The sequence below is a fragment of the Lissotriton vulgaris genome, chromosome 4_1 (genome assembly GCF_964263255.1).
Source record: "Lissotriton vulgaris chromosome 4_1, aLisVul1.2, whole genome shotgun sequence".
In the NCBI taxonomy this organism is placed as follows: domain Eukaryota; kingdom Metazoa; phylum Chordata; class Amphibia; order Caudata; family Salamandridae; genus Lissotriton; species Lissotriton vulgaris.
The window spans coordinates 1,263,633,366-1,264,210,081 of NC_141691.1; positions in this window are offsets into that span (position 1 = coordinate 1,263,633,366).

The window sequence follows — 576,716 nt, forward strand, 5'->3', positions numbered from 1 at the left end:
TAAACAAAAAACCATAAAAGTTAATAGTAAAAAACATTACAGTCAAAAGATAGATTAAAGCAGTCCAAATTCATATGCAGATGCGCCTTCCTGAAGCAAATTCACCATGACAATTGTGGCTTGATAGCGTGGAAACCATCTCTTAGGAACAGGCCGGGCCTATATAGTGGTCCACGGGTCGTTACTAATCATATGGCTTCAAGTCCCACCCAGTTTTATTCAATATAATCAATAGAATTCATATTATACAATCAGGCTGAAAGATAATAAATTCAATCTTGGCTCTTATATGTAAGGGCCTCAAAGGTATACAAGTTTTTTCTTCTTCCCAAGGCCATTGTACTAAATGTTATGACAGATACACAAATCTCGCTATTTTCCAAAGCACATAAATAATTAAAAGCATCCTGATAAATAAATATATTTACCAGTTTTAAAACGCGAAGCTTAAAAACGTCTCCTAAGGTCCTTATAAAAAGTTAAAACTGCAGAATAAGATAAAGTGCATTGTGCTTTGTGCTGAGTGCTGTCACATGGACATTTTGGAAGATTATTAGTCCATGCCCCACTCTTGGAAAAGCAAACCGTAAATGCAGTATTCATAATCGTAATCTGGTCAAATAAACCCTATGTTGGCTGTTTTGGCTGACCCTCTTGTACATGGTGTAGCAAGTATCCGTCTACCAGGGTCTTTTGCTTTGTTTAGTATCTCTCTCTTTTTCTCTCTGTTCCGAGTATAGTCCTAACGTCCATTTTGGAACAAGGAAGGGCTTTAACTGTTTCATTGACTCAAATAGGGTGGGTCCAGTTCTCTTAAATAGGTATTTTAATAGGACAGCCACGTTATTCTCTTCCAGGCATCTAGCCCGAGACAATCTAAGATTATTTCCTTTGTAAACTGTGTCCCTTTTTTGCTCCATATATTATACCACAGAATAATAGGTCTAATATATAGGTCATACTCTAAAAAAGGCACTGCCACTTCCTTATGTGTTATGTGTATTGAACTTGACTTCTGGACGGCCAGTAATCGGGCCAGGAACAAGTTCTCTAGTGTTTGCTGCTTGGCACAGTTTCTTTATCCCCATCAGGCAGCACCATAACCAGCGCTTGGGAGGTATTTGCTTTTGTACAATGTCAGCATTTCTCTGATCTTTGTTTGCCTTTTTTTTGATGGAACACCTAAACATTGATTCTATCATCCTTAAAAATTAATTTTAGACATACTTCATTGGTTTTCCCAGGACCCTGATGCTGTCAATCAGAATTCCCAGGTATGTGAATATTTGTGTCTCTGCTAATCTCTCCCCCTTTATATGATGAATCCACTTTTTTGCTCTTCCTTTTCCAGCTACCATTGTAACAGTTTTCTTTAAGTTAAATTTCATACCTTTGTTATCCATAAATTATACAAAATGATCTATCAAGAGCTGCAGCCCATTGGCTATTCTAGATAAGAGGACTACATCGTCAGCATATAATAAAATGGGGACAGGACGAGATCCGATCATGGGGACACCAGCTTTAGTTTATTGTCGACATTCATCCACCCCATTTATGTAGAGTGAAAAGAGCAAGGGGGCAAGGATGCAACCTTGTCTAATACCTCGGGTGACCTTAAAGCATTCTGTGCATTCCACATTTGGTCCGTATCGCACCTGCGCGATAAGGTAAGTGTACCATTGGGACAGGTAGTTAATAATACCTGAGGGGCTCTATCCGAAAGTGTTAACCAAAGTTTGTTATGATTTACCAGGTCAAACGCACTGCTCAGATCTGCAAAACATAGGTGCACCTGTCCTGTCCTTGCTACAATATGTTTACTAACTAACAAATGTAGGTTAATGCATTGTTCTATTCTTCCACTATCTCTTCTGAACCCATATTGTGGATCAGTAAGTATGTGTTTTCCTCGGTCCATTGTTCTAGCCTACCCAGGAGGATTCTGCTCATTAATTTGGCGCTGGTGTTCAAGTGGGATATTGGGCGATAACATTTTGGGTCCCCTCTATCACCTTTTTAAAATATTGAGACTATTGTACTTTCTGTCCACGAAGCAGGTAGGAAACCCTTTACTGTAGAATTGCATACTTGGTTCAGCATCGCGGCCCGTAAAGTGACATGTGCTTTAAAAATATCTATCAGAACATCATCTGGGCCTGGGTCTTCCCACTTGCTGCTTTGTTTATGTTGTTAATGGCCTCTTCTAGAGTTATGCCAGGAATATCTACAGCGTCAATTTAATATAAATGTGTACTAGGCCAGTTTAAAATACTACTTTCCGGATTAAAAGTTTTACTAAAATGTTCTATCCAATCCCCATGTTGTACGAGTGCCTCAATCCTTTGTTCTCCACTCACTTTTAGAAATGGCTGATTTATTGTTTTCCAGAAAAAATAATTATCTTTTCATTCGGCAGCGTGGAGCAGATCTTCCCAGATTTTTTCTTTCAACTCTCTTTTCCTCTTTTCTACAGTGGTTTTATACATAACTCTTAGTCTATCGATTTTTTCCCTCTCTTGGTGATTCCCCGTAAGACTTTCTTTAGTTTTCTATTTTTTGAGGAACATTCTGTATTAAACCAACCCCTCTTTCTGTTTCTTTTCCCTCCTGTCGGACATCTAAGTTTTCCTGAGATTCTAGCCATAATTTTACAGAAGGCTTCCATAACACACATCGGGTAAGACTTAAAATCTGTGCATATATAGAAATCTCTAACAGCCTGATTCATCATAGGGAGGTTTTGCGAGTCTGAAATAGCGAATCATAAGGAATCGCTATTCCAGACTCGCAAAACGGGATTCATGTAAGAATAGCAAACATTTTTGCGATTCCTACAGATTCCTTATTTGCGATTAGCAAATTGCTAATCGCAAATAAGGAATAACTCCCCATTCATTCCTATTGGCCTTTTGGCCCATAGGAATGAATGGGGAGTATTCCTTATTTGCGATTAGTAATTAGCTAATCGCAAATAAGATAGCGATTTAAAGGGTGCCAGGGGTGTCCAGAGGACACCCTGTAGCACCCCTTAAATGCTAATTTAAACAGGTGTTGCGCACACACATGTCCAAAGGACATGTGTGTGTGCAACATGCAACTCAGAAAAATGCTTTTAAAAGCATTTTTCTGAGTTTTCGCTATTTACCACGAGGTTTGACCTTGCGGTAAATAGCGGGCCGAAATTGCGAATTCGCAAATTTTAAATGGATGATGAATTGCATTTAAGGAATCTCAAATAGAGATTCCTTAAATGTAATTCCTCGCAAAATAGCGAAATCGCTATTACCGATTTTTGCATTTGGGATGATGAATCCCAAATGCAAAAATAGCCCTTGCAAAGGGCCAGATTCTCAGAATCTGGCCCTTTGCGAGCCGATTTCGGCTTGATGAATCAGGCTGTAAGAGTTTCTGCCATAATTGACCCTATTATTCTAATACCATCAATGTTTGTCCATCTTAAAGTAAAACCAATTCTACCCAGTATTTCAATGTGATTCATATTTTGTGAACTATTTAGCCTTGATATATTTATATTAAGGACCAATGTTATGGTAGCATGGTCAATAAGGGCACTTGGGGTAACGTCAAAGGAATCTATTAGGCATTGCCCATTTTCTGTCACCAGAATATGGTCAATGACTGAGCTTCTGCCATTTCCATAGTATGTTGGCACCAACACTTGGTCTTCCCCAATACATTGTTCCAGGAGAACCAGGCTATATTTAAAAAATAATTTCATTTAATGCTTCTCCATATGGATTGTGTGAAAAATGTAACATGTCATCCCCATTTGTTTTACCATAACCACTGCTTTCAGATCCCTGCCTATAGTATTTACTCAGATTAAAATCCCCTAACCATAATAAAATGTTGTCATCCTTAATATAAATTAGGAATAATTCAAACCTTCTACTTAAATCCATTATAACAGTTACTTTGGTTTTTATCAAAAACATTATTATAAAAAATTAATTATAACCAGATTTATCATTTCTTCTGTTGTCAAGTGGATACATTGAAAATAGGGGTAGGACAAGTAGGACCTCAATACTTTTAATGTAGCAGTTATAGATATTAATACTGCCAGGCCTCCCTTAGGCGGCTCTCCCTCTGAAGGGGTTACATGGTTAGAAATGTGATAAAACCCTGTACAACAAAATCATCTGGTGGCCATGTCTCTTGTAAGCAGACTAGTGTAGCTTGACTGGTGACCTCCAGCCACTCTGGGTTTAATAGTTTGTTCTTTATTCCTGCAATATTCTACTTCTTGATTGCAATATTGAGATTTCCTGTATTTGGGCAGATTGAAATACCCTGGTCAAGGATCTGTATTTCATGTTCTATATCATGTACATCAATAGGCAGGTTGACAGGTTCAGTCTTTGGGCTAGTTGGACACGTTGAGATACCCAAGTCGAGATTCTGTAGTTCAGAATCTAAAGATATACATCAATGCAATTACTACTCTGCCTCTCTCCCCCATCTGTTGTAAGGCCTGATCATCATAGTACGAAAGGGGGAGGAACCCATTCATTGTTAGAATTGTGATCTGTGGTATTCTTCAATTTTTGTCATTCTTTCTATTAGTCTGTATTACCATGGCTCTAGCAAATATGGTCCAGCCTCCCTCAATCTTGGATGAAGTGGGAGAAGCAATCATACATTGGAAGGAATGGGAAAAGTTGTTTATGTAATGTCTTATCAAAATTGAGGGGGGGACATTTCTCCTCTAAGGAAACAACATATTTTGTTGCACAATTTAAGTGTTCAAGGCAGAAATGTTTATGAAAGTTTAGCAGATTCAGAGAGAGAGGAGGAAGGAGAAGAATTTCAAGGAGATGTATTCCAGGCAATTTTTAATAGTTGGAAAAGCAGTTTGGTCAGAAGGTAATCATTGTGTTAGAGAGATACAAAGTATTTTGTAGAGTACAGGGTAAAATTGAGACGTTAGCAAGTTACATAGCGGTTTTATGGGGTTTAACTAATATGTGTGACTTTTCCCCGTTATGCAATTCCCTAATCAGAGATCAACTGGTGAGATGTACCAACGAGTCGAAAATCCAAGAAAAACTATTAACCAGTCATTGATTACTTATCTAAATTACCGTGTAAAGGGAAAGGAGCAGAAGGAGATAACATTGTGGATTTTATCTTGTTAGTGGAGACTCCTGGAATTTCAAAGGAGTGGGAAACTGACATGGTCAAAGATGTATCCCTCAAAAAGGTGAAAGAAAGACTTGTACAGGGTTGGCCCACTAAAGCCAGTAACTTTAGAGAATGATCTTAAGGATTTTTGGGATGTTGGACATGAGTGAAGCATTGTTAATGACAGAGTTATGAGAAGGTATAAACTCGTACCGTCTAAAGATCTTTGGGATAGAATTGCTGAGATTACCCATGAGGGCTATATAGGGAGGAATATTACAAAATCCAAACTTAGAGCTTCCCTCCAGGTTTCCGGGTTTGGATAAGGTTGAGGAAGGTAAGGTCAGAGATTGCTTAGTTTGTGCCATGTGTGATAAAAACAAGATCTAGTCTAGACATTATCAATCCTCTAAAAACCTCTGTGTGGGAAGGACAATTTATGTTGGTACTTGTAGATTACCATTCTCATTGGGTCACAACCAAGGTGGTCAACAAAATCAATACTCTATCCTTAATAAACTTTTTGATGAATGTGTTTATGATGGAAGGTGTGCCAGGTACCATCATAACTGATAATGGGATATAATTTACCTCCGATGAGAAGCAGGATTTTTTTGGAAAAATCTCTATACATAATTTCAAGACTGCCTTATATTGCCCTAGAGCAAATGTTCAGTTGAACGCGTAAATCGCATGATTAAAGAATGTATTCATCTAGCTCACATGTCTGGAGACCCATGGATGAGATTCTTAAAAACATGCTTTGGTCATATCACACCACACCCAATTCAGTCACTAAACTTTCTCCATTTCTGGCTCACAGAGGTAGACTGCCAAGTATGAAAATGAACCAGAATTGGTCTGGAGGAGGTAAACCCAGGTGTGTGTGCGCAGAGAGGAGATGGGTCGTCATGTAAAATGGCACCATGAAGAGAACAAAAATAGATATGATCAAAAACACGGTGTTAAGAAAAGTAATTGGAAGGCAGTGATAACGTTGTGTTATCTCATGCCTATTCTTGTTTCAACAATGTTGATCCTGTTGAGGAGACTCCACAGGTGTTGAACCATTATACTAGCTTTGAGGGTGCTGAAGAGAGTTCTAATCTTAATGCAATTCCTTGCAGCACCAGGTCACACAGGCTCCTCATATGGCACGAAGATTATGTTATCCGCTAATTGTCTGAATTGACATTTTTTCCCCGGGTGGGGGTTGTTTTTTTCTTCTGTTTTACGTTCATGCTGCAATTTGTTGTTATCTCTATATGTTCACATTTTCCAGGCTTCCTTTGCGTCCTTTTTGTAAGTGAGTAATATACTTTCCTTTCATTTTATTATGGGAGGGAGAAGTGTTGTAATTTGTATTAAGTATTATTTTAATAACTGTACTTGTTCCTGATCTTCTTTCCTTTTCCCTTTGCTCCAACCCCCCTTCTCCTTTCCTTATGTGGTGTCTCCCTTTGCCCCAAAAACTGTTGGTGACAGTTAGAACATTGTTGTTGGAGGACCTCTCACAGCTGCTGGCTCAGAGGCTGTGATGAGATGTACAATAAAGTACCCTCTTCAAATCTATTACTTGTCACCTCGTAATAGTAATAATTGTACAGGCTGCTAACAAATCATCTAGTGTTTGATTGTATCATGGCTCCTCATTATGTCCTATTAAGAAAAGCACTAATAATCATGCAAGTGATTTTAGAACATTATATATTTATCATGTCTTGTCCCAAGTATTTATGCAAAGGTATGTGACACATTTGTAAAAATCACATCGGAGAGCTGTCAAAATACCTAGTATTACTATTTCATCTGCTATTCAGATTAAATACATCAAAATTTCAGTTGAAAATAATTATACTAAAGTTCATAAAATGCATATCTGAGCAACAATTTTCTACATTAATAAGGTAAAAAAAGGCAAATTCCTTGAACCTAATGCATAATTATACGTTTGCAAAGTATATTCATATATACCAGCTGTAAATCTTAAATTTGCGAAGGAAGCAATCAATATTTGTCCTCTCCTTTTCTTATTGCTCTGATATGTTCACTTCATCTTTCTTTCATAGGTCCTGTGGTTGATAGACCATATTGTTTTTGGGAAATACCAGTAAATCGGGGTATGACTTTTTTTTATTGATAGAGCGCGCAGGTCACCCGACTATAAATTTACCATACTCACCTGGGCCCATAATTCAATTATACATGTATTCAATCAGGTAACCTTCGTTCTACTACCAGTTTATTTTTATTCCACTAGGTCCTATACCATTGACTTACCAATCCTTGTCACTGGTACCTGTAACCTCTTGGATCAGGGAGTTAGATAAAATGAGGTAATCAATAACATTTGCACTCATATAATAACCACAGACTCTGGAAAGTTTTAAACTCTTTATCTAAGCCATCATCAAAGGTCGTGATCCACAGATTGAAAGCAATAAGACTATCAATAATCAAAATCAGAAAAAGTGTATAACTATGCAAAAAATATATTATGCCAATCATTTAGCAAAAGAATAACGGGAAGGTAAAAACAAGGAACAAGCTATTATTTTTAAAACCAACTTGCACAATTTTCTAAGGGTTGGTAAAGAATAAGGAACATACTAAACAACACAGCTTTCGCAATTATCAACAGTTGGGAAAAAGGAACACAATATGGAATCACAAACTGGGGACGATGATACTTCAAATCCCTCAGGCAATCCACTCACGCAGACCCCAGAAAGCGGGAAACTCACCTTTACGGTTGCTGAGGTTGAGCTGGCATTGGCACTTACTCTCCGAGGCAAAGCCCCCGGTATGGACCTAATCCCGGCGGATCTTTTTAAATCTAATCCCACTTTGTGGCTCCCGTATATCACTAGAATAGCTAATACTTTGGCACTTGGAGCTACAGTCCCGAAATCCTGGAAAGGGGCAGAAATAGTTCCAGTCTATAAAAAGGGTGATAAATCTATTCCAGCAAACTACCGCCCTATCAGTTTAATCGACTGGATTCAAAAGATAGTGGCGCGTATGGTTTTGGGAAGGGTCCAGGGTTGGATAGAAATGGACAACATCCTGTCCCCCATGCAGGTGGGCTTCAGATCGGGAATGAGCACCATAGATCAGGTTTTTAGATTCTGCCTGATCTATTGGAAGGAGGTTTGGTTAGGTGGTGGTAACATCTATGCTGCATTCATTGATCTGAAGTCTGCCTTCGATCTGGTGCCCAGGGACAGGTTGTGGGGTGTGCTGGTAACTTTGGGATGCCCACCCGAATTATTGGACCTTATTATAAGACTCCACGAGGACAACTTTGCGAGGGTGAGGTGGGGGGGTCAGGGACAAGTCACAGAAACTTTCCCCGTAACCCGAGGCGTCCGCCAGGGGTGTGTCCTGGCCCCTACCCTGTTCCTCCTTTTTATCAACCAAGTTGTTAAATTTTTCTTGGATACTCCCACTGATGCCCCAATGTTGGCAGGGATGAGGTTCCCGCTACTCATCTTTGCAGATGACACTCTAATCCTCTCTAAAACACGCAGCGGACTACAGCGGGCTTTGGACCGCTTTGAGGAGTTTTGTGCCATCAACAACCTGGTAGTCAACGTGGGGAAAACAAAATTTATGGTCTACACAAAAAACCACCCAGTCCGAAGTTCAGTGAAGATGAATGGAGTAAACATTGAACAGGTTGATACCATGACCTATCTGGGGGTCACCCTTGATAGCCGTCTGAGATGGAAGGATCAGATCAATATGCAACAACTCAAACTTGCGAGGCTTACTGGCTGTCTCGTTAAAGAGCAGAAGGAATCAATCACTAGACGGGTCCTGCCGGCCCTTAAGATCTATGATGTTAAAATCTCTACAGCCATCCTATATGGCGCAGATCTATGGGGTCATAAGGACTTGTCTAATCTGTATAAAACTCAATGTAGATTCCTCCGAAACCTAGTGGGCCTTCCACAGTCTACACCCTCGCTCCCTCTCTGCCTAGATCTTGGCACCCCCCCCATAAATGAAATGGCAAGATTTAGGTTAGTGGCATTGTGGAGACGAATATGGACATCCCCAGACTTATTCCTTTTTGCAAAGGAATTGTCAGAAGTTAGGTCCATCAGGGGTTCAGGGAAAATACCATGGCTCATTGCTGTAAAAACAATTCTGATAGACATGGGCTTGGAACATCTTTGGTCATCCCCACAATCTAATCCCTTCCCACCTAAAGATGAATTTAAATCTCTATATTGGGCCACTACCCGCCTAAAAAGAGTGATGCTGTCCAATAAAAATGACCTCACAGGCAGGTTTCTAACATTCAAAATTGACCTATTGAGAGAGCCATACTGGGATGTTATTTCCCGACCGCTAGATAAGAAATTGTACCATCAGTTTAGAGTGGGCGCTTTGCCATTAAACATCTTTCTGAACAAATGGTCCACAGGGATATCACCTTATTGTATGTGCTGCTTAGGTCATATTGAGTCAGAAGGTCACTTCCTTTTTGCCTGTCCTAGGTATGGAGCACCTCGGAAAAAATGGCTAAAACCTCTGTTCCAAAATTTACCATATAAAACAGCAATGGAAGCCATACAGGTGCTCAGGACTAACACCTCAGAGGTCTTTGTGGTAGCCTTGGCAAAGTACTTGGGCTGGGCTTGGCTCCTTAGGTTAAAAAAGCGCTCGTCTTAGCGCCAAGTGCAAAAGTCGTTCTGCTATTTGCCATAATCTGTTTAGTTTAAGTATACACCTGTTAAACCACCCTACGACTATGTCCTATTAACTGCATTCATTGTTCGCGATCTAGAACTGTAATCCTAACTTTTTAAATATTTTTTGTCTTTTCCTATTTTTTTAAATTCTACATAAAATATTCAGGTTTTTTTTATTCACTAATTGAAATTTAATCCTGTTTTATTCACTTGTTAAGAAATGCTCTTTTGTTTGTGCACTTATGTATTTTTGTGAGTGTCTAAATAATAATTATGTTCATTGATTTCCTTTGGATATTTTAAATGAACCAGTTATATTCTTTTGTATTTTAATATGTCTTTTATGATTGCTAATAATCGAAATAAAGACTTTAAAACCTGAACCTGAACCTGGAATCACAAACCCAACTTTAGGGGGTCATTACGATTGCGGTTTTTCCGCATCCTCGGGGCCGGCGGAAGCCACCGCCGGCCCCGAGGATGCGGAAAAACCGCAGCGGACTGACCAAAGACCCACCGCCACATTAGGATGGCTGGTGGGTCCTGGTTTCCGTCCGCAGCTTTTCCGCCGCGGTCGGATTACAACCGCAGCGGAAAAGCTCTAATATGGTGACGGTGTCTTCCAGACACCGTCCACCATATTAGGATGGCCAGTGAGTTATGCTTTTCCGCGGCGGGTTTTCGGCCGTGGAAAAGCATACGGAACTTCACTGCGGGGGCCCGTTGCGGGCCCCCTAGGTGAAGGGGGGGTGGGGGGTGCACATGAGGGGTACCTATGGTACCCCCCTGCATTTGCATGCAGAAAGCGGCAGGCACCGCACGGTGCCTGCCTCTTTCTGCATGCAAATGCAATGCGTGCATTTTTAACATTGCCGCGGGTGCAGCTTAAAGCTGCACCCGCGGCAATGTTAAAAATAGAGGATGTGACCGCCAGGGTGGCGGTCACATTCTAATTGCACAGGAGGGAACTCCGCATGCCATGCGGAGGTTCCCTCCTGCTCTGGGGTCGCGGACGGACGCAAGTCCGTCCGCGATCCTAATCGACCCCTTAGCCTGTAACTATAGGGAAGGTAAGAAATGGAATACACTTCAATTACTTTAAAGGGAGGGTGAAGAAAAAGGAAACATCTATGGAATCGTGAATAATGTTTTAGCATTTCAACTAAAAGGAGGGTAAAAAAATGGAACACGCTATTAAACAGCAAAACCATGAATTTATCATTTACCATAGGGAGGGTAAGAAAAGGAACATATGCAATCAAAGCTTTAGTACATTAGGGAGGGTAAAGAAAAGGACGCAATTTATACTAGCAATTACCCACACAGATTTCTATTTACCTGGAATGGTGTGAAGAGCAACCCTGGCCACGGGTCAATTGGAAAAGGACAGAAGAACCCCAAAGGTTGCAGTGCTAGTACCTTAATCAGGACAGGAAACCCCAGATTTGGATCAGGACCGGACCACCAAAGGTTAAGACCAGCACCCGCAGTTAAGTTGCAACGCCTGCGCTACTCCCTCTCTGCAAGGAATCAGACAAAAACCCTGATTGAGTTACAGCATTCACCAGCAAAGTGCTTCGCCAGCACTTCAATTTCCCTGAACCCCGATTGGGTCAGCGAATCTTCTGGCAGAGTGCTCCGCATCCCTCTGCTCTTAATCACCTATTGAGTGCGTTGGGTCAGTGACAGGTCAGCTATTCGGACTAGTCGGACAAATTAACTAGCTAAGCCTACTCTAGTTATACTGTTTTCCAGGTCAGTGTACCACCCCCCCCCCCCAATGTTGCAAGTGTAAGGATCCCCAATTTCGATTGGACAAAGGAGGAGGACAGGTCATCACACCACCTAAATTTTTGACTTTTGCCGTCTCCTATTCAAATTTCGTTCCCGCCCATCAAACTTCAGGTTCTCATGATGGTTTATTCTGCACAACAATGGATGTTCTATTGACAATTACAATGTTATAATTTTTAGTTAATCAGGGCAAGTTCCCAGGAGCATCTTCTAGTCAGTCAGCTCCTTGGCAATAGTCCAAAGGTCACTGTCCTCGAGACTTGAGAATTTCGCGCAGTTTCAGTTTCAACAAAGATGGAGTACAGCGTTACGAGACAGGCCAGTTTTCAAAGTGTAACATGAAATGGAAAAGAAACAGTTTAGAACACAGAATAAATGAATACACTGTATACCATGAATTTCTACTCTATACCCATTACTTTATAATAAACTATAGCATTAGGATTAGGCAGAACGAACAGCTTAGCAAAATCAGCAATGCAAGCTTCTTGCATGTGAGAACACAGAGCAGCCATATTAGCACTAGTGAGCAGATGCGACAATTTTCCCTTCAAAGCTGCGAGTACGTCATGTCACGTGGATATGACAGACGCATGCGCAGTAGACGCATGCGCAGAAGCCATTTTATATGCAAGCGTATTATGGTTAGTAAACACATAAGCAATCTTCACTCGAACACCCGATATCGATGCAAAAGGGGTAGATTAGTAAGACAAACATGTTGATTACACAGTTAACGTTATTCGAGGTTCATGAGTTCAAGCAAGTTGCTTTTCGTGTGAATCCTTGCTCCATCAATCCCCTCTTTGATGATATTTTATATCATCACTAATTAATGAAACAGATGCCAACTTTTCACATTTCACCCATTTCAATCTCTTCAAACTTTCTATTTTGCTTCTTCTCATTATTATTATGAGAATGTTTCATCTTTTTATATATTTGGCTATTCAACTCTTCTAATTCGAGTTCTTCAATATTTCTTTTTACTCCTCGCCTATCCATGGAACATTTCTTTTTATGTTTTCGACATTTGCAACAAATTATTGTTCCTAAAACTAGTAAACCTATTCCCGCCATTGGCATCAGAAGTTTACACACAAGTCTTTTGCCTAGATTAGAAAACCAACTACCTACTGAGGAGAGCCCATCAGTGAGCCTGTTCCATGCACTATCAACCTCTAGTGGTTTGAGCTCTCTTTCCAAATTTGTATTATTTCTCACATACCTCTTAATTTCAACACTTTTGTCTGGTATGTAAGTGCAACAATGTTGCACCTTCAACATTCTACAGACTCCGCCCTCTTTTGCCAATAACGCGTCAAGAGCAAGTCGATTTTGTAAAACCAAAGATCTGATCGCAACCAATTCGGTATTGACCATCAAGAATCCTCCAGCAGTGTCAGTTGATAACCGATCTACTACTGTTGACAATTTGCAGATTCTATATGTATTCAGAACCACTCCCACTGTTGGTATCAATGCACTAAATATATCACCTACTACTTCACCAAAACTAGCTCTTTTACTACGTACTAACCCATTAGTTTCTTCATTGTTTCCAGTGATTTTATCCACATGATATATCTTTGGGAAAACTATTCCAAAATAACAGCTCCCATTCCAGTGATCTGGTAATTTGTAATATGCCTTGTTCCCACATATATAATAGACTCCAGGAAACACAGGTCCAGTTCCATCTTTGAAACCCCAACCCCCAATTACCTTAAAATTGTGTTCATATTCACTGGAACCAATGAATACATTGTTATAATAACTAGTCTTTTCTCTGTGAAGACAGAGTTTACCCTTCTTTTCGAAATCCAGCTACATAGCAGCATTAGCTCCACCATTTGAGGTGTTCCCTATACTCTCAGCCCATTTAGGAATTTTATGGTTCTTATCATTCGCCTTTCTTTGGAAACCCTCTCTCCTTTTCTCAACCATATTCAAAAATATCTTTTCTTTTTCTTGTAATAAACATGTTAGACTATTCTTGGGTGCGTCAGCTATATCTATTGTACCTATAGTTAAAAAATATTCACTCATGTAACGTGCTACATTTCTGGTAGTATGTACAGGATTCAGGTCTCTACGTATAGGAAGTTCAGTAGATATCACGTCTAAATTAGAATAGTAATACTGTAAAGGTCCTTTCTTATAGAATAAGCTAGCTAAAATACTACATGAAATTCCATATGTTAGCGGCAAAAGGTGGTACGTCACACCCTCAGCTACCGAAGTAGGCAGCTTCATACAAACATAGCAGACTACTATTTCCATTGCTTCTACATAGTGTACTAATAGGTTTGCAAATACATTTAAATGAGTTCTGTTTTTGATTCTATTATAATGCAGTCCTTTCTCATCTGGTGCTTCTAAGTCTACTTTTCGTTGTCTAATGCTAAGTGCTTTTTCTTGTTTATCTACTCTTTTTGGTGTATCTGATGGAGCAGATTTCATCTGCAGTCAGGCATTGTTTTATTTTTTGTTGTTCAGACAGACTGCATTTAAATTGCCATGCACATTTTGGTGCAAGTTAAAAACATGGCACATGAAAAACATGAAAGTGAGGCCTATTCAGTCTGAAATGCTTTTGCTGAATTAACATGTGTTTTTGCAATGTAGAGAAAAGTGGCCTTTTTAGCATTGAAGATTAATACAATATGTTTCTCTCTTCCCAGCTCATCCCTTATAATCTAAATTTACTATTTCTGTCTTAAGAGACTTAAGAGACTTTGACTTGTTGCATATTTTTAATAAATATTTTCAGTTAATAACACCTCGTTTTATAATGTGTGTGAATTAATAATGCACCAAACACTACACGGGGGGCTAAATGCTTTTTGCATGAAAAGCTATCTAAAACACTAAAGCATGTTGCTGTGTGTGTTGTATTAACTGTGTGCGCTATATTAACTGTGTGTGCTTTTAAATTTTACACTAAAGCATAAAAATGCTATGTTGCACATTTATTTTGCATGTTGTCATAAATAATAGAAAAGTTGCTTGAAACTAATAGCTTGGCTAGGTAAACATTTATAAGGGGTATGGAGTTGGGAAACATAATGGGCTGATTTACATGAAATTAATGTTTTCACTGTGTTTGTTTTATTTTTGGGCCTACCATTAAATGGCTGCCTGTGAATCCAGCAAGGCTATGGCTTGCATTAAAAGAGGAGAGAGCATGCGCAGACTGTGGCAGCTTTCCTCAAACCACGAAGAAGTCAAGGACATCTTGAACTGTACATTCTTGTGATTGTGCCAATGTACCAGCTAACTAAAGTATCCGTCCTACTGCGCTGTGAAAGGAAGGAAGAATTAGAATGAAACATTTTTCCTAGTAAATGTTGCAAATGTTTATAAATGTATTATTCATGTATGCTTCTTTTGTTAAAACTGGTAAAGTCAGGTTTTTTAGAATGAGTCAGGGTAGTGAGAACTCATGCCATCATGACTGACCAATCACGTACAGGTTTTCCTGAAGATGAAACATTTTGTGTAGTCTGCCAAAATTTAGTGCATAAATAATGACCTCTCTGGATGGGAGCTGGCTTTCTTGGCTCAGCTGGCTTCTTGCTCATTTTGGCTTAGGCTTTGCTTCATTCTATGGGTTAGGTACGAGAAACGTCCCGGGAGACTATGAAGCGTCCGAGGAGAGTCAGGGGGAGGTTTCTTGCATTCACGTCATATTTTGGCACTGCAGGCCACATTCCTTTGAGGTCTGGTGAAGGAGGGGCTGTCTCGCTCCTTTTTGCTCTTTAGACACAGAGATGCACAGAGCAGCAACAGATAGAAAGGCTTTTTAGACTTAGATGCTAAACTATAAGTTTATGCTTTGACTAATTAATTAGGTCTGAAACGATGTATTTGTCTTATGCATTTATTTCTCTTTATGGGAGATTTTTGCAAACTATTTAATTATTGATTAGCTTTGCAAGACTATTTTTCTTAGAAACTCTTTAAGAGTTTTGAATGACATTTGCGCCACATTTTCTTTCCTATATGTAATGCTTATATGCAGACTGTAATATGTTCTGTATTATTGCTATTTTTCCTGTTTTCCAAATTCTGTAACCTGATTGAAATTTTACTAATGAATAAAGGGTCAGAGAAAAATTAACTTTTGACTAGAAAATAAAACCCTTTAAATACTCAACAACTCTCTTTATTGGCTTAAAATAATAATTGCATTTTTGACTGTTCATCTTTATTTAAAGTCTCCTGAAGGTAATACATGGTGTGAAGGGCCCAACACCTTTTGAGTGGTAAATTAGAGGTAGCATGAAGGTTTTGCATTGAGAAACTACCAGAAGAAATTACCGCTCCATCATATCTAATGTCTGTAGTTCGTCTGTATCTATTGGCAACTGTCCATTAATGTCATTCTTTGTCTCTTTACTCATCATGTAAGGAATAGCTATTGTTAGTCCTATCCAAAGTATAAGTACTATTGCTACACTACATAAACATACTCTGCAGTATGTTTTTAAACAATTTATTTTCGGTCTTCCATTAACAGTATGATCAGCCATTTCTGACTACAGGAGATTCAACGCCTCTTTGTAAATTGTACACAGCTTTTACCCTGTGCTAATTTCAGGTGGGTCTCACCTCTTCGTCAGTCTGATCAGTAATCAATTCTTCATCACTTTCGTCACTTATTTCCAGGTTTTCAAAATCTTCCAAAACAATGTAGGTCCACTCAGGGCCTTTGTATTTATTATTCAGTCTCTTTAGTCGCGGACTTCTCCTTCTTGGTTGTATTACAGGTTGATCAGTTTGACTCATAACTTTGTTTACTTGTTCAGGTTCTTCATTAATTGTCTTTAAATGTAGTCTCAGTCTTTTGACAAATCTAGGCCACTTGTCTCCTTTTCTGAGTCTTTTAGCTGGTACTGTGCTTTGGCCCTCTTCGAATGCTCTTTTATTTTCATTCAGTTGTGGCACATTGATTTGAATGCTGTAGTCCGTGTCCCTCTCTATCTGACTAGATACAGGCCTTATTTCTGTTTCTTCTGTTTGGTCACTAATCTGGCCTTGTTCAGGAATCTGCTGAATTTGAATATTGTTTGTTTCACCTTCTTCATCCTGAACACAATGGTCTACTCCTATCTGGTCCTGCTCAAGCTCTTCGAACCCTTGATTTTCTTCTGCTTGCGCCTCCGCCCTAACTTCTATCTGTCCCTTTTCAGACTCTGGAGTTCTTGGTGGAGTGTCGATTATCTGATCTTTCCCTATCTGGTCCTCCTCAAAATCACCTTTGACTTGAATTTCTATGATCTGAGTACCTTCTTCTACACCTGTCTCGTCCTCACTATCACTTTGTCTATCTTGATATGTTTGACTTCTCGCTCTCACATATTCTGCAGGGATGTCGATTACTGGAATCCAATCATCTTGACTGGTGCTCGGTTGTTCTTCTTCAGCTACTTCAGGATCGATATCTTGAGACTCCTCAGCTGCGCAACCTTCAGCCTCAGTTTCATCAGGTTCAGTCACCTTTTTCGTATGACTAGCATGGATCCAGTGTGGAACTCCTGCACACTTTACAGCTGTGGTGGTAACCAAAATCACTTGTCGTAGTTTTCCCCACCTTGGTGTAAGCAAGTTTTTCTAGTATGTTTCTTAAGCACTACCTATTCACCTGGGTTCAGGTCATGTGCTGGTGTTGCTGATCTGGCAACAGCATCTTCCCCAACCTGGTGAGAGAAAGAACGCACTTGGTAAGCCAGTTCTTTGCAGTACTCCAGTACTAAATCATCAGATATACTTAGCAGCTTGTGTCCTGGCACCCATGCTTGCCTCATTGCTCTTCCCATCAGTATTTCATGGGGACTTAAGCCTGTGTTCCGGTCTGGAATACTTCTAAGTCCCATCAGAACAATTGGCAAAGCATCTGGCCACTCCAATCGAGTAGACTCATACATTTTTCCCAGCCTTGATTTGATTGTGCCATTCAATTGTTCTATCACTCCAGAAGCCTCTGGGCGATATGCACAGTGCAATTTTTGTTTAATCTTGAATGCTTCACAAATTAAACCCATTATTTCACTATTAAAATGTTTTCCTCTATCTGATTCAATTGTTACTGGAAAACCGAAACAAGGTATCAGTTCTCTAAGTAGGAGTTTGGCTACAGTTATACTATCATTCCTGCATGTGGGGTAAGCCTCCACCCATTTTGAAAACAGCCAGACAATGACAAGTACGTATTTTAGTCCTCGACAAGGGGGTAACTGAATGAAATCAATCTGCAAACGTATAAAGGGACCCTCTGCCTTCCCAATCTTTCCTGGTAACACCACTGTTTTCTTCCCTGGATTCATTTGTTGACAAACCAAACACCTCTGGCAGAGTGCTTCTGCTATGTTCCTGAATTTCGTATTAAACCATGGCTGTCTGAACAGACGTATCATAGCATCTCTTCCCAAATGAGAATCTCCATGAATCAGCCTAGCCATAGGAGCAAGCAGACAGTCGGGTAACACTGGCATTTCATCAAGATAAACAATGACACCATCCTCATCCCTCCTCCTACAGCCTAGCTTCTTCCATTCTTCCCTTTCTTTTGGTTCTGCTGCATTCTACAAGTCTCTCACTTCTTCCCACGTGTCCACACCATCTAGCGACATAAGTTGGCAGCTGTTTCCACCCACCTCAACTTTCTTGTTAACAGCCATTTTATATTTTGCACAATGTTGGGCTAACTGGTCAGCATATCGATTACCAGCTGTCACTTTGTCGTTGCCAGATTTGTGAGCAGCACACTTGACCACAGCCACTTCTTTTGGCAACTGGATTGCTTCTAGTAAATCCCTTACATATTGACCATTTCTGATTGGAGTACCTGAAGAAGTTAGAAACTACCTTTGCATCCATAATTGGTCATAGTCATGCACAACCTCATAACCATACTGGCTGTCAGTGTATATGGTTACTTTCCAATTTTTCCAAAATTTGCAGGCTTTTACCAGGGCAACCAATTCGGCTACTTGTGCAGACTTGACTCCAGGCAAATGGGATGCTTCCAGTGGGCCTCCCAGAGTACACACTGTATAAATAGCGCTCAAGCCTTCTTCCTCATGTCTCATACATGAGCCATCCACAAATATCTCATAGTCTGAATCAATTAATGGCTCTTCTCTTATGTCAGGTCGTGGTTTTGTACTATACTCAGTTAGATCAATACAGTCATGCTCAAATTCTCCCTTCACTTCTGAAGCAGTGTGTGAATTAGGTAGCAGTGTTGCTGGATTCAGAATGGTACATCTGGCAATGGTTACATTTTCTGCACCTATAAGGATTCTCTCGTACTTAGGGGCTAATTATGATTGCGGAGTTCCCGCATCCTCCGGGCAGGCGGAAGCCACCGCCGGCCCGGAGGATGCGGGAAATCCGCTGCGGAGCCTCCACAGACCCACCGCCAAATTAGGATGGCTGGTGGGTCTGCTTCTATGTCCGCAGCTTTTCCGCCGCAGTCGCCTTCCGACCGCAGCGGAAAAGCACTAACATGTCTGGCGGTGTCTATCAGACACCGCCAGGCATATTAGGATGTCTGCAATACTATGCTTTTCCACAGCGGCATTTCCGCCGTGGAAAAGCATACGGTTCTGCACTGCGGGGGCCTGTTGCGGGCCCCCTAGGTGAAGGGGGGTGGGGGTGCACATGGGGGGTACCTATGGTACCCCCCTTCATTTGCGTGCACGAAGCGGCAGGCACCGCGAGGTGCCTGCCGCTTTGTGCATGCAAATGCACTGTTGTCATTTTTTACATTGCGGCGGGTGCCGCTTCAGGCAGCACCCGCCGCAATGTAAACAATACAGGATGTGACCGCCAGGGTGGCGGTCACATCCTAATTGTCATGGAGGGACCGCCGCTGCCCATGCGGACGGTCCCTCACACTCAGTGGTGGCGGACGGACGCAAGTCCGTCCGCCATCATAATCGGCCCCTATGTTAGCCGACTAGGTGTGAGATACTGAGTTTTTGTCCTGGTTAGCAAAATTACAACTGCATGGGGAACATACACAGTTACAGGATGTCCCATAATAATGGATTCACTCTGCTCAAGGCTCATGCAAGTTGCAGCTACTGCTTTCAGACATCCAGGCAATGCATCCGCCACTGGGTCCAATGTGGAAGAAAAATATGCCACGGGACGTCTTACCAGACCATGAATTTGAGTCAGCACTGAAAGTGCACAATTATCTCGTGTGTCACAGAATAGTGCAAAATCCTTTGAATAGTCAGGCATCCCTAGTGCTGGAGCTGTATACAGGCATTCTCGTAATTTTGCAAAAGCAGTTATGCTTTCGTCATCCCACTCTACTGGGTTCTTGCCTCTTTTCTTTGTCATTTGTATTACTGGCTTTGCTAGGACTGCAAATCCCACAATCCATGGCCTCCTGTATCCTACAACTCCAAGGAACATTCTAATCTCTTTTTGGGTCTGAGGCAAATTCATATTTCTTATTATTCTGATTCTTTCTGAGGTAACTCTTCTGACACATTTTTCCATCTGGTGCCCCAGATATTTCACTGACGTGGCACAGAATTGTAATTTTTCTGGTGACACTTTATGTCCTCCTTCACCTAAATGATTCAGTAATGCAATGGTGTCGATGACACAGTCATTGCGAGTTTTAGACGCCACCAATAGGTCATCGATATACTGAACCAGGACTGACTGTCCAGGCAGTATCAAAGACTCAAGGCACTTTTTCAAAATCTGATTAAAAATCGAGGGACTTTCTGTGTACCCCTGAGTGACCGGATTCTAAACGTGAACATGACTGTTGAATTCAAATGAGAAAAGAAATTTGCTATCTGGGTGCAATGGAATGAGAAAAATGTGTGACATAGGTATATGACAGTAAACCATCCAGCCTCCCACGGTATCTGATACAGAATCACTGCAGGATTTGGCACAACTGGTCAGCAAGGTACTACAATCTTATTAATTTTGCGAAGGTCTTGTACGACCCTGTACTTGCCACTCGGTTTCTTTATACCAATTATGGGTGAGTTGCATGGACTGCTCATTATTTCCTGTAAAATGCCTGTTTCAACAAAACGCTTTATTTCTACCGCAACACCTGCTTTTATTTCTGCACTCATTTTATACTGTTGTGTATTTGGGTAAACTGCATCTTCTTTTATGGTCACTTTTATTGGGTCAACATTTGCCATTAATCCCACATCCTTCCCAGTAAAGTCCCATACCTCTGTTTTTACCGTTTGTTGCAGTTCTTCTGGTAAGTCCTTTATTGCCAGTCTTTCAAGTTCCGTCTCTGGTCTTGTTAGTATTAATTTGTAAATTCTGTCTTCGTCTGGGGTTTGAATTTCAACACCATTTGGAGTGCAAAAGATGGTGCAATTCATTTTGCACAACAAATCTCGTCCCAGCAGGTTTACAGGACTGGAATCACAGACAACAAATCTATGCATTTCTTTAAAATTACCTATTCTGACTTCCATAGGCTCTGTAACTGGGGTACTAATTTGTTTATTAGAAACGCCCACTACTTGGATCGCTTCTCCCGAGAGGGGTAGGTTTGGAACGTCTGCTGTTCTCACAATAGAACGGGTAGCACCAGTGTCCAACAGAAAGGTGACATCATTTCCTTCAACCTTTCCTTCAATGAATGGCCCTGACTGGTCTACCGGCAAGGAGGCGCCAAGCATGCACTCCTCGTACTCCCCCCTCAGGCACCGTCAGTAAGGTTCTTCACAAAAGAATGTGTCATTCAAAGAAATTATGAAGTTGCTGCATCTCTTTTTTCCCTTCCTTCCCAACTTGTGGTATCTACACTCTGTTGTGCTTTGCTCCTGTAATTTGGCATAGGTGCTGGGGGTAACTAATTTTGTATTACCTGCTGCTGGGTCTTCCATGGCACCTCATTCTGCGTCTGTGGATTTAAATCATTATTTGGCGCATTACCATTCTGTATAGCCTTACACTCGTCCTTCCAATGCCCCAACTTGCCACGCCCGTGACAGGGAAACTTCCTTTTTGCATCCTCTCTATTGAATTTTCCCCTTGGCTTTCTTCCACTTCCATCACTCTTGTTCTGGCTGCTAGTCATCTGGTTTAGCTGCTGTTCTTGTTGCTCTGCTAATTTTACTTGTGCCCACATGACTTTATCTTTCAACTCTTTTCGCTTGTTTTCTAGTCCATCTTCACAATATTTAGCATATTTAAGGACTTGGTCTATGGGCTTAGCCTGCCAACAAATTTTATTGTCTTTAATCCATTGTGAAATTTCTCGTCTTAATCCTAACACAAATCGATAAATAAAATGCGTCATATCCTTCATGTCAATATTATCCAGTCCACTGTATTGCTTGAATGTTTGTAAAAACGTTCATAATATGAATGCACAGACTCGTCTTTATTCTGAGTGGTTCTATCTATTTTCATCCAGTCTGTTTCTTTTGTTGGCACCTTTCCTTTAAGATAAAGTATAACCTGATTGTATTTTTTCATTACATCCTCGGAAGGTGCCCCTGTCTTTGGGTCTCTTGAGTACTCATCACTAGGCCAATCAACAGCAATTTTGCATTCCGTCCACAAATCTACTGGAACTACAATGTCAAATAATCCATCTAAGTCTTTCAAAAGACACTTTGACACCTTTACAAATCTCTCGACTTGTCTGTACCACTCTACAGGTTTTTCACGAAGTTTTGGAAAATCATTCATAAATGACAAAATATCCTGTCGGGACCATGGAACATGCACATAACCTCCACCTGGTACCTCTCGCATGGGAAATAATTGTTCTACTTTTTCTGCTTCTTTTAAAACATATTCTGATGTTATTTGCTTTGATCGAACCTCTTCCTTTTTCTTTGCCCATCTGACTTTCCATTTCTCTAGTTCTCCCCATGTTTGCAATAATGTCAACAGCTCTGTTATTTGCACTTTTCTTCCTGACACATTCATGTTTTCTAAATCCTTGTCAGAGAATTCTGCTCAATATAGCTTTTGCAATACTTTAGATTTACCAATGTCAATTCTCATGCTAGCTGCGGTGTCCATTAGTTTCTCATGAAACACCCTTGTATTTCGAGTAATGCTTTTATAAATGAATAATAATTCATCTTCACTAAGAGTATTTAACCTGTCCAATCCCACATTTCCAGCCATCAATTCCTCCAATTCGATTCTCAATTTATATATATCTAATGGCATTGGCTGTGTCTTTGGTTTCTCTATTTCCCGTGTCCATCTGTCTATTTCTTCAGGAGTTACTACAGTGGCACTTCTCGTTCCTGAAGATGTCTCCATCTGCATTTCTCTTGAATTTAAAGGAGTGGTTTTCCTCATTGAACTACCTTCTGGTTCTCTTATTGGTAAATCTATTAAGGAGATTACTGATTCACATTCACTTGCCTGGTCATCTATTAACAACAGTTCTTTTCTTGGCTATACTACTGATGTAGTTATAACCGGAGCTTTTGGACTAGCTTGCTTATCCCCGTACAAAGGAACAACTGGGCCAATAGTTACTGGAATTGTCAGAGCTTCGGGTCTTGTGTTTAATTGGGAGATTTTCTGGATTAATTCACTTCCCTGTTTATTTAAAGCTTCTCTTTCTCTTTCTTGTAATACCCTTTCAATGGAGGTCTCATGTACCACTTGCGGAATTAAAGGAGGTTTTAATAACGGGGCATTCGGATTTACTGTACTTGGTTCCTCATTATAGGGTGGTGAATTTTTCATTACTAAATACTCCATATAATCATTGTCTGAATCACCACTAGTCATTAAATGTTTGGATTTCTCAGTCCTTTTACTTCCTGTGGGCTCTTCTAAAGTTAATACAGGATACAGTCCTTCCACTAGCATATTCTGTCGCCATTGTTTCATTTGTTTATCTTTTGAATCTCTTTGAACTTTAGGGTTGAATTGACTCAATCCTTTGTCAATTCTAGGTCTATCTCGCTCAAAAGCCTCAATCTCCCATTCCTCTAGTGCCTCATATTGCGTTAATCTAGGTCTAAGATGTAAATCATTCATTCGAGTCCTTAAATTGAACAAAATTCTTCCATTAAATGTGCCTTCTAAGGGAAATGCCAAAATTCCGTCATCTTTAGTGTATTTCACCCAATTCTCTAACCATACACAAGAGTGGTAACCCCTATCAAACATCCTAAATGATGCGGAAGTATTCGGTGGTGGAATAATGACCCCTTCTCTAGTTTTAATGGGCTTGTCTTTTTAAAGTAATTCTTAACTCTGTCAACAAGTGACATTTTTCTCTTACTTCCGTACATGTTGTAAGGTCTGCCTCTTATCATCTGTTCCCTAGCAAACCCTAAGTATCTTCGATCAGGTCGAGTTTCTGGATTAATTGGACCCCACATATAATTTGCAAAAATTAAAATCGTACGACAATACTTATTTCTGTTTACTAAATGCTTCCAATACTCATGCGTCTTTTATTGACCAATCAACAATGCGGTTTCAAATAATTTCAACAAATGACTGCACGGCCTTTCTCGTGAGACGAGTTCCCACGCTCCTGTGCTCACCCCTCCTTTTACAATCATATCTCGGCCACATGCCAGCTGTCTCGACCAATACCAGTGCGGCTCTGAGTGACGTCAGGGCAGCTCCGCAACTGACTCCCTCCTCCACACGATAATGCGAAAACTCAATTCTTTATTTTAAAGTGCAGATTTTATTATTCAACAACGTAAAAACATTTGCTACTGTACCCGAGTGACTAGAAAGGAAAGATATATTTCACTGCAAGTAAATCCCTTCTGTTTACCTTTCATATACCACGAGTAGATCCCTTCCGCCTAACCGTCATACAAGCATTAGAGAACCTGCTACTCCTTCGGACTCATCCACTCCGGGATATATACTGAGGCCAAATTTTCACCAGGGAACCCCTTTGCTATCAATCAAGCTCAGACGAACCTGCTGCTCCTTCCGTGTGACCCTTACTAGGTGATATCACGACAAATGTTTTGCTAGCGAACTGTTTGCTATCATTTATTCACACATTCATACAGAAAACCCTAAATAGAGCTTCCGTTTTTACCTAACCATGCACTAACTACCTACAGGTAAGTGTCCTCACTGCGATGTGGCTTCCATTTACCACCCGCTATTCTGCCCCCGGGGATTCAAGACAAAACATATAACAGGTACGAACGATTTTGGTTAATACATAAAATTCAATATAACAGCATCAAAATCAATAAAGTGTCAAAACATTTCAAATAATATCACATTTGATCGATCGACATACTCTCATACCCAACTAACTACCTTTATTTAACTAATCCCTAACCATAACTCTGCTACCAAAGAAATATACTGATAGAGCGCGCAGGTCACCCGACTATAAATTTACCATACTCACCTGGGCCCATAATTCAATTATACGTTTATTCAATCAGGTAACCTTCGTTCTACTACCAGTTTATTTTTATTCCGCTAGGTCCTATACCATTGACTTACCAATTATTGTCACTGGTACCTGTAATCTCTTGGATCAGGGAGTTAGATAAAATTACGTAACCAATAACATTTGCACTCATATAATAACCACAGACTCGGGAAAGTTTTAAACTCTTTATCGAATCATCATCAAAGGGCATGATCCACAGATTGCAAGCAATAAGAGTATCAATAATCAAAATCAGAAATAGTGTATAATTATGCAAAAGATATATTATGCCAATCATTTAGCAAAAGAATAACGGGAAGGTAAGAACAAGGAACAAGCTATTATTTTTAAAACCAACTTGCACAATTTTCTAAGGGTGGGTAAAGAATAAGGAACATACTAAACAACACAGCTTTTGCAATTATCAGCGTTTGGGAAAAAGGAACACAATATGCAATCACGAAACCAACTTAGCCTGTAACTATAGGGAAGGTAAGAAATGGAACACAATATTAAATCAAATAACCACGTTCAATTACTTTAAAGGGAGGGTGAAGAAAAAGGAAACATCTATGAAATCATCAATAATGTTTTAGCATTTCAACTAAAAGGAGGGTAAAAAATGGAACACGCTATTAAACAGCAAAACCATAAATTTATCATTTACCATAGGGAGTGTAAGAATAGGAACATATGCAATCAAAGCTTTAGCACATTAGGGAGGGTAAAGAAAAGGACGCAACTTATACTAACAATTACCCACACAGATTTATATTTACCTAGAATGGTGTGAAGACCAACCCTGGCAACGGGTCAGTTGGAAAAGGACAGAAGAAACCCAAAGGTTGCAGTGCCAGAAGGCCAGCAGGTGCAGTTCAGAAATCAGGACAGGAAACCCCAGATTTGGATCAGGACCGGACCACCAAAGGTTAAGACCAGCACCTGCAGTTCTGTTGCAACGCCTGCGCTACTCCCTATCTGCAAGGAATCAGCCAAAAACCCCGATTGGGTTACAGCATTCACCAGCAAAGTGCTTTGCCAGCACTTCAATTTCACAGACCCCCGATTGGGTCAGCGAATCTTCTGGCAGAGTGCTCCGCAGCCCTCTGCTCTTAATCACCTATTGAGTGCGTTGGGTCAGTGACAGGTCAGCTATTCGGACATGTCGGACAAATTAACTAGCTAAGCCTACTCTAGTTATACTGTTTTCCAGGTCAGTGTACCACCCCCCAATGTTGCAAGTGTAAGGATCCCCAATTTCGATTGGACAAAGGAGGAGGAGAGGTCATCACACCACCTAAATTTTTGACTTTTGGCATCTCCTATTCAAATTTCGTTCCCGTCCATCAAACTTCAGGTTCTCATGACGGTTTATTCTGCACAACAATGGATGTTCTATTGACAATTACCATGTTATCATTTTATGTTCATCAGGGCAAGTTCCCAGGAGCATTTTCTAGTCAGTCAGCTCCTTGGCAATAGTCCAAAGGTCACTGTCCTCAAGACTTGAGAATTTTGCGCAGTTCCAGTTTCAACAAAGATGGAGTACAGCGTTACGAGACAGGCCAGTTTTCAAAGTGTAACATGAAATGGGAAAGAAACAGTTTAGAACACAGAATAAATGAATACACTGTATATACACGAATTTCTACTTTATACCCATTACTTTATAATAAGCTATAGCATTAGGATTAGGCAGAACGAACAGCTTTAGCAAAAGCAGTAATGCAAGCTTCTCGCACGTAAGAACACAGAGCAGCCATATTAGCACTAGTGCGCAGATGCAACAGTTTTCCCTCCAAAGCTGCGAGTACGTCATGTCCCGTGGGTATGACAGATGCATGCGCAGTAGAAAACACCGTGTAGCAGCAGCCATTTTATATGCAGGCGTATTATGGTTAGTAAACACATAAGCAAGCTTCACTCGGACACCCGATATCGATGAAAAAGGGGTAGATTAGTAAGACAAACATGTTGATTACACAGTTAACGTTATTCGAGGTTCATGAGTTCAAGCAAGTCGCTTTTCGTGCGAATCCTTGCTCCATCAGATAGACCATATTGTTTTTGGGAAATACCAGTAAATCGGGGTATGAAATTTTTTGTATTGCAATTAATTTTATATCATAACTTTCCCTGGATAAATCATGTTAAATTCTCTACGTCCATCCTCTTTTCACACACACATTACATTGACCAAGCTTGTAAATTCTAAAGTTTTAGGTGGAAAACGAGGCTTGATCTTTGGTTTTCAAGTCACCGATTGCGTAACTGACTCAGCCTCAGTATTCTTTCACTGTTAATGCCTTCTTAAACTAGATTTTAGGGGATCTGGAAATAGAGGTTTTCAATTATCTATCAATCTGCAATTAAGTACTGTGTTTATTTAAAATAGCAAAAAATAGTCTTTCTGCATTATACTGTGCTACTTTTCCTCTATCGTTTATATCTAGATTTCTTCTTAGCTTTGGCTAATGCCTCAGTCAATATGCTTTTTTAAGAATGTATTTATTGTTTTTTAATTTCTTTGGTAAAAACATGTTTTTCAAAACAAATTTCACAGATTTTCAACATTTCTCCATACAGAATGTATTTGACTCTTGGTATGTCTTTATACACTATCAGTCAATCAGAATTTGTATAGCGTGGGTGCATCACCCATGAGGTTCTCAAGGTACTGGGGGAGCATCATGTCTGTTTTCCTATTGGTTGAACAGTCAGGTCTTGAGGTACTTTCTGAACTGCTGGAGTGATGGCAAGGCAGGGGAGGTGCAGGGGGAGGTTGTTCCAGGCCTTGGCTGCCAGGTAGAGAAGCAGCGGCCTCCACTGTTCATCCGGTGGATGTGTTGGGTGGCTGCTAAGGAGAGGGATTCGGAGTGGAGTTTCCTGGTAGGTTTGTAGAAATTAACTCGATTGTTAAGGTACGACAGACATTCATTGTGTAGTGCCTAGTAAGCAAGGATGAGCAGCTTGAAATGGCATCTCTTCGCGGATGGTAAACACTGGAGCTTCTTGAGGTAAGGGGATGACGTGCGTCCATCTGGGAAGGTTGAGGATGAGTCTGGCTACTGTGTTCGGGAAGGTCTGGAGTTTTGTCATGAGTTGGGCGGTTATTTCTACATAAAGGGAGTTGCTGTTGTCTAGTCTGCTGGTGACAGAAGTTTGCATGAGTGTTCTCCTGGTGTTGGGTGGGAGCTATCTGAAGACCTTCCTGAACATTCAGAAGGTGTAGAAGCAAGTAGAGGAGACAGCGGTGACCTGCTTCTTTATTGATAGCTGGCTTTTGAGTATGAGGATAAGATTGCAGGCATGTTTGGTGGGTTTGGGGCTGGGCCCAGCTCAGGTGGCCACTATTCGTTGTTCCAGGGGGTATCCTTGTCTTTTCTGAAGGTGAGTATTTCTGTCTTTTCAGTGTTGAGTTTGAGCTAGTTGTTGTTCATCCAGGTTATTATCCTGTCTATTAGCTGTTTTTATCTTCATATGGAGTTTACTGTTCACTGCATTGTTGTGGATGTACAAGTCTATTTCAAGGAAGTTTATTTTTCTCATTTTGAATTGCATGGTTAATTCCACATTCATGCTATTGTTGTTAAATACTGATAATATTCCTCAAGATATATAATGGGCCCTTCACATATTATTAAAATATCATTAGTACACTGGATCCAGAGAATGATTTGATGTGCATATTTACTAATGCTTGACTTCAAGGCATGCCACAATATGTCAGAGGTGGGCGCTTAATGAAGTAGCAATAAACCAAGTAAGTTATGGAGACCCAGACACATTTTATCACATGAGCACTTCAGCAGTTTTCAGAATTCTGCAAGTGGGCCGTAATAGTGACGTGTATACTATATTATTCAATATATCATTGCAAATATTAACTCTTTTTTTTGTTAATTTGATTATCTCTATCTATGCACCACAATATTCCATATCCTTTAGCTTTGACATATTGATTACCCACTTTAAAGTCCAACTATGTGGAAACTCAAAAAATGCTTTAGTACCAGGAAAGATTGCACTGCTTAACATTTTAGTGTATCTGTTGTTATGTTCCTGTGTGTAAAAGAAATGTGCATTGCTGCTGTACATTACTTGTGGATAACGTTTGATCCTTGGTTGAGCTCTTTAATAGTGACCTGTCATTTAAACCATAACTCAATACTGTCTCAAAAAACACATTTCACTATCTGCAGTTGCTAAAGGGGCTCAATGGTTGCTCCACTGCTACTAGAAATGTCTCTAATCCTTGCTCACTTTGCCACTGGATTCAAGCAAGCCGGGCTGAAGACAGCTGGAATGCCAGAAACCGGTCCTCTGAAGCTTGTTTCCGGTCCAGGGAAGGCATGGCTTGGCAGTTCGGGCTGGACTGTTCCCATGAGGCACAGGGTCAGACTGATTTGCATATAGCCATGTCTGAACTGGGGTGGCAGAGTGGGCTAAAGAATGGTGATGGATCAAACCCAGATCTTTTGACTGGGTGTGAGTGTTTGATTGGTTCAGATGCTCCGTCCATCACCACCCCCTTTTGTACCGCTCTAATCCTTGCTGTGGCATACCCAGCATGTTTTACTGCAGCATACATGTAGTCATCCCAAAAGTATCCCTTTCGAATGTCCGAATAGTTAAAAACAAAGCAGAGCATCTGCTGTTGTTGATTCCACATGGTCACAACCCTTGAGCTCTGAGGACTGTCTACTTGTTTCCAGGAAGAAAGAGAGAGAGAGTGATCCTCAAAACTCTTAGCCTAGTTCAGAAGGTTCTGCATGGCTGATCACCGATCTACCTCACAAAATGGCTCACCTGCCTATAAGAAGTATCAAGCCTTCCCAAAGATGCCTTAACTAGATATAAGAGAATTTGCTGTAATCCCCTACTTGTTCAGGGCTCTTCTCACTTTGAACACCTAACTTATTCAAGTGAGACTTGAGGGCTACTTTGCTAAGATCAGAACATCCTTAAGCACATGTCTATTCTCCCAAGCATTTGCACATCCCAGCTGCCTATAATACAAATTTGCTCAGTTGATCCTCACAGTTCTGGCTGGTCAGAACCCGAATGCCATAAGTTTATTTTCAATCACAAAGATCTTAAAAAGTGCATACAGAAAACAGTTAAAAATACCATAAAAGAATAACAGTCATACAAAATACAGCTCTTCTATACATACAATTAAAATGTCCCCCTCCCAGTCTGTGCAATGTGGGGTACCGCAGGGCTCCTCCTTAAGCCCGCTGCTATTTAACATCTATGTAACCCCACTTGCCAAAGTGGTAAGATCTTTTGGATTCCAGATTTTGTCGTACACCGACGATACTCAGATTATGGTCTCCATTGCTCAGTCGGTAAACGACTCAGCCCTTAAATTCAGAGCATGTATGGAGGCAGTATCAAAATGGATGGTTCGAAACTTCTTAAAATTGAACGGGGAAAAGACAGAGGTCTTGATTTTTGAAGGAAATCAAGATATTTGGTCTGAGGGTTGGTGGCCCTCCTCTTTGGGGGACTGCCTCCACCCGACCTGTTTCGCCAGGAATCTTGGCGTATTGATAGATCCGACCCTTCGACCTCCAGGTCAACAGAACGGTGTCCACCTGTTGTGCCATCATTCGGACGCTTAGAAAGATTGCCCCCTATCTGTCGCCTGATGCCCGCAAACAGTCAACAGTTGCCCTTGTTTCCTCCAGGCTCGATTATTGCAATGCACTTTACTGCGGCATAAATAAGAGGTCTGTCCATCACCTCCAGATGGTGCAAAACGCCGCAGCCAGGATGGTCTTGAACCTCCCTAGGCTCGCATCTGTAACTCAGGCCAGGAAAGATCTTCACTGGCTCCCTATCCATTTCAGAATTTCTTTCAAGCTCCTCTGCATGGCCCACAGGGCAGTTTTTGGATTGGGCTCTGAAGGTATCAGGTCTCTTGTCAGCTCCTACATTCCCAGCAGAACCCTTCGCTCGGCCTCTAGAAATCTGCTTTCGGTTCCCAGATTTAAAAAGACGAAGTGGGGAGGAAGAGCCTTCTCCACCTTGGCCCCTAAGCTATGGAATTCGCTCCCACCTGAACTCTCTAGTCAACCCTCACTGGGGATTTTCCGCAAACTTTTAAAAACCTGGCTCTTCTCTCAGGCTTACTAATGTCCTGGCATCTGCTTCTCTGAGAATGTATGTTTGTGTGTGTCTTGCGCCTTGATGCCCTCTGGGTTAAGTTTGCGCACTGTAAATTCCCCATTCATTCATTCATAAAAAAATGTTATGAAATGCAATTTGAGCGTTTGATCCATAGAGCTAACAGAAATTTTGCTAAACCAAAAACTATTGCTCTTAGCGCGTCTGTAGAAAGAATTCTGAGCACGTTGAGACAGTGGCCGGGACAGAGAAACCTACACAAGTGCTTCTAAATAAAAAGAAAAATAACAGATGGATTAGGAATTCAGGGCTTCCTTTACAAGCAGGACATTTATCATCAGGGAATTCATTAGTTCGCCACTTACTACAGAAAAATTTAGAGGGAAGGGTCTTATATCTGAATTGGAGGATTAGTTTATGTGTGAGAGGTGGGACAATTTAATTTATTGTTTCCTCAAACAGCGGGAAGGGGTTTAAAGTGTGTTAACTCCTGGGTCAGAGAACCCAAAGACCTTGTCACATCTTTCACTAATATAGGAATATAGGGTTTTAGCCCTACTCTTCGGAATTGAACACAGCTCCTCCGGTCTTGACCAATAAAACTCCATCCCCAATTTCCTCATCAATGCTCTCAGGGTACTAAAGCAGGGGATTGTAATTACCTTGGGTTGTATCAGAAGATCCCTAATCGCCACTCAATAGGGGACAAGCTCCTTACCTGTCCATAGGCGATGCCAGAACATTAAAAGCTTATAGTCCCGCTTTTAGACCAGTTTTCTTTGGGCCAGAACAAGGAAAATTCCAGTCAGGGATGTGCTGGCTGGTAGATTAAAAAGGGATCTTATAAAGGGATGTTGGGTGACAGTAAGACAAAAAGTGGGCCTCATTACGATGTTGGTGGGGCAGCCATTGTCCGCCCGTCGGTGAAGGTCCCACCGCCATCGGACCCTGCATTACCGCCTGCCACATTATGATGGGAAGCAGATAGTTGTCGGTCAAAGAGACCGACTACCATGAATCCAACGGTCTCACGTAGCCTGTGAGACCATCGGAGGGTCTGCTATCCCAACAATGGTGCCTGCCAGGCACCGCTGTAGGGATTATGATGTCCCTTCTCGTTGGCTGTCTCATGGCGGTTTACCCACCCTGAAAAGGTAGGTGGAAAGTCACATTTGGGGTCCGTAGCGGGCCCCCTTCTATGCTGGCCCTCCGACATGGGCCCTGGGGGTACATATGGTGCCCCCCTACATATTCCTGCAGTATGTGGCAGACACTGCATGGTGTCTTCAACGTCTTCCAGCCCGCAGCACATGCCTCAATACAAAATATACACATAACGACCGCCTTGAAGGCGGTCGCATTGTAAAACCGGTTGCGGGACCACCGGCAGGGTAGTCGGGTAGTCCCGTTTCCGAAAGGGTGGCAGTTGGAAGTAACTCCAACCGACATCCTATTCCGGCCTGGTGTTCACACTACCCACAATTCTGGTCCATATAAAACTCCTCCTAAGACTTTGATGTTATATATTTCTCATTCTGGAGCCACTTTCCTAGACACCGTGGGGCATATTATCAAGGGGGTTTATCTCCGCTTTTTTGGCTTTAAAAGCCAAGAAAGCGGAGATAAAATTATCTCCCTATTACCAAGCTGTCGCTAACACCAGTTAGCGACAGCTAGTAGGAGATAGCGACCATCTTGGGCCCCACTTTGCATGTCAGTGATATTTATCACTAATGAGATGCAAAGTGGGCGTGCCAAGATGTTAGAGACTGAAAACAGTCGCTAACATCGCTATCTCCTATTACCAACTTTTGGAGATATTCGCGCTAAGCGGGAATATCTCCAAAAGCTAACACCTGCCCTGAGCAGTTCTTAGCCATGTTATCCAATGGGAGGTGGATAACATGGCTAAGAGCATTTGCTCGATAATGCATGAATATCGCTGACTTTTCAGCGATATTCATGCATTTCGGCCGTTTTTTATCGCATTTGCGATAAACCTTGTTAATAGCAAGGTTTATCTGCGATAAAAATCGCCGATGTGCGGCGATAATTTTTGTCTCTAAACAAGTTAGAGACAAAAATTATCGCTAGTTGTTGGTAATATGCCCCCGTGTTTTTATGGATCTTGCTTATGTGGGCAGTCTGCTGTATTAAGACAACTGTGTTTTCTCCATATGGGGTACCCAGCACAGATTTTGAGTTAGGGGGATCCCCAAATAATAAAAGACAGAGACTAGTTCTATTGTACGGTCTCCTACATGCATACGTCTCTTAGATAGCTTTGAAAGCCCCTTAGCAAACATCATGTACTTCCTTTTTGCCTCATTGAGTTCCAGACTACGCTATCACAGAACATTTTAAAATCATTTAATAACTGTTGGAACCTGTTAGATCTGGCATCATTGGCATGGTTTCCCTAGACGTTTTGCCTCTACCTCCTGTATTTTTCATGCTGTGCTGGATTTCGTTTTTGCTGGCTTAGATGCTTAGGGCACTTTGCCACTGCTGATCAGTGTCTAAGTGCAAGTGCTCCCTGTGTAAATTGTTATTATGATTGGTTCTCCATGATTGGAATATTTTATTTACTAGGTAGTACTTAGTAAAGTGCAGCAAGTGTGCCAGGGCTGTAAATCAAATGCTACTAGTGGGCCTGCAGTACCGATTGTGCCACCCACATGAGTAGCCCTGAAAGGATGTCTCAGGTCTGCCACTGCAGTGCCTGCACACGGTTTGTTAAATGCCATGCCGACCTGGCAAGTGCACCCATTTGCCAGGCCCTAACCTTCCCTTTTCTTACATGTTTATCACCCCTAAGTTGGGCACCATGTACCCTTGTGGGCAGGGTGCAGTGTATGTGAAAAATAGGACATGCGCAGGTGTGTGTGGCATCTCCTGATAGTGAGATACTGCCAATTTTGTTTTTTCACTATTGCAAGGCTACCTGTTCCCATAGGATAGAATGGAGAGTTTGCTTATAAGCATAACTACCCCTGTGAACACGGTAGGAAAATAAAGTTTAGTATGCCTGAATTCAGAATGTTAAAATGCGTCTTTTGGTGAGGGTGATTTTTACATTCTGTGTTTGAAAATACCACTTTTAGAAAGTAGGTATTTACTTGCTTAGCCATTCAGTGTGCCTCTGCTAAGGTGTGTATTAACTGTCTGGCTTTTTAGTGACAGGGGCTGGTGATGTGCAGTGGCTGCAGACAGTCTGAATGAGTAAGGGCTGGACTGAATAGACCTGGGCTGCATTTAGAGTAGGGGAGGAGATTTCCTTTCACATGAATGGGCCTGATCTGCCTTCCACAATACTGTCTCCAGGAAGTGCACCAGAGAGGACAGAATTAGTTTTGACTGGGCAAATGGCTTCTCTGCCACCAGAGAACAAAGGATTTGGCTGTATAAATATTGGGGCCCAGACCCCAGAACTTTAGATCATCCCTGGAATTCAAGAGGACCCTTTGTAAAGGAGAAGAGCTGGAGAGACTGAGGAGAAGTACTGCCCCTTTGCTGTGTGCTTTGTGGGGTTGGCCTGCCGTTGCTGTTTCTGCCAAGGAAAGGAGAAGGACTTTGCTGTCTGCTGTGTCCACTGCTTGAAGAAGATCTCCAAGGGCTTGTGTTTGTTGGCCTCCTGTTCTGAATTCTCAGGGACACAAAGACTTCATCCCACAGCTCCTCTGAACTCTACTGCTGTGAGTTCTGACCTGCCAAGAGGTACCTGTGACAGTTCTGGGCCTCTGGAGGATGTTGCTGCTGTTTGGGAGATGGAATTGGCGTATCGCTCTTCTTGCTGCTATTTTTCCAACACATCTCCACAGAGCGAGAAGAATTTCCACACATCGCTGTGCTGCTTCAAAAACCGATGCAGTGCCTGTAACCGCTGCATGAATCAACGCATCGAGGGATTGCAGCTGAAGAAAACTGACTCAGTGCTGCTTGGCTCCGCGGCATCAATCACCAACTTATCCTGGATTTCCTTGCATTGGACCTGTGCAGCACATTTTCCCGACGCATCACCTGCGGACCGGAACCATCACAAAGAATCGACGCACCACTCCCCATACAGACCGGAGTCGAAGCAACCCTTCCTTGCATGCAACGGGATTCTTGCATCGCCTCCCCAAGGTCTCAGGAGTAGGCGCATCTTTTTATTTCCAACTCTGCGGCTGTTTAGCCTTGTGAATTTTGACGCAACCTCAGGTACTCTGTGTAAAAGTCACACATCCATAGTTTTCAATGGTACAAGTTCTTGAAACCTTTTGAAAGTCATATTTTTCATTGTGCATGTTGGAGTCTTGTCGTTTGGGTCTTATTTAGTTTAAATAAAGATATTTTAGTTTCCTAAACTGGTGTAGTGTCCATTTGTGGTGTTTTCCCTGTGTTACTATGAGTGTTGGTACAAATACTTTACACATTGCCTTTGGGATAAGCCTGTCTGCCTGTGCCAGGCTACCAAGGGGGTGAGTAGGGGTTGTCTAAAGTGTGCATCCCCCCCTTACACTGACTAGAAGCAAGGGTCCCTATTTGGACAAAAGTACCTACCTCTGCCAACTAGAGACCCCCATTTGTAACATTGGTTGTCAGCGGTGAGGATTTGAACCTGTATTTTTACTTGACCCACAGTGATTGGTGTACATCATGAGTTTAGTGCAGACCATTACGCAACCACATACTGTGTTTTGTTTTTTGGTTCTATTTTTGCTTGATCCTTAAAGTATCCACACACCATGTCTCAGAAGGGTAAACCAGCAAAGGAGGCTACAGGATTGGATATTTTACATTGAAATGTGGCAAACCTGCAGAGTAGATCAGTTCAAACAATTTTGCAAAGACTTTAGATGTCCCATGAAGAGCAGCTCCAGGAAGGAGGAGCTACAGAAGGCCTTAAGGGGCTGGTGGGAGGCCATAGAGTCTGGGGAGACATGTGATGGGGAGGTGGATGAGGATGCACCAGAAGATGGTTTCAGATTACAGGATCTGCCTGTTGGCAGAGCAGCCTCAAGAGCTGGCAGCAATTATTCCTCTAGAAATATTTCTCCAGAGGAGCTGAAGGGTAACCAAAGGGTTATAGATCATGAGTTAGAAGTCCTGAAGCTCAACATGAAACGATTGGAAATGGAGAACCAAACAGCTGCCATAGAGAGAGAAAAGATGGCAGAGGAGAGCAAGAACGCTCGTGCTTTGGAGGAAAAGAAATTGCTTTTGGCTCATGATGGAACTTGACATTAAAGCTAAGCAAGTAGAGTCCAATTCAAATAGTGACAGAGTACAGCCAGTGTAAGAGGGCAAGGTTTACATTCCCAAGGACCTAGTGCGTAATCACCATAAGGGTGAAGATAATTATGCATGGTTTGCGTCTTATGAAGCAGTACTGAGAATGAATGAGGTCCCTGAGAAGCATTGGGGGCAGGCCTATGGAAACACTTTGAGGCGACTGGGGGCGACACTCTGACTCTTTTGCAGGAGGCGGGTAATCTGGCCTATCCCCACATGAAGGAGGCTTTATGCCTCAGGTATGGGCTCACACCTGAACAGTACAGAGAGAAGTTTAGGAATTTCAAAATGTGTGACTCCAATACATGTGTGGAGTGTGCACACCTTTATTGCAGACCACTGGATGGTTGGATAAAGGGCAGCAAGGTAACTGACTTCAAGGGGATGTATGACTTAATTGCATGGGTGTACTTAAATAGTCTTTGTTTTCCAGAGCTGTGCCACCATCTAATGGATAGCAAGTTGACTGACCCCAGAAAGATTGCTCGGGAGGCTGGCGGCTGGACTAGTACCAGGGTTCACAAGGGGTATGTGGGTAACCCAACCAATGATGGCCAGGGTCACCAGCAGAAGAGTGGAAAACAAGGGTAATCAAAAGGAGTTCTCTCAAGGGCCCCAAAATAGTACCCAGGGTAAGGATTCCCAGGCCCCCAGTTCTAAATAGCCGTAGCCCCCTAGTGGCAGGCAAGATAACAGGGGTCCCGCAGGTGTTATAGATGAAATCAGGAGGCCACCTGGCAAATGATCCCAAGTGCCCCAAGGCACCACCAGCACCCAATGGTGCACCGTCCACAGGGTTAGTGAGTGTATCACTGGGGGAGGGGTTGGTTCCTAGTGAAGGTGGGGAGCCAGCAGTTATGACCCATCTCTCAATAGGAGACAGAGAGATGGTCCAGGGATCCTATCTGCCTGAGAACACTCAAGAATGCAGGCAGTTGGTGACCATCAATGGGAGGAGGGTGTAGGCTCTGAGAGACATAGGAGACAGCGTGACATCTGTCAGATATCAATGGGTGTCTGAAGAGAAGGTTATTCCCAATATGCTTCACTCTGTAGTTGCTGCAGCCAACTCTGAGCTCCTGTGTAAAGTGGAACAGGTTCTCTTTGAATGTGGGTGGTCTCAGGTTCCTTGAAGGTTGTTGTTAGTCTATCCATGCCTGTTGACTGTCTGCTTGGCAATTACCTAAAGAGTTCCCCATGGAAGGAGGTGGAACACCAGGCTTATTTGGAGATGTTGGGTCTGCCTGAGTGGGCATGTGTGACCACTCAGTCAATGGCAACCAGTAGGGGTACTCAAGAGGATCTGGAGCCTGAAACAGTGGCCCAGGTGCCTGCCAGGAATAGGAAGGGCAAGGGGCATGGTAAACCAGTCCCAAAAGTTCCCCCAGTCCAGGAGGAGGCAGACCTTGAGGGGGATGTCCTAGAACCTACAGGGGAACAAGTGGCCGAACTGAGAGGCCTACCTGAGCTGACCCATTGACAGCAAGAAGGGTGTCCCTCTAGGGAGAATTTCTGCAAGCCACATATGTAATACCCGACTCTTATTGGTTTGCGGCAACAGGCAGTAGACCAGGCAGCAGGTGATCAGTCTGGATCACATCTGATTTATTGGGAAAATGGATTGTTGTACAGTGAGCCTAAGGTCACTTAACCCAGTGCAGCTCATGTGCTGGTGGTACCCAAACACTACTGGGCCTTCCTACTGGGTCTGGCTCATGACGTGCCTTTAGCAGGACATTTGGGGTGCGACAAGACCTATCAGAGGCTTGTCACCCACTTTTACTGGCCCCAAATGAAAAGTCACGTTGGCACACACAGTTGGTCTTGTCAGACTTGCCAGGCATATGGCAACAGGAGGGAAGAGTAAGCCTCCCCTCCAACCCTTTCCTGTGGAGAGCACCCCTTTCGGCCTTAGGCAACATGTTTATTTTGGTGTTGATGGTTCATGCCACCCGCTACCCGAAGCTGTTCTTCGTAGGACAATCACAAGCCCCATGGTGGGCCGTGCATGATGGGGATCTTTTCCCATGTGCGGTTCCCCAGATACGTGGTCTCTGACTGTGGTACAAACTTAATTTCGAAGTGCATGACATCTTTGTGGGGGGAGTGTGGTGTGACATACAATTTCACCATTTCGCACCATCCTCAGGGGAATGGGTTGGTTGAGAGATTCAACCGAACCCTGAAGGGCATTATAAAGGGTCTTGCAGAACCCATGAGATGGATGTGGGACGTCTTTTTACCATGCTGTTGTTTGCATACAGGGAGGTACCGCAGAAGTCCTTAGGCTTTAGCCCCTTTGAACTGCTGTATGGGCGCCCTGTGAGAGGTCCTCTGAGTCTGGTGAAGGAGGGCTGGGAGAAACCTCCTGGTAAGACCCCCCAATATGTGTTCAGCTATGTGCTGGCCTTCATAAACCAGGCTCAACCCTTCAGGAAACTCGCTCAGGCAAACCTGGAAGCCAGCCAGGAAGAAATGAAAAGACGGTATGACCAGAATGCCACTTTTAAAGCACATCACACTTGGGAAGCATCTGATTGTATTCAAAGAAATGATACACTATGATTTCCTTTTTCTTTGTTTGTATTCACAGGTGTAGTGATAATTGGATTAGAAAGATAAATGATCTCTTTAGAAAGAAATAAGAAGCAGCTCTCTGCCCTTAAATAAACAGCAGTATAGGGAATCACCTTCTGCATTTTTCCAGGGAGGGTGTTTAGTTGCCCTTAAGAAAGTCTGGGACCTATTTAGGCCCTTGCAGGACTGAAAAATGTTGGCATTAGGGTCATAGGATCATAAATACTCCCATTGACCCCCTATTTTACATTTTTAACAACCCTAGCAGATCCAAGAATAAAGGGATACTGGAATTTGCTTGTGTTTTCTTAATCTTTAATTCCCCCTGGTCACATTATCATAAAGAGCTCCCTGAAATATGGTAGAGCCCATACTGACTTTTAGTCGTCAGGGTGACCAAATGATGAAGCATGACACCACTAGGGTGTGTGAGGGTAATTATAACAAAAGGAATTATTTCCTTCCACACCTTAGTGGGTCTCTTCATCTTAGCACTTCCCATTGGAACCTCAATAGGCTCTATTATAGAGAAAAACATGGTTTTCATCCACATATCCAAGGAGTTCTTATCGTGATTTAGTGTTTTGTACACAGGAGGTTGTTCTCACTTGTGAGATTTCCTCCCGGCCCTTACGGCATAGGGAAAGGGCCCTATGCCTAGTTGGCCATAGTTGTGTAAATTGTTATTATGATTGGTTCTCCCTGATTGGCATATTTGATTTACTAGTAGGTCCCTAGTCAAATGCTACTAATGGGCCTGCAGCACTGATTGTGCTACCCACATGAGTAGCCCTTAATAGATGTCTCAGGCCTGCCACTGCAGTGCCTTCGTGTGGTTTGATAACTGCCATGTCAACCTCTCAAATGCAACCACTTGCTAGGCCCTAACCATCCCTTTTCTTACATGTTAGTCACCCCTAAGGTAGGCCCAAGATACCCCTGTGCGCAGGGTGCGGTGTCTGTGAAAGGTAGGACATGCCCTGGTGTGTGTGGCATGTCCTGATAGTAGAGTACTGCCAATTTATTTTTTTCACTATTGCAAGGCTACCTGTTCCCATAGGATAGAATGATGAGTTTGCATATAACATCTCATAAGCATAACTACCCTTAGGAACATGATAGGAAGATAACGTTTAGGATGGCTGAACTCAGAATGTTAAATTGCATCTTTTGGTGAGGGTGATTTTTACATTCTGCGTTTGAAAATACCACTTTAGAAAGAAGGTATTTTCTTGTTTAGCCATCCAGTGTGCCTCTGCTAGGATGTGTATTGGCTGTCTGGCTTTTGAGTGACAGGGGCTGGAGATGTCCAGTGGCTCCAGAGAGTCTGGATGAGTCAGGGCTGGGCTGAATAGCCCTGGGCTGCATTTAGAGTAGGGGGAGGAGATCTCCTTTCCCCTAAATGGACCTGGTCTGCCTTCCACAAAGCTGTCTCTACCTCCTGCCAGGAAACTGCACCAGAGAGGACAGAACTGGTTTTGACTGTTCACAGGGCTTCTCTGCCACCAAGGAACAAAGGAATTTGCGCTATGACTATTGAGGTCTAGACCTCAGAACCTCCGATCATCCTTGGAATTCAAGAGCACCCTATTACAAGGAGAAGAGCTGGAGAGAATGAGGAGAAGTATTGTCCCTTGGCTGTGTGGGGTTGGCCTGCAGTTGCTGTTTCTGCCAAGGAAAGGAGAAGGACTTTGCTTGAAGGAGATCTCCAAGGGCCTGAGTGTGCTGGCCTCCTGTTCTGAAGTCTTGAGGACACAAAGACTTCACCCCCCAGCTCTAGTGAACTCTGCTGTTGGAGTTCTGACCTGCCAAGAGGAGCCTGTGCCAGTTTTGGACCACTGGAGGTTGTTGCTGCTGTTTGATAGCTGGATGAAAGAAGAAACTTGAAGAACTGCAAAAATCGACGCATTGCTCTTCTTGAGACTGTTTTTCTGACGAATCTCAACGGCATGAGAAGAATTTCCATGCATCGCCGTGCCTCTCTAAAAACCGGCGCAGCACCTATACCGCTGCAAGAATTGACGCAGCCAGGGATCGCGGCTGAAGAAAATCAAAGCAGCGCTACTCAACACAGCAGCATCGATCACCAATGCATCCAGGATTTCCACTCATCGTATCTGTGCGGCAAGTTTTCCCGACCCATCACCTGTGGACTGGAACCATCAAGGAAAATCAACACATCACTCACCATACAGACCGGAGTCAACACAACCCTTCCACTGCGTGCAGCGGGATTGCCGCATCGCCTCCCCAAGGTCTCAGGAGTAAACGCATATTTTTGTTTCCAACCCTGCAGCTGTTTAGCCTTGTGAATTTTGACGCAACCTTAGGTACTCTGTGTAAAAGTCATGCATCCATAGTTTTCTATCGTACAAGTTCTTGAAACCTTTTGAAAGTCATATTTTTAACTGTGTATGTTGGATTTTTGTTGTTTTAGTCTTGTTTAATTTCAATAAAGATATTGTATTTTTCTAAACTTGTGTGGTGTCCATTTGTTGTGGTTTTACTGTGTGTTACAAATACTTTACACATTGCCTTTGGGATAAGTCTGCCTGCTCATGCCAAGCTACCAAGGGGGTGAGTATAGACTATCTAAATTGTGTATCCTCCTTACCCTGACTAAAAGCAAGGGTCCCTAGTTTGACAAATGTACCCACCTCTGCCAACTAGAGATCCCCATTTCTAACAGAGCCCTTGTGGGGACTTTGAAATTAAGAATGTGTCATCAGCTAGGAGAAATGAGGGCACTCTACTCTTCCCAAATCTGGGGACATTGCACCCATCTCTTTTGAGAACAGGGTGGGCACTAAAACGCATCCTTGTCTCACCCCACAATTTATCATGAAGGGCTCAGTGAATTGACCATCCTCTCCCCACTAACATTGGCTTTATTTGCTGAGATCAGATTAATTAGAATATGTAGCAGATTTTGAGGGAGCCCCAGCTCTGCCACCACCCTCCAGAGTTTAGCTAGAGGGACCAGGTCAAAGGCAGTGTGAAGATCCACAAAGGTTACGTATAGCTTCCCCCCTTTGATGACAACTTTTCTCCAATAAATAAAGAGAAAGCGGAAAACCTGGTCCAGGGTATTGATACTGGCACAAAAGCCCACCTAAAAATCAGACAGGATATTTTTCTCTAGGTTCCAATCCAGAATACGAGCCAATAGCTGCTTACAGAAAAGTTTCTGCAGAGAGTCAGTTAGACTATTAGGTCTAAAGCAGGCTGGGTTTGCACTGTCTTCTTTCTTATAAATAGGTATGATTTCAGCTAAGTTTCAGGAAGTAGGGATTTCCATATCTGAAAGAATAGCATTCTTTAACATATTAATATATGGAGCCCAGACTTCGAAATCCTCTTTGCATAGGTCATTGGGAATTCGATCGGGGCCAGGAGCTCTGGCTGGGATAAAGGAGCTAATGGCTACTTGGGTTTCCTCTAGAGATATTTCTAAGGCTTCCACAATGCCAGATGGAACTTTCTCTTTAATGTTTACTAACTCCTCCTCCATGCTCCCTAGAGCATATAGGCACCCAAAGTGGGATACCTACTTTTCCTGATGGACTGTAAACTCAATGGCAGACTTTGGTCCATTCAGACAGGGGGCTGCTTTCCGCCAAAAGAACTTACATTTGGCTACCAGTGCACATGTAGAAAAGACCACAAGGAGCATTCCCATTGTTTCTTGGCATACTCTAATGCCTATCTGTATCCACCATTTCAGGGAGGATCTTGGATTTTACTGCATGCAAGAGCCCACCCTCCGCTTTTCTACATTCCTGGTTATACCATTCTGCCTTTTCCCTCCTTTTTTCCATGACAATCCTTCCCTTGTTTCTCTGATCCCTATAAAGTATCTCATGCTGGTTTCTCAGCTTCTCTATTTATTTCTACCGTGGGGAGTTTAGACAGTACCTCCTTTAGAAGTACCTACTTCTAAATCCCCAGATTCTCCTCCACTCAATCCCATCTATTTGTTCTCAAGTTATTAGAGATATATAGCTTACTCAAATCGATCCGGACCGAATATCGGGTCTGCTATTTTCCATGATTTGTTAGGGAAAGGGTCAGAGCATTGTGGTTTCTATTGGGTCTTTTAACCACTGTCATGTCGGACACAATGGGGCACAGGCTAATCAACCAAGCAGTAGTCAATTTTGTTGGTATAGTCAGCTCTATTGAAGGGCATTTCACCATCTGGATCAGATTTTATCCTACCATTTGTGGCCCTCAAAATGGGCTGCGATGTAAAGACCAACACCTAACCTCCTCTCTTGGACCATCTAACCGTTAGGAGGTCTAGCTGCGGGATTTGCCGGGAACTGTCCCACTCCTCAGTAAAGTCTAAAAAGGCATGGGCAAGGGGTTCAAATGTTCAATTTAAACCCCAGCTACCAATAGAGGGGCATTTCCGGTGCATTCAGTCAGGACATGATCTAAAACACGTATAGTATTTGTTTCCTCTGAACCCAGGGCCACTCTATTATATACATAAAAATTCTCATTTTTAGACCTGTGTGTAGAGCGAGATCAAATTGCTAAAATATCCTGGGAATCAACAGGGACTGGATTGACTTTGGACAGAAATGTAGTTTTCCCCCAGGTTGCCTCTTTCATCGTTGGCTCTCAGGACTCTGTTCTTAAGGCTTTGTCATTTTTGGATACATATTTGATTGCATAACCGGCACATCCCCTCTTTCACCCAAGGGACTATGAGGCATATTTACAAGGAAATGATAGTGCAAGAAAAGGGGGTCACAAGAGTTTCAAGTTTCAAGTTTATTTTATTATGTTTTGAAACTCCAAAGAGGTCCACATAAAAAGATACACAATACAAAGTACTCGTTCAAATGCAAAAGACATTTACAGAATTTACCAAAATACAAGATAATCAGCACAACTCAGTTAAAAGACCATCTAATAAATATCTAAAAAACTTTTTAAAAAGTTAAAAATACCAAAACAGAACATTTCATTGGGTGGATTATATAAAGCGTGTAGAAAGGAGTTGGCAGTAAGAATGCTTAATTTCAAGTATATTTGTCTCAGCCACTTACGCCGAAATGGTCGAAGTACAGGACATATAAAGAGAACGTGTATACAATCTTGAGTAAACAAATTACAATAATTACAAATTGCCGAACAACCATACCACCTAGCCATAAGATTATTTAAGGGCAGCAGATCCTGCCTCAGGCGAAGCCAAAACCGCCATATGCCGTGGGATAAGTTCCAGGCGACATAGGGTTGCATATGTTTTAATACGCAAGTATCAGTAAGAGGAGTGACTCCCTTCTTTGCAAGAATGGACTCCCTGTCCAACCTAAAACTGAGATCCCATGAGGCCTGTTTCAAAAGTGATTTTAACTGGCCGGCAGACAGGGTAAAAAGCGTACTCTCCTCCAATTGTGGAAGGGCTACAGCCCTTCTAAAATTCTTTACAGTTAAGGAGTACTCCCTTAAGGAGCCCAGCAATTCATTCTTCATCAATTGTCTCAGAGTCCCCACTTCCCCTCTAGCCAGACTGGCTACCCAACGCAGTAACCCTGCCAAGCCCTGCACCCAACTACTACGGATGCGGAATTCAAGTCTCAGGGCTGCCACTGTGCAGGCGGTGTTAGTAGAGGCTAAAAACCGTAAGATTTTTCCTTCTGCAACGTGTAAAAAACCCCATTGCCCTAGATCGACTATTTCAATTCCGTACAAGAGGGATGACGGGATTTTCACCCGAAAGACCTCTAGCAAGTAAGAGAAATGTCTTCTCCCAGTGGCAGAGTATAATGCACTCAAGCTTTTACCCTGAGATAGGGCCTTCCGGGTGTTATTATCAATGTGGGCCTTGTCACTTAGGTTATCGGATATTATTTTCCCCAGGAAGACATAAGACTTTACCACCTCCAGCTTATGACCTCCTACTGACCAACCAAAGTTCTCATATTTTGATTTTTTCCTCCCTGAGATACACATGATTTTACTTTTTGCTGCGTTTATCTTCAAGTAGTGGGATTCTGCAAAATGGTGCAGAGCGTGCAGACGATTGTTTAACCCTTTGGGCGTTAAGTCCAATATAAGGATATCGTCTGCATATAGCAAACAAGAAATTGGAGTTCCCCCCAATACTGGGGCTATACCATCACAAGAAGATAAAGACATAAGGAGATTTGAGATGTACAGGGAAAAAAGCAGAGGGGCCAAAAGACAGCCCTGCTTTAGTCCGTTAATGGAAGGCATGACTTGAGACAACCCCCTTTCCCCTCCTTGAAGGACTTGGCACCATGTGTCTGAGTGGAGAGCCTGAACCAAATCTAACAGGAGAGGAGGCATGCCTAGGGCAGATAACTTTCTCCACAGCAAGGGGCGATCCACTTTGTCAAACGCTGTGGAGAAATCTATAAAAGCCGCAAAGACTCTTCCCCCACCCTTACATATTTATCAGAGATTATCTGAAGAGCGGAAAGGTTGTCCAGGGTGCCATGTCCCTTACGAAAGCCTGTCTGTTCTAAGGGTAATATGTGACTCCTATCAACCCAATCATTAATCAAGGATAAGAGACATTTAGAGAAGACTTTACCAATTGCGTCAAGCAGGGCGATTTGGCGGTAATTCTTGGGTGCATTTCTGTCGCCCTTCTTAAACAAGGGCACCAGTATGCTCCCTTTCCAGGACAAGGGGACAGTTTTACTCATGAAGCAGAACCTAAATATAAGAAAAAGAATTTTGCTCCAGGCGACTGAGTCCTGTTTCAAGACTGATACCGGGAGCTCATCAGGCCCCATTGCGCCGGAAGGGCGCAGTTCCTTTATGGCCAGTTCAATAGTTTTTTCAGAAGGGAAATCTATTGGAAAATTACTATCTTCATAGGATCCCCTATACTCGGCCACCGGCCCATTACTAGCATATAAGTTAGCGATGTAATTTACCCAAATTTGTTCAGAGATGGGGATTGGACGGGGACTGACTTTTGTTCCACAGCCCTCCCCGATTAGAGACCAGAATAATCTTGCGTGACCGTTGACTACGGCCTCTCGCAAATTGATCCATAGAGAATCCTCTTTTTCGTTTTTTATTTTAATCTTGGCCCTACGTCTCCTTCTTTTTAAGAGGACTATTTTGCTGTATCTTTCGGGGGATCTGGACAAATATTGTTCCCTCACCAGCTTATTTATTTCCTTATTTAGGAGGATGACCGATCTGGGGAGTATTTTTGTGGTTTGATTGGATTTTCTTGCGGCTAAAGTGACCTCCTTCATAAAATCCTCAAAATTAATTAATTCGGCCCCCTGCCAGTTATGAAGATCTTTTACTGTTTTATCCAGGATGTGCTCCAGGCCCTTCATGGCTTTTGAGTTCCAAAAGCATCTTCCTGTTTTATTACTGAAGTTGACCGAGTCACCATTAAGGGACCAAGGGTCAGCATTGGGAGGGTATATGGAAAGGGCTATAGTGATCACCTTATGGTCACTGAATATAGTCTGAGAGACCGCCAGATCGCTCAGGAGGTAAAAGAAGCTATATTCAATGATTACGTAATCCAAGATCGACTCACTTTGATTGGATTTGTGTGTAAAGTTTGCCGGTATATCGGAAGGAAGCCTTCCATTTGCTATAATACCCTCTGTTTCGGACAGTTCTTCCAGGAGCAGTTTCCCTCTCTTATTTGTTCTGATTTTAACTGGAAAAAGAGCTTGTGGAACCTGGAAGGATTCCTCTTTAAACTTGTTTCTAAATAGATCCAAGCTTGAGTTCAAAACTTTGCAGTTAAGATCTCCCAATAAAATTACATGGGGGGTAGGAACTGTATCCTTAATTTGTTTAATAAAAACAAAGACTTGTTTTAGTACTGTATTAAAACAATCATCGGGGGGGGATATAAGCATTTACTATTACCAGGGGGTTCTTCTTTTCCACATTGTCAAGACTAAACAGTGCCACTGCCTGGAAAAGGTTGCTAGGATCTAAGTGGTGGGAGTAATTCCACTTTATCCGATTAGAGAGCAGGCACGCAATTCCCCCTTTTGCGTGCCCTCTCTTAGAGGGGGAAGCCCCTCCTTCCAGGACAAAATAATCCCTCCCCACAATCATTTTGTCCACACACCACGTCTCTTGAATGCAGATCACACTAGAATTCAGAGAGTAGAGATACTGCAACTTTTCGGGACTGTTATTGATTCCAGCAGCGTTCACAAGAGAATTACTGAGCGATCGTGTAGGAGGCAATGTGTGGACCCCAGATCTTGTGTCTTTTGGTCTGATTTATTGCTTTCTGTGGGCTCCACAAGCGACCCGATGTCCGCTTAACTTGGGAGCACTCTGGTGATAGCGCCCACCATATAACACCCGCTGTTACCTGTATACCTGAAGATCTTTCAGTGGGGCTCTGACCGCATACAAACTCCCAAAGACGTATGGTGGTGTTTCCAGCGGCGGCAATCAGGTGCACCAAGATGGCGGAGGCCCCAGTCTGACTCGGTGACGGATCCGTGAGGTGCAGGCGGCCGGCGCACCGGCCCCCAAGTGAAGCACCCCTGAAATACGGCAAAAGAGTCCCCTGTGCTGCCACGACTGGACGGCACCGGGAAGACCAGCCAACACTGTGCATAGAATCTCCCCAAAATCACTGGAGGCCACAAGGTGAGCGCAAATGGCAAAACCTACGGGGGAGGCAGAGCTGCAGCAACCCTTATGACATTTGCCATCTTAGTGTCACTGTAGTGACAGGGGCCGCAGAAATGTTTGGCCAACATTCCGCCAGGATTGTAGGATAGAGCAGGTAGGTCCATGCAAGACCCTAAGATGGCCGCCACTCAGGACATCCCCACAATGACAAGGCCAGCATAACCAAGATGTAACAATTAACAGACGACCCTGGCTATGGGCGAGAGATATTAAGAAGGAGCTCCTAGCCCACACCATTAAGCTATCTACCCTGTGCGCTCAAAGAGCCCGGGATCGACACCTAACACTTAGTCAACATCTAGGAGGAGGAGTCCTGAGTCGTGGGGGCCCCAGGAAATGGAGCGACTCCAACAGAGGGCCCCATACACCTTTGGAGAAAGCGCCTTCGAAGAACAAAGGGTGGCCGGTGGCTGACTGGAGGGCGCTCAACTTACCCGAAAGTGCCACTAATAACAAGGTCTCGCAATTCTTTGTTGCTACCGTCACTAGGTAGAGAATGTGCCTGGGACCGGGGCACCTGTTGAGACCCTGGGACAGAGTAAACAGAGCAAAGAGGAAGCGATGGAGCAGATGTGAGCGAGGGGTGGAAGCAACCCCCACCTAATCAACGCACAATGACAATCTCTGAGTATACCCCTTACCTCCATCCTGACAGCGGAGTCCGAGCACTATGTCCGACGCCCGGTGGAGCTGCTCTGTTCAGCTATTGAGGAGATCGGCCTTGGTTCACCCCCTGACTGTCACCTACCCAGCCGGACTTTGGGAACAGTTTTTCCTCCCCTCTCCCTGTCTCGCCCATCCCACCCATCGTGTTTCTGTAACTTTGCTTTTTATTTGTCTCCTATCTATCTATCTGTTCCCATTTTGCACTCTCTCGTTCTTTGTCTTCTTCCCTTGCTCCTATCCCCTCTCACCTGAATCTTTCCCCTTGCTTGCTACACTGCCTAGCCCCCTGTCCTTTTGTGCCCTTTGACTAAGCACTCCTTCTCCCCTTGTTGGGGAAAGATCCAATATATATACTCTGGAGTCTCAGCGAACCCACTGAGAGATTCCACAGAGCCAAGGGATCACCCCTTGTCAAAGCACACCCTCTCCCCATTTTGGGGAAGGATCCAGTATGTAGGCCTTGGAGTCTCAGAGACCCCTCTGAGAGAGTCCACTGCGTTTAGGGAGCCTCTCTCAACAGAGATGGGGAAATGATACAACTTCCCCTGGGAACAAAGATTACTGGACTTTGGACGCAGCTTTGACTCGTCTACCGGTTTGTGTCCCCATTACCCTCCCTCTCCTCATTCCATGCTGTGCCTCTCACCCTCCCCTCCTCTTTCCCTCCTCCATTCTCTGTCTACTTCCCCTGCTCTTACCCCCCTCCCCTGAATCTCTCCCCTCGCCTGCTTTTTCACTTATGTATATGTCCTTTTTGTTTGTCTCGACCTTACTTGTACCTATGTTGCCAGGCTCTAATAACTGTGTAACCTTTGTAATGATGTAACCTGCAATTATGGTCTGATACTCATGTAAAGCGCTCGGATACCTCCGGGTCTAGCCAGTGCTATATAAAACCTTTTAACTAAATAAACACATAAATAAATAAATAAATAAATAAATAAATAAATAAATAAAGCCCAGAGCTGCTGCAAATTTTGTACTGTCACACTCCACCATTTCAAAAACGCAGGGATGCGCCGTATGTACAACAATATGGCACACCCTGTGTTTTCCCTGGCCCTAAATATAGCTGCCTATCGCCGACACGGACACCCTTCCGCCATAAAGAACGGCTGCCTGCTTTGAAGGAATGATTGTTTATTGCACATAAATAATCATTGTTGGCATTTTGCTCTCAGCACACATAGAAATTCCAAAACTAGTAGAAATAAAAGTATTTCTCCTCGTTACGCTGATGCCTGCTATTGCATGGCGTTAGGTTTTAGCACTGCCTCAGATCAACACCGCCTTATAAATCTGTGGCAGCATCAAAAAGCAATGGGTGTTGCGGTAGAACGCCCACAGCAGCTCACATTGCACGCCCCTTTCATGCAGATACCTGCGTGAAAGGGTACCATATTTACAAAGAGGCATTAAGCCACAACATGTTCATTAATGCCACTTTGTAGATATGGTGCAGGGCATTGCGCCACTGGAACATCAAAAAGGTGACGTTCCGGTGACGTAATCCCCTCGTAAATATGCCCCTATATTCTTCCCAGTTTTGTTAGGCACTATTTGGTTACCAGCCACATTTCATGTATCCTGGTGCTTTAAGGCCACCCAAGGGAAGTTAGTAGCACTTTGCTAAACACATTAATAATATTTACATGATGTATCTACCATCTTTATCTATATGTCTCTTGCAGTTTATGTCTGTGTATATAACCCTGGACAGCTGCTGTTTATGCTGTGCTTCTTTTACGTGTGTGAATGAAAGTTGGCAACTGCCACTTGTGGTGGTGCACTTGTTTTTGTTAAGGAAGCTTGCACTGCTATTGCTTAAGAACTAGAAGTGCTAGGGGGCATATTATCAAGGAGGTTTATCTCCGCTTTTTTGGCTTTAAAAGCCAAGAAAGTGGAGATAAAATTATCTCCCTATTACCTAGCTGTCGCTAACACCAGTTAGCAACAGCTAGTAGGAGATAGCGACCATCTTGGGCCCCTCTTTGCATGTCAGTGATATTTATCACTAATGATATGCAAAGTGGGCGTGCCAAGATGTTAGCAACTGAAAACAGTTGCTAACATCGCTATCTCCTATTACCAACTTTTGGAGATATTTGCGCTAAGCGTGAATATCGCCAAAAGCTAACACCTGCCCTGAGCAGTTCTTAGCCATGTTATCCAATGGGAGGTGGATAACATGGCTAAGAGCATTAGCTCGGTAATGCATGAATATCGCTGACTTTTCAGCGATATTCATTCATTTGCGGCGATTTTATCGCATTTGCGATAAACCTTGGTAATACCAAGGTTTATTTGCGGTAAAAATCGCCGCAGCTCGGCGGTAAAGTTTTGTCTCTAACCAAGCAATAGCGATAATTATCGCTATTGCTTGGTAATATGCCCCTGTGTGTCTAAGTGAAGTTCGGAAAAAACAGTTTCACTGTAAAAAAGCCAAATGATTTCTTTCATCAATGCTTGACTGACATATGGTATGGGACATGGCAGGCTTCTCCTTGATCGAACCAAAGAGTTGGCCATAAAATATCTCAGATGAATCACTGGCTTCACCGGGTTTAGGATCGAGCACCTAGAAATCAAACTTGCTTCCTTTGGAGTTGTTATAAATGTTCATGAAAGAACCACATTGTCACTCTTGGCAAGCAACATTGGTGAACTGTTCACGGCAGTCAGGCTCAAAGAGACATTTGGACTAGTCAGAAGGTCTCTTAAAATCTCCAGAAGTCAAACTATTTGCCTCTCTTTTGAAGCAGCCCTGACTAGGAGCAGCCCCCTGACCCACATCTGCTCTTGTACATTTTTTCAGGCTTCAGGTGCCCACTTAAGGTACATACCTTGTAGCAACAGTTGAAGAGCACTTAATGATCTTTCCAGGTATTAAAGCTCTCTATGTGCGCATTGAATCAATCAATCTTCTGCTTTCAAGACTAGGCTCTAGATTTATAAAGGTTTTGCATCGGGTTTGCATTACTTTTTTAACGGCATACCAGCGCATAATCTTTTTGCTATTTACAAAGCAACGCAAATGGCTATTTAGGTTGCTTCCTGAAAAATATGTAATACAACACAGAGCATTGTGCTGCCTTGCATTACTTTTTGTCAGGGAGGCGTTGAATGGGTAGAACCTCTAAGTTTCTGTGTATCCACCCATGGATATTCATGAAAATTCACATCTACAAAGACTTCTAGACATAGATTTGTGTGAAAATGGTGCGCCTGCCTGAGGCTGGTCTTAACAAGGGAAAATATCTTTATTTCTCTTCGCAATTTCTTCTTTGCCGGTATTCTGCATTCTGATGCACACATATTAAGAGTAAATAGTTTCAAAAGAGAGTTTTGTGGAGGAAGCTACCCTGTCCCTGCGCAAAAACCTATCCAGAAGAAAACGTAAAGACATCCTTTCACTTATGGCGCATTGGTGCCTGAGTAGGGACTAGGCAGCAACATGTGAGCTGGTACATGGAGAGAACTTTGAAGATATGGTGCAGCTTTGCTCTCCCCATTCATGCAAAGTAGTGCAGCAACTCCCCTTCCTACTCTTTGTGGTGTGAACTCTGTGGGCCTCATTTATGAGGCTGTGCGTCACTTTTACGCCGCCGGTGCAGCACTTTTTGTGACGCACCAGTTGCGTAAAAAAGGCGCCTTGTTGCACCATATTTACAAAGTGACGCATCTAGGTAGATGCGTCACTTTGTAAACCCCTGCGCCACATTATACCTGCGCCAGGTATAATGTATGCAAGGGGGGCGTTTTGGTGCAAGAAAGGGTCATAGAAGTGACTCAGTGAAATCTATACGATTTTACTGCGCCATTTCATGGCCGCTAATGCGTCAAAATCTTACGCCTGCTTCATGGCAGTCGTAAGACTGACGCAGGCACTAACAACATGGGACTTGCCCATGCGAAAGTGAACATTGCTGGAGTTGCGTCACTTTTGTGACACACTCCAGCAATGCATCACTTTTGCGCTTACAGATACGTCAGACATACTGACATATCTGTAACTCCTTGCGACATGATGCGTCGTATTATAAATATGACGCATCAATCATGTCGCAAGGAGTGCGCACTGAGAAGTGAGGCATCGCTGCTTTCTCGCAGCGAAGTGTCATTTCTCATAAATGAGGCCCTGTGAACATATTCTCCTATGTACTAGTTTCCGCCTGTGTTAGAACAGACTTGTTAATATAAAAAACAAAACATGGAGGGAGCAATTTTTCAATACATTACAATTCAGAATCTACAATAACATGAACAAAACAATAAAGAAAATGGCCGGTCGGCGGATGGAGTGTTGCTCGCTTCTCTGCAGTCCCGCTGTGCTTGCGTTGAGGTGATCTCGAATAATTACTTTTGAAACCAGGTATTCGCTTTCAACACGCTTCAAATCATTACAGAAAACAAAAACATTTTTTCGAAAATCCTGTGTTCTCTGGGGCAATTTACCACGTTTTAGCATATTTTCCCTCCTTTAGCCAATTATAAGCAAATTAAACGCAGTTAGTTCATGGTGCACGAACAGCTTGAGAAAACCGTCTTGGTAGAAGCCATATGTTCAGTGGCCTCCCGGAGTTATTCAGAGGATCAGCAAGTAATTAGCAGTAGACAGAAAGCTATTTAAAATAATTACCAAACCATTAAATCTATTTAAACTTAAGAGCAAAGAAATTCACTGTGCATGAGCCCAGGTCTGCCTTAATGTTTGAAATGTTCTACTCGTGAGTGAGCCACCCAACCGTGCACGTAGTATGAGAAAAATAATACCGGACGCTAATTGAGGGCATAGTATACAGGGTTGGATTGGGATCAAATATCGGGCAGGGCACACCAAAAAAAAAGTGGCCCGCATTTGCGTATTGCCTTTCGGCAATATACTGCTTCAACGAAGTTTTATTAAAAGAGAAGGGGTGGGGGCATGTTTTTTTAACTTCACTTAGATAAAAAAAATGAACAGATTAGTTAATTCTGCTGAGCCACACATGAATTCAAGTTGGGCCACTTCTTCTCAGGCCCCCTGCCCCCACACTATCAGCATACATTAATGGGCCGGCCCAGCCAGAGAAAGGGAGTCCATCTGCCTCTAGAAAGGCCACTCAGGCACCCACTGGGCCGCTGGCAGCATCCTAACAGCACAGACAGCCCCAGGCTGCCCGAAAAAAAGCAGCCCACACCAGGGGCCTCATTTATGAGGCCGTGCGTCACTTTTACGCTGCCGGTGCGTCACTTTTTGTGGCGCACCAGTGGCGTAAAAAATGCACCTTGTTGCTCCATATTTACAAAGTGCTGCATCTAGGTAGATGCGTCACTTTGTAAACCCCTGTGCCACATTATACCTGCGCCAGGTATAATGTATGCAAGGGGGGCGTATTGGCGCAAGGAAGGGTCGTAGAAGTGGCGCAGTGAAATCTATGAGATTTCACTGCGTCACTTTTAGGACGCCGTTGCATCAAAATCTTGCGCCTGCCTCACAGCAGGCGTAAGACTGACGCGGGCACTTTCACACGGGGCTTGCCCCATGTGAAAGGACGCATTGCTGGAGTTACGTCACTTTTGTGACACACTCCAGCAATGCGTTACTTTTGCGCTTACAGATACGTCAGAAATAGTGCGCAATGAGAAGTGACGCATCGCTGCTTTCACGCAGCGATGCGTCATTTCTCATAAATGAGGCCCCTGGAACTCAGCTACCGGCCCTTCGGCCATTTCACGAGTGCCCACATTACCTATCCCACCCTGGCATCATATGTAATCTAGCGGGATGGCACTTAAGAGTTACACCACTCTGTCCCATCTCTAGACATTTTGTATCTGTTTTTCAGAGTTGGGCATACACGTGGATAGATGTGGATCAAGGAAGAACCATGCAGCAAGAAAGTGCTATTGGCTTTAATTAAAAAATGTGTCACTCTAAACTAAATATAGGTAAAAGTGCTTCAACATTTTTGAAAATATAATTGGAAGTGTAAGAAATGGGGTTATTGTTTGAGGATGGAAGGCCCACTCAGGCAGCAGTCACCAGCCTTGTCTGAGTGACCAGCAAAAGTCACTAAGTTAACATGTGCTTAACCCTCTGGTTACTTGGAGTGGAGTGGTGTGGCTCACTGGTCAGAGGCGGAAGACCTGGAAGCAGAGAGCGACCCGGAACCAGGGTTCAATTCCTGACGCGGCAGGGTCGTGAACCAGCGTCAGCGGACTCGATAATTCTCGCCTTGTTGCCTACTCTAACCAGGGATTACACTCAGCAAATCTGGGCATTAGCTTGCCTCATCTCCACAACAGCCCCCCACAAATGCCGGGGATGCCTGGTTTCACTTGGAGATACCCAGGAGGGAACATCCCACAGGGAAAGCCAGGACGGGTTCCCCAGCGGTCTATAGCGCCAGAACTCCTCTGGGTAGCAGTGCGCTTTACAAGACACTTACATTTACTTGGCTCAAAACAGTCGGGTTTAATCTACAGGCAATGTGTAAGGTATTTATGCAGCACATAAACAGTAATGAAGTGAAAATACGACACAAGAAAAATCTCAAACCTATTTAGAAACATAGAGTAAATTGTAATAAGTAAAATGGTACCAGTAAGACTTTTAAAGTTTTAAGATAAAAGAGCGCAAACAGAAGTAAAGTGCTAACTGAGGCTGTGTGGTCATGCTGTACTGGGACAAAGTCACAAGTTCAGACCAACAACGCTGAAGCACAAGGAACGCAAAGGACTGAGTATAGCCTGCTAGAAGTAGAACCTTATGCCATTGCTGGGAGGTCTGTGTGGTGTTGCTTTGTGAGTCTTCGTGTTGCTTTGAGTTGGTTCTGAGGAGGTTTTCAGCTGTTCGGTGAGGCTTCATGAGAATTTGAGTCGCCTGCCATCAGTTTCAAAGGAGCTTTTAGGTGTACAGCAAGGCTTTACGGAGCTTCGCATCACTCAGCATTGGTTTTGATGAAGCTTTCAGCTGTGTGGTGAGGCTTTGTGTCACTTGATGTTGCCTAGCATTGGTTCCGATGTAGCTTCCAGCTGGAGAGTGGTAGTTTGTAGGACTTTATATCGTTCAGCCTCTGTTACGATGAAGCTTTCAGCTAGATGCTGAGGCTTTGCGGGGCTTCATGCCACTTAGCACCAGAATTGATTAAACCTTCAGTTAGGCAAGGAGGCGTTTTTTCTGATGCCAGCCAAGTGTCCAGAACCTGGTAGGCACCTCTTGGGGATCAGGACTCACTAAAGCAGAGGCCCGCAGCAGGGCTAGGGCAGGTCCACTTGTAGCTGGTCAGCAGGTCAGTGTTAGAAATGGGGGTCTCTTGTTGGCAAAGGTTTGCACTTTGTCCAAGTAGGGACCCTTCCTCCTAGTCAGGATGAGGGAGTTACACACTTTAGATAACCCCTGCTCATGACCTTGGTAGCTTGGCATGAGCAGACAGGCTTATCCCAAAGGCAATATGTAAAGTATTTGTACCCAAAAGCACAGTAACACAGTGAAAATAACACAAATTGACACAATACTAGTTTAGAAATATAAAGTATCTTTATCTAAACTAAACAAGACCAAAATTACAAAAATCCACATTACATATATCAAGATATCACTTTTTAGAATGATTATTGCTAAACTAATGCTTATAGAAACAAATAGCTCCAATTGGCAGACATAGTTCCAAAGTATGGTGCGATGGCCAACCACGGAGTCAAACAAACCCCTAAGTAACAGTGCCTTGGAAAATAAATTCCAAAGACGATGCACACTGTCACAGAGGTGAGGTGTTGATGGCCAAGGCAAGTCTGACTCCTTACTGCCACAGTGGAGGAAAGGCTTTGAGTCTGCTTGGGGGCAAGGCATTGAGTCTGGGGTTTCAGGGGAGGTGAGGCAACATCGGCGGTGAGGCGTCAGTTCTATTTAGCAGTGTGGTGTTGATGAATTTGGGAAGTCACCCATGTCAGTGTATCGGCTCTGCAATGACAAGGTGCCGGTGTTGGCAGCAACAGACATCAGTGCGAGTGCTGGCATCTGGGAGGTTGATAACTTGCAGGCATTGGCAGTGGGTTGGGGGCATCGGAGCTGAGGTGCAGGCCATGTGGCGCGTTGTGCACTTCACGAGTGGTGCCAACGCCTCTGTGCAGGTACTGGGGACATCGCTTGAGGCTTAAGTGTTGTTTTTCATGGGTATCAGCTCAAACCACATGATTCCAAGGGTCCAGGAACTGGAATTGACACCCTTTGACAATCAGGATGCTAGCAGAGAAGGCCAGGTGCTCTATAGCAAGTTGCAAATGAAGTATTTTTGCCCCCAAGACTTCAGACCAGGAGGCAAGCTTTACTTCAAGCCCTTGGAGATTCTTCTTAAGCAGGATACCACAGCAAGACAAAAGGGCAGTCCTTTCCACTGCACACAGATAGATGCAGCAATTACAGGCCAACCCAGTAAAATACCACATAGCAACGTGGCAGTACTCCTCCTGACAGCTCACCAGCTCTTCTTCTTGGCAGGGTCCTCTAAAGTTCTGGGGTTTTATGCCCAGAACTTATACCAACAGTTCTCTTGGTAGTCTTTGTTTCAAGAGTCTCTGAGCTCAGTAAAAATCAGATCTGTCCTACCTGGTCCATCTTCACCACAGGAGGTGGAGACAGCATTATGCAGAGCAGACACAACCTATTCAGGAGCTAGTGAAAACTCCTCCCACCACTCTAATTGCAGAAATGGCTATTCAGCCTGGCTATGAGTCACCGAGGAAAGGCATGACACACCTCAACCCCTTTGTGACTGTCTAGAGTGAATGCACATCCCCAGCTCCTGTCACTCAAAAACCAGAGGGTATATATGTAATGGGGCAGAGGCACACAGGATGGTTAAGCAACAATATGCCCTCTTTCTAAAAGTGACATTTTCAAACACACAATATCAAAATCATCTTTACTAAAAGGTGTGTTATTACATTCTGATTTCAGAGAGCCTAGATTCCAAATATCTATCTCTTCCCACTTGAATGTTACACTTGTAGAATGTTACAAGGCAGCTTCAATGATACCCTATGGAAGAGAGTATTTCACTATAAGGACATGTAAAACACACTACCGCATTGTTCTATCTTTTAAATATACTGCACCCGACCATGAGACTACCTTGGGCCTAACATAGAGGTGACTTACATCTCAGAAAAGGGAAGTTAGGGCGCACTAGCCAGGTCGACATGCCAGTTAACCCCTTCCACGCTCATGACGAGCTGGGCTCGTCATGGCGTAGCCTCCTCGCACGCTGATGACGAGCCCAGCTCGTCACGTAAAGTGCGGTTTTAAAAAACTCAGCACAGGAGCGGAATTGCGCTAGCGCGCATGCGGTTAAGAACCACTCGTGCAGACACTGCAGTGGCATGTCTGAGACCCATTTGAAAGGCTACTGGTGTGGGTTGCACAATCCGTGCTGCAGATCCACTAGTAGCATTTGATTTACAGGCCCTGGCACACACAGTGCCCTTTACTAGGGACTTCCCAGTACATCAGATATGACAATCATGGATAATCAATCATAGTCATGATTTACACAGAGAGCATATATGTGCTTAAGCACTGATCAGCAGTTGTAAAGTACCCAGAGTCCTATAGCCAACAAAAACAGAATCAGAAAAATAGGACGCAAAAGACAAAAAGTTGGGGTATATATAAAATTGTCACAAAGGGCCCAGTCCAACAGTCAGTTACAGGGAGGTCTCTGAGCGTATCCTGTAGTGCACACAGGAGTACAGCCAACTGACCCATCATGTCATTCTGGGTAGGCAGCCTGTATTGAGAGCAACCAGATCCAATATTCCTTGCCAGACAGCATGGTAGTCTTCACTGAGCAGCAGAGCTGTCCATTTTCTGTAAATTCCACAAGGCCAGAAGTGTTCTAATAAGAGGCTCTGGAGGTCCAATATTCATAAGTGAGGCCGCCTTTTTGTGGGTAACTCCATGTCCTACTCCCACATCTAGTTCTGGAAGGTTATTCCCCTTCCAAGGCACCAAACTGTCTTGGGGTGACAAAAGGAAGTGCAGGCCTGGTGTCTGGTTAGTTTGTGTGTGCAGGAGGCAAGCCTTCTGAAGTGAAAGTAGGGCTGGGTACAGACCCTCCGCAGTCATCCTTCCAGGATGGCACATCCTATCCGCATTTGAGCCCCCTTTGTGCTATTGTCTGAAAGCAATACATAAACCCCAACAGCATAGACATTCACAACCATGTGACCCAGGACACTAGCAGAAAGTTGCAAATGTCTGGAACAATAAAAATGTAAATACAAGGAGACGACGGATGGAGCGCTGAAATCTTTCAGACACTCACTCCCATTCACAGATCAGGGTTGAATCCATCATCGTTCTTTAGCGCACATCGTCAACCCTGTTCAGACCCAGCCATATGCAAATCAGTCTTGACCCTGTTCCTCATGGGAACAGTCCAGCCCCAACTGCCAAGCCAGGTCTTCCCTGGACTGGAAACAAGCATACTTGGACCTGTTTAGGGGAAACTCTCCTCAGCAGCTAGGCTAACTTGAATCCAGTGGCAAAGTGAGCAAGGGACCAGCGTCTGGGCATACCCTGCCAACTTAGGGCAAACAAAGCAAACACAAGGAGATAATGTACACAGTGCTGAAACTTTTCAGACTTTCACCCCCAGTCACAGATCTGGGTTGAATCCATCATCGTTCTTTAGCTAACTTCACCATCCCAGTTCAGTCCCCGTCGTATGCAAATCAGTCTTGCATATAGACAAGGGTCAAGACTGATTTGAGTATGTCAAGTTTACACAAAGATATAATGGTAGCTTGTCCCTTGCTTATCTTCAGCTTGGAAATTCAGTACCAGCTTTGTAATGTCAACATTTGTGTTGAGTGCCCTTCTTTGAGTCCTTTAGCCGGAACAAACAAAGCTCACCCACAGCTTGGTTGCTACTGTATTAGATGTCTGTGTAAAAATCACTAAATAGTATTGGGTAGAGGATGTGTCAAAGTCTTTGTTGGGATAAGACTCTGTTTGGGAGTCATAGGCCGGTCAAGGGCTACAGGACAACACACTTGATGGCTGGGGTTGTTTGCCTCTGGAATCCTGGGATCCGTCCAACTAAAAGTACACATTTTCTGCACCTAATTCCCAAGGTGGTGACGGGAGCTGTGAAAGACACAATAATGTACTGTCTATCCTAGTGCTTGCCCTATAAAAAGAGAAGTAATATAATAGTTCAGCATACCGAAATGCTGCAAGCAGTAATGGGGTTCAACGACAGGGTTCTACAACACAAGGTCCTACAACACCAGTGCTGAAAGGTACCACAATCACACGCCAGTGTACTACTTGAAGTAAGACCCTAGGGGCAGTTCCCATTACGCTGCAGTGGTCTATCACAGTGACTACAGGTTTCAGCCGACTTCAGTGACCCAGTTATGCAGCAAACTGTAGGGTGAGAATCAGCTCCATGAGAATCCACTGTTTGGTTATATGGAGCAATTGCTTATTGCTGAATCCCATATGTTAGTTTAATTCGTATCTTGCCACAGATTTCAGACAGACTCTTGTTATGCTTTTCAAAATGCAGTTCAAGTGCCTTTTACTCTCCCAATAAAGCCTTATGTGTTACTTTTTGAGAAAACGTTGTTCAGTTCTGCACTACGTGTGAACTTTTGTAGTAACATGGGTGGCATCTCTGTAAGTGGTAGGAGGGTCTTGTCCCACACCTATTCTGCAGTAGCAGTAGAGGTCCCTTGGGTCACAGCAATGATGCTGGAAGAGGCGCTTGTACTTGTGAAGTTGTTGTCACTTCATACAGTTCACCACATGTACCATGTAGGGGAAGCTTGATGACCTCTCTCAGAATGGAAAAGGACAACTCCCAAAATTGGCTTGTTCTGTGTTTTACACACACTGGGAACACAGTTGGGGTTCTCCTACAGGACAGTCTGTCCTCCTGTAGAGTCAGATACTGTTCTTTCCTTTCTGAGCAGACAAGCAAGCTTCGATATAGCAGCCATCTTTACTGCATTACCAGCGAGTTGTGTAGTCTTCAGGTGATGCCCCCTTAACTCTGGGAGAGGTAGTGATGATGCTGGCTCCCAGCAGGAATATACTTGAACATAAGTGTGAGAAGCTGGCCTGGTGTATGATGTCCACTGATGTAAGTGGGCACATTGCAGTGTGAGAAATTGACCTCAGGCTCCGTACAACTCTACGTGTAAGTTGTGATTGGATTTTTAAAGATTAAGGACCCATCCGAGTGGACCCTGAAGAAACCCCATGGAAGACAGAAGGTTGGAGAGCCACCTTACCCTTGGATACCCTAGTACCCACGTCACCTACATCAGGGAAGCCGAGTGACTTGGGGTGAAGTGGTGTTGGAAACTGCAGTCGAACCCAATGGAGGACTTCAGGAAAGTGCAGCTGCTGGAAGAGGAGAAAATGTCAGTTGGAATCCAAACATGAATACTTGATGAAGAGAGAGTAACTGAAAGCAGACAGGACAGAGTCTGGGTCACTTGGAAGTGACCAGGGGCTTGGTAGACGAATCCCCACCGATGTCGGGTGCTTCAGGATAGATGTTGGTGATCTTGACTCTGCAAATGTGTGTACCAGGCAACACTGAGGATAACCAGGAGCCAGATACGAGCTGTCCCACAAAGGATGTCAAGTGCTGAGGGGTCTGTGTCCATCGGGAGCCCCCACAAGCCTTGGTAAAAGCAACCCACGCAAGAGGTCAAGAAGTTGCAGGAAGAGGACCAGCAAGGCCCAGGAGACTCACCACATCCAGGGGAGTCAGGGCAAGCCCAGAATAATCCGGGAAGCCCAAAGAAGATGTAGTTGACCCTCCACAGGACCCCCAGGTCGAAGACACTGGAGTCGCAGGAGGACCTCGGGCAGCTTTACAAAACAACAGGCCACAGAGCACAAGGTGTGTGGTGGTTGAATATCTTTGCAGGAGAAGTTGCCAGAGGTTAGGGCTACTTGGAACCCAATGCACTTGCTGAAGAATTGCCAACAAGCATTTGCACTTGTAAATCTATGCGGTGCACAGGAGTTAAGGTATTGCAGCCCCCACAAGGGGTTCTGACCTCAAACTTGTTGAGGGGGCAGCTCTGGCCTCGTTGGACATATAAATCCACCTCCTGTGTTGTTGAACCCTTGGGAGTCTGCCGGAGTGCGGGATCAGTAGAGTGGCAGCAGTGTTGCAGTTGCTGCAAATGCAGGGGGTGTCTCATTCACTCCAAGGGAGATTATTTCTGTAGTCTTTGATGATTCACAGGCCTTAGAAGGTTCCTGTGTGATGCACTGGCACAGATGATGCAGTCAACTGAAAGGGACATAAAGTTAGGCCCAAATGAAGTCCAGAGTGTCCAGATGGTAGAAGCGCAGTGGCAGCAGTTCTGGATCTTGTCCACAACAAATCTAGGGACCTACACCCAGGTAAACCCTTAAGCACCATAGGGAAAGGGTTGGGAAGATTCAAGGGACCCTCCCAGGGGAGGTTACTCCCATGTCATTTGTCCAGTTTCATACCAGAGCAGTACCCAATGGGTCCTGGACTGGTCTGAACTGGACTATACACAGGGACACCAAATGTAGCCCTCATGCAGTCTTTCAGGTGCTGGCAAGTGCACCCACCCACCGCCAATACACTAAATCCTGTCTGGGCGGTGGTCATACCTCCCTGTGACAGGATGCCTAATGTTCCACCTTCCTCTGCTTGAGCTTGGCTCAGCAGCACAAGGGTAGTAATGTGTCTCTGGTCGACAGCAATCATTTTGTGCTGTCCAGTTCAAGAAGGCTGGTACCGGGAACACTCAAAGCCTAACGGAGGGCTCTTCCAGTGTTTGGAATCATACTTCCCACACCGTGTACAGTGTGGGGGTATGATTTCAACATGTTTGATACCAATTATGATAGGATTCGTTGCAGCCAGTTTTGAGATGGTCATCGAGTGCGTACGCTGTGCCCCTCTATATAGTATGTGGCTGCTTCACTGACAACCCGGGAGAATGGACTCAGTAGGCTGCAGGGGTGTCCTGCTCATGCAGGGGCACCCTCTCACTTAGAACCAAGCACCCTGCCCTCAGGATTGTAAAGGCCTGCTACAGGGGTGACATAGGTTTTAAGCACAGTGACCCTTAGATATAGTAAACCTATATATTAGTAAGTGGTGCATGCACCAACATATACAGGCTGCAATGGCAGGCCTCTAGTTACATTTTGCATGGTCTCTCATGTGTGGCATAATGCATGCTTCAGCCCATGTGAGACCTCTGAGGTACCTATGCCCTGGGTACATGGGTACATGGGTACCATATAGTAGGTCAAAAACTCGACCGGCAGCGATTTGCACCTGTGCAAATCGCTGCTGGTCGAGTTTTTGAAGTCCTGTGCCATTTGTTAAGGTTCTCAGTTAAATTAACTTGACTGATTCCAGAATGTGCCAATAAGAAAAATAAGCCCCAAGAAAGATATACGCTTTTCTCGTCAATCTACCAAGATTTCCAGTTCATTTTATCCCGCTGAGAGTTGAAAGCATCACTCAAATAAGAAAGGAAAGCGTGCTTTCGAGAAATAATAAAGATGCGACATTAAATCATTGAAATCAACCTGTATGATACACTTGAATACGGTTGCTATCACTTGATATCAGGGGTCAACTCTTGTTTATATGTACGGTCCTGAAGATGGTCTCAGTATTGAAAAGATAAGAGACCGAAACGTCGACCCACGCTTTTTCTTCTATCAGTCTTGTATTTAATTTTAACAAAGAAGAAAAGTGTTACAAAATATTACAGTATTTCACGATAGCTGTATGAACAGATGGGCCTCAATAGGGGTGGTGCAGCTGGGCTGTTTTTATAAACAAGGCTGTCTCAAGATGTTTGAAGACCTACATGAGGAATATAATATTAGCCATAGGGACTTCTTTAAGTTTCTGCAGGTCAGAGATTTCTTAATAAAGAAAACTGGCGGGCGGGAGAATTTCCAGAATAATCAAATGATTGATAATTTATGTAAAAAAATTACTCCCAGGATCGGGGAAATTTATGAAATATTGAATCTAGCCTCTCCAGATGATATGGATAAACAATGCACTGTCTGGCAGGCTCTGCTGGGAGTTCAAATTACAATCCCCCGCATGGCCTATGATTAGCCCTAAACTTGTTAATGTCGATAAAGCTACAAGCACAATTTTATAAAACATTTTTTCTCTGTATTACACACCTAAGAAAATCGCCAAATGGGGAACAGGGAAAGGAACTACATGTCCTCGCTGTGCACTCTATGGGGCTGATATTGTTCATATGTTTGCCACTTGTAACACGCTCTCCGGCCTGATTAAAGATATGTCGGAATTTCTTTCTGAAGTATGCCAAACAAGAGTAGAAGTTTCAACAGAGGAAATCATGCTGGGGGTAGCGAATGGTGAACAGCATACAAACACACAAGGATTGATATTTGTGGCTATGGCAATATTCCGACTTAGTATCGCCTCCGCCTGGCTAGATCATAACCCACCGGTATTCCAACAATGGAGGGCTAGACTATTAGCGACCTGCAGTCTGGAAATGGCAATCTATAGGAACAAAGGAGCTAAAAAAAGATTAAGGGGCATGCAGATCTGGGCACCGCTCTTGCTGTGGATTCAGAGACATGAATTAATGTATTTTGTTTATTTATTTCTTTTTCTCTTTCTATGCTCAGGAAATGCGAATTATAATGGATTAATTTCAGATTTATGAATGTAATAAGTTGTTTCTTTATGACATGATCTTGGTCGGGGGGAGGGGTGGGTGGGAATGCATTTATTATGTAAAAAATGTTAATAAAAAGATTTTTTTTAAAACAACAAAATATTACAGTGAAGGTGTTGCGATTCTATACTATTTCCTTCTTGTCACATTGTTTATATACTCCTTAGTACCCTCTCAAATATATAAAGTGAATATATTTTTCTATATACACCGGTTTCTGTGCTTCTTTGTTCTTTGTCATTTGAAAGTCTTAATTCAATTTTGTTCAAATAACTGTTTGAAGATTGCTTCACTGTAAATTGTTAAAGTGACCTGACTATTACTAATATTGGCTACTGCTGAGCTTAGGCAACATTAACTTGGGCCTGTTATTCATTTTTTCCAAAACTTGTGAAATATCTAGTCAAACAAACCCCTTGAAGGCATCCCTTACCTTATCATTTATATAGCCCAAGCCCTCAAGGGTATATTGGGTCTCCCACTTTGTGTATAATACTATTTGTTATACAGCACCTGGTGTTGTAAATAGTTGAGCGTTTTTACCACCTGAGACATTGGCAAATGATTGCTTGTCACAGCAAGTTTCATGGCATGCACTACTTTTGTCTGGAAATATAGCAGCATGTGTTGGCATGTCTAAAGTTCAGCAGGAAAGCATAACACAATCCAAAACACAAAGCAACATAATAACTCAATTAATAGACAACATGGCATTCCACGACAACATAGGTAAAATAGAATGCAACACAATAACCACATTACAACACAAAAAATAAAATTGAAATAATGCAGCACAAAAACATAATCATTCAAAAAGCAATTGAGCACATCCCCAGTAGAGTTGTGTGAAATCTGTGTAATCTCTATTGACAAAATTAAGCAAATTTTCAGCAAAATGAGGATTAATTCCATGAAATTTGCATTTCGCCCATTTCTTTTTAAAACAAAAGCACTGCAAGCAGTAGCCACTTGCATTCTGTTGTTGCCTTGAACTCATGGTACATTTTATGTGTACTGGCATAACGTTTTCGATTCTGGAATTTGAGATAAAAATAACATGAAATTCTTAAAATTGTGTGAATTATAACAGCATCATTTAAATTTTACCCAGCCCGAATCACCAGGACAACAAAGTCCACACTCTATAGGTGCACATCCTTCTTATCACATTTTACTTCCTCCAGAATCCCGCTGTCATAATATGGTAATAAATGGGCTTGGGGCAACCACCACCTTAACTTAAACACCAAGGAAATGAAACAGAACCCGTAATATTGTTAGATTTCTGTGAAAGGAGATTCCAGTTTTGAGAACATAAAACGTACTACCACCATTCGGGAAATTATACACTTAGCAATCAGAATTAACATAAACGATCTAAAGGGCTTATTTGTCACACAGCTAAAATCGAAGTTACATTTATATCTTGAAAATTATCTTTTTTAAGGGTAAATATTTTGCAAAGATGAAAGCCATCCCTGACTAGTGAGCACATGCACAGCATCATCACTTACAGAGCATTTGATTTAAGGCCCCTGAGAGCTCTTATTGCACACCCCTTCACCCTTTCTATAGATTACCCACTCCTACATCTAAAGGAAAATCAATAACCTAAATTCAATTTAGGGCACTCAGTTGATACTTGGAGATGGTCATTTGTGCGATGCCTAAAGGAAGCCTGGGGTGTACACAGGGCACTGGGATTAATTTTCTGAAGTGGTCCTTAATAACCCCTTTCTTGCTCACACACATCTGTTTAGAGTCAGGGAGTGTCCTCGGCATTTGCCCTCAGACTTACTTTCATCTAATTATTGCAAAAGATTAAACTCTTTCCTTCTGCTTTTCAAAGGTCGAAACATGACAAATGTGGTCCTCTCATAGGCTCACAGTAGATAATTCAAAATTGTGACTGAAACATGGATACTTAGGTTTATAATTTCACCAATACAAATGCCATATATATCTAATTGCAAACAAAGGTACATTTGTTTTGAAGGCCCTCTTTTTTGGGAAAAAAATGCACTTTTGTTCTAGGGCAAATTGGTAACCGATTTGAAGAAAACATTCAAATGGGAAAACATTGGACTATACACAGCTGGAAAGTATCAATCAATCAATCAATCAATCAGCATTTGTAAACCGCCGCACTGTCACCCCTAGGAGTATTGAACAACATTGTTCGTATTTCAGATGTAAATAACAACGTGACACGGCGCATCCCTCATGCAGTCTCAGTCAACTGTCCCACACAAAGGCAGGCGTGGTATCCTGTTGCCTCCCTTCTTACCTCGGACAGGACACCACGGGAAAGGGGCTTTGAAGCAGGTCTTCTCATAGACACACTGATACCTCTCTAGTGGGTGGGGGAGGGAACAATATATAAAGATCTGGTTTGATTGGATCTTCACCTGTTGGAGAGAAAGAAGTACCTGAATGGAATTAGAAGCCCACTGGTGGCTTTGGGGAGCCCACACCACATTTGGACTGACATCCTCTTCCATCATGTTGGAAACTCCAAAAATCTCACTGACTACAGGCATTTGTAATTTTAAGTTTATCAGCTTCTTCCTCCCACTATTTGTACCGCTCATCTCCATCCTCGTCAATTCTTAACTGACAGCCTCTCTCACAACCTCAAGCGCACCATAGTCATAACAGCTCTGACAGCATTCCGCACATCTGGAGATTGACAACCTGCAAAGCAATTGATACCTATGGGGTTGCCCTTGCCGGGGTAAAGAAACATGCTCTTAAACATCAAAGAGAATCTTCTAGCTAACTAGGGACTAGTATGTGCAGCCACATGTAAGCAAATGATACCCAGATTTTCATTAAATCAACAGAAAGAATTGGGGGCCCTTACACACTGGGTAAAAGTCTGAAAGATGTTCCACATTGGAATAGGATAAATTTGCTCTCAGTGGTGTTGCATGAGTGGAGGCTTTGGGCCAGGATGCAAACAATGACAGTGGGGTAAGTAACAACAGCAATAAAAGTGATTAAACCCTGTGGAGGACCCTAGGCAGTCGAAATTTCACCCACCGCAAATTATCTCCAAATACATTTTTTATTTTACCAACCAACAATTTTAATAAACCCATTTTATTACACAAAACGAAACCATAACAATTATTAATGTTATTAAACAAAAATGAATTGGAAACAATTTAAGAAAGCTTGATTGTCATTTTCTTTCAAGACCAGATCAATATTATTTTGAGGACCCCTAAAAGAAGTGGGGCCCATAGGCAGGTGCCTACTGTGACTATTTGTCAATCCGCAACCAAGCGATAATTCGTGTTGAGTGGTCCCTCAGGCACACCCTTGCTTGCTCTGTCTTGAACGGCAGGAGCCAGAGATCCTACTTGTGAAGCTAGCGGAATCTTCACCTTTACCCTTCAGTCAGTCTAGGTATGTGGAATGCCCCACCACCACCTGAACTAAAGACCTACAACCAAGACTCATGGTGCAATAGTTGCCTCTCGTTCACTCCCCAAGCCAACACCTTTAGCAGCAGCGCATGTTTTGGCTTGCGACAATTGTTTGGAATTCTCCATCTACTGATGATGCCTGACAACCAGCGACGGCTCGTGGAGGGAGTTACGGTGGGGCAGGAGGGTGGGGAGGGGGAGGGGCAGGGCGGAGGTTGCTAAAAACCGGCATATGGATAATTGCAGGTAAGTAAACAATTTAATTAATAAAACGAATTTCGTAGCTCGCACTGCATTGCATTTTGCGATGCAAGGCGCACTACGAAATTCGTTTTATTAATTAAATTGTTTACTTACCTGCAATTATCCATATGCCGGTTTTTAGCAACCTCCGCCCTGCCCCTCCCCCTCCCCACCCTCCTGCCCCACCGTAACTCCCTCCACGAGCCGTCGCTGCTGACAACATTGCCTTGGTTTGCTTTGTGGCGTTCTCATGCGTGGTTCGATGCCATCCACATTGGACTACGAAAAGCAAGGATCTCATCAAACTCCAAAGGGTCCTAAATGAGTCTACCTACCTTGTACTTCATCTGAGGACCATATGTCACTCGCGCACAAGACTTTCCTTGACACAATGCCCAAGACCAGAAAATAAGCAGTCATCCCAAGGTTGGTGTACAGCCTTCTTGATGCTCTGCTAGGCCTCATCAAAGGATCCAAGGAGGCCCCATCAAGAATCGCCATCACATCGAGAAGTGAATCAGTCGTGAGTGAATAGTGAGCAATGGTTCTCGGTTATGGGGTGTGGGTGAGAAATATGAGCTTTTGGCACAACAGTGCAGATACTCTTATTTTGAGAGAAGCTAGCTGATTTCAATATTCACTTTGCTCTAAACACACTCACAATTACTCACTGCTCATCATAATACAGCCTGCAGTCTTGCTACAGGAGTAATTTCCCGCTTGTGCTGGGAAAATATCTGAGTGTTGTCAATGCAAAATAGGAACATTTTTGATGGCTTGGCATTTTTTCGAAGCTTTATTTTTTTAACCGTCCCACTCTGTTACATTTGTCTTTACTGGACTTAAGCTGTAACTGCATGAATATAAATGGGTGCTATTTATGATTACTAGGCAATGGGTGAGTGTATTTAAGGTAATAATAAGCCAGATTTGATTAAATCTTTCCTTAAAGCGTTAAACCAGTCATGTTGCTTTTGCCACTGAGGAGTGTGCCTGTCTGATGCTCACTTGTCGACAACTGTTTGCCCTCAAACCTAGACCTTGCTTTCCTGTTACATGCAACATTGACAAATTACATTGAGGGCCTGCCAACTTTCCAAAACACAGATTAAGCCGCAAATATAAACAATAGCTTCCTAACAACAACTGGATTAAACAGGACTGAATCTCATTAAAATTAATGCCGTCCTGAAAGAGCACGCGCACACCCATACACTCGCTCCTCGCGCCTTTCCATTGATAATCATATATTTGGGAATATTATCAAGACAGGTGATACAATTATCGCTGTTTTAGCAGCAGAAAACTGCCGCTAAAACTACGATAATGGGTTGGACAATATGCTCTATGGAATTCCAAATGAAGCCCATGTTAGATGGAAAGGACAAGCCAAGCCGTAGCAAATACTGCTCCACTTTCAGCAAGCAATAACATGAAAAAATGCTCTCACTTGCTGAAAGCAGAGCAGAATGCTTTTGGACAGAGGGAGCCTTATGTTAGCAGCTCCCTCTGTCCAAAAGCAATTGAATCTCCGGCAGGACTCAGGGAGCCAGGAGAGGTTTGCGGGGGCCTTGAGGCTCCCCCCACTACTCAAACAGATAAAACTGGGCGCCGTGGGTGGGACCAGGGCACCCACACTTCAGGTTAAGCCCCAGGGGATGGGGTCCTCTGGGATGAAATCGGCCTGGGAGGGGGCCCACCAGTCGCACCTTCTAGGCTAAGCATGGTGGGGCAGGGCAGGTTGAGAAGTCGACAGACAATGGAATAGGATTTATTTATTTATTTTCCCTATTCCGTCATCTGTTGACTTTCCCCCGTGCCCTGCCCCATGCGCTTACCTGAAGGAGCCACGACTGGGGCCACACGGCCCCTCTTCCTAAAAAAAATGGGAAAACAAAAACCTGGCAACCTGCTGGAGGCCCTGTCCTCTTTCTCCACCACTCTGCAAATTCACCTCCTGGTGTGCTGCACACTGGAGGATGAAGTCCCCTTGGCTGCTGAGGGTCCCTAGAGACCAACAAAACCGCTTGTTACCTCCAGTAAGCCCCACACAGCCTGAGATGCTGAGCGGTGGACTGAGGCCACGCCCCCTTTCTCCACCACTCAGCAAACGTGCCTCCAGGTGCACAGATGCTTGGGGGATGGCAGCCATCACATATAGAACACCCTGCACACTCAGAGTGTGCAGGGTAAAAACAGGCTGCCAGTTCCAGCAGAGGAGGAGCCGGCCAGATGGGGAGACAGCAGGAGCAAACAGGGGTGGCATCACGAGCTGCACCCAATTATTTAGCATGCGGGGACCATGCAGCCCCAGACAGAAAACAAAACAAAGAGCAACAAACAACAAAAGACACGTGGGTTGACGAACACAGCGGGAGACCACTGTTAAATATTCAGTGCTTTCTCGGAATGATCACCCAAAATGTCTCAAGAGAAGCTTATTAGCTTATTCTTTTTGCCTTGTGGTGGCCCCAGAACAGCAGGGGTGCCACCAACATTAAAAATAAAGTTTTGGGGGGGCTGCAGGAGTGCCACAGTTCACCCACAGATATTTAAAAAATATGACACTATGTTTCTGGGGTCACAAAATGTATGACCCCCTCCCCAAGGGTTTTCAGCATTATTTGAAACACTTTCAAGCCTGGAGTTTTAGCTTCTCAGGAGGTAGCGCAGCGCCCACTAGGTATTAATTCTATGGTTGTACATTATGTGTCATGAAACCGTATAAACAAGACACAGACACATGGAGTGCAGCGCTTTCTAAGGGCTATTTCTATGGTTACATTTTATGTGATTTGAAAGTATATAAAAAAGGACACAATCACGTTATACATATTTTTAGTGCTTTATTAGCTTTATTTAAGCTAACAGTCATTGTTGAAATGCATGATTGACAATAATTACTGTATTTACACATGGTTATTATTGATTACAATTAAATTGTGTATTTTTGTAACATGGGGATTACTTGTCTGTTAATGTGATGACCCCTTGACAAAGCACACAGGCTAGTCCTATTTAAAGTGATTCCCTCTATATTATGATGTGTTATAAGGATTGGTGGGGGGTAATGTGATTTGGGGGGTCAAATGTGATTTCATAATGTCATCTAAGGTATTTCTAATCTGCCTTATGGAAATATTTGCAAATGAATGCATAGTATTTGGTAGTGTGTGTGTAATAAATGTACTTTATCTTTTCTAAAGTGAAAACACTGACTGGACAACCTTTTATTGAATGTTACTATTGCGTGCCAGTGAACGGGGAATACTACCCTGAGTAGGCCTTGAACTGCTCTGCCTCGCTGCCTTGAATGAGTCAAGCACAACAATAGGGTGCTTGGTTCCCACTAAGAGGAAATTGTGGACCTATTACTTGTGCAGGCCTCACATCCTCCACAATTAATAACCCTATTTCCTATAGACGGGTTGCAGGGTTTAAAATATAACTGAATCTTGACGCTCAATAATACACAAGCTTATTTTTTACGAAGATTGCTTTGTGAGGGTGCCCGCTCTCTACTAACTTTGTTGGTTCAGATGTCACAGATTGAGTGTCCATATATTTTTCCATAAAATAACCTCCCATCCCCATGAGGAAAGATCTGGAGCAGAGTTAATTTTTCTTATGGCCTGACAAAATGGAATCACATCAAAATGTTCCCATGCATCAAATTTGAGAACATAAGTACTGACGTGAGACATTTCATTTTGTTCCTGAGATACCCACCTCAGAATTCCATTTATGCCAAAGTTAATGGAGAAGTAGCTCTATATCTTATAAAATTACCGAGCAGATCAGAAAAGTTTGGTAAAGTCAAGCTGTGCGAAATTTGTGTAGTTTCTTAGAAGTAAATTCTGCAACATTTCTAAAAAATTAAGTGAAATTACGGGAAGTGCCTTTTCAGCAATTTGCTCTATGTTCCACACAAAATGTGTCCTCCCATCCGGTATACAACTGTTACAACAAAGTTTTTACAACGCACTACCATTACAACGCAGGCATTACCACGCATACCATTACAACGCATTGCGCTGGGGGGCGCTCTAGGATAGGGAATAAGTATAATTTTATATCCAACACCTTCCCTAGTGTCCACGGGGACTGGAGTTAGAATATAAAATTATACTTACCACTATCCAGCACCTCTAAGCGCTATGCGTTGTAACGGTATTCGTTGTAAATACCGCGTTGTAATGGTATGCGTGGTAAAAGTATGCGTTGTAACGTCATACATCCCTCACATCCACTGTGGACTCGAGGATGCAGTTTGTGTTATAAAAATTGCACAAAATTGCACGAGACAAGGGGCCTCGCCCGTAGGCCACGCCCCCTTTCGAGGCCACGCCCACCCAACATTATATAGGGACGCTGACTGAAAGCGCCGCCTTTAGGGTGTTACACTCCTGAGGCAAAACAGCCGGGAGATTGCTTGTTTGTTTTAAAATCTTCTTGTGATTTATTCTGTGTTTTAAATTTAGTTGGCACCTACTCGCTAGCGCTCACCTGTAATCCCCAAACAGCTGATCTTGAACGCTGTAAAGGGCAGGAATCGCTTGGACGGCACCATCACTCACCTCGAGGAGCCACGGGACACGCCCACTCCTGGTGACCACGCCCACCCCCCTAACGCCTAGAATCTCCTCCATAAACCATGTGTCAGCACAGGGAGCGCAGCGGACGGGCGCAGCGGGCGCGCCGTCAGCGCGCCGAAGGCGCGCCAAGGGCAAGCCCGTCTGGGCCCGTCCGGGCCCAGCCGGCCCCAGGCCCTGCCACTCTGCCCTTTGTAGCCAGGCACGCCCGAACCTACTCCCGGGAGGAGCTATTAGCCTTAAACACCCATACACATCCCTTGAGCACGCACACCCTGATGAGTGACAACCATCTCGCCAGATGCAACACCTGCATTCCTGTAGATCTGACCCCGGCGCATAAGGGCTTGCACCTAGGCTTACTCAACTGCAGGTCGCTCGTGAAGCACTCACATGAAGTTAATATGCTAATCACAAATCACACCCTAGACATCTTGTTTCTGACAGAGACCTGGCTCACCCCTAGTAGTGGCCCCGACATAGTCCTGGCACTTCCCCCCGGGTACTTTATGTGCTCACAGAATAGACCAGAAGGCAGAGGAGGTGGACTAGCCATAATCCTTAAGGACGGCCTCTCCTGTAGAACCTCGGACGGCAACATCAAGGGGCACGAAAGTTGTCATTTCACTATTCAAATCTCCCCAGTCACTTCTCTATCAGGATTGCTGGTATATCGTCCACCGGGCAGCCTAGGAGACTTTCCAAATAAAATAATTGATCAGATCTCTATTAAGTGTACGTCCTCCACCAATTACATACTATTGGGAGACCTTAACATACACTTCCTGGACCCAGGCAATAAGCAGGCCAGTGAATTACTTCAGGACCTCACTTCTATTGGCCTTGACTTAAAGAATCCACAGATCACCCATGAAAAAGGGCAATTGCTTGACCCCTTCTTTTCAAACTTTTCTAGCTTGACAACTCTTGATCACATCGCCCTCCCCTGGACGGACCACTTTTTAGTTCCCCTCGTGTGGGACTTCGACACTCCGTCCCCTCAACCCCCCAAAGTTAAAACTCACACCAGGCGATGGCAGAAACTAGAACCAGACACATGGGCAGCCAAACTAAGGGAACACGTCCCCCTCCCATCCTTAGACCCCATAACTGGGGACATAGAGTTTAACACCTGGATCACCCAATCTCTAGATTCCGTCCTGCCTAAAACCCACTCGCTAAAACATACCAAGAGAGTTAACCCCTCACCCTGGTACACCCCTGAACTCAACACTTTGCGCAAAATGTGTAAAAGGAATGAACGTCTGTGGAGGAAAAGTAAAACAGAGGAAAATAAAGAAACATTTCGCACCTCCATAAAATCTTATAAAAAGGAGCTACGCAACACCAAAATTCGCTTCTACGAGAGCAGAATTAAAAATGCTGCCTGCTCGGCCCACGAAACCTATTCTGTTCTCAAAGAACTCCTCCATGCCCCTGACCCCCCACTCAAAGCCCTCGATCCCAAGGAGGCAGAAAGTAAATGCAGTAACTTAGCCACATTCTTTGACGAGAAGATCCAAAAAATCCTTCTGGACATACCCCCTCTTGAACCGGCCCACACGGATCGGAATCTCACCATCACTATCACCAATCCCATCCCTCCGGCCAATAACCCTCAACCCTTTCTAAACGCCTTCGGCCCAGTGACAATGGAGGAGGTAGAGGCAACGATGGCCTCAATCAAAAGTGGCTCTCCCCTCGACCCTGCACCCCTCCGCTTCCTGAAAAAAGTGTCCAGGACCATCATCCCCCCCCTCACGGCTCTAATTAACTCCTCCTTTTCGGAAGGTATAGTCCCCCCCGGCTGGAAAGCGGCAGCTGTTAAAGGCCTCCTAAAAAAACCCTCCTTAGACCCGAAGGACCTTTTCCAACTACAGGCCCATTTCCCTTCTCCCAGGAAACAGCAAGATCACAGAGAAGTTGGTGAACAAACAACTGTCACTCTTCCTAGAAAACAACAACCTATTGGGGGTCTCCCAGACAGGGTTCCGTCCAGGTCAGGGCACTGACATCGCCCTCCTGGCGGCAGTAGAGAAGGCCAGAAGCATTCTGGACACGGGAGGATCAGTGGCAGTGATCCTCCTGGACCTCAGTGCGGCCTTCGACACTGTAGACCATCCCACCCTAGTCCAACGACTGGGAGAAATTGGAATAAAGGGTATGGCCCTGAAATGGCTAAAATCCTTCTTAGCAGGACGATCCTTCCAGGTTTGGGAGAACGACAGCCACTCACCTATCATCCCCCTCCGATGTGGAGTACCGCAGGGCTCATCCTTGAGCCCTACGTTATTCAACGTATACATGGCTCCATTGGAGAAGAGGATCACCCCGTTCGGCGTGTCCTTAATTAACTACGCCGACGACACCCAGTTGGTTGTCACCCTCACCCATCCCCATCATGCCCCTTCTGACCTTCACAGCTGTCTCTCGGAAGTCCATCAATGGATGAATCTTTCATAGTTAAAACTGAACGGATCAAAGACCGAGATACTACTGTTAGGTCACACGGGCCCCGCCCTTCCACCTCATCTCTGGCCCAGCTGCCTGGGCGACCCTCCCGCACCTAAGGACGAGGTTAAAAGCCTAGGTGTGTGGATTGATAAGGACACGACCTTCAAAACCCAGGCAAATAAAACAGCAGGGACATGCTTTGGTCTCCTCCGGGCCTGCAGGAAGATCTTCCCTCTGCTCCCAGCCACCGCAAGGAAGCTCCTTATACAGGGCCTAATCCTAGCGAGATTAGACTACTGTAACGCCATCTACCTGGGAGCTCCTGAAGCCACCCTTAATGCGCTGCAGAAAGTCCAAAACGCTGCCGCCCGCCTTCTCACGGGCACACCTTCAAGATCCTCCGCCAAGCCAGCTCTCAGGTCTCTGCACTGGCTGCCAATCAGAGAAAGAGTCATCTTTAAGGCCCTCTGCCTGGCCCATAAGACCCTCAACAATAACGGCCCCCCCCTTCTCAAAGAAATCTTAATCCCCTACAAAGTGAAAAGAGACCTCCGGTCCAATGGAGAAAATCTTATTTCAGTTCCCAGAGTTAAAAAAGCCCAAACCGGTGGCCGCCGTTTTTCGGTCCATACGGCCAAACACTGGAACTGTTTACCACGAAGTCTGAGGACAGAATCAAACCATCTTCGGTTCAGGAAATCCTAAAGACCCTCCTTTTCCCCCAAACATAACTTCAGTCAGATGGCCGGAAGCCTCAGGAGAAACAGCTCAGCGCTGGGATGCTCATCGAGTTACTACGCGCTTTATAAAACCATTAAATAATAAATAAATAAATAAAAGCCTCTTGCGTTCTTCTCATTTGAGTTGGTCCTGTGCTCCTACAATAGGTTATGACGATATGTCAGTCATGCAATGTGGTGGAACAGGGCTTTTTGCATAACAGCCGAAATAAAAAAATTCTGAAATTATAAAAGATTTAGCCAATATAATAGAATTTTCAGCCAGGGCTTAAAACATATGTACTACTTATCTGTCATTTGCGGAACATAAAAACCAGAGCAGCACATGGCCAAGGGTTAATCAAGATGCTTGTGTAATATACGGGACATGCCCTCTTCTTTGCCATTCTTGATTGAGGCATAGAAAACATAGGCCTAGTTTAACTTTTACACAACATTTTTATCATTATTATACAGCTTACAGAGCGCCTGGTTACTCCAATGGCGTGTCCCCGTGCTAAAACACCAAAATAGTACCCAGCAGCTGGGCCAGAGATCACCCACCAACCCTGCAGCCAGAACCCCTATAGAACAGTTACATAGGACCTATTTCTGGCCATCAGGGGGGCAGCGGAATAGCCACGTCTTAAGTTTTTTTCGAAACAAAGTCTCCGACGGGCACATCCTTAGGTCATAGGGAGGTTGTTCCAGGCTTTCGCCGCAAGAAAGCCAAAGGAACTCCCACCGGCCCTACCTTCCGAACCTTAGGCACAATCAGCTTTGCCATGCCCAATGACCTTAGGCAACGTGCAGGTATATAGAAGGTAAGAAGGGGGTGCAAGAGCCAGGACCGTTCTTATTGATGATCCTGTGAGTAAAACACAAGGCCTTAATGGTGACTCTGGCCTGTATGGCGACCCAGTGTAATTTCCTCAGAGCCTCTCCAACCGAGGCCCGTCTAGGAATATTCAGAATTAGGTGATCAGCAGCATTCTGAACCTTCTGCAGGATGTATAACTTTTTTTGGGTCACCCTTAGGTACAAGATGTTACAGTAGTCTAGACGCGACGTAACAAGGGCCTGTATAATAGTCCATCTAGCCTCTATTGGGAGAAGATCCAGAATTTTTCGCAGCATCCTAAGAATGCCAAAACAGGCACCAGCCATCGCTGATATCTGTTCGGAGAATGAAAGGTAGTCGTTAAACCACACTCCCAGATTCTTAACATTGGCCTTATGGGTCAGGGGTGGTCCCAGTTCCTCCGGCCACAACTGATGTAGCCAAAGGGAGGGCTGCTTACCGACTACCATCACCTCCATCTTACCCGTATTCAGCTGCAAACAGCTCAACTTCATCCAATTGGCAAGCTCCCCCAAAACAGGCCTTAAACTTGGCAGCCGTTCCTGCCTCCTTTTGCTCCAGGGTAGCAATCAGCTGTGTATCATCAGCATATGATACCAGTTTTACCCCATGTCTCAACACAATGTTTGCCAAGGGGCGCATATAGATATTAAATAGGGTAGGACTGAGAGCAGAACCCTGCCGCACCCCTTGCGACAATGGGCAAAACCCTGGATTCAAAAGGATGCTGTAGAACCTGGAAGGATCTGTTCTCCAAATAATGGTTTACCCAAACAATGCCATATTAGTGTCAGACAGAGCAATTGGCCATTTTAGGGCACAGAGGTTATGGATGCATGTAGCACAAAATTCAGCTGTAACGTAGTCAGGACCCACATACTTGAGAAATAGTCTCCCACCGAAACATTTTCTGCTACACCAGTCCCAAACTGCAAAGAACTATTTAGGACAGGTTAAACAGTTTACCACTTGTTTATTACACATTTTCTACCAGTGCTAGTCCAAACACAATGTAGATAAATAAGTATGGGGAAATTGCAGGGCATCTCTTAGTGGGGAATTAATGTGCTGCTCCTAGGTAGATGCCAGACTGACAAGCCGCCCTATTTGCATAAATACACAAAGAGAGATTCGGCTCATGTGGGCATACTCTTCTGACCCAAGACATTTTTATATCACATGTCCATTTTGCACAGACCCTAGAGTGTACCGGCCATGCTTAATTTGCACATCCCCAAATTGTTCATGATAGAGCCTGTGGCCTTATGGCCACATAGAGATCTCTGTGCCAGCTCGCTGCAAAATCTTATTTCTGTACAGGCTCAGGGCAACACAGTCCATATGATCTTTATTGTTTGTAAAGTATTTTCTCCTTTTACATGCTTAGAGAGACAATGGCCAGATATTATATACCGAAAATACTTTCTTAGAGGGGCTTTTAGCCAGTGCTCTTCATCCATTGGTCTGTTGTTGTGTCACTCATATTTTTTTCAGGCCCTTACCTCAAAAGGTAATAGGATAGCCCAATTCAGTTATTGGATAACTTCACTGTGAGTGACGGCATTCTACTCTTCCACAAGGAGCATGTACACACACAAAGTTGTCTTCTTAACCGCCAGGGTTAGTATAAACATGTGCTTTTTGAGACCCCAAAAATATTTCTGCTTCTTTTGATCTGTTTTGTGAATATTGGTGACAACACACCTGATTTAATTCCTTGCACACTTCATTGAAAGTACTTGAAAGTCATTAAAGACACTGGGGCAGATTTATGTTAACTGGCGCATCAGTTAACGTGCGCCACAGTGCGCCACAGCTCCGCCACCCATGGTGCGCCGCATTTATAATGCAAACAAAACAGGTGATGGACAGAATGTGGATCAATGTCACACATTCAACCCAGTCCAAAGATCTGGGCCCAAATCCATCGTTTTTTTGCACTCCACACCACCCTGGGTTAGACAATGGCGATATGCAAATCAGCTCTGACCCTGTGCCCCATGGGAACAGTCCAGTCCGAACTACAAAAGCCATGTCCTTCCCAGAACGAATCAAGCATCCGAGGACCGGACCGGTTTCGAGGTAACACCTCTCATCAGCCCGGCTAGCTTGACTCCAGTGGTGTGGAGTGCCTGGGACCCACGTCTGGGCATCCCCAGCGCACTTAGGGCGGAATTTGCAAACAAAACAGGTGATGGACAGAATGTGGATCAATGTCACACATTCAACCCAGTCCAAAGATCTGGGCCCAAATCCATCTTTTTTTGCACTCCACACCACCCTGGGTTAGACAATGGCGATATGCAAATCAGCTCTGACCCTGTGCCCCATGGGAACAGTCCAGTCCGAACTACAAAAGCCATGTCCTTCCCAGAACGGAATCAAGCATCCGAGGACCGGACCGGTTTCGAGGTAACACCTCTCATCAGCCCGGCTAGCTTGACTCCAGTGGTGTGGAGTGCCTGGGACCCACGTCTGGGCATCCCCAGCGCACTTAGGGCGGAATTTGCAAACAAAACAGGTGATGGACAGAATGTGGATCAATGTCACACATTCAACCCAGTCCAAAGATCTGGGCCCAAATCCATCGTTTTTTTGCACTCCACACCACCCTGGGTTAGACAATGGCGATATGCAAATCAGCTCTGACCCTGTGCCCCATGGGAACAGTCCAGTCCGAACTACAAAAGCCGTGTCCTTCCCAGAACGGAATCAAGCATCCGAGGACCGGACCGGTTTCGAGGTAACACCTCTCATCAGCCCGGCTAGCTTGACTCCAGTGGTGTGGAGAGCCTGGGACCCACGTCTGGGCATCCCCAGCGCACTTAGGGCGGAATTTGCAAACAAAACAGGTGATGGACAGAATGTGGATCAATGTCACACATTCAACCCAGTCCAAAGATCTGGGCCCAAATCCATCGTTTTTTTGCACTCCACACCACCCTGGGTTAGACAATGGTGATATGCAAATCAGCTCTGACCCTGTGCCCCATGGGAACAGTCCAGTCCGAACTACAAAAGCCGTGTCCTTCCCAGAACGGAATCAAGCATCCGAGGACCGGACCGGTTTCGAGGTAACACCTCTCATCAGCCCGGCTAGCTTGACTCCAGTGGTGTGGAGTGCCTGGGACCCACGTCTGGGCATCCCCAGCGCACTTAGGGCGGAATTTGCAAACAAAACAGGTGATGGACAGAATGTGGATCAATGTCACACATTCAACCCAGTCCAAAGATCTGGGCCCAAATCCATCGTTTTTTTGCACTCCACACCACCCTGGGTTAGACAATGGCGATATGCAAATCAGCTCTGACCCTGTGCCCCATGGGAACAGTCCAGTCCGAACTACAAAAGCCATGTCCTTCCCAGAACGGAATCAAGCATCCGAGGACCGGACCGGTTTCGAGGTAACACCTCTCATCAGCCCGGCTAGCTTGACTCCAGTGGTGTGGAGTGCCTGGGACCCACGTCTGGGCATCCCCAGCGCACTTAGGGCGGAATTTGCAAACAAAACAGGTGATGGACAGAATGTGGATCAATGTCACACATTCAACCCAGTCCAAAGATCTGGGCCCAAATCCATCGTTTTTTTGCACTCCACACCACCCTGGGTTAGACAATGGCGATATGCAAATCAGCTCTGACCCTGTGCCCCATGGGAACAGTCCAGTCCGAACTACAAAAGCCATGTCCTTCCCAGAACGGAATCAAGCATCCGAGGACCGGACCGGTTTCGAGGTAACACCTCTCATCAGCCCGGCTAGCTTGACTCCAGTGGTGTGGAGTGCCTGGGACCCACGTCTGGGCATCCCCAGCGCACTTAGGGCGGAATTTGCAAACAAAACAGGTGATGGACAGAATGTGGATCAATGTCACACATTCAACCCAGTCCAAAGATCTGGGCCCAAATCCATCGTTTTTTTGCACTCCACACCACCCTGGGTTAGACAATGGCGATATGCAAATCAGCTCTGACCCTGTGCCCCATGGGAACAGTCCAGTCCGAACTACAAAAGCCGTGTCCTTCCCAGAACGGAATCAAGCATCCGAGGACCGGACCGGTTTCGAGGTAACACCTCTCATCAGCCCGGCTAGCTTGACTCCAGTGGTGTGGAGTGCCTGGGACCCACGTCTGGGCATCCCCAGCGCACTTAGGGCGGAATTTGCAAACAAAACAGGTGATGGACAGAATGTGGATCAATGTCACACATTCAACCCAGTCCAAAGATCTGGGCCCAAATCCATCGGTTTTTTGCACTCCACACCACCCTGGGTTAGACAATGGCGATATGCAAATCAGCTCTGACCCTGTGCCCCATGGGAACAGTCCAGTCCGAACTACAAAAGCCATGTCCTTCCCAGAACGGAATCAAGCATCCGAGGACCGGACCGGTTTCGAGGTAACACCTCTCATCAGCCCGGCTAGCTTGACTCCAGTGGTGTGGAGTGCCTGGGACCCACGTCTGGGCATCCCCAGCGCACTTAGGGCGGAATTTGCAAACAAAACAGGTGATGGACAGAATGTGGATCAATGTCACACATTCAACCCAGTCCAAAGATCTGGGCCCAAATCCATCGTTTTTTTGCACTCCACACCACCCTGGGTTAGACAATGGCGATATGCAAATCAGCTCTGACCCTGTGCCCCATGGGAACAGTCCAGTCCGAACTACAAAAGCCATGTCCTTCCCAGAACAGAATCAAGCATCCGAGGACCGGACCGGTTTCGAGGTAACACCTCTCATCAGCCCGGCTAGCTTGACTCCAGTGGTGTGGAGTGCCTGGGACCCACGTCTGGCCGGGCTGATGAGAGGTGATGAGAGGTGTTACCTCGAAACCGGTCCGGTCCTCGGATGCTTGATTCCGTTCTGGGAAGGACATGGCTTTTGTAGTTCGGACTGGACTGTTCCCATGGGGCACAGGGTCAGAGCTGATTTGCATATCGCCATTATCTAACCCAGGGTGGTGTGGAGTGCAAAAAAACGATGGATTTGGGCCCAGATCTTTGGACTGGGTTGAATGTGTGACATTGATCCACATTCGGTCCATCACCTGTTTTGTTTGCATTTATAATGCGGCGCACCATGGTGCAAAAACAGCACAGATGCGTCACGCATCTGTGCTGGAAATGTGGCGCATTGCTGGAGTTGCGTCGCAAGCGCGACGCAGCTCCAGCAAGGCTTAGGGGTGCCCCATCTACACAATGCTGCGTCAAGACCTACGCCTGCTTCAAGCAGGCACAGGGTTTTGACGCAGCATTGCCCTGAAAGTGACTGAGTGAAATCTCATAGATTTCACTCAGCCACTTTCAGGAGGCATTCCTGCGCAGGAACGCCCCCCCTGCGCAGGAACGCCTCCTTATGGCGCAGTGCTTTACAACGTGACGCATCTCCTAGATGCGTCACGTTGTAAATAGGGCGCATTGTTTGCACCGCAGTTGCGTCAAATAAAGTGACGCAATTGTGGAGCAAAGAGGCGCAACGGCCCCATAAATCTGCCCCAAGGTCTCCAACCTAAACCTTTCCACCTATACACCAGTGATTTGAAGTGTGTTAGTCTAATTAGTTCAAGTGAAGCAAAACCAGAATACAACACCCACATTGAATTAGGTTGTCACAAAAAAGTCTAGGACTAGAAAGGGTGTCTGTAATAACATAGAGAGATGTGGTCACTCTACAGTAGGAGGTAGTGCCTGTTAGTCTGGCAGTCCTTAAACGACGTCTGTACTGTTTTGATTCGGAATGCTCTTTGTAAAATGCCATGGTGGTACCTAATTCACGGTTCCCCAAGCGAGGAAGGTATTGGGACTGGAGTAGGTACTGGACAGAACATAGAATGGCAGTTCAAAATGGCCGTCCGGTGATTGATGTCACAACAGTTCTCATAACTCTAAGCAGACAGCATAAAACGAAGGAACATTCTGGAATGCCTATCGTGAGTGATTGCTAGCGAAACAGTATTTTGTAAAGAGAAACGTTTTTTCTGCATTTGATGGTCCTTTAAACCATATTTATGGCCTTGCTTCCACATAGTAAAGCCTCCCTAGATTAATCTTTGTGGCAGGAGGGTCTACCAGGAAAAAGCTAAACAATAAAGGTCAATTGAGTCTGTAAAGGACAAATCACTACATCATTGCCTAAATCAACCAAAGAAAATGTCATCAAATATCCTCCACAAGTGTTTCTGACAAACTATTATTTTCTTTAGCTTTCTGTCCCAAAAGGAGCACATTCTTTAGGAATTACTCATTGGGATGTATACTTTACAGGCCACTGCAAACTGCCTGAAATCAATCAAGAGTTACATTTGTCACATGCAATCTACTGTTGCTCATGAATTGTTAATTCATATCAGCTGTATAATTAACATTGAGGCCCGAAGCCTCGCGCTGGCCCCTCGTCTCTTCAAGAGACATGTTCTGAAATAATGGCATTGTGCTACAGTATTTTCATCAGGAGGGCGGCCCGTGCCATTATGTGGTGGAGAGTGTCCAGAGACAAATTTCAAATCTATCAGCAGAAACCAACTTGGCTCGGCGTAGAGCACAATTACTAACTCATTCCCGGCAGAATGATTTATTTCCATACAGCGCGTGTTTGCGGCATTAATAATTAACTGTTTTAATACATGCATGAATTCAGAAATATCGTTAACACTACAAAAAATTATTAGAAAACCCCGTAATAACACAATTTGCACGCTTTCTCGAGGCAATTGTATGTGTGTAGTGAGACGAGTTTTTGGAAGAGTTGTGTGCATTTAATTGGATACTTTAAAATGTCATTTGTACAATAAAATACACCCATTGTCATTCAATGGTACAATATCGTGATAGATAATATTGTTGACCAAAACAATGTGTCAAAAATATTGTTTACCACAATATCGTGTTCCTAAACGTATAATGGAAATGTCGACAACATCGAAAAAAATATAGTTGACAGTAATATCGGCAAAAAACACACATTGTGTTTTTAGGTATTTATAAACTTTAAAATTCATAAAATATAAAGTAAATACATGTAACTAATTATTCAATACTATATATATATATATCTATACTACTATTATAAAGCGAGAACTGTGAACCTTTGAGGCGGGTAAATTCGGGAACCACAGCGCCAATCCAAACACCCAATACATCATTGGAATTGTCAGGGTCTGCAGAGTGACATAGGCTATATACCACAAAGAAATATACGTTCCTTAAAAAATATACGTTCCAAAAAAAAAGTAGTCCCTTGGAAGTAGCGCCGGCCGTGTGCGCTAACGACGTGTGTGCTGACATCATCAGGAGCACTTGGAGGAGCGGTGAACTTTGGGCGGACTTGAGCGGGCTGAGGTAGGTCAAGCAAGGGAGGAGCGGTTAACTTAGAAGCGCGGGGAGGAGCGGTAAACTTTGGCGGACTGCCTGCGCGATGCCTGATTGCCCCCGGAGGGTCAAGCAAGGGGAGGAGTGGTAAACTTTGGCGGACTGGAGCAGGCCGATTGGAGCGTGGGGAGGAGCGGTAAAGTTTGGCGGACTGCCTGCGCGAAGCCTGATTGCCCCCGGAGGGCTAAGCAAAGGGAGGAGCGGTAAACTTTGGCAGACTGGAGCGGGCCGTTTGGAGCGCGGGGAGGAGCGGTAAAGTTTGGCGGACTGCCTGCGTGAAGCCTGATTGCCCCCGGACAACGTCGGGGCGGGCTGCTAGTATATATATATATATATATATTTTTTTTTTAAACGTAATTTATTGAGTTTTGTACAAAACATACACAAATCCTTACAGAAGAGCTGGTACCACGTTTGCAAGGTCTTAATCAAAAAGAGAAAGAAAAACAAAAAAACCCCAATAGTTACATAGTTCATGGTATGATGATACATTAGGTCTTCGTAAGCAGTGTACCGGATGAAAACAAACCTTTTGCGACGTTTCTCTTTTCCTCATTTCTGCTAAGGCTGTACTTTCCCTCCCCCCTCCCGAACTTCCCACCCCCGATGCAGACAACCATATCTGTTCTCTATTTAACATGTGCTTCCAGGAGTGGCTATGCGTTAAGCTGCGATGTACCTGTCATGGTTCAAGGCTTTCCCCCTCTTAGTGATCTGCCCTTCTCAAGTGTCATGCTTCTCATGTTCCCGTAGTGTTTGTACTAGCGTTTCCCACGCCGCCGCTGCTTCTAGCGCTTTATCGTCGTTTCACCTACGTGCCAGCTGATATCGTAGCGAGCTTTCACCGGTGGCCCACTTTAAAAACTCACCCTTCCATCTTTTGCTGGTTGGGCCCACTGTTGCCTTCCAATGTTTCGTGATTTCTCGTTTTGGTAATATAAGTCCCATATCTATAAATTTACTCATAATCTTATTTCTGGGTGTGTGGGGGAACCAGTGTAATATACTAATGGCCATATCAAATTCTAGTCACCTCTCTGTTATCGTGTTCAGGGTATCGCCTACCTCCTTCCAGTAGAGTCCCAACGCTGGGCAGGACCATAGCATGTGGTCCAATTCTGCCCCAATTCTCGTGCATCTGGGGCATGCCACCTCTTCTACCTTAAAATGTTTCTGGATTTTCCCAGGAGTCAAGTATGCTCTGTGGAGTATATAGAAGGGCACTAGTTGGAACCTTGCATTCCTCGTACTCTTCCAAGCTCGTCGCACTATTTGCGCACAGGCTGCCTCAGGGATATTTTTACCTAAATCAGTTTCCCACTTTTCCTTCAGTACATCCAGAGGCAGCAGATTTTCATTTATTTATTTATTTATTTTTGATATTTCTAAAGCGCAAGCAAAGGCCCGTGGGCGTCTTGAGCATTCTGGAGTACATGCACGTGACCGCCTTAAAGGTCCCTGCCGCCATCATGGTGTACTGGCAGGCCATTGACGTCTTAGGTTCCATCAGTCCTTCCTGCCAGTGTGCCTGTATCGCCCTAGTTAACGCTGCATGCAACAAGTAACCTCCTCTTGGTAAGTCAAACCTCTCCTGGAGAGTTTGGTACGACAGCATAGCCACATCTTCGTACAGGTCTCCTAACATTTGTAATCCTGCTTTCTCCCACATCTGTAATTGTGACCAGTCTCCGCTGTGTGGTAACGCCGTTACCATCCCAAGCAGTATCTCGGGTGCATATGGATGCAGCAATCCTGCTCTACGTTGGGAGCGGTTCCAACAGAGTCTGATCATTTTTTCCTCTGTGATGAGGTCCCTAAGGTCTAGCTTCTGTTGGAAAGCTATGTATGAGAGTACGTGGCGCGGTGTTCCCCTACCCCTCTTGTGCTGCGGTCCCCTGAATTCCCGTGCTATTTCTTGTGTGAAGATCTGCAGTTGAGCTGCTAGGTAGTATAACTCAAAGTCTGGGACCGCCAGCCCTCCTTCGACTTTAGGTCGTATGAGCATCGCCAGTGCGACTCGACGCCTGCCTGTGCCCCAGAGGAAAGATACTATTAGTGACTTCAGTAATTTGAAAGTGGAGCTGGGTATCCCTACTGGCAGTGTCCTAAAATAATATAGGAAGCGAGGGAGTGCCACCATCTTCAAGAGGGATATGCGGCCTGTCACTGATAACGGGATGGTGGCCCAGAAGGCCATGCAACCTTTCAGTGCCCTCACTCCACGGCGCACATTCCCCTCCAGCATGTCCGCCGCCGTGTGATAGATGTGTACGTCTAGGTATTTCAAGCAGGTGGGTTCCCAGTTCATTGCTCGAGCTAGGTTTGGTCTAGTCTCTCCCTGCCTCACTGGAAACAGACATGTCTTGGACCAATTTACTCTCAAGCCCGAGATTTCTCCAAAGCCTGAGAGCAGGTTTTCCACCACTGCCAGCACCCTGTCAGCATCCCCAAGGAAGAGCAGGAGGTCGTCCGCATAAAGCGATATGTACTGTTGCTCGCCTCTATTCTCTAGGCCTTCGTAGTGTTTCCCTGTTCCAATCTCAACCGCTAGGGGTTCCACTGCTAAGGCAAACAGTAATGGCGATAAGGAGCATCCCTGCCTCGTTCCTCGTTCCACCGGGTATTGTGATGATATCAGCGAGCCTATTCTCACTCTGGCTACCGCCGATGTATACAGTACTTTCGTCCATTGGAGATAGTCCTCCCCTAAACCAAAACAACTCAGAAATGTATATAGGTACTCCCATTCTAAGCTATCGAAGGCTTTCTCGATATCTACTTACAATATCATTGGTTTTTGTGCGCCTGGGTGATCATCGTCTAGTAGCCGTACCAGTCTCCTGATGTTCGCGGTCGTGTTCCGCGTTGGTATGAAACCAGCTTGGTCCTTGTGGACGAGTGTGGTCATATGTTGCAACAATCGTGTGGCCAATATTCTGCTCAGTATTTTGTAGTCGGTGGTTAACATCGAAAATGGTCTATATGATGCTGTGTTCTCACTCTCCCTCCCTGGTTTCAATAGTGGAATCACCAATGCGTCACGCATGGACTGGGGTAAGTGTCCCACCTCTCTTGCCTCTTTATAAATTTCCTGCAGCTTCGGTGCCAACAGGTCAATATATTTCCCATAGAATTCTATGGGTAGGCCATCTAATCCCGGAGTTTTGTTGTGGGCCATACGTTTAATGGCACCTCAAATTTCCCAGAGTTCTGTATCTTTACCCAAGTCTTTCGCTTGTTCTTGATCTAGTCCCGGCAGGACCAGTTCGTCCAGGAAAATGTCGATGGCAGGGTCTCCGGCCTCTAGTTTACTTTTGTAAAGTGCCCCATAGTAGCACCCAAAACACCGCAGAATTTCGTTTTGGGTATAGGTCACGTCGCCTCCCTCTGTTTTTAATGCTAAGATGGGGGAACCTCTCTTTGTGGGGTTGGCCAGCCAGGCCAAAAGGGTCCCCACCTTGTCTCCCTCCGCAAGTGCTCTCGCTGTGTATGCCTTGTGGTCAAAGCTGCGCAAGAATTCCACTTCAACTGCTACTGCCTCTCTAGCTGCACTAACCTCTTTTTGTAGTTCAGAATGGCCAGGTCTCGCTATCTCCGCCTCTCGTAGTTTGGATTCAGCCTTGTTCAGGTCACTTAGGAGCACTTACCGTATTCCCGCCTGTTTCCCTATTTAGAGTCCCCTGATGACCACTTTAAAAGCAATCCCATTCTGTCGCCCTTGTCGCAGTCGCACCAGCGTTCTCCGTAAAATATTGTGTTATCCCCTCTTCCAACGCAGCGTGGAAGAGCGGGTCATCTAGCGTTTCGGGGCGCAGTTTCCAAGTAGGGACGCACGAGATCCCAGCCATCCAATGCATGGTAACCAGCAGGGGGTTGTGATCTGACATTGTTCTGGTTAGGTATTCATTTCGCACAATAGCTGGCATTGCCGTTGGGGAGCATAATATCGCATCTAGTCGTACGTGTAATTCATGCATGTTAGAGTATTCGATACTATATATATATATATATATATATATCAATGAAAAAACCATTGGTTTTAGGCCATATATAGTTAGGGATTTGCATTTACAAAACCTTATTTTACTCGCATAAAACCATTGAAATTCCATATATAGTTAGATGCGCTAACTATATATCGCGCACCCGCAATCCACTGCTGATGATGTCACATATTACATCATTCATGACATGGTCAGTGACATCACTGATGACATCACTGATGACAACTCAAATGACATCACTGATGACAACATCCAGTGACTGTATGTTTCTGTAAAGTTAAAATATGTCTTACATATTGAAGAATGAGTGGATGTATAAATGTCTGGATGAAGGATTTAGTAGGTGCATGACTGATTGTATGAGGGAGTGATTAAATGTGTCTCACTGAGTGCATGTATTAGTGATTAAACTGTATTAATTTGTGCATCATTATATCTGTTGTTCTGTAAACTGCTGCATGTGTTGATCAGTAGCTATATGAATAACTATTTGGGTTATTAATTGGTTGCTCAAATATTTGTATGGGAGACTGAGTATGTGTGTGGGTGGCTGGGAGGTGTGTGACTCTGTGCATAGATGTGTAAGCAGTTGATTCACTAGGTGTATGAGTTCAAGAGTGCATGTGGAAACAGCTATATGGGCGGTTGACTGTGTGCATGAGTGTATTGGTGAGTGAATGGATATCTCAGTGCTACATGTCAAAGTAAGTACATATGTAAAACACAGTACATGTGAGAGTTAACATATATAAATAACTGTGCATAAGAGCCAGTGAATGTGTGAGTGGCTGTATGGATCATTGTGAACATGTATCAAGGATTGTATAAGAGAGTAAATATGTGTTAGAATATGTTTCAATAAGTAAGGTGTGTATAACTGTATAGTAGAGGAATTGGAGGTGTGTTTGATTCTTTGCATGACTGTCTAGGTGTATGAGTAACTCCATGGATGAGTGACAGTCTGTGAGTGTCTGTTTTCACTGAGTGTATCTAAGGATATATCAGAGTCTGCAGAGGTTCATCGTATTAACACATGAATGATGTCATCTGTGATGTTGTCAGTGATGTCATTTGAGTTGTCATCAGTGATGTCATCAGTGATGTCATTTGAGATGTCATCAGTGATGTCATTTGAGTTGTCATCAGTGATGTCATCAGTGATGTCACTGACCATGTCATGAATGATGTAATATGTGACATCATCAGCAGTGGATTGCGGGTGCGCGATATATAGTTAGCTCATCTAACTATATATGGAATATCAATGGTTTTATGCGAGTAAAATAAGGTTTTGTAAATGCAAATCCCTAACTATATATGGCCTAAAACCAATGGTTTTTTCATTGAATTTTCAAGGTTTTGTAAATGCAAATTCCTAACTATATATCGACTATAACCTATGGTTTTTTCAGTGAATTTCAATGGTTTTTTAATAGCAAATATGAAAAGCTTTAAAATGTCAAGTACGTGATAGATAAAAACATTTTCGTATTTATGCACGCTGATGTGCTTTGAACGCTGCCCCCCTCCCCTCTTTTCTCTTAGTAGTACTCTCTCTTTGCAGATAGTGAAGAGTAGTTAACGCAGGCCTTTACCCCCGTTGTAATCCGTCCTGCCTGCTTGTCTCTCCATTTGATTGATTATTATCCAAGCATTTACTGTTTTACAATTGATTCTCTTTGGTTCATTCTCTATTTACAAACAAGCACAAAGTCGCAATACTCTGTTTAGTCTTTGCAGATCGTGAAAAATCGTGTAAAAAAATAAAAGTAATCGAGCAAAATCAGTAGGCCACTAATTGGATCTCTTTTTGACCTCGCTAAAATAGAAATATTATAAACAACCCTTCATGAGAAATACGAAAATAGTGAGATGAACTGAGCTCCACACCATGAGGGCTGCAAGACAGCTCGGCTCCGTCACCCATCCCGCCCAAAATAACGACAAACCCTATGCAAATATTAAAAATATAGACAACACACCAGCAAAGAAACAGGGTAAAACATTTTATTAAATAACTATTTACATAACGTTGGTTTATAAGATGATGTCAGTAGTGGACCGATGTGTGAATAGGTCGGAAGCAGCACAAGGCGCTAAGATCCGGATGGCAAGTCCTGGATGTTGGGTGCCATAGTTCAGAGTTCTGAGTTTGAGCCTTTTTCAATGCCTGTGCTTTGTTGTTTCCCCTCCATCAAAAACAAAAAAAATATATAAAACTGTGCAAAAATACAAAAAAATCAAAAAATGTTTACAAAAGCAGTGCTTGTAAGACTGTCTGAAGCTTATTTCCACCTACTGCAGCTTCACTATTCTCAAAGTAAGTGAGGGTCGTTTGTGGACCTGACTGCATTTGAAAACAATGTTATATGGTACCTCCCTAAACCGCTTGACGGAGGCCCCCGAGGGGCGGTGTGATGGCACGGACTCGGAGAAGACGCTTGGCTCCGACCCCCTCCCCAAGTCTTATAGCACTGGTGTAGCCTGAGATCGCCCCCGACATAGGCGGCCGGCTCCCGGGGTCCGGCGGAACTTTTTGCCTTTTGATGACTCTTCTATTCTGGACTTTGACCCACAATCCGTTTGACCTGAAGACACGCTGTAGTGGGGCGCCCCTTTACCGTTTTAGTTGCCATTCCGCCCGCTTTTGCTACACTGTGCCTCTTCCGCCATTCAGCTGTTTACCCCCCGCTCTTGCGACTACAGCGTCTCGCTCACCATGTAGTTAAGTTGCTCCCGCTCTTGCGGTGCAGCGATAGGCGGCTGCCACAGGACTCTCAAAATGGCGGCCGGCTCTTCGGTTTTGGGCCTGGTCCACTAAAATGGCCCTGGGACACCTTGGAACTCGGACGCTTCCCTGATAGGGCGTGGGTCCCATTCTCGAAAGCGTCCCCTCAGCCGTGAAGATTCTACAAAAGTCTTGGGGGCCCCCGACTCCCGCAGGCTTCTGGTGGGGAGCGGCTGCCATGTCTGCTCGTGGAATGGCCACGACGGAGCTACGAGATGGTAGTGCTCTCATGCTGATGCCAGCTTTAGTCTGAAACATCCAGAAACACTGTAGACTACCAATTCGATCAGTTCCGGTAGCGCCCCAACATGACCCGGAAGAGAAGAACTTGCCCTCCCCTCTTTGACTGATGGTTCTTGTTGCCTGTCCCCTCTGTTGTCATTTAACAGAACTTTTTGGACTGCTGAAAGGGTTGTGTTCCTTACGCTGGTTGGTGGAGACATTTTGACTATATTCTTGACCTACGTTGTCGCGTAATGCGTTATATGACACGCCGCGTTAGCGCACCCGGAAGTGATCCGGGGCGCGGCGCGCAGCGCGTAACGTAAGCATAACAGGTCATGTGACTTGTTAATAAAACTTTTCATTGGTTCATTTTACTTTTGTTATTTTAATGATGAAAAGCTTGGTCATATGACCTAAAAATTACGCTTTTTATTGTTTTCGAACATTATTTTTTTTTAAACATATATGTTATAATATTCCAGGCTAATGTACTTTCCCGGAAAATTTACAACTGTCCTGCAAGTAAAATATATTCCTTTTTCGAGAAAAAGGGCGTTTCTTCGTTCCATGACGGAGCCGTTGAGTAAAAGAGACTCGGCCTGCTGTCTTAGTCGCCGATACGCCTGATTATCAGATTCTTATCGATCACTTTATGTTGCAGGAGTGGAAAACACAACTGCCCTTGACCATTTATCTTTACTACGTTCCTACATATTATACCTTTTATCCGTCATGTAATTGGACTGCTTTATTTCACTTGCCTTTTACTGATTCGAAAACAGTGACTAAAAGTAAAAACGTTACCAATGTAAATACTACTACCGTGTTTTGTTTTAAAAACCTTTATTGTGAAAATGTCAGTATACAAATACGGGACTATAACCACGTGGGCCGGCCACGGAGCAAACTGAAATCGTATATGATGAGGAGACATTTACACTGTAGAGGAACGTAACGAGCGGGCCATTAGGTTGCAAGAACTAAGGTGTCTAACAGTTGCGGAATCGGTGGACTTACATTTTGTAATTAAAATAAGACAGGGCCACTTACAATAAAATTTTCTAGATATACATTTGCGGGCAAGGAGTTACGAGTCCCATTTATACCGGCGCCATTTTGAGCGAGGCCGGGCAGGTCCAAGATATAGTCAAAATGTCTCCACCAACAATCGGCCAGACCAGAACCCCTTTCGGCCCTTTATGCTACAAGATGGTGTCTTCCATTCAGAAAATATTGTTGGCAGCATTTTGAAAGGAAAGATAAACAGCCGTTCTCCTAGTGAGTCTCACATTGTTACATTTAGGAAGAATGTTGAAGAGTAATATGTGGAGAATCTGAAGCCATTTTTCTACAAACTCTCAATCAGCCTTGGATGGAAAAAAAAATCCTGAAGAATGTACAAACTGAAAACCAATTTTTGTCTGTATAGCATCAACAGCAACGCTTGAGTCAGCTTTGTGTCAAGCCGCCATTTTCATTCAATCAATAGCGTCCCCCTGCACACATTCAGGAACCTGGTCGTGTCTTCAGGTGAAACGGATTGTGGGACAAGAAGCAGAAAGGAAAAGGAAAAAAGTTCCGCCGGACCTCGGAAGCCGTCCGCCTATGTCATGGGCGATCTTTGGCCACACCAGGGCAATAGTGAAGCTGCAGCAGGTGCAAAAGAGCTTCAGACAGTCTTACAAGCACTGCTTTTCTAAACATTTTTTTGTATTTTTCCACAGTTTTATATATTTTTTTTGTTTTTGATGGAGGGGAAACAACAAAAAACAGGCATTGAAAAAAGCTCAACAGTGCAGGGCGCCTTGTGCTGGTTCCGACCTATTCACACATCGGTCCACTACTGACATCACCTCATAAGCCAACGGGGCACCCCACACTGACTTTCGGCGCAGCATTGTAGGATGGCCACACCAGTGCGGCAACTTGCTGGACACCACCTCGGTGCCATCCGGATCTCAGAGCGTTCGAGTCACTGTACCGCAAGAGTGACCGGAACTCAGCTGGTCACGCCGTCTTTCGGCGCAGCATTGTAGGATGGCCATACCAGTGCGCCAACTAGCTGGACACCACCTCGGTGCCATCCGGATCTCGGCGCGTTCGAGTCACTGTACCGCAAGAGTGACCGGAACTCAGCTGAACACGCCGTCTTTCGGCGCAGCATTGTAGGATGGCCACACCAGTGCAGCAATTTGCTGGACACCACCTTGGGCAACAGTGAAGCTGCAGCAGGTGCAAATAAGCTTCAGATAGTCTTACAAGCACTGCTCAGAACTCTCAACTATGGCACTCAACATCCAGGACTTGCCATTCGGATCTTGGCGCCTTGTGCTGGTTCCGACCTATTCACACATCGGTCCACTACTGACATCACCTCATAAGCCGACGGGGCACCCCACGCCGACTTTCGGCACAGCATTGTAGGATGGCCACACCAGTGCGGCAACTTGCTGGACACAACCTCGGTGCCATCCGGATCTCGGCGCGTTCGAGTCACTGTACCGCAAGAGTGACTGGAACTCAGCTGGACACGCCGTCTTTCGGCGCAGCATTGTAGGATGGCCACACCAGTGCGGCAATTTGCTGGACACCACCTCGGTGCCATCCGGATCTCAGCGCGTTGTGCTGCCTTCGGCCTATTCGCACATCGGTCCGCTACTGACGCCGCCTCACATGCCAACGGATTTTCTACGCTTTTTGTAGCCCTATGCCGCATAACAGGTCATGTGACTTGTTTATAAAACTTTTTATTGGTTCATTTTACTTTTGGTTTCCTAAAGATGGAAGGCTTGGTCATATGACCTAAAAATAACACTTTTCATTGGTTTAGAACATTTTTTTTTCCCAAACGATGAAAGCCCCACCTTGTTTCTGGATGTTTCAGACTAAAGCTGGCGTCAGCATGAGAGCACCACCATCTCGTAGCTCCGTCGTGGTCATTCCGCGAGCAATCATGGCAGCCGCTCCCCACCGGAAGCCTGCGGGAGTCGGGGGCCACCAAGACTTTTGTAGAATCTTCACGGCTGAGGGGACGCTTTTCGAGAATGGAGCCCAAGCCCTAGCAGGCAAGCGTCCGAGTTCCAAGGTGTCCCAGAGCCATTTTAGTGGACCAGGCCCAAAACCGAAGAGCCGTCCGCCATTTTAAGAGTCATGTGGCAGCCGCCTATCGCTGCACTGCAAGAGTGGGAGCAACTCAACAACATGGTGAGCGAGACGCTGTAGCCGCAAGAGCGGGCGCAACTCAGCTGGATGGCCGCCACCTGGGGAGGCCCGTTCACGCCGCCTCCCCCACGCCCCCCCCCCCCGGGCCGCCCAACGCCAATTTTCGGAGCAGCATTGTAGGATACCAAAACCAGTGCGTCAGTTTACTGGACATCACCTGGGTGCCATCAACATCTCAGCGCGTTCTACTGGCCTTGGGACTATTCGCACAACAGACCGCTACTGACGAGGCCTCCCCCCGCACCACCCGGGACGCCCCACGCCAATTTTCGGAGCAGCATTGTAGGATACCAAAACCAGTGAGGCACCCAGGCGAAATCACCTGGGTGCCGTCCAGAACTCAGCACGTTGTGCTGCCTTGGGACTATTCGCACAAAAGACAGCTTCTGACAATTGTTGCTTTTTTTGGTGAAAAATGTTTAAAAGTTTTTACAGTTTTTGTTCCGTTCATTATATTTAAAAGTTAATAAAGTTTTATAATCTTACTTTGTTGGAGTGTTATAAATTTTTTAAAAAACGGGTGAATGGGGCCTTGAATCGGGTTATTGTCATGTGTGGGCTTTGCAAGTGTACTGCTACAGGATCGGACATTTCAAACTCAAATGCACGTTCTTTTTCTTACCTTACCGAAGCATGGAGCGCAATAGCACGCAGAGAAAGGGTGATGCAAGTGTTGAACACTGCCTAGCCTGGAAGTTGCTGGCAGTGCCCCCCCCCCCCGCCCGCTCCTGAAAGAGGACACACACACACCGCCGCCCCGAGTACTTCACAGATCTTTAAAAGACCATGCGCTTGTTTATGAGGCTTAAATGATTTATCACCCCTTCTAGAACCCCTGCATCGACCCTCTGACGTTTCCTGGAAGAATTACCACGTAACACAATACCAAGCCCTGTCAGCTGAAACCCCCGAGGAATCATGGGGCATATTATCAAGGGGGTTTATCTCCGCTTTTTTGGCTTTAAAAGCCAAGAAAGCGGAGATAAAATTATCTCCCTATTACCAAGCTGTCGCTAACACCAGTTAGTGACAGCTAAAAGGAGATAGCGACCATCGTGGGCCCCGCTTTGCATGTCAGTGATAGTGCCCTGAGCAGTTCTTAGCCATGTTATCCAATGGGAGGTGGATAACATGGCTAAGAGCATTTGCTCGATAATACATGAATATCGCTGACTTTTCTGCGATATTCATGCATTGCGGCCGTTTTTTATCGCATTTGCGATAAACCTTGCTAATAGCAAGGTTTATCTGCGATAAAAATCGCCGATGTGCGGCGATAATTTTTGTCTCTAAACAAGTTAGAGACAAAAATTATCGCTAGTTGTTGGTAATATGCCCCCGGGTTTTTGCTTGCAGAAATCGGGAGGCGGGAGACTAGCACTGAAATCAGTAGTCTCACGCCTGAATCGGGAGGGTTGGCATGTCTGGATTCTCTACAGCTGGGGCCATAAACTACATCCGCAGGGGTAGGTGATAGCCTGGGACCAGCCTGGCATCTAAAATGGCTGCCGTGCATGACAAAATTGTGGCATTGGAAAAAAGTCAAGATGGCGCAGACAATGTTTATCAATAAGGATTCATTTATAACAAAATATTTTATCGCAGTGACAAATTGGCGGTCAACACTTCCTGATTTCCATCGAATCGAACGTTAACAGACGTCACGCAGCAAAAAAAATAAAAAGCTCACGCACAGCCGCTGGAAGAGATGTATCAACATATATGAGCCTCCTCAGCCACCCTCATGAAACATAGGGGATTAGGATACGTCTCCCGCACCCCCTTATACCTAGTAATTTAATTAAAACGAAGCACAAAATGGCGAATTCCCGTTTCGCTACCAGTTTGCGGCCCAGTTCGCGGCCCGTGAAGCGCTTCTACCGTGAAAAATCATTTTTTTTTTATTTTCCCCACGGGACCCTTTAATAACCCCAACAACATTCCTAGGGGGTCAAGAGGGGTATACCTTGCCACCTTTCATTAAATTCCCCCTTCGTTTTTCACCTCTTCTTCTCTCTCGATCCTACCGAGAGATAAGATGGCGGCCGCTCCGGACTGTTTAGAATGTTGACAGACACGGGGGAGCCAATCAGCTTCGCATCGCAAAGTTCCGTTTCACGAAAAGTAAGCGAACCGGAGCGCAGCCTGGAGCGCTGTTACAGATATATATCTTGTTTTAAACGTTAATTTCTCAAAAACTACTGGAGCACATACATTGAGACCTAGCAAAGGCACATCGGGCTAACAGTCCCTACAATTTTGCCAAGTTTCGTGCAAATCCATTCAGCCGTTCGAGCTAAAAGTGAGTCCAACCGCCCTATGGAAATTAACATGGGAAAAACGCGTTTTGGGACCCCCCTTTATTCTCGGCCCCCCCTTGATGAACCCCCCCCAAATTTTCAGGGGCTGCTCAGAAACAAAATGTTCCATTTTCCTGAAAATTTCAGCCAATTCCGTCCACAAACGCCAAAGTTATTAGACATAGAATTTTCAAAAATCCCATAGAGAAAAAATCCTAACTATATATACCTACTGGCGAGACGCCAGTAGGTAATTAAAACATATGTATATGTTTACACACACACACACACACACACACGCACACACACACACACACACATATATATATATATATATATATATATATATATATATATATATATATATATATATATATATATATATATATATATAACCTACTGGCGGTCGCCAGTAGGTATCTATAGTTAGGATTTTTTTGAATAGGGATTTCTGAAAATTCTATGTTGAATAACTTTGGCGTTGATGGACGGAATTGGCTGAAAAGTTCAGGAAAATGGCACATTTTGTTTCTGAGCGTCCCCTGAATGTTTGGGGGGGTTTCGTCAAGTGGGGGACGAGAAAAAAGGGGGGTCCCAAAACGTGTTTTTAACATTGAGTTTTCCATAGGGCGGTTGGACTCACTTTTAGCCCGAACGGCTGAATGGATTTTCACCAAACTTGGCAAAATTGTAGGGACTGGTACCCCGATGTGCCTTTGCTATGTCTCAAGATATATGCTCCAGTGGTTTTTCCGAAAATTAACTTTGAAAAATATATATTGGGCTACATTGGGCTATATATATGTTAGAGCCCAAATGTAGCCCAATGTAGCCCAATGTAGCCCAAAGATGGCCACCAGAGACAAAAAAAAACAAATGTAGCCCAAATATCAGCCAGATGTAGCCCAACTATAGCCCAATGACAGAATGTCCCAGAGTGTCCTAAAGAACAACTAGAGCGCTAACAGTCTTACTTATGACAAAAGTATGGCACACCTGAAGTCATCTTGATTGGAATAAAGTGTTAACACTTAAAACATTTAATTTGAAAAGGAACAAAATGAGGAGTTTCATTTTGCCATAGAAATGATATATATATGGTTGCAGCGTGACCAAGGGCTTTCCGCCCGAAACGCGTCGCTGGTTCTGTTTTTGTTTTAATAAAATTCCATCTTGCTGACTTCGTTGGTCCGGTCCTCGTTCTTTGCTGGCGTGGAGGCGGTGTCTGCGAGCGCAGAGCAAGCTAAGGAGGAACTTCCTTCTTCATATATATATATATATATATATATATATATATATTCACTGAAAAAACCATAGGTTTCACACCAGTTATAGTTAGCTGAAAATTTTACTGATATAAAACCATTGAAATTCCCACGTTATAGTTAGTTGGACTCACTATAACTTGCGCGTGCAATGCACTGCTGATGACATCACATATTACATCACTCATGACATGGTCAGTGACATCACTCATGACATCACTGATGACATCTCAAATGACATCACTGATGACATCTTCCAGTGAATGTGTCTTTCTGAAACATAAATATATTTTATATATGTATATGTTAAGATCGATGGAAGAATAAATGTTTAAATAAGTGTCTGAATGGATGTTTTTTTTAAAGAAATTGATTGGTTAACTGGATCTTTTAGTGTATCTTAGTGAATACATATATTAGCGAGTAATGTTTAAATATTTAAATATATGTATCAGTGTTTTACTTTGTGTATAAGTGGCTGCATGGGTTGGTGAGTAGCTACATGTGTGTGTATATGGGTTATTAGATTTTTTTTAGTATCAGTATGAGTGTCTGTATGGTTTGGTGGGGCTGTTACTTAGCACATAGATGCATCAATGACTGACTCACTGTTTGTATGTGTTTTGAAGACAGCATTTGTGTAGGATTGTATGGGTGGATGAGTGTGTATATGTGTGTGTTAGAGAGTGAATGCCTCTCTCACTAGTGTCTTTATGAGTAACTACATATGTTTTAATCTTGTATATATGAGAATTGATGTATATAAGTAAGTATATGTGAGAGTGAGAGATTGAAAGAGTTCCTGTTTAAATAAGTATGTGTTTCTATAAGTGATTGTTTAAGAGAGTAAGTATGTGTAAGTTTCCTTAGAAGTAATGTGCTAATGTGTGTATAGTTGTATATGCAAATAAATGGATGTTTATTAGTTTATTTGTATGTGTGAGTATATGTATGAGTAAGTTTTTGATGACTGTCAGTGTGTAACAGAATGAATAGGGGTATCACTACATATGATGAGTGAGTATATGTATGAGTGAATACATAAAACTGTTGGTGAATGTGTGAATTTGTATATAGATGGTGAAATTACTGAATTGGTTGTTGTAACTGGTATGGGTATATCCACTTTTTTGTTAATGTTAGTTTCTATTTTTGAATATGTGTTTCAAAGGTTACTTTACAGTGAAAGGAGGTCTGTCACTCTGTCACAAGGATGGTGTCATCAGTGATGTCATGAGTGATGTCACTGACCATGTCATGAGTGATGTATTATGTGATGTCATCAGCAGTGCATTGCACGCGCAAGTTATAGTGAGTCCAACTAACTATAACGTGGGAATTTCAATGGTTTTATATCAGTAAAATTTTCAGCTAACTATAACTGGTGTGAAACCTATGGTTTTTTCAGTGAATTTAATAGGTTTTTTAAATGCTAATTCCTAACTATAACCGGTGTGAAACCTATGGTTTTTTCAGTGAATTTCAATGGTTTTTTAATAGCATTTCTCTATAGGTATAAAAAGTAAAAATGTTTATAACAAATTTATATTGTATAATTATGTAATATTTTTCCATATGAAATATCAAAAATAACCCTCCATCTTGTGTCTCGATTGTATATATTGGAAGGGGTTGGCAAAACTCTCACCACACAGGGTTCCTGTTCGCCTACCAAGAAAAATCTCACCACGTGTGGGTTGGCCTATGATGGTAATTATAATCACCCAAATGTGAATCTGTGTGAAGTCCGTTATAGTGTCAGTGTGATGATTGCATATTGCCAATTTTGGCCCATTCATGCTCATGCAGTAGGGCCAACCCTCACTTAGGCTACCTTTCGTACTGGTAGACCTATGGGGATATTGAATAGTAGGACTGCTGCCATTTGCTTGAAGCTCTGGAGTTTTCTATCATGGTTTGGGGTGGGAAAATTGCAAAACATTTTACCAAAGTCATGTTTAACATTTTCTGCTGGCAAGGAAGTCAGGCTAAAGAAGGTCCGATTTAAAACCAATTACTTAGATTGTTCAGAATTATAAAATGTACTTTTTGTTTTCTGTTACATAGTAAGTTTACTCATAGTTACTACCTTTCTCACACTATATTATCTCCTATGTATATTTTACACCTCTTTTTCATAAGGGAGCAGGATAGACTACTCATGATCCCCTAGAAATTCTCAGGGAGTGCTTAAAAGATCTGTTTCTGCTTTCCAGACAGACTATGTTATAACTTCCATATACCACAAGAAATACAATAACAACATGCAAGATATCTACAGAGGAGATGGTGTACATTAAATTAAAGTCTCTGCATTGGTACCTACATGTAGGTACTTACAAAAAATAAAAAAAACAATTAATAAACATACAATTTTTTAAAGTGATTATTTTTCCAAAGTACCCTCCTTGGAGCGCTCCCCGGTGCGCTCCCCGGTGCGCGTACCGGGCGCTTCCCCCGCGAAAAACGCAAAAAAAAAAATTTTTTTGAAGGCCCCGCGGGGCCCTTTAATGGCCCCCATATCAAACCTAGGGGGTCAGGGGGGGTCTACCCTACCCCCTTATGGTCAATTCCCCCCTTTGTTTTTGCCACCTCTTATGACTAGATTTTACCGATAGACAAGATGGCGGCTGCTCCGGACTGTTTAGAATGTTTACAGACAACTGAGAGCCAATCAGCTTTCTGCGCGCAAGTCGCGTGTCGCGCCCGGTGCGCTCCCCGGTGCGCGTACCGGAGCGCGGCTACAGATATATATATTTTTTTGAACGTTAATTTCTCAAAATCCACTGAAGCACATATCTTGAGACATAGCAAAGGCACATCGGGCTACCAGTCCCTACAATTTTGTCAAGTTTGGTGGAAATCCATTCAGCCGTTCGGGCTAAAAGTGAAATCGACCGCCCTATGGAAATTACCATGGGGAAAACGCGTTTTGGGACCCCCCTTTTATCTCGCCCCCCGCTTGACGTATCCCCTTCAAACTTTCAGGGAAGGACCGGAACGCCGCGAGGCCATTTTCAGGAAATTTTCAGGCAGATTCGTCAACCGGCGCCAAAGTTATTCCAAATAGAATTTTGAGATTTAACATTGAAAAAAATCCTAACTATAACTACCTACTGGCGACCGCCAGTAGGTAATATATATATATATATATATATATATATATATATATATATATATATATATATATATATATATATATATATATATATATATATATATATATATATATATATATATATATATATATATTCACTGAAAAAACCATAGGTTATAGACCATATATAGTTAGGAATTCGCATTTACAAAACCTTGAAAATTCACTGAAAAAACCATAGGTTATAGGCCATATATAGTTAGGAATTCGCATTTACAAAACCTTATTTTACTCACACAAAACCATTGAAATTCCATATATAGTTAGTTGCACTAACTATATATCGCGCACCTGCAATCCACTGCTGATGATGTCACATATTACATCATTCATGACATGGTCAGTGACATCACTGATGACATCACTGATGACATCTCAAATGACATCACTGATGACATCTCAAATGACATCACTGATGACATCACTGATGACATCTCATTTGACATTACTGATCACATCACTGATGATATCATTCATGTGATAATACGATGAACCTCTTCAGACTCTAATATAACCTTAGATACAATCAGTGTAAACAGACACTCACAGACTGTCACTCATCCATGGAGTTACTCACACACCTAGTCAGTCATGCAAAGAATCAATCACACCTCCATTTCCTCAACTATACAGTTATACAAACTTTACTTATTCAAACATATACTAACACATATTTACTCTCTTATACAATCCCTGATACAAGTTCACAATGATCCATACAGCCACTCACACATTCACTGGCTCTTATGCACAGTTATTTATATATGTCAACTCTCACATGTACTGTGTTTTACATATGTACTGACTTTGACATGTAGCACTGAGACATCCATTCACTCACCAATACACTCATGCACACAGTCAACCGCCCATACAGCTGTTTCCACATGCACTTTTGAAACCATACATCTAGTGAATCAACTGCTCACACATCTATGCACAGAGTCATACACCTCCCAGCCACCCACACACACACTCAGTCTCCCATACAAATACTTGGGCAACCAATCAATAACCCATATAGTTACTCATATAGCTACTTATCAACACATGCAACAGTTTACAGAACAACAGACATAATGATGCACAAATTAAGACAGTTTAGTCACTAACCCATGCACTCAGTGAGACACATTTAATCACTCACTCATACAGTCAGTCATGCACCTACTAAATACTTCATCCAGACACTTGTACATCCACTCATTCTTCAATATGTAAGACATATTTTAACTTTACAGAAACATACAGTCACTGGATGTTGTCAACAGTGATGTCATCAGTGATGTCATTTGAGATGTCATCAGTGATGTCATCAGTGATGTCACTGACCATGTCATGAATGATGTAATATGTGACATCATCAGCAGTGGATTGCGGGTGCGCGATATATAGTTAGTGCAACTAACTATATATGGAATTTCAATGGTTTTGTGTGAGTAAAATAAGGTTTTGTAAATGCGAATTCCTAACTATATATGGTCTATAACCTATGGTTTTTTCAGTGAATTTTCAAGGTTTTGTAAATGCTAATTCCTAACTATATATGGTCTATAACCTATGGTTTTTTCAGTGAATTTTCAAGGTTTTGTAAATGCTAATTCCTAACTATATATGGTCTATAACCTATGGTTTTTTCAGTGAATATATATATATACATACATATATAAACATATATCATCTGTATATCTATATAAATACAAACATAAATGCATGCATACATATACTTATATGCATACAGATGCATGTTATTTACATGAAAGTTGAAAAAACACTAATAAAAGCAAAGCTAAAAAGCCACCTCATTACAAACAGAATGGCTTTAACTTAAACGAGGGCGAGATCTATTGCATTTTCAATGCTTGTTTACTTTGGTTCCATCAAGAAGGCATTCAGATGTGTCACACATTTGCCATAAATTCTGAATGTTAGCACTCTAGTTGCACATTAGATCACTGTGGTAAAGCTACTGCTCACCAGGGACGTCTGCTGCTGGTATTCAAAGTGCATGTTTCAGTCTGCATGTCAGAATTTTTTTAATGAAATAGAAGAGGATTTGAGAAGTCACTCAAAATGATCCCTAATTTTTCTTTCTGAAGCACTAATCATACTTTCTATGGCAAAATTAACCCCCTCATGTTGTTCCTTTTTAAATTGAGTGTTTTCAGACTTACCACTTCATTCCAATCAAGATGGCTTCTGGTGTGCCATACTTTTGTCATAAGTAAGACTGTTAGCGCTCTAGTTGTTCTTTAGAACACTCTGGGACATTCTGTCATTGGGCTATACTTGGGGTACATCTGGGTGATATTTGGGCTACATTTAGGCTCTTTTGTCTCTGGTGGCCATCTTGGGAGACTGTATGTCAGAATTTTTTAATGAAATTGAAGAGGGTTTGAGAAGTCACTCAAAATGTGCCCTAATTTTTCTTTCTGCAGCACTAATCATAATTCATATGGCAAAATATACCCCCTCATTTTGTTCCTTTTTAAATTAAATGTTTTAAGAGTTACCACTTTATTCCAATCAAGATGGCTTCAGGTGTGCCATACCTTTGTAATAAGTAGGACTGTTAGCGCTCTAGTTGTTCTTTAGAACACTCTGGGACATTCTGTCATTGGGCTATACTTGGGCTACATCTGGGTGATATTTGGGCTACATTTGGGCTCTTTTGTCTCTGGTGGCCATTTTGGGAGACTGCATGTCAGAATTTTTTAATGAAATAGAAGAGGATTTGAAAAGTCACTCAAAATGTGCCCTAATTTTTCTTTCTGCAGCACTAATAATACCTTCTATTGCATAATATACCCCCTCATTTTGTTCCTTTTTAAATTAAATGTTTTAAGAGTTACCACTTTATTCCCATCACGATGGCTCCAGGTGTGCTATACCTTTGTAATACGTAGGACTGTTAGCGCTCTAGTTGTTCTTTAGAACACTTTAGGAGGCTGCAGTAGAGCACAAAGGAATCAACTGACAGTCTCTGTCCTTGTTGGATGTACATGTTTTACTGAGAATGTCAGACTTCATTTTCACATGACTGAGAAAGATAATGTGAATTTACAGAAAATATGCTTTCAGTTTAGCTTATAGATCCCCTTCCAAACCACTGTGGGAAAATCATGAGATATTAGTTTTCTTTCAAACAATATTCATGATATCACAGCAGAAGGTTTTTTCACATGGTAAAATCACCTTAGAACCCACCACAATTCCTAAAACGAGTATGGTACCATCAACAAATGATTTATAATGTAACTAAAGTCCTAAAACCCTCTATGAACTACAATGCTTTTTAATGAGGTGCTATCATGTATATTGGTCCCAAGATGGCTGTCAACACTTCTTGGATGAAGTGCTGACAGCCAATCAGATCAGATGTGTGGTTAGGCTCCGCCCAGATATATATCTTTTTTTAACCTAAATTACTCAAAATCCACTGGAGCACATATATTGAGACCTAGCAAAGGCACATCGGGCTAACAGTCCCTACAATTTTGCCAAGTTTCGTGCAAATCCATTGAGCCGTTCGAGCTAAAAGTGAGGGAACACAACTACTGACAAAGTGCATGTTCGCTTGAAATCGCGTGCGAACTTACCCACGTGGTCGCGATGGGCGCGGCCATCTTGTTTTTCACACTCTATGCTATGGTTCTGGGCCTAGTTTTCTATCCACCTTTTATCTTTGCAATCTTTACCTATTTTCACAGTTTTTCTTACTTTTTTTTACTTATCATCTATCTCTCTCTGTCCCTAAGTTTATATTTTGCATTTTATTTCTACTTTTCCTCCTTTTTTTAAACTTTTCTACTGTTTTATTTTACTTCTTTATTTAAGCTCCTACTTCTTCCCCCTAACTTTTTTTCCTTTAGTTCTACCTTTTTTTTTCCACCTCCACCTCCACCCCAGAACCATGGCAAAGGGGAGCAGCAGAACCGGCTCGAAGGGCAAGGCGCCTGCGCCCAAGAGCCGGCTGCCTTGCGGCAGAATGCGACCTGCAGGGGTGCAGGCCCGGAAACTTTTCGGGGAGACGGAGGTGGCCGCCCTCGTTTTTGTCATCCAGCGCAACCCCCCTTGACCTTGGCAGCAGGCGGCAGGCCAGGCTCCGGTTACCTTCCAGAGGAGCGTCACCGCCGGTGGGCGTAGGTGCGCCGGGCAGTCTACCGCTGCTCTGATATCCGGCACACCCACCAGCAGCTGGCCCACCGGTGGGCAGACATTCTGGACAGGGAGCAGGACCTGTTGGAGCTGCTAGGTGTCGAGGTCGTGGGGCTTGGTGAGTAGCTAGTAATAATAATATATAATATAGTAGTATAAGTATTGTGTATAATTCTTGGACGAATAAGTAACACGATTACTGGTGCGCTTAGTTACATTGCAGATCAATTCCGTCTCAAAAACTTCTGTTATTGAATGACACAGGTGCTGCTCGCCACTTCTCTTACTGGTTTGTAACTTTGCGCTAGCTTGGGCTGGTGATTATTGATGTTAGAGTTTTTAGAGAACTGAAGTTAGTTAATGCTATTGCTAGAGTCTAGTCCTTACATTGTCCTTTAGTGAAATAGTGGTGGATGGATAGTATTAGTTCATATTTTTTTAACGGTCTGCATGACGCCTCCTCTGTCACTGAATGCATAGTTCTTATTTTTCCCACCCCTCCATAGAACCGGTTTGAAGTTTGTTTACTGAGTGGTAGGCTTAGCAACAAAGCATGGGCACGTCAGTCAGTAGCAGTTCATATGACGCAAGCAACCAACAATTCCGTGTATGCACAAATGTATGCATGTGTCCTCCATCTCATCTATGCATGTTTGCGGGCAAAAATAAAATGGAAATGCCGACTTACTGAACAATTGGCCTATGTGGATTCTGGAATAGGTGGTGTAGGTCAGGTGGTACTGGCTTTGTTAGTATATTCTGCAATCAGAATGTTTATGGAACATTTGATTAGTGTTCTATAAGTAGACGGTCTGTGAATCCTGCAAGCCAGTAGTCATTTATACTTCGAAGTCAATTTTATTGGAATTGTTGTTTCCTAAAATGTTAGAGAGGATTTTTTAATGATGTCTTTATTTCACAGCACTTAATGTTTCTCTTTCTTTATTATTTCTTACATGATCAGCACCACCAAGGGGCAAGAAGACGGGGTCCGAGTTGGCAGGACAACCACGAGAGGAGCGCTCCTCTACCGAGGATCCTGCTGCTGGACCCAGTAAGTCCTACAGTGCTTATATTATGAACAATTATATTTCCCTAACTTTTTAACGCACCTTATTTTTTCCAACCTATTAAGCCTCCTTCCTAATTCAATGTTAGCAAAACCTTCTTTGGTCTTCAATTTGTTTTCCATATTTTGGGTATCCAATGCATCCCTGACTTTCAGTTCCTTCAAACTGCCTCTGCCCTATGACTCTCTGTGCTACTACTATTAGACTGTCTGTAGCTAAGCTTGCCCTGTTGGCCACTCTTTAGTTAAGGTATTCTTTTCAATAAAGCTGTGATAGAATAACTGTAGCCACTGGGTCCACTCCTGTCTTTTGCGTTGTCCTCTGTAATCTCTAGTCTTTGTCAATTCCCACCAACAAAATACGCAACCAGATGTTTGCCTACTAATTTTTGTTCGGTTAGTATACTACTACTACTGTTGTGGTTATTATTCTCTGCACATGCACATACAGAACTATGCACAAGAAAATAGGATGTTGGTGATAGGGAGGTTGGACCTTACTTATACCTTACACCCTAGTCACAGAACTCAGTCAGAAGAACTCACAATCCAATGACCGTCTACCTACCTAAGTGTCTCAGTCAAAGTCATTTGTCCCACTCCCGACCCCCACACGAAGATAGTTAGATATATATACCCAATGATTTTATTACATAACTCAGAACAGAAGAACACCCTTTCGCTCACTCACTCGTTTCAGTCCACAACACCTCAGACACTCAAAATATACCACAGAGTCTATGTGCAAGTTCAAAAACTTTATTTTTTTAATAACAAGCTTTGTATTGTTGTAACTTGTAAGTATTTCCATGAAAAACATCCAGCTCCACCATGCAAAATGAAGAAAATTAAATACTATACATTTTGTACATCTAGTGCACAATAGAGAAATGTGTGAATTGTGGGAAACCCCTCACCGTTGAACGTATACTGGTTACACATGCATCTTTCGAAAGATCTGCAAATCTCTGGTTCGTAGAAGGCAATCTTCTCATCTGCCTATGAGAAAAATGTTGCACGCTAGACAGTGAATACAACTATGCCAGTTTTTAGCAGTCATGCCAAAAAGTGCAACATTATGGATAAGCGAAAGGGACTAACAATGCTGGTTTGTCAACCTCTTTAGTTGTATGCAACACTCATATGGCCTCAATGGTGTCTTTCTTACTGTGCAACAAGCTGCGAGGTAACATGGGCAAAGCAGTAGACCCGGATCTAAAATGGTTATATGGCTCAGGCTAACTTTCCAAAGACTAGAGTAGGAGTAGAGATTAGATGACCCTAGGGATCATCTAATAAATTAAAACTAAACTCTGTCTAATGTGACTGCTGTACAGTAGGACGCAATTTGGACTAGTTACAACGATTTATGTTGTACGTAACTGTTTTTTTCAATCTTCTTTCCTGGTAAAAAAAGTACAACTAGTAAAATAGGGGGAGGTGTGCAGGCATCTAAAAAGGTGTACTTGCTTTTATAGGTGCACAATCACTACCAACCACCAGTGCCGACGGGGCCAGCGGCGATGCGATTGCCATCCAGGAGGGGACAGTGACTGCGGCACCTGCAGGAGCATCAGTGGGGGAGGAAACTTCAGCGGTGGGCGGTGGTAAGTTATATTCATTACTTATTTGCATTACTAGGTGGAAGGGGAACATTTCCCTCACTGTGCTAAGAGACCTATTAAGAAAGTATGAATTTGAAGTTGTACTGGACAATATACAATGGAAGACACCCTTTGCAGCATTACCAGTGTGAGTTGAGTAAACAAGGCCTCTTCTATCAGACTTCAACTCAGCTGTGAAAGTTATGGAGAAGACTAAAAGTCAGATCAGATGACCTTGAGGGATGTGTTGAACAAAAAGGGAAAGAAGTGAACTAGGGTGGAAGGAGGAAGGACTAAACAGATGTAATAATAAGACTACCATAGAAGGATACTTTGGAAGGTTCATGCACGTGGCTGATATGAATCCGATGCATGGGTTGTTGAAGGATGGGTAGAACTGGAAGGTGAAAAAAAATGCAGGCCTGGTTGGGCAAAACAATATGGGTGCATGGATATAGTGGATAGCAAGAATCATGAGCGGAGTTTGTGTCAATGAAACCCAAGGCAAGGAAGGAGTGGACGCATGGGTGGTTGCTGGTGAAAGTGAAACCAGCTAAGGCGATAATAAAGAATGATAGACATTTACTTTTAATGGGTGGATGCCCCCTAAATGTATTGTATTCATCATAGGTGGAGACTGTCACTGGAAGCAGAGTCTTACTTTGAAAATATAAAAGGAGATACAAAAAAGACTGGTGTTCTTCTGTGTACTCAAGTCCACCCATAGTACTAGGGCAAGTATAATGCGGGAAAAAATTTCAACAAATGCTACAGGCAGGGGAAGCAGGAGGATAGATTAGATAGATCCTAAAAGTTGCCACCAATTGTTTGTACTGCGCTTGGTAGTGCTACTATGCCACAATGTGTTGAATACATTTTGAAGAGTTTCAGTTACAATTCTGTTTCTTTTTTTATAGATACTTATACTCCTTCCCAAAAACCATCACGGAAGGAGTTGGCAGCCAGGGCCCGGCAAAGGAAACTGCAGGCCATTGTGGAGGAGTACCACTGGCTGGTGGCTGAGGCCGAGGAGGAGGAGGAAGAGGCGGCGGTAGCAGCTGCAGCCTCTTCCAATGCGTCAGGCCCCACCTGCAGGAGTACAGCGCCGCGGCCAGGCAGCCGCTCACCACCGGCATTTAACATCTGCCACCCCCCCACAGCATGAATGCAAATGTAGGTGCTGTGCATTTCGGCAACAACTTCTCCTCCAGGTGGCCAAGCTGGAGGACCAATTAGAGGAGCGCGTCAAGATAATAGTGGACAAACACCTCAAAGCCCGCCAATTGTAATGGACCCTGTTCATCTGCCCCTTTTTTCATACTTTTGTTGGTGGGTGGGAATTGGGTGATGGGGTTATTTTTGTGGGACATTCTTTGGACTTGGACATTGGTTGGGGTTAGGGTGGGATAGGACTAGGAGGATATTTTTTTTATGTAGAATAAATGTTATTTATTTTCAACTTACACATATGATGTTGTTTTGTGGTGGGGTTACTGTTGTACGTCACAAGGTTTACTCTAGATGCAGGGCATCGGCCTGTGTTTGATTGAAATAATGTATTAATTGACCACATGTGTAACATGCAAACAGATAGATGCAGTACCCCTCACTCAGTTATATTTGTCCTATTAGCACTACCAGCCTCTCCTCCGTTATACCTCCCAACAAACTTCTCTTCTTACCTGTGATTGATGATGATTAAGTTTGGCACCGCAAGGGCTGCATGGTTTCCCAAGACAACGGAGAATATGCCGTGGTTTCGTGATGGTAGTAGTAGACTAGACACTGGCACTAGCATTGGCAAACAAAAACAAAGAGACAGTCATTTGCCTGAGAGAGAATGTGGGAGAAGTAGGAAAATACAGTACATAAGACTGACCAAAAAATACAAACAATATTGCAACTGCTAAACAAACTCAAAGAAATCAATGGTCTCGGGGATTGCCAAGTACAAAAAGATAACTGTAGTTGTGTTGGAGTCAGTAAAACACAATCCAATTATAAACTTAAATGCTCTAAAATTAAATTCAAACAATGCCAGCAATATTTAGATTTATTTGTTGTGTCACTTTGGGAAATTAATTGCCTTGTACACTAGTACATAAAGTGAGCTTGGGTGGGCAAGCAGAAGAAGATCCTTGCCCTGCCTCGTTGACATTTGATTTCATTAGTGTTGCTTTCACCACATCTGCCCCAGCAAGCGTGTGATCAATTGTTGGTGTAGATTTAATGTAGTAACATCACACCTCAATATAAAACGACACAGCCCGGGGGAAGAGGGTTAGGGTTTGATGACTGGATGGGAATGAGGGTTTGGGGAAAGGTTTGACAAAGAAAAACAGTATGCATGGAGACAACAAAAGCAAAACAATGAAGACGATGATTGATGATCCACTACTACCCAATAAATCTAAAGTTCAGAAAAACGAAATGCATGCATGATAAAGATAATTTATAACTTGATGGTTACTAAAAAGTGGTACTTAACTACTACTACACAATTCAAAGGAAGTATTTCTTATATATGATATGAATATGACTTTTGCCTAGGCTGTATGCCCTCTGAGAAACCGTAATACCTGCTGTAGCGGGCTGAAATCTAGCAAAGAAAAGTAAGCAATAGTTTAAGTGAACAATCAATTACCAAACACAAGCGTAAAATAAATTAAGAGGAAAAAGGAATCCAAAAAAATTACGAAAATGATACTAAAGTTAATGATGTATTATCCAGGTCCAAATGTGTAGTTGTATCTCGTCATTCATCTTTGTCCTCCCTTCCATGGACACTGTGACTGAATATCATTCTTGGGCGCCTCTGGCTGGATGATGAGGAGGATTGGTGAAAGGCCGGCCTGTAAGTGTTGATGAAAAAAGAAATGGGGTATTCCAAAATAAGTTAACTAAATGAAAACATTTTAAAAAATCAATTACAGTGTAGTGCAAAAAAGAAAAGACAAGACTCGTGAGCGAGAAGATTTTTAGACTGAGGCGGCTTGGGTACATTGATTTACTCTACTCTTAAATTTTTCACAGTTCCAGACAAAAGGCATATACAGCAACCAAGCATTTGCCAAATCAAGTGATTAAATCAATGCGCCATTGTCAGTCAATCATGCCACTATTCTATTCTACCACTGCACACACATGTAGCCTATGTCTGCTCTGGTTCTTGTTGATTGGTTGTGTTTACCTTGTATTCCACTTCCTGAACCTATTCCATCAATCATCACAGATCAAACTGACTGACAGCGTGTAAAGATGGTATGGTGGTCATCATCATCGGTGTGGCACGTGTAGGTGTTGTCTAACAGACCACCAACAGCAACTCAGTCTGTATTGAGTGACTACTATTAAGTCCAGACTGCACCTGCAGTAGTAGGAGTACAATTGGATACATATTATTAAACAACATGGAAACATTGACCATCCCTTGAGACACAAGTTGTTATATTATATTAAACTGCTAGTATAGTTCTACTTCATGCACATTTGCTCTGAGTCAGCAAGCATCCAATGCGAGGTTGGGTCCTCCTCCGAGTCCAGTCGACTCAGTCAAAAGTCTGGGGGTAATCATTGATAAAAATCTTACTCTAAAGCCCCAGATCAACGCTGTAGTCTCTTCTAGCTTTTTCCAGCTGCGGAAAATCCGTAAGATTGCTCGTTTTCTGACCATTGAGACTCTTACTCTAGTTCTGTTAGCCTTAGTCATCTCAAGGTTGGATTACGCCAATTCTTTGTATGTTGGTATCCCGGCGTGCCTCTTGAAGAGGCTACAGCTTGTCCAGAACCAGGCTGCGCGCCTCATTTATCATCAACCCAGACACCAACATGTTCGTCTTTTGTTAAAATCCCTTCACTGGCTCCCCGTGTTCGAGCGTTGCAAATTCAACCTGGGCTGCACTATTTTTAAGTCCCTTGCCGGCACGGGTCCGTCTTTTATCTCTTCACTAATACATCCCTACGTTCCCTCACGTAACCTCCGGTCTTCTCACCTTGCCTTGCTCAAGGTTCCAGCTTACAAACGTAAGAAGCATGGAGGTTTGAGATTTTCTTTTCTTGCCCCTTCCCTTTGGAACTCACTCCCCTTAGGCATTAGACTTGCTTCCTCCTATAATCATTTTAGGTCCCTTCTTAAAACGTATTTGTTCTGTAATGCTTACCACTAACACCTGTGCTCTGTGGACTAGTCCCCCCTTTGTGCTCGAGCGCCAAGAAACCGTTCGGTGTTGGTTGCGCTATAGAAATTCTTTTTACATTACATTACATTACAATGTAAGGCATCATTCATTTCATATACCTGTCTTTCTCTTCTTTGTGACTGTCAGATCACAGATGCAGCAGAGCCTTCTGGAAGTGATGACGAGTTTACTTTAATTTTGGAGCCCTGCTCAAGTTCAGACATTGAAGAGTTGTGTATGCCAGTGCAGACAGAGGTGGTAGCCTTAAGACAGTGATGCGTTTCAGATTGGAAACAAAACAGAAGATGGCTATAGTCACATACGTTTCACTTGTTATGGAGGGACTGTTAGACGCTACATTATTTTACTATTCTCCATCTCCATCTCCATGTATGGCAAGATGGAAATGTATTTAGGGTGAGTCAGGAAGATGGAGCAGGACTGTGAGGAGTGGAGTGCACAGTTAAATGCACAGATGTGCAACTCCAATAGGTAACTAAAAAAGTAAAAGAAAGGATGGTGTTGGTTTTGAAGTTTGAATCAGAAAGACAGATACACACAAATAAAGGAAGGGATAATGTAACAATTTAAAAGCCTAATTGTCAGGGAAGAGGAGCTCGTCCTCAAATCCTGGTGGTTCTTCTGACAGAAGAAGGTCATGTAACCCAGTAGTTATGTCTTCCGACTTGCTCTCCTCTTCCAGCTGTGATTCACATATTTTGTAGTCTGGTGGTATGAAGTGCTGATTTATTTTGATCATGGTTAACCTCTCCACGCTTTTGGGAGAGAGACTGGTTACAATGGCACCAGCAGCACTGAAAACACGCTCAGAAGAGACACTTGCAACAGGGCAAGCCAGATACTTTATCGCCAGCCTGCTGAGCACTGGCCAGTCACTTCTTTTCCTATACCAATACACCAATTGGCTTTGCTCCATGAACACCTCTGTTGTGCCATCCAGATAGGCCTGGACCATCCGCTCAATGTTCAGTGGTGCTCCGGTTTGCTTGTCCTCTTTTTGCTTTGTGACAGCAACGGACTTACCTATCCCTTTCTGTAGAAACCAAGCTGCTATTTTTTTGATTGTGTCTGATGAATCAGATCCTGTTGGTGCTGTTGTTGTTTTTGGTAGTGTTGGTGACTGCTGGGAAGCAAACGCACTGCTCTCATGCTGTGAAGAGGAACTTGACTCTGTAGGATGCTCAGTAGTACTTGCACTGCCCTGGGCTGGCACTGGCAGGCCTCTAATTGAGAGACGTTTGTTTTCTAAATCAGTGGCTTCCTCAGCTATTACAGTTTTGTACTTGGCAACATCCTCTTCTGAAAAAGGAATTACTGCATTACTGTACACAAAAAATTTATACTGTGGATCCAAAATTGTGGCAGTAATGTAATGTTGATGTGACACAATGTTATTTTGAATCCTTGTATTCTCAGATAATAACATACTTCAAGTTTTCCTTCAACACCTTTGTAGGTTTCAGACACCTCCTTCAGCTCTTGCTCTAGCATGTACAACAATGGGATAGCTTGGCCCATAGAACAGTCCTCCCTGCTGACTGCACGTGTGAAGACCTCAAAAGGAAGTAGCATCTCTGTCTGGCATTTAATGAGGTCCCATTGCCACATCTCAACAGTCATGACTTTAACAGTAGGATCCCCTGATCTTCTTGTCATGACATAAGCATTTAGTGGTATGTACTGCTCAAGCAACCGATCAAGCATGTAATAAGTAGAGTTCCAATGTGTTGGGACCTCCTGGATGAGTGCTTTGACTGGCATGTTATAGTCACGTTGAATGACCCGTAGCTGCTTCTGGGCTTTAAAAGAATGGTTGAAATGCGTGCAGATTCTTCTGCAAATGGTCAGTAAGTTGCTGACTTTCATTTTTCAGAAAGTCTTGACCAACAATGTTAATGCAGTGTGCCAAACACGAGACCCTGAAATAGCGACCATTTTTCATGGCCTTAACTACATTACGGCCATTGTCGGTGGCAACAAAACCAATGTTAGGGCCTCTTGGTCTCAGCCATTCAAAGACCTTGCTGTTAAACTCAGCCAAAATGTTTGCAGCAGTATGCGATTTCTCCATAGCAAACATGGCTACAGTTGCATGTCTGCGAGTATCTTTAAAAATCTCAGCAGTGTCAATGCCTGCAGATACCTTGTCTCTAACACCTGAAAAAGAGATCCAGTGTGCAGTGATGCACATGTAATCAGTGGCTTGGCAACTGGTCCACATGTCTGTTGTCAGGTGGATACTATGAACAGCACTCTGCTGCAAGGCTTTTCCAAGCAATTCCAGCACATCGTGGTGTAGTGCTGGAACAGCAACTCTGGCAAAATAGTCGCAGCTGGGAACATTCCATTTTGGGCAGAGGGTTGTCACAAATTCCATGAAACCCACCCCTTCAACAAAAGAAAAAGGGAGAAGGTGCAGTGCTAACATTTTAGCAAGCTTAGCATTGTACAAACGTGCTATTGGGTGGTTGCGCTCATACTTTCCCTCCTGCCTAAAAACGCTAAGAATGGTACGCTGCTTGGTATTTCCTTCAGTTATGCGCGATGCAGTACTTCGCGTCGCAGACTTCGCACCCGTACTCATTGGTGTCTCCGGGTTACTCTTACTCTGGTGCCCCTGAGATGTTGCTGATGCGGAGGATGTGGGCTTGGGCTCTACCACTGCAGTGCTGGGGACAGGGGTACTTTGTGTACCACTACCAGATAGAATGTCACCCTCTTCTTCCTGTTCGACCGTGAGTGGACCTTTTACTACTTCCCCACCAACATTAATGGTTCCTGCTTTCATGCTACGTAGGTGGTCCTCCCACTGGATTGCGTGGTATTTTTTCAAATGGGTCATTTGACCTCCGGTACCATAGTTTGTACCAAGCTTACCACGACTAACAGAGGAATGACAAATGGAGCATATAGCAATGTTGTCCTCATTTGCGCTAACTGTAAAGAAGTCCCACACTGGGGAGCTTAACTTTTGTCTCCTGCTAGAGGTGCCACTACCAATGCCGGATGAACTGGAGGTTGTGTGTTGAATTTCACTATGTGGCTGCGCAGTAGTACCACGACCTACTTCTGCTGAGGTGGAACTTGTGCTGAATGTAGGACGCTGCCGGCCCTGTGCAAATATAAAAATGGAAGCTGGAGGTGGTTTTGCTTTTGGTGTGGCCTGTGTTGGAGGTATGCGTGCTACATCCCTACTAGTCGCAGCCATTCTCGCTAGGGTTAAAATGTTGGTCTCCATGTTCTCAGGCCCAGGAGTAATGCTTGTGATGACTGGGTCTGACTTGTCATCACCATCATTATCCGGCTGTTCAACATCGCACTCCATAAGAGTAAGGCTTCTTGGAACCTTACTTTTCCCTGGCCTGGTCTTCTTGGGATGTCTCTCCCTCTCATGCTCAGATTGTTGTGGCTCCCAATTGAGATCAAGATCATCAGAAGGGATGCTTGGCGAAGGACTCGATGGACTAACCCTCCTTTTCCTTGGTGGGGATTTGGAAAACAATAGATCTCCTGCATCAGGTGCTTCCTCTTCTTCTTTCTCTGCATCAGGCTCAATTTCCTGAACTGCCCCGACTTCGGGAGGAACAAAAACTACTATTGCGGGTGGTGGTTGTTGAACAACAACTATTGCAGGCGGTGGTTGTGGTTGTTGTTTTCGAGGAACATCTACCATTGAGGGTGGTGGTTGTGGAACAGTACTATTGCAGGCGGTGGTTGTGGTTGTTCTTTTCGTTGAGCATCTACTTTTGCGGGCGGTGGTTGTTAAACCACTACTATTGCGGGTGGTGGTTGTGGATGCTGTTTTGGAACATTTCCTATTGCGGGCGGTGGTTGTTGTCCACCACTTTTCTGCTGTGTTCCCTCTTGCATGGATTGTGTACTACTTTGAGATAGCGCTAAGTTTAGGTCAGGCTCAGTATCACTGCTTTCCACCATTAGGCTGGCTTCCTCTTCCCCACTCATCTGCTTGGGCCTGGGTTGGTGGCTTGGGCCCACTGATGCGGAGGTGCTGGCCCCAGCTTGGACCCCGGTCACCGCTGCTGCAGGCGTACTTTTTTTTCCCCAAAAAGGTTTTCGGGTCAACACCAGACTTAAGTGTCACTTCCATCTTCTGTTCTTCCTTCTTCTCTGCAACTTTCTTGGTCTTGGAGGACCTGGTACCTGCTTTCTTTGGGCCCATCTTCTTCAGATGTCAGCAGCAGCACTCAGTTGCACAAGTTGCTGAGAATGATGTCTGGTCAGGTGAGTCACACCACACGTGACGTAGTACAGAAGGACGTGCGTCTGGCAGTAGAACAGGCGATGAATGATGACGGACACCTCCTCTCAGTCTTCAGTCTTTTGTGCACCTACAAGCAAAGAAGGCAGAATAACATCAGTCGAATGTGGAATTTTTTTAGCTTTAATTTTAATTACTACTAGAAATATTAGTACACTCAGTAAGAGTAAGAATAGCAAATAACTAAAAAGCAAATGTAGTGGAAGTGGAACTTGTTTATCCGTAATGTGTGCATCATTTAGGATGGATGCAGCATCAGTGACCTGCAGCAGATAGCAATGGGGATGTGAATGTAGTAAGCCAACAGGAACAATATCAAGACACAGGCCAATTTGTCAAAAACAAAACAGCACACTACCACCACAGCTCCCAGCCACTTGGGCACATATCACATGTACATGGGTAAAGGCCAGAAAACAATAAACTCAAGCAGGCCTATATACCTATATGGCCAGAAAAAGGAGGTGGTCTGTTACACATCACAGCTTAATGCACAGAAAAGAAAATCCCCATGGCTAAAAGGTTTGAAAGTTACACAACAACAACACAAACAACAAAGGCATTTACAGTTTTTTACGCATACCCAAACAGTTAACTACACCCCAAACACCACATTTGGGAATTCAATGTATTGCCATCCATGCCCTAAATGATGTTAAATTCAACAGACAAAATGGAAACCGCTACATCAAGCACCCCTGCTGCGCTGACTACCTCTGGGACTCTAGGCCTACTGGCAGAAGAAATCACAAGTTTGTAGGCCTGCGACAAAACTAAAGCACGATGGAAGGTCACACAAAATGGCCGCCCCCGCATGGCCTGGCCATGCCCAACCACATGAAAAGAAAGAGAAGACAGACAATACATGCCTACGGCAAAAGGACAATTCTTGGCTTCACAAAATGGCCGCCTGTCACCCACATGGTCAGGCCACCCTCAAACAACGAAGTACAAAGAGGACAGAAACAGTAAGTGGTCCATGCTCCAAAAACTACAACCAAATGAAAACCTGAGGAGTTTCTTTAGAAAAATTAACAGCATCAACATTTTCGAGAAGGTTTTATGCAACTCGAGACATATTGCTAGCGAGATTGCAAAATCGGCGTGTTCGGCAGCGCAAATTGTACAAAACGTCGTTATTGCGTGCCGGAGCACGCACATTGAGCGCGCGAAGAAGACAAAAACTGTAAGGTTGCGTTGTCACACTGTGCAAAGTTACCAAAACTACGCGAGCTGAATTCTAGGGTTACCTAGTGCGCAGAAAAAGCCATATTATTCAAAACACACCCAAAACCTGCAATTCAACACCAAACACACATTTTGCTAATCAATCCAAAGCCATCCATGACCTACATGATGTTACACTTACAACTTAAACACCACAATAACAGTTGAACAACTTTCATGCACCCATGATGATGACTCTAGTGGTACCCTTGGGCCTACTGGCAGAGTAGGCCACAAGCTTGGAGGCCTATGGCATAAACACAGTGGCTACTAGCACCAGAAAATGGCCACCACCACATGGACAGGCGGTCACAAAAAAAAATAAGAAAAGGAATCAAAAAAATAAGGCAGGAATAAGAAACAGGCAAAGCAGGCCTATGGGAAAAGCAAAATGCATGGCTTCACCAAATGGAAATGGGCACCAGCCCCATGGTCAGCCCACCAACAAGAAAGTACATACAATTTAAATAAACTCAAGCAGCTCTATTCCTATATTGCCAGAAAAAGGAGGATGCCTGTTACACATCACAGCTTAATGCACAGAAAAGAAAATCCCCATGGCTAAAAGGTTTGAAAGTTACACAACAACAACACAAACAACAAAGGCATTTACAGTTTTTTACACATACCCAAACAGTTAACTACACCCCAAAACCCACATTTGAGAATTCAATGCATAGCCATCCACGCCCTAAATGATGTTAAATTCAACAGACAAAATGGAAACCGCTACATCAAGCTCCCCCACTGCGCTGACTACCTCTGGGACTCTAGGCCTACTGGCAGAAGAAATCACATGTTTGTAGGCCTGCGACAAAACTAAAGCACGATGGAAGGTCACACAAAATGGCTGCCCCCACATGGCCTGGCCATCCCCAACAACATGAAAAGAAAGAGAAGACAGACAATACATGCCTACGGCAAAAGGACAATGCTTGGCTTCACAAAATGGCCGCCCCGCCGCCCACATGGTCAGGCCACCCTCAAACAACAAAGTACATAAAGGACAGAAACAGTAAGTGGTCCATGCTCCAAAAACTACAACCAAATGACAACCTGAGGAGTTTCTTTAGCAAAATGAACAGCATCAACATTTTCGAGAAGGTTTTATGCAACTCGAGACATATTGCTCGCGAGATTGTAAAATCAGCGTGTTCGGCAGCGCGAATTGTACAAAACGTCGTTATTGCGTGTCCGAGCAAGCACATTGAGCGCGCGAAGTAGACAAAAACTGTAAGGTCGCGTTGTCACACTGTGCAAAGTTACCAAAACTACGCAAGCTGAATTCTAGGGTTACCTAGTGCGCAGAAAAAGCCATATTATTCAAAACACACCCAAAACCTGCAATTCAACACCAAACACACATTTTGCTAATCAATCCAAAGCCATCCATGACCTACATGATGTTACACTTACAACTTAAACACCACAATAACAGTTGAACAACTTTCATGCACCCATGATGATGATTCTAGTGGTACCCTTGGGCCTACTGGCAGAGTAGGCCACAAGCTTGGAGGCCTATGGCAAAAACACAGTGGCTTAAAACAAAAAAAGGCCGCCACCACCTGGCCAAGCCACCCACAGAAAGTAAATGAACTCAAGCAGGTCTACACTAACTACATGAACTACTAGGGTTACCTAATTTTACTAAAAAAAAATGAAATTCCACTACAACAGAGTTTGCAAAGTATCAAAAACTACAGACCCATCTCCCTGCTCCCTTTCCCAGCGAAAGTCATCGAAAAAGCCATCAACAGCCAACTTGCCACATTCATTGAAGAACACAACATCCTCGACTCCTCCCAATCCGGCTTCAGTAAAAACCACAGTACGGAAACCGCCCTCCTCGCCGCAACAGACGACATCCGCACCCTACTGGACAAAGGAGAAACAGTAGCCCTCATCCTCCTAGACCTATCAGCGGCGTTCGACACAGTCTCCCACCGCACCCTAATACGCAGACTCTACGACGCAGGAATCCAGGACAAGGCCCTCGACTGGATCTGCTCCTTCCTCTACGGCAGGACGCAATGGGTCAGACTCCCCCCTTTCCTCTCAGACCCCACACCTACCACCTGCGGAGTCCCCCAGGGCTCCTCCCTCAGCCCGACGCTCTTCAACGTCTACATGGCTCCACTTGCCCCATCGTCAGAACCTACGGACTCAGCATCGTGTCATACGCAGATGACACCCAGCTCATCCTCCCCCTATCCAATGAGCCCAACACCGCCAGACGCAACTTTCGAAAAGGCATGGAAGCCGTCGCCAAATGGATGAAAAACAGCTGCCTACAACTAAACACCAACAAAACAGAAGTACTCATCATGGGCCCAAACCCCGACGCCTGGAGCGACACCTGGTGGCCCACTGCCCTCGGAAACCCGCCAACCCCCACAGACCACGCACGCAACCTGGGAATCATCCTGGACTCCGAGCTCAAAATGGACAGCCAGATAAACTCTGTCTCATCTTCCTGCTTCCACACCCTCCGTCTCCTTCGTAAGACCTTCAAATGGATCCCCCTCGAACACCGAAAGACAGTCACTCACGCCCTGGTCACCAGCAGACTCGACTACGGCAACGCACTCTATGCCAGAATAAACAAAAACTTCATCCGCAAGCTACAGAACATCCAGAACGCCGCCACAAGACTGGTCCACAACCTGCCAAAACACTGCCACATCTCCAAGCACCTGCGCACACTCCACTGGCTCCCCGTCGAGGCGAGAATCACCTTTAAGATGCTCACCCACGCACACAAGGCCCTCCACGGCACCGGACCAGCATACCTGAACAGCCTGCTCAAATTCCACGCACCCCAAAGGACCCTACGATCAGCCCAGCTCTCCTACGCCGAGGTCCCCCGCACCAGAAAGACCAGATCGGGAGGCCGCTCCTTCTCCTTCCTCGCGGCCAAAGCATGGAACGCCCTTCCGCTCCACCTCAGACAGACAACATCGCTCCCCATCTTTGCAAGAAACCTCAAAACCTGGCTCTTGGACAAACCCCGTCCTTGATGGAATGGAACCTGCATCCCCCCCCCCCCACCCCTAGTGCCTTGAGACCCTTACGGGTGAGTAGTTGCACTTTAACAAACTCCTGATTGATTGATTGTTTGAACCTAATGCCATCCATGAAATTTACAGACACCACAGAAACATGGTTGGACCCGTGGGTACCTCTAGGCCTACTGGATGAAATTTCAAAGACATACAACTTGGCCCCTCATGAAAGTACAGGCCTCCCTCAATAATAATTTTTAAGAAAGATTGAGAAGCACAGAAAACTGTAGTTAAAAAAAAACCAAACCAAACAAACATTTACAGTACACCAATTCTCAAACTTTCTTGTAAAAGAAAAGTTCAAATCCAAAATTCCTCAATAAATCCAATCAAATGCTATGATGCAGCAGACATACACAAAGAGGGATCCTTCCAGCTCCAAATCCAAATGAAAGTGAACACCACATGGACAAAGCACTGAGAGGAGCCTGGTGGACAGGAAGAGGGAGTTGGAGACTCAGGGGCACTTTCTTTCTCTTGAAAAAAAAGTAGAAACAAAAAGAGGACTCCTTGCCCCAAAAAATACAGCCAAATCACAATCTCAGGGGTTTTCCTGAGCAAAATGATCATTTTTGAGAAGGTTTTAACATGCTCGAGAGATATTCTGTGCCAGATTGCATTTTCTGCGTGTTCGGAAACGTGATCTTACCTACATGGCGCTGCAAGGAAGAACGTGCGTCCTAATGACGTGTTCGCGCGTCCGAATGACGTTATCGCGTTCTCACAGTCACGTGGGATTGTGCAGCCGGATTCCAAACATCATAGCGAACGCGAACGGGAGAGAAAAGCGAGAAAGCGAACGCAGAACCACGGTAAGTCATTACCACGCACGCGAGAATGCTATTGAGCGCGTGAGAAAGAAAAACTACTACGCTACGCTGTAGATTGTGAAGTAGTCGATAGCTTCGCGCTCGCCGCGAAGTGCGAAGTTACCGAAAATGTGCAAACTCCGCGAACGGAGCGTAGTTCTCCGCCCAGGGTTACTTCTCACCCTATTCCCATACTAACCCAGCAACTCGCAAATAAAATAAAAACTTAAATAAATCACTATAAACTATTTAAATAATAAACAATCAATTAAATATTTATTGAGCAATGCCTTAATTAACTTCCCACTCTACCCCTACAAACCCAAGAACCCACTACTAATGTATAACTTTCTAATGCAAATAATAAAAATAAAATTAAAATAATTATTTTCATTTCAAACTATAAAAAAACTATTAAATAATTCACATAATTAGTAATCAATTGAATATAAAAACAAATTACCATGAAAATCAAAATATATCAAATTTAAATAATTTCCCGCTCCATCCCCATATGAACCCAACAACCAGTTATTACACTATAAATTACTAATAACATTTAAAAAAAATAGAAAAATCACTTCAAATTACAAATTATGTTTTATAAAATGAATACCAATTATACTAACAAACTAAAGCCTAAAATGATTGTTAACTAAAACACATTAAAATAATTTTAAAAATGTATTTCATGCAACTGTGTTTTAGTGCGATATTACAATTAATAATATTCTTGAAATGGTATTATTTTCCCAAAAAACAATATTCTTGAAAACTATATTTCATACCACAATATTTTTGAATCACAAAACGTTTTGCTCTCCGTTCTATTTTACTCAATATTTTGTCAAAACACCCATTTGTTTGTAGTAGGAAAACACCATTAAACAATTTAGGTCTCGATTTGGATGTCAGGTGGAAAGCCTCCTATCAGCTGTCATAGGCTTTCCACCCGACATACTGCCGTATTACGATGACTGCGCTGAAAGGAAACCCACGGGGGGATTCCACTCCTCTTTGGAAGATCGCAGAACCCGTTGGAAGAGGAGCAGAATTGTAATCCCTTTAATGATGGTGGAGCCAGCCTCATCTCCGTCGTCGGGATTACAATGTCTGTTTCTGACAGCCATTCCATGTCGGTCTTTCCAACATGGAAAGGCTGTAGGAAACCAACATTGCGGGCTCCTAGCAAGGCCTCCATCCCCCCCTGGCACTGGGGGGCCCATATGGTGCTCTCCTCAACAAAACTGCACTGTGTGGTAGGCACCATTTCCGCCCACCGCACAAGCTTCCATTGTAAAATTCATGTATGCGATGGCCCTATGTGCGGGCGCATCATAATTCTGAGGTCGGAACCGCCAACCTAAGGTTGGGGGATTTCTGACCACTACGGTATTGGGTGGACATAAGTCCGCCTGACATCGTAATCAGGCCCTGAGTTTCTAATACACTTTGCTCAGAGAGCCTCCTGGGCGAAATCAAATTTGCCTCTCCCTCCTATTCGCTCTTTAACTGTCTGTGTGTTGAGAAGGGACTCAATCAAAATGCAAAAATAGATACCAGCAGCCTGCAGAAAAAGGGCCATATTTATGAAAAAGTGGCGCAGTGCAGCATGTCACCTTACTGTGCTGTGACACTCAAAAAGGGCAGGAATGCACCGTATTTAAGGCAATATGGCACATTCCTGTCCATTCCCTTGCCCTGGTGCACAATGGGTTGCCAAGCACCAAAGCAGGTACCCTTGCCCATGGTGCACTTAGTCCTGCATTACATGCAGGATTGTTTTTGTGCAGGAAGGGGAACCTTCCTGCACAAAAACAATCCTGGTAGGCTTTTTCCTCTTTCTATGTGTGCAGCAGAATGCAAAAAACAAGAAGAAATGGAGATATTTATTCTCATTACGCCTCTCCTGGGCAGGCGTATCTTTTTGGCGCATACCCAAGTTTACCTGCAAATGCGTCACAATCCATGAATGTTGCATGGGAACACCCAAGCAACACCCATGGAAATACCTCCCTGGCGCAGAGTAATGCAATGCAGCAATTTGAGGTGTGTTACATTACTCAAGATTTATGAACCCATGCAGGTTCACGCAATCTCATTTTCATTGCACGTTGCATGGAGCAAGAGCATTGCAAAGGGCCTCATAAATATGCCCTACAGTGTTTAATGCATTATTCTTTGGAGACACGTTAGAAGAAGACTGCTGCAGGCAGCTCATGCATCTCTCTAAAGGTCTGCAACCTGGGCGTAGGTCCAGCTCGCACATGCTAAAGGCCGGCCCTGACTTCAAGGTTTTAGTACCAATGTAAAAAATGAAAGTTGCTCTGTGCCATTGTTGCAGTGGCTTGATCCATCCTTAGTGCAAGAATCTGGCACATGTCGAAATATTTGCCAGGTCATGTGTTCTCTTTGCTCTAGCTTTATATCAGCACTGAGTGCAGGCTGCGCATCTCACTTTTGTGGAGCCCTGGGCCTATAATCTGCAAAAAGAACCCTACCTAATTAAAAAATTTATATTTCTAGGGCGCCAGTGAGTACTTCTCAAAAATCAACAGTCTCAGTGTACAGTTAATGGAACAATCGGAATCTACTAATTAGTGTCAAGGGCATGGGACTGAGTTTATTACACTTTTCCGTGCTCATGACGAGCTGAGCTCGTCATGAGGCACGGTGCTCCGGTGTTCATGGCGAGCTGAACTCGTCATGAACCATGGAACGCTCACACACGGGGATAATTCCCCTGCTGTACTGAACGTTCCACTGGAACGGGTGTGGTCATGACGAGCTCAGCTCGTCATGAGCACACGAGCACTGTGCCTGATGATGAGCTGAGTTCGTCATGAGCAGGGGGGCGCTGTGCGTGCCCCCCTGCCCCCCAGCACAGCGGGGGAATTGCCCCCGCTGCGAAGGGGTTACGGTCTGGTTGGTTAATCAAACTTATTCCAAGGTTGAAAATAGATGCAAGGGAATTACTGGGATAGAATTAATCATGGCAGAGTGGGTGGCAGGTGGGGTGGAGTCTGTACACGTTGATCATCCATAGTATGCAGAGATATCTGTCCAGCTAATGAAGATATGAGATCCTTATTTATTTGTTGCAGTGAACACCAAGATTCTGGTCGAAGAACTAGAAAAATTTGAGACAAGCGAAAGGAGATTGCCAGCTAGCTACCCTTGACCATCCAGCTTCAGATGGCAAAGGGCCAACTGGTTTATTGCTGGAGCACAAACCGCATGCTTGGATGGAGTCCACTTGCTTGTAGGTTAATCCCAGGAAGCTCTTCCTTGCTGTACCATGTGAACAGTTCTGTAGTAATAACGGAGCCATTCCTGGTCAACATTTCGTGATTCAAACTACAAATCTCTCTTCAAGGAATAGTCCTGACTAAACTCATTTATTTATAGTTTTTTCTTTATTTGTTGAGAGCCCAAAGAATCCATATTGCCACACCATAAATCAGAAGCCAATGTTAATGATATTTCAAATGGTAGTCATTATTACTCAGCAATATCCATTTTATAATGCATTGGAGTCCTGCTATCCCTGTATAAAAGAGTGTACCATTTTTCTGTCACCTGTAATAACGAAATGACGTAGCTGCTCAACTGTAATAAGTTTTTACAGTTGACTTCTGAGGTACACTAAGAGTCATGCCAGGAAAAAAAAGAATATCTCTGCATTTATCTACACATTGCAAGACACATTTTCATTTTAATTCTGACTTACAATGAACTACTTTTGCAACAAATTACTTTTTGATGTTGTCAGAACTCCTTTCAGAGGGCCATGCAGCAAGCAAGAGTTACTGGGCCCAACTGTGGAGGTTGAGGTCTTTCATTCCTGATGTCTCAGTGCCAGACCTACTATAGATCCTGAGCAAATGGGCAAAATAATCCACTCAGCAAGTGACTCTAAGTGGAAGTGCAGGTCAAGCAGTCCAGCGCTTCTCGGGGGTAGGGGGTAGATACTGGGGGGTACACCCTGTCTCAAAATTCAAAGTACGTTCAGTAGCAGCAGTTAATGCCTGTCCAGTCAAATACTGTCTTTAATTACCAAAGTTGTAGTCATATAGGAACACAAAGTGAAACACAGCATACACCCATCAATTCACACAGCTCCCTGAGGTCAGGGCTCTTGCTTTCAATAGGCAGGCCCCTGAGTCCCACTTCCCTCTCACTAGCGGTAGTGGTTATTCCCCATTCACTAAAGGTGACATTTACCTCTCACCATTCTTCTTACCAACAGAAGCCCAGTCCACTCCAGGACCAACTTAATGGAGGCTTCAGCGCGATTGAGTTGCTGGTGAGCTCAAGCGCACCAAAGACAAGCCCGTTTGTGCTCATCAGTGCCTGGACCGTGCCCAGTACCAGGAACCCTGGCCCCACGACCATCCAAAGCAACACTGCAGATGCCACTGGAGCCAGCAAACGCCACCACTACTCCTCCACCATCTTCTGCGACCTCAACAACATACACCAGCAAACACACTGCTGTCATGCATCCCCCAGCACCACGGTAGGACCTTTCTCCTGTACCCATTGTGATTTCACCTGTGACACCACTGACACCATTATCTCTAAACAACTGAAGCATGCCACCACTACCACCCCACACCAACTGTCTGTCATGCTCCTTAATGTTTGATCCGTCAGGAACTCCTTCACTGAAATCGGGTAATTATTCAACAGCAATACATCCGACTTTCTCTTCCTGATCGAATCATGGTTGAACCCACCCTCCAACCTGCACATTGCCGCAGCCATCTCACCCACCTTCAAAATCATACACCAGGACCAAACCCACAAACGAGGTGGAGGACTCACAATCATCTACGAAAACACGAGTGACTGCACCACCTACACGGTCCTGCTATCCCTGTATAAAAGAGTGTACCATTTTTCTGTCACCTGTAATAACAAAATGACGTAGCTGCTCAACTGTAATAAGTTTTTACAGTTGACTTCTGAGGTACACTAAAAGTCATGCCAGGACAAAAAAGAATATCTCTGCATTTATCTACACATTGCAAGACACATTTTCATTTTAATTCTGACTTACAATGAACTACTTTTGCAACAAATTACTTTTTGATGCTGTCAGAACTCCTTTCAGAGGGTCATGCAGCAAGCAAGAGTTACTGGGCCCAACTGTGGAGGTTGAGGCCTTTCATTCCTGATGTCTCAGTGCCGGACCAACTATAGATCCTGAGCAAATGGGCAAAATAATCCACTCAGCACGTGACTCTAAGTGGAAGTGCAGGTCAAGCAGTCCAGCGCTTCTCGGGGGTAGGGGGTAGATACTGGGGGGTACACACTGTCTCAAAATTCAAAGTACGTTCAGTAGCAGCAATTAATGCCTGTCCAGTCAAATACTGTCTTTAATTACCAAAGTTGTAGTCATATATGAACACAAAGTGAAACACAGCATACACAAACAATTCACACAGCTCCCTGAGGTTAGGGCTCTTGCTTTCAATAGGCAGGCCCCTGAGTCCCACTTCCCTCTCACTAGCGGTAGTGGTTATTCCCCATTCACTAAAGGTGACATTTACCTCTCACCATTCTTCTTACCAACAGAAGCCCAGTCCACTCCAGGACCAACTTAATGGAGGCTTCAGCGCGATTGAGTTGCTGGTGAGCTCAAGCGCACCAAAGACAAGCCCGTTTGTGCTCATCAGTGCCTGGACCGTGCCCAGTACCAGGAACCCTGGCCCCACGACCATCCAAAGCAACACTGCAGATGCCACTGGAGCCAGCAAACGCCACCACTACTCCTCCACCATCTTCTGCGACCTCAACAACATACACCAGCAAAGACACTGCTGTCATGCATCCCCCAGCACCACGGTAGGACCTTTCTCCTGTACCCATTGTGATTTCACCTGTGACACCACTGACATCATTATCTCTAAACAACTGAAGCATGCCACCACTACCACCCCACACCAACTGTCTGTCATGCTCATTAATGTTTGATCCGTCAGGAACTCCTTCACTGAAATCGGGTAATTATTCAACAGCGATACATCCGACTTTCTCTTCCTGATCGAATCATGGTTGAACCCACCCTCCAACCTGCACATTGCCGCAGCCATATGTGAGAAAAACAAGGACCCCCTGGGTACCAATCTGGATTCCTAGGGCAGGGTGAACACCTATGTGAGTAAAAACGCCTAGGACATCAGCATAAATAAGTGACCAAATTAATTTAAGCCAGCAGGTGTGAAGAATAAACAAAAACTAAAATAGTATACAATATATAAATTTAATAAGTATTGATTAAAAATCATATAGACAGGCAAACTATATGACGGGGCTAAAAATACAATTCATTAAAAATCAACAAGAATGACATATTACACTGCAATTTCTCAAAGTCATACATATAGTGCAAAAACAGTACATTTATATACTTAAATGACATAAAAAATACAATAATAAAGCAACTCGACGCGCGTTTCGGCAGAAAACCGCCTTCTTCAGGAGTCTCTGCTGATGATCTAGAGAAGCAATTAGAAAGAAAAAAGGTATATGTCACACAAGACTACATATTTTTTACATATTTTACATACTTATTTAACAGATTCTAAAAACTGCTAGCTTCACTACAGTCTTCCAACAACTGAGTGAGTATACATTCTGCATCGCGACTACGTCTAAACTCACACCTTCTAGAATTAAACATTATACAATTTTGGTCACCTCATGTCATTTGATTGACAGATATTCACAGAAATGCATTGTGTAGTACTTATCCGTATTAAACTGTTGTTATTGACATATATATATTTTTACCTTATAAAAAACTTCGTAAATACATATAGCCAGAGCCACTTGATTAAATGCTAATGCCTGATGGATGATAAAGCCTTTGAATGGGTTTGTTGGATGGAAAGAGGGAATACTTTGAACACATAATGGTAAAAAGACCCATAGTGAGATGCGGGGTGAATATTTAACCTGATAGCATATATTGCTTCCTATGGTGACAAGCCCGTTTGTGCTCATCAGTGCCTGGACCGTGCCCAGTACCAGGAACCCTGGCCCCACGACCATCCAAAGCAACACTGCAGATGCCACTGGAGCCAGCAAACGCCACCACTACTCCTCCACCATCTTCTGCGACCTAACAACATACACCAGCAAACACACTGCTGTCATGCATCCCCCAGCACCACGGTAGGACCTTTCTCCTGCACCCATTGTGATTTCACCTGTGACACCACTGACATCATTATCTCTAAACAACTGAAGCATGCCACCACTACCACCCCACACCAACTGTCTGTCATGCTCATTAATGTTTGATCCGTCAGGAACTCCTTCACTGAAATCGGGTAATTATTCAACAGCGATACATCCGACTTTCTCTTCCTGATCGAATCATGGTTGAACCCACCCTCCAACCTGCACATTGCCGCAGCCATTCCACCCACCTTCAAAATCATACACCAGGACCAAACCCACAAACGAGGTGGAGGACTCACAATCATCTATGAAACACGAGTGACTGCACCACCTACACGGTCTCTGACACCAACTTCATGGAACACCTCCACTACAAAATACGAAAGGACTACACCACCACCCTTAAGGGAACTCTCGCCAACCATAGCCAGACCGTAACAACAGCTGCCAAGAACATCATCCCATCCCAAGCACTCGTAAAGACCTCTCAAACTTCTTCGAACTGAAGATTGCCAAGATCTACAACTCATTCAACCAACAGCATACTGATAAAAATTCCACGACCAGCCGGACACCTCCTTCATCGGCAAACAGCAGCTAAGCAACTGGAATCCCCTCTTGAACGAAGAAACCACTGCCACGTTGAATCCCATCCACAAAGGAGCCCTCTCAAACCTATGTCCCCACTTCATATACAACCTTAGAAGAACCATCATCTACCTTGTGCTCACCGCTATCATCAACACCTCCACAACCACGGCCACCTTCTCATCTTGCTGGAAAAATTCTTAAGTTAATGCACTATTGAAGAATTGAACAGGGGATCCCAACAACCTCAGCTGCTACAGACCTATCTCGCTCCTGCATTTTCTAGCTAAAGTAATGGAGAAACTCAACAATACCCATATTGCAGACCACCTACAACTCCTGCTACTCGTCGACATCTCTCAGTCAGGCATTCCCATCAACCACAGCACAGAGTCAGCCCTCATTGTGGCCACCAATTATATTAGAAGCATCATCGACCGAGGAGAAATGGCCACACTCACTTCCTTGACCTCTCCGCAGCTTTTGATATGGTCTTCCACAAGTCGCTCATCAGGAAGGTTCAGAACTTGGGTATCTGCGGACCAGCCATAAAACGCATATTCTCCTTCTTCACCGACAGAACTCAATGAGTTGAGACTTCCCACCTACACATCAGAACCCAAGAAACACATCTGCAGAGTATCTCAAGATAGTCGCTCAGCTCAACAATCTTTAACGTTTAAATGACAACCATCTAGGGCATCATCAGAGCCCATTTCATCAACACAGTATGCTAGGCTGATGACACACAGCTCATCCTCTTCCTTACTGGATCAACCAGCACTGGCAAAACAAACTTTGCCAACTTCATGAGCAACGTCGCTGCTTGGATGAAAAACAACTGCCTCCAGAGCTCAACACAGACAAAACGAAGTCCTAAACTACAGCAAAAAACATTCTCCCAGGGATGTCTCTTGGTGGTGCTCTGAACTTGCCCCCCCACCCACCCCTGCAGGCCATGCATACAGTGTATGTAATGACCAGAAAAATATTCCAAGTCTTAGAACTTTGGGATCATCGTGGTCACTAACCTCCTAATGAGCAGACAGATCAATGGCGTCTCCTCATCATGCTTCCACAACCTGTGAATGTTACGCAAGATTTTCAAGTGGATCCTACTTAACACCTGATGAACAGTCATTTACGCTCGTATCACAAGTCAACTTGATTACGGAAACATCCTCTACATCGGAATCCCAGCTCATTTCCTATGCAAATGTCCTACGCCAAACCCAAACCACCCTGAACAGCCCGCAAAATAACCACATCTCTCCACACCTCAACCAATGGTTCTCAGTACAGAAACATGCCTACAAAGCTCTCCACAACATTCGTCCAGCTTGCTACAACCACCGCTTCAAATCCTGCCAACCCACCAAACACCTTTGATCTGCTTACCAGGCAAGAGCACACCTCCCTTGCATCAAGAAGACAAGAAGCAGAGGATGCTCCTTCTCATACCTCACAGCCAAGGCATGGAATGACCTCAGTAAACACCTCAGAAGCCCCCCTCCATCCTGGACTTCCAAAGGAACTTCAAGACATGGCTCATCCAGACGAAACAGGCATGATCTCCTCATCCCATCCCAGGCCTGCCCAACCCAGTGCCTTGGATGCCCTTTCCTTTGTGATTAGCTGTGCTCTACAAATCCACATAACATAACTAACAAGGTTGGGTCCCACTAGCAGTCCCAGTAACAGGAACTATACTGGAACTCTGTTAGAAAAGTCAGAAGTGTTCTAGTGCCAAACCTCTTTCTGAGAGACAAGTTCTCGGGGGCACTCCAGCCCTTCGATCAGACTAACCCGCACCAGCAAGGATTGTCTGACTGGAGTCCCCAAGAGCATCTCTCTGAAGGGCATGATGGGTGCAGCAGCTATCCCCAGCGACCCATCTGTGTGTTCTCTATGCTCCTCCGATGCAATGGTAAGTTTCCTATGGACCTGATAGGGTAATTAAGGAGAAAGAGAGTCGTGATTACGCTATGCAAGTGTCCACTGGGTCTCCCGGGATAAAGCAAGAAAAGGGGGTAAGGCATGTTTGGGAATAGGCGCAATGGCTAGATCCCATGCACCTTTTGAAACACCAACCTCAGGCAGAATCAAGGTTGCCTGGCGTGATGGGGAGTGTCCATCCTATGTAATGACCCCTCTAAAATACGATGCCTGAATGTGTACCTATCATAAAGAATAATGGTCACAATGAAAGAAAAACCCACTGCAAAGAAATGTCCCCGCTGATTGCATGGAAAGGAAGTCTGAGTATGAGACTAGCGGACAGACATCCCCCCCACCAACCCACACTCTGCAACCCACAAAGACGATCCCCAAACGGGAATTAAAGAAAATTGGTCTGTGATTTCTTTAGATACAAAGTAATTTCAGAATATAACTATTGTGTGTTGCGTACTTCTTCAGCACTGGTATGCTAATACCCTCTGGCAAGACACTATGTTCCAAAAAATATATTCAATTACATACAATACATGTAAAACAAGAACGCCAAAGCAGTTTTCAGCAAAGTATAGTCTGTTTATTCTATGTAGAGTCCAAATCCCAATTTAGATCTAAAAAAAGGTTGCAAATTGGGAAAGGAATGGGATAGGCATGCTCGTGATAGGTAAGTGCAAGTCCGTCCGCCATCCCCGAGATGGAGGGACCGTCCGCAGGGGCAGCGGCGGTCTCTCCGGTGCAATTAGGATGTGACCGCCACCCTGGCGGTCACATCCTGTATCTTTAACCTTGCGGCGAAGCTGCTTGAAGCAGCACCCGCCCCATGGTTAAAAATGCATGTTTTACATTTACATGCACAAAGCTACAGGCGCCGCGCGGTGCCTGCCCCTTTGTGCATGTAAATGCTGGGGGTGCCATAGGTACCCCCTGTGTGCACCCCCACCCCCCCTTCACCCTGGGGGCCCGCAAGGGGCCCCCAGAAGCAAAGTTCCACATGCTTTTCCACGGCGGAAAAGCCGCCGCAGAAAAGCATGTTCCAACACACATCCTAATTTGGCTGACGGTGTCTTGCAGTCACCGCCACCAAATAGCGCCCAACAACCTGCGGATCAGCGGCTGACGGACCTGCCATCCACCGCTGTTCCCACGACCATCCCACCACCATCCTAATCTGGCGGTGGGTGTTTCCTGTGGCCGTGGCAGTGAATCCGCATCCTCCATGCCGGAGGATGCGGATTCACCGCCATCCTAATAAGGCCCTTAATTGGGAATCTGATGAGAAGAGCACCGATCGCTTCACGGATGTCGTGCTGCCAGATTCAAACGAGCCTCGAATTGATTGAATTTCAAGCATACCCTGTTGCCGTTGCGGCACATGCATTAGGTTGCCCTACCCCGTCCTGAAGAAGACTCGCAGCTGAGGTACAAATCATCCTCCTTGCGTTAGTCGAGTCGGAACGTCGACACTCTACTCCCACACGAGACCTGTCCCATCCTTACCCCAGTATGGGCGGAAAATTAGTTACGCTGGTGGAATTTGCGAATTTTTGGCAATGTTTCGATCCGCGAATCGGGTAAAATTGCCCAAAAATCCGCAATTCGCGAGTTGGCGGATTTTTTTTCTTGTTCGCGCTTCAAAAATACAATCTTGCGCGCCTGGCATTGACTTACCATTATTCTGCGTTCGCTGATGAGTTTTTCTCCCAGTTTGCGTGCGCTGCGAGATTTTGGTAGCTGGCCGAGTGACGCCGCAATCGTGAACACGTCATTGCAATCTGAAACAGGAAATTGCGAGCGCGAACACGTCATTGCAACCCGAAACAGGAAATTGCGAACGCGAACACGTCATTGCGACCCGAAACAGGAAAAAAGCATTGGGAGCAGGCTGGTTAAGTGGAAACAACATGTTCGCGACCGTTGCGACCGCATGCGCAAGTTCTCGTTCCCGAACTGGTAAAAAAATCCGCGAACTCGCGATTATGAATTCGCAAATTCTGCCCATGCTTAAATGCATATAAATTGTATACAAAAATTGTATTGTATAAATGTTCATATTGGACAGGTCGCTTTGTACTGGTCTGTTTTACCAGTTGACTTTTGAAAGTATTTGAATTGTGTATTCCTCCAACGAGTCACTCTCACTTGCACTTACATATCACGAGCATGCCTATCCCGTTCCTTTCCCCATATGCAACCTTTTTTGAATATCTAAATTGTGATTTGGACTCTATACATAGAATAAACAGACTGTAATTTGATGAAAGTGTCTCCCCAGAGGGTATTAACATACCAGTGTTGAAGATGTACGCAACACACACTAGTTATATTCTGAATTTATTTAGTATCGAAAGAAATCACAGACCAATTTTCTTTCATTTCCGCATCATACCCAGGTCTGTGGATTTTTGGGTAACCCCATTATTTGTAACGACGATCCCCAAACCGGAGCAAGCCCAGAGAGTCACTGCTAAATTGGTCCAACACAATTTGAAAAAGACCAACCTTGAGGCTACCGGGTTGGCTCCGAACATGCAAATGGCACCAGTCTTAAAGGGGGCTTCACTGCGAAAACCCCAGAGCGTTTCAACCTAGCTATAGCGGCAGAGTCCAGTGAGGTTGGCAGCAACCAGACCTTAGGGAACGTTATTGACACAGGATGGGCAACCTGGCAGACCGATGCCAGTTTAAAGCTTTCCACAAGCAGAGATTGATGAGCCAGGGTCAATTACCACAAAATCCAAATAACCAAGCACACGTAAATCAAACTACAACCTATATTCATCTGCCGAGAAGGCAGTCAGCCACCGCACCCCTGAACCAGGAATCAGGTAGTTGGGCAAACATGTAGCAACATCAAAGGCAGACAGGGAAGTCAGTCAACAGGGATCAGGGTCACAGCACCGGCAGGTAGGGGTAACTGTCTCGGGAGGAAATGCCTTCACAAAAACACAGAGTCCATATGCGCAGTAAGATAAGCCTCCAGGTAAAATTTCACTCATTCACCCACATCCCTAGAATTAACTGTACCAAAGCCAAAAGAAGGACCAATGATATAACAATGGGAATACACACCTTTACTTGCATCTGCGTATTCAGGGCTGCTATATGTGTTCTGCCGATCGGGTATCCTCACTACAGTCCACTATGTAGGGCGCCTGCAGGAGCCAAGGCCTCACTCTGCTGCTGATCCCCCATGGCGGAGTTGGCTGGTCATGCCCCAGGGGGAGGACAGTCTGACAAGGGGATGTTGGGACTCCCAGACCAAGTACTTAAAAATCAGGCACTCAGGTCTCCACATCCAAAGTTAATGGGACGGGTTCCAATAACCGTGTTAAAAGGCCCCCATTCTCAAGCATTCGCCTGGGACCCATGTTTCCTGTATAGCATGTAGTTTCAACAGCGCCCCAAAAATCTAGAAGCCTCTGGCCAGATGGAGGCCCCCTTTCAGTTTTAAAATGAAGCTGTCCTCAAGTGGCGAGATCCTGGATTCCCGTACTCTTGGGATAATGAAGACCTCACAACCTCCACAGCACATGCACAAGAGTCAATAAGTTACTAGGCACCTGCAAAGTACCGAGTCAATTGAGAGGTTCATCAGGTTAGCCAGATGTCCAGGAGTTGCGAGGCAGTCTCGGTCCAGTCATCACCACTAGGTAAAGTTAGGCAAGGGTTCCTGGCCTTGGCTCAGGGCTCCCCAAGTTCTTATGATCTCGATGATGTTTTCTGCTCTTTCCTTCAGTTTTTTCGAATATCTGAAGTCTGGTCACTGTGCCATTTCCCTCCAAAGTAAGTGACAGGAGCACGCCCGCTAATTTGAAGTCCCTAGACACAAGCCAGGAACTGCAGATCCAAACCTGACTGAGGAGACACAGTCTGAGGGAGAGGGGGTGCCTGGGAGAGAGGAGACCTCAAAATCCATCAGAGATTCAGGTGAGAGTAGAACGCAGAATGCGCTCAACCCCATATTGGGCTTGGCAATTGACCAATACACCATGCCTTACATACACCATGCGGAGAAAGCAGTAAGCCCCAACCTCGGACACCGGAAGAAGGCGATCTGAGGTACATGGGAACCACAGAATGACTTTGTGACCCCCTTCACCTCATGATAGGTGAAACAGCAGATTGCGCAAGATCTAGGGAAGCGCCCCAAATGCAACATAAGTAGCCCAAAAAGAGAAGTCTCTATAGAAAGTGTGGAACTGAGATATCTGGCGCCCCAAGTGAGGGGCACATTGCAAGTCGCATGGGGAGACACAGTGATCTCGGGGCACGTTGTAATAACCAACAACACTTAACAGTGACACACCCCCTCATCGTACAGTACTGTGTAGGTTGAAAGTTACCCACACCGATGGCACATCCTGGCACATAAAAGGAGACACAGGGTCTTGGGAAACTGGTGACGCCCATAAAACCTAAGATAAAAACTGATAGATCCCTCCGTATAATCACAAGAACACTCCATAAAACACGAATCCAAGCACCCAGTTAAGTACAAAGACTCATAAAGTTGATTAATTCACCTGATTACCCATAAGCCACCTTTTAGCTTTTAACCATTAAAAAGATCCCTTGGACGGGGCCACCTTCCAGTGCCCCACAAAAACAAATGGAGTAAATGGAGTATGGAGAACACAACCCCGTGGGAAATACAGGAACTCCAAAGAAACAATCATCAACAAAGGCACACATGCAATGTTTTTTCTGAATAAGCAAATGAACCAAGGTCTTGTCCATCAAGTTTGAAATCAAACCACCAAGTGCACCACCTTTCCGCAGCCTCGTCATCACCACCGTGGATCTAAAGTGTATGACTCAAACTTATGAACTGCACTGTTAACTTTTTTGATCGAACGGTTGAACAAAAAGACCTAATAACCAGAGGATCACAGACATCTCTCCTGGATCCATATCAGAGACCTAGAATGTTTCATCACAAGTTATGTATTTTTGCACTTCTAAATATCATCTGTCTAGTTTGGGTGCTGCTGCACCTATTCGCTGCCAATGAGCCACCTGGGAAAATAGAGTCTGTTCAGAAATTATCCCAGGGCTTGCATAGGATCTTGCCCATGTCACTTATAATTACACCAACCCAAACACTAGCATTCCACATACACTACACAGAGCCCTTTTACACAACACATAATATAAGCACATGACCTGCGTGGGCTCTAAGACATCAGCCAGGTTGTGTTATGTCTGTTTGCTGATACCGCATGCAGAAGGTGCAGATAGACTTTACTTGTCCCAAGAGGCAGCCCTCGAAAAATCAAAATGCCTTCTCCACTTATACCTATGCAGGATCAGGGCAAAGATCCTGCCTGTTAGACCTGGCACCATTGGCATGGGTCACCCTTCCATTTTTTGCTAAATCTTTTTATGTTTTTACTGGTTTTAGATGCTTTTGGGCACTGTGCCACTGCTATTTAGTGCCACAGTGCAAGTGCTCCCTATGGTAAATTGATGTATGGATTAGTGACTCCATGATTGTCTTGTTTGGTTTGCTTGTCAGACCCTAGAACAGTGCACTGCGTGTGCCCAGGGCTTGTAAATCAAATGCTGCTGGTGGGCTTGCAGCACTGATTGTGCCACCCACCGGAGCAGCTTGTAAAGTGTGTCTCAGGTCTGCCATTGCAGAGCCTGTGTGCAGTCTGGTACTGCCACATTGACTGGGCAAGTGCACCCACTTGCCAGTCCCTAAACCTTCCCTTTTATAAATATTAGTCACTCCTAAGGTAGGCCAAGGGCAGGGTGCATTGTAGTTAAAAGGTAGGACATGCCACGATGTGTTTGGCATGTCCTGATAGTGATTACTGCCATTTTCGTTTTTCACTATTGCAAGGCTACCTGTTCTCCATAGGCCAGAATGGGCAGTTTGTTCATAACCTCTTATAATCCTAACTGACTCAGAGAACTAGGTAGACATATTGAGTTTAGTATGCCTGAACTCATAATGATAAAATACATCTTTTAGTGAAGTTGGTTTTAACATTCTGTGTTTGAAAATACCACTTTTAGAAAGTAGGTATGTTCTTGCCTAACTGTCCAAGCCTGTCTCAGCTAGGTTGTGTATTCTGTATCTGGTGTTTGAGTGACAGGGGAAGGGGGATTCCAGGAGTCAGCACAGGGCTGAATAGACCCATCTGCATGTAGAGTGAGGGGAGGGGAGCACAGGGGACCTGAATAGGGCTGTGCCTACCTTCCACAATGCTGGCTCCACCTCCTGTGGTGTGTCTGATGTCCCTAGCCTACACTGTCTAAGGAAGAGAAGGAACCCGGAAAACAAAGCTCTCCAGGACTGATCAGAACTGGTTTGGACTAGGTACAGACATACTCTCTGCCTTCATAGACAAAGAATTTTGATGTATAGAAGAGGGGACCCAGTCCCCAGAACTTTAGATCACTTCTCGGAATCAAGACAAACCTTTGCTGAGGAGAAGAACCAGGAAGCTGAAGGAGGAGACTACCCTTGTGCTGTGTACTTGGGGGTTGGCCTGCACTGGTTGCTTCATTGCCGAAGAAAGGAGAAGAGGACTGAGTGTGCTTTTCATCAACTTGAAGAAGAATCTTCAAGGGCTTGAACTTGAGCTTGCCTCCTACCTGAAGTCTCAGGGATACAAGACTTCACCAACCAGCTCCCCCCTAAATCCCCTTGCTGGGAATTGAAGTGCTTGCTGTTGTGCTGGGCCTTCTGAGAGACTGCATGTCGCTGAGAGCTGGAAGCGTGATGCAATGACGAGAAGCATGATGCCGCAGCAGCGACTGTCGTCGCATTGCAGAAAAAGCGAGCTGCCACTGTCATTATCGCATCGCCGAAGCGCGGCGAATCCCCGGAGAAGCGTGCGACTCTGCAGAGGTCACCTTTGCATCACCAAAGATGCGTATGGCAGGGCTTGTCGCGCCTCCAAAGATCATCGAGTCGCCGTCGGGCGTGCACGCATCACATCAACATTGTCGCACCGTAACCAAGATGCCATTTTGTCGCATCGCACCGGAGAAGAGTATCACATCCAGGTGCCATCTTGTCGCATCGTACCGGAGAGCAGTACGAAACTGACGCATTACCTCCCCACACAGTAAGGAAGCGAGCATCAACTCTCCTGCGCAGCAGTAAGGAACCGACGCATCCACTCCCCTGAGTGTAGGGAACCCACGCATCACCTTCCCTGCGACATTTTTGTTTTCTTTGCGTTACACATTCAAGGTACATTGAGAGTAAAGTGTTGCATATAACTTGAGAGAACTGAGCTATTTCCTACCATTTTAAAGCCTATTTATGAGTACAGTATTGTGGATTTTTGTTGTTTGGTCTTGTGTTAAGTCTATATAAAAATACTTATTTTTACAATACAACCTGTGTGGTGTCCATCTGTAGTGTTGTCACCGTATTACTGTATGTGTTCACAAATGCTTTACACACTGCCTCTGAGATAAGCCTGCCTGCTCATGCCAAGATACCAAAGGGGTGAGCAGGGGTTATTTTAGCAGTGTAGCCCCTTACCCTGACTAGACGCAAGGGTCCCTATTTGGTCAAAGGAACCTACCTCTGCCAACTAGAGACCCCCAAATCTATCACTGCCCAACAAGGTAGATCCCTACAGAGTAGTAGAGCATCTGACCCGATACAAGACCAACACAACGTCTCTATAACTTTTCACCCAGCCTAGCGACATTCAAACTGAGCTACACAGAATTTGCAGGAAGGGCACCATGGAATCGATACTGATTGGCCCAGAGACTTCCCAGAGAAGAGACTCTTGAAGATAGCAAAACTACCAACTTAATGCACAAACACATACAACCATGTGCCTTTCGTATTTGGTCCAAGGGCGGCCCTTAGCGTATCCCAGGCAGTCTTCTTTAACATCAAGTGAACCCCTGATATGGAGTTCCTGTCAGGGCCAGCCAGCTCAATGATACGAAGGGAAACTGGTCTCATAGGGGAGGGTTGAATAAAGGCATAGATACCCCATGTCAGGAAACCTGGGAGGACTTTATACAGGAACACAGCCTTCGCCTCATCCCTCTACATGGTCATAGATCTTCTCTGTGACTTGTAGTTTCCTTCTAATGTACAGAAGGTGGTACTTTACCCATAAATAATACATGGGAGCATGCAGTCCTTGAATAAGATCCCGTTTCTAACTTTCTTATTACAGGCCCCTTTTTACATCTCTAGTTGCCTGTAATAAAGAAATAATGTAGCTGATGTGTGAGCAAAACGATACTCCAAAATGTAGACAACCCAAAATATAGTTTAGTCGCTTCTTCTAAGTTTACTGGATCAGAGACAGTATTAACATCAATTTCATGAGGCAAAGTCCCCCTGCTTTAGGGCACCTCACCAAACAGCAATTGTGAGAGTAAAAACAGTTTGTTAAAAAATGGGGTCTGCTCGGTAATTACATTCGAGATCATTGGAAAATTAAAGGGTTTTATTACAAAAATTCTAAATAAGAAATACAGAGTAATGGCTGTAAGATGCAATGTTATACAGAGTATGTAATGATCAGAAAAATATTCCAAATCTCAATGGGCAGTAAAAAATAAGACAATTAGAAGCTCGGGAAAATCTCTGGCTCACCCCCAAAATCAAAGGGTTCTAATACACAATCATTGCACAACAAATTAGAGAAACTGCAAAATCATAATGGTGTAAGCATAAGTATTTTTTCTTTAGCAAATCAGAGCACAAGAATAATACATGTCCTTACCTTAACACTTAACCCCTTCGCTGCTTCTGACTGCCAACGCCCGTTGTGCGCACTACCTCCGTAGTGCTGCACATGTTCGTTGGCCCTCGCGGCCCCGCCCACTACGCTAAACCGACGCACCGCGGTTACGCGGTTAAGCATCATCCCATTTCTAAAACAACTTTTTAACACCCTCTCTGCTATCGTCACCCTGAGATGTTCGAACAAATATGAAATATTGAACAATTAAAACTTTCAGTGAATAAAGATGGTGATCACAGCAGAAGGCAGCAAAAAGGAACTTGACAAAGGATACAAGTCATAGACAGCAGGGTAAAGTTAAATCAAAAGTCATGTAATCATAACAGTGGAAATAAACTACTACACATCAGCTTGACTGTTCTCTGTGGAACCTGTGGGGAGAAAATGTGTGCCGACAGGGAAACAGGAGTGAATTACATATTGTTCAAAATGGAGATTTATGAAGACGTGGCCTAACTAAAACACATTTTTATCTTCACTATTAATACTAAATTATTAGACTGGTGAATTACACATTCTAAGGATATTGCAATTCATCTCGGAGATCCATGACGTTACCTCGTCACTTTATATAACCACGGAAGTCCTCAGTGTCTTGCAATATTACAAATTTAGTCAGTGTTTGTCATTATATGGTGTCATTAGTGATTTCCTTTGAGACTACACCATGTGCATTACTGAGAAAAGTGGTTACTTTGAAGAAGAAAAAAGATCTGAATGTACATATGGGCTGCGCAAGACACAAGGGAACTACTTGTCCCTCTCATCATCACTCTGCAATCCCAGTGCTCAACACTCGTTAATCCTATTGATTAGAAACTAGTCAAATGCTGCTAAAATGGTTTTTACCACCAAATAAATTATAAGGGCGCCATCTGTCAGTGCAAACACTGAGTGCTTCAGTACAGTGCTGTTTTTTGTTAATACATTAGGGTGCAGCAGTTTCGTACAAAACATCAGAGCCGCAGCTTCACAGAGTTCATCGATTCCCATCGCGTAAAGAAAGCCGTTAATTCTCCTAATTGAATTAGAAGAGGGGCATGTAGCACTGTATGAAAATTTGTCTACGAAATGAACTGAGGGGGAGTACAGCGTAAGAGACAATCTTTTAGTTTTAAAAGGTACATTTATTAAAGAACTTAGCATCAAAAATATACATTACATAGTATACTATTAATGATAAATAGGTATATAACCATACAGAAGTTTGAATTCATAATAAGGCTAAAAAGGTAAGAGACAATCTTAAATGAACTTTTGACAGTGAGAGTACTTGTGTTTGAATGTGCTCACTATATGCTCCGTTTTGGTCACACAATTTCCGCAGAAATATAATTGATATTTCTAACAAAACCTTAATATTTTTCTCACGTCCATAATTTGGGTACAATCTTGTGAACATTAAAGTGCTTGCAGTTTTATTAAATAGTGCACCCAATAGGGGTCAAAAAAAAAGAAACGAAACAAAAAAAGAGAACCATTTGTAAATGAAAGGGATAGGGTGTGACAGTCAATAAACTGGCAGTTATATATTTTCTGGCTGTGCACTGCCCCCACAAGCTCCTTTCTCTTTAGGTACACCTGGGTATGCACTTCATTGGCACTTTGCGGACTTCAATGTCAATGGTGCCATCAATCAGAAACCAGACCATACTAGTGGGTTCATGAACTGGACAGAGCCTTATTGTTTTGCATTTAAAAATTCATTCCAAGTAAATGTCTTGGGTCTTGGAAAAGAGTGGGAGCAGCTGTACGGACTCCTAGACCTTTTGACCCATAGACTTCGGGCCCTGAGACCTATATATTATGCAGAGTGAAGAAACAAGATCATGTCCCAATCTGGCACTTTACTTTTCATTCAGAGGACAGGCAGAAAAGCGACAGGAAAAAGCCTGCTGTCAAAATCCAAAAATCAATGAGGTCAGTTTATAGAGAGCATTGGCGCTGATCTTGGGAGGTTTCTTACACAAGAAAACAGATATATATATATATATTTTTAAAGTCTTATTTGGGGTCTTTTTAAAGCTTTACTAATTTGCTCCTGGTGGCCTTAGAGCACAAAGATTACATCTCAGTGTCTTCACAATGTAATTAAAATATGAGTACAAATAGGAACTACATGCATTCTGACAAAAGATGATCAGCATGAGGATGAATTATTAGACACAATTTTCATTGTGGAAATGTAAGGTCATTTTTAAATCATTATCCTTTTGAATTAGAGAACACAGTTCACAGTATTGAAATAACTGCTGTAACATACACGGATATTTGCTGTTCATGGCAATGTCTTGAATTCATGTGGCTGTTGTCTCCATTTTAAGAGATGCATCCATCGATTGAGGCCTGGGTGAAGGACAAAGTGAAAAAGCACCTCATTATTTACACTGAAGGTAAATATTAATTTATGTACTCTTTAGGAGCATCCTTCGTCAGGCACCACAGCAACTTTATAACTTGAACATGAAGGGTTTTGAAACACTTTCTGAGATCTGGTACCTGCTAGAAAAGTTGTGATAGAGCCTTAAGCAACGAAAAGGACTCTGATTTTAGATGCCTAACAATTGCAAAGAAATATATAATATACAATTCTCACACATTGTTTTGCATGGTCAGGCTAACACAAAATTCTACGATGATACATTACCTGTACTCAGAGATACAAAACACACACAGCAATGCACAACCTCCTGACTTTTCATAAAAAACAAACAATTTAAAATTATGATGACTACACAACCAACACCGCACACATACACACGTACTTGTATAGTGCTGTAAATGTAGGAGGTAAAGGGAGAGGGATAATCTGTCTACTGCAGGGTACAGGGTTTGATGTGTACTGCAGAGATATGTATTTTATATTAGATACTGTAGTGAGAGCTGGGCCTTGTTGCGCACATTGCTATGTTAGCATAGGCTTATTAGAAGTTTAAGCCCCATTTTAACTTTTGCTTCTTTTGCACACAACACTGCATATAGCTGTTATTGTAAGTTAGGCTGCGTGAAATACTTCACATGAGAATGGCTTGTTTTTAACATCCCTAGACTTCCATCGCAACCCTATTCTGCACAGCGAGTGCTAAAGCCTCCAAGGTTATCATAACAAGGTAGCTGTTGTTCGGGCTGATTGGCTCACGTTTTAGACAGAACATACATGCAGCTGCAGTCTACTGGGATTCTGGCGCCTTAAAAATTGCACTGTAGGCATGATTTCAGGCACTTGGAAGAATTCCGTTTTCCAAACAGACAGAGAGCTTTTGGCAGATCCTGATGCGATTCACTCCTGCTGATCTTAGAGGTATGGGGTCCCCAACACAAGCCTAAGAGACCTTCTATATTTTATAAAACGTAGGGCCATATGTAGGTAAAAGGCAATTACCGATTCGTAAATACCGAATTTTACCGATTCGGTATTTACAAAGCGGTAAATGCCAAGTAGGTAAATATTCGGTAACAATTACCAAATCGTTAAGATTCGGAAATTACCTTGAGGCCCATAGGAATCAACGTCAATTACTGAATCGGTAAATACCGATTCAGTAAAATTACTGAATAGTCAAGGGTGGCAGGGTGGCACTTCGACACCGTGTTGCACTCCTGATTCAGGCTTGTGTGCCATGTGACACACGTACATGCCCTTAGGGCATGTATGTGTGTCACATGGCACAGGTGTACATGCACAGATGTGCATGTACACTGGAATTTGTTATTTACCACGAAATATTATTTTGTGGTAAATAACGAATTCTTAAGAGCCTGTGGCCCTGTTTTCAGTGCCACCTAGATTTAGATTTACCGATTCGGTAAATTTACTGAATCGGTAAATTTACCGAATCTGTACAATTGAAGCCCCCTACATCTAAAACTCAAAATACCGGTCGGTAACGGCCGAAATCGTCTGTTACCGACCGGTATTTGGCCACCTACATCTGGCCCGTAGTTCCTTGCCAGGGAGGGTGATATACTAGTCGCTATAAGACCTGTTTTCACCATCATTGTAATATGATTTCTCCTTTTGTGTTTTATGGAATTGTAACAATGCTGATCATATTATTTCTAAACATAGGTCTGTTTATGTTAGCAAAGATACTGCATCTTAGAGCACGTCATTAAAATAAATATTTTAACCCTTTCCCGTTTTTCTTTTTACTCCTGTTGTGGACTGGTATGAGAGTATAACGAAAGAGTGTTCTTGCTTCCCACCATTCCTGAGTATAACCTTAGTCGCATGTTCTGGGTTGTCTAATCATTGGTTCCTTTGCTATAGGATGAAGAGCTAATGTGACACTGATGCTAGTCGGTTAGGGTTTCTAGGTACTGAGGAGAGTTTTTTGGTACACCAAAATTCACTGAGGTCCTGGGTCTCTGTGTACAGTTCTGTGTCTGAGCAGAATCCCTGCAACAATAGCTCTGTGGAGTGGTGTGTTTTTAGCTCAGTCAATTAATTCACTTTATGCAGAAATGCTTACAGAGTCTCTAGGTTACAAAAATGCTCAATGAGTTATGCGCCTTTTGAAAACAGCTGCTTTTCGCTTTCAGGCCTTAAGCTTGTAGGTTTGAAAGTAATATTTTTTGCTAAAATTTCCATAACTGGCATTCCTTATTTAAACAAAATGTACAAGTGGACATACATAGCTTAAATAGATAAAGAGTTAAAAAAATCTGATATCTTGGTTTCTCTAATTGCATTTTTGAAAGTGACAGGCTGAGTGTAACCTTATTTTCCCCTGGTGGGCTGCTGAGTCTTGTAACAAGACTCAAGAGACCAGTTCTGCTCCACTTCACCTTTGACAACTGCTTCCATACTGTGCACAACTAGACAAAAGGAAATACTGTCTGTCCTTTAAGAAGAAGTATTTATGCAGGTTTCATGATTGGTTTTAACAAAATCCTAATCCCCATGGACTGCCTGCATCATTCACTCTGTAGGGTTCAGCGCATGCTGAATGTGCAAAGATGCTCCTGCTTGTCCTGGAATTGATTCAGCAAAATGCAAGGGGTAGTGGAAGTGACGTCACACACCATTTGACATCAATGACCTCCCAGGATAGAAAAGATGACCTTTGACCCTTAATCCCAATAAGTGATTCCACAGAGACGCAAAAGACTATAGTAAGATTGCCCCCCATTTTTAATTCATATGGACCATATGTTGAATATGAACTTTTATTGGCTTCCTTTACTTCTTTTCATTGTAATAGTTTTTGATTTATTACCACCTAAAATGACTTTCACACTGAAGAACACAGTTATTTTATTTGTTTGAAATGTATCATTGTTCATGTATTTACAATAATTAAACATGGAAACACGCTTAAAAATGTGTTTTTTTAAAAATCTTTTTAAGATGTATTCTGAAGAGTGTAAATTAAACTACTGAATGTATTTATTTTACCAAAATGAAAGTGCAATGACCCGGTAGAAGCAGCAGAAAATAAACAGAGCCCGCCAGGGCTCTGTTTACTTTTTGGAGTTTGCCCTGTTTTTGCCACCTCTGAGGCCAGGGGTCGCAGAGGCAGTGCCAGGCTTCCCATGTGGTAATAACAAGGGTAGCAGCTGCTACCTCTGGTGACTCCCTGATGACATCAATGCTACACACGTGTCCGGGAGTCAGCACACTGCAACGAAACACACCTGTAACATGATTCACTGGAGCTAGCCTGGAATGGGGCTCCAGCATAAAACCTAACTGCCAGAACCAGATTCCATCTAGTTACCATTTTATGCCAAAGCTGACTTGAATGTTGAAGCCAGACCTGTTACTCAAAGGGCTGAAAACATGGGGCCTCATTTATGAAAAGTGACGCATCGCTTCGTGAAAACAGCGATGCGTCACTTTTCACTGCGCACTCCTTGCGGCACCAATGATGCGTCATATTTAATGTATGGCACATCATGTCGCAAGGACTTACAGATACGTCAGTATTTCTGACGTATCTGTAAGCGCAAAAGTGACGCATTGCTGGAGTGTGTCACAAAAGTGACGCAACTCCAGCAATGCGTCCTTTCACATGGGGAAAGCCCCATGTGAAAGGGCTTACGTCAGTCTTTCGCCTGCTGTGAGGCAGGCGCAAGATTTTGACGCAACAGCATCCTAAAAGTGACGCAGTGAAATCTCATAGATTTCACTGCGTCACTATTACGAGGCTTTTTGCGGGGGAACACCCCCTCTGCATACATTATACCTGACGCAGGTATAATGTGGCGCAGGGGTTTAAAAAGTGACGCATCTACCTAGATGCGTCACTTTTTAAATATGTCGCAACAAGGCGCATTTTTTTACGCCGCTGGTGCGTCACAAAAAGTGACGCACCGGCGGCGTAAAACTGTCGCAAGGCCTCATAAATAAGGCCATGTATTGAAGGCCTTGACTTCGAGAGTTTGAAGAAGGGTTCGTATCCTTTCAGATTGATGTAAAATGTGGATAAAGGACTTTAGGAGATATATTTTGCACTTGTTGAATGCATGGATGCCCTGCTCCTGATTCACCTTGGAATCATGAGATGAGAGTTCCATTCTTTTTCCTTGAGCTGCAGATGGAAGGATCAAGTGCTGGTTACCAGGCTATGCCAGACGTTGAAAACACTGACTGACTTGTCGTAATGGGACAGTTAGGTCCGCTATATCAGGGAAATGAGGGGAAACAGCGTTTACAACGCTGTTTCCACAATGCAGTGCTATTACAACGCAGACATCACAACGACCGCGTTGTTAGTACGCAATACCTTTACATTGCAAATCATTACAACGACTTGCTGTAGGGGGCGCAAAGGTACTGGATATAAAATCAAACACCTTCTAGAGTAGGAATAGTAAATAATACTATTCCTAAGTCCAGCGGCCCCCCTACAGCATGTCATTGTAATGACTTGCGATGTAAAGGTACTAACAATGCAGTTGTTGTAACTACTGCGTTGTAATAGCACGCAATGTATTTGCATGCATTGTAACATGCTATATTTGAAATGAGGAGCAGCAGAGGAAAAATGCACTGCTCTGGAGACTGAAGAGCTTTAGCTGGACATACGGGATGAAGTCTTAAAGGTAAACACATGACCTGGATTCTATTCCTGAAACATCAACCTCGGGAATATCTTGCATACTGAGCCATCACCTTTCTGTCTTGTGATCACAAAATACCTAACCGTGGCATACCATGAAGGAATAGTGGTGCAGGTGACTGCGATTCTCAAGCATGCCTTGAGGAAAATATGTCAAAGATGGAAAGTGGGATAGAATTTCTTCAAAGAAAAGGCCTTGCTCTGTAGCTCTTATTAAATGTAAGATTGCTCAAAAACCTCAAACCAAATAACTTATAGATAAATTGAAGGTCATCTTAAAAATATTACCTATGATAAAACTCTATAATGAGATGTGATATGGTCAAAAGCTATGTGAGGAGATGGAGCATTATATCACAATGTTTTAACGTGTAGGATCAGAGAAAGCAAATTCCACAACTGCTGAAGTCATATACCTGAGTTGGTCTCTGGTTAGCATAGGAGTATTATGCCTAAGAGAGGCCATCCTTCTAATGGCTGATGCAGAACTCTGTTGAGGAAAGACGAGGGCTGGCAGTGGCAATGCCCATGTTCACAGAGGCAGCTCAAGTGCCAAGGCTAAAGATAAAAACTAGAAGCCATAGTAATACATGCAAAATGAAGGGCCTTCCCATTCTGGATTCACAATCCACGAGAAGAAGACTGTTAGAAATGCTGTTTCTGGTTGACTAGGGTATGCACCTAAGCCAGACAGAACCAACCACACTAGTCCGGGCAAGTAAGTTACACACCAAAGATAACCAGTGCCCACCCCCTTGGTAGCTTAGACAGAGCAGTTAGGCTTATCCCAGAGGCAATGTGTAAAGTGTTTGCACAACACAATCACACCAGTGACACAATAAATACACAACAAAAGAGACTCCACCCAATTCTATATAAAAATATAAAATATATTATACATTAACCATAGACCAGAATATCATAGAACAGTGATTACTTTGCCAGCTAGGCAATTGTCAATAACATCACAACACGGGCAAGAACAACTATTATGTGGCAATACATCGTAAAGGAAAACATGACTGTGCTTATTATACCACCGCTGAAGAAATACTCACTCTCCTGACTAGTGCAAGAATCAAGACAGTATACCTTAGACCCCCAGGGCATGAAATGCAGCAGGTTATCAACATCCCACACGATTCACCAAGTTACCATAAATCACCCGTAAGGTAGAAATTATCAAAAGCATATCAATAATGGGTAAACACACCTGACTCATTAAGAAACCATAGGACACAGCATACCTGTGCTCCTATTAAGCTTTACACAATGAATAAGCACCATCCATAGGGCACAGAAACAGCGCTGTGCCTACTACAGCAATTAAGGTACTTTCACTGAGTTCCCACCCAGGAAGTCATCTTGAGCATTACAATCCCTACCAGGGGCACTTTAAGTGTAACCCCAGCTCCGTGTCACCCCGGGGTCCTTTACAGATGATTCACCCCCCCCTCCACAGGAAACAAATGGGGGTAGACACCGTAGATCGCACGGATCCCCTTGTGCACCTACTCCATGTAATGCAGTAAATTCAATGAGCACTCGTGTGCAAGGGAATTAAGATACTCCAGACAAGCCCTCCAGCTCTGGATTCACGCCAAGCACAAAGCCCAGCAATCTGTCTCACCGTGGCCCCTTTGGGACCGGTGAGCACACAGGAAACCAGTGCCCCCTGCACAAGCACTCAAACTAAACAGTCACCACCAATTGCGGGCGCCCTCACTCAGCAAAGCTCGTTGTTGGGGCTTCGTTGGAGGTGCAGGAAATCACACCAGACCTGCATGAGGCACGCTCAGTAAAGCAGGAGATCCCAAACACTCCTTCCTCACAGGGACACAAGTAGCTCGGCAGGTGAGGGAGCAGTACGCTACTTTTGTGAGCCAATTAGCAAGTCCTGATGGTGCTCCCGGCTGGGAGACAGGTGGCCCAACACAAAGTGACAGACTCTCAGGTATACTAAGCATAGAGATTTCTCTCTGTTGAGCTGAGAGCATGCCTGCTGGGAGCAGAGACCAGGAGCACCTAACAGTGCCTGAAATACACTGGTTCAGGTGAGGACAAGGGAGACAGTGATCAGCGCTCCCCACCCGCTTCCGGCACAGTGCCCCACATGCCTTTGTCCCATTGAGAACAATGAGAGGGCCACCCTTCCTTCCCTGGAGACCACAGGGGGCAAATGAGCAAAGAATATGAAGCAGGCCAGCACATCAGAGTCCTTGTAGTGAGGTGACACTCCTTCTTGTGGCCCAGCAGGCCACAGGTTAGCCCAACAAGCAAGTAAGCCCAATGGTGGTTGCCCTGGCAGCATAACAGTTCCTTCTGGCAAGACACCCATGGATATAAGTCGCGCTTTATAAATTGTAAAAATAAATAAATAAATAAATAAATGTGCAGTCTGTAGAGCAGGCAACTTTTGGTTACAAGTTAACGCAATCTCCAAAATAATGGGGTCAGAACCTCTGTACTTATACTCTAAATTTCTTTGATGTGGAGGTGACTTTAAACAAACCTTAGAAGTGCACAACACCCCCTTTCAACCCCAGCCCTGTCTCCAAACGTACAGTAGGGGTCAAACAAACCCTTTGTATGAGGTCAGAACACAGCTATACAAATGTATGTACACCCCACCTCCTTTTCCCCCAGCCCAGAAAGTCGATTCAGTATGTAGATAAATGCAGACCCACTTACATCCAATCCTTAAAGTCATAAGCACAGAGAAATACCCACTTGCTAAAAGGGCCATTTCCAAAATAGCAATGTAAAATCCAACTACATTAAGCTGGATTTATGTTGCCACTATTCTAAAAATACCAAACATGGCAACACTACTTCCTTCAAATAAAAAATTACCACTTAAAAACATATAAGGGAATTCCCAATGCTAACCTATGGGAGGAGCAGCACTCACAGTAGTGACAAATTAAATAGGATTTTTGTCACAAGCAGGAGATGCCACACAATAAAGGCACATGCCCTACCTTTCACCTACACAGTATCCAGCCCATACGGCTACCTTGGGCCTACCTTAGGGGTTCCCTCTATGTAGTAAAAGGGGAGTTTCAAGCTTAGCAAATGAACTTAAAATGGCAAGTCAATTGTTTTGTAAACTGTGCACACAGGCCCTGCAGTGGCAGGCCTAAGGCAGGTTTGAAGGGCTACTTCTGTGTAAGGTGCAAGCAGCACTGCAGGCCCACTAGTAGCATTTAACTTACAGGCCCTGGGTATATGGGACTCCACTGTGCAAGGGATTTACATGTACATTAAATATGCCAAACAGGTGTGAACCAATCATGCCATGCTTAAAGGAGAGAGCACATGTTCTTTACCACCGATTAGCATGGGTAAAGTGCCCAGAGTCCAAAAGCCAACAAACAGAGGGTCAGAAACATACAAGAGGAAGGCAAAAAGTTTGGCGATAACCATGCAAAAAGGGCCAGATCCAATAGTGAAAAGTTGCACACTTTGTACAGTGGCTGCCATGAGAGCTACAACTTTTCTCCATATGCCACTCAGTGATATTAATGACAGAGAAAATAAAGTAGCGGTCATGGAGTTAAAGTAAATCAATATGGTTTTCTTGCATAAACACAGCAGCCATCTTATATGTAGGGCTAATATTTGATTTCAGTTTAAAATACTCATAGGGGCAGATTTACAAAACCCTTGCGCCTCATTTACGCCGCCGTTGCGTCACTTTTGTGACGCAACGGTGGCGCAAATCCTGCTCCATGGTGCGGGGGTACTTACAACGTGACGCATCTGGGAGTCCCATGCTCTCCACACCACTGGATTCAAGCAATCCGGGCTGAAGACGGCTGGAATGCCAGAAACCGGTCCTCGGAAGCTTGTTTCCGGTCCAGGGAAAGCATGGCTTGGCAGTTCGGGCTGGACTGTTCCCATGAGGCACAGGGTCAGACGGATTTGCATATGACCATGTCTGAACTGGGGTGGTGTGGAGTGCAAAATAACGATGGTTTTAGGCCCAGATCTCTGTACTGGGGCGAATGTATGACATTGTTCTGCATTCTGTCCATCAACTGTGGTTTTTGCATTTGTCACCCCGAGTGGGATGGGTATGCTCAGACGTGAGTCCCATGCTGGTCACACCACTGGATTCAAGCAAGCCGGGCTGAAGACGGATGGAATGCCAGAGACCGGTCCTCGGAAGCTTGTTTCCGGTCCAGGAAAGGCATGGCTTGGCAGTTCGAGCCCAACCAAACCACATCTACACACCCTACTATCCCAACTACCACACATATCCACCATTACCCACAAACAGTACACAACTCTATCCTCTACCACTAACCAATACACTCATCACTAGCACAACGCCAATCAACACCATAAATAACTACATCCCACTCAGACACACTCTCCCAGCTATAATTACACCTAACAGTCCATTTTTTATCACTAACAAATATATAATGATTCTTCCATCAGTTGTCCAACAAACACCCTCCTCTCCTTTCTACCGTAATAATACTAACACACAACACACACACTGCACACCACCACACTTTGTAACTCTTGAAACAAACCAGTCTAAGATAAACACTCTCACCTCTACTTCATTCCCTCCTACACACAACATACACTTTACAAATAAACACATCACCACCCCCTCTACGTCACACCCTCCTCTCACAAACAATACTACACGACCAAATCAGGTGCATGAAACATATACATCAGCACCCCTTTTCACCACACCTCAAAAGCAAAACATATCACACACACCAGCACAACAAGATCTTCAGAGCGCAACACCTCATAATACTTACCATCACAAAATACATACATATACCCACCTTTCAAAGCACACAAAGGAACAAACTCCAATGCCAAGCCTTCACTCTTCCACCACACCTAACACAGATACAGCAATGCAGCACCTCTCTTCTAACCGCCTCTCATCCATTGGACAATTTAAAACATTACGACATGACCCACATGCTGCACCACCTCCCCTGACTCATACACCTTCCGCCTTCAACATACGCAAAAAATATAAGCAACATGCCACACCTCACAACTTTGCTTCCCCAAGTCTACCGCACAACAATGTTACACCACAAAAGCAACAGAGCACTCCAACTCATTCTCAAACACCATCTCCAACACATACACATGCAGACCCATCAAAATGCCTTCTTAGCATGCTGGATGAGGAACACGATACAGAACAACTACACAATTGCTATCCTAATACAGCTAATACCAGCACTAAAAACACACCTGCTAAACACCCACACAATACTAATCACTCTTCTTCTACAAAACAAAGTCCCACTATCACCAAAGGCCACTATCTACACTGTCTACTAATAAATGCTCGATCCCTCTCTAAAAACAAGCATCACATCTACGACCTTCTCACCGATGCAAAACCAGACATACTATTCATAACCGAATCATGGTTGGGAGAGGATATGGCTCCAGTCCTGCATGAAGCCATTCCTCTAGGCTATCAAACAATCACCCAAAATCGTATAGCCAAAAAAGGAGGTGGTCTAGCTGTTGTATTCAGGCAAACAATACATATCACTAAAGTTGACAACATCTCCATAAATAATTGTGAGGCTCTTCTAACAAGATGCAATCCTACACCGTCTTCCACCTGTAATTTCCTGCTCCTTTACAGACCTCCACCTAGCAAGGCAACATTCCCAGACGCACTTCTAGACACAGTTTCAAATCTGATAACAATACACTCCAACCTGTGCATTCTGGGTGACCTTAACATTTGGTTTGATAAAACCAATATGACCCATCCAAAAACAATAATCAATGGCCTAGACGCATTGAACCTACATCAGATTGTCCCCAATCCGACACACATCGCTGGACATATCCTAGATGTCATTTTTGCTAATACTGAACTAGTTACCTTTCAAACGATAACTCCAGTCACATGGTCAGACCACCACTTGCTTGCTTTCCAACATAAAACAACACTAAGCGACTCAACTAAAACTACCTTACATCCATCCACCTATCGGCCGTGGAACAAACTCAATTTTGAACACTTGGAAACACAACTAACATCCAGTATAAATCTGGAAACCATGAATTCTGTTCAGAATCTATATGAGTGGCTACATGAAGCGTTTGACATCCTGATACCACTCAAAACCACACAACAGAACAAAAGGAAAAAAGCGCCTTGGAGAAACATAGAAATAAAAAACATAAAACAACAAATTAGAAAGCTGCAACGCACCTGGCTCAAAACAAATGCCAAACAAGACAAACTTAACCTACAAAAAATTAACAGATTATATAAGTCGGCTATCAAAAAAGCTAAGAAAAAGTACTATTCAGACAGAATTCAAAACGCTAAATGTGCAAATAAAGAATTCTATAAAATACTCAATGAATTTCGAAAACCAAATTGCCTAGAAGGAACTCATCCTGTTACTCAAGATTTCACAGACAAACTGGCAAATCATTACAAGGACAAAGCAGACACGCTGGACTCGTACTTACAACAGAAACAAAGCACCAGCACCAACCCTTGTACAAAACAACTATCCAAGAATGCTCTAATCACGCCTCTCTGTTCCTTCCAACACATCTCACACGATAAATTTATGGACCTGGTCAAAGCAAGCAGGCCTGCCGGCAGCCCTTCTGACCCCTGTCCGCCACAAACTTTCAAGACAATTCTTTTAACAACCTCTGCTGCCATTCCAGTAAGAAGAATCATCAACGATTCCTTAACTACTGGAATATTTCCGGAAGAACTCAAAAAGTCATACATACGCCCTTTACTGAAGAAAACAAACTTGGACCCGCTGAACCCCGACAACTACAGACCCATTACAAATGGACCTTTCCTGGGCAAACTGATAGAAAGAGCAGCGTTCGCCCAGATGTCACAATTCATTGAAGAAAATGACATACTTTCAGATTTCCAAACAGGATTCCGTCCGGGAAGAGGCACAGAATCTTCCCTCCTTGCCATCTGGGATGACCTAAAGAATACAGTTGACCGCAACCGGGTTGCTGCGCTACTCCTCTTGGACCTCTCTGCTGCCTTTGACACGGTTGACCATGACACTCTGAAACAAAGACTTTATGAAGCCGGCATAGAGGGAACTGCTCTAGACTGGATCACGTCCTACCTTCGAAACAGAACTAATGTCATCCACACCCCACCTTTCTCGTCCAAACCGTACGCCACAAAAGCAGGGGTCCCTCAAGGTTCTATCATCTCGCCCATGCTTTTCAACATCTACATGAAGTCTTTACCAATACTGATCAATAAATTTCACCTCACGTGCTACAACTATGCAGATGACACGCAAATACTCCTTCAACTGGAATGCCCCAAAGACATTGGAAAATCACCAATTTTCAGCTGTCTCAGAGCCGTGGATCAGTGGATGACTTGGAGCCATCTCAAATTGAATGCTTCAAAAACTGAAATACTCACGTGTGGCGATTGGAAAAATTACAACCCGCTTGCCGCATGGCCTGATGAACTGGGATCACTGCCTAAAGTATCGAAGGAAGTAAAAAACCTCGGAATGACCATGGACTCCAAGCTGTCGATGAATGTCCAAGTAAATAAACTAGCAAGATCAAGCTTTGCTACTATAAAAACGCTGAGGCGAATTTTCCCTCATTTGGGATTTCCACACAAGGTCCAAGCTACCATCTCCCTTGTTCTATCCAAACTCGATTACGCCAATAGCCTCTACCACGGATCACCTTTAGCGACCATGAAAAGACTACAACGGATTCAGAACTCGGCTGCCAGACTACTCTTGCATATCAAACCACAAGACCACATCTCCCCTGCCTTGAAAGCCCTGCATTGGTTACCGGTTGCCAGAAGATCTACGTTCAAGCTGCTTTGTATTACCCACAAAGCAATACATGGAATAGGACCACTCTTCATCAGGAATAAAATCACCAAACACATTCAACAAAGGAACCTGCGCTCTAAAGGAGCATCTCGCCTCAAAATCCCACCATACAAGAAAAAAACAATGGGTGGCACATCCTTCTCTGTTCAAGCAGCCAAATTATGGAACTCTTTACCCCCCAACATAAGATCCACCGACAACCACCTTGTCTTCAGAAAACTACTCAAGATCTGGCTCTTCCCCACATAAGCACCATACGGAAATAGAAATTTACAGCATATCCCTCTGTATATAAGCATTTGTTTTCACTATAGATATGTACCTATCTTTGTGTATTACTTTATAAAACATGTAAAACAATTATGTTGTTAAGAGAAAAAAAAAAATAATAATAATCATCATCATCAATAAATAAAAATCATTTTTGGTCTACATGTACATACTTCCATTGTACATCTATGTACCTTCCATGTACTTGGATCTGTGTGTCTGTTACTTTTCTCCTGAAAAAGCATATCCAATGCACTACCCTATCTTTCATCCTGTGCCTCTATCAATATATTTAATCTAAATATACTTACTTTTTTTATATATCTATATACTTTTAATGTGGTTATGGATCTATATACTTATCTCTTTCTTCTAATTTAGCATTTCCAATGCACTAGCCTATTTCTCAGCCTATACCTCACTCATATCTTCTACCCCAACCTTCTGACTCCTCTCAAACTTCTTTCTACTACTCCTTCTAATGCAACACCCTATCTCTCATCCTATAGATCTATCAACATATCATCTACATCCACTCTCTCATTTAGCCCAAACCCCACACCACTACTATGATCGCCAAAATAACCTTTTCAAGACTCTCTCCTGCTCTACACCTCCTTGCATCATCTGACACCTCTTTTTACAAACTCTCCCCTCTGACCCCTTCCCTCCAAAACTCCTTTTTACTCATCCAAAAGCTTCTTCCTACTGCTAAGACTTTAAAAAAAAAAAAAAAAAAAATCCTTCACTCTTTTATCCCTCCACTATTCTTTTTCAATAAAAATTAACAGACTAACATGTTTCACTTCTCAAATTCCATATTCCATATTCAACTATACTAATATACTGCCCAAATAACTGAATAACATATCTACTACTCAAATTACTTCATATTTATACTATACTAATTTTCAACACTAACCCTTTATGGGTTCCTGAGTGGCGTGCTACTCGCCAGAAAAGCGCTTCAACGCCCATCAGGGGTAACAAGTGCTATATGAATGCAAATCTTTCTTCCCCTTTTACCCATCCGCTATCCTTCTCACTCCAAGTAACAGACTAATATCCACCACTGAAATTACCTCATATTTCACCATATTAATTCACCACTAATCCTCTATAGGCTCCCTGAATAGCATGCGTCAACAAGCGAGCGATAAATAAATACAAACCTTTGTCCTACTCTATCCTTCTGCTATCATTCCAAATCCAAATAACTGATTAACCTATCCACCACTTAAAATGTACTTGCATGTTTCACTATACTAATTCAACACTAATTTCTCTGTTGGTCCCGGAGTAGCGTGCTACCCGCCGAAAAAGCGCTTCGACGCCTCGTCAGGGGTAGTAAGCGCTATATAAATGCAATTACAATACAATACAATACAATGTCTGAACTGGGGTGGTGTGGAGTGCAAAAAAATGATGGATTTAGGCCCAGATCTCTGTACTGGGGTAAATGTATGACATTGTTCTGCATTCTGTTCATCAACTGTGGTTTTTGCATTTGTCACCCCGAGTGGGATGGGTATGCTCAGACGTGAGTCCCATGCTCTCCACACCACTGGATTCAAGCAAGCTGGGCTGAAGACGGCTGGAATGCCAGAAACCGGTCCTCGGAAGCTTGTTTCCGGTCCAGGGAAAGCATGGCTTGGCAGTTCGGGCTGGACTGTTCCCATGAGGCACAGGGTCAGACGGATTTGCATATGACCATGTCTGAACTGGGGTGGTGTGGAGTGCAAAATAACGATGGATTTAGGCCCAGATCTCTGTACTGGGGTGAATGTATGACATTGTTCTGCATTCTGTCCATCAACTGTGGTTTTTGCATTTGTCACCCCGAGTGGGATGGATATGCTCAGACGTGAGTCCCATGCTGGTCACACCACTGGATTCAAGGAAGCCGGGCTGAAGACGGCTGGAATGCCGAGAAACGGTCCTTGGAAGCTTGTTTCCGGTCCAGGGAAGGCATGGCTTGGCAGTTCCGGCTGGACTGTTCCCATGAGGCACAGGGTCAGGCTGATTTGCATATGGCCATGTCTGAACTGGGGTGGTGTGGAGTGCAAAAAAACGATTGATTTAAGCCCAGATCTCTGTACTGGGGTGAATGTATCACATTGTTCTGCATTCTGTCCATCAACGGTGGTTTTTGCATGTGTTACCCCGAGTGGGATGGGTATGCTCAGACGTGAGTCCCATGCTCTCCACACCACTGGATTCAAGCAAGCCGGGCTGATGACGGCTGGAATGCCAGAAACCGTTCCTCGTAAGCTTGTTTCTGGTCCAGGGAAAAAATGGCTTGGCAGTTCGGGCTGGACTGTTCCCATGAGGCACAGGGTCAGACTGATTTGCGTATGGCCATGTCTGAACTGGGGTGGTCTGGAGTCCAAAAAAACAATGGATTTAGGCCCAGATCTCTGTACTGGGGTGAATGTATGACATTGTTCTGCATTCTGTCCATCAACTGTGGTTTTTGCATTTGTCACTCCGAGTGGGATGGGTATGCTCAGACGTGAGTCCCATGCTCTCCACACCACTGGATTCAAGCAAGCCGGGCTGACAAATGAGGCACAGGGTCAGACTGATTTGCATATGGCCATGATGAACTGGGGTGGTGTGGAGTGCAAAAAAACGATGGATTTAGGCCCAGATCTCTGTACTGGGGTGAATGTATGACATTGTTCTGCATTCTGTCCATAAACTGTGGTTTTTGCATTTGTCACCCCGAGTGGGAAGGGTATGCTCAGACGTGAGTCCCATGCTCTCCACACCACTGGATTCAAGCAAGCCGGGCTGAAGACGGCTGGAATGCCAGAAACCGGTCCTCGGAAGCTTGTTTCCGGTCCAGGGAAAGCAAGGCTTTGCAGTTCGGGCTGGACTGTTCCCATGAGGCACAGGGTCAGACAGATTTGCATATGGCCATGTCTGAACTGGGGTGGTGTGGAGTGCAAAATAACGATGGACTTAGGCCCAGATGTCTGTACTGGGGTGAATGTATGACATTGTTCTGCATTCTGTCCATCAACTGTGGTTTTTGCATTTGTCACCCCGAGTGGGATGGGTATGCTCAGACGTGAGTCTCATGCTGGTCACACCACTGGATTCAAGCTAGCCGGGCTGAAGACGGCTGGAATGCCGAGAAACGGTCCTTGGAAGCTTGTTTCCGGTCCAGGGAAGGCATGGCTTAGCAGTTCGGGCTGGACTGTTCCCATGAGGCACAGGGTCAGGCTGATTAGCATATGGCCATGTCTGAACTGGGGTGGTGTGGAGTGCAAAAAACGATGGATTTAGGCCCAGATCTCTGTACTGGGGTGAATGTATGACATTGTTCTGCATTCTGTCCATCAACTGTGGTTTTTGCATTTGTCACCCAGAGTGGGATGGGTATGCTCAGACTTGAGTCCGATGCTCTCCACACCACTGGATTCAAGCAAGCCGGGCTAACAAATGAGGCACAGGGTCAGACTGATTTGCATATGGCCATGTCTGAACTGGGGTGGTGTGGAGTCCAAAAAAACAATGGATTTAGGCCCAGATCTCTGTACTGGGGTGAATGTATGACATTGTTCTGCATTCTGTCCATAAACTGTGGTTTTTGCATTTGTCACCCCGAGTGGGAAGGGTATGCTCAGGCGTGGGTCCCATGCTCTCCACACCACTGGATTCAAGCAAGCCGGGCTGAAGACGGATGGAATGCCAGAGACCGGTCCTCGGAAGCTTGTTTCCGGTCCAGGAAAGGCATGGCTTGGCAGTTCGGGCTGGACTGTTTCCATGAGGCACAGGGTCAGACTGATTTGCATAAGGCCATGTCTGAACTGGGGTGGTGTGGAGTGCAAAAAAACGATGGATTTAGGCCCAGATCTCTGTACTGGGGTAAATGTATGACATTGTTCTGCATTCTGTTCATCAACTGTGGTTTTTGCATTTGGCACCCCGAGTGGGATGGGTATGATCAGACGTGAATCCCATGCTCTCCACACCACTGGATTCAAGCAAGCCGGGCTTAAGACGGCTGGAATGCCGAGAAACGGTCCTTGGAAGCTTGTTTCCGGTCCAGGGAAGGCATGGCTTGGCAGTTCGGGCTGGACTGTTCCCATGAGGCACAGGGTCAGGCTGATTTGCATATGGCCATGTCTGAACTGGGGTGGTGTGGAGTGCAAAACAATGATGGATTTAGGCCCAGATCTCTGTACTGGGGTGAATGTATGACATTGTTCTTCATTCTGTCCATCAACTGTGGTTTTTGCATTTGTCACCCCGAGTGGGATGGGTATGCTCAGACTTGAGTCTGATGCTCTCCACACCACTGGATTCAAGCAAGCCGGGCTGACAAATGAGGCACAGGGTCAGACAGATTTGCATATGGCCATGTCTGAACTGGGGTGGTGTGGAGTGCAAAATAACGATGGACTTAGGCCCAGATCTCTGTACTGGGGTGAATGTATGACATTGTTCTGCATTCTGTCTATAAACTGTGGTTTTTGCATTTGTTACCCCGAGTGGGAAGGGTATGCTCAGGCATGAGTCCCATGCTCTCCACACCACTGGATTCAAGCAAGCCGGGCTGAAGACGGATCGAATGCCAGAGACCGGTCCTCGGAAGCTTGTTTCCCGTCCAGGAAAGGCATGGCTTGGCAGTTCGGGCTGGAATGTTTCCATGAGGCACAGGGTCAGACTGATTTGCATATGGCCATGTCTGAACTGGGGTGGTGTGGAGTGCAAAAAAACGATGGATTTAGGCCCAGATCTCTGTACTGGGGTAAATGTATGACATTGTTCTACATTCTGTTCATCAACTGTGGTTTTTGCATTTGTCACCCCGAGTGGGATGGGTATGCTCAGACGTGAGTCCCATGCTCTCCACACCACTGGATTCAAGCAAGCCGGGCTGAAGACGGCTGGAATGCCAGAAACCGGTCCTCGGAAGCTTGTTTCCGGGCCAGGGAAAGCATGGCTTGGCAGTTCGGGCTGGACTGTTCCCATGAGGCACAGGGTCAGACGGATTTGCATATGACCATGTCTGAACTGGGGTGGTGTGGAGTGCAAAATAACGATGGATTTAGGCCCAGATCTCTGTACTGGGGTGAATGTATGACATTGTTCTGCATTCTGTCCATCAACTGTGGTTTTTGCATTTGTCACCCCGAGTGGGATGGGTATGCTCAGACGTGAGTCCCATGCTGGTCACACCAATGGATTCAAGCAAGCCGGGCTGAAGACGGCTGGAATGCCGAGAAACGGTCCTTGGAAGCTTGATTCCGGTCCAGGGAAGGCATGGCTTGGCAGTTCCGGCTGGACTTTTCCCATGAGGCACAGGGTCAGGCTGATTTGCATATGGCCATGTCTGAACTGGGGTGGTGTGGAGTGCAAAAAAACGATGGATTTAAGCCCAGATCTCTGTACTGGGGTGAATGTATGACATTGTTCTGCATTCTGTCCATCAACGGTGGTTTTTGCATTTGTTACCCCGAGTGGGATGGGTATGCTCAGACGTGAGTCCCATGCTCTCCACACCACTGGATTCAAGCAAGCCGGGCTGAAGACGGCAGGAATGCCAGAAACCGTTCCTCGGAAGCTTGTTTCTGGTCCAGGGAAGGCATGGCTTGGCAGTTCGGGCTGGACTGTTCCCATGAGGCACAGGGTCAGACTGATTTGCGTATGGCCATGTCTGAACTGGGGTGGTCTGGAGTCCAAAAAAACAATGGATTTAGGCTCGGATCTCTGTACTGGGGTGAATGTATGGCATTGTTCTGCATTCTGTCCATCAACTGTGGTTTTTGTATTTGTCACCCCGAGTGGGATGGGTATGCTCAGACGTCAGTCCCATGCTCTCCACACCACTGGATTCAAGCAAGCCGGGCTGACAAATGAGGCACAGGGTCAGACTGATTTGCATATGGCCATGATGAACTGGGGTGGTGTGGAGTGCAAAAAACGATGGATTTAGGCCCAGATCTCTGTACTGGGGTGAATGTATGAGATTGTTCTGCATTCTGTCCATAAACTGTAGTTTTTGCATATGTCACCCCGAGTGGGAAGGGTATGCTCAGACGTGAGTCCCATGCTCTCCACACCACTGGATTCAAGCAAGCCGGGCTGAAGACGGCTGGAATGCCAGAAACCGGTCCTCGGAAGCTTGTTTCCGGTCCAGGGAAAGCAAGGCTTTGCAGTTCGGCTGGACTGTTCCCATGAGGCACAGGGTCAGACAGATTTGCATATGGCCATGTCTGAACTGGGGTGGTGTGGAGTGCAAAATAACGATGGACTTAGGCCCAGATCTCTGTACTGGGGTGAATGTATGACATTGTTCTGCATTCTGTCCATCAACTGTGGTTTTTGCATTTGTCACCCCGAGTGGGATGGGTATGCTCAGACGTGAGTCCCATGCTGGTCACAACACTGGATTCAAGCAAGCCGGGCTGAAGATGGCTGGAATGCCGAGAAACGGTCCTTCGAAGCTTGTTTCCGGTCCAGGGAAGGCATGGCTTGGCAGTTCGGGCTGGACTGTTCCCATGAGGCACAGGGTCAGGCTGATTTGCATATGGCCATGTCTGAACTGGGGTGGTGTGGAGTGCAAAAAAACGATGGATTTAGGCCCAGATCTCTGTACTGGGGTGAATGTATGGCATTGTTCTGCATTCTGTCCATCAACTGTGGTTTTTGCATTTGTCACCCCGAGTGGGATGGGTATGCTCAGACTTGAGTCCGATGCTCTCCACACCACTGGATTCAAGCAAGCCGGGCTGACAAATGAGGCACAGGGTCAGACTGATTTGCATATGGCCATGCCTGAACTGGGGTGGTGTGGAGTCCAAAAAAACAATGGATTTAGGCCCAGATCTCTGTACTGGGGTGAATGTATGACATTGTTCTGCATTCTGTCCATAAACTGTGGTTTTTGCATTTGTCACCCCGAGTGGGATGGGTATGCTCAGACGTTAGTCCCATGCTCTCCACACCACTGGATTCAAGCAAGCCGGGCTGAAGACGGCTGGAATGCCAGAAACCGGTCCTCGGAAGCTTGTTTCCGGTCCAGGGAAAGCATGGCTTGGCAGTTCGGGCTGGACTGTTCCCATGAGGCACAGGGTCAGACGGATTTGCATATGACCATGTCTGAACTGGGGTGGTGTGGAGTGCAAAATAACGATGGATTTAGGCCCAGATCTCTGTACTGGGGTGAATGTATGACATTGTTCTGCATTCTGTCCATCAACTGTGGTTTTTGCATTTGTCACCCCGAGTGGGATGGGTATGCTCAGACGTGAGTCCCATGCTGGTCACACCACTGGATTCAAGCAAGCCGGGCTGAAGACGGCTGGAATGCCTTGAAACGGTCCTTGGAAGCTTGTTTCTGGTCCAGGGAAGGCATGGCTTGGCAGTTCGGGCGGACTGTTCCCATGAGGCACAGGGTCAGGCTGATTTGCATATGGCCATGTCTGAACTGGGGTGGTGTGGAGTGCAAAATAACGATGGATTTAGGCCCAGATCTCTGTACTGGGGTGAATGTATGACATTGTTCTGCATTCTGTCCATCAACGGTGGTTTTTGCATTTGTTACCCCGAGTGGGATGGGTATGCTCAGACGTGAGTCCCATGCTCTCCACACCACTGGATTCAAGCAAGCCGGGCTGAAGACGGCTGGAATGCCAGAAACCGGTCCTCGGAAGCTTGTTTCCGGTCCAGGGAAAGCAAGGCTTTGCAGTTCGGCTGGACTGTTCCCATGAGGCACAGGGTCAGACAGATTTGCATATGGCCATGTCTGAACTGGGGTGGTGTGGAGTGCAAAATAACGATGGACTTAGGCCCAGATCTCTGTACTGGGGTGAATGTATGACATTGTTCTGCATTCTGTCCATCAACTGTGGTTTTTGCATTTGTCACCCCGAGTGGGATGGGTATGCTCAGACGTGAGTCCCATGCTGGTCACACCACTGGATTCAAGCAAGCCGGGCTGAAGACGGCTGGAATGCCGAGAAACGGTCCTTCGAAGCTTGTTTCCGATCCAGGGAAGGCATGGCTTGGCAGTTCGGGCTGGACTGTTCCCATGAGGCACAGGGTCAGGCTGATTTGCATATGGCCATGTCTGAACTGGGGTGGTGTGGAGTGCAAAAAAACGATGGATTTAGGCCCAGATCTCTGTACTGGGGTGAATGTATGGCATTGTTCTGCATTCTGTCCATCAACTGTGGTTTTTGCATTTGTCACCCCGAGTGGGATGGGTATGCTCAGACTTGAGTCCGATGCTCTCCACACCACTGGATTCAAGCAAGCCGGGCTGACAAATGAGGCACAGGGTCAGACTGATTTGCATATGGCCATGCCTGAACTGGGGTGGTGTGGAGTCCAAAAAAACAATGGATTTAGGCCCAGATCTCTGTACTGGGGTGAATGTATGACATTGTTCTGCATTCTGTCCATAAACTGTGGTTTTTGCATTTGTCACCCCGAGTGGGATGGGTATGCTCAGACGTGAGTCCCATGCTCTCCACACCACTGGATTCAAGCAAGCCGGGCTGAAGACGGCTGGAATGCCAGAAACCGGTCCTCGGAAGCTTGTTTCCGGTCCAGGGAAGGCATGGCTTGGCAGTTCGGGCGGACTGTTCCCATGAGGCACAGGGTCAGGCTGATTTGCATATGGCCATGTCTGAACTGGCGTGGTGTGGAGTGCAAAAAAACGATGGATTTAGGCCCAGATCTCTGTACTGGGGTGAATGTATGACATTGTTCTGCATTCTGTCCATCAACTGTGGTTTTTGCATTTGTTACCCCGAGTGGGATGGGTATGCTCAGACGTGAGTCCCATGCTCTCCACACCACTGGATTCAAGCAAGCCGGGCTGAAGACGGCTGGAATGCCAGAAACCGTTCCTCGGAAGCTTGTTTCTGGTCCAGGGAAGGCATGGCTTGGCAGTTCGGGCTGGACTGTTCCCATGAGGCACAGGGTCAGACTGATTTGCGTATGGCCATGTCTGAACTGGGGTGGTCTGGAGTCCAAAAAAACAATGGATTTAGGCCCAGATCTCTGTTCTGGGGTGAATGTATGACATTGTTCTGCATTCTGTCCATCAACTGTGGTTTTTGCATTTGTCACCCCGAGTGGGATGGGTATGCTCAGACGTGAGTCCCATGCTCTCCACACCACTGGATTCAAGCAAGCCGGGCCGAAGACGGCTGGAATGCCAGAAACCAGACCTTGGAAGCTTGTGTCCGGTCCAGGGAATGCATGGCTTGGCAGTTCGGGCTGGACTGTTCCCATGAGGCACAGGGTCAGACTGTTTTGCATATGGCCATGTCTGAACTGGGGTGGTGTGGAGTCCAAAAAACAACGATGGATTTAGGCCCAGATCTCTGTACTGGGGTGAATGTATGACATTGTTCTGCATTCTGTCCATCAACGGTGGTTTTTGCATTTGTTACCCCGAGTGGGATGGGTATGTTCAGACGTGAGTCCCATGCTCTCCACACCACTGGATTAAAGCAAGCCGGGCTGAAGACGGCTGGAATAGCAGAAACGGTTCCTCAGAAGCTTGTTTCTGGTCCAGGGAAGGCATGGCTTGGCAGTTCGGGCTGGACTGTTCCCATGAGGCACAGGGTCAGACTGATTTACATATGCCATGTCTGAACTGGGGTGGTGTGGAGTGCAAAAAAACAATGGATTTAGGCCCAGATCTCTGTACTGGGGTGAATGTATGACATTGTTCTGCATTCTGTCCATCAACTGTGGTTTTTGCATTTGTCACCCCGAGTGGGATGGGTATGCTCAGACGTGAGTCCCATGCTGGTCACACCAATGGATTCAAGCAAGCCGGGCTGAAGACGGCTGGAATGCCGAGAAACGGTCCTTGGAAGCTTGATTCCGGTCCAGGGAAGGCATGGCTTGGCAGTTCCGGCTGGACTTTTCCCATGAGGCACAGGGTCAGGCTGATTTGCATATGGCCATGTCTGAACTGGGGTGGTGTGGAGTGCAAAAAAACGATGGATTTAAGCCCAGATCTCTGTACTGGGGTGAATGTATGACATTGTTCTGCATTCTGTCCATCAACGGTGGTTTTTGCATTTGTTACCCCGAGTGGGATGGGTATGCTCAGACGTGAGTCCCATGCTCTCCACACCACTGGATTCAAGCAAGCCGGGCTGAAGACGGCAGGAATGCCAGAAACCGTTCCTCGGAAGCTTGTTTCTGGTCCAGGGAAGGCATGGCTTGGCAGTTCGGGCTGGACTGTTCCCATGAGGCACAGGGTCAGACTGATTTGCGTATGGCCATGTCTGAACTGGGGTGGTCTGGAGTCCAAAAAAACAATGGATTTAGGCCCGGATCTCTGTTCTGGGGTGAATGTATGGCATTGTTCTGCATTCTGTCCATCAACTGTGGTTTTTGTATTTGTCACCCAGAGTGGGATGGGTATGCTCAGACGTGAGTCCCATGCTCTCCACACCACTGGATTCAAGCAAGCCGGGCTGACAAATGAGGCACAGGGTCAGACTGATTTGCATATGGCCATGATGAACTGGGGTGGTGTGGAGTGCAAAAAACGATGGATTTAGGCCCAGATCTCTGTACTGGGGTGAATGTATGAGATTGTTCTGCATTCTGTCCATAAACTGTAGTTTTTGCATTTGTCACCCCGAGTGGGAAGGGTATGCTCAGACGTGAGTCCCATGCTCTCCACACCACTGGATTCAAGCAAGCCGGGCTGAAGACGGCTGGAATGCCAGAAACCGGTCCTCGGAAGCTTGTTTCCGGTCCAGGGAAAGCAAGGCTTTGCAGTTCGGCTGGACTGTTCCCATGAGGCACAGGGTCAGACTGATTTGCATAAGGCCATGTCTGAACTGGGGTGGTGTGGAGTGCAAAAAAACGATGGATTTAGGCCCAGATCTCTGTACTGGGGTAAATGTATGACATTGTTCTGCATTCTGTTCATCAACTGTGGTTTTTGCATTTGGCACCCCGAGTGGGATGGGTATGATCAGACGTGAATCCCATGCTCTCCACACCACTGGATTCAAGCAAGCCGGGCTTAAGACGGCTGGAATGCCGAGAAACGGTCCTTGGAAGCTTGTTTCCGGTCCAGGGAAGGCATGGCTTGGCAGTTCGGGCTGGACTGTTCCCATGAGGCACAGGGTCAGGCTGATTTGCATATGGCCATGTCTGAACTGGGGTGGTGTGGAGTGCAAAACAATGATGGATTTAGGCCCAGATCTCTGTACTGGGGTGAATGTATGACATTGTTCTTCATTCTGTCCATCAACTGTGGTTTTTGCATTTGTCACCCCGAGTGGGATGGGTATGCTCAGACTTGAGTCTGATGCTCTCCACACCACTGGATTCAAGCAAGCCGGGCTGACAAATGAGGCACAGGGTCAGACAGATTTGCATATGGCCATGTCTGAACTGGGGTGGTGTGGAGTGCAAAATAACGATGGACTTAGGCCCAGATCTCTGTACTGGGGTGAATGTATGACATTGTTCTGCATTCTGTCTATAAACTGTGGTTTTTGCATTTGTTACCCCGAGTGGGAAGGGTATGCTCAGGCATGAGTCCCATGCTCTCCACACCACTGGATTCAAGCAAGCCGGGCTGAAGACGGATCGAATGCCAGAGACCGGTCCTCGGAAGCTTGTTTCCCGTCCAGGAAAGGCATGGCTTGGCAGTTCGGGCTGGAATGTTTCCATGAGGCACAGGGTCAGACTGATTTGCATATGGCCATGTCTGAACTGGGGTGGTGTGGAGTGCAAAAAAACGATGGATTTAGGCCCAGATCTCTGTACTGGGGTAAATGTATGACATTGTTCTACATTCTGTTCATCAACTGTGGTTTTTGCATTTGTCACCCCGAGTGGGATGGGTATGCTCAGACGTGAGTCCCATGCTCTCCACACCACTGGATTCAAGCAAGCCGGGCTGAAGACGGCTGGAATGCCAGAAACCGGTCCTCGGAAGCTTGTTTCCGGGCCAGGGAAAGCATGGCTTGGCAGTTCGGGCTGGACTGTTCCCATGAGGCACAGGGTCAGACGGATTTGCATATGACCATGTCTGAACTGGGGTGGTGTGGAGTGCAAAATAACGATGGATTTAGGCCCAGATCTCTGTACTGGGGTGAATGTATGACATTGTTCTGCATTCTGTCCATCAACGGTGGTTTTTGCATTTGTTACCCCGAGTGGGATGGGTATGCTCAGACGTGAGTCCCATGCTCTCCACACCACTGGATTCAAGCAAGCCGGGCTGAAGACGGCTGGAATGCCAGAAACCGGTCCTCGGAAGCTTGTTTCCGGTCCAGGGAAAGCAAGGCTTTGCAGTTCGGCTGGACTGTTCCCATGAGGCACAGGGTCAGACAGATTTGCATATGGCCATGTCTGAACTGGGGTGGTGTGGAGTGCAAAATAACGATGGACTTAGGCCCAGATCTCTGTACTGGGGTGAATGTATGACATTGTTCTGCATTCTGTCCATCAACTGTGGTTTTTGCATTTGTCACCCCGAGTGGGATGGGTATGCTCAGACGTGAGTCCCATGCTGGTCACACCACTGGATTCAAGCAAGCCGGGCTGAAGACGGCTGGAATGCCGAGAAACGGTCCTTCGAAGCTTGTTTCCGATCCAGGGAAGGCATGGCTTGGCAGTTCGGGCTGGACTGTTCCCATGAGGCACAGGGTCAGGCTGATTTGCATATGGCCATGTCTGAACTGGGGTGGTGTGGAGTGCAAAAAAACGATGGATTTAGGCCCAGATCTCTGTACTGGGGTGAATGTATGGCATTGTTCTGCATTCTGTCCATCAACTGTGGTTTTTGCATTTGTCACCCCGAGTGGGATGGGTATGCTCAGACTTGAGTCCGATGCTCTCCACACCACTGGATTCAAGCAAGCCGGGCTGACAAATGAGGCACAGGGTCAGACTGATTTGCATATGGCCATGCCTGAACTGGGGTGGTGTGGAGTCCAAAAAAACAATGGATTTAGGCCCAGATCTCTGTACTGGGGTGAATGTATGACATTGTTCTGCATTCTGTCCATAAACTGTGGTTTTTGCATTTGTCACCCCGAGTGGGATGGGTATGCTCAGACGTGAGTCCCATGCTCTCCACACCACTGGATTCAAGCAAGCCGGGCTGAAGACGGCTGGAATGCCAGAAACCGGTCCTCGGAAGCTTGTTTCCGGTCCAGGGAAGGCATGGCTTGGCAGTTCGGGCGGACTGTTCCCATGAGGCACAGGGTCAGGCTGATTTGCATATGGCCATGTCTGAACTGGCGTGGTGTGGAGTGCAAAAAAACGATGGATTTAGGCCCAGATCTCTGTACTGGGGTGAATGTATGACATTGTTCTGCATTCTGTCCATCAACTGTGGTTTTTGCATTTGTTACCCCGAGTGGGATGGGTATGCTCAGACGTGAGTCCCATGCTCTCCACACCACTGGATTCAAGCAAGCCGGGCTGAAGACGGCTGGAATGCCAGAAACCGTTCCTCGGAAGCTTGTTTCTGGTCCAGGGAAGGCATGGCTTGGCAGTTCGGGCTGGACTGTTCCCATGAGGCACAGGGTCAGACTGATTTGCGTATGGCCATGTCTGAACTGGGGTGGTCTGGAGTCCAAAAAAACAATGGATTTAGGCCCAGATCTCTGTTCTGGGGTGAATGTATGACATTGTTCTGCATTCTGTCCATCAACTGTGGTTTTTGCATTTGTCACCCCGAGTGGGATGGGTATGCTCAGACGTGAGTCCCATGCTCTCCACACCACTGGATTCAAGCAAGCCGGGCCGAAGACGGCTGGAATGCCAGAAACCAGACCTTGGAAGCTTGTGTCCGGTCCAGGGAATGCATGGCTTGGCAGTTCGGGCTGGACTGTTCCCATGAGGCACAGGGTCAGACTGTTTTGCATATGGCCATGTCTGAACTGGGGTGGTGTGGAGTCCAAAAAACAACGATGGATTTAGGCCCAGATCTCTGTACTGGGGTGAATGTATGACATTGTTCTGCATTCTGTCCATCAACGGTGGTTTTTGCATTTGTTACCCCGAGTGGGATGGGTATGTTCAGACGTGAGTCCCATGCTCTCCACACCACTGGATTAAAGCAAGCCGGGCTGAAGACGGCTGGAATAGCAGAAACGGTTCCTCAGAAGCTTGTTTCTGGTCCAGGGAAGGCATGGCTTGGCAGTTCGGGCTGGACTGTTCCCATGAGGCACAGGGTCAGACTGATTTACATATGCCATGTCTGAACTGGGGTGGTGTGGAGTGCAAAAAAACAATGGATTTAGGCCCAGATCTCTGTACTGGGGTGAATGTATGACATTGTTCTGCATTCTGTCCATCAACTGTGGTTTTTGCATTTGTCACCCCGAGTGGGATGGGTATGCTCAGACGTGAGTCCCATGCTGGTCACACCAATGGATTCAAGCAAGCCGGGCTGAAGACGGCTGGAATGCCGAGAAACGGTCCTTGGAAGCTTGATTCCGGTCCAGGGAAGGCATGGCTTGGCAGTTCCGGCTGGACTTTTCCCATGAGGCACAGGGTCAGGCTGATTTGCATATGGCCATGTCTGAACTGGGGTGGTGTGGAGTGCAAAAAAACGATGGATTTAAGCCCAGATCTCTGTACTGGGGTGAATGTATGACATTGTTCTGCATTCTGTCCATCAACGGTGGTTTTTGCATTTGTTACCCCGAGTGGGATGGGTATGCTCAGACGTGAGTCCCATGCTCTCCACACCACTGGATTCAAGCAAGCCGGGCTGAAGACGGCAGGAATGCCAGAAACCGTTCCTCGGAAGCTTGTTTCTGGTCCAGGGAAGGCATGGCTTGGCAGTTCGGGCTGGACTGTTCCCATGAGGCACAGGGTCAGACTGATTTGCGTATGGCCATGTCTGAACTGGGGTGGTCTGGAGTCCAAAAAAACAATGGATTTAGGCCCGGATCTCTGTTCTGGGGTGAATGTATGGCATTGTTCTGCATTCTGTCCATCAACTGTGGTTTTTGTATTTGTCACCCAGAGTGGGATGGGTATGCTCAGACGTGAGTCCCATGCTCTCCACACCACTGGATTCAAGCAAGCCGGGCTGACAAATGAGGCACAGGGTCAGACTGATTTGCATATGGCCATGATGAACTGGGGTGGTGTGGAGTGCAAAAAACGATGGATTTAGGCCCAGATCTCTGTACTGGGGTGAATGTATGAGATTGTTCTGCATTCTGTCCATAAACTGTAGTTTTTGCATTTGTCACCCCGAGTGGGAAGGGTATGCTCAGACGTGAGTCCCATGCTCTCCACACCACTGGATTCAAGCAAGCCGGGCTGAAGACGGCTGGAATGCCAGAAACCGGTCCTCGGAAGCTTGTTTCCGGTCCAGGGAAAGCAAGGCTTTGCAGTTCGGCTGGACTGTTCCCATGAGGCACAGGGTCAGACTGATTTGCATAAGGCCATGTCTGAACTGGGGTGGTGTGGAGTGCAAAAAAACGATGGATTTAGGCCCAGATCTCTGTACTGGGGTAAATGTATGACATTGTTCTGCATTCTGTTCATCAACTGTGGTTTTTGCATTTGGCACCCCGAGTGGGATGGGTATGATCAGACGTGAATCCCATGCTCTCCACACCACTGGATTCAAGCAAGCCGGGCTTAAGACGGCTGGAATGCCGAGAAACGGTCCTTGGAAGCTTGTTTCCGGTCCAGGGAAGGCATGGCTTGGCAGTTCGGGCTGGACTGTTCCCATGAGGCACAGGGTCAGGCTGATTTGCATATGGCCATGTCTGAACTGGGGTGGTGTGGAGTGCAAAACAATGATGGATTTAGGCCCAGATCTCTGTACTGGGGTGAATGTATGACATTGTTCTTCATTCTGTCCATCAACTGTGGTTTTTGCATTTGTCACCCCGAGTGGGATGGGTATGCTCAGACTTGAGTCTGATGCTCTCCACACCACTGGATTCAAGCAAGCCGGGCTGACAAATGAGGCACAGGGTCAGACAGATTTGCATATGGCCATGTCTGAACTGGGGTGGTGTGGAGTGCAAAATAACGATGGACTTAGGCCCAGATCTCTGTACTGGGGTGAATGTATGACATTGTTCTGCATTCTGTCTATAAACTGTGGTTTTTGCATTTGTTACCCCGAGTGGGAAGGGTATGCTCAGGCATGAGTCCCATGCTCTCCACACCACTGGATTCAAGCAAGCCGGGCTGAAGACGGATCGAATGCCAGAGACCGGTCCTCGGAAGCTTGTTTCCCGTCCAGGAAAGGCATGGCTTGGCAGTTCGGGCTGGAATGTTTCCATGAGGCACAGGGTCAGACTGATTTGCATATGGCCATGTCTGAACTGGGGTGGTGTGGAGTGCAAAAAAACGATGGATTTAGGCCCAGATCTCTGTACTGGGGTAAATGTATGACATTGTTCTACATTCTGTTCATCAACTGTGGTTTTTGCATTTGTCACCCCGAGTGGGATGGGTATGCTCAGACGTGAGTCCCATGCTCTCCACACCACTGGATTCAAGCAAGCCGGGCTGAAGACGGCTGGAATGCCAGAAACCGGTCCTCGGAAGCTTGTTTCCGGGCCAGGGAAAGCATGGCTTGGCAGTTCGGGCTGGACTGTTCCCATGAGGCACAGGGTCAGACGGATTTGCATATGACCATGTCTGAACTGGGGTGGTGTGGAGTGCAAAATAACGATGGATTTAGGCCCAGATCTCTGTACTGGGGTGAATGTATGACATTGTTCTGCATTCTGTCCATCAACTGTGGTTTTTGCATTTGTCACCCCGAGTGGGATGGGTATGCTCAGACGTGAGTCCCATGCTGGTCACACCAATGGATTCAAGCAAGCCGGGCTGAAGACGGCTGGAATGCCGAGAAACGGTCCTTGGAAGCTTGATTCCGGTCCAGGGAAGGCATGGCTTGGCAGTTCCGGCTGGACTTTTCCCATGAGGCACAGGGTCAGGCTGATTTGCATATGGCCATGTCTGAACTGGGGTGGTGTGGAGTGCAAAAAAACGATGGATTTAAGCCCAGATCTCTGTACTGGGGTGAATGTATGACATTGTTCTGCATTCTGTCCATCAACGGTGGTTTTTGCATTTGTTACCCCGAGTGGGATGGGTATGCTCAGACGTGAGTCCCATGCTCTCCACACCACTGGATTCAAGCAAGCCGGGCTGAAGACGGCAGGAATGCCAGAAACCGTTCCTCGGAAGCTTGTTTCTGGTCCAGGGAAGGCATGGCTTGGCAGTTCGGGCTGGACTGTTCCCATGAGGCACAGGGTCAGACTGATTTGCGTATGGCCATGTCTGAACTGGGGTGGTCTGGAGTCCAAAAAAACAATGGATTTAGGCTCGGATCTCTGTACTGGGGTGAATGTATGGCATTGTTCTGCATTCTGTCCATCAACTGTGGTTTTTGTATTTGTCACCCCGAGTGGGATGGGTATGCTCAGACGTCAGTCCCATGCTCTCCACACCACTGGATTCAAGCAAGCCGGGCTGACAAATGAGGCACAGGGTCAGACTGATTTGCATATGGCCATGATGAACTGGGGTGGTGTGGAGTGCAAAAAACGATGGATTTAGGCCCAGATCTCTGTACTGGGGTGAATGTATGAGATTGTTCTGCATTCTGTCCATAAACTGTAGTTTTTGCATTTGTCACCCCGAGTGGGAAGGGTATGCTCAGACGTGAGTCCCATGCTCTCCACACCACTGGATTCAAGCAAGCCGGGCTGAAGACGGCTGGAATGCCAGAAACCGGTCCTCGGAAGCTTGTTTCCGGTCCAGGGAAAGCAAGGCTTTGCAGTTCGGCTGGACTGTTCCCATGAGGCACAGGGTCAGACAGATTTGCATATGGCCATGTCTGAACTGGGGTGGTGTGGAGTGCAAAATAACGATGGACTTAGGCCCAGATCTCTGTACTGGGGTGAATGTATGACATTGTTCTGCATTCTGTCCATCAACTGTGGTTTTTGCATTTGTCACCCCGAGTGGGATGGGTATGCTCAGACGTGAGTCCCATGCTGGTCACAACACTGGATTCAAGCAAGCCGGGCTGAAGATGGCTGGAATGCCGAGAAACGGTCCTTCGAAGCTTGTTTCCGGTCCAGGGAAGGCATGGCTTGGCAGTTCGGGCTGGACTGTTCCCATGAGGCACAGGGTCAGGCTGATTTGCATATGGCCATGTCTGAACTGGGGTGGTGTGGAGTGCAAAAAAACGATGGATTTAGGCCCAGATCTCTGTACTGGGGTGAATGTATGGCATTGTTCTGCATTCTGTCCATCAACTGTGGTTTTTGCATTTGTCACCCCGAGTGGGATGGGTATGCTCAGACTTGAGTCCGATGCTCTCCACACCACTGGATTCAAGCAAGCCGGGCTGACAAATGAGGCACAGGGTCAGACTGATTTGCATATGGCCATGCCTGAACTGGGGTGGTGTGGAGTCCAAAAAAACAATGGATTTAGGCCCAGATCTCTGTACTGGGGTGAATGTATGACATTGTTCTGCATTCTGTCCATAAACTGTGGTTTTTGCATTTGTCACCCCGAGTGGGATGGGTATGCTCAGACGTTAGTCCCATGCTCTCCACACCACTGGATTCAAGCAAGCCGGGCTGAAGACGGCTGGAATGCCAGAAACCGGTCCTCGGAAGCTTGTTTCCGGTCCAGGGAAAGCATGGCTTGGCAGTTCGGGCTGGACTGTTCCCATGAGGCACAGGGTCAGACGGATTTGCATATGACCATGTCTGAACTGGGGTGGTGTGGAGTGCAAAATAACGATGGATTTAGGCCCAGATCTCTGTACTGGGGTGAATGTATGACATTGTTCTGCATTCTGTCCATCAACTGTGGTTTTTGCATTTGTCACCCCGAGTGGGATGGGTATGCTCAGACGTGAGTCCCATGCTGGTCACACCACTGGATTCAAGCAAGCCGGGCTGAAGACGGCTGGAATGCCTTGAAACGGTCCTTGGAAGCTTGTTTCTGGTCCAGGGAAGGCATGGCTTGGCAGTTCGGGCGGACTGTTCCCATGAGGCACAGGGTCAGGCTGATTTGCATATGGCCATGTCTGAACTGGGGTGGTGTGGAGTGCAAAATAACGATGGATTTAGGCCCAGATCTCTGTACTGGGGTGAATGTATGACATTGTTCTGCATTCTGTCCATCAACGGTGGTTTTTGCATTTGTTACCCCGAGTGGGATGGGTATGCTCAGACGTGAGTCCCATGCTCTCCACACCACTGGATTCAAGCAAGCCGGGCTGAAGACGGCTGGAATGCCAGAAACCGGTCCTCGGAAGCTTGTTTCCGGTCCAGGGAAAGCAAGGCTTTGCAGTTCGGCTGGACTGTTCCCATGAGGCACAGGGTCAGACAGATTTGCATATGGCCATGTCTGAACTGGGGTGGTGTGGAGTGCAAAATAACGATGGACTTAGGCCCAGATCTCTGTACTGGGGTGAATGTATGACATTGTTCTGCATTCTGTCCATCAACTGTGGTTTTTGCATTTGTCACCCCGAGTGGGATGGGTATGCTCAGACGTGAGTCCCATGCTGGTCACACCACTGGATTCAAGCAAGCCGGGCTGAAGACGGCTGGAATGCCGAGAAACGGTCCTTCGAAGCTTGTTTCCGATCCAGGGAAGGCATGGCTTGGCAGTTCGGGCTGGACTGTTCCCATGAGGCACAGGGTCAGGCTGATTTGCATATGGCCATGTCTGAACTGGGGTGGTGTGGAGTGCAAAAAAACGATGGATTTAGGCCCAGATCTCTGTACTGGGGTGAATGTATGGCATTGTTCTGCATTCTGTCCATCAACTGTGGTTTTTGCATTTGTCACCCCGAGTGGGATGGGTATGCTCAGACTTGAGTCCGATGCTCTCCACACCACTGGATTCAAGCAAGCCGGGCTGACAAATGAGGCACAGGGTCAGACTGATTTGCATATGGCCATGCCTGAACTGGGGTGGTGTGGAGTCCAAAAAAACAATGGATTTAGGCCCAGATCTCTGTACTGGGGTGAATGTATGACATTGTTCTGCATTCTGTCCATAAACTGTGGTTTTTGCATTTGTCACCCCGAGTGGGATGGGTATGCTCAGACGTGAGTCCCATGCTCTCCACACCACTGGATTCAAGCAAGCCGGGCTGAAGACGGCTGGAATGCCAGAAACCGGTCCTCGGAAGCTTGTTTCCGGTCCAGGGAAGGCATGGCTTGGCAGTTCGGGCTGGACTGTTCCCATGAGGCACAGGGTCAGACTGATTTGCGTATGGCCATGTCTGAACTGGGGTGGTCTGGAGTCCAAAAAAACAATGGATTTAGGCCCAGATCTCTGTTCTGGGGTGAATGTATGACATTGTTCTGCATTCTGTCCATCAACTGTGGTTTTTGCATTTGTCACCCCGAGTGGGATGGGTATGCTCAGACGTGAGTCCCATGCTCTCCACACCACTGGATTCAAGCAAGCCGGGCCGAAGACGGCTGGAATGCCAGAAACCAGACCTTGGAAGCTTGTGTCCGGTCCAGGGAATGCATGGCTTGGCAGTTCGGGCTGGACTGTTCCCATGAGGCACAGGGTCAGACTGTTTTGCATATGGCCATGTCTGAACTGGGGTGGTGTGGAGTCCAAAAAACAACGATGGATTTAGGCCCAGATCTCTGTACTGGGGTGAATGTATGACATTGTTCTGCATTCTGTCCATCAACGGTGGTTTTTGCATTTGTTACCCCGAGTGGGATGGGTATGTTCAGACGTGAGTCCCATGCTCTCCACACCACTGGATTAAAGCAAGCCGGGCTGAAGACGGCTGGAATAGCAGAAACGGTTCCTCAGAAGCTTGTTTCTGGTCCAGGGAAGGCATGGCTTGGCAGTTCGGGCTGGACTGTTCCCATGAGGCACAGGGTCAGACTGATTTACATATGCCATGTCTGAACTGGGGTGGTGTGGAGTGCAAAAAAACAATGGATTTAGGCCCAGATCTCTGTACTGGGGTGAATGTATGACATTGTTCTGCATTCTGTCCATCAACTGTGGTTTTTGCATTTGTCACCCCGAGTGGGATGGGTATGCTCAGACGTGAGTCCCATGCTGGTCACACCAATGGATTCAAGCAAGCCGGGCTGAAGACGGCTGGAATGCCGAGAAACGGTCCTTGGAAGCTTGATTCCGGTCCAGGGAAGGCATGGCTTGGCAGTTCCGGCTGGACTTTTCCCATGAGGCACAGGGTCAGGCTGATTTGCATATGGCCATGTCTGAACTGGGGTGGTGTGGAGTGCAAAAAAACGATGGATTTAAGCCCAGATCTCTGTACTGGGGTGAATGTATGACATTGTTCTGCATTCTGTCCATCAACGGTGGTTTTTGCATTTGTTACCCCGAGTGGGATGGGTATGCTCAGACGTGAGTCCCATGCTCTCCACACCACTGGATTCAAGCAAGCCGGGCTGAAGACGGCAGGAATGCCAGAAACCGTTCCTCGGAAGCTTGTTTCTGGTCCAGGGAAGGCATGGCTTGGCAGTTCGGGCTGGACTGTTCCCATGAGGCACAGGGTCAGACTGATTTGCGTATGGCCATGTCTGAACTGGGGTGGTCTGGAGTCCAAAAAAACAATGGATTTAGGCCCGGATCTCTGTTCTGGGGTGAATGTATGGCATTGTTCTGCATTCTGTCCATCAACTGTGGTTTTTGTATTTGTCACCCAGAGTGGGATGGGTATGCTCAGACGTGAGTCCCATGCTCTCCACACCACTGGATTCAAGCAAGCCGGGCTGACAAATGAGGCACAGGGTCAGACTGATTTGCATATGGCCATGATGAACTGGGGTGGTGTGGAGTGCAAAAAACGATGGATTTAGGCCCAGATCTCTGTACTGGGGTGAATGTATGAGATTGTTCTGCATTCTGTCCATAAACTGTAGTTTTTGCATTTGTCACCCCGAGTGGGAAGGGTATGCTCAGACGTGAGTCCCATGCTCTCCACACCACTGGATTCAAGCAAGCCGGGCTGAAGACGGCTGGAATGCCAGAAACCGGTCCTCGGAAGCTTGTTTCCGGTCCAGGGAAAGCAAGGCTTTGCAGTTCGGCTGGACTGTTCCCATGAGGCACAGGGTCAGACAGATTTGCATATGGCCATGTCTGAACTGGGGTGGTGTGGAGTGCAAAATAACGATGGACTTAGGCCCAGATCTCTGTACTGGGGTGAATGTATGACATTGTTCTGCATTCTGTCCATCAACTGTGGTTTTTGCATTTGTCACCCCGAGTGGGATGGGTATGCTCAGACGTGAGTCCCATGCTGGTCACACCACTGGATTCAAGCAAGCCGGGCTGAAGATGGCTGGAATGCCGAGAAACGGTCCTTCGAAGCTTGTTTCCGGTCCAGGGAAGGCATGGCTTGGCAGTTCGGGCTGGACTGTTCCCATGAGGCACAGGGTCAGGCTGATTTGCATATGGCCATGTCTGAACTGGGGTGGTGTGGAGTGCAAAAAAACGATGGATTTAGGCCCAGATCTCTGTACTGGGGTGAATGTATGGCATTGTTCTGCATTCTGTCCATCAACTGTGATTTTTGCATTTGTCACCCCGAGTGGGATGGGTATGCTCAGACTTGAGTCCGATGCTCTCCACACCACTGGATTCAAGCAAGACGGGCTGACAAATGAGGCACAGGGTCAGACTGATTTGCATATGGCCATGCCTGAACTGGGGTGGTGTGGAGTCCAAAAAAACAATGGATTTAGGCCCAGATCTCTGTACTGGGGTGAATGTATGACATTGTTCTGCATTCTGTCCATAAACTGTGGTTTTTGCATTTGTCACCCCGAGTGGGATGGGTATGCTCAGACGTGAGTCCCATGCTCTCCACACCACTAGATTCAAGCAAGCCGGGCTGAAGACGGCTGGAATGCCAGAAACCGGTCCTCGGAAGCTTGTTTCCGGTCCAGGGAAAGCATGGCTTGGCAGTTCGGGCTGGACTGTTCCCATGAGGCACAGGGTCAGACGGATTTGCATATGACCATGTCTGAACTGGGGTGGTGTGGAGTGCAAAATAACAATGGATTTAGGCCCAGATCTCTGTACTGGGGTGAATGTATGACATTGTTCTGCATTCTGTCCATCACCTGTGGTTTTTGCATTTGTCACCCCGAGTGGGATGGGTATGCTCAGACGTGAGTCCCATGCTGGTCACACCACTGGATTCAAGCAAGCCGGGCTGAAGACGGCTGGAATGCCTTGAAACGGTCCTTGGAAGCTTGTTTCTGGTCCAGGGAAGGCATGGCTTGGCAGTTCGGGCGGACTGTTCCCATGAGGCACAGGGTCAGGCTGATTTGCATATGGCCATGTCTGAACTGGGGTGGTGTGGAGTGCAAAATAACGATGGATTTAGGCCCAGATCTCTGTACTGGGGTGAATGTATGACATTGTTCTGCATTCTGTCCATCAACGGTGGTTTTTGCATTTGTTACCCCGAGTGGGATGGGTATGCTCAGACGTGAGTCCCATGCTCTCCACACCACTGGATTCAAGCAAGCCGGGCTGAAGACGGCTGGAATGCCAGAAACCGGTCCTCGGAAGCTTGTTTCCGGTCCAGGGAAAGCAAGGCTTTGCAGTTCGGCTGGACTGTCCCCATGAGGCACAGGGTCAGACAGATTTGCATATGGCCATGTCTGAACTGGGGTGGTGTGGAGTGCAAAATAACGATGGACTTAGGCCCAGATCTCTGTACTGGGGTGAATGTATGACATTGTTCTGCATTCTGTCCATCAACTGTGGTTTTTGCATTTGTCACCCCGAGTGGGATGGGTATGCTCAGACGTGAGTCCCATGCTGGTCACACCACTGGATTCAAGCAAGCCGGGCTGAAGACGGCTGGAATGCCGAGAAACGGTCCTTCGAAGCTTGTTTCCGGTCCAGGGAAGGCATGGCTTGGCAGTTCGGGCTGGACTGTTCCCATGAGGCACAGGGTCAGGCTGATTTGCATATGGCCATGTCTGAACTGGGGTGGTGTGGAGTGCAAAAAAACGATGGATTTAGGCCCAGATCTCTGTACTGGGGTGAATGTATGGCATTGTTCTGCATTCTGTCCATCAACTGTGGTTTTTGCATTTGTCACCCCGAGTGGGATGGGTATGCTCAGACTTGAGTCCGATGCTCTCCACACCACTGGATTCAAGCAAGCCGGGCTGACAAATGAGGCACAGGGTCAGACTGATTTGCATATGGCCATGCCTGAACTGGGGTGGTGTGGAGTCCAAAAAAACAATGGATTTAGGCCCAGATCTCTGTACTGGGGTGAATGTATGACATTGTTCTGCATTCTGTCCATAAACTGTGGTTTTTGCATTTGTCACCCCGAGTGGGATGGGTATGCTCAGACGTGAGTCCCATGCTCTCCACACCACTGGATTCAAGCAAGCCGGGCTGAAGACGGCTGGAATGCCAGAAACCGGTCCTCGGAAGCTTGTTTCCGGTCCAGGGAAAGCATGGCTTGGCAGTTTGGGCTGGACTGTTCCCATGAGGCACAGGGTCAGACGGATTTGCATATGACCATGTCTGAACTGGGGTGGTGTGGAGTGCAAAATAACGATGGATTTAGGCCCAGATCTCTGTACTGGGGTGAATGTATGACATTGTTCTGCATTCTGTCCATCAACTGTGGTTTTTGCATTTGTCACCCCGAGTGGGATGGGTATGCTCAGACGTGAGTCCCATGCTGGTCACACCACTGGATTCAAGCAAGCCGGGCTGAAGACGGCTGGAATGCCTTGAAACGGTCCTTGGAAGCTTGTTTCTGGTCCAGGGAAGGCATGGCTTGGAAGTTCGGGCGGACTGTTCCCATGAGGCACAGGGTCAGGCTGATTTGCATATGGCCATGTCTGAACTGGGGTGGTGTGGAGTGCAAAAAAACGATGGATTTAGGCCCAGATCTCTGTACTGGGGTGAATGTATGACATTGTTCTGCATTCTGTCCATCAACGGTGGTTTTTGCATTTGTTACCCCGAGTGGGATGGGTATGCTCAGACGTGAGTCCCATGCTCTCCACACCACTGGATTCAAGCAAGCCGGGCTGAAGACGGCTGGAATGCCAGAAACCGTTCCTCGGAAGCTTGTTTCTGGTCCAGGGAAGGCATGGCTTGGCAGTTCGGGCTGGACTGTTCCCATGAGGCACAGGGTCAGACTGATTTGCGTATGGCCATGTCTGAACTGGGGTGGTCTGGAGTCCAAAAAAACAATGGATTTAGGCCCAGATCTCTGTACTGGGGTGAATGTATGACATTGTTCTGCATTCTGTCCATCAACTGTGGTTTTTGCATTTGTCATCCCGAGTGGGATGGGTATGCTCAGACGTGAGTCCCATGCTCTCCACACCACTGGATTCAAGCAAGCCGGGCCGAAGACGGCTGGAATGCCAGAAACCAGACCTTGGAAGCTTGTGTCCGGTCCAGGGAATGCATGGCTTGGCAGTTCGGGCTGGACTGTTCCAATGAGGCACAGGGTCAGACTGTTTTGCATATGGCCATGTCTGAACTGGGGTGGTGTGGAGTCCAAAAAACAACGATGGATTTAGGCCCAGATCTCTGTACTGGGGTGAATGTATGACATTGTTCTGCATTCTGTCCATCAACGGTGGTTTTTGCATTTGTTACCCCGAGTGGGATGGGTATGTTCAGACGTGAGTCCCATGCTCTCCACACCACTGGATTAAAGCAAGCCGGGCTGAAGACGGCTGGAATAGCAGAAACGGTTCCTCAGAAGCTTGTTTCTGGTCCAGGGAAGGCATGGCTTGGCAGTTCGGGCTGGACTGTTCCCATGAGGCACAGGGTCAGACTGATTTACATATGCCATGTCTGAACTGGGGTGGTGTGGAGTGCAAAAAAACAATGGATTTAGGCCCAGATCTCTGTACTGGGGTGAATGTATGACATTGTTCTGCATTCTGTCCATCAACAGTGGTTTTTGCATTTGTTACCCCGAGTGGGATGGGTATGCTCAGACGTGAGTCCCATGCTCTCCACACCACTGGATTAAAGCAAGCCGGGCTGAAGACGGCTGGAATAGCAGAAACCGTTCCTCAGAAGCTTGTTTCTGGTCCAGGGAAGGCATGGCTTGGCAGTTCGGGCTGGTCTGTTTCCATGAGGCACAGGGTCAGACTGATTTGCATATGGCCATGTCTGAACTGGGGTGGTGTGGAGTGCAAAAAAACAATGGATTTTGGCCCAGATCTCTGTACTGGGGTGAATGTATGACATTGTTCTGCATTCTGTCCATCAACTGTGGTTTTTGCATTTGTCACCCCGAGTGGGATGGGTATGCTCAGACGTGAGTCCCATGCTCTCCACACCACTGGATTCAAGCAAGCCGGGCCGAAGACGGCTGGAATGCCAGAAACCAGACCTCAGAAGCTTGTTTCCGGTCCAGGGAAGGCATGGCTTGGCAGTTCGGGCTGGACTATTCCCATGAGGCACAGGGTCAGACTGTTTTGCATATGGCCATGTCTGAACTGGGGTGGTGTGGAGTCCAAAAAAAACGATGGATTTAGGCCCAGATCTCTGTACTGGGGTGAATGTATGACATTGTTCTGCATTCTGTTCATCAACTGTGGTTTTTGCATTGTAAATGCGTCGCATCCATGATGGCGGAGTTGTGGCCCACAATAACTGGCGCATCCCTGCTGATTTGCATGGATGCGCCAGTTATTGAAAATATGCCCCATAGTGATTAAATATTGTAGAAAACTATTGATTTACTCCTAAATATTCTGGAATAAGGTAATCCCTTAGAATAATAAGCCCTAGAATACTAGGGGAAACAATGTTGTACAGTGGGCTGTTTTGCAGAGGGTTGCAGAAGAAGCCTAAGTTTTTTGTTTAAAATAAAAATGTTCAAAAAGCTTTGCTGCCTCTTCCATCTTGCATGACCTGTCATTGCTTTTGTTATTATTATCTAGCATGGCAGCCATATTGGAACTTTCTGCAGAGAAAGTCAAACTAAGTGCATTAAGTTAGCTCGCAGCGGTTGTTTTGCTCACTTTGGACGTGCCTACAATGAGGGTTTAAGGAAGCAGTGGGACTTCAATTACCAAGTGCCCCGAGACCACTACCACCTGGGCTCCTCCCCTAGCTGCCGCTTTGAAAACCGCTCGCGGCCCCCGATTCGCGGGAGCTGCTCGCAGCGGTTGTTTTGCTCACTTTGGACTTGCCTACAACGAGGGTTTGAGGAAGCAGTGGGACTTCAATTACCAAGTGCCCTGAGACCACTACCACCTGGGCTCCTCCCCTAGCTGCCGCTTTGAAAACCGCTCGCGGCCCCCGCTTCGCGGGAGCCGCTCGCAGTGGTTGTTTTGCTCACTTTGGACATGGCTACAATGAGGGTTTGAGGAAGCAGTGGGCCTTCAATTACCAAGTGCCCCGAGACCACTACCCCCTGGGCTCCTCCCCTAGCTGCCGCCTTGAAAACCGCTCACGGCCCATCCTTCGCTTAGCCGCTCGCAGCAGGTGTTTTGCTCACTTTGAACGTGCCTATAATGAGGGTTTGAGGAAGCAGTGGGACTTCAATTATCAGTGCCCCGAGACCACTACCACCGGCTCCTCCCCTAGCTGCCGCCTTGAAAACTGCTCACGGCCCCCGCTTTGCGGGAGCCGCTCGCAGCGGTTGTTTTGCTCACTTTGGATGTGCCTACAACGAGGGTTTGAGGAAGCAGTGGGACTTCAATTACCAAGTGCCCCTTGACCACTACCACCTGGGCTCCTCCCCTAGCTGCCGCCTTAAAAACTGCTCACGGCCCCCGCTTCGTGGGAGCTGCTCCCAGCGGTTGTTTTGCTCACTTTGGACGTGCCTATAACGTGGGTTTGAGGAAGCAGTGGGACTTCAATTACCAGTGCCCCCAGACCACTACCACCTGGCTTCTCCCATAGCTGCCGCCTTGAAAACCGCTCAGAGCACCCACTGTGCGGGAGCTGCTCGCAGCAGTTGTTTTGCTCACTTTGGACGTGCCTACAACGAGGGTTTGAGGAAGCAGTGGGACTTCAATTACCAAGTGCCCCGAGACCACTACCACCTGGGCTCCTCCTCTAGCTGCCCACAGACTATATTTTTGCTCACGCCCCGCATACCGCGGGACGTGAGCCGGGCGAATCCCGGGCCAAGGGCGGGCCTGTTTGAGCCTGTTTGAGGCTGGAAAAGGCTGGGCTGGGCCACCCCCTTAACATCAGAGACTGGAAACAGACAGTGAGTCTTTTATACCTATTTCCTTATCTAACAAACCTGACATGGCTGGTCGCTTAGGAAGGGGGAAGAAGGCTGTACCGGGAGGTTCTGTGGTCGGAACACTTGACCAATTTATCGTAAGAGCAACGCCGGTACTAGCTTGTGAAATGGATCTGACAGAGCGCCGCCTCTCTGTAGATCCGGCCTTCTCTAAACGGTCTTCTTTAGGCAATAATGTGCTGTCTGTCACCCCGGGGCGACGCATAAATACAAATATCACTGACGACTTAGTAACCATAAATCGGAACACTGCTGTAACAACCCCAGATATGATGAATAAAATGGCTGATGGGTCTCCCCGCATGCAGACCCAAAGTAACACCAATACAGCGATCGGTTTGTGTGGAGAGGTATCTACCTGCGCATCGACGATGGCTGCATCTGGGGTTGCAGCACCTCCCTCTGGACACATATCTGGAGCAATCCCAAAAAAGAAGCATGGGGGGTGCTAAAAGGGGAAAATACCAAAAAGCGGCCAAAGTTAAGAACAGTGGTACTTTGGTATCTGCTGTACAAACCACCCCTGAACATCAAACACCGAAACTAAGCACTTCACCTATAAACTTGTCTGCTGGTACCTCGGCTGCACTGGATGAGGGGTTCTGGCTAAAAGTTGGCGGTATTTTAGTGTCTTCCATCCAGCCCATTATGGATAGATAAATGCAAATTGAAGACAGATTAAAGAAACTCGAGCAATTGACTCTATCTAATCTCGAGTCTAATAAGAAGAAACACACAACAGTGATTCAAGATAAACATTTGCAGCGAAACGACACAAGGAATGCCTTGGCCCCAAATTCTACGTCTCAAATATTGGCATCTGATCTAACGGAAGGTATCCCGCGGGACAATGCTGGAGCTGGAATGAGCTCAAAGAATGATATAGCTCCTCAAGAGCACATGGACATACCAAAGGGGAATAGTGCAGTGAATCATATGGTGGGAGGGGTACTATTAAAACTTTGCAGGGGGGATGGAAGGGACCCAGTGAAAATGAAAATGATGATCAAGGGGGCTTGTTACCGAAAATCGACCCTCGACCAGAATCCATCCACTATGTTGTTGTCCTGACAGGGGTCCTCGAACTAGGGAAGGGTGTGGAATCGTTTACCGAACTGAAGAACAAAACCATACATTGGCTTAATGCCAATAGACCCCTTCCCTATGCGTAGTAAAATTCTGTTCGTACGCAGAGTCAGTTGGGTGGTTAGGAGTAGGAAAAACATATGAGGATTGCATTATTATTAATTTCAAAGACACGCAAGTAGTGCAACATATCTGTGACAGGTGGCCCTATATGTCAAGATCTAGAATTCAGCCACTTGACCTCACTTACTTTTATAGCCCCCAAACACGTAGGGTATATTATGCCTTTAATTGAAGTACTCCGGAAAGGAACCCTGAAGTTAATCATGCCAGAAATAGGCTTGAAACTAATGGCTATGGTCTGGAATTTGGTATTCCCACCAGCAATAGGTACAGCACACTTGATATGGTGGATTGACTTACCCCAAATATTGTCACCCCGCAGAGTGTCCCGTTAATGGATAGGGAAGAAGAGGACATTAGACAATATCGTGAAAATAAATGTATCAACGAGGATTTGGGGGGGTTTGTAATTTGTCCTGCTCAGTGTTTAGACTGTGTTACGGAAAAAATGATCTATCCCAATGCTGCTATAGAAAACAACCAACATATGTTGAACGAGGGTGATTTCCCTCAAGAGTCGTATATAACCCTGAAATTAACAGCAAGGGAAGAGTCCCTGGAAAACAATCAACAGGCCAAAGAACATAGCCTGTATCCATTGATACGGTATAGTAAAGCTAGGAGCCCACTAGGAGATGTTACCACACAAACAGTTGCCAGCACAAACATCAATAAACCAGAGATGGATAATACAATCAAGCTGATGTCTTGGAACATCGCTGGACTGTCCGCTAGAATGAGGGACCCTGACTGCTTATCTTTTATGTAGGATTTCTCTATTATCTGCCTGCAGGAATGCTGGGCAATGGAGGCCGTACATATTAATGGCTACCACACTTTCTACATTCCTGCTAGCCGGTCGATAAGGGGAAGGAATAAAGGGGGGCTATGTAGCTACGTATCAAACCTTTTGAATGATCTGGTAGTGAAACCTGAAATTGGATCTGAATACTATCAGATACTGCAAATAACTGATGAGGGTAATCAGAAAACAGTTCTAATAAACTTCTACAGCAACATTCCAAAAATGGAAATAAATAAGGTACTAGAAGACTTAAGCCAAAACCTTAGGAACATTGAAGAAAAACAGTCTGGGGACATATGTGTCATATGGGTGGGCGACTTCAACTGTTTTCTATGCCCACATAGCCACCTGGGTATTTGTGGTTTGGGTACAGATAGAGATAATCCCAAGCACACTTTTTCCACACAATCTTGGGCAATTACCTCAATGATTTTATCTTCCAATTAGACTTGAGCTTCGCAAATGAATTATGCTCTCCTCCGGTTCCTTTTGAGCCAACATTCATTGGGAGGGGATGCAAGCCAGTAATTGATTTCGCTCTTATATCTAACCGATATTCCTGTTATGTCCTTACTTACATGTGACATAGCAATGAGCGACCACCTTCCAAATAGCCTATCCTTTTCTCTTGCTGGGAGTAAAAAAACAACCAATATAATAGAAAACCTATATAGCTACAAATTAAGCCTCACAAAGATGAATGGATATGCAATAAAGTGGAATAAAGTAGAGCCTATGGCCTTTTTTGAAACCCTTGTCAAAAACAAATATAAGGAATTTGAACCGTGTCTAACTGCGACTGGTGAATACGGCCTAGTTACTGAGGCTTTCCTCAGAATTTCTGAGAAAATACGTAAACTCCTCACAGGGACCCAGAAACAAGGTAAAATCAAGACGCACGGATGGTTTGACAGGGACTGTAGCAAGGCCCATGCTCACTTACTGATGGTGTTAAAAACTGAGCCGAGAAGTATGGTTGAAGTAAGACTCGTCAGAACTGCCTATCAACGAGCAGTTAAAAACCGTAAGAGCCAGCTGAAACAGGAAGCCTGGCAGGCGCTACATCAAGCCTGCCTAACTAAGGATAATATTGGTTTCTGGAAGGCTGAAAACGCCCCTTTTTTCAGATAGGGTAATTGACACAATAGAAGTGGCAATCACGGAAGATGGATGGGTCAATTATTTTAAAGATCTTTACCAGGCAGATGACCCAACTGAGAGTGTGAGATTGGATGCAATTGGAGGAGATGAAACTGTGCCACAGGCATCTTTTCCAATGAACATCGAATTCTCACTTGCGGAAGTCTTAACTGCCATAAATGATAGTGCTGCAGGGAAAGCCCCAGGACCAGATGGGGTGCCAGTGGATGTATATAAATTTATTACTGAACTATGGGCCCCACTTTTAACAAATGTCCTGAATAGCTGCAACAAATATAGGTTCTTTCCCACCTGGCAAGAGGCCATTGTGATCCCCATCTTTAAAAAAGTGACCGTAATGAACCAAAATGCTACTGTCCAATATCTTTATTGGACTCACTCATGAAAGTTGCCGGGAGGGTCATTTTAAATAAATTATAGCTTTGGGTGGAAGAAAAGGGCATACTTTCACAGTTCCAACATGGGTTCAGGGCAGGACTTGGTACAACAGAACAAGACTTGAATGTAGCGCTGATTATGGCTAAGTATGTAGCAGCTAAAAAGGAAAAATTATTTTTAACATTCGTCGATTTAAGTTCGGCCTTTGACTGTTCAAACCACGACAAGCTATGGACCATACTGCTGCAAATGGGCTTGGAACCAAATCTGCTGACATTTATTAAGGAGTTATATCGGTGGGCTGGGGCGAGGGTACGGTTTGGGAATCAGAGGCGAGTGTACCTCCAAGTTATGGCATAAACAAAGGAGTCAGACAAGGATGCATACTCGCACCATTCTTATTTAATTTATACATAAACAGTGTAGCTTCCCATCTTATTCAAGACAAGCAGGATTACCCTCAAATTAGGAATACCCCAGTCCCCATTCTATTATATGCAGATGACGCAGTTATTATGGCACGGATCCAAGTTGGTCTCCAAAGTTTGCTTACTAATTTCTCTAAGTATATGAATGATAGAGGTCTAAAAATAAACATAAGCAAAACGTTCACTATGTACTGTACTACTAATAAAACTTCTACATGTAAAATCTTTCTCTCAAATACAAAAATAGATACTATTGATACATTTTCATATTTGGGAATTAACTTTGAGAAAAGAGGCACCTGGTCTTCGGCGGCTAAGGCGAGAAAATTGGCCTTTTCGCGAGAAATAGGGGCCGTCCAAAATGTTGCCAATAAGCTGGGTGGACGACCTGTGCCAGTGCTTGTGGACATATATAAATCTAAATGTGTTTCCACAGCGATATACAGGGCAGGGATTTGGGGAATAGCAGAAACTCACAATATACAACTTTGTGAGAATGCATTTCTCCGTTATTTACTAGCCGTCCCAGGGTCAACTTCTACTTATGTATGCCATAAGGAACTGGGTTTGCATTACATATCGGATCTCATCAAAGTTAATCCTCTTCTTCTATGGCATAAGGTATAGTCTACTGAGGAGACAGGTCTAAATAGAGATACAATTAAGGACTGTCATAATCTCCAGGGGGTTTCAAGAATCTCCTGTATTATGTAAGTAAGGTAATTATTTTATGACATTGGACATCCAGAATATTTTGACTCCCCAAGTTGCTTAGAGACTGTTTCAAGGAAGAAGCTGAAATAAATGTGTCTAATTTTCTCAGAAAATAAACTCTGTCTGACAGAGAAATATAAGACCTCAGTCATGGAGAATCATTTGATGCTCCAAGGTCAGGGGATTCAGCCATACTAGATTCAGATGCAAACTTGTTATTCTCGTATGCTACTTACACGCTTTCGTGGGGGGACTTTTTTTAGACTAGTCACATTTCCAGAAGTAAACTCCTGGTCTAAAAATTTGACATTATATCCATGCGATGATACTTCTGCTCAATCAATGTTACATTGCACACTTTTTGTAAATTTTATACCCTGCCAAGGAGAAGATTTTTAATTCCTATGATGAAAAACGGGGATTGAGACAATGTGGAACAGCACTGTTGAGATTACAAATGCTGGAGGATGAACTGACTATGTTCCTTTTGTCGTCATTCTTAAAAGTTATAATCAGATATAGGATCACAATGAACTGATTTATAACAATCCTCCAAGTCGCTGTAAATTCTTTTAAAGCATTTCATTTCCACTTTTATTGTACTTATATGAATTAAGACAATGTTTATTTTAAATATTTTTATGGAAAAAGTCTTTTTATAATATGATCTCTTTTTTATTGCGCTTTTATGGTTTTTATAACCAAAATCGAATAAAGCAGTTTTTGACTTTGACTTTGAAGTTAACTCCTTAAAGAGACAAGGAGCTCTGACTGTCCAATTTCTGTTGTTGAATCTAAAATAGGTCAGCGAAAGTGAAAAAGATGTTAATATGTTTGTTTTAATATTATATACTTAGGGCTTTATTACAATGTCAAGTGGACAACACCATTTCGGAAAGGAACTGCCCGACCTCAGGACGGCGGTTCCGACTGCAGTATTTTGATGGGCAGTTGGAAACCTCCATTTCTCAAAGGAAGCTTGTGAGGCCAGCGGACAAGGCCTGCAGCACAAGCTTCCATTGAGAAATGGAGGTTTTGAATCATCCCTGCACCGTTTGGCAGGCACCATGTGGTGACTGCCACACAGTGTAGGAATGTTGCCCCCAGGTTCCATTGTGGAGGGCCAGGGGGGAAGGGGGCCATGCTAGGGGCCCAAAGTCAGTTTCCGACAGCCAAACCATGTTGGAAAGACCGTCATGGATTGACTGTCAGAAACTGACATCATAATCCAGACAGCGGAGCCGTGCCTGGCTCCACCATCATTATAGAGATCACTATTTCGCTCCTGCTGGTTGGAGGCATTCTGCCCGACATCCTAATTAGGCCCATATTATTTTCAAAAATACTACTGTAAATTATATTCAGCATTGTCACAGATATGTGCCTTGGTAAATGATTGCATTGTTTTCTTTTAAATGGCATACGTTGTCTTTCTTCTTAACACAGTTAATGTTTTTCAACATCTGGGGTGTTTTTTGGGACATCCACATTTTTTATTGGGATTCAACTTATTCCAAAATGGAAGTTTCACTCTGACCAAAAGTGAGCGCAGCTTTTGGGTTTAATGTGGCATGCTCATTTGCTGGTGGGGTTCGTTCATCTGGGTTTTTTCTAGAGCCATCGGGTCTGGCCTGTGCTGTGTGTGATGTCCAAGGCCCTTGTTCCTTCGTGTGGTATCTGATGGTAGCTCTGAGCCTGTAGTACTAGATCAGGAGGTGAAGGGGGAGTTCCACAACAGCAAATCTCACCTTCCTTATGTCCTTCTTTTTTGGCCTCGTTAGGCATGCTGTCCACTCCCGCGTCCTGTCCTGCACTCATTATCCCCAATCATGCCCCCTTTTCTGTGCACCCCTTCTCCTCTCCAATCCACCTGCATTCATACTTCCCAGCTTCGGTATCTTTTTCTTCTCCAGCTTCACTGATCTCCATCTGTGCTGTATGATACCTTCCCAGCCTTCCTGCCAGTACTCTCCGGCTTCCAGAACCCCTTCTGCTTTAAACTTATCTAGGTTGTCTCATCTCATTTGCCATCGAGCTGCTATTCTTTTGTCCATCTTTACTCCTTCGTAGCCTTCCTCCTTTCCAGTCCACCTACCTCCTTCCTTCCAGCTCTGGTAGTTCCTTTTTCTCCAGCCTTTTGAAACCCTCCTCTGCAGCCTGTCTCCCTTCCTCTTGTCCTACTCTTCTGCCTTAACAAGCTTTCCTCCTTTACAACCTCGAGGCTTCTCTTTTCTATTGCCCTTCTGTTTTACCTCTTCTGCAGCTTGCTGCCTTTCTCCTATTAACTTTCCCTCTTATCAGGCTAAGCTGCTTTCTGGCTCTGCAACCCTGTCATACAACTCCATATGTAGTAGCTCAGGCGGCCATCGTCCTACAGCATTAACACAGCATCCAATCCATCCCAAAAGAACCCCCTCTAATTCAACCCTCTTCCATCTCTCATTAAATGTTGATGCACCCTGAGGCATGCTCCTGCACTATACTAGAATCCCTTTCCATGCTAGATACCCAGCCAAGCCTCTGGCCCAACCCTCCAGTCTTACTACACCGGTATACTACTTTCAAGCAGACAGGTGCCATACAACCACTTCACCAAGCATCCTCTTTGAGTATGTCTTGCACAGAGTCAATGCTATAGTGGGACAGTTCAGGTGACTAGTCGTTGGATATTTGCAATGGCCACCTATTCATGCAGAGGCAAACATCCCCCCGTTTATCTGGTGGAATCTGCAGTGGCAGACCTTGGTGAAACAATCCACTAAGACTTATGGGCAAAAATAAGCAAAAACTGCAGTTCAATGAGAAAATAAAGTAGCAACATTTTGGAAGCCCAGAGTGCCTATACTGCAAAACACCAGTCTGTTGTAAGCAGTGTAGCATCTAAGAGTTATTTTTCACATTCGAGATCTAAATGGTTTTTGGGAGCTTAGCATAGTGGGAAAACTAAGGAAGATCAGTCATATGAGTCCTGGGGCTTCTGAGAAGGGTTGAAACTCCCACCATTAATGGTTAAGACTTCTTAGTGAGTTAACTGAGTTAACCACTTATCCTTTCAATGCTTTAAAGTACATAAATTAAGCAGCATTAGGTTGGGTTTAAGCAGTGCTTAATTTGTAAAACATTAAGTAGCAGGGGCCTCATCAGGAGGCTACTGCAGCCTACACCACCCATTACCCCCGCCAGCACTACCAATGACAGTACCAAACCAGCTACGAACCATCACACTCCTACATGTGTGACAATTCAGACTATTCCAAGCCACCAAAGCTATAAGATTAGCTTTGGTGGCAGCTAATTGCCCTTTTTAACCTATATTGATTCAGTAAAAAACAGTTGTTGTGCTCACGCAAAATCAGACTACCAGTGCCACCATGTGTGTCGGTACTGCCAATTAAGTGCCGGTGCCAAGCACCGGCTCAAATTAAGCACTGGGTGTTAGAAGCTTTTGTTATTTTCAGCGCTTGGAAACAAAAAGAGCCGCTATAATGAGCACTATTGATGTAAACATTTTTATTATCATTGAACTGATGAAGAGTAGACTTTGGGTTGGCCACACTGGAGGGTCATAGACCATGCTCCACAGGGACTCAACATTCAAAGTCCCTTGACTTGTCTTTGGAAGATGAAATGGTGTATAGGGCTTCCCTGAAAATCCAATTAGGATGGTTTCTGCTAAAAAGTGCTTTCATTGACCCATCTATGATGTACACTGGAGGCCTTTTTAGGTCTCGCGACCTATCAATGCGGGCAAGCGCATTGAGTGGAGCGGGAATTCGTGCTTGAAAATCCTCGTCAAACTAAGGGCTTCGTTCCTGCGGTTTTCTTTAAGTTCACGTGGCCACAGGCATGCGCTTTTGGGCCATAAACTCCCCCTCCCCAGCCAGCTTCCCCCAGGCCGTAGCAGCACTCCTCCCACACCAGCACCTCCCCTCTCTCTCCCCGCAAACACAGCCTTTACTTTCATTTCTAAACCCCCTCCCCAGCCAGCTTCCCCCAGGCCGTAACAGCACTCCTCCCACACCAGCACCTCCCCTCTCTCTCCCCGCAAACACAGCCTTTACTTTAATTTCTCCTCCCCCTCCCCAGCCAGCTTCCCCCACCTAGCAGCACTCCTCCCATACCAGCACCTCCCCTCTCTCTCCCCGCAAACACAGCCTTTACTTTCATTTCTCCTCCCCCTCCCCAGCCAGCTTCCCCCACGTAGCAGCACTCCTCCCACACCAGCACCTCCCCTCTCTCTCCCCGCAAACACAGCCTTTACTTTCATTTCTCCTCCCCCTCCCCAGCCAGCTTCCCCCAGGCCGTAGCAGCACTCCACCCACACCTTTGAAGTGAAGCTTAGCTTCACTTCAAAGGCCCCTGCTGCTTCACACCGTGTCGCATTTCTCCTCCCCCCTCCCCTTCTCTGCCGTCTTGTTTGTTTCAGTAGTCAGAACATTGGGTACGTGTCATCTTCATTGACCAACATCGCATCTCTACTAGCACATTCCTATGCCATGTAGTTTATACTTTTGGACCACTCTTACACCGGAGCTTCATGGTGCAGACTTGTAACACAACAGCAATTAAAAAGAAAACTAAAATTGTAATTTAAACCATCCAGACTTGTCACCAATGTTCAAAAACGGAGCCTGGCTTCTTTCTTTCGAGTTTTCGGAAATCGTCCTGTTTTAAGCTCTGGCCTCTTGAGCCACTGTCCCCTTAAACTATGTTTAACAGGGTGCATCCTCGTCCCCGTTTTCTTTTTAAACTCCTGCTTTGTCCATTCTCTATACCTTTCTAAAGGCACGCTTTTTGTAAATTGACTCAATCCTAGGTTATGCAAGTGTGTGTCCTTTTAAATGTTTGTTGCTTACATGGCTGCGACGTCCGGTGGTTACTGTGATGTGATTACAGAGGCCCGCCGCATCCCTCAGGCCAGCTCCGGACAGGAGCCCACGGGTGGGGGTCACGAGCAGCGAGCGTACCAGCCTGGGCGCAGGGCACGGTGCCCGCTTTTCGCAGGAGCATGGTCGGCTCCACCTGCATTGCAGTAGCTGTCAGCCGGGTGCCCAGCCCCCTTTCCTGGCTGTGTTCGCCGAGCGGCGGCTGCTCACCGCAGAGCGGGAGGGGCCGGAGGACTGGCAGGCGTGCAGCTTTCCAGCAGCAGGGCTCGTTCCTTCGAGGCGCTCGGTATCAGTTTCATCCTTCATTCACGCGTCCCTTTCACACCGATAGTTTGGGGGTGCTGTGCACGTGACTAGTCATTCATTCATCATTCTTCGACATCTGCGTTCTTTTAGCGTCAATCATTTATTTGACGACCTGTCCCTGCGTGCCAACGGTTCACTCCGCCCTACGTGTGTGAACAAGATTAATCCGCTCATTCATTCGTTACCACCTCAGTATTTTCAAACGGTTCTGAATCATACCACTGAAAAACAACAATAAAAAATGAGGTGACCAGACGCTCCGGATTTCACAAGATTATCCAGGTGTCCCGAAGCTGTTCTTAATTTTAAATACATGTCCCGTTTTTTTGGGACTAAGGGCCAGGTCAGAATTAAAATTCACAGGTATGCTTTACTTTTACAAGGTCCTCTGAAGTCTGAAATAATTCCAGTTATTTATCTGTCTGCCAGGCAGCACACAAGGAAGTCGGCTGCATGCTTCGAGAGGGAGGAGGGAGGAGGGGGGAGGGAGGAGGGGGGGACACAAACTTGCAAGGCCATTCAAACAAGCACTGGCGTTGCCAATAGGTCTCGCAGTAGGAAAGTTGGAGCTATTGGTTTTGTAAATGACAAAGCCCTTTATGTTTTTAAAATTAAAACAAAAATAAAAGGCATTGTTATTTGCAATTGTAATAGCTCCAACTTTTCTACTGCGAGACCTATTGGCAACGCCAGTGCTTGTTTTTAGTTCATGTCAGTCGGGACAACCTCATGATTACCTCTGGTTTGACAAGATTCATTAGGGGAAACATGTTTGGACTAGTTTGCTGCATGATTTCTAAGGTGTACGTTTAAAGGGGTACAAACCCCTTTCCACTGATTTAGAGTGATGATGAGTTGACCACTCACTTGTTAATAAATTGTAACAAGAGACATTGCTCATGGGAGGACTCCACAAAAGCAGCCAGTGTCTGAGGAGCCGATCATCACCTTTTCACTGGTTGGCGATACAGGTGCAGAATGCTCACAAATAGCCTGAGGTGGTATCAACAAGCACTGGCCAATTCAATAGGTCTCGTTTTAATGAGCTAGCACATGCAAAATAAACTTGTGCATGGCTATGTTTGCATGCATTAGGATATTGCTGCCAGATTGACTTGCTTTACCAATGCTTGCTTAATATTAGCGGGGTTTTCAAACTGCTCCACGATTAGAGAATTTGTGCACATCGCAATATTTTTCCATGCAGTAAAACCAAGTACCTGGCCTAAAAATTTGGAGCTGCCCTATATCAAGTGCTAATCCTTTAGGTTAAATGCTCTAAAAGGTTTTGTCTCTCTTACTAGGCTATCAATGGATCGAGTCTCTATAAAAGTATGTGATGATTGTCAGATGAGAATCTCAATGGTAAATCAAGCAAGAAAGCCAAAAATATATTTAATATATCGACTTAGAGGAAAAGTCTAAAAGCGAATCCTTAGCAAAAATCTCCAGAGAACAATAAAGTTCCGATGACACTCTATTGAGTACCTTTAAAAGGGTCCCTTTACACAAATATGCAACGTAAATTGGCGCTAGCTAGACAACAGCATCACACTGACTATCCCCATTCTGGAAAACAAACTACTACCAAAATTTAAGTATTGGCAGTAATACAAGTAAGACACACAAATACAACCCAGAGAGAGAACTTTGAGCTCCAGAAAATTCACACAATACAAAAACTATATAGTTCAGACAAAATACAAAGGTCCCATTATCACTTCTACCAAGCTCTAGAGAACAAAATACAACAAACAGCACTAGTTGAAGACTACACTTCAAGTGATAAGTTCCAATAAAAAATTTAAAAAACGGGGGCGTGGCTTGCTGCCGATTGGAATGGCCGCGCTGTAAGGCGGCTCCTTGGCCCTCGCTGCTGTATTGTGCATTGATCCTATGCCTGTGCACTGCTTTTCGCTCTGATCATGGTCCATTGTTCTGTTGACCACTTGGGATCCCTCATCCTGTCTCCGCCGACCTCTGGGCTCACTATCACCGGGACTCACCTCCGGGGTCCGACTCCCATTAGGCCCAAGATGGCGGCCGCGACCGGAGACAGATCTGCGGCGAACTCCGGAGCCGCTACAGAAGTTTAGCGGACACCAGATCATCTGCGTGGCTCAGTCAAGGCTAGGGGAGACGATTGCCTATTGTTCCGGCCTGTTTTCTACTTGACTGGCCCCACGGAAGGCTCCAAAACTGATCAAATCCGGGCCCTCCCTGACGCCCGTGGCCACTCCTACGCGAGTCCCCGGCTTTGGGCCTGCTACCGGATACCGCCTACCAGATACTCGTGACGCCGGATCCTGCCTGGAGGGGTTGCGGCCTACTGACCTGAGATGCCGCCTGCCTACACTGCCTCCCACTGCCTGGACATGCTGCTCCTGCCACGAGGAGATTAGCAAAGCTATCGGACACTACTCTGCAAGAATTAACCCGAGAGAGGCTGGGCCCTGAGTGGGGGCTGCAGAGGGCAACACTTAACATTCCTCTTCCAAAGCCTGGCTGGGTAATATCTGCTTATATAACCAAAGAGATTCTATCAAAAAAAGTGAATAGGTGATGGTTTTTTTAATTTTTAACTATTTTAGAAGTGGTACTAGGCTCTCTCTTAGAAGTGGAAAGATGAGAGCACAATGTGCTTGTTAAAATACCCCTCACACACTAAAAAACCGTTAGTGTCATGCTTCATCATAGGTGTCTTCCCACCCCTATAACGGGACGGGGCGTGCTACGACCAGACGGACTACGCGGGAGCACTTAAGTTGTGACAGAGGCTATGTGTGGGTGCATGGGTATCAGTGAAAGTGTAGGGACCTAACACAAGTGGGTGTGAAAAAAGGTAAAAAAGTTTAAAAATTCCCTGGCTTAGTAGAAAAAAACAAATTTATCAGCTTCTCTAGCTGGGAACATTAAGAAGGGGTTGTGTGGTAGAGCATTAGCTGACTACCTAGTCGACATGTTTCATAAGCAGTCCCCTACTGCTTACTCATCAGGACCAAATAACGATCCCTACTTATTAGTACTCAGTTCTATGAAGTTATGCCTACTGTCCTACAAACAATTCAGCAAAAATCAGCTGGCTGTTTGTGCTTCGGGGCATGAGTTGGCCCAGGTGAAGCAAAAAGCGATACAATGGGTATAAAAAATTGACCTGATATGGTCTCTGTAAGGGAAAGAAAGAAAGAGAGAAACCAACATATATGCGTAAATTAGCATCATAATCTGAATGAAAATACAAACAGATAATTATATACCACACTGGTGGAGAAACCGCCTTGTATATCTGAAAGCGATTGTGTTCCTGTATGAAATTCAACAGGTAAGTGCGTTACGTCTATCGAGATCAGTTGTCTGTCTCCAAGGTATCTCGCTAGAGACGTATAGTGACCTCAAACTATGGGTTCCACTATCATCTCATCACACACACCAACAATCATTACTCCATGCATTTCCAACGAACCAGCAATTAAAAGGGGAAAAGGGGAACCCTCTTTCGCAATATTTACAGGATAGAGAAATAGTGGAAAACGATAAGCGTTTCAATCGACTCCAAACCTTGTCAATGAAATCAATACATACTTATCTCAGTAATTGTCAGAGCCCCATGAGTTTGCAGGCGAGGGGTATTCTGCGCGGTTTACTGTAAGGAACAAAACCGCACCTCGTGTTATTTACTTAGACATTTACGAGATTTTTGGTTGTTTGTTATGCCACCGTGACCCGTTTTTTAAAGACTCGAGATCAGAGTCTATTACTCACATGTCCGGCAGCAAAAGAAATCATTGTTCCTACCCCTGTGCTCCTCCGAGGATTGCCGGGCTCAAGTGTCCGTTGTTGTTAAGAGCCCTGCATATCCGCATTGTCATCTGTGTGGGTGCCGCCTACTGCGGAGGAACTGGAGCGTTAACTTTCCAAAATGGCCGCCCCTTGTTGGCACGGTCAGAGTGCAAAAGCGGAAGTCTTTCCGCGATGTCTATTGCTATCGTTCAAGGGTTGCTCATGGGTGTAATCATTCTAATTTCATGAAGAAAATACTCATCGATTGCTAATCTGTGTAATCGCTATAATTATTTGGAAAAAACTAATATTCAATCAATTATGGGGTCATATTTCAATATCTATGCTGGGGCAAAAAAATGTTTTAATTTATTTTTAATTCTTCCTCAATGATGGAAAGTATTTTCAGAAAGAATCCCCTGATAGCGGCCTACACCATTGGATGCCGAAAAAAAAGGGGGGGGGGGGTAATTTTCGTGAGTGATGTTGGTCAGAGTCTAGACAGTCAAGAGGGTCATTACAACTGGCCCCAGGGTATGTCGTCATTCAGCCCATTTTTGTGTGATTGAATGCGAAACACCCATCTCTGTTCCTTTTCCAACAGGAATCTTTCGTTACTGACCAGTTCTATTACAGTCCATGTAATTTCCTCTGGTTTGTGATTTTTTTCTAGAAAATGATTTGTGAGCTTTGTACTTGATTTCCTGCATTTTATAGTGCTCTTGTGTTCACCTATCCTGATTTTCACTGCCCTGCTTGTCATTCCCACGTATTCAAGTTGGCAGGGACAGGTGATCAGGTATATGGCATTCGCGCTATTACAGTTACTAAAACATCTCTGTTCCCAGACGGTACCATTGTTAAAGGTTATTTTTTTGCTTTTCTTAGTTAGACCACAGACCCTGCACCCTCCACATGGATAGTGACCTTGAACAAAATTTGGGTCTCTTTGTGCGTTGTTGTTGTTAGGTTTAGGTCTTGTATGAACCAAGACATCTCTCAAACTCTGTGCTCTTTTGTGCGCAAACATAGGCTTTGGTATTTGCAGTCCACCGCTGTTCAGGATTTTCCAGTTTTTGTTGATAATTTTGGTCACTAAGTTGGAGCTGGTGTTGTACGTAGTCACACAAATTGGTCGTTTCTCTTCCTCCTTTGGAGTTTTTTCTTCCAAAAGGCTTTTGCGGCAGTTATTTCTAGCCCGTGTGTAAGCCTGGTTGATAATACGGTCAGGGTACATTCGTGCATTTAATTTCCTTTTGAGATCGTCTGATTGGGCTTTGAAGTTATCAATCTCTGTACAATTCCTGCGTAGACGCAGGAACTGACCGTATGGGAGGTTGTCCCGTAAATGTTTTGGATGGAAACTGTTGTACATTAGGAGACAGTTCTTTGAGGTGCTTTTAAAATGGGTCGTGGTCATCAATCTCCCGTCTTTAGGGAATATATTCAGATCAAGGAAAACCAAGTTACTTCTGGAGGTTGTGCTGGTAAACCTTAGGAAATCATCTTGTAGATTGAGCCATGTCAGAAATTGTTCGGAGCCTCTTACATCTCCATACCTGATGATAAGGATATCATCGATGTATCGTTTCCACAACTTGATGTTGGATCTGAAAGGGTTGTTGGAGTTCAGTATTTTGGTCACCTCTAGATGGTGTACGTACGGTCCAGCTATACTAGGGGCAAATGTACTTCCCATGCTGGTCCCGTGTTTCTGTAAATATAGGGTGCCATTGTATTCAAAGAAGTTTTCCTTCAATGCAAGTGAGCAACAATTCATCATCACGTTACGTGGTGTTTGGTATTCCCATAATTCTTCAAAGAGGACATCCTCGATGATCTCTAGGGTAGCTTGATGTGGCAAACTGGTGTAAAGGCTCTCCACATCACAGCTAATTAATAGCTGGGTGTTGGGATCAAAACTCACCTCTTCCAACAAGTTTAGAACTTCTTTGGTGTCTTTCAGATATGTAGATGTCCTTTGGACCATAGGTCTGAGAAAGGCGTCTGCAAATCTAGAGACCGGCTCTAGGATGGACCCAACGCCCGAGACTATGGGTCGTCCCGGGGGGTTCTGAAGGTTTTTGTGGATCTTAGGTAAAGTGTATAGATAGGGGATTTTCGGGTCTTTTTGACAAAGGAAGTCTCCTTCTTTTTTGGTGATCCAATCATGTGCTAGCGCTTCCTCTACCATTGTACCAATCTTTTATTGTATAGTTGCTGTAGGGTCAGAGTGAAGAACTTCATAGTTTCTTTTATCCTGTAGCAACCTCATGCACTCGTTGTCATAGTTCTCTATATTCTGTATGACAGTAGCACCGCCTTTGTCGGCAGGCTTGATTATCAATCTTTTGTTGTTGCTAAGATCTCGTAATGCTTGCCTTTCTTCATTGGTAGTGTTATGAAAAACACGTTTTTCTAGAGGGTTGATGTTTTCCAACTCCATCATTACTGCCTTTTCAAAAGTTAGTAATTCGACTGGGAGGGTGTTGTCCATGGGAGTGAACTTAGATTTGGGTCTTAAGTTGGTATCTCCATGGTCTGTTTCGTCCTCTTTATCTTTAAAGAAAACCTGCAGCTTTAGGCGTCGCATGAATTCCTGTACCTCTTGGCAAAGATGGAATTTATCCATGCTGGCTGTGGGCACATATCCCAAACCTTTTTCCAAGACTCTTCTCTGTGGAGCTGTTAGTTCGATGTCAGAAAGATTCACAACCAGACTTTTTGGAGGTATTGTCCCAGCTGGGTGGAACTACCCACATGTGATGGCCTCCAGTAAAGGAAATAGAACCTCCAACCAGAGACAGATCAACAAAATATTGTGGGGCTCTAAAGGGGAATCTAAAGATGCTGGCTCCGATTCCGTATCTATAAATGCGACCACCCCTCCTCCAGCAGCGAAACCCCCCACTTTGAAGGACGTGATGGAGGCTATCGCTGGGGTCCGTTCCTCGTTGGAGACCCGTATCGACTCCGTGAAAATTGAAGTGACACTCCTACGTGCAGACCTTCGTAAAATAGACACTAATGTGAAAGACATGGAACTCAAGACCACGGCGCCTATTGATGATACCTCCACCCTCCAGCAACAAGTGGCTCAACTCCAAAAACAACAGTTGCAAATAGGGGCGCTCCTTGACGACTATGAAGGGCGCGCGGGGCGCAACAACCTCCGCATCCTAGGAGTTCCGGAGCGTTTGGAGGAGCCAGCTACAGATCTCTTTGTGGAGGAATTAATACTGAATCATCTCCAACCGAAGCAGCTCTCCAATTATTTCTCCATTGAACGGGTGCACAGGGTCCCCCGGGGCAGGCCGAAGCCGGGCGCTCCCCCCGTCCTATTATTGCCCGTGTATTTAACTTCCGCGACCGGGATGTTATCCTTCAGACGGCACGCGCGGGACCACCGCTACGAATAGACAATGCCCAGGTCACAATCTTCCCCGATTACACGATGAAGGTCCAGGCTCCTTGGCGCAGTTTTCTTTAGGTAAAGAAGGCACTCCGAGCCCAATCCATCAAATATCCCATGCTGTTCCCCGCTAAACTGCGCGTAGAATCGGATGGCAAGACTTGGTTCTTTGAATCCCCTGCTGAGGAGTGGGACTGGCTTGAGGGGTGGTGTCAGCCCTCTACTACCCAAAATCGTCGCAGAAGATCGGCCTACCACTCCGGTCCAGAAATACTACCAGAAAGCCAGAATTTATTCACGGAAACTGCACCCGGTGACCAATGATGCTTTCAATCGACTAGACTCACTCCATGGGTCAGCCCAAAAGAAACGCCCTATCCTTCAAGGCCGGCCACTTCATTTAGAGTGATCCTACCTCGGACCTTTTTGGCCTCAATGCTGAGATCAGCCCAGGTTTTGTTTTACTGGGGTGCTATGGAACAGTCACGACGGTCAGTGTTGACTTCAGTCGAATTGGACTCCTCCTTGGGCGCACTCTTGGTGTGTCCTTCTTGACTACTCGCTCCATCTCAGCGGTCAATACAAGCCGCGGTCCAGGGACTAGCCTGATGAGAAAGCGACTTCCTACTCCGGATCGAACTGAGTTCATTGGCTAATGCCCACTTACGATCTACCAATATCCTTTTTGCTGGCCCAGATACTATGGAATATCCTGCTTGTTTTACTGTTTCCTAAAAGATGCGAATGTTGTTCTTGTTTACTCTGTTCTAAAAATGCACTAGGCTTGACAATCCTTTTCTCCTACAGCGAGGGCTCCCTTGGCTCTCCACGCACCCCATTGATGTTCGGGAGGGCGACAGGCACTCTGCCTAGTTGGGGAGTGGATAGTTTCAAGTCCGCGGGCAGGGGGGCTGGGAAGGGGGTTGGGCTGGGTGGGAAGGGGGTTCTATGGGTCCCTGTTCGGATGTCTATCCATTTTACTTGGGCCTCTTTGTTGTTTTTGTTGTTTGTTGTTAGTGCAGAGTCCTCCTTGTGTATGGGCATAGTAGATACAGCATTCCAGCCTACATTGCCTCTCCATCCTTTACAGATATCTGTCCTTGGCCCTGGTTCCCGACTGTCATAATTTTTGGCTAAGATCCGTCCCCCACTTCTTTCACTACACAACACAACATGACTCACACCCATACTAGGACACTCACCCTCATGACGTAGAACGTCAATGGTCTTGGTAGTAAGATAAAAAGAGGGGTGGTGCTTCAATACCTTAAACGTCACGCCCGAGACATAGTATTACTCCAAGAGACGCACCTGATGGGTAACACATGTCGAGCACTACATCGAGGGGGATACAAACTACTGATACATGCAGGTTTCACCTCGGGCTCCCGGGGTGCCAGTATTCTTGTCAGGACAACTCTTCCACTTACATGTACTAAAACATGGGCTGACCCTCTGGGCCGCTTTGCGTTGGCTGAGACCTCATGGGAGGGGCGACACTGTAACATTATCTCAGCCTGCATCCCGCGAGCACTGAGCAAAGATGCTCTGATGACTCTAGAACAACGGTTGGTGGACCTCCCCCAGGGTACATTGGTCATAGGTGGGGACTTTAACATGACGATGGATGACACTATAGATAGACATCCCCGACGTGGCTCCCATAAGCAGAGCTCCGACCTCCTGGACTTTACGATGGCGATGGGTTTGGAGGACCTCTGGCGGGCATTACATCCCGATGTCCCGTATTTTACACACTATTCCAACGCTCATAGCAGTATGTCTCGTATAGACTATTTCCTCTGCCATACTGTAGACATAGGCCTCTTTCGCAATCCAAGGGGACTCCCTCGGGGTATCTCGGATCATTCTCCCCTTACTGTTGAACTCACCTACCAGTGACAGGTGACTAGGGGCCCCATAGTTATTAACCCTTGGCTCCTGAAAGTTCCGGACATCAGGGACAGCCTGCACTAACACACCGAATACTATTTCGCCGAGAACCTTGGCTCAGTCCAATCGGCCGTTACAATCTGGGAAGCATACAAAGCTGTCATTAAAGGGAGGGCAATCGCTCTTAAAATCGGACATCAACACAAGCAGGCCGAATTGTTGCTCCAAACCGAGTCAGAACTGCTGAACTTAGAATCTAACCTCAACACTACCCCTTCCGTTGAGTCCGCTGCCCGTCTCCAACTGAAACAAATGGAATATAGAATGCTAGCCTTAGAAAAGGCTCGGGCGAAACTGTTGCAAACTCGCCACCGGGTCTATGAGTTAGGAGACAGAGCGGGTAAAATGCTCGCATGGTTGGAACGCCGTGAACAGGGATCTAGTTGGGTTCCACGGCTGATTCGACCGGATGCCTCGTGTATCACCGATCCCCAGGACATAGCAGAGGCATTTGCTGACCACCTAGAGTAGGTCTACTCCTCGAAAGTTTACTACTCTGGGGACGAATCCCACCTCCTTCTGGAGGAGATGAGACTACCTACTATCTCCGATGTGGACAGGGAAGCATTAGATGCAGCCCTCACGACTGAGGAACTTACGGGCGCCCTTTTTGCTATCAACTCGGGCAAGGCAATGGGGCCTAACGGTATCCCCATCGAATTCCTAAAGGGTATGGCCCAAGAATTGATCCCGCACCTAAAAGCGATGTTTGAGGAGAGTCTTAAATGTGGCAGCCTGCTATTAGACCAACGTCTAGCCTCCATAGCAGTTATCCACAAGCCCAATAAGCCGCCCACCGACTGTGGCTCCTATAGGCGGATTTCTCTTATTAATGCTGAGGTTAAGATTCTGGCCAAACTTCTAGCCACCAGACTCCTCACAGCCCTCCCCTCCCTTGTGCATGACGATCAGTCAGGATTCCTTCTGGGCCGTAATACGGCTTTAAATCTCCATAGGCTCCATAACGTAATGGGCAGGCAACCCTATATACAAGAAGATGCCGCGATTCTGTCCCTAGATACCACCCTAGCGTTCGACTCCATAGAATGGTCCTACCTTTTTGAGGTCCTGAAACGTTTTTGCTTTGGCCCGGTTTTTATCCAGTGAGTCTGATTGCTATACACTGACTTGTTAGGCCAGGTACCAGTTAACGCCCTTACATCCAGACAATTCCAACTGCATAGGGGAACCAGGCAGGGATGTCCCCTCTCCCTCCTTCTATTTGTGCTTACGTTGGAGCCTCTGGCTCATTGGATCCGTACGGATGCTTCAATTAAAGGACTGAAATGGAATGAAGACACAACGGATAAAATTTCCCTGTACGCGGACGACATTCTGGTGTATGTCTCCTCTCCCAGATCCTCCATTAACAGTTTGTTCCATGTCCTTGGGAACTTTGGGAAATACTCTGGTTTTTCAATTAACTGGTCCAAGTCTGCCCTGTTTAGTCTCTACGGCCCTCCGCCCGTGCTCCCGCGGGGGTTCACCAATGCTGTGGCCAACAACGGTTTTAAGTTCCTGGGCATTTTCGTAACTCCTGATCCCAAACTCTTTTACAAACATAATCTGAAGGGTCCGCTCCAGAGGCTCCATAGTGACATCTCCCACTGGCGTACGCTGCCCTTGTCCCTCCCCGGCAGAGCAGCTCTCTTCAAAATGCTAGCACTCCCACGTTTTTTGTATGTCCTCCAAAATTGTACCTACCCAATTCCTGATTCATTTTTCCGTGTGTTGGAGGGTGATCTGAGACTCCTCCTATGGGATGGTAAGGCGCCTCATATTGCCCTGAATGAACTAACCCATGGATGGAATGATGGGGGTATTGCCCTGCCAAACATTCGCCTCTACTATTGGGCCTCCCAACTCGTAGCCATCAACTCCTGGATCCATGGGTCACCTGCCAACCCAGCATTCCATCTAGAACGCTGTCAGACGGGACTGGAAGGTTACTCAGGCGCCTTATATGACAAATTCCCCCGAAATCGGTATGTGAGACCCATGACACAAACTGTGGCTATCTGGCACCGAGCCACTAAAAGCTTAGGTTGGCCCAACAAATTTACTCAGGCCACCCCGCTTTGGGCGTCCCAGAGGCTGGGATCCTTTTGTCACTCTAGGGGCTTTGACAGATGGGACATGATTGGCATTTCCACTCTAGGCGACTTGATTCATAAAGGGAAATTGTTGACCTTTGGCGAACTCCAACAGAAATATGACCTTGCCCAATCCGAGGAACTCAGATACCTCCAGATGGCACATGCTGTCACGACCACTGTACCAGACCTCTCCTCCCTTCCAGATGCCTCTCCCCTAGAGGATAGGCTACTTTCAGAGCCAGTCCAGACAAAGGCAATATCGTGCACGTATCGTAAACTATGCAATAATATGCCTGACTCCTTCCAGACCGTTAGGGACAGGTGGCAAGAAGACGTGGGAGACTTAGATGACGAGGACAGGAGATCGGCACTAATGTCCCCTAGGGAAACGGCTATAAATCACCGCTTCAGATTGATCCAATTGAAAATTCTACATAGAACATATATGTCATCCCCCCTTCTAGCTAAACTGGTAAGACGCCCTGATGAGCTGTGTCTCCGTGGCTGTGGCCGCCCCGGCACCTTTTACCACGTCCTCTGGGAATGTCCAATTATTCAATGATTCTGGGACAGGGTGGTTCGGAAAATGTCTGATGCGTTGGGGAAGCCTATTACCCTTTCCCCTAAGGAAGCCCTTCTTAATATATGTGGTGCTACAGACCTCACTGAGATGGAGCTTCAATGGGTGGCCCTAGGTTTCCTGTTGGTGAAACGTGCAGTGGCAATGCACTGGGGAGCCCCCCAGAGACCTCTCCTGGTGGGTTGGGTGGCAGAGATGGACAGATGCATGCTGGCAGAAAAATCTATATTTAAAGTCAGAGGTTGCCCTAAGAAGTGGGATAAAAAATGGGGAAACTGGAATGTTTATAGAGGTGAGATTTGTGTTTGTGCTGGATCGAGACGATGTAATGATCTTTGAAGTGCTTTTCTGTGTATACTTCATTCATTGATTACTGACTCTGTATTTTGCTGCCTAAATTTGCTGGATGATGACTCTGAATTGATTTTTGTTTCTTCAATAAAATATATTTAAAAAAAAATGTAAAAAACGTAGGGGCATATTACCAACAAGTAGCAATATTTATCGCTAAATAGGCTTAGCGACGATTTTTTTATCGCTGCCTACCGCTGGATGTTAGCAGAGAAAACATGCTATTAGCAACGTTTTTATCCATTGTGCTAAAATATCCAGCGATAGCGGCAAAATGCGTGAATATCGCTGTGAATACAGCGATATTCACGCATTAGCAACAAAATGCTCTTAGCCATGTTATCCACTTCCCATTGGATAACATGGCTAAGACCTGGTCTGGGCAGGTGTTAGTATTTGTTGATATTCACCCTTAGCGCGAATATTTCCAACGCTACGCCTGCCTTGCTAATAGGCGATAGCGACGTTAGCGCCTGCTTTTAGTCGCTAACTGGTTGGGTACGCCCACTTTGCATGTCATTAGCGATAAACATAGCTGACATGCAAAGCGGGCCCCAAACCGCACGCTATCGCCTAAAAGCTGTTGCTAACATCAGTTAGCGACAGCTTGCTAATAGGGCGATAGAATTATCGCTGCTTAGCGGCTGAAAACAGCCGCTAAATCGGCGATAATTGCCTATCGCCCCCCTTGGTAATATGCCCCGTATATTTCTAACTTTTGTACAGTCCCAATAAGTCACTGAATATTATGAAATGTTGGCACAGCCCACTTTCTGCATAGATAATGAAAAACTAGCAAATATTTTGGATTACTTTCAAGACTTCTGACTGAATGTATTATTCGTGTTGGTCATAGATAAATACCCAGATTTATCATACTAGTTGGGGAAGCAAAAACTGTCAACTCTTATAGGGTATCATAGCCACACAAACAACTTGCATCAGTTCATGGAAATAATACAAAAAGAACACAATTTCCAAGAACTTCGCAAAAACAATCCTTTGTAAAAAGTCTAATCCAAAAGGATTCTGAACAAACAAGGAATGCTACACATACATTTCTGGAAACTTATTTGACATGGACTACTAGACTTCTAAGGAAGGGTCCCACATAGACGTACCTTAGCGGGAGTGAGATGGCCCAAGGGAAAAAGCCCTCTGGTCAATCCAAACCCTCTATTTTTTTAAGTTGAGCTTGCATACTCTCGTGAGAGTCTCTCAAACCAAACCGCCTAGGGGCACATTTATAAATAGGGTGCACTTTTCCTGTTTGTGTTATGGCGTACCTTTAACCAGGTGAACCAGGGGCAAAATGGAAAGTGCACCCTATCGTGAAGAATGCGCTGCCCTCAGAGTACCCGTGAACTCCTGCTGCCCTCCAGGCAACTCATTCACGAGAAATATAGCGCAGCTGTTTAAAAGCTGCTCTGTGTTTCTCTGTGCAGCCGGCAACCCGCCTGCAAAGAGGGATTTAAGATCCCCCTTGCAGGCAGGTGCAGTGAACAACTGCATTCGCCTGCAAGGGGATGTCTGTGTGGTCCATAAGACCCCCTTTAGCCCCGTCAGAGGGCTGCCCTCAGGGGACACACTGACGCTATGGCACCTTTTAGGTGTGCCTCCTGTCAGCTTCTGTGCCTCTGCGTCCATATCAATAATATAGCATGGGTGCAGATGCAAATGGATCACCTCATTTGCAAGCGGCCACACCTTTAAGCAAATGAGGGGATGATCTCTTGGGAAAGCGCTGGCTTTTTATGTCTGAACTGGGGTGGTGTGGAGTGCAAAAAAACGATGGATTTAGGCCCAAATCTCTGTACTGGGGTCAATGTATGACATTGTTCTGCATTCTGTCCATCAACTGTGGTTTTTGCATCAGCTTTTTATGTGAGCCAGCACTTTCAAAATTACAGAAAGGGCCACACAAGCGTATGCGGCCTCTTCTGTAATACCAATGTGCCCCTGGGGCACGCAAAGTGGGCGCCCATGCCCATTGCACCCCTGGGGTATGTTCTTTAATACGGTCCCAGATATGCAAATATTTTTTATCCTTAATTTCTCAAAAACTGTTGAACAAATTTACATCAAATCACAAAAGCACACTTTCTGTACCAAAATGTAGCTTCCTGCCAAATCTGGTGTAACTCCATTCAGCTTTTTGTGTGGTATGACATCCTAAACAGTCTATAAAAAATGGATGCAGACTTAGAGTTTTGAGATCCACCTTTTTCTCAGCCCTTGTTTGACAGATCATCCCAAATCTATCCATGAAGAAACTAGTAAGAAAAGAACACTTTGTTGGAAAGTTTAATGAAGATTCATCAAATAAAAACACTGTTGTAGCAAAATATAACCACCACCAAAATAACAAATATCTCTTTATACTATAAATTGAACAAACAATATAAATGGCATAGGGCATATGTTTACACCTTGCAACTAGCCTCCTCCTCAGCAAGCCAATTCTGCACGGACTTTGAGTGTGCATAGCAATTTCTGGCCTCTGGCCGCTGGACCTACTGATATGAAAGTTAGTAAGAGGGGCCAAAAAAGTTGTCATTTGCTAATAACGTTGGCATCACTAGATACATCTGCATGTAATTTCTGTGAGTTTACTTAAGTAGTTATTCGGGTAGTTTAGGGGTCTACACATTTGAGAAGTTCCATTGTTTTGCAACTTCGTGGGATTTTTTTTATTACAAGCTCTGTGAAGTGCTAAGATAGTGATCTTTTTTTCCAAAACAGAAGCTTAATGGTGTATCTGCATGACAGCTGATATTGTTTCTACTACCAGGCAAGTCCTCAAGTGTACTCAGAATCACCTTACAAGTACCACTTGAGTTCTCTTGAGCTCCCTGATCCACTTATTCTCATTTCCTTGTTGCTGGAAGTCTTGATAAGAACTGTATCAGCAGCAGGGAATTAAGTGAAAGCAGCTGCCAAGTGCAGCTATTGTGACTTTTCAACAGCACTCAGGGCTGTGGCAAGGTGTTAATGTCACTTATCAACAAATAAGGAGCTAGTGACAATAAGCATATACATGCGTTCATCCTAGGCACATAGAATTCCTACTTAAATCATTTTAATTTTCTTTTACATGTGATACATAGTTAAACCTTGTCATAACACTAGAGTAGAACAGAAAAGAATGGCCACATATAGCTCTCATAAAGTTCCATTCCCTCATCCCCTTTGTCTTTCTTTATTTGTCTGCTTCACCTTATTATAAAGGTTCTCTTCTTTTTCAGAGTACCCCAAAATGTATTCTTTCTTGCTGAACATCTCCTGAAGCTAAACTGGTTGGAAGAAGCCTGTCTTTTTTAGTCATAGGCTAGCTACCTTTTAAGTTTCAGGGGCTACGCCTGGAAACAGTTATATATTGTGGCCATCAGAGTGGAGATTTGTTTTAGCATTGGCTGCTATCAGGATCCTCTCTTTGACCTTAGCTTTAAGTATGTAATAGAACAATGTGTTTGGTAGCAGCCTTTCCTTCTCACTGAATGAATGAATGATACGATTTGATAATGCGCTCGAATCACCCCAACCGAGGTGCATTAACTCTAGCTCATCCTTATCGATTCTCTTGGAATGTACCAACGTAGAAAGGGGGATTTTCTCTCACCAGCATATCCTCAATCCAGTTAGCAATGAAGAGATGCAAGTTCTACTCCCCCCCACTCCACCTCTTTCCACAAGCACTAGTCTGGTTTTGGGATCTTACATTCTCAAAGTGTACTGTCCTCCATATCAGGACCTTAATTCTCTTCTATCGTCCTTTTTGGAGCATCCTAGGCCTTCTTCCTTTGGACAACCACCTGGATTTAGCTCTCAGGGTTAACCATCTTGTCTGTCTCTTTGCCTAGCTTATAAAATGTGCATTATAATAAAGACAAACGCTGCAGTCTTCCTAGGGCAGCCTTCACCGGGACGCCTGTGAGACATTGCCTCTTTGATAATTGTAAAGTAACATGTCATGTCTCACCAGAGAGATCAACTACCCCATTTGTAATGTATTCTGTGAAAAGGTGAATGAGCTCGAGGTTTACTGCCTCTCAAAAAATGCAACATTTTTGCTTGGATGTTTTTAACCCTTTACTTGTTGAATGCTTTAAAAATGTAATGCAAATGGTATTTTACTGAGTGATTTTTGCCTTGAAATGTAAATGTGTGCAGGTTTAAAAGTGAAGTTACTTTAAGAACATGCTACCTACTTCAGTGAAGATCCAGGACTTTACTTGTAGGAGTCACTGCTTACTAGTCAGTGCACTAAGCAGGATCATCTACACTCTGGAGCTATTTCATAGCGGCGGAGTACATGGGACAAGTGGCTGCTGGAAAGAACACTGGCAACCAGAAAGTACCAATTGCTCCTGTGGCTGTAGACAGATGTATTGGACTTGCACCAGCTGTTTTTGGTGTCATCCCGATTGAACAAAGAGGCCTCACAACTGGTGTGTTATCCCATTTAACACATTACACAAATGTGTAACATCGACTGACAAAATATGTCACTTGCGATGTACCTGGCAGTGTGTTAAGGCATGATGATATGTCTACATGCCATTCAGGCACAACAACAATACTCTGCGATATTCAATCATAGCACTGGGAGTGCATTACAATCATTTGATGGGAGAGATGTCCAGAGTCCAAGTGGTGGTCAGGTTGGTTTCAGCCAGCCGCGCCATTCTGTAGAGGAAGAGAATGGTGCTAGACCTTCTACATCTGTCCACCCCCTCAGGTGCAACTGTACAGATGGAGGAGCATGGCAGAGTCTTCTTCTGTGCCAACTGCTGGCTGTACAAATTACTTGATTGTCACTGCATCTAAGGTCTGCAGCATCAGTCGAGCTATGTCTTGCCCTATGGTTAAAGATAATGATGAGGTGGGTAATATCATCGTCAACCATCATCTCTGATGGTCCACAACCAGTGACAGTGAATGGAGGAGACATTTTCAAGTGCACTCTTCACAGTACTGTTTCTTTCAGATCCTCTAGCAACACAAGATACTCCAGGACCTATATGGGTGAAAAAGAGATGTATCTTTATTTTTTATCTGTTAGGGTTTGTGTGTGTGTCAATGTTCTCAAACATTTTTTTTTTTTAGGAATGTGGCTTGTGCATCCTTTGTGTGTGCTGCTCGCACATTGTCTGCAACCCCCCAAAATGGTACAAAGGTTTTGGTGCAAATTAAACCTCCATTTGTCCCAGTGAGTTATTGTGTAAGTGAGGAAATAAAGATCTACCAAAGCTCTTTAAGGCCCATACCAAATTTAGGTGTGTTATGGTCCACTGTGCATATGGTTTGTTTATTATTCCCAAACACTAACAATGGTGGAAAGTGATTAGTTGTAAAGTGAAGCTCCATACATCCTGTTGACATACTCTCTGTGTCCGAGGAGATATGTTTGTAGTGTGTTGTGGCATGGGATTTGAACACACAAACCTTAGGGTGTGTGTTGTGTGTCTCATGTTTTTTTTGGACATTGTTTGCAAAAGATTAAAGTGGTGCAGTGTGTGGTCAGTGTTGTTTTTTATCAAGGGACACGTGGTTACGGTCCATCTAGGAATGTGAGCCTCCCAAAACACTGACCACGCAGTGTGTGTTGTATATGTGTATATTGTGTGTTCGTCTTTTACGAACACCAACAAAGGTGCCAAATGGGTTGTGAAAAGTGAAACTCCATATAGCCTTCTGCGGTGTTGAGCGTGTCCTAAGATCTATAGTTATTGTATTCCAAGATAAATTCTTTATGCACATTGATTTCGGGGTATGTGTAGTCTTTTTCCTGTGTATTTTTTAGAAGCACCGATAGAAAGAAGAAATGCTGTATTACATATCCATTTAACTTTTTTGTTATTTGCTTGAGGAAGCTAAATATCCTGCAAATTAATTCACAGTTACACATCTTTTCTGAAAAATACGATCTTAAAAACACTAGCAATCATTCAGTAGGATGGCTGCGCACAGCAGGGGAATTGGCAGAATATGATCAAGACCCCCAGAAATTCGACTTGGCAATCCTTATGCTCTGTCTGCCTGATTATGACATAAAAATGTAGTTTGAGGTCCTCGTTACCCAATGCTATAAACTGAGCACCACATTTGGAAAAAATAAAAACAAACAGGAAAAAAGTTTGCAGGGTGAGCAAACTATGACCCCTGGGCCCATGTTGGGATGGCCCAAAGGGACCTCCTTAATACTAAATTAATATTAAAATTATTTTTAAAAAAGTGGATTTTGTCACTAGATTAACGGATACAGAGCTGGATCTGCAGATCCTAAACCCTTTTTGTACCCGCAAATCCTGAGCATTATGAAAGGGAGACCGGAGCACGTATTCGTAATAGCGACTGCTTCTGATGAAGAGAGGCAAACTCTTGAAACACGTAAGGCTACTCGCATTGGGACTGCCTGATTGAAGCTGCGGAGGGAGGCCGGCTTGCACCCTTCAATAAAGGTCTGCCACCTTCAGCATGTGCTCGAGTGAGAATCATTTGTGGGCAAGTGGAGCAATCATTGTAGGCGGCAGTCCAGCCGTCGAGTCTGCACCACCCCGCGAAGTGAGGGGGCCACGCGGCTCTATGATGTCGGGCCATTTTGTGGAGCATATGTTTGGGATTAGAAGCGGACCCTCTCTGCAGTGACCCATTGGAGGGTTTGAAATGGTGGCAGAAATTAGTGCACCATCTGAGGATTGATGTACCGGGACTTCAACACCCATAATGCCGTGGGGCAATTGGACCTGCCCATCCAGGGGCGTGAACTGAGCATTATGAAAGGGAGACCGGAGCACGTATTCATAATAGCGACTGCCTCTGATGAAGAGAGGTAAACTCTTGAAACGCGTAAAGCTACTCGCATTGGGACTGCCTGATTGAAGCTGCGGAGGGAGGCCTGCTTGCACCTTCAATAAAGGTCTGACACCTTCAGCATATGCTCGAGTGAGACTCATTTGTGGGCAAGTGGAGCATTCATGTGTATGTATATATATATATTCACTTAAAAAAACATAGGTTTCAAGCAAGTTATAGTTAGGAATCATCCTTTAAAAAACTTTAGAAATTAATTGAAAAAACCATAGGGTTCAGGGGTGTTATAGTTAGCTGGACATTTCACTCATGCAAAGCCATTGAAATTTCACCGTTATAGTTAGTTGTACTAACTGTAACTCTTGCGCCCGCAATCCACTGGTGATGATGTCACATATTACATCATTCATGACATGTTTTTTTCAGGGAATTTCAAAGGTTTTTAAAATGATAATTCCTAACTATAACCTGCTTGAAACCTATGTTTTTTTCAGTGAAATTCAAAGGTTTTTTAAATGATAATTCTTAATTATAATGTTGACCACTCCCCATACTTTCAACAAGAAACCAAATTTGCAATGCTACCTAAAAAAACAATAGTTCACCTTACCACTAACAAATTAACATCAACATTTAACTAGTGTAAGGATGTCGACTATGTACTGCATGAATTGAATCCAACTCACACCCATATTTAAAGAGCAATATGTGATAGAGGTACCAATTCTACATTTCCGACACCCAACAAAATTACAATACCCAGCGCCACCACCACTACAACCACCCCTCCTGACCCCTCCCCCTCAATTACCTCAGAGGCAGTGCAAAACAGGACAACGGACCTTCCCAAAATAATATATCCCCCCAACAGCACACTAGCTCAATGTTCAGAGATGTGGCAACCAACTATGTATAAGGGGAGGAACTCGCACATCAATAATAATTTACACAATGCCAAGACTACCGGTGAAATGCTATACACAACTCACTATAGAAACCAAAAACTTTTCAGTGTGTAGATATACCATTGATGAGTGTGTACTATCGCTTGGACGCCTCCGGGCAGCAATTCGCGCTCTATAAATCCACATCCTATCCTATCCTATCCTATCCTACTGCACAGTGGACGCTACCATATTATCTCTGCCTGTGGGCAATATCTTGGTCATGTTGCTGTGTTGTCTCCCCCCCTTGAAGCAGAAGTGGAGTGGACTGATCCAACGTATGGAACTCCAGCATAAGGCTATAAATAATTAGCCTACCCTTTGGGCATGGTTCACTTCTGCAAAGAGAAAAGACTCTGCCACAGCGAAGGTCCTCACCCTGCCCAGTGGCTGCCGCCATGACCACGTGTCTCCTCGATAAAGGCCGATTGCATACTCAGCGCCACAGCACCGCAGACTTATATCTGTATCGACTACTGCCTTCGATCTACACTGCGGACAGCAGGGTGTACAACTTGAATTCAGCTTTGGATCTACACTACGCACAGCATTGAAGTTATCCTTCATTTATGTAAGGCAGCGACAATTCTACTCTATGTCCTCAGACTTTGTTAAAATAAGTGACAAAAATTCTTCGTCAGTATCTGTGCTGACTACTGCCTTCGATCTACAGTGCGGTCAGTAGAGTTTACAACTTGATACCAGTGGCACATCAGCACTACAGAGAACATTGAATTCAGTCTTGGTTTATTTAAAGAAGAGACAATTGTACTATGTCCTCAGATTTTGTTAAAGTATGAACAGTAGGAAATTCAGCCTTCATGTATTCAATGCAGAGACAATTCTACTATATGTCTTCAGATTTTGTTTAAATAAGTGACAAAAGGCATTCCTCCATGTCTTTGGCAACTACTGTCTTCGATCTACAATGCGGACAGCAGAGTTCACAACTTCAATTCTGCTTTCCATCTACACTACGGACAGCATTCAAGTTAGCCTTCATTTATGTAAGACAGAGACAATTTTGGTAAATGATGGGACAAAAAATATTCCTCAATGTCTGTACTGAGTAATGCCTTCAAATGTACACTGCGATCAACAGAGTTTAGGACTTGATACCTGTGGCGCAACAGCACTACAGACAACATTGAATTCTGTGCCGATTTATTTAAGGCAGAGACAATTGTGCTGTGTCCTCAGATTTTGTTAAAGTATGTGACAAAAAAAGCATTCCTCAATGTCTGTGTCAACTACTGCCTTCGATCTACACTGCGAACAGTAGGGTTCACAACTTGAAGTCAACTTTGTATCTACACTACGGACAGTAGGGAATTCAAGCTTGATTTATTTAATACAGAGAAATTTTTACTGTATGTGTACTGATTTTGTTAAAATAAGTGACAAAAATCATTTGTCGATATCTCTGCTGACTACTCCCTTCGATCTACAGTGCGGACAGCAGGGTTCAAATCTTGAATTCAACTTTGAATCTATAGTACGAACAACATGAAATTTAGCCTTGATTTTTTTTAAGGTAGACATAATTGTACTTTAGGTCCTCAAATTTTGTTAAAAAATACAACAAAAAGAATTTCTTGATGTCAGTGATCACTACTGCCTTCGATCTACATTGTGAGGGCTCATGATTCAGGTACCATGGCGATTGTACATGCCGCATTCCAGTAGACAAGAGACATTATACCTCTGCGACCACCCTCAAACCACGAATCATCGCAGAGTGCGCACACGCTGAGTTCTTTCGGTACCACTAACTCACTGCACCACAAGTCATCTCTCGGTAGCCTTATTAAGACACAAATCACTAGGCAAAAAACATTGCTCCCATCCTGCATTATCACAGGATACTTACAAGTTCAGCGCCAAAGATAGTAATAACTCAGTGCACCATAAGTCATCGCAAAGAAGAGAGAACAGTTTTATGTCACAGTGAGACATACTGTCTATTTCAAATGTCCCTGAAACATACATATTTTAATAATGTATTCAATACATGTTCTATCTTTCATTTCAATTGTGATTGTAGATGATGCAGTCCACCCTAACATCTACATTGCAGACAGCAGGGTTTACGACTTGAATTCAGCTTTGCATCTACACTATAGACAGTAGAGAATTCAGCCTTGATTTCCTTAATGCAGAGACAATTATACTGTATGTATTCAGATTTTGTTAAAATAAGTGAAAAAAAGCATTCTTCTATAACTGTGCTGACTAGTGGCTTCCATGTACACTGTGGACAGTAGGATTCACAACTTGAATTCAGCTTTCTATCTACACTACCGACAGTAGGGAATTTAGCCTTGATTTATTTAAGGCGCAAACAAAACATACTTCTATGGCACTGCTATTATGCACAAGCACCTTTAACCCCTGCATCCTGTGAACTATGCTCACAAAGAATGTAGTGTTTCAAAAGACAATGGTCCCTAGACAGTAAGAAATATTGTAAAGTAATAAATATAGAGCAAGAGTCGGTTCTATGTTGTCTGTCCAGTCGGGCAGTGTTTAATAACAAGTATAGTTTTATATCAAGTCAAGTCAAGTCAAGTCAAATAGGCTTTATTTCGACATAAAAAATATCTTAAAAAGCATACATACATATAAAATTCTTTTTGGAGTATTGAAAGTAAAAAGTGTAAAAACCCCTTGCATGCTAAAAATCAGCAATTTTTACTATAATTTTTAGGGGGAGAATTATATAAATTACCTAAAAGAGGAATGTTTAAGGAACAGACCACAGAAGTAAAAACATGATTAAACAATTTGCCTAAGTCTCTTTGACCGAATCCGCCATGCCCACCCAAGATACTTCGAGGTGGCGCATGCATAAAATGTGCGAGTGTCTGAAAGTAATATCCTTAGTGCCACATTACAATGTCTTGTGCCCAAGGTGAGACACATGGGTTTTAACCATTTCATCCGTGGAACCTTATAGGCAGGGCACTCGAATAACAAATGAGGGACAGATTCACGGCGCTGTGGGCAGAAGGGGCACCATGGAGCAGTCTGGTAAGGAATTTTCCAGTGGCATGTGAGTTCCATTACAGGGAGAAGACCTATTCTAAATTTAAAATACAGGGATCTTTCCCATGGGGCTGAGATAATATCCAAATACAATTCTCTAATGGGGACATCTTTGAACTCCACAAAGTTTCTAGTCGTTTTGCAAATCGTTGCAGAAGAGTTTCTTTTGTTTGCCACCCATGTCCAGTAAAGTTGTTTTAGCATTGATTTGGGCGGGGCTGTCTGTTGATGCCATGCTTCTTCCAGCCCCAGATTGGCAAGTAGTGCTTTGATGTCCCTTAGCCATTTTATTTTTGCCCAACCTGTAGATTTGATTATCTCCCGCAGGCCATCCGCATAACTTGAGAGCTCAGGCACTCTCCAGATGCGGGCCCACAGAAGCAAAGGGCGTAACTTTGCTTGGTCTTCAATCGCCCGACAGCCCATGTCCAATTGCAATGGTAGAATGGGGACAGATGGACCGAGAGACATCAAACTTCTCAAGAAGATGTTCTCAGCTCGAGTAAGCTCTTTCATGTTTGACATTCCCCAGAGTTCCGCCCCATAAAGAGCGGCACTTACTCCTCTGGCCGAGTAAATGTCCATTACTGCTGCTATTGGTTTTGTGGAAGCTGCTCTCTGCTCTTTCAGCAGGGCCCCAGTTACTCTTTTCAAATTCAACAACATTTTGGTCAAGTGATAGTCCCATTTCATGGAGTCCACCAGCCGGATACCCAGATAGTCGAACGTCTTGGTCCTTTCCAGTGCAACGGACCCCAGTGTTGGAGGAGGGCCAAGTTTTTGCGGGGGGTTCAGGATAAGATACTTTGTTTTATCTGTATTAATACAGAGTCCTCTCTGCTTGCAAAAATCGTCAAAACCAGAGAGAAGCTGCTGAAGGCCCATTGGGGATTTTGACAGAAGTAAAGTATCGTCCGCAAAAAGCAGAGTGGGAATTAAACGGCCTGCCAAACGGGGTGCATCTGCTGGTATCCTGGTCAAGTAGTCCACCACCCCATTTACATAGAGAAAGAATAGGGTTGGGGCAAGTACGCAACCTTGCCGCACACCTCTATTCACATCTATTCTTGAGGTCTTTTGGCCATTCGGCCCCCAGCGTATTTGGGCGTAGTTCTTTTCATGGAACCTCATGATCAGATGAAGCAAGTAGGGTGGCATGCCAAGGTCACATAAAACCTTCCATAGGTTGTTTCTGGGAACCAAATCAAAGGCCGTCCGGAGGACGATGAAGGCCAGATATAAAGTACCCTTCCCAATCGTAACGACCTTCCAGTGGATCATGAGCGGCCTTAACGATTGTTCTATTGTTCCTGTGCCAGCTCGGAACCCAGCCTGGAAATCCGAGAGTATCTTATTTTCGTCTGCCCACTGCTGAACTCTGGCTAAAAGGACCTTGCCCGCTACTTTTTGTGAACAATCTATCAGGCTAATCGGCCTGTAATTTGCTGGGTCGTCTCTTGAGCCTTTCTTGTGCAGGGGGACCACCTCGGCGGCCATCCATGAGGCGGGCAGGGGAGCACCTGCCATAGCCGCGTTTAATACTGATGCGATTAGCATACCCCAATCACCTAAGTCTGCGCGAAGCAGGTCGCCAGGAAGGCCATCGGGACCAGCCGCTTTGCGCGGAACAAGAGATTTTATAGCACCTTCCGCTTCTTTCCTGGTAAACAGACTTTTCCCGTAACTCCCATCACCTCGAGAGATCTGTGGTAGTGGGAAATCCATCGCTTCTGCTACAGATGCTGTATACAATTTTGAGAAGTGTGAATACCATAGATCCTCAGTTATATTGCATGTGATGACAGTATCTAGGGGTCTGTTTTTCTTTCGTAATAAGTCCCAAAAACCTTTTGCATTTTTTTCTACACTGGCGACACGGAGTTCCTGCCAAAATGCATCTTCCCAGTCTCTCCTTGCTGCCTTTAACTCGGATTTGTAGCTCTTGCGTTTAGTGGCTATTAATGCTGCGTCTCCGCTTTTTACTGCCAATATTAGTGCTCTCTTTCCAGCACGACACTCCGTCGAGTACCAGCCAAATTTGCCCTGTCGCTTGTCAAGGTTGTTGTTTCCCTTTTTTATTTTAACCTTGAATAGGTCCCCAATCGACGTCGAGACCTCGCTAAACATTGCTGAAATCTGATTTGGGCTGACAGGCTCATTTTCCAAAAGTTCACAGGCTGCAGTGGTAACAGCTCTAATGCATGATAGTTTTTCTTCATCGATTACCACTTTGTCCCATTTTAAGCGTCTTAGGCAGTTTGAGGGAACCACCCCTCCCGATGACCTTAGCTCAGGTATATCATGATCTCCACAAGATGAGCCACTCTCCCTCCACCAGCATGTTAAGGATAATGAAAGTGCGTTGTGGTCACTATCCAGGGAAGGTAGAACTATCATATCCTTCATGTGGGCCCACAGGGAAAAGTTTAAAAGGATATAATCTATCCTGGATGAGTGACCCACCCTATTATATGTATGTGCCCCCGCTAGGTCTGAGCGTGTTCTCCCGTTAGCTGCTCTCAAGCCGTGCTCAAGTGTAAGGGAATTTAATTGAATAATTCTGGGGGTCCATCTATTTACAATTGGAAGGTCAAGTGACGGGACACCTCTCCTTGAATCTTCGTCATACAAGTCCAAAGATTCATCGGTCAACAGGGGCTCGAATGTACAATTAAAGTCCCCCATGACCATAATTAAAGAGTCTCCACGGCACGGAGTCTCCTAGGGCTACCTCCAAAGCCAAAAGAGTTGGTGACAAAGCTCTCCCTGAAGCCCCACGTGTGTAAATATTAATAATCTCCAGCTTTTCAGCTTTCCTTGGGCATGTTACAGTAAGGCGCATCAAGTCTGGAGATTTTTGGGGATGATGGTGTACTCTCCAACCTAGAGAAATATCTACCCAGACTAAGAGGCCTCCAAAAGGGCGACCTCTTCCCGATGCTGGGATACCTGCCGGGACAAAGAAGGTGGCATGACCCACTCTGTGCCTTGGTTCCACACACCACGTTTCTTGGAATGCACAGACTGAGTGGGGCTCAATGAGCGCCACCCAGTCCGGGACATCCAGCTTGTTATTTAAGCCTGCCACATTATCAGTAATCTTTGTAGTATCAAGTGGGACACGGCCTATGTCCATCTACCACATAAAGACACGTGTGACATACAAAGGAGGTGGGGATTTAGGCAAGAGGAAGCAGTCTGCATGCAGTTCACAGTTAGCAGACTAGTAATTCATGAGTACACTATTGTGACTTTTTATATAATATAGTCTAGGATATAGTGTAAGGTGTCGCGAAGTTCTACGGCAGTGGTGTACATCTGGGCGAGAATGACAGCACCGTATTTAACATCACTCATCCTTTTTCCTTCTCAATATCCAATAAGAGAGATGATACGCACTGTGGCAGTGTGCAAAAAAAGTTTCATTTATCCAGACATCAGATATAGCATATTAGATGGATGAAAAAACACCCAAAGTGTTTTGGTGTAGTTGACGTCTTGCTCAATTTTCTCGTAGTCTGACAAGTGAGGAGACGAGACTGTGCAAGGAGGTGTGCGATTTATAGTAAATTCATAGTGGTGCGTACATTTTAAATTTAAGTTGTAACTATAACTTTAGAATTCCTTATGTCTTTATCATTTAGGCTGGGTTTTTATGGAAAGAATTATGGTACACTGACTATAACTTATCCTTAACCGTAGGTTTTTTCTTTGAGTTTAAATGTATTTTTATTATTTAATAAAAATGTGTTTCAAATTGTAGTGTTGAGTGTCATTCAGTTCAGCGCTGTTAAGAGGAGCATTGTAGAGTATAGTGGAGGACAGTGTTCTATAGTCAATTGCCATGCGCTGAAGGTTGTAGATTGGAATAGGATGGAGTGAAATAGAGTGGAGTGGCATAGAGTACAGTGGAATGGCATTTCATAGTGTATAGATGAGTATCATACAGTGGAGTGTCATCAACTGCTGTGTTGGGGAGTTGAGTGCCTTGAATTGGAGTGTCAATGAGTAGAGTGTTGCACAGTGGCATACAGTTGAGTAGAATGTTGTAAAATGTAGTGGGTTAGAATGGAGTACAGTGGAGTAGAGTGTCATGGATTGTAGCAGGCTACTGTCGAATGGAGCTGCAAACGGATTGGAGTACACTGTTGTGCAGTCGAGTGCTTTTGAGTGAAATATTGTGTGGTGGAATGGAGGGGTGTAGAGTATTGAGTAGAGAACAGTGTCTTAGAGTGGAGTAGAGTGGAATGGCGTGAAATAGAGCTGCGTAGAGAGGGCTGATGTACACTGGAGTATTGTAGAGTGGAGAGGCGCAGATTTGAGTGGCATAGAGTGGAGTGGCGTACATTGTAGTGACATGTTGGAAAGTTGCAGAGTGGGGTACAGAGGAGTGGCATACAGCAAATAGAGTGTTGTAGAGTGGAGTGGATACAATACAGTGTCGCCGAGTGTGGTACAGTGTAGTGGTAAGTGTGATGTAGAGTTGAGTGGCATAGAGTGGCATGCAATAGAATGGCATACAGTGGAGTAGTGTTTTATAGTATAGAAGAGTGGAGTAGTGTACCATAGCGAAGTGTGGAGTAAAATGGGCTGAAGTGACATAGAGGGAGTTGCATAGTGTGTCGTAGAGTGGAGTAGAGTGCCGTAGAGTGGCATAGAGTTGAGAAGAGTGTTTTACAGTGGCATAGAGTGGAGTAAAGCATTGTAAGGTGGAGTGTAGGGGCACAGGGTGTAGTACAGTGTCATACAGCGGTATAGAATGTTGCAGAATAGACTTCTATAGAGTAGAGTAAAGAGTTGAAGACTGGATCAGCACTGAGTGGAATCTCATATAGTGACATAGAGTGGAGTAAATTGTCACATAGTGGAGTCAAATGGAGTGGCATACCATTGAGTGGAGGAAAGTATCATACAGTGGAGTGACATGCCATACAGTACAGTGCAGTGGAGTGCAGTGTAGGGGCGTTGCAATGACTGGATTAATGTATTATAGTGTGAAGTGGGGTGTTGGACAGTAGAGTGGTATGCGGTGTCGAACATTGTGGGAAACTCTGAGTGGAGTAGAGTGGAATGGCATAGAGTACAATCTTGTAGAATGGAGTATGGTAGAGTAGAGTGTGGTACAATGAAGTGGCACTTAGTGCGGTTGAGTGGAATGGCGCAGAGTGGAGTAGTATATTATACAGTAGAGTGGAGTAAATTGTAGGGGAGTGGCATAGAGGGAGTTGAATAGAGTGACACAGAGTGGAGTATAGTGTACTGGAGTGGAATAGAGTGGACTCCAGTGTTGAACAGTGGCAGAGTGGAATAGGGTTTTGTACAGTGAAGTGTCCCAGACTACAGTTGGGCAGTGAGGAGTAGAGTAGAGTATAAGCATGGGCGAATTTTGCGAATCTGGCGTTCGCGAATTTTGCGAATTTGCGATCTCGCAATCCGCAAAATCCGCGAATTCTCGCGAATTTGCAGATTTTTTTTGTGTGTTCGCAAGGATTTCTGCCAGTTCGCAAGGATTTCTGACAGTTCGCGAGGGTTTTGTACCAGTTCGCAATTGTGAACTTACATGTCGGCTCGCAACGGTCACGATTATGTGTTTCTACGTCTGGTTCATCATCATAGGTTCCCAGCACCCTCTGTTTCACCCCTGCCACCCTCTGTTTTACCCATGCCACCCTCTGGTACATCAATGCCTTATGCCACCCTCTGGTTCATCATCACTGTAGATTATGGGGGGAAAAAGCAAGCACACCTGCCTGCTTCAACTGACATGAATTAATTTGGGGTTGATTTATTAATGTGTCACTGTTTTAAAATTCCAGTCTGGCACCTGCTTCCTTATCTGTAATTTGCTTTCTGTTGCAGTGCAATTCTTTTTTCCAGGACCTTTGTGGCCTACTTGTAGCTATTCTATGAGCCTGCTGTGAGGGTCAGAGCAGGGTCATACAATTGTTGCAACTAGCAACTGAACTCTGGAGGGGCCCTTGTCAGGAAGCACTACAGGGAACGGTTACTAATGATGAGTTTGAACTTTTGAACCTGCTTTCACTTTTGCAAAACTCGTTTTTCTGCAGAGCAGCATTACAGCAACTTTAATGCCCCACCAAGCTTATATGAGAAAGTTGATTTCTAATCCAAAAGTTATCCAAAGAAAATCAAAAGGCCTCAAATCTAAAAAAGTGCAGACAAATGTCAACCTGAGGAGTTATTCTGATAAAAATAATCATTTTCAGAAGGTCTATGCTGCTTGCTAGTAGATTTCTTGTGCAGAATTGCAATTTTTGTAATTTCGCGAGTGCGAGATTGTTGCTGCCCGCCGCACCTACATGTTCGCAATTGCGAACTTACACCGCAAAGAAAAAAAATCCGCTGCGTGCGAATTTGCGGATTTGGCGGGAAATTCGCGAATCTCGCGGATTGCGAATTTCCCGAAAATCCGCAAAATCCCGAGCGTAACGGATTTTCCGCCCATGCTTAGTAGAGTACAGTGGAGTGGCATACAGTGGAATAGTGTAGCGAGGAGTGGCATAAAATGGAGTGGCATACAGTGGAATAACCCAAAGTGGACTGACCTACAGTGGAGTGGCATAGAGTGGAAAGGCGTAGAATACTGTAGCGTAGAGTGTAGAGGCGTACAATGGAGTAGAGTGGAATAGCATAGAGCAGAGTGGAATGGCGTAGAATGGTGTGGCATCCAGTGGAAAAACGCAGAGTGGACTGGCGTACAGTGGAGTGGCATAGAATGGAATGGCACAGAGTGCTTAGTGTAGAGTGTAGTGGCGTACAGTAAAGTAGAGTGGAAAAGCGTAGAGTGGAGTGGGGTACAGTGGAGTGGTGTACAGTGGAATAGCGTAAAATGGAGTGGTGTAGAGTGCACTGATGTACAGTGGAATAGGGTAGATTAGAGTAGCTTACAGTAGAGTAGTGTAAAGTGGAGTGATGTATAGTGGAGTGGTGTACAGTAGAATATTATGTAGCGGAGTGCTGTTGATTGGCATATAGTAGAGGGGCATAAATTGAAGTGGACTAAAGTTGAGTGGTGTACGGATCTACATGACATTTGGCAGGAATGCACAATATGGTTTGCAGAGTAACACAAGACTGCAATTTGTGCTGCCTTGCGTTTTCTTCAGATGTACCAAGCCACACAAGGCTAAACATGGGGGCCTTGTGCTACTTTGTAAATCTGACTTAAGTATTGTGTTGCCTATACGAGACCCTGCGGAACGCAAGGGTAATTCAATAGAATAGTATATCTGGGCCACAGTTATATATTGGGCCATGGTATAGTGTAGTAACTCCACAGTATATTGCGGTACATAAAGATGTAAAGGCAGTATATAATTGGCTAATGACTGTCTTTACAACACTGAAAGGCAGCCATATTATATTTACCAAACTTTGTCTGTGCTCTGGCCCACAATATTTGTTTGATATTTTTTTAGGTTACATACAAAGGCTGTAAACACAATATTTTTGTTCCCAATATGGAATTATTTGGCAAGTTGAAATCATTACACTTGCTAACAATGCTACACGATGCCCCACTATAGATGTCCTCATTTCAAAATCAAGGGTCTGCTGTTCCTGTTTCAACAAAACCCACCATTTCTTGAAGCGGTTCTACTTACTAGCGCAGTTAGATGTATAGCGTGCCAAAACTAATGTATCAGGGAATGTGAGAGTCAAGAGGATTTGTTTTATTAATGTTTCCTCAAAATGGGACAGATATTTCATTGCTGAAATATGCTGTAGAATGAAAACAGGGCAATTACTTCAGTCCAAAATATCTAGGGCACAGGAGACACCAGATGTCCGAATCAATTTTTATTTTGTATTTTTGTGACATAGGAAGTCCCAGAATGCACGGCTAAAATATGATCTGCATCTGATAGATGGTCCCTTGCCTGCGGTGCTGGAAAGCTATAGTCCTGTAAAATGGGGCACATGTTTCAAAGGAATGTCCGCACCAGTTTTTCAATCCACCTCTGCTACTGTACCAACCACTGCTGTTCCAAAGACAGAAATCCTTTGAAAGCAAACTCACACACGCCATCACACTTTTTCCACCAGACACTGATAGACGGCCACCTTACCATAACCAGTATAGTCAACGTCAGCTACACACTGGTACATCATTTCTGGCCCATTCAGCAGCACCAAACCTAGCAACCAAGTTGAACTAGTGGCACAGAGGATAACTCAGCTTGCGCCCAATAAGCAACACATGTTGCACCTGAGCTACATCACATGTGTTACATCAACAACAACAATGAATGTGAGGCCTTTCCTCTGGTTCCTTTGGCTATTCAGTGGTTATAAGGCATTGCCGTGGTGAGTACAACCATTTACCACCGGTGACCCATTGTAACCATGTTACATCTTTGGTGAGTACTGCCAGTGACCCCAGGTGACTCATGGTAATTAAGTTACTTCCTTGACATTCTAAAAGTAGGAAGAGCGAGTATGAAAGACAAGTACACGAGACACTTAAGGGTATGTTTCTCAGTTATCAGATGTGTTAGAACTGGGATTTCTGGTTGGCTAAGGCTTACGCCAAAGCCAGGCAGAAACCACCATTCTAGTCAGGGCAAGGGAGTCACAAACCAAGATAACGCCTGCTCACCCCCTTGGAAGCTTGGCACGAGCAGACAGGCTTATCCCGCAGGCAATGTTTAAAGCATTTGCGCATGCACACAACAGCAACAACATCCTATGCACACCACAAAAGGAACTCCACACAAGGTTATATAAAAATAACTTTTGTATTGTCAAAACACATCAGATAGTAATCACACAATATACATTGTGCCAACTGGCACGGACAATATTCGCACAGGATTATTTACACCAGGACAGGGCCACATGGGCCACTGTCAGAATCAACACTTAGCAGAAATAGCACTTCTAGAACTTAGAATAAGTGTAGCACAAAATAACAATTAAAGATCACAACCAGTAACCACTGGTAACAGGTAGGTACACACTAATAATAATAATAATAATAATACAGCATTTTGTAGAGCGCGAACAGCTACCTCACGAGGAGGTGTCCCGGCGCTAGGAAGAACACAGTGGACCTGGAGGGTTGAAACAGGGGAGCTTAGCGTGGTTGGGAAAAGAGCCAAGTCTTTAACAACCGTTTGAAGCAAGGTTCAGAAGGGGCTTGCTGAATTGCTGGGGGCAAGGTGTTCCATAACGTTGTGACATTTGCCGAAAAAGTTCGACCCCCCAAACTAGCCTTTTTTGCTCGTGGGACGACAAGTTGAACACGGCAATTGGAACGAAGCGCACGGGCCTGGACATACCTCGGGAGCCGGGTTTTCAAGTACTTAGGACAGGTGCCAAACAGAGATCTAAAGGCCAACGTAAGTGCCTTAAATTTGATTCTGTTGGCAACAGGCACCCAGTGCAGTGATCGCAAATGCGGAGAGACTGAATGTTTAAAAGGAATCCGCAATAGCAGTCTCGCAGCCGCATTTTGGACCAACTGGAGTTTTTTAATCAGGTATTTAGGTAAACCCAGATAAAGTCTGTTGGCGTAATCCAGCCTAGATGTAACTGTGGCATGGATTACTGTTTTCCGACAACTCACAGGGAGTAGTCTCAGGATCTTTCGGAGATTCCTCAGCTTGCTCACACAACAACAGACTACCTGTTGAATATGCGAGGTAAAGGACAGGTTGTCATCCCACCTCACTCCCAGATTTTTTGCCGCGAGGCTAGGTGAAGGTGCTTGGCCCATCTCCGCTGGCCACCATAGCTCTGAGGGAGGAGGGGGGCCTTTACCAAAAAAGATCACCTCCGTGTTATTGGCGTTAAGTTTTAATTTGTTTGCGTTCATCCAACAGGCCACATCACGGAGACAGCCCTTAAAGTTTGAGAAGGACTACTGTGACACCTCTGAATACGGAAATACCAAGTGGGTGTCATCGGCATAGGAGATTGCCTTGACACCCCAGTTGGCAATCAACGCAAAGAGAGGAGTGAGGTAGATGTTGAACAAGAGGGGGCTTAACAGCTGATAACTTTGGGTGTTGAAGAGACTTTCCCTTGTGCCACCTTCTGTGTTCTCTGAGACAGATACGAATGTAACCACCCAAGAGCTTTATCACAGATGCCTGTATCAGCCAGTCGCATCAAGAGCCTGGCGTGGTCTACCGTGTCGAAGGCGGCCGACAGATCCAGGAGTACCAGCATCGCTGAGCTTCCTGCATCCATCGACCACCTTACTGACTCTGCCACCTCAATTAGTGCTGTCTCCGTGCTAAAGCCGGGACGGATGCCAGATTGCGTCTCATGTAATATCTTGTTTTTTTCGATAAAATCACTCAGCTGGCGCTGTATTATTTTCTCGAACATTTTTCCCGGAGCGGATAACAGAGAGATTGGGCGAAGATTGCTGAGGTCTTCTGGATCCCCATTAGGTTTTTTTTTAAGCAGGAGGAGGGTTGCATGTTTTCAGATGTTCGGGAAACCCCCGAAACAATGGACGAGTTCCAGATTTGTTGTACTATGGGGGCCACAAAGTCAGCTATGGTGTCCCATATTTTAGAAGGACATGGATCGTCCGGCGAACCGGATTTGCAGCGGATAAGTTCTTATCTCACCGCATCCAGGGGTATGATCTGGAATTGAGTTAGGGTTTCACCCAACACATCTTTGATAGCTAGGTCTGATTTCATCATTTTTGTTTCTGGCCAAAAGGATTCGTAAACTTGATTGATACTACGCAATACTAATAACCATAGGCCTAGATCATGCATGGACACATAACCTCTCTAGTATAAACTATACTAGGCAAAGCAAACTTCTAAGCATGAGCACCTTCAGAAGTATAACTCAAGCATAAAGGCAAAGCACATTACGCATAATCACATTTAGGCCTAAACAGTATAACTACAGTAGGCAATCTCTCACTAGTCTAAACATATTAGACTCTCCCCCTAAGCATAACTCACATTTAGGAGTGTGACTCACAGTGAAGTAAACTCTCACTAACATAAACCTACACAGGTAAAGTAACCTCATAATCATAGTAACATCACATTGCGCAAAAATCACATTAGGCAATTACTGGGTTGAATGTGTGACATTGATCCACATTCGGTCCATCACCTGTTTTGTTTGCAATTACCATTATAAACATAGTAAAATCACATCGCGCAGAAATCACATACCAGCCCCCTGGCCAACTGGCCATCTCAAGAAGGGCTCAAATGCCCTGTGTCCAGAATGTCAGGGCGCACTGCGAATGCAGCGCCAGTCAGGGGTGCGCCACCGGCGCAAACCTAAATGTTGCAGCTGCCACTAATTGCTGGGCAGCTGAGAACAGTAACAGGGCCTAAACGTTGCAGCTGGCACTAAGTGCTGCGCAGCTGTAGCAGGCCTGGCACCACTGTGCCATCTCTGTCCCTCCCAGGGAATCTCACTCAATTGCGCCTAAAGGGTGCAGCTGCCCACTAATTGCTGGGCAGCTGTGAATCAGCCAAAACTGCGATAGGGGCCCTCACTGACCCTTAGAACAAGGGCTGCGCCAAAACCTGGGAGCCCTCTAAGCTCTAGAAATTCATTTGGCGCACTTTGGAGCCCTCTAGGCTCTCAGAACCAACAGACAGGCAACCTGTGGGAGCCACCTAGGCTCTATAAATAAACCTGCCCATCGTTGGAGCCCTCTGGCTCTAGAAAAGAATTGCCCAACCATTGGAGCTCTCAGGCTCTGAATCAATACTGCGGGCATGTCCATGGGGTCCCTCTGGACCCTTTTATCAATTGTGTGCCCCTTGGTTGGAGTGACCCCCTATCAGGCGGGAGCCGCTCGGGAAAATAGGCGGGGGCACCTTGTGCCTCACAAGGCACCACACCACACGCCCGGAGCTCCCCCCCACAGCCGTTTAACTTACCGGCTCTCTCCTGGGTCACGGGGAGGCTGCAGGACGTTTCTGGCGGGGCTTCCCTCGACTCCGGGGAGCCCCGCTCTGGCCTGGGGCTCTACTTCATCCGGGGCTCTCTGTCGTCGGTTGCAGGAACCGCAGGGCTCTCCCAAGCGCATGGGAGTCCCGCGCTATCACTCACGCCAGCATCTTCCGGCCTCTCTCGTCCCCTCCTTTGCTGGGGGACAGCAGCACTCTCCTTCAGGCACCCGGGGAGGCGGGGTAGGCTCCCGACCTCCCCACACAGCACCACCTTTCCTGGGCAGCTTCTCTGGAATCAGCGGCGTGCGCGGGACTTCCTCCACGAAACTGGAAGTCCGGCCCGCCGTCAGGTGCATTTCTGCCTGACTTCCGCCCTCCTCACGAACTGGGCCGCCGCGGTGATCCCTTTGGGTGCAAAAGCAAGGGGTAGCACCCTCGAGATAAGAAATAAAAGTAAAAACGGGGTGGGCACCCGTTAAGGCACCGATAAAAAGGGGTGGCACCCTTTAGTTAAATAAATGGCTATTATCGGGCACACTGCAGGGTAGGCACCAGCGAGGAATAAAAGGGCAGTAGCGCTTCCCCCCCCGAGGGACAACAACTGCGCTCTGCCCAGCGATCAAGATAAAACGCTTCACAGGCACTAGGGGCACAGGCAGCACCAAAGGCCCCAGAAAATGACCCCTAAAACAAGGAGGGTCCCAGGAACACAGCCCCCACAGGTGAAGAGGGCAGGAGGGACCCACAAAGTCCTGGGCACCAAAAGATGGAGCAAGCAGCTCCCAAGAAAATGGAAAGTCCTCCAGCCTTCAAGTCCATCAGGTATCCAGGGGCTGGGCCGGGCCTAGGGAGGCAAGCCATCCCCTGGGCCCAAGCAGCAGCACGCCCCTGGCAGGATTCAAGTAGCAAGACAAGAACATTTTCAGAGTGTCACAGCACCATTTTTATACAGCACAATCCTTTGTCTAAAGGTGCAGGGTGGGGGCAAAACCAGGCGCAGCTGGTTGGGGAGCACTCTTGATGAGCTCAGCCGCCCCTCCCATTCACTAGTCAGGCCAGGGTCATCAGTCGCACCACAGGGGGCGGAGCCAGCATTGTGTGGGGAAAGCCCAGCCCTATTCAGGTCCTAGGTGCACCCCTCCCCTCACATCAGCATGCTAATCTCTCCACTCACCACTGGGCAGACCAATCCAGACTCTTGGCGCCAGGCTCACCAGCCAGCTCCAGCCAATCACGTGCCAGCACACTCACTACACACTCACACCCATGTCTAGAAGTGGCACTTCCACACTAGACACAATCATGCCGCATACATCATTGCGCAGCATTCAATCTCACGAGTTCGCACATACCAAACTCGACCCTGCACTCCCCACACATCAGGAGCTACCATGGTCACACATATTCCCCATGCATTCCTATGGGAGGGCAGGTCACTCTCATCACACACACAGAGAGCGCACGCACTTTACATTGGACCACAGTGAAAAAGTGTGCAGAGACCTAAAATCTCCAACACCAGGTTACAGAAACAGGCTAGGCAAAAGCAAAATGTTTCGGGGTGAACCTGCCAAAAAGGGGCGGGTCCAACAAGATGGAAAAAGCAATTACACATAGTAAGCCCTATGTCAAGTCACAGCTAATTTTAAGGAAAAAATTATTTACCTTTTCGACCGTGTGGACAATTAATTCAGACATACCATAAACACTATAAAAAGCCCAATCACATTTTGAGGGTAGTTTATGACCCCAAAGCAAATGATGGTGCTTGTCCGTTAATTCATTATAAACCAAATGACGACAGGTCCTAGGGACGATGTTGTTCTGTGGTGGCAGTTTTGAGAGTTCTGGGCTCTGACTGTAAATGACTGTAAATGGTTGGATCGCCGTTCTTTCACTTTTTAGGGCTCGCCCCTCGACCCTGGAATTGCACACGCTCGTGCGTGTGGTTTTCCTTTTGGGTTCTGCTATTGGGCTTTGTGTGCGTGTTTTTTTTAAACAGAGCAGGCAATAGGCCAAAGGTGGGCTATTGCTCCGCCCATGGCCTATTGGTGTCTGTTACACGCACCAAAGCCCATATGTCTTCAATTATCGGGCCCAGACATGGGCGCGATAATTGAAAACACATGTTCGCTGTAGCGCGCGAGTACACCATTCGTGGCGTGTTTTTTTTTTTTTACAATAGCGATTGCTTTCCCGATCGCTTTCAGTGCCGCTCATTGTTATGGGTGAAGGCGGTGGTCACTGGTATGCGGTTGGTGCTCTAGGCGCAATAGGTAGGATGAGTTCATCACCAAACACTGGCAAAGTCAACAGGTCTGACTTGCATTTTCAGTCAAGACTAAAATATTGTTTAAAAGGTGTCAGCCGTGAAAAAACAAAAGTGAAAAAAGTGCTTCCTTGCTGTATAAATTGCTTATATGAGATAAAGGCTGTAATTTGTGAAGATTGTTGGGGCAAAATAGCTGAGTCACCAAACAGCCAATAGCCTGAGGTGAATGAAAGATACTCCTCTGCAGCAGTACCAATAAACGGCAGTTACTGAGGAAAGCATGAACCAGCTGCATATTTACGGAGCTGTCTGGGAGGTGCGGCGTGGAGTGTCCGCCGTTGGCCTTTGACCTCTTCAAGCACCATGGAACTCGACAGCAGAGTGCACCTCTGCTTGGTATGCGTTCTCTGAAGCCACCAGTAGACCATGGTATCTGCTCTTTACAAGTTCTTACAGACTCTTCCACAGTGCTTTAAATGGGCCGGTACTCACCGGTACTGAGTACCGGCACTTCTTCATTTTCTCCCCTTGAGTACCTGCACTTTTTTTCTAGAAGAAAGAGAGTACCGGTACTCATGGGAATCTGACTTTAACCGAGGCAGCGCGCTCCCTTTATCCCTCAAGTTATACTACGGCAGCACCTTTCAAGCACTGCACGGAATCAATCAATGGAGTTTGTCACCAGGACCCAGCGTGAGCTGCTTTGTTAATCAGAGCAGCGGTGTGTGCTGAGTCATTTGCTTACCCAAAGATATTTCACAGTGGGCGTTAAGAGGGGGCTGTAAAATCTAATGGATGGCGGTGGGAGGCACTATTCAGGACATAACAAAAGAACATATGGGAAGGCTTTTACAGTCGCCACGGATCTGAATTGCTTTCTAGCACACTTCCACTTCCACTTCCACACTCGCTGATTCCTATTTCATCGACCCTGGACAGACCTTAAGACCAATCAAAAATGTGGAGATTGGCACCTGGTTCCCCAGTACAAACGTTGTCAGCTCTGGCCCTAACTCCGGTTTACAAATGTTCCAGGAGAGACTTGTTTATTTATTTTATGCGTTTTTATATAGCGCGGACTTTACCCGAAGGTGTCAGAGTGCTTCACAATAGGAACAGCAATGACACATGAGGAGAAAATTACAAGTGAACAAATTACAAAAGCAAACTTTAAGTTACATGAGGCAAAAGTGACAATTGTGAGCAAACAAAATACAAGAGGTAGCAAACGATACATTACAGGAGGAAAAAGTGATATGTGTGCAGGTTACAAAAGCATGCAAAGTACAAGTAGAGGTATAGTACTGCAATAAATGGCAGACACTCCAGCACAAGAACAAACGTTACATAAGGCAATGGTGGCACTTGCGCAAGTATCTAAAGCAAACAAAATGTAAGAGGTAGCAAACAGTATGTTACAAGAGAAAAGTGACGTGTGCATGTTACAAAAGAGTACCAGTACTGGACAGATGGCTCAGTGGGCTGTAGGCCACTGGTTCGATTTAAGGCAGGCTGAAGCAGCATGTAACCCTTAGGTGGTTGATAAAATGCATGCAGAATTCGTGCATACAACCTTGGAACGGTCAAAAAGCTAACCCCGCCCCTTGTTCCCCCTTAGCCCCGCCCTAAACTCCGCCCACTGCTCCTTTTGGTGAGTACCTGCACTTATTTTTTTCCATTTAAAGCACTGCTCTTCCAAACACTTAGGCAGGCGCTGCCTTCCCCGCCACCCATGTCCTTTCTACAGATCTCCAGGTATTTAATAAGCAAGCCATGCTTTTGTTCATAAAATGTGCCATACATTCTTTTAAAGAATGAAGCACTGAGCCGCCCCCGAGAGGAGTCTTCGCCAGACCTTGCTAGAGAATAGAAACCGCATCAAATGCTCCTATGGCGCTTTAAGTCGCCCATGTAATTACAGGCATAATTATAGCTGTGCGAGGCTGTGGGGTGGCCGGCAGTGCAGGTTTGGGCTGTTATCAAGCCAAAAACTGACGGCTGCTCCCAGAATCCGGATACACAGTGGGAGGAGTGCCACAAGCAACAGGCTTCAAGGAGCTATAGCGCTTTTGCTCCGGTTCACATCGGGGTGGACAGGTCTGAGACGTTTGTGCTGTAGAGCCATCCGAGACTCGAAGAGCTACGGGGCCTGTTCTCTTTGAGTAGCCGGGACTTCAAGGAGCTGCAGCGAGCGCCTTGTGTTCTGTAGGCAGGCTGTTCAGGCTTCAAGGTGCTGCGGCCTGCATTTATTCACAGGGCTGCAGGATGAGTTGAAGAGCTCGGGCATGGGCGTCCACAGGGGGGGCAAGGAGGGGCACTTGCCCCCCCTGGAGCGACCCTCCTTGCCCCCCCTGTGGACGCCCATGAAAACCGTGACTTCAAGATGGGGTTCTCACTCTCTTTCCTCTCCTTTCTTTTATTTGCTTCCCTGTGAAATGGATCCAAAAAAGAAAGACCCTTTTGCTGGAAATGTCGTATTTTTCTGACATTTTAATTCCAAAGTGCAGCATTGGAAATAAAAGGCTAAAAATATGAAAAATAGATAAATAACTGATTAAGACAGAGTGGTATCAAACTGCACCGAAACACATTAGCGCAACTTTTAGAGAGTTTGCCAGTTAAGCGCTATTTTTGTTTTCTTGTCTTTGTTTTCCCTGGACTTGAAACTAGTGCACCAATTCTGGAGGTACTGCAATGTGTGGATTGGAAAACAAAATGTGTGCTGCGGCTCTGCGTCCAGGGATGTGGTCTTTTTACCATACTGCTTATGTTTTGTAAAGATATAAGCAATGGCCATTGAAATGGGTCCATTCAGGTCCCTGTAGTCGCGTCCTTAACCTTTCAGGCAAAAGCACTCACTGATTTCTGAATAGTGAGTGTAAAAGCATTAAGGTAACCATGTTGTTCCTGCTTACATTTCCCATGGTTTGCTAAATGTTGCATTTCCTATAAGTGTTTGCTTTTTCCAGGATGTTGTTACTTTTTTTTTTGTAGGCCGCATATTGCTCTTGTCTAGTACGTAATTTAAATTGAGCCACATCCAGGTGTTTATAGCAGGCAACAATTGGGTTGTAGTTGAAGACAGTCTGAGTTTTTCTCAGTGGGGCAGTACGGTGTTCAGTGGGGGAGAGGATGTGGCACTATGGTCAGAGCTGCTGAATTTGGAACTGGGAACCAGGTTCAGCCTTAATAACCAGTCCACCAGACCACTCTCCTGCGAGAGCACAATCACATGCTAGACCTTAGAAGGCTTCGTAACACCTTAGAAGCCCTGGTGTCTTCGCACCAGCAGGTGGACCCTAGCATGACAAGTGTAGGTTAACCTTCAAGGCTTGTCCACCACTATCCATACTGAAGTTCACCTCCAGTCTTGCGAGCAGAAATTTGAAGCAGCACGCACTAGAACAATAGTGACTCTATCACTGATGTCACAGAAAGCTTGAGAAGGGCCAGCTCTAGGGCGTGCAACCAGTGTGACCACACCGGGTGCTGACTTTAGGTGGTGGCATCATGTTTGCAAGTATATTATGGTTTTAAAAACGCTTCCTGCCTCCTTCCTGACCTCCAGCAATTTTTGGCAACAATAAAAATGTCATGATGACTCTGGTGATTAATGGTCTCCCTAGAGAGAGATCAGAATTTTGTCTAGTGGAAGTTTGACTCATGGGAAGGTAGCTCTGAGGGTTAATGTACCGGCTGCAAAGAACATGTGCTATGCAGATCACAAAGTGTAAATAATGTAAATAGGTCAGTGGGTACTCCTTTTGTCAGAGAGATCCTTTTGTTACTTGCAGTTTATAAGTTAAAATCCTAACTTAGAACAGTGAGCTGTTAACTGGCATCTGAGAGCTGCATACAAACTGCAAGGTATAAATGAGAGCGTTATGTCCCCCCCCCCCCCCCTCCCAGTCTGTGATTATCCTAATGTCCCAAAAAGTGTTCTATTGGACAGAAATCAATTCTGATTATTAAGGAGAACCCCCAACCATGGTATTATGTTTTACATTTCGGGTATTGTGTTTCTCCAGACCAATCACTATAAAACTATACAGGCTACTAGTATGGTTGTCATTTGACTTCTACACAGTGTAGTCCTCAGTCTTATGTAACATTTTCTATACAGTGATTTACACACATATTGATTGTCTCTGTGTAATGTGTGTGATGTAAAGTGCTCTGACACCCTACACTGGTATGAGTGGCGCTGTAAATCAAATTAAATGCATCTGAGAGAGAGTGGTTATGGAGACTTGGGGGCACAGTTAAAGGTGGTAGTGAGGGAATCAATGGCAGAGGTGGTCATTGGGGGGGCACTAACAACCATTAATGCAACCAATGTGTATCCATTGGTTGATTAAACTGGGCAGTAAAATGCCAAACAAATACTAAAAATTGGGATGTCTGCGCATTCTGGCCACACCTCTGGCTCCACCCACAGATCAAATCCTTGGGTTATTCCTGCCCTCTGATTCTCCCCCCACTGTTCTTCCAATTTTTTTCCCCCACTTTGACCACTGTGTAAGACTCAGCATCCCTGGACCTGTGATGTGCCGCCGCTGCGGGCGCAGCATGTGCCACACATTTACGGTCCAGGGCTTCCACATAAGGGAGCTGGCCATTATTGTATCCCTAAACATGTGCACATTGTCAGTTTGACATTGAATACACTTAGAGGGACTCTAGGTTTCTTTTAAAAAATATAACTAACATTTGGACCTATACATTTTATTTTGTAAAAATTAATTGAATGTGTGTAAAATTTTGCAATGCCCGAGAAATTCTAGTAAAGGGAGCACCCCATTGGCGAATCACTAGCGTGTGTGATTGCTGTATTATTTATTACTGACTTTGATGTTGTGCTTTAACTTTGGATAACATTTATCATGAATTCCAGCGCCAAGACACAATATTGGTAAATATGTGGGCTACACATAATCCCTAACATACACTGTGCATACAGCAAATTTAATCTGGTGCTTTAATCATAGGCTATTTTAAAGTATTCGGTGCTGAAGACAGCCTTGATTGGTGTTGGATCGAGTACCCAGAAGTCTGCACACCTAGCAGACAGAGATTTTGGGCCCGATGTAGGTACCAAATACCGGTCGGAAACGGCCGATTTCAGCCGTTTCCGACCGGTATTTGGCCTACTGAGATGTAGGGGACCTTTTTTTGTCCGATTCGGTATTTTACCGATTCGGTAAAATTACCGAATCGCAAAAATACCGAATTGGTAATTTTACCGATTTTTTTAATTTGTGATGTAGGTGGGACTACTTTCAGTCCCACAGGCCCTTCAGATTCGGTATTTTAACACCCAATCCAATTGGGTGTTAAAATACCGAATCCAGGTGTGCATGCACATGTGTGCATGCACACCTATGCCATGTGACAGACAGACATGCCCTTAGGGCATGTCTGTGTGCCACATGGCTCACATGCCTTTTTTTGAGGTGCTGGAGGGTGTCAAAGTGACACCCCCTGCACCCTTGCACAAATCGGTAATTACCGAATCGGTAATTACAGATTCGGTAATGCCCATTGATTCCTATGGGCTTCAAGGCCCATAAGAAGCAATGGGGGATACCGAATCGGTATTTACAGAATCGGTAAATACCGAATCTTACAGAATCGGTATTTACCGAATCTGAAATACCTACATCTCCCCCCTCTAATTTACCACTTCATAAATACCGATTTGGTATTATTCGGTATTTATGAAGTGGTAAATGTAGATTTACCTACATCGGGCCCAAAGTAGCTTGTCAGAAAGTTTAGCATTTTCCCTACAGGCGGTGTTTGTTGGCCTGTGGCAGGGTCAGTCCCATGTCCTGGATTCCTGTCATTTAATTGAGTCTATCCCAGTTCTGCGCCCCAGTGTTTCTTGTGCCCCACCTGGCACACATCATGTCGGAGGATGGTGATGATGTTAACATTTTGCCCCCCCACCCTGGAAAAAAGTCTGCGGACGCCCCTACCTTCCGGGTGTGGCAGCAGCTTCAATAGGATGTGGCACCCTGAAGTTCTCTAGGCAGCAGGGGCTTCCATGAGGTATGGGGCCTGAGGTTAGTAGTCGGCAACGGGTGTCGATGAGCAGCACAGGCCTCAAGGAGCTGCTGCAACCGGTGCTCACTGGGCCCTCAAAAATCACAAAGGGTCTGTGTCCTCTAACCCACATGTTGTCCTGCAGCACTATGTTCTCTAGGCACCTGGCTTCAAGGGGCTGCAGCATCTCGTGCTCTTTGCGCGGCCTTTGCTTCCTAGGCATTTAAAAGTGTTACAGAGGCCTATGCTGTTTCTGCAGTACAGGCTAGAAGGGGTTTCAGATCAAAAATTCCCTAGGCAGGCAGGGCTTCAATGAGCTGTAATTGTGTGTGTTCTTCTGGTAGCAAGGGCTTCAAGGAGCTTCATGGCCTGCGCTGTACGGCCGCGGCGGGCAATTTCTAGGCAGTAAAACACTTTAGACAGCAAGGGTTTCAATGAGCTGTAGTGGTTGGTAGCAAGGGCTTCAAGGGGCTTCAGCAACGTGTGCTGCCCGGCGGCGGCGGTTGATTTGATTTCTAAGCAGTAATGGATTGAATGAGTAGGAGCTGCCTGTGTTCTCGGCCTGGCTTCAAGGCACTGTACTGCCTGTGCCCTCGGGTCGGCATAGGCTTGAACGAGCTGCACGGCCTGTGCACGATCTTCAAGGAGCCTGAGTGGCCTGGGCTCTTTCTGCAGCACGGGCTTGAAGGAGCTGCGTGGTATTCGGCCACTAGGAAGTAAGCACTTCAAGGAGCTTTAGCGGCGTGTTCTCCCTGCTTGATGCTGGGAGCCAGAGCCGGTCTGTGCTTGGATAGGGAGGGCCCTGGGCTGATAGAAATGTGTCACTCTGGTGACAGCTGGTGAATAAAACGAGGCAGAAAGCGGTTCATTGTGTATTCACAGGTCAGTCACACATCTTGGCAGTGACTGACTGGCCTCTAAGCACAAACTTCTAGGTACCTCCACAAATATCCGTATTCATTCACAGCATAGGTCGATCACACTCGTGCCAAGTTGGTGGTGTGACTGGCCGGCGTTGGTTTGTGTGGCCAGAGAGAGAAAAAGGAGACGGGAGGGGAAGGAAGGGGGGTAATCAGGTAGTAAACAGTACCTGCTGCAACAAAAAACAAGCATTTGCAATGCAATAGGTCTCGCATTTGTGAGAGTTTGAGCTATTGACATTGTAAATGAGAATGCCTTTTACTTATTCGTTTGAAAACCTGCAAGCTGTACGTAAACCAGCACTTTGTACTTATAACCCTTGCTTATGAGAAGCAAAGCTGGCAGTCTCTTTTACTGACAGCCTTGCTCCTCGTCAGCAAGGACTATACGTACAAAGTGCGTGTTTATGTACCACTAGCAGGTTTTCAAAACAATTTAATAAAAGGCATTGTCATTTACAATGCCAATAGCGCCAACTCTCGTAAATGCTAGACCTATTGCATTGCAAATGCTTGTTCTTTGTGTAGGCAATGCATTTTAGGAGGATTAAGCTAAGGTAGCTAAGTTACACCACGTACTGGGGTCCTGTCCTGCTCAAGACAAAAGTGATGCTTTCATGATGTTAGAGGCTATTCCCAAAACTGAAGAGTTGCGGAGCTCATTACAAGTTCTGTGGGTGTTCCGTGAATATTCCACAACAGCAGAGGCCTCTCTTCCGCCTCCCAGTGCACAATTCCCCACATATTTAAGAGATGAACCTGCCTTGGTCGGGATCATTTTGCCAAAAGGGCTACCACCGAGAGGAGCACCTGGGGCAAAAATGTTATGCTGGCTGGCCTCCAAATGATGATGAACATTCACGGCGAGGAGTTTGCCTAACGGCTAAGGCTGTGGACCTCGAATCTGGGGAACTGGGTTTGAGTCCCGGTAACGAACGATTCTGGGAAAATCACTTAATCTCCCTGGTGCTTAACAAAAATGAACGTGTCCGCCTCTTATGCAACTCGTGATATGTATAGCGCTCTAATACCCGATACCTTCTGGTCAAGTTTGCGCTATATAAAATTTTTAAAAAGTATTCTTTCTCGTATTCCAGAAAGAAATGTGGGTGACTACTTCTCAAATACAAAAAATGAATGTCTGTCATAAACTGAAAACTTTTGACATTTATAATTTCTCACGCCTTGGAAGGAAAGATGTGTTTCAGTAGGAGCAACATAAACTGGAAGGGGTGGATGGAATTTGCGTGGTAGTGCTACACAAAGCTCTGCGAAATGGTAAAAAATCTCTGTGAGCACGCACAAGTTCAGCGAACACGTGGAATTGCTTGATCTGCCCGTTCGCGATGCTTTTTTCCTGTTCACGAACGCTGTTTCCAAGCTCTGGGGGAAATAGCTCAAGAATACGCAATTTGAAAGCGCGAACACACAATAAATTCCGCAAAGCCACAGATCGCCGAATTTTTGGCAATTCTGCTATCTCCGCGAAACGTGAAATTACCCAAATTCTGCAGGCGGAATGGAATTTACTCCCCAGGCCTACTTTACGACTCAATAACCACATCAGCCATATATGGTGAATAGACTGCAAGGAAGTGGCTTATGACAGCAGAACCAGCTATACCTCAGTCATCTGATTCCACCACTGCTCAATGTGACTGAAAGTTTCAGGGTGGTATATCACCAGTGTATGGCTTTTCTCACCTTCTGCCACACTCCTATTGACAGCCTTGATATCCATGACCTCACAGTCACAGCGAATCCAAATGGGCTGCAGATATTGTTTCAGGTAGGTGCTCAATGTGTGTGATACAGCTCATACATCAATCTGGCGCAGTTGATACATACTTTTGGGTAAGGTAGGCCCTCAGAGCTAATGGCATCCACTGAACGCACCCTTATGGATCAGGATCTAATCTTGATTTCAAATAATGACAACTACAGAACTATATAGCCTAGAAAGAGGAGTCAAACAGTCTGGAATCAGGGTAACTGAGCAGCGCGATACATTATGTCCTTAAGCCCAGGGCAAAGAGGTTTTTGCAGTCTGGAAATTGGAAGTCTGTCACCCAGAAGTACAAAGAGTAGTGCGTGTAGAAAGCAGGCTTACAAGATCCACTGACTTGGAAGGCATTTTATGCATCTTTGAACCCCTTGATAAACAGATGTTCTTGGTTTCGTTTTACCACCTTGACTGTGAGGTCCCTTTGGCTTCCGAGGAAGCTCTCTACTGCCTCACAATTAAATAGAGGCTTTCAACTACATTGAAATAAACGTATTTGACGATTAGCACATCATCTCTAACCACAGTTTTACTCAAGGAATATCAAACCACATTTTTATGATTATTTTTGATAATGGCTTACTCTACCTTACTTAAATATATTTCATAGTCGTGTGCATAGGGGTTTTTCCCTCTTAGGGTAAGCAATCATTACTGCCAACGATCCAATACTAGTCAGCATAACTCCAGAACTATTGCCTCCCTTCCTTGATAATCGTAAGGTCATCATCCAAAGTTCAGCCACAAGATCAGCCATAGCCCTGGCACAATGGAAGTGCAATGATGACTATCATGAGGCCTTTCGCAATGACTCGCACCAGTGCCAACTGAACAGATCTTATCCTGTAAGATAATCAGTATCAAAGGGAAATTTGGCATAGGGGAATGCTAAGCCTTGGCACAGGAGTGGCGCAACCAACAAAATGCTCAATTATCCTATCTGTGTCGAGGTCAATACTCCCGACATTCTGTGTGGTAAAACACATTCCAGTTCCATTAGGCACATTTTATAACGTACAGTGCTCTAATTCTTATTTTATTACTTTTTCATCATCAATTGCTTTCTAATCGGTAATCCTGTGGTGTGACAGTAAGGTTACACAACGCCAATCCATTTTGGATTTCTTATATATTCATTAAAGAGCTATCACTCAACATTTTAAAAATCCTCCACAATTGTAGTCTATAATAAAAATAAAATAAATGTTACTATCGGAAAATATTTTTTGTCTATAATTAAAACGACCACCCAACATTTTGTTCACATAATACCTTTGGTGATCACCTAACAATAAACAGTAAAGTAGAATAAAATGTGATTTCCTCGACTTCTGAAATATTTGCACTTAGGATCGTATTACGAGTTGCCTGGGGCAGCATACCCAGAGGCAGTGGCGGCTGGTGACATTTGAAAGTGGTAGGGCATAAAACAATAGCCGTACTCAAATCCTTTATTCAGTTTGTCAATGCGCAGTTCAGATACTATATATACATTGCTAATTCAATTTCAATGTGGATAGCGCTGGAATAGGTAAAATTCTCCACGCTTCTACGCAATTAAACATATTCTGAATTATTATTCAAGAGCATCAATCAGTGTAGCCATTCTGAACTGTTGTCAAACTAAGCAAGGAATGAGGGGCATTTGTTTGAAGCTTGCAGAAATTGGTGGATGAAGCATTTCTAGAGCCAAAAGAGGTCAGTTATTAGTACATAGCACTGCCATTTGGTATCATTCATTTTCAAAGAATCCGCTTTTTGCTACCCCACACCTCACATCTCACCCAAGCGCTTTACCAGGGCTCAACTACTCAGCAGTCCAAAACGTTAGCCAAGAGAAACAACAGAAATGCTGAAATTCAACGACGTGCTAGGCGCTGGCATAAAACTGGCTTTCTATTGCACTGCCCTGCATGGCCATAGACAATGGCATCTCATTTGGTCTGCCAAGCTGGAAAGGTTCAGGAGCGTGCATGAAATTAGCAATGCAAGCATCGTACACATGGAACATGGAGGAAAACAAGCCCGACCACGAGCATGAAAGCAGAAAATGAAGCGCCTGATTCCCATCTCTGTACATTACCAACAAGCCGCTCGCGCCCAGCCTCCTCATCTGCGATTCCTTTTCATTTCAGGGAAGCATGCAGGCAGAGGCCGGTGAAGATAACAAACGGCAGGCCTAGTGATTTCAAGCACTCACTGGAAAGCCTGCACAGCCACGTTCATGATTTACTCTGCACATTTACAGAATGTGGGTCCAGCACCACAGAATAAACGGATTCATGAGCATCAAAGCCGAAAGAAAAAACTGAAAGCAGCCTGACAAGCTTGCAAGCACACAATATAAAATACACACCGCGTGGTACAAGCAGGCGCGCAACACCCATTGGACTCACCGGGCTTCAGCCCCCCCCGTCATGTGTGGCAGCCCGGGATGAGACAGATCCCGGGCACACACACAGCCGCACCCGAACGTTTCACAGGTCTTTAAAAGACAATTTGAATGTTAATTAGGCCTTGCTGTTTTTTCACCCCCTTCTAAGAGCCCCTGCAGCTCCACTCTGCCTACTGATTAAAGGTTAAGCCCCCCCCCGAAATTTTTTCTTAGCCCCCCCCGAAATTTGGCTCTAGTTGCGCCTCTGGGTACAAGGTACGGAAAGTGGCTGCGGGGCAGTCGCGGCCGGCATTACGGGCGGGTGGGGGGGGTTTGGAAATGGGGTCCCACTCGCGACGACCTGAGGGGATGAGGGGGGAGGCGGGAGGGGTTTGGAAACGAAAACAAATATATAAAATAAAATAAAGTAAACTTACCGTCCGGAGACTCAGTCCCGAATCCCAACGTCCTCGATTTCAAGTACTGCAGCACGTCATCAGGAAGGCGGCGCGGCAGGCAGCCTCCCTCTCCACCGCCGCGTTTTTGATTGGTGCGGCCGGCTGCCCCAGGCTACGTCATTTTCTCTCTGTATGCTGCTGCTGCAGCACACAGAGAGAACAGGGAGAGTGAGTGGGTGGTGTTACTCGAGGGCAGGGGGAGTGGCTTGGTCGGAGTGGCTTTCACACTATTGTTAATAGTGTCTGTTTGGGCGGCCTCAGGCTGCCCAAACAGTCAGTATTAACAACAGTGGGCAAACCACTCCCCCAAGCCACTCCCCCTGACCTCGAACACCACCCACTCTAAACCAGGAAGTTAGTTCTGCTTTATCGCCATGCGAGAAGGCAGAAACAAATGGTAGTTATAAATAACTACCATTTGTTTCTGCCTTCTCGCACGGCGAGAAAACAGGCGGGCCGGCGCCCAAACGCCCCCATGGAAGAACCGCCACTGCCCAGAGGGGATAGTGTACAACGCCACACAATGGTCAAGTTATTCAGGGCTTGGTAATTCCGGGTCCAGAAACATCCGACCTTGTTTTACCAGGGTATCTTCACCTGCTGAAACAGTTTACTCCAGGCAGGGACTGCAGACAGTCCAGCCCCTGCCTGCCTCCTTCCTGCAAAAAGGAGGGAGCAGATAATGCTCCCCTATAAATTGCAAGCCCTCTGCGCCCTCTCCCTATTGCCATGCCCCCTGCTCCTGGCTTGCAGCTCACTCTGTATTTCATTAAGCAGGTGGTAAAACACAGCGGTAAAAGGGGGCCTGTATTCGGCCTGGACTTGGGAATTACATATGGGAAAAGATTTCATATTCCTGGGACCACATGTTACTCCCCATTCCCAGGTGATAACATGTTATTCCTCATTCCCAAGTCACTAACTTGTAAAGCCCATTACTTGGTGTGGGGATAAGTATCCCCGCACCAAATAAATGACTATTCATAATGAAACCCTAAAACTAAAAGGACCTCATTAGGAGTGGGCTGATGAATTGTGATATGTGCGGTAACTACTACTACTGCACATCAGCAGCAGTCCATCTGTAGGGGCTGAGGGGTCAAGCCCTCACCTTCTTCCAAGCAAGAAACTTGTCCTTCAGGCTGAACAAAGATTATTCTGACAAACACTGTTCTTGTTCAGAACTGGCAGTCAGGATCTATACATGCGCTAAATGTGCATGCTCCTGGCTGCCTAAGCTGAACTTGACCAGGCTGAGTATTTCACAGCCCCTTTGGGTGTAACCTCCTCAGCCAGGCAAAAGAGCCTCTAGGCCCTTCCCCTCATGATGAGGGGGAGCGTCACTGATTGCCTCGGACCTGGTTGCTTCAGTTTTAAGCCCTGAAGTAACCAGGGCCAAGTGTCAATCAGTGACAGCTCTTCACAGAGTGAGGTTGGATCAGCAGTGTTACTGGCCCAATCCCACTCTTTGACGACTGAGGGACTGCTGTCATCCCTCCTTAGCTGACCTACAGCCAGCCAATGAGGGTAGGCAGCAGCCGAAACTGTTCTCGGATCTCCGAGGCTTCCCTCTCTGAGAGAGCTGCAGTGAAGGTACGTTTTATGTGTTTCTGATGTTTGGTGCGTGCATGTGTGTGTGTATGAATATATGTGTATTTGTGAGGGAGTGTTGTGAATGGGTGAGTGTGTATAAATGCATGGGTGTGAGTTAGTGTGTATGTGTACGTGCATGCCCCCGCCCCGCCCCCTCCCTGGTAACATTTCTGCTGCCATTGCTGCAATATCAAAATGAGAAGTTTTGTGGTAAACGTTGTTGGACTGGTCCCTTTCTGCAGGGCCATTCCCAAACATTTGCTTTCACCCTCCTGGTTTCTGAACCTGTTTTTGTTGGCTTTTAGGACTTTACCAATGCTATTCCAGTGCTAAAGTGCATATGCTCTCTCCTAGCAGAATTGGCTCTTACTCAATTGGCATAGTTTAATTAGCTTGCAAATCCCTAGTAAAGTGGCAATACCCGTGCCCTGGGCCTGAAAATAAATTAAATGCTACTAGTTGGCCTGTAGCACTGATTGTGCCACCAACTCAAGTAGCCCTTTAAACATGTCTAAGTTCTGCCATTGCAGCCTTTGTGTGCAGTTTTCAAATGCCATTTCGACCTGGCAAAATAAACCTTTTGCCAGGCCCAAAGCTTCCTTTTAATACATATAAATCACCCCAGTTAGGCCCGAGGCAGGGTGCAGTATATTTAAAAAGTTGGGCATGTACTTCTAAGTTTTACATGTTCTGTCAGTGAAAAGCTCTGAATTTATTTTTTCACTACAGCAAGACCTATATCTTCCATAGGATAACATTGGTGTTACCTTATTACATTTAATAAGCTGTAAATTCCAAATGGGAACAGGTATGCAGTTTGTGTTTGGCATCTTTTAGATTATAATGGAAAACTCTCTCAAATGGCAAAGTCAGATTTTTAAGTGCAATTTTAAAAATACCACTTTTAGAAAGTTTACAGCTGGAAGGGGGTTGGCCATAATCGGAAGGACAGGACCCTAATATTAGACTAGAAGAAGAGTTTGTCCTAACTGTCATATTCGTGTGCTGAGAAAGCAATTAAACAGACTTGAGCCAATAACCCTAATTAATATGAACTTTATGCATTTATTCGCAAAGTTGTTTGTTTAAACAAATTTGATCCAATTTATATCATAAGTCTGACAAGCATGGATATGCATCAATTAGTGCACATTGAAACAAACCATATAACAAAAAGTGAAAGAGCACTAAAATCAACTTTGCGCCAAAACCATTGTAACAAACATTTAGTGAATATGATACAACACCCGTCACAGTTCATAGAACAAAAGCAGCACGTGAACAATTTTTTGCATTTAAATTGTCTTCCAACTAGTCAGTGCTGCTATACATAGGGGAAAGAAAACATTGTGCCTAGTAGTTAGGAATTTATAAAGCATAGTCACTAGGGCAAACTTAATTCCATTAAATAGGTCCCCACGCTGGAAAGTGCTGACGCGTTTTGATTCCCAGTATTTTTTACGGGACTCTCTTCAAGGCGTGTACTGGTTTCTATAGGGATACAGGGAGTTTAAATTAGTAAAAAGATGTCTAAACCTTACATGTACTACATGATTGCCAAAGTTAATTATATAAAATACCTGGACACCAGAGATGTGTTATCTGTGCAGGCTTTGAAAATCGTGTTGATTTCTAAGTAAGTAGTATATTTGTCACTTTGTTGTCAGAATAACGAGGAAGGCACTTACTTGCAATGAGCTGGGAAGTGTGCTTATTATCACAACTTCTTTACTGTCAGCTGGATTGCAAATTAGACCAGAATGATTTATTTAGTATGAAGTGTGAAGGTCGTTTTATTTGCAAGTTGTAAAGTAAAATGATGGTTTACTTTTTATGTGCTCGTGTTGTCTCACAATAGAGCAGCTTTTAAAGTCAATCTATGAATTAAAAGATGGAACGTCAGCTTCTAGCATGTATTTTCAAAAACAGTTCTGAAGTTAAGGTAATGAAATTCACTGCAGTCTTACTTGTTTCAAGATGGTACTGCTCCTCTGCCTGTGTTCTGATCTCCATTTTTTCATTTGCATTCTACTTCAGGGTCGCTTGGTATTATAGAGTTGAATCGCAAATTTGGTATTTTGGATAATGGCGATGACAAACGGCAAAACATTGTTTAATATGCACTTCTGGCAATTTGACAGGCATTCTTTTTTATCTGTATAGAGCTTTGTATAGAGCTTGCTTAGCTTTTATTGTTTTTCAATCAGTAAAAAGAAATGTCACTGCCTCATGGGAACAGCCAGCCCGAAATGCCAAACAAGTTCCTCCCTGGACTGGAAACAAGCATCCAGGAACTAGTTTCGGGGCATCACCCCTCAACAGCTAGACTAGCTTGAATCCAGTGAGCACGGAACCCACGTCTGGGCATACCCTTCCCACTTAGGGTGACAAATGCAAAAGAGACAAATGATGGACGAAATGTTGAACAATGCAAACATTCACCCGTCTCGTGCTCTCCATGCCACTGGAGTCACGCCATCTTGGCTGATGATGAGTGAAACCCCTAAGCCGATTCTAGGATGCTTGTTTCCAGTCCAGGGAAGACCTGGTCTGGCAGTTCAGGCTGGAGTGTTACCATTGGGTACAGGGTCATGAACTGCATTGATTATGGGTGGGGTTTAATTGGAATGGCTTGAGGAGCAAAAAAAAAAACATGGATTTAGGCCCAGATCTCTGTACTGGGGTGAATGTATGACATTGTTCGGCATTCTGTCCATCATTTGTTATTTTTGCATTTGTCACCCCAGTGGGACGGGTATGCTCAGGCGTGAGTCCTGTGCTTTCCATGCCACTGGAGCCAAGCTATCCTGGCTGATGAGGGGTGAAACCTCGAAACCAGTCCTAGGATGCTTGTTTCCATTCCAGGGAGGACCTGGCCTGGCAGTTCGGGCTGGACTGTTCACATTGGACTCAGGGTCAAGACTGATTTGCATATGGCTGGGTTCGAACTGGAATTGCATGGGGAGCAAAAGAACAATGGATTTAGGCCTACATCTCTGTACTGGGATGAATGTATGACATTGTTCTGTATTCTGTCCATCAATTGTTCTTTTTGTACTTAGATTTGAAGCATACTTATCCCTTAAATTAAGCTTTGGGTGCTTACCCACATCTACCAAGAAAGTCACAGAGATTTAGGGAAGGCCCACTTTCTGTTGTAGACATGGTGTCTGATGTATTAAATACTTTTATGGTTCCTTTGCTCTAATTCAGCATTTATGACAGTAAAAAATGCTTATTAAATTGTAAACTCAATTTGTGGGTCAGAATCGCAGGAACGCCACAGAAAAGTGCCTGAGTGAAATCTACAAGCTTTCAGTCAGTCACTTTTCCGAAGCCACTGCGTCAAAACTTTGTGCCTGCTTGAAGCAGGCGTAAGGCTTGGCGCACCATGTTGTATATAGGCAGGGTTCGCCAACCGCACCTCTGCAGATGCGACATGCATCTGTTTATCCTTGCGCCATGATGCGCCGCATTTGTAAATGCATCGCGTCTGGGGTGGCGCTAGGGTAAACATGCGTCATGCGTCTTTCCTGGCACATCCCTGCTGATTTGCAGGTATGCGCCTGGAAACATAAATCTGCCGCAGAGTTGAAAGAGTAACAAAGTGGCTTCTAGTCGAACCAGCCTGCATGACCCTGCCCCAGCACTACTAGCACCAGAAACCTAGGACCCAGCCTATGCCAAGTACGCAGCCAGGATCAACAGTCACGCTGGACTTGCCACCTCAACCTGCACTGGTCAGTAGAACACCCTCGTTCCAGCAATTAAAGGGAGCATTTAAATGCCTAAAATCATAAAAAGTTGATTGTAGCATTATGCAAAACTGTATACTGCATTTGAACACCCAGAACAAATTAATGATACATGATTGAAAAAGTGCTACAAGTGCATTGGAGCTGCTGTTGTTGTCTTGTTATAAACAGGGCGAGTGGGTTCGTGTGTTTTATGAACTGAATCGAGATCCCAGGATTAAACTACTGACTAAGAACCTGATTGCAGAGTGCAGACTGGCCCAGGCAGGAACAACGCCGTGGAGAGGTCAACATTGTGGATAAGTGTGGCTCAATGGTTAGAGCGGCAGACCCTGATGCAGAGGTCTAACCCGGGACCAGGGTTCAATTCTTGCCTCAGCGGGTCTTGGGCTCAAAAATTCCACGGACCTGATAATTCTCGCCTCGGTGCCTATTCCAATCATGGAGTCCCACTCTGCAACTCTGGGCAATAGCTTGCTTAATCTCCACAAGACCCCCACAACGCTAAAGATGCCTGGCCTCCACCTTGGGGGTACCCAGGAGTGGACGCCTCACAGGGAAAGCCAGGATGGGTTCCACAGTGGTATTTGTACAAGCGCCTTGAGACCCTTGCGGGTGAGTAGTGCGCTATACAAGTGTCAATTTACATTTACAACGTTTCAAGCAGGCGGCATGCTAAGGGACCACCGTTGTACGGTTCGGCATGTGGACCATCAAACTCGTTATCACTCAGGCCCTAAATAATTAATTGTCTCTGTTCGGATGCTGGGGATATTAGAAACATATTTATTTATTGTTTCAATGAATTTAGTGCTGGTTTCTAGACGTGTAAACCAGGTGAAATATACTGAATAGCAAGCTTGTGCCAGCCATAAATAAAAAGTCTCATGCTCTGGATTGGCACGGGTAATAAACCAAGAAAATTACCTCAAGCAAGAAAATCATATTCTTTTGCCGTCCTGTAGCACGCACTAAAATGTGCATCAAACTTAGGAATGCTTGCCTCTGCTTAACATACATTCAGGAGCATGCTGACCATCGGACGGGGATGACATTTGATCATTTTACACTTTTGCAAACATGTTATATTATCATTATTCTGTGACATCCAAGTACTAAGCACATTTTTATAATAGGTCCAATTTGGGGTGGTAGTTAAAGTTATTATGTGAAATGAAGGTAGCATCCTCATTGGCCTTATGATTACAATACAGCATGTTTACTCCATGGTTAAGTCCTTGGAAAAGCAATGACGCAAATCATCCAATAGCAAGTCGAGCGCTCACAGTACCATCTAACGCAGATTGTAGTTGGTTGGAAGATGAAATGGATTATTTGATGCAAAGCTGTACATAAAGAGTTGGCTGTCAATAGGTAGGTCTGCTGAAGAAATATCTTGAGAGAAACCCCATCAAAATATCTTCAAGGGTTATGGGAAATCCTGCAATATATTTCTAAGTGATGTAAATCAATTGAGGTTTCCTAAAGTGTTTGTCGCTTTTATTGATTATAAAAAATAAATATGCCTTTTTACAATTTTGTTACCGTACTTTGCTCAATGTGACTTTATAATGTTGTAAGCACAATTCTAGTTCTCATGATTTCAGCCATGCCCCTTATTGTGCTTTACCACCCCCAATTAATAGGTTTGCCACACCACTTTTAGAGACCCCCTCCCCCACAGTTTTTTCATCCCAATAAAAGCCCTGGGCTTGAGAGTGTAAGACTGGCGTCACCTACTTGATTCCTTAACTTGTGTAACAAATTGAGCAAAAATGTTTTCTTTCCTTGTGCGATGTGACGGAAAAAAGCCAAACCCATCGTTACCATCAATCCACAGTGACTTAAATGTCTATTTTAGATACCACCTTTATTAGGTTGTTGACACAATCTTTGAAAGTGCTGGGTTGTAGTGAGCGAGAGAGATAACCCTCTTCTTGGTACCCCTTAGGCCAAAGATTACATACAATGCACCAGTACAAGCATTTTCACATTCATGCCATCCATTTACCTTGGGTGAAACTTATGTCAAAAATGACCTTAGTGTGTCAGGGCCATCATTTTACCTTGGCTGTCATCCTCCCGTATGCCATGGTTCTCCTGCCAATAACTAACCCCATTGTGCCAGTGCAAGCATTTTGCTATAGGCCCCATTCCAAGATTTTTCTCATGTATGTCAACATTTTTCTGTGTGTGCACAATATGCCAAGAATTACCTCTAGTATGCCAGTACCAGTACTTGACAATGCGTGCCCATTACACCAAGATTATAGCATTTTTTCACAGGTGCCTATTATGTTAAGAATTTCTGCCAGTATGTTAGCACCAGTATTTTCTTATGAGCGTCTTTATAAGTCAAGAATTACCTTCAGGGCCAACGGCAGATTTGCAAGCATAATACCGCATTGTCACTCACTCTCACTTACATTTAACCACTCATATATTCATTTCCACTCACTTGCACTCATTCATTGTCACTCATTCTCTTGCAATCACATACACTTACTCTCTCACTCATTCTCACACATTCGCACTCAATCTCAGTCATTCATCGCTGGCTCACTCATGCTTCCTCACCTGTGCTTAATTTGTAAAATAATAAGAGCCAGTGGCCAAAGAGCTGCTCAGAACCCATGGCCGGTGCTTTTAAATGTCCATCACAATCCACCTTGGGCCTCGATAATCCACTGCCAGACACTCCCTACCCCTTTATCTCACTCTTGCAGCTTCTTGCTTTCTCCCATCTTTGTCTTCCTTCTTATCCTCCTTCCTTCCCATTTATATATTTTTCCTTCTCTTGAAATGTCCACTGGCAACTACTGGCTCAAATTAAGCACTGTTCCTCACTAGCTTGCATACAGTGCTTAAGTTGTAAAAAAAAGAAGTGCTGGTGCTGGAAATTTTGCCAAGGAGGCCACAGCTCACTTCTTCCTCCGGTGAGCCCCACTTTCAACACCCTCACTGCCTCAGTCTCTATCTTCAAACCTTGATCTGTTGTCTGTCTCCTAAGTCTTTGCTCTAAGAGTCTATCCTCTCACCTCTCTATTTGTTTTCTATCATCTTTGTCACACCTGGTGTGTTACCTTATTCCCTGTATTTCTGATTTGCCCTCTATTCATTCTAGCCCTACCCTTTTTCCTGTTCACTTTTATCCATGCTCTGCTATCTCTCCCCTCGAGCTTGGCTCTTTACTATCACTCTTCTAGCAGTGATTAGCTGTGTCTCCGTTTTATCATTTGTCTGCTTTTTTTCGTCTGTCCTGTCCTCTTCATCCTTTCATTCTATCTTCTCTCTTCTTAATGCTCTCTTCTCCACATCATGGCTGCGTTCTCTTTGTATCTGATCTGCTCTCCTTTTCTTCTACTTAGCTCCATCTTAGCTCTCTCCACTCCTGTTGTTTCCTTCTCTTTTTTTACTCCTGCTCTCTCTCTCATCTATAACACTGTTGCTGCCTGTGACCCCTGTCGGCAGCCTATACATGTCCGTGCTATTTTGAACTCTGCGTTTTCCTGTTGTCATTCCTAAAGAAGTGGAAGATGGCGTGTTTTACTTTCTTCCCTACACCGGATGCAAAAACAAAATGTACACCAAATGAAAATACTTTTTTTGCATATATTAATCAGTGCAGTATGACTAGATTTATTGCGGAACAGACGGTTGCTCGAGCACAGACTGTGATGCCACTGGTAGTGCTGCACCTAATTAGTAGGTCCAGGGATGGCGACGGCATCGGCATCCACTGCTCAGCTTGCTGTGACCCTGCCTGCTACAGCACAGGAATTGTCCCCAGCCGTAATGCTGCCAATGCCAGTAAGTATGGCTGTGGTGCCTACTGGACTTACTCATGCTCAGCAATTACCATGCTGCGGTGCAGCGCACAGATTCTACAGGTGACGCAATGGCGCACAAAAGTTGTGGTGGTCCACAGCTGCATCGAGCACGTTGAGGATAGCAGCAATGCAGGGCTGCAGGAAATGCCTCTCTGGCTACACAGCTCTGGCTACGCAGCAAGTGGAAAGTCCACACTTACTTTTGTTTATTCTTCCTCAAGAGCCCTCACTCCCAAGTTCCAAATGCACTCTTGCAGCTTCCTTTTCTCAACTCCATCATAAGCCAGCCCCCAGCTACAATTATCCAATGGGGCTTGGGGAATAGAATGCAAGCCATAGTTTGGCGATGACTTCTTGGATTTGTGATCTGCGTGATGATATCATCATTAACGTGGTGATACACAATCATGCCTGCCTGGACAGGCGTATCCTGGCCAGTCTATGAACATTTTCCAGCCAGTCACCTTTTCATTTTGAATTTGAACAATGAATATTGAGACCACCACCTGCAGGGTCAGAAATTGGAGCCCCGACCCTGTGAAAGAAGTGCCGGTGCTGAGCACCTGAAAGCACCTGCTCAAATTAAGCACTGCTTGCATACAGTCTTACCCTTATTCACTCCTTCCCACTTATTATCATTCACTCTTATTCACTCCTTGTCTCTCATTCATTTACACTCACTCTCAATCACATTCACATTTACTCTCTCTCATGTGCACCCAGTCCAACCTTCTTTTTTTGATTCAAACTCACTCACTAATTTTCACAGTTACACTCACTGTAACTCTTTCATTCTCACTCATATTGATTTTTACTCACACTTTATATCACTCCGACCATGAAGGATTTAGCTAAAGAAAAATTACATTCCAAGGAACTTAAGCATGAATAGCGATCTGCCTACAAATCCGAGGACCTCAACCAGTTCAGGTTATCCCAGAAACACAATCTCAAACAGATTATCTACACAAAAAAGTCAACTTCACTTCCAAAGTGGAACAAGAACAGTTTGACCCAAAAAGTTTTTTTCAAATCTCTTAGGGGCATATTATCAACAGCCAGCGATAATTATCGCTGGCCGTGCTTAGCGATGCATTTTTTATTGCAGGCTATCTCTGGAATGTATTGCCCTGGTAGCGCGTTATTAACAACGCGTTTCTCCAGGGCGATAAAAATTCCAGAAATAGCGAGGTTATCGCTTTTTTGCAGGAAACATCACTGGTTTTCCAGCGATGTTCCTTGCAAAACTGCTATAACCTTGCTGTGGTCGTATCAGCATAATCCACCCCCTAAGTAAAGCATAGGTAAGTCTGGATTTTAGCAGACGTCAGTTTTTGGCGAAAACTGCAGTTTTTGAAAAAATCTAACGTGTGCTAAAATCCTGTGGACTTCCTTGTAAATATCGCGATGTGAACATCAGAGATATTTGCAAGGTAGTCCGTCCAGGGAATGCCCAGTGATACCCACTTTGCACCTCGTTAGAGATGCAAAGGGAGGCGTTGGGAAAAACAGTGCTAACATGCGATTATGCATGTTAGCACCCTCCTGTAAATAGGGCGATATTTTTATCTCTGCTTGTTTGGCTTTGTAAGCCAAAAAAGCGGAGCTAAAGCCCTTTTTAATATGCCCCTAAAAACTTTCGACAACCAAGTCTTATCAAGGAATATTCTCCCTCTCAGGCCTTGTGAGACAGACTTTCTGCTTCTTTTTGAATAATTTCTGTCCTGATCCATGTCATTACATGTTGATGTGTTGAATACCCCGATGCCTCAATGCCCCGTATCCAATTTTCATCCCATCTCCATACTTGAATCACAGAAAGCTATTCTCTCATGAAATCCGGCTCCCCTCAAGATCCATGCCCATTGGTGATATTGCATAAGGGTATTGATACGGAGATCCTGGTGATAAACCAGTTACTGAATCTATCCCTTTCCCTAGCAGAGGTTCCTAGATCTTGGAAAGTGGCAGTGGTTAGGCATCTATTACAAAAAGCCTTTGGTGGATACCTCTATGCTGGCCAATTTTAGACTTCTTTCATTGCTCCCAGCAGTAAGGAAAACCCTATACAAATTGGCAAATACACAACTGGACACCTACTTAGAAGATTACAAGTCATTACATGTATGCCAATCAGGTTTTAGAATCAGGCACTCTACAGAATCGGCTCGGCTAAAGTCTCAGAAACTATTAAGATGACTCTAGATTCTGTTAACAACACTGTACTCATTTTATTAGATTTGTCAGCAGCATTTGATATCTCTCATTCCATACTGTTCCAACCCCTTCTGGGTATTAGCATTTCTGGTAAAGCCTAGGCTTGGTTTAGATCTTTTCTGGCTGACAGAAATTATTTAATATCTTTTAGTCAGTATGCCTCGCAAGAAAGACAATTCGCATTTGGTGATCCACAGGTCTTCTCTCTTAACCCTTCCTTATTCAATATTTACATGGGCCCTTTAATAACTTTGATCACAACTTTTGGCATTGCAACTATCTCTTATCAGATAACACACAATTGGTCCTGTCATTGGACAAGGGTACCCTTAAGTCCAAAAAGAATTTTAAAAACTGTTTGTTTACATCATTGGTTGGATGGGAAAAAAATATAAAATGTAACACCTATAAGACAGAAAATCTATTGTTCAGGAAATCAACCCTGTTTTTTCCCCATATGTAGTTCTCAGATTGAGTAATTCACCCCTTCCCCACCAACAGTAGAAGTGGCCAAAAATCTGGAAGTCAGATTTGATAATGCTCCTACGTTTTGTCCTCAAGTACTATTGGTAGCTGGTATGTGTTTTTCAGTTATTAAATCTTCAAGAAAGTTCTTCAGCTTTCTTCTGTTAGCTGCGAGGAAGACTGTTGCCTTGCCTTGATAACTTCAAGGCTGAATTACTGCAATAGCTTGTATACTGGGTGTTAGAAATGGGGGTTTCTAGTTGACAATGGTTTGCACCTTGTCCAAGTAGGGACCTTTCCTTCTAGTAAGGATAAGGGAGTTACACCCCTATAATAACCCCTGCTCACCCGCTTGGTAGCTTGGCACAAGCAGTCAGGCTAATCTTAGAGGCAGTGTGCAAAGCATTTGCACATAACCAACAGTAATACAGTGTAAGCACTATAAAAGGACACTACACCAGTTTGGAAAAATATCCAATATTTTTATATACTTAAGACAAGACCAAAAACAATAAAAAAAATCCACAATACAGTATTTAGAAATCTTCAGTTATCAAAATAACCTTGAAATAAAGTTCCTTGAAGTCGATAGCTCCGTCCGGGGCAATCACAGCGTGGTGAACAAAGAAATCCAAACAGTTCTGACTGATTGCGGCGTCACAGGCCAGCTACGGTGTCGGTGGTGCGAGTAGCGGCTTGATGGCGGCGGCAGATGGCGTAGTCAGTAAGACCAGGGTCACGCTGGGAAGTGATGGGGTGCTCGCTGCGGTGCTGGCAGGTCACGGGCAAAGCAGCGATGTAGTCTGCTGATGAACTGTAGTCAATGTCGCTGGCATAGGTAGGGCAAGGCTACAGTGTGGGATGAGGGCCGTGCATCGTGTAGCTTTACGAGCGATGCTCTCGAACCACAGTGCAGGCAGCGGCATCGATGTTGGTATGAAGCGGCGGCGTCGGGGATACCAAGGCGGTGTCTTGAAGCGTGGCGGTGCGGAGTGCGGTGCACACAGGTCACGGTGTGAGCAGTGGCTCGGTAGCGGCATCAGATGGCGGTGAGACCAGTGTCATGGTGCGGCGTTGCGGCGGTGCCCTCAGGACATGGAGTCTACAGCGTCATCATAAACTGCGTCGGTTGCTTTTTCTTCTGTTGCTGCGCAAAACAAGCAGTCCCCAGTGCTGAGGGCAGAAGAACTTGAAGTTTTTGCTGTTCCTGAGACTTCTTGAACAGGGGCAAGATCTACCTCAAGCCCTTGGAGATACTAAAAGAAAGAAGTTGTAGAAAGTTCAGTCCAGTCCCTTCACTGTCCAAGACAGAAGCAGCCTCTGCAGGCCAACAAAGCAAAGCACTCAGCAAAGTTCCTCCTCACAGCTTCTACAGCTCTTCTTCTTGGCAGTCTTCTTGGTCCAAAAGAGTTCTAAAGTTCAGGGGGTTGGGCCCCATTTTTTATTGCCAGAATCCTTTTTCCTCTCAGGCAGAGAGTGTCTGTGCCCAGTCAGAACCAGTTCTGCCCTCTCTGGTGTGGCTTCCTGGCAGGAGGTGGAGACCTCACTGTCAGAAGCATTCTAGGTGCATTCAGGTGAAAGAAAATCTCCTCCCCCTCCTCTAAATGCAGCCCAGTTCTATTCAGCCCTTTCCTGACCCACCTAGACTATCTGGAGCCACTGCTTCTCCCCAGCCCCTGTCATCCAAAACCCTGACAATCAATCCACAACCCCAGCAGAGGCTTACTGGATGGCTGAGCAAGAAAATACCTACTTTCTAGTAGTGGTATTTTCAAACACAGAATGTAAAATGCACCTTCACTAAAAGATGAATCTTTAGATTCTGAGTTCAGGCATACTAAACTTTATGTTTCTACCTAGTTCCTAGCCTAGGGCCAGTTACGTTTATAAAATGTTATAAACAAACTCTTCATTCTGTCCTATGGGAACAGGTAGCCTGGCAATAGTGAAAAATGAAATTGGCAGTCATTCACTATCTGGACATGCCACACACATCAGGGCATGTCCTACCTTTTTCATACACTGCACCCTGCCCACAGGGGTACCTAGGTCTACCTTAGGGGTGAAGAACATGTAAGAAAAAGGGAAGGTTAGGGCCTGGCAAGTGAGAACACTTGCCTAGTCGACGTGGCAGTCCCAGACTGCACACATGCTCTGCTATGGCAGGCCAGAGTTACATGTACAGGCTGTTTGTATGGGTGGCACAATCCAGTGCTGCAGCCCACTAACAGCATTTGATTTACAGGCTCAGACACACTCAGTGCACTTTATTAGGGACTGACAAGTAAATCAAATATGCCAATATTGGAAACACCAATCCATAACACAGTTTACAACAGGAGCACTTGCTTTTTAACACTGATCAGCAGTGAGAAAGTGCGCAGAGACACTAACCCAGCAAAATCAGAGCCAAAACAGGGAGGAAAAGAAGAAAGCAAAAATTCAGGGGAGACACACCAAAAGATGCCAAGTCTAACGCTGGAACATCTAAACAATTGCTTCACAAACTCCTGATGGTCCAACACTCAGCAGCCAGACTGGTGCTTAAAATTCCCAAGCACATTTCTGCCTCCAAAGCATTCAGAGAACTGCACTGATTACCAATTCATAAGAGGGTTTTATTTAAGATGCTGGTTCTTGTTTTCAGAGCTTTTCACTTCACAGGTCCTACATATTTAACCAATAGGTTCTGCCACTGCAGGACTCAGAGGACACTCAGATCATCCAAAGCTAATTTGTTAAAACCTCCCTAGTTTAGGCTTAAATCCAGTGTAGGCAAATCATTTATGGTCTTAGGAGTCAAAGCGTGTAATCAATTACCAGTCTTATTTTGGCTACTAGAGAGTGAAGCTTATTTCAGATAGGCTCTGAAGATCTGGCACTTTCAGATGCTGGACGTTCTGTTCCACTTTGTAATATAGCGACATTCAGATTTACTTCTTCATCCATTGTTCACTATTTCGGCTAGCAGTTACCTCTTAGTATTGGTGTTGGTGGGCAAATGCCAGGATGCTCCTGTTGAGTGATAGAACACTTTCTAAATACTATATTCAATTAAATTCAATACTCACTCACTCACTCATGTGTAGTCACAATTACTCTCACTTAGACTCACTCACTCTGACTCATCCATACTCACTTACTGGCCCTTAGTCTGACTCAGTCTCAATCACTACCTGACACTGACTCTCAATCGCATTCACTCACACACATGCTTACACATAGACACACACACTCTCACATACATGCACATGCTCTCATGTAAACATATTCTCACCGTCAAGAGTGCACACAAGATACTTTTAAATGTATTTTTTTACTTACCCCAGCTGTCAGCTATGGTTCCACTCCAGCTCATTGCACTTCACTTTTAATTGCAATAATACTCACTAATAGAGTATAGGAAAATTGAGAGAAAACAAGGAAGCCGCTAAGGGTGAGCCCTGTGTTCTTGGCACTGATTTTGCCACATCTGAGTACAGGGCCACAAATACAGTTCCAGGTTTTGCAAAGGGTACACCTACTTAGAAAGATTTTCTTCTTCTTCTTTTCTGCAACAGGGATCACTCTACTTGGATATTTCTTCTTTTATAAAAAAAAAAAAATGTTCGCTCAACCCTGTATGTTGGTCTGCGCCTGGGTGTGTCAGCAGCCCTATGGTGAAGAATGCCATCATTTAGTGGATGAGGGCAGTTTTTACACCTTTTGGGTTTCCCTGAAAGGTTCTTTCTCCATCTTTCTTTCCTTTCCTCTTTCTACTTTTTTACCCCCTTGGTTAGACATGGCCTAAAAGTTTTAGGACCTGTTTTTCTTTCCCCCGGTTTTTAGTTCTTCTTGTGTAGTGATTTGTATAGATTTCCCTAAATAACACCCATGGAAGAGAACTTCAAACAGTTCTTTCCTGATTCCTTCAATGGAACTAGGGGCATATTATCAAGACAGGCGATAAAATTATTGCTGCTTTAATGGCAGCAAACTGCTGCTAAAAAGGCAATAATGGGCTTGATAACATGCTCTATGGAATTCCAATTGAAGCCCATGTTAGATGTGAAGGAAGGACATCTAACCTGAGCTTCAATTGGAATACTATAGAGCATATTATCAAGCTCATTATCGCTGTTTTAGCAGCAGTTTTCTGCCGCTAAAGCAGCGATAATTTTATCGCCTGTCATGATAATATGCCCCTAAATTGGAAATCTCATTCATCACTGAGGATTGCTGGGAATGTCCAGTCTACCTCTTGCCAGGCAATGGGGAGGGAACAAGGGTGGCACGCATTAAGTCATGGGCTACTATGCCCTGCCTCGAGACACAAAAGAAGCTTTCTTAGGTCTGGGAAATAGATATTAGGGAGATATGTGTTAATTCAATCATTTTGTTCCTCTGGTACAAGAGAACGGATAAATAGGAGAGGCAGCTAAGGACTGTACTAAAGTATTATTTTGTACTGTAGCATTTATATAGCTCTTACTCCCCCTATGCAGGGTGCTGGAATACTTGCCCAAATGGGCAGCACGCTACGTCATAAAGGAGGGTGAAGAATGCATTGTTATAAGGCTATGTGAGGTTCACTTTAGTGTTGTGGGTGACCAGAGGTGTGCTCTTATCTCATCTTGGGTTGGAGTGATTAATAGTCTCTGATGGTGGGAAGATATGTGAACAAGCATTTACAATGCAATGGTCTCGTCATTATTAAAGGTAGAGCTATTGGCATTGCTCATGACATTTTTTTAAAAAAATCATAAATAAATGGCATTGTCATTTACTTGCCAATAGCTTAATCATTAAATAAATGGTATTGTCATTTACATTGCCAATAGCTTAATCGTTAAATAAATGGCATTGTCATTTACAATGCCAATAGCTTAATCGTTAAATAAATGGCATTGTCATTTACAATGCCAACAGCTTAATCGCTCGCAAATGCATGACCTATTACATGACCTATTTTCAATATTGAAACCCAGCAGCTGCTCGCTTATATTGAAAATAATCTCTGTGATCCGTACCCATTTCTCATATGTGAGGTCCTGTTTTGATCTTAAAAAAACTTTTTTTATGGATGTTGCATAAAACAAACACATTTCTTTGCAAAATGTCTGTAATAAACTCTCACACATCACTCACATTAAAATTAATGAAAGGAAAACAGTATTTAAAACAATCTGTTGAAGAATTATTCAAGGTTATCAGGGCAAGACTCTGCAGAACAGAAATGGCTCTATCAGGACCCCCCTGAAAGCCAGGGGCCTTGGGCCAGAGGGCACTTTGCCACTGCCTTAAAACGCCTCTGCTTACACCATATCTGCAAGACCATGAAAAGCCACGCCAAGTGGCTTTGCGTTGCCTTGTACATATGGTTTAGCTCTCTGAGCCACCGAGCGTCATAAAAAGTGATGCAGTGCCAACGCCAGTGCTTTTAAATACGCCCCATGGTATGGAGACTATGGAAGAGAACAGCTTGGTGCCATATGTTAATGAACAAAGCGCTGAGGGGTTTCATATTTTTTGATATTTTTGATAATTGGCATGAGAACTTACCAGCAAACTGTGCCTCCCACCGCCACCCCATAAATATTGAGTAGAGATTGGATGAATAATAAAAATACCAGCCCTGCCAAGTGTCACATATCTTGTGTTATAAGAAAGTATTTTGTCACTGTACCGCATTACCGCAATTAAAAACATTGTCACGCAAATAAGCTTAGTAAAAAGACCAACAGCACCACCCCAGGAAGAGACGCACTAGTAATGTAATGCATAATAAAAAGCGGCCTGCCAGTGCGCTAAAAGTGTCTTGCTCTGCCTAAGCCTCTGACATTTTTCTCTCACAATAGTGAAAATGAATCAGGCTCCATTATCCGGCATCAGATCTGAAGAAAAGCGCGAAGGGCCAGACCCAGTTGTACAGCCAGCCCACCAGGTCAGCCAGCCAATGGGCGGCACCTCCTCCCCCCAGCCAGAACAGATTTAACTGCTTCTGACCCAGGCAGTCGCACAAGGGGCAAGCTGAGCTGACTCAAGTTCCAGGGGTTTCTCCGCTAATTTAGTGCTGGGGCTAAAATCAACTCCCCTTTCCCAGTCTCATCAGGATGCTTCTTCCCCAAGCAACTGGTCTCCCGGCCCCAGATGTACAGCCAGACCCCTGCCACCCCTGGATGATAAGTCAACAACTTCACCTGACCACCAGGTGTGTTGTTAAGTGTTGGGTGGGGGTGGGCACAGTGTCCATCCTGGCGCGCGCAAATATTTAAATATTAAAAAGCACCACCCCAAATCACCAGTCCAACTACCCGGAATGTGAGCCGCCAGGAAGTAGATGCTGCCTCGGAGATCCGTAATGTATGACTGGCCTGGGGACGCCAAAAAAGGTGACATTCAGGGAGATTACAAACGGACAATGGAGTCGGATATGCTTAGTTCGAGCTCTGTTGCTGGCTACCTTTTCCCAGCTACTAACATCCGACACAGCAGGTTCTCGGGACCAGTGACCTGCTCCGTAGAGGGGCTGCTGCTTGTGCGCTCTGGCTCCCGCTCCGTACCTGCGATCCTGTGCGTGTCTTCTGTCTGGGCCGGGCTGCCTCCGGCTAACTCCCCGGCCATTCCGAGCTCTGTTGCAGTAATGCAGCAGCAGGGGCGAGGACTCGGCGACTTCTTGGTGCGGCGGTCGTCGCAAAATGGCATAAAGAAAAGTGCCGCCATTTTCAGATTCAGAGGCGTGTTCAGCTGTTCAAAAGAGGCGTGGAAAAAAAGTGGAAAGAACAGCAAGGAACACGCCCCCGAATCTGAAAAAGACGGAGCCTATTTGGAAGGATGGCTCTCTCCTCCAATGGCTGACCTCCGTTTAGGGAGCCAGCCAATAGAGGAGAGTCAAAAAGAGGAGGCGGGAGAAATAGCCATCTAAGCAACATAAGATCTCGGTACTTCCGGTTCAAAACTTCGGCAGACCGGATATTACCTCGACCTAAAAACGGAAAGCACACAGACTCAACCCCTCTCGACACTTTTAAAGCAACTAAAATAAGTACACTATGCAGCGCCAATCCAGAAGCAAACAAGCACTGTTTCACTGTTAAGCATCCATGGAATAGGTTCCCTAACAAGAGGGGCAGTGGGATACTGTGCACATTTACACATATGGCAGAGTAATCTAAAAGGCACCACGCACAACGTAGTCATACTGTCAAATAAGCAAAATTATGCCAAGTGGGCGATGTACAATTGGAGCAGTAAAGGAATCTGGTGATAAGGCTAGTGATTATTTTGCTTTCAGGTAGAGGGAGAGTGCCTACTGATAACTCTTCCAGGTGAGGTAAGTAGTAGAAGAGTAATCAAGGTGGAGATCCTAAACACAAACTACCAAGTTATTAAAGACGCAGCTTAATGTACTCCAACTAGGTCAAGGGGACCACCCAAGGCCATGTCAAGCTTCCAAATTGGTGAGCCTTAGTTGGGTCATGGCTCAGACCCTAGACAGACACCCTACACATTCGAGGTCAAGACACAATGTGCTTGGTAGATGGCTGGTAGGGGCCTTTGCTTTCTCCCGTATGCATCAGAGACAGCCGCGGCCGGCATGGCTCGCTGGTGGGGGCGGACATGGGCGATGTCAAGGGAGTGTGTGGGGGCTGTCACGGGGTGTGGTGTGGGGGGTTGGGTAGTGTCACACAGGAGGGGGGATCAGAAATGAAAAAAATAAAACTTACCTCAAGATCGGGTCCTGCACCTTCTGTCCTCCTGCTCTCCTGCCTCCGAGAGGAACAGGAAGCTTGCAGCCAGGCCCACTCCCCTAAGCCAATCACAACGCTGCTATTCAGCGTTGTGATTAGTCTGTGCGCCGTGACGCAGCGCTCAGCCAGGGGCTGGAGGGTTGGAGGGGTGGGCATGTTCTCCATGCATACAGGGGAGTGCGCATGACTGTTTTGGGCAGCAAACCACTCCGTCCCTGCCCTGCTCGGAGAGGCGAGCAGCCCCACCCACTGCAATGCAGCAGGAAAGGAAACATAACTCTAAGTTATTATCATGTTATGTTTGTCACTGCTTAAAAGCATTGGGGAGACACTCCTCTACCATAGCGGAGGAGCCGCCCCTGTCAGAAGGCATTCTATATACTCAAGCATTCACTTTCATAGCAGAGATATGGTTGAGCTCATTTTTTTCTGGTATTTTCCCTTGCACTTGCTTCTACTGAATCCATTTGTCTAGACATATTAGCAGTAGTGATAAAAAATTCCTGAAAGTGCAGAGAAAACCTAATTGGACAAAGATGATACCACCAAAATGCCACTGCCATAATTGCCATTTTGCATTTTTTTGGTAATTGAAGCAGCACAGTGGGGCCTTTATGTTACACTTTCAACACCTAATATGATCCCTTCTGGGCAATTTTAATCTCCCCGAGCCATCTGAGCCTTTCATCTTTCTGTGTTTGATGTTCCTCTGCACGGTCTGAAGTGATGCATGGATTGTAAATCGTGGATATGTTTGGATTCATCCAGTGTTTTAAGAGGGATGAAAAAGTGTGAGGGGATCCCTAAGAGGACCAAAGACGCGTCACAAGGAATCTTTTCCGAGAGTCATGGAGGCTTAGTTACAAGCCCTTGCACCACCGGTGTGGCACTTTTAATATGGGAAAAAGTGAAGTACCGGCAGAAGTACCGGCAGAGCAAAGGGCAAATAAGCCCCATGGCCTATGTATTTAAGGGTATGGCTTAAATAGCACACTAAGATCCTGCGCTTCACGCAGATTGCCTCTTGACCAGCATTTGGGTGTCTCCTGATAAGTTTGTTTGTTGTTGCATCCAGACATATCATAACATGCACATACCACTAAAACAAATCAGACCATTTGGTTTGCCAATGGTTGTTAACTGTATCAGGAAAATGAAGAAAATTGATTTTGTTGTGAATAACTAGAATTGAAAATGTTTCAATTCTGAAAATATGAGAATGAATTAATCATTTCCTAATGTATGTGAAAGGCTCTTGTTCTCTTCACATCACTTGCTTCTGGAATCTATAGTCACTCATTCTCTTATGCGTTCATTTCTCTCTACCTCTTTCTGAAATCTTCCATATGCCTATCTCATACTTTCACAGAATTATCATTGCCACAAATGGGAGTATTGCTTTGTGTTCTCCGCAGAGAGGCCAATGATTGTATGTCCATGTAGTATGCATACCTATATTACCACACTGTAAGAAACTTGCACTGCTTCTGTATACTTTGAATTGCATTGACTCTTTGAAAAATAAACTAGTGCACATTGTGCACTTTTGTGGGACGTATAGAATCACTAGGTACACCCCAGGGCCATAATGTAAATGTATGTTGTTGGTCTGAGATGGGGGTGTGCCGCCCAGACATGAATCGCTGCTCTTGGTCAGGTTGGGGGTCACTTATATGGATGTTCTTATGAGTGTTATTTCGTTTATGGGGGCACTGCACTGTTTGCTTGATACATGTTTTTATTGACTTTGTTACAGGTTCCCCACAGAAACCATCCTGAAATATTAGATGGGAACGTTCATTGGGAAGGGTTCCTACCCTCTACCCTTGGAGCAAGGAGGTAGGGTTAGTACCCATGGGATCTTTCATATGAGTCCTGATGAATGCCAGGGTATTATTTCATGCTGGCTGAAACATGTCGACATTCTTTTGCACAGTGGAGGGATAGGTGACTCATAATAGCGTCCCATACCACCATCCACTGGTCTTTCAATTTACCTTTTTACTCTGGACAGGGAATCCATGATTAAAGTGGAATTGAGTTATTCCTGTGTCTAGTTTTAACCACTATCTCTGGACCTTTATTTACGTATGATCCAATTTTTTGCTTTATTCTTTGTGTAGTATTGTCCTCCCCCTCCCCGCTGTTCCACCTCCAGCGTTGGCTTGCTCGGAGGTCAGTTAGCAGCCCTATGATGAAGCATGCCACAGTTTACTGTGTGTGGGGGCAGTTTTAAAACACCTGAGTGCTTCCCTCCCCTTTTCTGATCGGATCGATTTTGAATACATAGTCCCTCTTCTTTTTGTGTGCTAAACATTGTTAGTGGAGCTTGAAGTGGGACTGTACCTCCTCTTTCCCCTTATTATTTGTGTGTGGTGGAGGCTTTGATTACAGCCTCTGAGCACTGTTCAAGCTCTTCTCTCCCTCGTGACGAGGTTCGGGCCCTTATGCCTTTACTCTGGCCTGCCCGGAGACACTCGGGGATGTATTAATTGACGAACAATTCTATGACAGGGACGCCTTCCTTCCTATTTTATTGACAATAGGAAATTTGTGATTATTACCCCAATAGAAATATATACTTCCTATAGGTGACAGCAGATGAAGTAGACGGGATATGATAAGGACCGTCCAAAAAAGGAAAATACAAGAATGTTCGTTGCTAGGGAGTAACGCCCATTCATGTGGACGTGGACTAGCTGGTTATCTTTTACCCCATATCAAGTTACTTCAGGAGCACCTCTCTTGTCAATATACTGCCCTTTATGAGAACGACGGACATAAAGTTATCACACTTCTTATCAAAAAAGACTGGATGGGGTGTTCTACTTTATCCTTATGCCATGAAGAAGTCCTGTATTTAGACGAAACACATCGGCTGTCCGTTGTGTTGATTGAAGAGAAAATAAAAATAAAAGACACATCAAAGAACTATTGAATATGGACATTTGATTCATCTTTGTTGATAGAATCCCCTGGTGGTGCACCTTAGTGTTGTGTGTAAATTAACTGTGGTCCCGATTGGGAACAAGTACTGTGGCGGTGTGTACTATACAGTGTGCACGCCTTCCCCACTAGAAATAGTGGGAAATTATTAAGAGAGTTGACAATCTGGGTTAAGTGCTGTCAGAAAAGAGGTTCCACTGTCTGTATTTCTTTCTTTTATTGAGTTATTCCTGTGTCTAGTTTTAAGCACTATCTCTGCCCCTCTATTCACTTATGATCCAATTTTTATGTCTAGCCTGAGACAGTACATGCGCTGTCTCTCTTCGAGACATTTAGTGAGTGGCTTTTAAAAGTGCCACCAGAGGCTTTTGCTGGCCTACAGCTTGCGTGCACGAACTTGTGCACGTGCACAGCTGCCATCTGTGTTTTTATTGCTGTAATTAGGCTCCTCTGCTTGCACTACCAGGTCCCTTTTCCCCCTCCCTCCTGGTCAGCTTCATTTGTATCTTCTAGCTGTGAATCATGCTCCTCTGCTCGCACTCCCTCTCCCTTCTCCCCCTCCATCTTCATCAGTTTCATTTGTGTCTTCTATCACTGTGAATGCTCCTGCTTCCACCAGGCACACACACCATCAGTCGTCAGTGCACTCTTCCACCAGGCACACACACCTCCAGCCGTCAGTGCACTCTTCCACTGGGCACACACACCACCAGCTGTCAGTGCATGCTTTCACCCGGCACACACACCACAAGCCGTCTGTGCACGCTTTCACCAGGCACACACACCACCAGCCATCAGTGCACAGTTTCACCGGGCACACACATCACCAGCCGTCAGTGCACGCTTCCACCAGGCACACACACCACCAGCTGTCAGTGTACACTTCCACCAGGCACACACACCACCAGCCGTCAGTGCATGCTTTCACCAGGCACACACACCACCAGCAGTCAGAGCACACTTCCACCAGGCACTCACACCACCAGACGTCGGTGCACGCTTCCACCTGGCACACACCACCAGCCGTCAGTGCACGCTTTCACCAGGCACACACACACCACCAGCCATCGGTGCACGATTTCACCAGGCACACGCACCACGAGCCATCAGTGCATGCTACCACCAGTCACACACACCACCAGCCGTCAGTGCATGCTTCCACCGGGCACACACACCACCAGCCATGAGTGCATGCTTCCACCGGGCACACACACCACCAGCCATCAGTGCACGCTTTCACCAGGCACACAAACCACCAACTGTCAGTGCACGCTTCCACCAGGCACACACACCACCAGCCATCAGTGCACGCTTCCACCAGGCACACACACCACCAGCCATCAGTGCACGCTTCCACCCGGCACACACACCACCAGCCGTCAGTACACGCTTCCACCAGGCACACACACCATCAGCCGTCAGTGCACGCTTCCACCAGGCACACACACCCCAATCCGTCATTGCATGCTTCCACCAGGCACACACACACCACCAGCCATCAGTGCACTCTTCCACTGGGCACACACACCACCAGTTGTCAGTGCATGCTTTCACCCAGCACACACACCACAAGCCGTCTGTCCACGCTTTCACCAGGCACACACACCACCAGCCATCAGTGCACACTTTCACCGGGCACACACATCACCAGCCGTCAGTGCACGCTTCTACAGGCACGCGCACCACCAGCCATCAGTGCAGCAGGCAGGCTCTTCTCAGAGTTTCTTGGTAAATATGTGTTTGATGCCTAGGAGGGAGTGGGTCGAGTTTCCTTAAACCATGCTGAGTATGCAGGTGCTGTGCATGAACTCCTGTATGAGTGAGTCATGCTGCCTGGGGCTCACTCACTCCACACTTGTAAATTGTGCCTGCACCAGGCTTTTTCTCATTTGCAAAGTTCGGTGCATGCGCACAGCTAGGCAGCCCCCACACCCCCGGGAATGACTGCTTCTTCAACCAGAATGGAACCAACCTTCAGAGCAATGAAAACAAGTCCATTTGATGCAAAGAACTGTTAACAAAACCATGTCCAGCTATTGTAGATCTGGCAACTTAAACAAAACAGCAACAAAAAACAAACAAGCATTGGCGTCGCCAATTGGTATTGCTTTTTGGACCCTATAAGTATTTAGTTATGCAGCAGAATATCCTTGGTGCAACAACATCAACTGTTGCATGGCTAAACACTTATAAGTTCCCGAATGTGAGACCTATTGGCTATGCCAATGCTTGTTTGCTTGATTCTTTGTGTTGTGTTGTCTTACCCCTCACCGTTGCTCTACCTCCAGCATTGGCTTGCGCTGAGTTTGCAGCCCTATGCTGAAGCATGACACAGTTTACTGTGTGTGAGGGCAGTTTTAAAACACCTGAGTGCTTCCCTCCCCTTTTCTGATCAGAGCGATTTTGTAATCAAAGCCTACTAGTAAACAACCCACTAGCAGGGGAGATCGCCATGGGAGGTTACAAAATGAGAGAAGGAGGTACTACGGAGGGACTACTAAGCCTTTTGACCAATGAGAATCACAGTTTGCAGTGGACAATCACACAAACCAAGGAACAATATGGGCTTAGAGTGGGCGGAGCTTCAATTCCCTAACTGAATACAGCATGCCTGGCAGAGTAGAGCATGCGCTGCCCAGTCACGACCGAATAAGAAAAATCTGCTAGCTGAGGATGCTTCAACTGTAACCTCTTGATTTTGGTAAGAATATCGAGTGTCTCTAAATTTATGTTTTACACCCTTTGAAGAGGCTTATTACTGGCCAATCATATTTTAACCCCTTGGCCGCCGCGGTAATTCGCCACGGCGCTGGAGGGGAGGGGGGCCGCGCAGTGCCGCCATGCTCGTGACGGAACCACTCCTTCACGAGCCACGGGCGCCCTGTGCTTGTGACGGAGTGGTTCCGTCACGGCCAGGCCCACTCAATAGAACACGCCTCGCAGGCGCGGAATTGATGCCGCGCAGGCACGGCAGCCGGGCCGTGACAGAACCATTCCGTTACCAGCACAGCGCGTCTGTGGCTGGTGACGGAGTGGTTCCGTCACCAGCATAGAAATAGTTAATGAAAAGTTGTTTGTCCCTCCATAGCCACCATCTGGCCCCATGTCCCAGTCCCATAAGACGCACCGACAACAAATTCCATGCTGAGGCTTGTAGTTTCATTTTTAACGTTGCAAGTATGGCCTCAAAGATCAAAGCATGCAAATTGCGGTTGACTGTATGTAATGACACGGGGGAATACATGCAGGTGTCACGAAAGTTATAGAGTCACATGTAAGGTATGCAAATTGATCCGAATACAGATTAAGGACATGGAGCATCACACAATGCTACAAATATGATTCATATAACTCACCAGAAAATATTTCTTTTTTAATGTTAAAAACAGTCCACAGTGTATGGAAAAAGAAGAAATCCGAGTTTAAGAGTTTAAGAAATTTGTTGAAAGTGTCAGCGCATTCCAGTTTAATACTAGTGAGAGCATAAAGCAGCCGCACAAAAAGCACCAGATTTTTTTTGCAACAGTTGTCTTTCGGCTTAAAAGACGAAGTGGATCGTTTCTGCAGGGATTCGATTTTTGTTGCTGAACGGCGCCATCTAGTGGCAAGTAAACAATATTCTTAAAAATACACAAACATGGAAAAGCGAAATAAAATGTAATCATGAAATGTAATAAAACGATTACATACATAAACAGACAAAATGAGTGTACTATAATGTGAATGCGATTTTTAAATACAGTTTGCGCAGGACGTGTAAGTGAAAAGAGAGACTCAGAATTAGGAAAGTTGCCATTGCAGCTCTAGGCTCCCTTGTCTGATCTGAGGGGATGCTTGCCCTCGAAAAATGGATGGAAGTAAATATTTACCCAGCTGCCAGCCAAATAGTACAACATGTCTGCTATTTGCCCAGCAACTGGTAAAATAGTTCATAATCTCTGCTGTTTTGTCCCTAGGCTAAATAGTAGCGGTGATGTACAATTTCACCAGAAACAGATAAATAGAAATGAGGAGGTCTTTATTTAGCCAGCCAAAAAGTAACACTCATTTGCAATGCAATAGGTCTCACATTTGCAAGAGTTTAAACTATTGGCATTGTAAATAACAATGTCTTTTAATCTATTTGTTTTGATAATTAAAATTGTCATTTACAATGCTAATAGCACTTGTAAATGCCAGACCTATTTCAATTCCAAGAAGTGGCCACCATTGTCCCGGGCTGCTTGGAAAGTGAAAGCACGCATGGCGCGCTGAATGTTGCAGGAAAGCATGCCGTACCTGCAGTAGTAGAAACTCATTAAGGAAAATAGTGCTTACAGACTAAATAAGACATACCGTTTAACAACAGAAGTAAAAGAGGCAGTCCTCATGGGAGGTTACAAATGAAGACAAGGCAGTACTAAGGAGGGACTAACAAGCCTGCTAATGAACCAGAACACAGCATTTACAAAGACAATGACATAAGCCAACAATAAATAAAGACGAAGAGTGGGCGGAGCTTCAAAAACAGCATGCCTCTACAGACAATGGTAGTGTGGTGGCCATTTTGTAGTTGGGATGCAAAATGTGCAAAGCATTTCAATGTAAGTGCACATACAAATGTACAATAATTTACAAAATAGTAAGTTTATGAATTAAGCTAAGCTGTTTATAGATTAAAAAAATGGTAATATCAACTTTGAATGAAAACATTTAGGTTATTTTAATACTGAAATAAAAATGTAGAAATCAATCAGACGCTTCAAGATATGGTACACAGATATTTTGCGCTTCAGTCAGGGAATATTTGGCTGGCGGAAAAGAATACTGATTATGATTTTAGAGCATGTTACATAAATGTTTTATCCACTCATGAGAATACATTATTTCTTCAATGCTCATGATGCTCCTTTTGATGATTTTTGAGGGCGGGGCTTCTTATGGAAGGCCTCATGCTAGCTTTAGGCTTCTGTTTAAGGGGGATTGTGCTTGCTTAGTATTTCAAAACTCTCAGCATAGCAATAGTCCAGAAGCAGCTGTAAACAGGGACCACTTTGGAGGGCTAGGAAAACCAGAGCCATGAGGACCAAGACAAGAAAAACCAGGCTGACGGAGACCTAATCTATGAGGAACACGATGATCAAAGCCAGAGGAGCCAGGAACATAAACAATAAGGAACACGACAATGGAAACCGCACTAAGGATACCAAGACCAGGGTCAGAAGGATCAGGAGGGCTATGATGATGTGGGCTGGGGATCTGGACTCAGTGGACAAGGGCCAGAAGGAAGAGAAGGACCAGAGCTAGAAGGAACAGAAGGCCCTGGACCATAACGACAAGGAGGGCTATGAGTGTATGTGTGCACTGACCAGGACACTAGGGCAGAGGACAAGCAGTGCCAGGAGTAGAAGATCCAAGTAGACAGACCAAAGAGGACCAGTACCAGGAGATCAATGGAAACAATGGACCAGAGGTAGGCAGGCCAAGACCACAAATATCAGATCAAGGAGGACCTAGAGGCATAATGCAAAAGGACCAGGTAGACCACAACCAGAAAGGAGCAGGGCTAGCAGGACCTGGGGACCCTAGAATAAAATTACCAGGGGTGTTTTAAAGGACAAAGAGGGATAGTTCCAGTGGGACCAGGATCAGAAGGTCCAGGATTGTGAGACTCAGGTGGGTCCTTGATCAGGGTGACAAGAACTACATGAACCAGGGTGACCGGCAACATAGGAACTTGGTGAGCCAGTGTCAGAGAGATGAGGCAGACTAGAGGCAATAGGACCATTCGTTGGAGTACCATGATAGAAGGGCCCATTATCAGAAGGACTAGAACAAGGTAGAATAGGCAAACCAGGAGACCAAGAGGACTAGTAGGAGTATGATGAGGCAGGAGGACCAGGGACTAGAAGGCCAGTGGAACTAGCACCAGAAGACCTGATACATGAGGACCAGATGAAGGAGTACCATAACTAAGACCAGGGCTACATGGACCATGGTGACCAGGATCAGAAGGAAATAGAATAGGCAAAAGGGGACTAGAGAAACCAGGGGAGCAGGACCAGGCGGACTGATGGATGAGAATTAGGATGGGAGGATGAAAAGGTTCAGGAGTGGGACCCTGTGAAACAGTAGACCCAGGATCCAAACGACTAGGGGAAGGAGTTCATGGGATTGATGACCAGTCAAACCAGGACCAGGAAGTACAGGGCCAGGAATTTCTTAGACTAGCATGTACCAGATGCCAAGGGACATCAGAACTTGGAAAGACTAAGCTGATCAATGACAAGACAATGTATTGCAGAGCCATGCAGGCAAGGGGCAAGAGGAGAAGGAGGCCAGGAGGATCAATACCAGATTGAAGAGGACTGTAAAGATCAATACCTGTAGGGCAAAGGCCAGTATGTCCAGGATACTAGGATGAGAAGTACAGGGATTAGGAAGACCGAAGGAGGGAGTACCAAGGGCAGCCAGAAGACCAGATTAAGGGACTAGGTAAACTAAAAAGACATGACCTAGAAGACTGGAATAGGGCTAAGAGGGTCGTAAAGATCAGGCCATAAGGGGCCTGAGCCTGGATTACCAAGTGGGTCAGAGCAACCATTACAAATGGCAGGAACAGCGTGAGAAGTATCTGAGGTAGTCCATCTGAGAAGGCCAACCAGCACCTGGAAGACCATTTGTAAAGGACAGTGATGGGCAGGTGGACCAAGACCAAAACGAGCAGGCTCAGTTGGATCCAAACAAGGAGAACCTGGATAAAGAGGACCTGCATCAATGGCTGTAATACCAGTAAGACTAAATAGACAATAAACAGATCCAGGAGAACAAGGACAGCCTGAATCAGGAGGACAAAGACGAAGAGTGTCCGGACATGAGAAGCAAAAATGGACCAGGACCTACAGTACCAGGGATAAGAGATTGACGGTAAGGAAAAGCAGAACAAGGAGACTAAGAGGACTACAAAGGAATAGGTACAAATGTACCAAGACTGGGGCAACAGGTAAAGTCCATGATGGCCAAAAAGCAAAGTTTATGATAACAAGCACAATAGTAAAAGAACAACCAGGACCAATGAGACCAAGACTAAGAAAGCAGGAGGGTCAGGCAGTGGAGAACTAGGTCCAAGGCAGCCTAAATTATATGGGAGAGTACCAAGAGGACCAAAAAGATCACGGATAATGTGTAAAGAATCTAAAGAAGTACAAGGACTATGAAAAAACACGAATATCAGGACCTTGGTTAGAAGTGCCAGGTAGCTGAGATCAGGTACACATGCAGCCAGAGTCAGAAGGAAATGTTCTAAAAGGACCAGGAAACAAAGGACTAAGGGGACCAGGAATAACAGGCCATAGAGGGTCAGGACTTTTAGTACCAGGAGAACTAGGATGATGAAGAAAAAGAGGCTCAGCACCAGGGACATCAGGATTTAGGTCCAGGCAACAGGACTAGAAATAGGATGGTCAGGAAGAAGAGCAACCAGATGGCCAGGCCAAGCAGAAGCAGATAAGGGAGGACCATGTTGAGTTTGTGTGGCAGCATGAGGACAAGCAGCAGGAAAACCAGGGCCAAGAGGTTCAGGACCATATCCAAGGAGTCAAGATCAAGGCCAAAAAGACTTGGGCCAGAATAAGCAAGGAAGACAAGGGTGCCAATATCAAGAATACCAGGAGGACTAGAGCATAGAGAATTAGAATGACCAGCACTAATAGGACCAGGGTTAGGCCTAGGAGTGCCTGAGGGACCATGACTATAGGACCGGGCCCAGAGTAGCAAGTGGAACAGAAAGACCTGGCCCTGGGGTAGCAGAATCAAGTGAGGAAAATAAGGAGGACCAGAACAGCCAGAAAGACCTAGGAGATTGGACCTGGCTGTCTAGGAGTTCCAACACGAAAATAACGAGTCTCAGTAGGACTGTAACAAAGATAACCAGGACCAAAAGGGCCCAAATCGGGAGCAGTGTCAGAAGGACCACGAGGGCAAGGCACAGGCCAAGGAGGGCAAAGCAGGAAGACAAGAGCTAAGATGGTTAGGCCTAAAATGGCTAAGACACAAGAGGCCAGATAGACCGAGGGGACCAGCAGGACCAGGAAGTGCTGTACTGAGATCGAATGAGCTGGGTGAGAAAGATCAGAAAGGTCAGATTAAATGGGTAAGGGTCAAGAGGATCAGGAAAGAAATGAAATAGTTAGAAGAAGAAAGCCTGAATGGAACAGGGTGGCTAAAAGGACCAGAAGCAAGAGGAGTGGGTATACTAAGACCCAAACAAGAAGGACCAGCTACAAAAGCCTCAAGTCTATTGGACACAAAACCAGGAAGAGAACACAGACTGTGGGGAGCAGGAATTGGAAGACTATTGCTAGGCAAACCAGATTGAGAGTGAAAAAGACTGGGAGAACAGAATGTAGCCTTACGGCTAGAGCAGCCGACCTTGAAGCTGAGTAACGGGGTTCAAGTCTCGGCAACGATGCTCAACAACCTGTAATTCTGGGGAAATCACTTAATTTCCCTGTGCCTAACAAAGATGAATGTGTCCATCTGTAATGGAACTGGTGCTCATGTAAAGCACTCGGATACACGATGTCTCTAGTCTAGGTTGCGCTATATAGAACTCTTAAAGAAAAAGAAAAAGAAAACAACATAAAGAGGAAATCGCAAGGCAGTCAGAGCCAACAGGACCAGGGCAATGAAGACCAATGGGACCACAACAAATGGGAAAAGGAAGTACAATTCACAGAGGCCCTGGAGTATCAGGACTGGCATATCAGGACAAGAAGATCTATGAAGAGAAGGTAAAGGAGGATCAAGGCAACGAAGGTCAGGATGACAGGAGCCATGAGGATCAAGCTGGGTGGCTAAGAATGACTGAGAACAGGATGACCTCAACAAGGAGGAACAGGATAACGTGGACAAAGTAGTCCAAGCTGGCAATAGCAGGAGGACCAGGGCCAAGAATATCATGACATGTCGGAGGAGGACCCTGAGAACTAGACAGGTAAGGATTGGGTGGACCTGAGGCCATTAAGATCAGGGACCAGATAGGGGAGGATTAGATGGACTAGAAGTGTCAGAATAAGCAGAACCAGGAACTTGGGAGGACGAGAGAGGTCAGAACCAAGGGACCAGGACCTGAAGTTCTAAGTGCAGCAGGAGGGCTAGTAGCTGGGCTAATAGGACCAGGCTAGCAAGGATCAGGGGAACCAGGACAACCAAAGTTGCAGAGCCCTATGGGACAAGATAAGGCCAAAATGATGCGGCCCAGCCCAAGAGGACCTAACAAGGACGACCAGGACCATTGTAGGCAGTACCAGGTGGACCACAAGGACAAAGGACAGGGCAAGAAGAATCAGGATGACCCAAACCAGGAAGACTTGGAGTGCCAGCCCTAGGAGAACCAGGACAACAGGGCTAGGTGGATAAGGACCCAGCACACCAGCAGGTCCAAGATGAGAACCAATACTAACATTATCAGGAGGCCAAGGAAGGGCTAATACAAGGGTGAGCAAGGAGTAGGGCCAGGAAGCACATGGTCAGGAAGAATTGCAACCAGATTCAGGAAACTGGTACCATAGTGACCAGAATTAGTTAGACCAGGGGCATAATGAGGATCAGGAGAATAACATCAATCTAGAAAAGGAGCACTTGGAACAGAACTAGGAGGCGGATCAATGCCTAATGACACAGAAGGGCCTGGAGGTTAATGAAGAAGACCAGGAGCATGAGGACACCTATGTGAGTCTAGGCCACATGTATTAGAATATTCATTGTGTAAATGGTTCTTATTTATGCTTCTTATGCTGCAAGTCCCTAAAAAACCCTACTTCTTCAGCCCATGTATAGGACTCGTAAGTGTTTGCTGAAAAATCAGTGCTTGCAAAGTTAATGAAGAGCCAGGACTGTTACACACAGATCTCCGAGTGTAGAAAACTCAGTCTGATGCTGGCACGGTAGTCTAAGTGTTGATATGGGGACATAGGGACTGAAATTTGGCAGAGGAGTTTAAAGATGAATGTGTGAAAATGAGTGTGGTCTGTGAAGAATGGCAGAAAGGGTTTAAGAAACTCAGATGTCTGAAGTCAGGAAAATGGTTAATGGCTAACAAAGGGGTCAAAGGTATATGGCAATCAGCAAAGAGGAGCTCAAGATCATAAGAAGGCTCTGATGAACAGAAGAGAGGCTGCAGACAGATCATATCAGTTGGCCCAAAAAAGAGATTCTGTGTGGCCCACAGATCTTTGTGTTGACATTCCATGTGTGTGTATGTGAGGTGGGTATATTGGAAGTGGCAGAGTTACTAAGAAGTCACGCAAGGCAAGGCATTAAGACAGCTTGTTGTGCTGTGTTGCGTGACAGGGAAAGAGCAGCAATATGCTACTAAGATAATATGTATTTCTGCTCTCTACCTGCATTGGTATACTGTGTGCTGCCAAGCGCCAACACAGTCACCCTTGCGCCATGGTGCAAGAGTGCCTGCAGTACGAGTAGGATTGATTTTGTGCAGCAAGGGCCTTCCTGCGCAAAAACAATAGTTTGAGCCATTTCTCTCTTTTGTTGTGTGCTGCAGAATGCAGACTGTGACATGAGTATAGGAGGAAGTAACAAGGAGCAATATAGATATTTCTCCTCGCTACATTTCACTTGGGAAGGTTTACTCACAGTGGTAAATCTGGAATTGCTTCAGAATCCATGGATGGATACATGAGAGCCCGGTGCCATCATGAGCACGGAAGGGCTTAGGTAAATTTGACAGCACTTACAACCCCATCAAACATGGGGCCCAGATTTGTCTCATGACGGCCGGGTGGCGTCATGAGCACGGAAGGGGTTAAGTAAATTTGACAGCACTTACAACCCCAGCAATCATGGGGCCCAGATTTGTCTCATGACGGCCAGGTGACGTCATGAGCACGGAAGCGGTTAGGTAAATTTGACAGCACTTACCACCCCTGCAATCATTGGGCCCAGATTTGTGAAAAATGTAGGCAGCGTTGCATCAAAGGAGAGGACAGAAAAGTACATGGAGCATATGACACCCACTTTGTATGAAGTCTATAAAGTGGAAATGGAATGAAAATGAAAACACACTTGCCGATCAGAGTGAAGGTGCACCCCCAGCGACTGTTGCATCATGGCATGTATGTTTGATAGTGTGCTCTGTCACAATGTGTATATCACACCCAATTTTAAGCACACTTCTTACAGTGTTTCACGGAAAAAGAATGCACTCTGATGGAAGAGCAACACACGCATAATATGAACGTTTCTATGTGTGCAACCACTTGTTTTTGCTCTATTTCAGATTTTCTCTTACACAGAAGGCTGTAAGTATGCTGAACCGTAAGTACAGGGTCCGGCAATTATTTGGGTCTGAGAAGGGTGCGCCTTAGCGTGCGCAGACATCTCTACCCAATCCATTTGGTCCTGACGAAAACTTTAGAATTTTGAGAATGGTTGAAAAATGTTGACCATATACTCACACTAACACTGATACTTCATGGTCCAAACACGCCAGTAGAAATATCCCACCTGCTTTTAATCGTGCCTCATGACTCCAGAATAAAATTAGCAGAGAGCACATGTAGGACACTTTTTAACTCATTCACTCTTCCAAATACACTCCCACTACACACAAAACAAACCAGCTCCGTTGTAGTTACAGGCGTCGAAGCACACCTGAGTGGCACTCGGTCACTCAGGTGGACCCCGATGATGAAGCATGTCACGAACCAGGTTGGTGAGTGAGGGGTTTATATAAAAAGAAGAAATTTCTTCCTTTGAACGCATCGCTCTTTCCTTTGTGATCACTAGGACACTCTGTCCTGGGGATACTCCTTCTTTTGTTCTGTATATATAACTCCAGGGGACTAGGAGTATAACCCCCAAAAAACCCTTGCTCTCCTATTGTTTGTGTCTCTCTGTGCTGGCGCACTTTAGGCTGCCGTTTGTCGACAAACACATCCTTACATCACAGTGCAAGGGTGTGTGCATTCTGTAAAGGATAGTGTTTGTTCTGGGAGGAGACCCTTCCTGTGCAAAAACTTCCCTTTGACACTCTTCCTGCTTTGTGTGCATGCTTTACATTAAAGAATACATGCAAAGTGGGAAAAAAGAGAAATAACATGATTTTGCCATGTAACACCTGCCTCGAGGAGGCGTAAGATTCAGGTGCACATGCCTTTCTCTGAATGTAGGTAGGTATTAGTGTCAAAACTCATGGGCATTTGCATTAGAATGCTCATGTACCACCCATGGAAGGCTTCTTTGATGCAAAGTAACAAAAAGCAGTGCATAGCACAACTTTGTGCTACTTTGGGAAATTATCCAACACAAATCCTGATTTGCACTGGATAGTAAATCCTAGCAGAACACTTTGCATAGGGGTTGTGTTACAAAAGTAACACAAACCTGGTCCAAAGCATTAGTAAATCTGAGCATAGGTGCCAATGCCAATGGTAAGAGGCACTGTATGGATGAAAGTCCTTGCATTGTGTACACAGCTTATACTGCCCTACAAAGTGTTGACTTTTTCTGGTTGACCCTGGGTACATTTCTTGGTGAATACACTTCATGTTCAGTGCAGGTGCTCTTCATGCTTTATTATACTCCCCATCAGAACTTCCAGCTATGCTGGTCTGAGGTTGTCCTGGGGGAAGGCATGTGCTCCCCTACTGGGCTATGGAAAGGCTAACGGTCAATAGTGGACGATTAATGATACAGAGCCCTTTAAACATGTGCCCTTGGGAAAAGCCTGGATCTCGTGGCAGAATATCCCTTAATTACCCATTAGGAGGTCCACCACGTCACCTTGAAGTTTGCATTGTGGTTGTTCATTTGTCTTCCCATGATAACCCCATGTGCTGTTTGCATGAAGTCTTCTGAAATGCAATTGTCAGTGCAACTCAAAATGGAGGTTGATATGACAACATGAATGTATTGTCTAGCTGGGCTCTTGGATTACCACCTAGTGCAGAGGCCCTGGAACTTTGATCAGCAGGAGTGTGCCTGGAAGGATGTTGCTAAATCCTTGTATGACTACCTGCCAGGAAAAGTAGACATCTTCAGTTCTCTCAGGCTCCTGGGATCCATTGGCTGAAGCTTGTAACCAGGACTCAGAGCGATTGAAATAAATCATTCCATTGCTGAGGGTTCTTAAGATATGGTGATTGGAAGGTCCAATTGTACTCGAGTTCTAGGTTACCCAACTACAATAAATCTTTACTGAGATGCAGGCAGTAAAAAGAATGACACATAATTAATAATAATCTTGAGGAATTTGTCCAGCTTTTGGTTTCAGTTAGTATTCACAGATTTGAGTGGAATTGGGTTGAGGCCTCGACTGGTCCCCTGTACTGTGTCTTGTACCCTTGTTAACAGCATTAGAGCTTGAATCCCTGATACACCACACACCCTGCCCCTTTAGAATGTGTCCAGTTCCTTTGGTCAAGTAAAAACTCTCTCATGTTGTGGTAGGGATTCCTGATTCACGTTTGCACTGTAGAGTACTCGGGTTTGGGTTCATGAGTTTACAATACTGACTGGGGTCCATCTTGCTATCCCCCTTGAACCCTGAGCTTCTGAACAGCAATGGTAAAGGAAAGACATATCACACATTCTAAGATACTTGGCAGTAACTCAATTGGTCTTAAGAGATATGCACCAGGCTACCAGAGGACAGAGAACTGAACTGTTAAGGACATTGCTGTTTGCAATCAATATATGTAGTATAACTGTTTCACCAGGAACTGATGCTCCAGACAATAATTTCTTAAGCATTAGAAAATATTTGTGCCATATTTGGCCAGGAATCATGCTATGGTCTGCTCAGTTTAGGTGTGTGTTCACTTTCTTATGTCTCTGATTATATATATATTTTATTGTGTGTTTTTCCTCACGCTATAAACCTAAGCCAGTTTCTTAAAGGTTCAGTGTTAGAATAAAAAAGGCACAACTTCAACGACTTCAAACCTGAGAACACGAACGTAATCTCCATGCTGTGTCAGACAACCCCTACTCTAAAGAGAATTATGCATGATTATGTAACCGCCTATGGTCAGAGATAAGTTTCTGCATTACGAGTAGGGCTCCCAGTTTTGTCGAATTTATTTGTTCAACATTTCCATCTATATTTATCCGTATATATGTTTTTCCCATCCTATTGGTGTCTATCCATAATTATTCAGTGTTTTAAGTATAAATGGGGAAGGTGTTTATTATCACACTTTTTAAAATTCGATACCCCGGAGGTCGAAATTTAAAAGGTGGGATAATTATTACCTAATACAAGTTGTGACCACTTAAATGGGGCATAATATCTGAATTTTGGTGCTTTGCGCACCAACATCGGCGTGCTCTGGTATTTACCAGCCATTGTTCCTTAGTAAAATTTGGCTTTTGAACCTGAAGAAAGTTAACTGTGGAAAATTGCAAGGCATGTGGTAGCTACCTAAAAACTTGTAATTCCAATAACTGTGCATAGGGACTGGATAAGAGCGGACCACATATAATGAGTGCCAAAGAGGACAAGTGTCAGAAAGGGTCGAAAAATAGGAAAGATATGAAAGGGAGAGAAGAGGTAAAGCAGAACAATGTATCCTGGCTCACACCTGGTGCGGGTGTACATTTCAAGGCACTCTCAAAAGGTCATCTATTTAATTGAAATACTATAAGCAGAGGAAAACTAAACATCACAGACGTGAGAAAGAAAGAAACAAGAAGCAAAGCCAAAATGGCTAGCTTCAATGAGCCAAAGCACTTGGACAAAGGAATTCAAAGATGCTGTTTGCATGTGGTTCATCCACAAATGTTTTTTTTAGAACAAACAAATCAAATTGGCTTTGCCAACACTGGGGAATTAAATGCAGGTGGTGCTCCATTGTCAAAATAATATTTTGCCCAGAGTCCTAAAAATCGTTGCGCTAGTCCTGAACCAATCCCTTTTCCATCAATATTCTTTTAAGAAAGTTGACCTTAATGAAGAATTGTGTTTAGATCACAGAGTGCAAAAACAACAATTGATGGACAGAATGCAGAACAATGTCATACATTCACCCCAGTACAGAGATCTGGGCTAAATCGATCGTTTTTTGCTCAACGTGCCATTCTAGTTTGAACCCAGCCATATGCAAATCAGTCTTGAACCTGTGCACAAGGGGAACAGTCCAGCCCGAACTGCCAGGGCAGGTCCTCCATGGAAACAAGCATCCTAGGGCCAGTTTCGGAGTTTCACCCCTCTTCAGCCAGGATAGCTTGACTTCAGTGGTACGGAGAGCACGAGAACCACATCTGGGCACACCCATCCCACTCGGGGTGACAAATGCAAAAACAAAAACTGATGGACAGAATGCAGAACAATGTCATTCATTCACCCCAGTACAAATATCTGGGCCTAAATCAATCGTTTTTTTGCTCACCATGCCATTCCAGTATGAACCCAGCCATATGCAAAACAGTCTTGAACCTGTGCCCAATGGGAACAGTCAAGCCCGCACTGCCAGGCCAGGTCCTCCCTGGACTGGAAACAAGCATCCTAGAACCGGTTTCGGTGTTTCACCCCTCATCAGCCAGGATAGCTTGACTCCAGTGGCATGGAGAGCACGGGACCCACGTCTGGGCACGTCTGCACATGTGTTTTATGCCTAATAGAAAATGGCTACCCAACACCCCTTCAGGAACTAATTGTAAAACAGAGCTTTGTCTATTGAAATCTGTAGCTGTTTCGGGAAGGGCATTCTTAGGGCACCATAAAAGTGTTGCATAGTGCTTCTAGAGTGTGGTTGACTGTGAATATCTCTGTGGAGATCCCAGGGATGGGCTAGTCCAAAGATATCGTAATGGAGAGTGCAGTGCTGTTTGTTGTCAGTTCCCCAGGAGTGTGGACCGGGGATGTTCATGGGTGGTAACTCAGTGTTAAGCACTACCTTTACCAGCAGTCAATCCAACAAGGGTCAGGAGCATTCCTCTGTACACTAAGATCCTGCTCTGTCTGCATTTTAATAAGTACAGAGTAAGTATAATGTGGGAAAGCCTACTTACTTTTTAAAAGAACTTATACAATTTAAGAGAGACAGTCTTGGCCCATCCTAATGGGCTGAATGGCCATGTCCCCTCTTCTTTTGCACAAAAAGAATAGTGTCTGTCAGGCTAAGCAAGGGTCTTATGGGTCAGTTCTTGTACCCACTGTTAAGATATTAGGAAAAATGATCTATCAACTCAGATGTAGTCTGTGGTATAAGCACAGGCTCTTAGCTGCCTGTGCTGATTTTTGCCTGTTTTAAGATGTCTCCTATTCAGCCTGGCAAAGCACCTCAATGCTCTCTACCCGTGAAGTGCTCAGGGCTGAGTGTCGATCACTGACACCTCGTTACAGAGTGGGGTGGGGTTGGGTGGGGTCAGCAACTCTCACTAACCCCATCCCGCTGTTCGACAAGTAGGGATTGCTGCTTCCCCTCATTGGCTGACCTAGGGTCAGCAATGAGCAAAGGCATCAGTCCCAACACTCCTGGGATATCCGAGGCAGAGCTGCACAGGTAAGTGTATATTTTTTGGTGCGTGCTTGACTGCATGAATACTTGGGAGTGAGTGTTGCATATGGATGTGTGTGTGTGGGCACATGTTTGTGAATGCATGGGTGTGAGTCAGTGATTATGTGTGTGTTTGTGTCCCATCTGCCCCCTTCCTGCTAAAAGTACCGGCTGCCACAGAAGAGGCTGTATTTCCTACATTCTTTTATTTGAGCCATCATAGGTGGGGGAGGATTCTGTGGCAGAGGAAGTGTGCTATAAATACCCCGAATTTCATCCTTTTGTTATACACTCAACTCAAGTTATCTATCCGCCAGAGAAGGCACACAGAATCTAGCAGTAAGGCACTATGCATCCTTTTTAACAGACAGACTGCTTTCATGGACATTCTAAAGATGTTGATTTTTTGGCTGCAAATCCGCGCTCCTGCTCAAATAAGTGTTCCTCAAAATGAGATGAGTACAAATACAGAGACATTCACCAACGTGGTCTTGTTTTCTTGTGTGGGCACCCAGTGTGTGACTGGTTGATGTTGTAGTGAGTTTCACCTGTTAATGAGTGTGATCCCAACTGTTAACTCACCCCTCGCAGTAACACGTGTTGTAGGTGTTTGTAGACTTATTTGGTTATGTGTCTTTTGCACAACTTGAAGCTAAAATAAATGTTGATTTAATTTTTTTAAATGTAAGACAGTCATAAATATTTTACTATTGATTTTCCTATTTCTAAAAGAGAGTGATGGAGTGCATGTCATTGGCTATGTAAGGTGTTTTACTTATTCTAAGGCTTGACTGAACTAGATTTGAGTCTATTTTGTCAGTAGCACCACTGCTATAGATGAAGCTCTAACTTTTCTGAATAGCAGTTACTATTTTGTGGGTGTTTTTTTAACATTTTCCCATCCTCCCTAAACAATTTCTTAATTTACCCTTAATCCCACCTATTTAGTAGTAGATAATCTACAATTTCAACCACTCTTCTTTATCCCTCTAGCTTTTACTAAAAAAATGTACATATCCAAGGGGTCTATTAGGATGGCGGTCAGAAAATAACTCCGACCTCCATGGTAGCGGGAAAACACCACCCGCTAGGACCAAGGCATAACCGCCAGTCCAATTAGTATGCTCCGCAGTCGAAATCAGACCGCGGCGGTCGGATCTCAGCAGTTAACATTGCTGCAGCTGCCAGCAGCACCGCCGCGATGCCCAAAAAAACATGTCCTGCATATCCCTGCACTGAGTGGCAGGCACTGCACAGTGCCTGCCACCTGGTACAGGGACATGTAGAGGGGTACGGTACCCCCTCCAGTGCACCCACACCACCCCAAACAAATTAGGGGCCCACAATGGGCCCCCAGAGACATTCTCCACATGCCTTTCCATGGCGGTTCCACCGCCGCGGAAAGGCTCGCTACTGCCGGCATCATAATCATGCCGGTGGAGCCTGGCCCTGCACTGGCCCCATTTTAGAGGTCCAGCTCCGCCCGCCAGGCATGCGTGCAGACTGCTGCCAGCAGAAGAGTGGCGGGAGAAAATCTCACCACCGCGGTCGTCACCGCCATGCTAATGGGGTTTCTGGGTTGCGATCGCGGGCAGATGACAGCCATCCTAATAGATGCCTAAGTGCTGAAATCTCCACATTTATGGCGAAGATCTCCACATATAGCAAATAAAATAGAAGTATGAGGATATCTTTTCCAGAAAATTTAGAATAGCATATGTGAATATGTAAAGTACTACTAATGGAGTACTACTCCCTGTCCTCAAACAAATGCCTTTTTAGTTTATTTTGAGTACCAAAATTATTGTCAACATTAACAAGGATATACTTAACTTTATATTGTGTCACAAAATAATTTCTATTTCAGAGAGCTAAGGTCCTAAGCAAATAATGGATGTACACACAATAATTAGAGTATAGCCCACGTTGGGTTACTATAACAATCCAATGTCCAGCCGGACATGGAGTTTTATTCATACAGATAAGAAAATTAGAGTCAGAAATATTTAGAACAGCAAAAATAGTGGGGCACAAGCCTAAACCCTAAAAGGACCGGGAAGTGTGGGGGAATGGGGTAACAATACAAACAGTAGAACCAAGAAACAAATACAGGCAAGGACTGTGAGCTTTGGCCACCTGCATTCAGTTTTACATAGCAGCAAGTTTGACCAAAAATAGAAACCACAATAGTTAGACACATTGGACATTTGTGGCCCTATTTAGAAATGTCGACGTTTCGATCCCTTGCTCAAGTTAAAACGGGATCATCATCAGGACTAGAGCATAACATTTGCCTGGTTCAGAACATTTAGTGCCTGTCAGGATAAAAACAGGGAGACAAAAGAAAAGAAATTGGCCTATAAGAAACAGCGAAAGACACTTTAAGGGTTACAGTAAGACAGCGAGTTGATGGCATAATTACACCTAGTAGTGATTCAGACATTCGTATGGAAGCGAGAATGAGGAGTGTATTTGGTTTGAAAATTAACCATGCGGTGTTAATTGTGACTAGTGGCGGCGTAGGGCTGGGCGTGTGGCAGGAGTACGGTGTGGAGCGGATGACGGCGTCTACTGTGTGAGTATCACCACCCTGACTATAGTCACCGGGGGATCTTCAATAATACCAAATTTTGTGAGAGTTGTGATAACATATGGGAAGAATGAGGCTCGGCGAGACGCTGTTAGGAATAAAAGCAACCATTCATACTGGATCGCAAATTTATCGAATTATTGCCCGAGAGTAAGTGTCTACGTGCCTAGTAAAAGGTATCAAAATCGCGACGATGTGACTGCCCGGTGGGCGTGGGATGGTGCCTCAGATTTTGTGTTGAGACGATGGAAAACGCTTACCAATCGGCCGGTGTTCCAGGGAGTCGATTTGGACGGATAATAAAGCAGAATAAGGATAGCAGCCGCTGAGAAGGGGGAATGGAAAAGGGGTGGTCATTAGGGTCGTGACTGTGAATGGTAGTGGGGCAAGGTGATACAGTGCATGGGGGTGCATACCTTAAGTTCTTGTTGGAGCAACAGTGATGAAATCACCTGCCCAGGATGTGGCGAGGTCAGACGCGGCGAGGCAGGGGGGAGAAGGCGGCCGCCGCTCTCCTTTGGTGGCTTGTAGGGCCACAGTTAAGGCTGGTGGTATGCCGTACCGTGTTAGGTAGAGGGCATGCTGCGGGGAAATAAACAGACGAGTGAGCCACTGGGAAAAACCAGATGGTGTTAAATTACGGGAGGCAGTGCTGGTCGGCGCGCAGGGTACGGTTTTGCTTACCTCAAGTTTGCACGATGGCAAGAGTCTGTGGGAAGCAACGGTGTGCTGTTCAATGGCGTGCGCGATCCCAGGTACTGGCGAGTGTTGAGGTGGCAATGTTATAGTCGGAACTGCTGTGGGCACCATTATGGGCGGGTCACATGATTGAAAGAAAGAGATGGGGGACTACCTGGCGCTCGATGTGTACAGAGGCAGCCGTCTTGGGATGGTGTTTGAAAGTGAAGGATCGTGGTGAGGGGGTGATCCAAGTGAAGTGCTTGGCGGGTGGCTTCAGTGAATTTGTCTCACATTCATTTACTTGAACTTAAAGAAAAACTGAGGTAGCACAACAAATGTCATGGTAACAACCTGCGTTGCAGAGCAATCTGTATGTATAATTGAATTACATAGCATACTGGTTATGCAAGATGCATCAAAACGGATTTTACATTTGACAGAAAATTGTTAAAATGAGGTAAATACGTCAAAACCAACTGTATATACTTTTGAAAAATTAAAGGGTAAAATCGGTGGTTTGAACGGGTGAAAAAACCATTGGAGGGGCGTTTTTTTCTTAAGATGGTTGGAAGTCAAAAGTCTAAGTCTTATTATTTTGAAGTGCTCATAGCAGCCTGGCCCAATCTTCATTTCTGTTCAGGCCATTTCTGATTGAGTCAAAAAGGATTATGGCTTTCAGTTCTTTACTGTTTAGCAGTTGTGCCATGTTGCCTCCTCTTTGCGGCAATTTGAGCGCTTTCAGGGCAGTCCATCTGATATCGTCTTCGTCGTGCTTGGCATCCATGAAGTGCTCGACCAATGGTGCGTTGGGCGTTTTGCACCTGACTCGACTGCTGTGTTGCCCAATTCTGGTTTTCACCTTCTGCGTAGTTTGACCAAAGTACAGTTTCATACTGGGACAATGAATTAAGTAAATCACATTGCAGGTGTTACAGTTTGTGAATGAGCGACAATTAACAGTGATATTATTGAAAGTGAAACTTTTTCCCTCAATTGTGAATTGACAAACATTGCACCTGCCGCATTTTACATGTCCCACGATAGGGGTCAGGCCCCAGACTGAGTCGAGTGTAGTATTGGGTTCAGTGTTGGGTAGGGCTGGTCTAACCAGATGGTCTTTCAGATTCCTGCTCTTACGGAATGCGAACAAGGGTTTTTCAATGCTGAGGCTACCTGCATTGATGATAGGCCAGTGCTTTAATATCATTTTGCGTACTTGGTTTGATACTGGCAAGAAGGTAGTGACGCAGGCTATCCTGTCTGGAACAGTTTTGGGTTTGGGGGTCAACAGGACATCACGTGGACAGTACCACGCCCGTTTGGAGGCGTTTCTAAATATCCGTTTTGGATATCCCCGATCTTTCAGTTTGGATGAGAGAATCGTGGCTTCTCTAAAGTAGTCCTCTTTAGAGGAACAATTACGCCTGATCCTCAAAAATCGGGAGTAGGGGAGTGAGTCTCGCAGGGCTCTTGGGTGGTTGCTATCATAGCTGAGAAGTGTATTCCGTTCTGTTGGTTTTCTATACAGTCGTGTAAGTAGTTCTCCCTCAGCATGGAAAATTGTTAGGTCAAGGAAGGCTATTGTGGAGTTATCAAAAGGGATGGTAAAGGATAAGCCAGAGCAATTGTTGTTTAGCCAATGGAGAAATTGTTGTAATGCACTGATGTCATGTTTCCAGATGATAAAAATATCATCAATGTAGCGCCGCCATTGGGAGATACCAGAGAAGAAGGGTTTGGTGTTGCAAAGAATGGAGCCTGTCTCTAATTGAACATAATGGCCAGGTTCGGGGCGAAAATTGCGCCCATGGAGGTCCCTTTGATTTGTTGGTAAAAAAGGTTATCAAAAGTGAAGAAATTTCTTGTGAGGCAAAGTTCAAGGAGTTGGAGGATGAACAATGTTGGGACCGAATGGGGACGGGGACGTGTGTCGAGTACCTTCTGTACTACTAGTAGGGCAGCTGTCTGAAGGAAATGTTATGCTCTAGTCCTGATGTTGATACCGTTTTAACTTGAGCAAGGGATTGAAACGTCGACATTTCTAAATAGGGCCACAAATGTCCAATGTGTCTAACTATTGTGGTTTCTATTTTTGGTCAAACTTGCTGCTATGTAAAACTGAATGCAGGTGGCCAAAGCTCACAGTCCTTGCCTGTATTTGTTTCTTGGTTCTACTGTTTATATTGTTAGCCCATTCCCCTACACTTCCCGGTCCTTCTAGGGTACAGGCTTGTGCCCCACTCTTTTTGCTGTTCTAAATATTGCTGACTCTAATTTCCTTATCTGTATGAATAAAACTCCATGTCCGGCTGGACATTGGATTGTTATAGTAAACCAACGTGGGCTATAGTCTAATTATTGTGTGTACATCCATTATTTGCTTAGGACCTTTGTTCTCTGAAATAGTATTGTAACCTGTGGTCCTCAGCCAATTTTTCGGATCCCCCATGTTTATTTAAAAATATCAAAATAATTTCTATTTACAATATTTTGATCACAATATTATGTTCAAACAGAGCCACTATTCTGGTGCCATATGCCAAAAGACGTACCTTGAATTAATAATGCTCATCGCACTGGTAAAACCACTTCTTTGCTTTCCAGTGTTGCTATTGTGGATCTACTAAGTATATAAAACAGACCACATTCACTCCACCTCATACCAGACCTAGAATTCCATCTACCACTGCTAGTACCTGAATAGGAAACCTTAAAACAACCTCTCCCAGAAAGGGCATACACTCAAAAATTTGATTGAAGTGCCTTGAATTCCATCTCTGTCTCTCAAGACAGGTTCCCCTTGTTAAAATGTATTCTGCACAAATGCACAACTACAGATCAGCATCCAAATAACACATTGAGAAGCACACATAAAATAAAAGAAAAACGTGATTTATTGTTCCTAATGAAAACACAGCTGAAAGACTTGTCTCAGTCTGTCATGGATATCCTAATTCCACATGACATATCCATATTGGCACCTCGACCAGAAAGAGAAGGTGCAGTGGCCATTCTGAGCAAAATCGTCATTCTAGTTCGAGAAAAGAAAAAAAGTCACTCTAACTATTCAAGGTTATTGATTGAACATAAAAAATGGACCCTATGCCCCCAAAAAAGTATCTGGTATACTCTCTGCCAGGACAGTATCTGACCTTCATTGAGGAGTTACAAGAGCTAATCACAGTCCAGTATTTGTCATCTACTAATCATGTCTTCAAAGGAGATTTCAATTTACTTTGAGGGGACTCCAATGGCCAAGTTGTGTATGTGTTAATCACATTTTAGCATAACACTGACTGACAACTATGTAATTCCCAGATTCTCAACAAATTAGCAAATCTAGATTTTCTAATAGCCAAAGAGGGGCTGTTAAAAAATAATCATGTTAATCCTGATCGACGGGCATTCCATAAGCTACACCCATTCTCTATCTTTAAACGCCATCCCAAATGACCCAATGTCTAGCTTAGAGACACACAACACATATATGTGCCTCCATAGAAATGAGGAACTTCTAGGATGTACATATCCCTTAAGATGATCAAGAGATATTTTGTTGTTGTTAATCAAATTAAATCATTCCGAAAATGTCTTGGTTTCTAAAAAACCTAAATAGACAAGAACCAAATATTTCTTCCCCTTAGTACACCAAGCACCTTAAGGATTTATGGAAATTGCTCAAAGATTCAGAATACATTTATTGACAATCTCCCCTTTCTTAAAGCCATTAACTAGCCAAACAGTGGACATAGAAATTACGGCAACTATTTTTTAGATCAAATCCGCTTTCTTCAGAAGGGAGATTAATCCATTGTCTTATGCCAAGATACTTATACATATCTTCTCTGAACACATGAAACCTCTGAGAACTATCTACAACAGTTGTTCTTAACTTTGTGACTTCTGTGGACCCCACTTAATCATTACTAGATCCCGGGAATCCCCACTGAATCAATGTAGGAAAGCAGGGACCCCAACAAGGTCATTACTGGAAATCGAGGACCCTGGCATAAGCATTTTCAGTGATAAGAACTGCTAAACAAAACACTAACAAATGAGTAACAAGCATTCATCAAACAAATACACAAATGCTGAAATATTTCATGCAATTCACAACCAAACATAAAAAACTTATTTTTAATTTTAATGGGAAGGTTGGAGCTTTTCAAAATTACATTGAGATCATTTATCGTCCATACTATTGTGTGTTTGATGCACTTGCACAGTTCCCATGAATCAATAGAGTCGAGGATACGAACATTTTTAACCTTCAATATCGAAATTCATCACATGTACAGAATATTTAAAGTTTTCAATTTTACATTTTACTTCCATAGTTATATACACATTATTAATCTCTTAATATTGTTTCATTTTCTAAGCATTTGCAGACCCTGTGAGTAGGCTTCACGGACCCCAATGGGTCCCGGGACCACAGGTTAAGAACCACTGATCTAGAGAATATCTGGTATTGGATGAAACATCACCACCTGCGCCGGATACCTACAGAAACAGAGTTCCACCTAATTTCACCCACACACACTCTGATATAGTTCTCCTTTGGCATACACGTGGTTGGGCTCTCTGAATACATTATACTGCAAACCCTTTTTCACAGACTGAAAAATATCACTAGGAATCACCCTAGAAAGGAAACTCCATCTGCAAGCCAATATTAACTTACAGGCCAACATTGTCAAGTTTGAGCTAAGATTTCTGCACATACTAAACCCTGCATCCCGGAATATTACTTCAAATCAGTAGTACAAGCCTTAGTACTCTTTAGATTTGTCAGTGGTTTGCCTCTCCAGTAATCCACCTTGCACTACTCAAAGCAGCCTTACACTCTGGAAATCTGTAGCATAGTACATGTCTGATCTGCCTGATCTGCCCTTTCACATGAGAGAGAGGATCTGTTAAAAAAAGTTATTTTACCCCCTACACTCATTAGCCCAGGACTTTATAAAAATCCGGATATAAGTGATCCTGATAGGGCCATTTAATTATTGGAAATCACTTCATCCATGAACTGAAGACAAATTATACCTCAAAGGGACATATCAGCCAATTATATCCATTGCTATAGACCTGGTGTAGACACAATCAGATTTCTGGATTTCTGGATATCTGCTGACTACTTGAAGTTCAATATGCACCTGTCCATATCGGTGAATACACTTATATATTTTTCTAATTCAGACACTTTCTACTGGCTATGGAGTATATTGTCTGGATCCAGAGCCATGGATATAGTCATGTCTCTCCACAAAGCAATATTTTCTGCTTATAGGTCAGTCCATACTGTGTCATGTGTCTTTAGGTGTTTTTTGTGTCTTAAACCAGTGTATAGCAACTTCACCTCACGCAAACAAAAAATTCAATAATAGAAATTGACCTCTCATTTTCCTCTTCCACTGTTTTTAGGCAAAGTCAGCAAGCAGTGATACACCTGTAGTTCAGTCAGTCTACTAGTCGCCCCTGTTGTGTTTGCACAACCCGTTCAAAGAAATTATGAATGAATGGAAGGACCACAGCATAGGTATGGAACTTAAATCTACGCCATATCATCTGGGACATGTAGCCTCTACTGTGTGACATTCTGCATATCTTCTTATGGTTATGTACTCCTTTGTAATATCTTCAATTTTATATCTTTAAATCTAGCATTATGTGATGCCTTTTTCACGTGTTCACATTCCAGTTTCCATTTTGTGTCAGTGAAGGGTCTAGCGCAGTTGAATACTTATTTACCCTACCCCCCCCCCCCCCCCCCACACTCATGCAGTGGAACCATCTTTCTCAGTGTCTGACACAGTAGGGATATTGAGTGCCTACTACTGGTTAAAGTCGCAAACACTCCAAAAGTGTTGGAGATCAGTGACTTTTAGGGGAACTCCAACCAGGTTTATCTAGCTGTTCTGTCTGTACCGTTGGCTATGAGGAATTGTCACCTCTGCACACCCACCTGTGTGCACACCTCTTCAAATGGGAAGAGTTTGCTTTCCCCAAACAGGTGACCCACATCTGTACATCCTCTCTGTATCCAGCTAAGAACCATAGCTCCCGACTTCTGGGTTTTGAAATGAAGAAAGCACCATACATAAGGGTTCCTTTATATGATCAAGTCAAAATCCCACGAGTTTATGTATACACCTATTCCATACCTTAACCTTTAACAATAGTAAATGCCTTCCTCACCCTAGACTGGCATCTCTCAGATCGTACACTCCAGGAAAACCAGCAAATAAGTACTTCTCTCTGCCAGGGTCATCTCCCCACCATTCTGCCAAATATTGTGGTTGCGACTGTGGGTTCTGGTCCGGCAGTGCAAGTACCCCTTCATCGTGATCCTACCCATGCAATGCAGTAACAAGACATTGACTTTATTGACTATAATTGCTTGCAGCATAAAAGTACTTACATTTCAAACCCTCCCTGTAGTGTCACTCCTTTGACTGAACTGGTGTGCTGAACATTTAGGGAGTTAAGGGGAATAGGGGTTTTATGTAATCCCCCCCTGAGTTTGTGGATATAGTTTGACCCCGGGGACCACGTGGGGGAGGCAATAAATGCAAAGGTCAGCTAGGCTTGGACAGGAAAGACCCGCTGGAGCCATACACCACTACAAAGCCCCTACGTGTCTGTGTAGTTATTGGTGGGCCTCAGAACAGGTGGTACTTGCACAGACGAGGTACCAAGTCACCATTGGCCGCGACACAACACTCCCCACTTCTTGATATGCGCACTTACTGTTCTGCCTTGCTACCCTGAGAGAGTGACATGCAGAAAGGAGTGAGATGGCTATCGATTCAAGAGTAATTGTACATAAAGCCCTGCAACACAAGTGGTGAATACCAGTGACCACCACTAACTATTGTTTGCATCAACTAGAAACATTGTGGCGTATTGTGCGCCTGCCATCATACTTTGAAACTACTATTCCTTAAAAATCACGAAAGGAGGTTCATTTTGAATCATTTCTAATAATTTAAAAGCCCCAATCCAACTGTATTCAGAATTTACAGGTAGTGAAAATTAATTTAAATTCTAGGAAATCTTGGCAGCAAATTAGCTTGTTCAAGGCCTTTGAATCTTTTTTTCTACCGCAAATTGCAACAATCAATCATTTTTACATTTCAGTATAATTACTAGCCCCCGCTGCCTTTTCTTATAATAGCTCATGTTTCTCTCCCTGAAACCTGCAACTCTCGTCTGCTGTGTGAAATCACTTGATAAGGAATTCCGGTGGTACTCATAATCCACAAACGCATTATCCTTGAAGAATGTTAATTTTGGGTATTTGAAATTTTAGTTGGTCTAAATTGAAATGCACCGATGTCCTTAATATAATAATAGCACAATGTGTATTTGGTTTACATTTCGGATATGCCTCTGAAACGAGAAAGGCCTTAAGAGAATGGATTTGAATTGACTGATAACACCAATGACTACAAGAGGAGACATTTCTTCCCAGAGGGTAAACCAGGCAAAAAATTAAAGATCACGCATTATTGTTTTGTCTTTTTCCATTTCGTTTGTTTTGCAACAGAAACGATGCCTATGCAGGCGGGCTGAACGCACATTTTTGAACGACTTAATGCTACCGAGTTCCATCATCTCGATATTTGTTTGTTATATTCTACTCGAAGACAATCAGCTTTAAAACAAGTTATTAATGTAGTTAAGTGAAAAAGGCCAGGAAACAAGTACAAGACGTTGTAATGTATTAAACAGATAAATAGGTGAGCGCAGATTGGAGGGGCTGGTGGGGGTGTTCTCGTCCTCGCCAAAGAGGCTCTTAAGAGAGCTCTAAAGTTCGCAGGTTCATTGCCCTTCCCCCACTTTGCTCATGTATTTGTTATTGATCGGCAAATTCACGAACAGCGAGGAAGGTGCGTGAGAATACCCGGTTATCTACCGGTAACCTTCATTACTCCGAGTCCAGGTCTTCCAGTTCCATTCCTTACATAGAAGCAGTTCACCTGCTACACAGAACCTATCACCCAGCTGAAGTCAATATACTTCCCCAAATATGGCGCTGCCTACCCAGCATGCATAAAGGAGGATGCACGTCACCAAGACAGCCTGAGCATACCAAAGAAACTCATAAGAAGAAAACAATCATCATAAACAAAAATCCTGGGAGGGAGGGAGGGATGGGTTCAGGAAAGGAATGGGAAGTCCTGGACTCGGAGTAATGAAGATTACCGGTAAGTAACCGGGCATTACCAGGGCCGGCTTTAGGGCAGTGCGAATGGTGTGACCACACTGGACGCTGACCTTTGATGGGGCGCCAACCTCAGGGGGCAGCTGTTTTTAGCAATAGCTTATGATTGGAGAGATGACGGGCACTTTTGCCCGGTGGGAGTGTGAGAATCCGAGGAGGCGGTCATGGGCGCGCCAAAAACTACTGTCGCACTGGGCTCCTCCAGCTCTAAAGCCAGACCTGGGCATTACTTCCTTGTCCGTCTTCCCGTTCCATTACTCACACATGAGCCCATACCCAAGCGCAATTGTGATTGAACCACACAGAAACCAAGGACGATGCAACACAACTGAAACACGCAATGCATAAAAACAGCACAATATACAGCAAATGTGCAGCCGAGAAAACATGAGCACCAAAGGCTCCAGATGCATCCATTCCCAACCGAAGCTGGTAAGAGGAAACAAAGGTGAGGGGAGAGGCCCATGTTTCAGTAACACAAATGGCATGAGGGGGCGCCCCCGGAAACTTTGCCCAGGACGAGGAAACATGCAGAGTAGGCTGCTTCCGGACAGAAGAGGGCAGCCAGCAGCCCTGCAAGACAGAAAAAAGGACACATCACCCACTGAGGAAAAGTAGACAGGGAAGGACAGGGAAGGCCCTAGACGGCGCTCAGAGAGATCATAGGAGACAAACAACAAAGCACCCGCCCAAATGCATTGGCATGGCCAATGCAGGAGCGAAGGACCGAAAACAGCCAGAGAACAGAGCATTCCCTGCCTGGGAGAAGACGAGTCTGGACAACAAAATGGAAGGACAATATCCCCCTGACAGTAAAAACCTGAGAAAACCGTGGACAGAAAAAGGGACCAGGATGCCAGATCACCTTTTAGGGACAGAAACGCACAAAGGAGGAGAAGACAGCAAAGCCCCAAGTCCACCAATCTTGTGACCAGAAAAAAATTGCCACAAAAAAAAACTGTAGCAGGAAAAAATCAAAGGACAACTGAATGAAGGGGTCAAATGGAGGGCCACCCATGCTGGAAGCAAAACGGGAAAATCCCAGGGAGGGGACCAAAGAGTGAGAAAAATGAACGCCTGAAGCAAAAAAACTCCACAAGTGGTGTGCCGCCAACGGAGATACTGGGCACAAATCTAAGCCGTTTAAGGCCAGAATGATGACCCACAGGGCGTGGAGAGTCCGGACCACCAGACCCAACACAACATCATCCACCAAAAATCAAATGTCCTGACAGGAGCACAGGAAACTGGAGACAGGCCCTTCCCCTCATACCAAGAGTCAAAAATACCACCAGAGATGACGGAAAGACATCAGGAAGTAGAAAGGACAACAACTGGATGCACAGAGCCATCACAAGTGAACAATCCAAACCTAACAAGGGAATCCCCGTCAGGTGCCATACCCCCAGCCTCAGTTGCAGGAGAGGATGAGCGGATAAAAAGAACAACCAGCGGAGACAGGGAATGGGAACCCCAAAGGGAACCCGCATCCCAGCACTGAAGAAGGGGAACTAAGGGCTCCAGGAACAATAGGGGATGAACAGAAGAACCTCAAATGACTCATTCCAAGTTTCCTGAGGGCTCAGAAAGCAAAGGAAATGGGGAAAAAATAAATAGGAGCCCCTGTGATGGAGAAAGCATCTATCGGCCTGGGCGACCTCAATTGAAAGAGGCTGTTAAACTGAGGGCTGACTTCACTGAGGCAAAAAGAATCAGCCAATGAAGGTCGAACCAGGAGAGAATCTGCTGGAAAAGAAGGGGCGACCAACATATGGGCACGGATGAGGGGAACACCCTGCTCAAGCATCACGCTGCCCCATCACCTCTCTCTGGAAAAGAGTCTGCTGAGAGAGCGTAGAAACCTCACTGCCCAGAGGCAAAATCTCCAGTACAGGAGAAATAGAGCCTAATGCATCCACCCTTGCCGGCTGACAGAGGAACAAATGATCTGGCCACCCGCCTGAACAGACACAGCCAGGAAACAAAGGAGAGGAGTGAACCAAAGAAGTGGTTGCCAAACTGTCATCAACTCCTCCCAGTGCAAGGACTGGGGATACTGGAAGCCGGACCAACTGGCCAGGGCCCACTACAAGATCTAAGAGGAAGTAGTCGAATTGGTGAAAGGAAAAAACATTAGCCTACAGCACCTGGCATTCAGTCTCCCATCCAGGAACTAACCAAGCCCAACCCTGCTTACCTTCTGAGAACAAACATCATCAGGTGTTTCAGAGTGGTATGGCCGTAGGTATCTAACTGTGCAACAATGAGTGCCCCCATGAACAGGAGCTCCTGAGACGGGACCTGTCGAGGGCCACAATGAGCTCAACAGTCCCCAGGCAACCACGCACCAAATCCACAGCTACAAGGGCCTCAGGAAATGAGAAAGAAAAGGCCAATCATCCACTCACAGGAATGTAAAGCAAAAAGAGGTGTACGAAAATAGGCATTCAAAAGTAACAAGTAAGCCAAAAAATGACTCAAAAGAACTAGGGGGGAAAAACATCAGCATACCCACCATCGGAAAGATACGGCAGGGTACATAGGAGTACAATGACTTGTGAGCCAAGACTGGCAGAAAACTCCCAGAGGGTCTCTGGACTAGGAACAACAGAGATCAACAAAGCTGGCTGAACTCTGATACAAGGAGTGAAATGATGGCACCCTCCAGAACAAACACGAACATCCGCTTTGTTGCCCCTGGAACTTCAGAGCAGTCTGACAAGACAGGTTGGTACAATAAAAGACTGGGAAGAGAGGCCAAAAGATCAGCCCTCCCCCACCACACAAAATATCCAGGCATCGAGGACGACACCCAACAACAAGCATTAAAAATGCAATAGGTCTCGCCTTTCATTAAGTTAAAGCCATTTGCTTTGCTATGCAATACCATTAGCAAAGCAAATGGCTTTAACTTAATCAAAGGTGAGACCTATTGCATTTTCAATGCTTGTTATAGACACTAGTGAACTTCCCTGATGCATCAGACGGACGATTATTTGTGAACTCAATTTATTTATTGTTCTTTATTTCCTTAATGGAGGTTTTTTGATTGCTTGTTGCCAATAAAATTAAAGTGCATTTTCCAAATACTGCATCCGTCTTTTTTGAGGTCGTTTAGGGGCAGATGTATCAAAGCATTTTTTTGTCGCAAATGCTGCAAATCGCTAAAAAGCAGCGTTTGTGACAAAAAAATCTCAAAATGGAATGTATCATGTAAAAACCAACACAATATTAAGGAATCACAAATTTAGCGATTCCGTAATATTGCGTAAGCATTTAAGGAATCGCAAATTGCGATTCCTTAAATGCTATGTATGAAGCAATTAAGTATTGCGAATTTACACTAAGAAATCGCAAATTACCACCAGCTTGTAGTTGGTGGTAATTTGCGAATTCTTTTACAAATGTACTTTATGGCATTTGTAAAGGTGCCATGTGGCGCTCATACATGCCCTTAGGGCATGTATGTGTGCCATATGCGAACACATGTAAATTTCAGGGGTGCAGCAGGATGTCCTTAAGACACCCTTGCACCCTTGAAATTATTCTCCATTTGTGATTAGCAAATTGCGAATCGCAATTTGAGAATAACTTCCCATTCCTTCCTATGGACCTCCTGGCCCATAGAAATGAATGGGATTTTTTTTTTCAGAAAGTCCACCATATTTGCCTCCACCCCCACATGGGGGTGGAGGCAAATATGGTGGACTTTCTGAGGGATTTACACAGAGATACTAGGGCGAATGTTAGATATACCCAGGATGTGAGTGTCAGTAGGGATTTTAACACAGAAAGGGGGGTATGACATGGGTGTATCCTAGCCCCCTTCCTTTTTAATCTTCACATTAACGACCTGGACAGAACCTTGCGGGAAACTGGGGTTGACTTCCCGTACGTGGGACGCAGGAGGCTGCCCGCCTTGCTATATGCAGACAATGCGGTTCTCCTGGCACGGACCCCCAAAAGTTTACAGATCCTGCTTGATACCTTTCGAGGGTTTATGGCCGAGCGAGATCTGGCCATAAATAATACGAAATCTTATGCAAGGCAGGTAGGGCTCCGTCCAAAACAACAGTATACATATAGGGTGAATGAAGAAAGAGTACCGATATCCCCTACTTTCTCCTACCGCTGCGTCCTACTGGACGAACGCTTGGACTCGGGTGCCTTAATTAAGAAAAAAAGTGGTGAGGTGACCAGAACCAATGCAGCCATCTTTAGCTTTGTAGCTAAAATGGGCAATCGCCCATTGGCTGCAATGCTGAAAACCTACCAAGCCAAGAGTGTATCGATAGCCACCTATGGGAGCAAATTGTGGGGTTACACTAGTGTGGATGGTATTCTGGTGACAGAAAATAATTTTTTAAAACAACTGCTGGGCGTTCCTAAAGGGACCGCAAACTTTACTGTCCATGAATAAACTGCCCTCACATATATCTGTGATACCCTGGCTATGTGTCCACTGCTTTTTTGGTTAAAAAGTTGGTTAAATAAAGATTGAGCCTGGACCACATGATTGATATACCATGGCTCAAGTATCTAAAGGGATGTTTTAGCGAGCTGGGCTGTCCGGAACTATTTTCATCACCTGATTGTTTCACTAAGGCAGACGTGGCCCTTGTAAAAGAATCTTTTATATTACGTAAACAAGCTAAGTGAGAGGAGACGGAATTGACGAAAAAAGGCATCCGTAAGCATATGATGATAAGAACATCTTTAGTAATGGAGCCATACCTCTCGTGGCCCCTGACAGTGCATGAGCGCTTTTTACTAATCAGGTTTAGACTGGTCTACTTCCATCTTTTATTAGCTGGACCAAAGGGGAGCCACAAAGGACAAGTGTTAGCACCTTGTGGCTGGGACATTATGTCTCCTTATAACCTGCTACACTTTGTATTCTTTTGTCACTTTTATGAAGCACCCCGGAGGTTGTTTTTAAAATCCCTTTTAAGAAAGCTAAACTTCCTACAAGTACGCCCCACTCTCTATTTTCTGCAACTGTTAAAACCAGAATATATCCCGTTTGTTTGGCTACACTGGATGATACCAAGCAGAGGTCTCCCCTAGAGCTTGTGATATGACTTATCTGCATAAAGAAAATAAAGAACATTTTGTTTAAAGGCATTATCTGGAGGACTTCTTTGGACTAAAACTTTGAAAACAAATTTCTTTCTATTATTGTATTCCGCTGCTCGGGGACCAATTATTGTTCATAATATCCCATTTGTGGCTGGTTTCTTGAAATGCTCCTTAAGTTATAGAAAATGTTTGGAATCCTAGGGGACTTGGATGCAGTATCGTAATGAATTGAAATGTTTTTACTAAATAATGTGATGCCCTTTGACCCTATAATCATTGTATGTAAAATGGAACAATTGTTTTTTTATAACTTGTATATATAATTTTAGTCTTGTATATTTTTATTGATGAAATGCAACTTTTATGGTTTTCTATTATGTGAACCGAATAAAGTTTATTGAAATCGAAATTTTATTGAAACTGAATGGGAAATTATTCCTTAATTGCAATTAGCAATTTGCTAATTGCAATTAAGGAATTTTAAGAAATCGCTAAAAAATAGCGAATTTCTCGATACATACCATTTTGCAATTCTCAAAAAGCAATTCTTAAAAAATCGCTGTTTGAGAATCGCAAATGGGTATCTTGATACATCTGCCCCTTTATCTCAGCTCTTCGTATATGACATATTCTGCTGGAAGGCAACTCTGCAATTTTGGGTTTTTTTTGGGGGTGGGGGGTGAAAGAATAGGACCCCCTCCCAAAAAAATGCTGTTTGATTAAATGGAGCAATCCATATACACTGCAGACGTTTTTAGCGGACAGACCGTGATTGACTCTGAAGTTGTAATCGACATTTAGTCTGTTTGTGACAGCTATTCCAATTGCCCTTCAAGTCGCTTTAATGCACCATGACAATCTGGGAGGTGCCTAGAAATGTGGGGGAGGTGGGCAAACTAAGGCAATATGTGGATTAATGTGGGTCCCTCTTCCCTGTTTGTTGATGTTGAAGCCTGCCTGCAGGGTAACAGCGACGTACAATAGAGGGAGATAGATGCAGAGCATAAACAAGGCAAGCGATGACAGAACTCATAAGAGGTTGGGGCAACCTGGAGTGAAGGCCGGAAAGGGGCAGAGCATGCTAGGAGAAGTAGGGCATTTTGTTTATTAGAAAGAAATCTGATACCAAAAAAGAATCCAGCCACAATATAGGTATTCTTATAGGATACTTGGGGACTGGGTGACAAGAACACGCTTGCCAGTACGTTGCTAAGATAGCGTTTTTTATTCCCCTTATCTCCCATAAAAAAACAACCCTAATTCGGAGCAGGGAAAGGATTCCCATGGGGTGTGCAGGAGGTGTGGATATATCGTTCGCAGGCCATTAGGTTGGAGCAGCAGATGGGCTCTTGTGTTTGAAGACCTGAAAGCCCCATTGGTGGGTATTTGATCGGAGCTTAGCCACCAAAGGAAAAACACGAGCAGAGTGGCGTGACGGTCAGAGCTGTATACTTTGGAAATACCGGGTTTGAGTCTCGACGTCGGCATCATCCTGTGATTCTGGGCAAATCACTTAATCTACCTGTGCGTACACAAAATGAATGTCTGTGTATTGTAACCTGTGCTCAGGTACAGAGTTCCAGTACCTTTAGGTCGAATTCAGTTTAAATAAAACTACAAACAAAAATGTGCCCAAGAGTACGCAGTGCGCCTTCAAGAGTATTTCTGAAACCAATATTAAGCCGTGATTTCTCCCTGAATTTTTGAGGTTTGGCGTAGCCATTGTTAATCTAATGTGATTTTGGAATATACATATATTGTATTTTAGCGCCCTGGGGGGATTGCTTGGCGTCACGGTTATTGGAAAACGGATGAAAAGTATTAAACCCTTTTTGAAACCAACTGCGCGAAGTTGGTCTCGTAATCGGATTACGATACCTGTCTCATTATTTTGAGCAACCCCATTCTCGCCAATCTACTTTTAGTGTCATAGATGTCTCAAAACCAAGAGTTTCCAATGGCAGTGTATTTTATTGAAGAGTTTTCCGTTTCTGAAATATTGATCTGTGCTTCAATTTAACAAGCGGTTGGCATTGTGTGAAAAACATAGTGCGTCCCAGCTAGTGAACGAGAGTGTGTAACGCCACCAATGAGAGATCCAATCCTGCTGGGCGTGGCTAAAAGGAGACAGGGTGGCAACAAGGAGGGATTGAAATGCCTTTGCTGCAATCATTGCACTGCCTTTGGCATAATTCGTGACTCCAAACAACGCACAGGAAAACTGAAGGCGGAGCGGGACACGGCTTCGGGAATTGTATTGATTCCAAGAGGCCCTTGTATGACGAGAGCAGCGTAAGCGCTGCTTACGTCAGGCCGAGACCTAAAAAGGAGGAGAATCCACTGCTCTGGCTTGCCACACAGACAGGCATACCTCTAGAGTGGAAATGGAAAGGGAGGTGCTTGATGGCCATTGCCTGTCATCACAATCAACCACTACTGAGTCAGACTCAGAAGAAAGTCTATGTGAGCCAGAATGCAAACCATATCTGAAATCTTCCAAACAGTGCTAACATGCCACGGTAATTGTTGCTAAACAACAGACATGAATGATATGGAGCACCGAAAAGGCTCCCATCAGCGTCAAGCAACCAAACCAAACGGCTGCGCGCGCAGATCAAAAGGAATTCCCCCCGGCTGCTAGAGCGGGCCGAGCAGACAGGGAATTCCTGTTTCCGCACCTAGGTGCCTAGCTTGGGAAAGGCAGCGGATCTCACCAATGGCTGCTAAAGCAGGCATTTGAAAATGCTGTTAAAATCACAGTACATGTGAAATGTGTTTGCGGCAAAAGGCGTTCAAAACACTACCGTCAACATCCGACTCAAACCCAGATCCCTGGGACACAAAGTCATTGGCTTAGCCGCCAAAGCACAACCTGAGGATGCCTCAAAAACACCCGCCACTTTGATTGCCTAGCACTGGAGTGGCAGTTCACAAAGAGAAAACAGTAGCATCCACTGCTACCCCCACGCAGGAAAGACCAGGGCAGGTGGCCCAGTGGACCCATGCGTCCACCACAGAGGCTAGTACATAACCGCAGAATACAGCATCCACTGCAGGCACTCCTGCAGACATGATGCAGACACCAAACCAACATGGGTGCGTCCTGCATCATCCCCGTATCAAAGGGAATTAATCCCTGCAACTAGACCACACAAGAGTCACTGAGAAGCAGGAAGCACCTGTGAAGAACAAAACTTGCCCCAAACATGCAGCTGTGCACCAGAGGCAAAGAGCCTTACAGCAAAGGAGCTGCTGCACCCACAGGATGCAGTGCCTCTTCAAAATGAAGCTGCCTGCGGGGAAACCAAGGGCAAAAGAATGGTTAGCGTCACAGCCTGAACACCAGGACCAACACCTGCTGCGCAGGGTGGTGCAGTCCCCTACATGACAAGATTGCTCAAGCAAGTTCAGGAAGGAAAAACAAAGTAAATGCAAGAAAGCATGACCAAGACTTATCCTGACCTCGCCAGGCATCGTTCTGCAGCGCAGAAAGAAAGAACAGGGTGTCTTGGTGACGCACTTTCCCCTTTATGCATGTTGGGTAGGCGGTGCCATATTGTGGGAAGTACTTGGACCTCAGCTAAGTGATAGGTTCTGTGGAGCAGGTGAACTGCTCATGTGTAAGGAATAGGACGGGAAGACGGATGAGGAGATAATGTCATTCATTATGCTTGAGTTTCATTGGGGCACCGGGCGTGGGCTAAAATATGTGTCCGTGTCTTCTCTGTGCACTTTGGATTTCACAGTAGGTGATGGGTGGGTGGCTGAATGGATGGATGGGCAGGAGGCTGGAGTGATGGATTAAACGAAGGCCTGATGGATGGGGAACGTATGGATGGGTGGATGGTGAGAAGGATAGAAAGGTGGATAAATGGAAAAAAGGATGGGGAGAATAATGGACTGAAGATGTGAAGGATGGCTGAAGAGTTGGCTTGACGGAAGGGAGGAAGGACAGAGAAATAGATGATGTATGGATTCATGGAGAAAAGGAAGGAAGCATGGATGATGGTTGAATGGAAGGATGGAGAAGCAGAAGGAAAGTAGTAAAAACACAAAAATAGGATTTAAGGAGAGAAGGGAGGGTAGAAAAGACAGAAAAAATGATGGATGTAAGGTAGGAAGGAAGGCTGCTTGGCTGGAAAGATGGAAAAAAGCAGAAAAAAATGAGAAAAGTAAGAAAGAAAAGCAAGACACCAACACCCTGAGTTAGTACCAGGCTCACTCACATCACTTGCTCGCTCAGCAATATTTCAAATATAGTTAAAAAAGAGGGTATTTTTTCAGTCAATACACTTGGTAGTGGGGCATACACAACTGTCAGCAATGAAGTTTATTTAACCTTGGTTAGTTGAGGGTGGTGATCCTGCTTCTGTTGTCCAGGGTTTACTTCACTTCCTGCTACAATTATCCTACATTTGCTAGTGGTGGTGGGTATGATGCCTTGACTTCCCTCTCATAGTCATGAAGATTTTCTCCCATTCAAGAGGTAATTTTGGATTCAAAAGACAGAAGCCATTGCCCAGATGTAAAGGGATGTTTGATATGCAGTATTCCCTAGCAGTGAAAAATCAACAGAAGGTAGGGAGCCATTTGAGCGTGGCTAATGTCTGCCCCTCATAAGAGATCGTATGGTACATGAGAGAAGTGTATTGATCATGTGGATAGGGCAACATTACCAAGATCTGGGTCCTGTGACTAAGGGTGGTCTTTAGAGGGATTTAGGGGGTGATCTGGCAATTTGCCCATCCAGTAACAGCCCTCTATTGCTGTTCTGTCCATTTCCATTGCCCTCACTTGCACTGGCTAATCAGTACCCTGCTCCTCTGAGTTTTGTGTTCCAAGGAGACCTGCCTGCTGTATAGTGATGTTGCTATAAGGGATTTCCCACTTTCCCATCCTGAACTTGTGGGAAACGGGCAAATCCCAGCCATTCTATCCCATTACCCTGCACACAAGGAGAAAATAGTTACACTGTGAATCTGGCACCAAGACATCTTATGCCACTTCTTGCACAGGGAGATAGATAGATAGATAGATAGATAGATAGATAGATAGATAGATAGATAGATAGATAGATAGATAGATAGATAGATAGATAGATAGATAGATAGATAGATAGATAGATAGAGACAGACAGACAGACAGATAGATATTGACTTGCCCCCATGCTGAACGGCCTTGCAGGCATTATCCCGCAGGGAAACGTATCATACATGGAATAGCTACCAGTTGGGGCCTGTGTAACAGACTGCCCTCCTTTACAGAAGTTAGGCGTCCCACAGTAGGTTGGTCATTGGGATGGGAATCTAGGAGGAGTAGGTTGTTGATGTCAGCTGGGGGTGTGAACCCTGGTTGCTCTGGTGGTTTCATGTATTATTGGTCCAAGAAATGGAGAAGGAATATTGGTGCTGTGATTGTCCTGGATCTTGATTTACCAGGTGTCTTCTTGAGGTTGTGGGCTGGGAGTTGTGTGGTGCAGGTGACATTGATGGTTTAGAGATGGCTGAATTACTTTTAAGGGAAGGGTGCTTGGCCAGTCGAGAGGTATGAATGTTGGGGTTTCTATGCAGGGTTCAAATTGTAAAACAGTAAGAATTGGGGTGGACAAAACTAATGTAGCACTAATGTAGCACAATTATGCAAAATTACAGGAAAAGTATGCAAGATTATGTAAGAAGCGTAATGCACCCTTGTGTCCAAAATGGGCCCGAGAATGCATTTTGTTCTAGGAAAATAGTGCTAAATTCAACAAAATATTAACATCAGCAGCTAGCAGCCGCTGGCGCTTACTAAGTATGTTGTTCCTGTGCTCCTACAATAGACACACTCCAGCAATGCGTCACTTTTGCGCCATACAGATACGTCAGAAATACTGACATATCTGTGACTCCTTGCGTAATGATGCGACATACTGTAAATATGATGCATCATTGGTGTCGCAAGGAGGGCGCAGTGAAAAGTGACGCATCGCTGTTTTCATGCAGCGATGCATCACTTTTTATAAATGAGGCCCATAGCAAATATGAGATATAAGTATAATTTGACTGGGCTCCAAAGAGAAATATTACCATTTTAACAAACTAGACTATGATTCTTTAATGATTTGCTGCAAGACTTTGGTACTTTCATATATTCATGTTGCAGGTCAAACCTGACACATTAATATTGGATTGGCTCAACATAGAAAGCAATATTTTTCAGTCAGCCCTTAATGAGCGTTGTGTTTTGACAGACCCTCCTGGGCCAAGTGGGGCAGATGAACCATTCTCCTTGAAAATAGGCCTGTTTTGGATCAACTTTTTCCTGGCAGAAAAAGTGTGTGCAGCAGAAATAAGAATAGTTAATCAACTGACAACTCACTAACCAGCCTGGGCATGCCTTTCCACCATAGACTAAAAGAAAACATCCAGACATATGGCACCATCTACACAAATGGAGCCCTTTGAAGCCTTGGGGGAAAAGAATCATTTTGGTGTGCCAGTGTGTGACGCTTTATGACGGAACCCTGCAGGCATTTACCACGCATGCCTTTACAACACAGTTATTACTCTGCCTGCAATGTTACAGCGCATTACTTTAGCACGCACGTGATTACAATGACTTGCTTTAGGGGGTTTGACTCTGGAATAGTATAAATTACTCTTCCAACTCCTGCCTACACAACAGTAGGGCGGTATACAACGTTTAGCACGCATTTTTTACAACGCACTACCATTACAACGCAGGCATTACCACGCATACCATTACAACGCATTGCGCTGGGGTGCGCTCTAGGATAGGGAATAAGTTTAATTTTATATCCAACACCTTCCCTAGTGTCCACGGGGACTGGAGTTGGAATATAAAATTATACTTACCACTATCCAGCACCTCAAAGCGCTATGCGTTGTAACGGTATTCGTTGTAAATACCGCGTTGTAAAGGTATGCGTGGTAATAGTATGCGTGCTAACGTCATACATCCCAGTAGGGCAGGTGATGGACTTAAAAATCCATCACCAGTCCAACAATACGCCCCTTACAGCAAGTGGTTGTAACAACTTGCATGGTAAAGTAACGCATGGTAACGTTTGATGCGGGGTACTGACTTTGTTGTAAAGGCTGGTTGTTAGAAAGGCTGCATTGTAAAAGATGTTTCCCATTTCGGGTAGTGCAAAGACCCAGGAAGAGCTTTTTAGGCAACCATTTGATTTCACCATTTTTTTAAACTGACCAACATGCTGTAAAGGGGTTTTGGGGGTGATATAGTGTCTCTAGATTGGACAGAGATGCTCATCTTCTAGAACTTCACACCCCCACTGTTAAAACCCTTTAGAAGTGAGAACCTTTAGAAGAAGAGGGAACTGCACATAACAAATGAAGAGTCCAATGTGTGGACAAACCCTTATCAGGACCACACTGACATTCTGGACTTATACATTCTGGCCTATCTGTTGGATCCTGTCTCCATGGGCAGTGGCACAAACCTTCCCCTCTTCCTCTGGGGAATGGCGTGGTTGGACTTGGTAACCCAAGAGGAGAGGTTTCCTTGTACTTCTGTTGACCAGTCCTAGCTGGAAGTACACTAGAAAAGAACAACATAAACCCCTGAAACATACAGAGCGTGCTGCAGGTGGCTTGAAGGCTGTGAGACCAGGGGAATGTGGGCAGGGGGTGACGTTTGAATTTAGGGGAAATAGTGTGCTGCTGCTGGAAGATACTGGGACAACCTAAGAGGAGCAGAAGGGGAAAGCGGGTAGGTCCATTGACATCCTTGTCAACACCGAAAGACCAGACAGTTAAAAGCAATATCTTAACAAATTGATTGTAGGAGTAAGGATGAACATTACAAAATAAAATTCCAAATAAGCCCAATAGGTCCAGAACAAGGAGTCTTTGTTTAGCCTGTTAGACCTGATCTGCTTGGTGTGTTATTCACCGAAACGTTTGCCTTCAGCCCTCCTGTTTTGCTAAACATGTTTTTGTTGGCATTAGGACTTTGTTCACTTTTTCCCTGCTAACCAGTTGTTAATAGTGCTCATTCTTTCTCCCTTAAACATACTTCAATTGGCATATACTGGATTGGCACATTTAATTTACTTCTAAGGGCCGGATTTCGATGTCGGACAGATCTGAGTCGATTCAGTGCTGGGACCGACCGACCTCCTGTCGGTGGTCCCATCCCAGCAATTAGGATGCAACCAAACACTGTTTGGTGCGCACTCCTATTCTCTACAATGGGAGCATGGATTCCAACTGGAAAGTATGCTCTCATTGTAAAGAGAAGAAGTGCAGTTCATCCCTGCACCCCGTGGCAGGTACCTCAAGATGCCTGCCGCAGGGAGCATGGATCAACAGGGGGGCACCCTCGGCCCCCAACCAGAGGCTGTGCACCCATGGGGGCCCAGCTGGGAGCCCCCAAAGTCAACTTCTGACAGCCTTTCTGTGTCAGAAAGGCTAGCACAGAAAGGCTGTGGGAATCTTACATGGTAATCCCTCGGGCAGGAAGACCTCCCTTGGGATTACTGGAGGCTTTCAGAATGGCAGACGGGCTCTCTGAGCCCATCGAAAGCCATTCGGAATGTCCGGTTGCATTCCTTTTTGACTGACTCCATCCTAATGAATCAGTCGGAAAGGAATCTAACTCCCTGATTACGATGCAGTCGGAGCTGTTTTTGATGGCATCATAATCAGGCCCTAAGTGTCTAGTAAATGGTACCTCATATACCCTGGGCCTGTAAATTCAAGGCTACTAGTGACCCCACAACACTTATTGTGCCACCCACTAAAATATCCTTCCAAAACATGTCTCAGACTTGCAATTGCAGACTGTAAGTGCAGTTTTGAACTGCCATTTTGACCTGGCAAAAAAATCTTTTGCCAGGCCTCAGCCTTCCTTTTTAATATTTATAAATCACCCCTAAGGTTGGCCCTGAAGAGCAGGATACATTGTATCTATAAAGTAGGACATGGGTACTTAAGTTTAAATGTCCTGGCAGTGAAAAACAGCTAAAGTTGTTTTTCCCTGTTGTGAGGCCTGTCTCTCCCATTGACTAACACTGGGTTACCGTATTACAGATATTTAAGTGATAACTTTGGATTGGAAGCAACTAGAGATTTGGTGTTTACACTCAAATGAATTGTAATTTAAAATACTGTTTAATGGTGAAGTGGTTTCTGCCATTATGCTGGGTAACATGACTGTGAATGTCCCTGCTGTTGGGGTTTGTGCTGGGGTGAGTACCTGATCTCAAAGAGGAGGCCCCCCAAGATCCTGAACATTGGCTGATATCAGTTCAAGCTCCTCAAAAGAAGAAAAGGACCATGGAGAGACTGTGTCCCTGATCTTCCTTGACCTCTCTGCTGCTTTCCACATCATTTCCCACCACACCCTCATCAATAGACTCTACAACATCAGAATACAGTAAAACACCCTCAAGTGGATCACCTCTTTCCTCACAGGATGCAAACAGAGCATCCCGCTGCCTCCCTTCACCTCTGAAACCAAGGACATCTTATGCTGCCTTCCCCAAGGATCATCCCTTAGCCCCACCTTGTTCAACACCTACATGACCCCCCTCATAGACGTAGTAAAATCCTACGGCCTCAACATAATTTTCTATGCAGATGACATTCAACTCTTCCTCTTGCTCACTAAAGACCCCTCCATCAACAGAATCAACTTCTGCAATGCCATGACCAATGTAGGCAGCTGGATGAGAGACAACTGCCTTAAACTAAACTCCAACAAGACAGAAGTACTGATCTTCAGGAAGAACAAAACCGTATGGGACCACAGGTGCTGGTCAGGAGAACTCAGACAAACACCCACACCTACAGACCATGCACAGAACCTAGGTATCATCCTCGACAGTTAACTGACCATGAAATGACAAGTCAATGCAGTTACCTCCTCCTGCTTCTACACCTTTCGCACGCTCCACAGAATCTACAGATGGATCCCAGTCAAACCAGAAAGACCCTCACTCAATCCTTCGTCACCAGCTGCCTCGACTGCAGCAATGCACTCTACGCTGGCATCTCCATTCAGCTCCTCAAATGACTGCAGACCACACAGAATGCTGGACCTCCTTAAATGGACCCACATCACTCCCCATCTCAGAAACCTCCTCTGGCTCCCCATTCAGAAGAAATGACAGTTTAAGATCCTTATGCACGCCTCAAAAGCTCTGCACAATCAAGGACTGGCCTACATCAACCAACGAATTAACTTCCAACTGCCCGCAAGGCACCTGCGCTCCTCCTCACTAGCCGTGCACACTCAGCCTGCATTCATTGCAGCCACAGCAGGGGCAGCTCCTTCTACATCGCCACCAAGACTTCGAACGACCTTCCCCTCCATCTCCGACCAGCACCCTTCCTGGCGGACTTCAGGAATAAACTCAAGACCTGGCTCTTCATCGTACCCACAGGACCCAGACACTCCTAGGGGCGACAGTGCTATGTAAATGCTTATAGATTGTTTGACATTCTGAAGTTTGGGCTATTCTTGACCGAGAATGGGCCGGTCCATGCTGAGACTCTGCCAATGCAAAGCTCAGGTGACACCTGCTCTTCACGCTAGAGAGAACATCAGCAACATCAGATCTGCACTCCACGCTACGGGAACATCAGCCCAAGGTGACCACCAATGTGAAGTGCCAGCAACACCATCTGCGATGCCAGACTGGCATCTCACACTACACCAAAGACAGCCTGTGATGCTCGACCTGCTATTTGTGCTACAATGAACACCATCCATGATGTTCTCCCTGTTTCTCAAGTCCTCCTAAACCATGAATGGATCTCTTCATGCCAAACTCAAAAGGTAACTCTTCAGCAGGATTAATTTTGGTCCCTGTAACAGACCTATACTCCATCGCAGTTGGCCTGAACTTATGACTTTCCCTGGTCTAATACGCCCAGATGACAGCAAGGGACACTTTCCACTTTTAGACTTTATTTTCAATACATTTTTAAATTGCATTTCCTTGGTTCTTCTGATTTGATTTGTGTTGTTCTGGTATCATTTAATTTACTGAAATGTACTCTTTTTCTAAATTGGTTTGGAATTTGTCTTGTGGTGTGTTTTTATCTGATTACTCTTTGTGTGCTGTATAAATAATTTAATGTTTGCCTCCAAGTTAAGCCTGACTGCCATGTGCCAAGCTACCAGGGGATTAAGCACAGGTTAATTTAGTGATGTTTTTAGTTCACCCTGACAAGGATTGTGGTTTTTGCCTTAATGAGGCTTCCACCCCCCTCAATCAATCCCCCAATTTTTTTATAGCCCGCCATGCTGGGACTAGGCAGCTGATCCCTGATGCTGCTTGGCCAGGGAAATGTTTATTGTGCCAGAGGTGTATTAGTCAAACCCCAAGGGAGGGCCAGTGGTCGGGGGCACCAAACTAACTTGAGCATATTAAACTCTTATCTCCATTAAAGGTTTTCCTCAAGGAGGGCGAGTGCCTTGTGGGGTCACCAATCCCTCAAGCACAAACACGCATGAAACTATACTGCAACCCTTTAAGGAAGAGTTTGGAACCAAGTACTTTGCAGGCCCAGGGAGCCCATTAGCTTGCAGCAAGGTGTTAAAAAGATGAATGATGCACAGTCATGTCTTGTAGTTACAGGTAGTAGATTTATTCTTCTAGTTACATCACAGGTTCTTAGTTACAGGAAGATGCTCTGATCCATTAAAGTGCCCCACCAGGAGCAGCCTCCTGGCTGCTCAGCCCATCCACACCAACTGATTCTCCCTTCCAATACAAATAAACTAAACATTCTATCTGACCTCATCACAGGCTGAGCAGCAAGGCAGAGAACTTCTGTAGGGAGAGCATTGAGTAAAAGGTACATAACAACACATCTCCCCCTTTATAGTAATGAAAAACATTTAAAATGTGTGAAGGTGATAAAACACACGTTTGAGCAAAGGAGGATGCAGTAACAACAAAAGGATACATCACCCCCCACATTGCTATGATGATCATAACAGTCAAATGCATGGAAGTAGTGAATCATACAAATGAGAGTAAAGAAAGATGCATGAAATAACAAAGAATCACCACACACATCTCCCCTTAATAATGATCATAAACAATAAGAATCCAATTTGAATAAAAACATTCTTAAAAACCAATGGATGCTATCCACATAACACATGCCCCAAATTGCAGGTACAATAATGTCACACTTCACATAGTAGTCAATGTACCACAAACTAAGGCACAAAACTGTGGCAGAACAGGGATCTACAACCCTCAACTGCACAAATCTAAGTCACCAGACTGAGCACCCATTGCGCCACAACTAAGGCACAAGACTGCAGCAAAACAGGGATCTACAACCCTCAATTGTGCAAACCAATGGCAGGACAGGTCTACCTCAAAGAAGAAGAATCAGACTTCACCCAAGGCAAACATATTTTTGGGTATCACTAAACCCAACGTGCACAGCCAAAATGCACAGTCCAAACACCTCCATGAGGCAATAACCACATACAGGGTATCAGCAAAACTAATAGGAGAAGCTACACGAGGTAAACTTCCCACGTGCGTACCCGTAACGCACAGTCCAGTACACACTCAAAAGGTAACCATGCACAGCCAAAATGCACATTCCAAACACCTCCATGAGGCAACAACCAATAAGAGGGGAATACACTAACATGACCAGGGACACTATACTCTATCTCCCTCTAATCATACAGATGAAAGACAAAACACTACACTCTCTCACCCCCTCTCAAACAAATTCAGGATAAGAAATGACACAATAAAAGCATTTGAGCACATACAACAACATTATTAAAAAAATGCACTGTCCCAAGAAAACAATAAGCTAAAATAAAGAAGGTAGTCACCGTGGTCTGTATAGCAAGCATGCTGGACTTGAAGAACATGTAGAGAAAAGTAAATCGTAATGAAACAGTACCTTGCTGGAAGATTATAAACATGAAAAACAACAATTTCCTTTCCATTTGCCTGGAACACCAAACTGAAGTGAAGCAGAACAAAGTTCAGTAGAATTACCACTCATGGCCGTGAAGTAACAGAGTGTCTCTACACTGAAGGATTCACAAATATTAACTTGCTTGGGCAAATGTCACAAAAGACGCAGTGAGGTGAATCCAAACACAGTGATGGAGAGACACAGTCCAAGCTGTAGCACTGCAAAATGACCCAGAAAGCAGTTGTAGAAAACAAGCAGTGGTTTTAGATCCAGTTAAGTTGAAGTGGACAGCAGAGTTTAGAACACCCAATTTGAGTCACAGCAAATAAAATCCCAGGGTTAGGAATAAAGAAAAAGCAGTATGGCATGGTAGACAGCAGAACAGAAAAACGCTTTTCCAATGCCACTGCACAGGCAACAAGGCAAAGACAGTTCATCCAAAGCAAGAGGTCAGACTTCCTCCAAGACAGGCAGGCAGTGGACAGCAAGCAGGCAGGTAGGAACTGGCACCTTAGATCACTGGTAAAACATTCCCCAAAATCCAACAGGCAGCAGGAACCAACCCAAATCCAAATGTACAGTACTTACAAGTACAAGCAAGTAATGTCCCGGACACAGATGATGTTTTCTGTCAACATGTTACAGGACAGGAACTGTTCAGCAAAGACAGGCAGACAAAGACACTGAAGGAAAGTCTAAGACAAACTGGCACTAACTGGTAGGGGCGACCGATGAAATGGTCACTGGTGGGGCATTAGGGGTGCCAGGTTTGTTCAAATCCATGGGTAGTAGTTTCTTCAGTTTTAAAAGTCCAATCTCCCTTGAAGTAGCACGTAGGTTCTTTAAAATCGTCGCCAGTGTTAAAAAGATGAATGATGCGCAGTCATGTCTTGTAGTTACAGGTAGTAGATTTATTCTTCTAGTTACATCACAGGTTCTTAGTTACAGGAAGATGCTCTGATCCATTAAAGTGCCCCACCAGGAGCAGCCTCCTGGCTGCTCAGCCCATCCACACCAACTGATTCTCCCTTCCAATACAAATAAACTAAACATTCTATCTGACCTCATCACAGGCTGAGCAGCAAGGCAGAGAACTTCTGTAGGGAGAGCATTGAGTAAAAGGTACATTACAACGCAAGGCTATATTGAAAGTTGGGCTCCCCAGCAGCAGAAGTGCTAATGGGGCTCCTTGCAAACTCTCCAGCTCTGCTGGTGAGTGGGAGGTAAGAGTTGGCTCCCTTATTGGTGAGAGAAGTACTGGGGCAAGTAGAGCTTGTCAGTTTATGTGGCTTGGGCTCCAGCGCAGGTGGAGCAAGAGTACCCACTCAACCCACCAGATAATGGCATGTGAAAGTAAAGGTGCTAGTTGGTGCAAAAAAATAAAAAGATACCGAAATAAATTCACTTGCTGCTGCATCAAAGCAAAAACCATGAGCAACGAGGGATCACCCCATAAGCCTCTGCATAGGCTTACAAAAATACATATTTGTTCAGGTGGTGATACCTGAAGAGCAGGGGCACCACCAACAAATTAAATCATCTCTTAGCACTGCCGGAAGAGCAGCAGGCCCTCAAAGGTGCCCAGCTATCCTCTTGAAAGTTACCCAACCTGAGTCTCCCAGGTAACATTCAGAGTGAACATGGAGGAAGAGTTCTTCGTTTTTTAATTCATCCTAAAGCAGGAACTAGAGGCACTAGGATGGGTGATCCTTTGTTGCTGTGCTTTGTGGTTGCTTGCAGCCTTGGTAAATGTACAAATATTGCTTAAGGACTGATATTTTAAAAGCTGCATTGACAGTGCAAATATTAACGTTCAAATGAATGCACAACTTTCATGATAATGGAAGGTAAAATGATCATAACATGAGTTCTATGTTGTATTGATTTGTAGTAAGTGGCTTGTTTTGCATTGGCTACTTTGGTGACAATCTGCCAAAGCAGACAGGTTTAAACCTTTATCATTGCATTTCTCAGGTGTCACCACAAGTAAGTCTGTCAGCCCTGCTGTCCAGGTTTGTTAATTTGTGTGTAGTATTTAGTAGTGTTCGTATGAGAAAATGCCCCTTATTGCATAGTCGCCCCCATTTATTTTACAGACTTGTACTGCTTTTATTGCTCTCTTTTTAAGTCTCTACACACTGGTGCACAGCTATCCAGGAACCAGTATATGTGCTCTGACTCCTACCACCTGTGGACATTTTCTAATCCCTAATTGGTGCATTTAACTCTCCTATACGGCCATAGTATTAGGAGTAAAAACTGCATCCTTGGGATGGAAAATAAAATGGTACCTTTGAACGACAGCACTTACTGTAAAACCTGCAGTGCGACCTGTTAAAATAACACGTTTTAACAGGTAAAATTTCACATTTAAATACTAATAATAAGGTACCCCTATGTAAGCTTTAAAGTTCACAAAGCAGGATGAAAGGTAATTAAAAGTGGAACATGTAGAAAATTAATGTTACTATATCCCTACAGTGACAAGGCCCTTTCAGAGGGGGGCACTTTCAGAACTTACCCGCAGTGTTGGGGAGCCGTGAGGGAAACGGCCGGGCAATCCCTGCACCAATCCAGCCGTGAGGGGAACGGCAAGCGAACACAGGGTCTCGCCTACATTTCCCAGCAGCCCTGGGTCCTGGCGCGCTCGTGACGCTTCCGCTGCGCCAGGAGGCGCCTCAAGACCGCGGAGCGCCGAGCGGGCCTGGGGGCACTTTCAGAACTTACCCGCAGTGTTGGGGAGCCGTGAGGGAAACGGCCGGGCAATCCCTGCACCAATCCAGCCGTGAGGGGAACGGCAAGCGAACACAGGGTCTCGCCTACATTTCCCAGCAGCCCCGGGTCCTGGCGCGCTCGTGATGCTTCCGCTGCGCCAGGAGGCGCCTCAAGACCGCGGAGCGCCGAGCGGGCCTGGGGGCACTTTCAGAACTTACCCGCAGTGTTGGGGAGCCGTGAGGGAAACGGCCGGGCAATCCCTGCACCAATCCAGCCGTGAGGGGAACGGCAAGCGAACACAGGGTCTCGCCTACATTTCCCAGCAGCCCCGGGTCCTGGCGCGCTCGTGACGCTTCCGCTGCGCCAGGAGGCGCCTCAAGACCGCGGAGCGCCGAGCGGGCCTGGGGGCACTTTCAGAACTTACCCGCAGTGTTGGGGAGCCGTGAGGGAAACGGCCGGGCAATCCCTGCACCAATCCAGCCGTGAGGGGAACGGCAAGCGAACAGAGGGTCTCGCCTACATTTCCCAGCAGCCCCGGGTCCTGGCGCGCTCGTGACGCTTCCGCTGCGCCAAGAGGCGCCTCAAGACCGCGGAACACCTCCCGCCCCGCGGGAGGGCGCCGGGCGAAGCCCGGGCAAAGGGCGGGCCCTCTGTGGCCCTCAGAGGCACAAGGAGGACGGGACGGGCCACTACTCTTGGCACCATCACTGGAGAAGGTACAGTCAAGCTCCATTCTTTCTATCCCTATCGCTTTGAACTGTCTATACTTGTCACCAGGATTCCAGGATTCTGTTACCCAACTACAATGTCCATCTGGGAAGAGCTGAATGCCCTCTGTGGCACAAACTATATCCCGGACGCTCTATCCCCCCCCATAGTGGCTCGAGACACTGTTCAAGCAATCTGCTCCCCCCAGGCATCCCCCGTTACAACCCTCCTTCCATCTAATAACTGCAGCCCCTCTGTACCTGGCCCTAATACAGCCTCATTACTATTGGATAAGGCTGAGACTCGATCCCCCCTACAATCGACCCTTCTGGCCCAAATCGAGCGTCTGCTATATACTGCTCTTTCTCCACTGGTAGCTAAAATTAATGATTTGGGGGACAGACTGTGCAGGATTGAAAAAACGGTAGCACGGTCATACCCACTAACCAGAAACACTGTTACTCCCACATGCTCTACCCCCACTAACACCCAGAAAAGGTCTACGGACAATGTGCCAAGGATATTGCAAACCTGTGACTCCCCTGTTATACCACCCATTCAAAGTGGTCGCAATAATACCCGTAATCTTGATCATGCCCCACATAGAGCTCCTGTGATCGCACTAGATAGAAGACATCGCATTGACTTATCCCCCGTAGCAGCCCCATATGTCACCATTCTCTCTGGGGTCCCCGCACTCAGATCAGGAAAACGTGAACTGCACCAGGACCTACTGAACAAAGCCATCTTTTGGCTCAAAAACAATAGACCATTACCTTCTGCGCTAGACGGTGGGATACTGAGCGTCAGAAGGGTGGGGTGGCTTGGTCATCTGCCCAAAAATGTTCCGAGGGACTTGGTTCTGGTTAGGTTTAAAGACAGGAACATTGCCCCCTACTTGCGATCTATCCAGCCAAAACTTGGAGATGGCTCCATCTGTATTTGGGACCTGCATGACTTTTACCCTGGTCCCCGAGCACCGAATTACAATAACAGCGGGTGAAAAAGGGGGGATTCTGTGTATTTTGGGTTTTTATTTAGAATCACTGATATGCTAAACTATTTTAGTTGGGTCTTAATTCATTTATCTTTTTATTAGGTAATGTTATGTTGAGTTATTTTTTGCGTGTATGTATTTCTTTGTGTTGCTTTTATGGTCAAACGCCGAATAAAGCTTTTTTGATGATGATGACAAGGCCCTACACGCCCCTTTCACTGTGACAGGCTTAGCTGTCCTATGTAGAGTAATGATTAAAATACTAATACTGTACCTCAGGATTAGGACCAACTAGAAAATATTTAAACCACTATTTTTAATATTTACTAAAAATCTGATTCAAAGTTGAAATTGGATTTTTAAAAACATATTAAGGAAGGGGAACTTTGAGAATGTTAACTTTTAGCTGCCTTAAGTTTCTGGAGGCTAATTTACATTAATGCTCCATTCTCTCTCAGCCTGTCCTCTGCCCAGGAAGAGTTGTGAAAGAGATATGAAATTCCTCAGTGGAACATGGACTGACCTAAATGGACAGAGATGACTCTTCTTAGCTTTGTAGAATTTGCAGGGTGGGGGTTGTGGGCATTCCATTGACATCACAGTGTCAAACCATGCATGCCGGTCTGTCTGAAGCACATTTAAAATATTTGTGCCCGTCCAAGGGATCAAACAGGATGCCAAGAGAATTCAAGTGTGTTTCCTGTATGGCTGCTGAAGGACCCTGCTTTTATCCTACCAGTTTTCATCTCTGGGTTTATTGTGGGCACAGTGTCTGCTTTAACTGTCTTTAAATGTTAGATGTAGGAGGATACTAAGAATATCGTTGCATGCTGCCCACTCACACCATCAGCTTCAGAGCCTAAGTTCAGTTTGGCCAAAGATGTTTGCATTCCTGCATTTGCCGTAGCACAATGCATTCTGGGTGTGTTTGCAATGCAGCAAGCATAATCTACTAGAAAAGTTGTTAGGCCATGGTCTGGGAATTATTACTCCACTGGCCAGAGAGGAACTAGGAGAATCTTAGGGTGTCCCCCACTCACAGGCTAGTGAAACCTATAAAGCTGGGCCCTCATTCTGCCTTCCTCAGAACACTGCTTGTCTTGTGAAACAATACCAGGAGGACTGAACCTGCCGCAGTTTGCATCTATGACCTGTTAGAAGGACCTGAGGAGTTTGGACAGTCTTCCACTTCAAATCCTAAAAAACAAAGGGGCATATTACCAACAACTAGCGATAATTATCGTGATGTTGGTTTAGCGGCGATATTTTTATCGCCGAGCTGCTGTGATTTTTATCGCTTAGGAGCCTTGCTATTATCAAGGTTTATCTCCTAAGCGATAAAAATCGGCCGAAATGCATGAATATCGCTGAAAAGTCCGCGATATTCATGCATTACCGAGCTAATGCTCTTAGCCATGTTATCCACCTACCATTGGATAACATGGCTAAGAACTGCTCAGGGGCAGGTGTTAGCTTTTGGAGATATTCGCGCTTAGCGCGAATATCTCCAAAAGTTGGTATTAGGAGATAGCGATGTTAGCGACTGTTTCCATTCGCTAACATCTTGGCACGCCCACTTTGCATGTCATTAGTGATAAATATCACTGACGTGCAAAGCGGGGCCCAAGATGGTCGCTATCTCCTACTAGCTGTCGCTAACTGGTGTTAAGGACAGCTACGTAATAGGGATATAATTTAATCTCCGCTTGCTTGGCTTTTAAATCCAAAAAAGCGGAGACAAACCCCCTTGATAATATGCCACAAAGTTTTCCTAAGTTTATAAGGCTGATCACTTGGGTGGCTCCGAGAACTTAAAGAAATCTGAAGATGCCCTTCCTGTGACAATCTCAGCTGACCAGTAGCAACTGGAGCTGCACTGGACTTTGCTGCTGCCCTCTTTCTGACAATCTGATGGTCTCTAAGTTCTCTCCTCAAGGTTCCAAGTGCCTTCGAAGTGTACTCTTGTGGTTGTTTGGGAAAAACAGAAGTCTGGTAACTTTTTGAAAACTTTTTTCTCCAGAGCTTCAAGGAGATTGACACATAACAAACAGTCAGTAAGTGAGGGCAGACAAAATCAGTGAGTTCTAAAGTGGTATTGGAAATTTTGAAAGATTTTATACACATTTTAAAAGATGCAATACAGATATTTCAAAATGCAGATGCATAGAGTCATTCCCATGAAGGCACTCAGCTATATGACAATACAGACTAGAGAGACATTTTAAGAAAATAATCTAGGTCACAATGACAATCAAATAAATCAAATCTAGTAGCCTCAAAAAATAATCACGCTTCATGCCCAATGTTGAGGATTTATATAGGGATTCTTCTAATTGAACAAGACGAAAACTGCACATTCATCATGGTGTGAGCATAAAATTAAAAAAATTGCAAATCAGACAACAGAATTAATAAACGTCATATTTTCCTACCACCTAAGCACTATCCCACTACACGAATATTGGTTCAGCTCACTCTACAATGTTATTCAGAAATGGTAGAAGAAACTAGTTACAAAACAACAGTGACTCATTGTGAATGAATGCAGTACAGCGAGCAAGCGGAAGAGACCCTGAGAAAGAAACCATTTTGAGCCCATGTTAGAGAAGCTTCTTTGGGAACTTTATCATTCGGAAATAAACAAGCATGCCTCTGCTTGACTCTGTGCAGTAGAAATAATAAACAGTGAACATGCAAGGTGAGACATCCCTTTTGAACAAGATGGCATTAAGGCATTGCTTAGATGTAGTTATCATAAGACAAGAAATGACACTTTACCAGGTAACACCAAAATCGTTTCTAAGACAATAGCACCATTTAACTGTGCACATGTAAATTCGAGTTTAGATCCATAGTATGCATATTTGTAGAACAAACAAATAATATTAGTGCGCAAAAACTCCCACATTGGCAAGCACATATTATGTTTGTGGAAGACTTAGAAAAACAACTAAAAATAACCCAAGTTATGGAGGGGAACATGGCAGCCGCTAGCTATACGTCAGCGGTCCTGCTCCCTCAGGTTTTTAGGTTTCGCCCTGGCCGTAGCACCTGGGGGAAATCTTATGATCTCCGGTATGGGGCTTCGTCCCGCTTCTGTCTTCCGTTGGCTAGCTCCATAAATGGAGGCTAGCCATTGGAAGAGATTGGCTGTCAATCACGCTTTCCCCGTGAAAACGCAATTCAGGGGCGTTTCCATGACTTTTTTGAAGTCCCGCCCCTTGTTGCCTGGGCCGCGCTGTGATTGGCTGCAGGCCCGGGACACCCCCGTGACGTCATTCCCCGGGCCGCTGTGATTGGCTGCCGGCCCAGGACCTGACTTGTTTTTTTTTTGCCTGCGCTTTTGTTTTTCCATTTCCCCGACCACCGATGGAGGAAGGTTGTGCTGCCCACCCCCCCTTGCTTGTTTGAATTCGTAAATGACGTGATGACGCATTGCTGGTCCTATACAAACAGTTCCCAATTCAAGATGGTCGGTAAGTTTCTTAGATGAGGGACAGTGGGTTGTAACTCCAGCCGATATAGTGTTTTTTGTTTTGGAAAGAGTACATTCAAACACACGATATGAGCACTGAGGCCTTTTTTTCTTGTAAAGAGAAACTGAATTAATGCGTTGCCCATCTTCGATTGGGTTTATAATCGCGAACGAGACGATGCTAGTCCTTCGTCCCTGGTGGTGACGTAACCCTAGCTACTGCCCCTGGTGGCGCTGTTCTCTTTCTCTCAGCTACTGCAGGATTCACGCTCTCCGGGTAAGATCATGGTCGGCCCTTCGTTCTCGTGGCTTTGCACGTGGTGGTGGGTTAAGAGAGGTGGGACGTGTTTTAATCGGGGGAGGGGGGAGTAGCAGCAGGCTGTGGTCGCTTCCGAATGGGGGTGTGTTCTGTGAGAAGCTTGGGCTGGTTAAGTCAAGAAGGTCAGGAAAAGAGAAGTGGCATCACACAGCCCACCGACTGTCATTAGGTGTTGGTTATACGGAGCAAATTCCTTATTCAGAAACCTAGAGCCCGTCATTTGTATTTTTTCTTGGTTCCTAGTGAAAGAAATCAAACGCGTTTCCCTAATTGGAAAATGCTCACGGCCGTTTTAAAACTCTTATAGTTGTTTGGTATTGTCCCGTAAGGCTTGGTGGGCATCTGGAGAAACTTGCACATTGTAGTCAGGATATGGTTGACTCGGGCTGTAGGAGCCTGCGCACGAGCCGAGCCTTGAATATTTGGCATGTCAGCCTACAGCTAAGACATAGCTGCCAAGTAATCAGATTGCCGATCTGTGACATTAGGATATTTTCCGTGTGGTTAATGCGTGACATTCAAATGTTTTATGAATGACACCAAGTAATACTTTAGGGCCGTCGTCATGCGAGTAAAACGAAAAAAATTCTGAAAAATATTGGTTGCCACCTTCAGTCATTCATTATTATTATTTTCTTTTCTTACAACAATGGTGCATTCAGGGATTTGTCGTTTTGTTTTTAACCCCTTCGAAGCTAATGACGAGCTGGGCTCGTCATGGCGCTTACCTGCCGTGCGCGGATGACAAGGCCAGCTCGTCACCAATAATGGTAATTTTGGTTCTTCAGCGCAGGACGGGAAAACGCCTAGCAGCCATGTGGTTAAAGCTTGCAGGAGGGTTAACAAATCAGAACGAGTTGAAAGTGACACATGTGGCAGCAGCCCGGCTACATATTTCTGTACTTTATGGCTAGACAGGGTGAGGGGAACTACCGCTTTTTGTCTGCTGGTGTAAGATGTCAATTTGGTGTCACCTGCTGCACGCTTAGGTCAATCGATAAACCCCTATTGCCTTTATGGGCAAGTTTACAAAGGCCAAAAAACAACAGTCCCATGTTTTTAACCACGCTCTCTGCTAAGTTACTACTGCTGCTTACAGTGCTGGCATTTATAAATGAGTTATTGTTATTCAGTGAAAAAGTAACTGAATAACATTTCCACTCAGATGGCTGTTTGCTCGGTGCCATATAAACATAGAAAAACTACTTTCAGCAGTGCAAATCTCTTAACATTACTACCAAACTTGGGGTTTTAAAATGAAAAGTAAAAATAATATGCTAAAAACAAACTGAGCAGATTTGGAAAAGAAAAATACCCATTAAAGCAATATGTGTGTGTTTTTGCAATACCCATTAACACCATGCGCGCTAGCGGAATTCCGCTCGCACGCTGGGTTTTGCGGAAATGCACTTTACGTGACAAGCTGGGCTCGTCATCAGCGTGCGAGGAGGCTACGCCATGACGAGCCCAGCTCGTCATCAGCGTCGAAGGGGTTAAAGCAATATGTGTGTGTTTTTGCAAGTGACAAAAAAAATCAAGCAAGGAACACACAGCTGTTTCAGGACTTAAATGTAGCAGTGGAGGGCAGAGAGACACGAAACAGCTAGATGCTGCTAGCATTGAATCTCTCCTCAAGCACAGACAACCGGCCTCGCGCCTGCAAAGCACCTAGAGAAAACGTGGAGGGAGAGGGGCACTACTAAATTAGCGGGACATTGCATTTCAGTCCAGTGATGTGGGAATATGCACTGAGTCAGTCTAACCTTCGATGTTTGGCACTTAGCAGGGCTGCAAAGAACATGTTAGGAAAAAATAAGGTGCCTTCTAAATGCAATGAAATTACTCTCACTCTCTCACACACACTCTCTCTCACACACTCTCTCTCAGACACTCTCTCTCACACACTCTCTGTCACACACACTCTCTGTCACACACACACACACACACTCTCTCTCACACACACTCTCTCTCTCACACACACACTCTCTCTCACACACACTCTCACACACACTCTCTTTCTCTCTCACACACACACACTCTCTCTCACACACACACACTCTCTCTCACACACACACTCTCTCTCACACACACTCTCTCACACACACTCTCTTTCTCTCTCACACACACACACTCTCTCTCACACACACACACTCTCTCTCTCACACACACACTCTCTCTCACACACACTCTCTCTCTCTCACACACACACTCTCTCTCTCACACACACACTCTCTCTCACACACTCTCTCTCTCACACACACACTCTCCTTAACACACGCTCTCTCTCACACACACTCTCACACACACACTCTCACACACACACTCTCTCTCACACACACACACTCTCTCTCTCACACACACACACACACACACACACACACACACACTCTCTCTCTCCACTCTCCAACACGATCGAACCCTCCAAATACACCCTACAAATCCACCCTCCAACTACAACTCCACCCTCCAACTCCACCCTCCAACTCCACCGTCCAACTCTCCACCCTCCAACTCTCCACCCTCCAACTCCACCCTCCAACTCCACCCTCCAACTCAATATCCAAATCCACCCTCCAACTCCACCCTCCAAATCCAAACCATTGTTGTTTGTAATATCAATACATGTAAGTCACATAAATAAAACCCATATTGCATTACAAATGCTATAGGTGTCACATTTGCAAAAGTTATAACTATTAGCGTTGTAAATGAAAAAGCAATTAATTTCACTATTTTTCACAACAAAACATTACAATAAAATTGGTCATTTACAATAGCAATAGCTCAAACTTTCCAAATGAGAAAGATATTGCATTGCATTTTAACTCCCTGTTAACTTCTGCTGATCTGATGCTCACTTTCACCACACCTCCTTCTCTAACTCCCTATTCTATTCTCTTCTCCTGTGCTGATTTGCTGCTCTCTTCCACCCCACCTCCTTCTTTAACTCCCTGTTCTCTTCTGCTGTGCTGATCTGTTCCTCTCTTCCAACAAACTCCTTCTCTAACTCCCTGTTCTCTTCTCTTCTCCTGTGCAGAACTGCTGATCTCTTCCACCCTGCCTCCTTCTCTAACTCCATGTTCTCTTCTCTTCTCATGTGCTGATCTGCTGCTCTCTTCCAACCCGCCTCCTTCTTTAACTCCCTGTTTTCTTCTCCTACGCTAATCTGCTGTTCTCTTCCACTCGCCTCTTTCTCGAACTCCCTGTTCTATTCTCCTGTGCTGATCTGCTGCTCTCTTCCACCCACCTACTTCTCCAACTCCCTGTTCACTTCTCTTCTCCAGAGCTGATCTGCAGCTCTCTTCAACCCACCTCCTTCTCTACCTCCCTGTTCTCTTCCGTCCTGTTCTGCTGCTCTCTTCAACAACACCTCCTTCTTTAACTCCATGTTCTCTTCGCCTGTGCTAATCTGCTGCTCTCTTCCACCCACCTCCTTCTGTAACTCCCTTTTCTCTTCTCCTGTGCTAAACTGCTGTTCTCTTTCACCCCTCCCCTTCTCTAACTCACTGTTCTCTTCTCCTGTGCTAAACTGCTGTTCTCTTCCACCAGCCTCCTTCTTTAACTCTGTTTTTTTCTCCTATGCTGATCTGCTGTTCTCTTTCACCCGCCTCCTTCTCTAACTCCCTTTTCTTTTGTCCTGTGCTGATCTGCTGCTCTCTTCCACCCGCCTCCTTCTCTAACTCCCTTTTCTCTTTCCTGTGCTAAACTGCTGTTCTCTTTCACCCCGCCCCCTTCTGTAACTCACTGTTCTCTTCTCCTGTGCTAATGTTGTTCTCTTGCACCCGCTTCTTTACTTAACTACCTGTTCTCTTCTCATGTACTAATCTGCTGTTCTCTTCCACCCGCCTCCTTCTTTAACTCTATTTTTTTCTCCTGTGCTGATCTGCTGTTCTTTCACCCGCCTCCTTCTCCAACTCCCTTTTCTCTTCTCCCATCCTGTTCTGCTGCTCTCTTCAACAAAACCTCCTTCTTTAACTCCATGTTCTCTTCGCCTGTGCTAATCTGCTGCTCTCTTCCACCCACCTCCTTCTGTAACTCCCTTTTCTCTTCTGCTGTGCTAAACTGCTGTTCTCTTCCACCCCACCTCCTTCTTTAAATCCCTGTTCTCTTCTCCTGTGCTGATCTACTTTTCTCTTCCACTCCACATCCTTCTTTAACTCGATGTTCTCTTCTCCTGTGATAATCTTTAAGCTATCTTCCATCCACCTATTTCTCTAACTCCCTGTTCTCTTCTCCTGTGCTGATCTGCTGTTCTCTTTCACCCGCCTCCTTCTCAAACTCCCTTTTCTCTTCTCCTGTGCGGATCTGCTGTTCTCTTTCACCCGCCTCCTTCTCTAACTCCCTTTTCTCTTCTCCTGTGGGGATCTGCTGTTCTCTTTCACCCGCCTCCTTCTCTAACTCCCTGTTCTCTGCTCGTGCTGATCTGCTCCTCTCTTCCACGCACCTCCTTCTTTAATTCCCTGTTCTGTTCTCCCATCCTGATCTGCTGCTCGCTTCCACCCGCTTCCTTATTTAACTCCATGTTCTCTTCACCTGAGCTGACCTGCTGCTCTCAAACACCCCGCCTCCTTCTTTAACTCTGTTCTTTTCTCCTGTGCTAATCTGCTGTTCTCTTCCAACCGCCTCCTTCTTGAACTCCCTGTTCTCTTCTCTTCTCCTGTGCTTATCTGCTGCTCTCTTACACCCGCCTCCTACTTTAACTCCCTGTTCTGTTCTCCCATCCTGATCTGCTGCTCTCTTCCAGCCCACCCCCTTCTCCAAAACCCTGTTCTCGTCTCCCGTGCTGATCTGCTGTTCCCTTCCACCGCCTACTTCTCCAACTCCCTGTTCTCTTCTCCTGTGCTGATCTGCTGATCTCTTCAACACACATCCTTCTTTAACTACCTGTTCTCTTATAATATGCTGATCTGCTGCTCTCTTCCACATACATCCTTCTGTAACCGCACACACACACATACATACAACCACACACACACATACATACAACCACACACACACACAACCACACACATCTATTGCCCTCACTCTATCTATCGCCCTCACTCTATCTATCTATCGCCCTCACTCTATTTATCTATCGCCCTAACTCTATCTATCTATCGCCCTCACTCTATCTATCTATCGCCCTCACTCTATCTATCCATCGCCCTCACTCTATCTATCGCCCTCACTCTATCGCCCTCACTCTATCTATCGCCCTCACTCTCTAGATCTATCGCCCTCACTCTCTAGATCTATCGCCCTCACTCTCTAGATCTATCGCCCTCACTCTATCTCTCTATTGCACAACAACAGCATCACTCAGGGGCACCACAGCATCACTCAAGGGCACCACAACATCACTATGCGCTACCACAGCATCACTGAACGCCACAGCATCACTATGCGCCACCACAGTATCAATCTGTGCAAACATTCAACAACAGCTGGCTCAAATATGTTCTCTCAATGTTTCAAGCTTTATTCTGAGTCGTAGTCACTACTGTACTCATGGAGCATTTGTGCACCCGGCTCCTCCCACCTTTGAACCCCAATATGAAACACTTGAGTGCAACAAGCACCAACACCGCATCCTCCACCAGATCGCGCCCGACCCCCGCCCGGCCCCCGATCGCCCGCCCAACTGCACTCCAACCCAAACGGCCTCAGAACAATGAAAGGCCCCCTGCATGCGTCCACCCCCCTCATGCAAGATCTCTTCTGCAAGCACTCCCCCCAGGTCCTCCCGCGCACCAACGACCGCCACTCTCTACTGCCAGCCCCAGGCGGAACCGCATCCTAACTCGCCCTGTGGGTACAGTGTGGGAGCGTGCTCGGTTATGCATAGGCATGTCGCATAGAGCCCCCAAGAAAGCGTGGTGCTCCGTCCTGCTGCTTGCACAGGCCATGTGGGGTTGTTGCGCTCTGCCAAGGTACAGTCAATGGATGAATGTGTCTTCTTGTGTACATACTTTGAGCTATCACGGATTAAGGCACGTAAAGCGCTTGGCAGAAGGGGAGTCGTGGCACTTGCAGCTCGGTGCCCAGATGAGGTGAAATGCGCATGGGACGGTTTGCCTCACACTTCACAGTTCATTTAAGTTGTGGGGCTGTGTTTTGCACGCAGGACTTATGGTCCGGCAGTCTCCAGTTTAACCAGTAGCGCTTCTCTTCATAAAGCGCTACACCCAAGTGAAGATGGGGGGTTGAGTTATACTTTGGTATGTGATGATACGCTTTATTATATTCTGCCATGTGTATGTTATGTGTTGTCACGCACTGCACTGTATGCCATGGTGCACATCGTGCTGTGCTCTGGTATGTTCTACGTTTTGCTTTGCTATTGGATGCTATATGCGTTCATATGTTTGTTATATATTAATGTGTGCTATGCTCCGCTGCCTTGTGTTATGTGTTGTTCTGCACTACGCTGTATGTCACGGTGTATATCATGCTGTCATCTGGTATTGTCTATGCCATGATTTGCTACGTTAATCTATATGTTATGAAATGTTTTGGTATATATACTGTGCCGGGGACAAAATCATAAGCCAATTGCGTTTACGAGGCATGAGGGCACAAGGTCATGAAGAGTGGTCGGGGGTTTGGGCTGAGATCTGACCCCCAACATCCCTCCCCCCAAAACAAAAGCTTCTGAAGCTACTACTTATGCCCTGGGGAGTATGTAAAAAAAAAAATACCCATGAAACGCAGCAGCCCCCACCCTCCAGATATGAGCTGGAAACCCACATCCCACAACCCACACCTGCAGTGTGAGAGACAGCAGTGTGTGTGAGAGACAGAATTGTGTGTTCTAGAGAGACTGTAGTGTGAGAGAGACAGCAGTGTGAGACATTTTATTTATGTTTTGATTTTTGAAACATAAAAAAAACGCGTTGTTATTTGCAATGTCAATAACTTAAATTCGTGTAAATACGCAACGTATTGCATTGCAAATGCATTAGGTCTCGCATTTGCGAGAAATTAAGCTATTGCCATTGTACATGACAATGCCATTTATTTATCTGTTTTCAAAACCAACACATAAATAAAAATGTTGTCATTTACAATGCCAATAGCTCTAACTTTTGCAAAGGCGAGACCGTTGCATTGTAAATGCTTGTTTAAATGGGTCTTGCTGGCGTAGCCCTATTATTCTTTTTTCTAAGTTAAGCGTCCTCCAATCTTACCTTGAGGGGTCGTTCTAGGCAGCGAGCACCCCCCTTTCCAGCCTTCGTGAGCATATGGCCCCAGATCCTCGCAGCGGCTCATCGGTGCTCAGAGACTGGCAATGGCAGGGAGCGGCGCGTGAGTGGCAGGGCTGAGATACTGCCTGTTTTCACCTCAGGATCACCGGAGGCAGGGTCAGCACCAGCGCTGGCATCTACACAAGCTCCAGGACTGAAGCAGGAGGGGCTGTAGAGTTTGGCATCCAGGTAGGGAGCCAGTGCTCCAATTCGGTGGAGGACGCTAGCGCTGCCATATGGAGGAAAGGTAAGGGGGGGCATGTAGTACTTTGGGACAGTTCCACCGGCAGTGTCTCCCTGTTTCATCAGAGGAGGGTTTTTGTAATCTACCGGCTACCTGTGAGGGAAGAGGTACCCCTTAACTGCATGGAGATAAGTGATGCAGTGAATGTGGGTATTTCACCACCAAAAGTCAGCAGATATACCTCGCGTGCTAGAGCAGCCCACTCCTTCTCCAATGTAGATATTATTCAGCCTATCTTGTCCTCTCGAGTCTCCCCCCGTCTCCGAAGTTAGAGTGTCAGCAAAACAGAGTAAGCGGAAAGGGGGTGTAACTGATCACGGAACGTATACCAAGGGGAAAGAGGTTGGCAAGGGTAGGGGTAGGAAGCCATCGCCTCTAAAAGTGAAAATAACCCCCTCACTGAAAACATACTATAAGGTTATGTCTTCTTCAACCTCAACTACTTGTGACACCAAAAAGGATGCTGAACAGGATAGCCCTTTGGTGGGTTCGGATAGTCTACAGAGTCCTCCAGTCATCCGCATAAGTAAGCCTTCGGATGGGATAATTGCAGTGTCAAAGGTTATGCTTACTACCCCACAGAGCAACATGATGGGGCCAAGGCCACCGGAACCCTTGAAGGATCCAGCCGAGAGTCTTGAGGGTCCATCAGCTATCATTCACCTTGTAGTAAGCCTCTCTAACAGATTTACTGTCCTGGCAAAACAAGATAACGAGGAAGTCCTGCCGAACGTCACTAATATCACTAATGATTGTGTAGCTCCAGATACTATGACACGTTCACTGGCAGATATACTACTTGCTCTTAAGGATAAGATGACAAGTAGGTTCACTGTGCCAGAGACGAACCAGGCTGAGATGACAAGTAGGTTCTCTGTCTCAGAGGCAAATCAGGCTGCCATTCTAGCATCCTGTGAGGTGCTGGCCCAGAAACTGGAGGAAGTTACTATAAGAACTGACGCAATAGAGTTGGAGATCCCTAAAATTAAGGAAGCTATGCACACCACCTCAGTGGAACTGGCAAAGTTATCGGCCCAGAATAAAGAACTAAAAGACGATCTTTAACGTTTGGAAAACCATTCAAGAAAGAATAACCTGAGGCTCCTAAACAATCCTGAAGCCCTTAAGGGGATGGACATAAAGGGGTTGTGATTTCCCTGTTAAAGGAAACAGTGTTGAAGAACTTGCCTAATATAGACCTCATGCACAAGATGCAAAGGGTGCACCACAATCCTTTCAAGAGGAATTTAGCTAAACAAAAACCCAGGAAGATTTTGGTTAACTTTCTGTCATACTCCGTTAAGGGACTAATTTTAACCTCTGCTCTCAGGGAAAGCCCTATATCATCCGCGGGTTTAAACTCCTTCTCCTTCTCCATAAGATCTGATATTTCACATATTACAGCAACAAGACAGTGCGAGTTGGGGAAGAGGCTTGAGGAGTTAAATGGATTGGGGGCCAAGGCACAGATGAGGTTTCCTGCGTCACTAGGTATAATGTGGAATAATCCTATGCACCATTTCCAGGACGACTGAGGAGGTGGATACCTTTATTGTTAAGATCAAAAATGAGATGGAGGGTAGGGAGGGAGGGCGCTGAAGTTATGTGGGCTTCTAGACAGCAAGTCTCTAGATTTAAATGTTAGTACATGTTTGTTCTTATAATTCCTGAGGAAGTGGCGATCGAAACCGCTTTGCCTACTGGAAGGGAGGGTTCGCAATGGGAAAGGGGGCCACAGGGTGGGGGTGGAGGGGAGAGGGGCAGTGTGCACTGGGTGGGGAGCAGTGGGTAAAATTAAAAAAAAATCCTCATCTCAAAATTAAGAATTGTCCGTCTGGTTGGTACCGAGGGTTTGCAAGCCGATGGCAGGAACTCTTATAAGGGACAGTAAGGTTAATTTAATCTCTTGGAACGTAAATGGGTAAAGATGCCCTCGCAGACAAAGGCTGATACTGAAATATTTTGAATTCATCCCTGCCCAGATTTGTCTCATATAGGAGTCGCACTTAAGTTTCACAGAGTGTTGCACAATATTTTCTAGAATTCCCTGAGTAATACTGTACCTCGCAACAAACAATTAATAGTATAGGGGTAGCAATTTTGATTAAGCAGGGGGCCTCTTGCTCTTTTAAATCTGTGCAGTCAGACCAGACAGGGAGGTGGATAGTTGGATTTTGGAGGTTCAGAGCTAGTATGTGCCTAATTTTACAGACCTAATGTTGGTGATCGACTTATATTTGTAAGATACAATCTAAATTTATTGTGGTAACCTCCCCCCCCCGATTATTGGAGGTGATTTTAATGTCCTCCTAGATCCATTAAAAGATAGGTTAAATCTAAGCCATTACATAGGGGCCCCTCGGGTGCGTCAAGCTATGAAGAATCTGCTGCATGACCTGGACCTGGTGGATGTCTGGAGGGAAACGAAGGGAGACTCTCAGGGGTTTACGTTTTATAGTAAAAAATACCGTCATTCATCCAGGATCGACTACATTCTAACTCACAGGTCTACCCTGGATGGTTTGACTGGGATTTTGGTACTTCCAAGTCACCTCTCAGACGATGCTCTAGTGTTATTCTCATATCTTAGGAAGAGATATATGTTACAATCCAGAAGGACGCTCAATAGAACTATGCTGTTGGATCCGGAGATCATCCGGGCTATTAAATTATCTTCCCAAACTATTTTTTATTAAATATTGGTTCGACGACCATGGGTTTTGTCTGGGACGCCTTTAAGGCCAATCTGAGGGGCAGGCTACATGGCCTTATATGTTCAAAGAATAGGACTGAGGCCCAGGAGTTACATACCATCAAGGGGAAAATTCAGCACTTAGAGGCGCAGAGGAATCGACTCAGCCATGGGAGTCCAGGAAGGTTGGCACAAGTCCAGGGAGACCTGGAAGGTGCGAGGCAAGAGTATAGGGGTAGACTTGATCAGAAGTGCAGGGCTCAATGGCTCACTAAAAACATGCAAAACTTCAAGTATGGGGATAAGGCGGGCGCTTTATTGGCCTAGAAAGCTAGAGTTGATCGTTCAATAAACAATATCAACAAACTGATCATAAATACCATCGGAGAAAAGTCAAGCAGTTTAGAGGACATGCAAGCCTGCCTGCTCTCCCTCTTTTCGGATCTCTATAAAGAGGACCTGGTTCCTTCCCTTGAACGTATACAAACTTGGCTGAGAGAGAAATCTCTGTGAACACTAAAGGATGATAGTTGTGACAACCTTGATGCCCCTATTACCTTAGAAGAGATTAAAGATCAAATAAAGAAATGTAAAAATAATAAAGCAGCGGGAATGGACGCACTCCCAAATGAAGTTTATAAACTCTTATCAGATGAATTGGCCATGGTAATGGGTACAATGTTTAATTTGGTGTATAGCCCGACGGGCCAGGACCCCATATCCTGGAAGGAAGGAACCATTGTATTAATCCTGAAACCAGGAAAGGACCCCCTGAAAACTGATTCCTATCGCCCAAACTCCCAGCTAAAAGCCAATTATAAGATCTTTATGGGCATTCTGGCGGGGAGATTGGCTAAACTGGTCCTCAACCTGGTAAACATCGACCAGAAGGGTTTTTATAACAGGGAGATATCTTCAGGAGCAGACACAGCTGCTGATCAGCAATATTGACATGGCCATGGCAAGATCAGATCCTTTGGTCGTAGTTGCCTTGGATGCGGCCAAGGCATTTGACAGAGTCTGTTGGGTGTACCTCTGGGAAGTTCTAGGGGCAATGGGCTTTGGCCCCATTTTTATTCAAACCCTGAGGAAATGCTGCCGGGGAGCATCTGTAAGGATCTTGCTGATCAGCATGTTGACTTCTAGTTTTAACATCCAGAGGGGAACAAGACAGGACTGTCCCATTTCCCCTCTGTAGTTCAATATCTATATAGAGCCATTAGCGCAAGCCATTCGATTGGATGACTCAATTTATCCTTTTAAAACCCATCTTTATTGGTATAAGTTAGCCCTGTATGCTGATGATTTATTGTTATATACCAGTAACCAGGGGGTGGCTATACCACGGGTTGAAGCCCTTCTGGAAGAATTTGTCTCTTTCTCAGGCTATTTAGACAATTCTTCCTAAACAGAGGTGATGTGCTGGAATATTGACCGATAGGAGAGCACTACAAGTAAAGAGCTAAAATATTTCTGCATCCATATCATTAAAGGACTGGATAAAACACCCCAGATTAATCTAAATAAAACCACCAAGGAAATAGATAGCCTCTTTACTAGATGGAGGAATCTTCCCCTGATGATCTATGGGAAGTTTAATCTGGTGAAGATGATTATCCTCCCCTAGCTGACCTACCTGTTTAATGCAGTTCCCTTGGCTTTCCCCAGTAGGAGTATCTGCAAGATCCAAAGTAAAATCGGGAGCTTTCTTTGGGGAGACAAGGGAGCAAGGCTGTCTTGGAAGAAACTGAGGCATAGGCTCATCAAAGGGGGGTTGGCTCACCCGAATATCGGTTGGTATTCGGTCGCATTTAAATTTAAAAGCCTCCGAATGCTACTCTCAAAACAGGAGGCCACATCGTGGGGGAGGCTGCTGGGCGAAATGGCCATGATGGAGGATGGAGGCGGTGGAGAAGGCTTTCTGTACAAGTTTGGGGGCCCGAGGTTCTTTAAACTAGTACGCCTGAAGGTCCTTAAGGCTGCTTTGGAAACTTGGTATGAAGTAAAATGCAGATGGGGAATCGGGTATTACTCATATTTTGCACCTATATGGGATTCCCCTGGGACACCGCTATGTCTTAAGGAAAGTTTGGCTATAAAATTAGGAGAATCGGTATTAACATTTGGTCCGATCTGTTAGATGTAGAAGGAATCCACCCCAGGGAGGTATTAAGTGCTAAGATTGGAACTGGCTTTTCCAGGTTTAAGTATTTACAACTCGTACACTGGTTTGAAGCAGAAAAGGGGGATATAAGAGGAGATTGGGAATGGAGCACCTCCTTCAATGAGTACATCCAAAAATGAAAGAGATTTCTATTTGGTATAAGAAGTCCCTGGAAGCAGAAGACCTGGAACTCCCACTGCAATTCTCAGTTTGGAATCAACCCCCCATCAATTCTGACATTGAAGACCTGTATGAGCCCTCTTTGAAACTACTTTATAAATTCATTAAACCAGCCAGCCTAAAGAAGAATCAATTTTTCCTCATTAATAGACTTTATTATACACCGGCCAAGATAGCCAAGTTTGCCCCACTGTCCATCCCTAAATGCCCTAGGTGCATGACTCATAACGCCAATGATATCCATATCTTCTATGATTGTTCCGAACTAAGAACCTTTTGGAAGGGGGTGGGAGACATCCTTTGTGGCATCTTTAAAGTTAACATTGAGGTTAATGCTTCATTTGTGTTTTTTGGTGTGGATGGCTTGTTCAATCTGAATTCATCACAGCTCCATAGAGGGTTGCTGCTATATCTGGTGTTACTCGGCCAGAGAGAGATCTGCATGAAGTGGAAAGACCCACAGCCCCTGAAATGTGAGGACTGGCTTAAAGCACATTTGCTATGGCGCGTCCAGATCAGAATGGAACTGGGGAAAGCTTGATAAACATCCGGCCGCTCCTTAAGAGTTGGGGCCGAGACTTGAAATTAATATAATTCGAGTTGGCTTCCCCCCGGTTCAATGATTACACCAAGCCTTCATCAAACAGGGCTGGTCAGGTTGACCTAATCAAATGCAGCAAGCCGTAGGGCGCCCAGTTGGTAATGACGGCTTTTTACCAAGATCTGCAGAAGCTTATTGGTGAGATGAGGACAAAAAAATAAAATAACCAAAGTTAAAATGAGACTAATCCCATATCCGAACTAATCTACATCAGCGTAGTTGTCCAGCAATTCAACTTTTCCGTCCCTGGGCTACCAGTGTTTCCACAGTTTGAAATATTCTTAGTCTAAGAAACTTAGGGCCCAGCCGATAACTCGCTAATCCCTATTGTTCCTAGTAGCACAGCAAGGCAATCTATCTGTTTCAGAAAGCAGGTGGGGCCATGCATACGTTAGTGCAGGTGCAGAGTGTACGTTCACATTATAGAGCAACTGTGGGCCTAGGCTAACAGCCACTAAGCGTGATTGTGCTCTTGTGTTTCGATATAGGTTCAAGCAGGGTCAGACTGGGAACTCAAAGTAGCCCTGGCAACTTTTGTCAGACCGGCGCCAGTATGGTGTGTAGAGAGCGTGTGCAGCGACCGAGCCTGGCCACTAGAGGGGGGATTTAAGGGGATTTTCCTCTAAGAAAAGTTGGGAACAAATAGCAACATTTGTGCATTCTACAACACATTTTTCATTATATATTCAATTGTATTAGCTTTTAAAGCACAGTAAATGATGTCCTTACAGTGTACCAGGATACCCAGTCATACCCACAAACAATATTATGGAGAACACAAAACGTAAGTCGTCAGGCATGAAAAAATAATTTAAATATAGCAAGAGTGCACGCATTCCCTGTTAAGCAAAGCCAAGAAAATGAGAACATGATGAAAGGAAGTGAAAACATGAGGAAAGACAATTATGAAGGATTTTAGTATCCTTTAGCATCTTCCACCCCAATAAGCGGCACGGCTGGACCAGCTTTAGCGCTGGTAGCACGCAGTACAACACTATTTTTGGACAAAACCCTAATGACCTCCTCCTCTACAGATTTCCTCAGTGTCACTCTCCAACAATGCCGCTCGACTTTCCGTAGCCCTACTCTCACACATATTTCTTTTGTTTTATACTGGCTCTCACACCAGTGTAGAGTGTCAAAGCACTTTGCATCACACACACAGCTACAGAGAAAATGAATCATACGTGTGTAAATGAGTGTAAATATAGCATCACAAGAATGAATCCAAACCTCCAAATAAAATTCAGTCTAAAAAATAAGAAACACACCAAAAACTAGGTGACTGTGAAACAAAAGCTGAGGAACAGAATCTGGAGGATTATTTGTAGAATTCAATTTCCTTCCTCATCATTAGTATTTCTGAAAAAATCTGAATTATCCTACTTTATGCTATCTTCAGGAAACCCTAGTAAGCTATGGGAAGCAAGGAACAGGTGTCATCATGAGGAAGTATTTCGTAAAAGTATTCCAAGCCTACTAAGTATAGCATGAAGCTACACAATTAGAGGAATCACATCAGAGGTCTGTACCTTGTGAAATCCTAAAGGGCTCTGCCCTCTAACAAATAATACAATGTCTATTAACGCACAAGCAATCAATGTAACTAACTTCATCACTTTACACTTTTCAGCACATGTCCATTGGGTATGTCACACTTACAACGCAACTTTTACGTAATAATGCTGTTACAACGCAGCTATTACAACGCAGGATCCATTACATCGGATGCCATTACAACGCATGGCATTACATAGCAGATGGTATTACAACGCATACCATTACATCGTAAGTATTGGTAAGTATATAATTTTTTTTAATTTTATTTAATATTATATAATTGATTTAATTATTATTAATTATAAATAAAAATATTTATTTATGTTTTTAAATATTATAAATTAAATATATTAATTTAAGTAATTTTGGGGTACATGGGTGTTTTTAGGTTTTAGGGCAGGGTTTGGGTTTTGGGGTACAGGGGTGTTTTTAGGTTTTAGGGCAGGGTTTGGGTTTTGGGGTACAGGGGTGTTTTTAGGTTTTAGGGCAGGGTTTGGGTTTTGGGGTACAGGGGTGTTTTTAGGTTTTAGGGCAGGGTTTGGGTTTTAGGGTACTGGGGTGTTTTTAGGTTTTAGGGCAGGGTTTGGGTTTTGGGGTACTGGGGTGTTTTTAGGTTTTAGGGCAGGGTTTGGGTTTTGGGGTACAGGGGTGTTTTTAGGTTTTAGGGCAGGGTTTGGGTTTTGGGGTACAGGGGTGTTTTTAGGTTTTAGGGCAGGGTTTGGGTTTTGGGGTACAGGGGTGTTTTTAGGTTTTAGGGCAGGGTTTGGGTTTTGGGGTACAGGGGTGTTTTTAGGTTTTAGGGCAGGGTTTGGGTTTTGGGGTACAGGGGTGTTTTTAGGTTTTAGGGCAGGGTTTGGGTTTTGGGGTACAGGGGTGTTTTTAGGTTTTACGGCAGGGTTTGGGTTTTGGGGTACAGGGGTGTTTTTAGGTTTTAGGGCAGGGTTTGGGTTTTGGGGTACTGGGGTATTTTTAGGGTTTAGGGCCGGGTTTGGGTTTTGGGGTACAGGGGTATTTTTAGGGTTTATTTTTTTTAAAGTACGACTTTAATTAAATTAAATTAATTAAATTATTTTTAATTAATTAAATTTATTAAATCAAATTAATTACAATTTTAAGATTAATTCAATTATATTAATTAAATTAAATTAATTAAATTTAAATAATTACTATTATAAAATTTATTAAATCAAATTAATAAAATTATATTAAATTAATTAAATTACATTAATTCCTATTTTAAAATAAATTAAACATATTTAAATAAATTATATTAATTACATTTTTAAAATTAATTTAATTATATTAGTAAAATAAAATTAATTATATTAACTTAATTACATTTTTTTTAAAAAGTTATACTTACCTATACTTACGATGTAATGGTATGCGTTGTAATAGCATCTGCTATGTAATATCCTGCGTTGTAATGGCATCCGATGTAATGGAAGGTGCGTTGTAAAAGTTGCGATGTTACAGCATGCGTTGTAAAATAACGCGTTGTAACATCATAGATCCGTCCATTGTCTTATGCAGAAATTTACAACGTTCAGCTCTTCTACATCCGATTGTCTTTGAGCGTCCCTCTCCATCATGAGAATTCATCTCCCACCTTGTTAACTCGTCTTCCTCTTGCCAAAAAAACCCTTCTGTACCTTGCTATCACTACAAACAATGCGTTTCTCTAAGTAACAAAGCCTTGTATCTGCACCTGCAGAGGAGAGAACATTCAAACAAAGCAACTGTCATGTGAAATTTAAACATTGATATTCAGAAGCTCAGGGCCTTTGGGTACGCTAAGTTAATACAGCAGTTAGAGTGCACTATGACATTTGAATATTTGTGCATGCATATTCAAAAGTTATAAATGTATGAAATATTAAGTCGCAGAATAAATCACGGACACTAAATATTTGATCATTCATATAATTGTAAGAGCTACATTTCAAATAACATCTTCAATATTAAAATGCACTCATCAAATTATTCGATCAAGTGTTATCATGGGGCATTTTCCGACTGAAATCCCTCCTAGTTTATTACAAAATAAAAGAAGTGCTAATCTATATAAAACAACGTTAAGAAGTAACATGTAAGGGAGGAGCCAAATTAGGCTGCTCCACTCTCCCCTCTAATGGCGAATCCAGCCATCACATTAATTAATATTATTGAGATTTGTAAAGCACGCAGCTACCACATGGGGTTTCCCGGCGCTCAAACAGGTACAACAATCATCAATCAAGATTAGAATCACCAGTTCTTGGGGGTCTTTTAAAACATTGTGAGAGAGGGGCAGCTTTGTGAGGCTTCCGGAAAGTCATTCCATAGCTTTGGACCTAGATATGCAAAGGAGCAGTCAACCCTCTGAGCCAGATGGATTCTAGGCACTTTGCAAAGAGGTTGACTGCCAGATCGAAGCGCATGTGTGGTCTGATAAGACATTATCAGATCTTGAATATAAAGTGGACCCATCCTAGATCTGGCCTTGTGCCTATAGCACAGGGCTTTAAACTGTAGGAGCTTGTCGACGGGCAACCAGTGAAGCTCATGTAGGAGTTGTGACACAGAAGCACACTTTGGTTAGTGTCAAACTAATCAAGCAGTGGCATTCTGGACAATCTGTAGGCACCTGATGGTTATCTTATCTTCTCCCAGGTACAAGATGTTACAGTAATTAAATCTAGAGAGAATCAGTGCTTAGACAGCAGTTTTCTGTGCTGACGGTGGAATTACAGCAATGATCTTCCTCTACCACCTCATCACACTGAAGCACATAGCGGTCACCTTGGCTACCAGGAGTTTCATTGATGGCCTCCCGTCTGGCCAGAAGCCAAGGTTAGAAGACAATTTTGGGGAAATTCCAGATTCGAGGATTTTTGCCAAAATCCATGACCTTGGTCTTCTCTCTATTTAGTTTGAGGGGCGTTATTCCCCATCCAAGAAGAAGTTCTGCTCAGATACATGTTTAAGACTTCACTGCTATGACCCTGCATAGATGACAGTGAGAAAATTATTTGCGTGTTGTCTGAATAAAAGAACCATGTTAGTCTGCAGCTTTCAATCACATCAGCTAATAGGGATCACATATATGTTGGAGAACATCAGACTTAGGGCCGAGCCCTGGGGAACTCCAAATGTGCGGGCACAGCAGTCAGATCCAGCACTGTCAGAGAAGACCTGAAATGAGTGCCATTTAGGAACGATGTCATCCTTGCCAAAGCTATACCCCGGAGCCACAGTGCCACAAGCCTTTCAAGGAGGATGGAATGGTACACAGTGTCAAAAGCCATGCTGAGGTCTAATAGTATCTGTGAGGCAGTACCACCCTCATCTAGGAGTCATCTCATATGTTCAGTGACTCCTAGGAGGGTGGATTCAGTACGGTGCCCTGCCTTGAAGCCCAACTATGAAGAATGGAGAAAAATTTTGATCTTCAATAAAGGAGGTAAGCTGCCAGTTCATGCGTTTCTCCTAACTTTGGCACTGATTGGCAAGAGTGAGATTGGTCTAAAATTGGACCAGGTGGTGGAATCAAGGGTAGCCTTTTAAAGAAGCAGTAAGAACATGGTGTGCGTTCAATGTGAAGGTTTAAAGCCCTCACTTAGAGAGGAGTTAAACAAGTCAAGTACAATTTGGAGGAGGACCAAATCAAACAGATTATGTTTGGATGGAGGAAGTGGGTGGAGCAGAGAACCTGAATAAATAGACCACAGTAAATTCAGGAACTGAGTGATATCCAGCTGGGACAATGTTTCTATTTTGGGGAAAGAGCGGGTAATCAAAGCAGGCTTATCTTTACTTCTAAGGGCAAGATCTAAAATTCCAATGCTGGGAAAGGCATCTAATGTGGGTAACTTATTAAGGTGGAGCTGAATATACGACACTTTTTAACAAAAATATGTGCCAATTCTTGGCATTAGGTTTGAGATAGAAGAGGTGCTGAAGAGATTTCGCTAGGGTCTGAGAGCTTTTTGATCACAGTAAAGAGAGTCTTAGGGCAGTTTTGAGATGTTTTTAATTTTTCAGAGTAGAGAGCTGCCCTGGCTGCCTTGCAGCATCTATGATAATGTTTCAGGGCTGCTTTATACTCTGATTTATGACCCTTATTGTAGGACTTTCTTCATGCTCTTTCTAAGTCCTTGCAGCGCTTTTTCTCTAGATGGAGGGCTTCACTAAACCATAATTCAGGAGGATGAATTCTCTCTGCGGACCTGTTTGTCATGCGTATAGTTGTCTCGAGAGAGTTCATAAGCCAGTGGTCGACCGAGAATGGATTTTGGCATACTACTTGGGTCAGGTCTAGTATGATGTAATGCAAGAAAGTACTCATCGCAGAAACATCTATAGATAATCTATTGATCTATCAGATAAACTTTTAAAACCTTGTGGTCTTAATTGACTTTTGTGTAAGTTCTTCCAGACTTTTCATATCATAATAATAATTGGTCTGCTTCTCTTCTAGTTCCACATCAGATCTTTTTCTCTTCAGTCACTTCTTTGCTTTCACCCTTTGCTACAACTTAAAAGAGCCCATTACAATGCTTGCACAAAGCATACTAATCACAAGAGATTTCAAGATAGAAGCCACTATTCCACCTAACAAATTTCCAAACCAATTTTCAACTGCACCCAATCCATTTCTAAATGCCTACCATGCACCTGCAGCTGTCAAACCACTCAGATCTCTCTGCAATTCAGTAATATTCTTGATATACTGCTGTAAATCAATGCTGTCATCCTGTATATCAGAACAAGACTGCTGAACTTTCAACATTCAGAAGACCCATGTTCCTTTGCAAACATGATGTCTAACGCAAGTCTATTCTGCAAAACCAGGGACCTAATAACAACTGTTTCATTATCTACAAAAAACAAAGCTACTTTTGTAGAAGTAGACAGCTTATCAACTACAGCAGACAACATTCTAATCTTTATATCATTCGGTATCACCCCTACATTTGGAAAAATTGTGCCAAATATATCTTTTCTTTATCTATTTGGGCCTATTTTTCTGTTCTCATACAGGATAATCAATATTATCTACGTACTATATCTTAGGGAAGACTACATCTAGATATCATGTGTCATAATATTTTCTGGCAAATTTGAAATATATATTTTTCCACAAATAAAGTAAGCTCCAGGAATCACATAATTGTCTCCATCTAGCTATAATTCCCATCATGCTCTAGCTTCAAAAGTGTGATTGCATTCACTCTTCCCAACTAAGAAAGTGTCCAACTCATGCTTCTCCTTTCACACATAATTTCCCTGTATGTTGCCCATTTAAGGATAATGTCCCTGTACTTCCTGCCATTTGGTGAATACACCTCCTCTTGTAACCAATTGAGTATTCTAGTTATCCGTCAACATACAAGTCAAATTATTTTGATGAGCATAGGTTTTGACAGGGACAAAGTATCCTTGAACAGTGTCACTTATTTGGGAATATGAATATTGATTCAAATAATTAAACATAGGTATTTCTGATAGAACAAATTCATAATTTGAATAATAATACTGAAACTGCCTCTGCCTATAGAAAAGACTCAGTACTAGACTACAAGAAACACAATACATTAAAGGTATATGGTGGTAAGTGATGCCTTCAACCACTGACACAGGCAATTGCATACAAATGTACCAATCTCTTGCCTCCATGGTGTTGACATATTCATAAAGCAATCTAGTATATGTGTTTAACGTGCAGCTCCTCTAGATAAGTATGTAAGTCTGAACCATTTACTGAATAAAAGTTTCAATCAGCCACATGTGATAATTTGGGTTTAGACTAGGGAAGGGCAGTAAGCTCCACTCAGCTGGTGAAGCTCGGCAAGGACTCTGTCAGCTGCTCGCGGAGCAGAGTTTACTGGCACCTTCACCCCTACTTTAGATCTCTGGCAGTGTGCACCGCAGTAACCGGCTTCAAGGGCACCTCAACATCTGCTTGTCTTCCTATAGGAGTGTAGAACAGGTGCATGCACAGATCAGTGGCCATGTACGCTCCTTCTACTCTTGGTCATCACGTCAGGCATCATGTATCGCTCATTTTATTAATTTTTTTCTGCACGTGAAATGCCTCAAGTGCAGGTAGCGTGTTATTGGGCTGATTCACCCTCTAATGTAGCCCCTCATATGCTTAAAGTTGATAAATTGCCTGCATATACCATAGGTCACAGCAGCCCGCAAATGTTGGAGGCAGTGGACCTATGGTCAGCGGAATGGGGGTTTGAGCAGCAGCTCTGCCACGGGGCACAGAGGACGGATCGGGTGTAGCTCTCACACACTGGCTGGATTTGCTTCTCACCCCCAGAGCTGAGGCTGCGGGATCAGTAGCCGGACACCTGCAGCATGAGAAGGGCAGAGATGATCGCATAGCTGCTGTGTTGCACCCTGGGGCTCGCCCTCTACCTCAACACTCTGGGAGCAGACTTCTGCTATGGTGAGGAACTAAAGCGGTTGTAGATTCCTTCTTTTTCCTCTCCAATTGCAACAGCCACTGCCCACAGCTCTGTGCCCTATTCTGTTTGCTGGATGACCGGCTACTTTCAAGGACTACACTCCATCTGCAGCAAAGCCCATGCCAGGGGCATTCTTAGCAAGAACATGAGAACCCTGGGGCTCCTATGAGCCAGACACAGCAGCGTAGGAACTGTAAGTACTACTGCTGGGCACAGCTGTACAGAAACCTATTAGTGTAGCAACAATGATAACTTGTTTCATACAGCATTTGTTATGGCATAAATAACGAGATTTGTTTAACACCTGGGAGGATGGATGGGGTGAGGTAAATTACTTCACACACTTGTGGAGCTGAGGGGAAGATATACCCTCTATTGTTACATGTGAGTGAACTGTGAATAAGGCTTAACTTTGCTGTGGGGCGGAAATGAACGACAGTTGAAGTGGTAATTAATTCCGTCTGGGTTTAATTTTCATTAGGACGTCACCTTTAGTAATGGAGAGCTGTGCCGGTCTGTAACCTCCACTATTGGGCTCATTTGCAGGACCGAAAGGGAGGTGAGAAAGAGAAAGAGAAAGAGAAAAAAACATGGACATTTGGGTGGCCGAGCAATACTCTGCCCGCTCGCAGAATTCAGCAGAATTTTTTCAGTTTTCAGGGAACTCCGTGGAATTTTGCCAAGCACTAATTTAGACTAAATCTTCCCCTCTACAGCATTAAATACAGGGGAGTAAAACCCTAGAAGCAGCACAATTAATACAATAACCACAATTAACAAGGTAGTGCCTAGTGCATACCTATGTCTACTATTACATGAGTTAGTTTCCATAACTTCACTAATGTCAGAGGGTGGTTAGAGTGTTATGTATCATTTTAGGACCCTATTGTAAGTTTCCCGATTCATGCCCTTATATAGGTATAAATCACCATATCCTTATATTGGCATAGAAATCATAACCATATTTAGGCATAGCTCATGCAGTCCGAATACGGCAGGGCTACTTCACTAGTTCTGAAAATCCACAACGATTTCTTGGAAAACTCAGCTTCAGCAGCCGGGGACTTCGCCCTGCTTGGATATTGATTTGTCCAAGAACTCAAGGAGTTTTCAAAGAACTGAAACTCTTTGATGACGTTATTATGTCCAACTGTACGTCAAAGTCGGCACCTTCAAGGTATAAATATGCCCACACTCGCCCAAGCAAACGCACGGTGGTTTGGAGCAGTTCGACTATCTACTTGCCCGACGCGCCCTGCTACAGCAAGGCCCAAGGAAGCCGACCCTCCAGTAGACGAACTGAGAGAGACTCTGTCTTTCCTCCTGCCGAGAAATCCAGCGCCAGTGTTTCCAAACTACCCTTGCGGGTTGTTGGGAAATCAAGTCCTGAGCCTGACCTTCTTCATTCCAAACTAAGATACGGAGCTGATTAGACCCTAAAATCTTGGACAGATTCTTGGCAAAAGAATACTACATTTATGCTACACCTTCTTCCTCGTACTAAGCTTAGGTTAGGTACAGCGGGGTAGGGGTATTTTAGAAGCACCAGTTGAGTACTTTTAGCCTCTGTTATTTATCTATATATTTATTTATGGTTTAGGAACCATACAATGCTCTTACAGTATTATTTTATTCTACTATTTATACTGTACGCATTATATTTTACAAACAATTTTACTATTGTAACAGTTCATTTCTTATGCTTGAGAAAGAAGACTGTTCAAGAAATCCTTTTATTGAAAACGCCCGTCTTTCTACTTTCTCTGCACCTCTAGTGAAACGAAGCATGCACGATTGACTGAGTGAAATATCTATCTATTGTTTCCAGGACTCTGAAGATACGTTTTACCTTGGGGAAACAAAGTTGTCATGTTAATGCGGTTGTCAGAGACTAATCCCTTCTTGTGAATTAGAGAAAGTTTCTAGTGACCTTTGAGCTAGCTGGCACACACAATTAAGTCTAGCATATTCGATAGAGACCTAGTCGACCTCAGTCCTACATCTAATCTATAGGATATACTATTCCAATGCGCAGAGCCTATTGAGAATATAGGAACTACACTACATGGCGCCGAACGTTTGGTAAGGCACTAATTTGATGCTAGATACTAGAGTAACTCAGTCGTGCTTTTCACAGAGACCCCTTTATCCCGTAAAAACTCCAATAGACGTCTGGAGTGGGTTAAAGTAAAAAATATCTGCCTTAAACTGAGTAGGACGAAAAATCCTCCATATTAGTTTCTGGTTTTGTTCAACGTTGAAGGATACAGTGTTCCAAAATATTGTGCACCTTATATTTATTTCCTTGAAACCTTCTCTGCAAAACTTGCAACAAAATGCAAGATAGCGACGAAGAGAGCAGTGGAGCTGCAAGGAGTGCAGCCCAACCGGTTTTAGACATTACAGGTCTCCAAAAAATTGACCCGGATGCCATAATCATCCCAGAAATCGTGAGAAAAGCCATAACTATAAAGCTTATAGAAAATGGCCTATCACCGAGAGGTGGTACGGTTATATTCATCATAGAGGCACATGAATATCGGCAGACAGAGGTATTCTATTCATGGATTGTGTTTCCACAGGCAAATCCAACAACACATGTGTTCCACTTTTACAAAATGGAGGAACATCCAGCGGAATAGGTTCCTTTCGAGGACGTTAAAATTCCACTAACTTACCAAGAGCATCAGTTCTGGTTTAAAGGCGCCCTACAACATAAAAATCACATTACCAGGCTTGGTCCACTAGGTAGACCAGGAGCTACATGGCCGGTACTAGCCAGCTGTACACCACATCCTAACATTGAAAGAATGTCAGATGTAGAACTGTTATATCAGCCAAAACAATTAATTAAAATACATAGGCAATTGGTACAATATGTCATGCGGACTTTAACATTCAAACCTGCTATAAGAATTCCACAGCACATCCCTCATCAGGGAAACACAATCAAAATCACACCACAGACTATACCGTCAGTAATCGGTAAGTTGCCAGCAATAAGGGAACAAATTCCATTCTGGTTGGCCCAGAAATTTCTCAAATAGAGGTAGTATTTCCCAATTGTACACCTCATGAGAAACACAGGATTCTAACAATCTGTTTACCAATGGAGATTGCACCACACGTAGAGGACTGTGACACTTGGGGTACAGTCTTTGCTTCAATCTACACAAAAACACATGGTGTCCCCTCTATGGCGGTAATCCCAGACGTTCTGAGACAGATTCAAAATGAATACAGTCCAGAACCGGCCTTGAATCTAGGTATGAAATTACTGAAAGATTTCAAACAGGTCTCAGCTATCTTATTAGCTAACATTAAAGGTGAAATAGTATCAGTGGCAATCCGCCAAAATTAAAAGAACTTGATATTACTGAGCAACCGTATGAACTTGCCAGAATTATTGAAAAATCCTATGAAGAACTAGGAAGAGATAGTTTGAGAGGGAAACCTGTAAAGCCTGAACTAACAGAAAACCCTGAAAAAGTTTTTATCAAAAACAATCTAACTACTCCTAAAAATAAATGGGAAAATAGTAGGCAGTCACTTCCTAAAGAGAAGCGCTCTCAGTCCAGAGGTAGATCTCCTCAAAAGGAGCACTCTGAAAAGAGATATAACCTTAGAAATAGAGATAATTTAGGAAAACCTGATAGATATCAAGATACTGATACACGATCCTCTCGTACCTTTCAGACTTCCTCGCAGAAATCCGAAAGAAGAGGACAATCAGAACAAATAGAAGAACGCGTGAAGTCTAAAGATGATCAACAAGTTCCAAAAAATATGAAAACTCAATTTTCCAAAAAGAAGGTAGCAAGTATTAAAATCAGACATGCCGAGGATCTTGAGGACACAACTCAAGTACGGGGAGAGGGCCAAGACAATGCTGGACAGCGCAGCAGAGGTCACCATAGCTCGCAGGATCCTGAAAGATCATCTGGAGACAGTGGATCTGAATGAATGCATTCAGGTTGAAACTGCCGACACCAGGGTTAGTGTACCCCATAAGTTATGTGAAGTAACACTCCGAATAGAGGGGGATATAACTAGGAAGATTAAAGCACTCTTTTGGGAAAAATTATCTAAAGGTTATGACATCCTTCTAGCTGAAAAAGACTGGCCACCTGAATTTGTCAGGGATTGCCCACATGGCGAAGAGATCATTATGCCAACCTTCTCTAATCATATTCCTATTCTTAAAAAATACACCTATGCCAGAAAATGGGCAGTGGCCCAGGCTCCAGCATTATATAAAAATCATGTGGGATGGGATGAGGATTCTCCTCACCGTAAAATTCAGTAAAAAAATCAACCAACTGCTCAGAGACAGTATCCAGTTAAGCAGGAAGCTAAAAAAACAAGTCAGGGAGATCTTAGATCAACTTGAATACCAAGGGGTGATTGAAACATGCACCTCGTCAATGAACAATCCTTTGTTTCCTGTCTCCAAACCAGACAAAACATATCGTCTAGTTTTGGATTACAGACATTTAAACTCTTTTTGCAAAACTTTTGCAGTACACAATTCACACAGTGCAGCACTGATAAATAATATAGTTCGGACGAAATATAAAACTACTTTAGATATTTCAAACGGTTTCTTCTGTCAAAACATTGCACCAGAAAGCAGGTACTTGACCACTTTCTCAATAATGGGGACACAATCAATCAATCAATCAATCAAGGCATTTATAAAGCGCACTGCTCACCCAGAGGGTCTCAAGGCGCTTGGGGGGTGGGGGGTGGGGGGGGGGGTGCCGCTACTGCTCGAACAGCAAGGTCTTGAGCTTCTTCCTGAAGGAGAGGTGGTCTTGGGTCAGGCGAAGGTCGGTAGGGAGGGTGTTCCAGGTCTTGGCGGCCAGGTAGGAGAAGGACCTACCTCCTGTTGTTGTTCTTCGGATGCGGGGGACGGCGGCGAGGGTGTGGTTGGTCGATCGGAGGTGGCGTTTGGGAGCGTAGAAGTTGAGGCGGTTGTTGAGGTAGCTCGGGCCTTGGTCGTGTAGGGCTTTGTGTGCGTGGGCGAGGAGACGGAAGGTGATTCTCTTGTTGACGGGGAGCCAGTGCAGGTCTCTCAGATGTCCGGAGATGTGGCTGCGTCTGGGGACGTCGAGGATGAGTCTGGCTGAGGCGTTCTGTATTCGCTGGAGTCTCTTCTGGAGCTTGGCAGTGGCTCCGGCGTAGAGGGCGTTGCCGTAGTCCAGTCGGCTGGTGACGAGGGCCTGGGTGACCGTCTTCCTGGTCTCGGTGGGGATCCACCGGAAGATCTTCCGTAGCATGCGCAGGATGTTGAAACAGGACGAGGAGACAGCGTTGACTTGTCTGGTCATGGAGAGGGAGGAGTCCAGGATGAAGCCCAGGTTGCGTGCGTGGTCTTTCGGTTTGGGTGCGGTGCCCAGGGCAGGGGGCCACCAGGAGTCGTCCCAGGCGGAGGGCGAGGAACCCAGGATGAGGACTTCCGTCTTGTCTGAGTTCAGTTTCAGGCGGCTGGTCGTCATCCACTCGGCTACTTCTTTCATCCCTTCGTGGAGGTTGGTTCTGGCGGCGGCGGGGTTGTTGGTCAGGGAGAGGATCAGCTGGGTGTCGTCGGCGTAGGAGACGATGTTGAGGTTGTGTTGGTGTGCGATGGCCGCAAGGGGGCTCATGTAGACGTTGAAGAGGGCGGGGCTGAGCGAGGAGCCCTGAGGAACGCCGCAGATGACTTTCGTGGCTGCAGATCTGAACGGTGGAAGGCGGACTCTCTGTGTCCTTCCAGCGAGGAAGGAGATGATCCACTCTAGTGCCTTCTCCTGGATTCCGATGTCGCTTAGGCGCTGCACTAGGGTGCGGTGGCAGACCGTGTCGAACGCCGCGGAGAGGTCTAGGAGGATGAGGACCGCTGTTTCTCCGTTGTCCAGCAGGGCTCGGATGTCATCGGTGGCAGCGATGAGGGCGGTCTCGGTGCTGTGGTTGGCTCGGAAGCCAGACTGTGAGGGGTCGAGGGATCCATTCGTCTCGAGGAAGGCGGCCAGCTGCTTGTTGACGGTCTTCTTGATGACCTTGGCTGGAAACGGGAGAAGCGAGATGGGGCGGTAATTCTTCGGTGGGGTCCGCTGTTGGTTTCTTTAGCAGGGCGCTGAGTTCGGCTCAACGGACACAACAACACTTCTGTTGTCTCACCCAGGGATTCAAGAACAGTCCTGGATTATTTTCAGCCAGAGTAACAGAGTTACTACAAACATATGATAATGAGGCATTATCCTATGTCGATGACATCTACCTTTACAGATGATGATTTGGGCAGACACTTGAACAGGGTAAACACCATAGGATTTGGGTTCGCCTCAGAAGGGTATAAATTCAACTTTAAAAAATCAAGAACTGCCCACCTCAACGTTCTATTCTTGGGATACGAACTTACGAGTGAAGGCAAAAGTCTGGCAGCAAACATTTTAGAAAAATGTGAGCTGCTCCAAACTCCAAAAACGCAGAAAAACTTACAGTCAATTCTAGGATTCCTATACTTCTGAAGAACTTACATTCTGAATTACGCAGAAAGGGTTAAACCTCTCTACGAACTAATGAAACCTGATTTCAAACTAACTAATTGGACTCAAAAACACACAGAAATGTTGTGTTCAGTACAAACAGACATGTTGGCAACAACACACTTACAAACACGTGACAATGTACGCAACCTTGTTATCCGAATCATCCCAGGGAGATGCAGGTTCACATACCTAACCTTTAATGTAGGTGAAAAGGTACCATTAGCTTACAAATCACACTTGTACACACAAGCTGAAATGAAATTCACTTCAACAAAAAAAATTCTGACAGCGGTTCAGACTGCTGTAGCAAAGGAGAGAGCCCTCGCACAGGGTAAACGCATTAAAGTCGTTACACCTGTACCTGCCTTAGAGGCAGTGACGAAGGCAAGCATTCCAAATGCAAAAGCTCTACATTCGAGATGGATACAATGGGTTAATTCTCTTGCTGCAACATAAATACGTGTTTGACCCTTACTTGAAGACACAAGAATTTCTCCAATACGAACAAGAATGTCCGCTACCTACTGAAATTCTACCTCTAGAACATTAAGGCTGTATAATATATACAGACAGATCAGCACAGCCCGCGATTGGGGGTAAACAAGCTTATAGTGCTGCGTGCGCTATTGTTAAAGTCGCTGGCGCGATGTTGAATTTACTCCTATGGTAACAAAAACTCAGTCACTAGGAGACTGTACAGCTCAGTGAGCTGAACTCCAAGCATTCAGGATGGCGCTGGAAAATACCGATCACGAATTCCCCACACTCATAGTGTGTGATTCGTATTACACTAAGTCATCAGCGTGATGGCGTTCAAGTTGAAGGGAATTCATTGGCTGATGAAGCCGCAAAGGCAGCTGTGCAAATGGCTTCCGCAGCTGCAATCACTCGTTCAAAAACAAAAATAGACAGCAAAATAATGCAAGCAGTCACTGCTTCAATAAAAGACAGTGGTAAAACACTACCGAAGGGCTTTCCACTCAAGTATACATACATAATTGATGCAAACTCTGTTCCTTTTGCTCGAATCCCTGGAGTGGGGGATAGAGTCATTCCAAACAGGAACAGGAGAGGTGCTCTCATTTTTGAAGCACATATGGGTGAGGGTCTGATAAATCAAGGGATCTCTAAATCTCCACTAGAATTAGAAGAGATGTACTGGTGGCCAGGGATGAAAGCTCACGTATACGAATTCAGAATAAATTGCGATGACTTTTACAAATACCACAGCTTTGAACATCACCAGATTCCTGACTACAGCGTAGCCAGCCCAGTACAGACACCACTGTTAGACAGCATAAGGCTATCTACATGCGAACGTCCGATGGGTTGATGCAGTCCCACAAATATTAAGACGAGATTCATTTGGATGTGGCTTCAGCGCTCAGCTGACGCCCGAACTGTTATAAAAGATTTGCGAGTCTTTATCGGCACATACGCAATTGGCACGCTACATTCTGACCAGGGTCCTGCGTTTAGCTCTAGAGCTTACAAGGAGGCCATTGCCAGCTTGGGCGTTGCATTGCGATTTTTGAGTCCATTCCATCCTGAGGGAAATTTGGTTGTGGAGAGAAAAAAACGTGACATAAAGCAATCTATAACAGCTAGGGTATTAGGTTCGGGTGATGGGTTGGTCAAACATCTAATAAATGCCCAACGTAGTCTTAATAACCTGCCAAGAAATTCTCTGGGTCGAATCACTCCATATGAAATCCTTTTTGGTACTAGAATGTTGGTTGAAGACCTCGATCGTCACACTTCAGTGGTGGAACAAATACCATTTGATATCAAAGATCGTTTGGCTGTTTTACAGGACTTAAATGAAACAAGAAGAAGTCTAAGCAATACCAGCGAAAAGCCAATGACCACTGAAGAAAAACCACCTATCCCAGCAAGATCTATATGGATTCCAAAGATTGGGGATCTGGTCAGGGAGAAAATAGCGGACACAAAGGAATTTGGGACTTCTTACAGAAAGCCAGTACCTGTGCTAGTAATCCACGGATCAAGAACAGTACTACTGTCGCCCCTTGCTGGAAAAAAGGAGAACCGCTCTGTGCCAATTGACCTGGTAAAACCACACCATGTGGTCGATAATATGTAGTAGGCCCAGTGGCCTCCCAAGATGTAGCAGATGACCTAATCTTGCTACTATCCAAGAGGTTCAAACTGAAAGACTCATCACCTTTGAAGATTCTAAAGTAAGAAAAGAAGGACTATGCAACAAAGCCATGGAACTTGTGCCTCTTGAAACCCAAATAACAGTTCGTCAAGAAACTCCCGTCTACAATGAAGTAGCATCTGACTATACAAACATGTCAAGGGAACAAGCAACTCCAGCGATTTCAAAGAACCCGGATGCAATACCAGCTATTGACAGAACTGTCTCTGGCTATTATATCAACTTTGATAACTTTTCTGAGGATCCCAGTGAACCTAAAAACATGCCAGGAAATAAAACTTTAAAGGAAAAATTAACAGAACTTGGTCAAGAGCTTGCAAAAATATATCTGGTTTCACCATGGGTTGAATTTTTGTATTGGATTAAGTGTATTTTATCTCCTTCTATGGCTCATTCTTGTTTTAAGTTTGGGAAAGCTGATAGATGGAAAACACATTAAAATGAACACAGCAAGTAAGAACATTAACTTGCTCCTGAAGCCCCTCAAATCATCGCATTGTGAACAACGAGACCTGTCATCAGTAAACATCACAGTGGTCCGACTACCTGGTGGAATAGCATGGGATACAACTGATTATTCATGTGCAAAGAAGAAGCAGTTGCACACCTTCTTTTCGCTTTCCTTTTCTTTTTATTCTAGATAGACTCCTTTTTGCGTGCAGACTGGGCCCGTACCTCGCCTCAAGCACGGACATGTATGAGAACACTGATTGCAGCAAAACTTTGCTACATCCCCAATCGCACAGCTGTAACAAAATACGATGCAAACTTCTCTTGTTCAAGTTCATTTTATTCTGTTCTTTTCACATTTCATCCGGCTTGACTTTCAACAAGATGGAAACCATCCAAACATCCCTTTGCTTCACATAAAATAGTTGTGCCCATCCACGCCTCTTACTACATCACGTCAGGACATTTACTTCATGAATTACAGCAAAAATCTTTATCCCAATGCATTTCGGGCCTTTTAATTGCCCTTCATCAGGGTAGGCTGTTTAGATTTAAAGATAAGATAAAAACCCATGTTAATCTTCGCAATGCACAACTGTAGTAATTTCACAAAAAACATTTTACTGTCTTTTTACTTAAAGTCCAATCCTAATCAATGCACAGTAACCAAAACCTCGCTTGTGTTCTGTTATTATCAAGAGTTTTCTGAACGCAGTAACCTCCCCCACTCCATCCTCGATGTTTCACCTGCCACTCTGCCGGCGTTACTGAAATTCCTTGTGATTGTTTGCTTAACATTATAAGCTGACTACCATTATTTTTCCCTGCTGTCAAACGTGAGTAAAAGATAATTAATAAATCAATATCCTATTGTGGGAGGATATAATGTTAAGCCACAGGGCAATAGGATATTGATTTATTAATTATCTTTTACTCACGTTTGACAGCAGGGAAAAAAATTGGTAGTTAGCTTATAATGTTAAGCAAACAATCACAAGGAATTTCAGTGTTTACTTAGTAACGCGGGCAGAGTGGCAGGTGAATCATCGAGGATGGAGTGGGGGAGGTTATTGCGTTCAGTAAACTCTTGATAATAACAGAACACAAGCGAGGTTTTGGTTACTGTGTATTGATTAGGATTGGACTTTAAGTAAAAAGACAGTAAAATGTTTTTTTGTGAAATTACTACAGTTGTGCATTGGGAAGATTAACATGGGTTTTTATCCTATCTTTAAATCTGAACAGCTACCCCTGACGAAGGGCAATTAAAAGCCCCGAAATGCATTGGGATAAAGATTTTTGCTTTAATTCATGAAGTAAATGTCCTGACAAGATGTAGTAAGAGGCCTGGATGGACTCAACTATTTTATGTGAAGCAAAGGGACGTTTGGATGGTTTCCATTGTGTTGAAAGTCAAGCTGGATGAAATGTGAAAAGCACAGAATAAAATGAACTTGAACAAGAGAAGTTTGCATCGTATTTTGTTACAGCTGTGCGATTGGGGATGTAGCACAGTTTTACTGCAATCAGTGTTCTTATACATATCCGTGCTTGAGGCGAGGCACGGGCCCAGTCTGCACGCAAAAAGGAGTCTATCTGGAATAAAAAGAAAAGGAAATTGAAATGCAGGTGTGCAACTGCTTCTTCTTTGCACATGAATAATGAATTTCTTGCCTCACAAGCAGTGTTGCACCCGACATTGAAATTGTTTAAAACGACGAAAGAGCAACTTGGCAACAACATCTTCACGATGAAAACAGAGTCAATTCATGGAGAATAATTGGGGTGCTATGAACTGTCTTTTCTATACCAAGTTTCAATATTGCAATGCAACGCACTAAAGACATGGCTTTTCTCAGAGTCCAAAACAATATTTGTTAAGTGTTGTTACATGATGAGTGTTTTGTGTATCATTTTTAACAGATGGTAATTGGGATGAAGGATATTATATTATTTTTGCAAACTGTGTTTAAAATCTCTTTTCAGACATCAGGTTGTTCCGTCACAATGGTTTATGGGACATGTAGTTAATGAAGATGGAAAGGAGGGACAAGGATTTGAACATCATGGTAACTGAGGCCGTAGTTCCTAATTAGATGCAGGTTGAGCCCACTTAGGTAATTTAGAGCAACCAGCGTGCAAGGGAGAGTTTAAATGGCGTGCACAGCAACATGAGAGTTGCTCGAGTTTTCAGCTGACATGGCAGAACAGAATGGCCGAAAACAGCGTTAGAAGCAGGTAAATTGGAACTGTGGGAGGATATAATGTTAAGCCACAGGGCAATAGGATATTGATTTATTAATTATATTTTACTCACATTTGACAGCAGGGAAAAATAATGGTAGTCAGCTTAGAATGTTTAGCAAACAATCACAAGGAATTTCACCTGCCACACTGCCCGCGTTACTAAGTAAACACTGAATCATCGAGGATGGAGTGGGGGAGGTTACTGCGTTCTTAAACTCTTGATAATAACAGAACACAAGCGAGGTTTTGGTTACTGTGATTTGATTAGGATTGGACTTTAGGTAAAAAGACAGTAAAATGTTTTTTGTGAAATTACTACAGTTGTACATTGGGAAGATTAACATGGGTTTTTATCGTATCTTTAAATCTAAACAGCTTCCCATGACGTAGGGCAATTAAAAGGTCCGAAATGCATTGGGATAAAGATTTTTGCTGTAATTCATGAAGTAAATGTCCTGACGTGATGTAGTAAGAGGCCTGGATGGGCACAACTATTTTATGTGAAGCAAAGGGACAATTGGATGGTTTCCATCATGTTGAAAGTCAAGCTGGATGAAATGTGAAAAGCACAGAATAAAATGAACTTGAACAAGAGGTTTGCATCGTATTTTGTTACAGCTGTGCGTTTGGGGATGTAGCACAGTTTTGCTGCAATCAGTGTTCATATACAATTGATTATGACATTTATGGCCCTGTTGAGCTGCTAAAGATTCTTCATCAATTTAAGGTTTCCTTGAGTGATTTTGTCTCACCCAGCACATTTTCTGATGATTGGGACTTTGAGACTGTTAATAACATGATGGCAGACTTAGAAATATGTCAGCAAAATTTACAAAACATGCATACTTAGAAGGTTCATCAAACTATGAAGAAACATATTGTTTTAATCATTGTGGCCATCATTACTTGCATACATCTGCATACCCTAAAAATGTTTTAGCTTATAATCAATGGGAACATTGTCCAACACCTCGAAAAGGTAGTTCTAAAACGTTTCTTAGAAAATTTCCATATTTTACAGGTTTTAATGTTACAAACCCAGAAAGTTTTTACTTTAAAAATGTGAATAAGACAGGCATGAAAAGTAAGTTGACAAATACTAAACAAATGTATTCTGCTGCCTTTTATGCTCAATTGCCCACCTTAGGCTTTGACTTTTGGAAAGACAACATTGAGACAAAAACTGTTTGTGGCACAAAAGACTGGCAGGTACAAGGTTTAGAAACATTGTTCAGAGCCTGCATCATCCCAGAACAAATGATGTTCCTAAATGAAACTGTTCAACAGGCATCTTGTCAAGGCATTGCTAAGATAAAAGATTTAAACAAACCGTCCATACCTAAACCCAAACCTGATAGTAATTTAACTTCAGATGAGGAGGTAGACGTAAATTATATTTTACAACAGAACAGAACAAATCCTGAATGGAAAAAAACGGTTAATCTGGCCCACAGACACAAATAACTGTCAAGATAGATTCCTGAACAAGACACAAGGGTTCACAGTAACTAGGTCAGATCCAAGATATATCCAAAGACAACATCCAGGGATAATAACAACTTACAGTGTAGGACAATTGTGCCTTGAATGGCTACAAAAATCCACACTTCCAGAAATAAAATAACACTTATCTTTGCTTAAAGATGGCGTTGATTTACGAGAATTCTTGATGGGACCTCGTAATCCACGTCATAAACTTTTCATATTTGCCGGTACATACGCTGCATACAATGAAGCATGGAAAGTCACGCAAATTGAAACAGTTGAAAGAATACGAGAAATTTATCCTATTAATTAAGAGAAATCACTCTCTGTAGTTGACAATGGGTTAACAACTCTGTCGTCCAGAATTTACTCTTTGGACAGCATTGTATCATCTGCCATAGACATAATGGACCAGGACTTGCTAATGCTACAACACGGCCAGTCTCAATTATGTTTTATAACGCTATTAGGCTGAACGTTGCAAAACCTTCGTTCAGGCTATGTGCCTTGGCGTCTAATCAACACTAAGTCATTGTTTAAAGTATTTAACATTACAGATAAACAAATCTCGTTGGCACAGAGGGGAGCAGACTATATGATGCTGAGCATTGAAAAACTGGAGAGATTACCATTGACTGTTTCTGAGAAACCATCAGTTGAATGGATATTACATGGAACCATCACGATACCAGTGACGACTTTCCAGTTTCAGTATTGCTTAAAACACATACTAGCAGGCCTGTATGAAAGGTTGGGTAAAGAACACATTAAGTCGACCTGGGATGTACCATACACACAAAAAAATGTTGGAGTGGGGGAAAGGAAGTATTTCTTAGTGGTAAATATTGTGAAAACTCACTAAGCGGTACACTATTGTGTCAAGGTATTAATTTACACGGAGCCTGCAAAGGTTCTTCCAATAACCTTCCTTTCCACCTGCAGGGTTCGCCCACAGCGGTGATAGATCCAATTTTCAGGCAGCTTTCCAATGGTAGCTACATTATGTTAAATGATCACAGCTGTTGTGGAATGATGCCAGGAATAAGCTATCTCATTAATGTGTCAGCCAGGGTCATTTGCTGTATGCAATTATTGTTTCTAAAACCAAGACAGACGGGGAATCGCCACTATGGCCTTCACTGAACATCTCTTCTATACGAATTGATACTTTAAGCAGAATGAAAGCCATTCTTTTGCAAAAAACTGTGCCGCTGACCTCGTCCAGAGAGACGTATGATCTGCAAGTTGCAAGGTCCTCTGCAGAGATACATGCATTATCAACAATCTGCCCAATACATTTAGCAGAAATGTTAGGTCGTATCTTTAACATGTCTGATACCAGCGGTATTGCACATGAATTTAAGACAAATTTTTCGGGACTGTTAGCACCCTTTGAAGCAGTCCGGGGCATTTTTCCTAACTTCGTCCTCTCTGTGTTCGGCGGCCTGCCTCTCATTTTGGGACTCGTAGCAGGGATCTTATTTTTATTTCTCCTGCCCAGTTATGGCAAATCCGGCCAGCAGCGATACCCAAGTCAGCATGGAAAATGCGCTCCAGGCCATGAGGTATCGTGAGAGAATAACACAGATCCTTGGCTTGGCTTGTTTGAGAGATCTGAATACCACATGGTTCCTGTCATTCAGACCAATCTGGCAAGATTGCATCTTACCTGTTCTACGATGCCTGTTTTGTGGAGAGGAATGCGTGTTAGATGTGTGTCTAACACTACCATCGGTTATGCCAACGGATGCTGATGCATTACTGGGTCTGGTAATGGCTCATGTGTTGTGTTGTCCCCAGCGGCTACCAATCGTGCTGACGGCATTCATAGAGATCTCACCGACAAATCCAACTGGAGGTGAGATACGCGGACCAACAGGCACACAGGTACCATCTGATGTGAACATTGCTAACGCGGCTGACGCTGACGGCGATGCTTCGCATCTGTGCATAATTGACCTTCTTAATGAAGTAGTCGAACTTTCATCTACTGTGGTAGATGAGTTCTTTGCCAGCCTTGATGACTTTAAATTTTCTCCTGACACAGAGAATAACTTTTAAAATTAGCCAACAGCGTTCTTTCGAACTCTGAAATTCGACCTTCACTTTTTTCAAAACAGAAGCTACTAAGTTTGAAACTCTATTTTAACGACAGATTTTTTTGACTTTTTCCAAAAAACAAAATGAACTTTGGCACAAAAAGTAATCTGCTTAAAGTAGAACTATTCTTAGAGAACAAGAGATTCCTTAAACACTTCATAGAAATAATATTAGCATAATCCACAAACCAAAACAGTTTGTATATTCTGCTATGGGATGGTCTCGACCTTTTTTCTTCTGTAACTAAGAGCCATTTCATAAATGTCATTTTTGTGATTCATTCAATTAGCATTGCTAAATATCATATCATATGCTTACAATGAAGTCATTTCCCTTAAATGTGTACTATACAAATTGCAATTTTTTTTGTGTGCAACTGTTAGAACTGGGATTTCTGGTTGGCTAAGGCTTGCGCCAATGCCAGGCAGAAACCACCACTCTAGTCAGGGCAAGGGAGCCACACGCCAAGATAACCCCTGCTCACCCCCTTGGTAGGTAGACACGAGCAGTCAGGCTTATGCCGGAGGCAATGTGTAAAGCATTTGTGCACGCACACAGCAACAACATCCCAGGCACACCACAAAAGGAACTCCACACAAGGTCATATAAAAATAACTTTTGTATTCTCAAAACACATCAGATAGTAATCACACAATATACATTGTGCCAACTGGGTCGGGCAATATTCACAAGGGATTATTTACACAGGACAGGGCCACGTGGGCCACTGTCAGAATCAGCACTTAGCAGAAATTGTTACAAGTGACATAGATCATAAACCTACAACCAGTAACTACTTGTAATTACTGTACTCCACCTCAACCTGTAACATAAACTACCTTATGCACAGTCACCTCAGGCGCGAATTACATTCTGCGCCAACCTCACCAGCATAAACACATTATGCAATCTCTCACTAGTCTAAACACATTAGACCCTACCTATGTATAACTACATTAGGGGCGTAAATTACAGAGTAAAATATCATCTCACTAGCATAACCACAAGAAATGCAAAATAACCTCATAATCATAAACCACAGTTTAGAGGTATAAAACACAAAGTGCGTAAAACATACCAAATGCATTACATTTCCTAGCACCATAATCACTTCAGCACATAAGTCACCTTAGGGCCTTGTGCCCTATACACATACCAGCCACCCTGGCTAACTGGCCATCAAGAAGGGGCTCAAATGCCATGTGTCCAGAATGTCAGGGCGCGCTGCCAATGCAGCTAAGGTCAAGAGTGCGCCACTGCGTAAAACCTAAACATTGCAACTGCCCACTACTTGCTGGGCAGCTTAGAACAACAACAGGGCCTAAACGCTGCAGCTGAGACTAAGTGCTGCACAGCTGTGGAAGGGGTGGCTTCTCTGTGCCACTTCTGTTCCTCTCAAATTGTGCCTAAATGGTGCAGCTGCCCACTACTTGCTGGGCAGCTGTAGGAACCAAACTGTGACATGGGCTCTCACTGGCCCTCAGGACAAACTGTGCCCAATGCTGGAGCCCTCTGGCTCTGGAAATAAATACTGCGCATTTTGGAGCCCTCTAGACACTAAAAACAGCTATGGGGCGTTGGAGCCATCTGGCTCTAGAACCTACTGTGCCCTAGGAGCCCACTGGCTCCTTAAACAATCCAAGGTGCCCCCAAACGCTGGAGCCACCAGGCTCTGATCAAAGTGGGCAATACGATGGAGCCATGCATCGGCTCTAGGAATGAATAGGGCCACAAGCGTTGCGGAGCCATCTAGGCTCTTGGCCTCAATAGAACAATTGCCCCGTTAGAGGCACGTAGGCTTTGAACCAGAAAAAACATGCTCCCATAGGTTGGAGCAGCCCGCTGCCATCGGGCCGCTTTGAGAACTGGCACTGCACTGCTATGGGCACGGGGGGGGGTTGGGCACCGACATCGTGCCCCGGCACCACCCCCCTCTTAACAACAAAGTGTGGGCCCCTCCATGAAATCACTGTGCCCATCGGTGAGCCCGCCAGCTCAGAAACCACATGCCACAACTGTTGGAGCGGCTCCCTGCTAGACGGGCCGCTCTGACTTACACGGGGCCTTCACTGGCCCTTTTACCAACTGTGTGCCCCTTCGGTGGAGCGGGACCCCTATCCGGTGGGGCCCGCTCGGGCAAGGATGCAGCCGTGACCCCCCTTGCCCAGCCCTCACTCACCGGGCTCCTTTATGGGGGAGGGACTCCTCGTTGGTCGGCTCCGGTCCAGGCAGCGGCGGAAGGCTGGCTCGGTGGCGGCCTTGACCAGCACAACGCGGGGCTCTCTCCTCCATCATGGGAGCCCCTCTCTGCTATGGACGGCCTCGGACGCCACTTCCCCTCTTCACCCGGGCCCCCTCCTGGGACCCGGGGCTTGGATGACGAGTCCAAGGCTCCGCCAGCACTCCACTTGCAGCCGGGTAGCTTCCTCTCTTGCGGGGCTTCCCTCGGTACTGGAAGCCCCGCCCATGTCCCTCACAATCGTGCCTGACTTCCTGGTTGTGCTACAGCGGCCAGGAGCAGGCTTCTTCGTGGCACAATGAGGGGTAGGCTCCCTCCGTCGTTGAAAATCCACAGCGGGGTGGCACCCGCTTAGTTCAGCACAAAAAAGCGGGGTTGGCACCCGTAATTAAATAAAGATAAGCAGGGTGGCACCCGCGTTAATTAAAAAAAAAATACAACAAAGACGCTGGGTGGGCACCTGCGCCCGGGGCATCATTAAATAAGCAGGGTGGGCACCCAAATACATCAGAAAATCACGGGGTGGACACCCGCAAGGGCCCACAAGGAGGGGGCTGCAGTTCAGGGCTGCTCAGCCCCAGACTCTCCCTCTCCTAGGGAAAGCCCAGTGCGCCCAGGGTGCAGAAAGGCTGGAGAAAGTCCTGGAATCACAATGGAGCAAAGAAATGGAGCTCCTCAGTAAGGGAAAATCCTCCAGGCATCCATGGGCTGGGCAGGGCCCAGGGAGGGAAGCCTTCCCCTGGGCCCCAGCAGCAGCACACCCCTGGTAGTTTCAAGTGGAACACAAGAACAAAATCATGGGGTCACAGCCCTTCCTTTATACACATCATCCCTTTGTTTCCAAAGGTGCAGGCAAGGTGCAGATGCAACTGGTTCTTGAGCACTTTGTTTTGCTCAGCCCCTCTGCCTATTCACAGGGTGGATCAGGGACATCAGACACACCACAGGGGGTGGAGCCAGCATTGGGGAGGGTAGGCCCAGCCCTATTCCGGTCCCAAGTGCACTCCTCCCTCCTATCAACATGCAGATCGCTCCATTCACTTCCGGGGCAGACCCATCCTGACTCCTGGAGCCAGACACACCAGCCAGCTCCAGCCAATCACAAGCCAGACAGTCAATTCACATTCACTGCACAGACATGCCAACTTCTAGAAGTGGCACATCCACACTAGACAAGTGCCGAAGGAAGCCGACCCTCCAGCAGATGCACTGAGAGAGACTCTGTCTTTTCTCCTGCCGAGAAATCCAGCTCCAGTGTTTCCAAGCTACCCTTGCGGGTTGTTGGGAAATCGAGTCCTGAGCCTGACCTTCTTCATTCCAAACTAAGGTACAGAGCTGATTAGACCCTAAGAGAAATCTTGGACAGATTCTTGGCAAAAGAATACTACATTTATGCTACACTTCACTTACTTCTTCCCCCGTACTAAGCTTAGGTTAGGTACACCAGGGTAGGCGTATTTTAAAAGCACCAGTTGAGTACTTTTAGCCTCTTTTATTCATGTATGTATTTATCTATGGTTTAGGAACCCTAAAATGCTCTTACAGTATTATTTTATTCTACTATTTATACTGTACACATTATATTTTACAAACAGTTTTACTATTGTAGCAGTTCATTTCTTATGCTTGAGAAAGAAGACAGTTCAATAAATCCTTTTATTGAAAATGCCTGTCTTTCTACTTTCTCTGCACCTCTAGTGAAACAAAGCATGCACGATTGACTGAGTCAAATATCTATCTATTGTTTCCACATCTCTGAAGATACGTTTTATCTTGGGGAAACAAAGTTGTCATATTTATGCGGTTGTCAGAGACTAATCCCTTCTTGTGAATTTGAGAAAGTTTCTAGTGACCTCTGAGCTAGCTGGCACACACAATTAAGTCTAGTATATTCGATAGAGACCTAGTCAACCTCAGTTCTACGTCTAATCTATAGGATATACTATTCCAATGCGCAGAGCCTATTGGGAATATAGGAACTACACTACAAGTGAATAGCAGCAGCAGAGTCTTCTCAGTTGGTCTCCACCTGTGTAAAAGAAAAAACAATTTTGTGATGTGCAACAGTGCTATATACACATCTTTGTGAGAATTCCCTAGCCCTACTCCATGTTCTTCTCAAATTAACCCTAAATGTGTGCTTCTTTCACTCTGGCCTAGGTAATCTTAATCTTAATCTTTTTCAAGCATTCTGTAAACGTTTCTTATTATTGTTTGTTAGTGCCAGTGTTCCGGTGACATATAATCTATTGAAAATTATTTCCAAAATAGAACAACACAGTTGATTCAATGCCACAGGAAATTCACTTGGATCCAACACAGGAAAATCGATGATATCTATGGCAACACGTCTGACATGGCCAACTCTTGTGGGAATAGGAAGGTCTATTAGTGGGTATAATTGATATGTGAAGTCATGTAACAGCAGATGAACCTCCAGTATTGTCGCAGAATTCTCCAAATTATCTCTCTCTGTCATTTGCAGCAAATTATGTCCACTTAGGAGAAGAATATCTACTACAATGCTCCCTTGAATGCTTTAACCGCCTCAAAACAGACCCTCCTCCCTCTTCATCACTCAGTTTGGATTCTTCAGACGTGTCAGGAATAGCTTGGACTTCACTTTTGGTTTGCAACTTCAGTCTCGTTCGTTCTTGTCTTCTGGGTCAACGTTCCCTTGCTGCTACTTGGGGTTCTACAACATGAGGTCCTTTGTTAGGGTCTGACTCTGTTCCAGGCTCCGGCTGCATGCCTACAGCTTGACTAACCTGCTCCCATGGCCTCTCGACCACCACTGGCGCTTCTGGGAGCAGTGCTGCAATTTCATCAAAGGTACACTGAACTTTGCGGGTAGGGGCAGCATGCACCCAGTTAGGGAGACCTCCACACATCAAAGCAGTTGAGGTGACAAGGATCATATGGTAAGGACCATGCCAACAAGGTTCCAGGCATCTCTTCCGAACCTGCGTTTTCACCAAGACCCAGTCACCAGGACCCAAGTAATGGCACTGCTCCTGATGAGGAGGGGCTGTGGCCGCTTCAACCTGATACGTCAAACAATGCACCATGTCAGCCAATCTCCTGCAATAGTCCAAAATCAGATCATTTGTGATAGTTACAAGAACATTTGCAGGCACAGCTGGTAATTGCATAGCCCTCCACATGATAATTTCATGAGCAACAGTCTGGTTCCCCGATCAGAGACAATGCGAAGACTCATCAACACAAGAGGCAAAGCATCATGCTCATTCAGAGATATTGAAGCACACACTTTTGTCAATCTGGACTTTAGCATTCCATTGACCTGCTCCGCAATGCCAGCAGCCTCAGGCTGATAACTGCAAAGTAGTCTCTGCTCCAATTGCAATGCTGTGCACAACATTCCCAGGACCTTATTATTAAAATGAGTTCCTCAGTCTAACTCCAGAGACATCGGAAATCCGAACCCGGGAATATGTTCCCTTTACACCAGATTAGCTACAGTGAGGCTATCAGACCCTCTAGTCCTGTCAATTTTAACCCAACGCAAAATAATGCACACAACCACAAATACGTATTTCAGCCCATTGCACACAGGCATCTCAAAGTCCAGCTGCATCCTGTTGAAGGGACCTTCAGAACTCCCTATGCGACTCAGTGTAACTGTAGTCCTTTTCCCCACATTCATCTGTTGGAAAATAACACACCTATGACGCCACACTCCTGCCATCAATCTGAACTTGGGATTGAACCACGCCTGCCAAAACAACCTAACCATGGCATCTCTTGCTACACCCACAGGTCCATGGTACCAACTAGACAAAGGTGGCAACAAACTGTTAAGAAACACAGATATTCCATCTCCTAAAACCCAAATGCCATCCTCTCTTTTTACACAACCTGCCCTTTCCCAACTCTGTTGCTCTGTCTCTGTCACTTCTCTTTGCAACCTCTTAACCTCTTCCCAAGTATCGGCAACTGTTAGCAAATGGTTCTAATTGTTTTTGTCTGCTCCTTCAAAGGTATAATCTCCATTAAAAGTACAAGCATTATGAGTACAATATTTTGCAACTTCATCAGCATATCTGTTGTCAACAGTCACATAATCATTTTCTTTACAATGTGAGGAACATTTAACAACCACAACTTGTGAACCAACTGCAAAGCCTCCAACAGCTTCCTTACTTGTTCTCCATTGCAAATGGGGGAATCTGACGAGATCATGAACCCCCTCTTTAACCATAACTGTCTAAAGTCATGCACCACATCAAACCCATACTGACTATAGGCAAAAATAGTCAAAAATAGTCACCTTCTGATCTGAAACCCAGCACAATCCTGTATGGGCGATAAATTCAGCTACGTGAGCGGAGAACACTTTGTGTATCCAGGCAGTTTCCACTACCTCTGAGATAGTACAGACTGCATAAGCAGCTCTCAAAATTCCCTCCTGGTCTCGTAAACGTGAGCCACTCATAAACAGTGCATAGTCAGATTCAGGTAGTGGTGTATCTTGTATATCTGCTCTGGGCTTGGTACGTAGCTCAATAACACTGAGACAGTCATGTTCTTTTTCATAAGAACCAACATTACAATCAGGAAGAGGCAACAATATAGCATGGTTCAGAACAGCACAACGTTTTAACATGACTTTCTCAGCCACCAGAATAACTTGTTCGAACCTAGTAAGGTGGCTATCCGTCAACAAAATTTCAACAGAGTGGGGAACATAGATAGTCAACCAGTGACCCATTACAATTTTTTCACACCCTTGAAACTGACACCTGTGGCTGCCACAGGATCTAATGTAGTAAAAAAATATGCAACAGGCATCCTGGCACCTCATATTTCTGTGACAATACTGAAAGAGTGCAGCTCTCCCTCAAACTGCAGAAAAGCGAAAATGCTTTATTGTAATCAGGCACACCTAACACCGGGGCATGGCAGAGACTTCGGATCCGGCACATCCTTGTATGTCAGGCTCTGTAAAGACTTAGCCGCTAGGGAAAAGTTGGGTATCCATTGGCGACAGTAGCCCACCATGGCCAAAAACAACCTGACTTCCTTCTGAGTTGTTGGCAGATTCATCTGCATGATCGTCGATATTATTTCCTGCGACACTTTCGTTGTACTTCTCACAATGTGATGTTCTATATGAAGTACCTCTGTCAAACAGTATTGCAACTTGTTTGGGGACGCTTTATGTCCATTCTCAGTCAAATGGTTCAGTAAGGCAATAGTATAATCTTACAAGCTTCGTCAGTATTTGTTGTGATCAGTAGGTCGTCAATGTACTAGACAAACACTGAATTACAGGGTATGATCAAAGATTCCATGAACCCAAGAGGAACTTGGCACCATGCCAAAATACGTCAGCCGAACCAGAAAGTGAAGAGGAACTGACTGTTGTCATGCAATGGTACAGATAAAAATGCCTAACTGTCAGAACACCTAAGCAGACACTGGGCGCTACCTCGATCTACAGAGGCAAGTCGCGCCAGTCAAACAGAAGAAAGGTTTCCCGGAGTATTGTTTGGCAGTTCCTGACTCATCGGCGGAATTCCAAGATGGCCACTGATGAGTTGACGGTCTAGTTGTCAAGGACTCTCACAGGTGCAGGAGTTGAGGTGATGCGCGCGAGCACAGACTGCTGCGCACTTCACTAAAGAAGCGAACTGAGGGAGACAGATTTTTTGGGTGTCCTGAAGTGTTTATCTAGTTCTTGACGAAAGGGGCAGATACTTGGCCTTTGTTTAACGCGTATTTGGGGTGAGCGCGTTATAGGAGGTTTCTTCTAATTTTTCAGCATTTTTGCTGCATTTTTTGCTATTCTGTAATTTCTACCCTCCTATAAGCTCTTTCCATGCTAGGCTGGTGGTCAAGTTGCAATGAAGGGGACTAGGGGTGTGCAGGTGTTGACTTGTATGAGATGTACTTCTCCTGAACATCAGGGGCGGTTCCTGCATGAGGGCGTAGGGGGTGGAGCCCCACCAGTCTTGAGTGAAGGAGAAGAAGATTCAAAGACTGCTCCGAGGCAGTACTGTCAGGTCTGGAAGTAGCAGTGCAGCCCAGCCCATCTGTGTACAAACACATGCTGCTCATGAGAGGTGGACGACTTCAATATCGCCCAAATCCTGCATGTGCAGTGTGCACCTGTGAGGCAGAGGTGAGGGCAACGAGGTGCTGCCTAAAGCATCAGTTTTTCCAGGGCTCTGGTCGAGCACTCAGCTCGCCCGGATCTGTGACGTAGTTGAGAATATCCTACTAGGAACCTGCCTCCTACTCAGACTGGCTAACCCTTGATACTGTCATCCTATGAGAATAGGAGGCAGGATTTTCGCGTCCCTTACGGAAGGCTTCCGCATTTGCCTCCTGTTATTCCTTGGGTCTCTGTCGTCCCCAGTCAGCCCTCAGTGTGGCCCATCAGATTCCCGACTCACATGCTACCAGGACACGGAGCATTCGATGAGGCAAGTACAAGCTGAAAGGTGAGTACAAGTGCACCTTGCCTCCTCATCTATCAAGCTGCCTTAGAGGTCTCTGCCTGATTTAATTTGCCTTTGTTTTTTGTTTCCTGACCTTATTTCTCTCTAATCTACCCTCCAGTCCCTAATATTTCCCATCGGGATTCGTGAACCTTATCAGCTCCCTTGAGGCCCCTTTCGTCATCCTGCTATCGAATCACAGAACCCCCCTCCTTGCCACGGCTGTTCTGATTGGCACTGCTACGTAGGTGAGGCCTAGCGCTGCTTAGTCCCTGGCTGGAAGTTCCACGGGGCACGGGGGCAGCCTTGAGCAGTAAGCAATGAGTTAAACATCACTGCTTGTTTAGAAACAAGCTTGAAAAGCAGTGAGTTAAAAATCACTGCTTGTTTAAAAACAAGTTTGAAAAAAAAACACTGCTTGTACATTGGGAGAGTTATATAGTCTGGGTATAGGATGGGTCCAGTAAATGTGTGTTCAAATATGCGTGGGTCACAGTGAGATGCAAGCTTACAAATGTGAATAATAGCAGTGCCAGGCCTTTTGACCTTTTAGGTATTAGAAGAGGAGACCACAAAATGTTTTTTTTTAACCTTTTCAATAATGTTGTTAAAGGAAAACATTTGCGTTTTACTAATGAGTACTTTTCTGTGCATAGTGGTGATGGGTTTCTGACTGGCATGTTACCTGCTTGCCAATGAAGCAAAAAGTATGCTTTTATTATTTATAGCTGTGGTCCAATACTTCAAGGAAAGCAAGAAAATATTTTCTTTATAAATATGGGTTGCTATGGAGTATTCAGCCCACATAGAAAAACGATGGAAGATAAACAGCGGGGTGCTTGCTGAGGGTCTGCACAGTTACTAAGAACTGCTAATGACTATCAGGCAGAGATGATAGACAATAAGATTTTCTAAAGTTAAATACATTGTTCTGTACCTCGCACAATGAACTTCATTGCATTGTTAAAATTATAGCGCTTTAAACACTTGACCACCAGGCCTAATTTGTAACAGGTTCCTCTATGTCCTTTTCATGTCCTAACGGCCTGCACTTGTGATGAATTGTGCAGCACCCACAAAACAGTTTGTCCCTTGCTGTGAAATATTTTCCCAACAGAAAAAAAGGCATACACTGTATGGATTAACAAAATGGTAAGCCTTCCTTGTCAGAGTTAAAACGTTTGCAGAAGGGGCTCGATTCACGGAGTTACCTGAGCAGCACATTAATGCCTCTCTGTTAAGTTTCGGTTGGCACCAAATGTGTTGGCATAATCACAGTGTTTCCACAAGACCAAAAGAATTTAATTCCTTCGCTTATCATGGAATCTGATTATAATCATTTGTATCAGAGGGCCCTGCCATGGCTATTTCGTAATATCTGTAGAGGAAATGTATCATATATATTGCTAAATGTTAAATGATCTGACCACAGCTGCTGCATGATCTCTGACCAGATGTAATCTCTCTGGGCCTGTGATAATTTGAGTATTAGCATTTCTCCCGGAGCCTATACATATTTGTTTGTCTTTGGTGTGCATGGCTTTTGCTTTGTATATCCTATGATAGGCAATTGTACCTTGCATGAACACAGCTTCTAACAGCCTGATTCATCAAGCTTTTTTGCGCTCGCAAAGGGCCAGATTCTGAGAATCTGGCCCTTTGCGAGAGCGATTTTTGCATTTGGGATTCAGCATCCCAAATGTAAGAATCGCTAATTGCGATCTCGCAATTTTGCGAGGAATTACATTTAAGGAATCTCTATTTGAGATTCCTTAAATGCAATTCATCATCCTATTTTTTTTTGCGAATTCGCAATTTCTAGGCGCAATTTACCGCGAGGTCAGACCTCGTGGTAAATTGCGAAAACTCAGAAAAATGCATTTAAATGCATTTTTCTGCGTTGCATGTTACACACACACATGTCCTTTGGACATGTGTGTGTGCAACACATGTGTAAAATTTCATTTGAGGGGTGCTACAGGGTGTCCTGTGGACACCCCTGGCACCCTTCAAATCGCTATCTTATTTGCGATTAGCAAATTGCTAATCGCAAATAAGGAATACTCCCCATTCATTCCTATGGGCCTTTTGGCCCATAGGAATCAATGGGGAGTTATTCCTTATTTGCGATTAGCAATTAGCTAATCGCAAATAAGGAATTGTAAGGAATCGCATTTTTTTTGCATATTCCTACATGAATCACGTTTTGCGAGTCCTTAATAGCGATTCGCTATGAATCGCTATTAGGGCCTCGCAAAACGGGAGCATGATGAATCAGGCGGTTAGCTGCCTGTAATACATAAAACTCATTTTGACACCATATAACAAAAAAAAAATAGCGGGAACAAACTGAGGGAAGTCAGGCTAGGACTGGTACTTACCACTTTCAAAGTTCACCAGCCGCCACTGATGAACATCATTCCTGTTACACAATTTACATTTCGGTGGTTGGGTACAAAATAATGTGCGTTGGTAAAAAAAAATCATGCGTGGTTTGTGTGACTTTCTACCCTGACTGGCTTCCCATGTGCAAGAATAATGTGAAAAGTGTAGGAAAAACAAAATTACACAATGTTGCAAACCCAGTAATTCCAATACATGCATGATTTAGTTTCTATAAACAGATATCATCCTAGCTGGAATTACCTTCCCCATCCAGGAAACCATAGTCTGGGTCGTAGGCTGGTTGTAGTTTCTGTAACACTCTTGCCCAGCCCAGGCCCAGGAAGGTAGACTCAATGGGGTCGATTATGATGGTGGACGGACCTGCGTCCGTCCGCCTCCCCCGAGGTGGCGGGACCGTCCGCAGGGGCAGCGGCGTTCCCTCCATTGCAAATAGGATGTGACCGCCACCCTGGCGGTCACATCCTGTATATTTTAACATTGCAGGGGGTGCTGCTTTAAGCAGCACCCGCCGCAAAGTTAAAAGTGCATGCTGTGCATTTGCATTCACAAAGCGGCAGGCACCGTGCGGTGCCTGCCGCATTGTGCATGCAACTGCAGGAGGGTACCATAGGTACCCCCCATGTGCACCCCCCACCACCCCCTTCACCCTGGGGGCCCGCAACGGGCCCCCAATGCAAGGACCATATGCCTTTTCGTGGCGGCATTGCCGTCACGGAAAGGCATAGCTCCCAGCACATCCTAATATGGCTGGCGGTGTCTGATAGACACCGCCACTATATTAGAGCTTTACCGCCACGGTCGCAAGGCGACCACGGCGGAAAAGCGGCGGGCGATCTTCCCGTCTGCCACGGTCCCCCCGCCATTGTAATTCGGCGGGGGAATATAGGTGGCAGACGGGCTAGGATGGTGGACGGATCGCCACCGCCTGCATGGCGGTGGCGATCCGTCCGCCATCCTAATTGACCCCTAAATTGGAATTTCGGGATAATCATTATGTCCATAAACTTCTTGTATTTATTGCGTGGATATACCCATAAAATCTGGCATGGATCGGGCCGCTGGTAGAAGGACCACCACGGCCCTACATACTCGCATGTTTAAAAACTGCAGCAGTTTGTCAGTTACAATTATGAGGCATACCTCAGGCCATCTTGGCCCGAAATTATTCCAAAGACTGCTCTCTGTTTAGGATTCCCCCTATAACACGAGTTAGGGTTGCCATGCATTTAACCCTGTGATGGGAGTTCTGATCACTTCTCTAGCCCAGTTTCGCTCATGTGCAATGGCAATATGTGCATTGATTTTTACAGTCTGTGGAGAGGAATACAGAAGTCCGTCAAAATCTATTAGTGTTTGCTGCTGCAACTAAAATCTGAGTCCATGTGTTACTGTTTTGAAAAATTGGAGAATGGATTTCATCCTGGACTTGGCCACGTTTACCCAGATGTGTATACCTGAGGACGAAAACTATTGTTGACTGTTATATGAGATTTCAGGGGTGTCCATTGTGTGTGCAGTATTGTAAGATCCATGTTTGATTTTCAGAAAAGAACAGAAGACATAAATGAGTCCCCCTTAGAGCCAGTGGATGTGACTTTTTATCTGACAATGTTGCATGGATCTGGTCGCTGTGACCCTATGCTGGACACCCCAGGTTAAATGGAATTAAGGCCTAGCATATACCTTTCTTACACAGATCAAGAGTCAACAGTGTAAGATTAGTCTCAGAGGCATGAAATGAGAAGGGGATGGGTAAGAGCGCTGGTGGGAGGGCATTGCTGGTTAAATCGGAATAGGTTTGTGCAAGTCATATGTCACAGCAAGAAAAGGAGTACCTCTCATCTTTCCATGGTCAAATAGCTGTGCACTAAATTGGATATTTGTGACATTGCACAAAGTGCTAAATAAAAAAAAGTTTCATATTCGCGTTATTTGTTCCCCTTCTGAGGTGTGAAATGATAAGAATTATGCATTTTTCTACATAAGTCCAACAAGGTATTACCCTCAGAAATTTGTGAGTGACAACTCAGATGTGCAGTAATTACTACAACACTCTGGGGGGCATATTATCAAGAGCGGTGTTCACATTATCGCCGGTTTAGCGGCAGAAAACTGCTGCTAAAGTGGCGATAATGGCTTGATATTATGCCCTGGAGAATTCCAATAGAAACCCATGTTCACAGCAGAGCATGGACTTCTATTGGACTTCTCAAGGGCATATTATCAAGCCCATTGTCGCCTCTTTAGCTGCAGTTTTGTGCCACTAAACCGACGATAATTTTTAGCGCCGTTCTTGATAACATGCCTCGTATTTCTGAGAGTCTACACTCAATTTGGGTAAACTGCAGGAATTGGAATGAGGTAACAAGGCGATCACCTCAGAATATTTCTCTCTGAAAAGCCAACCCACCTACTGCCTAGTTAGAACCATTCATAGTAAAATAAAAAGCTATTTAATTGTGCCTTAGAATCGTCTGCGATACTGTGCATATTCTTAATAATACAGGTAAAAAATAACAAGCCCAAAATGATGGGTTTATCGACATGCAAGGTGTTAGGATGGTTATATATTACAGGCTCCAATTTACTCTGTGAGGTCCCAGTCCAGGCAAAACAAGCCCTTCTCCTGGGGCACAATCTGCCCACCTTCCCTCAGAGCCTGCATGCCTTTCTAGGCACACCTCATCTGGCCTTGCTGTCCTTCATTACAGCCTGGCCTGTTTCCCTGGGCACAGCCTTACCTGCCTCGCTTTTCGCACACTTTGCTATCCATTTTACCAATCAAAGCCAGGCCTGCCTTACCAGAACCGACACAGCCTGTCTCTGCTGCAACACAGTGGCCACATCTGTCAAGAGGAATGGTAAATGTGAACTTGATAATGTGGTTGCCGCAGGTAGCACAAGAGTGAAATCATTCAGTTGTGGAAGGCTTGTAATGAGTGGCACCACATCAGTCAGTGCCCACATTGTGCATGGGATTTACGGTGACCATGGACTTAACTATCACTTCAAGTACCCCTTTTTGTGCAAGTTCAATTATCCTGAATTTCCTTGCGAAGTGAATTCAAAATCTAATTTTCTTATGGTCTATAGTTACCTCATCCTGATAATGACCCATGTCTCTACTTAAGTGCAGGCTTCCCTCAAAAAGTTTTTTGCTACAAAATAATGTTTTCTTGCCTAGGAATGATGCAAGGAGTATTATTGCCATGGGCCATACTGCACCTATACACCCACCAAAATAACCGTGTTTCCTTCTCCCATCCCCAATATGCTGCTGTTTGCTGCCCCCTGCTGGTCTGGTGGAGCTGTATAAAATGGCTAGACTGTGTGATGCCATGGTATGTTCATCATATTTGTAACAGCATGCAACTCTGGGCAATAGCTTGCTTAATCTCCACAACGGCCCCCACAACGCTAAGGATGCCTGGCCTCCACCTTGGGGGGTGCCCAGGAGTGGACGCCTCAAAGGGAAAGCCAGGATGGGTTCCACAGCGGTATTCGTACAAGCGCCTTGAGACCCTTGCGGGTGAGTAGTGCGCTATACAAGTATCAATTTACATTTTACATTTAACTGTTGCATGGCTACACACTTATAAGGTCCCAAAGGCGAGACCAGTTGGCTATGCCAATTCTTGTTTAATCCCACCTCGATTTTTGCGCAGTGGTATATTCTTGTCTGTTTAAGGACTCACTATATAAAGTCAAGCAAATTAAAAATGTGATCCCAGACTGATGTTGATCGTGAAAAAAAAACATAACCATGTTTCTTCTGCACCCGCAATTGTTGTATCGGTTCCATAGTGAAGAGCACATTCAATTTCAAGCATTGGATCTTATAAATAAACCTTTTCAGGTATAAGCATTGCTCCATTGCTTTAGTCCCCACCCCCTCCACACACACAGGAAAGTTAAACATCGAGTACATTTTATGTCACATGGGCACACCATGGTTTATAAAGGGCAGCTGGTGAAGAAATACCAAGCATGACACGTTCTAGAATGTATGAGAGGCTACTTTCCTTCACAAGAAAGAATGCACTTGAAAAAACAGTGATGTCTGTCTGGTGGCATACATTTTAGCCATTCTATTGAAATTATTATCAGTTTTCAGCACCGCAAAAGCTCTTCACAATAGGGTGCAAGCTATTATAATGGCTTTCAGAGGCCGCATGCACGCCTTCAAAGGAGACTGACTACTATATATTAAACGTTAATCAAACTGTTCGTGGAAAGCATTAGTGCAACAACCCAAAAGTCTCATGCAGAAGCACGCTCACATTGTGACATTTGAGTTTTCAGCACTCTATGCTCAAGTCAGTCACCCTAAATGGCTTACACTGTGAGCCGGTTTCTTTTTAGGAGGAGTTTCATGGTAGCTGGTGTCTGCCGAAAAGAACAGGGGTGAGGTGGGGGCAGCGGCTGAGCTAACAGGCACAGCTCTGCGCTGCAGCTTGTCATCGGGAGCCGTTAGCAAACCATAGCGAAGAGCACTTTCAATTTCAAGCATCAGATCTTATAAATAAACCTTTCAGGTATAAGCATTGCTCTGTTGCTTTAGTGCCCACCACCTCCACACACACTGGAAAGTTAAACATCGAGGACATTTTATGTCACTTAGGTGGTTTATAAAGAGCATCTGGTGAAGAAATACCAGGCATGACACGTTCTAGAATGTACGAGAGGCTACTTTCCTTCAAAAGAAAGAATGCACTTGAAAACAAATAAATACCCTTGCTTTTTTCTAGGATTCTCATGAAAAGTGTGTCCAGTGGATTGTGAGATTCATACATGGCCAGCACAGCCCTAAAAGGATCTCCTTCCTCTATGACTGCTTGGAAATGACTGTTGAGACAGCCCTTTTGCCACCAAGATATTGTTTATTTCTCATTCATATAGAGAACCATCACAGTACCTGGAATATTTAGGTGTGCATTATTTGGGAGTGCTTGCTGTATGTTTACCGTTCTACCTTTATGGATACTGTGTAAAGTTTGAGTGAAAGAACACCAGTTCCCATTTTTTCTGTATGTGGGAAAGAATTAGGTTGGAAATTTGCTAGCACCCAGCATCAGGCTTTACATTGACTTCAGACTGCACATAACTTAATTTCTCGTGCCTTCGTAGTGAGCAGATCTACTGCTTTGCAACATTTACAGTGTAGCACATGGAAACGTAACAGCTAAACGCTCAGGTTTTGGGAAACTGTGTGAAGTCATGACTATATGGATGCTAAATGGATTATCAGTTCCCTGAAACCGCTCAATATTTTGTCTCGATTAGTGTGCAATTTTATAAAGAATACAGTTGAAAATGTTACTTCTTTGCCAGTCAGTCAGTCGATAACTTTATTTCGGTCACAACGGACCATAAAAGCACATGATTAAATATATACATACAATAACATAAAGTTAATAAATAACATAGAACAATAGAAAGACAATCATATATTTACATTATTGACAAGGGTAAAACTATACATTTGGCCATCCCGTCATAAAACCAGATTCAAAATTCAAAATAGTTATCAACAATAATCATTATTTAAATCCAAATATTCCAGCCATCCAGTTATATCAATAGCTGGATACTTTCCTTTTAGCCAGAAAAGAAAAAAAAGAAAATTCTTTCAGCACCGGAGGTGATTATTTTAAAAACCTCCGACGTTTGTGCCACATCCCGTTTAAAAAGCGGGAGATGGCAAAGACAATAGGGGGATGGGTTTCATACTTTAAGACTCTAAAAGCTTGAAAGCAATGTCTGAAACCTACGTTTCTACAGATCGGGATCACCCAACGTTTGCGTGATGCATAATATGCAGGGCAGATAAATAAGACATGAATTTCATTTTCTAGGTTGTGTTTACATACTGGACACTCAGTATTTTTTTGGGTGTCCCATTTGCTAGTAAACAACATAAGAGGAAGACTCCCCATCCTAAATTGCATATATAATCTCCTAGCCGATGATGGGTAAATCAGGTCTAGAAACTCTTCTTTTTTGTAATCCTCTTTTACTCTAAGAAACTCAATTGTCAAACGACCGACTGTAGAACTCACATGAAGAGATGATAAAATATAGCGCCTGTAATGTCGGACCAGATCTGCCCTAGTTATTGCTGGGCATGCTACATCTGTAGTTGCCCAAAGCTCGGGCCTTCCTATCCTAGTGTTGATTGCCTTAATGTGTATAAGCCACAGTATTTTCTTGCTACTCATTGTTACCCAAAACTCGCTTAATTCATTTCTATAGGAAGATAGCTCAGGGACTGTCCATAATCTTCTCCAATACATGAGTGGCTGTAGTGCCACTTCCTCCTCAATGGGAAGTAGCCCTAGGTCCATACGGAGTGGCACTAGCGGAGTACTAAATGGAAGTCCCAGCATATTCCTCATGAATGCATGCTCTACCTTCATGAGGTTGGTAGGCCTATGGTGCCCCAAAAGTTCAGCCCCATACAGGGTGGCCGCCCTGGCCTGTACTTTATAGATTTCAATAACAGGGGCAGCTGGCTTGAACTCAGACACTCTGTGCATTTTCAGTATCCCCCGCCACTTGGGCTAACTTTAGAGATGCCTTAGCTAATTGGGTATCCCATTCCAAATCTTCAGATAGGGTAATGCCCAGATACTCAAAAGTCTTCACTCTCTCAAGGGGAGTGCCGTCCAAAAGTGGATTTGGGCGAGTCAACCTAGGAGGGTTAATCCTTTGCGCATGAAGTGAAATTAACAGTTAGATGGATCCGCCTGGGGGGTGGTAGAGAGTCTGCAGCCTCATGTAAATGCCCTGTATGGTGTCTTGCAGTGATGTCCATTCAGTTCCACTCTCTGTAATTTAAGGCAGAAAAGACACAATGTGCCTTACATAAAAGTATCCAGAAGATCTCTAATCAATTTCTTCATTAACATTGTTATGAATAATTAAGGAGTCTCGTGACAAAGTGTTTTGGAGCATACTATATTTAAAACCCAGCCTCTTGCCAGTACCACTACGTTTTAATGCTAAAGTAGAAAATCCATATTCAGTGGCATCAGAACGCTACCCTCGGATCTGGGAGGAAATTTGTTTGAAGAATATTGAACAGATACACTGTTTGCTTAACTGCTGCACACATCTCAGTTTAACAGATTAGGATTCAAAGACCTTCATGCAGGTGGTCAAATCTGTTTGTGTCTACTAGTGATCTGCAGTGCCACATTAAGAATATTTTTCTTATGGCTGCCCTAAATGATCTACTCATCCAGCCTCTGTGTGAGACAAATTAATGCACTTACATACTTTCCCTGGACGTTGGATTGGCATGTCTGTGCTGAAATGCATATTCATGCGAGTGAAATGGAGACGGAGGGAGACTGAGATCCTCTTTATAATGGAGGGACGTGGAAAGTGACTGCAGAGTTTAGGCAGTTAGTAAATACATTTGGGTCGAAGATCTGTTCCTTGATGAAGGGCGAAGGCATTTGCAAACAAGCATTGGCCGCATGGCCGGGCCAAGAAGAAATAATAAAAATAAAAAAAAGCGAGTTGTGCGCACACGCGCGCGACTAAATAGGTGCTGTGCGCGTTGCACGCGTGCTTGTGTGCACAATAGTAAGCTGGTCGCCGGGAAAGTAGCACTTTCCCAAGTAGCCTACTAAATGTATCGGCCTGATCAGCACATGCGCTGGGTCCGGCCGAGACCTAAAAAGCGCTGCCTTTTTACAAAACTACTGTTTATGCATTTTCTTTCCAGATTGCGAAATCCTGGAGGGTATGAAAGACTATCACTTGTGTGACTATTACTATCCTCTCTTTTTCTCCTGATACTTTGGACTTGTCTCTCCTCTCCTTCTTTTTCCCTGTCCCACTTTCTTATCCAGTCAATACAGGGTACAACTTCTCTCCTTCTATGATGTGTGTCTTTCACCTTTTCGGTTCTATGTTCCATCTAGCATCCACATATGTCCACACTGCCTTTCTTGCTCTACCCTGATATTTCTCCCTTTCTCTGGAATGCGCTGCTCACTCCCAGGTGTTGAGCACTTCAAACTGTGCAGGTCTAGGTAACGGTTTTATTTTGTATAAAATTCTTCTGAGGTTTTCAATGATTCTTACATTAAACATACCATAGAGTGGAAACGCCAGTGCACCTTCTTCCTCTGTGATCTTGTGCCATTAACTAAGCCAAATACATGTGTGAAGCCATACATTTATTGACAAATAATGACCTGCCGTATCTTCATGCAATGCCTCTTCTCCCTCTCTGATGGGTAAAGTCAAATCTCTCTTCACCAAATCACGAAATATCCTAAAACTATTTATTTTTCGCAAACATTTGTCAGCAATAAAGATCAGAATATTTTCGATCTAAAAATTTTTTTTTTCCTAAACCTCTCGTACCAAACCGCTGACCAATACCAGCTTGACACTAGATGAGGTAAATGACCAATAACAGCGCATCATTTCACCAACCTACTAATCTCAGCGTGGTACACTATGACATCAATCCCACTCCTCGCAGCGGCTCACCCTCCTTTACAATTTTCATGAACACTCTCTCTTCACCAACACACACAAGCAAACAACTGTTATGCAAATAACGATCAAAAACAATTGTCTGCTTTACTAAAGAAATCAACGAAATGCAATCGCCCAAAAAATATTTCAATTTGAACACACATTGTAAATGAGATTTCAACCTGTGGTCAATCACCCTGATCAGTACAATTTCCCTCTGCACAAAAGGTTAACTAAGCTAATCACTCACTCAAGTTCACAAAATGAAATGAAGTCCCTTTCTCAATTGGGCTGTCCTTCATAAAACTTTATTCAGCTGTCAGTAACAGCCATAAAAGTACACATGAAATAACACATATAAAAAACAATTAAAAACCTTTTGATATAATACATAGTAATAAAATTAATTTGCTACACTATTACATAATTTGTGCTATCAATGACGTCTCATGACAAACCCCACAAAACCATAGCAGATAAATTACAATACACTGTCTTATACACTTTTATTATCTTTCCGGGATCTTAGGTCACGTTGGACCAGATAACAAGTTCAGCTTAACACCACACTCATATGACACTCAAACACTCCACTAAACATCAGACCATTTTCATACAATCTGCAAGTTGCGCATAAACCACTGCAACACGCAACCCTATTAACCCCTTTGCTGCGGCCGCAATTTCACGTCAGTGCGGCACTTCAGCAAAATGGGCAGGGCCGCGTCGGCCGTTGGCCGATGGCAGCACTAGCGAGGTGGTGCTCCCGTCGGCCAACGGCCGCCGGCAGCACGCAAGGGGTTAATACTCCTCCGCTGCTGAGTCCATTCTCCTCCAAACCGCTGGCACTTCGTTGATCCTCTATTAAAAGACAGACTCTAGGGGCTGGGTCTTGGGTTTAAACTAGTCGACGGTAACTTCTCTACCTCCCTCTACTTCAAGAACTAACCATCCTCGCAATGAAAGCCTATGAGAAGGCTCTATTTCTGGTACTATTTCCTTTCCTTAGTTGCTGGACCTTTAATAGTTGCATGAGAGGTAAGAGGTAGTAAACATAAGTTACAAAATCAAATAACAGTGTAATACATTTGTCACTCAATAAGGCTAAGACTACTAAAGAAAGTTAAAAGATTGTATTACACACTCAAAAACAAACTAATATAAATGAGTCTCAGAAGCATATTATAGAAATATAGTATCCTAAGAAAGAATCCGAACCTCCTAATACAATTCAGTCTAAACAATAAGAAACACACCAAAAACTCAGTGGCTGCAATATAAAAGACGAGGAAAAGAATCTGGAGGTTTATTTGCAGAATTTGATTTCCTATCTACTCATTAGTATTTCTAATGAAATCTGAATTATCTTACTCTATACTATGGTCAAGACACCCGAAGCAAGGAACAGGTGTCCGCAAGAGGGAGACTGCCATAAAAGTACTCCAAGCCTACTAAGTATGGCATGAAGAATCATACCAGTGGTCTGTACCTCGTGAAATCCTAAAGGGCTCTGCCCTATAACTAACAGTATAACATCTATCAACACACAAGCCTCCAAGGTAACCAACGTAGTCACTTTTTGGTACATTTCCATCCTCTTAGGTAGACATTCACAACATTCAGCTGTTCTCCTACACTCTCGATGGGCACATTTCATTGTCCTTGAGCGTACCTCTCCGCCATGAGAACTCGCCTCCCACCTCGTTAACATGTCTTCTTTTTACCAAGAAATTCCTCCCGTACCCTACTATTGCTCAAACAAACAATGCCTTGCTTGAGTAACAAAGCCTTGTATGTTCACCTGCAGAGGAGAGAACATTCAAACAAAGTAACTAACATGTGAAAATTAAACTTTGATATTCAGAAGCTTTGGCCCTTTAGTTACGCTAAGTTAACACAGCAGTTAGAGTGCACTATGAAATTTGAATAGAAGTGCAAGCACATTTAAAATTAATACATGTATCAAATAATAAGCGGAAGAATAAATCATGGTTACAAAAAATTGTGTTATATTTAAATAATTTGTATAATTGTGAGCAAGCTACATTTCAAATAAAATCTTCAACATTGATATGCGCTCATTAAATGATTCTATCAGAGGTTATCATGGAGCATTTCAGAAATACATTCAAAATCTAGTTTATTAAAAGTTAGAACAAACTAAATAAAAGGAGTGCTAATCTATATAACGTGTTAGGGAGCAGTCAAATTAAGCTGCGTCAAGTGTACATAAAATCAACTTTTTTAGGCATTTGGTTTCAAGCAGTCAGTCGCCACTGTGCCTGCCTTTCTCATCTGCAAAGTATAGATTTGAGGAAAGAATGAATGTTGGAAAAAGGATTAATTTGTGCATAAATATGTTCTTATTATTAAAGAGAACACCCAACTATGGTGTTGCTTTTTAAATTCTGAGTTTGTGCTTCCCTAGACCAAGCACTATTAAACTATACTGCCTACAGTATTGATGACATGGGACTCCTACACCTTGCAGTTCTCTGATCACTTTGCCATTGCCGGTTTTGGTTCCCAGTCCGGCCCTGATGAAAATACCCTGATGTACGCAGCTGACTTAAATCCTACTCGTCTGTTGCAACGCCACATTTTTCATCATCCTGTTAGTTGAATATACTAAATTCTTGAATCAATGTCGAATTTTGTAATAAATGGAATAAGTGGCACTTGATGGTAATAATAATTACATGTCGAAAGGGTAGGAAAAAGATGGCAGCATCTTAGGAAGCATTAAAAGTGATGTGCAAGTAGTATTAAATAATTGATGCGGCACTTATGAAAAGCACCTTAACATACAAAAACAGAGCGTCGTGGGAGCAATTTATAGCTTTGGGAAATTCTTTCAGCGGAAAACTGGCAGTGTGGATTAAAGAGGTTGCTGTAAACAGCAGATGTGAATCTGCTTTTAGATCAGTTGAGAAGCCTCGAAGCGAGCGCCCGCTCGATCAATCGAGAACAGGCCCAGAAGCAGCCTTTAGACAAAGGCGTCAAGGGACCTGTTTGAAGTTGGGAAGAGGTTACAGAACAAACACGTCTGAGGCCCATTAGACAAGCTGGTTTCAGGGCTCCAGTGACAGCGTAGTCTGTGCAATGGCAGACTATGGTCTGTAGATGGCAGCCGGGTGTTAAATCATAAATGCTGTAGCTTAGTTTAAGTAACTGAGTACAGCAGTCTGAATTGTTGCCAAAACCACAAACTTGCACAAGGAACGTTGCCGGTGACTGGGGTTGGAAAGGAACGGAATATAAGCCAAGATACCAAAATAACAAGCATTTGCAATGCAATACGTCTCGCATTAAGAAAGTTTGAGCTATTGGTATTGTAAATGACACATTTTTTATTTATGTGTTGGTTTTGAAAATAGCGAAATTAATAGCTTTGTCATTTACAATGCCAATATTTATACCTTTCACAAATGTGACACCTACAGCATTTGTAATGCAGTGCGTGTTGTATTTACGTGACTTCGATGTATTGATATTACAAATAACAATGGGCCCGATGTAGGTAAAATTGATTTACCGATTTCAAATTACCGAATTTTACCGATTCGGTAATTTAAAATCGGTAAATAAATGGGTCCGATATGTAGGTAATCCAGATGTGCTGGAATACCGAATCGGATGAATTCGGTATTTACCGATTCGGTAAATACCGAATCGGTAATGCCCATTCATTCCTATGGGCTTTGAAGCCCATAGGAATGAATGGGCATTACCGATTCGGTATTTACCGAATCGGTAAATACCGAATTTCTCAAGGGTGCAGGGGGTGTCACTTTGACACCCTCTGGCACCCCCAAAACAGGCACGGGTGCAATGTGGCAGGCATACCTGCCCAAAGGGCAGGTCTGCCTGTCACATGGCATAGGTGTGCATGCACACATGTGCATGCACACCGGAATCGGTATTTTACCATCAAATAGGATTTGATGGTAAAATACCGATTCGTTAAGGCTCCTGGGACTCTGAAGAGTCCCACCTACATATGGGTGGCTCCGAATCGGTAAAATTACCGAATCGGTATTTTACCGAATCGGTAACTTTACCGAATCGGTAAAGTTACCGATTCTGTATTTTACAGAATCGGTAACTTTACCGATTCGGTAAAGTTACCGATTCGGTAAAATAGTGCACCTACATGTCAAATCATGTATACCGATCGGTAACGGCCGAAAATACCGATTTTCGGCCGTTACCGACCGACCTACATCGGGCCCAATGACTTTTAATTGTTTTAAATAATTAATACTTAAATAAACGTTAACTGAATTTATAATGGCAATAGCTTAAACTTTTGTAAATAACTTTTGTGAAGATTATGTTCAGTGTATTTTATTGTGACGAAAATCCAAAAACAAGTGAAATATTAACATCTTTTTGTGATATTTGTAATAAAGCTTGAAACATTGAGAGAACATATTTGAACCAGTTGTTGTTGAATGGTTGCACAGATTGATGCTGTGGTGGCGCTGAGTGATGTTGAGGTGGCGACGAGTGATGCTGTGGCGTTCAGTGATGCTGTGGTAGCGCATAGTGATGTTGTGGTGCCCCTGAGTGATGCTGTGGTGGTGCTGAGTGATGCTGTGGTGATGCGATAGAAAGATAGAGTGTGTACGATAGATAGATAGAGTGTGTGCGATAGATAGATAGAGTGAGGGCGATAGATAGATAGAGGGAGGGCGATAGATAGATAGAGTGAGGGCGATAGATAGATAGAGGGAGGGCGATAGATAGATAGAGGGAGGGCGATAGATAGATAGAGGGAGGGGGGGCGATAGATAGATAGATACATAGATACATAGATAGATAGATAGATAGATAGATAGATAGATAGATAGATAGATACATAGATACATAGATACATAGATACATAGATACATAGATAGAGTGAGGGCGATAGATAGATAGCCAGATAGATAGAGTGAGGGCGAGTGAGCAGTGAGCAGTGCGAGCTGTGAGAGCGGCGGCGGCGTGCAGAGCAGAGCAGCAGCAGCAGCCGGGTCCCGGGCCTCACCGGAATCAGGAGAGTTCGCGAGGTCGTGTGCCGCAGATCACAGACCCGTGCAAAGACGGTCGAGATCACCGCGGGCGTGAGCAGGTGCCCGGTGAGCGGAGCGGTGAGCGGAGACCGTGGAGAGCACGGAGCACGGCGCAAACGGCGCAAACGCGGTGAAGTCCGGAGAGTGGCGTGTGGGGGAGCGGCGTGGACCAGTCCCAGCTCACCAGTTCACCGTCTAACCTCATCTTTCCCTGAACCTTTCCCCGATCGCCCGTGTGGTCAAACGGTCCGGTGGGAGGACCGGCGGCGGTGTGTGGTGGCGGTCTGAGCAGATCAGAGCCAAGTAGACAAAGTCAATCTGTTGGACGTGTTGGGGTTCTTTCCGACCCGGAAGGGGAGAATAAAATGAATGCCCACCTGGTCATATGAAAACAGACCAGTTAAAGAGCTGTGCCAAAATTGTGTTGCTGCCAGTAGAGCGCACCCGTGAGCTGCAACCATGCGACTGCCCACCGAGAAGCATCTGGAGCAGCCCAGCGTCTCACTACGTGGGAGGTAAGTGGTGGAGGCGAGCGCGGCCGCCGATAGAGGCGGCTGCGAAGTAAGAGCCCGGGGAGAGAACCGAGGGGCTGCCTGACTAGGTCTCTCATCCTGCGGTTCCCCCGTGTGCCCTGCTTGCCCCCCTCCCCACTTTAAGACGTGTAAACAACCACAGAAATCGCATCAACGGAAATCATATAAAGCCTGCCCCTGACTCTGCACAAACTCGCACAGTTTTACAGTGACACTCTTTGTTTTTCTTGTGGCCTAACAGCAGTGTCAAACAGTGCCCCAGCCGCCTCAGCAGTCACCCTCTTCAGGCCTGCCTACTGCCGTCCTTAAAAGTGACCCTGAAGCCCCCGAACCCCCTTTGCCAAGTGAATAGTTGGGTGTTGGGTGTTCATATTAAACTTAAAGCCTGTGCAACCACCACAGCCTCTAGATACAGGCAACGACGTGCCGTTACAAAGATATAAAGATTCTGGGCTCTGTAGCCCCCCTTGCCAGTTGTGTGTGTGTGTAGAGCCAGACACATACACAAGTCATACAAATCAAATACAGGTAACATACTCCAACAAGGAGGCTCACCAGCATCAAACTACATCGCGCAGAGCAGAGCCCCAGTTTACGGCACCTAAGGATGACGCTTAAAAAGATCCAGTCTAGTACGGAGGAGGAGGCGGAGGCAAACCCTGAATGCTCAGCACAAAGAAGGATAACAAGGCGCATAAGCTCTCAAAAAACCCAGGAAACAGTTAATGGCAATTCCCTCCCACAAGGACTCATCACACATTTTTTTCAGGCCTCTAGTGGCTCAACTGCCTGGGATGAGAGACAACGAGAGTCTGAGAGCGTCTCCACACAAGGGCCACCTAAGACCAATCAGGACCAGGGGCGTCTCAATTCTTGCGAGTTTGCCATCATTGAGAAAACCGGTCATCACGATGCATGTCTTCAGCCTGCCGTCAGGGCGAAGAGCCCGATTAGGATCACAGCCGACATTCACGTGAGACCCACAGTGGGGGAGAACGTGGAGAAAGACACTGAGGAACAAAATGAGGTACTCGCAGCCATTTCCCCAAAGAGCACACGCAAGCGACTGAACACAATGGAGACACCCCGGGTAAAACAGAAGACAACCTCCCCGGGTATGGACGCACTAACAACATCATTTCTGCAAAAATTAGAACAGTCCATTGAATGTACACTCGAAGCAACACCTATAAATCCAGGAAGAATTGATGTCCTATAAACAGCACAAACGGAGGGATGGAGCCCGCTGGGCCGAACACATCAGCAAGACGTAACTGAAGAAGTCACTTTCAAAGAGTTAAACCTGTCTGCCCTAAGAGAAGTTCAGGACACAATGGCCAGGGCGCTGCTATGGCAGTCCACGAAGATGGAAGTACAAATCGACCTGCTGTACTCAATTGCCCAGCACCTGGTGCTCCAAGACGATAAGTTGTCAAAACTAGAGGCTCTATTCGACGCCCATAAAGCCAACGGGGTCAATATCAACTCCTGCGCAGCCATAATTGAAAAATGGGCAAGTATACCTGAAGTTCTAAAGGACATGCTGGCACTATCCAAGGGACAAGGAGAGATGATTTCTCAAGCACATGACCCACAAAAGTTATCAGCCTTGACGACAGTGCACGCTGAAATGACCAACCATTGCACTGCGGTTAGCAGCCCACCCTAAGGAGCTATTGGCTGGGCCTAGCAATAACATCACTTTTGTAGGACAAGGGAATGGGGACCGTGAGGTCTTGGATCTTGACACCACAAGTGACGACTCATTCATCGCTGCTCCTCCGGCGGAGAAAGCTGAAGGAGCACCGGCAGGCGCAAAAGCTCCGCTGTCAAGGAGGGCCAAAAAAACATTAAAGAAATAACTGAAGAAATCCAAAGCCAAAAGCAGATAGATACTATCGGTAACACAAACCTCTGGTGCCACAGAAATTAAAAGCAGCCCAAATCCACTCTATCCAATTTTCCTCCCCAAACAGGAAACTAAGGCCAGGAAGACCAGAGACGCACCTCCCGTCCTAGGAGAGGCCCAAAGACATCAGATCATCCTCTGGGAGGGTCAAACCAACGAGGAGGCTCAACTGAGGACATCACAGGAGGAAGCTGGTGCACAACCTAGCGCTTCAGGCTGCGCGCGCAAACACAAGATAGAAACAAATCCTAACTTAGACCAGGGTGAGCATCAATGACTGCCAAGAGCGGAAGGATTACCAAATGAGGCGCCACGCAGCCAGCAGCCAGGAGACACATATAACAATCTTTTAAATATCAATCCAAACCAGGGCGAGCGGCAAGGACCGCCAAGAGAGGAAGAACTACCGAACGAGGCGCCAGATAGACAGCAGCCAGGAGACACCTACAAAAACCCTCCAAATCTAAATTATCAGAGGCACATCTTCTTGGGAGAAGGGCAGACTCGAAGCTCCACTCAACATAAAAACCAACTAGAAAATTATGAGGTGCTGCTTACTCCGAGATACGTAGCTAAAGGCTCCTTTGACATTCTAAACAGGTCTAACATCGTCCGTCTCCTCGGTCACATTGACTCCCTTGCACAAATCACTTCAGAGAAGATCGTGTGGGTGAAGTTCAAGAGTCTGGAGACAGACACCCACGGTGACTCTACTTTAGTTGGACATGTAAATCAGCAAATCCAACAGGCTGTCCTCAACGAAGCAACACAACTCGCAGAATGGGGCATTGAAGTCACTGTCCTCAGGGCACCAAAATATCCACACGCCCTCACGCCCACTCACGGCCCTCAAGAACCTACTTCTGTCCTAAAAGGTACAAGGCCCATCAGCCTAGACGGGGGAACGAAAATAGGGAGACGAAGAACCCCGCAAAAAATTAACATCTTGCAAAAAGACAGGCAGCGGAGAGTGCAGCGGCTTCAAGAAGGACCGGACCACAAGGTGGACACATGGAGACAGGGTCCCTAACCAAATATATACCTATGGAAACAGAGCCTGCTTAAACCCACTTAGGGGTCAAGATCGCAAGGTAACCATCATCTCTTGGAATATAGCTGGGCTAAGTAATATTTTTAGGGACATGGCCACTCGTGACTACCTCGCACAGGGGGACATATTGTGCATTCAGGAGACCTGGGCGAGGACAACCACTCCAATAGGCAGCTTTTACGAATACTTTAAATCAGCAACCAAAAGGACGATCTTTCGACGCCCGTCAGGGGGCCTTTCCATCTTCGTAAGCCATGCCTGTAAATTTAAGATCACTGAACTAAAATTGGTGTCACCTGACCTTCAAGCCATCACAATAGAGGGGTTGAAATCGGGCCATAAGTCCCACCCCCTATTACTAATCAACTGTTACGTCAATCCAACCAAATATCGAACACCCCAGGCCATGGAACCACTCACTACCACACTGGAAGATCTACTCATAAGCCTTGCGCACCATGATGTAATAATTGCGGGCGACTTCAACATAAGAGGCCTGGGTCTGACCACCGTTGCACCCCCAAGCAAGAAGTTAGCCCCTTTGATTGACTTTTTCTCAAATTTCAATCTGCAATCAATCCATGGAATACAAAAAATGAGCCACCCCGCATGGACCGCTAAACCGACTTTTAGGAATGTCTCCACCATAGACTGTATTTTCACTAATGAAGGGCTGGCTCACAAACTTTGCGAATTCACTGTGGACGACAGAGATGAAAGCGACCACAGGCCCCTCCGCGCCACATTTAATCTGGCACGGGAACAGGTGGAATCTCAGGTATTAATCGGAGCAACCACAGGCGAAGAACATCATCTAGTTCTCAAAAGAATCAAATGGTCGTCCAACCTTAGCCACAGACTGTCAGACTATGTAGCCAGCAGGGAGGCAGAACTCAGGTCACAAGATATAGAGAACATCACACACTTCTGGGAAAAATTGACCAAGGATTTATTGAAGTGTCTGGGTAACACCAACCAACAAAGATACTGCCATAATAACACCAAGCCAAGACGCCTAAAATCGTGGTGTTTGACATAGAGCAAGAGCGCACTCAACATGGCAATCAGGGCAAAAAAGAAAGGCAATCATTTGCCAGGGAGGTCTTCCATCTCTGCCCTGCGAGCCAACCCTAAAAAGAAAGTCTGGGACCTGAAAACGCAGCGGGCAGAACAAAACTGGCTTACAGTGTTTTCATTCATTAAAGAAAAAGATAACAACAAGTTATGGCGGTATATCAACAGCCTGACCTCTAGTGGCGTGCACAAGGAAAACAGTCTTGCAGGGAATGTGTGGGAACAATATGCTAAGGGGCTGTAAACCTGCGAGTTTAACCGGGCTAACCCTGGCAGTCTAGAGTGGTCCAAGGTGGCAGCTGTAACCATCGAAATTCAAAGTGCGCCGATTGAAGTCCCAATACAGAATCGATCCGCAAAGTACACAGAGGAGGAGGATTCAAAGTACATTAAGGCCATCAGAACCGATGGAGCTCCTGGCCCTAATGGAATCCCTGCCCAGGTTTTTAAAACCGCCTCAGCCTTTTTTGCAACCACACTTACCCCCCTATTCAATCACTCATTCGCTACTGCAATTCTGCCAACCTCCTGGAAAGGCTGAGTCTTATTTCCCATTTACAAGAAGGGTGACCACTCGAACCCGGCAAACTACAGGCTCATAGCCCTTTTAGATATAGAAGCCAAGGTATACGCCCACCTTCTATTAAGGGACTTGGAGGCCTGGGTGGATAAGAACGGCATTCTCCCGCCCTCACAGACTGGCTTCAGGGCTAACAGTTCCACCCTGGATAACATCATAGTGCTTTCCTACCTTGCGAAGAAGGCCAACACGAGGAATAAGCTGCCTCTGTACTGTTGTTTTATAGACTACTCCATGGCCTTCGACCGAGTGAACAGAAGTCGACTATGGGAACAACTTGAGTCCTGGCGGCTTCCCCAAGTCCTGCTAAAAGCCATAAAAGCACTCTATGAGAGGACATGGGTCCAGGTGAAACTAATTCCAACAATTACAACAGCAAGAATTGACACAGACTCTGGACTTAAGCAGGGGTGCGTCCTGACCCCCCTACTTTTCAACTTGTATACAGTGGACATGGGGCAAGCTCTGAAAGATGCCAACTTAGCACCTCCAAGATTGGGGAAGCTGGCCTTGGGCACGATCCAGTACGCTGACGACACAGTGGTCATGGACCACACTAGGGTGGGTCTTCAAAGAGCTTTAAACAGCCTGGCAACGTACAACAAGGAAAATAACCTACGGATCAATGTGAGTAAGACCAAGATAGTAATCTTCGGCAAATATCACCATAAAAAAGAAGCAACATGGGCCCTGGGGGAACACCGAATCACTACTGCCTCATCCTATAACTATCTGGGAGTCTGGGTGTCCGAGAGGGCCACTGCGGTCAAACACCTAAAGGAGCTAAAACCAAGAATAGACAAATCAATTCTGTCTTTAAGACGCTTAAGCTATCGCTTGGCCAGTCCCTCAGTAGAACCGATGCTGACAGTACTTAGGGCAAAACTGATTCCCTCCATTACGTATGGCCACATTGCCATCCAGGTGCATTCGAGAAAGTGGTCAAAACAGCCCAGGCGAAAGCATATAAGATGGAGCTACAGGCCCCTAGACATGCAAGGAACAACAGGCTAAGTCTAGAAATAGGCCTGAAACGACCAGAGTTGGCACTACTGGGGGACCTGATAAAATACTATATCAGAGTACTGAGAGCGCCTGAAAACACTCTAAAGCACTTCTTAAAAACTATATTTGGTGAAGTGGGCTCCCCTTGGCACTCCAGGTGGCACTAGGCATTAACTTATTGAAGATCGAGGGCAAGAGCTTGCCCCTTCATGAAATTCCATACTCTGCCTGGGCCCCAGCCGTAAAGCGTCAAGTCCAGACCATCTCGTTCGAGCTTGATCTTTTATCACTATGGCACAATCCATTAACTCTGGCCCTGGATAAGTCCTATATTCCTGGCAAACCCCAACCATACCTGCAAGACTCCCTAACAACCCATTCTAGAAAGAAAATCCTGTATCTGCGCCTCTTGGCCCTCATGATCGCGGACTTTAACCCAAAATGGGCATGAATGGACGGTGCCATCGCCTGCCGATTATGCAACTACCGCAGAGAGTCTTGGTTACACCTGCTGTGTTGCTGTACAAAGTTGGTCAGCAACCGTCATCGTTTGCTGCGCCCCGCCTTACGGAATCTAGGCCATAGAACATGCAGAGAGGCCTCGGACTGGTGCTTCTCTGAAACTACAACCTGTCTTTTGGCTAGGGTCGGCAAGTTCACCCATCAAGTCAAAATGGCACTCGACCTCCATCAAAAGGCCAAAGATCCTAAGGGTCTCGACACTGTGCAAGGGGCGCCATCTGATGTCCTAACGATGTCAGCTTACAGTTAACTTAGGGAGTTCCCGTATAGTAACTGAACTATTGGACCCAGAATTTAAATCAGGGTTGGACAAGGGTCCAATGAAGAACTCATCCACTGTGCAGTGCAGTGAGAACGTTCTTGCCGAACTTCCACACTTCCCCTAGACTCTAAAAGGAGTGAAGTTAAGGAACAACAAAACCCTTTCTTCTTTTAACAGAACTTTGATTGGACAAAAAGTATTTTATCTTAAAGTTGTATATATGGTTTTACTGGGTGACGGGCGCGCCGGGGGGGGGGGGGGGGTTGATGTTTCTTGTGTTTTATACTGTAAAGATTTTAAGTAATCGCACAGTTTAATAAATTTGATTTATGGATTTTAATGTCAATAATTAAACCTCAAATAAATGTGAAACCTCAAATAAAGGAGTAGAGTTAGGGTAATCGATAGAGTGAGGGTGATAGATAGAGTGAGGGCAATAGATAGATAGAGTGAGGGCAATAGATAGACTGAGGGTGATAGATAGATAGATAGATAGATAGGTAGATAGATAGATAGATAGATAGATAGATAGATAGATAGATAGATAGATAGATGGCAATAGATAGATAGAGGGCAATAGATAGATAGAGGGCAATAGATAGAGGGCAATAGATAGATAGAGGGCAATAGATAGAGGGCGATAGATAGATAGATAGATAGATAGATAGATAGATAGATAGATAGATAGATAGATAGATAGATAGATAGATAGATAGATAGATAGATAGAGGGCGATAGATAGATAGATAGATAGATAGATAGATAGATAGAGGGCGATAGATAGATAGATAGATAGAGGGCGATAGATGGATAGATAGATAGATAGATAGAGGGCGATAGATAGATAGATAGATAGAGGGTGATAGATAGATAGAGGGCGATAGATAGAGGGCGATAGATAGATAGATAGATAGATAGATAGATAGATAGATAGATAGATAGATAGATAGGTAGATAGATAGATAGATAGATAGATAGATAGATAGATAGATAGATAAATAGATAGATAGATAGATAGATAGATAGATAGATAGATAGATAGATAGATAGATAGATAGATAGATAGATAGATAGATAGATAGATAGATAGATAGATAGATAGATAGAGTGAGTGAGGGCGATAGATAGATAGATAAATAGATAGATAGATAGATAGATAGATAGATAGATAGATAGATAGATAGATAGCGATAGATAGATAGCGATAGATAGATAGATAGATAGATAGATAGATAGATAGATAGATAGATAAATAGATAAGAGTGAGGGTGACAGACAGAGTGAGGGCAACAGATAGATAGAGTGACTGAGACAGATAGATAGAGTGAGGGTGACAGATAGAGTGAGGGCGAAAGATAGATAGAGTGAGGGCGATAGAGAGAGTGAGGGCGATAGATAGATAGAGTGAGGGCGATAGATAGATAGAGTGAGGGCGATCGATAGATAGAGTGAGGGCGATAGATAGATAGATAGATAGATAGATAGATAGATAGATAGATAGATAGATAGATAGATAGATAGATAAACACTCTTTGGTTGCTACCCACTGGAAATAAAAAACACTGAACAAAGAAAAGCGTGCAGAATGTGAACAAATAGTGAAATACACAAATTGGCACCATGAAAGACCACCAAAATGAGAACGCGAATGGTTAACAAGTTTACGAACTTACCCCCTATTCAATCACTCATTCGCTACTGCAATCCTGCCAACCTCCTGGAAAGGCTCAGTCTTATTTCCCATTTACAAGAAGGGTGACCACTCGAACCCGGCCAACTACAGGCTCATAGCCCTTTTAGATATAGAAGCCAAGGTATACGCCGCCTTCTATTAAGGGACTTGGAGGCCTGGGTGGATAAGAACGGCATTCTCCCGCCCTCACAGACTGGCTTCAGCGCTAACAGTTCCACCCTGGATAACATCATAGCGCTTTCCTACCTTGCGAAGAAGGCCAACACGAGGAATAAGCTGCCTCTGTACTGTTGTTTTATAGACTACTCCACGGCCTTCGACCGAGTGAACAGAAGTCGACTATGGGCAAAACTTGAGTCCTGGGGGCTTCCCCAAGTCCTGCTAAAAGCCATAAAAGCACTCTATGAGAGGACATGGGTCCAGGTGAAACTAATTCCAACAATTACAACAGCAAGAATTGACACCGACTCTGGACTTAAGCAGGGGTGCGTCCTGATCCCCCTACTTTTCAACTTGTATACAGTGGACATGGGGCAAGCTCTGAAAGATGCCAACTTAGCACCTCCAAGATTGGGGAAGCTGGTCTTGGGCACGCTCCAGTACGCTGACGACACGGTGGTCATGGACCACACTAGGGTGGGTCTTCAAAGAGCTTTAAAATGCCTGGCAATGTACAACAAGGAAAATGACCTACGGATCAATGTGAGTAAGACCAAGATAGTAATCTTCTGCAAATATCACCGTAAAAAAGAAGCAACATGGGCCCTGGGGGAACACCGAATCACTACTGCCTCATCCTATAACTATCTGGGAGTCTGGGTGTCCGAGAGGGCCATTGCGGTCAAACACCTAAAGGAGCTAACACCAAGAATTGACAAAACAATTCTGTCTTTAAGACGCTTAAGCTATCGTTTGGCCAGTCCCTCAGTAGAACCGATGCTGACAGTACTTAGGGCAAAACTGATTCCCTCCATTACGTATGGCCACATTGCCATCCAGGTGCATTCGAGAAAGTGGTCAACGCGGCCCAGGCGAAAGCATATAAGATGGAGCTACAGGCCCCTAGACATGCAAGGAACAACAGGCTAAGGCTAGAAATAGGCCTGAAACGACCAGAGTTGGCACTACTGGGGGACCTGATAAAATACTATATCAGAGTACTGAGAGCGCCTGAAAACACCCTAAAGCATTTCTTAAAAACTATATTTGGTGAAGTGGGCTCCCCTTGGCACTCCAGGTGGCACTAGGCATTAACTTATTGAAGATCGAGGGCAAGAGCTTGCCCCTTCATGAAATTCCATACTCTGCCTGGGCCCAAGCCGTAAAGCGTCAAGTCCAGACCATCTTGTTCGAGCTTGATCTTTTTTCACTATGGCACAATCCATTAACTCTGGCCCTGGATAAGTCCTATATTCCTGGCAAACCCCAACCATACCTGCAAGACTCCCTAACAACCCATGCGAGAAAGAAAATCCTGTATCTGCGCCTCTTGGCCCTCATGATCGCGGACTTTAACCCAAAATGGGCACGAATGGACGGTGCCATCGCCTGCCGATTATGCAACTACCGCAGAGAGTCTTGGTTACACCTGCTGTGTTGCTGTACAAAGTTGGTCAGCAACCGTCATCATTTACTGCGCCCGGCCTTACGGAATCTAGGCCATAGAACATGCAGAGAGGCCTCGGACTGGTGCTTCTCAGAAACTACAACCTGTCTTTTGGCTAGGGTCGGCAAGTTCACCCATCAAGTCAAAATGGCACTCGACCTCCATCAAAAGGCCAAAGATCCTAAGGGTCTCGACACTGTGCAAGGGGCGCCATCTGGTGTTCTAACAATGTCAGCTTACAGTTAACTTAGGGAGTTCCCGCATAGTAACTGAACTATTGGACCCAGAAATTAAATCAGGGTTGGACAAGGGTCCAATGAAGAACTCATCCACTGTGCAGTGCAGTGAGAACGTTCTTGCCGAACCTCCACACTTCCCCTAGACTCTAAAAGGAGTGAAGTTAAGGAACAACAAAACCCTTTCTTCTTTTAACAGAACTTTGATTGGACAAAAAGTATTTTATCTTAAAGCTGTATATATGGTTTTACTAGGTGACGGGCACGCCGGGGGGGGGGAGGGGGCGTTTGGTTGATGTTCCTTGTGTTTTATACTGTAAAGATTTTAAGTAATCGCACAGTTTAATAAATTTGATTTATGTATTTTAATGTCAATAATTAAACCTCAAATAAATGTGAAACCTCAAATAAAAGAGTAGAGTGAGGGCGATCGATAGAGTGAGGGTGATAGATAGAGTGAGGGCTATAGATAGATAGAGTGAGGGCAATAGATAGACTGAGGGCAATAGATAGATAGATAAATAGATAGATAGATAGATAGATAGATAGATAGATAGATAGATAGATAGATAGATAGATAGATAGATAGATAGATAGATAGCGATAGATAGATAGCGATAGATAGATAGATAGATAGATAGATAGATAGATAGATAGATAGATAGATAGATAGATAGATAGATAGATAGATAGATAGATAGATAGATAGATAGATAGATAGATACATAGATACATAGATACATAGATAGATAGATAGATAGAGGGCGATAGATAGATAGAGGGCGATAGACGGATAGATAGATAGATAGATAGATAGAGGGCGATAGATAGATAGATAGATAGATAGATAGATAGATAGATAGATAGATAGATAGATAGATAGATAGATAGATAGATAGATAGATAGATAGATAGATAGATAGATAGATAGAGGGCGATAGATGGATAGAGGGCGATAGATGGATAGATAGATAGATAGATAGATAGATAGATAGATAGATAGATAGATAGATAGATAGATAGATAGATAGATAGATAGATAGATAGATAGATAGATAGATAGAGTGAGTGAGTGAGGGCGATAGATAGATAGATAAATAGATAGATAGATAGATAGATAGATAGATAGATAGATAGATAGATAGATAGATAGATAGATAGATAGATAGATAGATAAGAGTGAGGGTGACAGACAGAGTGAGGGCAACAGATAGATAGAGTGACTGAGACAGATAGATAGAGTGAGGGTGACAGATAGAGTGAGGGCGAAAGATAGATAGAGTGAGGGCGAAAGATAGAGTGAGGGCGATAGATAGAGTGAGTGAGGGCGATAGAGTGAGTGAGGGCGATAGATAGATAGAGTGAGGGCGATAGACAGATAGATAGATAGATAGATAGATAGATAGATAGATAGATAGATAGATAGATAGATAGATAGATAGATAGATAGATAGATATATAGATAGATAGATAGATAGATAGATAGATAGATAGATAGATAAATAGATAGATAGGTAAACACTCTTTGGTAGCTACCCACTGGAAATAAAAAACACTGAACAAAGAAAAGCGTGCAGAATGTGAACAAATAGTGAAATACACAAATTGGCACCATGAAAGACCACCAAAATGAGAACGCGAATGGTTAACAAGTTTACGCACTTATTCATCACAGGCAGCAGAAGTGTAAGCTTTCGTCCGCTTCTGTAATGGCACATGATTGCATATGATGGAGAGTGAGGTGTGTGGTGTACTAGAGTGAAGTGTGTGCTAGTAAAATATCACGTTTGACATGGTTCAAATCACAAGGTGAAGGTATGGTGTATATGAGTGATAGAAATATTTGCAAGAGGGAAAAGATAGCAACACATGGTTGTTGAAAGTTCCTGCCTGCACGTCATGACGTACTTTTCCACACAATCCAGGATGACATGGATAAGTGAAGATGGAGCGTAAGGGGGCAGGGCTGGAGTGCCAAAGAAAGGGAGAGGCAGTGTCATTGGTCCGCTACTATCGTCATGCCTTTATGAGGCTGTAAGCCTCAAAATTTTTACTAGGGGTGCTCTGCTTTGAATATTTATGCTACAGCAAATACAAACATAAAGATGTTCTATTTACAGCAACTCAGCACATTTCTCGGGCCTGCCAGCCAACAGATCAAACAAAGCCCACCGCCATTTGTACAGAATAAACAAAGTGTATGGCGTATTTAAAAAATGCAATAATTAAAAACTAAAAAAGAATCAAGGGCCAGATGTAGGTAAATCCCATTTACCGATTTTGAAATACCGAATTTTACCGATTCGGTATTTCAAAATCGGTAAATGGGATGTAGGTACCAACATCATTTTTTTTTACCGATACCTTGAAATTCGGTATTTACCGATTCGGTAAATACCGAATCGGTATTTGCTATTGAATCCTATGGGCCTTGAAGCCCATAGGATTCAATTCAAATACTGATTCGGTATTTACCGAATCGGTAAATACCGAATTTGTCAAGGGTGCAGGGGGTGTCACTTTGACACCCTCTAGCACCCCCAAAACGGGCATGTGTGCAATGTGGCACACAGACATGCCCTAAGGGCACGTCTGTCTGTCACATGGCACATGTGTACATGCACAGATGTGCATGTACACAGGAATCGGTATTTTACCATGGATTTGTATTCCATGGTAAAATACCGATTCTGAAAGGCATGTTCCAATGGAAAATTGGCTACCCACATGTCAAGCTAGCATTTTTGGTAATTTTACCGAATAGGTAAATATTACCGAATCGGTAAATTTACCGATTCGGTAATAATAACGATTCGGTAAAATTACCGAATATGTGCCCCTACATCTCCATAGCCCTTTACCGATCGGAAACAGCCGAAAATCGGTATTTTCGGCCGATTCCGATCGGTAAAAGGCTACCTACATCTGGCCCCAAATTCCTTCTGGATGGATCAAACCATGTGAACCACTTAGAGCGCAAATTATCCAAACCGCTTGGCTGTATAAGCTCGAATACATGTATATTTTTTAACAGCGCAGTGCTTGTGTCCTTACCTGTGTGCAGGGCCGGCCCTAGGCATGTGCAAACTGTGCACCTGCACAGGGCCGCCAAACCCCAGGGGCCGCCACGACGACCGACGGACGAGCCGAGGATCGGATCGGAACTTAGATCACTGGCGGCCCCCTGGCAGGATTTGGCGGCCTTCGGGCAATGGCAGCGATGCGTGAGCGTTGTTTTTGTTTACACTAGTCTACAGTTTAGTTTGGTTTCACTTGCCCAGGCAGCCAGCCAGCAGTTGGGTCCCAGGGCCGTCAATCTTACCCCTATGACGACGTGACGGCCCTGGGACAGCCCCGCGTGCTGTGCGCAGTGCGCAATTTAGCCGCTCAGTGACGCGTCACGGTGCTGTGTGTGGTCACGACACGCTCCGACCCGCCTCACTGGGAGAGTGTGTCAGTGAGCGGTGCGTCGACTCGTCACGGTCACTCATCGTCGTGTGAGATTGAGAGAAGAAATCATTAAAGAACAAATAATTATCCTCGTCCTGTCGCCACCCGATCATCGATAGAGACAGAGAACACCTGTCCAACTAGTCTCTCTTCCCCGAGTCCGACTCCGACCCTTCAAATAACGCCGGTGAGAGTCTGACTCTGTCTCTGAGACGAGACTGCTCTGTGCTCACAAAATATATTTATAATGTAATAATCGCCTGCCTGTCTTTCCAATTGAGCTGCCTAGTAATGAATATGAGTGTTAATAACATCTCAGAATGATGCGCAGCGTAGTCTAGTAGTCAATACTGAGTATCTATTTTATTTATGACATGGAGTTTGGGTCTATATATACTTAGGCCTTATTTGAAGACTGTGTATTTATTTTTAAGTTTCATTTTACACCTGTGGACACCCCGCCCACCCAAACACACCAGCATTGTTAAAAAATACATTTTTTAAAAGAGGATATTGTGTGGAAAGATGAACTCGCTGAAAAGCTTGTTACAAAAATGTGAAACGTGTAAAGAGGACACCAGCAGTGCTTTTCTGTACCTGTTCAGTCTAATTCAAATAAATAAATATTTATGTGAAAAAGATCTGCAAGGAGCGAGCTTGCCTGGTTGTCGCGGTTTCCTTCCGTCCGAGTCATTGGTTTTAACGAGGCAGTTTTACAAGATTCACTGCTGTGTTTTGTCTCCTCGCGTGAGGAGGGACTTCTGTTTTTAGACAGGGGTATTTTTTTATTTTCTGGGCTTTTAAATCACTTTCGTTTTCATGCAGCGTGCCCCTTTTATTTCGGCCTTTGGCGGTAGTGTCTTTAGTGCAGATCCGCGTTCATTTCCTGCTGGCGGGGGGACCCGAGCTGTGACAGGGCGCGTTCCGGTTGCAAGGGCGCAGGGCCGGCTCTCACTGAATGCCCTGGACTTTCCCACCGCCCGAGGCCAGCAGGAGTGGCGGCCATGCCCGGCGCGTTCAGTGAGAGCCGGCCCATGTGCACGAGAGAACAGGCTGCATGCACAGAGATGAAATGCGCAGGCGGTGTGCCGCCTTTCAAACATGGAAATATGTGCGGGGCAATGTAATACTTATGAATATAATGTGCGCTCACTGCACCACCATCCTTAAAGATCAGTGAAGCGTTATTTAAACCTTCGAAATAAACCGTGCACCGCATTTCGAATGAAATGTGTTCGATGTGTTGCCTTAACCCGTCTCATGGAAACGTGTGTGAAGCAGCACTGTTCCTTGAAATAAGATTTGTGCAGTGCACCACCAGGCCTACACAACGGAATATGTACAGTGCGCTGTTACCTGCAATTGTAATTGTATTTATACTGCGCTTACTACCCTTGACGAGGCGTTGAAACGCACCACTGTTCCCAGTAAGACGTGCAATACCCTGACATGAGCACTAATAAAAATGTGTGCAACGAATACCTTGTTCCCCAAAATTAAACGGCGTGCTTTGCATCCTACTCAACCAGGAAACCTCAATGGTTTATTCTCTCTGTCCAGATGGGTGCTGTATATTTAATTGGATTGTACCAGCTTTTGCAACAATTCTACTATATGTGTAATGGGATAGCGCCTGCAGCCGTGAGTGCGTGTGTGCGTGCATGCACATTTGTGCGTTCGTGAGCACGCAAATGTGTGGTTGTTTGCGTGAGTGTTTGTTTCTGGCTGCCTTTTATATGCACTAGCCATGCTTGTTGAAGTGAAGAGTGACATACGAGCAGCGAGATACGCCTTGGTTAATGGCAAAGTTCCCTCGAGCATACAATTTGAACATAAATCTGATTTATATTAACGATGTTGTTTATCCGGACCGGAAGATTAAAGTGTCTTAGATTTTACGTGTCATATTATCGCACATATTGCTTGCACGTGCCCCTTTTCGATAAGCGGCGTTGTTTTTGAAGCCCGCTGGGGTATTGGTACAGTGCCCTCTCACCAGTCTAAGGGAGACAGGCAGCCAGCTTGTGCCAGCTATGACTAGTGAGTGGAACAGGGGGGGTTATTTACAAGCCCCTTGCGCGACCAGTGCGTCTCTCTTCCGGGGGCCCCCACCTACGCTCCCTGCACAGGACCACCATGAGCCTAGAGCCGGCCCTGCTGTGTGTGGTCCCATAGAGTTGTTTGTGCCCCAAAACATGCCTTTGTTCCGGATTGTGAACTGGATTCGGGTCTCAGGCTCTGTAGTTTTAAAATCTGCAGGTCAACAGGTTCAGCTCCCACCCTTCCTCCTGGCCTCAAGTAGCTAAAAAGCACACAAAAAATATGCAATCACGAAACATTATCTTTTTGGTATATTCCTAGCTGGATTTAGATTGCCTATAGGTTCGTGCAAATAGGCTTTAAGAGTGAATGACATTTTTGAACAAAGAAGCGAGGCAGATTTAAAGTTAGTGGTGCTGTCAGAGTGAAATCGTGTTCTCACTATGTGCCATGTCGGGAGTGCTTAGTTGTTGCTGCCCTTTGTTCTCGAAATGCCCCTTCTAAACAATTATTTTCTCACCACGCTGCAGGTTTGGTTCAACTGTTTTCACATAACACTGCAAACTTGTTACAATGCATACATTTTTTTCTTTCCTCCAATGAAAGCGCGTCTCAGTTGTCATTTGGCTTCCTTCAGCCATTCCTTGCTTTTCACAAAAATAAGCATGCTGGTAAATGTAAGACCTTTAATTCGAATATCAAAAGCAGTTATAGAATGCAAATTACACTCGACAACAGCTCCTGTACGTGTGGGAAGGGAAAAGGAAACATGTGAATGCTGGTACCCCCCAAGGAATTTACAGGGACGTCGGCGCTTGGAAACACACGGAACTGCAGACAAACAACGAAACCAAATGTTTCTTTAGAAACGTCCAGGAGACAAAACAGGCAGGCACAATTGCATCAATCACATATAAGTAATTAAAAAAAACACGTAGAAATAGGATTTTGTTTTTGTTTTTTGTTAAAAGGGCCCCAGTTTAGTAAAATACTACTGAGCCACTTTCTTTGAGAATTGCTGCTCACAGTGAACTACAGAGCAGACACGAGGCCTCATTTATGAGGCTGTGCGTCACTTTTACGCTGCCGGTGCGTCACTTTTTGTGATGCACCAGTGGCGTAAAAAATGCACCTTGTTGCGCCATATTTTCAAAGTGACGCATCTAGGTAGATGCGGCACTTTGTAAACCCCTGCGCCACATTATACCTGCGCCAGGTATAATGTATGCAAGGGGGAAGTATTGACGCAAGAAAGGGTCATGGAAATGACGAAGTGAAATCTATGAGATTTCAGTGCGCCACTTCTAGGACTCAAATGCGTCAAAATCTTACGCCTGCCTCACAGCAGGCGTAAGACTGACGCAGGCCCTTTCACATGGGACTTGCCCCATGTGAAAGGACACATTGCTGGAGTTGCGTCACTTTTGTGACACACTCCAGCAATGAGTCACTTTTGCGCCTACAGATACGTAAGAAATACTGACGTATCTGTAACTCCTTGCGACATGATGCGTCATACTGTAAATATGACGCATCATTGGTGTCGCAAGGAGGACGCAATGAAAAGTGACACATCGCTGTTTTCACGCAGCAATGTGACACTTTTCATAAATGAGGCCCACGGTTTGCAGTTTTTTTTTTATTTTAAATGAAGAGAAACCGGTCTTGTAACCAGATGTGGGGGAAGGAGGGTGCTGTAACCCGACCCATGTCCAAACTGTGATTGCAAGGAACTGGGATGAGGAGAGGGCGTCTGTGGAGAGAGATGGTACAGAACATATGTGCTACTGTGGATGAAGAGAAAGGACTGGAAAAAAGACCAACGGCAGTGAGAGAGGAGAGTGGACAGAACGTCTAAGGAGAGCCTGTGTAGCAGAATGGAGGGTAGTTATCCCAGAAGAGGTTGTTCTAGGGTATGCAGGGCAGAAGAAAGGATAACGGGATGGCTTCAGCGAGACCTAAAATTCTTCCCCATTAGTGAATTAGCTCAAAAAGTTGTTCATGTTTGTACATTGGGGCAGATATGAATTTGTAAATATATGCTGTATACGTCTTTTTGCATGGTATGGAGGAGTGCATGGGATAGAGCTTGCTGCAGACAATATTTGTTTTAATAGCAGAGAAATCATTAACAGCCCAGCAGACCGTACAACAGGCCCCACAAACTCCCAAAAGAACATAAGCGCACACATACACCGACCTTAGGCCTGCCCACCAGGCGCCTCCTGATTGCACTTAAGGCCAGTCAGACCCTGCAGATGACAGGTACTGTGGCTAAGGTAATGACAATTGTTTTATCAAAAGCCAATTAGGCTTTTTTCTCACAGAATGAATTTATTTTCCATGGCTGCTGCTAAGGTACATGGAAAATGGATAAGCGTGGGGCAGCATTCCTCTGTCACAGGTTGGTTATTAAAATTTGCGTTCGTTTTTTATGTAAACCTTTGGAAATAATTCCCTGGGGATTTTTCCTAGTATTTCAGAAGAGTATAACTATTGAATGGCTCAGAAAATCATGAGCTTTACTCACACAAATATAAGAATTTCATTCCAGGCGCTCAAACATCACCTGCAATTGACGCCACAATGGGGGGAGGTGCTGATTTTCTTCATAATTTGAGTGATTTTTCTTCTTCTGAGGTGTTTATTCCTATACACATGGACATGTGGTTGTCAATGTATTATGTAAGTTGTTAATTGGAATTTGTACTGTTGTAACCTTCTTGTGCTTCTGTGTGTATCATTTTTAGTAGATAGTTAAATGAAATTTGTACTGTTGTTACTTTCTTGTGTTTTCTGTGTGTATGGTGTATTTGGTAGTAGCCCACACGGCCTTTTCCAGAAACTGGGGGCATATTTACTAATCTTTCACGCAACACAGGGCAGCATGCAGCAAGCAAAGTTGCTGCTCTGTGTGGCATGAAAGGGGGAGAGTAGAAATGCTCCATATTTACAAATATTTGGAGCATTTCTGCTCTCTACTTGCGCTGATGCACTGTATGCTGCCTAGTGCCAATGCCAACACCCTTGCATCATAAAGCAAGGGTGTCTGTGTTATGTGCAGGATTGATTGTTTTTGGGCAGGAAGAACGACCTTCATGCACAAACACAGTCCTTAGAGGTATTTTCCTCTTTCTATGTGTGCTGCAGAATGCTGGCTCTGTGGAAAGAGGAATTCAGAAAGAGAAATGCTGATATTTCTCCTCCTTACGCCTCTGCTGGGTAGGTCCACCATTTTGGTGCAAAGATAGTATCTAAGGGGCTCATTATGATGGTGGGTGGACATCAGTCCTCCGGTCATCATAATGGTAATGGGAGTGTTCGACAGACGTGCGGCGGTCCCACTAGCCCAATTAGGATGCGCCCGCCAAACTAGCTGGTGCATCCTAGCCTGTTCACATTGCGGACAGTGCTGCTGGCTGCAGCACCGTCCACAATGTGAAAATGCCACAATGTGCATTTCCATGCACAACGTGGCAGGCACCACATGGTGCCTGCAACCAAGTGCATGGAAATGTAGGGGCGGTACCATGAGAACCCCCCCAGTGCACCCCCGTCACAGAGGGGGCCTGCAATGAGCCCCCAAAGCCAGTCTCCATCTGTCTTTTTGCGACGGGATCTCTGCCGCAAAAAGACAGACGGAAGAGCTCATGCTAATCACTGGTTCTGCAAGGTGGGCGGAAAAGGACCACCTTGCAGGACCATGGCGAAGTGTGGCTCAATGGTTAGAGCGGCAGACCCTGATGCAGAGATCTAGCCCGGGACCAGGGTTCAATTCTCGCCTCGGCGGGTCTTGGGCTCAAAATTCCGCGGACCTGATAATTTTCGCCTCGGTGCCTATTCTAATCATAGAGTCCCACTCTGCAACTCTGGACAATAGCTTGCTTAATCTCCACAACGGCCCCCACCACGCTAAGGATGCCTGGCCTTCAACCTGGGGGTGCCCAGGAGTGGACGCCTCACAGGGAAAGCCAGGACGGGTTCCACAGCGGTATTCGTACAAGCGCCTTGAGACCCTTGCGGGTGAGTAGTGCGCTATACAAGTATCAATTTACATTTTACATTTACATGGCGGACGGATTCTCCATCTGCCGTGAAACTAATGTGATTCCCACCGCCATCCTAATTTGGTGGTGGGTGAATCACATTGTGATGGCGATCCTCCCACCATCATAATGAGCCCCTAAGTCTTTGCAAAACTCTTTCTGCATTAAAATACATGGGTGTATGCATGGTAATAACCATGCTCTACCCATGTAACGTCTACCCAATATCATGCAAAGCCATGCAATGTGGCTTTGCGTGGCTTAGTAAATCCCAATTAAGGACTTGCATTGCTTTGCAATGACTTGTTTCATGCAAAAGTGGAGAAGTGTGGCTCACTGGTTAGAGGAGGCAGACCTGGAAGCAGAGGTCAGCCCGGGACCAGGGTTCAATTCCCGGCTCGGTGGTGTCTTGAGTCCTAAAATGTCCACGGACTCGACATTTCTCGCTCTGGTGCCTACTCGATTCATGGGTTCACACTCTGCGACTCTGGGCAATAGCTTGCTTAATATCCACTACGGCCCCTCGCGGCGGGATGCCTGGCTTTCAACTTGTGGATACCCTGCCGGGGTTACCTCACAGGGGAATACCAGGACGGGTTCCCTAAGCAAGCGCTTAAATACCGGGTCGGTGATTTGCGCTATATAAATACATGTACAAGGACAACACAAGTGCTTAGTAAATCTGCCCCTGGTATCTTTTGTCCCAGTTTTGTTTTTTCTTGAAATTATTTCTCTGTGTGTCAGAGTAGACAGGAGAGAAATCACAGCCAAACTGAAGATCTGACTTAGGGCCAAATGTAAGTAATGCCTTAATCGGGACATAAAGGATACAGCACAAAGGTATTAATTTTACTCTTTCTCAAATTCATTTGAAATGTGGCAATAGCTTTTTTTGACTGATAAGCTAGCCCCAGAATTCGCTGCTTTGTGATGCACCCTATTAATCAACTGGAGCCGAGCTTATGTGCCTCAGAGAAAATCCAACTGCCCAAAACACTTTTGTCCCGGTGATGACCACTTACAGCACATGGCGGCCACACTGGTTATCAATTTTGAAATAATGAACAATGTCAAAGTCAAGTCAAATGGTCTTTATTCAGATATAAAATATTCATAAAAGTACAAATGATCACTGCCAATATACATATAACATACATTCATCAATATAAAAAAAATACAGAAATAATTAAAAACGGGATAGGACAATAGTCTTACAGTCAATAAATAGCATAAAACCAATGTGCAAGGCGTAGCATTAACGTGCAAAGATCACAAATTTGTAAACTTTGGACTAAGTGCAAAATAAGCAATTCTAAATATCCCACTGAGTGCAAAATAAGCTATCACATGTATGCTAGATACAAATCTAAGAGCGATTACAAGTATATGACATGGTTTAAGGTGCATTCATAGAAACTCATGAACGTACCACTGCTCGCAGAAATTAGCTCACTCGAAAAATCATGTCATCACAACCCAGCTGCAGTATTTCCTGATGTGCTAAGGTATAATCTGAAATCGCATTTACCTTAAAATAGGGGATTAAATATTGTTTTGTATATCTTACATAAAATTTTCAGAAGAACAGGAAATGTAACATTGTTTGTTTACAACCAGTGCCCCATGGGCAGCATGTCTCCTCCAGGTTACTAGTAAAACCAATCGGGAAACAGATTAAGTATTTTATGCTGTTATCCCTGAGGCGAAAAAGCAAACTCCTATTCCATCTTCCAATATTGTTCCTAAGATAGTCCTGTGGCATATAATAATTGTTACTTAATGACCTCAGGATGGGAATATATCTAATAATTGAAGATTTACACAAATCGTTTTTTCCTTTTTCTTCACGATATCAATCATATAATGCCCCTCTTACTGCCTTTAAGTTTATACCGTCTACAGTTAGAAGAAGATGAAAGGTATATTCTAGCTGAACGCTGGCTAGACTATTTTGCACTGCTCTAAGCCAGGGTATACCTTTACCTCCATCACATTTAAGGCAGTCTGTGATAATTTCTTGAGTTAAAATCGCAGCTGGGTTGCGCCATATCTTTAGCCAAAATAGAGCAGGTCGCGATTTAATAGAATCCTCCACATAATGTAAGTTTAGTTCTTTATGGCATTTGTAAGTAGGTGATGAAATTTGAGCCCCTAGAATCTTTCTACAGAATCTACTTTCCTCCATTTATATTCCATTACAATTTACATGCCCCAATACTTCGGCGCTATAAGTCGCCGTAGGCAGGCATTGGGTTTTATATATCTGTAATAATGACATCACCACTTCAGCCTTTTTGGGCTGTCGCAGGCTAATGATGGAAGTAATTGCCTTTCCAAGTTTATTTCTACCTTGAGCTATATGCGAACGCCATTATCCTGATTCAGAAAAAACTAAACCCAAATAAGGGAAAGTGCTGGTGCTTTTTAAAATATCACTTCCCGACATTATGTGCTTAATATGGTGCTTTTTTGGCCCTCAAGACATTATGTAAGATTTTTTTAAATTAGTGCAAAGTCCCAAATCCGCCATGAAGGATACAAAACCTAAGATTAAAGTGCGTAATGCTTTTGGTGTGCGGCCCATTAGGACCGCATCGTCCGCATATAGAAGTACGGGGTAAAATTGACCATTAATTTTTGGTACTCCGTGTTAATTCAGACAGGGAGTTATTTAATTCATTAATATAAAGAATAAAAAGCAAGGGAGCTAAAACGCACCCATGTCTCACCCCTCTGCCAATTAGGATGTCCTTAGAAACCTCTCCTTCATTGTTGATCCTCACCCGTGCTCTCAAATCTCTGTGCAAATACGCCAAAAACTGCACAAGTGCAGTGTCCAACCCATGGTTTAAAATAATCTCCCATAAACGTGAACGATTAACAAAATCAAACGCTGAAGTTAAGTCCATAAAACCCAAGTATAAAGGTACTTTTTTAGCAACAGTATAGTTTCCCAATATAAGACTCAAATTTAGGCACTGTTCAACAGTTCCAACGCTACTCCTAAAATCCAACTGGCAACAATTTAAAATTTGCTTCTCCTCTGTCCAATTCCTGATCTTATTAAAAACAACCCTGCCCAAAATCTTTAAAGTATTATCAATCAAGGATATTGGGCGATAACAACTAGGGGACTATCTGTCCCCTTTCTTAAAGATGGGCACAATTATACTCGTTGACCAGGTTTTTGGAGTTTGAGTGTTGGTCAAATTATTAAAAACATTACATAAAAGAGGGGACCAGAAATTCGGTTCAAATTTATGAGATCAATTGACAAACCATCTGAGCTTGGGGCTTTATTCCCTGCGCTTTGATGTATAGCGTCCTCTACCTCAGCTAATGATATTGTCACATTGGTAACTGGGGGGGTAGCTATCAGTGCTTGTTGTATGGGCTGTATATATTCTTGAGAAGTGTTCCTCCCATGCCTTACTAGATATATTACAGTTTATGGGAGTAATATTCAGTCCCATAGCCCGCATTGATTTAACCTCTTTCCAAAACTCAGTTACATCTTTGAGAACTGCTGCGCAGGCAAGGGAGTTCCACCGTTCCTTTAATACCTCCTCTGCACGTAGTTTGGTAGCTTTCTTATAGCATTCTCTTAGTGATCTGACTAATGTCATGTCCCTTGTTTCGCAGTCTAATGCCTCGCGAAGAGCCCTATTGGCCCGAGAACAAGTGCCATCAAACCATCTAGGGTTCTTGCCCTGACTCATGACAGGTTTAGAGATCTCATGTTTAATTCCAGCACATAACTCAGAAAAAGCCTGGACTATCTCTATTCCTTAACATGTATTAGACAAACATGTTTCCACTAACAACGGATAGGATCTTATGGTGCGGGCAAGTAAGGCTTTGTTATCTATGCCCTTCCAAATCACTTTCAGTTTGTCTGTAGATACCTCCAGGTTTTTTGCCCCTTTTTCCTCTCGTTTTTAAAATGTATTAAAAAATCTAATAGTTGTTAAAATTGGATTATGGTCTGTGTAACTTGTGCCTAATACTTCAGCCTTGACTAAGAAATTCTCAAGGGAGGAAGAAATAAAAACATAGTCTATGGTAGTTGAACAACCACGACCTCTATAGGTAGGCAATACACATTTATCTGATTCGCATCCTGCTTTATCCATTACATTAACCAGATCGCGAGTAGATAAATAACTAGACAGTTCCTCCCCTCTTTTACACGGGATTATCCGGGCAGATATAACAGCAGATTTATCTATTCTCTTGTTCAAATGGGCATTAAAATCCCCCCCCCGACAAATTCCATCTAATTTGCCATACCGTTCCTCATCTACCAGATGATCAATAAAATCAAATAAATTGTTAAAATTCTTATTGGGCAGTGATGTAAAATCATTATTGTAAAAATGTATTAAGCACAGCATAATACCCTGCGTATAAATCAGAGCCTGGAAATTCCCATCATTCATCTCTATGGGTTTTATATTACTGTTCGCAGTAATCTTTATCCATATCCCCCACTTGGTCGGCCAAATTCAGGACTAGCGACAATATTATTATAGCAGGCAAAACCATCAAGCAACAGGTCTCTAGTGCACCAAGTTTCTTGGAACATTAAAATGTCAAATTGGCTAACCAAATTAATCCACTCCTTTATATTCAATTTAGCTTTTAAGCCCGCGATGTTCCAGCTAATTATAATTAGATTTTGATCTAAGGGTCGTGGATCAGAAATCACGGGACAGGTTGCTAATGATTTTGCCCCTCAAGATTCACTGGGGGTATCTATCAGCCTAGATTATTCAGTAGACGATCAGTTCAACAATATTCCCACTTCCCCTTCTACAATATTTAAAGGTCTGTTTGGTTGTCAATCCTGCCTCTCCAGGTCAGATAGAACTGTGAACCTATTATAAGTAGAATATAGTGGAGTGGCTGGGTTATATCCTCTCTGTTGAGGTCTATAGAAGAAGCCCAACGATACTAGGGTGATATTTGTGGGACCATTAAACTGATCAGACGGAACTTTTAGTAACCATTTCACCAGTGAAGGGTACCTCAGATTCACGACTATACAGTCTCCCATGATGTTTTTAATGGAGGATCCTACCCATCCCACCCTACGCGCCATCAAAATATTGGCAATCTCCAGCCTACCCCCTTATACTTGCACAACCACTCAATGCATTTATTTTTAAGCTGGTCCCAAGATTCATTTTGATCATCTCTAAGGGGGTACACCAGTTAGAATTATTGCATAAGGGCATGCCTCTGGGAGTAGATGGAGGACATCCTTCGCATGTTTTTTGACCTGTGAGACAGTAGTAAGCCTGTTGCTTAAATCTAAAACTTGTTTTGCCCGGACCGGCGCAGGAACTGCAGCCGGGGCTACTATCAGGGGTGAATGGTCACTGGGGGGCCTATTTACTTCAGGCACTTTTTGCAATGGCGATGTACTGGCCCCAGTACTAAACACAGTATTGACTGGTAAACTATTAGTTTTCCCTTTACATTTTTCGCAAACATTATTGATATCAAGCAATGCACAAGTACCGCTCCCCCCTGTGATTCCTTTGTTAATTTCTTCCAAGTCCTTTAGGAGCCTATCACCCCTAGCTTGATCAATGATGGTAGTCCCTTTTCTCTTGTCATCCTCCTTCTTCACTAGGCTTTCCAATCTGTCAAGACGTTTACAAAATAACATTAAATTGCTTGTCCATTAGACTTTTAAGCGATTAAAAGTGGAATCCACTATGTTTTCAATTAGGGTTCCATTAGATCTTCCTTGTCTGCCTTTTTCCAGTGCTCACTCGGTTTGTGTACAAGCAGAAGGCTGAACAACTTCTGCCTCAGTCCGATCTACTGTACTGTTATTTGGTTGCGTGGTAGGACTAGCAGCCACCCCACTAGATTAATTTGTTCATCGTGTCCACAAACTCATTGGGGTTGGTTGCGATTTATTGCGGGGGACTGTTTCCTTTTACTTATGGGCAATTTCGCAAGGCCTCTTTTCCTTTTCTCCCCCACATTCTTTGTCGTTATTACCGCGGGTGTAACACTGTCTACGACTTGGGGTCCCTGCTGAGAGTCAGAAATATCTGTTACATCATCATTAATCGCAGGGTCCTCAGGTACGTTTCCGCGGTAAACAAAATTATTTATTATTATGGCTAGTGATAATGGAAGCGGAGCCACAAAGCCACCCTCCACTAAACCATCGGGAGGGACTTGATAAGAGGTTATTTGGCTCATGGAGAGTCTTCTCTCTGCATTTTCAATCTCCAAATTAACCATATTCACTGCATTTTCTAACAAATTTTCAAATGAGGGTGTAATAATAGTGGTAGCCTTGGGGACCAGGATGATAATAGGGCCTATGCGCTTTCCCATTGTTTTCTGAGATATGCTCACTCACCGTAGTCCACAGCTATAGGGAGGGGGCCCAGTCTGGCCTCGTCTGGCCCCCGACAGCCACAGATTGGCCGCCCTTTGCCCGGGCTTAGCCCGGCACAACCCGCGCGCGATCCCGCGATGCGGGGGCTGCCCTCAGTTTTGAAGCGCCTCCTGGCACGGAAATGGCAGTGGTGACTTCCGCCTGCAAGGGAGCCTGGAGGATGAAGTCCCCCTCCACACTGCGGCCGCGGTAGATGTGAGGCTGTGGCGGCGGGCGGGAGAACCGGCAACCAGCAAGCAGCACTGAAGGAAAGGTATGGCTCAAAAATGCCCCCGCTGGTGTCTCAGGAATTCACAAGGCGCCTTTACTGTGACTTTAATGTGACTTTACTGTACTCAATGTTTTTATATAACATGCCCATTATTATGTAAATCTTTCTGCCCAACCCTGACCTGCACCATGAACTACTGTCAGCAAAGTGAAAGATTCTCTGGGCTTCACTTGCAGCCTGCACTAACCCCATAACACTGAGAAATGTAAAGGCCTTGATCTGCAGAACCCATTGGTTTCCCAGTACGGAGACATAGACAGGGCTTAACCTACACCCTGGGATGATATCCCAGTATTGAGATATTCACAACGACTTACCTGCATCATGCACTGAAACCTCAATACTGAACATTCACAGTGTTTGACTTACAGCACGCACTGACATCCCGGTACTGAGACATTTACAGTGCTTCACCTGCCCTCTTAAATGATATCCTATGACATCCACATACCTCTCACGACTTCACCACACACATCAACACCCATAATGCTCTTGCAATGATCCTCTCTTTCGAGCTGTAGTAAGCAGTGGCAGCTGGTGACATTTGAGGTGTAAAACAATTGCCGTATTGCACTGTGGTGAGCGAGCGTGGCGAGCATGCCCAATCCACCTACGAGGGGTTCGGGGTGGTTCTCCCCCCTGGACAAGTTTGAAAAAAGAGTGAGCAAATGGTGCATTTTCAAGCAAATTTGAGAAAGCAGGAAGGTTAATAAAGCCATTCGAGGTCCATTTTGAGCATTTATCATACTTTCAGTGTGGAATGTTAACTACTCAAAAATAAAACAAATTGTGCCCAGAAAAAACTGGTGCTTAAATGTACATGCAGACGAACAGTATTGCACATTTAAACCAGGGATATGTGGGCCATCTCAGCCAATGAAATATCGGGTAAAACCAGTTTTAAAAAAAACATGAACTGCGTAATTTGTAAATATGGACCGTGTCTCAAATGATTTTAGATTTATAAAAAATAATGCCCAGAGCAAAGCTCGTCATGCTGTTTTTTTCGGTGACTTTACTTGAGGAAGCGTATTCATTTTCACTACTTGCACTGAGGCTCAAGACAATCTTGCTACGTCACTGATTTCAAACAACCCTTCCCTGGTTGTGCACAATATTCAATACGGATATTAACTACACGTGCGCCTTTAGGCTACATTAAACACTAGTGCCTTTCAAACAGAAACTCGGCTGTGCGCCCATTTAATACAACACACAGCATACAACACATAGTTGTCAGTGGTTGTCTCAGTCAGATTAGTTCACCTCTCTGGCTATTTTTCCCTTTTTCCCAAGTGGCGCTTTGTTGAGGAGAAAAACATCTCCGCTCCAATTTAAACCTTTGGCATGTGAATTCAATGAAACACATATCACGTTGTTTGCTTTCTTGTGCTTAGCAATATCTTGCAACCTGGCGGGCAATCGGGGTGTCTACTGTTGTCACTTTACAACGGGCGACCAAGATGGTCTGTAACACTATCTCACCAGGACGGAGAAAGGTTACTACTTGTGCGCTGCATTCCAGAATCACAGAGAGCTGTGCTATTTGCTGACTTGGAACAATTGAAATGTGGTCAGAAGTAAGTCTTCAAGCAGAGGACAAACGCTGGCTGGGCTGAGGTGTGGTCTAGATCCAGGGGAAACACTAATTTTGGAAGCATAATTCTTGGGTTTGGATTCCCGACGGCCCCACTGGTGTCAATTTCACGATCTTCAGCAACTTGCGTACAATAAATGTTTGTACTTTGGTTTGCATTTTACATACCCGAAGACACTTAAAAAAATAAGGGCCAAAACTCAGTAAACACTAACTGCGGATCATTCTTTTAAACATAAATGTCATTAAGGACACACTGTTGGAGTGCACTTGTCCTCTATCCTCGGTGGAGGGGAGTGACGCACTGGAAACTCTTCCCAGAGTAGGACTAATAACAGAGCTCACAGAATGTTCTACAAATCTATAACATCACAGAGTCAAGACTTGAATGCATAAAGTGACTGAGAACAGTGGGATGCAGTTTTCAGTTTCAGACCATGGACAGAGCACTTTTGCACTATCATAACGCGTTGGTCCAAGAAGATGCCTTTCGCTCAAGAGTCTGTGTTTACTTAAGTGTGTAATGTTTTCAGACGCCTTTACTTTATTTGCATTTATTGCCCGTCGTTCAACACATACAGCTCAAGAGCATCCAACCGCTGCACTGCACTGCAAAAATCGTGCATATGCACAATGCCGCAGTGCGCACTGTAAACTAAGTTCACCATTCTGAGTGTGCAGAACAGGCAGCCACACTGCACCTTTTCTTTGCATACAACTCTGGTCCAAGTGGCTGCGCTGTAGTAGATTTTCTTTAAAACAAATAATCAGGGGGGAGGAGCTTCGCGGGCAACCAAGATGGCCGCGTGAGCTTGGAGCTCCGAAGACCTCCCGATCCTCCGCAAAGATCCTGCCACCCATCCTGTCCCACAGTAGTGGGTATCTATTGCTGAGCCGGGGCTGATGCGGCGCCCGCTTTCAGAATGAAAATCCGACATTCCTGGACTTAGTTAGCTCGTCGATACATTGGCGGCCCCGCCTGCGTCACTGGCAGACATCGAGGGGTGCAGTGGTGGCCCTCCGCGGACCGTTCTGTCTAAGCTTTCCTGACCCGGCTGGTGCGACTGGATTCTACGCTCTGAGCTGAGACCTCCTTTGGTGGCCTTCGGGACCTTCTCGTTCCGATTGTGGGCGCGCTTCACACCTTCTTCACCCCTCTGGACTACTTTGCCCCGGTGTGCCAACATGGCGGGCAAAGGGGACTCGGACAAAGGCAAGCCTCCGAGAGTCAGTAGGAGGCCGAACCAGTCTCAATCCACCATTCCGGAACGATTCTCCCACTCTAAGGGCTCGCCGGGACTGGCTGGCCGTACTAAGGACCCGATAGGTGACGAGTTCCCCGAGGATTCTGAAATCACGCTTCGGGACGTGATGGGTGCGATTGCTGGGGTGAAGACCGAGATGCACACTCTTCACGAGGCGCTGGCTGGCAAGGTGGACACCCTGAAGATTGAGCTGAATCTTATCAGAACGGACCTGGGTAAGACTAATGACCGGGTGAAGTCACTAGACCTTAAAACATCGAGCCTAGTCAATGATATGTCTGACATGCAGACCGAGGTTCGCGACTTGAAGACGGCTAACGGACTGCTGTCACGCCGGCTGGATGAGTTCGAGGGCCGTGCGCGACGCCAGAACGTTCGCATCACGGGAGTGCCCGAAAAAGCCGAGGAGGACTCAGCTGAACTCTTTGTTGGGGAACTGGTAGTCAAGAATCTAGCACCGGGAGGTTTGAGCAAGTTTTTTTCGGTGGAGAGGGCCCACAGAATACCGGGCAGCCCGCCGAAGTCGGGCGCTTCCCCTCGCCCCATCATTGCGAGACTGTTCAATTTTACGGACCGTGACGCCATTCTACAGGCATCGAGGACCGCTGGCCCGCTGCGCTTCCAGAACTCGGATGTAAACTTCTTTCCAGACTTTACCCAGGCAGTTCAGAAACGTCGCCAGAGCTTTGTTGGGGTAAAGAGGAGACTCAGAGAGATGGGGTTGCGCTACTCGATGCTCTATCCTGCTAAACTTCGTGTTGAACACGGTCATCGAACTTTGTTTTTCGACTTTCCGGATGCGGCAGGGAACTGGCTTGATACCCTACCCCAGCAACGGACCGACCCGGCAGACCAGACGGAGGAGGCCACTGGAGGATCAGGTTCCCAGGAATGAACGAATAGACTCCTGACTTTTACTGGGGGGGTGCAGCTGCGAATGGCACCGACTCTGGAGACTGTTGCTTTATTTTGACAATCTTTGCTAGTCATATGGAGGGTGACGGGGGGGGATAGGATGTCTCTTTTCTCCTCTGAGGGACTTCTTGTAGGTTAGTTTAAGGGGCGACAGGCACACTGCTAGTTGGGGTGGCTATTAGTCTAATGCAGGGGTGCAGGGTGGGGGGTAGTTGGGGAGTGTTCTATTTGTTCTCTTTACTGTTTTCTTCTTTGTTTTGGCTGAGGTTTCATTATTCTGCTGTATTTGCTTTGCGGGCACCATTGCGGGTGGGGCTGATGGGGTGGAGCGTCCTAGACGATGGGGGGTAAATCTCTTAATTTGTTGAGTTGGAACGTGAACGGGTTGGGGGATCGAATAAAACGGGGTGTTGTATTGCAAATGCTTAAACGTTGTTCGCCTGATGTTGTTCTCCTGCAGGAAACCCATCTTGTAGGAAATACGTGTAAAGCACTGAACAGGAGAGGGTTTAAGATGGTGGCCCATTCCGGGTTCTCTACGGGATCCAGGGGGGTGGGCATCATGATGCGCATGTCCCTTCCACTGGAGATGGAGTCTACCCTTGTTGACGAGAGAGGCCGATATGTGGCGGTGGTGGGTAAATGGGAGGGTCGCACCCTGGTTTTGGTTTCGGTCTATGTCCCCCCGGGGCTACAGGCGACTACTTTTCAAGACCTGGGTAGCGCCATTTTGAATCTCCCTGATGGCTTGTTGATCCTGGGGGGGGACTTTAACTCGGTGGTATCGGGTGACTTGGATCGCTTCCCATCCAGAGACCTACGTACTTCACAATCTTGGCTCCCGGACTTTCTTGGCTCTATGGGGCTGATTGACTGCTGGCGCCTACTACACCCCGCCCTGCGACAGTATACTTTTCATTCGGGTGCCCACGGTAGCCTTTCTCGTATTGATTATGTCCTAACCCCCGCGGCCCAGGCACAGTCGGTTTCTACCGTCCGCCTGATGGCCAGGGGCATTTCGGACCACTCCCCGGTTTGGGTGCCCTTCGATTTTCATATTAGCGCGACGTCGAGGGTGGCCCCTATTAACCCCTGGTATTTTCGTAATCTGAAGACCCGGGATCTCCTGGCTAAATCTATAGAAAGGTATTTTGTCGAGAACTCAGGCTCGGTTGATTCGGCGATCTCCCTTTGGGAGGCCTTTAAAACTGTACTCCGCGGCGAGGCCTTCTCTTTGATTGCGGAAGCGCGTAGGCGTCGGGACGAGGACATGGTGCGGTTGGAGCCTGAAATCTCTGACTTGAACTCTCAGCTGGCTTTGGGGCCGACTCCGGACCTGCTCCATGCCCTTTCCCTGAAACAAACGGAACTTAGGGCCAGCGCCACTGACGCGGCGAAGGCGGTGAGCAGGGAACAGCAAGGCAGGATATATGACTCCGGGGACAAGGCCGGCAAACTTCTGGCGTGGCTGGATAGGAGAGAACTCGCCTCCCGCGTGGTTCCAGAGATACTGGGCGAAGATGGCCTGGTCATGACGGACCCGGCCGCCATTGTTGGATCGTTTGCGGAATACTTTGAGACGGTTTATACGTCCGTGTCCCCCCTACCGGAGTCTGCTTCGACTTCCTTTTTGGAGGGCATCGAGCTCCCCTGTCTATCAGATGTCGAGCGGGAGGATATGGACCGCGATATAGCGGTCGATGAGGTGGCACAGGCGATCCGGTCGTTGCGCTCCGGCAAAGCGCCGGGGCCCAACGGCATTCCTGTTGAACTGTACAAGCTTAAGGCCGATACGGTGGCCGCGCCCCTCCTGGATATGTTCCTTGAAGCCCGCGAGGCCGGTGAGCTCCCGCTTGATCAACGACTTGCCACCATAGTCGTTATACACAAGGAGGGGAAGCCACGTGACCTATGCCGCTCCTATAGGCCCATTTCCCTGCTGAACGCCGAGCCCAAAATTCTAGCTAAGCTGTTAGCCAACCGTCTGGTGGGGGTGATCTCTGATCTGGTTCACCCGGATCAGTCTGGATTCATACCACATCGCAACACGGCCCTCAATCTTCGCAGGCTCCATGCAGTCATGGCGCGGGCGCACCTGCTTACTGAACCGGCGGTAATTGCATCGCTCGACGCCACCATGGCTTTCGACTCCCTGGAGTGGAATTATTTGTGGGCCGTGCTCGCCAAGCTTGGGCTCGGGCCCGCCTACATCGGCTGGGTCCGGCTCCTTTATTCTGCCCCGTTAGCTAATGTTGCTGTCAATGGCCGAGTGTCTGCCTCTTTCGCGTTACGCAGAGGCACCAGACAAGGATGTCCGTTGTCTCCTCTCCTGTTTGCGCTGGCGCTTGAACCGCTGGCGGCGTGGATCCGGGTTCATCCTGATGTCGCAGGGATTAAGTGGTCTCCGGGATTCGAGGACCGAGTGTTGCTGTATGCCGACGATGTCCTTCTGTATCTCACCTCCCCTTGCCGTACCCTTATAGTGGTGTTTGACCTGCTGGGCACCTTCGGTGGCTACTCGGGCCTGGTCATTAACTGGTCCAAGTCCTCTCTCTACACGTTGTGTGGTAGTACTCCGCGCCTTCCCCGCGGATGCACGATACAGGTAGCCCAACAGGGCTTTAAGTATCTGGGCATCTATATATCAAAGGATCCCCGGACACGGTACACACACAACTTGCTTCCTCCTTTGGAGAGGCTGTGTCGAGATGTGGAGGGTTGGAAGAAGTTACCGATCTCTTTACTGGGCAGGGCGGCATTGTTTAAAATGATGTCTTTGCCTCGGTTCCTATACGCATTGCAGAATACTCAGGACCCGGTGCCCGCTAAATATTTTGGGGCGATTGAGAACTTGCAGCGCACGTTATTGTGGGATGGTAGGCCACGGATATCCCTGACGAAATTGACCATACCGTGGTACGATGGTGGCATTGCCTTACCCGATATGCGTCGCTACTACTGGGCGTCCCAACTGGCAGCTATCAATCACGGCCTCTACGGCCCTGCAGTCGGCCCTGGCTATGCCATGGACCGCTGGCTTATGAATGATGGGAACTATTATAGGGCGTTGTATTCGAGGTCTCTGGATCGGAAGTTGACGGGACCCACCAAGACAGCGGTTCGGTTGTGGAGGGCGGTTACCAAGACTCTGGGCTGGCGGGGCAGGCTTACCATGGCCACCCCGCTGTATGATTCCGACCTGCTAGGGAAACTGTGGCACACTAAGGGGTTTGACAGGTGGGATGTCATTGGGATATCGAAGGTGGGGGACGTAATGGCCGGTGGGGTGGTCAAGTCTTTTGAGGCACTACAGGCTGAGTTTCAGTTGGGTGAGACGGAATATTTCCGATATGCACAACTTCGCCACGCCCTCTCGTCCTGTATAACGGTTGGGGAGGCGGTACCTGAGTCGTCTCCACTGGAGGACAGAGTGTTGGATGGACACATGCCAGACAGTGCCATCTCCCTGACCTATAAGAAGCTTATTAACGTGCGGACTGACTTGCTGGTGAAATTGAGAGAGCTTTGGATGAACGATGGGATTGAGGTGGATGATGAGGAGTGGCAGTCAGCCGTCTCTTCCCCTAGGGAGGTGGACATCTCGGCAAGGCTTCGACTCGTACAGCTGAAGATTCTCCACAGGGTTTATGTCACAGGCCCTAGGCTTATACACATGGGGCTTTCGCAGGACGGCATGTGCCGAAGAGGATGTGGAATGCTTGCGACCTTCATGCACATTATCTGGGAATGTCCGGAGGTGGTCCGATTCTGGAACCGAGTGCATGAGGTGATGAGAGATTTGACTGGTGTGGCCTTGCCTGCGGAGGCCCGGCGCTGTCTTCTCAACATTTGGGGCCCGAATGACTACAATGTTGCCCAGACCCGCTGGGTCACCCTGGGCAACATGATAGCTAAGAGAGACATTGCTCAGAGGTGGGGTGCGCCCGCACCCCCCACGATCGGACTGTGGGAATCCAACATGGACTGGTGCATGCTTCGCGAGAAGACTGTGTATGTGGCCAGGGGCAAACCTAGAATGTGGAGATCTGTGTGGGGTGCGTGGAATTCATATCGAGGTGACATCTGTGCACCCCCTGAGGTCGCGACGCCCGATGCCCGCTTGTCTCCGTAGTGCCCCCTACCCGTGGTTCCCTGCTTGTCATCCTGTTATATCACCCCCCATCTGAAATGCTTTCACTCGTTGGATTGTTTGTGCAATAGGGTGTGTAACCCCTGAACGCTCCTAGTGATGCAAGCCCAAGATAAGCCGTCTGTCCTCAGCCTACTCTCTCTTTTTCCTTTTCCCCTGTTTCCCCTCTTTCCCACTTCTTTTCCCTTTTTCTTCCTTTGTTTGATACTTGGTTTATTTATTGTTCTAAGATATTTTATTTAAAAATGAAACCTGAATGTTTCTGTGTAAGGTCTTGTACACGATTTTGAGTATGGCTACATTGCTGCCTGGCCTCTGGGATGTATGGCTGAATAGCGGTGTATTTTTCTACAAATAAAGGTTTTCCAAAAAAAAACCCCAAAAAAAACAAACAAATAATCAGTTGTGGCCAGCATGAGGCGGGATGTTTTGCGTAGAGGGGGGAATTATTTTAATTTTATTGAAAAAAAAAGTAACTTAGCTGCCCGATTCTGTCCCGCGCCGTCTTTGCTACTGGGCCGGGTCCCGCGCCGCCTCTGCTGCTCCTGAACAGGAACATGCATGCTACCTCCCCTCCTGTAAGCCAATCACAATGCTGCAATGGAAGCGTTGTGATTGGTGGGGAGTCCGGGACAGCGCCCAGCTGGGCCCCCCCTAGGGAGGCCATTTTCTCTATGTAGGCTGCATGCAGCCTACATAGAGAAAATGTAGAGTGCGCGTGACTGCTTTGGTCGGCTCCAGGTCCGACCAAGCAGTCAGGGCAATCAGAGTGGTGCAAGCCACTCCTCTCCAACCCGCCCACCCTCAACCAGGCATACCCTCCCACCCGCCCCCAACCAGGCATATACCAGGCATACCCCTGCCTTCTGCTTTCTCGCAGCGTGAGAAGCAGAAAATAACATGGTATTTTTTAAAATACCATATTATATTCTGCTTCTCGCACTGAGAGAAAGCAGTGGGGTGGCACTCCTACGCCCTAATGGAGTGCCCGCCACTGGTTGTATGCACTGCTAACTGTGGATATCAACATTGAACTGTTCTTTTGTAATACATATCTGGTTTGCTCTATACAATTCTCTGCCACATCAGTAGAAATATAGTTCAGATTTCGTGCAATTCTCTCTGTTCAGACCTGTTCCACGCTCTATTATATCAGTATTTAGCGATCTACAGCCCATCCACTATCCGCCTTTATGCTGATTTGCATCATGTTTTGGTGTTCAAGTACAGAAGAATGCAAAATACTCCTGCCAAGCACCTTTTCCTTAACTGTAATATTGATTAGTGTATCAGAAGTCACATATCTACAAATCTTTTGCAGTGTGCCTCAACTTGGATCAGGTGTACTCATATGACACAATTTCAGTTTTGCTTGAACCCAGTTGTTGCTGTAAGCATACGATAAGTATGTTTCTGTTTTTTTCTTCTTATGCGATTACAACAAATGAGTTCCATGAGAATTGATTCAAGAAGGTGTGTAGTCTTGTAGAACTTGTGATGCTATATTTGTGCTGCATGCAAGGCTAAAATTGACGCATTGATCATGTGTTAATACCCTACAATTTATGGGTACATTGATTGTGTAATGTTTTATCTTTGCGTCACCTCAAGTTCACAGAGTTGGTGGAAACGATTACAGGTCTTTTGAACAAAAAAACGAATTTCACTTTAGAATAAACTATCTAGAAATACTCAATCATTTTTCACTCTTACGGCTACCCAGGGTGAAATAATTGGATTTCATGTTACCACTCACTGGTCCAACAATGGTTATATATTAATAAATAGTAAACATATGGTTGCAATGCCCAATACTGACAAATTTAGGAGCCCATTAGGATCACGGACGGACTTGCGTCCGTCCGCGACCCCAGAGTAGGAGGGAACCTCCGCATGGCCTGCGGAGTTCCCTCCTGTGCAATTAGGATGTGACCGCCACCATGGCGGTCACATCCTCTATTTTTACCATTGCGGCGGGTGCGGCTTCAAGCTGGGTATAGAGACAAAATATCGACTCCAAAATATCAACTGGACATAATATCGAGTTTTAAATATAGACTGGACAAAATATCGACTGGACATAATATCGACTACAAAAATATCGTTTTTCAGGTAAGTGAAGTAATATCGACTGTATAAAATATAGATAGCAAAAATATCGATTTTTTAATAATATATAATATTTTATAGTGTATTTTTATGTAATAATATGTGTGAATAGTGTGTATTAATGTTATAAAATATTTTATTACATGAATTTTGTTTTTATAATAATTGCGTAATGTAATTCTGTAGCGGGTTGTGGGTTTATAGGGGAATAGGGTGGGAAGTAATTTAATAATAATTAATTAATTAATATATGTTTGTTAATATTTTTAATTAATAATTAATTGATAATTAATTAATATTGATTAGTTAATTAATTAATATAATGTTGAACATATTTTGTATTAGTAAATAATTGTTAATTAATTAATTGTAATTAGTTAATTACATTAATTAGAGTACATTTTTAATATATATAATTTTGTGTTATTTTTAAGTAATTAATTTGGAAAAAATAATATTAATTATTAAAATAATTACAGCTAATGTTCTAATATATTTACTTTATTGTTATTGTTAATTAATAATTAATTGGTAATTAAATAATATTGATAAATTTTGGGTAAAGGAGCATTTTTAGGGTTCAGGGTCAGTTTTCAGTTCATGGGTAAAGGGGTATTTTTAGGGTTCAGGGTCAGTTTTCAGTTCATGGGTAAAGGGGTATTTTTAGGGTTCAGGGTCAGTTTTCAGTTCATGGGTAAAGGGGTATTTTTAGGGTTCAGGGTCAGTTTTCAGTTCATGGGTAAAGGGGTATTTTTAGGGTTCAGGGTCAGTTTTCAGTTCATGGGTAAAGGGGTATTTTTAGGGTTCAGGGTCAGTTTTCAGTTCATGGGTAAAGGGGTATTTTTAGGGTTCAGGGTCAGTTTTCAGTTCATGGGTAAAGGGGTATTTTTAGGGTTCAGGGTCAGTTTTCAGTTTTTGGGTAAAGGGGTATTTTTAGGGTTCAGGGTCAGTTTTCAGTTTTTGGGTAAAGGGGCATTTTTAGGGTTCAGGGTCTGTTTTCAGTTTTTGGGTAAAGGGGTATTTTTAGGGTTCAGGGTCAGTTTTGGGTTTTTGGGTAAAGGGGTATTTTTAGGGTTCAGGGTCAACAAATAAGATTTTAAAAAATTATTTTTATTATTTTCATTTATTATTTAATTATTATAATTTAATTTAAGTCGTTTTAAGTATATTTTAGTAATTAAAATTTAATAATATTTTAATTTAACACTGTTTTTAATAAAGTCGATATTTTTTACATCTATATTTTTGTTAACGATATTTTGTACTCGATATTTTTGTACTTACCTGTTTGTAGATACAAACTCGATATTTTGACTGTCGATATTTTGTCCACGATATTTTGGCAAGTCGATATTTTGTCCCTCGATATTATTTCAGTGATCCTTCAAGCTGCACCCGCGGCAATGTTAAAAGTGCATACATTGCATTTGTATGCAGAAAGCGGCAGGCACAGTGCGGTGCCTGCCGATTACTGCACGCAAACGCAGGAGGACCCCCCTTCACCCAGGGCCCCCGCAACGGGCCCCTGCAGTGAAGTTCCACATGCTTTTCCACGGCGGAAAACCCGCCTCGGAAAAGCATGTTTTGTAACCCATCCTAATATGGCTGGCGGTGTCTGAGAGACACCGCCACCATATTAGAGCTTTTCCGCCGCGGTTGTAAGCCAACCGCGGCGGAAAAGCAGCGGACTGAAACCAGGACCCACAAGCCATCCTAATGTGGCGGTGGGTCTTTGGTGGGTCCGCAGCGGATTTTCCGCATCTTCCGGGCCGGCGGTGGCTTCCGCCGGCCCAGAGGATGCGGAAAATCCGCTATCCTAATAAGCCCCTTAGTATTGAGGGCTGAAATACTTTAGTGCAACTTTATCCCTTAGGGAATCACGTTTTATATATTTAGAACGCCAGTAACAAAGCAAAAATTCACCCCTCAACTTGCAAAACCTATAAGGATGTATAACTGTGTTCCCTCTAATTTCTTTGTTCTTTGTGAAGCTAGGAAGGAACTCTGTGCCCCAAAGACATGTGGCAATGTATAATGGAAGCGAATGCAGCACAAGAGCTACCACAATTAGAATTCCATTGAGACACTTTCAATTAACTGCATTTCAGCATCGCTTTTCAGACAGGTGCTGTAATACAATTACTTCACAAACTAAAATTTGAAAGAATGTCCATGAGATTGGCTGTAAAGAAAGTCCGCTTTTAAAACTGTTTTTTTTACTTCGCTACACAATATACACATGACTAATCTTACCCATGTCTGAGGTACACAATAGACACAGAGGCTAGTTAATTACTTGTCAGGGTAAAAGCCACGGACAGATAAGTAAGCCTTATCTTCATATTACATCATCCAGTAATAAGTACACAGTTTAAAAATATCTTTCAAGAAACCATTTGCACAGTTTAGATTGTGGCAACATATCGTTTATCAGACTAAGGGCCTGTTTTAGAGTTTTTCTGACAGGTACTTCCTCACAAAAGTGACCGATATCCCATCCACCTTGTTACAAATGAATTATATTATTATGCACCTCTAATAAGGTGGACGAGATATCTACCACTTTTGTCCCGGAGAGCCTGTCTGACAAACTCTAAATCAGGCCCTAAATGCAGCTATTCATTTGGTTGCAGTGACCAAGAGATTGTTTAGCATGTTGTGGAGTTTTTTTTCCTTCATCGACGCCTGATACCCCAACAGATACATTGTACCTCACCATGGACATTGATTCACCATAATCCCAAGGGTTGCGGGAAGTGACGTCATGTACCTTTTGCCATTCATTATTTCACAGGAAGTGATATTGTATGACCTTTGTTTCAAAATCTGTTTATTTGGTTTTAATGATTCCTTAGACATGCTTCACATACGCAACATATAATCATCACAGATATAGGGGAAAAGCCAAAAGTTATAGAAAGCAACTGAGAGTATCATCTTCGTCACGAGTTCTATGGCTCAACACCCCTATAAGAAGGACATACATCGTTTGTTGTCGTGTGCAAGTCATCAACAGCTTAATATTGTATGACCTTTGATCCTGAATCTTCCCAGGAAGAGTAGTCATATGGCCTTAATACTGATGATATCATAATAATTGACATTGGTGAAATTCCATAATAATTACGTGATTAGTATTACAACACAAACAAATGTTTATTTTATATATCATCTATTTAAGGGTGTGGACATGATAGGTCAGGGGAACAGGTACCTGAATTGTAGTAGGCAAGCAGAGATAGTCTGATGTCTTCTAGGGGAGATGAGAGGGTGTAGATTTCCCCTGAGAAACTTTTGAAAAAATATGGTCTCTAATAGTGCATTTTAGCACACAATTTTCCTATGAATTACCTTGGGGGACCTTCATATCAAACAGTACATCTAGTATATTGAGGACCGCATTTTGTTATGGATGACACCCTGACCTATGCCACGGTTGTCCTCCCATATACTGAGAATTTACTCCAATGTGCCAGCACCTGCAATTTGCCACAGGTGCCCCTATGCAAATAATTTCCTACAGTATGCCAGTGCTGGAATTTTACCACCAAGGGTGCCCCATGTCAAAATTTACCTATAGTGTGCCAGTTCTGGCATTTTACCATTGGTATCCCAAATGCAAGTATTGCTTCCAGTATGTCAGGGTCAGCGTTTTTCTAAGGGTGCATCTATAAGCCAAGAAGCACGCCAGGTCCAATAGCAGACTTGCAAGCATAACAACACATTCTCACTCATGCTTACTTACTTTCACTTACACTCATTCTCATTCACTCACGCTTACTCACTCAATTTCACTCACACACACGATTCCACATATAAACATACATGCTCTCACAAATAGACATGCTCTATCACTCAAACTCACTCTCTCCCCCATGCACTCACACAACATACATTTAAAGCCATTTTTTTTTCTTACCCAAGATGCCAGTTAAAGTCTTGTTTCAGATCCTGTTGCTCGACTTTTGTATTACACTATTAGTGGAAAATAGACTATTATTCACTATTAATGTAATAAAAAAGGGGAAGAAAACGAGGTTGGAGCTAAACGCTGAGACACCACCGTATTCTTGGCACTAATTTTACCACATGTGAGGTCAGAGGTTGCAAAGGCAGTGCCAGGGGTCACAAGGGGCAAGTCATGGGTCGCAGCTGCAATCCGTGGCAACCCCTAATGAGATCCATACGACACACCATGCAATCTCGTATCCAAATTCTATTAATGAATCATGGAATGGAGAAATACTTTCTTGAAAGATTTGGTAAAATCCCCTTCTGCCCCTGGCAGCACCATATCCTCCAATTTGCAATGTGAAGTATTGGCTACATTTGTCTTTATTAAATAAGGTCGAGCATATATAGAGCCGTTTCTGCCCTGGGAATACATCTCCCTGCCGTTGGAGGAGTCCGCCCTTTGTCCTTGAGACCCACTCCCTTTATTGGTTTTCTCCTATTTCGCCCAAAGTCATGGAATCTATGTTTGTCAACGTAAAGTCAGGGTCTCCAGATGATCCTCTGAAACCTGACTTTTTAAATAAAATTCCAACAATGTCTCCTATCTGAGAGCCTGAAGCTGATCAATCCGTCTCTGTCTTTGGCATCTTTTCCCAAGTCGTGGAAACACGCTAAAGTTGTTCCTCTGTTGAAAAAGGCAACACTGGAAGTGTCCAAGCCTGAACGTTTTCGACCTATTTCTCCACTTCCTTTTCTCTCTAAAATCACAGAATCATATGGCAACACTATTTTAATCCAGTGCCTGGAAGTCAATTCGATACTGGATCCATCTCAAAATGGTTTGCGGCCACAACACAGTATAGAGTCCACTTTGCTGGCGGTTACAGAACTACTGCGGGCTTCTTTGGAGGAGGGCAGAACCGCAGTACTGATTCTGCGTGATCTGAGTGTGGTCTTCGACACGGTCTCCCATAAGATCATGCTACACCGGCTGATGGAGATCGGAATAGATAGCAAGACCCTTTCCTGGTTCTCATCTTTTCTGGACGATCGGACCTTTCAAGCCACCCCCCCTCTTTCCTCCCTTACCCACCCGCTATCCTGTTGCATCCCCCAGTGTGCAACCTTGAGCTCTACTTTATTTAATGTCTACATCAGACCACTGGCTTTGATGGATAAAGCTTGAGACATCTCTCTGGTGTCATACACTGATGACACTCAGCTGGTGCTTACCTTCTCTAACAACCCCAGCCAGGACTAAGCTAAATTCCAGGAAGATTTAACTGCTATCTCTGACTGGATGGCTAACAACTACCTGCAATTGAACTCCACCAACTCTGAAATCCACTTTGTGAACAGGTACTCCCATCTCTGGGGCAGCCAGTGGTGGCCCCCTGCACTTGGTGCACTCTCCTGCCTAAATCTCTGGTCAAGAACCTGGGAGTATGGGTGGAGAGTGCTCTCTTGTTTGAGGCAAATGGTAATTCAGTGGCAGGCACCTGTTTCAGACTGTTTATGAGTTACTGTTTAAACTGCTGTTCGACGTTAGCTTCCACGGACTTCGCGATGTGCCATTGAGGTCACCCTGACACCAGAAACATAACGACAGGGTTTTCAGATTCAAGTTCAACAATTGAATGCTATCATCTTCAAGTGTGAAGTCACAGATTTAATCAGTCCAGGAAATAAGAACGTTACGGTCCTGATGAGAACCCAACGAACAGTAGGATTTGAAACGCGTTGACCTTTTTGTTTCCCTTGTCAACCAAACCATGCAATATGATTGTTTCATTGATAAAGCGACTGAGGCGGGAGATGTAGGAAATATTGATTACATTGCATCATTTCTACATTTCATTAGGAGTATATATGATTTATTGTGTCGTTCGACGTTGGGATTAAGAACATTTTCCACCAGAGCTGGGGGTATACAAAATTATTTTCATCCACTCTGGGGTGTTGTTTGGATGGTCTGAGTGTTTGTTATGAGTGTATGGCCAAATCTGTATGAGTTATATGTGAAGGTTTGCATTTATTGTATGCTGGTGTTGTGTATGATGTAATGTAGTTTTTTGTATATAGCTTTTCCCTCTGTTTTGTATTCATTATTGAAACACATGTAGAAAGTATTATTGAAAAAGTGATGTCTAAGAGAGTTGTCAAATAAAACAACTGATGGTGTAGTGAAAAGCGCGGACCTATATTTTTTATTCATAGGTTCTGGAATAAATAGTCTTTTTGGAGTTTTTCTCAGTATTGGCACTTGTTATGTTTTGTTGTCCTTCTATCCATAGCATCCCTGATCACTGGATTTTTAGAAGGACTGTGAAGACTGGCTTTTCTCCAATCTCTGAACTACCTTTGCTTCCCCTTTAATAGACAGTCAGCGCTGCGACACCCCGTTGCTGGAGCAGCTATGTGCTGTATAAATATTTTAACATAACATAACTTAACATAACATTAGTCTCATTCCCAAGGACTTCAGCCAGCACGCAGCCTTCCGAGGGGACTCCTAGAAGTACGCTTTACCCTCATGTTGGACGTGGAGCCTTGCTGGTAAAAACAGACTGTATTTAATATTATGCTCATGTAACTCTCTCTTAACAGTGAGAAATGACTTTTGGAGAGCTTATACTTTCTTTCCTTGTACAATCAGGGAGTATTTGGATGGCTTTATCTCCATACAGACGGTGGCCAAGGGCTCGAACGTGCTGTAAAATGGAGGCCCTGTCTCTGTAATTATGAAATCTTGCAATAAGAGCATGCTGTGGCATGCCAGGATGGGGCATGGGCGCAAGGGCCAGGTGCGCAAGTTCAATGGAGAAAACATTAGCGAGCCCCTTAGGTCTACGCTCCATGGTTATCCACTCTTCCAGAAAAAGATCCACTGCCAGGCCCTCCTCTCGCTCGGGAAATCTAAGAAAGTGCAGATTATTATGTCTGGAGCACCTTTCACCGTTCTCCAGTCATTCCTCCACATGCATTGCGCTACATTTTAGGCCCTCATCCGTAGCCTGAAGCTTTTTAACTTGCTGCTGTAAGGTAGTGACCTCTCCCTCAGTAGAATGAACTCTGTCCACTATTTGCGAAGTTCTAAGTGAAGATGCTTGATGTCCATGGCCATAGTATCATTCTTTGCTTTAAGCACTTCCCAAGCATCCTGTATGGCAGCCAATATATCAGAGGTACCCTGCACAGGGTCTTGGTGCTCCTGGCCGGGCTAACTCTCCTGCTTCTAGGTCTGGGGGCCTGGCCAGGAACAGTGTACTGCACAAGCTTGTTGGCTTGGCCACCTTTTGGAACTTTGCCTCTAACCATCTTGGGGTCCGATACAAGGTACCACCCAGCCCGGGGGACAGTCAACCAATGTTTGCATACAGCAGTACTCTTGCAGTGGGCAGATATACACCCCTGGGTAGTCTGTCCCGGGTGAGCAGTTCAATGCACCACAAGAGAGCACGTACGGGGCCCCAACCAGATGTCTGTCCCACAGTGATGCAGCATAGCAGCGAAAAGCTAGGCAAAGATGCACCAACTAGGCCTCCAGGGAAAGCCACAGGCTGCTGCCAAGGGAGCGGGACGGTTCACTATAGTGCAGTGCGCCACCCAGGCAGCTCCTGCGGTTCACACTGTGGCAACAGGCAGGGTTCCCTATAACAGAGGGGTGAGGAGGAGGACGCAGGGGCAGCTACACCCTGGGCTCCAGTCCACCGTCAAGGCTGCTCCTCTGCCCACCATCATATTATGTAGGCTCTCCGCATCAAAAACTGAGTGAAGTGCTGGGCCTGGCTTGCTATGCTGCAAAATGGGCGCTAGCTAGGCGAGCTCCACCGGCCAAGACAAAATCCTGCACATATCCGCGTTATTGGTGAGCGCATGCCAAACTGCAATACCCCACGAATATAGCCCAGGGAGTTCTGTACCTGTTGAGCTGTGGATTTTCCCTGGAGGTGCCAAGGTGGGCGATAGATCTGCAGTGACTGCTGGCCGGTTAAGGGTGCGGAGCAAGGGAGGCGGTCAACGTGAAACTTGAGGTCGCGGCGTAGCTGATTTGGTGGGCCGCAATCTCTACGCGCGGCTTCAGATAAGGTGTTTTTCCCCAAAATATATCGCCGGATCAGAGCCGCTGGAGGATAAGAAGTGCCTGGAGCGGACCTGCGGCACTTAGCGTAATCCCCCGATGGTAAGAGGGCTGCAAGGAGGAGGTGAATCTTCACGGCTGCTCTGGCCGAAATAGAAAGCTGGCACTGACACGAAGATCGCCAATACCCAGCGGGGGGACCCTGCGAAAGTGCGATTTGGAAAGGGGATGCGCCGGAGCCTACATGGTGAGATTGCGGTGGAGGCCCATTGATGCTGCATGAGGCAGCCACAGTCCGTGTTGTGGTAAGGAGGCCTTCAGCGTGAGGCGGCTGGAGAGCGGAGGCGGCGCTTCACCGCTAGCGAAGCCACTGAAACATCGAACCTACCTCTCGTGCCCTGGGGAAGGGTAAGTGACGGCTCCTGTTGCTGCCTGCACCCAGTTTCTTGTAACCCACAGGAACCCCTTAATATGGGAATTCAGCATTTATCGTCTTACCTGGACTTACCACTGCATATCCCCCCTGAAACGGAATCACCATAGGAAAGCACAGGCACGGAGGGCCCTGACTGAGGACTGTGTGATTGATTTGGAGGCATATACTAATTGCGCAAGGGCACTATGGGTCTGGACTGTTGCGGCTCAGGTCCAGTGACTGATTGGTAGACGGTGAAGCCCGGCCTGAACATCTCTGGATTCAGCCTCGATAGACTGGTGCAGCGCACGTTTAAAATTTCTATCAGTTACCGCCTGCACCATGGGTAAACAAGACACAAAATAACTGAAGTTAACCTTCGAGCAGCGGAGAAACACGCAGTGCACAGAAGAGGACTCGGAGGGGGGACGGAGAGGCCATCAAACCCACAAACGGAGAACCAAGGAGAAGATTTGCGCACTTTAATGCTCGAAATGAGATCCAGTTTGTGGACTGTAGACTCTAAGTTGGACACATTGACCTCCCAACTAGACTCTGTGAAGACACAAGTGGGTACACACGAGACTAGGCTGGATGTGCTGGAGAACAAGGCCTTAGACTTTCACGACTTCCAAGTGGAGACGAATGAACAATTCCTTCAGATGGACAAAGTGCTTGGCATAATTTGCGCAAAGAATGAGGATTTGGAGGCCAGGTCTCGGTGAAACAACCTCGGTAATACTGGCATACCGGAGATGACAGCCATTGCTAAGATGGAGACCTACGTTACAGACTAACTCCACGAACTATTTGAGCCGCACCTCTCTCCAGTCTTCACAGTGGAAAGGGCACACCATGCTCTAGGCCCTCGGCTGCCGGTTGGTGCTACTCCCAGACCCATCTTGGCCAAGATCCTGAATTATAAGGATTGAGACACAGTCCTGCGACTAGCCCGAGGAAATGGACGATCACCTGTGGGGGGAATACTATCTCCTTCTACCCAGACTTCACCCCCGGCACAGCGGGAGTTCCTGCAGGCCAAGCGTCTCCTGTTGCAAGCACAGATTCCATATTCTCTATCCTGCCAAGCTGAAAGTATCTTATGATGGCACTTCCCATTTCTTCACGGATGCTAAATCGGCCCTCAAATTCGCAAAACATATTAGGGGGAAGGCATCCAAACAGCACTCTAAAGAATTGGCTTCTGAAGAGACAGGATTAAGCGACAATGACTGACATGCATCTTCATCCTGAGGCCCCATTGGAATATTCAAAGATGACTCTCACCTGCATGGTTTGGTTTTTTCATATGCTGTGTCTGGGCAGTGCGCATTATTCATCTATTAATCATTACTAGTATTTGATTTACAGCACTATCGAGGTTGTCTGCTGGGTCTGTGGGCCCCACATCTGCTTTTTACATTAGGTTGGAACTGGCGAAAGCATCTTCCATTAGTATAAATTGGTAACGGTCTGATTGAGAACATGCTCACCATAAGCAAACCCAGGGGTTTGAATATATGGGGTTTTTGGTGATACAGGAGGATAAGTATGGCTCATTGTAATGCTCTTGGCCACCCTGAGGAATCGGGGGAGTATGCCGGTGACACTGCGCCCCTGAGGGAGAGCTCTTGCTAGTAGTTGTAAGTTTTATGCGGTTTGGGATGGGTATTCTGCAACCTGTCTGTAGGGTTGGAGTGGGTGGCGATTTGGGGGGTGGTGATGTTTTATTGTTTGCCAGATCTATGCTTTTATATTTGCATGCTATGTGTCATGTGGAAATGTCTACGATAATATGCAATTTGCTGCACTATATTGACATAACTCCCCAATGAACTTGTTCAATTTCCTTAAATGGAACATCCGAGGGTTAAACGATGGTAGAAAGGCCAGGTTTGTGCATTTGCATTTACTCAGACATAATATCGATGTTTGCCTGCTACAGGAGACACACTTAAACACTCCCATCTAACCTAGATTGCGCCACAGCAGATGGGGTGCAATTTATTCCTCTGTATACTCTAACTTCGCTAGAGGAGTTACTGTCCTGATGAGACGTGGGATGGACTGGAAGGCAGGTGAACAACAACTAGACCCTGAAGGCAGATATGTAATTATACTAGGTACCCTAGCTGGTAGTCCACTGGTGATAGTTGCGGTATAGGGCCCCAATACTGACACACCTGGATTTTTTTTAAATGTATGGGCTAAAGTGAAATCGACAAATTGTGATGCTATTATCTGGGGAGGGGACTTTAATGCCATTCTCGATGATGACCTAGATAGGAAGGGGATATCTCGAGCACTACACCCTCTAGTTAGCGGTACATTGCAAGCCATTCTATCAGATGGTGACTTGGTTGACATCTGGAGGAGGGAACACCTATTGATTAGGGAGGGCACTTGCATTTCAGAATACCATAAGGCATGGTCGCGACTAGATTGTTGGTTAGTATCTCGAGATGTATCTATATGGAGAGAGAATTCCTACATCTTCCCTGATCCCTTTCGGATCATGCCCCCTGTCTCTTGCGCTTGGAATTACAACATTCCATACCTAGGATGTATACCTGGAGATTGCCCCAAGAGGCCCTTTTAGATGACGCCTTTAAAGAAGAAATAAGAGGTGACATTACCGACTATTTTTCCTTAAACACGGGATCTGTGGAAATTATGGGTACGTTATGGGAAGCCTTAAAAATTGTGATAAGGGGGAACTGTATAGAATGGCAGGCCGGAGTGTTGAAGGCCATACGGGGGACTCTGAACTCACTTGAGAAACAGATTAGGGACATGTAACAACAATTGTATGCTACCGGCGAGGCCGCCACTATGGCCTCACTGAAAGAAAAACTACTGGAATTGAGGAAGAAGCAATCAGAGAAGTCCAATTCCTAAGCAAACACGTTCAGGCTAGGAGATATGGAGAGGGCGATAGGCCTGGGAGGATGCTGGCGGCAATGCTCCGACCCCCAGATCCTCTACACTTGTCACTGAATTGAAGGCGGCGGGCCACTCTATGATCAGGGGACAGAAAGCTATACTGGATGAGTTTTCCACTTTTTATTCCCAGCTCTACACCACTACACAAAGCTCCAGCCCCGAGGGCCTGCTGCCTTTTCTAGACTCTCTCGAGCTGTTATGGCTAAGTAATGGCTACAGGGAAAATCTGGATTTCCCATTTACAGCGGACGACGTAGCACAATTCATAAAAAGCCTACCTTTAAATAACCCCCTGGTTCAGATGGTCTAACCACAGCCTTTTATAAAACCTACGTTGAGGAATTAGCACCCCGGCTATTAGAAATGTTTGAGGATACAGGTATCCTACCGCCGTCGATGCAGGAGGCTATCATTATTACCCTTTTAAAACCCGGGAAGCCTGAGGATGAACTAGATACATATAGGCCACTCTCACTGAATAATGTGGATGTTAACATTTTGGCAAAGCTCATTGCTAACTGGTTGCAACCCTTGCTCCCATTGGTGGCCCATCCGGACCAATTGGGGTTTCTCCCTGGAAGGTCCACCTCCCAAAATCTTAGGACTTTATTCTCAGTATTGCATTATTTGCACCCAGACTTACAGGCAGCCGCTGTATTTTTAAATGCCACAAAGGCATTCGATACTTTAGAACGGCAATATTTATTTGTGATCCTTGGTTGTATGGGTTTCAGTCCGTTTATCAATTTAGTTTGTCTGTTTTACACGCAGCCACAGGCACGTGTGAGAGTGAATGAGCTGATCTCGGCACCTTTTAATATTTCACGTGAAACAAGGCAGGGCTGCCCGCTATCTCCCCTGCTATTCGCGATCGCGACAGAGCCACTCACGACGCATATTTGGCAACGCCATACTGCCAAGGGGATTGGATTTAGTACCCGAAGTCTTCTAATTTCCCTATATGCTGACGATGTCACCTTGTATGTATCTGATCCAGTAGCAAATTTAGACCCGTTATTGAGTGAATTCATCAACTTTGATGGCCTCTCAGGAATATCCATTAATTGGACTGAATCTGTTATTTTCCCCCTGACTGACATAACTGTTCAATCTCAATCTGAGTTCCCCCTCACATGGATGATGGAACATGTGAACTATTTAGGCATATCGGTTAGCAGGGACATCCAGGTCTTGTGGAACATGAACTATGAAGGCTCTATACATTGGTTAGAAGAGAAAGTCGCTACTTGGGCTGGGCTCCCGCTCTCATTGGCCGAGAGGATAGCTTTGGCTAAGATGGTGGTACTCCCCAGGGGCCCGATTCACAGAACTAACCTAAGACAAAATCTAAAACTTACTACCATTTTGGTATTCACAGAAGGCACTTACTCATTTTGGTATTCACAGAAGGCACTTACTCATTTCGGTATCCACAGAAGTTAGAGTCCAACTTTAGGACTCCTAAATGCCTTGTGTGAATACCGAAAGTCTTAAAGTTAGGATTTTTCTCAGTTTAGGAGTAGTAAAGTTAGGACTCCTAACTTTAGGACGCGGGTCGCAACCTTACATTTTTAGAGCTACATCACAAGGATTGATATAATCCGAATCGTGCGGTTTGTTCTTTTTTGACACATGGTTGGTGTTGGTTAAATTCTGCTCATCCCAACAACTCCTTCATTTTGTGACCTACTGTTGAAACGTTTCTGGCATTCAAGTCATATAATTTGAACGGAAGGTAAATGCTTCCCTTGCACGAATTGTGGTAGCATATTCCACTTTACATCCTTTATTTATGCGCAACAGCCTTGATGAACCTGTCCTAAATAAACGATTTATTGCAACCGGACCATGCTAATTATGCAGACGCTACTTTCAATTTCTCTGGAAGTAATATGACCGCTCTGGGAAGCGTGTCATATTCGAGCAGGGATAACTTGCATAATAGATTATCCTGACATTATTCATATCGTTATTGCCACCCTTCTATTTCAAGTGGTACACTCTCATCTTGTGTGTGTGCGTTCCATTTGGATAAAAGACTCGTGTGCCCTTCGCTCTCCTTTTGGACAATACACTTTTCATTGTTATGGATTATATCAATCCATGTGATTTAGTTCTAAAAATGTAAGGTTGCGACCCGCAGGCTACATACATGTTTAAAGAGAAGGGCTATCAGCAGCGCGTTGATACAAAAAAAACTTGGTTTGTCCCTGAACCAATCAGGGAGAAGACTACAATTCCCATGATCCTCCTGAATAAGGAAGAAGATACGATAAACGCTAAGCGTCCCGCCGGCTCCCTTGCAACACTTCTATGCGAAATGCCATGATTATCGGTCCACACGGAAATGGGGCTTAACCCCCAGGCTGCGGCCGGAATTCCCCGCCTGCACGGCACATTCCGATCGTGGGCGTGGTCATGACGGCCCCCAGCCGTCATCAGCACACTCCCACCGTGATGCATGGCGGCCGGGGGCCGTCATCAGCATGGAAGGGGTTAAAGGTATGTTCTCCAACCGGGCTCTTAGAGTGCCCGCTAGAAAATAACAACATGCTGGGCTCTTCTAAATATTCTCCCCTATCCCAGCTTCCGCCGGAAGCCTCGCCCTATGTGGTGGTGCTCACAGGCGTTCCTGCCCTCTCAGGCGATATAAGGAAATCTTTTCCGGAATTGAAGAATAAAGTTATCTTCTGGTTAAGTAGGCACAGAGCTTTAATGGGTGTCAGGCAGGGGGAAATTATGTTTACACTAGAGTAAGTTGGTTGGGGACGAGACCTAAGGACATTAGTGGTGACTGTGTGATTGTGAATTTTTGGGATCCAAGGGCTGTTGAACATGTATTACATAATGGAGGGTTTTCCCATGCAAACTCTATTAACACCGTCCACTTGGGGTATTTCTATTCACAACCTCCAGCTCTAGGGGGGGTGACTCATTCTACCCCTTTCTTGCTGGTTATGATCACGAATTTAACATCCCTGTGGGTAATAGATACTCTACCGTAAGCAATATAGATTGACCGCTATCAATCTGCTCCCCTGTAGGATCTGTTTTGTCCCACACGGTGTGTGAAAGTGGGGGGAATCCTAGCAGAGTGAAGGGTGCTTCAGGTGAGAGAGTCGGTCTGGAAGGGACAAATTGTATTATTCCCCGGCCCTCTTCTAATCAGGCGTTAGTTGGTTCTGTAGAGGAAGTGGGTAACCATTTACATTCTAAACCTTCCTGCTCTACCGAGCCTCTACTACCGGCGGACCCCCCGGTTCCTGTTTCAAATCACTTTCCACTTATAGGCTCTTGGAATGTAGCAGGACTCAGAGAAATCTGCTAAAGTGGGGAGAGTTGATGGAGTGCTATGATCTATGTCTCTTCCAAGAGACTTGGATGTTGTCCCGTCCGGTCAAGGAGGGATATGCGTCCTTCCATATCCCAGTAGTTCAGGGCCTGAGTGGGGGTTATGTATTCGATTTGCTGTTCATCTGGGATGCATGGTTAAGGTCGTAGATTCCCACTGCCCGGAAATTCTCTGTGTTATATTGAATTTCAACAAGGGGTCTGTGCTGGCAGTTTTTAATATATACCTGCGCCCTCATCCGCTCCAGCTGGACCTATCAACCTTGGAAGCACTGGAGGCTCTTTTACAATCTTTTCCCTCATAAAATTATTGGTGCAGACCTCAACTGTCACTTTGAGCCACTTTCGGGGATTCCCTCTATATCCGCGGAAGAGGACGAAAGTTGGTTCATTCCGGACTGCACCATGTACCCAGAAAAGCACCTACCACCACTGGCCCTTGCGATTAACAAGTTGGTCTTTCTATATTCACTAAGGGCTTGTAATGGTAGATTGGCCCCAGATGTTCCAGGGACCAGTACATTTAATAGACCGGGGGGATGCTCTACCATAGATTATATATTAGTGAATGTAGAGTTTTGGGCTTGCCTCAGAACTTTTTCTGTGATCCCAAGGGTTGACAGCGATCACAATTTATTGTCATTAGAACTGCTTGTTCCCCTTGGTTGTCACAATGATTCAGGACGTGAGGAAACGGCTACTGACTGTAACCTAGTCATAGCAGCGGGAGGGAGAAGAGTTAGATGATAAAGGATTGCACAGGCTCCTGAGAGGCTGGCAGAATTGTATCAACTCGTTGTAAGCTCTCTCACGGAGGTCTCTAAACTCCTGGGCGCAGGTTGCGAACCTCTCCCCTCCCACTCTCAGGGGCTCCAAGACATACATAACAGCCTTTTCGGCTCCCTGGCCTGCTATTTTTACTCTTCGGGTGTTAGGAGCGGTGGGACAAAGAGGTGGGGGACACTGGCTTAATAAAGCATGTAGTTACACGAAGAGGTGCTTGATCAGGGAGGTCAAATCGGGCTCAATTTCTAGCATTAGAACGGCGAGGGAGGTGTATAAAACTTTGATTAAGGAGGCTAGGGCTGAGTGGGAAGCCACCAGGTGGGACAATATCCGAGTGGCATTGGGAACCCGAGATTACAGGTCATTTTGGAACCTTGTGCGAGTCGAGTCGGCCGAGGGGAAGTCTGCCATCATCCCTAATCTGAGTGAAGACGCGTGGCTAGATAATTTTAAGCCCCTGTATTCATCTGGCCATAGTGACGACCATGAGGAGGCCGTATTGCAAAATCGCCCTACAGAATTGGCTCTCCTGGAAGCCCTGGCCCCGGTCTGCCCACCTTGCTCTGTCCATGAAGTGCGGGTGGCCCTTGGTAGCCTGAAATCAGGAAAAGCCCCGGGCCTGGACAGGATCCCTGGCGACCTCTACTGTAGCGAACAAAAGGTATGGGCTCCCTACATTTGTGTTTATTTTAATGCCATTTTGCAGGGTTTGGAGATCCCTGAAACCTGGTTGGGAGCCGAAATAATCCCCATTCACAAGAAAGCTTCCCCCCTCGAACCGGCTAACTACCGCCCCATAAGTTTGATCGATGTCCTCCAGAAAATCTTTGCCCGCCTTTTGTTATCAAGGTTCCAGAGTTGGATGGATGACCAACATATCCTAACCTCCCTTCAGGCGGGCTTCCGAGCAAAGGTTTCTACCATAGACCAACTGTTTAGATTACAGTTGGTCTACTGGAAGACGGTCACTATTGGGGTGGGTAGTTTGATTTTGATCCTTGTGGACCATCGGTCCGCGTTTGACCTGGTCCATAGGGACAAGTTGTGGGCTCTATTGTTGGTGATGGGAGCCCCTCCTTATTTGTGCCACCTATTTAAATGACTGCACCTCGGCACATATGCTAGGGTGAGGTATGGGAGGAGTGGGGAGTTGTCGACCCCCTTCTCGGTTGAGAGGGGAGTAAGGCAGGGGTGCGTCTTGGCTCCTACCCTCTTCTCCTGCTTTCTTAATGGTCGAATAGACCATCTCTCGGGAGCAAATCATTTGGACTCTCCCAGTTTAGTGGGGCGACGGATACCGGCCCTAATGTTCGCTGATGATACTCTCCTGGTGTCAAAATCGTCAGGGGGTATACAGCGCACATTAGAGGCATTCTGCTCCTTTTGTCATCTGAGAAATCTGGAGATCAACATCTCAAAAACAAAGTTCATGGTCTTTAACTATAAATCGGCCAATTGCCCCCGCCCGCATATGAATGGAACAGTGCTGGACAGTGTGTCCACCTTTGAGTACCTGGGGTTAACACTAAATGACAAGATGGACTGGGGGTCCCATAAGGGTAGGGCCAACCTAAAGCTGGCCCAATCATTGGGTGACATTTTAAAGGTTTTTAATGACACCTTATTGAAACTCCTGAGCCCGCCTCTGGAGATTTATAAGGCCCAAGCAAGAGGGGGCGCACTCTATGGCGTAGAGATATGGGGCCATACATCAGCTGCCCCTTTGATGCTCACGGAAAACAGTTTTATTAGGCGCTTGCTCCGTCTCCCTGTGAGCTCGCCTTTGAGCCCTCTGAGGTTGGACCTGGGCCTGGTACCAATCCAGGAGATCATAGCAAATCGCCCTCTACTGTATTGGAGGCGTCTTTGGGCGACTCCTGAGCTTTCGAGCTATAGGAAGGACCTGGGAGACATTCTGCAGAGGGGGACCTCGGTGGAAATACCCTGGTTGAATTACATCAAGCACCTCTGCCATGCTTTAGGCAGAGGAGACATGTGGACGTTTCCCCAAGATTCCTGTCCTTTGCTTTCTAAAAGACTACTGAATGTAGCTCTTAGGAGATACCGCATGGAGTCTACAACAAGTAATCCCTCGACGGGTAGGCTAGCGGACACTTTCTTGAACATCAAGGCTTATCCCCGCTTTGAAGTCTTTTTGGATGATATCCAGCCCTCCTTGGCTAAGAAACTTTACACCCAGTTCAGACACAGCGCATTGCCATTGAGGGCGGTAACGCACAAACTCCTCAACTGCAAGTACCTGCCCAGGTGTTCGAGCGGCAGTGAGACAGATCTGCATGTTCTGCTCTTCTGCCCCACTTACGCTAGGGCTAGGGAGAAATGGATTTTGTAGCTATGTAGGGCTAGGGGCTTTAGGGATTACAGGGAGGTCTTCAGGATTCTTAAATACGACACTTCCCCCTGATAGTTTTTGCCACAGCAAGATTTCTCCAATCTATGTGGTACATGAGATGTGCAATACTATAGCTGGAAGCTCATATTTCACACTAAGGGCTACTTTTTAGGAGGTGCCACACTTTTTATACAATTTTAGATATTTTATATACTGACATTTCGGTGTAATATCCGATGTTTTTTAATATTTGCAGGAACCGTTTGTATGTGATTTTTAGCACAAGGTTTTACTTGTTTTATCCTTTGCTATTGTGTTATGCTTATTGTGTATGCATGGCCTTTTTATAGTATGTTACTGAAATAAAGTCTTTGACTGACTGACTGACTGTTTCAGGTTCCTAATAATGGGGACCCAAATATAGACAAAACGAAAAAAATAAGGGAATGTGATGGGACATAGTCAAAAAATTGTTTCAGGAGTCAGGAAGTAGTTAAAGCTGTGGAATTATTTGCTCAGGAGCTTAATAATCTTTAAATGCAAATATAGCTAGGCCATCTCACATGCATAAGTTCTTTATTAAAACTTGTTAACACAACATGACGTAACAGCATACCATAGCATAACATAACCTCAAACACAATGCGCTGTATATAGGACAGTAATGTAGGCTTGGGTTTTATCTGAAACTGAATTACAGAAATTAATGTGTTACGGGGAGGGCGGAACCATACGACACAGCACTTTGTAGAGTTTTATTCTGCATTACACATTTTTACATTTACCAAAACACACACGACAAAAGATAACACGATTTGACCACAATCACACAGTGTCTGGCAAATGTCTAGGCTTTGTCTATGGGTTCTAAGCAGGGTCTGTTATGATCTGAATGTGATTGTTATGGCAAGATCACACCCAAGAGATTTCCTTGCCCCCCCTTTTCTCCCAAACCTAACGGCTTATTTACAAGCCCATTGTTCCACTGGTGCATCACTTTTATTGACTCATAGGCAGCGCAATGGGCTTCCTCATACAAGCCCATGTAAAAAAACCCTGCAAGACGTTTCATGGCATTGTAGATATGTACACCTTTCCTTCATAACACTGAGTGAAAGGCATTCCATGGGTGTTACTGTAGATGTTCCCAAGCAACATCCATGGAACTTGAAAACCCAGATTTACAACATTTTGTAAACCTAGGACTGTGTCAGAATCCTATGCCACCTCAGGGGAGGCATAAGGAGGCGCAACAAGGATAAATACTTTAATTTCTTCTCGTTGTTTTCTCTCTCTATGCATGCTGCATTCTACAGCATGCATAGAAAGAGGAAAATGCCTTTAATGGGTTTTTTTGCGCAGGAAGGTGTCCCTTCCTGCAAAAAAACAATCATCCCCTCAGCGCAGGCACCCTTGCAAAATGATGCAATGGTGTCTGCGCTGACACATGGCTGCTGTTTGTGTGCAAGTACAGGGGATAAGGACAGGAATGCTCTGTATCTTAGAGATATGGCACTTCCCTGGCCTTTTACTTTGATGCACAGCAGTGCAGCAGCAAGACATTTTACACCGGAGTGTGTCAAAAGATTGTAAATGAGGCCCCTAGACTGCAGTATACTTCAGAACTCTACACGTTTCATGTTCATACTTATTATGTTTTTCCACCTTGGGAATCATTTATAGCTTCCTTTAGCATTATCTTTTTCTTAAGTAGGTGGTGTCCAGATAATATTTAGTCTTGACACACCGGAGCTGTTTCTTCTCATTGCCCAACTAAAATCTTTTGTGACTGAAGACATATAAGAAAAAAAGATGCAATATTAAGAATTTTTTTTTTTACATATCAGTTGTTGTAGAAGTTTCATTGAATTGTTGTGCTGTAAATCACGGGTGTTACAATAAATCGCTCAATTATATTTACTTTATTGACCATGGAGGGTTGAAAGGATAAGACTGCCTGCCATGTAATGAAAATTACACTTCGAACCACATTTCACCAACAAATCCATCATTCTGTGTCACCTACATTACTTAACTGAATGATAATTGTGGCTAGCCATTTGAAAATATATTTAAGCCCCAACTTAGGGCTAGACTTCACAGATATCCATTGTCTACTTTTTGAGGGGTCATGGAACCTTGGACTTCTTTTAGATAACCAAGTAGCCAGGATGCCCCAGGCAAATGTGTATTTGTTTCTCGGACACCCATTAGGGAATGCCTTGATTCTACCCAAACCCCCTCAGACCACATGCACTAACAGCACTGAAGTTACAATATGGGTTTGCTTGTGTTCCCATTCAGAGATGATATGGTCCTGATATTTTTGCAGGACTGTTCTGACTGAAACATGTCTGAAAAGAAGGGAGAAGGAGCCGACAACCGAAGGGGAAGGGTACCAGCAAAGATCAAAGTCATAAAAAGAGTCCCCTTCAGGTAAATTTCACACTCTGCCTCATACAACCTTTATACACCAGTAAGATGAAAATGAACAAAGCGGAAATGTAATTAGACAAATAAAAAACATAAGTTGAAAAAATACAAATTTATTCAGAAATTTATTAAAACCAATTGGAGCACAGTGTGCAATGTATTTTATAAGATTCTTGTACTCCCTCCTTAACATATGTAATAATAAAAACAATGACACTAATAAACAGACATGGAGTCTGGTTACATTATGAACCAAGACACAGTTAAAAACAAGATGAATTGTTATACACAATTGGGAACACAAGAAGGAAGAATGATTCCTATTTACAGAAAAACACTACATATGTCAGACACAGATCAATTGTCACCACTGTAATTATTTTTCCAACTATTTCATGCAATGCAATTGTCTCCTCAGACTTAACATAGTTTTCTCTTCTAAAAGCATTGACGCATTTCGGTGGGCACTTAATGTACGGCCATCACCTTCTTCAGGAAAACAACATATATTCCCAATAACAATATTAAAATCTGTAACAAATTAAAAATAAAAATCTATTTTTAAAAAAAGCACACATAATCACATTAATCACAATATTCATGGATACATAGCCTCATTGTTCAAAAGTTTAAAAAAACTGGTGATAGGTTAGAATGCCATCTCAATGGTAACTCTACATCCTTCAACAACACACATCCATGCATCACACACATCCCATACACATCCGATACACATGGAAAAGTGCCATCTATTGAACGAAGGGGCATAAAGCCTCCAATACTAGTATCCATAGCCCTGCTACTACAAACTTTCAGGTATACTTATGTGACCTTATGAAGAAAGTAGAAAGATAGGTTGGGGCAACTAATTAATCTGTATGTAAGGCTTTTCTGTCCCATTACTCTTTTGTAAATAGGACTTTTGAGCCCATTTTGATTTTTATCTACAGTATGGAGAAAATATGTGAGATCAGTGATGTATGAGTGAGATACACATGAGAGCCTGGCATACTTGGGTGACGTAGTAGCAGGGCTATGGATACTAGTAATGGAGGCTTTATGCACCTTTCTTCAATAGATGGCACTTTCCCATGTGTATCAGATGTGTATTGGATGTGTGTGATGCATGGCTGTATTGAAGGAGAGGTGGTGGTTAAAGTATGCAGGTCCGGTGTTGTTGACAGCTTTGTATGCATGAGTCAGGAGCTTGAAAGTGATTCTTGTCTTGAACAGGAGCCAATGAAGGTCTCTCAGGAGACCAGAGATGTGGCTTTGGCGTGGGATGTCCAGGATTAGTCTGGCGCAGTCGCTCTAGATGCCTTGCAATTTCTTTGGGAATGTATTGGTGGCGCCAGCATAGCGTGCGTTGCCTTAGACAAGCTTGCAGCTAACAAGCACCTGGGTGACCATTCTCCTGGACTCAGTGGGGACCTGCTTAAAAATCTTTGGAAGAGGGTGGAGCGTGTGGAAGCAGGAGGATGAGACGGCATTGATTTGGCAGTTCATTGAGAGCGAGGAGTCGAGGATGATGCCGAGGTTACGTGCGTGGTTGGTAAGTGTGGGGGGGATTTGGAGCACTGGAGGGAGTGGTGCACAGGATGAGGAGTTTGGCTTAGTAGGAGTTGAGTTTGAGGCAGCTGTCCTTCATCCAGGCGGAGACTGCCTTCATCCCGTTGTGCAAGTTGCTCTTAGCGGCTGTAGATTCGTTGATGAGGGAGAGAATCAGCTGGATGTTGTTGGCATAGGAGAGGATGTTGAGTCTGTGGTTTCTGACGATGGCTGCAAGCGGGCCATGATGATGTTGAAGAGGGTGGGGCTCAGAGAAGAGCCCTGAGAACCTCTGCGGCAGATCTCTACAGGTTCTGAGGAGAGCAATGGGAGCTTGTCTCTCAGGGTTTGGCCGGTGAGGAAGGAGAGGATCCACTCCAAGTATTTTGCTCATATCTCCACAGCGTGTTTGTTGACGGAGCGTGTGCTGAGTAGGATGCAGCTGAGGTGGCCGAGTCCGGGTCCTCGGGGACGTGGGGTTGGTGGGTCTGGTGTGCGGAGGAAGGAGAAGGTGCAGTTGCCGGAGGTGAATGGCCCTTGGGTGTCATTTGTCCTCAGGAGGTGGCAGGCGGTGGATTATCCATTGTTCAGAGCATCGAGGATACTGGCATTGTATCGGTTAAAGGCGCGGTGACCAGGGTCTGTGGTGCTGCGCACGGCGTAGGCATGGATAGGTGCAGACGGGCTTGTCCCTGGTGCACCCACTGCACACGGCTGTGCAGTGGCCATCATTAGGTAGTGGCAGGGAAGTGGGAGGGGCTGGTCAGCTGGGAGGCGGGTAGCGACACTGGAAGGGGCCAGGCCGCAGGGACAGAGCATTGCCAACAGTGGGATGAAAGAACCTCAGATTAAGGGGGGAAAGAGAAATACAGAAGAAAAATAGAAAAAGAAAAAGGCTAGAAAAGCAGAACAAGAGATGAGAAGGAACAGGAATGCGGAGACAGATTCACCACTGGACCACCAGGAATGAGGCAAAGGCGGGAGCCAGTGGGTATAGGAGGGCCTCAACTTCGAGCCCTGGAGCACAGAGGCGCAACACCTGCCAGGTGGAGCTGTGCTAAGGGAAGCAACGGACGTTGACAAAAAAGTCAATGAGGTCTCTTTGGCCTTTGATGGTCAATTGCTGTCAAGAAAGACCAAGACCAAAAAAGTATGAGGCACATCTGCTCTTTAGCTATAAAAGTGTTGTCGTGCCAAACTGGAAGGCCCCTTCAGTTCTCACCAGTGAGCAATTCTGCACATGGATTAGAAGATGAATCCCTGCTTACACATTTCAAATGACTGCAACCTATAAGAAAAGAAGGTAGAAATAAAAGTAGTAAAGCATAATTCTTATAATTATGCTCAAAACGTCTGAGAATACAATTTAATATTTGAATAATGACTAGGAGTAGATGTCGAGGCATGGCATGGAAGAGTTGTGCCACTCTGCCCTGTTCACTTTCTTTTGTGGCCACCCTTGTGGTGATCATCCAGTTCTCTCAAACATCGGAAAGTTCAATAGAGGTACCTAGAATTCTGGCAAAGTTTTACAGCAAAGCCTACATACCTTCTACTTAATAAGGGGAAAGCCAAAGTGAACCCTACCAACAGTCAAGGTTTGAAAAGCTTTATTTCAGCGCTATCGGGATAGGCCATAAAATCACATAGTAAGAACAATAAAACAATACATCAAGAGACTTTTAGGTATTAAAATAAACAACCCGGACGCATTAAAATTAATAATAGAAATCCAGTACTCATAAAAAAACCATTATTTTCCTGATGCAGATTACTTTGCAAATAAACAATAGGATACAAAACATCGAGAGAGAGTTAACCCAGAGCAGTAAGCACTCCAAGTACTTTTCCTAATACAGATTACTTTACATATAAACGATGCAACACAAAACAGATAGCTGGAGATTCCATAGCATACAGGAATCGCATAGCAACTCTATTGTACCTCATGTTGTTTGCAATAAAAATGGGTTTTAAAAATTGCTTCCTTAAATTTATATAAAGTTGACAAAAAAGCATAAGGATTAAGGTGCTCTGTTTATATTTTCCATCATATAACCACAAAGGGTGTCCAGGAGTCGCCGCTCAATGTTTGTACTCTAGACCCTTCAACCAGTGACTATATGAAGTAGACTGTGTGTACTCAGATGTGAAAAACATTTAACTACTCATATATGCGGCATGCAACATGGGTAGGAATTTTTCCCATCAGTTGCCGTTCTGTACCACCATAATTACATCATGTGGGTTCTCCTTACCCAGGAGTTAGTATACAAGATCAATCACACTTTAACAGGTGTGAAGAGTGGGGAGACCGATGTAAAATGTTTGTGTGATGGTATCAAAATATGGTGTTTTTAAGCAAGAAGTTGTACACCTGAGGGAAAGCAGTGCAGTGAGTGTAAAGTGATAAGTGGATAAAATTGGGTGAAACTGAGTAGAAAAGTGATTTATTAGTATCTCTCAGACCCCAAGGTTAAAAACAAGTGAAAGGTAGATTTGACAAAATATCTACCAGCAGGAGGTCAACATGTTTCTGCATACCATCGGAAGATTTTCCTTATGCATTCGTCAGGACCTAGATGGTGCTACTGCTTGTAAATTAATAAGTGAAGTTTAAAAGGGAAAAATTTCACCTGAAAAGCAGGTGTAGAATCTCCACCACAGTCCAAAACTTGTGGGGATGGCGCCTCACCTCACCTGGCTGCAGCTCAGGTAGAATAGGAGCACCGCTCTCTCCGTCGGTGTCTCCAAGCGTCCCTCTGGGCTGTTCTGGGGAGTTTTGGACTGTGGTGGAGATTCTACACCTGCTTTTCAGGTGAAATTTTTCCCTTTTAAACTTCACTTATTAATTTACAAGCAGTAGCACCATCTAGGTCCTGACGAATGCATAAGGAAAATCTTCCGATGGTATGCAGAAACATGTTGACCTCCTGCTGGTAGATATTTTGTCAAATCTACCTTTCACTTGTTTTTAACCTTGGGGTCTGAGAGATACTAATAAATCACTTTTCTACTCAGTTTCACCCAATTTTATCCACTTATCACTTTACACTCACTGCACTGCTTTCCCTCAGGTGTACAACTTCTTGCTTAAAAACACCATATTTTGATACCATCACACAAACATTTTACATCGGTCTCCCCACTCTTCACACCTGTTAAAGTGTGATTGATCTCGTATACTAACTCCTGGGTAAGGAGAACCCACATGATGTAATTATGGTGGTACAGAACGGCAACTGATGGGAAAAATTCCTACCCATGTTGCATGCCGCATATATGAGTAGTTAAATGTTTTTCACATCTGAGTACACACAGTCTACTTCATATAGTCACTGGTTGAAGGGTCTAGAGTACAAACATTGAGCGGCGACTCCTGGACACCCTTTGTGGTTATAAGTTGTATAGGGGCATGTGTCCAGTCTCGAGTCGTTAAACCTGCCCTTAGACCCTCCGTTAAATAGTGTGATTTGTGTATATTTTCCATCACACATCCACGGCTCTGTACTTGGATCCCATTGATCAATGTTAGGAAAAGAGACAAGGTGGTGTACATTACTCAACCGTAGTCTAGTCAGACCGTAGCAGTGTTGTTGATATTGTCACCCAGGTTAGATAGGCTTGGAAGCTGATGGGTGAAGTATAAGACATATATATCACCACAATTTGCTTCATTTCTTCGGCAGTGGCCCTCATTCTAACCCTCGCAGCAAGCAAGGCTGCCTTCATTGTTGACTTCTCCAATGTTAAAATCTTAAACTGGGTCTTCAGGCCTGGAAAACCTAACACCATTCATTCTAAGAACGTTATTCATAAAAAAACAGCAACATAATTTTAAGGCCTTGATCTGAATTTAGGCAGTCCTTGGTTAGTTTTGTCTCCAGTTTGGCCCATCGAGAGAGCATTAAGGAAATAGTATTAGATGTCTTCTAGATGGTTCCACCCTATTTCCCTATGCATAATCATGGACTATGCCGAGGGAGTAGTACGCAGCAGGCGCGGATGTATGACCTTACAACGCATACTTTTACAACGCATACTGTTACAACACATTTTTTACAACGCAACATCCATTACAACGCATGCCGTTACAACAAATTTTTAAAAACTACCTTTACAACGCATTCCATTACAACACATACTACCTTTACAACGCATACCATTACATTGCATGTATGGTAAGTATTGGATAGTGTAGGGGTAAAAATTACTATTCTAACTCTAGGGGGGGGGGGTGCAACAGTAGTGTAAGTGTTGGATAGTGTAGGGGTAAAAATTACAATTCTAACTCCAGGGGGTTCCTCAGTAGGGTAAGTGTTGGATAGTGGAGGGGTAAAAATTATTAGTCTAACTCCAGGGTGTGCAACAGTAGGGTAAGTGTTGGATAGTGTAGGGGTAAAAATTACTATTCTAACTCCAGGGGGTGCAACAGTAGGGTAAGTGTTGGATAGTGTAAGGTTACTATGCGTTGTAATGGTATGCGTTGTAGTGGTATGCGTTGTAGTATCATGTGTTGTAATGGTTGCGTTGTACTGGTATGCATTGTAATGGATGTTGCATTGTAAAAGTTCCGTTGTAATGGTAGTACATTGTAAAAGTTGCGTTGTAAAGGTTGTTTCCCACAGGCGCCTTAAAAATGTGTTTTCCTCAACCTATGATGAGATACTAGTCGTAATAGCTCCACACACCCGCGCCATAAGTTGCAAAAGATTAATTCTTCGTTTTATAGATACTGACCATCTCTTTAATGGGTCAGCTGCCTTGGATGCTAGCGAAAATAAACACCCCAGCACAGACTAATTTCTTCTTAAGCCAGGTAGTATGGATATGATCAGCCCAAGTTCCCTTTCCAGAAAAGATGACAACTAAGTAGCGAAAGAACTTACCCTAAGGTATCTGGGTGCCCTCAAGATAGAATGATCTAACTTTCTAGGGAGTTTCCGACAGGACATTATAAATATCTTAAACTTATACATTTTTTCGTTTTTTGGATATAATGAAGTCTGCAAAGGATTCCATTAATCTCTGCTACCCGAACGCAGTCCAGGACAAAAGTACCACATCGTAAACATAAAGGAGCATGCAAAGCTGTGCAAGGAGGCATACAATATCCATGGGAACTCTATAAGAAAGCAAGGTGTGACACAGTATAGAGTAACAAATCTAGGGCAAATGCACTAGTTAGGACTGCAAAGTACAGATGGAGCAAACCTGGCTTAGCTGTAGTATACTTTTTGATCAAGAGTTTGAGATATAGGCATTGTTTCATCATCCCAAGTCCCTTTCCTAAACCCGTACTGGAACTTGGTGAGAATGGAATTATCAGTTATACAATCCTCTAATCTCCTTAGGATGACCCTACCCAGAAGTTTTGCAGAGGAGTCCAGAAGGGAGATGGGACGGTAGCATATCAAATCTGCCTTGTGGCCTTTCTTGTATACAGGCACTATGCCAGACTCCGCCCAAGAAGAAGGGAAAATACCCATAGTTGCCTCATTAAAGACGTGACTAAGTATGGGGGCACACTATCCTTCCATGCCTACGAAGGCATCGGCCAGGACCCCATCGGTTCTGGGGGCTTTCCTTTTAGCACACATACACATTGCGTCCCAGATTTCAACTAACGTGAATACCAGAGGCAAGGTACTATGAAGTATAGAACTAGAACTCTCAACCAAGTTATTTACAGGCAGTTATGGAAGCCCTGATTCGTTAGTAGATAGAGTATCAAAAACCTTCTCAAAATTGTCAACCCAATCCTCCAAGGGGACAATGGAAGTTAAGACGAATATAGCAGGTTGCAACCCATGCTATTACTTCACATTCTATTCCAACGTGGTCGTTACAACAACGGCGTTGTTAGAATGCGAGACCTTTACATTGCAAGTCATTAGATCGACTTGCTGTAGGGGGCACGCTGGACTTAGTTATGTTAGAGTGTCTTCTACAGCAAGTCGATCTAATGATTCGCGATGTAAAGGTATCGCGTTCTAACAACGTGGTTGTTGTAATTACCGCGTTGTAAGTATAGCGCAATGTAATGACAGCATTGTAAACGCTGTTTTCCAATAAGACAGGGCCAAAATAGTTCTTCAGATAAGTATTTTCGGTCTTCCAGAACAGCAAAAAATAATTTGTGTTAGCTGCCTGTATCAGATTTACGATTCAGAAAAGGGGGTGGTGATGAACAGAGTGTCTGAATTAAGCAGACCACTCTTACCCAGTCCAAAGATCAGGGCTTGATCCATCACCGTTATTTAGCTCACTGCACCATCCCAGCTCAGAACCTGGCTATATGCAAATCAGTCTGTCCTTGGCCCAGTGCATCATGGGAACAGGGCAGACTAAACTACCAAGCCAATTCTTCACCAGAAAGGAGACAAGCTTCCGGGGACCGGTTTCTGGCATTTCAGCCGTCGTCGGCCCGGCTTGCTTGAATCCTGATGGTGCAGTGAGCAAGGGACTCATGTCTGAGTATACCCTGCCACACCTATAGTGGCCAAAAACGATTCAGAAAAGGGGGTGGTGATGAACAGAGTGTCTGAATTAAGCAGACCACTGAGCTGGGATGGTGCAGTGAGCTAAAAAACGGTGTTGGATCTAGCACTGATCTCTTGACTGGGTGAGAGTATTCTGCTTAATTCAGAAACTCTGTCCATCACCACCCCTTGTTGTTAAATATTTTGTCCACCCTAAGAGTGGAAGGCTATACTCAGATGTGAGTCCCTTGCTCATTGCACCATCAGGATTCAAGCAAGCCGGGCCGACGACGGCTGAAATGCCAGAAACCGGTCCCCGGAAGCTTGTTTCCTTCCCAGTGTAAGAATTGGTTTAGTAGTTTGGTTTGCCCTGTTCCCATCATGCACTGGGACAGGAACAGACTAATTTGCATATAGCCAGGTTCTGAGCTGGGATGTTGCAGTGAGCTAAAAAATGGTGTTGGATCTAGCCCTGATCTCTTGACTGGGTGAGAGTATTCTGCTTAATTCAGAAACTCTGTCCATCACCACCCCTTGTTGTTAAATATTTTGTCCACCCTAAGAGTGGAAGGGTATACTCAGATGTGAGTCCCTTGCTCATTGCACCATCAGGATTCAAGCAAGCCGGGCCGACGACGGCTGAAATGCCAGAAACCGGTCCCCGGAAGCTTGTTTCCTTCCCAGTGTAAGAATTGGCTCAGTAGTTTGGTTTGCCCTGTTCCCATCATGCACTGGGACAGGAACAGACTAATTTGCATATAGCCAGGTTCTGAGCTGGGATGGTGCAGTGAGCTAAAACATGGTGTTGGATCTAGCCCTGATCTCTTGACTGGGTGAGAGCATTCTGCTTAATTCAGAAACTCTGTCCATCACCACCCCTTGTTGTTAAATATTTTGTCCACCCTAAGCGTGGAAGGGTATACTCAGATGTGAGTCCCTTGCTCATTGCACCATCAGGATTCAAGCAAGCCGGGCCGACGACGGCTGAAATGCCAGAAACCGGTCCCCGGAAGCTTGTTTCCTTCCCAGTGTAAGAATTGGCTTAGTAGTTTGGTTTGCCCTGTTCCCATCATGCACTGGGACAGGAACAGACTAATTTGCATATAGCCAGGTTCTGAGCTGGGATGGTGCAGTGAGCTAAAAAACGGTGTTGGATCTAGCCCTGATCTCTTGACTGGGTGAGAGTATTCTGCTTAATTCAGAAACTCTGTCCATCACCACCCCTTGTTGTTAAATATATGTATCAGATTTAGCCATGCCCTTTCCCCCAGCTCCCCCTTCCTGGCTAGTAGAGCGTTATGATACTGCTTCCTTAGAAGCTTAAAAGAGATATGGCCTCTTAGGACCTAATGTAAAACCGTTTTCAACTCCTAAAACCTGCATATTTCGTGATGGAACCATTCCTTTCTATTAGGCAACCCTGTTTTTACCAGGCAAACGAGAAGGGAGTTATGGTAAGAACAACAGCAATCTGCTCAAAGGATGGAACCAAGAAGTCATTATCCACCACATGGGCTAGGCATGTATCAAACTTATTGGGCACTTGGGATAGAAGCTTCCAGAGAATACACTCTGGGCCAATTCCCGTGCATTTGATACGGACTCCATTTGTCCTACTCTAGGCAATTTGTGAAGTCTGGGTAGGGGATGTGGGGCAGTTCGTTTGTAAAAGGATAGATAAGAAAGACTAACAGGTTATGGTCGCTAGCTACTGTTTGTTTGACTCTAATACTAGTGACCATCTGATCAAAGTTTGAGCTAATCTTAATCTGATTGATCATGGAGTGGTTTCCCCATTCCTACAAACGTAAGTGTATGTACAGTGCCCAAGCTCTGTGGGCCTCATTCATGAGGCCCCTTGCGCCATCGGAACGTCACTTTTTGTGACGTTCCGTGGCGCAGAAGCCTACATGATATTTATCAGGCAGCACTAAGCCACTTTTTTTGGATTAATGCTGCCTGATAAATATCAGTCCCTTTACCGCAGTGTTCTGCATTAAAGGGGCATGCAATGGGTGTTGCTTGTAGCCTTCCCAGCAACATCCATAGTCTTTTGACACTGCCCCAGATTTACGAGATCTTACATCTAAGGGAGTGCCAAAGGCTTACACCTCCCCAGGGGAGGCATAAGGGAGGTGCAACAGTGGAGAAATATCTTTATTTCTCCTCGTTTTTTCCCTTTTCTATGTTTGCTGCATTCTGCAGCACACATAGAAATTGGAAACCCCTCTTGTGACTATTTTTGTACAGAAAGGTTTCCCTTCCTCTTCGAAAATAATCATCCCCACAATGCAGGCACCCTTGCACCATTGTGCAAAGGTGCCTGCGTTGGCACAGGCAGCCCATTGTGCGCAGGAGCAGGGGAAAAGGACAGGAATGGGCAGTATCTTATAGATACCTCGCACAGCAGGAAGGCCTGCTGCGCTTCCCTACAGCAAAACCTGATAAATGAGGCCCTTAGTTTCTTCCAGCAACAGTAGATCGGACATAAACAGCGTGTTTTTCAAACAGTCCTCATACTCACTATGTTGAAAATGCAATGAGACCTCACCAGCCCCATTAGTGAAGCCACACACTTGTCTTGCCGAATGGTTGCACCTTTGTATGTTAAAATCCCTTGCCCATATAATTGGATGGACAGATTTGAATTGCAAAAAAAACGTTCCAAAAACTACCAACAGTCAAGCATGGATACTGTTCCATTGTTCCAGGCTATGTGGTGACTAGCAGTTTGTGCACCTAATGGTGAAGAGGCAGTCTAGCAGCCTTTCCGGTGTAAGATCTACCCAGTTCATCACAAGTGGGCTTCTGTCCTACCACAACGTGTGTGTGTTATGCAGCATAATACATTGAATGGGTTGTGTGTATGGGACCAGAAACCCTTTCCAGGATGAATGGTGTATATAGAAGATGCTGTGAGTCACTGTGCAGAATTTGTATGGGAGCAACACATCTGTGGCTGTGTGTACATTTTTCAGAACCAGGCAGGTTAGGGCATAGAAAACAATGTAAAATGTATTCTGATTTTTACCTGGAAAATAACTATGACTGTAGTGTTGTTTCAAACGTCCTCAGCCCATACGTTTGTGAGTGTTCAGTCATTTGTGTTATAACACTATAAGGAAAACGACACTCGTTCGCTACAAAAATAGTCCAGACTTTTTCTCAGGGCAGTGACACATACGCAATGTCTCAGTAATATCCTTATTTCCCTGTACACCCGTAAAGAAGTGACATTCTTTACCCATCACCGGTACACCTCCACTCTGGGTCTCCACAGGGTCAGTGGATCTGACGCTTGGAAGTTTGGTATGGTCTCCAATCATTCTTGACTGTGGACTGAATAATGTAACATTTTTATTCCGTGTGGTCTCTTCCAACCCCTTCCCACCTACATGAACTTGAAACTGATTGTCTACTTGAGATGAAAGTCCCACCATGCTCTGGTCAGCGATGCTTTCATTGGATGGATAGTAGTCTTCTCACTAGAAGGCCCTTTCTCCTTTATAAGGATGACCACACCCTACCGTGCTACATCATTTCAGGAATGAAGGCCAGCATTTCTCCCATCCCATCTTCTGAGCTCTTCTTTGGACCAATATTCTCCCATCCATGTGAAGGATTGCCCTCATGCAAAAACAGGAAACCACAGCATGCCCTTCCCGGAAGAGGCTCTAGCATAAGGTAATGACAGGAGTCTCCAGTTACATTTGGTGCCAGCCTAGGATTTCTCCTATGATTGCTGGAACATTCCTAAGGAAGTATAAGTCTACTTTCCCTATGTAAAGAACTGCCCTACCATCCGTGGAGAAAAAGTCTGCAAAACAGGAAACATTTTGAGTAGCTTTGAGTTTTGTGTCACTACCTCAGTGTCAAGGGGGCGCCAGACAGCGGAGTCACATATTTACACCAAAATAAATTTTGCTCCACCATACCTGAAAAGAATGGTTTCTCCATTCACATGTTTTGTTGGGTATAGCCTTCCAACAGGAGAAACCTGGCAGGGCATTCTTAGGAACCATCTAAATATTAATTAAGTAGAGACTTGCCTCTACATGCAGCCTAGAAAATCACACAAAGAGATGAGACACCTAGGTCAAACTATTCCATCTAGCAGTGAAATTGCTTAGCTTTCAAAAGAAGCTTGTACATTGCTATTTTCTGCCTTCCCCCCTGTGGCCCAGAGTGGTAGAAATACGTGTATCCTTGTTCCAGAGTGTTTATTTAAATAGACTGTGAGAAGGAGTCTGTTAGAAATGCGGTAGCATGGTGCAGAGAGGGCGGGCCAAACTCCTGAGGACATGTGTGAAGCATCCACACAGTACACACAGGCGACACAATAGGCACACTCAAAAAAGAGACGCAACACAAGATTAGGTGAAAACAGTAAGGGCCAGATGTAGGAAGGCAAATACAGGTCGGTAACAGCCGATTTCGGCCGTTACCGACCGGTAGTTGGAGTTTGGGATGTAGGGGCATGTTAAAATACAGATTCAGTAATTTTACCGATTCGGTAAAACACAGATTCGGTAAAATTACAGAATCTGTATTTTGACATGTAGGTAGCACTGTAATCAGTGCTACAGGGGTTTAAAAATTTGTTATTTACCACCAACTAGAATTTGGTGGTAAATAATGAAAACCCTTTAAAAAGCATTTATTTTGCTTTTAAAAATGTGCCATGTTGCAGACATACATGCCCTAAGGGCATGTATGTCTGCAACATGTGCACCCATGCACAATTGAGGGGTGCAACAGGGTGTCAAAGTGACACCCTGCCACCCTTCTATGTTTCCCCCAATTACCGAATCAGTATTTATCGATTCGGTAATTGACATTCATTCCTATGGGCCTCCAGGCCCATAAGAATGAACGGCAATTACCGAATCGGTAAATACTGATTCGGGAATTACCGAATCATACCGATTCTGTAATTACATCGTAAAATTACCTACATCCCGATTGCCAGTTCTTAAATACCGAATCGGTATTATTTGGTATTTAAGAATCGGTAATCTGGGATTACCTACATCGGGCCCTAAGTGTATTATAAAATAAACACCTTGGAAAGTAATCACAGTTCAAACAACCTGCGCCAGCCGGCACTAGGTAAGGACTTATACAGGGACTATTTACAGGGCAGCGCCAATCGGGCCGCTGCCAGGACCATTACTAGTACAGTTTGGAGGAAGGGAAGGGTGAAGGACGAATGAAAAAGGTAAATTCAACAGTCGCAATCCTGTAATGAAGATAGCTGGCATGAACATTAGGCAGACTCCATTAACAGTGGCATAACCTTAGCATGGAAAACATTGGGCACATTAGTATAGGGCCCCACCCCCCCTAGGCATAAGTCACACTATGCATAATCATCATTGTAGGCACAACCATATTGAGGTGGGGGAAACATCATGCGTAAAACCTTCATTAGCATGACCACATTTCACATGGAGCCCCACAGCTTGAAACACACTCAGCATGGGGCAGTAACCTTAGGCAACAAGACACTAGGCATAAACTCTTCAGGGTGCACATTAGCGGAAGCATCAACACATTTACATAAATCCAGAGGCTCCTCCCTAGGCATAACAGCACTAGCCCTGTGGCGTAAAAGCCATATCATTAGGCATGGAACCATGAGGCAGCTCAGTCCGCGTAAACCCCGTTGGCTTAGGCACAGGACACCTGGTGTAGTACCTCAGTATAAGTCCCTGGGGCCCAAAATCAGCAATATAAGCGTTAGGGGAAAAAACGCTAGGCATCAGCCTTTGGGCATATAGGTGCATTAGGCATCATACTGGCATAGGTCACATTAGGCAGGGTTCTCTGGGCATGGGGCCTAAATCCTGAGCATGACATCAGCAACCAGTGCCCACATTAGGGAAGGCCTTTAACACACTAGGCTCGAAACCATTGGCATAGCTGCACATTCACATTAGCACTGAGCATCAGCCATGAGCCTAAGTTCCATCTGCATAGGGCGGAGCAGGCCTAAACAGGGGCAATATTTTTAGGCATGAACCTATTGACAAGTTTAACATGGTGCAGCTACCACTGTCAGACGGGCCAGCTGTGTACAGTAACACAGGTCAGCATGGAGAACATGGGGGGGCACTCTCCGGAGGCTCTCACACGACCAAGGCCCCACTCAGTGCAGTTCTCCTTGACCCCTACAACAACCACTGGTCCCAGGGGTTGGCACCAACCCTGTGCCCTGACACACCCCCCAACCACGTGTGGACCGAGCCCCACTCACCAGGACTCTTCTTCACTCTGATGCAGACTGGACAGCAGGCGGGGGGCTTCCTTTTGCAAAACGGAAAACCGCCAGCAGCAGCACCTTCCAGGCGGCCTTCCCCTTTGTCGGTTGCGCTTCCGCTCCTCATCTGGGTCGGGGGCAGATCGAGGGGGCTCTCGCTCTCCTGGAGCTCCCCTCATCAATGTCCGGGTTGCTCCGGGTCTTCTGGCTGCCTTCAGGCTCAGCAGCCAATCCGTGCGCGGCTCTCGCGGGGGTGCGGCAGCCTCCACCAATGGCTGCGCAGCTCCCAGAGGGGCCGGGCACGGGAGCCAATGAGGTGGTGGTTTTCAGTGGGCACGGCCGCAGGAACCAATAGGGCGGTGCCCGCCACCAGATGCTACCTTGAGGAACGCTCCGGGCCTCCTAGGGCCTTCCCTCTACCACGGCGGCCCTTCCAGGCCTCGGGGGCCACGGCGGTGATCCCCAGAGGCACCTCTTCGTCTCCTGGTGCGGTGAGGTCCACTCAGCTTCCCCTCTCATCTCTTGGGCGGCGGTGACCGGGGGACTCCTCCTTGCGGTGACCTGACACCAGGGACAATACAGGGTAGGCTCCCGTTTACATTGGCAGGGGACCCGCTGGGTTTCAAATTAGGCAAACAGCAGCACGTCCTCACGCGGGGTAGGCACCCACTTTTATTTAAATTGGCACCAGGGTGGCAATACGTGGGATGGGCACCCGCTTTTCTAGGTCATGCAAAACGCCGGCAATACGTGGGGTGGGTACCCGTGGCGCTTTCAAATAACACAGTACTTCAGGGCCACACTAGAAGCCTCTGGGGAACTGGTTCTAACTGGCTCAGAGGGAGGAGTAGAGCACCCTGGGTGTCAGGCTTTCCCTTGAAAAGATGGGATGGCTGGGAATCGAAAATCTAGACTGCTAACCCACTGCAGTCAGGTGGCACCACACAGAGCCATGGCATCCATTTTAAACGCAGCATGTTACCAGGGTACATTCCTACAATGTGGGGTTAACAAGTGCGCACACCATTGCATCACATTCAACATGGCGTCTCATAGCACACATGGACTATACATTTCTTTACCATGGGGGAGACATCCTAAAATAGGGGGGTGAAAAGCGAAATTTTTGGGGAAAAATGGGCCAAGTCCAACAGATTCACTGTCTGCAACAGCCCACAAAGACACTTTGCGAAAGTTAGGACCACATTGTGCTGCTGTCTCTCTCCATGGCTGGTAAGAAGCACCCGGTTCTGGGAGAAGATATTCTGCAGTACCAATTTTAAATAAAGGAAGCTGAACTACTTAGAGAGTAGAGCGTAACAAGCTCACATTGGCGCAAAAGGCATTTGTGCATTATTAGACCCTGTGGGGAATAACCCGAATATTTTGAAAACTGCTGTCCATGTGGTTAAATACTGCATGGTCTGCTTGCAGTGTAATCCTGGAGGGAGGGAGACAGTCCTTAGCGGGAATTTTGTACCTCCTTCTTTACCGTTTGAAGTAATACAAATGGATTATATTCAACTCGAAAGGGTGAATAACCTCAAATACGTGCTAGTGGTGGTATGTGCTTTTAGTAAATGGGTTGAAGCATATCCTACCAAAGATAACACCGCTATGGCCACTGAAGAAGCCCTAATCAAACAGTTTCTGCCCCGGTTCGGTTTGCCTCAAGTCATTTGGACGGACAATGGGGTACATTTTAATGCAGACCTTGTCAAATATATTTGTAATGGTTTACAGATAAAACAGAAATTTCATGCAGCACGACATCCGCAGTCTGCAGGACTGGTTGAGAATTATAATGGTACACTGAAGTTAAAGATGGCAAAGATTCAAGAAAGCATGGGCTTGGGCTGGCCTGATGCTTTGCCCCTAGCGTTAATGTCATTAAGAGTAACCCCCCATTCATGAGTCGGGCTGTCACCTTATGAGGTCGTTTTTGGTCGAACAGCTAATATGTGGGGTGTCCCGAGACCTAGGTCCTTCTGTGATATTGATTACCCTATGATGACAGATTACCTGTACACTTTAACTAAAGATTTGCGTTCCATTCATCAACAGGTGTCAGCTGTACTGCAGCCACTGCCGGAGGTTCCCGGACACTGTTTGGAGCCAGGACAGTGGGTCATAGTTCGAACTTATCAGCGGAAATCGAATTTGGAACCAAGGTTTCGCCGTCCCTACCAGATTCTTTTGGCAACTCGTACAGCAGTGAAAGTGGACGGGAAGAAATTCTGGATTCACGTCTCCCACGTGAAAAAATTGCCCCTTCCGCTCCCTCTTAACCAGCAGAACCGAGACGGAATTCTAACGCAAGAAGGAGAGCGGAGGTTGAATTTTGTGCCTTTCTCAGATGCCCTTGAAATCGGGCAAGAAAAAAAATAGAGAGCAAGTTCAAATGTATAAAGACCATACTAAATCCGTTAACAAACAACATACAATTTTGCTTAAGGAAACATAAAAAGCTCAGTTGGATGTTATTTATATCTGAACAAATAATGATATATGATGCCATTTATGGGTTGATTGTTCAATATGTAAGATGGGGAAGCTAAAACTTTACTGTTGGAACGTTGCAGGTCTTAATGATAAGGGTAAAAGAGCACAATTTAATAAGACAATTCGGCAGGGCTAATACAATGTGCTCTGTTTACAGGAAACCCACATTTCTGTGGGAGATAAAGAGCTGCTAAAAATACATGGGTATAATCGTTCTCGTTCTAACAACGCAAACGTCTAAAACACAAGGGGTGGCTATCTTAGCAAAAACTGCTCTGGGTCCACCCAGACGTAGATTAGCTGATCCCCATGGCAGGTGGGCAATAGCTCAATTGGAGTTAGGCATTACCATATGCTCATTATATGGGTCAAACCAAGACGACCCTCAGATATTCTATGATCTTGAGTTAGAACTGGCGTCTTGGCCAGGCTCATTAGTGGTCTGTGGCGATTTTATCATAGCTCTGGGGCACACATCCTTACAGCAGACTTATAAGGGTCATAAGCCTAAAGTCTATAGGGCAGTAAGGCAGCTTAATTGATATCTGGAACCTGAAAAATAAATATGATCCCGGATATACCTATTTCTCCTTTCCCCATAACAAATATGTCCGGATTGATTATGTAATGACCTCTATAGGGAACTCTATAACTGCGGCTATAGCTAAATCCCCCAAAACACTGTCAGACCATAATGCACTTACTCTTACTCTTGATATTACCAACTATAAGAGGCCCTACTTCCAATGGTCATTTGATCGGAAGCTTTTGGTAAATCAGGCGTATATAACATAAATAACGCATTGGGCACAGGAATTTTTCGATTATAATCAATATAGTGCACCTAGACTGGTAGTCTGGGATTGTTTTAAAGCAGCCCTAAGGGGGGAGACTATTGCTTTTGTTGCCAAACGTAAGAAGAACCGGGATAGTGAGACAGAACAACTTAGCTCACAATTAACAAATCTAGAAGAACAACACGCCACGCAAATACAGCATGGGGAGGATTGTGAGAGTACACTGTGTAAAATACTGGTTCTAAAAACAGAGATCAATAGTGGTTTGACACAAAAGGCAGCTGAAATTATTCAGGTGAACCAAAACAATGTTTACGAAAATGGGGAAAATGTGGAAAAACAGCTTGCCCTCCGTACACGCCAAAACCAATCTTATAGTGCTATACAGTCTATAGACTTTGAGGGACAGAAACATACGTCAACTGTAGATATTGCAGGTGCTTTCCAATGTTATTATCAAATGCTTTACCAAAACGAGGATCAAGCTGTAGTAGCAGCCACCAAAGATTTTCTAAGGGAAGGGTTAGGCGATTCTGACTCACTTAAGATGATTGATGAATTAACCAAAGAAGATCTGGACAAAGAGATCTCATTTACCTAGCTCGAATTAGCACACTCCGAGCTCGCTAATGGTAAAGCCGCCGGTCCAGATAAAATTCCCCTGGATCTATATAAAATACTTGGAAAGCAAATACTGCCATACTTATTAGATCTATTTCTTGGCATACAATGGCATGGCAACCCACCTGATTCGTGGAAATCTACAAATATAGCCATATTCCCAAAAAAAGGAAAACCCCCTGAGCTGCCATCTTCATATCGGCCCATTTCTCTTATAAACTCCGATTCGAAACTCTATGCCAAGATTCTCGCTAACCGCCTCAGCAGGGTTATCGAACATCTGGTCTCCCCGTGGCAACATGGCTTTATCCCTGGAAAGGGCACTAGAGATCACACCCATAGAGCCATCTCCCTTTTCGACATCATGGGAGTATCGGGGGGCCAGATGTCGATGATCCTGCTTGATGCCGAGAAGGCTTTCGACCGAGTCTCTTGGCAATTTCTATGGCGAGTTTTGGAATTAAATAACTCTGGACCGTGCTTCATCAAATCCATCAAAGCCTTATATGTTGATCCAAAGGCAAAACTTACCATAAGGGGCATCGAATCGGAGTTTGTCAGTATTCAAAGAGGTACGAGACAGGGTTGTATGTGCTCCCCAATTTTATTTGCCCTTTACATCAACCCACTAATTTCAAAAATGCTTATTTCCAATTTAATTCAACCCGTCATAGTTGGTATGTTTCATACCAAAATTTTGGCTTATGCAGATGACGTGGCGGTACTAACATCAAACCCTACGGAGGCAATCCAAGAGATAGAACAAATCACTCAGATCTTCGGCGTATACTCAGGGTATTCCCTGAATAGGGACAAAACAATGTTTCTATGCACAGACAACACCCCTTTTGAAAGTCAATATAGAGTTAATCAAGCTACTTATCTTGGAGTTTGCATTTCTCCTAAGGTGAAAGATATTAACCAACTTAACTACGACCCACTGATTAATACAATTAAAAAAGATCTTTAAGAGCGAACAATCTTCATCTCTCAATTGTAGGTAGAGGGAATTACCTCAAAATGAGCGTTTTCCCTAAAATATTATATCTATTTCGGGCAATTCCGCTGATGGTCGATGATAACATCATTAAAATCATGGACTCTTGCATGTCCAAATTTGTATGGAGCTACGGGAAAATCAGGAGGGCAATGCCATACTTGACTTTGCCACAATGTAGGGGAGGGCTAGTCATTCCAAATCTGACTCTATATCTATGGGCGACTCTCCTTCAGCAAATGGTCCCGTTGTTTAACATCAAGCCAATAGCAGCTGATCTATTAGAACACAACATACCATCGATATATGAATTGGCATTAGGGGACAAAGCTAGAGGTCTGTTATTAAGGCAAGTAGAACCATCATACTTTAAAAAAATTAAATTTAAAATTTTTATCGATTCATGGAAGATATGGAAACATGCATCGAAGCATCTAGTAATTCCAAAATATACCAACTACACTCCTCTCTGGCATAGCTCGATTTTACCATCTTGGCTTACTGATTCTAATTCTCGAAAATGGGAGAATCTAGGGATTGCAACTGTGGGCGATTTTCTTGGACAAGGATTTATAGCATCATTTGGGGATTTACAACAGAAATTCTCGATCCCTCCTACTGACTATCTAAAGTATATACAAGTGCACACTACTATTCGACAACTTTCAACAAAAATACAGACAGAGACTATCCCTTTCTTTGAAATTATAGATAGGCGGGCCACTAGGATAGGTAGTATCTATGATCTTTTAATAAAGAGACATCGTGATGATTTGGAGCGAGTCGAGAGAGGATGGGCAATAAAGCTAGATAATCCCAACATAGATGTTGACATGTCTTTCATGCTATCCTCTAAATTATTTTTAGCATCTAACTTAAAGGCACAATACTATCGAACTATATATGACCTTTATTATACACCTGCCAAATTATTTACTTGGGGCCAAAGGCCTAATGATCAATGTCCAAGGTGTGGTATGTCTCCAGCAAACCTTATACACATGTTTGCCGACTGTCCCAAACTAGATCTAATTAAAAAGATGATCTCTGATTATTGGACAGAAATTTTTGGACATAACTTAAGAAACTCATTGACCTTGTACATATTTCGCCATGATGACTCTCTAGGATGTGAAAAGGAGTAAGTAATGTCTGTATTTTTTTGACATGGCTGTCCTTCGAATCATACTTGCTGCCCGATGGAAAGATCTAGAGGCACCTACCTTTCAAATGTGGCTAAGCCGGTTTTTGGGGACCTAAAAACAAGAATCAGCTATATACAATACAAGAGGGAAGAAATCTAGACTGCTCGGGGCCCAGATATGGGCTCCTGTTACTCTCTGGTATGAAAATGAAAGGAGATATTAAAACCTCCGTAGGACAAGAAAATTGAACTCTATATTTTTATCTTTTATCTCAACCGTATTGTAACCATTTACATGAATATCGTTATTGTCCTTTTTTCATTTGTCAGGTTCTATTTGTTTAATCGGAGATCATGATTTGAGAAGCCTTGATATATACTGTATTATTAATTGCTTATGTTGTTTGATATTTATGAATTGAATTATGTTCCTTCATTGTTGTATACGCTTGAACTTGCTCAAAATAAATGTAAAAAAAAAATGAAATCGGGCAAGAGGAAGGATTGTGGATACCGCAAGAAGAAGGATCAGCCCCAGTCCCTGAATCCTTTGATAAGGCTGATTCCTCAGAGGCTTCTGAGAACCTTTTTGCACCGAACATCCCTGCTGCTGTGTTCATTCATGACCAGGAACAACTTGCCCATCTTCGATATAATTTACGGCCCTGAAAGCAACGCGATACCCCAGTTTCGGATTCTAGGAGATAGGGAAAGACTTGAGCTGTAGGGTTGAAGTTAGCTCTTCACTGGGGTACTAAGCAAGACACTGGACTGAACCCGTTGAGAGCTTGGAATTGTTACATTGCTCTGTTCAGAAAGAAAGACTGTGTTACACTAAGGGCCTAAATTGCAACAGTGGAATCAAAGTGTGAAGTTGCTCCTTTTTGATGAACGATAGGAGCCTGCGTGTGAGGCTCTAGACGGACACAGGAAGAAGAAACCCTCTGGCAGTTGGCTTGCACCTTTTCCCACGTTTAGTTTGGACTTTTAGTTAGGATGTATCCCTTTGCCGGTCTGCCCTTGAAGATGAACGACCCCTTGCTCCCCGACCTTTCTCTGAAAATATCCCCATGTTTTCCGGTTGGGCTATCAGAGTGAAGATAGCCTTTGTAATAATTATTGCAGTAATCATGATAATATTAATGAGTGTGTTGGTGTATTTAGAATTTCAATATCCTATGCATAAGGTGTTAGGTACTACAACAGCTCTGCCTGAACATTTCTTTTATACTTTCCCTCCCCATAAGGAAAGACATCGAGAAACGTATGTTAAAAATGTGTTCATTGAAATGCTACATCAAGCTCATAGCACCAAAAATAGGACAAACTGTTGGGTATGTGGCCTTTTGCCATCTGTAATGCATCGTCATGATTTATTCATTTCTTTGCCATTATCACACTTAGCGAGTTGTGAGGCCTGGTTTCAGTTGCTATCTCTTATGTGTTTACATTAAGTAGCCGACCCCAAAAGATAGACTGAAAAGGATTATGAAGCAGTTTTAAGATATATAGAACAACATCAGGGATTCAACGCTTTGGGAAACCAATGAGAGGGATCTTTAGACCCAGATGCCTTTATGAATATGTATACCACTTATGAGAATGCTACTTGGTTGAAGGAAGAAATGTTAGATTTTGAACACTTTAACTCCACGCAATATTTCCAGTATTTCCAAGATCGTAATGTCACAGATGATAAGGCAATGCCATTTCCCATTTTAAATAGTACTGCTTCATTTTGTATTAGAGGTAAAGGTCATGTTAAGGTAGGAGACAGCAGATGTGACTACACCTACATTTTGCATACCAATAGCACCCGCCCTTGATAACTCCGCCTAACGTGTATTTTGTATGCGGTGAAAACGCTTACACTTGGCTTCCCTGAGGATGGGCAGGGCAGTGTTACCTGTCTTTCCTTTATCCTCCAGTATATATAGCCCCTTCTAACTGTCATAAGAATCACCAGTTGACTAAATGAAATTCAGATTTCATACGAGCTAGGAGAAGTATCGATACTGACAGTACGGATCAGACTGACACCGCCTTACAGCAGTTTGTGGATATAGCAAAGGGTCTCTTTCCTATATGGGGTCCTATTTATACCAGCAGAGATGTTAGACGCCTATCCAGAGTAGTGGAAAATGTAGTTCAAACCACTGCTGGAATTTTGACTAACCTGACGGTAGAGCTTCAAGCTACGAGGCTCGTTTCGCTTCAAAATCGGATGGTGCTTGGCGTCATCCTAACTGATTGAGGAGGAGCATGCGGCGTGATTGGCAGCTCCTGCTGCGTGTATATACCTGATTCTGCTCCAACTATACATTTGGCCATTCAGAAATTGCACCGCTTGGCAGCGGAAGGTCATGCTGACACTGGTACTTGGTCTTTAACAGGGTGGTTCTGGAACCTCTTGTCCACCTGGGTTGGTAGATCTTCATGATCCTTGCTGGAGTAATTGGGGTGGTATTTACTTGTTGCCTATGCCTGCATTGTGGGCCAGCATGTTGCTCTTATTGCGCTGCCAAGCTTACTTCCTCATTGACAGTTTCGCGCCAGGCGAAAATAGAGAAGCAGTTAGTGCAAAAGGAAGTTACAGATCTAATGCAAATAGATGAAGGCGTGTTTTTGGATTAAAATCTGCTGTTTTCTTTTTGTTTGTATTGGCTACATCAGGCCAAAAGGGTGGTCTGAAGGAATATAAATCGATATTGTATAATGTTGACCTAATGTATCCAATATTTTAACATGCCACCTTAGGAAAATCCCTTGTAAATACACTCGAACCTTGCATACATTAAGAATCGGGCTTCGACTGAACAAACGCCATTTTTGTCTCATTTCCCTGTATCTCTTCCTTTAGTTAGGAAAACACGTGACCTGCTACTGTGTAGAGAGCCTGGGAGGTCGGCCTGGGCTATGAATGGACCATTGATTCTAACTTAGGAAACTCAAGGTTGCATCTGTCTTTCTTGTAGGATGAGCACATTCTTGCAGGCGCCGTGCCTGTACTCCCGTGCCCCAGAACGAAAGGGAGGCACCTTCACTGACAAAGACACAAATTTAAGGAGGGTTCAGAGGGGAAATGGTTTAATGACCCCAGTGCACCCTGTCCCCTAATCCTACTTACAAAAAACACAGAAAGGGGTGCTACTAGTCAGAATGGGCTAGAAAGTGTCTACTTTCTCATGTAGGAAGTGTGTGCATGTACTGCAAAGTATGAAGGGTGAAGAAAATAAAACCCATCAGCCCACCTATTGGCGGATCCGCCAACGATGAGAAGCCATAGAGTGGTGGTGTATAAAGCTGTGCAACTCTCTCTTCCCACAGCTTTATACACCACCACTCTATGGCTTCTCATCGCTGGCGGATCCGTTTCTAGAGCTGACTCACAATAACAACAGTGAGCAACCTAGTGGATACCAGTTTGCATTCTAAAAAATCCCAAATGATGAAGCTCCGCCAATGGGTGGGCAGATGGGTTTTCTTTTCTTCACCCTTCATACTTTGCAGTACATGCACACACTTCCTACATGAGAAAGTAGACACTGTCTTGCCCATTCTGACTAATAGCACCCCTTTCTGTGTTTTTTTTAGGCACCTTCACTGACCTACCCCCGGAATAGTTTGAGCTGAGTTTCGAATCAATCAATTGTGCCTTAAATGGGCTTTCCTGTTGGCTTCACGAGAAGTGGTACATTTCCATGTACGGGGTCTTCATGAGGTATGCTGAAAGTATATATGCACTAGTTTGAATGTAATCTAGCAGTCTCCTCTGCGCACCTTTGAGTGTGAGGAAGAGAGAGAGGCTCCCCTATCTAGGGTGCTTTTGCAAAATAAACGATTGAACATTCTCCATTGCCGACTGATTTATTCTTGGTAAATAAGGTATATGGGCTATTGGTAAGTATAGCTCTATGGTATATAATTTTAGTACTTCAGTAACGTGAAGATGACACTCTTCTGAGGAGTCAAGTATTCTAGTAAGTGGTCCAAGGACATCTAAAAGGCGATCCTGGCACCCTTTGAAAGATTTTTCTAGGCCTTTTCCAGGATCGCGTCCAAGCCTGAAAAGGAACTTAATCAATTCCGGATCTAGATTAGGAGCATAGTATGCTTTTTCATCAATTGAGGGTCTAGAACAGTCGGCCCTTAGTATATTCCTCGTCTCCCTTTCAAGAGCGAATCATATCCATTTTTTAATACATTTTGAGACATGCTCCTGTGGAGACCATTGCGATGAAGGGGGGTGTTTTAAATTCAGGGAGGAGAACATCTCATCTCCCAAGGGATTTAGAATACTGTCCTTCGAGGAAGAAGGAGGTTCATCCTCCGCATCAAATATGCCTACATCCCCATCATCCAAATCCAGAACATACTCGTCTGGATCATCAGAAATCATCATCATCTGAGTCCTCTGTGTAACGTTGAGCATCATAAGATAATGAGCCGCTAAGGGCATCCTAGATATTTGGGCCGCGAAGGGCACCTATAGGGTGACGTGTCGCCAGGGACAACTCTCTCTGTTGAGGTGCGGGGACCTCCCAATTGTTTTGAGGTGCTAAGACCACCAATATTGCCAGAGGTTCTAGGACCTCCTGTGCTCGCTTGGATCTCTGTAGTGGTATAATTAGACTTCTTTGTGCGTTTGACGCCTACAGGCAAGTTATCGTGAATAATCCCATCAGAAACACATCTTCCTGAGAGGGAAGGGGTCTTTTATAGGGCGCGATCTGTGCAAAGGTCTCCAACATACAAGACTTCATCTCTTTTTGGATTAGAAGCCGGAAGTCTTCTTTATCAAAATTAGGGAGTGCAGCATTGTTTAAATCCAACTCAGAGTCAGATAAATTGTCCATCTTCACCTTTTTTTTTTTTTACTTAGAAGCAAAACTATTCAAAATTATTTACCCTATTTATACACAAAATATTCAATAAACCGGGCTCATAAGGGTTAACAAAGGAAAGTTCTCTATTTTCAGAGTATCCACACTCGAGGGGTTAATAGCGTTTCAACAACAAATCTACTTGTGAAAAAGCCCCGAGCAGCTGATTCCAACTGTCGGTGCTGAAAGAGGACAGTCCCTTGGCTAGACACGCACAAAGCGTGCCTCCTGCCCGCGACCTTTACTCTAATGAGGAGAAGAATGGGCCAGTCGGCGCGAGAACGCCGAGCCGATAACTTTGGGAAGGAGAGGCGGACTGTGAAGTCAGGCGGGCCCGAACGAGGCCGTGAAGTCGGACCCAAGCGTCAAGAGCAGGTGAGACGCTCGTTGACGGGGAGACTCCAAACCCTAACGCGCTGCACTGGAAAAGCCCAGCGCGTTAGTGAGATCTGAATTATTCCGACCTTGCTTTTCCATTGAAAATAGTGTGTTTAACGTTGAACGTCCACCCCCTTCGGGAGCAAGGGAGAGACATCAAAACGCTCGCGGGGGGGGGGGAGGTGTCGCGATGGACACGAAATTAACGAAGGTGTTGTGGAAGACGGTATACACCCGTTACAACGCATCTTTTACTCCGCACTACCATTACAACGCGACTTCTACTCCGCATACCATTACAACGCATTGCGCTGGGGGGCGCTCTAGGATAGGGAATAAGTATAATTTACTATCCAACACCTTCCCTAGGGTCCACGGGGACTAGAGTTAGAATAGTAAATTATACTTACCACTATCCAGCACCCCAAAGCGCTATGCGTTGTAATGGTATGCGTTGTAAATACCGCGTTGTAACGGTATGCGGAGTAAAAGTATGCGGAGTAACATGGTACATCCGTGGAAGACACAACAAAAATATGCCTAAACAGAAATCAATCACGGGGCAAAAGGCCGGAAATTTAAAGGGTTAGGACGGTATACTGGAATAAGGGAGAGGATGATCTCCATAAATTGCAGATCACAAGGAGGGGAGGGGGAAGGGAGGAGGTGGGGCTAAAGCCACCCTCACACATAAACCCCCAAATATCAATCCATATTATGATAAAATAAGTGAAAATAAGTGAAAAAAAGAAGGAAGCAAGCTACTTATCTGCTTGGAGCCGCATTTAAAAGAGGCAGATGGTTGCTATGTTATATCTCTTAGTTAATCTCAATGTTCTTTTGGAACCTTTGTATTATGACTCATGCGGCTGCTTGGAACTGCAATTAAAAATCATTGCATGATGTAGACTCCGTTCTTGTAATGAAATCACTGTTTCTAGTAAAATTCAATATATTCTGGAACGGCAAAAAAGGCAAAGAAATTACTTTGTAAAATGTTAAAATTATGCTGTGCTGTTACAAATGTATTATTGCATGTTATAACTATTTTTTTCTTTTCTTTTACAGATCCTAGTTCTAAAATATGGAATTTACTATATTTTACATTATAAAAAACAACTGAATAAAATGTGTAGCTTTTTTTAGTTGTATTACTGCGGTAAGTTTAAGTAAGTCTTAAAATGCACAATGGACTGTGTTTGCACACAGTTGAAAAAATGGACGATTGATTGACTAGATTTGTGCCAGAGAATTCCATTGCAGACAGGTATCAAATAGGAGACAGCTTCAGAACACCTGTCTGCAAGATACATGGTATAGTACACAATAGAGACATATGGTGGTCTTGCAGGTCCTAGTAATTTTAGAATTATAAGAAATAAAACTATTTAACTTAAAGCACATCACTAAGTGTTTTTCCACATGTGACAGTAGGCCCCATCCCTTCTCTTCAGTCATATATAAATATGTACTATAAGTTTCGTAAAACATAAGTACTTATAAATGTATCATGTTCTCTGTTAGCAGTACAGAAATGTACTCCTATAAAAAGGATTGGCCTAGCCATTAACACTCTTTCTTATTTACAAGGTGAAAAAAGGCATCCTATATACCTTTGGTTTTCCATGTAAATATAATCTCATCATACACAGCACTTTCCGTTGAAAAGGCGTTCTATAGTTTTTGCTGTGCATGTTTGCACATAACAGTCATAGAACAAGATATATGTCCAGTTTTTATCAAAAATTATAAATCTGGCCATGTTTGTGAATGCTGCACCATCCTCCAATTGGTGCAGCAAAGCACAACAAGGAGAATTTTTTTCACCTCTCATTTTTTCACTTTCAATATATGCTACAATGCACAGCATATATTGAAGGTGAAAAATGCCTTTTCCGATTGTGTTTGTGCAGAAAGGTGTCCCTTGCTGCACAAAAACAATCTCCGCATGACACGGACATCCTTGCACCATGGTGCAAGGGTGCATATGTCACCACATGGCTGCAGTTTAAGCAGCTGTGCAGAGGGATGCACAGTTTTGCAACATATTTATGTACAAATGTTGCATTCCTGTGCTTCGGAAGTACCACAGCATGCTCTAGGTAAATAGTTTACAGTGTCATGCTGCAGCATTTCCTTAAAGTTCTGCACTTATGCATTCACCACACATCACAAATGCATTCTTTCAGTCAATTCTGTACTACACATACATACATCTAAACTTTCACCCACTAGCATACAAGTTTAGCTCTTTTTTTAACCAGACTAGGTAGTTCTGAAAATAATTTTTTTCTTTTCTTTTTTATTTGGGGGTGGGGGTTTGAACGATTTTTGGGATTTTTGGGGTATTTTTAAGCAGGGAAACAGGACATACAGAACCAAAAACTGTGAGGAGAAAAAAAAATAACAATGGTGGTTGTCGATAGCCCGACAAACAAGGTCCACTGATTGTTCTCCATAAGAAATGGGACATCTGCATTTTACGCAATTCATCCTGACTCGTGCTAATTGGGGACGTATATCTGGTGGTGAACTTGAAGTTGACGGTGCTCTCCCAGATGTGCTTGGAACAGCTGGTGGTGCAGGAGCATTTTGATGTAGCCTTCTCATCTCCTCTCCTGCAAAGTTGATAGGATGGCGTGTATGCAAATGCTTCCTCATACTCGCTGTCCCACACGAGTATTTTTTGTTGGGGTCTCCTCTAGAGAGGACAGCCTTGCAGATTTTGCACGTCACCTTTGTCGCATTCACCTTTTTAGTGCAGTTGGGAAAGTGAAACATTTCCACACGATAGATGATTACCGCTCTGGAGGGGGAGGTCCTGGAAAAAATTCCTGAGTGATACACTGTTCAGAATCTGACGAAGACAGTGGATTTGTTGCCATTTTGAAAATTATGAGGTCAATCAGGTCTGCAATGAGCACAAAACAGCAGTTCTTCTCAGCAGATCTTTCCCTAAGAAAAGGTCTAAGAAGAGTGATTGAATTGGGTGGGGTCCTTCTATTCTTTGAATAGGAAGTCTAATGAACCAATCAAATCTCTTTTTTTGTGGTTACATGGGGTACGCATAGGGTGCGCGCACCCAGCACGCACCCAGCTGACACCCAGCACGACTTCGTGAAATTGCATTTATAAGAAATGTAACTTTATTAAAAGTTACAGAATAATATTTTTATAATTACCTCAGATAATGTCTTGTCTTAATATTTATATTAAATATATATATAAGTTTTTGAACATGAAAAAATTTCGCGGAAGTCGCGCACCCAGCGCGTGCGATATGCATATGACGTCACTCGCTCCTGCGCGTCCGTCACGTCGCATAATACATACATCTCGCGTATGCGCCAGAAGTCGCCTACAAGCCGCATAGCATCCGCGTTGGAAAAGTCGTACTCATCACACACCATATGTGGATCCTACACACCAATCCTAAAATGGCAGACTCGTTCTGCGCAGTGAACGAGCATGGTGCACTTTTGGTGCGCAACTCCAAAAAAAGGAAAAAAAAATAATTCAAAAAATTATTTAAGTATATTTTAAAAAATATAAAATAATAAAAAAATATTTTTATTTAAAACAATTTTTTTAAATATGTGTAATGTAATTTAAAAAATAACATATCTAAAAATAAAAAGATTAAAAAAGTACTTAAAAAATATTTAAAAAATACCACAATAAATATATTTAAAAATTACCATTTAAAAAACCTTTGTAATTCACTAAAAAAGCCATAGGTTTTAGACATGTTATAGTTAAGAATTAGCATTTAGAAAACCTTAGAAATTAACTGTCAGTCAGTCATTAAAACTTTATTTGAGTTATTACAACCATAAAAGTATACACTATACATTTATAAACTTTATAAAAACACGAGTTAAAATTTATAAAATTGCAATTCAGTCATTTCCCGGAGGATAACCCTGGCAACATTATTTCCAACAGTATCCTCCTGAGATGTTAAAAACACATGAGAAAACATATCTGACTAGACCTTCCAAACATAATACATAGAAATTAACTGAAAAAACCATAGGTTTCTGGCATGTTATAGTTAGAATTATCCTTTAAAAAACTTTAGAAATTCACTGAAAAACCATAGGTTTCAGGGGTGTTATAGTTAGCTAGACATTTCACTCATACAAAACCATTACAATTTCTACTCCCTCTAACTCGCGCGCCCACAATCCACTGCTGATGATACCCTCTGCCATATTACAATGGCGGGGGGACCGCGGCGGACGGAAAGACCGTCCGCCGCTTTTCCGCCGCGGTCGTCTTGCGACCATGGCAGAAAAGGTCTAATATGGTGGCGGTGTCTATCAGACACCGCCAGCCATATTAGGATGGGCTTCGGGGTATGCCTTTCCGTGGCGGCAATGTCGGAAAGGCATACAGTCTTTGCTTTGGGGGCCCGTTGCGGGCCCCCAGGGTGAAGGGGGGTGCGGGGGTGGGGGGGTGCACATGGGGTGTACCTATGGTACCCCCCAACATTTTAATGTACAACATGGCTGGCACCGCACGGTGCCTGTCATGTTGTGCATTGAAATGTACAGCGTGCATTTTTAGCATTGCGGCGGGCGGTTTTGAGAGCACCGCCCGCCACAATGTTAAAAATGCTGGATGCGCCCGCCACTGTGGCGGGCGCATCATAATTGCTATGGCGGGACCGCAGCACACGTGGCGGATGGTCCCGTTTTCACCGGGATGGCGGATGGACTTTACTTATACTTATACACCTACAGCAACATTACACACCAGCACACATCCTATTCACTTATGCAGTCATCCTACACACTTATGCAAACAATTTATCATACTTACATTTACTAAGCTACACACTTATACAAACACCACTTTATTTATTCATATAGATAGTGACTTATACTTAGTGTGTTTATAAAATCACTATTACAGGTATTCAGTTTTTAATACTGTCACTCATACAATACTTATTTATAAACAACAAGTGTCACATACACTGTCTTTTATCTTTCTACTTTGTTGGACATGTATCATTGAGAAATATATTAACTTATTACCAGACCCATAAAGAGATTCACTCACTCAAACAAGTGTTTCCACATGCAGTATTAAACTCATATACCTACTAAATTAACTATTTACACATTATTGAACAGTCACACACCTCCCACCCAACCACAAATACATTCACTATCCCATAGAGATATTCACTTAACTAATTAATAGTAATATAGACTTTCAGTTAGAAACCAACTTATGTAGTAGTTTACACAACAAGAGATACAGTGAAACAAATATTCACACAGTTTAATCACTATCCCATATATTTAGTGAAACACTTTAAATTAGTCACTTAGACAGTCAATCACAGTGCTACTAAATGCTCCATCCAGACACTTATATATCCACTCATTCGTCAATGCAGGTTGCTATACATATATAATACATATTTAAATATCGAACCAAACCACATTCACTGCATGATGTCATCAGTGATGTCATCAGTGTTGTCATTTGAGATGTCATCAGTGATGTCACTGACCATGTCATGAATAATGTAATATGTGACATCATCAGCAGTGGATTGCGGATGCGCGACTTATAGTTAGTACAACTAACTATAACGGAGGAAATGCCGCAGCGTGAGAGGTTTTTGCAGGGAATCCAGCTTCCTGCGTGTGGGGGGGCGCGGGAAGGCGCCGAATTCCTTACCCACAGCGCTTTGGTGGGAGAAGCGCTCTTCTGGGCACCGAGGAGTCTACTGCCCACCACGAGGGACTGCAAGTCCCAGGACTCACCGCCTGCTACCACCGGGACACGCCTCCAGTCACGTCCGGAGGCTAATTAAAAGTACTTAATGAGTGAACATGGGACAGTGCAGATGCACACAAATGTGGCAGCTTGTGTTCTGGCCTCTGAGGAAGAGGATTGTGTCCTTGAAACGCGTCAGGCCAGGGGAGCACCATTCAGCCTGTTATTAATAAAAGTGATGTCACTGACTTGTGGAGGAGCGCGGCCTCATCTCTGGGGGAAACTTATGGAAATATATATATATATATCCAAGAAAACGCTGTCTCTTTTCCTCACAAGACAACAAGTCGAGGCCCAATTTGCTTTTTAAGTGAATTTATTTAGGGTGTTGTTGCCTAAATAAGTTCACTTAAAAAGCAAATTGGGCCTCGACTTGTTGTCTTGTGAGGAAAAGAGACAGCGTTTTTTTGGATTTACGGGGGTGGGACGAAACCCCATCGAGGCCCGCAATGGAAAAGAGGCGCAGGCAGATTTTCGTCAAAGCTGTGGTATATATATATATATATATATATAAATATATATATATAAAAAAAAAAATATATATATATATATATATATATATATTTATATATATATATATATACATATTACCTATTGACGGTCGCCAGTAGGTAGTTATAGTTAGGACCTAGTTTCCATAGGAAATGCTCAACATTCTATTTGGAATAACTTTAGCCCTGGTTGAACAATCTTAGCGAATTTCTCAAAGAAGATGGCTCAGTCCGCTGCGCTCCTTCCCTAAAAGTTTGGGGGGGATTGGTCAAGTGGGGGCTGAGATAAAAGGGGGGTCCCAAAACGTGTTTTCTCCATGTTATTTTCCATAGGACCTTTAGACTCGGATACAGGTCGAACGGGTGAATGGATTTATAAGAAATTTGGCAAAACTGTACAGTCCGGCTCGCAGATTACGCTTTTTTTGGAATGGTGTAAATCCGTTCAGTAGTTGTTGAGAAAATTAAAGTTAAAGTCAATTATATATCTATAGGCGCGCATGCGTGCGCGCACCCAAGTGGCTGCGCGTGAGCGGAATTTTTTTTTGCTGCGTGACGTCTGTTAACGTTCGATTCGAAGGAAATCAGGAAGTGTTGACCGCCATTTTGGCACTGCGAGTAAATATATTGTGATTTCAAAGCGTTGGAACATGGAAAGGAGAGAAGGTAGAGATTGTTTTGCTGCGTAGGTTTTCTCAGGGTGTGCAGTAAGGTCCTTAAAAGCGAAAATATATATATTTTTTTCTCGAAAAAGTTGCGGGGTGCGCGCACTCGGGCGCGCACACCTATTTACAAAAGTGTGAAAATGGAGATAAATCAGAAGTTTGAGTGCTTTGATATAAGGTGGCTCTGAAAAGAGCCCTTGTGTTAATTGAGTTGTTTCTGCATTTATAAGTAAGTACCGATGCAGAGTTTGATATAATATTGTTGGCAGCATTTTGAAAGGAAAGACAGGGGCCCATTTTCTGGTTAACAGGTGACCAGGCCAACTTTTCACGCCAGGCCCATTCCTGCAAAGTCGACCGCCATTTTTAGGAGATCTGCAACCACCGGCAGTCACTGGGTTGCAGGAGCAGATGGACTCAAGCCTGTCGGGCGAAGCATCGTTGCACCGCCACAGTGGACGAGACCCTGCTGGGCTCGTGGAACGTCGCTGTACCGCAACAGTGGGCGAGTCCTTTGCTGGGCTCGTGGAGCGTCCCTATACCGCCAGAGTATGCGAACGCTTTGCTGGGCTCGTGGAGTGTGCCTATATCGCCACAGAGTACGAACCCTTTGCCGGGTGCATGGATCGTTGGGGGTGCAGCTGAGGGGCCTCCATCTGGGGAGGCTCGTCCGCGCCGCCTCTCCCTCCAAGTGGACCCCACGGCGTCTTGCTGACATTTGTTATGGCCGGACCAGGCGATGAAGAGAGGGGGAGGTCGGATATATATGAGTTATACTATTAGGTATGTCACATCCCCCTTGTGGCCTGCAAGGCACCGAAAAAAGAAGAGAATGGGAAGACAACTACATCTCGGGTCGGGCCCATGCCTTCTCTGGCCGATGGCGGCCGGCCGCTCTTTGCCATGGCCCCAGGAACGGATCCCTTGGTTCATCCTGGGGACAGGCCTTGGCGTGTGGTGTCTCCCCCGGACTATTCGCATAATGGTTCTCCACCCCAGGCCGTTGCCGACGGCTTTTGTAGACTTTCTGATGCTCAAAAACCCTACTAGAAAGCAGCCCAAAAGTAGCCCAACATTGCTACTTTGGGGAAGGAGGGGCTGCGCGCGAGCAGAATTTTTTTTTGCTGCGTGACGTCTGTTAACGTTCGATTCGAAGGAAATCAGGAAGTGTTGACCGCCATTTTGTCACTGCGAGTAAATATATTGTCATTTCAAAGCATTGGAACATGGAAAGGGGAGAAGGTAGAAATTGTTTTGCTGCGTAGGTTTTCTCAGGGTGTGCAGTAAGGTCCTTAAAAGCGAAAATATATATTTTTTTTCTCGCGCACTCGGGCGCGCACACCTATTTACAAAAGTGTGAAAATGGAGATAAATCAGAAGTTTGAGTGCTTTGATATAAGGTGGCTCTGAAAAGAGCCCTTGTGTTAATTGAGTTGTTTCTGCATTTATAAGTAAGTACCGATGCAGAGTTTGATATAATATTGTTGGCAGCATTTTGAAAGGAAAGACAGGGGCCCATTTTCTGGTTAACAGGTGACCAGGCCAACTTTTCACGCCAGGCCCATTCCTGCAAAGTCGACCGCCATTTTTAGGAGATCTGCAACCACCGGCAGTCACTGGGTTGCAGGAGCAGATGGACTCAAGCCTGTCGGGCGAAGCATCGTTGCACCGCCACAGTGGACGAGACCCTGCTGGGTGAGTGGAGCGTTGCTGTACCGCAACAGTGGGCGAGTCCTTTGCTGGGCTCGTGGAGCGTCCCTATAGCGCCACAGTATGCGAACGCTTTGCTGGGCTCGTGGAGTGTCCCTATATCGCCACAGAGTACGAACCCTTTGCCGGGTGCATGGATCATTGGGGGTGCAGCTGAGGGGCCTCCATCTGGGGAGGCTCGTCCGCGCCGCCTCTCCCTCCCAGTGGACCCCACGGCGTCTTGCTGACATTTGATATGGCCGGACCAGGCGATGAAGAGAGGGGGAGGTCGGATATATATGAGTTATACTATTAGGTATGTCACATCCCCCTTGTGGCCTGCAAGGCACCGAAAAAAGAAGAGAATGGGAAGACAACTACATCTCGGGTCGGGCCCATGCCTTCTCTGGCCGATGGCGGCCGGCCGCTCTTTGCCACGTCCCCAGGAACGGATCCCTTGGTTCATTCTGGGGACAGGCCTTGGCGTGTGGTGTCTCCTCCGGACTATTCGCGTAATGGTTCTCCACCCCAGGCCGTTGCCGACGGCTTTTGTAGACTTTCTGACGCTCAAAAACCCTACTAGAAAGCAGCCCAAAAGTAGCCCAACATTGCTACTTTGGGGAAGGAGGGGCTGCGCGCGAGCGGAATATTTTTTTTGCTGCGTGACGTCTGTTAACGTTCGATTCGAAGGAAATCAGGAAGTGTTGACCGCCATTTTGTCACTGCGAGTAAATGGTGCTCCACATTGTAAATGCGGCACACCATGGGTGGCAGAGCAGCGGTGCACATTAACTGGTGCATCTCTGGGGATGCGCCAGTTAACATAAATCTGCTCCTTTACATTTAAGTATGAGCAGGGGACACAGAGTTGGTGAAGCTTATCGAAGGTTAAAAAGAGATGAGTCCTGTTCACTGAAAACTTGGACATAGGACTCACCTCCTCAGCATCGCTGGACATGGCTAAATAATAGCTGCAAAATGTTACTGTTGTTAAACAATTTTACTATTATAGTGTCTGAGATTTGTCTCTTACTCTGCAACATCTCATTGTTGTTCTCTTTCTTTAAAGATAAGGACATTAACCATGAGTGATAATGAGCAATCCGTTGGTCTCGATCTTATTGTTGAACATGTCATTGAAACGTCAGTGGAAGTGGAACCCTTAGATGATTTAAATCCTGAGGATGATGAAGAACATGATGAGGATGCCGATTTGTCAGAATTGTATGACATAGGGTGGGAAGCTGACGTGCTTCAGCATATGGAACTATAAACATTTATTTTTCAAATTTACTGGAAATAAAAAGTGAAAATGTAAACCGTTTCATTTAAAATTAAACATAACTTGAAAAACAGGTTATGTGTAGTGTCTTTAATAAAATAGTCAAATATGCTCATAAAAATATTTCTAAACCAATGAAAAGCCTTAACAAGTCACATGACCTGTTATGCTTACGTTACGCGCTCCGCGCCGCGCCCCGGATTGTTGGTCATTCAAACTGAGGCTGGCGTCAGCATGAGAGCGCCAACGTCTCGTGGCTACGCCATTCAGAAAATATTGTTGGCAGCATTTTGAAAGGAAAGATCTGCAACCACTGGCAGTCACTGGGTTGCAGGAGCTGATGGACTCAAGCCTGTCGGGCGAAGCATCGTTGCACCGCCACAGTGGACGAGTCCTTTGCCAGGTGCATGGAGCGTCGCTGCACCGCAAGAGTGGACAAGTCCTTTGACGGGTGCGTGGAGCGTTGGGGGTGCAGGTGAGGGGCCTGCACGTGGGGAGGCGGGAGAGGCTCGTCCGCGCTGCCTGTCCCTCCCAGTGCACCCCACGGCGTCTTGCTGACATTTGTTATGGCCGGACCAGGCGATGAAGAGAGGGGGGGGGGTCGGAGGCATATGCAAGACATCCCCCCTCGTGGCCTGCAAGGCGCCGAAAGATTATCGTCCGCGCCGTCTCTCCCTCCCAGTGTACCCCACGGCGTTTTGCTGACATTTGTTATGGCCGGACCAGGCGATGAAGAGAGGGGGGGGGTCAGAGGCATATGCAAGACATCCCCCCCTCGTGGCCTGCAAGGCGCCGAAAGAGGAAGAGAATGGGAAGACAACTACATCTCGGGTCGGGCCCATGCCTTCTCTGGCCGATGGCGACCGGCTGCTCTTTGCCACGGTCCCAGGAACTGATTCCTTGGTTCATCCTGGGGACAGGCCTTGGCGCATGGTGTCGCCTCCGGACTATTCGCGTAATGGTTCTCCATAGTTGTTTTAATATATTTTTGTTCAAGAATAAAAACGTATTAATCTGTTATTTTGCTGTCGTGTGGTATATTTCTAATATTTGTCGCTCTGATGTCGTTTCCCCTCCCAAATGGAACATGTGATTGTAATCTACAGCCGGACATTCTGACAGGACATGAGAGCAAAAGGGGGGGGGTCAGAGCTGAAGTTGGGCAGGCGATAAGATCACGTTTTGCTATGTAGGGCTATCTATGTTCGTGATGGGGCCTAAAAGGGGGCAAGATGGCGTCGAGCTCGGTTTCTCTCACTAGTTTCACTAGTTTCATATTTCTCATGAGGGGTTGTTCCTAATGTTTCTATTTTAGCAAGGTCAAAAAGAGATCCTATCAGTGGCCTATTGATTTTGTTCGATTCCTTTTGTTTTCTCTAACGAGTTTTAAGTTAAAGTTTGCTAGTACGATACAGCGGCTAGTCCGCATTTTATATATATGTCTTTTTTATTAGGGGTGTTTTCCGGTGGAGTCGGACGATCTACCTCTAATAAACGGTAAGTGTTCCTCTGAAGGAATGCGTCTTGAAAGTGGCTGACTGTAATGTATGATATTTCACTCAGTGACTTTCAGGCCCATGCTGTTTCAAAACTGTGCATGTGTTTGAAGCAGGCGTAGGTATTGACGCAGCATAGAAACTACTAGGAACCAATTGGAAGTGTTGTTTTCAAGTCACATGACTTCACATGCGCGTCTCAGGACGTGTACGCGGTGATAGTATCTGGTTGGAAGTAGCGGTCCAATTTCAAAACGTGAAAAGGAGTAAATCGAAACATATCCGGATTTAATATATCTTCTGAGTAGTATAAGTTCTATGGTGGGTGTATGAAGAAATTTAATAAGTTGCAATCACGAACTTTTCCCGAAATATATATATAGGCGGTTGCGCGCACACGGTCGCGCACGATCGAAAGCCGATAAACGCCCTTTATAATATGCTCCTGGAGCTGTTTTTGGAAAGTTCAAATTGCAAAGTTTTCACAAAATATATAGGCAGGTGCGCGCACTCGGTCGCGCACGAAAGCCTGGAAATGCGATATCCATTTTATTGACAACTGTTGCCGAGAGTGCGCACACCGGGTCGCGCACGAAAGTTTAGTAAGGCTATTTTTATTTACAGACAAATTTTAATGTGTTTAAAAAAAGGCAAGGTACAGACTTTCGAATTCTGTATCGCTTTACAAGGAGTCTCTATGCAACTTGAACAGTGAAGAAAACGGCTTGTTTTCGAAAAAAATATTGCCAGAACTTTATTGCCAAAAGTATAGGTTGCATACACGACATTTTTCTGAATTAGCATTTTAAAAACCAATGAAATTCACAGAAAAAACCATAGGTTTTACACACGTTATAGTTAGGAAGTAGCATTTAAAAAACCTATGAAATTCACTGAAAAAACCATAGGTTTGACACATGTTATAGTTAGCTGGAAATTTTACTGACATAAAACCAATGAAATTCCACGTTATAGTTAGTTGGACTCACTATAACTTGCGCGTGCAATGCACTGCTGATGACGTCACATATTACATCACTCATGACATGGTCAGTGACATCACTCATGACATCACTGATGACACCATCCAGTGAATATGTGTCTTTCTGAAAAATAAATATTAGTGAGTTATGTTTAAATATTTAAATATATATATTAGTGTTTCACTTTGTGTATAAGTGGCTACATGTGTTGGTAAGTAGCTACATGCGTATGTATATGGGTTATTAGATATTTTTATTAGTATCAGTATGAGTGTCTATATGGTTTGGTGGGGGTATTACTTAGCACATAGATGCATGAGTGACTGACTCTCTGTTTGTATGTGTTTTGAAGACAGCATATGTACAGGACTGTATGGGTGGATGAGTGTCTATATGTGTTTGTTAGTGAGTGAATGACTGTCTCACTAGTGTCTTTATCAGTAACTACATATGTTTTAATCTAGTATATATGAATATTGATGTATATAATTGAGTATATGTGAGAGTAAGAGATTGTAAGAGTTCCTGTTTAAATAAGTATGTGTTTCTATAAGTGATTGTTTAAGAGAATAAATATGTGTAATTTTCAATAGAAGTAAGGTGGAAGTGTGTGTATAACTCTATATTCAAATAAATGGATGTTCAATAGTTTATTTGCACGTGTGAATATGTGTGTGAGTAACTTTTGGATGACTGTCGGTGTGTAACAGGATGTATAGGTGTATCACTTCATATGATGAGTGAGTATATGTATGAGTGACTATATAGAACTGTTGGTGAATGAGTGGATGTGTATATAGATAGTGGAATTACTGAATTGCTTGTTGTAACTGATATAGGTATCTCCATTTTTTTTTAAATTTCAGTTTCTATTTTTGAATATGTGTCTCAAGGGTTACATTACAGTGAAAGGAGGTCTGTCACTATGTCACAAGGATGGTGTCATCAGTGATGTCACTGACCATGTCATGAGTGATGTAATATGTGACGTCATCAGCAGTGCATTGCACGCGCAAGTTATAGTGAGTCCAACTAACTATAACGTGGAATTTCATTGGTTTTATGTCAGTAAAATTTCCAGCTAACTATAACATGTGTCAAACCTATGGTTTTTTCAGTGAATTTCATAGGTTTTTTAAATGCTACTTCCTAACTATAACGTGTGTAAAACCTATGGTTTTTTCTGTGAATATATATATATATACATATATATATCTATTTATATATCTATATATATATTTATATATCTATATATATATATATATCTATATATATATATATATATATATATATATATATATATATATATATATATATATATATATATATATATATATATATATATATTACCTACTGGCGGTCGCCAGTAGGTATATATAGTTAGGATTTTTTCTCTATGGGATTTTTGAAAATTCTATGTCTAATAACTTTGGCGTTTGTGGACGGAATCGGCTGAAATTCTCAGGAAAATGGCACATTTTGTTTCTGAGCAGCCCCTGACAATTTGGGGGAGTTTCATCATGGGGGGGCCGAGAAAAAAGGGGGGTCCCAAAACGCGTTTTTCCCATGTTAATTTCCATAGGGCGGTTGGCCTCACTTTTAGCTCGAACGGCTGAATGGATTTGCACGAAACTTGGCAAAATTGTAGGGACTGTTAGCCCGACGTGCCTTTGCTAGGTCTCAATATATGTGCTCCAGTGGATTTTGAGTAATTTAGGTTCAAAAAAAGATATATATCTGGGCGGAGCCTAACCACACATCTGATCTGATTGGCTGTCAGCACTTCATCCAAGAAGTGTTGGCAGTCATCTTGGGACCAATATACATGATAGCACCTCATTAAAAAGCATTGTAGTTAATAGAGGGTTTTAGGACTTTAGTTACATTATAAATCATTTGTTGATGGTACCATACTCGTTTTAGGAATTGTGGTGGGTTCTAAGGTGATTTTACCATGTGAAAAAACCTTCTGCTGTGATATCATGAATATTGTTTGAAAGAAAACTAATATCTCATGATTTTCCCACAGTGGTTTTGAAGGGGATCTATAAGCTAAACTGAAAGCATATTTTCTGTAAATTCACATTATCTTTCTCAGTCATGTGAAAATGAAGTCTGACATTCTCAGTAAAACATGTACATCCAACAAGGACAGAGACTGTCAGTTGATTCCTTTGTGTTCTACTGCAGCCTCCTAGAGTGTTCTAAAGAACAACTAGAGCGCTAACAGTCCTACTTATTACAAAGGTATGGCACACCTGAAGCCATCTTGATTGGAATAAAGTGGTAACTCTTAAAACATTTAATTTAAAAAGAAACAACATGAGGGGGTATATTTTGCCATAGAAAGTATGATTAGTGCTGCAGAATGAAAAATTAGGGCACATTTTGAGTGACTTCTCAAATCCTTTTCTATTTCATTAAAACATTCTGACATGCAGTCTCCCAAAATGGCCACCAGAGACAAAAGAGCCCAAATGTAGCCCAAATATCACCCAGATGTAGCCCAAGTATAGCCCAATGACAGAATGTCCCAGAGTGTTCTAAAGAACAACTAGAGCGCTAACAGTCCTACTTATTACAAAGGTATGGCACACCTGAAGCCATCTTGATTGGAATAAAGTGGTAACTCTTAAAACATTTAATTTAAAAAGAAACAACATGAGGGGGTATATTTTGCCATAGAAAGTATGATTAGTGCTGCAGAAAGAAAAATTAGGGCACATTTTGAGTGACTTCTCAAATCCTTTTCTATTTCATTAAAACATTCTGACATGCAGTCTCCCAAAATGGCCACCAGAGACAAAAGAGCCCAAATGTAGCCCAAATATCACCCAGATGTAGCCCAAGTATAGCCCAATGACAGAATGTCCCAGAGTGGTCTAAAGAACAACTAGAGCGCTAACAGTCCTACTTATTACAAAGGTATAGCACACCTGGAGCCATCGTGATGGGAATAAAGTGATAACTCTTAAAACATTTAATTTAAAAAGGAACAAAATGAGGGGGTATATTATGCAATAGAAGGTATTATTAGTGCTGCAGAAAGAAAAATTAGGGCACATTTTGAGTGACTTTTCAAATCCTCTTCTATTTCATTAAAAAATTCTGACATGCAGTCTCCCAAAATGGCCACCAGAGACAAAAGAGCCCAAATGTAGCCCAAATATCACCCAGATGTAGCCCAAGTATAGCCCAATGACAGAATGTCCCAGAGTGTTCTAAAGAACAACTAGAGCGCTAACAGTCCTACTTATTACAAAGGTATGGCACACCTGAAGCCATCTTGATTGGAATAAAGTGGTAACTCTTAAAACATTTAATTTAAAAAGGAACAAAATGAGGGGGTATATTTTGCCATTTGAATTATGATTAGTGCTGCAGAAAGAAAAATTAGGGCACATTTTGAGTGACTTCTCAAACCCTCTTCAATTTCATAAAAAAATTCTGACATACAGTCTCCCAAGATGGCCACCAGAGACAAAAGAGCCTAAATGTAGCCCAAATATCACCCAGATGTACCCCAAGTATAGCCCAATGACAGAATGTCCCAGAGTGTTCTAAAGAACAACTAGAGCGCTAACAGTCTTACTTATCACAAAAGTATGGCACACCAGAAGCCATTTTGATTGGAATGAAGTGGTAAGTCTGAAAACACTCAATTTAAAAAGGAACAACATGAGGGGGTTAATGTTGCCATAGAAAGTATGATTAGTGCTTCAGAAAGAAAAATTAGGGATCATTTTGAGTGACTTCTCAAATCCTCTTCTATTTCATTAAAAAAATTCTGACATGCAGACTGAAACATGCACTTTGAATACCAGCAGCAGACGTCCCTGGTGAGCAGTAGCTTTACTACAGTGATCTAATGTGCAACTAGAGTGCTAACATTCAGAATTTATGGCAAATGTGTGACACATCTGAATGCCTTCTTGATGGAACCAAAGTAAACAAGCATTGAAAATGCAATAGATCTCGCCCTCGTTTAAGTTAAAGCCATTCTGTTTGTAATGAGGTGGCTTTTTAGCTTTGCTTTTATTAGTGTTTTTTCAACTTTCATGTAAATAACATGCATCTGTATGCATATAAGTATATGTATGCATGCATTTATGTTTGTATTTATATAGATATACAGATGATATATGTTTATATATGTATGTATATATATATATATTCACTGAAAAAACCATAGGCTATAGACCATATATAGTTAGGAATTAGCATTTACAAAACCTTGAAAATTCACTGAAAAAACCATAGGTTATAGACCATATATAGTTAGGAATTCGCATTTACAAAACCTTATTTTACTCACACAAAACCATTGAAATTCCATATATAGTTAGTTGCACTAACTATATATCGCGCACCCGCAATCCACTGCTGATGATGTCACATATTACATCATTCATGACATGTTCAGTGACATCACTGATGACATCACTGATGACATCTCAAATGAAATCACTGATGACATCACTGATGACAACATCCAGTGACTGTATGTTTCTGTAAAGTTAAAATATGTCTTACATATTGAAGAATGAGTGGATGTATAAGTGTCTGGATGAAGGATTTAGTAGGTGCATGACTGACTGTATGAGTGAGTGATTAAATGTGTCTCACTGAGTGCATGGGTTAGTGACTAAACTGTCTTAATTTGTGCATCATTATGTCTGTTGTTCTGTAAACTGTTGCATGTGTTGATAAGTAGCTATATGAGTAACTATATGGGTTATTGATTGGTTGCCCAAGTATTTGTAAGGGAGACTGAGTGTGTGTGTGGGTGGCTGGGAGGTGTATGACTCTGTGCATAGATGTGTGAGCAGTTGATTCACTAGATGTATGCTTTCAAAAGTGCATGTGGAAACAGCTGTATGGGCGGTTGACTGTGTGCATGAGTGTATTGGTGAGTGAATGGATATCTCAGTGCTACATGTCAAAGTAAGTACATATGTAAAACACAGTACATGTGAGAGTTGACATATATAAATAACTGTGCATAAGAGCCAGTGAATGTGTGAGTGGCTGTATGGATCATTGTGAACTTGTATCAGGGATTGTATAAGAGAGTAAATATGTGTTAGTATATGTTTGAATAAGTAAAGTTGTATAACTGTATAGTTGAGGAAATGGAGGTGTGATTGATTCTTTGCATGACTGACTAGGTGTGTGAGTAACTCCATGGATGAGTGACAATCTGTGAGTGTCTGTTTACACTGATTGTATCTAAGGTTATATTAGAGTCTGAAGAGGTTCATCGCATTATCACATGAATGATATCATCAGTGATGTGATCAGTAATGTCAAATGAGATGTTATCAGTGATGTCATCAGTGATGTCATTTGAGATGTCATCAGTGATGTCATTTGAGATGTCATCAGTGATGTCATCAGTGATGTCACTGACCATGTCATGAATGATGTAATATGTGACATCATCAGCAGTGGATTGCGGGTGCGCGATATATAGTTAGTGCAACTAACTATATATGGAATTTCAATGGTTTTGTGTGAGTAAAATAAGGTTTTGTAAATGCGAATTCCTAACTATATATGGTCTATAACCTATGGTTTTTTCAGTGAATATATATATATATATATATATATATATATATATATATATATATATATATTCTTTCCACCAAAGTTGTCTTCGGAGCCGCCACATAAGGAAGGGTTAACGCACACGGCGCCACAGGTAGTGAGCTGTCAGCATTCCACAACCCTTTCAAACAGCCATACGCGTTTCGAACTTGAGAGCTCTTGTTCACTGGCGGGCGAAGTGATGAAAGTGAGCCATACGTTAGGAACATGATTTATTCAGTGTAAGAGTCCCGCCCATGTGGGCGTTACTGTAGGCATGCTGGTGAAGGTAGTCCATAGTATGCCTGAAGACTCAACAGTTCGTTTAGGCAAGTGCGCTGCACGAAACATCACTCAAAATGTTAATCCCAAGTGGGCAGAAGGTCTTGCAGCATGGCGATCAGCTCCCTAATACGACCTGTGGCTCAGGCCCCCTCCTTTCCTACGAGTGTCGTTTGTCACCAACACCTAGGATCCACTGGAAGCGGCGGGGTAGCTCCGCGACCGGCAAGGCCGCTCAAAATTCTTTCCACCAAAGTTGCCTTTAGGAGCCGCCACACAAGGAAGGGTTAACGCACACGGCGCCACAGGTAGTGAGCTGTCAGCATTCCACAACCCTTTCAAACAGCCATACGCGTTTTGAGCTTGAGAGCTCTTGTTCACTGGCAGGCGAAGTGATGAAAGTGAGCCATACGTTAGGAACATGATTTATTCAGTGTAAGAGTCCCGCCCATGGGGGCGTTACTGTAGGCATGCTGGTAAAGGTAGTCCATAGTATGCCTGAAGACTCAACAGTTCGTTTAGGCAAGTGCGCTGCACGAAACATCACTCAAAATGTTAATCCCAAGTGGGCAGAAGGTCTTGCAGCATGGCGATCAGCTCCCTAATACGACCTGTGGCTCAGGCCCCCTCCTTTCCTACGAGTGTCGTTTGTCACCAACACCTAGGATCTACTGGAAGCGGCGGGGCAGCTCCGCGACCGGCAAGGCCGCTCAAAATTCTTTCCACCAAACTTGCCTTTAGGAGCCGCCACACAAGGAAGGGTTAACGCACACGGCGCCACAGGTAGTGAGCTGTCAGCATTCCACAACCCTTTCAAACAGCCATACGCGTTTCGAGCTTGAGAGCTCTTGTTCACTGGCGGGCGAAGTGATGAAAGTGAGCCATACGTTAGGAACATGATTTATTCAGTGTAAGAGTCCCGCCCATGTGGGCGTTACTGTAGGCATGCTGGTAAAGGTAGTCCATAGTATGCCTGAAGACTCAACAGTTCGTTTAGGCAAGTGCGCTGCACGAAACATCACTCAAAATGTTAATCCCAAGTGGGCAGAAGGTCTTGCAGCATGGCGATCAGCTCCCTAATACGACCTGTGGCTCAGGCCCCCTCCTTTCCTACGAGTCATCAGTGATGTCATTTGAGATGTCATCAGTGATGTCATTTGAGATGTCATCAGTGATGTCATTAGTGATGTCACTGACCATGTCATGAATGATGTAATATGTGACATCATCAGCAGTGGATTGCGGGTGCGCGATATATAGTTATTGCAACTAACTATATATGCAAATTTCTATAGTTTTGTGCGAGTAAATTAAGGTTTTGTAAATGCTAATCCCTAACTATATATGGTCTATAACCAATGGTTTTTTCAGTGAATTTTCATGGTTTTGTCAATGCAAATTCCTAACTATATATGGTCTATAACCTATGGTTTTTTCAGTGAATTTCATTGGTTTTTTAAAAGCTAATATCTATAGCTGTAAAATATATTCTTTATTACGTGACGCATCACGTAGCCACGTGAGACGCCTCATGACGCGTCGCATAAACGTGACGTATCGTCTCTGCAGCGCAAACAAAACCCGTAACGTAAGCGCGCCAGAGCACGCTTACAGATATATATATATTTTTTTAACCTTAATTAGACAAAATCCACACGTGCACATATCTTGAGGCCTTGCAAAGGCACATCAAACAAACAGTCCCTACAATGTTGCCAAGTTTGGTGGAAATCTATTCCTTTAAATTTTATTTTACTGTTTCTCTTGGTTTTCCCCTTGTTACGCTTACCGGAACGCTACCCGGTACGCAAACCGGACGCTCCAAAAACTCAAGATGTCGGACTCCTGTTACGCTGCCGGTTAGCTGCCCGGTTGGCATACCGGGAAGCGCCTCTACCGCGAAAAATCAAAAAGTACGCGAACTGGTGCGCTATCCGGTACGCTGTCACAGATATATCTGTTTTTTTAAATGTTAATTTCTCAAAATCCACTGGAGCACATATATTGAGATCCAGCAAAGGCACATCGGGCTAACAGTCCCTACAATTTTGCCAAGTTTCGTGCAAATCCATTCAGCCGTTCGAGCTAAAAGTGAGGCCAATCGCCCTATGGAAAAATGAATGGGAAAAATGCGTTTTGGGACCCCCTTTTTCTCGGCCCCCCCTTGACGGAACCCCCCCAAATTTTCAGGGGCTGCTCAGAAACAAAATGTACCATTTTCCTGAAAAGTTCAGCCGATTCCGTCCACAAACGCCAAAGTTATTAGACATAGAATTTTCAAAAGTTCCATAGAGAAAAAATCCTAACTATATATACCTACTGGCTATCGCCAGTAGGTAATATATATATATATATATATATATATATATATATATATATATATATATATATATATATATATATATATATATATATATATATATATATATATATATATATATATATATATATATGTATATGTATATATATATATATATATATATATATATATGTATATGTATATATATATATATATATATTACCTGTATATTACCTGCTGGCGGTATCAGAAAACAAACGAGGAGGACATTTGGAGAAAATATTGCGCCAAAAAGAATCACAACACATTTTAAATTTCAGGACAATGACCCCGTTCGGGCTAAATTAGTCCGAAGAACTATATGTGCATATAAAGTGAATTGTGATTGAAACACACAGAAGCAAATAATTAATAATAGCTCTGTAAATGTTATATTGGCATGTAAATTTTGATTACGTGAAAAATTGCACTATATACTGCATTGGATAAAAAGAATAGTAATGTGTCGGATAATTGCTGTTGCCAATCACAGACAAAATTCCCTAAATTGGTTTGTGCTATACATCGTGCATTAATATCACTGTGAGTGTACTACAAGTCCCATAAGCCCAAGGGGTGGGTTGACATTACGACAGGAAATGATGTAATGGTATGTTTTTCCAACACTTCTTATTCACGAAAAAAGTAGTGTGTGGGTAAACGCCGTGAACAAGCAGCGGCTGCTGCGAAACGCGTCGGCTTTTGTTTGCCTTAGTTTGGAGCATTAAATAACACGTGAAATGAAATAAAGATCAAGTTACGGAAAACGAGCATCCTTGGTGAGTGCGACCCTCATTTCTTGGAAATCCAGGATTTTTGATTATATATATATATATATATATATATATATATATATATATATATATATATATATATATATATATATATATATATTACCTACTCGGTAGTTATAGTTAAGACCTAGTTTGGCTGTATTCTGCAAATTGGAATTAAAGCTTTCCACTTCACCCTCAGTGTGCGACTCACCTTCTTTCCTCGGAAGAAACTCAGGCATATTGAACGGCTGGTCCTGCCGTCGAGAACGCACCGCCTACAAAGGAGCTTTCCGTTGCTGCCCACACCCTGGACCAAACTTTTTCGCTGCGTGTAGCAAATGCTGGGCAGGGAAAGCCGCCAGGGACCGGACTCTGGAACTGGCCCTCTTTTCCTCTTAAATAGGTTAAAAGAGGTGAGAGTGTCCCTTGCGAGAAACGAAACTGAAGTTTCCCAGCATCGCTCCCTCATGGAGTATGTACGTGGCTGAAGGCGGACTACACCAACCAGCATGCCTCATTGTCCCTGCCGACTGCGGAGCCCACCAGGGGGCAAACTTCCCATCAGTCACCACCTGACGAACATTTTGGGAACAAACTTAAACACCAATGAGCCGGCATGCTGCAACCTCCTCACCCGTCAGATGCGAACAGCCCCCCTTGAGAAAGGTCTGTGAACAGACCGAAATGCATTGGGCAACGTTTGGCTGTATTCTGCAAATTGGAATTAAAGCTTTCCACTTCACCCTCAGTGTGCGACTCACCTTCTTTCCTCGGAAGAAACTCAGGCATATTGAACGGCTGGTCCTGCCGTCGAGAACGCACCGCCTACAAAGGAGCTTTCCGTTGCTGCCCACACCCTGGACCAAACTTTTTCGCTGCGTGTAGCAAATGCTGGGCAGGGAAAGCAGCCAGGGACCGGACTCTGGAACTGGCCCTCTTTTCCTCTAAAATAGGTTAAAAGAGGTGAGAGTGTCCCTTGCGAGAAACGAAACTGAAGTTTCCCAGCATCGCTCCCTCATGGAGTATGTACGTGGCTGAAGGCGGACTACACCAACCAGCATGCCTCATTGTCCCTGCCGACTGCGGAGCCCACCAGGGGGCAAACTTCCCATCAGTCACCACCTGACGAACATTTTGGGAACAAACTTAAACACCAATGAGCCGGCATGCTGCAACCTCCTCACCCGTCAGATGCGAACAGCCCCCCTTGAGAAAGGTCTGTGAACAGACCGAAATGCATTGGGCAACGTTTGGCTGTATTCTGCAAATTGGAATTAAAGCTTTCCACTTCACCCTCAGTGTGCGACTCACCTTCTTTCCTCGGAAGAAACTCAGGCATATATATATATATATATATATATATATATATATATATATATATATATATATATATATATATATATATATATATATATATATATATATATATATATATATATATATATATATATATATATATATTATATATATATATATATATATATATATATATATATATATATATATATATATATATGAAGAAATCGGCTCCTCTCAAAGAAAGGAGCAGGAACCTCTGCGGGGATTTTCAAGGCAAAACATCTTTATTGCAAATAAATGGCGGATGCATTTCGGCCGGTGTGGCCTCTTCAGCGCCTGCGGTAGTGAAAACGGGAGTCCTCACGCTCTGCAGTTAAGAGTGCACCCCTCCGCACCGGATTGGTGTAAATGATAGCTCCGCCCCTCAGCAAGGTCCTCAGGTGATAGTGTTCAGGGTCCGAGATGATCATCGGACTCCAAAGCCCAGGATGCACCAGTGGCTCCCAGGTGAGTAATGCTGGGGGGCGGTTTGTGTGAGGGGGGCTCTGCAAAACGTTGATGCCCGCAAGATGAAACAAAGAATCTCGCCCTGGATCCTCATGACCCCAACAACCGATAGTCCAAGCACAAAGTGTAGCGTGAGCAGGAGGTGCATACAACCCGCCCTGGCTGAGAAAATGTCTCGCAATATCGCTGCAGGTGCTAGGGCTGTCGGCGGGTCTGGAAGCATTCAGTAACCTGAAGAAACACGCAGTGCCGGAGCAAAAGTCCAGAAGCTTCAGACCACTAGTGAAGAGGGGGTTCCTGAATTGCGCCTCTGGGAAGCTCGAACAATGTGAAGAAATCGGCTCCTCTCAAAGAAAGGAGCAGGAACCTCTGCGGGGATTTTCAAGGCAAAACATCTTTATTGCAAATAAATGGCGGATGCATTTCGGCCGGTGTGGCCTCTTCAGCGCCTGCGGTAGTGAAAACGGGAGTCCTCACGCTCTGCAGTTAAGAGTGCACCCCTCCGCACCGGATTGGTGTAAATGATAGCTCCGCCCCTCAGCAAGGTCCTCAGGTGATAGTGTTCAGGGTCCGTATATATATATATATATATATATATAACCTACTAGGTAGTTATAGTTAAGACCTAGTTTCCATAGGAAATCCTCAACATTCTATTTGGATTAACTTTGGCCCTGGTGGATGAATCTTTGCGAATTTCTCAAAGAAGATGGCTCGGTCCTCTGCGCTCCTTCCCTTAAAGTTTGGGGGGGATTCATCAAGTGGGGGCTGAGATAAAAGGGGGTCCCAAAACGTGTTTTCTCCATGGTATTTTCCATAAGACGTTTAGACACGGCTACAGCTCGAACGGGTGAATGGATTTATAAGAAATTTGGCAAAACGGTAGAGTCCGGCTCGCAGATTACGCTTTTTTTTGGAATGGTGTAAATCCGTTCAGTAGTTGCTGAGAAAATTAAAGTTGAAGTCAATTATATATCTATACGCGCGCACGGGTGCGGGTGCGCGCACTCAAGCAGCTGCGCGTGAGCGGAATTTTTTTTGCTGTGTGACGTCTGTTAACGTTCGATTCGAAGGAAATCAGGAAGTGTTGACCGCCATTTTGTCACTGCGAGTGAGTATATTGTTCATTTCAAAGCGTTGGAACATGGAAAGGGGTGAAGGTAGAGATTGTCTTGCCGCGTAGGTTTTCTCAGGGTGTGCAGTAAGGCCCTTAAACGCGAAAATATATATATTTTTTTTTTTTTAAAGTTGTGGGGTGCGCGCACCGGGTCGCGCACAACTATTTACAACAGTGTGAAAATGGAGATAAATCAGAAGTTTGAGTGCTTAGATATAAGGTGGCTCTGAAAAGAGCCCTTGTGTTAATTGAGTTTTTTCTGCATTTATAAGTAAGTACCGATGCAGAGTCTCATGTTACAGAGGAAGATTCTGTTTCCCTCATCCGTGAAATGAACACCATCTCTCCTATAGATGCCCTTGCATGTGGTAACGCAAGTTGTTGTGGTAAATAGAACCCATGCTATAATCTCTGAGGAAAGCAAAAACAGATTTATTTACATGTTTCCTTGCTTTCTCAATTTGTGCACAATGTTGATTGGACCAATTCCATTTCTGTCTTCGGCATATATTGGAATATACCAAGGCAGTTCGAGGAAAAAGTGTCATCAATTGTCGAAAGGTGTCTTTTAGAAGCATTTCCAGACCTATCCCAGTCAATGTGCCTAGATCGTTCCCACTACAGTGCACAATTATAAGGTCTGGTTCTGGGAGATGCATAAAGGTTTTCACCAATGGTATCAATTGGTGACATCTCACTCCTCTTTGGCCAATCCACGTTATCTGCACATTTGGTAAATCAAGGTTGAAAATTCGTCTGTTTGCTGCATATTTTTCACTCCAGTGAATATAACTGTGTCCTAAAAGCCAAACCTTCATTTTCAAGGCAGATGCACTCGTACTCCGATGGGTTCTGGAAGTGGAATGGTAGTTAGAAGCTGAAAGTCAGGATAAAAAAATGGATGAGGCTTGGTGTGGTTGAAAAAATAAAAATGATTGGTTGATTGTAATACCTCAAGATTGAAGACTACGTTGCATGTTAATGTTTATGTAAAACGAAAAGTACTATTGGGTGTGAAAAAAATGACATGTAACAGAGCTGTGGATAGGCAGGTGTTTCTGGAGGGAAAACAGTCTTCTTAGTTTGCTGTAGAACGTTGAGATATGAACTTTTGACCTGTGCCTTCAGGCAGGTGCAGAATGAGGTGTTACCATGGAAACGGCCAGAGATGGCAGTGGGTGATGGGTGACTTTTATGATACATAAAAAATATTGTGAGGGACAACCAACTGAAATGTAAATTTGATTTCAAAATTTTGCGGGAAGAAATATGATTGGCTGAAGAGACATATATGAGTCTGTATTGACAGGATATCTGTGCCATTGAATTTTGGTTGCAGTGATAGAAGCATTATTGAGAGTTCCGTCAAACAAATATCTGTTTTGTGACTGTCACTGTTCTACATCGTACAAAGCATTGGTAAAGGTAAGTCTGTAACTGTTTGTTTTGTCACGTACCGTAAAATGTGGTTTAGTCACAAACATTGATTGATTTTCCTCACAGTCTGAAAGTTAACTCATTTTTGGCTGTCATAATGTCTTGTATTTTTAAAACTATTTTTCCATTTCGTTTCATCACTCTTTATCGGAATTATTTGTTTAAAAATTATTAGTTTTACATTTTGGATAATAAATTTCAATAAGCTAAATGGTGTTCAGTCATGTTCTTATGTAATCTTTTACTGTTAGTTTTTTAAAATCACTGTGAGTCAGAGACGAAACTTGAACGAAATTTTTTTTGGGGGGGGCAAATTAAAAAAAAATTGATAGGCGAACTTGAAGGTTTAATTAGTTGGCAGAGTAAAGGCAGGGGCTTTTAGGAGGGGTAAAAATAATTGCAAGGCCTACTTAACATTCAAATGGATGTTTATAGAGATGTGAAACGTTGAGGTGCATCAGTGTGTGTACCTAGAATATATATGTTACCTTAGGCTGGTACACCAGACGGGAGGGGCGTGTGGGCCTGCAGTCCTGTGAATTTAATGGGGGTTGCGCTCCTTTTCTTCACATTCTTTCAAGTGTAAATTATAATTTTGTATATAATTTTGGTGAACAGTAAAATATGGAGTATAAAATATGTTTAATATAGGGTGAGAGGGGCAGGTGGTCGAGTAAAATAAAATGAAAAGTTGGTACATTACATGTGATACCGTCTTGAAAAAGTGGTAATGCTTACTGAATTCCTAAACTTTCTGTCAGACGACAAAATTACAGTGTGGTTTGTGGCCGTGGCCTGCACTGGTGGGGGTGGGGTGAGAGGGGAGGTGGTCGAGTAAAATATAATGAAAAGTTGTGATCATGAGGTTGTACACAGGTTCGTGTAGTAGAAATGTGAAATCGTCGACAAAAAGTGGAAATGATTAAGGTATTCATAAACTTTCTGTCAGACGACAAAATTACACTGTGGTTTGTGGCTGCGGCCTGCACTGGTGGGGTGGGGTGAGAGGGGGAGGTGGTTGAGTAAAATAAAATGAAAAGTTCTGGGCATGAGGTTGTATACAGGTTTGTGCAGTACATGTCTTCATACATTGAGGTAGCAAACCGAGTATAAAATATCTCTTTCACTCCTGCCGTTTGACTGCATCTTAATCTCCGTTCTGCTTTCCGTCTCCGTTGCTCTGTGTTATCTTACTGTGTGTGTATCTGTCTGTGTCTGCCTTCAGTCCGGGGTGAGGAAGTTTGCTGTGGAGGCACACACAGATAGTCCCATCAAAGTAGTTGGAACGTTTTCAAAAAAATATTTATATAATTGAGATGCTTTTTTGAAGCGCTAGTGAATGTCTACTTTCACAATTACAGCTCGGTTGCTTCCATAGAGCAGAGGGTATGTCCTATTTCACTACTTAGTGCCTCTGCATCTGCACTCTGTTCTCTGGTGGCAGGCGGAGAAGTGTTTGTTATTGTGGAGATGAAAGCGTGATAAGTAGTGAAATACGACATAGCGTCTGGTCTGTAGAAGCGTGGGAGCAGTGATTAACTCTGAGTCAAGCGGAACTGCGGAGGTGCTTGGTAACAGTAATAAATTATTTTTTTACAGAGGTACAACTGTTTGCATGGTGCGCAACCCACTAAGAAAGGGTTGACGGGCCGTCATAGGCCCGCGGGTTCTTGTATGAGTAAGTCAGGTCGACAAAAGAAAACATGAAGTTAGTACAGCTGAGGTTACGTGGAACAGATGAATATTCTTTTAGTATACAATTATTTCAGTTGAGATTATGGATTAAAAGAGAGAACTTGTATATTTGAAATGTTTATTCAGAAATGCACTGTTTTCAAGGCAAGTCTCTTATCTAATACGAGTACAGACATTGCAAGAAACAAAGTAATCGGTATAGTCACTAGTACATAGAATACAAACGGTATAGTTGTTGTAAAATGAATATGGTTTAGCAAAATTAATTGTACACTGTTATGAGGAAGTACATTATATTTTATTAAATGTAAGAAGGTCTCTGGCCTTTCAGTTTAGGAACGATACATGAAAATGCTAGTGGTTAGACATCATCTCATTAACAATCAGCTCTCTGTATGCGAAGCACTATCAAGTTTGTGTTATGCTATTGTGTAAGGAAAAAAAAGGCGCCAAAAGCGACAAGTTGGCTGGAGGTGTATGTATGTAATCTGTTGGAACGTTCGCAAATCAGTGTTGAGAAGAACAACTGTATTGACATATCTTTTGAAGGTTTCAGTATTGCATTTGAAATACAGCACGAAAAGCAATGGAAATATTAGTGAAAGAACATATTTTTCTCTTATGTATTAAAAAATATTTTAGTTCATGGAAAAGTAAAGGAGCAGAGGTGTGTGAGGCGGAAATAAGCAGTTCAAGGAGAAATGGCGTTTACAGTTATGAAAAACTCATGCTATATTTACACATTAATCAGGGCACATGTAGCATATATTAGCGAGTTTTGCTCTGAGTACGTTTGAAATAACATAAGATAAGATATGCAACAGAATTGTTGAGATTAGAGTTTAATAAAAAATAAAGTTCGAAATCGAGTAGCTGAGAAAAAAAAATGTAGGCCACATAAAAGACAAAAATCTGACCAGCAGGAAATCATAATGTCCACTGTTAGTAAAGCCAATAGGTATGTTGATGTAAACAAAATCCAAGAAAAGGTGAAAAAGATAGGGAGGCAAAACGAAATGTGGACGTCAATGGCTTGCATAAGAGTCAGCCTACAATTGTGTAGGCGAAGTAGGCAGCTACCGCTTCTAAAAGGAAGTCACTGTTATGATCCGAAAACATGTCAGCCATCCAATTGAAAAGAGGAAAACAGCATTCATGTTCTTCTATTACTGGAGCCTCTAATACCATCAGAGGGCAGCTCGGTGGGTTTTCAATGTAGATGTATGTCAGGAAATCTTGCGCCGCTGCGAATATATTCCAATGACCCACAAATAAAGATCTGCAACCAAATCTTGGTGTATTGATATGTAATGATCAATCAATTGAGGATATTCAAAACACTAGATTATTGTTATCCATTACTGATTGTGAGGATGAAGTTAACACAATGGAAATGGTAATGAGAGTTTTAGACATACATATGGATCACAATATATCAAGCAACCTTAAAGACAAATCCAAGTGGACACCGACTCTAACTGCGGGTAATAGCATTGATGTTTTCTATAAACTCGTATCTGCAGATTTGGATAAACATGAAGTCAAAGAAACAGCATCACACATACAAAGAGACAATTTAACTCATAGGGAAAGAATAGCATTAAAAGAACTGAGTGAAAACGAAAATCTAACAATCAGGGAAGCGGACAAAGGGGGCAACATGGTGGTCATGAGTACTAGTGACTACGAAACAGAAATATTATCACAATTAGCTAACCCTGAATGCTATGAAGAACTATCAAATAACCCTATGTGGAAACTTACTAACTACATCAACTTACATTTAAAAAAATGGCATGGTTCAGGTCTCCTGGACGATAATGAACACATGTACCTTAGAGTTGATCGTCCGAGATACCCATGTATATATACCCTCCCCAAAGTACATAAAACAGACAAATTTCCCCCGGGTAGACCAATCATATCAGGTATTGGTGGACCCACAGAAAAGATATCTGAGTATGTAGATATTTTTTTAAAACCACTGGTTCGGAATCTCCCATCCCACATCAGGGATACTAAACATATCTTAGGTATAATGGCTGACCTAACCTGGGAAGATACCATGTCATTAGTTACCTTAGATGTGGTATCACTATATACGTGCATCAAAAGAGAAATAGGCCTAACGGCAATTAAGAAAATGCTAAGCAAAAGATCTGCCAGTTCTTGGTTACATACCGAGATGCTGGTAGAAATGATAGAACTTATACTGGACAATAATGTGTTTCTGTACAAAGACAAGTGGTACAGACAAAAACAAGGTGTAGCAATGGGCTCCAGGTTTTCACCCTCGTATGCGAACCTAGTAATGGGTTGGTTCGAGGAGTTGATGATCTGGGGCCCATTAGGCACAGAATGGAATGACTCAATTCTTTACTGGGGCAGGTACATAGACGACTGCATCATGATCTGGACGGGAACTCCAGACAAACTAATAGAATTTCATGTGTATCTAAACAGCAGTGAGTTTAACATCAAGTTCACAATGGAATCAAGTAACACTAAAATACCTTTTTTAGATATAGAACTCTTTGCTGATAATGACAAAATCCACAGCAGACTATTTCGAAAACCGACAGCGTGCAACTCACTCTTGCATGCGTCCAGTGCTCATCCTGCACACCAAATACGCGCAATTCTGTATGGTGAGCTTGTACGTACTAGACGTAACTGCAGTAAAGATGAGGAATTTGAACACAATAAAAAGGGAGTTCTGAACAGATTTAAGAACCGTGGCTATAATATGAAAATAAAAAAAAAGCCGAACTAAGGATAAATAAAATCAAAAGAGCAGATACTTTAAAAGAACAGTCAAGTAACAAAAAGAAAGATGACAAGATAAGACTAATAACAGGCTACAACAACTGGTCTGGAATACTAATGAAAAGCTTGACCAAACATTGGCATCTGCTTAGAACGGACACTGTTCTCAAAGATTACATATCTGAAAGACCAACACTGACATATAGAAAAGGGAGAACAATCAGAAACTTACTAAGCCCAAGCTATCCAAATGTAAAAACCCCTGACAGTTGGTTGGATAAACACTCAAAGGGATTTTAAGGTTGTAACAACTGCAGTGCATGCAAATGGGCCTGCAAAAAAGTGACAGAATTCGAGGGTCCTTTTGGGAGAAAATACCTCATTCACACTAATATCAACTGCATGACAAAATTCGTGACATACATTCTTGTCTGCAAATGTGGTAAAAAACACATTGGCAGTACTATACGGATGTTGAGGGAAAGAATTAATGAACACATCAGGGCAGTTAAACAAGGGGATATGCGATACCCTGTGGCTGCCCATATGTCAATCTGCCCCGCACAAAAAACACACTGAATGTTTGAATTCTTTGGAATAGAACATACACCTAGACACCCTAGAGTCGGAAATAGGGAGCTAACACTGAGACAGAGAGAGGCTCTCTGGATCATGAAAATGCGCAGTGTGGAACATGGTTTAAACATTGACCATGAACTACATTACTTTCTAGGGACATAACAGATGCATGAGGACAGTTTAAAATAGAGAATGCTCTCTGATAATGTGATTTATGTTTCCAATGTATATATATAAAGAAATGTATTCCTGATGATTTATGTATATGAAATGGGACAAAATAACTATCCATTAATGTGAGCCCCATGACTATGTACTGACCCTACATGTTGGAGAGATCAATAGTTCACTAAGAAATACTTATGAACACATACGGACACACTTCACGACTCGTTTTAAACACACACGTTTAAGAATACTGGTAAGTATTAAGTAGCACCACCCAAAGGAAACACTCACAATAGCACACAAATTATAGGGGAAACGTGGGTAATATGCATGACACAATGATAAGCGGTCCATAACTGAGCCCATCTATCAACCAGGACTTGACCCCTCATAATATGTTTCACCGCACGGGACACGTTTACGTGCTTCTGTGAAAACCGAAGAATATAACATCCCAATGTTTCTATAGAATATAAACTGATCCAATGTATAAAATAATGATTGGTTCTAAATCAGGCCAACATGAACCGAAAGAACTAATAAGTTTTCCGACTGAACTTAAAAATATGACCTAAATAAATTTGTTTATGAGAATTGAATTAGTGGCCACAATCCTTTTTATAAAAATGAGTGGTGCTACATATAGTATTAACCTAAAATCTCGCGTCAATAATCAAACTATTTAAATATATGTGATGGGTAGGATAACTGATAATACCCAACAGAAAATATGAGGTATGTCTCGAAAAGTCTTAGATTTACTGTTATATTATATTGACTACATGTCTACAATCGAAATTTCATTTAAAATAGAATGTTACAAGATGGCGCTTTAATTCGCCACGAAAAGGTGTGGTTAGATAAACCCACGAGACTGCTCCGGACCAACAGATAGAGATATGTGAAACGGGGATCATATGACCCACAACAACCAATCGGATACCTCTGCTTGAAACACGGAAGTGTGTCTAAAATAAAGACGCGGGGCATTCGAAAAGTGTAACGATTGAGCCAACACGCTAATCCTGAACGGGGGCACCGGAAAAATAAGAAATTATCGAGGCGAAAGGTAAGCGGAACTGAATAGGTACTGGGGAAGAATGCGCTCACACATCACAGTTTGGATGTTTAAATATAGAAAATAGAGCCTCCTTAGCGGGTGGAAAGAAACGAGTGGCACTAATACTGGTATAAAAGGACAAGTGCATTTAAACACTCCATTGGACTGTTCTGATAAGGTCAGTGTACAATAGGGAAACACTGTGAAAAATAGTTAGTGTTAGAGATAACTATATGTGGGTTTAGCGAAAGTGATATTACTTGGGTAAATATCGACAATTTGTCATGAGATATAATACTAATACTAAGGAGGGGATCCTTCCGGGTACGGGTGTAATCATTTCCAGTTAAATAGAACAAGGAAATAAAACAAAAAGAATTTACTTAATATTAATGGCATCTTAATTAATAATAAATACTAATACAGGATACTGAACTTCCTTTCAGCCAAACTTAACCTAAGTCTGGAGTGAAGTCCATTGGACACAATAGAGTGGACATTATAAGAAGAAGACCCCCGTAGAACCCCTATGCGGGTTGGAATTATCACCGCATAATAAGTAAGTTAACCACTGCGAATAAATGTAGAACCATTGATAATATGCTACTCATCTATATAATGGAAATATACAATTCCAAAATTTTACTCTATTTTACAGTAAAAGAAAACGGATTTGGAAATAGGTATTTATGGTTGAAATATCGATCACATTCCACTACATGTTATATAAATTTAAGACAATCATAGGCACGAATCACCTCACGGTACTTTAGAAAGAGATCATTTGACACAGGGTGGAGGTCCGGGGTGTTTTTAAATACACATCAAAAGCATGACGGTCACGACACAATTTTAGATATGAAACCCACGCCTTAATAAGGTTTATAGATTTTAGATCTCTCCAGATCATACGGGATCATAGACCTCTACAAAGATAATGAGGTACGTTATGTGTTAACTATTACTCAAAGGATACTCAAACAAAAAATGACTTTATATCAAAAATATGTGGATATGTGGATAATATCAATGTAACACCTTATCAAGATGTGGATCACACTTACTCACTGGATGTGTACTATACGGCTTGTAAGGTACCAAACTAGACATATGAGAGCAGAAATTTGCATGACAAGGGCCACATGAGTTGTGGTAATTGTAGTTTAATTTTAACATATGTTAAAAGGAATGTACTCAAAATGGCTACATATCTGTTTATTTTGAACTTCTACAGCCTTGAAAAAGTTGTTGGGTTATATTCCCGGTCACGACGAAACACGTGTCGGCTGTGTGGAGAACGTGCAACATTCAAGAATAAAATTGAATACTTGTATTACCAAGGACTACGTATTGCAATTGTGTCAATTGAGGTGGCAACACCAATACAGAACTATATTGTGATATACGTGTGCTAAGGAGTCTGTTTCTGTTTTGAAGCGTAAGCTGGTTTTGGAAGGATTAAGTGGTTCCTTCTACCTTGTAGCACCGTGAAAGATAAACATTTGTACCTGGATAATACTGTGAGACTGTCTAAGTGGCGCCAGTTAGCCTATACTAAACCACTAAACTGGAGAAAACTGATCCGAAAACATGTCAGCCATCCAATTGAAAAGAGGAAAACAGCATTCATGGTCTTCTATTACCGGGGCCTCTAGTACCATCAGAGGGCAGCTCGGTGGGTTTTCAATGTAGATGTATGTCAGGAAATCTTGCGCCGCTGCGAATATATTCCAATGACCCAGAACTCCTTGTATCGCTGCAAAGGCCATAATCCCTCCGTTGCAACAAAGCTGTTCATGATCAATTAACGGATTCATGAGATGATTGTAATTCACTTCAGGAGGTACCAAGTTGCAGAGACATAAGTCCAGGGCCCACATGAAATCACAGCTCAGGCAATGAAATACAGGCTGCACACAGGTGAAATAGGAATATCGAAATGATAATCGATATGATGCATTCAAAGTCGAGTGTGCTAAGATGCCGTTGTAGTCAAGCATCCTCTGGCAAAATAGTTCCGGCTCGTTTGTGAAGACAGGAGGGACATCCATTTTGAAATAAACAAGATAGGAACACAAAAGTCGCAGCACTGGCAGTTCAACAGGAAGTCCAGAAAAATAGGTCGCCGACTATGGAGTGAAGAGTAGCAGAATTACTTGATATAATTTCTGGCAGACCAGTCACTAAACCATTGCTTAGTAGTTAAAAAAAAAATAGCCTGTCCTGAAGTGGAGAATGCGTTAAAAATTAAGGGAGTCACCTCAGCAAATTGTAAAGGAAGGTCACTATTTTATAAGGAATGCTCTTCTCTGTGAATATTAGCTAAGTGAAAGATATGTGTGTGAACGGATGGTAGGGTAACTTGTTTTTGTGACAGTAAGACTGTTGTTTATGTCTTGTGATTCAAGGCCGGAATTCGAGGCCAGATGGAAACATCAAGGTTCACATGCGGGGGTAGATAAACTAAATTCTTAAAGGGAAGCATATGCAGAGTGATTATTACCGCGTAAGCTTTGCCGTTTAAAAAGTCATAGTAATTTTCATTACATGTAAAAAAATATTACCACTGATGAAGAATGAAGAAAAAGTCGGCATAATAGCAGGCACTGGTGTATCTTTGAAAAGACATGCAACATTACAGGGATTCTAGTTAAATAAGTTATGTGATTGAAAGTGCCTGCATGTGGACGACCAATTACATGTTTGAGTGCAGTCATTTCTATAAAGATTTAGGGGCAGATTAACATGCTCCGTGCAGCAGTTTTGCTTCACTTGTCACATGTTAAAAGTGATGCTAAAGTGGCGTAAGGGGATTGTAAATCTGCCCAACATTTTTCTCCCGTCTCAAAGGCATTTGTAAGTGAAAGGGAGCGACTTAGTTTTATGACTGTAGGAGGTACTGAGCCGCTGGTATCTATTTATGTGAAGAAATTTATAGAATTTAAAGAGTGAAAAAACGGGAAAGGTTCACTAATTAATTCGTGCATTAGCCATGTTGCAGATGTGGCTTCGGATTCTAAAAAGGGAAAAGTGTTTAGGCGTTCAATGTGCATCCTTGAAAAAAAACGTGTGTATGGTTTGGAAATGAAATGTAAAGGTTTAAAGCAGGGGTTTCCAAAGCGTTCCTGGAGGGCCAGATGCATGGCAGATTAAAAAAATTACTACATGTTTTTCAATGGGGTTATCCAAAAAATATGTTTCTTTGTCTACTGTGCAGTTTTTCTGCATGTTGCCTATTCTTTGATTTTACCGTTGCTGTGTCTTATACATTTTCTCTCTATGCACTTGTTCTCCCTCACATGGGCCTTTAATTATGAAGGCCTTGTGCCGCTGGTGCATAATTTTTAACATGGGAAAAAGTGACGTATCTGTGGCACAAGCCTTTCATAAATGAGACATTTTGTATCTCATTCTATTTGTTTCTCTTGGTCTGTTTGTGTTGGTTGTGGTTTTCACTATATTTATTCATTTCTGAGATTGTTTTATTTTTGGCCTGAAAGCACTCTTAACTTCACTGTCCCTTCTGATATCTCTGTTCTTCTCGTGCTCTTTTTGTATGCTTCTCTGTCTCCTGTTCTCAGTCTTCCTCCTAGATTGTCTGTATGGTGGTGTATATCTCTTTTCCTCTTATTCACTCTTCTTCTGTCCATCTTTCTCTCTCTTCTGCTTTCTTTGTTCATCTCTGTGTTCCTTCTGCTCTCTCACATCCTATTGTAGTGTTTGCTTGCTGTCCTCTCTGTGTCTGTACCTCCTGTTTTTTGTCTTCTTTGTTCTTTGTCTGTTATTTCTACTTTGTGACTCCGTCTCTATGGTTATCTTTTTCTTTATTATACCTTCCATTTGTTTCTTGAGTTTTTAGTGGTGGTGTTATTTTTCTGCCTATCTGTTTGTGCTTTGAATGCTAGTTTGTCTCTTTATGTTCCTCTTCCTGCTACTGTCTCTCTCTTTCCTGTAGTTTGTATCTCTCCTGTCCTGTATCTATTTTGTACTCTATATTTGATATTTTATTTTATATTTAGTTATGTTATGTGTTAAATAAACAATTATTGAACTTAGTTAGGCATTAGGATACCTAATGGTAGAGAATCTTGGGGAATTTATCTGTTATGCTTGTTCTTTGCTACAATGGCTCTATGTTGTGTAACAAATAAGTCTGTAATATGTTAATTACATTTTATTTTTTTCTTATTTATAGTGTTTGGTGCTGAAAAGCAACAACCTGCCTTCCATATCACAGAATTCCAGGAATTATATTCTTTTTTTCAGGTGAGTTGGTATTTTTGCAAAGGCAATTTTTTTGGGTGCACATTAAAATAATAAAGAAGATTTTTTAAAATGTTTGTAAAATTTCGGTTTGGAACATGATTTTATCTTCTATTTTTACCATGTCTGTATCTGCTTATACTAGATATGTATTTGAGATATTTTTCCACTGACAGTTGAAATTATCTTTTAATGGGCCTGGTGCATGTGTTCTTTTTGATGGAGTTCAGATTTACGGATCATTTGAGTATAATTCTTTCCGGTTTCCATTAAATAATTCTTGTGAAGTGTTCATTATTTTTGAAATCATGCTGTATTATGTTTGGCAGTCTTTCTCCTTCATTTACAGAGGGGTATTATGATATGGTTCTTGGTGTGATGGGCATCTTTCCTGCATATCTGTGATTGTACTATCTATAGGCACTGTTTTTCATATATTTGCAGAGCTTTATTATGATGTGGTTCTTCATGGTTAGCATGACATTTTGTATATGCTATGACATTCACATGCTGAGTATGCTGTTCAAACATAAAAGCAACTGTCTCTGTGGGAAGTAGTAATCTGTTAAGTTAATGTTATGGTTTGTATAATGTGAGCCTTCTCTTTAGAGTGTATATAGTTTGCATAGCACTTTGTAGTGGTGAACTCAGAAAATTGATCTCTAAAAATTAATTCTAAAGTTTATCAATATTTCTGATATCTAGAAAATCTAAAAACAAATTTTACAGTAAAATGTCTTTTTACAACAGTAAATATTTAATGCAAAAAAGGATCAGTGTTAATGTTTAGGGTTATACTGCCAATTTCTTTTCAAAACAAGAGGAAGGTGCTATCTTAATATATGTAGTTAATAAGTTAGACATTATAAAAATATATGTAGTTTAAAAATTAGTAAAGGTACTTTTAAGTTATATATTTATGAAAAAAGATATAATTTAGTCTCTATATTTTTTTAAAAGGATACAGAAGATCAAACTGAATATAGAGATGGAGAATTGTTCGCGAGATAAACAAATTCATTTCGAAATTATAAATGAAGTGATGGACGAAATATTAGAAGCTGTCTTTCAGGAAGAAATAGAAAATGAGAATGATGATTTCATGGACATTTCTTTGGACTCTGCCTATTTAGAGATGGTGGAAGGGGATGAGGACTATGGATTAGAAGAAGTCCCTGATGATGTTATGCTGGAAGTTCTACTAAATTATGAACTTTTAAATGAATACAATTATTTTTACTAGTAAAGCATTCTTGAAGACAGTTTTCTTGTCCTATTCGTCGTTCATCTGCTTTATGAGAGTCATAAGACATGTTCTCATGAAGTGTAAAAGAGATTGTAGTAAAAAAGATTAAAGCACTAGGATGACCGATAGTTCTTGAAAAAGTGTACTGTTTGTATGCTTTAAAAAATTAGAATAAAAAAATACGTCTATAATGTTAAAACAGCTATGGACTGTGATAAATTTAGAACCAACATTCACTACAGGATTTCCTACTCTGTTCAGAGACTTTTTTTTGTCTTTATTCTACTTAGAAAATGAATCTGTGGTTTTAATTTGTACGTTATATGCTAGTAGCAAACTATAATATTTGTTATGTTTGTGTTTTACAGATTGACATTTTCATTAAAATCTTAAATTAATATGCCGACCAGAAGTGAAAAAAGAAAGCTCTATAAACGGACTTACAATTTGAAGAAGAAAGAAATTCAAGAATTATCAAAAGAACAAAGGACGGATAAAAAGAAGAGTGCTCCTGGTAAGAAAACCAAAAGTTTTTTGAAAAGATTATGTCAAAGGAAAACTGTTAGCACTAACGTTCAAAAGGAAAAAGACTTATCAGTATCGAGAAGGAGAAATGGAACCAAAGATAAAAATGCTTCTGGAATCAGCAGAGAGGAAAATCTTTACAGTAAAACGCGGACGAATCAGTTTACCCAAATCAGGAAGCGTATGTTTTATAACAGAGTAGTTTTGAATTTATTAAAAAAGGAGAAAGTTTGTAAAAGAAGATCTGCTTTTTTTAAGAAGAAACAACATATAGAGGGTATTGTTCAGCGCGCGTTTGAGACAAAAAGAAAATTATTTATTTTAGTACTTAATAGAATAAATACACTAAATAAGGCAATCCGAGTTTTAAAAGCTAAAAGTAAATGGAAGAGACACATAAATAGGAGTAATTTTTGTAAAGTGTTTTCTGGGAAGTGGATGCATACTTCAACTTCTGAACCATTTTTTAATGAAGAGAGTTACTTTCAAAGTAACGATTTGTTGCATGCAGTTGACACCAGTGGTCGAGCATATGAGGTGAAAGATGGTTGTGTAATTGAGAAAGAGAAAATTGTGGTTAGAAATGCAGAAGAGGTGATGGCTGGAGAAGCTTTAGAGGGACGTCCTAATGTTCCTGTTTACAGTTGGAATTGTAGTAGCATTTGTAGTGTACGACAGGATTCAATTGATTTCTTTCGCAATTTCTTACGTAAGTATACTAAAGAAAGTCTTAAAAAAATTGTAATGTTGCAAGAATTAGATTATTGCAGAGTGCGAAAAAAAATAGGTCTGCAAGGTTATTCTCTGGCTTGTCTTTCTAAAAAAATATGCCAGAGTGTGTTTCATCACTTCAGGATGTTAGCAGTGCATCATACCAAAATGAGAAAATTAGTGAGAAAGTTGTATTATGCGAAAATTCCAGCACTTAAACTTAAACAGTTAAATAGTGCTCTTTTGCATGGATGTGAATTAGATGTTAAGAAGATTTGTGCAGAAATGTAGGTATGTGATTTTGGTCCAGAGGAAGATAATGCAGAAACTGATATAATTATAGAAGGAAATGTGTTAGAAAGTGTTGGAAATGTTAATATTGAAAATTTTGAACAGGAAATAACAAAGTTTAAGGTTATTGCAGGTGAGAAACCAAATTTTTCTTGTGTGTGTTGTCGACGCATTCATTACAAAAGTCAAACTAGGTTAGTTGATTTATATTTTAAAAGTGAAGATGAAAGTACTAGTCAATGGAAAGATTTTGCAACTTCTTTGTTGGTGGAAAACTATTTTGATTTGGGTTTTGAGCAACGTATTTGTAAATATTGTTATAATAAATTAAATGAAAATAAAATGCCTGCTAGAGGTGTCCATAATAATCTAGAGTTGATAAATATTCCATCAGAACTGACGGATTTAAATACTTATGAGACTATTCTGATTCAATGTGTACATCCTTTTCAGGCTATTGTTCGTATGGAGCCTAAGACTGGCAAATTAAATCCTTCAGATTTACAAAGAGGATTAAAGGGTAGAGTTGTATATTTGCCACTTGATTCAAAAAATATATGGAAACAATTGGTGTTGAAAATGTAGAAGAGGAACCTCTAGTTATTCTAGTTAATGGTGTACCTACAAAGAGTAAGAAAATATGGCAAGATTTAGTGGATGTTAGAAAAGTCAAAAAGGCAACGTTGTATTTAGTCCAAAACAATAAGTACTATAAAGATGTATACGTAGAAGAAGAAGAAGTAAGTGAAGAAGAGGACAATGATTTGTCTATTGGACAAATTGAAAAAGTTGACTTATCCAGAAGTGAAGAAATTTATGAGCATTACAATGTTCATCCACTGCATTCCAAAGAAGCAATAGGGAATGCTATTGAATTATTTCAGATGAAAAAAACGAAAGGAAATCCTATTAGTGTGTGGGAAGAAAGTTTGGAAGGTCGTTGTTTTCCACAGTTATTCCCTACAGGTGAAGGTACACAATATGATGATCGACCTATGCAGATTCCTGCATCTGAGTACCGGACAACAAGATTATATGCAGAAGATCCGAGGTTTCGCCAATGCATTCCATATTTGTTTCATCTTCTGTTTGAGAGTGACTTATTTGGTCTGTCTTATGCAATAAACCATATCCTAAAAAGTGGAGTTCATCTGCAAAATATTTCAGCAAAGGAATTTATGGATAAAGTGCAACAGAAAGATAGTGTTTTGAATTCACACCTAATTAATTTAATGGCTTGTCAGCGTGGTACTAATGAGTATTGGTACCGTCGTCATGGAGATTTGAAGTGCATGCTTAGAAACTTAGGAGCACCTACATGGTTTTTAACTCTAAGCTGTGCAGACTATGCTTGGGAAGATTTACTTGAATTTCTTCGGGAGGCAAATGCAAACATAGAAAATATAAACTACAAGACACCTGGAGAACTGTGTTCGTTAGATCCAGTTAATGTTTGCAGATATTTTAATCATAGATTTGAAGCTATGACGTCTTTTATTACAAACAAGAAAAATCCGCCTCTTGGTGAAGTACTGGATTTCTTTTGGAGAAAAGAATATCAAGCAAGAGGTGCTCCTCATATTCATATGCTGTTATGGATCAAGGATGCTCCTAAATTTGGAACAGACTCGGATGAGACTGTACTGTCTTTTATTGAACAGTATGCCACTTGTGACATACCTAATAGTACAACTCATAAGGACTTAAGAGGAAAAGTGTTACGTTTTCAAAGTCATCGTTGTGGAAAATATTGTCGGCGAAAATTCAAATCAATGAGTAAATTCTACACCAAATGTCGTTTTGGATTTGCACGACTGGTACTTTCAAAAGGAAGAGTCAACAATTTGATGTCATGTTTGCGACATAATATCAGAAGAAGGTCACCTAAAAATACGTACAATTTAAGAAGAGATGAAGAATCCAAATATATAAATGACTATAACCCAGTCATTTTGTCCATGTGGAATGCTAACATGGACATACAATATGTTGCAGACAACTCTATTGCTGTGGCTCGATATGTAACGTCTTACATCACGAAATCTGAAAAGACGGAACTGAAGGAGATGTGGGAAGACATTTCTCATGAAAAGAGCCTAAGCAAGAAATTGTATACGTACAGTTTGAAGATGTTGTCTCATCGAGAAATTGGAGCATATGAATGTTGTGATCGGTTATCATCAGCAAGTCTTTATGCAAAATCAAGGACTATTCTCTGGGTGAGTTTGGGTCTTGCAGAAACACGAAACCGTGTTCTGAAACCTGTGCAAGAAATTGAATATTTAGCCCAGAAAGAACCAAACAGTACAGACATTCTGAAAACAAATATGTTGGATACATACTATCCAAATAGAAGTACTCTGCTTGAAAACATTTGTCTGTATGAAATACTTCAAAACTACACTTTTAAAAGGAATATTACAGAGAATATTGATAAAGGTGTACACGCTGTAATTGGACATGAAGGATGTCTGGTGAAACAAAGAAAAGGACACTTGATTAATCATCGAAAACTGAGTTGCGATACACCTGACAAAAGAGAATTTTATTATTTTGCTCTTTTGCAACTCTTTCAACACATCTAAAAGAAGTATTGAATGTCCTGTTTTTAGTAATTATCTCCAAATGTTGAATGATGAAATAGAGCAAGAAGCAACAATTGCAGCGGAGATTGCTAGAGATAGTTCACAAGGCAGTCAAAGTTCGGCTTCATTAAGTCAAGATCCACTGGGACAACCAATTATCCAAAATGAAGCAGACACCGCCATGGATGAGGTGGAAAGAGCAATGCAGCAAGGTCAAGAGGAAGTAATAAACTTAGAAGAATTAAAGAAGCAATTTAATCTTGAGCAAAGACAGATATATGATGAAGTGACAGAGCACATTGAGCATGGCTTTCGTCATGAGAAAAAAGATTGCTCATGTATGTCATTTGAACCTATTCGACTATATGTAAGTGGAGAAGCTGGAACTGGTAAAAGTTTCCTAATTAAAGGAATTACTACATATCTACAGCAAAGAACTCAGTCAACACTGTCATGTGTTGTTACTGCTCCAACTGGATTGGCAGCACATAATATTAAAGGTATTACTTTACATCGTTTACTGATGCTGCCAGTTGAACATGAAAATAAATTACAATATCACAAGCTATCTAGAGAAGCTTGTTTTGAAGTTTCTAGAGTCCTTAAAAAAATGAAACTTCTTATTATTGATGAGGTAAGCATGGTATCCAATTTAATGCTTGCTTTTGTGCATTTAAGAATGCAACAGATACTTAAGACAGAGTATGATGTGTTATTTGGAGGTAAACATGTCATAGTTTTTGGAGATCTATTGCAGCTAACTCCTGTGAAAGGACAACCTGTATTTGAAACTGTTACGCATGAGGAGACCAGAAAGTGCCTGGGCAGTATTGGAAATGTTAATATATGGTCACATTTCAAATATACTGAACTGATTCAAAATATGCGACAGGCAAAGGATACTAAATATGGAAATATTCTTCAAGATATAAGGATTGGAAAACTAACTGAAGATGCGAAAGACACTCTACGAACACGATTACTTTCCAAGCTGTTTCCTAATGAAGATAATGTACCTGAGAAAATATATAGTAAAGAGGTAGCAGATAATTCAGTGATATGCTTGATGCCAACTCTCAAAGAATGTTCAGTTTTTAATGAGAAAGTGTTGAATTTAGAAAATCAAGTGTGGAACGGACCCTGCCCCTACCTCTATTGGGCGGTGGCTCAGTACCGATTCTTTGGGCTCCATTGATGGTCCCACCGCGTCCCTGGCAACCCGGCATACTCCCCTTTCTCTTTCCATGCAGGAATCGAGTACGAGTGACGACAACCCGGAAGCAACTACCGCTGACCCCGGAAGTCCCGCCTACGATCCCGGACAGGAACACGGAAAAGGACGCCGCAGAGAAGGAACAGAGTTCTTGACGGCGGACTCGTGGCAGGAGACAGCAAACCAAGAACTGGAGGCGGTGGACGGAGATAGCGGAGGCCAAGGAGAAGTGAAGACCGGAGGCGAGGAGGAAGAGATCTGGAGCGAGGACTGGTGGAGTCCCCAGGAGGTGGCTGGAGAGCGGCCGCAACTCGGAGAAGAGTTGCGGCGGGGCATGTGAGTACCCTGTCTCCTGAACTGCAGGTCGACTTGTATCATAGTGTATATAAGAAATCCCCGCACTGTATAGCACTCCTAGGAGCACTGTATATACGCGCACTTCCCGAGCCACTGTATATAGAGAATACCACCACCGGAACCCTCACTACTTTCACCCTTTTCCTTTCCCGCTTGTATCCCCTTCCGTCTTCGACCCTTCCGAACCCTCCTCACTCTCTCCTCTGTCCCATCACAAACCGGGTGTTGGTGTCATCGGTCAGTACTCAACGTCAAGCACTAAACTGCCCTATTTTGTCTCTCTTTAACTCCGAGGGCCACCGGATCCTCAAGTCGGAGAGAAGAAGACGTACCACGCCAGCTCATCGCGGACCACTCCTCCCTGACGACTACCTTCCAGGACCTTCCCTCTCCAATCCTTTGGTGCCTTTCCCTCTGCAAACGCTATATCTGTGTGTGTTAATAAAAAACAGCTAAAGACATAGCTCGCTACATACGGCCTCCACGCCTGTTATTCCGGTCCGCCCATACCCAAAGCCCACATCAAGATATTAAGAAACAGGAAGCTAAAGATAGAATAGAGCATGAAGGTAGTACTATTGTTTTGTCTGAAAAGTAGAAGTTAAAATTGGATTCTCTTCAAAAAAACTATATCTAAAACTGCTGGTTTAGAGAAAAATCTGTATGCATGTTTAAATTGTCGGATAATTTTAAGGAGAAATTTACATGTAGAAAGAGGATTGGTAAATGGAGCAATGGGTAATGTTGTTGGTTTTGTCAATTACACAAATAGAGATGAGATTGAATTTTTAAGAATAAAATTTGATGGAATTGAGGAAGTTCAACAAATTAGTCGCTGTTCAACTCGTTTTTTGCTTGTGAAAGACTTATATGACCGTAGGAAGCAATTTCCAATTTGTTTGGCATATGCAGTGACTATTCACAAATCTCAAGGTTTAAGTGTAGATTGTGCTTTGGTAAATATTGGAAGCACTGTATTCAAAGAGGGTATGGCGTATGTTGCTTTATCGCGAGTTAGAACTTTATGTGGACTTTATCTAATTGATTATGATGAGACAAAGATTAGTGCAGATTTAAATTGTGTGAAGGAGTATAATAGGTTAAGAAGAGAATATGCTCCAAGTTTACCTCAATATTCTTTAATTGAAAGGCGTATGGTTGGTCAGAAAAGGAGAAATGAGGAAAAATGTGCTGAAGTAGTCGAGAAACGAAGAAAAAAAAATGTAGCTGTCGTTGGTAGGCTTCAGAAAAAGCTTAGTATTGAAGAGATTGTTGGATTTAAGTTTGAAAGGTCTGGTGTCAACTGCTATGCAAATGTAGTAGTTAATGTTGTTTTTTTTCTAAAAAATGTTAAGCAACAGATTGTACAAAATCAGGAGCAAACATTTTGCTATTCATTAAATTCTGTATTTGAAAAAGGTAGTAGTGGTGATAGTGAAGTAGCAAGTGTTTCAGAACTAAGGAATGTTTTAGACATATGTGCAGGACTAAATCAATTTTATCAGAATATTCAGCAAGATTGTCAGGAATTTATTATATATATGTTTACAGTTTTGGAAGATGAAGGGGTAGATATTGATAGTCTTTTTGGCCTTTTTTTATAAATGGGAACATAAGTGTGATGATTGCTCATTTTCAAGTATTACTGATATACACAGTGAAAGATTTATATATTTAACATTACCAGACTGTAAAGAAGTGTCTTTTAATAAACTAGTTAAAGATGTGCATCAGAACATGGTCTGTTCTCAATGTAAGTCTGAAATGTTATCAACTTTATTTATCCACAGGTATGGACAATATGTAATTTTAATGTTTCAACGATGCAGAGCTGATGGGAGTAAATTGTCAACTTTAATAAAAAAATTTGTGGCTTCTCAAGTATCTATTTCTAGAAGAACATTTGTAACTGTAGCCATTATTTTTCATGAAGGGCCTTCAACATCATCAGGACATTACACAGCCTATTTGAAGTGTGCAAGAGGCTGGACGCTTTGCAATGATAGTCAATTGACTTTTAAGAAATGTTTGCCTTTTGCCTTAACTAACTCCTATCTGCTAATTTTGGGACCCAAATTTCAGTAAAATGACTTGGTGTAGGAAGATTAATACTGTAAAGATATGAAACTCTGTTGTTTACAAATATCATGTGACTGAGGGTGTACAAATCTAGAAATGAAATTTGTATTTGGCATAGTGATAGCATCAGGTACAAGTTTACTTAATGTTTGATGGTATAGAACACGTTACAAATTTTAACTGGAAAGATTCAGAAAAGAATAGATAAGACTAAGATTAAGAAATTTCAGAAAAAAACTAATTAACTCTTAGTATTTGGCCACGCGGAAAAATATGAGACAACAAAATGAGTACTTCAGATAATTATTTTAGAACATATATGGACGCAAGTTTTTGGAGAGGTATTTAAAAGATAACGAGTTAACTTATACAATTTGGCCACGCGGAAAGGTATGAGAGAAGAAAATGTGTTCTTAAGATAGATTTTTATAGAAGATACTTGCACAGGGCTTTGTTGAGATATATTTAAAAATAGGTCGTATAGTTTAATTAGTTTGTAACTGTGGAAGATGTAGTGTGCTTACTCAATAAATGTTTTCCCTATTTCTGTAACATCTTTTCTGTCACTATCTTATTCAGTCTATCTAGGCGTGGGCGGAAAATCCGTTCCGCTCGCGGATTTTGCGGATTTTCGGGAAATCCGCAATCCGCGAGATTTGCGAATTTCCCGCAAAATCCGCAAATCCGCGAGCAGCGGATTTTGCTCGCACTGCTCGCACTGTTCGCGTGAGTTCGCGCCCCGCGAATAAGTGCAAAATTGCAGAAATACGATTTTAGCAAAACTGAAAGTAACTACTTACCAGGTTCAAAAGTTCAGGCTCATCATTAGTAGCCATTTCCTGGAGTGCTTCCTGAGGGGCCCCTCCAGAGTTCAGTTGCCAGTTGAAACTAGTATGTGACCCTGCTCTGAACCTCAGAATAGTTACACATATGCCACAAAGGTCCTGAATTACAGCTAAGGGAGACAAGCAGGAGCCAGGCTGGAAGTTAAAATCCATTAATCAGCCCCTAATTCATTATTGTCAGTTGGGGCAGGGCAGGTGTTGTAACTAATTTTGCAACAATGAAAGCACTTAGCAAGTGCAAAAGATCACTAATCAGGGCGCACTAAGGAAGCAGGTGCCAGCTAAAAAAATATTCTGTGACACATGAATCAGCCCCAAATTAATTCAGGTCACTTGAGGCAGGGAAGGTGTGCTTTGCTTTGCCGAAAATAATGTACACTGGACAACCAGAGGGTGTGGTGATGAAACAGAGGGTGGCATGGGTGGGCCAGAGGGTGGCATGAGTAGTCAGAGAGTGGCAGTGGTGACAGAGAGTGGCAGTGATGAAGAAGAGTGTCCCAAACAGGCTGGACACGTAGAAACAACAAGTTCGCGAAACTTGCGACCCGACAGGTAAGTTCGCAATTTGCGAAAGTGTACAAAACCCTCGCGAACTGGCAGAAACACGGGCGAACACAAAAAAAAAAAAATCCGCAAATTCGCGGGAATTCGCGGATTTTGCGGATTGCGAATCCGCAAATCCGCAAAATTCGCGAACGCGAGATCCGCAAAATTCGCTCATGCTTAAGTCTATCTATCTCTTCAGTTTTTTTCTAATGTTGTCTCATGGTGACTCACCTTTATTGACCTTGCATCACCTTTGTTTCTAGAATCTTAATTTGTTTCTCTTACTGTATCTAATATTTGTTTCCTTACTTTGCTTTCATTAATTATGCTCAATTCTTACACTTAAATGTAAAGAGCCTCACTTATGAAAGCCTTGCGCCACCGATGCACCAATTTTTGCCATGTTAAAAGTGATGCATGGGTGGCACAAGGCCTTCATAAATAAGGCCCATACTTTACTTCTCTTACCCTATTTTATTTCTATTTATATGTCTCTTGCAGTGCTTGTCTAGTTGTGCTCCGTTTACTTTCTGTTACTCACCCTTTTTCACTCTGTTTCTCTTACTGTTTTTCCTTTATTTTATTTATCTCCTTAAGATATTCCTGTACTCTTACTGTGTTTCTGTAAGAGACTGTTTAGTTTGTGTACTATCACTGAGTATACTTTTATTTTCTCTCTTACTTTACTTTCGTTTAGACACTCATTCTTTCAGTGCTATTATGTCTTTCAATTAATTAAGTTAATTATTGATTTATATAGTAGACATTCTGTCTCTGTCTCTTTCTCTTTCCCTTGGTCTTTTTTTCTTTTACTTTCTGTTTCATTGACTCCTAAATTTTTTTCTTTTATGAAATGTACATTATAATCTTATTTTTACTTTTCTTCCACAGATACTACGTTTTTAAAAGAAATTTACTTTTACTTTTTTACTATTTCTTAGGTAAGTATAAAAAATAAAGAAACTTTTCCATCACTGTGTCATTTCTTTGTCTATCCTGGTTATAGCAATGTCATGTTTAATATAAGCACTTCCACATAGGATTGGGTGCATTGTTATAAGGCATGCTTTAAAAGTGATTTAATGAAATGAGCGACATTTCACTGAGTGAGTTCAGCAACACTGATATATGAAAACATTGGTGGTAAATTATATTAAATGTTACATGGTGTTCTTTCCAGGACTTTAAGTCCTTTGCTGCAGTGGCAATTCTGCCTCAGCGTTAGAGGGAGGGGGGCTGAGTGGTGCTCGCATGCTCATGATGGAGCCACTCCTTCACGAGCCACGGTTGAGCTGTGTTCATGACAGAGCGGTTCCGTCATGGCTCCGCTCAGTCAATAGATCGCGCCATGGAGGCGCAAAATAAGTGCTGCGCAAGCACAGCGGCAAGGCCATGACAAAACCGGTTCGTCATGAGGACAGCTCAGGCGATGCTCTTGACGGTGCGTCTCTGTCATGAGCATGGGACGAGTTAGGAGGTGTTATAAAAACTGGGGGGTCTCTTCAAAGACAGTGTTGGTTGTAATTTAGAGGGCACTTTAAAACACATAGGGGCAGATTTATGATGACCTTGCGTCTCTTTGCACCACAATTTCGTCACTTTATTTAATACAATGACGGTGCAAATAATGCACCATATTTACAACGTTATGGATCTAGGAGATATGTCACATTCTAAAGCCCTGCACCATAAGGAAGTATTCCTCTGAAGGGGGGACGTTCCTGTGCAGGAACGCGCCTTGAAAGTGGCTGAGTGAAATCCATGAGATTTCACTCAGTCACTTTCAGGCCCATGCTGTTTCAAAACTCTGCATGTGCTTGAAGCAGGCGTAGGAATTGACGCAGCATTGTGAATATAGTGCACTGGTGAGCCTTGCTGGAGCTGCTTCACACTTGCGACGCAACTCTAGCAATGTATTACCTTTCCGGCACAGATGCGTTACGCATCTGTGCTGTTTTTGCACCATGGTGCGCCACATTATAAATGTTTGCAAAAACAACAAGTGATGGACTGAATGTGGATCAATGTCACACACTCCCCCAGTCAAAAGATCTGGGCCCAAATCCATCGTTTTTTTGCACTCCACACCACCCTGGGTTAGACAATGGCGATATGCAAATCAGCTCTGACCCTGTTGCCCCATGGGAACAGTCCAGTCCGAACTACAAAAGCCATGTCCTTCCCAGAACGGAATCAAGCATCCGAGGACCGGACCGGTTTCGAGGTAACACCTCTCATCAGCCCGGCTAGCTTGACTCCAAGTGGTGTGGAGTGCCTGGGACCCACGTCTGGGCATCCCCAGCGCACTTAGGGCGGCAATTGCAAAAACAACAAGTGATGGACTGAATGTGGATCAATGTCACACACTCCCCCAGTCAAAAGATCTGGGCCCAAATCCATCGTTTTTTTGCACTCCACACCACCCTGGGTTAGACAATGGCGATATGCAAATCAGCTCTGACCCTGTTGCCCCATGGGAACAGTCCAGTCCGAACTACAAAAGCCATGTCCTTCCCAGAACGGAATCAAGCATCCGAGGACCGGACCGGTTTCGAGGTAACACCTCTCATCAGCCCGGCTAGCTTGACTCCAAGTGGTGTGGAGTGCCTGGGACCCACGTCTGGGCATCCCCAGCGCACTTAGGGCCGCAATTGCAAAAACAACAAGTGATGGACTGAATGTGGATCAATGTCACACACTCCCCCAGTCAAAAGATCTGGGCCCAAATCCATCGTTTTTTTGCACTCGGATGCTTGATTCCGTTCTGGGAAGGACATGGCTTTTGTAGTTCGGACTGGACTGTTCCCATGGGGCAACAGGGTCAGAGCTGATTTGCATATCGCCATTGTCTAACCCAGGGTGGTGTGGAGTGCAAAAAAACGATGGATTTGGGTCCAGATCTTTTGACTGGGGGAATGTGTGACATTGATCCACATTCGGTCCATCACTTGTTGTTTTTGCAATTGCCGCCCTAAGTGCGCTGGGGATGCCCAGACGTGGGTCCCAGGCACTCCACACCACTGGAGTCAAGCTAGCCGGGCTGATGAGAGGTGTTACCTCGAAACCGATCCGGTCCTCGGATGCTTGATTCCGTTCTGGGAAGGACATGGCTTTTGTAGTTCGGACTGGACTGTTCCCATGGGGCAACAGGGTCAGAGCTGATTTGCATATCGCCATTGTCTAACCCAGGGTGGTGTGGAGTGCAAAAAAACGATGGATTTGGGCCCAGATCTTTTGACTGGGGGAATGTGTGACATTGATCCACATTCGGTCCATCACTTGTTGTTTTTGCAATTGCCGCCCTAAGTGCGCTGGGGATGCCCAGACGTGGGTCCCAGGCACTCCACACCACTGGAGTCAAGCTAGCCGGGCTGATGAGAGGTGTTACCTCGAAACCGGTCCGGTCCTCGGATGCTTGATTCCGTTCTGGGAAGGACATGGCTTTTGTAGTTCGGACTGGACTGTTCCCATGGGGCAACAGGGTCAGAGCTGATTTGCATATCGTCATTGTCTAACCCAGGGTGGTGTGGAGTGCAAAAAAACGATGGATTTGGGCCAAGATCTTTTGACTGGGGGAATGTGTGACATTGATCCACATTCGGTCCATCACTTGTTGTTTTTGCAATTGCCGCCCTAAGTGCGCTGGGGATGCCCAGACGTGGGTCCCAGGCACTCCACACCACTGGAGTCAAGCTAGCCGGGCTGATGAGAGGTGTTACCTCGAAACCGGTCCGGTCCTCGGATGCTTGATTCCGTTCTGGGAAGGACATGGCTTTTGTAGTTCGGACTGGACTGTTCCCATGGGGCAACAGGGTCAGAGCTGATTTGCATATCGCCATTGTCTAACCCAGGGTGGTGTGGAGTGCAAAAAAACGATGGATTTGGGCCCAGATCTTTTGATTGGGGGAATGTGTGACATTGATCCACATTCGGTCCATCACTTGTTGTTTTTGCAATTGCCGCCCTAAGTGCGCTGGGGATGCCCAGACGTGGGTCCCAGGCACTCCACACCACTGGAGTCAAGCTAGCCGGGCTGATGAGAGGTGTTACCTCGAAACCGGTCCGGTCCTCGGATGCTTGATTCCGTTCTGGGAAGGACATGGCTTTTGTAGTTCGGACTGGACTGTTCCCATGGGGCAACAGGGTCAGAGCTGATTTGCATATCGCCATTGTCTAACCCAGGGTGGTGTGGAGTGCAAAAAAACGATGGATTTGGGCCCAGATCTTTTGACTGGGGGAATGTGTGACATTGATCCACATTCGGTCCATCACTTGTTGTTTTTACATTATAAATGTGGCGCACCATGGGTGACGGAGCAGTGGCATACTGTGGTGCACATTAACTGGTGCATCTCTGGGGATGAACCAGTTAACATAAATCTGCCCCATAGGTTAAAAATCTGCGTTTACTAGAGTGTTGGGCCTTTGTAGTGTTATGTTTTTTCTGTTATTCTATGTAGATATGTAATATTGCACGTTATTTGTCTCGAAAAAGAAGGCAAGACTATTGCTTTTGCGAATGATTGCAAGATTCTTAAAATTAAAAAGCAGCAACCATGGCATTGTTTAATATAGTATTGTAAATACTTATGTTTAAGAATGATGAGAGAGTAAAAAAAGGTTAACCTGATCTTTTAAACTTATTCACAGGCTTCTTTAAAGGAAGTGTTCTATATGATTGTAGCGTGGGTGTTTCACTTTTTTATACCTAACACAATGCATTCTGTATGCTGTAGCAGGAGGAGTACTACATACTTGAATATTCTTCAGTGCTTATTTTCATTTACTAAGTGGTAATGAGACCGACACAGAACTCCAATGGGTGGGAGGGGCTGTTCCTGTGCTCCTGGAGCACTGCAAGGCCGCTGCAGCAGTGGGAGTGAGGCCTCTCAGAGGGGAGCAGCGCAGTTCCTTTTGATGGCCACATCCACAGGGTATGGATGTCCGTGGAATTTATGGATGGTTAGTCACTCTAGAGTGTGCGCGGCGCCCCTGGCACCTCATTACGGCACACAGGGGAGCTGCATTGCACAGTTTGAGAATCAGAGACTTAGGAGATAAACCTTCATAATAGCAAGGCCCCTAAGCGATAAAAATCGCCGGTGCTCGGCGTTAAAAATATCGCCGCTATCGGTGGAATTTTCCACGGTGTTAGTGCTTTAATATCAATGGGAACACATATGTGATAGTAAATCCTGTAACAGCCGCGGTACTTAACATTATCACGTGAAAACAAACATTGTTTTCACACAGTAATGTGTGCTATGTAATTAGGGGACGGGGTGGATTTAGTTTTATTTACTACACTCTTATGTTAACGATGTCGAATGTTTGACTAGAGCAGGCTTTAATAGTTCTGCGATAAACTAGTTTATTCCACCTCTTTTTCTCGCAACGCCTCTTTTTGTGATAGGGTGTTTTGCCCTCCAACCACATTTTGAATGTGCTTTGACCTACGCCCACTTTGCATGTCACTAACTTACTATACGCAACATATGCAAAGTGGTCTTACGGCAGGCGATGTAATGCCGTTTCCAAGAAGGAGCAGCAGAATATTTTCAAGGATAGGTAAAACATTAACGCCGCTTTTATCGGCAGAAAACTGCAGATATAGTGGCGATAACGGCGTTGATAATATGCTCTATGAATTGCAATCGAATCTAATGTTAATGTAAAGACAAGTAACGTAGGTTTCGGTTGCAATTCATAGATCATATTATGAAGGCTATTATCGTCGTTTTATCAGCAGTGTCCTGTGGATGAAATTGACGATAATGTATTACGTCTCCTTCATAATATTCCGAAGTATCGCCGCTTTTTTGCATAATTGTCCTGAAAAAAAGCGTTGATACTTCAGCTTGTGAATAGAGCTCTTTTTGGTACAATGAGTTAGTTCTGAAAAGAACTTTTTTTTTTCTTTTTTTTTTAAAACAAGTGTTATGTTGTTTTTGATTTTTTAAACTTGCACCGACATTTTCAACTGTGACACAGGATCAAAATAAAATGAAAAAATTTATCTTTTCTCGGAGCATTCATGACTCTCAATTTTTAGTTTAATAAGATTGAGGCTCTTATCTCCGTACAGAAGAATTTCTCCACAGTTGTTGCATTTCATGTGCACCTTCGCTAAATATGGTCTCAAATCCATCTCTGCACTCGATGGAGATACAGGTCGTCGACCAGAAGATGTGCTGGCCACCTCTGATGGTAATAGTGTGGCCAGGGCTCTTGTCGATGCCTTTGCAAATTGCACAGGGTGCACTTGTTTGACATGTCGGATCACGGTATGTATGGAAAAGGAATATTTTTTGGATGGATTTCCTCTTGAGAGAACCGAGTCACATATCGTGCAGGTTACTTTTGGCGCATTCACTTTCTTTTGATCTTGAGGATAAGTGAAAAATTGCCAGATGAAAGATTCTTTTTTTCTTCTTAAAGGTAGTCGATCATTTTCTTCAGATTCGGAAGATGAATACGAAAAGGCAGCCATTTCAGAAAAGTCTTCCGAAAGATGTAGGACGTTGTTCTCTCTTGAGAGTAGAAAAGATAGTGAGGGAAGTGGGTGGAGTGCTCCGTGAAAATTCCAGAATAGAAACTACTAAGAACCAATTGGAAGTGTTGTTTTCAAGTCACATGACTTCACATGCGCGTCTCAGGATGTGTACGCGGTGACAGTATCTGGTCACGTACGTCATTTGGAAGTAGCAGTCTAATTCAGCGAAGTTTCAAAACGTGAAAAGGAGTAAATCTAAACACATTCTGATTTTGTATATCTTCTGAGGTGGATTCAAGCATATAATTGTTAAAGTATAAAACCTTTTATGTTTTTGAAAAAATACCGGGGTGTGTGCATCCGGTCAGGCACGAAAGTTTAAAAAGACATTCGGCTCCATTTACTGAAAAGTTTCATAACAATAAAAAAGAAGCCTAGGTACTATATGTTCTTTGAGGGGTCTATGAAGAAACTCAATGAGTTTGAATTGCAATGTTTTCTCGAAATATATAGGAGGGTGCGCGCACTCGGTCGCGCACGAAAGTTTGGAAAGGCGATGTCCATTTGTTGACAACTGGTGCAGAGAGTGCGCGCACCGGGTCGCGCACGAAAGTTTACAAAGGCTATTTCCATTTACTGACAAATTTCAATACGTTCAAAATAAGGCAAGGTAGAGACTTTCTAATTCAGTACCGCTTTACAAGGAGTCTCTATACAACTCTAACAGTCAAGAAAACGGTTTCTTTCCGAAAAAAATATTGCCAGAACTTCATTGATAAAACTATAGGTTGCATTCACGATATAGTTCTGAATTAGCATTTTAAAAACCTATGAAATTCACTGAAAAAACCATAGGTTTTACACACGTTATAGTTAGGAAGTAGCATTTAAAAAACCTATGAAATTCACTGAAAAAACCATAGGTTTTACACACATTATAGTTAGGAAGTAGCATTTACAAAACCTATGAAATTCACTGAAAAAACCATAGGTTTGACACATGTTATAGTTAGCTGGACATTTCACTCATATAAAACCAATGAAATTCCCTCGTTATAGTTACTTTAGCTAACTATAACTCGCGCGCCCGCAATGCACTGCTGATGATGTTACATATTACATCACTCATCACATGGTCAGTGACATCACTCTTGACATCACTGATAACATCTAATATGTCACATATGTTGTCTCCAACATATAGGAATAGTATGTCACTGATTCAGGCATGTATGCAATATGTAAAAACTCTTAATGTACCATATTAACACTTAGACACAGAGACACTCTTGGTAATAATAAAGAAACAATAACCTATATAGATATAATGTTTCAGTGATATAGCTACTCATCAACACATTCAGCCACTAAAATAGAAACTGATAGACAGACACAGATATGTATATATTTAAATATTACTCAGTAACCCATGTACTCATTAAGATATATTTAATCAGTCAGTTATAGAATCTATTTTTCACCAAAAAAGCAACCGGTTATACACTTATATACTACATTTTTGTTCAACCAAACCTTCAGATCTACATATATAAAATATATGTAATTTTCAAAACTAACCCATTTAATAGATGATGTCATGAGTGATGTGATGTGTGACATCATCAGCAGTGCATTGCGGGCGCGCGAGTTATAGTTAGCTGAAGTAACTATAACAGGGGAATTTCATTGGTTTTATATGAGTGAAATGTCCAGCTAACTATAACATGTGTCAAACCTATGGTTTTTTCAGTGAATATATATATCTATATCTATATATATATATATATATATATATCTATATATATATGTATATATATATATATATATATATATATATATATATATATATATATATATATATATATATATATATATATATATATATATTACCTACTGGCGGTCGCCAGTAAGTAGTTATAGTTACAACCTAGTTTCCATTGGAAAAGCATTTTTTGATTTGCTAATAACTTTGGTGTCGTTTGACGAATCTTTGCAAAATTCTCCCCCAAAAAATTCTATCCAGGTCAGCTCCTATCCTTAAAGTTTGGGGGTGATTCGTCAAGCGAGGGTTGATAAAAAAGGGGGGCCCCAAAATGCATTTTCACCATGTTAATTTTCATAGGAAATTTTGCGACGAGCTGCAGCCCGAACTGCTGAACGGAATTACCCCAAATTTGGCAGAAGGTTAGAGCTTGGTTCAGAAAGCTGCCTTTTTTTTTAATGGTGTACTGTAAATCCGTTCAGTAGTTTTTGAGAAATTCAAAAAATAAGAGTGAAAAAATCAATTTCCCATTGGAAACTTTGTGCAAGGCTACAGCCGAAACTACTGAATGGAATTACCCCAATTTTGGCAAAAATGTAGTGCTTGGATCAGAAAGTGACCTTTTATTTGAATGGTGTAAATCCGTTCAGTAGTTGCTGAGAAATTAGAAAATAAATGTTTCGATATCTGGGCGGAGCCTAAGTCCCCTGCACGAGCTTACTGTGATTGGCTGCCAAAACTCCAAACCAGGAAGTGTTGGAAGCCATCTTGTGACTCAGTACAAGCGAGTCACCGGAAAACAGAGAAACAAAGGTATAAAACAAGAGAAGGGGTTAGGGTAGAAACATTCTGACACGCTAGGCATGCTTAGGGGGTCTCAGAAGGACTCCCAGGCCAAAGAAAGCATTTTTTTTTTAAATTGGCGCAATTCCTTCTGGGGTCGCGGTTCCCTTTTTTATTTTAATGAGACCCTGGGGTGGGCTAGGTCTCGGGGGAATTAAACAAAAATAGCGGGGGCTCGCTGGGGCTGTAGGGGCCTGCTCGGGTCACCGCAGTCCTGGAGCTTCACTCATGTTGGGAGGGGTGTTGCGCGGCCCGTCTCCTGGAGCCCTCCGTGTGCTTATAACTTTGGCGTCGTTTGACAAATGTTTACGAAATTTTTCAAAAAGTTTTTCTTTTTTGATCAGCTCTTATCTTCAAAGTTTAGGGGTGATTGGTCAAGAGGGGCTGAGAAAAAAGGGGGGACCCAAAACGTATTTTCTCAATACATTTTAGATAGGAAACTTTAGATAAGGCTACAGATCAAACTGCTGAACGGAATTACGCCAAAATTGGCAGGGGGAAAGATCTTGGTCTAGAAAGCGTGCTTTTAGTGAAATGGTATAAATCTGTTCAGTAGTTTTTGAGATATTAAAGGAAAAGTTATATATATATATATATATATATATATATATCTGATCGGTGCCTAACTCCCGAGCATGAGCTTGCCTTTGATTGGCTGCTAACACTTCAAAGCAGGAAGTGTCCTCTGATTGGCTGCTAACACTTCAAACCACGAAGTGTTAGCAGCCATCTTGTGCCTTGCATCGATTGAAAATATAAAAGAAAGGTCCTGAGTGCAACTTAATATACCAGAGCTCTGTGTAATGATGATATGGACGCTGTGAAGTTTTAAGATTTATTAACAATAAAGGTGAAACAGGTGAGCGCCAGGCAGCACGACTTCCACTCCAGGACACCATAAGGAAGATAACCCTTTCACCCTCCCTCTGCCCAACATCACCACTTCGCAGCTTTGCCTTTAGAAGCCAGTCCATCGGCTCGCAGCTCTCTACCTTTGCGAGCTAGAACGTTGCAGTGCCTCTACGTCTGTGAGCTACGATGCTGCTGTTCCTTTGGGAACGGACGGCCTGTAGTTCTGCCTCTGTGAGTCGAGCCCATGGGCCGAAGTTGTCCCTCTGCGAGCCTGGGTGCGAACTGTTCATAAGTCACACTATCTGAGCATTGAAAAGCCATTTTGTGATTCAGTCCATCAGCTGGCATCTCTGTCTGTGCGAGATACCCCTTTAATGCTGCCTCTCCCCACATTAGCAGGTAATGCACCCTCTTCCCACAACACCAGCATACCCCCAACAACCTTCTTGGGCCAGCAAATGTCCCTCTGTGAACCATTAATAAGAAGATGCTTGTGAGGTTGGACAAATAAGACTCTTAGTCATGTATGGATTTACACATAAAACATTTTATAAAAACAAAACAACAACAAATTATACAATGTACAGCCATGGCGTGTCATCGCTGCACCATTAGTGAATCACAGCCTGCAAGACAAAAAGAAAGATAAGATGGTGCATCATGTGTCCAGCAAAGGAAAAAGAGAAAGAAAGAGTGAGAGAGAGAGAGTAAGATCCAAGGAAGAGAAAAAGAGAGAAACAGTGTGAGAGGGAAGAAGAGAGAGATATAAAGAGTGAGAGAGAGGAAGAGATAGAGAAAGCGGAAGAGAGAAAGAAAGAATGAGAGAGAGAGGAAGAGACAGAGAAAGAGAGAAGCTGTTAGAGAAAGGAAGAGATGGAGAGGGAGAGTTGACGCTGGAGAAAATCTTCACAGCTCACCTTTGTGTAGGCGGTGTGTCTTCAACCAGGTGCCGGGACATAGTTTACCCTGAAGTTTAGTGATCTGAATGATAGTATAGAATTAGTAATTGCAGAGTACATACAGCTGCACAGGCGTAATTCTCTGTTTCGCTAATGCACACTCATGCTGCAGTACCCCATCCACTCACACTGCTCGGAGGTGTCTGTGTGCTCTTGTGCGCCCAGGCTGCTGCACACTATCCACTCCCACCGCCCAGAGGTGATTGCCCGCTGCTGCGGAAAGAAGTCTTTCTGCTCACCTTCTGCCACTGGCGTGTGTGTAAGAGTGTCCACCACGTGCCGAAGCAATATTCTCAGGCGTTGAGGATGGGCATGCATTATCACAGGTTCTACGTGCTTTCAGCTCTGGTGGTGTTGGGGGGGGTGTTGATTCATGAATCACAGTCTGTTAGATAAAAAGCAAGATAAGATTGTGCGTCATGCATCCATCAAAGGAGAGAGGAAGAGAAAGAGTCAGAGGAAGGAAGAAAGAAAGAGAAAGAAAGAGTGAGAGGAATACAGACAGAAAGAGAGAAACAGTGAGAGTGAGAGGAAGAGAGAGAGAAAAAGAAAGAAACAGTGAGAGGAAGACAGAGAGAAAGAGTGAGAAAGACGAAGAGAGAGAGAAACAGTGAGAGAGAGGAAGAGAGAGACAAATGGGGAAAGAGTGTGAGATAGAGGAAAAGAGAAACAGAGGAAGAGTGAGAGAGAGAAAGAGATAAAGATAGAGGGAGGAACAGAGAAAGAAACAAACAGTGTAGGAGGAAGATGGAGAGAGAGTGTGAGGGAGAGAAAGGAAGAGATGACGAGGGACACTGAGTGCCCACACTGTGGACAAAACCCTCACAGCTCACCTTTACACCACTGCTTTGTCTCCAACCATGTGCCAGGACCTAGTGGAGCCCTCAAGTTCCCACATCTGAAACATAGTATAGAATAAGTAATGGCAGAGTATATACAGCTGCGTACGCCTAAATCGCTGTGCCGTCTTTCTGCATCCAGAGTGCTGTACCGCCGCCCAAGGGTAACTACCCATCCCTGCACGCCCAGGCCTCACTGCTCACCTTTTCGCGGACAGGGCACCCTTCATTTCATGGAGCTCTGCTCTGAAAGCCAACAAGTCTCACATTTGGTACTGAGTCTTGATATCGTTATGGCAGAGGACATACTAGTGCACCTATTATCATCGCAGGTTGTAAACCTGCTCAGTCCTTGCGGTGCTACTAACTCAGTGATAAGTGAGGCCACGCATGTGGCAGTAGGCCCTTGTTGTTGAACTTAGGCATACACTGCTGTGCAGCAGAGCACACAAAACATGAGGTGTCCGGACCACCAGGACGGGTATTCACGGTTGCTGTGTAACTGTGAGGGCCGCAGTGCATGCAGTGTGAGCAACTCTAAAATGGCATAGAGCAAATGCGCCCGGTATTTTGTATTAGTAGGTTCACATGTCCTGTGACGTCTGTGCTGGATGGGTGTGGTGTGGGTGTATACCAGCCATGAGGACGTGGCTGTGGCAATGGCATACTAACAACTAGACCTGTGACCAGCAGATCACTACAATGAAAATGTGGGCCATGTACTGTTGTTGTCCTTCTCTGTAAGCATAAGCAGAGTGGGCTGGCCTGGCGTATGCCAGTCCAGCTTGAGGCTGTGGAGAATGACTGCTGAGCTATGGTTGTGGCTCAGTCGAAAGCTCTATGAGGAATCAACTGATGCGGGCAGTGTTGCAAGATTGTGCTAGATCACGCACAATTCGGTTATATTTTTCCCGGTTGTGCGGTAAAATTTTGGTTTGTGCTAGTTGTCAGATTATAAATATATATACAGCGCTCCAACAAAGTAGTATGTTAAAGCGCTTTATTAGACAAATATTTACTTGGCAGCCTGCTGCAACATCAATTCCAATGCATTAATAGCCTGCTTGATGCTGTCCCTGCCCCTCCTTTTAAATTAGCAATATTGGGATACTTTCTGGTGGGCTTTGGGCTATAGAATGTTTAATAAAATCTGCCAACACTGGCATGTGAGTGTTCTTGTTGTATTGCTGCTGTCACCCGGGTTGCAATAGCTAAAGTGTCACTCTGTGAGCCAAGTCCCACAACATGGCCAACATGGAAGGTACGGGGAATCACTGACCCTACATTCATCCATAGTTCCACACAAGAAAGATGGTGGACATGACACATCTGTGTGGATATGAATGTTTATTGCACATTCAGTGGAGTGTTGCAGCTGTAACAATACAGAGATATGGAAAGTTGAAGTTTCAGTTTTTGGCACATGGATGGCAGCCAATTAGAGTCAAGCTTGTTGTCGAAGTTAGGCTGCGCCAATATATGTACTTATACAATCACTCCGCCAATCCCCACGCACTTATAAATTCACTATACACTCTCCTTGCAGTACTCTCATGATCCAGTCTCTACGAACGTACTTGTACAATGACTGAGACAAAGTTACATGACTAAAGTTTTCCCCCACTGTCAAAGGTAAGACGGTTGCACACGCTGTCCAGAGTACTATGTAATGTGGTAGGGTCCAGGGGTAGCATGTTGCATACATAATGGACACACAGATACAGATAGAGAGTGGAACTGGGTATGGGCATGTGCACTCAACTCCTTTTTTATTACCAGGGTCACATGTCCAGTGACGTCTCCGCTGGATGCGTGTGGGTTGATTGTAAGCCAACCCTCCGGGAATGGTTGGTGCTGGCAACAAGTACAACAGTAATTATTGAATCAGGCACAAAGATTCAATCATAAAGGGGCATTGATTTGTGCTGCACTAAGTTATGGGCACCAGATGTGAAATAATACAGAAAAGATTCTATCGTAAAGGGTTCATGACTTGTGGTACACTGAGGTAGGACAGCAGATGTGAAATTATACACAAGCCAGTGATGATGCGTGGTGCGGGCGAGTCACACTGGAAGCAATGCCTGCTGCCTACTGGACTGCGCTCTTGTGCGCCCAGGCTGCTGCACACTATCCACTCCCACCGCCCAGAGGTGACTGCCCGCTGCTGCGGAAAGAAGTCTCTCTGCTCACCTTCCGCCACCGGCGTGTGTGTAAGAGTGTCCACCACGTGCCGAAGCAATATTCTCAGGCGTTGAGGATGGGCATGCATTATCACAGGTTCTACGTGCTTTCAGCTCTGGTGGTGTTGGGGGGGGGTGTTGATTCATGAATCACAGCCTGTTAGATAAAAAGCAAGATAAGATTGTGCGTCATGCAACCATCAAAGGAGAGAGGAAGAGAAAGAGTCAGAGGAAGGAAGAAAGAAAAAGAAAGAAAGAGTGAGAGGAATATAGAGAGAAAGAGAGAAACAGTGAGAGTAAGAGGAAGAGAGAGAGAAAAAGAAAGAAACAGTGAGAGGAAGACAGAGAGAAAGAGTGAGAAAGACGAAGAGAGAGAGAAACAGTGAGAGAGAGGAAGAGAGAGACAAATGGTGAAAGAGTGTGAGATAGAGGAAAAGAGAAACAGAGCAAGAGTGAGAGAGAGAAAGAGATAGAGATAGAGGGAGGAACAGAGAAAGAAACAAACAGTGTAGGAGGAAGATGGAGAGAGAGTGTGAGGGAGAGAAAGGAAGAGATGACGAGGGACACTGAGTGCCCACACTGTGGACAAAACCCTCACAGCTCACCTTTACACCACTGCTTTGTCTCCAACCATGTGCCAGGACCTAGTGGAGCCCTCAAGTTCCCACATCTGAAACATAGTGTAGAATAAGTAATGGCAGAGTATATACAGCTGCGTACGCCTAAATCGCTGTGCCGTCTTTCTGCATCCAGAGTGCTGTACAGCCACCCAAGGGTAACTACCCCTCCCTGCGCGCCCAGGCCTCACTGCTCACCTTTTCGCGGACAGGGCACCCTTCATTTCATGCAGCTCTGCTCTGAAAGCCAACAAGTCTCACATTTGGTACTGAGTCTTGATATCGTTATGGCAGAGGACATACTAGTGCACCTATTATCATCGCAGGTTGTAAACCTGCTCAATCCTTGCGGTGCTACTAACTCAGTGATAAGTGAGGCCACGCATGTGGCAGTAGGCCCTTGTTGTTGAACTTAGGCATACACTGCTGTGCAGCAGAGCACACAAAACATGAGGTGTCCGGACCACCAGGACGGATATTCACGGTTGCTGTGTAACTGTGAGGGCCGCAGTGCATGCAGTGTGAGCAACTCTAAAATGGCATAGAGCACATGCGCCCGGTATTTTGTATTAGTAGGTTCACATGTCCTGTGACGTCTGCTGGATGGGTGTGGTGTGGGTGTATACCAGCCATGAGGACGTGGCTGTGGCAATGGCATACTAACAACTAGACCTGTGACCAGCAGATCACTACAATGAAAATGTGGGCCATGTACTGTTGTTGTCCTTCTCTGTAAGCATAAGCAGAGTGGGCTGGCCTGGCATATGCCAGTCCAGCTTGAGGCTGTGGAGAATGACTGCTGAGCTATGGTTGTGGCTCTGTCGTAAGCTCTATGAGGAATCAACGGATGCGGGCAGTGTTGCTAGATTGGGCTAGATCACGCACAATTTGGTTATATTTTTCCCGGTTGTGCGGTAAAATTTTGGTTTGTGCTAGTTGTCAGATTATAAATATATATACAGCGCTCCAACAAAGTAGTATGTTAAAGCGCTTTATTAGACAAATATTTACTTGGCAGCCTGCTGCAACATCAATTCCAATGCATTAATAGCCTGCTTGATGCTGTCCCTGCCCCTCCTTTTAAATTAGCAATATTGGGATACTTTGGGCTACTTTCTGGTGGGCTTTGGGCTATAGAATGTTTAATAAAATCTGCCAACACTGGCATGTGAGTGTTCTTGTTGTATTGCTGCTGTCACCCGGGTTGCAATAGCTAAAGTGTCACTCTGTGAGCCAAGTCCCACAACATGGCCAACATGGAAGGTACGGGGAATCACTGACCCTACATTCATCCATAGTTCCACACAAGAAAGATGGTGGACATGACACATCTGTGTGGATATGAATGTTTATTGCACATTCAGTGGAGTGTTGCAGCTGTAACAATACAGAGATATGGAAAGTTGAAGTTTCAGTTTTTGGCACATGGATGGCAGCCAATTAGAGTCAAGCTTGTTGTCGAAGTTAGGCTGCGCCAATATATGTACTTATACAATCACTCCGCCAATCCCCACGCACTTATAAATTCACTATACACTCTCCTTGCAGTACTCTCATGATCCAGTGTCTACGAACGTACTTGTACAATGACTGAGACAAAGTTACATGACTAAAGTTTTCCCCCACTGTCAAAGGTGATGTCAATGTGAATTGTGAGCCTTACTATTGGTATTGTACATCGAAGGCAGTAGTCAGCACAGACATCAAGGAATGTTTTTAGTCACTTCCTCTTCACAAAGTTTGAGGCCATAGAGTACAATTCTCTCTGTAATAAAGAAATCATGCCTCAATTTAAATTGTGAGCTCGGCTGACCGCAGTCTAGGTGTATGGAACAAAAGATGAAACATTAATAGAATACATTGAGGAAATGTTGGTTCTGCTGAGTACAGTTGTAAAGTATGGAATTCTGAAGCTAGAATCTGAACTGGTCGTTCATCATATTGTCCTCCTTTTCCAGTAGGGAACAGCTGTGGAAAACAATGAGCTTCCAAACTTGTCTCCCACACACTCATGGGAGTTCCTTTTCCTTTTTTATCTGGAACAATTCAATAGTATCTCCTATCAGTTCTTTGAATGTAGAGGGTGTATAGTATAATGTTCATTAATCTCTTCTTTTCTTGAATCGTCCACTTTTTTTGGTTGTCCACTTGAAATATGTGTTTCATCTTCTAAAGTCATTTCTTTTTCTCCTACATTTACAATTTTATAGTAAATATTGTTTTGCACAAGATATAATGTAGCCTTTTGGACTTTTGTGACATGTACTAACTCTTGTCATATTTTCTGACTCTTTGTGGGTACATCATTAACAAGAATGACTACAGATTCAGTATTCTCTCTTTCTACACCAACAGTTTCAACAGTTTTCTTAAAATTTAAAGGTTAATACACAACTCTTCCTTTTAAACCTCTTTATAGATGTGTTGGAGGCAGCTTACCTGTTTTAGGTTGCATACGAATTATAGCTTGAAAAGGATGCACAAATTGTATAAGGATGGCCTCATATGTATTTAAATCTGTAAGTTTAGGAAGTATAGCAATTAATACTAAGTCATTATGGACAGCTCTAGCTGGCATTTAGTTTTCTTCTAATTTATTGTACCTATATTCACAAATACATTGTACAGTACGTAGCTCAAAACGACCTTCCACAAACAGATAAGCAGCACATTCTTTCTATTTATCATTGTATTCCTTTTCACTTTTTAAAAAACACGTCTACATTCCTAGTTTGAATTTTATTATGAATACGTTGAGAACAACTACAAACATAGTTGGGATTTTCACCAGAAACTACTTTAAACTTTGTTATTTCTTTTTCAAACTTTACATCAGTACTATCTTCCATCTCTTCGTCAACATATACACTTATCGAACTCCTATTTTCTGTACACTCCTCTTGATTAGCAAAGAAATGTAACTCTATAAAATCACAACCTTTTTTATATCCAACACTGAATCATGCAAAAGAGCTGTACTAATTTTGTTTAGACATAATGCAGGAGTTTTCAAGTAGTATAATCTTCTAACTAACTTTCGCATTTCGGAATGATGTACTGCTAAATTGTTAAATGATGAAAACGACTTTGACAGACTTTTCTGGAAAGACAAGCCAGAGAATGACCTTGCAAACCTGTACTTTTTCTTGTAACATCTTAATCTTTGGTTTCACTGTATTGTTTCTATATTGTCTTAAGAAATTTAGTAAAATATCAATAGATTATTGACGTATACTACAAATACTACTACAATCCTATGTAAAAACTGGAGCCTGGGTACGTCTCCCTTGAACTTCTTCAGCTATTACTTGTTCAACATTTCTAGGAACTATCTTTTCTTTTTGAATTGGAGAGACATTTTTCACTTCATAAGAATGACCACAGGTATGAACTTCATACAGTAATCTATTTTGTTGAAAATAAAAAAATATTGTATCATAAAGGGTCTATGAGATATGCTGCACTGAGTTAGTGGCTCCTGAAGCACACAGTGTGTGTGCACCCTGCGATGATGCTATAATTGATATCAAAAAAGTTCTTGAAGCAAGGATACTAAAAGGATATTATGTAAGTTAAAGCGACGTTATAGTTAGTTGCCTACTCCACACTGTAATTAATGACTGAAAATTCAATTTTAATTGTGAGCCCTGATGACTGCAGTGTAGACAGGAGGCAGCGGTGAGCAAGGGCCCACAGCCACGTGCCGTTGAGTGGAGCTGCACAGTATTGGAAATTCAGCGTGTGTGCAACCAGCGATGATAAGTGGTGCACTGAGTTAGTGGCACCTAAAGCACTCAGCGTGTGGTGATGCGTGGTCCGTGTGGGCCGCACTGGGAACAATGTCTTTTGTCTATTGAATTCCTCCTTAATATGGCCACGTCATGATGACTTATGGTGCAGTGAGTTAGTGGCACCTCAAGCACTCAGCGTGTGGGCACCCTGCGATGATGCATGGTCTGGGCAGGCCGCACTGGGAGCAATATCTTTTCTCTAATAAATTCTGCCTTAATAAGGCCATGTGGCGCTGACTTATGGTGCAGTGAGTTAGTGGCACCTCAAGCACTCAGCGTGCGTGCACCTTGCAATGATGCGTGGTCCACACAGGCCGCACTGGCAGCAATGTCTTTTGTCTAATGAATTCTGCCTTAAGAAGGCCATGTGGTGCTGACTTCTGGTGCACTGAGCTAGTTGTACCTTTGGCGCTCAGCGTGTACGTACCCTGCAATGATGTGTGGTCCATACTGGCCGCACTGGGAGCATTGTCTTTTTTCTATTGAATTCTCCCTTAATAAGGCCATGTGGCGCTGACTTCTGGTGCATTGAGATAGTAGTACCTTTGGCATCCAGTGTCTACGTACCCTGCAATGATGCATGGTCCAGGGGCCGCATTGGGAGCAGTGTCTTTTGTCTATTGAATTCTGCCTTAATAAGGCCAGTGGCAATGACTTATGGTGCACTGAGTTAGTGGCACCTGAAGCACTGAGCATGTGTGCACCCTGCGATGATGCGTGGTCCAGATGGGCCACACTGGGAGCAATCTGTCTCGCGTACTGGACTATGTCATCTGCAATTGCCACTCTATGTATGTGAATTGTGAACCCTGCTGTCCACAGTGTAGATTGAAGGCTGTAGTCTGTACAGATATAAGTCTGCAGCGCTGTGCCGCTGTGTTTGCAGGGGGCCTGTCTCGAGGAAGCCTACGGTCATGGTGGCAGCCATGTGGCAGGGTGTAGGCCACCGCTCTGGCAGAGTTGTTGGCCTTCACACAAGTGAACCACACCCAGAGCCCCAGCCTATTTATTCATTTTCCTACGCTAGAGTGGCATACATTGGACCAGCCTACTCCGATTCCTCCTCCAGGGGGGACAACACTGCTACGTGACCAAGATCTTCTCCACTGCCTGAGGTAATATGGTTGCGTATACTGTCCACAACACTACAAGCACCAGCAGTCTATGTACACATGGAGAGGTTTGTGCTCTGCTTAGTGAGGTCTGTGCAGCACATCACCGCTACACTTGGTATTGTGTGCATTATTATTGATGGGTGATTTACGTACTTCACACATACTTGGCTGCCATATCTGTGGTTGAGGGACCATGGCGTTTTTGAAAGGTCCGCAGTCCTGTTCTGCTCTACCTCGGTGGTAGTAGGGAGTGGGGTGGTCCCGGGGGACCTCCTGAGGCTGGTGGCAGTGGGTGGTGTGGCCTTCATGGGTGTCAGAGCTGCATGATCAGTTACTCTATGATATGTGTTGGTCTTCAGATGTGATTCTGGGCTGGGCTCCCTTTCACATTGTAGGTAGTCATCCTGGTTTACATCAGTAAAAGGCAAATGTAAGATTCCTACTGCTAACGTGGCTTATTGCCTGTTTTTGGATCGCACCCCAGATTTGGCTGCTCGTTGAAAATATCGGGAAGTGGTGTTTTTGTTCTATTTTTGCACAGGAATGTCTACTCTGCATAATATTAGCGTTAGTTGTTGCTCTCATTTGTGGCACATTTTTATTTTTGGGGAAGCTATTGCTGGAAAACTGGGGATATTGGCTGTTTTCACTAGGTTTAGAATTAAGTGATATTTTAAAATCACTGGAAAAACTATAGGTTTAAAGAAGATTATAATTAGTAATTAGCATTTAAAAAACCATTGAAATTCACTGAAAAAACCATAGGTTTCAGGGACATTATAGTTAGTTGGACATATCACTCATACAAAACCATAGAAATTCTGCCGTTATAGTTAGTTGAGCTAACTATAACTCGCGCCCCTGCGATGCACTGCTGATGACGTCACATATTACATCATTCATGACATGGTCAATGACATCTCAAATAACATCACTGATGACATCACTGATGACATCACGAATGACATCATCCATGTGAAAATCTGATGCATCTCCTCATACCTTAATGAAACCTTTGATACACCCACTCTAAAATACAGGCTCCCATTTTCAAAAGAATAGAGACACCAATACCAGCTACTAGGTATGCACTCACGGATTCCTAGGTCTACACACAAATCTTCTCATTCATCCATACAGACATTCATATATGCAGTGACTCATCAATACAACACTATACATACACCTAAACAAATTCTCACACACCACCACTCATCCAGAGTTACTCAAACACCTAGTCAGTCATGCAAATAATCTATCCCACTTCTATTTACTCACCTAAAGAGTTATACACACAAAACCTCACTTATTCATTCAGATACTAACATATACTTACTCTCTTATACAATCACTGATACAAGTATACACTGATCAAATACAGCCACTCTCACAATCACTTGCTCCCATGTATAGTCATTTATATACTCCAACTTTCACATGCACTGTTTATTACATATGTAGTTACTTGGACATGTAGCACTGAGATATGCATTAACTCACCAACACACCCATACACACAGTCACCCACTCAAACAGCTGTTTCCACATACACTCTTGAACCCATCTACCCAGTGAAAGAAGCACTCACACATCTATACACAGAGTCACACACCTCCCATCCACCCACACACACACTCAGGCACCCATACCAATACTCACACAACCAATCAATAATCCATACAGACACTCATGTAGCTACTGACGAACCAATGCAGCATCTTACACGGCAATAGATAGACTGATACAGACATTTACACAGTTTAGTCACTAACACATGCATTCAGTAAGATACATTTAATCACTCACTTGTACAGTCAGTCACGCACCTGCTAAACCCTCCATCCAGACACGTACACACCCACTCATTCTTCAATACATCTTGGCATATATATATAAAACATATTTAAACTTTACAGAAACACATAGTCACTGGATGATGACATCAATGATGTAATCAGTGATGTCATTTGAGTTGTCATGAATGGTGTATTATGTGAAATCATCAGCAGTGCATTGCGGGGGTGCAAGTTTTAGTTAGCTCAACTAACTATAACAGCGGAATGTCAATGGTTTTGTATGAGTGAAATGTCCAACTAACTATAACGTCCCTGAAAGCTATGGTTTTGATATATAAATATATATGTATAATGTCCCTGCCAATAGTTTCAAAGTCTACGATCATTTCAAGTTCTGTACTGTGAAGGGAACCTAATTTGCACGAGTGATATATGGGTTGTGTACCAGAAAGCATCTTTTATAAAAAGTGTCTGATATATAGTGAGCCATACTGTTTCCAATTTGTTTATATTTAGATTCATGCCTTAACCCACTTAAGATTGTACTGCTTGCTTATTGTCGCCACAACCTGGTTTAAAAGTGGGTGAACACAATTTATTCCAACTTCAACTGACAGAACCCGACCACGGTGTTCAAGTTTTACCTGTTAATTTTTCAACTTTTAGTCTGCAGCTGCTGTATTTTTTCACGTTGCCTCCTCAAACATCATTTACAAATAGAATTAACGGCCACATGTGACAGAAACTGACCAATTAATCCCTTGGAGTTCTAAAGACAGTGGATTTATAATCCATGCAAAAAACCCGACAAAATAGGCAATTATGCCGCTGCTCTGGTTGAAGTGTTGCTAACTAAAGCAAAGAGTGTTCCATTGTTCTTTCGCTCAGCACAAATTGTGCTTGCTTGGGTAATACACTAACACTAGCTGCGGAAAAAATAAGTAAATAACATATTCAAGTGGGGAGCAAATGCTATTTCAATTCCTCATTCGCCTTTTTTTAGTAATACATAGGGCGCAAATACGCATGTGAAGTTGTACAGTAATATGTGCAGATTATTCATCAGTTTTTTAAGTAAAAGTCGAACTGATACTGTTATTGTTTCTACAGTGTTTGCATCTGTAAAAATAATATTTATAACAAAAATACATCTAGTGTACAAAACATTGACTACAGGGGAACTATGGAGCCTATTTACAAGGAGGTTTGCGTCACGTTTGCACCACGCATTGTAAAAAATGCGTGACGCAAACCTTAAGTAAGATTTATGAAGCCAGACAAAGCGGGTGGCCCTGAGTGGCTTCAGAAATCTGGAGTAACACAATGCAGCGCAAATCTCTGCATTGCGTTACTCTGTCCTGGGAAGGCATTCCATGGGCGTTGTGTGTGGGGTGTTCCCATGCCGCTTCCATTGTTTTTTGATGCATTCCCAGATTTACCAGACCTGGTAAACCTGGGAATGCGGCAAAATGTTACTCCTTGCCAGGGGAGGCGTATCAAGGAGACGTATCTCCATTTCTCCTTGTTTCTTGTTCTTGCATTCTGCAGCACACATAGATGGAGGAATATGCCTCTCAGGATTGTTTTTGTGCAAGAAGGTGCCCCTTCCTAAAGGGTGCGACTTCCTGAACGAAAACAATCCTGCATGCAACGCAGCACTGAGGTGCAAGGGTGCCTGCATTTGCACTAGGCAGCCCATTGTGGGCCAGTGCATGAGAAAGGACAGGAATGTGCTATATTGCCTTAAATACAGCACATTCCTGCCCTTTCCCTGTCACGCAGAGCAGCAAAGTGACTAGCTGTGCTGCTTTCTTTGACTTTTTCATAAAAAGACGCCCTACGTGTAAAGACTTTGCATATCATATGGTATGTCTGATTAATATGAGGGCTTTATACTGAACTCAGGACTTGTGAAATCTCAGGGATGAGCAAATATTTGTAATTATTATACAATAGTATGCATAATTGGACAAAATGCAAAGCTGCCATTTAGTGCTATATTCTACTGAAGAATGCACTTGTGTCCAAAACAGACAAAAGAACACATTTCGATGCATTTTGAGCTAAAAGAAATAGTGCAAAAAATCTCAGTGGCACAAACAATAGCGGATCATGTTCCGGATGTTTTTCCCTTTGTCGTGCTCTCACCCTTTGATTTTGCAAAAAGCGTGGAGTAATAATGTGACAAACGCCATTATTTACGGAATTTTGCGTAGTAAGCAGATTGCAAAATTCTCAAAATAACACAAAACTAAGCTGGTTTCATTGAGTTTTCACACAGGGCTGGTAGCATGCAACCTTGAATATTTTTTCAATCTTTTGTGGCTCATTGGTTTGTATGATACAGAAGGGTGTCTCTGCCTGTCTTATTTTTCTATGGTAGACTATAATGTGTGGCACATCTTCATCAAAGTTGGGTCTCATTGGTAGGGTTCCATGTTCTCACTAGGCCTTTTTACATCATCTAGCTCCTGCTTTTCACATGTTTCTAGGGAAATCAACAAATTTCAAGATCTATTGTCAACTTTCCTTTATGGATCCAGTAAATGGATCCGTGTGTCAGAAATATTTTCCTTGTGGTACAAAACAATGACTATGGGGCCTATTTACGAGGAGGTGTGCGTCACGTTTATGCCACGCATCGTGGTACATGCCTGAAGAAAACCTTAAGTAAGATTTACGAAGCTAAGAATGCTACCATTTTTCTGAAAATAGTTCAGCAGTTTTGACCCAAGTTGAGTCTACAAACAAAAAATCCAAAGTCCAAAATATTTAAATCACCCAACAGCACCCCACTCAAAATGGAATTGGGCTTTCCACCCAAGGAAAAAAAAGATGGCTTTCAGCTTCTAATGAATTGATGTCTAAGTCGAATTTGAATGTTCAGTTAGCAGGGTAACTGGTGCTCTGCTCAGTGATTGAGGAACTGGATAGAGTTCTGGAAGGAGAACAGTTACAGACTAACTAGTTTCTAAAGTAAAGTGTCACAACGGGATGACGACTTGTGCTAGGAATGGGCTAACACCTAAAATAGGTTCCACCCGGATCCCACTTGTTGATTTCCTGTATTGAGAACATCTTATCCCAGAGGTCTCCAAACCTTTATACATTAAGAGCTACTTATGATCAGGGAAAATCATCCTGAGATACTTATATTAGTGTTGTAATTGCGACCACACCAGACAAGAGAAAATTTGTGGCGACCATATTCATGATTGCTAGCAGTGATCACCTCAGTGTATCAGGCAGAGTTTCCAGCATTTATTTGAAAATGTTTTGTCAATTTCAAATGACTCTACATGGGCAATACACAACCCATTTTTCTAACACCAAGTTTATGGTCTTAACAATAAGTCTTTCCAATGCCATATGATTTATCAGTCAAATATCAGCTTTGAATATATTTTGGAAAATAAACTATTTTCCTCCCAAGGTCCATGTATGAGTTCTGAAAAAGCACACATTTTTCACCTTGAATACACACTCTCAACTTTATTATACATAAATTAATTCAGCAAACCAAAATATTTTAATTAACTAGGCCGAGCTGCAAACAGGAGAGCTAATTACAGGTAGTTGGAGAGCTACCAGTAGCTCACGCGCTAGCCATTGGAGAAGTCTGTCTTATCACAATGGAAATTCTGGATGATGGGCATGCTTGTTAAACCTAGGGCCCTCTTTGGGCTCATTGGTTATTATCATCTGTGGCACTGTATTAGCATTGCGGACTAAAGTACAGTCTTACACATCAATTGGTATTTCTGAGATTATCAAGAGCAGGAAAATAATTCAAAGTTTCTATAATAAGGGTTACCCACTCAAACCAACTGGACACTAGCATCAGGCCTAGGATGGCATAGAGAATGTTCCTTTGTAGTTCTCAAGTGTGAGCAGGGGTGAAATGTGCTCTACTAAACTCAGTAGTAGTATGGGTTAGGTCAAGAAATCTAAAGTCCTTGGATGTCATCTGCAGGTCCTTTATCCTTCTGCAAAGAAGATACATTTGTTTTAGTTCAAGCATGCTGTTTCTACAAGGTCCTTTTGGATCGCGTGTGGCTATCCATGCAAGGTTCAATACAGTGATTGTTGAAATTGTCAAGAGCCAACTCCTCTCCATTTTTGGCAGCACAGTTTTTTTCTTTTCCCGGCGTGCCCCAGAAGAATGCTAGGTTCTACTGTTGTTCTGTTCTTTGCAGAAAGGAGCAAGTTACATTCTCATGTTTCTGGTCAGTTGCTCACAGTGGTGTCTCCTCCACAATTGTGGTGGATCATTGCCCCACTGGCTCGGAGCCAGCAGCTGAAAAATGAAATGATATTTTATTATTGTTTAATTTTTCAGTTCCTGGCTGAGCTAAGTGCATGCAGGGAGGGGCTGGGCCATGGGAGGGAGGAGAAGTGGAGTGCACATGTCAGTTTGGCCGGCTGTCCTAGGCTGGCCAAACAGACATGCACAGTTAGGTTTCTCCAACCAAGCTGTATTCCTCAGCCGGGTGGAGAAGCGGCACAGACTACCTCTGCCTGAGCTAGTGTTAACCACGCTGCTTAAGCCAATCCTCATGCTGCTCTCATGCAGCACGAGAGCAGTGCGGGGATTGGATAGGGAGTCTCTGATTGTATACAAGGGACTGCTGGAAGCAGAGGAGCACAGAGGCTCAAGCCAGCCGGCAGCATCAGATATGTTTTTTTATTATTAATTATTAATTCCCCCCTCAGTTGCTGCCTCACCGCCCACCACTTTTTATTGCCAGCAGCCGCAATTGGATGTTCAACAGTGCAGCTGCACAATTTCCCTACCGTTTCCAATGCAAAAAGAAAGGGGGAGCCCACAGTTGATGATGGGGTGTGGACTCATTAAGTGATAGGTCTGGTCCTCCAAGGAGAGATGGCACATACCGCAGACAGAATCAGCAAAAGTCAGCACAATGGATTTTCAGTTAGTTATTTCTTCTCCAGCAATCCTCCAGGCTTTTAGAGCTGAACCTGTATTACCAAAGCCATCCAAGACTGGCTAAAATACACTGGAAGGGAAACAATGGGTACTGTGCCATCCATAAGACATTTTGGAGGTGAATGACCATCTTGTTCTACATCTGCCCTAATCTTGTGGAGGATATATAAAGGGGTCCCTGACCAAACACACAGCACTTACAATTATTACTTAATTGTTTGAATAAGACACAAATGATGGTGACCAGTGTTTTTATTATGACTGTACCAGAAAAAACATGTATTAATTTCACGATTGCTAGTGCAATATATAAAATTCAAATGCGCCCACAAAGGAGGGAGGGGGGAGTGCAAGGGAAGGGGTGTGTTTCAATTAGTTAACATCACTAATCAAAAAGTTCATTAGGCACCAATACACAACTGGAAAACATTATCATTGATCCATATGTTGGAGATCAAGAAAACACACATGTTGAGCAACAGAACATATCACATAAAGCAGAAACTCCCGTGATGATTATCATTATCAATCTTGGGTTAAGGAGTTCTTGAAGGTAGATGGTGGTCTACGTTTCGACCCAAAGGTGTAGGATACTTGATCCTTACTCGCGGGTCTTCATCAGGACGTGGGGGGAGGTGGAGGAAGGAGTGGGGCTGTGTCCTAGGTAAGAAAAAAGGAAATGCGCTAGATTATTTCAGACGGTCTCAGAAGAGTCCCGACATAGTTGGATTTCAGGCCGAAAAGGCCAGTAGAGAAAAAGGCATTAAAAACTTGTTTCAAAGGAAATTATAAGGACTTTAGAAAGAGGTTAAATGGCACTGAGGACAAAGTACTACATAATTGGATGACCCGACATAGTGAGTAGCCTGGGCAGCCGCCCAGTAGAGCGTGTTAAAGAGAGTCTGAAAAAACATGTCATTAAACGGTGGTGCCGTGACAGCGGCCACCGAAATAACAACACAATGGCTTAGTTTTGGGCTGAAATGGGGTGACATTAAAAACGTAATCTTACTGAAAAATGGGGTATTATTCACCTGGTTTTGACGCCAGGACAGGGTATATTGATTATGACCGCTTTTCAGGGACGCGGGCGTTCGTCTGCAGAAACATCGGGTGAAAAACAAAAGCATCAGGAAAATGCAGGCTAAGATTGGGCAAAACGCATCACATGCATAGATCTAGTGCAAAAACTCACCCGAGGGGAATATTGCATCAAGCCCTCAGAAGGAGCAGTCACGGCACGTCACCTTCGTAGTAGAAGTATGTAACGCGTCCAAGACGTGGATCGCGCACAAAAGACCGCCGTCTGAAAAAACGGATTACCGAGAGTTAGGGGTGCCAAGGGCGATTTTCCTGAGAGGTTAAAAGCCGGTTCCAACAGACGGACTTACCCGTGGTCGGTCATAGAATGAGTCAGCGTCAGCGCGTGTCAGGAAGTGTTACCTTGGTAACCAAGTCCGTTTATATAACCTCTGAGAAGAAAGACTAGAGGGCGTTGCTGGGTTACCGGGAAAAACAACCCTTAGGGAGTGAATGCAGACCCAAGGGGTTTATGTTTTGGCAACAGAGTGCGGGAGCAATATTGATGAATAGCAGTGATGAATAGCATTGGAATTCTACGTGTGACGAAACAAATGGGTCACTAAAAAACATTTGTCTCCTCAGAAACACTGCACGATTCAATGGACTGCATAGTATTATACACGCATGAATTAAATGTCGTATTTACAAACATTGCCAAATATGAATTTCGATGAAGGCATTGTAAGATTCAATGGACTGCATAGTATTATACACGCATACATTGCCGTATTTATAAACATTGTCAAATATGAATTACGATGAAGGCATGGACCTGCCACACAAGGCGGTCAAACGCACATCACTTCCAAATTAAAAATTCAAAAGGCATCAATTCATTTCAAAAGCGTATTATAGGTCTAATATAGTGCCCCGTTGGACACCCTCGAGACGCATAAACATCTTACAGAGGCGTGGACCGAACCCACATGGTAGTCAAAAACGCCTAACAGTCATCATTCAAATGCGTGTCCTCAACAAATGCATGGTTCAATTGTCTGCAACATCTATATTATAAATTATAAAAGCGTGGACCAAACAAGCATGGTAGTCAGACGCTTTAAGATCAGAGGGAAACACTCAGAAAAAAATACAAAGAGTAATCAGTTAGGTGTAATACAGACTAGTATAGTATAGTATAGTATAGACAAACCGGAGTGTGACAGTAAGAAAGGTAAATCACAAGGTGGCCATTTGCGCAAAACTGCTTTCAGATTCATTCAAACCACTGGTCACTGAGTCAAAAAAACGGATCCATTTTATCTCCCTCACATTGAGGATGGGTACGATGTTGCCACCCCTCGGGCCCAGTCGGACCTGTTCCAGGACTGTCCACTTTAGGCTTTCAGGGAGGTGATTGTGTGTGTTACAGTGTTCAACCAACGGGGCTCCTGCAACCTTGCATCTCACCCGAATGCAATGTTGTAGAAAGCGTACTTTCGCACGCTGTTGAGTTTGCCCCACATATATCTGGTCACAAGGGCATATTATACAATATACCACATTTGTGGAGTTACAGTTGGTGTGTGACTTGAGCAGTACTTGCTGTTGCTTATGGGTAAATATCTTAGTCTGAATTGTCAATGGGCAGGCTTTGCAAGACCCACACCGGAAATGTCCCACAATTGGCGGCAGGTTCCACATAGTTGTAATTGTTGATGTGGCTGGGTTAGGGAGAAAAGAGCGCACCACATGGTCTCGGATATTCCTTGCCTTTTTGAATGCATGCAGGGGGGGGCAACTGATGTTAAGATCCTCAGATATCAGATTCCAATATTTGTTGACAGTTTTTTTTATCCTGTTGCTCTTTGTGGAAAAAGTTGTTACACAGATCATGCGATCATCATTCTTATTTTGTCTTTCTCCTGGTTCCAGTAGAGTCTCTCTGGGGTTGAACCATGCTCTCTTCATGGCTTTCTTCACCAAGCGTCTGGGGTATCCACGGTCAAGTAATCTGCCCATCAATATTGAGGATTGATCCATATAATCCTCCTTTCTGCTGCAGTTGCGGCGAATCCGCAAAAACTGGCCAAAGGGGAGGTTATCCCGAAGGGCCCTGGGGTGGTGACTGGAGTACAGAAGGAGGGAATTCCTCTCCGTGGCTTTCCTAAGGAGATTCGTTTGTAGGGTTTCATTTTCCACAAAAATTGTTAGGTCCAAGAAATCGATAGATTTCTTATCAAATTTAATTGTGAACTTTATGTCAGGAGATCTACCATTGAGCCAGATGAAAAAGTTGTTGATATCTTCCTCAGGGCCTGACCAGATACAGACCACGTTGTCTATGTATCTCATCCATAGGTTTATTCGGGATCTGAAAGGATTGGCGTTGGTGAGTATAAAAGTGTCTTCATACATTGCCATGAAGATTATGGCCAAGTCCGGAGCAAAGGCCGCCCCCATCGCCACACCCTTGGTCTGGAGATAAAAGCAATTCTGAAAGAGGAAGAAATTCCTCATCATTGCAATCTTGAGCAATAGAATAATGAATGATGTTGGTACTTGAACAGGTGCCTCCCGTTTGTCAAGCGCAATCGACATTGCGACTAGGGCCTCCTCCTGGGGTATGCTGGTGTATAATGACACAATGTCACATGTTACCAGGAGGTCTCGTGTGGAATCAAAAGGGTGTCCATCAATCAAGTTGATCGTTTGAGTGGTATCCCTTAGGTATGTAGTTGTAGCCTCCGCCAGTGGTTTCAGAAAGAAGTCTATGTACCTACAGAGAGGTTCCAGGAGGGAGCCGCATCCCGATACAATAGGGCGTCCCGGGGGCTTTTGGAGATCCTTGTGGACTTTGGGTAACGTGTAGATGGTGGGAAGGCGTGGATGTTTCTGATTCAAGTACTGGAATTCGTGTTCCGATAGGAACCCTTGTTGAAGGCCATCTTGGGTTACTCTCAGGATTTCAGCCATTATACTTTGTGATGGATCACCGCCCAATTGTCTATAGCTGATCCCATCATTTAGCTGTCGTAGAATTTCATTGGTATAGTTGTTCTGGTCCTGTATAACAATCGCACCACCCTTGTCCGCGGGTTTAACCACTATTCCGATGTTGTCCCTCGGGGACTTCAATGCAAGTTTCTCCGCTTTGCTAGTGTTGTATTTGGCGAAATTGCTGTCTTCCAGGATGATCTGTACATCACGTAGTACTAGACTTTCATACGCCAAGATGCGTTGGCTCATGGCATACGTGGATGGTACAAAAGTCGACGGTGGCCTCAAGTTTGTAGTTGAGGAGGCTTGTTGGAGAGGCTTGTCCTTGAAGAAATATCTCAGTCTTATCTTCCTGAAAAACTTGTGAAGTTCAACCACAGTGTTGAATGCATCCGGTATTGAAGTAGGAACAAAAGATAAGCCACGGCTTAATATTTTCGTTTCATTGTCCTGGAGGGTGTAGTTCGAGATGTTAATCACAGGGGAAGTAACCTCTACCACCTGTAGTTCTTCCGGCGTGTGGATCTCTCCCCGTGTTCCTCCTGGGGGAAACTCACTTGCTTCGTGCCTCTCCCTCTCGCGGAGTCCCACTCCTGGCCAGCATTGGATTGGCCCCTGCCAGGGCCCCTGCTCCAATTGTTCCCTCTGCCCCGTGGCGGTCTCCATCCTCCCTGTCCTAAAAAAGGGGGTTGGTAGGAAGGACCTTAGGAGTCCTGGTATCCGTATGTGCCACTGGGACCGGCACGTTCTGTGTCCTCACCCGAACTATACGAGGAATCTGAGAAAGTAGTAAAGTTTCTTCTGCCCCTATAGGCCCCTCGGCCCCGGTTGGTGAATCTCCCTTGGTTATCCTGTCTGTAGTATTCGTCCTGCAGGTAGGGATAGGTTCTTTTTTTGTCATACGACCTCACATCACGGGCTAATTTTTCAAGTTTCTTTTTGATTGTGGTCGTTTCGAAGTCCTGGAGAGTCGCCACCAGTTTAGTCAATGCCTCTTTGGAGTTAGTGAGGGTGGAGTCCCCACTTATCTCAGCTTTTAGGTCAGCTATCTGCTTTGTTAGAATGGCAATTTGTTCACTGGCTGTTTCAATGCCTAGGACCATCCAATGTCGCGAACAATTGTTCGCGACAAAGCTGAAACCTTCTCGGAACTTGGGAACGTCGATGAAGATTGCCGGTTCCACTTTAACCTGTAAGCCTACAGGGATAATATTGGATTGTAAACACTGCGCCAAAAAGTGTCCATGCAATTTGGTTCTAATAAGTTTTTTCTCTAGGCGCTCCAGCTGATTAACTTTGTCATTGAGAGAAAAATCAATCACAGGTGTGGTTGAGGACAGGAAAGTATTAGCGGGGTCTGAAAGGAATTGTTTAATATAGTCCTCAGTGTACGAAAGAACCTCCTTATCAACCATGTTGGTTGAGGAAATCCTTTAGGAAACAAAAATGAAATAGGGATAAGTATACAGAGTATGAAAGAAAGAGAAAGAGAACCTCGCAGGCCAGCGCCTGCTCGAAGTATATTTTAAATAGAGGGGTTCAACCCATGTAGTCAATGGGACCTGGGTAATACGTTAGGATATATAAAGGGGTCCCTGACCAAACACACAGCACTTACAATTATTACTTAATTGTTTGAATAAGACACAAATGATGGTGACCAGTGTTTTTATTATGACTGTACCAGAAAAAACATGTATTAATTTCACGATTGCTAGTGCAATATATAAAATTCAAATGCGCCCACAAAGGAGGGAGGGGGGAGTGCAAGGGAAGGGGTGTGTTTCAATTAGTTAACATCACTAATCAAAAAGTTCATTAGGCACCAATACACAACTGGAAAACATTATCATTGATCCATATGTTGGAGATCAAGAAAACACACATGTTGAGCAACAGAACATATCACATAAAGCAGAAACTCCCGTGATGATTATCATTATCAATCTTGGGTTAAGGAGTTCTTGAAGGTAGATGGTGGTCTACGTTTCGACCCAAAGGTGTAGGATACTTGATCCTTACTCGCGGGTCTTCATCAGGACGTGGGGGGAGGTGGAGGAAGGAGTGGGGCTGTGTCCTAGGTAAGAAAAAAGGAAATGCGCTAGATTATTTCAGACGGTCTCAGAAGAGTCCCGACATAGTTGGATTTCAGGCCGAAAAGGCCAGTAGAGAAAAAGGCATTAAAAACTTGTTTCAAAGGAAATTATAAGGACTTTAGAAAGAGGTTAAATGGCACTGAGGACAAAGTACTACATAATTGGATGACCCGACATAGTGAGTAGCCTGGGCAGCCGCCCAGTAGAGCGTGTTAAAGAGAGTCTGAAAAAACATGTCATTAAACGGTGGTGCCGTGACAGCGGCCACCGAAATAACAACACAATGGCTTAGTTTTGGGCTGAAATGGGGTGACATTAAAAACGTAATCTTACTGAAAAATGGGGTATTATTCACCTGGTTTTGACGCCAGGACAGGGTATATTGATTATGACCGCTTTTCAGGGACGCGGGCGTTCGTCTGCAGAAACATCGGGTGAAAAACAAAAGCATCAGGAAAATGCAGGCTAAGATCGGGCAAAACGCATCACATGCATAGATCTAGTGCAAAAACTCACCCGAGGGGAATATTGCATCAAGCCCTCAGAAGGAGCAGTCACGGCACGTCACCTTCGTAGTAGAAGTATGTAACGCGTCCAAGACGTGGATCGCGCACAAAAGACCGCCGTCTGAAAAAACGGATTACCGAGAGTTAGGGGTGCCAAGGGCGATTTTCCTGAGAGGTTAAAAGCCGGTTCCAACAGACGGACTTACCCGTGGTCGGTCATAGAATGAGTCAGCGTCAGCGCGTGTCAGGAAGTGTTACCTTGGTAACCAAGTCCGTTTATATAACCTCTGAGAAGAAAGACTAGAGGGCGTTGCTGGGTTACCGGGAAAAACAACCCTTAGGGAGTGAATGCAGACCCAAGGGGTTTATGTTTTGGCAACAGAGTGCGGGAGCAATATTGATGAATAGCAGTGATGAATAGCATTGGAATTCTACGTGTGACGAAACAAATGGGTCACTAAAAAACATTTGTCTCCTCAGAAACACTGCACGATTCAATGGACTGCATAGTATTATACACGCATGAATTAAATGTCGTATTTACAAACATTGCCAAATATGAATTTCGATGAAGGCATTGTAAGATTCAATGGACTGCATAGTATTATACACGCATACATTGCCGTATTTATAAACATTGTCAAATATGAATTACGATGAAGGCATGGACCTGCCACACAAGGCGGTCAAACGCACATCACTTCCAAATTAAAAATTCAAAAGGCATCAATTCATTTCAAAAGCGTATTATAGGTCTAATATAGTGCCCCGTTGGACACCCTCGAGACGCATAAACATCTTACAGAGGCGTGGACCGAACCCACATGGTAGTCAAAAACGCCTAACAGTCATCATTCAAATGCGTGTCCTCAACAAATGCATGGTTCAATTGTCTGCAACATCTATATTATAAATTATAAAAGCGTGGACCAAACAAGCATGGTAGTCAGACGCTTTAAGATCAGAGGGAAACACTCAGAAAAAAATACAAAGAGTAATCAGTTAGGTGTAATACAGACTAGTATAGTATAGTATAGTATAGACAAACCGGAGTGTGACAGTAAGAAAGGTAAATCACAAGGTGGCCATTTGCGCAAAACTGCTTTCAGATTCATTCAAACCACTGGTCACTGAGTCAAAAAAACGGATCCATTTTATCTCCCTCACATTGAGGATGGGTACGATGTTGCCACCCCTCGGGCCCAGTCGGACCTGTTCCAGGACTGTCCACTTTAGGCTTTCAGGGAGGTGATTGTGTGTGTTACAGTGTTCAACCAACGGGGCTCCTGCAACCTTGCATCTCACCCGACTGCAATGTTGTAGAAAGCGTACTTTCGCACGCTGTTGAGTTTGCCCCACATATATCTGGTCACAAGGGCATATTATACAATATACCACATTTGTGGAGTTACAGTTGGTGTGTGACTTGAGCAGTACTTGCTGTTGCTTATGGGTAAATATCTTAGTCTGAATTGTCAACGGGCAGGCTTTGCAAGACCCACACCGGAAATGTCCCACAATTGGCGGCAGGTTCCACATAGTTGTAATTGTTGATGTGGCTGGGTTAGGGAGAAAAGAGCGCACCACATGGTCTCGGATATTCCTTGCCTTTTTGAATGCATGCAGGGGGGGGCAACTGATGTTAAGATCCTCAGATATCAGATTCCAATATTTGTTGACAGTTTTTTTTATCCTGTTGCTCTTTGTGGAAAAAGTTGTTACACAGATCATGCGATCATCATTCTTATTTTGTCTTTCTCCTGGTTCCAGTAGAGTCTCTCTGGGGTTGAACCATGCTCTCTTCATGGCTTTCTTCACCAAGCGTCTGGGGTATCCACGGTCAAGTAATCTGCCCATCAATATTGAGGATTGATCCATATAATCCTCCTTTCTGCTGCAGTTGCGGCGAATCCGCAAAAACTGGCCAAAGGGGAGGTTATCCCGAAGGGCCCTGGGGTGGTGACTGGAGTACAGAAGGAGGGAATTCCTCTCCGTGGCTTTCCTAAAGAGATTCGTTTGTAGGGTTTCATTTTCCACAAAAATTGTTAGGTCCAAGAAATCGATAGATTTCTTATCAAATTTAATTGTGAACTTTATGTCAGGAGATCTACCATTGAGCCAGATGAAAAAGTTGTTGATATCTTCCTCAGGGCCTGACCAGATACAGACCACGTCGTCTATGTATCTCATCCATAGGTTTATTCGGGATCTGAAAGGATTGGCGTTGGTGAGTATAAAAGTGTCTTCATACATTGCCATGAAGATTATGGCCAAGTCCGGAGCAAAGGCCGCCCCCATCGCCACACCCTTGGTCTGGAGATAAAAGCAATTCTGAAAGAGGAAGAAATTCCTCATCATTGCAATCTTGAGCAATAGAATAATGAATGATGTTGGTACTTGAACAGGTGCCTCCCGTTTGTCAAGCGCAATCGACATTGCGACTAGGGCCTCCTCCTGGGGTATGCTGGTGTATAATGACACAATGTCACATGTTACCAGGAGGTCTCGTGTGGAATCAAAAGGGTGTCCATCAATCAAGTTGATCGTTTGAGTGGTATCCCTTAGGTATGTAGTTGTAGCCTCCGCCAGTGGTTTCAGAAAGAAGTCTATGTACCTACAGAGAGGTTCCAGGAGGGAGCCGCATCCCGATACAATAGGGCGTCCCGGGGGCTTTTGGAGATCCTTGTGGACTTTGGGTAACGTGTAGATGGTGGGAAGGCGTGGATGTTTCTGATTCAAGTACTGGAATTCGTGTTCCGATAGGAACCCTTGTTGAAGGCCATCTTGGGTTACTCTCAGGATTTCAGCCATTATACTTTGTGATGGATCACCGCCCAATTGTCTATAGCTGATCCCATCATTTAGCTGTCGTAGAATTTCATTGGTATAGTTGTTCTGGTCCTGTATAACAATCGCACCACCCTTGTCCGCGGGTTTAACCACTATTCCGATGTTGTCCCTCAGGGACTTCAATGCAAGTTTCTCCGCTTTGCTAGTGTTGTATTTGGCGAAATTGCTGTCTTCCAGGATGATCTGTACATCACGTAGTACTAGACTTTCATACGCCAAGATGCGTTGGCTCATGGCATACGTGGATGGTACAAAAGTCGACGGTGGCCTCAAGTTTGTAGTTGAGGAGGCTTGTTGGAGAGGCTTGTCCTTGAAGAAATATCTCAGTCTTATCTTCCTGAAAAACTTGTGAAGTACAACCACAGTGTTGAATGCATCCGGTATGGAAGTAGGAACAAAAGATAAGCCACGGCTTAATATTTTCGTTTCATTGTCCTGGAGGGTGTAGTTCGAGATGTTAATCACAGGGGAAGTAACCTCTACCACCGGTAGTTCTTCCGGCGTGTGGATCTCTCCCCGTGTTCCTCCTGGGGGAAACTCACTTGCTTCGTGCCTCTCCCTCTCGCGGAGTCCCACTCCTGGCCAGCATTGGATTGGCCCCTGCCAGGGCCCCTGCTCCAATTGTTCCCTCTGCCCCGTGGCGGTCTCCATCCTCCCTGTCCTAAAAAAGGGGGTTGGTAGGAAGGACCGTAGGAGTCCTGGTATCCGTATGTGCCACTGGGACCGGCACGTTCTGTGTCCTCACCCGAACTATACGAGGAATCTGAGAAAGTAGTAAAGTTTCTTCTGCCCCTATAGGCCCCTCGGCCCCGGTTGGTGAATCTCCCTTGGTTATCCTGTCTGTAGTATTCGTCCTGCAGGTAGGGATAGGTTCTTTTTTTGTCATACGACCTCACATCACGGGCTAATTTTTCAAGTTTCTTTTTGATTGTGGTCGTTTCGAAGTCCTGGAGAGTCGCCACCAGTTTAGTCAATGCCTCTTTGGAGTTAGTGAGGGTGGAGTCCCCACTTATCTCAGCTTTTAGGTCAGCTATCTGCTTTGTTAGAATGGCAATTTGTTCACTGGCTGTTTCAATGCCTAGGACCATCCAATGTCGCGAACAATTGTTCGCGACAAAGCTGAAACCTTCTCGGAACTTGGGAACGTCGATGAAGATTGCCGGTTCCACTTTAACCTGTAAGCCTACAGGGATAATATTGGATTGTAAACACTGCGCCAAAAAGTGTCCATACAATTTGGTTCTAATAAGTTTTTTCTCTAGGCGCTCCAGCTGATTAACTTTGTCATTGAGAGAAAAATCAATCACAGGTGTGGTTGAGGACAGGAAAGTATTAGCGGGGTCTGAAAGGAATTGTTTAATATAGTCCTCAGTGTACGAAAGAACCTCCTTATCAACCATGTTGGTTGAGGAAATCCTTTAGGAAACAAAAATGAAATAGGGATAAGTATACAGAGTATGAAAGAAAGAGAAAGAGAACCTCGCAGGCCAGCGCCTGCTCGAAGTATATTTTAAATAGAGGGGTTCAACCCATGTAGTCAATGGGACCTGGGTAATACGTTAGGATATATAAAGGGGTCCCTGACCAAACACACAGCACTTACAATTATTACTTAATTATTTGAATAAGACACAAATGATGGTGACCAGTGTTTTTATTATGACTGTACCAGAAAAAACATGTATTAATTTCACGATTGCTAGTGCAATATATAAAATTCAAATGCGCCCACAAAGGAGGGAGGGGGGAGTGCAAGGGAAGGGGTGTGTTTCAATTAGTTAACATCACTAATCAAAAAGTTCATTAGGCACCAATACACAACTGGAAAACATTATCATTGATCCATATGTTGGAGATCAAGAAAACACACATGTTGAGCAACAGAACATATCACATAAAGCAGAAACTCCGGTGATGATTATCATTATCAATCTTGGGTTAAGGAGTTCTTGAAGGTAGATGGTGGTCTACGTTTCGACCCAAAGGTGTAGGATACTTGATCCTTACTCGCGGGTCTTCATCAGGACGTGGGGGGAGGTGGAGGAAGGAGTGGGGCTGTGTCCTAGGTAAGAAAAAAGGAAATGCACTAGATTATTTCAGACGGTCTCAGAAGAGTCCCGACATAGTTGGATTTCAGGCCGAAAAGGCCAGTAGAGAAAAAGGCATTAAAAACTTGTTTCAAAGGAAATTATAAGGACTTTAGAAAGAGGTTAAATGGCACTGAGGACAAAGTACTACATAATTGGATGACCCGACATAGTGAGTAGCCTGGGCAGCCGCCCAGTAGAGCGTGTTAAAGAGAGTCTGAAAAAACATGTCATTAAACGGTGGTGCCGTGACAGCGGCCACCGAAATAACAACACAATGGCTTAGTTTTGGGCTGAAATGGGGTGACATTAAAAACGTAATCTTACTGAAAAATGGGGTATTATTCACCTGGTTTTGACGCCAGGACAGGGTATATTGATTATGACCGCTTTTCAGGGACGCGGGCGTTCGTCTGCAGAAACATCGGGTGAAAAACAAAAGCATCAGGAAAATGCAGGCTAAGATCGGGCAAAACGCATCACATGCATAGATCTAGTGCAAAAACTCACCCGAGGGGAATATTGCATCAAGCCCTCAGGAGCAGTCACGGCACGTCACCTTCGTAGTAGAAGTATGTAACGCGTCCAAGACGTGGATCGCGCACAAAAGACCGCCGTCTGAAAAAACGGATTACCGAGAGTTAGGGGTGCCAAGGGCGATTTTCCTGAGAGGTTAAAAGCCGGTTCCAACAGACGGACTTACCCGTGGTCGGTCATAGAATGAGTCAGCGTCAGCGCGTGTCAGGAAGTGTTACCTTGGTAACCAAGTCCGTTTATATAACCTCTGAGAAGAAAGACTAGAGGGCGTTGCTGGGTTACCGGGAAAAACAACCCTTAGGGAGTGAATGCAGACCCAAGGGGTTTATGTTTTGGCAACAGAGTGCGGGAGCAATATTGATGAATAGCAGTGATGAATAGCATTGGAATTCTACGTGTGACGAAACAAATGGGTCACTAAAAAACATTTGTCTCCTCAGAAACACTGCACGATTCAATGGACTGCATAGTATTATACACGCATGAATTAAATGTCGTATTTACAAACATTGCCAAATATGAATTCCGATGAAGGCATTGTAAGATTCAATGGACTGCATAGTATTATACACGCATACATTGCCGTATTTATAAACATTGTCAAATATGAATTACGATGAAGGCATGGACCTGCCACACAAGGCGGTCAAACGCACATCACTTCCAAATTAAAAATTCAAAAGGCATCAATTCATTTCAAAAGCGTATTATAGGTCTAATATAGTGCCCCGTTGGACACCCTCGAGACGCATAAACATCTTACAGAGGCATGGACCGAACCCACATGGTAGTCAAAAACGCCTAACAGTCATCATTCAAATGCGTGTCCTCAACAAATGCATGGTTCAATTGTCTGCAACATCTATATTATAAATTATAAAAGCGTGGACCAAACAAGCATGGTAGTCAGACGCTTTAAGATCAGAGGGAAACACTCAGAAAAAAATACAAAGAGTAATCAGTTAGGTGTAATACAGACTAGTATAGTATAGTATAGTATAGACAAACCGGAGTGTGACAGTAAGAAAGGTAAATCACAAGGTGGCCATTTGCGCAAAACTGCTTTCAGATTCATTCAAACCACTGGTCACTGAGTCAAAAAAACGGATCCATTTTATCTCCCTCACATTGAGGATGGGTACGATGTTGCCACCCCTCGGGCCCAGTCGGACCTGTTCCAGGACTGTCCACTTTAGGCTTTCAGGGAGGTGATTGTGTGTGTTACAGTGTTCAACCAACGGGGCTCCTGCAACCTTGCATCTCACCCGACTGCAATGTTGTAGAAAGCGTACTTTCGCACGCTGTTGAGTTTGCCCCACATATATCTGGTCACAAGGGCATATTATACAATATACCACATTTGTGGAGTTACAGTTGGTGTGTGACTTGAGCAGTACTTGCTGTTGCTTATGGGTAAATATCTTAGTCTGAATTGTCAACGGGCAGGCTTTGCAAGACCCACACCGGAAATGTCCCACAATTGGCGGCAGGTTCCACATAGTTGTAATTGTTGATGTGGCTGGGTTAGGGAGAAAAGAGCGCACCACATGGTCTCGGATATTCCTTGCCTTTTTGAATGCATGCAGGGGGGGCAACTGATGTTAAGATCCTCAGATATCAGATTCCAATATTTGTTGACAGTTTTTTTTATCCTGTTGCTCTTTGTGGAAAAAGTTGTTACACAGATCATGCGATCATCATTCTTATTTTGTCTTTCTCCTGGTTCCAGTAGAGTCTCTCTGGGGTTGAACCATGCTCTCTTCATGGCTTTCTTCACCAAGCGTCTGGGGTATCCACGGTCAAGTAATCTGCCCATCAATATTGAGGATTGATCCATATAATCCTCCTTTCTGCTGCAGTTGCGGCGAATCCGCAAAAACTGGCCAAAGGGGAGGTTATCCCGAAGGGCCCTGGGGTGGTGACTGGAGTACAGAAGGAGGGAATTCCTCTCCGTGGCTTTCCTAAAGAGATTCGTTTGTAGGGTTTCATTTTCCACAAAAATTGTTAGGTCCAAGAAATCGATAGATTTCTTATCAAATTTAATTGTGAACTTTATGTCAGGAGATCTACCATTGAGCCAGATGAAAAAGTTGTTGATATCTTCCTCAGGGCCTGACCAGATACAGACCACGTCGTCTATGTATCTCATCCATAGGTTTATTCGGGATCTGAAAGGATTGGCGTTGGTGAGTATAAAAGTGTCTTCATACATTGCCATGAAGATTATGGCCAAGTCCGGAGCAAAGGCCGCCCCCATCGCCACACCCTTGGTCTGGAGATAAAAGCAATTCTGAAAGAGGAAGAAATTCCTCATCATTGCAATCTTGAGCAATAGAATAATGAATGATGTTGGTACTTGAACAGGTGCCTCCCGTTTGTCAAGCGCAATCGACATTGCGACTAGGGCCTCCTCCTGGGGTATGCTGGTGTATAATGACACAATGTCACATGTTACCAGGAGGTCTCGTGTGGAATCAAAAGGGTGTCCATCAATCAAGTTGATCGTTTGAGTGGTATCCCTTAGGTATGTAGTTGTAGCCTCCGCCAGTGGTTTCAGAAAGAAGTCTATGTACCTACAGAGAGGTTCCAGGAGGGAGCCGCATCCCGATACAATAGGGCGTCCCGGGGGCTTTTGGAGATCCTTGTGGACTTTGGGTATTGTGTAGATGGTGGGAAGGCGTGGATGTTTCTGATTCAAGTACTGGAATTCGTGTTCCGATAGGAACCCTTGTTGAAGGCCATCTTGGGTTACTCTCAGGATTTCAGCCATTATACTTTGTGATGGATCACCGCCCAATTGTCTATAGCTGATCCCATCATTTAGCTGTCGTAGAATTTCATTGGTATAGTTGTTCTGGTCCTGTATAACAATCGCACCACCCTTGTCCGCGGGTTTAACCACTATTCCGATGTTGTCCCTCAGGGACTTCAATGCAAGTTTCTCCGCTTTGCTAGTGTTGTATTTGGCGAAATTGCTGTCTTCCAGGATGATCTGTACATCACGTAGTACTAGACTTTCATACGCCAAGATGCGTTGGCTCATGGCATACGTGGATGGTACAAAAGTCGACGGTGGCCTCAAGTTTGTAGTTGAGGAGGCTTGTTGGAGAGGCTTGTCCTTGAAGAAATATCTCAGTCTTATCTTCCTGAAAAACTTGTGAAGTTCAACCACAGTGTTGAATGCATCCGGTATGGAAGTAGGAACAAAAGATAAGCCACGGCTTAATATTTTCGTTTCATTGTCCTGGAGGGTGTAGTTCGAGATGTTAATCACAGGGGAAGTAACCTCTACCACCTGTAGTTCTTCCGGCGTGTGGATCTCTCCCCGTGTTCCTCCTGGGGGAAACTCACTTGCTTCATGCCTCTCCCTCTCGCGGAGTCCCACTCCTGGCCAGCATTGGATTGGCCCCTGCCAGGGCCCCTGCTCCAATTGTTCCCTCTGCCCCGTGGCGGTCTCCATCCTCCCTGTCCTAAAAAAGGGGGTTGGTAGGAAGGACCGTAGGAGTCCTGGTATCCGTATGTGACACTGGGACCGGCACGTTCTGTGTCCTCACCCGAACTATACGAGGAATCTGAGAAAGTAGTAAAGTTTCTTCTGCCCCTATAGGCCCCTCGGCCCCGGTTGGTGAATCTCCCTTGGTTATCCTGTCTGTAGTATTCGTCCTGCAGGTAGGGATAGGTTCTTTTTTTGTCATACGACCTCACATCACGGGCTAATTTTTCAAGTTTCGTTTTGATTGTGGTCGTTTCGAAGTCCTGGAGAGTCGCCACCAGTTTAGTCAATGCCTCTTTGGAGTTAGTGAGGGTGGAGTCCCCACTTATCTCAGCTTTTAGGTCAGCTATCTGCTTTGTTAGAATGGCAATTTGTTCACTGGCTGTTTCAATGCCTAGGACCATCCAATGTCGCGAACAATTGTTCGCGACAAAGCTGAAACCTTCTCGGAACTTGGGAGCGTCGATGAAGATTGCCGGTTCCACTTTAACCTGTAAGCCTACAGGGATAATATTGGATTGTAAACACTGCGCCAAAAAGTGTCCATGCAATTTGGTTCTAATAAGTTTTTTCTCTAGGCGCTCCAGCTGATTAACTTTGTCATTGAGAGAAAAATCAATCACAGGTGTGGTTGAGGACAGGAAAGTATTAGCGGGGTCTGAAAGGAATTGTTTAATATAGTCCTCAGTGTACGAAAGAACCTCCTTATCAACCATGTTGGTTGAGGAAATCCTTTAGGAAACAAAAATGAAATAGGGATAAGTATACAGAGTATGAAAGAAAGAGAAAGAGAACCTCGCAGGCCAGCGCCTGCTCGAAGTATATTTTAAATAGAGGGGTTCAACCCATGTAGTCAATGGGACCTGGGTAATACGTTAGGATATATAAAGGGGTCCCTGACCAAACACACAGCACTTACAATTATTACTTAATTGTTTGAATAAGACACAAATGATGGTGACCAGTGTTTTTATTATGACTGTACCAGAAAAAACATGTATTAATTTCACGATTGCTAGTGCAATATATAAAATTCAAATGCGCCCACAAAGGAGGGAGGGGGGAGTGCAAGGGAAGGGGTGTGTTTCAATTAGTTAACATCACTAATCAAAAAGTTCATTAGGCACCAATACACAACTGGAAAACATTATCATTGATCCATATGTTGGAGATCAAGAAAACACACATGTTGAGCAACAGAACATATCACATAAAGCAGAAACTCCCGTGATGATTATCATTATCAATCTTGGGTTAAGGAGTTCTTGAAGGTAGATGGTGGTCTACGTTTCGACCCAAAGGTGTAGGATACTTGATCCTTACTCGTGGGTCTTCATCAGGACGTGGGGGGAGGTGGAGGAAGGAGTGGGGCTGTGTCCTAGGTAAGAAAAAAGGAAATGCGCTAGATTATTTCAGACGGTCTCAGAAGAGTCCCGACATAGTTGGATTTCAGGCCGAAAAGGCCAGTAGAGAAAAAGGCATTAAAAACTTGTTTCAAAGGAAATTATAAGGACTTTAGAAAGAGGTTAAATGGCACTGAGGACAAAGTACTACATAATTGGATGACCCGACATAGTGAGTAGCCTGGGCAGCCGCCCAGTAGAGCGTGTTAAAGAGAGTCTGAAAAAACATGTCATTAAACGGTGGTGCCGTGACAGCGGCCACCGAAATAACAACACAATGGCTTAGTTTTGGGCTGAAATGGGGTGACATTAAAAACGTAATCTTACTGAAAAATGGGGTATTATTCACCTGGTTTTGACGCCAGGACAGGGTATATTGATTATGACCGCTTTTCAGGGACGCGGGCGTTCGTCTGCAGAAACATCGGGTGAAAAACAAAAGCATCAGGAAAATGCAGGCTAAGATCGGGCAAAACGCATCACATGCATAGATCTAGTGCAAAAACTCACCCGAGGGGAATATTGCATCAAGCCCTCAGAAGGAGCAGTCACGGCACGTCACCTTCGTAGTAGAAGTATGTAACGCGTCCAAGACGTGGATCGCGCACAAAAGACCGCCGTCTGAAAAAACGGATTACCGAGAGTTAGGGGTGCCAAGGGCGATTTTCCTGAGAGGTTAAAAGCCGGTTCCAACAGACGGACTTACCCGTGGTCGGTCATAGAATGAGTCAGCATCAGCGCGTGTCAGGAAGTGTTACCTTGGTAACCAAGTCCGTTTATATAACCTCTGAGAAGAAAGACTAGAGGGCGTTGCTGGGTTACCGGGAAAAACAACCCTTAGGGAGTGAATGCAGACCCAAGGGGTTTATGTTTTGGCAACAGAGTGCGGGAGCAATATTGATGAATAGCAGTGATGAATAGCATTGGAATTCTACGTGTGACGAAACAAATGGGTCACTAAAAAACATTTGTCTCCTCAGAAACACTGCACGATTCAATGGACTGCATAGTATTATACACGCATGAATTAAATGTCGTATTTACAAACATTGCCAAATATGAATTTCGATGAAGGCATTGTAAGATTCAATGGACTGCATAGTATTATACACGCATACATTGCCGTATTTATAAACATTGTCAAATATGAATTACGATGAAGGCATGGACCTGCCACACAAGGCGGTCAAACGCACATCACTTCCAAATTAAAAATTCAAAAGGCATCAATTCATTTCAAAAGCGTATTATAGGTCTAATATAGTGCCCCGTTGGACACCCTCGAGACGCATAAACATCTTACAGAGGCGTGGACCGAACCCACATGGTAGTCAAAAACGCCTAACAGTCATCATTCAAATGCGTGTCCTCAACAAATGCATGGTTCAATTGTCTGCAACATCTATATTATAAATTATAAAAGCGTGGACCAAACAAGCATGGTAGTCAGACGCTTTAAGATCAGAGGGAAACACTCAGAAAAAAATACAAAGAGTAATCAGTTAGGTGTAATACAGACTAGTATAGTATAGTATAGTATAGACAAACCGGAGTGTGACAGTAAGAAAGGTAAATCACAAGGTGGCCATTTGCGCAAAACTGCTTTCAGATTCATTCAAACCACTGGTCACTGAGTCAAAAAAACGGATCCATTTTATCTCCCTCACATTGAGGATGGGTACGATGTTGCCACCCCTCGGGCCCAGTCGGACCTGTTCCAGGACTGTCCACTTTAGGCTTTCAGGGAGGTGATTGTGTGTGTTACAGTGTTCAACCAACGGGGCTCCTGCAACCTTGCATCTCACCCGACTGCAATGTTGTAGAAAGCGTACTTTCGCACGCTGTTGAGTTTGCCCCACATATATCTGGTCACAAGGGCATATTATACAATATACCACATTTGTGGAGTTACAGTTGGTGTGTGACTTGAGCAGTACTTGCTGTTGCTTATGGGTAAATATCTTAGTCTGAATTGTCAACGGGCAGGCTTTGCAAGACCCACACCGGAAATGTCCCACAATTGGCGGCAGGTTCCACATAGTTGTAATTGTTGATGTGGCTGGGTTAGGGAGAAAAGAGCGCACCACATGGTCTCGGATATTCCTTGCCTTTTTGAATGCATGCAGGGGGGGGCAACTGATGTTAAGATCCTCAGATATCAGATTCCAATATTTGTTGACAGTTTTTTTTATCCTGTTGCTCTTTGTGGAAAAAGTTGTTACACAGATCATGCGATCATCATTCTTATTTTGTCTTTCTCCTGGTTCCAGTAGAGTCTCTCTGGGGTTGAACCATGCTCTCTTCATGGCTTTCTTCACCAAGCGTCTGGGGTATCCACGGTCAAGTAATCTGCCCATCAATATTGAGGATTGATCCATATAATCCTCCTTTCTGCTGCAGTTGCGGCGAATCCGCAAAAACTGGCCAAAGGGGAGGTTATCCCGAAGGGCCCTGGGGTGGTGACTGGAGTACAGAAGGAGGGAATTCCTCTCCGTGGCTTTCCTAAAGAGATTCGTTTGTAGGGTTTCATTTTCCACAAAAATTGTTAGGTCCAAGAAATCGATAGATTTCTTATCAAATTTAATTGTGAACTTTATGTCAGGAGATCTACCATTGAGCCAGATGAAAAAGTTGTTGATATCTTCCTCAGGGCCTGACCAGATACAGACCACGTCGTCTATGTATCTCATCCATAGGTTTATTCGGGATCTGAAAGGATTGGCGTTGGTGAGTATAAAAGTGTCTTCATACATTGCCATGAAGATTATGGCCAAGTCCGGAGCAAAGGCCGCCCCCATCGCCACACCCTTGGTCTGGAGATAAAAGCAATTCTGAAAGAGGAAGAAATTCCTCATCATTGCAATCTTGAGCAATAGAATAATGAATGATGTTGGTACTTGAACAGGTGCCTCCCGTTTGTCAAGCGCAATCGACATTGCGACTAGGGCCTCCTCCTGGGGTATGCTGGTGTATAATGACACAATGTCACATGTTACCAGGAGGTCTCGTGTGGAATCAAAAGGGTGTCCATCAATCAAGTTGATCGTTTGAGTGGTATCCCTTAGGTATGTAGTTGTAGCCTCCGCCAGTGGTTTCAGAAAGAAGTCTATGTACCTACAGAGAGGTTCCAGGAGGGAGCCGCATCCCGATACAATAGGGCGTCCCGGGGGCTTTTGGAGATCCTTGTGGACTTTGGGTAACGTGTAGATGGTGGGAAGGCGTGGATGTTTCTGATTCAAGTACTGGAATTCGTGTTCCGATAGGAACCCTTGTTGAAGGCCATCTTGGGTTACTCTCAGGATTTCAGCCATTATACTTTGTGATGGATCACCGCCCAATTGTCTATAGCTGATCCCATCATTTAGCTGTCGTAGAATTTCATTGGTATAGTTGTTCTGGTCCTGTATAACAATCGCACCACCCTTGTCCGCGGGTTTAACCACTATTCCGATGTTGTCCCTCAGGGACTTCAATGCAAGTTTCTCCGCTTTGCTAGTGTTGTATTTGGCGAAATTGCTGTCTTCCAGGATGATCTGTACATCACGTAGTACTAGACTTTCATACGCCAAGATGCGTTGGCTCATGGCATACGTGGATGGTACAAAAGTCGACGGTGGCCTCAAGTTTGTAGTTGAGGAGGCTTGTTGGAGAGGCTTGTCCTTGAAGAAATATCTCAGTCTTATCTTCCTGAAAAACTTGTGAAGTTCAACCACAGTGTTGAATGCATCCGGTATGGAAGTAGGAACAAAAGATAAGCCACGGCTTAATATTTTCGTTTCATTGTCCTGGAGGGTGTAGTTCGAGATGTTAATCACAGGGGAAGTAACCTCTACCACCTGTAGTTCTTCCGGCGTGTGGATCTCTCCCCGTGTTCCTCCTGGGGGAAACTCACTTGCTTCGTGCCTCTCCCTCTCGCGGAGTCCCACTCCTGGCCAGCATTGGATTGGCCCCTGCCAGGGCCCCTGCTCCAATTGTTCCCTCTGCCCCGTGGCGGTCTCCATCCTCCCTGTCCTAAAAAAGGGGGTTGGTAGGAAGGACCGTAGGAGTCCTGGTATCCGTATGTGCCACTGGGACCGGCACGTTCTGTGTCCTCACCCGAACTATACGAGGAATCTGAGAAAGTAGTAAAATTTCTTCTGCCCCTATAGGCCCCTCGGCCCCGGTTGGTGAATCTCCCTTGGTTATCCTGTCTGTAGTATTCGTCCTGCAGGTAGGGATAGGTTCTTTTTTTGTCATACGACCTCACATCACGGGCTAATTTTTCAAGTTTCTTTTTGATTGTGGTCGTTTCGAAGTCCTGGAGAGTCGCCACCAGTTTAGTCAATGCCTCTTTGGAGTTAGTGAGGGTGGAGTCCCCACTTATCTCAGCTTTTAGGTCAGCTATCTGCTTTGTTAGAATGGCAATTTGTTCACTGGCTGTTTCAATGCCTAGGACCATCCAATGTCGCGAACAATTGTTCGCGACAAAGCTGAAACCTTCTCGGAACTTGGGAACGTCGATGAAGATTGCGGGTTCCACTTTAACCTGTAAGCCTACAGGGATAATATTGGATTGTAAACACTGCGCCAAAAAGTGTCCATGCAATTTGGTTCTAATAAGTTTTTTCTCTAGGCGCTCCAGCTGATTAACTTTGTCATTGAGAGAAAAATCAATCACAGGTGTGGTTGAGGACAGGAAAGTATTAGCGGGGTCTGAAAGGAATTGTTTAATATAGTCCTCAGTGTACGAAAGAACCTCCTTATCAACCATGTTGGTTGAGGAAATCCTTTAGGAAACAAAAATGAAATAGGGATAAGTATACAGAGTATGAAAGAAAGAGAAAGAGAACCTCGCAGGCCAGCGCCTGCTCGAAGTATATTTTAAATAGAGGGGTTCAACCCATGTAGTCAATGGGACCTGGGTAATACGTTAGGATATATAAAGGGGTCCCTGACCAAACACACAGCACTTACAATTATTACTTAATTGTTTGAATAAGACACAAATGATGGTGACCAGTGTTTTTATTATGACTGTACCAGAAAAAACATGTATTAATTTCACGATTGCTAGTGCAATATATAAAATTCAAATGCGCCCACAAAGGAGGGAGGGGGGAGTGCAAGGGAAGGGGTGTGTTTCAATTAGTTAACATCACTAATCAAAAAGTTCATTAGGCACCAATACACAACTGGAAAACATTATCATTGATCCATATGTTGGAGATCAAGAAAACACACATGTTGAGCAACAGAACATATCACATAAAGCAGAAACTCCCGTGATGATTATCATTATCAATCTTGGGTTAAGGAGTTCTTGAAGGTAGATGGTGGTCTACGTTTCGACCCAAAGGTGTAGGATACTTGATCCTTACTCGCGGGTCTTCATCAGGACGTGGGGGGAGGTGGAGGAAGGAGTGGGGCTGTGTCCTAGGTAAGAAAAAAGGAAATGCGCTAGATTATTTCAGACGGTCTCAGAAGAGTCCCGACATAGTTGGATTTCAGGCCGAAAAGGCCAGTAGAGAAAAAGGCATTAAAAACTTGTTTCAAAGGAAATTATAAGGACTTTAGAAAGAGGTTAAATGGCACTGAGGACAAAGTACTACATAATTGGATGACCCGACATATTGAGTAGCCTGGGCAGCCGCCCAGTAGAGCGTGTTAAAGAGAGTCTGAAAAAACATGTCATTAAACGGTGGTGCCGTGACAGCGGCCACCGAAATAACAACACAATGGCTTAGTTTTGGGCTGAAATGGGGTGACATTAAAAACGTAATCTTACTGAAAAATGGGGTATTATTCACCTGGTTTTGACGCCAGGACAGGGTATATTGATTATGACCGCTTTTCAGGGACGCGGGCGTTCGTCTGCAGAAACATCGGGTGAAAAACAAAAGCATCAGGAAAATGCAGGCTAAGATCGGGCAAAACGCATCACATGCATAGATCTAGTGCAAAAACTCACCCGAGGGGAATATTGCATCAAGCCCTCAGAAGGAGCAGTCACGGCACGTCACCTTCGTAGTAGAAGTATGTAACGCGTCCAAGACGTGGATCGCGCACAAAAGACCGCCGTCTGAAAAAACGGATTACCGAGAGTTAGGGGTGCCAAGGGCGATTTTCCTGAGAGGTTAAAAGCCGGTTCCAACAGACGGACTTACCCGTGGTCGGTCATAGAATGAGTCAGCGTCAGCGCGTGTCAGGAAGTGTTACCTTGGTAACCAAGTCCGTTTATATAACCTCTGAGAAGAAAGACTAGAGGGCGTTGCTGGGTTACCGGGAAAAACAACCCTTAGGGAGTGAATGCAGACCCAAGGGGTTTATGTTTTGGCAACAGAGTGCGGGAGCAATATTGATGAATAGCAGTGATGAATAGCATTGGAATTCTACGTGTGACGAAACAAATGGGTCACTACAAAACATTTGTCTCCTCAGAAACACTGCACGATTCAATGGACTGCATAGTATTATACACGCATGAATTAAATGTCGTATTTACAAACATTGCCAAATATGAATTTCGATGAAGGCATTGTAAGATTCAATGGACTGCATAGTATTATGCACGCATACATTGCCGTATTTATAAACATTGTCAAATATGAATTACGATGAAGGCATGGACCTGCCACACAAGGCGGTCAAACGCACATCACTTCCAAATTAAAAATTCAAAAGGCATCAATTCATTTCAAAAGCGTATTATAGGTCTAATATAGTGCCCCGTTGGACACCCTCGAGACGCATAAACATCTTACAGAGGCGTGGACCGAACCCACATGGTAGTCAAAAACGCCTAACAGTCATCATTCAAATGCGTGTCCTCAACAAATGCATGGTTCAATTGTCTGCAACATCTATATTATAAATTATAAAAGCGTGGACCAAACAAGCATGGTAGTCAGACGCTTTAAGATCAGAGGGAAACACTCAGAAAAAAATACAAAGAGTAATCAGTTAGGTGTAATACAGACTAGTATAGTATAGTATAGTATAGACAAACCGGAGTGTGACAGTAAGAAAGGTAAATCACAAGGTGGCCATTTGCGCAAAACTGCTTTCAGATTCATTCAAACCACTGGTCACTGAGTCAAAAAAACGGATCCATTTTATCTCCCTCACATTGAGGATGGGTACGATGTTGCCACCCCTCGGGCCCAGTCGGACCTGTTCCAGGACTGTCCACTTTAGGCTTTCAGGGAGGTGATTGTGTGTGTTACAGTGTTCAACCAACGGGGCTCCTGCAACCTTGCATCTCACCCGACTGCAATGTTGTAGAAAGCGTACTTTCGCACGCTGTTGAGTTTGCCCCACATATATCTGGTCACAAGGGCATATTATACAATATACCACATTTGTGGAGTTACAGTTGGTGTGTGACTTGAGCAGTACTTGCTGTTGCTTATGGGTAAATATCTTAGTCTGAATTGTCAACGGGCAGGCTTTGCAAGACCCACACCGGAAATGTCCCACAATTGGCGGCAGGTTCCACATAGTTGTAATTGTTGATGTGGCTGGGTTAGGGAGAAAAGAGCGCACCACATGGTCTCGGATATTCCTTGCCTTTTTGAATGCATGCAGGGGGGGGCAACTGATGTTAAGATCCTCAGATATCAGATTCCAATATTTGTTGACAGTTTTTTTTATCCTGTTGCTCTTTGTGGAAAAAGTTGTTACACAGATCATGCGATCATCATTCTTATTTTGTCTTTCTCCTGGTTCCAGTAGAGTCTCTCTGGGGTTGAACCATGCTCTCTTCATGGCTTTCTTCACCAAGCGTCTGGGGTATCCATGGTCAAGTAATCTGCCCATCAATATTGAGGATTGATCCATATAATCCTCCTTTCTGCTGCAGTTGCGGCGAATCCGCAAAAACTGGCCAAAGGGGAGGTTATCCCGAAGGGCCCTGGGGTGGTGACTGGAGTACAGAAGGAGGGAATTCCTCTCCGTGGCTTTCCTAAAGAGATTCGTTTGTAGGGTTTCATTTTCCACAAAAATTGTTAGGTCCAAGAAATCGATAGATTTCTTATCAAATTTAATTGTGAACTTTATGTCAGGAGATCTACCATTGAGCCAGATGAAAAAGTTGTTGATATCTTCCTCCGGGCCTGACCAGATACAGACCACGTCGTCTATGTATCTCATCCATAGGTTTATTCGGGATCTGAAAGGATTGGCGTTGGTGAGTATAAAAGTGTCTTCATACATTGCCATGAAGATTATGGCCAAGTCCGGAGCAAAGGCCGCCCCCATCGCCACACCCTTGGTCTGGAGATAAAAGCAATTCTGAAAGAGGAAGAAATTCCTCATCATTGCAATCTTGAGCAATAGAATAATGAATGATGTTGGTACTTGAACAGGTGCCTCCCGTTTGTCAAGCGCAATCGACATTGCGACTAGGGCCTCCTCCTGGGGTATGCTGGTGTATAATGACACAATGTCACATGTTACCAGGAGGTCTCGTGTGGAATCAAAAGGGTGTCCATCAATCAAGTTGATCGTTTGAGTGGTATCCCTTAGGTATGTAGTTGTAGCCTCCGCCAGTGGTTTCAGAAAGAAGTCTATGTACCTACAGAGAGGTTCCAGGAGGGAGCCGCATCCCGATACAATAGGGCGTCCCGGGGGCTTTTGGAGATCCTTGTGGACTTTGGGTAACGTGTAGATGGTGGGAAGGCGTGGATGTTTCTGATTCAAGTACTGGAATTCGTGTTCCGATAGGAACCCTTGTTGAAGGCCATCTTGGGTTACTCTCAGGATTTCAGCCATTATACTTTGTGATGGATCACCGCCCAATTGTCTATAGCTGATCCCATCATTTAGCTGTCGTAGAATTTCATTGGTATAGTTGTTCTGGTCCTGTATAACAATCGCACCACCCTTGTCCGCGGGTTTAACCACTATTCCGATGTTGTCCCTCAGGGACTTCAATGCAAGTTTCTCCGCTTTGCTAGTGTTGTATTTGGCGAAATTGCTGTCTTCCAGGATGATCTGTACATCACGTAGTACTAGACTTTCATACGCCAAGATGCGTTGGCTCATGGCATACGTGGATGGTACAAAAGTCGACGGTGGCCTCAAGTTTGTAGTTGAGGAGGCTTGTTGGAGAGGCTGGTCCTTGAAGAAATATCTCAGTCTTATCTTCCTGAAAAACTTGTGAAGTTCAACCACAGTGTTGAATGCATCCGGTATGGAAGTAGGAACAAAAGATAAGCCACGGCTTAATATTTTCGTTTCATTGTCCTGGAGGGTGTAGTTCGAGATGTTAATCACAGGGGAAGTAACCTCTACCACCTGTAGTTCTTCCGGCGTGTGGATCTCTCCCCGTGTTCCTCCTGGGGGAAACTCACTTGCTTCGTGCCTCTCCCTCTCGCGGAGTCCCACTCCTGGCCAGCATTGGATTGGCCCCTGCCAGGGCCCCTGCTCCAATTGTTCCCTCTGCCCCGTGGCGGTCTCCATCCTCCCTGTCCTAAAAAAGGGGGTTGGTAGGAAGGACCATTTTTGTTTCCTAAAGGATTTCCTCAACCAACATGATAAGGAGGTTCTTTCGTACACTGAGGACTATATTAAACAATTCCTTTCAGACCCCGCTAATACTTTCCTGTCCTCAACCACACCTGTGATTGATTTTTCTCTCAATGACAAAGTTAATCAGCTGGAGCGCCTAGAGAAAAAACTTATTAGAACCAAATTGCATGGACACTTTTTGGCGCAGTGTTTACAATCCAATATTATCCCTGTAGGCTTACAGGTTAAAGTGGAACCCGCAATCTTCATCGACGTTCCCAAGTTCCGAGAAGGTTTCAGCTTTGTCGCGAACAATTGTTCGCGACATTGGATGGTCCTAGGCATTGAAACAGCCAGTGAACAAATTGCCATTCTAACAAAGCAGATAGCTGACCTAAAAGCTGAGATAAGTGGGGACTCCACCCTCACTAACTCCAAAGAGGCATTGACTAAACTGGTGGCGACTCTCCAGGACTTCGAAACGACCACAATCAAAAAGAAACTTGAAAAATTAGCCCGTGATGTGAGGTCGTATGACAAAAAAAGAACCTATCCCTACCTGCAGGACGAATACTACAGACAGGATAACCAAGGGAGATTCACCAACCGGGGCCGAGGGGCCTATAGGGGCAGAAGAAATTTTACTACTTTCTCAGATTCCTCGTATAGTTCGGGTGAGGACACAGAACGTGCCGGTCCCAGTGGCACATACGGATACCAGGACTCCTACGGTCCTTCCTACCAACCCCCTTTTTTAGGACAGGGAGGATGGAGACCGCCACTGGGCAGAGGGAACAATTGGAGCAGGGGCCCTGGCAGGGGCCAATCCAATGCTGGCCAGGAGTGGGACTCCGCGAGAGGGAGAGGCACAAAGCAAGTGAGTTTCCCCCAGGAGGAACACGGGGAGAGATCCACACGCCGGAAGAACTACAGGTGGTAGAGGTTACTTCCCCTGTGATTAACATCTCGAACTACACCCTCCAGGACAATGAAACGAAAATATTAAGCCGTGGCTTATCTTTTGTTCCTACTTCCATACCGGATGCATTCAACACTGTGGTTGAACTTCACAAGTTTTTCAGGAAGATAAGACTGAGATATTTCTTCAAGGACAAGCCTCTCCAACAAGCCTCCTCAACTACAAACTTGAGGCCACCGTCGACTTTTGTACCATCCACGTATGCCATGAGCCAACGCATCTTGGCGTATGAAAGTCTAGTACTACGTGATGTACAGATCATCCTGGAAGACAGCAATTTCGCCAAATACAACACTAGCAAAGCGGAGAAACTTGCATTGAAGTCCCTGAGGGACAACATCGGAATAGTGGTTAAACCCGCGGACAAGGGTGGTGCGATTGTTATACAGGACCAGAACAACTATACCAATGAAATTCTACGACAGCTAAATGATGGGATCAGCTATAGACAATTGGGCGGTGATCCATCACAAAGTATAATGGCTGAAATCCTGAGAGTAACCCAAGATGGCCTTCAACAAGGGTTCCTATCGGAACACGAATTCCAGTACTTGAATCAGAAACATCCACGCCTTCCCACCATCTACACGTTACCCAAAGTCCACAAGGATCTCCAAAAGCCCCCGGGACGCCCTATTGTATCGGGATGCGGCTCCCTCCTGGAACCTCTCTGTAGGTACATAGACTTCTTTCTGAAACCACTGGCGGAGGCTACAACTACATACCTAAGGGATACCACTCAAACGATCAACTTGATTGATGGACACCCTTTTGATTCCACACGAGACCTCCTGGTAACATGTGACATTGTGTCATTATACACCAGCATACCCCAGGAGGAGGCCCTAGTCGCAATGTCGATTGCGCTTGACAAACGGGAGGCACCTGTTCAAGTACCAACATCATTCATTATTCTATTGCTCAAGATTGCAATGATGAGGAATTTCTTCCTCTTTCAGAATTGCTTTTATCTCCAGACCAAGGGTGTGGCGATGGGGGCGGCCTTTGCTCCGGACTTGGCCATAATCTTCATGGCAATGTATGAAGACACTTTTATACTCACCAACGCCAATCCTTTCAGATCCCGAATAAACCTATGGATGAGATACATAGACGAGGTGGTCTGTATCTGGTCAGGCCCTGAGGAAGATATCAACAACATTTTCATCTGGCTCAATGGTAGATCTCCTGACATAAAGTTCACAATTAAATTTGATAAGAAATCTATCGATTTCTTGGACCTAACAATTTTTGTGGAAAATGAAACCCTACAAACGAATCTCTTTAGGAAAGCCACGGAGAGGAATTCCCTCCTTCTGTACTCCAGTCACCACCCCAGGGCCCTTCGGGATAACCTCCCCTTTGGCCAGTTTTTGCGGATTCGCCGCAACTGCAGCAGAAAGGAGGATTATATGGATCAATCCTCAATATTGATGGGCAGATTACTTGACCGTGGATACCCCAGACGCTTGGTGAAGAAAGCCATGAAGAGAGCATGGTTCAACCCCAGAGAGACTCTACTGGAACCAGGAGAAAGACAAAATAAGAATGATGATCGCATGATCTGTGTAACAACTTTTTCCACAAAGAGCAACAGGATAAAAAAAACTGTCAACAAATATTGGAATCTGATATCTGAGGATCTTAACATCAGTTGCCCCCCCCTGCATGCATTCAAAAAGGCAAGGAATATCCGAGACCATGTGGTGCGCTCTTTTCTCCCTAACCCAGCCACATCAACAATTACAACTATGTGGAACCTGCCGCCAATTGTGGGACATTTCCGGTGTGGGTCTTGCAAAGCCTGCCCGTTGACAATTCAGACTAAGATATTTACCCATAAGCAACAGCAAGTACTGCTCAAGTCACACACCAACTGTAACTCCACAAATGTGGTATATTGTATAATATGCCCTTGTGACCAGATATATGTGGGGCAAACTCAACAGCGTGCGAAAGTACGCTTTCTACAACATTGCAGTCGGGTGAGATGCAAGGTTGCAGGAGCCCCGTTGGTTGAACACTGTAACACACACAATCACCTCCCTGAAAGCCTAAAGTGGACAGTCCTGGAACAGGTCCGACTGGGCCCGAGGGGTGGCAACATCGTACCCATCCTCAATGTGAGGGAGATAAAATGGATCCGTTTTTTTGACTCAGTGACCAGTGGTTTGAATGAATCTGAAAGCAGTTTTGCGCAAATGGCCACCTTGTGATTTACCTTTCTTACTGTCACACTCCGGTTTGTCTATACTATACTATACTATACTAGTCTGTATTACACCTAACTGATTACTCTTTGTATTTTTTTCTGAGTGTTTCCCTCTGATCTTAAAGCGTCTGACTACCATGCTTGTTTGGTCCACGCTTTTATAATTTATAATATAGATGTTGCAGACAATTGAACCATGCATTTGTTGAGGACACGCATTTGAATGATGACTGTTAGGCGTTTTTGACTACCATGTGGGTTCGGTCCACGCCTCTGTAAGATGTTTATGCGTCTCGAGGGTGTCCAACGGGGCACTATATTAGACCTATAATACGCTTTTGAAATGAATTGATGCCTTTTGAATTTTTAATTTGGAAGTGATGTGCGTTTGACCGCCTTGTGTGGCAGGTCCATGCCTTCATCGTAATTCATATTTGACAATGTTTATAAATACGGCAATGTATACGTGTATAATACTATGCAGTCCATTGAATCTTACAATGCCTTCATCGAAATTCATATTTGGCAATGTTTGTAAATACGACATTTAATTCATGCGTGTATAATACTATGCAGTCCATTGAATCGTGCAGTGTTTCTGAGGAGACAAATGTTTTTTAGTGACCCATTTGTTTCGTCACACGTAGAATTCCAATGCTATTCATCACTGCTATTCATCAATATTGCTCCCGCACTCTGTTGCCAAAACATAAACCCCTTGGGTCTGCATTCACTCCCTAAGGGTTGTTTTTCCCGGTAACCCAGCAACGCCCTCTAGTCTTTCTTCTCAGAGGTTATATAAACGGACTTGGTTACCAAGGTAACACTTCCTGACACGCGCTGACGCTGACTCATTCTATGACCGACCACGGGTAAGTCCGTCTGTTGGAACCGGCTTTTAACCTCTCAGGAAAATCGCCCTTGGCACCCCTAACTCTCGGTAATCCGTTTTTTCAGACGGCGGTCTTTTGTGCGCGATCCACGTCTTGGACGCGTTACATACTTCTACTACGAAGGTGACGTGCCGTGACTGCTCCTTCTGAGGGCTTGATGCAATATTCCCCTCGGGTGAGTTTTTGCACTAGATCTATGCATGTGATGCGTTTTGCCCGATCTTAGCCTGCATTTTCCTGATGCTTTTGTTTTTCACCCGATGTTTCTGCAGACGAACGCCCGCGTCCCTGAAAAGCGGTCATAATCAATATACCCTGTCCTGGCATCAAAACCAGGTGAATAATACCCCATTTTTCAGTAAGATTACGTTTTTAATGTCACCCCATTTCAGCCCAAAACTAAGCCATTGTGTTGTTATTTCGGTGGCCGCTGTCACGGCACCACCGTTTAATGACATGTTTTTTCAGACTCTCTTTAACACGCTCTACTGGGCGGCTGCCCAGGCTACTCACTATGTCGGGTCATCCAATTATGTAGTACTTTGTCCTCAGTGCCATTTAACCTCTTTCTAAAGTCCTTATAATTTCCTTTGAAACAAGTTTTTAATGCCTTTTTCTCTACTGGCCTTTTCGGCCTGAAATCCAACTATGTCGGGACTCTTCTGAGACCGTCTGAAATAATCTAGCGCATTTCCTTTTTTCTTACCTAGGACACAGCCCCACTCCTTCCTCCACCTCCCCCCACGTCCTGATGAAGACCCGCGAGTAAGGATCAAGTATCCTACACCTTTGGGTCGAAACGTAGACCACCATCTACCTTCAAGAACTCCTTAACCCAAGATTGATAATGATAATCATCACGGGAGTTTCTGCTTTATGTGATATGTTCTGTTGCTCAACATGTGTGTTTTCTTGATCTCCAACATATGGATCAATGATAATGTTTTCCAGTTGTGTATTGGTGCCTAATGAACTTTTTGATTAGTGATGTTAACTAATTGAAACACACCCCTTCCCTTGCACTCCCCCCTCCCTCCTTTGTGGGCGCATTTGAATTTTATATATTGCACTAGCAATCGTGAAATTAATACATGTTTTTTCTGGTACAGTCATAATAAAAACACTGGTCACCATCATTTGTGTCTTATTCAAACAATTAAGTAATAATTGTAAGTGCTGTGTGTTTGGTCAGGGACCCCTTTATATATCCTAACGTATTACCCAGGTCCCATTGACTACATGGGTTGAACCCCTCTATTTAAAATATACTTCGAGCAGGCGCTGGCCTGCGAGGTTCTCTTTCTCTTTCTTTCATACTCTGTATACTTATCCCTATTTCATTTTTGTTTCCTAAAGGATTTCCTCAACCAACATGGTTGATAAGGAGGTTCTTTCGTACACTGAGGACTATATTAAACAATTCCTTTCAGACCCCGCTAATACTTTCCTGTCCTCAACCACACCTGTGATTGATTTTTCTCTCAATGACAAAGTTAATCAGCTGGAGCGCCTAGAGAAAAAACTTATTAGAACCAAATTGCATGGACACTTTTTGGCGCAGTGTTTACAATCCAATATTATCCCTGTAGGCTTACAGGTTAAAGTGGAACCCGCAATCTTCATCGACGTTCCCAAGTTCCGAGAAGGTTTCAGCTTTGTCGCGAACAATTGTTCGCGACATTGGATGGTCCTAGGCATTGAAACAGCCAGTGAACAAATTGCCATTCTAACAAAGCAGATAGCTGACCTAAAAGCTGAGATAAGTGGGGACTCCACCCTCACTAACTCCAAAGAGGCATTGACTAAACTGGTGGCGACTCTCCAGGACTTCGAAACGACCACAATCAAAAAGAAACTTGAAAAATTAGCCCGTGATGTGAGGTCGTATGACAAAAAAAGAACCTATCCCTACCTGCAGGACGAATACTACAGACAGGATAACCAAGGGAGATTCACCAACCGGGGCCGAGGGGCCTATAGGGGCAGAAGAAATTTTACTACTTTCTCAGATTCCTCGTATAGTTCGGGTGAGGACACAGAACGTGCCGGTCCCAGTGGCACATACGGATACCAGGACTCCTACGGTCCTTCCTACCAACCCCCTTTTTTAGGACAGGGAGGATGGAGACCGCCACGGGGCAGAGGGAACAATTGGAGCAGGGGCCCTGGCAGGGGCCAATCCAATGCTGGCCAGGAGTGGGACTCCGCGAGAGGGAGAGGCACAAAGCAAGTGAGTTTCCCCCAGGAGGAACACGGGGAGAGATCCACACGCCGGAAGAACTACAGGTGGTAGAGGTTACTTCCCCTGTGATTAACATCTCGAACTACACCCTCCAGGACAATGAAACGAAAATATTAAGCCGTGGCTTATCTTTTGTTCCTACTTCCATACCGGATGCATTCAACACTGTGGTTGAACTTCACAAGTTTTTCAGGAAGATAAGACTGAGATATTTCTTCAAGGACAAGCCTCTCCAACAAGCCTCCTCAACTACAAACTTGAGGCCACCGTCGACTTTTGTACCATCCACGTATGCCATGAGCCAACGCATCTTGGCGTATGAAAGTCTAGTACTACGTGATGTACAGATCATCCTGGAAGACAGCAATTTCGCCAAATACAACACTAGCAAAGCGGAGAAACTTGCATTGAAGTCCCTGAGGGACAACATCGGAATAGTGGTTAAACCCGCGGACAAGGGTGGTGCGATTGTTATACAGGACCAGAACAACTATACCAATGAAATTCTACGACAGCTAAATGATGGGATCAGCTATAGACAATTGGGCGGTGATCCATCACAAAGTATAATGGCTGAAATCCTGAGAGTAACCCAAGATGGCCTTCAACAAGGGTTCCTATCGGAACACGAATTCCAGTACTTGAATCAGAAACATCCACGCCTTCCCACCATCTACACGTTACCCAAAGTCCACAAGGATCTCCAAAAGCCCCCGGGACGCCCTATTGTATCGGGATGCGGCTCCCTCCTGGAACCTCTCTGTAGGTACATAGACTTCTTTCTGAAACCACTGGCGGAGGCTACAACTACATACCTAAGGGATACCACTCAAACGATCAACTTGATTGATGGACACCCTTTTGATTCCACACGAGACCTCCTGGTAACATGTGACATTGTGTCATTATACACCAGCATACCCCAGGAGGAGGCCCTAGTCGCAATGTCGATTGCGCTTGACAAACGGGAGGCACCTGTTCAAGTACCAACATCATTCATTATTCTATTGCTCAAGATTGCAATGATGAGGAATTTCTTCCTCTTTCAGAATTGCTTTTATCTCCAGACCAAGGGTGTGGCGATGGGGGCGGCCTTTGCTCCGGACTTGGCCATAATCTTCATGGCAATGTATGAAGACACTTTTATACTCACCAACGCCAATCCTTTCAGATCCCGAATAAACCTATGGATGAGATACATAGACGACGTGGTCTGTATCTGGTCAGGCCCTGAGGAAGATATCAACAACATTTTCATCTGGCTCAATGGTAGATCTCCTGACATAAAGTTCACAATTAAATTTGATAAGAAATCTATCGATTTCTTGGACCTAACAATTTTTGTGGAAAATGAAACCCTACAAACGAATCTCTTTAGGAAAGCCACGGAGAGGAATTCCCTCCTTCTGTACTCCAGTCACCACCCCAGGGCCCTTCGGGATAACCTCCCCTTTGGCCAGTTTTTGCGGATTCGCCGCAACTGCAGCAGAAAGGAGGATTATATGGATCAATCCTCAATATTGATGGGCAGATTACTTGACCGTGGATACCCCAGACGCTTGGTGAAGAAAGCCATGAAGAGAGCATGGTTCAACCCCAGAGAGACTCTACTGGAACCAGGAGAAAGACAAAATAAGAATGATGATCGCATGATCTGTGTAACAACTTTTTCCACAAAGAGCAACAGGATAAAAAAAACTGTCAACAAATATTGGAATCTGATATCTGAGGATCTTAACATCAGTTGCCCCCCCCTGCATGCATTCAAAAAGGCAAGGAATATCCGAGACCATGTGGTGCGCTCTTTTCTCCCTAACCCAGCCACATCAACAATTACAACTATGTGGAACCTGCCGCCAATTGTGGGACATTTCCGGTGTGGGTCTTGCAAAGCCTGCCCGTTGACAATTCAGACTAAGATATTTACCCATAAGCAACAGCAAGTACTGCTCAAGTCACACACCAACTGTAACTCCACAAATGTGGTATATTGTATAATATGCCCTTGTGACCAGATATATGTGGGGCAAACTCAACAGCGTGCGAAAGTACGCTTTCTACAACATTGCAGTCGGGTGAGATGCAAGGTTGCAGGAGCCCCGTTGGTTGAACACTGTAACACACACAATCACCTCCCTGAAAGCCTAAAGTGGACAGTCCTGGAACAGGTCCGACTGGGCCCGAGGGGTGGCAACATCGTACCCATCCTCAATGTGAGGGAGATAAAATGGATCCGTTTTTTTGACTCAGTGACCAGTGGTTTGAATGAATCTGAAAGCAGTTTTGCGCAAATGGCCACCTTGTGATTTACCTTTCTTACTGTCACACTCCGGTTTGTCTATACTATACTATACTATACTAGTCTGTATTACACCTAACTGATTACTCTTTGTATTTTTTTCTGAGTGTTTCCCTCTGATCTTAAAGCGTCTGACTACCATGCTTGTTTGGTCCACGCTTTTATAATTTATAATATAGATGTTGCAGACAATTGAACCATGCATTTGTTGAGGACACGCATTTGAATGATGACTGTTAGGCGTTTTTGACTACCATGTGGGTTCGGTCCACGCCTCTGTAAGATGTTTATGCGTCTCGAGGGTGTCCAACGGGGCACTATATTAGACCTATAATACGCTTTTGAAATGAATTGATGCCTTTTGAATTTTTAATTTGGAAGTGATGTGCGTTTGACCGCCTTGTGTGGCAGGTCCATGCCTTCATCGTAATTCATATTTGACAATGTTTATAAATACGGCAATGTATACGTGTATAATACTATGCAGTCCATTGAATCTTACAATGCCTTCATCGAAATTCATATTTGGCAATGTTTGTAAATACGACATTTAATTCATGCGTGTATAATACTATGCAGTCCATTGAATCGTGCAGTGTTTCTGAGGAGACAAATGTTTTTTAGTGACCCATTTGTTTCGTCACACGTAGAATTCCAATGCTATTCATCACTGCTATTCATCAATATTGCTCCCGCACTCTGTTGCCAAAACATAAACCCCTTGGGTCTGCATTCACTCCCTAAGGGTTGTTTTTCCCGGTAACCCAGCAACGCCCTCTAGTCTTTCTTCTCAGAGGTTATATAAACGGACTTGGTTACCAAGGTAACACTTCCTGACACGCGCTGACGCTGACTCATTCTATGACCGACCACGGGTAAGTCCGTCTGTTGGAACCGGCTTTTAACCTCTCAGGAAAATCGCCCTTGGCACCCCTAACTCTCGGTAATCCGTTTTTTCAGACGGCGGTCTTTTGTGCGCGATCCACGTCTTGGACGCGTTACATACTTCTACTACGAAGGTGACGTGCCGTGACTGCTCCTTCTGAGGGCTTGATGCAATATTCCCCTCGGGTGAGTTTTTGCACTAGATCTATGCATGTGATGCGTTTTGCCCGATCTTAGCCTGCATTTTCCTGATGCTTTTGTTTTTCACCCGATGTTTCTGCAGACGAACGCCCGCGTCCCTGAAAAGCGGTCATAATCAATATACCCTGTCCTGGCATCAAAACCAGGTGAATAATACCCCATTTTTCAGTAAGATTACGTTTTTAATGTCACCCCATTTCAGCCCAAAACTAAGCCATTGTGTTGTTATTTCGGTGGCCGCTGTCACGGCACCACCGTTTAATGACATGTTTTTTCAGACTCTCTTTAACACGCTCTACTGGGCGGCTGCCCAGGCTACTCACTATGTCGGGTCATCCAATTATGTAGTACTTTGTCCTCAGTGCCATTTAACCTCTTTCTAAAGTCCTTATAATTTCCTTTGAAACAAGTTTTTAATGCCTTTTTCTCTACTGGCCTTTTCGGCCTGAAATCCAACTATGTCGGGACTCTTCTGAGACCGTCTGAAATAATCTAGCGCATTTCCTTTTTTCTTACCTAGGACACAGCCCCACTCCTTCCTCCACCTCCCCCCACGTCCTGATGAAGACCCGCGAGTAAGGATCAAGTATCCTACACCTTTGGGTCGAAACGTAGACCACCATCTACCTTCAAGAACTCCTTAACCCAAGATTGATAATGATAATCATCACGGGAGTTTCTGCTTTATGTGATATGTTCTGTTGCTCAACATGTGTGTTTTCTTGATCTCCAACATATGGATCAATGATAATGTTTTCCAGTTGTGTATTGGTGCCTAATGAACTTTTTGATTAGTGATGTTAACTAATTGAAACACACCCCTTCCCTTGCACTCCCCCCTCCCTCCTTTGTGGGCGCATTTGAATTTTATATATTGCACTAGCAATCGTGAAATTAATACATGTTTTTTCTGGTACAGTCATAATAAAAACACTGGTCACCATCATTTGTGTCTTATTCAAACAATTAAGTAATAATTGTAAGTGCTGTGTGTTTGGTCAGGGACCCCTTTATATATCCTAACGTATTACCCAGGTCCCATTGACTACATGGGTTGAACCCCTCTATTTAAAATATACTTCGAGCAGGCGCTGGCCTGCGAGGTTCTCTTTCTCTTTCTTTCATACTCTGTATACTTATCCCTATTTCATTTTTGTTTCCTAAAGGATTTCCTCAACCAACATGGTTGATAAGGAGGTTCTTTCGTACACTGAGGACTATATTAAACAATTCCTTTCAGACCCCGCTAATACTTTCCTGTCCTCAACCACACCTGTGATTGATTTTTCTCTCAATGACAAAGTTAATCAGCTGGAGCGCCTAGAGAAAAAACTTATTAGAACCAAATTGCATGGACACTTTTTGGCGCAGTGTTTACAATCCAATATTATCCCTGTAGGCTTACAGGTTAAAGTGGAACCGGCAATCTTCATCGACGTTCCCAAGTTCCGAGAAGGTTTCAGCTTTGTCGCGAACAATTGTTCGCGACATTGGATGGTCCTAGGCATTGAAACAGCCAGTGAACAAATTGCCATTCTAACAAAGCAGATAGCTGACCTAAAAGCTGAGATAAGTGGGGACTCCACCCTCACTAACTCCAAAGAGGCATTGACTAAACTGGTGGCGACTCTCCAGGACTTCGAAACGACCACAATCAAAAAGAAACTTGAAAAATTAGCCCGTGATGTGAGGTCGTATGACAAAAAAAGAACCTATCCCTACCTGCAGGATGAATACTACAGAAAGGATAACCAAGGGAGATTCACCAACCGGGGCCGAGGGGCCTATAGGGGCAGAAGAAACTTTACTACTTTCTCAGATTCCTCGTATAGTTCGGGTGAGGACACAGAACGTGCCGGTCCCAGTGGCACATACGGATACCAGGACTCCTACGGTCCTTCCTACCAACCCCCTTTTTTAGGACAGGGAGGATGGAGACCGCCACGGGGCAGAGGGAACAATTGGAGCAGGGGCCCTGGCAGGGGCCAATCCAATGCTGGCCAGGAGTGGGACTCCGCGAGAGGGAGAGGCACGAAGCAAGTGAGTTTCCCCCAGGAGGAACACGGGGAGAGATCCACACGCCGGAAGAACTACAGGTGGTAGAGGTTACTTCCCCTGTGATTAACATCTCGAACTACACCCTCCAGGACAATGAAACGAAAATATTAAGCCGTGGCTTATCTTTTGTTCCTACTTCCATACCGGATGCATTCAACACTGTGGTTGAACTTCACAAGTTTTTCAGGAAGATAAGACTGAGATATTTCTTCAAGGACAAGCCTCTCCAACAAGCCTCCTCAACTACAAACTTGAGGCCACCGTCGGCTTTTGTACCATCCACGTATGCCATGAGCCAACGCATCTTGGCGTATGAAAGTCTAGTACTACGTGATGTACAGATCATCCTGGAAGACAGCAATTTCGCCAAATACAACACTAGCAAAGCGGAGAAACTTGCATTGAAGTCCCTGAGGGACAACATCGGAATAGTGGTTAAACCCGCGGACAAGGGTGGTGCGATTGTTATACAGGACCAGAACAACTATACCAATGAAATTCTACGACAGCTAAATGATGGGATCAGCTATAGACAATTGGGCGGTGATCCATCACAAAGTATAATGGCTGAAATCCTGAGAGTAACCCAAGATGGCGTTCAACAAGGGTTCCTATCGGAACACGAATTCCAGTACTTGAATCAGAAACATCCACGCCTTCCCACCATCTACACGTTACCCAAAGTCCACAAGGATCTCCAAAAGCCCCCGGGACGCCCTATTGTATCGGGATGCGGCTCCCTCCTGGAACCTCTCTGTAGGTACATAGACTTCTTTCTGAAACAACTGGCGGAGGCTACAACTACATACCTAAGGGATACCACTCAAACGATCAACTTGATTGATGGACACCCTTTTGATTCCACACGAGACCTCCTGGTAACATGTGACATTGTGTCATTATACACCAGCATACCCCAGGAGGAGGCCCTAGTCGCAATGTCGATTGCGCTTGACAAACGGGAGGCACCTGTTCAAGTACCAACATCATTCATTATTCTATTGCTCAAGATTGCAATGATGAGGAATTTCTTCCTCTTTCAGAATTGCTTTTATCTCCAGACCAAGGGTGTGGCGATGGGGGCGGCCTTTGCTCCGGACTTGGCCATAATCTTCATGGCAATGTATGAAGACACTTTTATACTCACCAACGCCAATCCTTTCAGATCCCGAATAAACCTATGGATGAGATACATAGACGACGTGGTCTGTATCTGGTCAGGCCCTGAGGAAGATATCAACAACTTTTTCATCTGGCTCAATGGTAGATCTCCTGACATAAAGTTCACAATTAAATTTGATAAGAAATCTATCGATTTCTTGGACCTAACAATTTTTGTGGAAAATGAAACCCTACAAACGAATCTCTTTAGGAAAGCCACGGAGAGGAATTCCCTCCTTCTGTACTCCAGTCACCACCCCAGGGCCCTTCGGGATAACCTCCCCTTTGGCCAGTTTTTGCGGATTCGCCGCAACTGCAGCAGAAAGGAGGATTATATGGATCAATCCTCAATATTGATGGGCAGATTACTTGACCGTGGATACCCCAGACGCTTGGTGAAGAAAGCCATGAAGAGAGCATGGTTCAACCCCAGAGAGACTCTACTGGAACCAGGAGAAAGACAAAATAAGAATGATGATCGCATGATCTGTGTAACAACTTTTTCCACAAAGAGCAACAGGATAAAAAAAACTGTCAACAAATATTGGAATCTGATATCTGAGGATCTTAACATCAGTTGTCCCCCCCTGCATGCATTCAAAAAGGCAAGGAATATCCGAGACCATGTGGTGCGCTCTTTTCTCCCTAACCCAGCCACATCAACAATTACAACTATGTGGAACCTGCCGCCAATTGTGGGACATTTCCGGTGTGGGTCTTGCAAAGCCTGCCCGTTGACAATTCAGACTAAGATATTTACCCATAAGCAACAGCAAGTACTGCTCAAGTCACACACCAACTGTAACTCCACAAATGTGGTATATTGTATAATATGCCCTTGTGACCAGATATATGTGGGGCAAACTCAACAGCGTGCGAAAGTACGCTTTCTACAACATTGCAGTCGGGTGAGATGCAAGGTTGCAGGAGCCCCGTTGGTTGAACACTGTAACACACACAATCACCTCCCTGAAAGCCTAAAGTGGACAGTCCTGGAACAGGTCCGACTGGGCCCGAGGGGTGGCAACATCGTACCCATCCTCAATGTGAGGGAGATAAAATGGATCCGTTTTTTTGACTCAGTGACCAGTGGTTTGAATGAATCTGAAAGCAGTTTTGCGCAAATGGCCACCTTGTGATTTACCTTTCTTACTGTCACACTCCGGTTTGTCTATACTATACTATACTATACTAGTCTGTATTACACCTAACTGATTACTCTTTGTATTTTTTTCTGAGTGTTTCCCTCTGATCTTAAAGCGTCTGACTACCATGCTTGTTTGGTCCACGCTTTTATAATTTATAATATAGATGTTGCAGACAATTGAACCATGCATTTGTTGAGGACACGCATTTGAATGATGACTGTTAGGCGTTTTTGACTACCATGTGGGTTCGGTCCACGCCTCTGTAAGATGTTTATGCGTCTCGAGGGTGTCCAACGGGGCACTATATTAGACCTATAATACGCTTTTGAAATGAATTGATGCCTTTTGAATTTTTAATTTGGAAGTGATGTGCGTTTGACCGCCTTGTGTGGCAGGTCCATGCCTTCATCGTAATTCATATTTGACAATGTTTATAAATACGGCAATGTATGCGTGTATAATACTATGCAGTCCATTGAATCTTACAATGCCTTCATCGAAATTCATATTTGGCAATGTTTGTAAATACGACATTTAATTCATGCGTGTATAATACTATGCAGTCCATTGAATCGTGCAGTGTTTCTGAGGAGACAAATGTTTTTTAGTGACCCATTTGTTTCGTCACACGTAGAATTCCAATGCTATTCATCACTGCTATTCATCAATATTGCTCCCGCACTCTGTTGCCAAAACATAAACCCCTTGGGTCTGCATTCACTCCCTAAGGGTTGTTTTTCCCGGTAACCCAGCAACGCCCTCTAGTCTTTCTTCTCAGAGGTTATATAAACGGACTTGGTTACCAAGGTAACACTTCCTGACACGCGCTGACGCTGACTCATTCTATGACCGACCACGGGTAAGTCCGTCTGTTGGAACCGGCTTTTAACCTCTCAGGAAAATCGCCCTTGGCACCCCTAACTCTCGGTAATCCGTTTTTTCAGACGGCGGTCTTTTGTGCGCGATCCACGTCTTGGACGCGTTACATACTTCTACTACGAAGGTGACGTGCCGTGACTGCTCCTTCTGAGGGCTTGATGCAATATTCCCCTCGGGTGAGTTTTTGCACTAGATCTATGCATGTGATGCGTTTTGCCCGATCTTAGCCTGCATTTTCCTGATGCTTTTGTTTTTCACCCGATGTTTCTGCAGACGAACGCCCGCGTCCCTGAAAAGCGGTCATAATCAATATACCCTGTCCTGGCGTCAAAACCAGGTGAATAATACCCCATTTTTCAGTAAGATTACGTTTTTAATGTCACCCCATTTCAGCCCAAAACTAAGCCATTGTGTTGTTATTTCGGTCGCCGCTGTCACGGCACCACCGTTTAATGACATGTTTTTTCAGACTCTCTTTAACACGCTCTACTGGGCGGCTGCC